The sequence below is a fragment of the Sus scrofa genome, chromosome X (assembly GCF_000003025.6).
Source record: "Sus scrofa isolate TJ Tabasco breed Duroc chromosome X, Sscrofa11.1, whole genome shotgun sequence".
NCBI classification, from domain to species: domain Eukaryota; kingdom Metazoa; phylum Chordata; class Mammalia; order Artiodactyla; family Suidae; genus Sus; species Sus scrofa.
This window is the reverse complement of record NC_010461.5, coordinates 15,870,565-16,447,280: the sequence shown is the minus strand read 5'-3', so window position 1 is coordinate 16,447,280 and position 576,716 is coordinate 15,870,565. Positions and strand designations below refer to the sequence as shown.

At 45.3% G+C, this 576,716-nt stretch overlaps 4 protein-coding genes and 1 long non-coding RNA gene across 28 annotated transcripts in view; 4 read left to right on the top strand and 1 right to left on the bottom strand.

Annotated features, from left to right (window-relative positions):
* Window positions 1-17,656, top strand: part of EIF1AX (eukaryotic translation initiation factor 1A, X-linked) — a 19,957-nt gene extending 2,301 nt beyond the window's left edge. Inside the window, 6 exon segments of the mRNA NM_001243218.1 lie at window positions 3,525-3,608; window positions 6,196-6,299; window positions 7,366-7,416; window positions 9,677-9,758; window positions 10,710-10,801; window positions 13,854-17,656. Of these exon segments, the coding sequence (NP_001230147.1) occupies window positions 3,525-3,608; window positions 6,196-6,299; window positions 7,366-7,416; window positions 9,677-9,758; window positions 10,710-10,801; window positions 13,854-13,859 (419 nt within the window). The 3' untranslated portion in view covers window positions 13,860-17,656.
* MAP7D2 (MAP7 domain containing 2) lies at window positions 23,735-119,563 on the top strand. The gene is given in 18 exon segments (XM_013985990.2): window positions 23,735-24,079; window positions 67,127-67,204; window positions 68,156-68,319; window positions 74,419-74,440; window positions 74,443-74,529; window positions 77,558-77,668; window positions 79,464-79,586; window positions 85,123-85,280; window positions 87,521-87,648; window positions 100,538-100,800; window positions 101,435-101,567; window positions 109,674-109,899; window positions 110,658-110,762; window positions 111,734-111,790; window positions 112,652-112,730; window positions 113,417-113,603; window positions 115,744-116,019; window positions 118,031-119,563. Coding segments are annotated over 17 exon segments (2,298 nt in total). The 5' UTR covers window positions 23,735-23,952; the 3' UTR covers window positions 115,994-116,019; window positions 118,031-119,563.
* Window positions 134,855-194,874, top strand: CXHXorf23 (chromosome X CXorf23 homolog). Of its 11 annotated transcripts, none has more exons than XM_021080784.1 (14): window positions 134,857-135,023; window positions 137,158-137,330; window positions 146,285-146,359; window positions 149,452-150,018; window positions 150,394-151,056; window positions 159,938-160,053; window positions 160,879-160,965; window positions 161,568-161,682; window positions 162,394-162,457; window positions 163,935-164,050; window positions 178,557-178,671; window positions 180,817-180,915; window positions 184,058-184,212; window positions 193,809-194,874. In XM_021080784.1, exons 3-14 carry the CDS (start codon window positions 146,319-146,321, stop codon window positions 193,870-193,872), a joined length of 2,202 nt encoding a protein of 733 aa, XP_020936443.1. In that variant the 5' UTR covers window positions 134,857-135,023; window positions 137,158-137,330; window positions 146,285-146,318; the 3' UTR covers window positions 193,873-194,874. The 11 variants fall into 11 exon arrangements, with proteins under 11 accessions (XP_020936444.1, XP_020936443.1, XP_020936442.1 ...); XM_021080783.1 differs by having other exon boundaries at window positions 159,878-160,053; window positions 184,058-184,213; window positions 193,811-194,198; XM_021080781.1 differs by lacking the exon at window positions 134,857-135,023 and adding an exon at window positions 135,109-135,612 and having other exon boundaries at window positions 159,878-160,053.
* On the top strand, window positions 218,069-560,150 carry SH3KBP1 (SH3 domain containing kinase binding protein 1). Of its 14 annotated transcripts, none has more exons than XM_005673482.3 (20): window positions 218,095-218,244; window positions 268,445-268,602; window positions 349,482-349,605; window positions 386,163-386,266; window positions 400,568-400,697; window positions 401,289-401,348; window positions 409,742-409,816; window positions 413,392-413,597; window positions 447,830-447,905; window positions 463,631-463,725; window positions 484,244-484,351; window positions 496,220-496,271; window positions 499,428-499,508; window positions 501,865-502,024; window positions 520,196-520,281; window positions 544,967-545,076; window positions 548,433-548,561; window positions 554,170-554,438; window positions 558,001-558,064; window positions 559,078-560,149. In XM_005673482.3, exons 1-20 carry the CDS (start codon window positions 218,238-218,240, stop codon window positions 559,117-559,119), a joined length of 2,136 nt encoding a protein of 711 aa, XP_005673539.1. In that variant the 5' UTR covers window positions 218,095-218,237; the 3' UTR covers window positions 559,120-560,149. The 14 variants fall into 14 exon arrangements, with proteins under 14 accessions (XP_013841437.1, XP_005673539.1, XP_020935916.1 ...); XM_013985981.2 differs by lacking the exon at window positions 218,095-218,244 and adding an exon at window positions 223,044-223,473; XM_013985982.2 differs by lacking the exon at window positions 218,095-218,244 and adding an exon at window positions 223,145-223,473 and having other exon boundaries at window positions 268,445-268,576.
* Window positions 220,454-223,004, bottom strand: LOC110257762. The gene is made up of 2 exons (XR_002340723.1): window positions 222,512-223,004; window positions 220,454-221,546 (listed from the first exon to the last, which is right to left on the bottom strand). It is a non-coding gene; the product is annotated as an uncharacterized LOC110257762 (long non-coding RNA).

The following is a 576,716-nucleotide window of genomic DNA, read 5'->3' as shown; positions in this document are numbered from 1 at the left end:
GCCATGAACTATGTGTTGAATGACTTTGGAATGATTCTTCTTAGCTTATTTCCTCTAGATTCTATCAGTATATTGCCTCATGGTGGGGGAGGGGGGGTGTCCTTGGGCCCACTTAGGAAGAACATTTGGGGTAATGTGCTCCCACATGTTAAAGAAGTTACTACTTTTAAAGTCACCACTCCTTTAGGAAGGTATAAACTACTCTTGACTGATTCAAAGAATTGTCCAACTAAATATGTAACTCGTAAACAAAGTAGATGTGTTCCTTGCCCTCATAGAGCTTTCACTCTGCTTTGAAGATGTGGCGTGATTGGTGGCTTGAAGCAGAGGATACTTTTCTCTTTCTGGGAAATGAATTTTGGCATGCCCCAAGACTGCCTCAGATACTGAACTCTGAGGACTCTGGGTGGGTCAGTACAATTGTGGCTGCCTAACAGCACTGACCATTGTGGGACCTCACCCAGGACAGAGTAAGTGACCTTGCATCAAGAAGTTAAGAGTCGGCCTTTGCAGTGGCCAGGTACCTGATCTTTTTTCTCTTTGGACTATGAACCTCTTTTCGTAGCTTCCAGGTTCTTCCCCTAAGTCCCTTAGTATCACTACCACTTAAAGCCTTTCTCCCACCTTTTGGAAATGGCTGCCAATGCGGTTTAGGTTCTGGAACGGGAGCAAAATGTTGTGGAGCGATACCCTGATGTGGGGCCAGGAACAAAAAAGGCTTAGGTTGGATCTGGTCGTGTCCCCCCCCCCCCCCCCCCCGACTAAGGGTATGTGAATTACTTCTCTGAGCTTCAGTGAACTCACTGGTAAACTGGCGATAAACAACTGATATTAATTACCTCATGGGGTGATTGTGGAGAGTAAATGGGTGGCATTATCACATAGTGGTTAAGAGCATAGTCCCTGGGGTCACACTGCCTGATTCAAACCCCAGCTCTCACTTCATAGGGTCTAGGCCCACGGAAGTGGTTTAACATTAGCTCTTCTGAAACACGCAAAATAGTGCCTCTCTCATAGGCATGAGCTTGTTAAGGGCAAGTCACTGGGACCGTGAGAAGTCTACTTGGATTGAACATAAGGTAGTTGAAGAGAAGTATTGAGAGGTAGATTGGTGTTGTGTTTATAGGTTGAGAGATTTATATTCTTTAAGGTAGTTAGATTAATTACCACTAACAGAAGTAAGAGTGTTGGTTAAGGAACAGCTTTGCAAAAGAAAGACTTTTGAGTAAAATTTGAATGACAGTCGACCAGTGCTTAGTTGAAATAGTACGGTGAGATGTAAAATGATTAGCATAGAAGGGAAGGGTGAGAGAAAATTTTCCTTAGAAAGTGGGTAAGCAGAAGGTGAGAACTTGGATTTAAGCACCAAAGAGATAGAGTGAAGGGGGAGGGGTTATGAAAGGTCAAGAATAGTGCAAGCAGCCCTTTAAAAGTCAGAAAAAGAGTTGAGAAATGACTCCTTCATTTGCAGAGGCTAGGACTGGGATCCTGAAAAGTTTTGTAAGAACACCATTTATCCTTTATTCCTCACTCCCTCCAGATCTGGCCACAATTCCTTTGTTTTCATCTCAAAAACATTCTTATTTGTCCCTTCTGCTTCATAGTTAGGCTAGGTGTGCTTCATTCTGTGTATAATAAGGACAGTGACCATAGTATTTTCTCACCCAGAGAATCATGTCATATTTGATTAAAATTTTGAATAGTGGAGTTCCCATTGTGGCTCAGTGGATTAAGAACCCGACTGGTATCCATGAGGATGTGGGTTCAGTCCTTGGCCTCAATCAGTGGGTTAAGGATCTGGCGTTGCTGTGGCTGTGGTATAGGCCTGCAGCTGCAGCTCCAATTCGACCCCTAGCCTGGGACCTTCATATGCTGAAGGTGTGGCCATTTTAAAAGAAATAAATAAAGTGAAATTTTTGAATAGTAAAATCACAGTTCCAGTTTCAAAAAGTGTAGAGTGAAATCTCTTTCCTACATGTGTCTTCTTGCCAATGAGATCTCATAGGCAGTCATTGTAAACTTTTTTTATGTACTCTTTCAGAGATATTTTATGTATATATAAGCAAGTATGAATTTGCCCTTTGGTTTTTTGTTTTTTGTTTTTTTAATACAGTGGTGACTTTATACTCTTCTTCACCTTGCTCTGTTTATTTTAAACTTACATTATGAAGAATCCTGAATATATACAAAAGTAGGCTAGTATAATGAACCTCCATGTACTCAACTCCTGGCTCCAGGCATCATCAGTTCACAGCCAAACTTGTACCATCCACACCAAATCTAGATATGGGTTACACATTGCCATTGGTTGATGTCTCCTAAGTCTCTTCTGATCTGTAGGTTCCTCGTCTATGCATGGTCACGGTATTTGGTTTTTTAGGGCCGCAGGTGCAGCATATGGAAGTTCCCAGGCTAGGGGTCGAATCAGAGCTGCAGCTGCCGTGTCTGCCACTTACACTGCAGTTCATGGCAACGCCAGATCCTTAACCCACTGACTGAGACCAGGGCTCAAACCCATATCCTCATGGATACTAATCAGGTTTGTGACCCACTCAGCCACATCAGGAATTCCTGGTTTTTGTTTTTTCCTTCATAATGTATCTCTTGAAGAAAATAGATTGTCTTGTACGATTGTCCCACTGTCCCCATCCCCCAGCCTGGATTTTGCTGATTGCATCCCTATTGTAACTTTTCATCATAATCCATTATGCGTCTGACCTTGGTCCTTGTGGACCACTGTGGGAGTTGTGCCCAGAGCAGTGTACCCAACCAAGTAGTCGTCATGTTCGTGATCCACTGCCATTTGCTTCTTAAAGGCTAATGTCCTCAAAAAGGTATTTATGTACTAATAGCTCCTTTTGGTTTGTTTGTATTTTATGTCAGTGGTATCCTGAAAGGAGTTTCCGAGAGGGGTAGGGCAGTGACAGTATGTATATGTTTAATATGATTGAAGATACATGACCAAATTTAAGTCATTTTTATGTTTTTAGCATTTGGTTTTGTTAGTTTGAAGTATAGTTGATTTACAACATTGTATTAGTTTCAGGTGTACGTCATAGTGATTCATTATTTTTGTAGATAATACACCATTTTAAGTTATAAAATACTATATTACCTGTGATGTACAATAAATCCTTGTAGTTTATTTATTTTACACATAGTAGTAGTTTCTGCCCCCCCCTTTTCTTTTCTTTTTTTTTTTTTTTTTTTTGCCTTTTCTAGGGCCGCACCTGCTGCATATGGAGGTTCCCAGACTAGGGGTCTCATTGGAGCTGTAGCCTCCAGCCTACACCACAGCCACAGCAACACCGGATCCTTAACCCACTGAGCGAGGCCAGGGATGGAACCCGCAACCTCATGGTTCCTAGTCAGATTCGTTAACCACTGAGCCACGAAGGGAAATCCCCATGTACCCCTTCTAATTTAAGTGTTTTTTAAGAACATTTTGTAAGCCTTGGTTTATTTTACTTTCTTTTCCTATGGTTCTGCAGATAATTAATGTCTTTCTCCTTTAAAACCATTAGGTAAAGGAGGTAAAAATCGACGCAGAGGTAAGAATGAGAATGAATCTGAAAAGAGAGAGCTGGTGTTCAAAGAAGATGGGCAAGGTAAGCATTTTCTAAATTAGGTTTCTCTTATTAATAGTTTTTTTTTTAATGTTATTGGAGTACAGTTGACTTAAAACGTCGTATTAGTTTTGGATGTACAGCAAAGTGACTCAGTTATGCATACACATCTATCCATTCTTTTTCAGATTCTTTTCCCATATAGGTTAATAGTAGTATTAAGTTCTCTGTGCCATACAGTAGGTCTTTATTACTTACCTATGTTACAGGTAGTAATTTATATATGTTAATGTCAACCTCCTTATTTACCCCCTCCCCCATGTTTCCCCTTTGGTAACCAACCGTAAGTTTGATTTTGAAATCTGAATCTGTTTCTGTTTTGTAAATGAATTCTTCTGTATCATTTTTTGTTAGACCCCACATATAAGTGATAATCATGATGTATAGTTTTCTTTTTTAAATAAGGAATTTCAGTTTCTTTTTTTTTTTCCTTTTTCTTTTTTTGTCTTTGCCTTGAGGCCCGCTCCCACGGCATATGGAGGTTCACAGGCTAGGGGGTCTCATCAGAGCTGTAGCCGCCAGCCTACACCACAGCTCACGGCAACGCCGGATCCTTAACTCAATGAGCAAGGCCATGGATCTAACTTGCAACCTCAGGGTTCCTAGTCGGATTCGTTAACCACTGAGCCACAACGGAACTCCAGGAATTTCACTTTCTAAACGTAAGATGCTTTTCATCATCCTGAGCAAACAAATCACATTTCCTTTTTTGCTCTTCCCCATTTCTCATCCCTCACACTTGTCCAGAGCCTTTGCCTTAATGATCATTTCTTGGTAGAATACTCCATCTGCCTTGTGCATGTATGGCGTTTCTTTTTTTTTTTTTTTTTTTTCTTTTGTTTTGTCTTTTTGTCTTTTTGCCTTTTCCAGGGCTGCTCCCCTGGCATATGGAGGTTCCCAGCCTAGGGGGTCTCATCGGAGCTGTAGCTGCCGGCCTACATACACCACAGCCACAGCAACATGGGATCTGAGCCGTGTCTGTGACCTACACCACAGCTCACGGCAACGCCAGATCCTTAACCCACTGAGTGAGACCAGGGATCAAACCGGCAACCTCATGGTTCCTAGTCAGATTCGTTAACCACTGAGCCATGGTCAGTGGCGTCTCTGTAAACGTGTAATGAAACTGAGCAGTTGACTCACCCTTTCAAACCGATTAAGATTTTGTAAGTCCCAGAGACCAAGATACATAACACTAGTTTCCCATGTTTATATGTTGAGTAATTTCAAACATTCAGAAAAGTTGGCAGTGTAAGTACATTGAATTCCCTCAAACCCTTCATCTGCATGTGTGTGTTACCTGAACCATTCGAAAGTTGGCTGCACACCTCTTGATTCTTTTCTCTTACTACTTATTTCATGCGTCCCCTAAGAACAAGTACATTCTTTCACATAAATACAGTAGGCTTACCACACTCAGATATTTTAACTTGAGTGTATTAAACATCTAGTATTTAGTCTGTATTTAAATTTTTCCAGTTATCTTAATAGTTCCCAGCAGTTGTGGACAGAGAACTTTTCTGATTGTCTTTTTATAGAATTTGGTGTGTTCATGCCATGTGTGTGTATATATCTAAGCCATTAAAAATGAAGCATGTTATCTGGCTAAAAGACCTTTTTCTTTCTTATCCTTAGTCATTCTTGCTTCTATTAGCAGTTGACTTAGTTTTGACTGCCAGTACCCCCCCCCCCGAATTTTGCCTTTAAATTGACCAACCATATTGAGGCACAAGGTGGGTGCTAGGTTCTCTGTATTCTCAGTCAGTCACTCCCACTTGTCAACTGCACACTTGAGCCTTTGAAAGTTAATGTCTCATTGTATTTATAAATTGGTGGGTAGCCTCTGGGGATCAGTCTTACAGCTCGAGTAAGCTAAAGGTCCTAAAGTGACTCCATGCCCCATCCCAGGTCTTGTCGTTTAATGACAGAAGAGATAGGCCCATGTGCAAGCTAATGCTCATAATCTCAGTTTTTCAAGTGACGTTGAAACCCGGTGGCCTTCTTTTGGAAGATTTTTTTTTTTTTTTTAAGTTTTTTTAGTTACAAGTTTGGCATTTTGCCTGGGAACATCTTACTGGCTTAACAAAAACTTTAATCACTAAGATATTCTAATAGAGCAAAGATATTAACATTTAAGCTGCTTTTATTTTCCAGTTTACCAAAAAATGTGTTGCAGTTAGTCTCTAAAGGTTCTGAGGGAAAGGAGATCAAAAATTGGGCAAGGATCCAAAGAGGTTGATGAGATGTCCTGTAAATTTTGAGACAAGCCACCCTGATCTCCAAAAGCAGAGGATACAGTCAAGAAGGCAGTAGTCAGTGTACTTAACTCAAAATGAGAAGATAATTACAACATTTGGTAGCAGAGACAGCTTGTCATAGAAATGTCTTGGTTCTGGCTCTGTCATTAATTAGCTTGCTGTTTATCACTCCCTTGTACTTATTTTATTTCATATACTTATTCCCAACCAACAACACCACTATGTATTTTAGTCAATTTTATGTGAACTTTTAAATTGCTTTTATCAGTAATTGAACGATATCCTGTGCCCTTTTCTTTTCCCTCTCCTAGAGTATGCTCAAGTAATCAAAATGCTGGGAAATGGACGATTAGAAGCTATGTGTTTTGATGGTGTAAAGAGGTTATGTCACATCAGAGGGAAATTGAGAAAAAAGGTAGGTGTGGAGATTTGTTTTACTGGAACATAAAATTGTAGTCAAGGGGGGACAATGGCTCTAAGGTTTTCATGGGCCAAGGACCTCATTTTTTTGAGTTTCGAAAAAGTTTCTGTGGAGCAGTGATTTATTTATCTCTAAGTCAAAGCATATCTTTGACGGTGATTTTATGTAGATTCTGTTTCAAGACTCATTTGCATTACCTATGTTGTATTACTGCCCAAAACGATTAACCTGAATCTAAGGATGAGGAAACCACAAATACAAATTGAGGGACACTGCAAAACAAATGGCCTCTTAATACAGTGTCAGTGCTGTGGAGCGGGGGTTGGGGGGGAAGGCTGGGAAGGCTATTTCAATGTAAAGGAGATTAAAGAGACTTAATGGTTAAATGGGGTAGGTGGCCCTTGTTTGGATTCTGGTTTGAGTGGAGGAAATAGCTTTAAAGAGTGTTAAGAAAATTTGAATAGGAATTATGCTGGCTAAGTGTTGAATTAATGTTAAATTTCCTGAATTGTGACCCATCAATAAGCCGAGAGTAACGATTACTTTTCCATCACAAAGGTGTTCGGGCAGATTGACTGGTTAAAAGTCCCTCCAACCTTGATTTTATTATTATTATTTTTTTAATTTGGTTTGTTATTCCTTTTGTTAACTAGAGGAGTTTTGCTTCCTGTGTGTATGCGGAAGGGAGGGAGGGAGATAAAACCACACTCCTAATTTACTATTTTCTTATGTGAAGGATGGACAGCTAACTACCTAGAGTGGTTCACTGTTAAAAATCTCTTAATTTCTAAACTAATCATTATTTATCTGGAATTAGTAATGTCAAGTAGTTAAATGAGATTGTTCGAAAAATCTAATTTTAAGCCCAAACTATAGAAAATTTGAAACTAGCTCAGCTGCTTGCTATAGTTTTTTTTCCTAATTCTAAATATAGATACTTTACCCGTAGTTGGGTAAATAATATGTATGTTTGTATATTTTGTGAGAAGACTGACTAAGCTTGGCTCTTGATTGATTATTTTTATTTTAAATCTAGCTTGCTGTGACTTTTGTCTTTTAGGTTTGGATAAATACCTCAGACATTATATTGGTTGGTCTACGAGATTACCAGGTAAAAACAAGATTAAAGTTTTCATTGTTGACTTGCTTGAATCGAATGAGCCATTAATGTTTAGAACATACTCATAACCATATTTGACCAGTTCAAAGCCAGTACTTTGCTCACCATTCTGTCAACAAACATTTCTTAAGGGTCAGTTCTATCCTAAGCATTGTGCTGGGTACCCCATGGGTCATGGTTCCCAAATGCCAGTCTTCGGGGTCTACATTTTCACCATAGAAGAATCATAGGCAGTGTGAATTTTTCATGAAGCTAAATGTTCCTTTTTCCCTTTTTTGGAATGAGTGAAATATATTGTGATTTTGTTGGTGGTCTTAATTGGCAAGATAAAAATGTATCTTTATGTTGGACCACCTGCTCCTTTTTTTTTTTTTTTTTTTTAATTTATACATCTTGAAATCAATATCTGGAAACCATTACTTTAGGGGATACAACTAAATGAGTCAAGCTTCTGTCTCACAAAATGTTTATGGCCTGGTAGTGGAGAGAACAAGAAACACAAGTAATTATAATACAAACCATGATAAAAGTATGTGCTCTAAATTTAATTGAGCACTTAAGGAAGAAAATGGTAGTTGCCCTTCATGATCTCAGTCTGGAGATTCTCCTCATTGTAGGTCTGTGAAATCCCTTTGGTTTCCACCTATTGAAACTCATCATCATGTGCTTATTTACATTTTGAGTGATAGTATTTCATTTTTTATAACCTTGATCATACTTTGACTTTTTAAAATATGTGTTCCAGAATAAAGAAGTAGAATATTTAAATCAATGGTTCTCATTTATGGGTGATCATTTTCCTCCGGGGGACATTTGGCAATGTCTAGAGACTTTTCTGGTTGTTACAGCTGGGGGTAGGGGCCAGTGCTGCTGGCATCTGGTGGATAGAGACCAGGAGTGATGCACAGGATAGTCCCTACAACAACGAATTATATGGGCCAAAATATCAGTAGTGCTGAGGTTGAGATAGCCAGCTTTAAACTCATACTACTGAAATGCCCATTTTCTTTTATTTAAGGGCCACACCTATGAATATGGAAGTTCCCAGGCTAGGGGTCGAATGGGAGCCGCAGCTCGCAACAATGCCAGATCCTTAACCCACTGAGCAAGTCGAGGGATCAAACCCGCATCCTCACAGAGACCACATCAAGTCCTTAACCCACTGAGCCACAATGGGAACTGCTCCATTTTCTTCTTTTAATCTTAAAAATAATCGCAGAAGTAGGGAGAATTACTTGCCTGTTTAACAGATAAGGAAATGAAGGTGGGAAAGGTTAATATTCATACTATAAAATGACAGCCACAGTAAGTTTTGGAATTCTTTTTTTTCTTTTTCTTTTTCTTTTTTTTTTTGCCTTTTCTAGGGCCGCTACCCGCAGCATATGGAGGTTCCCAGGCTAGGGGTCTAATCGGAGCTGTAGCTGCCGGCCTACGCCGCAGCCACAACAACTTGGGATCCGAGCTGCGTCTGCACCTACACCACAGCTCACAGCAACGCCGGATCCTTAGCCCACTGAGCGAGGTCAGGGATCAAACCCACAACCTCATGGTTCCCAGTTGGATTTGTTAATCACTGAGCCACGACGGGAACTCCAGTTTTGGGATTCTTAATCTCAAGCGATTCTTTTTCTGTGCCCCTGCCACTTGATAAAAAGGAACAGTAGCATCACTAGCTTTTTGCAGCTTATTAGAAATGTGGATTGTTGGACCCCTGCCCCAGGCTTCCTAAGTCAAAATTCATGTTTTAACCAGAATTTCTTGGGCCTCTATACACATTACTTACCGTTTAAGAAGTGGTGGTTTGAATCACACATTCTTGGATCACTATAATCACTTTCATTGCCTTCTTAAAGTTGAAATTATCCGATTCACCCGTTTTTTTTGTTTTTCTTCCTTAACTGAGTCAGATTCTTTTCAGATGGGGGAGTGTGAACATTTTGTATTTTAAAAGACAGTTCTAATCAAAGGGTAACTATAAATAACCTGAAAGATTGGGTCTGTACAGTTCTCTTCTTATTGAAGTGAAATCTATAAATATCTTCCTAAGTTTGTTGATCATTATTCATTTATGCATGCATGCTTCTTTATACTGGGTTAAACCCAAGGATGTTTTTCAGAGGGTAGGAAAAAAAAGTTTTTTTGAAAAAGAAGAGTGAGAGATGTAATTTTTTTTTTCCAGTTTGAAACTAATTGATGAAATAGATAATATTTTGGCATGATCATTTATAAAAGTTATTCATCTCTTTTTAAGGATAATAAAGCTGATGTAATTTTAAAATACAATGCAGATGAGGCTAGAAGTCTGAAGGCATATGGCGAACTTCCAGAACATGGTAATGTCTGAGTTATCAACCTGTCATATGGTGTTATTACCTGATGGTATTTAGATGAAGGAATTTGGGTAGAATTTTGTGGATTTTACATACTTTTGTGCTTAATGGGATTCACTCTGAGTGTGCCTGCCTGTACTTGATAATAGCAAACACCTTACTGGCAAACATCTTAAGAAGCTAAAAGTAAGATTCTATTCCTAATAAGTATACTTTTGATGAGGCCTTCTCCTTTATAAGCTCTAGACTTGCATAATGCCAGTCAAGGGAATAAATTTACTATAGTATTTATTTGAAAATTCCTTTCTAAAGAGATTATCATTGTTCATCTACTCTAAATGTGAAGCAAGGATAGTAAATAGATATTGTGGATTTTATTAAAAAGTCATTTTTTTTTTTTTTTGGTTTTGTTGTATATTATCAAGAAAGCTATAATTTTACTTGAGCGTGGAAACCCTGCTGAAATTATTTGCTTGGCATTTCCAATCTAGAAAATGCTAATATATTTGGGAATAGGACTAGCACTTCCTGGTTCATTTTCATTATTTAGGGATAAGCATGATTTGACCCAAGATTTCTGCTTGTTGAGTTTATCTCATGATTTGTGGCTTGTTAGCATGTGCTCAGACTTTTTTTGAAGCATGACCGGAAGTTGTAATAGCTTTAGAATTTGTGTAATCAGAGCCTGCTTCACTAAAAACACCTATGTGAAAAAAGAAAATGATTTCCATCTTGACTTTTTTGAGATTTTGTTGTATAAAATACTGTTGATATACTAGGGTTATTGGGTAAAGGTTAAATAGAATCTTTTTGGTAATGGCACTTAGATTAAATTAAAGGTTTGACTTATAAGAGTCTCCTTTTATAGTTCAGCATTTTATATTCGACCACTTTTAGTAGACAATTTATTTTAGTAACATCTTGGTTATATTATATTTGTTCATTTTTCTTTAGCTAAAATCAATGAGACTGATACATTTGGTCCTGGAGATGATGATGAAATCCAGTTTGATGACATTGCAGATGATGATGAAGATATTGATGATGTAAGTAGATGCAGTTTGCGTTTTTCAGCTTTTGTTTGTAAATTACAAACAGAAACCAGCTCCTTCCCCTAACTTCTCTTAGTCTAAGAGTGTTGAACACTTAAATAAGGGTACATTTTGAGATTTATGCATGAATTAAATAAAATACACAGTATTATTTAGAAGACAGCTAGTTGAACTGTTTATACTTGGAGAATTTTATAATCTTTTTCAGTATTTCTTCCTGAAAAGATCGATATTTGCTTTGGCAGTATAACTTTAAGAAGATTCAGAAAGATAGCTATAAGAAGTTTGGCAGTTGTAAGAAATAATAAGTTGCAGGTTTACCACATAGTGATTCACAATTTTTAAATGTTTTACTCTGTTTATACTTAATTATATATTCCCTGTGTTGTACAAACATGCCTTCTATTAATTGAAACACTGGTATGTTAAAAGAATAATCTTGTTTGAACCAGTTTTGATATACAGTGTTGGAATTACAATATCACATTAAAAGCCTTGTTAAGGAGTCCCCTGGTGGCCTAAGGATTGTCTTGTCACTGCTGTGGCTCGGGTTCAGTCCCTGGCCTGGGAACTTCCACATGCCACAGGCATGGCCAAAAAATAACTAAAAATAAATAAAAGACTTGTTAAGATTGAGGCCTAGATCCAACATTGCCACAGTTGTGGCATAGGTCAGCAGCTGCGGCTCAGATTAAATTCCTGGCCTGGGAATTTAATATGGGTGCCGCCGTATTTTGTTTTTATTTTTTAATTAAGACCTTTTGCCAATTACATTATTGTATCTCTTGGATATGCACTATTGGCAAACTCTTGAATTGGAGTTGGTTTGTTTATTTGTGGGGGGGGGGTGCATGGTTTTTCCTAACAAAAGTAGTGATGCTCACAAGAATAAATGCTTCATTGCCCTTCCCTATCACAATATTTAAGTGAAATTCAAACTTAGTTTTTGGAAATATAAATTTATTTAATAATTGAGGTGGTATTATAAGTTACTTTTTTTTCTTTTTTTTACTGCGCCCATGCCATGTGAAAGTTAGCAGGCCAGGGATGGAACCAGTGCCGCTGCAGTGACCCAAGTTGCTGTGGTGACAACACTGGATCCTTAACCTATTGAGCCACAAGATAATTCCCTAAGTTTCTCTTAAATCTGGTTTGGGCTCTTCTTTTCAACCCCATTTAAATAAAAATGTAGTTCAGAAACCACCTTTGTATATAAATCTAAAAATAATGATACTAATGTTTGATTTGATTTAAAGATGAAATTTTAGTATACCTAGAGCAGTTATTCCTGATCACGATAGTTTGTACAACAGAATTACTAGAGTTTTTCAAAAATTGGAGTTCCCGCTGTGGCTCAGTGGTTAACGGATCCAACTAGGAACCGTGAGGTTGCAGGTTCGGTCCCTGGCCTTGCTCAGTGGGCTAAGGATCTGGTGTTGCCGTGAACTGTGGTGTAGGTCGAAGACGTGGCTGCAGCTCCAAATTAGACCCCTAGCCTGGGAACCTCCACATGCTGTGGGAGGGGCCCTAAAAAAAAAAAAAGGCAAAAAGAAAAAAAAGACACACACACACAAGTTATCTTATGGAGCGGCGGGTTAAGGATCCCAAGTTGTCACTGCAGCAGCCCAGGTCACTCCTGTGCCGTTGGTTTGATCCCTGGCCCTGGAACCTCCCCATGCCACAAAGGCTGGTCTTGGGGAGGTCTGAGTTAGGCATCACAAGTGATACTACCATCAAAATTCTAAGTTAACTTTTTTTTTGTCTTTTTGCCTTTTCTGGGGCCGCACCTGCGGCATATGGAGGTTCCCAGGCTTGGGGTCGAATCGGATCTGCAGCCGCTGGCCTATGCCAGAGCCACAGCAACACCAGATCCGAGCCTTGTCTGCAAACTACACCACAACTCACGGCAACGCCAGATCCTTAACCCTTGAGCAAGGCCAGGGATCGAACCTGCAACCTCATGGTTCCTAGTCAGATTCATTAGCCACTGAGCCCCGATGGGAACTCCCCGTATTTTTAAACTTAATTTATCACATATCTGTCTATACTTTATTCATCAATCTATCTTACATTTTGATGCATCTCTAAACCATGAATTAAAGAAAATTTGATTCTTTAATGTGTATATGCATTTAAGAGTTTTTAAACATAGAGTACTGTGTTTTAAAGCATACCTTAAAATAGAAAATGAAAAGGGATAAGAAATAAATACATCATTCTGTTTTTAATGTGCCTCCCTTTGGAGACCCCCGAGACACAATTCTTGTGACTGAACTTAGTGATACTTGGACAGTAGATTTATCAGTGATATTCTATGACAAGAACCTGACATGGAGCTATTGTGTTGTAGATTAAGGAGTGATCCAAACATTCTGCTGGGGTAGAAGGTCTTTTTAGGGAATTAGGAACCTAATCCGAGAACATGCCTTAAAATGAAGCCTCAAAGACAGTGTTGAAAGAGCGAGGCTCTAGATAGGGTTAAGCTTTTCTAATTAAAATATTTCTGAATCTCTGCCAATGCTTCCTTAGAACTGGGTGTGCAGCAGGCTGGCAGGGAGGGATAGTAAAGACAGTAGTTATTAAAGGAATTTAAGTTTTCTTGGACATTTAGTAAGCGTTGCTTTGTTCATCACCTGATCCCCAAGGCATTTCTCCATATGGTTTATATGTGTTCCAGCCTTCACTCCTATAACCAGGTTGACTGGGAGGAGAATTTGGTAACACATTAGTCCCTTTCCTAAAGAAGGTAATACTCTCTGGGACACACTGCTCCCAGCCCCAAGATTAATCCCTAATGTCTAGCACAAAAGGAAGGAGACACAATTTTATTGAGAATATTCTGTATTAACACCTATCATTCTGAAGGATTTTGTAAAGATTAACTGACAGCAGGCCAGAATTGAGAAAAACCTTGTATACAGAGTTTCCTCTTCAAGCTGGGTTTGTTTCCCCAAGAGTCCAAGGAGGTGCATGCCTCCCTTACATGTAGTAGACTATTGAAATAGGAACATTCTTGCAGTTGACCTGATGTTCTTTTTCTTTCCAGATCTAAATCAAACTCAGCCTTTTACATTCCACTTTCTCTGAAGATTGTTCAACAATTTGGATTTTGGCTGTGACCTGTTAAAGAAGATTAAAATCTCATTAGCATGAGTGCAATTTGTTAAAGCAGACTGATTTGTTTCTAAGGTATTTCTTTAAAACTGGTAATACTGAACTCTCTTAGGTAAAACGTTAAGCCCACTTTGTTCTTTTGACGTAATGGAGCTTATAGGTAAAAGACCACATCTACTGTATTAAAAAGAAAAAATGCATTACTGCCTTTCCCACTTTGACCACTTCCACTAAGTTAATGGATGTTTTGAATAAGCCATTTGCCGTACATTCACATTATGGATTATAAGTAAGCCCTAGATTTGACTAGCCTGTTGACTGTACAGTAAATTTCTGTATATTCCAGTTACCTAGATGGTCCCTTTAGATTTGGGTACATTTCAAGGGAGGCAGAAATCTGTATTTGAAGTCAAAAATGATTGGCCTCTTTTTCATACTTAAGTAGCATGTGGCTATTTTTATACTAATTTTGATAATGTATATTCTTTTCATGATCGTATTTTGTCACTGTAAACATATCAACAAAAAGGCATTTCCAAAATGCAGTTTTTAGAACCTGGGTTTTAAAACCAATTTTGAATTTGTTAAGGTTAGTAGTTGCAGAAATCAAACACTAGGTGGCGCCCAGTTAGTCTTAACATTGGGAAGTACTGATAGAGTTGTCCCTTTTTTTTTAACTTTTACTGTGCACAGGAGGAAATTTCCCAAACAACAAAAGATTGTGTTGATCATATGCATGTATGTAGAATATTTTTACAAAACAAAAGGATTGTTAAAAGTGACGTTTTATTTTTAGAAGTCATCTATCTACATGTAAGCTACAGTTCCAGTGCTTTATAAACACTTAAATTATGTGTAAATGAAAATTTAATTTCATAATGGCTTGTACAAATTAAGCCTTTTTCAAAGTATCCCGAAGCTGGGGAAAGAGGAGGGAATGACAACTTACTGAAAAGATGGTCTCCAATTTCTGAATGGAAGAACTACATATGCAGAGAAATATAATAAAGATGATGTCATGCTGCAGAGTATATTATACCTTGCTTTGTGTTTAGGATGTATCTTGTTGTGTGTACAGGTTTGTTGGCTTGTATTTTGCTGGGAGTTTTGACTTAGCTTTATTATGCAGTTTTTCATTATCAACTCTACTAAGATGAAATTAGGGGCGGGGCTGGTTAGACCTCTCCAGCCGCATTGAAATGGTGTGCAGCTGTAAAAAGAGATCCTTCATTTAGTTTGTGAAGCTTTTATTCTGTTGGTCTCCAGAGAGCTCTTCAGTGGTGAAAAGTAAGACACAGGGGAGTAAACCTTCACATGGCTTTAGAAAATAAGCACATCTTTAATCCCATGCTCAGTATAAATTCCTAAGTGTGCAAACTCAGGAGTAAAGATCTGAGGTACTATGAAACATTATTAAATCAAAGAATAGAAATTAAGAGTGGACAATTGCAGTTTATGTTTCTTACTATTCTATGGAGTTCCTGAACACTTTACCTAGATGGAATGAGTCTGAGACCATGATCTGGTTTTTAATACTTCTAAGGAACCAGCCGTGAAGAATTGACTTAGTGATTGTTTTCATTAGTCATCTAAACTTGCTAATATATTTAGGCTTCTGTACATAAAAGTGTTTTGCTAAATGTGTGCAGGATGTGTAGATTTTCCCTCCACATTGTTTTACCCGAGAATGTTTTGACTCTGTATCTGTGCTACAATTCATGGTAGAGATGGTGCATGCAACTCAAACATTAGTTTCTCTACTTACCTCCTCTAACAAATATGGTTTGTCTAAAGATTCTTTAACAAATTACAACTATGACCCCAATTCATGTGTTTGCAAGTGATGTATTTTTTTCCTTGTCTAGCTAGTAACAGCCCTAGTGCTGTTGTACCCTAGAGACTCTCAAATCATAATGATTAAAATAATTGGGGTAAACTTGTAGTTCTTATGCAACACTACTTAGAGGAGTTATTTTACTAACTTTAATGTAGAAATTAGTTTCATTGATTTGATTATATTTCACATGAGGAATGGAAGTGGTCCTTAAGGGAAAAAAAAATTGTGTTATCCTGTTTGATTCCTATAATACAATGGTATAAGGTGTGCCCTGAAAGAAAATAAAATGTTTGAAATCTAAGAATAATGATTCTTACTGCTAAGAGAGTATAGTAATTATTCCAAATGTGTTTGATAGGACTGCATTTTTTATGCAGTGTTTATTCCACTTCCAATAGAGTGTAAATATGTTGTATTACTAAGGTGGCTAAATAACCAAACCAGGTGTTTGTTTAAAAAAAAAAAAAAATTACCAAGAGTTAATTGTTTGACTGTCACATCTTTCTTGAACATCCAGCCTCTTAAAGAGACCACCTCTTAAGGAGTGTGTAAACTATGCATGATGAAAATTCTTGTATTTTATTAAGGAGTGGGTCGGTTTACTCACCACATCTGTGGAATCATTGTTACAAATATAGTTGCTTAGAAAACTCCTTGTGACTTGTAGTTTAACTTCATCTCATCTAGTGTAAATATTATAAGATGTATAACATCTTCAGTAGATACAAACTGCTGTCAGTATTGACTTCAGAGCAAGTGAGTAATCAAGTAGGTAAGAGCCTGTTCCAAATAAAATACCTAGTTGGATTTATACTTTATTGTGTACAGATTTAACAACATCCAATATTATTAACTGTGGCTTGACAGTGCAACTCAGAATGAAAGTAAGTTCTTTGTGTTACCTGACTGTCCAAGATTTAAAAGATGTGTATTGGTATGAGGTGTTTCAATCTCTGTCCTGCTTATAGTAAGGGGAAGTTTCATTGATACCGCTTGGACTCCCATGAGCTTTTACATACCATTTGTGTTGTGTTTTTTATTTACTGTAAACTACCATCCTTTTTATCTTTATTTTATCCTTCCTCTTCAGAAAAGAACAAAATCTGAATTAAGTCTCAATATAAGTGTGATAAGACACTACCCTTTGCGGTATGGAGTGAACCAGGGAATTTGGAGAGTGTATCGGACCGTCCTCTCTTACCCCCAGCTCCCTAATATGTGTGAGGCAGTGTGGTGGAGAGTGAAGAGCATGGGCCCTGGGGTCAGCCAGCCAGTGCCCCAACCCCTACTCTGCCCTTTACGTGCAAATGACCATGGGCACCTTCTCCAGCTTGTCTGAGCTTCAGGCTCCTCACTTGTGAGGTGGAAATAATGAAAACAGTACCTGCAGAATCAGAATTATTTGGAGGATTGATAATGTGTGTTCATATGTGTAATGCACTTAGAGCGGTGTCCACTGCCGTTCACTTAATATCTAGGACTTGTGTAAGATAGAATATGCACGTCTTTGATACTCTCTCTCTTTTCTTTGCAGTCGTTGGTTCCTATAATAAAAGAAATGCGTAGGATATATATTTGTATATTCATGTTGACACGATATTTAAAATAATTGCTACCACTCATTTAATTCAGTATAAGACTAACAGATGGAAGTCTCTAAATTGCTTAAAGGTATTTTGCAAAATACTAACTTGCTCTGTATTTCTTTAGAGAAAGTTTATAATTAGTAATATTGATAGTTCTGATCATATTTCATTCTCAAGTTGTTAATGAGTCTTTTTTACTATAGATTCATGCCAGCTAACTATTGGAGGTTTCCTTTCACATCATTTGAAATTATGTAAAGGAATCAGATACAAACTATTGCGGTTAGAAATAAAATATGAAATAACTTTCAACAATGTATGCAATTGATTCTTTTCAGACTGACATTTTTATCTAAACTTTTATTCATGATAATGTCTCAAAATTTGGTCTTAAAAAAATTGTGATGTATAAGGGAAATGTATACTTTGTCTGGTTTTTTACTTTTATGTTTTGGGTTGTTTGATTCGAATGAATCTGTTCAGTCAGACTCCAGATACAGGGTTGTATTTTCCGAGCTAGTGAGTTTGTTATAAACCTGTGCTGAAAGCAATGTTTTCTAATGGTCAATCAGTTGTCCAAGATGATCTCAAATTTCCAGAATGCCATTCAGTCTACTCAGTAGATTTTTTTTTTTTTTAAACCTTTTGGCCCCCTTGCAGCATTTGGAGTTCCCAGGCCAAGAGTTCAGATCTGAGCCACAGTTGTGACCTATGCCACAGCTGCAGCAACAGTGAATCCTTAACCCACTCTGCAGGACCAAGGATCAAACCTGTGTCCCAGCGCTGCAGAGAGGCTGTTGATCGCATTGCACCACAGCAGGAACCCTCAAAGGACTTTATTTTACACTATGCAAAGACACAAGTGAAGTAGATATTTATCCTCTGGTCAACTTGCTCACTTTTAAAATGCCAGTCTTGGAGTTCCCATTGTAGCTCAGCCAGTTAGGAGCCCGACTAGTATCCATGAGGATGTGGATTCGATCCCTGGCCTCACTCTGTAGGTTAAGGATTGATCCAGCATTGCCGCAGCATGTGGCGTAGGTCACAGATGTGGCACAGATCAGACGTGGCTGTGGCTGTGGTGTAGCCCACTAGCTGCTGCTCTGAGTCAACCCCTATCCTGAGAATTTCCCTATGCTGTAGGTATTCCAGTCCAGGCTTTGTTGGGTTCTCAACCTGATGATGGCAGATCAAAAAGTGGGGACCAAACCCGAGTAAAAAGTTATTTGCTGATTTGATCCTCTAGACTTGTCAGGTATAGAATTAGTTGGATTTTTGCAAATTAGGCAAGGATATTTACGATTTTAAATGTCCCAGGAATTATAATAATGAGTAGGGTTTTCCTAACTTGATAGTTTATCTACGAAAGGCAAGGAAACACAATTTCTTTTTAAAAGCGAAATGACAAGCAGTAGAAATGACTAATATTATTAAATCCAACTCGAGTACACATCTTAATAGTTCGGATGGCAGAGTAAGAAGTGCTCCATGAAACCATTTTGCATACTGTTGAAGTCCAACAGTTTTCTCAAGGAAGACACTCATATGACTCTGAATTGTAAGCCGAACTTGCATCATTTTTCATAGAATGCCATTTTTACTTGAAATAACTACAGACAGACTGGTTATTCGAACTTAGGCTTCTGGTTCTCAAAAATGAATGAAATGACCCGGTAGCTTCAAGGAAAATAACTGACGCCATTTGTTGGAGGTGATAAAACTTGAACTTTGAAGTGAAAATTCAGTTTAGGAAAATCGTGATGACCATCATTAGCTTGACAGCTTCAGTAAAGACTTGAAGAGAACAATGATCATTGTCGGTAATAATGAATGTTTCTTTTTAATACCATAAAGTGAAATGTGTTGACATTTGGAAGATCTTCATAGCAGGGCCAACCAGTATTTTCTAAATGGTATACTAGTATGAAAAGATCACTGAATTAGTGTTAGGTTTCCACATTGCAACCAACCTTAAAAAAAATTACCGTTTATCCAGATTTGATATGGTATCAAAGAAAAACATAGATAACTTCCTAAAAAGGTCATTAAAATATTTCTCCTTTTTCCAGCTACATAGCTCCAAGGCCAGATTTCCCTTATGTGCTGTAACCAAAACCTAACACATTGAGTACAGAAGCAGATATGAGACTTTTCTATTAAGCCAGACAGTAAAGAGACTTGCAAAAATGTGAAACAATGCCATTCTTTGCAAATTGGGGAGCTTGCAGGAGGGGGGGAGAGTTGCTTTTCACTAAAAGTGCATTATGCTAAAGCTTTATGTTTATTGTTAACAAGTCTGTTTAAAATTTTCTGGAGTTCCCGTCGTGGCGCAGTGGTTAACGAATCCGACTAAGAACCATGAGGTTGCGGGTTCGGTCCCTGGCCTTGCTCAGTGGGTTAAGGATCTGGCGTTGCCGTGAGCTGTGGTGTAGGTCGCAGATGCGGCTCGGATCCGGAGTTGCTGCGGCTCTGGCGTAGGCTGGCAGCTACAGCTCCGATTAGACCCCTAGCCTGGGAACATCCATATGCAGAGGGAGCGGCCCAAGAAATGGCAAAAAGACCAAAATAAATAAATAAATAAATATTTAAAAAATTTTTCTAATGCATCAATATTCATAGATACAGCCCACAAGTAAACTTGTCATTTCAAGGAAAACCAAGTTTTCCTTGTTTGTTGCCAGTATTACATGTGCACTTTCAAGTGAAAAAAAAATTGGAAAATTTAATGTCTTACCACCATTAGCAGATACAGAAGTTCTTTAGGAGTCTCACTTTTAGGTGTAAAGTAGGAGTTGGTGAACTTTTACTGAAGGACCAAATAGATGCCAAGCTCCATGTGGCCCATGGGCCATAGTTTGCCAACCCTTGCTGTAAAGGGTCTCTGGGGCAAAAAATCTGAGAATTGCTGCATTAGACTAACAACTAGATGGTATAACAGATTTTAAGATGTTCCTCAACCCTTAACTAGATTTTTAGGAAGTTAACCAATTGGGAAAAGCGGAGCAAAGTAAAGTCCTTTTAAAAAGACAAAACAAAACAAAAAACCAGTTCTTCCCAAATTATTCTGACTTCAGTATAATTCCATGTAACATTCCAGCAGAATTTGAGGAGGGAGACTAGAAAAAAATGGTTCTAAGGTAAGTTCGGGAATTCCTGTCACGGCAAAGTGGGAACGAATCCCACAAGGAACCATGAGGTTGTGGGTTTGATCCCTGGCCTCACTCACTGGGTTAAGGATCCGGTGTTGCCATGAGCTGTGGCATAGGTTGCAGACGAGGCTCGGATGAGGCTCGGATCTGGCATTGCTGTGGCTGTGGTGTAGGCCTGTAGCTACAGCTCTGATTCGACCCCGAGCCTGGGAACCTCCACATGCTGCAGGTGCAGCCCTAGAAAGCAAAAAGTAAAAAATAATATAAAGTTCATATGGAAATTCTGGATTTCTAAGACAATTTGAACGAACTCACCATCAGACATTGTCACACCATAAGCCATAGTAATACTAGATGCAGTAAAAGGTCGGAATAAAAAGCTCCAAATCACTTATAGCTGGAATCTAATATCCAGCACAAATGAACATCTCCTCAGAAGAGAAAATCATGGACTTGGAGAAGAGACTTGGGGTTGCCTGATGGGAGGGGGAGGGAGTGGGAGGGATCGGGAGCTTGGGCTTATCAGACACAACCTAGAATAGATTTACAAGGAGATCCCGCTGAATAGCATTGAGAACTATGTCTAGATACTCATGTTGCAACAGAAGAAATGGTGGGGAAAAACTGTAATTGTAATGTATACATGTAAGGATAACCTGACCCCCTTGCTGTACAGTGGGAAAATAAAATAAAAAAAAAAAAGCTCCAAATCAAAAGATAGTGTTGGACTATTACACTTCATAGAGAAAAGTAAATGTGGGTCCTTGTCACACCATATACAGAAGTAACATTGCTTTAGAGTAAAGGTAAATCTGATGAGAAAAGTATAGACTGTCTAGTGGCTAGGGGAGTAAATATTACACAAGACCCTTGTTATTTCCTTTTACTACAATTGGAGTTGATCCCTCTCTCCCTTGACTTTCATCTCCACCTGGGTTGAAGGGCTGCAATAAACATCCTGCAATGTGACTTTGTATGTCTATATCCAAAGCAAAACCAAGACCTCTTAAAGCACAAACCCTAAGCATAAGGTGAAAACTCTAAGTTTGAGATTATTTCCATATAAGAAGCCTTTTGAATGGATGGGTTTTGGCATAGAAGTTAAAGTTTTGTTAATCTTAGAAAAGCATAGTTGACTAGTGAAATGTTTAAGCCCATAAGGATTATCTAGAATACAAAAACGAAGTCAACAAGAGAAAGACAAGTAGCCCAACGTAAAGACAAAATCAAACAGGCAATTTACAGAAGAGCAAACCAGAATGGATAGTAATCGATTTCTGATAGATTTGTATGCAGTTGAAATGGATAGAATGATAGCTGTTGTGCAGTGTCATTTGTATAATCTCAAACCATGTATTTCTTCACTATATGTTTGAAAGCAGAACTACAAAAATATATTAAACAGAGGAGGTGTCTATGATTGGAGAGAGGATTGGAAGTGGGAATAGAGAGCGGAGAGAGGGAAAAATAGAATCAAACTAGAGAGGACTGCTATCTGACAAGTCAGGAAGCCATGAGCTCAGGCGTTGGATTGGTTATAAACTCCAAGATCTGTAACAAAAAAAGAAAAAGTGAAACAGCTCCCACACCCTAATTAACTTGTCTCCGTTTTACTGGGTTAGAGACAGTTTTCATTACAGCCAAGGGACCAGCCCCAGCTTGCCTGCTTTCCTGCTTACTTGTGTCTAAACTCCCCTTCTTGCTTTCTCACTGTAGTTGCACCCTACTCCTGGCACACCTTTGGGAGTGTCATGAACACATTCATCACATTTTTGTGCTACAGAGGGACTCGAGCTTTTTTGCGTAGAATCCGGTTGTTGGTTACCAAGGGTTTCAGCTGGTTGGGGTTTTTTTAAATTGTATAAATTGACATACCTTTATGAAGTTCACATGGTATGTTTAAGATATACTATTCAATGTTTTTTTAGTAGACTTAAAGAATCAACCATTGGCATAAGTGCTTCTAGGATGTTTTCATCATTCTTTCCCCAAAACCCTTCTTCAGTTTCATTCGGCTTTTTTAAAAATTTATTTTTTTATTAAACTATAGTTGATTTACAGTGTTGTGCCAATTTCTGCTGTACAGCAAAGTGACCCAGTCACACATACATATCCATGCTTTTTCTCAAATTCTTCCATCTTATGTTCTATGCCAGGAGATTGGATATGGTTCCCTGTGCTATACAGTAGGATCTCATGGTTTATCCATTCTAAATAGTTTGCATCCATTCGGCTTTTAAATCATGCATTTCTTTCTCCCCCTGTGGTGGAAGTTAAAACTTGGGAGCTGGTCACGGGCCAACAGAGAAACATGCAGCCTGGGGCTCCACTGAGGTGGGTTACTCCCTTGGCAGGCTATACCTGGGTAAACACCTGGAGGCCTCAGCGGGCTATGCAAAGATGTCTTTTTCAGTATGTGTTTTTAAAAAGAAGTTAAATGCTCCTAGCAAGGGTAAAAGGATGTCCAAGGGAAAGACACCTCCCCCATCCACCCACTGCACACCCTTCCCCACCTCCCGAGGCTACATGTTTAGCAGATGGTCCCAGAAATTGTCCCTCACAGAGATTTTCCAAGCGCACATTATTTGCGCCCCAGGAAGAAAGGAACCACTGAGTAGCTTTCCCGTGGAACCAGCCGAGGAGTGGGGGCATGGTGGAAAGCCGACTGCGGGCCCCTGATCTTCCTTGAAGGTCCACCCAGCTGGCTTCCTGGAGACCCGCCCTGGGTGGCCGCACGCCTGGTGGGGGTGAAGGGGGACCTGGCGCCTGCCACGGCTGCATTTCTGTGCTTGGAGGAAGGCGTCAGCACTGGCCCAAGTGGCTCCTGACCAAGGCCCTACTAGGACCTGTTTCCAGAGCTGCAGCTCTAAGTATGGGGATGCCTCGTGTGTGTGAATTTATGTGAGCCCTGTGAGGACAGTGTGTGAGAACATGTGCGTTCTGGGTGAGCAGGTGTGTACACGTGGTGTGTGCGCTCTGTGTTGCCACGCGCTGTGAGGTGTATGCACACTTGAGAAACTGCATCCTCTCTGTATAAAGCTGTGAGTGTGTGCACTGTATGAGGACGTGTGTCTACACTAGTGTGTGGATACTGCTTGTGAGCACGGCATGAATAACTGTGTGCACGCCGTGTGTGCATGCGCGCTGTGAGGACAGGGGTACACATTGAACCTGCACGCAGTGTGTGGGCACGCTGTGAGAACTAGTGCGCACATGGCATGTGCACGGCGTGTACCCTATTAGGAGTGGTGTGCATGTTGCAAGTGCCCAACCTATGCGCCAGCCGCGTTAGGACCCTTGGGCCCCTCGCGTGTGCACACGGTGCGCGTGCGCGGCGTGAGAACCGGTGCGCACATCGCACGTGCACGTCGTGGGGGGAACGCGTGCGCGTAAGGTCGCACGCGGGTCTGGTGCGGCGCGGCGGCCGGGGCAGTGCGCCTGTGCGGCCCGCGCATCCCGATGGAGCACCGCGGTGCCTGCGGGGCGGCAGCCGGGACGGAGGGGACTACGCGGGCCCCCCCGCTTCCCGGGAAGATGGCCGAGCCAGGCGCGGTACGGACCTCGCCGCCCAACCACCGGCCTTCAGGTGGGGCTCCTGGGAGGCCGCGGGCGCGTGGGGGCCTCGGGGCCCCGGGGGGCGGGGCGGGCCGCGCGAGGCAGGGGTTCGGGAGCGCGCGGGCGTGGGGAGGGGCGGGGCGCGGAGCTGGGCTAACGTCTCCTGGTCTGGGGTCGCCTGGTCGCTGGATCCCAGGGCCGCTTTCCTCGCGGTGCAGGTAGCAAGGTCCCCTCTCGGTGGCTTAAGTGAGTGAATGATTTGGGGGTGGCTTAGGGTGGATGGCTGTTGTTTGGCGTGGGGGCCCCGGGGACGCGCTTGCTGCCCCAGGGGCCCCGAGGTGCCAGTCCGGCCTCAAGGAGCAACCGGCGTGGGGGCCGCTGCGACAGACCGAGCCGGTGCTGGGAGGGGGGGGGGTCGCCGGGGCCTGCGCGTCCGCCCACTCTGCGGCTGGGGCATTTTGCTCAAGCGACAGCCCAGCTTCGTGCTTCGCAGCTTCCCCGGGGGTCAGAGCCGGCGTGTCACCCGTGGGCAGGGGCGGCCGGGTGCGAGCCCCAGGCCGGGCTCCCCTGCTGCCCACTTGCGCTCCCACAGGCCGCAGGTGCGCTGCCCAGGGCTCTGGCGGGACCGCGACCTCCTCCCGCGGCAGCACGACGGTGGAGCCCCCGGCCCATGAGCCTGCAGCGGCTGGGAGCTAAGGAGGTGGGGTCCCCAGACGGGCTGCCCAGAAAGGAGCGAAGCAGGGGGAGATTTGGAGGACATTTGGCAGAATTTTAGATAAGCTGCTCGCGCATCTTCTAACGTTCTGTAAATTGGTTGCAGGTAGTGCGGGGGTGTAAGCAAACGTGGAAACCGGTTTCATGTTTTTCCTGGCAACACCTTTTTTTTTTTTTTTTAAGTTAATGTGAGCTATTTTTAAAACGTGTTTTACTGCTGTATAACATGCATCCCACAGAAGCGCGCAGATATTGGCTACGATTTGAACTATCAGATAATGAAGATCTGCGTGTTTTATGTAAGGTGTACCTAGGAAGGGGAGGAAACCAAGGGACATGTTCTTTAGCCGCTTAAATCATGGCCTTTATATGAGGGTTATTTTCTGATTGGGCTTTCATTTGCATCATTCAGAAAAGGAGGTGCCTTGAAATCTTTCCCAGTTTGCGTTATCATGCATTTTTTTTAAAGGCAGAATTTGACAAATGTCACAGGATAGTGCTATAAATACTATAAATATGTACTTTTTGCTTGAGAAACTCAACAGGCATCTGCTAGGGAAGAACCCCAAACCCACCCATCCATCAGAACCAGTGTTGGGGGAGAGCGACCTAAGAGAATAAAACATTGGAAAAGGGAGGCTGTTTAAGTTCACATTTTTGATCAAGAGTTAATTAGCTTTCGATGTTTTAGAAGCAAGGAGGAGCTGTATGGTTGGGCCTGAAATTTATCTGTGAGATGTTAATTTACTTGAAGGTGCTTAATAAGAGGGCATTCTTAAGTTCTAGTTGGAAACTTTATTGTAGAAAAATAGCTTTAAGCTATTTTCCTTTATTTTAAATTAGAAATATGGAAAGACCTGTTTTGTGAAGGTATAAAATACTTAATAAACTTCCCTGCGCATTAAGGTTGGTGTGGAGAAACTGGAATATACAATTTCATGGTACTGCCAGGTACTACTGTGGTTTGTTCTTTTTGGGATTTGTGAGGCCAGGTACTTGGAAAAATAATGTCATCCTCAGAAAAGTCTTGATTTTTGAGGTTTTATTTTAATCCATCTTGATACTGATGATTCTTGGCCACTCAAGGCCTTATCATTTGGGACCCATTCCTCCTGAGATTCAACCTGCATTTCTTGAGGGTCTCCATTGTTCCTAGGCTTGTGCTGAGTGCTGTGAAGACCAGAAAAGACAAAGAGGCCTGAGATATTTAGACTCTCCAACAATTACATGGTGGCACTTTTGGGAGATAGGAGTGGGCAGGTGGTTTGCCTGGGAGCTGGTGCAGAAGGTCTCAGGGGAATGCCTCTCTGGCTGTTCCCTCTAGCAACAGGTTCTTCCGATGCTGAAATCCTGTGCATTTCTTCCCATTAACCCCCAGTGAGGCTTTCTTTCTTTTCTTTTAATTACCACCAGAATGGAAATTACCAAATGTGCGAGAAGTAAGCACCTGTTGCTTGGATCTGCTTAAATACCTTTATAAAGACGGCAGGTAGAATCACCTGGTCTCAGCTGTCAGACTGCCTTGGTGTCACAACGCTCCTGTGCTCCCCTCAGTCTGAAATGCCCCCCTTTCCCTTCAAGGGTTCACTTCCTCTAGGCTCCTCTCAGTCTGAATTCCTCTTGTCTGTGCCTGCAGCACCTGCAGGGAAGCACCTTTATGTGGCCCGTGTGGCCTTAACCTTCCACTTCCTCTCAGCAGATGTTCATTGGGTGCCCACTGCGAGCAGGACCCCATGCTGGTGGCTCCTGCTGTCACTGGTGCTCAGTATAGTGAGGTCCAGATGGCCTGCGTGTGAGTGCCATCTCCCCACTTCCTGCTGTCTTGCCTCAGGAGGACATCTCTGAGCTTCAGTTTTCTCACCTTTAAAATGGGCTTAAGGGCACCGTAGGGTGACAGGAGCACTGCTTTGAGGATGAAGGAATTAATATCTATAAAGCAGTGCCTGGCACACCGTGGATGCTCAAGCTGGTCAGCCGTTATCCTTTCTAGTAGATCATTAGTTTGAGGGCAAGGCCTTGGCTCCCACAGTGCCACCTGGTACAGAAGATGGCTGGATGGTCATCCTCCTCCTCCTCAGAGTTTTTGCACACAGTAGGTCTGTAACTGATGTCTGACATTTGCATTATGCTGGGAGCACCTCCACTGGGGTGAGAGCTCAGTAAATAGTCATGAATTGGAAGATGGAAGAAAGAAGCGTGTCGGTGGGGGAGTTTGCGATAATGGAGTTAGAAAGCATGTTTCCTGAGGCCTGATGAGCTTTCTAGTGCATTCTGCAGGTAAATACTGTTTCCCTAGTCAAATTCACTTGCCCACTGTTCCCTGGTAAGGAGGCAGTTGCTTTGAGGTGAGATGAGGTTCCTTGCTCTCCTTGCACCTGCCTGTCTTCCATCCCCTGCCCTGGATCAGGAGAATGGAAGGATACAGACTCGAAGTTGCGGAGCTCTCCCCCTGGGAGCCACAGTAGGGTGGGGCCAAGTTGGAAGGGCTGAGACTAGGGCCCCAAGAAATCAGAGTTCTTTATCTGTTCTCGAAGTTGCATTCAAAATCATTCCTGAGGAATTCCCGCTGTGGTACAGTGGGTTAAGGATCTCACTGCAGCAGCTCAGGTAAGTCCCTGCAGAGGTGCAGGTTCAATCCCTGGCCCAATGCAGTGCATTAAAGGATCTGGCATTGCTGCTGCTGTGGCATAGGTCACAGCTCTGGCTCAAATTCAGTCTTCAGCCTGGGAACTTTCACATGCTGTGGGTGTGGCCATAAAATTTTTAAAAATATTCTTGAACACACTAGTCCTAAAGCTCTTTGAACCTAAGAAGAGCAGATTGAGATTGTGTGCATGTCCTAGCATTGTGTGGTGTCCCTTTGGTAGTGAGAGGGCTTCCTCCTCACCCTTGCCACCCCACCTACCTGCCCCCGCTGCGCACCCCTACTCCCACCCCCGTCAGGAGAGAAAGAAGTAAATTGTGTTTGGTCTGGTGTTTCTGGCTTTGTCGAATGATAGCATTGAAGGACTTGGACTTGGCAGGACTTTCAGGGAAGACTCCTGAAAGTGTCTGAGCATCATTTGTATCTTTTCTGATGTCCTGACGCTGTGACAGGACAGGACAGGACCCTGGTCACAGCCTGTCGTTTCTGTTTCTAATCCTTCTTCCTCTCCAAGATTAAAGGATGTTTTCCTGTCATTCAGCTGCCCCGTCTTCTGCAGTGGTTTGGGTTTAAAAGAACATCTTGTCTTCTGTAGTAATTATACTAATTGACTTATAAAACAGAAGGATTTGCGGGATGGGTTTGGGTAGACGAGAGAGATGGCGATTTCTGGGGGATGCTGGTAAATAGTCTAGTGGGCTTTGCTGGGGGGATTTAACAAGTGATAACTTGGAGTTCCCGTCATGGCGCAGTGGTTAACGAATCTGACTGGGAACCATGAGGTTGCAGATTCGATCCCTGGCCTCCTTCAGTGGGTTAAGGATCTGGTGTTGCCGTGAGCTGTGGTGTAGGTCGCAGACGCGGCTCAGATCCGGCATTGCTGTGGTTGTGGTGTAGGCTGGCGGTTACAGCTCCGATGAGACCCCTAGCCTGGGAACCGCCATATGCCACGGGAGCAGCCCTAGACAAAAAAACAAACAAACAAAAAACAAGTGATAACTCATGATGTGCTCAGGATGGTAAGTGCTCACAGGGCAAGTGGTGTGACCAGGCTTAGCGTGATGGTGCCTGATTTGGGGGAGGCCATCCACATGCTGAGTTGACTGTGGCAGCATTTTGAGGTTTTGAAGACTTTCCATGGCCCAGGAAGGATTACCCACCGCCCACCTCACGTCTAAGGTGACCACCTTCAGATGTGGAGCCTGCTGGCTCAGCACCGGAGGCTCTGGGGCAGGCTAGACCTCGGGACCCCCCTCATCCGCCTCTGAGGTCTCTCTGAATGTAGGCCTTGAGCTGCTTTTCTCTAGGGAAACGTTAGCTTTCCTCTTGCCTAGGAAGTTTTCCTCTTTTTAATAATCTCACGATAGTGGAGTTCGGGTTGCTATTTAAGCGAAAGGGAAACAGATATGAGTGAGCCACACACATATAAAGTATTCGAGGGAACAGCAGTCACACCAGATGCCCATGATCCCTTGGAATGGCAGGATCTGTCCCCAGGGTACATAACTCCTGGTTGGCACTAGGTTCGTTCAACTGCTTTTCCCCTCCATGCCAAATAAGCCGGCATCTGAGAGCCCCCAAACAACCCTATAGAACGCTTCTCGTTCCTTTGTCATCTCAGCCTCTTAATTTTTACCTGCTCTTTGCCCACTTGTGTAATAATAGCTTTATTGAAACAACATTCACATACCATACATTTTACCCATTTAAAATGCACATCTCAGTGGTTGTCAGTGTATTCACAGAGTTGCACAGCCATCATCGCAATCAGTTTGAGAACGTTTTTGTCACCCCATAGAGAAACCCCATACCCATTAGCTGTCATTCCCCATTCCCCCTCCCCAGGCCCTGGCAGCCATCCATCTCTGTGTCTCCATAGAGACCTCTAGGCTTCCGCTCTTGATGCACGCACATGTGATTGCCCGGAAGTCCTTGGACGGGTCTCTATGCCTCAAGGGGCTAGAAACCATCATTCTTCACCCTCCGTCATTCTGGTCCAACTCTTGCTTTGGCTGCAAAGCCTTGTGTTTTCACCTCCTGGGCAATCCACGGCTCAGTACCTGCAGAGCACACAGAACCTGACTAGAACCTCCTGGGAAGTCTGTGGTTACGTTCTGCACATGTGTTCACTTTAGCTCCTGAAATGGCAACAGCTACTAATTGTTGAGCACTTATGTCTCAAGAATGAGCACTCAAGCCGTGCATTATTCACTTTATTCCTCACAACCACCCTTTAAATTGTTTTTATTCTCTTCTATTTATTTATTATTTTTAGGGCCACATATGTGGCATATGGAGGTTCCCAGGCTAGGGGTCTCATTGGAGCTGCAGCTGCCAGCCACAGCCACAGCGGATACTTAACCAACTGCATGAAGCCAGGGTTCGAACCTGCATCCTCATGGGTACTAGTTGCATTTGTTACCACTGAGCCACAATGGGAACTACTGTTCTCTTTTTAGAGATGTTACCATTATTTATCTCTGCGTAATAAAAGTATTTCTTATTATTCAGGGGCTTGGTTGGGCTCAGTTGAGTGTTTCTTCTGCTGCATTTGCTGTCACCTGGAGTCGTCCATGCCACTGCTGTCAGCTGGGACTCAATTGGGCTTGAAATGTTGGAGGTGGCCTCTCATAGTCCAGGTGTCTAATACTACGCAAGGTGTCTAATACCACTGGACTTACAGTGTAGCAGGTGTACTTCAAGAGCAAGGCAGCAGAAGTTGCCAGTTCCCTTATGTCCTGGGCTTGGAAGTCCCAGAATGTCCTTCTGCTGCGTTTGGCGGTCAGAGCACGTCACAGTGCCAGCCTGGATTCAAGGGGAAGGGAAGTGGACTCCACCTCTTGAGGTGAGGTGTGTCAAGGCCCTACTGGGCAAGGCAGAGTCTCCTACCTCTTTGGAGATTCTTTCTTGGAACAGGTTAAGTACATTGAAATTGAGAGTTTAAGCAAATTGCTCAAGGTCACACAGTAAGTGGCAAGTGAGGACTCACACCCAAGTGTGTTTGACTCCAGAGTTAAGTATTTTTAATCTCCATGCCTATGTGCCTTCCCAGATAGATCATAACACACTCCTTTTGCACATGGGTCACACCTCTCCGATTTTCTATACCCCTTTCAAGAGCCAGCTCAGTACTGATCCATGTTTTACAAGGATTTTGTGTGACTTTTCCTTAGTACACAGTTGTTTTTTTTCCCCAAAGATGACGAGGACCCTCATTTCTTATAATTACGGCAAAACTGTTATCAACAAAAATGCCTAGAGGGAAAGATGTTCCATTTAACAGAATTTCTGGTTTGCCAGGAATTGACCCCCTTCTTCTCTGTAGCAGCTGTTGTGCTGGGGTCTGGAAAATCTCCTTAGTATGCTTTCCTGTTTTAGGACACTGCATTGGCTGGGACTGAGAACCTAGCTCTTGGGTTATCATTCTGGAAGGCCCAGGGAAGATTCTCTTACACTGTAGCCTAGCATGTCTCTAAGTCTGGTGAAGGACCAGTTTAGATTTTTTGTTTGTTTGTTTGTTTGTTTGTTTTTGTCTTTTTGTCTTTTTATCTTTTCTAGGGCTACACTCGTGGCATATGGAGGTTCCCAGGCTAGGGGTCTGATCAGAGCCGTAGCCACTGGCCTACGCCAGAGCCACAGCAGTGCGGGATCCATGCCGCATCTGCGACCTACACCACAACTCATGGTAATGCCGGATCCTTAACCCACTGAGCGAGGCCAGGGATCGAACCCGCAAGCTCATGGTTCCTAGTTGGATTCATTAACCACTGAGCCATGACGGGAACTCCTGGGTTTTGTTTTTTTTTTTTTCTGATTTCCAGTTTTTTGCTGACCAATATCTTGTTAAAATGCAATTTAAAGGACACACTAAAAAAATAAAATATTGAGACATGGAAAGCACAAGTCCAGACTTTAAAAGATTAGATAGAAGACGCCAAGATATAAGTGGATATCAGATTACTTTCAAATTGCTATATGTTTCTAAATATGTGGTCTCTACTCATGTCCTTATTGGGATGATAATGAACAATAAGGAGATCGACCCCTGTCCACAGGCCACCCACTGAGTAGCTCTGCCCAGGGCCAGCATTTCCTAAAGCGTGTGGTATACAAGAGGGTTTTAGGTTACACATGGACAAACTTATCTTTTCAATTTTATTGATTTTTTAAAAATTTTTTTCTTTTTAGGGCCACACCTGCAGCATATGGAAGTTCCCAGGCTAGGAGTTGAATCGGACCCGCAGCTGCAGGCCTACGCCACAGCCACAGCCACACCAGATCCGAGCCACATCTGAAACCTACGGTGCAGCTTGTAGCATCGCCAGGTCCTTAACCCACTGAGCGAGGCCAGACTTTGATCCACACAGAGACTAGTTGGGCTCTTTACCCACTGAGCCACAAGGGGAACTCCTCTTTTCAATTTTAGATTAATATTCCTATAGATTCTTTAAATGTATTGTAGAAATATAACCTATACATGAAGGTGTAATTTCATGAATATTTTCAGAATGAGTAAAAAAAATGAAAACTCAAATTGAAGAAAACTACTAAATAATGGTATACCTATTAGAAATCTAATACAAATAAAATGCTAGCCACACACATAGTCCTAAATTTTCTAATAGCTGCATTAAAAAAGTAAAAGAGGAGTTCCCATTGTGGCTCAGTGGGTTAAGAACCCAGCATAGTGTGCATGAGGGTGCGAGTTCAGTCCCTGGCCTGGCTCGGTGGGTTAAGGATCTGGCATTGCTACAAAACTGCAGCATAGGTCACAGATGTGGCTCAGATCGGTGCTGCCATGGCTGTGACATAGGCCACAGCTGCAGCTCTGATTCAACCCCCAGCCTGGGAACTTCCATGATGCTGCAGGTGCAGCTGTAAGATAGATAGGTAGGTAGGTAGGTAGGTAGGTAGGTAGGTAGGTAGATAGATAGATAGATAGATAGATAGATAGATAGAAAGAAAGAAAGAAAGAAAGAAAGAAAGAAAAGAAAGAAAGAAAGAAAGAAAGAAAGAAAGAAAAAGGAACAGATGGGGGAGTTCCTGTCATGGTTGAGTGGTTAATGAATCTGAATAGGATCCATGAGGTTGTGGGTTTAGTCCCTGGCCTTGCTCAGTGGGTTAAGGATCTGGTGTTGCCATGAGCCGTGGTGTAGGTCGCAGACGCCGCTCGGATCCTGCATTGCTGTGGCTCTGGTGTAGGCTGGTGGCTACAGCTCCGATTGGACCCCTGGCCTGCCGGTGTGGCCCTAGAAAAGACAAAAAGAAAAAAAGAAACACGAAATTAATATAGTAATACAATTTATTTAACCCAATACATCCAAAATACTGTCGTTTCAACATGTAATTAATATAAGGAATTGTTAATGAGATATCTCACATTCTGTTTTTTGGACCAAGTCTTCCAAAACCAGTGTGTAGTTGACACTTGAGCACATCTCTGTTTGGACTAGTCACAGTTCAGGTGCTCAGTAGCCAACTGTGGCGAGTGGCTCACACATTGTACAGTGGTGAGCTAAAGCATTTCCATCCTGGCAGAGGGTTCTGTTGGTCCAGAGCGAGCCGCATGGTCACCCCAGGGGACCGTGGTATTGAGTGTGGTCACGTGCTGTCAAGTGTAGAACAGAGAACGGGGTTTATGCTGCGGTGTTCAGTCCATCTTAGATCTCTTGCGTGGGGGTGCCTAGTGCAAGTGGAAATATTCTTTGATAAAATGGTCTTCCCTACAATAAAGGCGAAATGGGCCTGGACCCTCAGGCTCTCGAGGAAAGAAGCTGTTTTTGCTTTCCCCAGCGTGGGCAAGTGCTGCGGCCCTGGCACAGATTGTTGTCTCAGGGACCTGACAGGCTGTGGAAAGGGCTTGGGCTTGGCTTCGTGGCAAATGCTGGGCTGTTAGCGAGGGAACACATGATGTAATGTCGATGGACCAGTGGGAGCAGAGAGCGGTAATGGCCAGCTTGGGCTCTCCCAGCTTCAATGTTGGGTCCAGGGCGGAACCCCCTTGGAGTGGGGAGGGGGAAGGGCCCTCCCAGAGCAAGGGGAAGACAACATGCAACACAAGCATCTGAGCTGCAGATGCAGTTCTCCAACATTGTGGCATAACCTGTATCCATGAGTGCAGGTGTGTCTGTAACTGTGTATTCAAAATTTATAGTACACCCTATAAGGGGGACAAAGGAATTTAGATGTAGCGGGAAAACCAAGGGGGTATATAAGGCGGTGCCCCGCTGCAGTCAGGGCTCAGTCTTTGGAAGTTAATCCACTGAGCCAGTGCCAGCACGAATAAATGCCACTTCCTCGTAAAAGGCCTTGGTGTCTTATTTCTCTGTGCATAAGTCCTTCAGGACCCCCTGTGGGGTGGGGTCTGCTGGGCTGAATTGAGATGGGCTCTTTGGTCATTTCCCCCCAGGGCTGGTGTTGGGCCTTCCTAGCATCTGTTCACAGAAGCCATTCTCTGATCATGATCAACAAGTTCTGGTCCCCTAACTCTGGGGACCACGTTATTGGATAGTTCCAGTGAATTCAGAGGTTAGTCTCTCCTCCCGTGTCCTAGTTTGGTTATGTGAGAGAGCTGGCATTGGCTGTGGGGGGACTTGCTGGACAGGGCCAGTTAACCAGCCCTCGCTTTCAGGGCCTGCAGGACAAGTTCCTGACCAGACCAGGTTGTCCTCCTCCAGAGCAGTTGGTCTGTCTTTGCCTTTGACACCAAGTCATTAAGAATTAACTGTTGGGGAGTTCTTGTTGTGGCTCAGCAGTAACGAACCCATTTGGTAGCCATGAGGATGCGGGTTCGATCCCTGGCCTTGCTCAGTGGGTTAAGGATCCGGTGTTGCCGTGAGTGGTGGTGTAGGTGGCAGACACGGCTCAGATCCCGTGTTGCTGTGGCTGTGGTGTAGGCCGGCAGCTGCAGCTCTGATTCGACCCCTAGCATGGGAACCTCCATATGCCGTGGGTGTGGCCCTTAAAAAAAAGAGTTAACTATTGGTTTAGCAGGTCAACCATTGTGCAACCCCAGTTGCTATGGTAGATCCAGTGGGTTAACTTCCTTCTTAGGTCCATTTTTCTCTCCCTACTCTTGTTTTTCTCTTTGTTTCACACTTTCCATATTTATTTCTACTATACTTTATATAAGCAGGAGGGAGAGAAGAGGGCACAAATGAATAGCTGGAATTAATAAATACAGAGCAGGAAATGCCCTGCAGCTTGATATTTCCCCCAGGCACTGGAAGTCCTTTATTAGGCAGCACTATGTGTCTTTACTTCAAAAACACCTTAATATGTGCCCTTAAGTTGAAATAACCATCGGAATCATAAACTGGGCAAAACAAGATTATCCTGCTGTGCTTATTTTTAACCTCCCCGCTCCAAACTCCCGCAAGATTCTCCTATGTTCTCATCCCTTAGCGCCTAGGTGTGCATTTTCGGATCCCCTGACTAAGAGGCAGCCTTCCTTGTGTGTGGGGGCAGTGCCTCTTAGGACACTTGGCCCCTCCCTCCCTTATTAACTGCGTGTCTTAGGTTCTCTTGAGCACCAGTCAAGGGGGTGGTTGGTGGTGAAGTATGACAGGCGTCAGTGGAAACTCTCCTTGCATGTGGATGATTTCTTCCCCTGCCCCCCAGTGTAGATGTGTGTGATGCACAAAGATGAACATTGATTGTTTTCTTTAAAAGGTGACCATTATTATTTAAGCAGATTTTGCCACATCTTCCAACTGAAAGCTCTCTTGAAAAAAGTACGGACTCTAATTGCAGGTTTGTCACTGCCAAACATGTTCCTGCTCTGCTTTTGCCCCTCTCTCACCCACCCAAGTTTCCACTTCACTTGAATTTGTTTTCGCAAGTCACAATTTATTTCTAAAGAATAATTGCTTCTTATTAATGGTCCATTAATTTCTACATGTCCCTAATCTCCTGGGATGAGATGAACTCTTCATAGCAGAACAGACTAGAGAGTGAAACGGACTATTTCACTCTGCCCTTTTCAGCTTTCATTTCTCTTGCCTTTTACTTTCTATCTGTTTTGACTGAGGGACCCAGGAAGACTTGGTGCCTTTCTACTGAAGCGTGTTGAGTGTCCTTTGTGGTACATAATTTAATCTTTATTAGTTAAAAATTAAAAGGATTCTTGCCACGTGGTAAAGATGTGTAAAGATGATGTGTAAAGGTGTGTAAAGGTGATTTCAGAGTGAGTGCCTTTTATGATCAGGCCAGTTCAGGCAAGAGATACTCTTCACAGCACTGTCCAGTAGAACTTTCTGTTCAGTTGTACGACTCTTCCAAATGGTAGCCCCTTGCCACATGTGACTATTGAGCACTGAAGAACTGAATTTTTGATTGTATCCGATCTTAAATAATTTAAATAGCCATATGTGGTAGGAGCTCCTGAATGGATTGTGCAGTTAACTAAATGGTTACTAACCTTGCCAGATTAGATCAGAAATGAGGAGTGTATTTCAGGCCTCAAATGAGTTGCTTCAAATGCATCTATTCTCGGTGTCCCACGCACAGACTCTGGTATTTGGTACTTGTCCTTCAGACCCTCTCAGGTGTACACAGGATGCCAAGAACAGAACTGACACTTGGCTCCCAAGGTTTATGTCACGCCTGTGGGGCCATGATGGAACCTACTAGCCGAGACTTATTTTTGGCTCCTGAGGGGCACAGGTGCCTCTCCGTCCCTGCCTCAGTTTTGGTTACACAGCTTGGTTGGAGGAGAAATCATGTTGATTTATGAGGCATTATCAGATCCTGAGGTGAAGCCATGAGCTCTGCAGGATTTGGGTGGGCTGTGGGGAGAGCTTTCCAGGGAGAGTTAGGCAGGGACTGAGACTGCAGGCCGGGGCCAGAGAAGCCCGAGGCGGGAGGTGAGGCTGGTGAGGGTGCTGGGGAGCCGTGAGCACCGCAGCTGATGAATCAGTTCCCTTGTCCTTAGGACACGATCACCAGAGCAGATGAGCCTTGGCCCTCCCGTCCAGCCGCCTTCTCCTCACAGCTGGGGCCACACGTGCTGGCCCATGAGAAGAGCTCGGTTGCTTGGGAGTGAGACGGTACCACTGATGCTTTCCAACTCTGACATACTGTGGTCGCCCACTGCCAGCCCAGGAGGCAGAGGGAAGGGCGGTCTGTCCTCCCCTCTAGTTGGTGGGATCACTAGCCACATAGGCTTATTAACCTGCAGACTTGGCAGCCTTCCCCCTCCCTCCCCGTGACACCCAAGGCAGGGGATTCTGTCGCTCATGACCTCATCTCCTTAGCCCGGGTCAGACCCTGTTATCTTGGGCCTGACCCTTATCACGAGAGCTTTAGGGGTCTCTGTCCGGGGCCCCCACCCTGTCATGGATCCATCACGTCACCCTCGTATCTGACCTCCTCTGCCGTCTGTCTAGCATAAGCGCAGCCTAAACTGCTGCCAGGGTTTCTCAGATTGGATGTATTGGGATGGGGCTCCCGCTTTCCCTTCCAGCCCTCTCTCTCTGGCCAGTGGTCACCCCCAGCTGGTGGTATCCAGCACGCTCTGCATCTGCGTGCGCCTCGCTGCCCATGCGCATGCCCCTCGCTGCCCTCGCGCATGCCCTTGCCCGTGTCCGGTGTTCCCGCCTCTCTGTGTCGGCCGGTTCACCCTCCAGTACTTGGCTCACTGCTCCCCTGAGGCCTCTTCTGACCACACACACTTTGGGTGGGTTTGTCTTTGCTCTTCCATCTCCATGACAGTGTTGACAATTAATTCAGGTGAATCATATGCAAGTAGGCTTGGGGTTGGCATTGGAAAAATAAAGTGTACAGATCCTAAGCACACAGTCTGATGAATGTTTACATATACGCCCGTGTCACCAACACCCAGATCAAGCAGCTAAATATTTCCAGTACCCAGAAGGCTCCCTGATGCCTCCTCCTAGATGGTACCCCCAAAGGTGACTATTGTTTTCACTTCCTTTCACTATTGATTAGTTTTACTTGTTTTTGAGCTTTATTAAAATAGATTTCTTATAGCATGTACATTTTTATCGCAGTAAAATATATATAACATAAAATTTATTATTTTAGCCATTTTTAATGTACAGTTCAGGTGCATCAAGTACATTCACATTGTTGTATAGCCATCTCCAGAACTTTTTAAAAATCAAGTATAGACATTCTTGTGTGTGTGTTTTTTTCCACTCAACATTACGTCTGTAAGATTCACCCATGTTGTTGCATGAATTAGTGGTTCTTTTCATTTCTGAGTAGTAGTAGTAGATTGTGTGACCATACATACTACAGTTTGTTTTATTCATTCTCTTGCTGATGGAGAATTGGGTTATTTTCACCTGTGTGTTACTATTCGTTTTTCTTTTTATGGCTGCACCTGTGGCATATGCAAGTTCCTGAGACAGTTGAATTGGAGCTGCAGCTGCCAGCCTACACCACAGGCACAGCAATGCTGTATCTGAGCCACATCTGCAACCCATGCCACAGCTTGCAGCAAGGCCGGATCCTTAACCCACTGAGCGAGGCCAGGGACCGAACCTGCATCCTCATGGATCTTAGTCAGGTTTTTAACCCCCTGAGCCACAATGGGAACTCCATAGCTTTTATTATTTTGACTAAAACTGCTAAGCACAGCCTTGTTCACATCTCTTGGTGCCCATACACATGCATTTCTGTTGCATACACATCTAGAAGTTGAATGACTGGGTCAGAAGGTAGGCATGTGTTCAGCTTTTGCAGATAGACAAAACTTTTTTCCAAACAGGTGGAAGTAGTTCACTATTGCTGTTATAACCAATTACCATAAATTGAATGGCTTATAGCAACATGAATTTATTATAATTCTAAAAATCATAAGTGCTAAAATCAAGGTAGCAAAGCCTTGGAGGTCTAGGGGAGAATCCATTTCTTTGCCCTCTCTAGTTGCTGGAGGCTGCCTACATCCCTTGGCTCAGGGCCTCTTCTTCATCATCAAGGCTAGCAGCATAGCATCTTCCAATCTTTTTCTCTCCTATTTCTGCTTCCATTATCACATCTCCTATCTCTCATTAGCTTTCCTACCTCCCCTGTGATTACATGGGGGCCCATCTGGAAAATCCTGGCTCATCTCCTCATCTCAGAAGCCTTAACTTAAACACATCTGCCTTTGCCCTCTTGCTTTATAAGGTAGCACTTTCACAGGTCCAGGGCCTAGAACGTGGACATCTCTGAGGGGCCGTTATTCTGCCTCCCGTTCTGTGTTCCTGCCAGAAAGGCATGAGAGTGCTAGTTCTTCCATATCCTTGTCAGGACTCACTCTTGTCAGTCGTCTCATTGGAGCTATTCTGTAGGGGATATGGGGGCACATCCACAGCGGCCTCCCCCAGATAGCGTGACCTCCTTTGCTCTGATATAGATTTATTGCAACTTATCAGTATTATGTTACAAGTATTTGTTACATGCCTCTTTATTGGCCAAACTGTACCCTTTTTCATGAGACAAGTCATAGCATAGCTGGTGCAGTAAATGCTCCTGGGATGGTAACAAATGACCGAGGGCCGTTTTCAGCAGAGAGGCAAGCAAAGCTGAACACGTGAATGGAAGTCTGTGCATACAGTCCCATCTCTGGCTCCAGGTAGGTTTTCTCCCCAGTAAAAATAGGACCGGAGCAAAGAACCTGGTTTCTAGCTGCTGCACACTGTTTTTTCCCAAGGTAGTTCATCTGTGAGTGAGTAATGCCCTAGAAGGAGATTTGGGCCTCGACTCCTGAGGGCGTTGGTTGGAAATGATTTCACCACCGCGTCTGTAAATGAGGGAGGGAAGTGCGGTTCCAGCAGGCAGGCTGCTGGGGAGTCTGATCTTGGGCCTTGTGCAGAGAGTCAGGTTTTCCTTTTCCCTGGACTCCGCTCACGTAGCAGCACACGGCCGCTTCTCACCTGCAGGAGCAAAGACCTTCCAAGGTAAGTAGGGCTGTCTTGACCTCAGGGAATGTCCTGTGTGCAGACTGAAACCCGCCTTGGAAACCTGACACCAGGATTTCAGAGGGAGGTGAAGGCGGGGTGGAGATGAATTTGCCATGCCCCCAGACAGTGCGGTGGGCGCAGATGTCGTGGTGCTAGGGACCTCGGTCTGGGAGGCAGGATTGGTGTCAGACAAAAGGCAGACTGCATTGTGGCTCCTTTGGGAACGTGCTAACGTGAGTAGCTGCTTTCCGTGCTCTAGCTTGTTCCCCTTTCTTCTTGGCTGGGCACACACCTGGTTTCAGGAGGGCTGTCAGGTTTCAAGGCTTCAGTCTTCTCTTTCCTGGCCACCAAGGTGTTGGAAGCATTCCTGTGGCTTGACACGATTTTGGTCCGGGGTGTGTGTGCTTGAAAAACCTTGCCTTCGATGTGGCAGAGGACTTTCTCGGTCTTCGTGGGAAAACCTCTCTGTCGCTGACCAAGACCTGGCTGGTCAGCACTCGGATCATGAAGGAGTCACTCTTTTAAGAGAAAGAGTTACTGGGACAGGCCTGTGCTGGGGTTGTTGGTCCTTGTTTAAAGACATACTGACACACTCTCAGCTTTGGTGATTTGCATAAGTACATGTGTGATTCACAGGCTGATGTGAAGACAAGCCAGCTATGCCGGTGCGAAGGCACGCTCCGTGCACTGGGGGGGTTGGGGCAGCTGATTGGGGCGGCCATGTGCGGATGGAGTCCCAGTGACATCCTCTCTGCCTGGCCTAGTCACGTCGTAGAGAAGCTCAGGTGGTTGCCTTCCTGCTGAGACCTGTTCCTCCAGGACTTGGCCCCCGCTCCCTCTTTGCTCCTCAGCATCTTGGGCCAAGGAGGCTGAGAACCTGGCCTTTCGGAATCCCCCTCTGCAGACTCCACGTGTGGGGGGCGGATCTTGAGAGAGAATGTGGGGCGAGCTGCTCCCTGTAAGCAGGGGCATGTTGACTGCACCCAGGACGGAGAGTGGATGGATCTTCAGTCCACGATCTCCGAGGCCCAAGGGGCACCCTCCTCCCCCAGGCAAGAAGTCCTTTCTGCGGATACAACCTCTCTCCTCTAAATGCCTCTCCTCTGGCTGCACCCTCTCGGACAGGCAGAGCCCCTGCTAAGCACGTTCTCCGCACAGCCTCCCCGTCTCCACAGTGAGACCTGGGGCCATCTGTAGGACCCAGTTCCTTCCTCCCCACTAATAGGACTTTCTGTCTGGCTCTTATTCCTGGACATTGGCGTCTCCCTTCTCTGACTTTCTGCACAAATTGCCCATAGTGTAGCCTCTTCACCACTTTCTTCAGTTAAGACTGTACTGTCGAGACATCACCTCTCGGTTGTCTGAATGGCTGTTATCAAAAAGACAAAAGATGGCAAATGCTGGTGAGGATGTGGACAGGTTAGAACGAACCCTTGTGCACGCTGGGACTGCAAAATGCTGCAGCCACTATGGAGAACAGCTGGAGGTTCCTCAAAACCCTAAAATAAAGCTACCAGATGATCCAGCAATTCTACTTCTGGATGATTATCCAAAAGAATTGAAATCAGAATCTCAAAGAGATATTAACACGATTCACAGTAGCTGAAATGTGGAAACACCCTAGATGTCCGCGGACAGATGAATGGTTAAAGAAAATGTGTGCACATTCAGTGGAATATTATCCAGCCTGAAAAAAGAAGGACATTCTGCAATAGGCGGCAGCATGGGTGAGCCTTGAGTTCCTTAGCATAAGTGAAATACGCCGGTCACAGAAAGACCAGTGCCACATGATGCTCCTTACTTGAGGGTAGTAACTGAGAGGGTCAAACTCAGAGCCTCAGGGAAGGAAATGGTAGTTGCCAGGGCCTGAGCGGAAATGGAGAGCTTCTCAACAGTGGGCATAACGTTTCAGTTAAACACGATGAGTAAATTTTAGAGATTTGCTGTATAATATTAAATATTGTGCTGAGTCAGCATTACCATAGTGTGCACTTAAAAGTTTGAGTGTAAATATCATTTAAGTGTTCTTACCGCAATAAAATAATTTTTTTTGTCTTTTTTCTTTTTAGGGCTGAACCTGTGGCGTATGGAAGGTCCCAGGCTAGGGGTCACATCAGAGCTACCGGTTGCAGAGCCACAATGGGAACTCCCAAAATTTTAAAAAGAAAACAAAAATTTCAAGAATTCACCACTTATAACCTTCATCTGATCAGATGCTGGTTTGCCTGCTAACTGTGGGGTCATGGCTTAGTTTCTCAGTTTGTTCAAGCCTCAGTGTCTTTACTTATAACATGAGGCATGCTGTCAGTTTTTATGTTTAGGATTTTAGACCCTGCTGGTCAATATGATAGCCAGTTGCTATTCAAATTCAAATTAAATAAAAATAAAAATTCAGCTCCTCAGTTGTACTAGCCACATTTTTAGGTGCTTAGTAGCCCATGTGGCTAGTGGCTACAGTATTGAACAGCACAGACACAGACCCATCATTGCAGGAAGTTCCGTTGGGTGGTGCTGATCTCATGGTGTCTTATGAGTGGCAAGGTATTTAATAGAAAGGAGAAGTTCCTGCTGTGGCTCAGCGGGTTAAGAACCTGACTCGTATCCATGAGGATGCAGGTTCGATCCCTGGCCTCGCTCAGTGGGTTAAGGACCTGGTGTTGCTGTGAGCTGTGGCATAGATCACAGAGCCAGCTCGGATCTGGTGTTGCTCTGGCTGTGGTGTAGGCCAGCAGCTGTAGCTCCATTTCGACCCTTAGCCTGGGAACTTCCATATGCTGCAAGTGTGGCCCTAAAAAGCAAAAAAAAAAAAAAAAAAGAGGAAAGCGTGGATGTTGATCCATGCCACGCCACGATTTTGTGTGTGTGTGTGTCTCTTTAGGGCTCTACATGCAGCATATGGAGGTTCACAGGCTAAGAGTCAAATTGGAGCTGTAGCCTCTGTCCTATACTATAGGTCACAGCAACGCTGGATTCTTAACCCAATCTGAGGGATCGAATCTGCACCCTCATGGTTACTAGTCAGATTCGTTTCTGCTGAGCCGCGACAGGAACTCCATGCTGTGACGGTTTTGATCCTTCTTCCAAATGACCGAGTTGGATGTATAATCATTAAATCTGAGGGAGTTCCCTGGTGGTCTAGTGGTTAAGACTCTGCTTTTACCATGGTGGCCCAGGTTCAATCCATGGTCCGGAACTAAGATATCAAGCTGCAGCCAAATAAAAAGAAAAAGCATTAAATCTAACTACCTAGTCAATTGAAACCTGACTAATGTAATTAAAATATTTTTATCTCAAATTTATAGCATAAAAGGAGTATTCACTTTCTCAAGTCTTTTTTTGTCCTGCCTTATTATCTTGAAGTAGATATCAAGTATGGATTCTTATTTGTGAATTGTTTTTTTATTGTGGTAAAATACACATAACACAAACCTTGATAGTTTAACCTTTTTTTTTTTGTCCGCACCGACAGCACGTGGAAGTTCCCAGGCTAGAGGTTGAATCAGAGCTGCAGCTGCTGGCCTACACCACAGCCACAGCAACAGGGGGTCTGAGCCGAGTCTGTGACCTACACCACAGCTCATGGCAACACTGGATCCCCGACCCACTGAGCAAGGCTGGGGTTCGAACCCACATCCACGTGGATACTAGTCGCGTTGGTTACCACTGAGCCATGAGGGGAACTCCGACAGTTTAACAGTTTTTAAGTGTACAATTCAGTTAAATGCATTCACATTGTCTGTTTCTAGAACTTTTTCATTATCACCATTATCTGTTTCTAGAACTTTTTCATTATCTCAGACAGAAACTCTGTAACCATTAAACAATAACTCGCCATTTTCCCCTCCCCCTAGTCCCCATAACCAGTGTTCTATTTTCCGTCTTGTATATTTCTAGATACCTTCTCATGGAAGTGGAATCAGACAGTATATATCCTTTTGTGGTTGGTTCATTTCATTTACATTAATGTCTTCAAGGTGCATCCAAGGTGTAGTATTATGTATCCAAATTTCATTCCTTTTTAGGGCTGAATGATATTCCCCTCTATGTATATACTACATTTTGTTTGCTTCTTCATCTCTTAGCGGACAGTTGGGTTGCTACCACCTTTTGGCTCTTGTGAATAATGCTGCTGTGAACATGGATGTACAGCTATCTTTTTGAGACCCTGCTTCCTCTTCTTTGGGGTATATAACCAGAGGTGGAATTGCTGGGTCGAATAGTAATTCTATAATTGTCCCTGACTTTTTTTAAGAGTTCAAAAATTATTTTTGAGGTATGATTCGTGTCACTTAAATTTCAACCTTGTAAAGTGTACTACGGTTCAGTGGTTTTTAGTATATTCACAAAGTTGTGCAGTCATCCCCACTGGTCACTGGTTTTTATGGCTTCTTAGGAACAAGAGAGAATCTTGAAGGTGGCTTGGGTGTAAGGAAGGGAGCTTTCAGGATTAGTGTGAGACTCTTTAAAAAAGAAGAATATTTGTACCAAATCCTTGAAATGCCACACAGGCTTTAGCAAGAATACTCTGCCTACTGCAAGGCTTTAAGCCTGAAATTCAGAAAGGGTCCCCTGCTACCTGACATATTTTCAGCTACTTATGAGGCCGTGTTTTATGGAACGGGATGTTGAATAACCCTCACAAATGGGTCACACTCCTCAGGAATGATCTGGAAGCCTGGCTATATAGGACTAGGGAAGCCTTTAAGTGGCTTCTTTCTGCTTTGTCGCACCTCCCTTGTTTGCTTTGTTTGCTTTGTCAGATGTCCTCCCCTAGCTTGGAACTGGTTCTGTTTCTTCTCTGGTTCTGATCCCAAATTTTGCAACTACTTGTGTTTCCAGACATGAAGCAGATTGTTTATGATAAATGCCTTAAATATTTGAAATTGAGATTTCAGATTGCTCTGCTTTGAAGCAAATAATAAAACTTACCCACTTTGGATATTATGTACCATTCGTACATACCAGGTGCTCTGATTTTCATTCATTTTGGTTGTATACTTGTGGTTTCAATATTTTATGTTTTATGGATGGTTTTATTGTGGTTTTCTGATACTTGGCCAGCCTTTTTATTTTTGGTGTACCGTACGGTTTGCCCATCCAAAGTGTACAGTTCAGTGCTTTTTAGCATATTCACAAAGTTAGGCAGTGTACAACCAACATCACAATCAATCTCAGAATTTTTGTTTGTTTTTTTAGGGCCGCACCTGTGACATATGGAAGTTCCCAGGCTAGGGGTCAAATCGGAGCTGCAGCTGCCAGCCTACACCATAGCCATGGCGATACCAGATCTGAGCAGTATCTGACACCTACACCGCAGCTCATGGCAATGCCAGATCCTTAACGCACTGAGCAAGGCCAGGGATTGACCCCTTATCCTCATGGATACCAGTTGGGTTCATTACTGCTGAGCCACAGCAGGAACTCCCAGAATTTTGTTTTTTGCTATGTCCACTACATATAAAAGTTCTCAGGTTAGTGATCAAACTCGCACTTCAGTAGCAACCCAAGGTACTGCAGTGACAACGCTTGGTCCTTAACCCATTGCACCACAAGGGAACTCCCAGCATATTTTTATTACTCAAAAAAGAAACCCCACACCCATTGGCCGTCTCTCCTCATTTCCTCCCAGCCCCCAGCCCTAGGCAAGCCAGCCACTGAAGTATTCTGTCTCTACAGATTTGGGGCCAGCTTTCTTAGATCCTTGTTTAATAATTTTTTCCCCCTAAATTATAGTATGACACCCACTCTACATTCCTTCCCTGTTGCGTCCCTCCCTTACTCGCTCGCTCCTTCCCTCCTTTCTTCCTTCTTTCTTCCCTTCCCCTTGCCTCTCTTCCCCCCTCCTCTCCTCTTTTTCCATCCTTCTCCCTCTCTTCCTTTCCTCTTCTTAGCTTTAAATCCTCCGTTTTATCACTGTGAGGCTGGAGTTCTCTTTTTCTCCTCAGTTTTAGTGAGAAATAATCGACGCACATCATTTTATATAAGTTTAAGGCATACAGCATGATGGCTCAATGTACATTCGTCATGAAATGATTATCACAACAGGTTCAGCTCACATCCGTCTTCTCCTACAGATACAATAAAAACAAATTTTAAAAGGAAAAAATGTTCTCCTCGTGCTAACCCCTCCTAGAATGTACCGTCTTGGTTTTCCTGTCTGTCCCACCACAGTGTTAGCTGGAGGCAGCCCGTAGTACCATACTTCCCCAGTGCCTGTTTATCTCGTGATGGGAAGTTTGTACCTTTTGACCACCGGCCCCTCCCAGGTTGGCTTTCTTTTCTCTGGCTGGGCTGTAGGGATCTTGAGAGCGAGGCCAGTCAGAGCCACCAGGCTGGAAGCTGCTCTGGAATCGATCCGCCTTGCTGTGTGAGCGAATGCTGGGACTGAAATTAAATGCACTGTTTCTCGAGGTGTAAATTCAGTCACTTGCTTCTCTAACAGAAACAGTATTTACTACTGAACTTAACTAGTATCCATGAGGATGTGGCTTCGATTCCCGGCTTCGCTCAGTGGGCGAAGGATCCAGTGTTGCCGTGACTGCAGTATAGGTTGCAGATGCGGCTTGGATCCCACGTTGCTGAGAGCTGTGGTGTAGGCTGGCATCTGCAGCTCCGATTTGACCCCTAGCCTGGGAACTTCAGTATGCTGCACCTGCGGCCCTAAAAAAAAAAAAATCAAGTCAACACTCATTATACACAGTTCTTCCTTATAGGCAGTTCTTCGGTGTACATGGTGCTGCATCTGCAGAGTCATCCAGCATTGGATCTTGTAGTATCAAAGTGTTTAATATTGAAAAATATCTAAGTGGACTTGCAGTTGGAACTCAATGTTGTTGAGAGTCAACTGTATCGGTATGTATGCAGCATGCTATTCACTGTTACTGCCAGTAAGAAAGTATTGGTTGCACTTGGACAGAAGTCGTTTTTCATTCAGGATAGCTTTTTGCTTGCTTTTGTAGCCAGATGCCCTGAGTCTGCATCCTGACTGTCCTCCTCCTGTTACCTAGGTGACCTTGAGCAAGTCCGTTCAGCGCCTTCCTGGAAGCCTCCTCTCCTCCTCTGGGGAAGGGGAGAGTAATGAATCCAACTGCACACATCGTGAGATTTAAATAAAGGAATGTAAGCAAAGGTTTTAATACACCGCCTGGCCACGAGTGAGTGTTCCGTAAATGGCAAGTGGCATCAAAAGGGCCTGTTGTAGTATGAGTTCCTGGTGCTCTAGCGCTCGAGGATCCAGTATTGTCACTGCTGTGGCCTGGGTTCAATTCCTAGACTGGGAACTTCTGCATGCCACGGGTGTGGCCAAACAGGGCAGCATCTTTCATTGTGTGCCTGCAGCTTTCAGAGCCATCAGGTTAGGTTTTGTGAGGAGTTAAGCCAAAACCTTTTGAATGGGGTCCAAGGCCTATTGATGTTACAGTCGTGCCTCAGCTCGGCTCTTAACACTGGGGAGGCAGAGGGAGGCTGGCATTCATATTTTACTCATCTCTTTAGACTATAAATTGTATTAAATAATTTTCATAAAACACTGTGCTGTTGGTTCTAAACGTCAACACAGAGAAGATCTGGCTAAGCTTAGGTTTTTTGGTGGGAGTTGGAGATACTTTAATTTCTTGTAGGCAATTTAAAGCTCATTTACTGTTGGCCACCGGTAGCTTTAATCAAGGCAAACCGTCTTGCCCAGAACAAAGAACCTTGACAGAAAAGGGGAGCCAGGATCCTAATTAATAAATCTACGCATTGGTTTTGGTGTGGAGGAGCAAGCGGCAGCGTTGGTCCGCAGGCGCGCTGTCTCCTGCTCCCTCCCATCTCCCTGCTGCTGCCGTGGAGCAAGTGCGGGCAGGCCCTTTCTATGGAAGTTTCTGAGCCACGTGAGAGGGAAGCATTGCGTATTCCTAAAACAAGATCTGTCCTGCCTTTGCTTGTGTACTTCGTGTGAGACAAATAGAATAAGGTCCTGTTGGGCTTTTGTTTATTTCTTAAACAGAAAGTGGTGAGCATCCTGATGGTAGAGGTTTGTATCAATTTTAGCCTGGGAGGACCACTTTTGACCTGGCTTTGGAGGCCAGGGAATCAGCTGGAGTCTGTGCAGGCTCATCCTTCAGACACCCGGGAGGACAGGGGCCAGGAGCCCCGGCGTTAGAGCACCTCCCAAAGGCGTCTTTACATAGAGCCTCAGCCCCTTGTGTTGTCTTGGGGAAAAAAATCTTTCAGGCCCTCAGTTTCCGTCAATAAAATGGGATGAATGCTACCTACATCTTGGGGTTGTATTAAGGATTAGAAAAATACATCTAGGAGTTCTTTGGTGGCCTAGTGGTTAAGGATCCGGCATTGTCACTGCTTTGGCTCAGGTCACCGCTGTGGTGTGGGTTCGGTCCCTGGCCTAGGAACTTCCACATGCTGTGGGTGTGGCCAAAAAAGAAAAGAAAAAGAAATAAAAGCAAACAAGAAAAATACATCTAAAGCACGTGGCGTATTGCCTTTCATGGGTCACAGCTGTTGAGGAGCCGTTCTAGGCCTGGAAAAGACTGGCGAGTTTACTCTGTGGCACCTTCAAGTGAGCACAAAGACCAGGCTAGTTTCTTTTGGTCAAAATAACACCCCTCAGTTATTTCATCCAGGGAGAGAGAGAACATGTGTGACACGTATGGTGACACTTGTTTATGCCATCCACCCCTTGTCAGACTTGATTCACCACCTTCTGGAAGTGGGCTCCACAGGCTCCCGATCTCACACTTCAGGCAGACACGTGCCAGTCAGTCCAGGTTCGTAGGAGAGATAGAGTCGGCTTGTACCCCTACAGCCTGTAGTGGGAGTGAGGCTGCTGACCTGCACCCCCACTCCTCCACGGCAGTGCCCTTTGAACATCTTGTCTAAACCCAAGCCTGGCTGAATCACAGCCCCATAATGCTCTTTGCTCTATTTTTACAGCAGCTTGTCTTTCGTACTTGTTATCTGTGTTAGTCTTTGTTTCCTTCTAGCTTCTATTTCAGAGCATCGCTTTGTTTTGTTTTGTTTTGTTTTGTTTTTGTTTTACTTTTTAGGGCTGCACCTGTGGCATATGGAGGTTCCCAGGCTAGGGGTCGAATCGGAGCTACAGCTGCTGGCCTACACCACAGCCACAGCCACACCACATCTGAGCTGAGTCTGTGACCTACACCACAGCTCACAGCAACACCGGATCCTTAACCCACGGAGCGAGGCCAGGGATCGAACCCCCGTCCTCATGGATCCCATTTGGGTTCATTACCGCTGAGCCACTACAGGAACTCCCAGCAACATCTGTTTTAATGTGCAAATCCCCAGAAGGCATTTCTACGAATAGCCTTGACAGAATCAAAGGACAGGTGCTTAAAAGAAGCTCTCGGTCTATTCCACAAACATTTGATTGCTGGACACGTGACTGCCTGTGATGTGTGACAGAGCTAATGCAGCCCTAGTTTTCCAGAGCTCAGTCTGGAAAAGACAAAAAAGGGACAAACCATTCTTTTAGTTAGTTCTCCCCTCCACCCTGTGACAAAGGCAGCACTATCTCAGTTTTCAAGGAAAAGAGGAGGAGGGCGCTGATTAAGTTTATTAAGCAGCTGATGCTCGGGGCCAGGTTCGTGCATGCTGGTACAGGCTTTGTTTGGCGACACCCCCTTACTGGTCGGCAGCGGGGCATCCACACCAGAGGATGAGCAGCAGGCAGGCTGTTGACTGCCTACCCAACAGCCGTTCCCTACTTCTTACAGAGCTGGGGCGTTGGGGTAGTCAGCACGGAGCTGGGCTTTGAGTTACTTGAAACCTAAGCCATTCTCAGTGGCTCCATTCCCCTTTGCCATGCATTCACTCTCCTGGCCGCTCTAGCAGCCATGTAACCCAGTACCAGCCAAGGAGACTTAATGGGAAGATCACTGGGGATCTTTCTGGCATCAAAGGGAAATAGGCATGAAGAGTGAGCCCCTTCCTCCCTGTGCCGACTCCTTCCTTTTGCATTCTGCTTTGCTTGCTCTTCTGCAAGATGATGCTGGAGCTGTGGCAGCATCTTGAGATCAGGAGGGGAGACATGCTGAAGATGGCTGAACAGAGAAGCACAGGGATCTTGGGTCCTTCATCTTGCAACCGCTGAAGTCCTCCAGCCAAGACCTCTTGATGAACGAGATCCCACACGTCTTTGTAGTTAATGCGGTTTAAGCCTGAGATTCTCACAGTGTGGTGCTTGGGTGGTAACACCATCACCACCTGGGAGCTTGTCCGAAATTCACGTTCATGGACCCCGCCCAAGCCCTACTGAATCAGGATCTTTGGGTGTGGGGCCCAGCATTTTTATTTTCACAAGCCCCGGAGGTGATTCTGATACAAACTCAGGTTTGAGAGCCACTGGTGCAAGCCATGGTAGCGTTCCTCAAACTGATCCTGGCAGGATGGATAAGGAAAGAGTTGCCATTTACCAGTCAGCTCTCCATGTCTAGGTGAGGATCAGGTTTGTCCACACTGACAGCCAAGTTATGCCCGTGGCTGTGACACAGATCCATTGGCCCAGTGGATTTGATGGTGCTTTTTGCACAGGGCCCCGGTCAGACCTGCCCGGGTTCTGGGGCCTCATTGTCTGGGGCCGTAGGCACCTGGCTGAGCCCCCACACCCTGCCACTCCTTGAAGAGCCCTGAAAGTATTGTGTGCTCAGAACTGAATGTGACGGATCGAGGTATTTGTTGTCCCCAAGTCAAAGAATTCTTTTATTTAATAGGCACAGGGTGATAGCGAAGACACCACAGACGTGATGGTCTCACAGACATGCGAATGGAATGATACCTGAGGTGTTCAGACCACAAATACTTCCTGGGAACCTGCTCTGGGCCGGATGCTGGGGAAACCGTGGTAGACAAAATAGAAGGGTGTGGGGGAACTGGAGTGTCGCAGCTGCGGTGATGAAGAGGAACTGTACTGGGCAGGCCCATGGAATTCTCCCTCCCGGGATGCCGGGTAGATCAGGGAGTGCTTCCTGGAGGAGGTAGCTACTCATTCAGCGATACTAAGTGTGTGTGCCGGGGTGGAGGCAGGAGGCAGAGCCTGTGCAAAGACCTGAAGGTGAGAGAGACCCTGGGTCCTTCCAGCAAGGGACAGGAACGCAATGTGGCAGGAGGGCCATGTCCCCTGGGAAGCAGTCCTCTTCATGCTCTCAGACCCAGGGATGCGTCTGAGAAGCAGATTGAGATGTAGACAGAATGATCTTTGAAGGATTTATTAATGTGAACTGGACTCTTACTGTCTTAAATGGAAATAATTTATTTACTGCTTTTTATTATGGCCCAATAAATGCTTCTGGGATGAAGCAGGCCATGTCACGAACACTGCCCTCACCCCCCACCCCACCCCACCCTGCCCAGCACCCTCTTCATCCTGCTTAGGTGAATAGTGATGTATACTCATTCCTGTGAGGAGAAGCGCTCGCTCTTTGTCTGAGATCTTCATGAAGTCACTTCGTCTCACTAGGCCTCCTTTTTCTGCTCTCATGAAGTGGACTTAAGCAGTGTTTCCCTCTTGTCCGATCCCAAGAACCATCTGGGCTGCTTGTTCACAAATTCAGGTTCTCTGCCTCTTCCTGGGAGATGCCGGTTCAAGTAGGTCTGAGGAGGAGTTTGGGAATCTGTGTTGTAAAATTAATTTTATTGAGTATATGTGTGTATGTATACATACATAGATTTGTGTGTTTAATTTATACACAAGGAAAATGCACCCCTTTTAAGTGTACTGCTGCATGTGCTTCCTGAACGTGTCAAGTCCTCATCATCCCAGCCCCTCGCAGACACGCCTCACCCGCAGCCCCAGGCAGCGCCTTTAACACTTCTTATCATTGGAATGTTATAGAGTGTACTTTTATCACTCTGGCTTCTCTCTTTCTTTTTCTTTTTCTTCTTTTTAGGGCCGCACCCACAGCATATGGAGGTTCCCAGGCTAGGGGTCGAATCAGAGCTGCAGCTGCCGGTCTACACCACAGCCACGGCAACACAGGATCCAGGCCACGTCTTTGACTTACACCAAAGCTCATGGCAGCACCGGATCCTTAACCCACTGAGCAAGGCCAGGGATCGAACCTGTGTCCTCATGGATCCTAGTTGGGTTTGTTTCCGCTGTGTCATGACAGGATCTCCCCTCTGGCTTCTTTCATTCAGTATGTTTTTGAGATTCATCCGTGTCGTATGTGTGTTTAAGTAATTCATTCCTTTTGTTGCTGAAGAGTAATTCTCTCACTGAAAATGAATGTAATAGTGTTTTTGCTGCATTGCCATGTGAGCCATTTTCTTGCCGATGGACAGGTTATTTTGTTTCCAGTTTGGGGCAATTACGGACCTAGATACTGTGAACATTCATGTGCAAAGAGCTTGGTGGACACATGTTCACATTTCTCTTGGGTTAATCCCTAGGAGTGGGACTTTTGGGGCTTGTGATACATGAAAGCTCCCACTGGGAAAGGAGCTGCCAGACTCTTTTCCTAGGTGGCTGTACCAGTTTACCTTCTCACCCGCAGTGTGGGAAAGTGCTAGTTGCCTTGCATCCATGCCAGCACTTGATATGGTCCATTATTTTTTTTTTGGCCATGCCCATGGCATGTGGAAGTTTCTAGGCCAGGTATCAAACCCATGCCGCAGCAGCGGCTGCATTGTCAACCCCGGGTCCTTAACCCGCTGCGCCATCAGGGAACTCTGGTCAATTTTTGTTGGATTTAAATTTTTTTTGCCATTCCAGTGGTTGTATAATGGTTTGTTCTGATTTTACTTTGCATTTTCCTGATGGTCGAAGATATTGAGCACCTTGTCATGTGCTTCTTGGCATGTGAAATGTCTGTTCATATCTTTTGCTCATTTTTAAAATCGAGTTGTTTGCTGATTTAAGCAAGAAAGGTTTATTTGCTTGTATTTTATTTCACAGTTATACATCTTTATTCGTAAGTAAGACTGGTCAGTAGTTTTTGTTTTTATGTTAAATTGAAGTATTTTTTAAAAATAATTTTTCATTCTTTGTCAGACATCTCTATCGTGAATATTTTCTGCTTATCTAGTTTCCCTTATTATTTTCTTAGTGGCGTCTTTTGAAGAGCAGATTTAAATTTCGGTGAAGTTTGGTATATCAGTTTTTCTTTTACAATTTGAGTTTTTTGTATCCTAAGTTTTTTTGTAACTTACTGTGTGAGTTCGATCCCTGGCCTAGGAACTTGCACATGCCGTGGGCACAGTCAAAAAATAAAAAAATTTTAAAAAGCCCTACACGGTTCTCATGATCATGTCCATTTGAGAAACATGTATTAGATTTTTCTAAGGATCCTTCCAGTGATGACAGTTTTAAGTCTGTGTGTTCCTGCCAGCTCAGCCGCAGTTTGTACCCCGGCTCCTTGCTAGTCAGCGTGGGGTCTGCAGATCAGCAGCATCAGCATCACCGTGGAGCTTGTTCAAGGTGTTGAATCTGGCCTTGCCCCAGACCTACTGAGTAGAGCCCGCATTGTAACGTGCTCCCCAGGGGTTCCCATCAGGGTTGCAGCACTTTTCTAGACGTCATTACCCAGAAGCAGGGCTTTGTGGGGGTTTGGGTCATGAATAACTCTGCAGTTAGAAACACATATGACAAAGTATATATATCGATGTAGCTGAAACAGATTTTTTCAAAACAGTGCTTACTCTTCCTACATGATGCTTACTTTTCTATTCCTTTCCTCTCTGACCCTTTCCTCCCCCCTCCTTTTCTTCCTGTTACAGCTTTCTGGAGGTGTAGTTAATGTACTGTCAACTTCAGCTATTCTGAGTGAACAGTTTGAGGTTATATGGTTGTGCAGCTTTCTTCACAATCAGGTTTCCGAATACTCTCGTCATCCCAGAATATTCCCTTTGCCTCTGTACAGTCAATACTACCCTATTTATTTAAAATACTGGTAGCTACCTACAGTTTGCAAAGAGTCCCAGACTTGAGTTGGACCAGCGGTGTAGCAGCTGTGCTCATTCTCAGGCTTGGCTGAAAGTGGCTTTGTATTGGGCCAAGGGCCCTGAGACATGACTTCTAAACATCAAGCTATTTACACAGAGTGTTATTTTTAGCGTATTTCCATCACATAATAATGTATCACATGTGTACAAGAGCTTTACAGTGTAGAAATTAGTTGCCGAATCCATAAATTAAAAGACTCTGGACCTCTTAAACCTTCGAGTCGATTTGTCTGTGTAGTTTTGAGCATTGACTAGCTAGCTGGTTGTGAGTTAGACCATGACAGTTTGCAGAGAGGTGGAAAGATTTCTCAGATATTTTCCTCAGCAATAGTTAGTCACATGTGTCTGGAATATTGTAATTTCTGAAAATGCAGATGGCTGTCTTTGTGGTTTTCTTGTCCAAGGCAAGTTCTAAAGGTCCTTTCCTTGGGCGAATTAGAAGCCCAGAGTTGAGTACATAGCGTAGGTTTCTGTTGTGAATGTGGAAATACTTTCTCCTCCTTCGAGGCGAGGCTTTGCCTTCTTGCCTTTCACCGCTAGGCAGCTCTCAGTGCCCCTGGGAAAGTGTTGAACCTCTCAGTTGCCCCACCTGGAAAATAAGGTCAGGAGTAGTACTGTCATAGATTTCTTGGGAACATTGAGTGGGTTTAGATGTGTCATGTATTTAGGATTGGGCCTGACGAATTGCTGTTGTTTATCAGCAACATCATCGTTGTGTCATCATGATCATTAGTCTCTAAGCTGACTGTTGTCAAAATCTTGCCTGTAGCCGTTTCCCAAGCTCCCCAAATTCCTTAATAAGAAACTTACTACTTTCTGTTTCTATGCCAAATGCCCGTTTGTGTAGCATCTACCTCTGTGGGCTAGAATTCAGTCTTTCCTCTCTGTTCCCCTCTTGTTGACATCCCCAGGAAGCTTCACCTGGATAATTCACTCACTGTGTAGCTTAAATTGGGGAGGGGGGTGCACAGTTTCTGTGGGTCGGGCCCTGGACCCACCCAGGTGGGCTGGGAGGACAGGATTGGGTGAGGGATGGCCTCAGCGATGTGAAGGGCAGGACAGATGCATGGGGCGGGGGGGGGGGGGGGGGAAGAGCTGTGAGCAGGACCCAGCTCCCCGCCTTATATCTGCCTTTTAGCTTGTAGGTGTTCCCAGTGGGTGTGTCTGCAAAGAATGAAGGTCTGAGAGCCGGTTGGACCAAATGCCCTGTTGTCAGCTTGAATGATCACCTGGAGAAAAACTTGAGAAAGTGCTTTACCGGATCCCTACCCTTTGTCTTTGCTTCTTGTGTTTAACCATCTCAGCTGTGCTGTGTGCAGGACCATCATGTCCTGTCCTCAGCAGAGAAGTCTGATTTTGCAACCTCAGAAGATTGATACTGGGCTCGATGAAAGTGCTTGGTGCTGTATTGATGAGTGAAACCTCGGGTTGCCTGGGCAACACAGACGTCCTTCCTGTTACTATAAAAAGGGATGCAGTCGTGAAGCAACCTACATTCTACTGATTCTTTATGGTAAAAAAGTGCCCAGGGAAATGCTGTATTTTTAAAACAACTTTGATCAGATACATAAGACTTCCTTTTAGTGCTGATAAAATCATCTAAACCCATTCTCAAATGCTTATTGGATTTTACAGGAATCAGAGCTGCTCCATCTATCTTTGTTCTCCCTCTCTTGCTCTATAAGTGGGCAGGATATTTATTGTAAGACCCAGCGTGGATTGTTTCCATCCGTAGGGCCTGTGGTTAAGGGTATAATTTGTACAGAGGTCCTTAGGAGGGAACTTCCTTGCCTCGTAGGGCCTGCGAAGGCCGTGTGAAGGCAGATGGAGGGCGTTTGCTTTCCCCCCGGTGACCTGTTGAGGAGGTTCCCTGGCGGTGGAAGCCTCCTCACCCCAGGTCCTGAGGGCAGCGCATTGCCTTTGCCTCCTTGCAGATTTGCACTGTGGTTTCACTGCGCCGCCATGCAGGAAAGCAGCACTGGGGCAGTTTGTTCCAGTGATTGTTACAAAATCTTTACCGCTAATATTAAAGCATTTAGCCACAGTCCTACCTAGGGGAACAAGTTATGCCAGTTGATATGTCAAACACCTGTAAGATACTTATTCTCTATTTTTGAAGAATTTAAAAAATGCAATGGATAGTACTACAAATTGTTACAGTATTTAACCAAGTTGTCCAAATGGGAATCATGTTTATTCTGTATTTACCATTTTCTAGCTTTTTTCAGGCCATTATGTATGAGCCAAGCTGTATTCATTGTGGAGGAGGTTTTTCTACTTATTGTGTGCAGTGCAGCTTCTAGAGCAGGGTTTCTCAAACTTGGCACTGCTGACATTTTGGGCTGGGTAATCCTTTAGTGTGTGTGTCGGGGTGGGCGGGGCTGTCCTGTGCACCATCGGATATTCAGCAGCATTTCTGGTCTCTATCCACTAGATGGTGGGAGCATGCTTCCCCTCAAGGTGTGACAACCCCAAGTACCTCTAGACGTCGCCAGGTGTTTCCTCTGAGACACAGTCACCCCTGGTTGAGAACCACTGTATTTTTAAAGGCAGTGGTCTTGTACGCACTGGTTTTAGGTCAGCTGGAATAGAAATGTGTGTAGTGACCTTTCAATGTGGCAGTTTGGCTAATTTAAAATAATGTGGATCCAAAATCGGGTTGCTGGAATGGGCTAGCATGCTTAAAGAGCAACAAACAGCATATTGTTATTCTTGGGTGATGGTATTTGCAGGTAAAAGGCAACATGCAGGATTTGAAAATACATATATCACCAGGGTTGTTTTTTTTTTTTAATATAATGGTTTTTATTTTTTTCCATTATGGCTAGTTTACAGTGTTCTGTCAATTTTCTCCTGTACAGCAAGGCGACCCAGTCACACATACATGTATCCATTCTTTAGTCTCCCATTATCCTGCTCCATTAGAAGTGACCAGACATGGATCCCAGTGCTGCACAGCAGGATCTCATTGCTAATCCATTCCAAAGTCAATAGTCTGCATCTATGAACCCCAAGCCCCTAATCCATCCCACTCCCTCCCCCTCCCCCTTGGCAACCACAAGTCTCTTCTCCAAGTCCATGACATATCCCCAGTTTTTAAATTCCTGCAGAGGAAACAGTGACAGCCACAGTAGGCAAGGCAGCCGTGCTCAGACACAGCTGTAGTGCACAAAAGGGCGTTCACCGTATGCTGTTTTGAATGGCAGGGGCCTTTTCTGGGGAACGGCCCCCCAAAAAGCCTGCACATGTCCATAAACCTTGGGACTTCACCTCTGATGGCCTTGTTGTTTTAATTTGCAAAAGTCTTTCCCAGAAAGAAAGATCGAGATTCATGTTTTACCGTTCCTCTTGTCAGCGTCACAGTCTATAATCTTACTATTTTCAAAATTAGCTTCTGTCCACCAGCAGCAATAAGTAGAACTATAAGATTCATGCAATGTTTGTTTTTCTAAAGAGCTATGGCAGGAGGGGAGTGTGTGTGAAGTGAAGTGGGATAAATTTAATTAGCAAGCTGGGGCTATCTGCCCGGCTGTTGATGATGGCATGCCTGACTGCCCAGAATGATATTGAGTTGGGGGCACACTCTTTGTTTTCTTTTTTAGGGCCGCACCTGCCGCATATGCTCGTTCTTGGGCTAGAGGTCGAGTCTGAGCTGCAGCTCCAGGCCTACATTACAGCTACAGCAACACAGGATCCAAGCTGCCTCTGTGATCTATGCCACAGCTCACAGCAGTGCCAGGTCCTTAACCCACTGAGCGAGGCCAGGGATTGAACCCGCATCCTCATGGATACGAGTTGGGTTCTTAACCTGCCGAGCCACAACAGGAACTCCAGGAGGCACACATTTTGCTCTGCTCTCAGGTTTTAAAAAGAATCTCTTTGGGCAGGGAAGTTGTTTCTGCCTCAAGACCTCAAAGTGCCCTTGAAGATATCCTTGTTTCAGGATGCCACGTGCGGGGCCTGTAGGTTGGGATGGGGCCAGCAACCCTGCTGGGCGTGCTTTTCTGGGAGAAAAGAAATAGGAGGTTATTATAGCTTTTGAAATTCTTAATATGTCTTCAAACTGCGATATGAAGAGTGATTTTTTTTTCTAACCTCATTATTTCCCCTTTGTAATTTTGTTTTGAAACTAGGAAATCTTTTTGGAACTGCAGGCCCTAGTACCACACCGATGCCTAGGGTTCAGTTCCAGAAGCCCTGTGAATGGCCCCTTGATGCACTGGCATAAGTGGGGCCATCTCTGATGTGGGGCTGAGCCACTGAGAGATGAGACTGGGAGTATAGGGGTTTGGATGGTTGAGTTCTCCGCGGTGGTTGAAGTTCAGGTCTGGAGTCCAGTGAGGTAGCTAAGAAGAATCAGACAGCCTGGGACTAAGGGGCTGTCCTCAGGTTGGACGCCTGAAGGCTCCAGACCCCCATCACCCGGCGTGTGCAGTGTGGGAAACACTCAGGAAACAAGGATAGAATCAGGCTTGGGATAAGGGGTTTTCTGTCCTGCCTCGCTCATGCTTAAGGGCACAGCTCTCCCCACCAGATGAATGAATGGATTAAGATGTGGTACATATACACAATGGAATACTACACAGCCATAAAAAGAACAAAACAATGCCATTTGCAGCAACATGGATGGAACTAGAGACTCTCATGCTGAGTGAAATGAGTCAGAACGACAAAGACAAATACCATATGATATCACTTATAACTGGAATCTAACATCCAGCACAAATGAACCTCTCCACCGAAAAGAAAATCATGGACTTGGAGAAGAGACTTGTGGCTGCCTGATGGGAGGGGGAGGGAGTGGGAGGGATGGGGAGCTTGGGCTTATCGGACACAACTTGGAATAGATTTACAAGGAGATCCTGCTGAGTAGCGTTGAGAACTATGTCTAGATACTCATATTGCAACAGAACAAAGGTATACATGTAAGGATAACTTGATCCCCTGCTATACAGTGGGGAAAATAAATAAATAAAAAAAATACTGTAAAAAAAATAGATGCAAACTGTTGCTTTTGGAATGGATAAGCAATGAGATCCTGCTGTATAGCCCTGAGAACTATGTCTAGTCACTTAGGATGGAGCATGATAATGTGAGAAAAAAGAATGTATATATGTATGTGTGACTGGGTCACCTTGCTGTACAGGAGAAAATTGACAGAACACTGTAAAGCAGCTATAATGGAAAACAAATCATAAAAAAAATGATTATAGCAGGAAATGTATTAGATCAGTGGTTCTCATAAGTATGGAGCAGCATCAGCATCACCTGAGAACTTGTTAGAAATGCAGGTTTTCAGGCTCCACACAGACCTCCTTAATCAGAAGCTCTAGGGGTGGACCCTGGGGGGCCCATTTTCAAGAAGACCGCCAAGGGACTCTTCTGATGTGTGCTAACGCTTGAGAATCACTGAATTAGTTCTGCCTACCCTGTTCCCCACCAAGAATTCCTAGGTGAACTACCGGGAGAAATCATCTTCCCAAGACACAAATTGCAATTGAAGTAACCTGGTTCTGCTCTTACCAGAGACAGAAAATGGGATAAATGGCTACTGAAGGGTCTCTGTAACACTGCAATTATCTTGGGGTCAATTCCTGCCTAGGTATTTGTTTCTAAAATAAATATCCCAAATAAATACCAGAACCCCATGTGGTAGCCAAAGAAATAGAATTCATTAGTTCAAAAGGAAGAAAAGCATTTCAGATCTTTACTGGAGATTCGAAAAGGGTCAGAGGATTGCATTATAACCTGCAGCTTTTGCCTGTTCTCTGGTGTGTGCACGTGCACACTTGTACATACTGTACATACAATACTGTAATTGGTATTGAAATTTTAATTGAAAAATATGAGGTTGGAGTTCCTGTCGTGGCTCAGTGGTTAACGAACCCACCTAGTGGTATCCAGGAGGATGAGGGTTCTATCCCTGGCCTCGCTCCGTGGATTAAGGATCTGGCGTGGCTGTGAGCTGTGGTGTAGGTCGAAGACATGGCTTGGATCTGGCGTGGCTGGGGCTGTGGCATAGGCTGGCAGCTGCAGCTCTGACCTGACCCCTAGCCTGGAACCTCCATGTGCTGAGGGTGCGGCCCTAAGAAGACCAAAAAAAAAAAAAAATATGAGGCAAGAATATGTAATCCTTTCTGAACAACAACAATATACTCATATGCAGGGATGGAAAAGGTTCTAGATTCTGTCCACTGATTTTCATTTCCTACTGGTAGGATTGCAGTTCATTGAGATTTCAGGCTTTACCTATTATTTTCGAACATTTTTTTGCATATACCATTACCCCTCCCTGGAATTTCCACCTTCCTGCCCTTCATTGATCTGAATCTGGTCCTGCCTCCCTTCCCCCGACAAGAGCAGCAGTGTCTGGGAGAAGTCACAGTGGATTAAGGGTCAGAGAGATAATGAGAACCCTCCTACCCTGACTTTGGGTAGGTCACTTGACTTTTTCTGAATCTCAATTTCTCTAATCTCAAAATACATCCTCCCCACCTAAAAATGGCCACAGACATTTAAAGAGCATTTGTTACAGTGGGAAGTTCTTTACATACATCATTTCATGTAATCACAATAACTCTTTATCACAACACATTGGTCATTTATTGGCAGTTTTTTTCATCCTCCCTTTTTTTTTTTTTTTTTTTTTTTTTTTGGTTCTAACAGCACATTTGCTCTGGCGTTGGTGTGGCTGTGGTGTAGGCCGGCAGCTGCAGCTCCTATTCGACCCCTAGTCTGGGAACCTCCGTATGCCATGGGTGCGGCTGAAAAGAAAAGAAAATGTGTGTCTTAATACTCCAGGCAAGGCGCACAGTAGGTGCTTGTGACTTCCACATTTATTGAGTACTTAATGTGTACAGAATACTGTGGTGGGACCTTTGAGGGCTCCAAGAAGAAATGGGACATGGGCCCTGCCCTTGAGAAGCGAATGTCCTGGTAATGGAACTGGAAAGGGGAGTCAAGAGAGAAGGCCCATGGAGGATGGAGCTTCCTGTGCTTGAGGACCATGAACTAGAGGGGAAAGGGCCCCGGAGCAATGATGGAACTTAGAAGAAAGATTCATTTCAGCCTCAGTTGGGAGGGGGATGGGGGAGCAGCGGGGGTGGGGGGAAAGCTATCTTCCTTTCTTTACCTTTTAATTTCCTTGCACAGATCCAGCAGGATTATGGCTGCAGAGATACTTAAAAATGTTTCCTGTTTTTATAGACGCTTTTGATACAAGCTTAAATGCTCTCCAAATGGGGAAGTTTCCATCAGTGGGACATAATATTCATGGCTACTCATTCAGCGAACATTTGAGTATCATGTGCAGGGTGCTAGGGGTTGGCAGATAAGACTAGGGAGCAAGGGGCAGATGGAGAGGCCCACACAGTAGCGTGTAGGGCACTAAACAACCATGGCAGGCGCTGTGTGTGTTGGGGGGGTGCGGGCAGCTGGCCAGTTGTTCCTTCTGCATGTGTGTTTTGGGGCCCACTTTCTGGGCTCCACACTCGGCTGGGCTCTGGACATCCAAAGAGAAGCCAAAGGCAGGGCCTTGCCGTGTAGAATCCGCATAGTCTGTAAAAGCGGTTCTCAAGATATGGGCTGTGGACCAACAGCATCAGCCTCCCCTGGGAGCTTGTAGAAAGGCAGATTGTCTGGCTCACTGCAGGCCCACTCCATGAAGAACTCCAGGGGCGCTGTCCAGTGGCCTGGGTCCACAAGCGCTCTAGGCGGTTCTGACCCACGCTCTGGTGGGAGGACCGTTCTCAGCCCTCCTGCTGCTCACAGCGCCTACACAGGAGCTCTCAGAGCACCAAGACCCCGGCCACACCTGTGACGACCAGGGCAGTCTGCGGGGCTGGGGGGTGGGGGGGAGGCAGGCACCTGTAATTTCCAGAGCTCCCCAGATGGTCGCATTGGGTTGCCACAGTGAGAACCAGTGATCTCCAACGCACTGAGATCATCCCAGCACAGACCAGTCACCACAGAGCTGTGAGGGCAAACCTGCCTGCAGGCCCACAGAGGGGTGGGCACCCCGGAGGAGGGGGCTGGCTGCCACTGGCCTTCCTATTTGGTGAGCTCTTCCCTCCTGGCTCCCTTTCTTTTGTCTGGACATTGCAGCTGCACGGATGTGAGTTGTGATTGGGAAGGGTACTTTCAAATTCATTTAATGCGATCAATTTTGAAAGTCAAACACAGCTGGCTTCCCCTAAAAACTTTGTATTTCGATAATGGTTATTACAGTACCATGAATAATTGACTAATATCAACTCATTAATATTCTAGTGGGAGAGAGCCTCAGGCTAATAAAATTCGTTTTTAAATTAGTTTTTAAAAATGTGTTGCTGCAGCCCAAGGATAACGGGAAGTTACTCCAAGCAAGAGCAGGTCAGTGAAGTATGAAATTTTATGCTCTTCTTTTAACATAAAATACTTGTTGGGCTGCTTAGTACCCCTGTTTCATTCTCATTTCCTGGAGGGATGAATCGCCAGGAAAAGACCTCCGTTTCAGGGGCGCACACTTCCCGCATGACCTTGTCCTGGGAAGCATTGTTGCATCAAATGGCACAGGGGTGGCTCTGACACGGGTGCCCCGGTTCTTCTGCCAGGTGGGATGCCTCTGGGAAGGTGTCCCCTGCTCCCTCTTTGTTTTTGAGTCCCTCCCAGGGCTTTACACTTGGACCAGATTTTTAAAAATTAAATGTTCTACTTTGAGGTCACGGCACATTCACATACACTTAAAAGCAGTACCACAGAGAGGTCCCGGGTACCCTTGACCCAGTTGCCACCGGTGGTACTGACCTGCTGCGTTGTCATCCACCGTCATGGCTAGGGTGGACAGTCATCACTGCACTGTCCCTTCACAACGCCCCTTTATAGCCACCACTTCCCTTTGGCCCCTCTTCTTTAACCCCTGGCAAGCACTGATCTCTTCTGCTTCTGTTCTCATGGGCTTCAAGGATAAAATGGGTTTCTGGTTTGATAAAAGAGAGATGATAAGTGTGTACATGTAATACGAGGGACAAAGGGTAATTGGGTCAGGAAATTAAACACTAGGATTTGGGGTCATACAGAAAGCAGGCTTCCTTGTGGAACCACATTCAGCATTAGCTCCTGACTGTCCCGTGTCTTGAGAGGAGGTCTGCCGGTATTGTTAGTGTTCATGTACTAAGGTCACTTGCCCTGGGTCTGTGGCCATAGTCTTCTTGAGTTGCTCTGGCTGTGTTGCTGTAATGGTAATAACTGGTCAGGTGCATGCGCTGTAACAGATCGAGACTGCCTGGTTTGTGCTCCACCCTTTCTTCCTTTGGGATAAGCCAAAGGCCTCTTGGCAGGGTTCCCTGGAGGGTGGAGAGGAATCACAAGGTGGAGATAGGAGTTAATTTGGCTTCTCTTCAAATGGATGTTCTGGAAATAATTGCTCAACAATTTTTTTAAGTTTTATTGAAGTATAGATTTACAATGTTGTGATAATTTCTGCTGTACAACGAAGTGATTCAGTTATACATATACACACACCCATTCTTTTTCCGGTTCTTTCCCATATAGCTTATAGCAGAATACTGGGTAGAGTTCCCTGTGCAGTTCCCCATTGGCCAGTCATTCTGTATGCCGCTGTGTGCACATGCCAGTCCCCACCTGGGGCCGCAGTTCATCCCTCCCCTCACCCGTCCCCTTTGGTGACCATACCTTTGTTTTCAGTCCGTGAGTCTGTTTCTGTTCTGCAAGTAAGTTCATTTGTATCCTTTTTTTAGATTCCATATATAACTGATACCATCTGATGTTTGTCTTTCTCTCTCTGACTTACCTCACTTAGTATGATGATCTCTAGTTGCGCCCATGTTACTGCAAATGGCATCATTTCACTCTTTTTATGACTCAGCAATATTCCATTGTGTGTCTGTACCACATGCTCTTTATCCATTCCTTCGTTGATGGACATTTAGGTTGCTTCCATGAGGCTATTGTTAATAGTGCTGCAGTGAACTTTGGGATGCATGTATGTTTTTGAAGTAGGGTTTTCTCCCAACAGATGCCCAGGAGTGACATTGCAGGGTCACATGGTAGTTCTGTTTTAGCTTCCTGGAGAACCTCCATACTGTTTTCCTTAGTGGTTGTACCAACTTACATTCCCATCAACAGTGTAGGAGCGTTCCCTTTTCTCCACATCCTCTCCAGCATTTATTGTTTGTCGACTTTTTGATGATGGCCATTCTGACCTGTGTAAGATGATAGTTTTCATTGTAGTTTTTATTTTCATTTCTGTAATAATTAGCAATGTTGAACATTTTTTCATGTGTTTTTTTGCCATCTGTAACAATTTTTTTAGTTGAAGTTATAGTTGATTTACAATGTGTTAATTTCTGCTGTACGGCAGAGTGATTTAGTTAGACACACACACACACACACACACACACACACACACACACACACATTTTAAAAAGATACTCTTTTCCATGATGGTTTATCACAGGATGATGAATATAATTCCCTGTGCTTTGCAGTAGGACCTTGTGGTTTGTCCTTCCCATATGTAATAGTTTGCATCTGCTTAACCCCAACTTTCCCACTCCATCCCTCCCCAACCCCCTCCCCCTTGGTAACCACAGTCTGTTCTCTGTGTCCCTGAATCTGTTTCTGTTTTATAGGTAGGTTCATTTGTGTGCTTGACAGTTCTTTTAATCTGAAGAGGCAGATGCTGTGTGGAGGGATGAGGCCTTACCCCAGCCTTTCTCACCCAGCAAAACTCAACCCAGTCGGACTCTAAGATCTTGCGTATTCACGTGCATTCCAGAGCAGTTCAGTGCGAAAGGGGAGAATCGCAAGAGTGAGTCTCGAGGCTCCTCCTTCAGTGCTGTTCAGTATGGTGGCCGCCAGCCTCATGCAGCTAGTGAGTGCCTGGAACGGGCTCAGCGTGGTAGAGGATCTGAACTTTTAATGCATTTAATTTTGATTATCTTAAATTTAAAGAGTCACATGTGGCTTGTGGCTGCCATATGATGGCATAGAGAGTCCAGGTTACCCACCTTGGGCTATTTGAGTCACTCCAGCCGCCTCAGTGGGGCCAAAGCAGAATTGCTTGGCACAGTTGCCCCCAGGATCATCTGGCTACTACCCCTACTTCCCCTCCCAGCATCCAAGTATTTCCAAACCATCAGTTTGAAGCAGCAGCAAATAATTAGCACATCTGTGCCCAGCCGGCCAGTGCTTGGCTCACAGTAGTGCTTGCTTGGTACTTCTCTAGTGGGCTGGACTTGCACTTCTCTCCAAATTTACATGCTCATTTCTGAGACAAGGATGGGACTTGTTCGCAGCGTCCCATACTGGGTCTCAGAAAGAAAGTCATGAAGCTTTCATTCATGGGTACCAAGATCAAGCTTTACATTCTTTCCTTTGCCAGAGAGCCACACAGGAAAGCATTAATTGAGTATGGATCTTGGAGTCAGGTTCTTACATTGGCATCTGACATCTCCACTTTCTGATGGTATGACTTTGAACAAGTTAAGTAACCTCTCTGCCTCCCTTTCTGTACCTATAAGATGAAGATCATAATAGTACCTCCATAATCATGGGGTGAGTGGGCTGAGTACATGCAAGCAGTGCCCTTGTTTCATAGCAATTGCTCCCATGATTGTCGCCTCCTGTTACGATGAAGCAGATGCTAACTACCGGCATGACAGTCAAGATTTTCTGGAAAGGAAATGATTTGAAGGTATGAGTCTTCCAAGTGTCCACATGAGGGCAGCCTAAAATCATGCTTGTCCCTGGAACAAACAGCCTTCGGTTGGTAAAGCCTCAAGATAACATGGCTGCTTTCAAATGTGGTTGGCCCCTTTCCCTCAGTTTTTCCTTCTTTCTTCTGTATGAAGAACACTCTCAGTGGTACTCAGGCTGTACCTTCGATCTGGGGGGGTGATGGGACCTGCTTGGGCTGACAAGTTGATATGGGTGCTGATGCCAGCATCTGTCCAGGGGTCCTAGGCTTCTCTTTGTAGCTTCTTACACAGAACAAATCCTTATTAATTGAACACTTAAGGTAGAGGCGAGAGCTTGAAAATGTTTAGAGAATTGTAAAAGAGAAACCTGGTTTTATCTCCCTGCTCCTTCCACTGATCATACACCTGCCTTTGAACATTGTGGCTGGGTGACCCAGAGATGCATATGGGTCCTTTGTAGCCCCCTCACCCCCACCCCCTGCCACAGGGAGACTGACTTAGAGCACTCTGCAACAAAGCAGAATGAAATTAGGGTTCTGCCAGCCATGTGAGGGCACAGAGCATCACAGGCCTGGGAAACTGTGAGGTCTTGAAGATGGATGGGGTTTAAACAGGTGCAGGGAGCGTGGGGGAAAGGGGCAGTGCTGAGATCAAGTTGGGAAGAGGGTTTGGGGTCAGCTTGGTGGGGGGGCAGCAATGATGAGCTGAGAAGTTGGGCCTTTAAATTCTTGATGCTCTTCATGTCCTTGCTAGTGCTGATTAAGAGTTGACTGAAAACAGGGAGTTCCCGTTGTGGCTCAGTGGGTGACAAACCTGACTAGTATCCATAAGGATGTGTGTTTGATCCTTGGCTTTGCTCAGTGGATTAAGGATCCAGCATTGCCGTGAGCTGTGGTGTGGGCCAGCAGCTACAGCTCCATCTGGACCCCTAGCCTGGGAACCTCCTTATGCCATGGATGCGGCCCTAAAAAGAAAAAAAAAAAAAGGTTGACTAAAAGCAAACCTGGGCAGTGGCACGTAGTTGAGGTTGATTCTCCAGGACTTCTCTCTTGAGCTTTAATATTCCTGCTGCATAATCCAGGCTGCAAAATGAGATGCTCATGGGGAGCCACGAGAACCCAGTGGTTATCACGTCCATCTCTGTATGCATTCTTGCCACCTGCGCTGCAGTCCACGCCTCTGGGTCCCTCTCCTGGGCAGTGGCAGGAACATTCCTGAAAGGGGTGCAGGTCCCTGGGGCAGCAAGGCACACTTTGAAGTCAGCTATGACTGGCAGAGAAGAGGGCCCGGGTCCTGGGCATGTGAACCTCGTTGTCCTAACACGAAAGCCAGTTTCTGCGGAATGTAGCGCTTGAACACTGTAAGTGATGCTCGTGAACGACCAGTTGTGACCAAGTGCGGTAGATGACTTTCAGTCCTAAAACGACCATGATGATCATTTAATCTTTGATTCAGAAAGCCCTTTAGGGTCGTGGAGATGAGGAGCTCTTGGGATGTTTCCTGGTCATTTTTTTTGGTGGGAGGGGGGACTGCCATTTGTTTTATTTGTTGTAGATAGTTAAATAACAAGAGGAGTCTGTTATAGTCCTTTTTTGTGATTCAGAAATGCGAGGACCTCGGAGGAAATCTGGGAGAGCTGAAATCACACTTGAGTGTTGTATTTTTTCATTGCTCAGCCCAGGAGCTCATATGTGTCCCTCAGTAATTGGCTCCTTCCAGAAAGTCGAATGTTCACTGTCTACATGATAAGTGCATCTACTTTTGGGCTTCTCCCTTCCCCTGAGAGCCAGACTGGGGGAGGCTCTGTGGGCTTTTCTCCACATTGCCAAGCCTCTCTGTCACTTATTGCGTTTTCGGACCCTAGGGCCAGGTCTGGGGACAGAGGACTAAGGGCTTGGTTCTCTGGGACTGGCTTTTGGGCCACTACAGCCCAGCTTGATGGGTGAGTATGGAAGCCGTGGCTCCCGTCCGTTGCCTCCCAGGGCGGGACCGTGCGTGTGGTGGGGAGCGATGGATCGGGCCTCCGAGGGTGGAGGGATGTTGCTGGGTGGCATGTGCGTGTGGCCGGCCATACCCAGGGCTCGGGCCCAGCGGCCCCTGGCAGTCAGCAAACCGGGAGAGTGAGGGCTTTCATCGTGTTTTCTCTCTTGCAGGCATGGATGGATTTTTAAAATCCGATGAGAGACAACGCCTAGCTAAGGAAAGACGAGAAGAAAGAGAAAAATGTCTTGGTGAGTCGTGCGCTTTGGCTGTTTAGGTCCAGGGGAGTAGAGGTGTGGCGGTGCCTTTTCTCAGGATCCTTAGAAACTCATGACTGACTGGGTGGGAAGAGAACCAGGACGGTCGCTGGGTGAACATGGGGAACTGGGGGCAAGCCTGCCCTGCGACTTGGCCCATTCGACGGGGCGGCTCCAAGGGTCATCCTCCGGAGGACGGAGGCGGCCGGCCCCGAAGGCCTTTTCTCCGCCAGGACAAGGAACCCTGCTGAGAACGCCTGTGTTGCCTCTTGCAGGCTCCAGGCAGGTGGGCCCAGCCTGCTCCCCCCCTGGCTGCCCTGAGGCAGGTGGAGTGGCTTCTGCAGGGCACCGCGACAAGCGTGGACTGCTTGACTGCTTCCTCCTGGTCGGTCCAGGCCTCGCATCCCGCAGGGAACTGTGGTCCGGCTCTCCCGGTGGGGTTGAGGCCCCTTAGTAGAAGTCTTGAGGGCAAGGCCGATTCCCTTCATCCTGTTCTGTCGACCTCCTCCGCCAGCTCAGCGCCCGGGCGGGGTGTACACAGCTCATGTGCTCCGAATGAAGGTGCCCTCGCCGCTCTGGTTTCTCGATGCGGTCTGACGGGCCCGGCCGACCCGACGGGGATGGGCGTCAGCTCCCGCCTGTAGGAGCAGGGACTGTGCCCTTTCAGTACCTTGTCTCATTCCACCTTCACAGCACTTGGATTTCTCGGAGGCAACGTCCCCACTTCGCAGAGGAGGAAACCGAGGCTGAGAGAGGGCGGGTTTTTATGCCCAGGGTCACCCGGCTTGTGGCAGAGGCCCCAGCACCCTTCATCTCCATCGCCGCGGCCTGTGATCCCATGGCGCCCTTTGTTCGCTGTCACTCTCACTCTTGTGTTTTGGGTGTTAAGCCAAATGGCCGAGGTGCTGTGGTCATGAAACCTCTTTCCGCCTTCCTTTCCCCCAGCTGCCCGGGAGCAGCAGATCCTGGAGAAACAGAAAAGAGCCAAGCTGCAGTACGAAAAGCAAATTGAGGAGCGATGGCGGAAACTGGAAGAGCAGCGGCAGCGCGAGGAGCAGAAGAGGGCTGCCGTGGAGGAGAAGAGGAGGCAGAAGCTCCGGGAGGAGGAGGTGAGGCCGGAGCCCCAGCGCCGCCGCAGCTCACCCAGGGCTTGGCGCTCGGGGCATCGAGGGGTCCTGCCCCGCTCTGGGCTGGCGAAGAGAAGCGCTAGAACAGGAACACAGGGACCTAGCCTTTCGGCTCAGCTGTGAGTTTGCTCTGGGACCTCGGACAAGTCAGGTGGGCCTCTCTGGGCCTTGATTCACTTGTCTCTGAAGCGAAGGGGTTGGACCTGGCAGTCTCCAAGGCCTCTTCCAGGCCTGCCCATCTCTGACTCAAAGACTCAGAGGGGATTGTGGACGGAGCCTGGGTGGCGTAGACCCGCGGGTTTTGCAGGGAGTCTGTGCTTCTGGGGCAGACATGGGGCTAGACGAAGGGCTTTGAGCGTAGAGGGTGACATGACCTTGTATTCCCTGCTGGAAAATCAAATAGTCTACCTTCTCGTACAAACGTGCCAGTCTATGTATATTTTAATGCAGTTCTTGCTTTAATCATCCTTTTTCTCCAGTTATCTTTTAAAGAAGAAGTGGAATGTAATTACTCTGACAGAATCCTTTATTACTAAACGTTTAAAACATATTCAGAAAGCGTATTTGGGGTATAGATTTTCTTAACAAATATATTTTCAGGGTGTAATCATAGCCTTGTATCAGGTGATGGTCATTTTTTATTCATAAGGTATAGTGACTCATCATTCAGAATGAACAACATAGAGGTTTGTTCATCGCTAACACGATCAGATGCAGAGATTGTGAATTTTGGCTCCTCTGCCATCACCCCTCCTGGGAGGCGCTCTCCTGACCTTGTTTCAGTCAAGGTCAGCTAAAGTCGCTGAAGGGAAGCTAACATTTCTGAGTGATTACTCCGTGCTAGGTACTTTGCTGGCACTTTCACAGAAGTCACCTCCTTTACATCCTGTGACCACGGAGTGTAGAGACCAAGACGAGAGCCACCGTGGGTGGGCTGCTTCAGTGACCCAGCGTGGCTCTGTCCTTTCCCAGCCTGTGTACTCGTCATGAGTCACTAGGCTCGCCGCTGTTCTTCCCATCCTCTCTTCCCGGCCTCACAGCTTGTCCCCGTCGTCCCTGCTCTCTCCGTTTCCACGCCGGACATCCTGTGGGACTGCTGATTCCAGAGAATGTGTGTCACTGCTCTTTCCAGGGAGGGGCACCGTGAAGTCACGGGAGACACATCTTGAGCCTCCGTCACGCCTGACAGTGTCACGGGGGTCCACCTAAGAGGCACTGCCTGTCTGTGATTTTTCTTTACTGAACAGTGGTGCCAGAGGCATTTTAGATCCAGCTGCCAGACTCCCCTCTCTTGTACATGAGGGAACGACACGCCAGGTGGTTGGTGCCTGCTGTTGGCTTTGGGTGCTCCCTCTCACCTCTGATGCGGTGAAGGCAGGGAGTAGGGGCTGCTGCCCGACCATGGTCAACACACACACACACACACACACACACACACACACACACACACACACACACACACACACACACACACACAGCTCCACAGACGCAGCAGGACAGGGCTGAGAGCTGGGCCTCCTGCGGGTGTAGAGCAGCCCAGAAAGCGATGGTCTCCCTCTTCCACCTGCTCCCGCCCTCAGAGCCCCGCAAGAGCCTGGGGAACTCTCCACATGCAGGCTGGCCTATTAACCACATCGTCGTCGGTGCTGTGCTTGTGCAGAGGTCCGATTGGCCTTCTTGTGGGTGATCTTTGGGAAGGACAGCTGTGTCTCAGCTTCGAGAGTCCTTTCTAAAGGAGAGCCTTTGCCCTTGCCCTGTGGGTTGCTGGAGATCTTCGAGAGTGCTTCTACCTACTTGGCACATGACTCTGGAGGCTGTCTGTTCCCTTCGCAGTGCGGATTTAAGTTCCTTTTGTAAGGGGTTGTCTCTGTCAACCGGGGAAAAGCCTCTGCAGGAAGGTGGTTTATTCCATTTTGCTTCTCTGGCTTGTTGAAAAGTGTCTGATTGCCCACCAACTCCGATGGCTCTGGGTCTGGTACTAGGAGCTCATAAAAAGCATGTTGATTCCTCCCCTCCCCCCAGCCCAGCCCTGGCTCCACGACCCTAGGGTCGTTGCTGTGATGCTGCTCTTGTGAACACCTCAGGTCTGTGTGCATGAGCCCCAGGCTCACCTTGGAGGCCTCCTCTCTACCAACACAGAAGTGTGCCTCGTAGCCAGCCTGGCTCCTAGAGCTCTTGAGGGCTGGGAGGGCCGGAAGCTGAGCCGGCCTGTCCTGCAGGAGCAGGAGTCCAGTGTCCACTTGATACCCTAACCTCTTGAGCTCGGTCTCTCGTGGGAGAGGCTGCCTTTTCCCCAAGGTGGGTTCTTCCAACCTTCATCTGCCACAAAGCTCCCAAGAGTCAAGCTTCTGGAACAAGCCCTTGTCACCTACCTGGGTTAAGGCTCACAGCGCAACGTGCTCACCCATCTCCACTCGGGAGTATGATGACTCGGGGCCTTGGAAAGTGGGGTTTGGAGAAGCCACCCCCATGTTCCTCATTCTAAACAAATAACCAGGAAAGGCTTCTTTCAAAGCGTAGCTTCACCTCTCTGAGTTACTGTGACACATCACAACTTTCTCTTTACTCTTACTGCTTGATACCTAACAAAACCCGCCAGGCTGAGTGTAAAAACGGGAAGTTTCTGAAGTCTACTCAACAAAACTTCACTAAGCGGAGAGCTGGCTGCTCTCAGAGGACAGTGGCTGGCATGGGGCCATGGTGCCTATGTGACTTTCTGGCCGCATGTGGGCATCTACAGAGAGAAAGGCCCTCCGTGGAGCCATGCTTAGGACCACCTGAGGGCTTGTCCCCTAAGCTGTCATCTCCAGAACACATGTTGTAAGGGCACTGGAAAAGGCCCAGTCAGCCCTTCACTCCTGCAAGAAGCAGCTGTCTGGGTAACAGTGGCCAGGCCATGCTAAAGGCCTTTTTACACTGCTTGGCCAGCCGAGCATGTCGCCTTGGTCGTGGTTCTCCTCTAAGTTCATCCAGGCAGATCTAGGGCCAGAGCTCAAGGGGTCAAGGGTGAGTTGCCCTCATTCCTTCTTCCACTAAGCCCTACCCAGCAGAGGGCATTCCAGGGACAGAATGGGCGTTGCCCTTTCCCTGTCCTCTCTTGATCATAAGACAGTAGTCCGGAGAGCCACAGCTTGGCAAGAATCGCAGTGTCCAACTCTGATATTTATTAGCATTGTTCTTCGGATGTGCTTGGACTGCGATTGAACTTTCTCGCACATGCTCTCTCAGGCTCAGCCTTTCCTCTAACCAGTAGTTCTCAGCATCGTCCCAGGACCAGCAGCACCAGAATCATCTGGGAACTTGTCAGAAATGCATATTCTCAGCAGGTTCACTTTAGACCTGCTGAATCAGAAACTCTGGGGGTGGGGTTCAGCAGCTGGTGCTTTACCAATCCCTCCTGGGGATTTTTTTTTTCTAAGGGCTGCACTCACAGCATGTGGAAGTTCCCAGGTTAGGGGTCAAATCGGAGTTGTAGCTGCCAGCCTACACCACAGCCACAGCAATGCCAGATCCAAGTTGTGTCTGTGACCTACACCACAGCTCACAGCAACGCCGGATCCTTAACCCACTGAGCCTGGCTGGGGAATCCAACCCATGTCCTCATGATACAAGTTGGGTTAGTTACCACTGAGCCACAATGGGAATGCCTTCCTGGGGATTCTGATGCACGCTCACTCAAGTTTAAGAACCACTGCTCCAAACTTCCGTGTTAGTAATCCTCCTATTCAAATTTGGATTGTTTGCATTGGATAAGAACTTGCTATGTTAGTTTTTGTCTTATAGACTTGAATGATTGGTAAAATAGATAATATCGTCCCTTTATATAGATAAGAAAAGTGATGCATAAGGATGTTAAACACTTAACTCAAGGTCATGGGGCTAAAAAGTAGCAGGCAGAAGTGAGATTTGAATCTACATCTCCTGACTCCGAATCTAGGATTCTCTACATTTCATCACATGAAGGAATAGAAAGATATACACACATACTAGGTAATATGAGACCATATGGGACTGACCTCTCGTAAGAGCGAGGTGGACCGGTTTTGGTTTTGCTGTGTTTGAATCACCCCTTCTGACAGCATTGGGTTTTATAAGTCCCTTGAGCGTAGGGCTTGTTACCGCATGTTTTTTCTCATCTGTCCACATGTGGATGATGCAAAATAATGTGTCTTCTCTCAGTGAAAACTTCATTTTCATAAGCCTGCTTACAGGTCACAGGAATGACTCTCTAACGGTAGAGTCTGGAGCAGCTTGGTGGATTAGGGGTAGATGACAGGGGTGTATTTTCTAAAGGCAACTGAAGGGTCCACGAGTCTGGCTTGGGGCGAGCATTCCCTTTTAATTACGCTCCTGGATGGCCGTTCCGCGGTCAGGTTGGCCTCTGAGTCTTGGTGATCTTTGTTCTCATGGATCTCCTAGTAGGGGAGAGATTGTCCTGTGCGGTCCTCCCGGCGTGTGGGCGATCTCCCATAACCCACTCGATACTAAATTCGCGCTGAGGTGAAAGATTCCAACACTTAAATTAGGTCACTGGTTAAATACTTGCTGTTCGATCTCTATAATGAAATACTGTTCAGCCCCAGTCTTGAGTGACCTTGCTTCAGTCCTCAAGTAGTCAAGAAGTTCTAGTTCCTCCAAGCCCCCTTCTTTTCTCAGACAGAGTCACTGGGGCTGGCCGTCAGGATTTAGTGGGCCCGGGAGGGTCGCGAGGACAGAATTCTGCCAGGAAATGCACACTCATGATTGTAGAGTCTCAGCCAAAAACGGGAATGCAGTTAATAGCAAATAGCGAGCTGAGACTTCCAGGAGGAAAGAAATCCCCCTTCTGCTCACAGTTCCCTGGAGAGGCCATCTTTTAGCAAAGCGCTCTTCAGAGGGAAATGATGCAGAGGAGGCCGCCATGTGGAGAACGCTCAGCTCGTCCCTCTGGTGCGGGCCAGAGGGAGAGATCCAGGCCCCTCCTGAGTGTCCTGTGTTTCTGTGAGTGAAACGAAGAAGCCTTTCCTCAGTCCATAAGTCGCAGATACTTAGTTGGTAAATTGATTTTGCTTGCTTGTTTGTTTAAGCCATGAGAAAATAGCATCTTTTTGTTTTGAAGTTAGGCTAGGATTAGCCCGGTTCCTGGACCACCTCAGGGCTGGGTTTAATGAGGATGAAAAGGTGGCTGTGTAATCATTTACCTTGCAGGCCTTCTCCAGTGGAGATGAGCGGGTTTGGTATTTGCAATGTCACCGAGGTGGTGGGGAGTGCAGAATTAGGACAGTTTCACTCCAGCGCCAGGGAAAGATTTGCCAGCAGTCAGGCCCAGTTTTGTGAAAATAACAGTTTGGTTAATACAAGGGAATGCTTTTGATAAATGCTCTGTTAGGAGAGAAGCCTGGTCGTCGTTTTTTAATTCTGGCGAAAAACTGTTTTGTTCTTTTTCCCTTCCCCCCATCTAACTGTGAATGCATAGATGCTTAATTTTGTGGCCAAAAGTTTCCCTAAACTTGTCTCTTTTAAATGGCGAAATATGCAGTATCATCCCCAGGGTTCTCTGTAGCAGAAAAAAGTTACAATGTAGAAAGCAATTTATTCCCCTTTAAGAAGTTCTCAGAGGGAAATGGGGCTTTGTAAAATAGACCTGAAAGTCGTGATGTTTCACCTCAAAAAGTTATGCTTAAAAAGGCTATGCAAATTCAAATTATATTTTAATTTCGGTTTTCTCAAATCAGAGTGCTTTCTGCTTTGCAACTAGAGAGGATGCAGTAGGTTCTAGAGCATCCGGTTCTCCTATTGGATGGGACAGGCCTCAAGGAGTTAATGCTTGGCTGGCATTATTCTTAAACAAATCAAGCCCTGGCTGCTGCTGCAACCTCTCCCCAGGGAGGAGAGAGGTGTTGGGGCTGGGAGCCAGCACTAGCCGCATTGTTTACTCTCCACCCACTAAGGAGGCGCTGGTGCGCTGGAGAGAGCACGTGTGCCTGGGGCTTTGGATGCTGAGCAGAGCCCATCTGGTGACTCACCGGCACGGAGGCTTGGAGGCACGGCAGTGCAGCGGGGCTCGGTGGTTGATCTTGCTCCCTTGCATGAACTGGGCAGGAGCGGCTGGAGGCGATGATGCGCAGTCTCTGGAGCGCACGCAGCAGCTGGAGCTGAAGAAGAAGTACTCGTGGGGACCATCACTGGCCTCGGGGACTGGAGGACGCGACGGTAAGTGAAGGGCTGTCCCTGCATTGCAGGGCCGGGTGGGAACGATCATGGGGCAAGAGGGAGATCACCGACGCCCGACACCCGCAGGATCTGGGGGATGCTTTGTACCCATCTGCAGGTCCCTTTCTCAGATGCAGTGTTTAAAGCTGCCACGCTTCCTGTGTATGCATTTCTTGTGAAGGGCATCTGTGCGTCCTTCTTGATAGCACACAGCAGTCGATAGAATAACTGGGCTTTGAGATAAAGCGAAAGAAAAGCAAAGAGTGCAGAGCCTGGTTAACTGGATCCACCTAGCAAGGCCAGAGGTAACCTCATTTCAGGGAAGGTCGGTAGCAGTAGGCTAAGTCATGGCTGCTGAGAAGGCACGACCGGGAAGGGCTGAGCAGCCGTCACCCCCTAAAGGGGCTAGGGTTCTTCCCTTCTCCTCCTTATTTATTTATTTATTTCTCTCTCATTATTTTTGTTGCTCTTTCAGTTTTGTTTCAAGATGACTTATTTATTTCTTTATCCAGTTCATACTCATCTTTAAATTTTCAAATGTTTATTGTGTAGATCGTTACTAGTCTGCGTAGCTTTGCTCTCTTTTTAGTGTCTTCTTTTCTGTGATCTCGCCATTCTATGACGCAGTGCTTTCCAAGATCAAATGGGTTTATGTTTACGGTTCAGTTTCTTGATTTTGCTGTATTATGCTTTCAACCTGTTGTCAGTGAATATGCTTTACTTCTCTGTGTCTTGAGAGGTCAACAACCCATTTCACTTACCTTTTCTAATTTCCTGATAGAAGCTAGAGTCAACCAGAAATTGGGACTTTTTCTTTTACCTCTCTTTGCTCTGATTTTTTTTTTTTTTTTGCTGTGTAGGTGAATCAGGAAATACCCCACCCCCTCCTCTAGGTTTAGCAGCCAGCACCCTCCCTCCGGACCCAGGGACCGCTGCCGCCACTGCTGAGTCCACCAACGGTATATCTGAGCATCCCTGTGCCATCGCGTTTTGTGACCACTGTCCCAGTCTCCTTCTTCCATCACTGTGTCTGTCCAAGCACTTTTACAGTTGATGTCTTAGTCTGACCCCTTAGAACTTTTTTTCTAGAGATGTGAATGACATGCCCATATTTCTCAGTTCTTCATCGTGCAGTGTGCATGTGTTACATCCTAGTACCCTGGAGACATTTCATCCTTAGCTCACTAACTTCTGCCTTGAAAATCAAGTCAGTGCTTGACCGCTGTGCCTTTAGCTCTTTAGCATTCTAATTTATCGTTGGTTTTAGGCATTAAGTAGTAGGGTGTTTCAGTCACTTCTGGTTATCAAAAGCCGTGATTACACAGAGGTCTAGGTATTAAAGTGATGATTCCTGGAGAAGTGTTTGAGAGGGAGAGGTAGGGAGTTTATCGGGTCTGGCACTGTGAATCCAGACAAGAAGGTAAACTGGCTTTGTTCTTGATTTCATCTTTGTAATAGGCTCTTGGTTTTGTATACAGGCCTGGGAAATTCTTAGGGTCTAGATCAATAACAGCACTAGCAAAACCTTGCTCCCGTTTAATAATGACTAGAAATTCAACCCTTCTTTGGCTGGCAAGGAAAAAACAAGATGTGAAAAGGACGCAACTTATTTACCAGCCGCACCGAAAGTCCAATTATAGCAGTCGGAATAGATATCCTTGGTTTCCAGCATTTCTTTGACAATGAATCATTTTTATTGGTGTTACTGAGCAGCAGAGACTTTGCTGCATGGGCTCCATTAGCTGTCACTGGGCCTGCTCCCAACAGAGGGGCAGGAAGAGGTGATAACTACCCTTTGGGAATTACAGCCAGGGCCCCAGGGCCAGGTGAGGTGAGTGTGGTACTCAACTGGAGCGCGCAGTTTAAGGGATCACCAGAAATCTCGGTAATCAAGACGGAATAATATTTTAATCAAAATGAACAGAAAACCATCTAGGATGAACAAAGTATTGAATTTCCAAAGAGCAGTACCATGCTGAGCCATATCAGAGCCTGAGGCAAAAGGGGAAATGTGTACCCCTTGAGACATGGTTTTATGTAATTTCTAATGGTTAATTTTTTTCCAGAGCATTCAAGTACTTGAAAAAGATACGGAAATATTGAAAAGTAGGTATATCAAAACTCATGCCATTTTAAGTTTAAATATTTTATTTATACTCAAACTGTGTTACAGTTTTACTTCAACCCAGGTTAATTAAAAATTATTTAGGATTGTCAGTTGATCAGGAGAAATTATTAAACATGACAGTTCTCTCATTTGAAAACAAGGTGCGCAGGAGAGCAGATTTTGAAAATATTATCTATGAATTTGCCAGGAGCTCACATCTTTCCTTTGGCCTCAAGCTCCGATACAGCTTTGCAGGCTGGCACTGTCAGTACCTCTCAGTTTGCTACGATTGTTTAATTTAGAAGTCCATCTAAAATAACAGCTGGAAGGTAGGAGCACCAAACCCAGAACCACATGTTAAAATTGTAACCGTAAACAGTCATAGCCTTTGAGAAAGGGCCATTGTGACCCCATCTCTTGATAAGAGGGAGAAACCAACTGCTAAAGGCTGCTCTGCTTTAAATACAGCTCCTTGTGTTACAGATTGCTTCCCTCTGCAATCTGAGCTATAATATAGATGACTTTCAGAAAAAGTCTGGTTTCGGCTCTCACAGTCTTAGACCATAGAATATTTTGCAGTGGTGATGTGTCTCTGGGTCCAAGTTGGTTTTGGTTTTGTGTGGTCTGAATATACTTGAAAGTCCCTGGACATAAGGAAATGATAGGCTGGTGGGATTAGCATGGCTTTCGTTGAAAGGTTGACTGAGGCTGAACATTTGAATTGAAGAGAAGCACAGAGTCAAGAAATGGAAGAGAAGAAGTTGCTTCCAGCGGATGGCTGCCGTGCTCTGGGCATCTCCGGGCAGGCTAAGTGGAGAGCAGGGCATCGGAGGCGTGTGGATGAGGACAGGAAGAACACTTGGGAAATGTCTTGGTCTATGGTGGTGTGAATACCAATGTCTTTAATGCATTTCTCTGCAGCATGTGACAAACTTTCAACATCAGCCATGAATTTACCAAAGCAGACGGAGCCTCCCATGAGTAAGCGCCTGTCTTCATCCACCGCGGCAATATCCTATTCCCCAGACCGAGGCAAGTGAATGTGCAGACCTGGTCTCTCCAGTTTTCTTCTTTCTGGCGTGAGCGTCTTAGCGTTAGTCTTTGTGCGAGCCCCTCTTGAGCCTCCTGCAGATCCGCATTGTCCTGGCTGTGTGATCTGAGCGTGGGAGCCCCCAGGCCTCACGAGGGAGACTTGGGAAGGTGGCCAGGCCATTGTTGAGCAGGGATGGGAGTTCATGAGATTCTCCCAGTCTGACAGAGACCGACGCTTTCCACAGTGTCTGTAGGCGTCACCCTGGCCTGGAGTTCATTGACCAGAGGGAAGAGGTGACTGTTAAAAAAGTAGCTGCCCAGTTATTGGTGCGATGTAGTTGATGAGCCAGAAACAGCAGGATTGAGGAGGCAGAGATACATGTGAGACTCAGGTGTGTGAGAAAATGGGGTTCTGCTCTTGTTTGTGGTTTGAAAACAGAAGTTCACACCTAATGTGAAACCTTTAAAAGGGCAAAAAGCGTGAGTGGTCTTTTCTGGCACCGTTTCGAGGTGGGAGATGACGTGTACAGTGTATGTGCCAGTTCCAGAAACTGAGTAGATTTAAAATCACCTGAGTTCTAACGGAAGCTCCGAGAAGGCACTAAAAGTCTGAATTGATACCTTTCAGAGTATGTAGGTTCAGGAAGGGAAGGAAGCTCTCTGGGCATTGAATGTGTATCTCAAAGTCTCACTGAAGGAGTGTCAGGTGCCAGTGGAGTATTGAGCATGTCAGGTCATCACCAGGGAGAGAGCAGGAGGATGTTTGCACTTGGAAGAAGCCAGTGTGTGTTCCTGTTTTTCCCACTGGCATTGACCGTGCACCTCCAGCACAGAGGTCTGTCGTGCGTGTTAGAGACCCTGTACGTGTCAGTGCGAATGCTCTCCGATGCAGTTCATGGCTAAACCCCGGAAACCTTGAATTAACTCAGAGCTGGATGAGAAAACATCTACATGCTTTTAGCTCTGTATAGCTGTTCCATTTGTGAGTATATGCCATATGTTTTCATTCATTCATATGGTTAGCAACTGATGTTAAATTCATATTTGTGATGAGTAATATGTCCAGTTATCAATATGTTGTTATATGTTCTTGGCAACTGAATTATCTGCTTGTGGATTATAAATTGAAAATTTTAAATTCCCAAGCCATTTACTGGCTAGTGGGTACCCAAAGAAGACCAAGTAATGGGAAAGTTAATGCATTATCATGTAATACATTCTAAAACCATCAAAATGACGTTTCAGTCCCTGAATGTGAGATTATGAGTACTACCACTTCCATCAAAGCTGATAATTAGTTGGCTGTTTTTACTTTTATGTTTCTTATTTAATTTTTGCCCTTATTTACATGGGAAAAGTATGAAAGGATGCATTAACAGAATCAGTGTCTTAGGCCGTATTTCTTAACAGAAGACCTAAAACAAGTATTTTGTAGGAGTAATCTTTTTTTCAGTGTTAGATCTCCCTGGTGAGTAAATGGTTTCTTGAGTCCATAGTACATCTTGGGAGGTGGGCTGATTGTCTTCGGGTGGATGGGTAACACTGTGAGAGCACAGTGAATGCTTTCTGGCTCCCCGAGAGAAGTAACACCCTCGCCCAATCTCACAGTGGTACTTCATCTCTTTTCTCCTACCAGGACAAGCTCCAAAGCCGTCCTTTGCTACAGTATTTTTATTTTCCACACTCATTCTGCCACCCAAGAGCTAATTTGCATCCTCACTGTGTTGTTTTAGACATTTTGTTTTGTTTGTTTTAATTTTGCTTTTTAAAATTTTCATTTGATTCCGTCCCTCAGCTCATCGCATGCACCTTAGTCCCATGGAAACTTTTCTTGTTATGCGACTGTTGACACCCACACAGGCTTCTTTAGCCAGAAGCAGAAGTGCACTCATGCTCTCTGAGCAGGCCGGTGACTCAGGTAAAAGAGGCCAAGCAGGTGACACTGAGGAAAAGGCCCCAAGTGGTGTTGGTCGGCCTATGAGTTATTCCTGAATTTTTCTATCTTGCTTCCCATATGCTGGCTGCGTGAAATGTCCTCAGTGGTTCATAACATTCTACCCACCACTGTTTTGTTGTTGCTGTGTTGCTCTTCTTTTAAGTGTCATGGAGGTGAGTAAATTATTTTATGATTAGGGCATGTGGATTAGGAAAAAAATCCATTTCTTGAACCGTGGTGGTTAGTAGAAGTTTTTTAAAGAAATGGTTTGGTAAAGTAGCCATAACCAGCCCCACCGCTTACTAGATCTTATCACTTTAGCTAAGTTAATTAACCTCTCTAAGCCTCAGTTTCCTCATCTATAAAATAGACTTATTTTAAATTGTCATGAGGATTAAATGAGATAGCACATGAGGGGCACAGTAGGAACAAATACCTGGAGTCTCGCTACCAAGGGGTGGTCCATGCACTGGCCAAACTGGAATCACCTGGGAGCTTGTAAGGAGCGCAGGCTCTCAGGCCCCACCAGTCTTGCACACTTGAGTCTGAGAAACACTGGGCCACATCATCGAAGCCCTTCCTTGACCATAGCACTTCAGACTGTTATGGCAAAATTAAGAAGGACTAGAATTCTCTGCAAATGAGTAGCGCCATGTCCACGTTAGGCGTGTCTGGTCTCAGGCTTAGTTCCCAAGATGTCGTGTAGGTAACATGTAAATGACGTATTATCCTCTACAGTTCTGTCTGTTTCCCAGAAGTTACGCTGTTTCTGCAAAGAAGATAGGCAAGTGGCCAGTAAGCACATGACAAGATGCTCAACATCCTTAGTCATTAGGGAAACGCAAATCAAAACCACGAGATACCACTTCACACTTACTAGGATGGCTAAAATTCAAAGTAAAAAAGGATAATACAGCTGACTCTTGAACAGCCTAAGGGTTGGGGGCACCAACCCTCCCCAGTCAAAAATCTACATATAATTTTAGAATCAGCCCTCTATATACTTGGTTCCCCATCTGCTGATTCAAGCAGCCACAGATAGTACTGTGGTATTTACTATTGAGTGAAATCCTCATGTAAGTGGACCCATGTGGTTCAAACCTGTGTTGCTCAAGCATTGGCAAGGATGTGGAGAAGTTGTAACCTTCATACATTAGGCATGGCTGAAGGTTGGGAATGTAAATTGTGTAGTCGCTTTGGAAAAAGGTCTGGCAGGTGTTTCAAAGAGTGAAACCTTTTAAAGTTATATGTTCCAGCAATTTTACTCTTAGGTATAGAGTCAAGGAAATTGAAGACATACACAGTTAAGCATACGAGTGTTCTTAGCAGCATTATTCATATTAGCTACAAAACGGAAACAACCTAAATGTCCAACAACAACAGATGAATGCATAAATAAAATGTGTTTATCCATAAAGTGAAATATTATTCAGCTATAAAAAGGAATGAATTACTGACACATGCTACATGAGGAACCTTCAAAACATTATGCTCAGTGGAGTTCCTGTTGTGGCGCAGCAGAAACGAATCCAATTAGTATCCATGAGGATGCAGGTTCGATCCCTGGCCTCGCTCAGCGGGTTAAGGATTGGACATTGCCGTGAGCTGTGGTGCAGCTCACAGACATGGCTCAGATCTGGCGTTGCTGTGGCTGTGGTGTAGGCTGGCAGCTATAGCTCCGATTTGATCCTTAGCCTCGGAACTTCCATCTGCCGCAGGTGTGGCCCTAAAAAGCAAACAAAAAACAAAAAACAAACAAAAACAAAACAAAAAAAACCAAACAACAACAACAACAGAAATCAGTATGCTTAGTGAAAGAATTTGCCAGGCAGTATTTGCCACAAGTTGTATGATTCCATTTATATGAAATGCCTGGAATAGGCAAATCCAGAAACAATAAGTTAGTGGTTGCTAGAGACTAGGGGAGAAGGAGAAGGAGGAGTCAGTGCTTAATAGGTACAGGATTTCTTTTGAGGATGGTGAAAATGTTCTGGAATTAAACTGTAGTTATGGTTGCACAACTTTGTGAATATATTTAACCCCCCCTAAATTGTACACCTTTAAAAAAAGGGTGAATTTTATGATGTATGCATTACATATGAATTAAACAAATTAAAAAAATTCCTGGGAATTTAGGAAGTATCCCCATTTTGAAAATGAGGAATATGCCAGAAGGACCACTCCCAAGATCGATGATTTTCTAGGAGGGCTCATAGCTATGATTTATTACAGCAAAAGGCTCCTGAGTGAAATCAGTTAAACGAAAGGGTACATGGGACAAAGTCTGGGGAAGACCAGACCCAGGCTCTCCCAGAGTCTTCTCCCGGGGGAGTCACATAGGACACAGCCCCCAGCGATGAGTTATGACAGGTATGAAGTGTTGCCAACCAGAAAAGCTCATTAGAGACTCTGTACCCAGAGTTTTTATTGGAGGCTGGTCATGTGGGCACCCCTGCCAGGTACAGACCCAAATTCCAGCCTCTCAGGAGGAAAGCAGGCGCTCAGCGTAAGGCATGTCGTTTGAGCAAATGCTCAGGCACGGTGAGAACTCTCACCAGTTCACGTGGGAACTGTCCCCCAGTCCAGGTTCCCTGGTGCCAGGGCCAGCACGGTAGGCAGGCCTTCAGAAAGACAGCAGTCAGGACTGCTCTAGTTTCTCTGTTCTTTTCTGCACAGTCCACCCCCTTGGTCCCCGGCCAGGGTGTCTTTACAGCAGAGTTATTATCAGTAGGATATAGCAGGTTGAGGCCAACCTACAGTGTGGATCTCACTTAGGCGTTTAGGGGAGGTGGGCTTAGCCAGTTAAAACACAGACCGGTAACCATCAAGTTCTGTCCTAGAAAGCCAGGTGGCTTCCTCCACAAGTTTCCATACGAACCTCTTCTCCCCAGCCCGAGGCATCCGTCCAGGCCGCCCACTACTCTGGACTGACCCAAAGTCTTCCAGGGCTGAGGCAGTGTCCTGTTGGCCAGAGCTCACACCCCAGAAGTGCCGTCCTCAAGGGCACGTGTCTCGCCCGTGGAAACAAAGAGTGTACGGTGTTGGGGTGCTCCTCCCACAAGACGCACCTTGGGCAGACAGTGCGGGTTCACAAGGCCCCCAGCGTGGCTTCTCCCATGCTTCCTTCGGCCTCTGCTTCTCAGTCCATCCCAAACAGTTGTGCCAGCAACACTGGCTCACCGCCTGCCAGGTGTGGACTGCGTGTGGAGATGTTGTGCGGGGACCGCGCAGGAGCTGGCCCGCCCCTGCCGTCTCGTAGTCCCACTGTCACATGTGATCTGGGCTCAGCGGTCGGTCTGAATCTGAAGCGCTGGGTTACAAAAGCAGTATGGGTTCCCTTCAGAAATGGGAGATACTTCCCAGGAACAGTTCTAGAAAACCAAGATCATGAATGCCCTGCCCCTGCCCTCCCCTGCACCACGCTAGGGGCTGGCTTTTGTGGTTTTTCTCCCACATTCAGTAATTAGAACCCCGTTCAGTAATTAGAACCTTGCATTTTCTGTCATCTGCTCCTCTCATGTGGCCCTTTTATTGGGAAGGGTTGGATCCTGAATTTTCATAAAATTTCAAAATAGTTTTGCATCACTCCCCACCTCTTTCATCCTGTTCATTTATCCATCAAGCAGCCTAGAGCAGTCAGTCCCTTTCCAGAGACAGGTGCACTGAGCAGGGTGCCTTTCTGCAGTGTGTGTAACGGAGGAAGAAGGGCAAAGGGAAGTAGAGTCAGGCTCTCAGTCTGTTGTTGACAGACTGCAGCCATTCTAGAATGTCCAACACCTGACAGCTCGTTGGTGGCAGTGATGGCCACCCCCCCCCCCCGCCAGAGGGAGTTCAGCCCGGTCCTCAGGGGAGGACAGGGGTCACACCCCCCATGAGTGCCCTTTCCCAGCTTGCAGTTCGGGTGGGAGTTAAAAGTTAGCAGTGAGGTCAGGCTCCACGTGGAAATCGAGAGCCCACCAGCAAACATATGTCCAATGGTCCCATGAGAGATCAAGCCCTTTCCTGTGTGTGTTTGTCTGTGACCCAGGTGGTCCAGCCAGCATCTGAGATGTTTTCTCAGGTTAGGGCCCCATGGAGGGACATGTCATATCTACAGTGGTTCCAGGTTGGTTTTAAAACTTCACCAGTGCATCTCTGTGTGGAGACTGCCTCTCTTTTCCCATCTCCCTTTTCCCATTGACTCCATTATGCACTCATCGTCAGCTATGGAGACTTGTTCTGGTTCCATTACTCATTTAAATTTAAATTCCAGCTGAACTACTGGTGGTAAAAAGCAAGGAGGTTGTGTCCCACTCCCACTCAAAGGAGAAAACCAAAGGCATCACCTGGGCTGCACTTGTCCCCTCCCTTTAGCCACCACAGTCAAAAGCAGCCAGAGGATCCCACGCGCCAGCACTTGAAGTTGAATGGGTCATCTTCAGCTTCCATAGGTGATTCACCTTTCGCAACACACAGCAACTTGGCTGCTGTTTTGTGTGGTGGGTGACTTCATAGCCACCAGGCACCACTGCTTTCTCCTTTCTTTCCCCAAATAATGCTTTTACCATGTCAGGGAATCAGGGTCATTCTCATGATTCCTGTTTCTGACACCAATTTTGTCAGAGTCCCCAAGACCACCCCCCAGGTTGGGTGATTTCCTAGGAGGACTCAGCAGAGTCAGCACGTGGTGGCGTTCATGGCTGTGATGTGTTACAGCCGCAGGCTGCACAGCACAATCAGCAAAGGGAGTTGGCGCACAGACAAAGTCCAGAGGACACCAGGTGCAAGTTTCCAAGAGTCCTCTCCCAGTGGAGTCACACAGGATGTGCCCGAGTCCCCCAGCAACGAGCTATGACCACGCACGTGAAATGTTGCCACCCAGGGAAGCTTGTGAGAGACTCAGTACCCAGTGCAGATACTTCATTCCAGATGCTGAGCAAGAAAGCAGGGGTTCAGCATAGACTTTAGATGCTCATCAGTGGTGGGAGCCCTCCTGAGATCTAAGTTCTTAGATGCCAGCCAAGGGCCAACCTCATAAGCTGGCCTTTCAAAGGATAGCAGTAGGTATGCTCTGTTAACTTACTGCTGTGCAAGGTAACTGACTTGTAGAGAGGTTAAGTAGCCTACCCAAGGTGACCAGCTATTAGGCGACAGTGCCACGTCCAACTGGCTCCAAAGCCCAGATTTTGAACTCCTGACATGAAGTGGACTCTTTAGCATTGAGTGTGGGGGTCTTTTAAGCTACAGTCTGGAAATTCCCATGTGGGCGCAGCGGGTTTAGGCTCCAGCATAGCTGCAGCTGTGGCACAAGTTTGATCCCTGGCTCGGGAACTTCCACATGCCACAGATGTGGCCCCAAAGAAAAAAGGATAGGCCGGGTTTGTGTACACTAGAAAAAATATGGTGGTATTTTGAGAATGTGGATTGCATTGCCTTTGTCACGTTTTAACACAAATGTGGTGTTCTTCCCAACTCCCCGCTCCCCCTACTTTTTCCTTCTGTGCTCTGTGTCTCTGGCTATTATGCTGTAACTCTCTAGTATCCCATGCCTGTCCTCGTCTAGCTCCTGCTGGTGGCCCCCTTAAGTCTTCTTATAAGTCTTCTCCCACTCGAAATGCTGAGAGGAAGAAGACTACATCTACATCTGGCGTGGGAGATGCTGGGAAAGGAGCCCCTGCCGGAGCAGAGGCCTCTCCGGTAGGTTCATATCCACTCCCCGCCCCCCACCCCCCACCCCCGGGCCTGGTTTATCTGACAGTGTGATTACTCCCTGTACTTGACCTGGGCTTTGTTTCTGTCCGTCTCCAGGGGTGGCTCAAGGGGCCGACTTGTTTTAAAATTGCACTCAACCTTTGGAAATCATTAAACTTCTTGCACCCTCCTAAATCTTAATGACTTAGAACAGATTCCTGAAGCCCTTGCCCCCCTTATAGCCTGCCCTTCAGAGGATAGGGCTCAGAGAATGTTTCACGCGTCCTGTCCCTGCTTCTTTCAGCATATCTGATTCTGTGCCAGTCTCGTCTCTACACGCAACTGGAACTGAGGTCCACCTAAGCCAACAGTGGCCTTTTAACATTTTTGTTGTTATGCTGACACCATCAGCAAGGCACATGCTGAGCAGGGACCCCTGATCATGTATGTGTGTTTAGAAATTGTACGTGCCATACTACTTTTGTTAGTGATCACTTGCTATGGCACAAACCATCCCAGACCTTAGCAGCTTAACGCAAATGTTTATTACCTCTCTGGTTTTCTGGGTCAGAAATTGAGAGAGGCTTCGCTGGATGCTTCTGGTTGAGGGTCTCTCTAAGGGTCTGATCAGAAGGGCGGCCAGGGCTGCAGTCATCTGCAAGCTTGGCTGGGGCTCTTCCAGGAGGACTCACTCACATGGCTGTTGGCAGGAGGCCTCAGTTCCTTATTGCATGGACGTCTCTGTAGAGCTGCCTGAGTGTCCAGATAGCATGGCATCTGGCATCCCCCAGAGCCAGAGTGAGAGAGGATGAGAGCGAGAGCACGCGTGTGAGTACACACGGCGGGAAGCCACAACGCCTTTTACCATCCAGTCTCAGACATTGAACACCATGCCTTCGGTCATGTGCTGTTCATTAAAAGCACGTCACAGAGGTCCCACTGTGGCGCAGCAGAAGAGAATCCGACCAGGAACCATGAGGTTGTGGGTTCGATCCCTGGCCTCGCTCAGGGCGTTGAGGATCCGGTGTTGCCTTGGGCTGTGGGGTAGGTCACAGACATGGCTCAGATCCGGCGTTGCTGTGGCTGTGGTGTAGGCCAACGGTTGTAGCTCCGATTCAACCCCTAGCCTGGGAACCTCCATATGCCACAGGTTGGGCCCTAAAAAGACAAAAGTAAATAAATAAATAAGTTAAATAAAAGCAAGTCACTAAGATCAACCTACACTTAAGGAGGATGGAACTAAGCTCCACCCATTAAAGGGAGGCACATCAAATGACATGTGGGCTTATTTTAAACTCCACATGGCTGTACTATTGGGCATTTATTTTATAACACCATGTATGTTTTTTAATCCAGTGTGGTTCTGAGGTTCTTATGTGAAAAGTAAATATTTCTGGGAGTTCCCATTGTGGCACAGCAGAAGTGAATCCAGCTGTAGTATCCATGAAGACTTGGGTTCAATCCCTGGCCTTGCTCGGTGGGTCGGAGTTCCGGTGTTACCATGAGCTGTGGTGTAGGTCGCAGACGCGGCTCGGATCCTGCATTGCTGTGGCTGTGGTGTAGGCTGGCAGCTGTAGCTCCGATTCGACCCCTAGCCTGGGAACTTCCATATGCCATGGGTGCCTCCCTAAAAAGCAAAAAAAGGAAAAAAAAAGTGAACGTTTGAGACCCTAGGGTTTTACTGTAGGGCGGGTTACTGTGGAAGGGGCATGGGGGCCACACGAGGATTTGCTGGGGAAGAGCGAGAAAGGGAGAGAAGGCGACCACTATTGTGGAGCACCTGCCCCAGGCCTGGCACACAGGCCCGTGTGAGGCTGGCCGTGGGCAAGACGTAGAGGGATGGAAGGGTTGCAGTCCCCGGTAAGCCAGGGTCCCCAGCTCACTTTCTTGGGATTTATAACCACGTTTGCAGCCACATAGAGCTTTTTTAAAAAAGTAATGAGTGTATCTTTGTACTCAGTATAGGTTCTTTATGTCCAGGACTATAATCTGGTTCCATTTTAGCTTTTTTCAAAATGACAAGAAGGCGATCTTTATGTTTTAAGGCTGAAGATTTTTTTTCTGACTGGGTGACCTAAATACGATGACCCCCTGGTGCTTCTCTGCAAAGATTCCCATTGTGGGAAACAGTATAGCTTTGCATGGTTCCTTCTGAAAGCAAGCCATGTGTGGCTTCCACTGGGTATTTTTAGAAATTATAAAAGCAATGGTAATCATGGGCCATGGCTGTCCTGTGTCCCCTACAGACGGAGAAGATGAAGAGGGGGCCTCGAACAACAACTTCCGTTCCCGGCGTGGGCCTCATGTCCCCTCTGAAAAGATGCGATTTTCCAACAGGAGTTTCTAAGAGGTCATCTTCTCCCGTGACACCCAAGTAAGCATCTTTCCCCTTCGCCGCAGACCTCGAGTCCCCGCATTCACTGTGTAGCTTCTGGATAAACCATGGGCTCCTGTTGCCTGGGGAATATGGGATTCAGACTGACGGAGCTGGAGCATTTGGTGTATTCTCTTTGGGTCCCTCAGTCCCATTCTGCTTTTCTGGCATTCTCCTCCTTTCTACAGCTGCATCTGGAGTGAGGTGCTTGCTTGTGCCTGGTCTCTGGAGTGTGCTCCCTGCTCCGTGTCACACACTCTCTCATCTGGCTGTCTCGCTAACAGCTTGTCAGTCACCACCTGCAGGGTTGGTTGGTTGGTTTGTCTTTCATGAAGCCATTATATATTTTTGTTGTTGTTAAGAATTGAGTGAGCTTACCAGTGAAAAACTGTGTAACTGAAAAACAAATTTATACTGTGTGACCACTGGCTTAAGTTTTAAAATTATTGTCCTGCTAACAACTGACAAGAATGACTCAGTAAATGACCCACTCCAGCAACAGAATGGAAACATCTTCAATAGTACTGAGAGAAAAAGAGAAATTTGATTTTAGTTTGGAAAATAGGAAACTATAGAAAACTTTGCATCAGTTTGGTTCAGAGAATGTAGGGTAAAATACAGATTTAACTTGGGAATTTTTTAAATTACTTAATGAATTTTATTAGATTTATGGGTATACAGCTTGTGAATTTTTAAAAAATACTTCAATATGACATCAGCTCTTATTCCTAATTTGTTGCTTTCCCCTTTTTTTTTTGCTTTTTAGGACCGCACCTTCAACATATGGAAGTTCCCAGGCTAGGGGTCCAGTGGGAGCTGTAGCTGTCAGCCTGCGCCACAGCCACAGCAACGCGGGATCCGAGCCGCGTCTGAAACCTACACCACAGCTCATGGCAACGCCGGATCCTTAACCCACTGAGCGAGGCCAGGGATCGAACTTGCGTCCTCATGGATATTAGTCAGATTCGTTTCCACCGAACCACGATGGGAATAACTAATTTGTTGCTTTCTAACAGAGACTTTATCAGTAATATTATTTTGCTCAGAGATTTCTCTTGTTTTTATAAACTACTAATACTGGTTATTGATATATCTGTCTTCCATAAAGAAAATCTTTCCACAGCACATTACTAAGTTAAGAGCATCTTTTTTTCAAAGTGCATTGTATTCTTTCTGTTCCAGTATTGCCTGACTTTGGTTGTGGTATTGCTCTCTTGGAAACTCTAAATCCACTAGGTAGGCTGTAAGGACTTTGTCTTATTTCTGAGCCTTCCATTTGCATGTCACTATTCCGGCATCAGTTCGGCACATTGAAATTAACAGCGAGGAAAGCCTGTTCATACTAGGGTTTTCCCCCATTCTACCCTCTTTCCTGGATATTGACTCATGTTCCCTGCGTAGACAGTATCTGGCAGTTTTCATCATCATCACTGTAAATTTCGCTGAGGCGAACTGAGGGGGTTGTTGGTTGCCCTCTATAGAAATGAGAACTCAAGAGTTGGGAAGCAAGCTTAGAGTGGGCTCTGTCCTATTTCTTTGAAGTAGAAAAATCTTGATGGTTGTGTTTCAGGAAGTGTTTTATTTGTTAAAAGGTATATATATCATCTGGGTTTTATAATAGCTCTCTCTGACCAAAGAGACTCAAATACAATCCCAGACTTTTTAAAATTCAATTTAGGAGTTCCCGTCGTGGCGCAGTGGTTAATGAATCCGACTAGGAACCATGAGGTTGCGGGTTCGGTCCCTGCCCTTGCTCAGTGGGTTAAGGATCCCGCGTTGCTGTGGCTGTGGCGTAGGCTGGTGGCTACAGCTCCGATGCGACCCCTAGCCCGGGAACGGCCCAAAGAAATAGCAAAAAAAGACAAAAAAAATAAAATAAAATAAAATTCAATTCAATTCAATTTAGAGAAATATGTAACATTTCCACTCTATCTAGACTAGCGTTGGGCATCTGTATATTCTTTATAAGTATTTGTGGAACGAATGAATGCGGGTCACTGTGCCAGATGCTCCAGAGAATCCCCAAAGGGATGGAACCAGTCTCAGCTCGGACCCAAGCGAGGCAGGAGAGAGATGTAGGTGCAGATGAGGACAGCTCCAGGCCTCCTGAGAGAAAGCCATCCACCTCCACGTGCTCATCCCTCAGGACTCAGCTCGGCTCTCAGCCTCTCCAGAACCAGCCAAAGCTAAATTTGCACCCTTTTCTGTGCTCACAGAGCATAGCTGTGTCATTCATTCATTCATCAAATACCCGAAGAGCACCTGCGCTGTGTCCAGTGCTCCCTCGTGGAGCTTGCCGGACAGTGAACAGCCAATAGTCACAGCAGGTGTGATAAGTTCTGTGAAGAACAGTGAACCCAGATCAGACGGCGGATAATGGTGGAGGGAATTGCTGGATCCGATGGTCAGGAAAGGCTCCTCTGAGGAGGTGACATTTGAGTGGAGTGCCTGGCATGAGGTGAGGAAGCAGGCCTCGCTGCACTCAATCGTCTCCTGCTAGACAGCTGTGAGCACGGGGCTGGCTCGGTTTGTGGTGGTACAGGCGGTGCTCAGGCTGAGTCTGTGGCACGAAAGCTGGAGCGAAGGAGAACCTGGAGGGCAGAGTGGGGTCGGCTGGCAGGGACACGCAGTGCTGGAGCCAGACCTGCCCAAGGACTCTGGCCTTTGCCTCCTCGTTCCTTCCCGGATGTTTGTCCTCCCACTGATCAGCTCCTCAAACATTCTATTTGCTGGGCGATGTATTTCACTTGGGGAATTTTTGAAGGATGAGGGATGCCAGCCTCTATTCCGTCCTGCAAGGGTATTGCTGCCACTTTCAGCTAAAAATGAGTGGAATGGCCTTTCTTTTCAGAGCCCCTTAAGTGTCATCTATGGGGCAGGCAGGACACAGTTGGACGTGCTGTGCACTGTTCAGCTGCCAGAATCCTTATCTCTTTACCAGGTGCCCTGGGGATAGAGGTTGCTCGGGCCCCTCTAAATCAAAATTACCAAGTCAAGAGGTCTAAGGAATAGCAAATGTTTCTTGACTTGAAAGAAAGAAAGAAAGAAAGAAAGATAGTGCTGAACCATACTGGGCAGAGGCCAAGTCCGAGCAATGTGGTGAGTCAGGTGGATTGTAAGTAAATTCTGAAAATCCAACCAAATTATACAGCAGTGAAAAAGAATGGCATACAGCTGCCCACAACCTGTGGGTAGAGCTCACGAGGGTAGTGTCGAGCAGAAAAGGGACATAGTGGAAGAATGTCAATAGTATGATTCCATTTACGCTGATTTCCCAGATGTGCAAAACCAAAGTGTTTTTAAGAATATAAATGTGGCAGTTCCTGTCTTAGCTCAGTGGTTAACGAATCCGACTAGAAACCATGAGGTTGCGGGTTGGATTCCTGGCCTCGCTCAGTGGGTTAAGGGTCCGGCGTTGCCGTGAGCTGTGGTGTAGGTTGCAGATGCGGCTCAGATCCTATGTTGCTGTGGCTGTGGTGTAGGCCGGTGGCTACTGGTCCGATTAGACCCCTAGCCTGGGAACCTCCATATGCCGCAGGTGCAACCCTTAAAAAAAAAAAAAGAATATAAATGTGGTGAAATGATTTTTAGACAAAGTAAGAAAACGGCAAACATAAAATTCAGTGATGGTGGCCTCTGAGTGGGAAGAAGGGATGGGATCTAGGAGGGACACAAGGGGATCCTGGTATCATTCGTCTTTCTTTTGAAATAGTTGGTGCATGTGTGGGTATTTGTTATGTCATTCTTCATACATTTATGTTTTATAAATATTCTTTTATATACTCAGTATTGAAGAAAGATGAAAAAGAAACACTTGGGGAGTTCCCGTCATGGCTCAGTGGTTGATGAATCCAACTAGGAACCATGAGGTTGCGGGTTTGATCCCTGGCCTTGCTCAGTGGGTTGGGGATCTGGCATTGCCGTGAGCTGTGATGTAGATTGCAGACGCGGCTCTGATCCCGCGTTGCTGTGGCTGTGGTATAGGCCGGTGGCTACAGCTCTGATTGGACCCCTAGCCTGGGAACTTCCATATGCTGCAGGAGCGGCCCAAGAAATGGCAAAAGACAAAAAAAAAAAAAAAAAAAAAAAGAGGAAAAGAAAAGAAAGAAACACTTGGTTTTTAAAATGGTGTCACACGCAATAAACCCCAACCAAGGTGGCATTTTCGACCTCCCCTCTGTGCAGACCAAGTGTGTGATCCTTAAAGCACACTGGAAGTGACATGGCTTTAGATGGGAGGCCTAGTCAGTCACCTAGAACTCCTATCCAGAAACCCAGACAGGCCATGTGATGTGTGGCTCTGACAGCGCATTGTTCTCCTTCGGGATCTCAGATAGAGTACGTTGCCCTTTGGCGGCTGTGTGTTTCAGTGGCATTGCTCTTTGAAGTATTAAAGTTCATTTTCATTGTTGGTTGGCATTGTTGGGTACTTGCATGGGTGTTTAGCAAACTAGCTTTCACAACACCGTCAGAGCTGTAGATGAAGCATAGCTTTCTTCTTGTAAGCTAGAGAAGGGAAGTGAGTGTGGCCGAGTGGATTTACTCAGCCTGTCTCTGCCTTTGAGTGTTGGTGCTGCCTGTACTCCTCGTTCTTCAGAGTGAGCTATTCTCTAACGGTTTCAGGTTAGAAATGTATTCTAAGTTAGTTTGGTCATTTTGATGGGGAATGTTTCAGTTGTCCATTGCTGCTCTAAGAAACTCCCTAAAATTTAGTGGCATAAGACAACAATTTGTTATTAATTCTCACAGCTCTGCTTACTCGGGAGGGTCTTTCTTGAGGTCTTTTGTGTGGTTGTTCAGTGGATTGACTTAGGCTCACTGGGCTCTTCTCACCTAGGGTTTTCCATGTGCCAGCTGGCGCTGCAGTGACAGCTTAGGGGCTCTCCTAAGCTTAAGGTCCAGGATGCCCCATTCACCAGGCTGGCAGTGAAAGCTGGCATTGTTGGCTGGAGCTCACCTGGGGCTGTTAACCAGAAGAGAATGCTGACATAGAGCCTCTTCATTTGATTTAGGTCTCTCACAGCATGGCGGCTGTGTTCCAAGAGGGAGCGTCCCCAGCAGTGAGTATTCCCCCGGACAGGAAGCAGAGGCTGTCAAGCCAGTTGAGGACTCTGTCCCGGATTGGCACAGCATTCTTTCTCTGCTGCATTTGCTTGCTCAAAGCAGCGGGGCCACTCCAGATTCCACGGGATGGGAAAATGAATTCCAAAGATCATGTGGAATGAGAGGAGATGTTATTATGACCTTCTTTGGAAAAGATAATCTGCCAGAGATAGTCACTTTCAGCAATAGCTCATATCTCTGAGGTCAGTTCTCTATCCGGAATGTAGGTTAATTTCACTTTATCATACATTAGAAATAAAACAGTACATACGAGGGAAAAAATTGAGTTGAAGTTGTATGGATGGCCCAAAATAAGCACCTCCCACTCAGAATCCCAGGTCCATGGCAGAGTCCTTTGGTGGCTGAGGACTTACGATTGGTCATTACCGAGCACCATTCCCATAGGCTTCTCCAGTAGCCGTGTGGCCTGGTTATCTCTGCCTACAGATGAGCATCTACAGTGGATCAGGGCTCCCCACATTGACAATTAAATTCTTGGTTTCCTGTACCACCATCGTTCTCAGGTTTTCACGTTCTTACCTGAAATTTTTCTTAAAAAGGATGATTGCAAATGTTAAGTTATACCCCCTCCTCACAGACATACTTAAATACTCACCCAGTCCTAGTTCTACATCTGTCAGTCTCACTAGAGGATAATTTGACTTTAGACAAATTTTTAAACCCTTGTTATTTTGAAATTGTTTCAACCCTGCAGAAGGATTACAAGACTAGAGCAAAGAACTCTTGCACACCTTTCAGCCTGTTAGCATTTAGCCATGCTTGCTTCATCATTCTCATCCCCCCACTCATTCTCACACAGTCTCCACACACACACATACAAGTGCACACATACAATTTTCCCAGGACCATTTGAGAGTAAGTTGAAGGCATCGTAACCCTTTATCCCTACGACTAAAGACATTTTTTTGTAGAACCACAGTACAGTTGTGAAAATCAGAAAGTTTAACTTTGCCGTGGTATTGTTACGTAATTTATAGACTGTGTACAGCTTTTGCCTATTGTCCCAATGCGATCCTCTGTAGCATTTTTTTTCCTCATCCAGGATCCAGCCCTGGGTCCCACATTGCATTTAGTTGTCTCGCCTCCTTAGTCTCCGTTAAATTGGAATGGTTCTTCAGCCTTTCTTTATGAACTTGACATTGTTAAAGAACACAGGCCAGTTTTTTTTGTTTGTTTTTTTTTTTTTCCAACACTGCTCTTCACTTTGAGCCACTTGGCCATTTCCTCATGATTAAACTCAGGTTATATATTTGGGGCAGGAATCCGGTGGAAGGGATATTGGTTCCTTCTCAGCGCATCATATCAGGAGGCCATGATGTAAGGTGGTTTCATTACCTGTGATGGTGACTCTGATCCCTGGGTTAAGGTGGGATCCACAGGTTTCACTGGTTTTAAATTGTTCTTTTTCTCTCTGGAAAGTTGTAAAATGTGGCCGTTATCAAATAGATGTCTCCCAGACCCCTCCCATACTTTGGGTGGGCTATGTTCACTGTGTCTGGAGTCAAGTGGCGTTGGATAAAATAGCATTAGATTCAAGATGTTGAAAAAAGGAAAAAAGACCTTTGGGGTTCTTAGTGGCCATAAACTCACGTTCAGAAGCGTGACAGTCCTCTCCCGAGAGTTATTCTTGCTGCTGTACTTACAGAGGTATTTGCTTCTATTTCCTACCAGTCTCGGAACCTCACTCACATGGAGGTTTGAGGTTTGAGGCACCTGCCCTGTGCATCAGGAAGGCTTATCTCTGTCACCCCAACAAAACTTGTGACTTCCCTTTGTTAGATTATCATTGGAGGTATTGAACTTTTAAAAATTAAAGTGGAAAAGTTATTTTGAAAAAGCAGTATTAGGAATCAAATGATTTGGGTGCCAGCCCTGGTTCTCCCGTCTGATTACACTTCTTGGGAAAGGTCATTTAAGCTTTTAGGACTTTGGTTTTCTTATGTAAAATGCAGTTACTAGGAGTTCCCATTGTGGCTCAATGGGTTAAGGACCCAGTGCTATCTCTGTGAGGATTCAGGTTTGATCCCTGGCCTCGATCAGTGGGTTAAGGTACTGGTGTTGCCGTGTGCTGGGGTGTAGGTCCCAGATGCGGCTTGAATCTGGTGTTGCTAGGGTTGTGGTGTAGGCTGGCTGCTGCAGCTCCCATTCGACCCCTAGCCTGGGAACCTCCATATGTCACAGGTGCGACCATAAAAAGACAAATAAGGCAGTTAGTAATAATTTCCCACCTACTTCACTGGGTTATTGTGATGATCAAATAGACCCTTATGAAGTAGATGAGAACCTACTTAAAACTCTATGAAGGCACAGTGAGTTCCCCTGATTAATTTCTGTTCATTTCATCAGCCAAGTGATCCATTTCTAGGAAATTGGAGAAACGGTAACTTTGCCAGACTTCATTTGACTTGCAATAAGTTAGTGTGAGCAGGGGGCCAGAGAGCCTCGGAGCCTGCCGGACCAGCATTGCCTGGTTCAAGCTGCCCATGGTCAACAGCTCTTGCGTGTGGCCTGGCAGGGAACTAAATCCACACAGGGAAGGAATGAGTGAACAGCAAATTTGGAGATAAAATAGGGAACTTCTAAGATTGTATTCTCTATTTTGGTCACTAACTGTTAAAAAAAAATCCATGACTTTTTATGCTCTTCTAATTTGAAGGTCATGTTTGTGTGTGCCTATAACTGTGTGTGTATGTGTGTGTGTGTATTTTCTAATCTGTTTTGTTTATTGGGCACGGGGAGTGTAAATAGACTCCTTAGTATATTGAGTTTTTTTTCCCAAGTAATCTACCTTTACCTCTCAGGTGAAAATTATTTTTAGGTGTGTGCTCATAGATAACTGGCAGAGTTTTATTTTGAATAAAATCTTACAGTCTGTGGTATGAATAGAATGTACACATGACTGGTCTGTTAAAGCAAGTTGACCCAAGGCTGCTCAGGGCTGAGTAGATCTGAAGCTGTCAGAGGCTCCCCGAGCCAGGCCAGGCAGCCTTTGCTCCCTGGGATTGGAGTCCGGCCCTGCCTGTCCGTCTTACACGGACTGAGGGTGTCACTTCATTGAGCTCCATTCCCTTCTGAGAGTGAGCCACGTAGACCAGATGCATGCTGGCTTTCTGCCACGAAGGCTGGACTGTAGTGTAAACTGGGCCTGGAGCCAGTTCAGGCCTCTTCCCCACTCCCCCGGGTCCAATCCTGGGGACCCTTCTGGTGGGAGTGGTGTCTGCAGAAGAGCCCCTTGTACGTCTGTGCATGTGTGGCCGAGGCACCGCACACCATGGGCCCGGGCGGAGCCTGCCTCTTTGGGCACCGCTGAAGGAAGCGCAGATGTGGGTTCACTGTAGGCGGGTTCCCGAGAACATGTGAATAGACTGGGTGCTGTGCGCCCAGCACCTTAGCTCCATCTCACCAAGCAGAGCAGTCATGGGGAGGAGGATGAGGGCAAGGAAGTAGCAATTTCCTTGTAGGATGATGCTTTTTGCCAGTCCTTTTTTTTTTTTTTTTTTGTCTTTTGTATTTTTAGGGCCAGACCTGTGGCATATGGAGGTTCCCAGCCTAGGGATCAAATCGGAGCTATAGCCACCGGCCTACACCACAGCCACAGCAACTCAGCATCTGAGCCTCCTCTGCGACCTACACCACAACTCATGGCAATGCCGGATCCCCAACCCACTCAGTGAGGCCAGGGATCGAACCTGCATCCGTATGGTTCCTAGTCAGATTCATTTCTGCTGCGCCACGACGGGAACTCCTATGGCTGGTTTACAGTGTTCTGTCACTTTTCTACAGTACAGCAAAGAGACCCAGTCACACACACATATATACATCCTTTTTCTCACATTATCCTCCGTCGTGCTCCATCCTAAGTGACTAGACATAGTTCCCAGTGCCATCCAGCAGGATCTCATTGCTTATCCGTTCCAAAGGAATTCCTTTTTCTTCCCCCCAGTCCTTTTAGTACCAGGAATTCCTGTTTAATGAGTCAAGGTAGGAATGCTTATGGGAAGAGACGTTTCTGTCGGTGTCCTCTACATAAAGTAGCAGTCTTTCCTAGCGCCTCTCTCTCCCGATCCCATACCCAAGCGTGCTTCTTTGGCATTGCCCGCCCCTGCCCTGTAGCTGGACAGGAGCTGCACAAAACATGAACTTGACATTCCAGAGAGTAGGTGACATGTTTTTATCTGCTTAGCGCATTAGACCAGGTCCCTCAAGATACCCTCCTGGTGGTTATAGCAACATTACGGCCTCGGATGACAGCACGAATGGAGGGTGTTGCCAAGCGGAAGATCTCTTGCCATATGGATGTACAGGCTGTTTGAACCTAAATCCGGGTTTTTGCAGCTGATTAGAAAACGATGCTTTTAGTGGAGTGCTGTCATCGTGAGGTTGCAGGGCTTGCAGTTTCCCATTATAGTTCTTTTGCTTTTGATTCATTCTTATCTGTGAGGATAATTTGGATTTTTATATTATCATATATTTAATCAGTACTTATATCTGACAGCTCTTGCATGCTCATTACTCTGTGCCAATTCTGACATGATTATCTGGGGGACATGGTGACCCCCAGACTCTGCCTTAGCCACCACTGTGGCACAGGGGGTAGGGCAGAGTTGTCAGAAGTCAAGTCAGGGAGTCATAGGCTCAGACTGCAGTCCATGACCTACTTAACCTCTCTGACCCCAGCTTCCTCATCCATAAAGTAACCATAATAACTGTACCTGTCATACCAGTTTTGACAACTAAGAGACACACATATACATGCATATGTGTGTTTCTTTTCTTTCTTTCTTTCTTTTTCTTTTTTCTTTTTAGGGCCGCACTCGCGGCATATGGAGGATCCCAGGCTAGCTGTAGACGCTGGCCTATGGCACAGCCACAGCAACTCCAGATCCAAGCCACGTCTGCGACCTACACCACAGCTCACGGCAACACCAGATCCTTAACCCACTGAGTGAGGCCGGGGATCAAACCCGCAACCTCATGGTTCCTAGTCGGATTTGTTTCCGCTGCACTACGACGGGAACTCCTATGTACATTTCTACATTTAGCAGCCTAGTGGCTGGGGTGTAGACAGCACTCTGCCTGCGGGGCTGGAGCAGGGACGCAGTTTTGGAGAGTTCTAGAGGAAATCTGGGCTCCAAATCACCGAGGGAGGGATCCAGGTGTGGCTCCCTCTGAACGCAGAAGGCGCTAATGGTTACCTCTCAAGCTGAGGCTCTCAGGAGGCTCATAGGCTTGTCTCAGAGGGTATGGCTGCCCGTGCAACCAGAGCAGCTCCGCTTTTATCTGCTTTACACAGCTAGAAAGTGTGTATATGTGAGGAGGATCTGTGTGTATGTCTCATCTCTGTGGATCTCAGCTGGGGACTGTCTTTGCCCCTGAGGGGACGTTTGACAGTGTCTGGAGAAATTTTTGATTGTCACCACCTAGCAATTGCTGCTGGCATCTAGTGGGTTGAGGCCAGGGGTACTTCTAAACAGTGCACAGAACAGCCCCACAAGAAAGAATGCTCCAGCCCCAAGTGTCAGTAGCAGCAGGATTGAGAAACCCTGGTACGTATGTGTAGGTCTATGGAGGAGGCTCAAGAGGAGTCTGCGCCCGACGTTTCTCTGGTCAGGGTCCAGGAATAGGCGTAGAAAACCAGGCTTATATAGTGCACGTGGAAAGAAACTCCTCGTCGTTGAGAGGTCCCTTAGGCGCAGTGGGGCCTGATTCAGCTGAGCCCAAGGTCAGAGGGAGAACAGTCTCCGTGGACAGGGTGTCACAGGGTTTCTGTGTATCTCCAGGTCTGACAGGTTGATGATGCAAGGGAAGGCAGTATGGCTTGTATAAAGCGATTCTTTCTGGGGTCACAGTGGTCCAGCTCAGGAGCAGACTGCCAGAGAGGGGCAGGCAGGGCAGTTCACCGTGGAAGTGGGGTATGGATGATTCCATATCAGCAAAATGGTTGATGCTGACTCAATTGAATTTTAAAAATTCAAATCTCACTTTGCTCTACAGTAGAAGTTGACAGAACACGGTAGATCAACTATAATGGAAAAATAAAAACCATAAAATAAAAGTAATAAAAAATTCACATCTTGTTTAGGTCGTATTCATTTGGCTAAGTGATCACATCACTGTGTGGCCCTCAGCCTAGAATTGACTGAGCAAAGGTCTTCTCCTGGGCCCCAAAATTGACCTTTTTACTCTGAGCATCACTGGAAAGCTGGCCTGCATGTTATTCAGGCCACATACCACTTGAGGAGTATTTTCCAGCTCACTACCAAGTTTAATATTGATCTCATCATATTTTTTCCTTATCGCCAGGATCCGATTAGGTAACTCTTTAAGTCTCTGGTGAGAAATTGGCCTTTAATATTATGTTGAGTTGCCATTTTTATTGCTTTTTTATTGGTCAAAATCAGTTGAGTATTAGCAGTTTCATATAGTTCAGCCTGCTACAGGATTGAGAGTGACAATTTGTCATTTACGAACAGATTACTTTATGTTCCTCCTGAAAGTACTCTGTACAAATGTCACATCCCTCTTCGAACTTCTGGGTACACTCGGCAACTGAGGCCAGGCTCGTACGTACATGGTCCACAGCCAGCGCTCCCTAGGAGCCAGGCCTGGGCCAGCACACCTGTGATGGACCGCCTGCCAACAGACATAAGACGGGGTCCTACATTTTAGCAAAATGGTGTTTCCCTGGATAGAAATGGGCTTGTCCTCATCTTCTTTTGCATCTTTCCAGTAGCAGGAGAGATTCTTTTAAACCTTAAGAACCTCCAGAAAGACGCCCTATCTCTTCACCCTTAGGCTGATTTTTTTTCTCAGAACTTGAAGAGGAACTAGATATCAATTATATCTCAGTAAAGGTGAATTTAAAAAAGGAAGTAGGGAGTTCCCATCATGGCGCAGAGGAAACGAATCCGACTAGGAACCATGAGGTTGCCGGTTTGATCCTTGGCCTCGCTCAGTGGGTTAAGGATCTGGTGTTGCTGTGGTGTAGGCTGGAGGCTACAGCTCTAAATGGACCCCTAGCCTGGGAACCTCCATATGCCGCAGACGCGGCCCTTAAAAAATAAATAAACGAATAAAATAAGAAGTAGAAACATCGAAGACATTGTTTGCTGAGCGAAATCAGCTAGATACAAAGGGACCAAGACCACATGATTCCATTTCTGTGAGGTGCCTGGAATAGTCAGGTTCCTGCAGCCTGGAAGCAGGAAGGCGGTTGCCGAGGAATGGAGAGAGGCGGGAATGGGAAGTTAGTATTGAAAGGGTACAGGGTTCTGGAGATGGGGAGAGAGCGGCGATGGTTGCACCACACTGTGAATGCCACTTAATGCCATGGAACTGTGCACTTAAAAAAGCGGTTGAGACGGTAAATGTCATGTTACACGTATTTTGTCATAGTCGGGAAAAAAACAGGAGCAGGCTTGTTCATTGCCGTATGCTGAAGCCAGACCCCACCCTGGCGTTCATCTAAAAAGAGGAGATGGGAGAGTGCCTGACGCTGTATTCTTAGGTTGTCATCAAATTTCAGGGAAATTAGGACTGGTGTCATTAGCTGGGCATGTCTGAATAGTGTCCCTTCTGCCAGGGCCATCTTCTAGATGCCATATGCTCCCGTCAGAGTCATGGTACGTCGGGGTCTCCTGAGTGTGTGCCGCCCCTTCCTTCCAAGGAGGAAGTCGCTCAGCTTTCTGGAGCCAGGTGTCTTAGGAACAGAGGGTTCTGTGGGCAGGCCCGGTGATCATCTTCTGGCACGGTTTTGGTTTTCCAGGGCAACTCCAAAAGCCTATCCACAGTCTCCAAAGAATGCGAAGCCGCCATACCTAGGGTCTCCGGTGAAGTACCGCCTTCCTGCCTTTTCTGGCCAGGAAACACCCAAGAAGAAAGCAGACAAAGAGAAGAGCAACAAGGAAAGGGAGGGCGCCCTGGCTCAGCAGGCGGCCGGCCTGCCCGGAGAGGAGGCCCCAGAGAAGCACGTGGCGGACAGGCACGCCACCGAGAAGCACGCGAGCGGGAAGGCCGAGGGCGCTGGAGGTAGGCCCCCGTGGTCCAGCTGGTCCTCCTCCCTCTGGCTCCGTCCGCGTGGCTGTCTCGTGTTTGGGAAGGGGGGGAATTCGTCCCAGAGACAGCTTCGTGCCCTCATGCTGCTTTCTCGGGCTTGCAAGTTGCCCCCCAAGTCCTTCCCCTCGCTCTCCTGAGGGTCTCCTGGCGGAGACTTAGGGGCTGACCCCGCTCCTGGCTGCGGAGGCCCGCAGGGGTGCTGAGCTGCAGCCAGCCAGCTTCTGCCCTTCCCACAGAGAGGGTTTTCCTTCAGCCCTTTAAGCTTCTGTTTCAGGTGCAGAGTTCCTCCAGATAGGCACTTCGGGGGTGGCTGCTGCGAGACCTGCTAGCGACCCTGTCTCTTCTCCTCGCCTTTCCACTGCCCTCCACCACGAAATGCATCCAGGGTCACAGCCAGCCTGTTGCAGCCTCTCTGCCCAGTGGCTGATTGTGCTAGTCCTGGCAGCATTTCCCAGGCATGCAGGGGGTGCAGGAAAAATACATAGGCCCAGGCCCTGTCCTGCTTCAGTAGCTCCAGCGCTCTGGGTTGGAGTTTTCGATTCTGAGTGGCAGCCGCCCTGTGAGTGCAGTCACTGTTTCATTGCCCTTATCTTTTCCTCCAATGCAGCCTCGTGGAAGCCCACAGCGGGCACCACTGATGCAGGAGAGGCCGCAAAGATCCTGGCAGAAAAGAGACGACAGGCCCGGCTGCAGAAGGAACAGGAAGAGCAGCAACGGCTGGAGAAGGAAGAACAAGACAGGTATGTGGGGGCACTCAGACCTTTTCAGACCCCCTGGAGGGAGACTCCTGGATCTGAAGGTTACTGAAAGCCCTCATTCTCCTCAGGGACTCTACAACCAGCCAGGCCTTGCAGAGCAAAAATGGAGCTGGAGCTTTGTTTATAGAATGAGGTTTACTCTGAAAAGATAGGAGGTTCCAGATGTAGTGGTCTTGATTCTGGTTCTTGAATCATCCCCCCACCTCCAAATTACCCTGACTCACTCCCCCAGGTAAGAGACAGGAGGGTTGTGCAGAGACCCCTAGTTGGGGCAGAAGCCGACCTCATAGTCCATGCGACACGAGGGCTGGAGACTCCCATCCCGGAGCGTGACCGAAGACGTCATGGCAATGGTCCCTCCTCTGGAGGGTGTCAGAGGCATTCAGGGAGTGCAGGGAAAATACGTAGGCCCAGGCCCTGACCTGCTTCAGTAGCTCACCACAGTTTGAGAACCACTGCATTGAGCACCCAGGACTCTTGCTCAAAATACAGACAGTTCTGCCTTCTCTGGTCTTAGTATTCAAAGAGAAATGCATGTTGAAGGTCAAGGTCAATTTTTATCATTAAATTGATAAGGGAGGCTTTTAGGGTAATCACAGAGGGCAGTCCAATACTATTGAGAGTTCGCGTGACAGGGAGCCAGCCATGCTGCAGTGCTTCACGACCAGTGCTGAGTTTAGAGTAATAAATAATAGAATGTTCTTTTTTATCTCTTTATTTTTTATTATAGTTGATTTACAATGTTCTGTCAGTTTCTACTGTACAGCAGAGTGACCCAGTTATGCATACATATGCACATTCTTCTTCTCATATTATCTTCCACCACGTTCCATCACAAGTGATTGGATATAGTTCCCCGTGCAGGACCTCATTGCCTATCCATTCTAAATGCAATAGTTTGCATCTACTAATCCCAAACTCCCAGTCCATCCCACTCCCTCCCCTACCCCTCGGCAAACACAAGTCTGCTCTCCCCGTCTGCGAGTCTATTTCTGGTCTGTAGATAGGTTCGTTTGTGCCATACTTTAGATCCCACATGTAAGTGATATCATATGGTACTTGCCTTTCTCTTTCTGACTTGGTATGAGAATCTCTAATAGAATATCCTTGATCCTTAAGTGACCTTGGCAAGTCTTTCATGGTCTCTCATTATACGTTTGCTGATCTGGTTTTTTAAGGGGTAGGGGGCTGGGTCTGGCTCTTCTCTTCTTCAGATCATGGACTTCTCTGATGATTTTCCAACCTCCACCCTTTTGGTCAGCAGCAACAGATCTTTTCGCTGAGTGGTGTGCTTGGGCCGGTGTGGGTGGGCCACAGGATGCGCAAAGGCGGGTCCCAGGAGAGGAAGGTGACTCGCAGGCCCCCCAGTGACAGACCTTGAGATGCGCAGGCCCCAAGCAGGTGGGTAGAAGGCCTGTCGCTTGTGCTGGGGAAGGTGACCTTCTCTGCCTTCCAGCCAGCACCCTCTCATGTGTCCTTCACAGGGAGTCGGACTCTGTGTCTTTAGGGCCTCTCCTCACACGCACTCTTCCTCCTCACTCCACACTCCGGGTCCGTTTCTGTGTTGGCTTTGACCGTGGCTGGCTTGCCCTTGCTTCTTCGGTCTCTCCTCAGTCTCCTCTGTCCAGGCCTCATCCCCTCTCACGTCACCTGGGCTCCCAGCCCGAGGCCCGCGGCCCGAGGCCTGCTTCGCCAGCCAAGCCCATCCCGAGCAGCGCCGCGCCCTCCTCTGCGCGCACCTCCGTCGTGCTGGCAGCCACCTCTGGCTTCGGGTGCTTGGGGTCACGCTTCGCACCGTCCTCATGCTAAGCATTCGGTTCGGTGTGCCCACCCACCTCTGCGCTCGCTCCCTTTCTGCCCGTATCTTTTCTTTGCCTCCTTTTACCATCTGGTTCTGAAGCTAATTTCGTCTTGGTGTGTAAACCTTCGGTACTTGCTGGTACAAGGGAGGCAGGGAATCGTACAGGCCGCTGATGCCGCCGCCAGAACCGCCTCTCGTCCCGGGTGGCTCCCGCAAGGTAAATACCCTAAAATCCGCCAGATCCAGTCTCTCAGCTGCACTAACCACATATCAAGTGCCGTGTAGCTGCCTGGCTCGTGGCGACCACACTGGACAGCACAAATCTCTAGCACATTTCGCTCATCACAGAAAGTTGTCTGGGCTCGCGCTGGTCTAGAACCTAGAGGCACTCTTTCCAGCTGTTTTATGCTTGCCTTTGAGTGTGTCCTGCAAGCATCTCAAATTGAGCATTTCCAGACAGACCCGACTGTCGGTCTCCCAGACCGCCTTTTCCTTTCGCAAGCTGGCCTCCATCTCTTCAGGCACCCCGATCAGAAGGGTCAGAGCCAGGGCTCAGCTCTCCCTTTTCCTTCCTCCTCAGTCTCCTGTCACTGGTCACGTCTGCCTCGGCCGCCTCTGGCGTCTCTCTGCTGCCTCTGGCATCTCTCTCCTCTCCTGTCCCCGCCTCACCCCCAGTGCCTGCTCTTCTCTGAGCCCTGGCCCCTGTGGCCTCTCACCTGGGCTGTGTCTGTGACATCCTCGCTGAGCTCATCCACTGTCCACACTGTGGCCCCAGTGCCTGTTCTCGCATAAGTGTCATTGTCCTGCTCCTGTCCTTTAACAGGCAGTGACTCCCCTGCCCACGGGAGCCATCCAGCCCCTCAGTGGGCCTTCAAGGCCTGCCACATTCTGGCCACCACCAGCCCCTCCACCTCTTGCACCTGGCTTCACACCTCCGCATCTGCTTGTACTCTGCCTCCTGTGGACTCGTGCTCCTTCTTGCCAGACACACTTTCCACTCTCCACACTCGGGTCAAGCCAGGCTCCCTCTCCACCACCTTTCTGGTCCTCTCCCTGCGAAAGTTCGGACCTCTCCCACTCTTCACCCACCCGAGCCCAGCTGGTCACCTGATCACATCGCTCCCCTCATTTGCTCACAAGCCTTCTTCCCCTACTAGGCACCTTAAAAGGCTGGGATACGGTCTTTGAATCACTGGGGCTCATGCTCAGTACCCTTGCAGGGAAGGGAGAGAAGGGGGCAGAGGTCCAACCGAGGAGCCAGTGCAGTCGCAGGTTATGAGAAGGCAGGGGCCAGAGCAGGTAGTTGGCGGAGGTAGACCTGGAGCAGTGAGGATGAGTTCAGGTCAGGTGGTCCATCCATTGGACATGCACAACTCAACAGAAATGGGCTGATTCAAAGTTGATGGTGAGTTTGTTTCTTTGTTTTTGTCTTTTTAGGGCTGCATCCATAGCATATGAAAGTTCCCAGGCTACGGGTCAAATTGGAAGTACAGCTGCCAGCCTACACCATAGCTACAGCAACATGCGATCCGAGCCGCCTCTGCAACCTACACCATAGCTCATGGCAACCCTGGCTCCTTTACCCGCTGAGCGAGGCCAGGGATCAAACCCACATCCTCATGGATACTAGTTGGAATCACTACCGCTGAGCCCCACGGGAACTCCTGATGCTGAGATTTGATTCTAAGGACTTAGGAGAGTGGTATACCCAGCGACAGGTAAAGGAAGGACCAAAGGAATTTGTTTCAGAGGCTAAAAACGATCTGTTTGGTTTTTAGGTAAACTAAGTTTAAGGTGCCTACAAAATAGCCAGGTGACGAGAAATGGAACTGAAGCCTGGTGCCTAGGTGAAAATGAGAGCAATTCACTTGACCAAAAACCAGTTTTCCTCTCTCTTGCCAGAATATGAAGCTTTGCTAGCACTACGTGGGAGGTGAGAAAGTACAGTACCAGACAACCAGGGGCTGGAACACAGCGGACACCTCTTGGAATAAGATCATCCTCACGCCTGTTTTGTTCTTAGAGTTGATAGTTGAAGCCACAGAAATGTAGTTGCCAGATGAGAGAATATAGAGAAAAATAAAGATACTTGAGCCAGACCGTGGAAAGCCAGTCATTGTCACAAACCGTTGAGGGAAACGTCATCCCAGTCGGGGTGAGACTGCTCAGAACAGAAGGGCTGACGAGGCAGCCAGGCAGCTGGGCCCTGAAGAAGAGCAAAAGCTGGTCCAGCCCCTGCTCGCAGTGACACCGGGGCTCTGCTGGAAGCATGCAGAACAGGGCACACAGCACCTGGCCTTGTTAATGGCCCAGGATGTAAATCAGGATTCCTGGACTGGGGACAAGAAACCCTAGACCCTGGGTGCACGGCAAGGAAGGCACTGGCAGAAACTAGGAGCAGAGAGATTTTATTGGGCTTCCACAGTGAGTTGTGTTAAGGAGCTGAAATAGGTGCTGAGGGCCCAGGGAGAAAGCCACTGGGGTCAGGACGCCCCCGCAAGCGAGGTCGTACAGCCAGGCTGCCGCCCACTGTCCGTGCAGGAAGCAGGTGCCACACAGACCTGGCGTTGCATCGGCAGGCTGTCGGGGTGAGAGCTTGGCGGGGGGCCCGTCCAGAGGCGGGAAGGGAGAGCCAGGGCCCCTCGGCCTCCTGCGCAGAGGTCCTCGTGGCACTCGTGGAGGTTGAGGAAAGGCTGGTGGTCTTGGGGTTGAGGAGGCGAACGGCGGTGCGGGGCAGTCCCGGAGAAGGGCGGAGGTCCTGGGCATCAGCAGAAGGCGGGGAGGAGGGCACCGAGGAGAGTGGTGGGCGAGGCCCAGCGTTTTGGCAGGCCGCAGGAAGGTGCGTGTAGAGGGGCGAGGCCCTGGAAGGAACACGGGTGCAGGAGGGGGTGCAGTTAGTAGCACCAGTGGAGGCCTTTGCAGTCCGTTGCGTGTAAGCAGAAGGAGAGGGGGCAGTTTTCTGAGCAGTAAGGCCACAGAGGAGTGATGTTTGGGGACCCCAGGTCAGGGGGCCCCGTCTTCTCTGTGAAGTGGTCGTTGGTGGTGCCATCAATTAGGGAAGATGTCAAAGACTGAGGAAAGCTGGAGGATTGGACTGTTTGCATGGGGGCCTGGGGGACCAAGGCGGAGGGCCGGCCCGGCGGCCGAGGCCCAGCAGGAACTGACCCGTCAGCCTGGTCTGGGCCTTCCTCTCACCAGTGTGGCCAACCCAGGAGGGCCCAGACTGGCCTCCATGCCATTCCACAGGTGCTCGGGAGGGGATGGGCAGCCTGGGGCCGCTGATTAAAGAGGGAGCAGAAACCAGGGCTGCCCACTGCTGCCCGGGGTGGGTCCGAAGAGACGGCGGTGAGAGACGGCAGGTGGAGGGGGTGACGGCTAGGATGTTGACAGTTACGCTTTTGTTTTAGCAAACACTTCGAAGCACAGAAGGGAGGGAGCACAGTAAAAACCACATACGCACCTGGAGACGGAAGGAGTCAAAACTGAGCATGTGGCAGGGACGTGGTGCACGTAGGAGCCGGTGGGATGAGAGGGGGCTGGCGGCTGGAGGTTGAGAGATGGGGGTCATTGCACAAAAGACCCTAATGCCTGCCCAGGGATGGGGATAAGGGACGCATCCGCTGAATGATGACTACAGTGCAGTTTTCTGGTACTTTCTACCTGGTAAGGAGAGGGGCTGGCTGTGGAGTGGGTGACAAGAACAAGGATGGGAGAGGGTGACAGAACTACCCGTGGGTCCGGTGAACTCCGGCGGGGACTCAGTAACGTCAGCAAGGGCAGCGGGGTGGGGCTGCCTGCAGCAGAGGGTGGCGGGGAAGTGAGCAAACCCGTGTTCTCTCTTGGAGAGGATTTTGAGAGACTCGGCTTCACGCAGGGAAGCCCGTTTTCACATGCTTTGAGGGAAGCAGAGTGCGGTTAAATGGAGGGAATTTCATCTGTAAGCGGGGGCTGACGGGCCTCTGTGGGGGGAACTTAGGTTGTGGATGGTGAGGGGGTTTATGGAGACCTAGGGCCAAGAGGACGTGTTCCCTGCTGCATGTGTCTGCATCCGGCACATGCTCAGTCCTCATGGTAAAATGGAAGAAACAGTGAGTGGTTTGGGGGATCCTGAGAATGAAGATGAAGTTGAAGTAGCTTGTGAATGATTTCGTAGACAATGTATCCTTTGCATGGACTTGCCTTAGAGAGTCACGGGTGGCTCCTAAAAAGAGGGATAAGAGGAGTTCCCATCATGGCTCAGCGGAAATGAATCTGACTAGTATCCATGAGGACGCGGATTCAATCCCTGGCCTCATTCAGTGGGTTAAGGATCCAGTGTTGCCATGAGCTGTGGTGTAGGTTGCAGGTGCGGCTCAGATCTGGTGTTGCTGTAGCTGTGGTGTAGGCCGGCAGCTGCAGCTTCAATTCGACCCCTAGCTTGGGAACCTCCATGTGCTTCAGCTGCGGCCCTAAAAAGCCAAAAAAAAAGAAAAAAAGAAAAAAAAAGGGCTAAGAACTGAACCAGTGTTCTGATGAGCCTTGTGGGGAACCTTGTTATTGACACATCCATTTCTTACAATCCTGTGTTGGGCATTCTAGTCTTTGATTGAAGAGGCTAGTGTTTCGTTGAGGTGCGTTTCTTTCTGATTAGGCTCCAGGGCGCTACAGAATATTTGTTTTGTTTTGGGTTTATTTGTTTGCTTGCTTTCTTAGGGCCGCACCCACAGCACGTGGAGGTTCCCAGGCTAGGGGTCGAATTGGAACTACAGCCACTGGTCTACACCACAACCACAGCAATGCAGGATCCTTAACCCACTGAGTGAGGCCAGGGATCTAACCTCTGTCCTGACAGATACTAGTTGGGTTCGTAACCCGCTGAGCCAGGGTAGGAACTCCCAGAATATTCGTTGACAATTTCAATTGTTCCAGCTTTTAGGCATTGCAACCTCTGTAGACAAAGGGTACCTTATCATGTACCACTATAGATTTCGGCTACTGTCTTATTAACTATGCATTTCTTCACCTTTTAAGATATTTCTTTGATGGCACATAGGCTAACTGCCTCCGTGATTGGGAGCCAGCCATTAGGATGGAAGGATGTTCTTTTTAAGTCTTGATCTTTTTATAACAATATACCAGCACCCCAGTAAGTCAGTGGTACATGCTTGCAATAAAGGTAATTTCTGGGGAAAAAAGTACATATTTATAGATGTACTTAAGAGATCACTGGGAATTGAAGAGAGGACTCATTTTAAATTGTAGAACAAACTAGCATTTGAGAATCTCGCTAGGATCTGGCACTGTGCGAAGTGCTTCCCACGCATTATCTCATTTAATTCTCCCTAGGTGTCAAGGAGCCAGTCATTTACCTGTTTTCGTTTTTAAAACGGGCATCAGAAACGTTGAGTGACTTTCCAAAGAAAGGTCACACGGCAAGTAGCGCTATCAGAAAACAGTCTTGGCCTTGCCCGTGTGGCACATTGCCAGTCAGTAAGTCATGACAAGATGAGCACAATGATCCACATTTTTTCATAAATGAGGAAGATGACATGTGAGCAAGAAGAACAAAATGTAAAAATGAGCACATAGACCTCACAGACGTTGCCCTCACCATGGCAGCCTTTTGTCATTACACCAGCCACCATTCATCTGTGGATGAACCATGTCTGAATGCCTTCTTATTTTCATTTAGCAAAGAATAAAAGCCAAAATAGATTTTTTAAAGAACGCCAAAATAAATGGAGACTAGATGCTTTAACTTCTGTATTAAATGTCAGGTTTCTCTTGAGTATTTTCTTCCACTTGCTACTTCACACGTCACATGCTAATTAGAACCCAAGTGAACTGTTTGAGTTCATAGCCACTGCTCTTATATTGCCAACTGGCACAGGTGTGGCCATTGAGACACTTGTTTTTTTGGACTTAAGTTGCTTTTAAATATTTGTTTTAATCAGATTTAAAAGCATTGTCATTAACTAAGAATGCTGGGGCTGGCTCATTTGTAGATTGGCTAGGTAACAGCTTATCTTCATTATAGTGGGTTCACAAATCGGTACATTTTTACTGTGGGTATCACAGAATTTAAAGTCGACCCAGGTTGGTGTTTTTTGGGGGGCGGGGTTAACTGTATGGGTTGGACTGACTTTCCGGGAAGGAAGAGTCCATTTCTTCAGTGGAAGCTCATTCACTCGCACGCGTCTGTGAGCGGGTCACACATCATCCCCTACTGTCGGCACCCAGTTCTTAGTAGGTTCTCTTTGGAGCACGTCGTCGTCGTCATCTTCTAATAACAGTTATGTCCTCACAAGGCTGCAGAGAGAGGAACTGAAAAGAAAGGCAGAGGAGGAACGACGTCGCCTGGAAGAGGAAGCCCGTAGGCAGGAAGAGGAAAAGAAGAGGCGGGAGGAGGAGGAGGAAAGGAAGGCGGCGGCGGAGGCCAAGCGGAGGGCCAAGGAGGAGCTGCTGCTGAAAGAAGAGCAAGAAAAGGAAAAACAAGAAAAAGAAAAGCAAGAAAAAGTTGTGATCGAAAAGCAGGTACCGCACAAGCCCTCGTGGCGACCTTTCCTTGAGGGCCTTAGTTAAAAGGAGGTAAAATGAGGTACATTCGAATGACTCGCAATGTTTATTTGAAGTGTTTTAACTGGGTGGTTAATAAGCGGAGCGACTTTGGGCCACAAGGACGACACGGGTGGTGCTGGCTCGCTGTCCCTGCGAGCTCTCCCATAGGCAGACCCTGCCTGAGGCTGTGGGTGCCCTTGGTGTATTTGGGAGATGATCTCAGGACGCTGGCTGGGGAGGGAGAGGAAAGCCAGTGTGAGCGCCTCGATGGGCCCCTTACGGCGGGCACCCGGAGCTCGCTCGCCCCGGGACGCTCGGAGACAGCAGGCCTTAGAAGGGCCCCTCTCAGGGCGAGGACACTGGGTTATTTGTCTCCCAGCTCCTGCCCTTTTGGTTGAAGGCCGCTCCGTGGGGATTTAACTTCCTCAAACTCCCAGCCACGTGCATAGGTCACGGCCAGAGGCTTCCCTCAGACCCAGAAAGACCGTGTGTACAAACCGTCTGCCCGTGATTTGCGTGGTCGACCGAGGTCACAGGAGCGAGAGCCAGCCTTGCCTGAGCAGGCCGTGGACAGCCACACCGAGGATGGGAACAGCCCCCGCTGGGGGGCGTCATCCCAGCAGCATCCGTGGGGCTGATGATGCGGTGGAGGAACAGGGGCACACCCCGGGGCACGCACTAGGGCTTTCTTTAGCTTAGTGAACCCTACGCCTTGGTTTGCCTGTTTCTGTCAGAAGGAAGCAGCAGAAGCAAAGGCCCAGGAGGCAGCTAAACAGATGCGTCTCGAAAGAGAGCAGATCATGCTGCAGATCGAACAGGAGCGGCTGGAGAGGAAGAAGGTAAGGGCTGAGGGCTGAGGAGTACCTAGGGTGAGGCAGGGCCAGGAAGCGAGTCCAGTCACGTTCTGCAGCTGTGGCTACGGGGACCTTAGAATGGTTCATTAGAGTGAGTTCGTTGCTCATGCCTCAAGTCTTCTGTATCTGTTAGTTTTCTGTCATCCTGTTCTTTGAGTTACTGAAGGGGGTCGACGGCTCCATCTGTGATTGCGAATCTGTCCCTTTCTCCTTCCAGTTCTATCACTTTTGTTTTTATAAGCTCTCCTAATTTTTGCCAAAGGAGCTCTACTGTTAGGTGAATTTGTATTCCAAGTTATTAAATTCTCCTGTTAGATGGATCCTTTGATCACTGTGCAATGTCCTCCTTTACCTCTAGTAATACGTGTTCTCTTCAAGTCTGTTTTGTCAGCCTTCTCACGATTAGCGTTTGCATGATAAAGCTCTTCACTTGGAACCGATGTGTCCCTATAAATGTGTCCATTGTAAACAGCATATAGTCAGGATTTGTTATTTTAATCCACTCTGAGCATTTTTGTCATTCAATTGGAGTATCTGGGCCCTTGAGGTAATAATGGGTGAAGGTGGGTTTAGGAGGCTGGTTATAAAGGTCCATGCTCATGGGGTCCAGTCTGTGGCCTCCCCTTCCACGCCTCAGCTTGGCTCTCTCTAGGGTGGTCTTCTTGAATGGCAGGTGGTGATGGGTTGATTTCTAGGTAACCTAATGAGAGGAAGGAGACAGATGGGATATAACTTGAATGTTGATTCTAGTTACTTACTAGCTTGCTTCTTAAGCATTTGACCTTATTCCTACGGCAGAGGTGTGTATCTGCAAAACCAGTGGAAAACCTTGCCACCCTCGTTATCCTCTGCTGACGCTTCTCTTTTACAAGGTTTCTGAGAAATGTGCAATTGCATATAGACCTGGCTATGTGTATTTGATTTTGAACTCTTACCTGGTTCTTTTTGGGTCCCAGAGAATAGATGAAATTATGAAGAGAACAAGGAAGAGTGATGTGTCTCTGGAGGTGAAGGTAGGCCTTCAGATTACCACTGTCATGATTCACGCCCCGAGAAGAGCCGCACAGCGGGATACGTTCAGTGACATTGTAGGTGTCAGGATTAGCCTGAAAAAAAGGGCCTCTTCCTGCTTTGATCCTGGCCAGATTAAGGCGGCTGTAGGTGTCTGAAAGCAAAGAGAGGCGTTTCAGAGATGGGGCCGTAATATAAAATGTCCTCAGAGAAACGGGGGTGGGCGTGCAGGGAGTGCAGGGAGAAGCCCTGTAGTCCACAGATGAACAGGAGAGTGGTGGCATGATAATAAGGGAGACACAGCTGATTTGGAATAAGCTCAAGAAATTCAAAGAATTCCCCTGGAACAGGCAGATGGTCCAGCATGGTTCCAAACATCCTCTAATGCTTTTCTTTTCTTTTCTTTCTGTTTTTTTTTTTTTTTCTTCTTGGCCACTCCCACAGCACGGAGAAGTTCCCAGACCAGGGATTGAACCTGTGCCACGGCAGCGACCCAAACCACTGCAGTGATAACACCGGATCCTTAACCCACTGAACCACAAGAGAACTCTCTTCGATGCTTTTCGAAAGCACCTGTCTTTCTAGGAGTTCTCGTGGCTCAGTGGGTTAAGAATCTGACACTGTGTCCATGAGGATGCGGATTTGATCCCTGGCCTCGTTCAGTGGGTTAAGGATCTGGCGTTGGCCACTAGCGCCAGCATAGGTCACGGATGTGGCTGTGAGGTAGGCTGACAGCTGCAGCTCTGATTCTGCCCCTAGCCTGGGGAACCTCCATATGCCACAGGTGTGACCCTAAAAGACAAAAACAAAAAACAAAAAACACTCGTCTTTCTACATAAAGCCAATCTTCCCTCTGTTTTCAGAAAGAAGAACCGAAAGTGGAGCTTCAGCCTGCTGTGTGTGTGGAAAATAAGATAAAACCAGTGGTCCCTAGCAAAATAGGTGCGTGTAAGGTCTGGTTCTTGCGTTCTTCCTTTCAGGCGGTGAGGGCTCATGGTGCTTCCTGCGGGGAAAAGCACCCACGGGGGGTCCTAAGGGCGTCATTGCTGTAAAGGGGCCAATGGGCTTTCCCTTCCCCGGCGGAGACTCCATCTCCAGCAGAAGTCTGTCAGGTCCATTTGGAAACCGCTGGGTTCCTCACTTCCTCTCATCATCCCAGCGCCGGAGCCAGGCCATCTGCTGACCAGGCTGCTTTCCAGGGAGCTTGATTGCTGGTCAGGTTCTATTCACAACGGACGCTGCTGTTCTCTGGCAGTTTCTCCTGCTTTCCAGACGTCTGGAGAGTCCGGCTCTTTTCTGTCATCTGTACTTAAAACGCCTCGGGTTTCCCTCTCTCCTGGCAGCCAGAGTCGGGAAAGGCATGTCCGCCTCAGAGTCCCTCTTGACATGTCTCTGTTGCCTTGTGCGAAACACCACCCTCCTGGGTGGGTCCTGAGCTCTGCACAGACAATGGTGATGGCATTTGTCTGCTCTTCCCCGTGGCAAGGTGCTGCGTGGGGTTCTTTTCACCGAAAGTGTCGCATTGTTGGCAAAGCGGAGGAGTTAATTGCCTCCACAGATATTTCCCCGGGTACTTCATTCTCGGGGGTATTTTCCGGCTGACAGACTGACTTTGTGTTCTCCATCAGAAATCAATGGATTGAACACCTGCCAGGAAGTTAATGGTGTGGAACGTGCTGCCCCAGAAACTTTCCCTCAAGATGTTTTTGCTAATGGACTTAAACCAGCTGGGGGACTTGTTCACCTGGATGCCCTGGATGGGAAATCAAACAGTCTGGATGATTCCACTGAAGAAGTTCAGTCTATGGATGTGAGGTGAGTCCGTCGCTTTTGCATTTGAGCCTCCTCTCTTCCCCAGGTACCTCCCCCACCTCCCAGTTGATTTCTCCATCTTTTACACACTCCTCTCTTTGTACACACCTCCAGCAGGTGTGGTTGCCATTCAGGAAAGCTGCCACTGGTATATCGGTGTCCGGTGCCATGTTCCCTAGAAGCAGAGCCTGGGGCAGGGATGCTGGGGCACGGGATTTATTGGAGAAAGGGAAGGCAGTGGCGAAGCAGGATGGGCAGGGCAAGTCTCCGAGCAAGGATGCAGTCTCAGCGGGTCCCACGGAGCCCTGGAAAGGGGCCTTCGCGCCACTGTATTCGTCCCCCGTGGACTGTGGAGCACCTGGGAGGCGGGGGCGGGGTGTTGCTCCGTCAGCCAGAGGCAGTTGCCCAGAGAAAGGGTAGCAGCTGAGGGGACAGGTGCAGCCACAGGTAAAGGGGGTCTGGGTGAGGCACCAGAGGGGCCCACCTCCTGTGTCCAGTGTCTCGTGTTTAGGTAACCTTGACTTTGGAAACTTGACACAGGAACTAACTTGCTTTCAGATCCTGAAAACGTAAGGAATTCTTAGACGGGTATGTTTGTGGCTCACACTGCCTGGCAGATTAATGCGGGACGAAAGGAGAGCTCGGCTGGGCGTTGGGGCAGAGGCGCCGGGCAGCTGGAGCGAGGGCTGGCTCCCTGTGACACAGAATTGCTGCCGGAGCTCCAGCCCGCCGGCGCTTTCGCTCCTGTCCTCTCCTGGTCTGGGGGAGAGGGAAGCGGAGGAGCGCCTTCCCAGGGCACAGCAGTCATGACCGTCCCGGCCCGTGCTCCCTGGCCTTGCGCCGCGCATGGGAAACGCGGGCTCCCGGCGCCCTGGCCGCAGTAGAGCGAGCCGGGCTCCTCGGCCCCGGCCTCCCGGCCGCCCTCTCGCCGTCCAGGCAGGCTTCCTCCCCCCCGCGCCACTCTGCCCCCAGGGGAGACCGCTGAGGCGTCTCGAGGGATGACCCCGTACCCCCCTCCCCTGTGCCGTGTTGAGGCAGCTGGCCGGGGTTCGAGAACGTGAAGGAGCTTTGTGTGTGCGCCGCGTTCTTCCTGTGGTGGCCACCTCTGCATTTGGGAGACGGGGGGTGCCTGGGGGTACCCCCGAGCTTGGGGTGCCATTCTGTCCTCCCAGGCTCTGAGCGCCGTTTAAGGCCGGGGAACGGAGGTGGGCAGGGTGGATGTGGGGCGGGCGATGCTACTGATGAACCCGTCTGCCCAGGCCACCGAGGCGCTCTTCGGTCAGCTGCTGCCCTTAACTAGGCTCAGGAGGGAGGCAGAGCCTCTGAGCTTTTGCAGTTCAACTAGTTGTTCTAGATTTTCCTCCAAGCTCTCACAGAGAAAGGAGAGAACCAGCCGAAGTTGACAGCAGCCTTACTCTGCTGTTAAGAGAGACTCCTGGAGACAGGACCACAGCCGCGAAAACTCGGCCTTCCCTCTCTGGGGAGAGCAGAGAGCGCAGGCCCACTGGCAGGAGCTGGAGAGGTGGGGGGGGGGGGGGGGCGGTGAAGCCTCGCTTCCGCGAGGGGGCTGGGGGGAGCTGGACTCTGCAGCCGACCGGTGGGCAGTCAGGTCCCCAGCCGAGCCGGGTCTCCAGGCAGCTCCAGCAAACTCTTCCCAGCTCGGCCTGCGCTGGGAGCCCCGGCAGGCAGAAATGCCGGCGGATGGCTCCGCAGTGGAGGAAACGCTCTCCCCGGAGGGGCCCCGAGGTGCCCCTGGGCTGATGGATGAGGCCCCTTCCTCAGCTCCCTTCAGCCGCTGGCATTTGCTCTCTGGGTTCCCCATTTGAAGGGTTTCGGAAGTGCTTGGCTCCTGTGTAGTAGTGTGCTGGTGCCTGCGGTTTTTAGTTTCTTCCTGTGGGCAGTGTGAGCTTGGCCTTCACTGCCCTGCTCAGTCCACTCCCCTTGTTCTCATTCACGGGGCCTCATTTCTGTCAGTGTGTCCGAGGTGAACTAACTTGTATTTTTTATCATGTATTACACACAAGCTCTGGCTCGAAATCCATCTTCTCTAGAAAAGAATAGTACAACAGAATATGACAAATAGAGTTGATAGCTGTGTCTGTCTCTCCATCTCTCTCTCCCCCTCTCCCCCTTTCCCCTCCAGTCCTGTTTCAAAAGAAGAGCTTATCTCTATCCCAGAATTTTCACCAGTGAATGAAATGATTCCTGGGGTATCTCTGGACCAAAATGGAACTGGTAATGCCCGGGCCCTTCAAGATCTCTTAGATTTCACTGGCCCCCCCATTTTCCCCAAGAGATCCAGCGAAAATCTCAGCCTGGATGACTGTAACAAAAACCTGATTGAAGGATTCAACAGTCCCGGCCAAGAAAATACTCTGAACACCTTCTGTTGACCGTTACATCATCTCCTTAATGCAAGGTACAGTCTTGTGATGACAGTCCAAACCTGTAACTCTCTGAGATAGGATAAACATCACTCTGCCTCCTGAACGTTTGTTTTGATGAAAAAAAAAATGCAAACATAAATGTGAATTCATGGTATATACCACAGCACGCCTGAGAATTGAGATGGATTTCAAGTAAATCCTTCAGGAGTTCCCGTGTGGATCAGCAGGTTAAGAACCCAACATAGTGTCCGTGAGGATGCAAGTGCAATCCCTGGCCTCGCTCAGTGGGTTAAGGATCAGCATTGCTGCAAGCTGTGGTATAGGTCACAGATGTGGCTTGGGTCCAGTGTTGCTGTGGCTGTAGTGTGGGCCTGCAGCTGCAGCTCTGATTCGACCTCTAGCCCAGGAACTGCCATATGCCACAGGTGTGGCCATAAAAAGAAAAAACAAACAAAAAAACCCCCCAAAAAACCAAATAAATCCTTCGTATGAGAGCTTTCGGAGCCATGCCCCACCGTGCGTGCCCGTGCTTTTGGGAGGTGTGTAGAAGTACTGGCTGAATGTTTGACCAACCATGTCTCAAGCAGCAACTTTATTTTGGAGACAAAGAGAGAATGCTCTAATAGTGGTGCAAGGTAGTGTTAACAAAAAGCATTTCTCCCCTAGTTTTATTCAGTGACATCTTATATTCTATCTAGAATCATTTGTATACTTTGGTGAGTGTTGGACCAAATGATTTGCTCTTCTGTTGACGTCTTCTGAATGCTTTCAAAGCAAACATCTGTTCTTAGATCATACCTAAGGGAGTGGGTGATGGGGGGAAAACTGAAGTTTGTGCCCCGAAGCTTTTGTTCCCCAACTTTGGTCTTTTTTTTTTTTTTTCTTGCCACAGTGCTTCTAGCAGCTTCTCGTTTTGAGTAAAAGTTATATCTCTGGGTTATAAACACTCTGGATTTGTGTGTCCATAATTGTATATTCGATTTGTTTCATTTTAGGGCTCATCCTCGAATGATTAAAACATAATTAGGATCTATCATTAAATCCTTTCATAATTTAATTCCATTTACTCCTCCCATTTTAGCTCTTAATTTTTTTTTCTATTCTCAGCATTCTCTCAGTCACCTTACTTTTTATGATATTCCACTCCTGTAACAGAACTTTGATAACGGCCGTGATTTAGTCCAACCTTTCTACTTCTCCAGTGGAGTAACAAGTCGGGGAAGCTTCATGGCCAAGGTCCCAGTGCCTCACATACCCATTTCTGCCTGACCTCAGATGTTGGCTGCAAACAATGCATTTTAGAGTTTGCTTCCCTTGACTCGTGGAAAAGCAGCTGTGGTCCTGTTACACATGCGAGGGAATGTGTGACAGGTAGTTTTTAGAATAAACCAAATCACTGCTTTAGAAGAGCAGCTGCCTTCCTGGACACTTAAAAAAATTCAGTTATATGGCTTAATATTTAGTAAGAGATTTCCTTTGTCGTTAGCATACCTTGAACCCTTCGATGCACTGATCTCACCGTCAGTTAAGGACCAGAAAATCCGCAAAATTTAGGAGAGTGTCCATGGCTCCTGAAATCTATTTCCTACACATCTAACTAAAAGAAGTGTAAAATTTCTGTCCAAAAAGATCTTGGCTGAGTAATTTTATTCATACTGCATGTATATTTTCACTTGTCACATCAGTTAACGAATTCTCCACCAGTCCTGCTGAAGATGTGTTTGGAAATGTGTTGGGGGGATGTTGTCCCAATGGCTGGAGGCAGGACTGGCATTTGTAATGCAAAGCTCGTGACATCAGACATCCTGCAGGTTTTTGAACAGTCCACCACAAAGAAAATTTGACTCCCCGAAAAGAATGGCCCTCCACGAAATGCTCTAGCACTCCAGTCGAGAGACACTCTCAGCCAGGGAAAGTGCCGTTACCAAGAAGGTAGAGAGTGCCACCCGAGTCATCATTTTAGCGAGAGAGGATAGTTGCTACAAGTCGCAAAGTCCTGTCTCTCCCTTGGTCTCACCTGGTTTTGGTTTTGAATTGATGCAGGTGGTGGTTGCAGAACCCGCGAAGCTGCCGGTAGTCCGGGCGGAGCTGCTGGCCCTCTGAAGAAGCTTCTGTCGTCCTTAACCGCTGGATTCCAAATTATTAAAGCAAAGCGTAACTGCATCTCCTAGTTAGTATGTCCGACACAGGCCCCTCCCAGTAGAACCTCGAGACGCTGGCCTTGTCGGGCTTTCGCGCAGTTTCGTGTCCGGTTATCCCCACGAGCTTCAGCTGCTGATACAGCCCTTCCATGCTACTCTCTTGCCATAGTGAGCCTCTGAATACCCCGAGTGATTTCGGCTTGGAAATTCACCTCATGACCCTTCTTATTCCCAAACCTGGAGCAAATGAACATTGAGATGTCTGTTCTTGTAAATACTCTAGACACGTACCCAGACTCTCCTTAAACATATACCCAACCTGGGCTGCGCATCTCCCCGCCTGTGTTTCGAAGGAGAAGAAATTCCAGAGGGTCTCCCCATCTCTGGGGTTTCTCTGCTGAAGTTGCCATCAGGAAGCTGGCTTTTGTTATTAAGCTCAGCCACCTGCACAGAGTGTCGGCCCCCCTTACCCCTTGGACAGCCGGCGGCGGCGGCGCGGGTCTGGTTGCGGGAGGGGCCGTTGGCCGGCGTGGAGCGCCGCCCGCCCTCCTAGGCCCGGTCTTCTGAATCCCGCAAGGACCTTTCGTGTTGCACCTCAGAACCTCCAAGCTGTAGCCCCTCCAAACCCTCGAGCGACCTCTGGGCTGAATGAATTGGGCATCTCCTGCACAGGTGGTTGCTTTTCATGTTGTTGCTGTAGTTTCTCTCTTGGATCTTGGGGCTTCTGTTTGTTCGTTTACTCAACTCGAATAAAGGCAGTCACGAATGAAAAGCATGGCGCTCTGAATCAAGGGGGCCCTGAACTGGGCCCAGCGTGTCACTTCAGCCGCCTTTAACTTACAAACATCCGGATGGGGACAAATGATGGTAGAATGTATACGCCACATGTTTTCTGCCGTGTGACGATGTGTTTTCTTCATTTCATTTCTTGTGGTGAAGTGTGACTTTCAGATTAAAATAACCTTTTCTTCTTTGAAAGCTTTTTTGTTTTTTGGTCTTGTATGATAAAGAATTTGAAAAGATCCATAATTCTGACCGAGGTTTGCAACCAGGAGAGAAAAAGGAATCCTAATAACAATCTTGTTTATGTGCTTTTAAAACCAGCTGCAGTGTGAGACTGTATTAGTTATGGAAGCTGTGTATGTTTGTGTATGTGTATATACTAAATAAAATCTATGCCTCCAGTAACACAGTGCCATTCATTGATCTTGGTGAATATGGGAGGAAGCTCCTTTCGTGACAAGCACACAGAAAATCATAGCATGGTCTGACTTTCAAAAAATGCCCTGCCGTCTTTCTCACACGCCCTGTTTTGCTGAATGTCTGTTTGGTTGTGGTCTGTTGTACCTCACAGAACCATTGTGATTGTGGCGATGCCTCATTTGCATGACGTGTACATGGTGTGTACTGTGAAATACATTGTCACTGAAGCGTCTGATGGCGTGCTAGTGCTTTGTTTGTTTCCATAGGCCCAGTGAGGACATGTTCTGAAACCAAGCCACATATCAGATTTTCAAACACCCGTTTGGAAAAAAATCAGAAATCCTATGTGTGTGTCCTTACCCTGTCAAACTCATTAAAATGCCCCTGTCGTCAGTTCTGAGTGAAACCAACTGTGGAAATAAGCTGCAGGGATGAGCTGTCCCAGGACATGATGAACGCGTACGTGCAGTAAAGTTGCTGTGCTTTGATGCCGCCGATGCCAGTGAGTTCTAGCGAACTAAGAGCCCTTAACTGTGGTGTCATCTACAAAAGCAGTCCACAAAGCAGTCTGGCATTGAAATAAAGTATAATGGGAATGGTGACCCCGGTTTTCCACTGAGCCGAAACCCCGCACCACCTTTTTCTGGTATCTCCAGACACGTGGCGTGTCTGCAGCCTGGCTTGTCTCCAGCCAAGACTAGGAGCCAGGGGACCAGGACTAGACTGGGGAGGTCAGGTACCCGTGGTAACTTCTGGGCGGCTGTCTCTGAAGGCGAGGGCCCAGTCCCTGCCGCCCTCCCCAGCTCTGTCGACAACGCCTCTGGCGAGAGCACAGAGTGAACATCCCCACCCCTTCCACGTGCTGACCTTTGACCGCACATGACAAGTAGCTTCTGTCCTCATGCGCTCTGAGCCGGTTGAGTCGTGGCCAGTCACACCTAAGAGCAATTTCTGTTTTGTGAACGTCCTAAATTTTTCTGAGGAGGTGTAGGCTTCTTATTTGTCAAATGCTTTTGTAAATTTTTTTTTTTTTTTACATTTGGAAAGCAATTGTAAAGAGCTATAACTTTTGTTTCTAGAGTTACACCCGTTACACTGGGGCACATCACCGGGCGACCTCCGCCCTCCCCACTCTTGAGCATCATTCAGGAAGCACAGTTATGGAGGCGAATGGAGCACACACTCTTAGGCACATTAGAAAAGAGAAGCCTTTGCGGGTAGTCTTTCTGCGGGGAACCCGAGAGAAATCCTTGGGAAACTGAGAAGAGTTTCGGAGGGGAGCCAACTGCCAAATGAAGAAAAATCAATAGTCTAAAAATAAACTATAAAAATAAACAGGAAATGGATCCCGACAAAACTCATACAATTCCCAAAAAGAACAGCATCGTCTAAAACTTGACCAGGGGACATTAGAATAGATGTCCATGGGAAGACAGGCCATGTCCCTGAATGGGAAAACCTACCTACCTGAAGAAGACTAGTAGGTGACCCTCCATCACGTTTGTGTAAATTAGATGAAAGTCCACTCAATGGAATTTCTGTTTTGCAACTTGAAAATACAATTGTATGGTTCATGTAAGAAAATGAACACAAAGCTAAGAAACAATGAGTTGTTTTATTTGATTAATTTATTGATTTGCTTTTTTAGGGCCACACCCTCGGCATATGGAAGTACCCAGGCTAGGGGTCGAATCGGAACTACAGCTGCCGGCCCACACCACAGCCACAGCAATGCTGGATCTTTAACCCACTGAGCAAGGCTAGGGATCAAACCTCCGCCTCCATGGATCCTAGTTGGGTTTGTTACTGCTGAGCCACAATGCGAACTCCAAGAAACTTACGAGTTTTTAAAAATGTACAGTTTCCCTCCCAACAAGTAGTGAAATATATGGCAAAACTGCCATAACTAAAACAGTGTAGTGAAATAGAGAAATAGAATCTGGGATAGAAATCGAGATCAGCGACATACCCCAGAGATGTAAGAATTTTTTAAAAATAATTTTCTAAATGATTTGTATTTCTTTTTTAAAATGATTTTTATCTTTTCCATTGTTGGTTTATGGTGTTCTGTCAGTTTTCTACTATACAGCAAGGTGACTCAGTCACACACACATATAAGAACGTAATGCTTGGAGTTCCCGTCGTGGCGCAGTGGTTAACGAACCCAACTAGGAACCATGAGGAACCATGAGGTTGCGGGTTCGGTCCCTGCCCTTGCTCAGTGGGTTAACGATCCGGCATTGCCGTGAGCTGTGGTGTAGGTTGCAGACGCAGCTCGGATCCCGCGTTGCTGTGGCTCTGGCGTAGGCTGGTGGCTATAGCTCTGATTGGACCCCTAGCCTGGGAACCTCCATATGCCGCGGGAGCGGCCCAAGAAATAGCAAAAAAAGACAAAAAAAAAAAAAAAAAAAAAAAAGAATGTAATGCTTGATGGGGCCAGGGTGGAACACTTGTTTCTGGAGAGAGAGAGAAAAGACGTGGTTTAGTGTCTCCTGAGGTCTGCATCTCTGATGGGGGTGGGGGGAGTAAGGGCCTAGAAGTCAGTGAGGAAATGATCCAGTTCGCAGTGGAGTCCAAGGTGCAGGAGCCAATTGTGGTTCGAAGCTTAAGGCGGGGGAAAAATTTGGACACAAGACTTGGTACCAACCTCTAAATACCTTGAACTGATGCCTCTCCCTCCCCGGGATCTGCCCTGACCTCAGGGGCTGGGAAGCAGTGGCCGCTGCTCGCCGGGGTTTAAGCTTCTGCAGGAATGCACCCTAACAGCACATCCTGCATTCCTGTTGGACACGACGTGGTCCCAAGACTTGCCCAGGCTGAGACAGAGGTAGAGGAGGCTTACTTTACCTAAGGACACACAGCCGGAACTTGGCACCGCTGGTGCTGACCCAGGGGCCACAACTTTGGTCTCCTCAGGGGAGTGGACAGGCTCTCTGGCCCCTGAGAGCAGCAGAAGTGTTTTGTGAGAGCAGGTGCTTGTAGCCAAGAAGGGCCAGAACCCCTGTGGAGAATGGTAGTTCTGAGTGTGCTTTTTATTTAAAAAAAACTCTCGCAATACCATTCACATACCGTAAAAATTCCTTTCTTATAAAGTATGCATCTGTGTCTTTGATTTCTTCACAGTCGTGCAGCCATCCCTGCCATCTGATTCTAGAACCTTTTCATCTGAGTGTGCTTTTGCAGGGGTTACCCACCCATCTGTCAACTCAGAGCAGCAGAGCTTGGCTTTACCACTGGCTCCAGTTCCCACTGTATCTGGAAGCACAAACACAGGGTTTGAAAACAGTATTCCTTGAACCAGTCGCTGCCTTTGTTCCCCTAAATTCCAGCAGGCCAAGTTAGCCCGGGGTTTCTCGAACCCAGTTCACGGGGGCTCTCTGGTGTGTGGTTTCACGTTCTCTGTGTATAGAGATCGGTTCAAATGCTAAACATGGGCTTACTTATCAGATGTCCACCCGGTGCCTTTTAAGGTGTGGAGTGGTAGGAGCCTGCCTGCAGCTCTGCTGGACATAAGCGAGAAGCTTCTCGGCGGCAGCTCCGAAATGCAGAAGTGTGACTCTTCCAGTTGGTCCTGAGCGCTGGGTGGTATTAGGGAAAAGGGCTAAGGCGGCCAACCTTCTGGATTTCCAAGAAAGTATGAAGGCAGCCTTTCCCCATCTCACCTCATCTCAGGAAATGCAAAATGTAGGGAACAGAGCCCAAGGAATTCAACTTTTATGGAAAAGGACTTCTTTTCCGAATTAGAGCCAACGGCTGCCCGTTGGCCGTCCTTGTCTCCGATCACATTTGTCCTAGGCGCGCGTGCAGGCCCAGCTCGGAGCCAGCCAGGGAGCTGGCAACAAACAAGTGGTAGCTTGGAAGGTACTAGGTCCTGCACAGCAGCTGTTCCAAGAGGCTGTGGGGTTGAATGCAGTCCCCATAGTGGGTCACCATGGTTGTTTTAGAACTGAGTTGTACTGGTATCACTGGGAGGAAAGAATCAATTCCATTTGCTCGATGGACCTGGCCTTCTGAAGGGGTCTCAGGGGTCGCCCCTGTACAGCGACAGCCCCGAGGGCTGATATGAGGTGTTCCGTATTCACCGATGGTGAGAAATGGTTCGGAACGTGGACATGAGGCCGAGAGCTGACTGTGTGCCCTTACAAGCCCTGTGAGAACACGGTCTCAGAGTTCCCATCATGGTGCAGTGGTTAATGAATCCGACTAGGAACCATGAGGTGGCGGGTTCGATCCCTGGCCTTGCTCAAGTGGGTTAAGGATCCAGCGTGGCCATGAGCTGTGGTGTAGGTCACAGACACGGCTCAGATCCTGCGTTGCTGTGGCTGTGGTGTAGGCCGGCGGCTACGGCTCCGATTCGACCCCTAGCCTGGGAACCTCCATATGCCGCGGGAGCGGCCCTAGAAAAGGCGAAAAGACAAAAAACCAAAAAACCCCACAGTCTCGACAAGGCAGCCTAGGCCGCTGCTGAGTCTCAGGAGATGTAACTTCGCCTGACTTCCCCTGTGCTGTGGTCTGGGACCCAGTCCGGAGTTACTCACTTGCAGACAGAAAGTCGCGGGTGACTTTTGTCCTATAAAAAAGCTGACTTCAAAGGTGATGCCTCTTGGTCCCTGTAAGGCCCTAAGCAATTTTGTATCTCCCTTTGCCATCTTATTCCCGCATTCTTTGCCCCACTAAATAGACGTGTGTAGTGCCGTGTGTATACCGACCCCTCTGTGCCTGTAACCGTCGGTTCCCTACCCTGCCTTGATCCAGCGTCGTCCTCCCGCTCCTCGATGAGTTCAACACTGTCCAGGAGGGAAAAAATTTACTTCTGCCTTTCTAGGTTCTTCTGGCCGATCTAAGAATGAAATCGACATGAGACAGAGTAACAGGAGCAAATCACATTTCCTACATACGGGAACTCTGCACACCTGCGAGTGGTAGTCTGCACGGATATGAGGCATTCGAGACAGAAAAGTAACGTGAGGCCTTACGTGCCATCTGCGCTAAGCAATGGGATGGGGTCTGGGGCGTCCAAGGACAGGAGTGTCACTCGCAGGATGAGAAGAAGAAGAGCAGGTGTTTGCTTGCCATATAGATGGGGCCACTTAGATAAAATTTACTTCAGCTGGTTAAGAGAGTCAACTTCTCAAAGGTGGACGGTGGTTTCTCTTGAATCTGCAGCCTCTCGGCGACCTTCAGCTCCAAACGATCGTCACGTGAAAGCGGCACATCTGAGGGAGGCTCGATTTGAACGCTTACGACACATTTTTGATACTTGCTCCCTGTATGTTTACATCCCGACTATGCTTTTCGCCTTTGGAACGTTATTCTTGGACACTGAGGAAGCCTTCAGTCCTCAGCAGGCTTCGGGAAAGTTTAAGCAGCTGCTCTATTGACTCTCAAGGTTCCTGTTCAATGCTAGTGTCGCGGATGTCGTGGTGCGCCCCCTGGACGGCCGTCCCCTTGAGGATTGAGGTGTTTGTACTTGCAGATGCTGGAGGTCCAGTTGCTGAGGGGTGCTGGTGGAGTTCCTCTCCAAGAATTGCCCTTGACTGATGGAGGCTACCTCACCAAGGTTAAATCCCTTCACTTGGGCAGCTTTTGGGTAGGCTGGATCCTGACTGGATAATTCAGATATATGAAGACCCCTGCCTCAAGGTTGGGCAACGCAGAAGGGCTGTCCCAGCTTCAGAGCCCCCTTCGGGTTCAGCTGAGGCCTCTGTTGAGAGTGTATTGCTACCCAAATCCTGGCTTCTGCTTCCTTCTCTTCTCGACCCCCACCGCCTGCCCCGCCATCCCCCCACCCAGTCCTCCCCGCGTCCTTCCTGCCTGCTAACTGGTCTCAGAGTCTGCTCTGGAGAATCAGAGCCAGCTAGGCATTGTGCTAAGGGCGTTCCATGCATTCTCTCTCTTAACCTTAAGAAGGGCTTTCCGGGGAGTTCCCGTCGTGGCTCAGTGGTTAATGAATCCGACTAGGAACCATGAGGTTGCGGGTTCGATCTCTGGCCTCGCTCAGTGGGTTGAGGTTCTGGCGTTGCCATGAGCTGTGGTGTAGGTCGCAGACACAGCTGGGATCCTGCATTGCTGTGGCTGTGGTGTAGGCCGGTGGCTACCGCTCCGATGAGACCCCTGGCCTGGGAACGTCCATATGCCGCAGGTGCGGCCCTAGAAAAGACAAAAAAAAAAAAAAAAAAAAAAAGAAGAGCTTTCTGGAGTTTCCTCTGTGGCGCAATGGGATCAGTGGCATCTCTGCAGCACTAGGACGCAGGTTCGATCCCCGGCCTGGTGCAGTGGGTTAAAGGAACCACTGTTGCCGCAGCTGCAGTGTAGGTTGCTACCATGGCTTGAATCTGGTCTCTGGCTCGGTAACTCCATATGCCGGGGGAGGGAGTGGCCAAAAAAGGAAAAGAAAAAAGAAGGGCTTCCTGAGATAAGCACCTGCTGTTGCCATGTTCACTTTACCATGAGGGCCAAGGCAGGTGAAGTCTAAGGTCATGTACAGCCAGGAAGTACACAGCTAGGCCAAAGTAAGGTTTGCTTTGGAGACTATGCTTGCCCTGTCCCACTGCACTTCAAAGTTCCTGCCTGGGGAAGTCACACAGACCCAACCCCTTCAGGCTCTTGCCAGGCTATACATCTCCTAGCTATACTTGCCGGTTTCCCAACTGATCTCAACCAGCTTCCCTTGCCAGTTGTTGCTGACTTTGCAACCCCCTGGGAATCTTCTGCTGAGGGCACTTGACTTTTCTATTGCTCAGTCCAGCAGAATGCCTGCACCCCCATCTGGGAGCACAGACAGTGGTATGATATTTCTTCCTCATCCTGGAGGAAACCCATGTCACAAATGCTCACTTATTAAACAATTACGTATGAATACCTACTCCCTACGCCATGCCAAGCATTTGGCTACAGATGGGGATGGAGCAGAGATCGAGTCCAGGTATTGTCCCCACTCTCCTGGAGCCCCTAGTCTAGCAGGGAAGAGAGACAGTAGACAAATAATTTACGAAGTTATTTGCAATCGTGATGGGTGATTAGGTCAGATCTACTGTTAAACATTTTCATATTATTACAGGTTTTTTTGGCTTTCTTTTTTTATTACCTAATGAATTTTGTTATTTTTATAGGTGTACAACAATCACCGCAAACAAATTTTAAGGCATTTCCATCCCAAACGCTCAGTGCATCCTCCCACCCCCCCAAACTGTCTCATTTGGAAACCATACATTTTTGCAGTCTGTTCTGCAAAGAAGTTCATTGTGTCCTTTTTTCAGATTCCACATGTAAGTTGATAGCATTTGATGTGGGTGTCTCATCGTCTGACTGACTTCACTTAGCATGATCATTTCTAGGTCCATCCATGTTGCTAAAAATGCTGGTATTTTGTTCCTTTTAATGGCTGAGTAACATTCCACTGTGTATATGTACCACATCCTCGTTATCCACTCCTCCGTTGATGGACATTTAGGTTGTTTCCATGTCTTGGCTATTGTATATAGTGTTGCAGTGAACATTGGAGTACATGTGTCTTTTTGAGTCATGGTTTTCTCTGGATAGATGCCCAGGAGTGGGATTGCTGGATCAAATGGTAGTTCTATGTTTAGTTTTCTGAGGAATCTCCATACTGTTTTCCACAGTGGTTGCACCAATTGACAATCCCACCAACAGCGTACTAGGGTTCTTTTTTCTCCACCCCCTCTCTAGCACTTACTGTTCATAGACTTTTTGCTGATGGCCATTCTGGCTGGTGTAAGGTGAGACCTCCTAGTGGTTTTGATTTGCATTTCTCTACTAATGAGTGACGTTGAACATCTTTTCATGTGTTTTTTGGCCATCTGTATGTCTTCTTTGGAGAATTGTCTGTTTAGATCTTCTGCCCATTTTTGGATGGGGTTGTTTGTTTTTTTTTGGTATTGAGCTGTAGGAGGTGTTTACAAATTTTGGAGAGTAATCCCTTGTCAGTTGACTCATTTGCAAAGATTTTCTCTTTGCAAGTTTATTTATTTATTTATTGTCTTTTTGGGGCCAAACCCACGGCATACAGAGGATCCCAGGCTAGGGTTCAAATTGGAGCTGTAGCTGCTGGCCTATACCACAGCCACAGCAATGTGAGATCCAAGCTGTGTCTTCAACCTACACCATGGCCCATGGCAACGCTGGATCCTTAACCAAATGAGCAAGGTCAGGGATCAAACCTGCAACCTTGTGATTCCTAGTTAGATTCATTTCTGCTGTGCCACAGTGGGAACTCTGAATGAATTTTCTTTTAAATTGGAGATAAGTACACCAGTGTGGATGGTTCCGCTAAATGCAACAGAAAGTGGCTTCAACATTAAAGATATTTATTGGTTGTACGTAATGTGTAACAAAGCTCCAATGACAGGTTTCTGGGAGGCCCTTCTTTGAGTTTCTCAGCTCTTAGAAAGTTTTCTGTGGTGCCAGCATCCCATCTTCTAGGCCGTTGTGTCAAAGTCATGGAAAACGGTAGTGGCAGGCTGCCCTTTGTACTGTTCCCTCCTTCTATCAAGGAGGAAACTCTTTCCCAGAAGCTCCCAGAAGATTTCTGCTTCTCATTGGCCCATACTAGGTCTTACACTGACCCCTAAGCTAATCACTGGCCAAAGGGAAAGAGATGATCATGCGTATTAGTAAAGGTAATGTTAGCTTCTATAACAGCCCCCACCCTCTTCCCAAGATGCACAATATCCCAAACACAATAGAACCTTTTTCTTCCTCATGTGAAACCCATAACAGATGTGCCTTATTACAACTCTCCTCTGAGTGGTAATTCAGGGACTAGGCCCCTTTCATCTTACAGATCCCTCATTTTCCAATTTTATAATTTTTTTTGGGGGGGGCCCATGGCACACACAAGTTCCCAGGCCAGGGATCAAACCTGCACCATAGCAGTGACAACACCAGGTCCTTAACCCACAGAGCCACCAGAAAACTCCTTTATCATGTTTTTCTGCATCTGCCGACAGATGAGGCAAAGAGTATGGAGAAGACACATTACTTCCCGACCACCTTGGTCTCTAAGGGACCCACATTATTTCCACTCAGGTTTCATTGGCAAGAATTAGTCACATGGCCCCACTTAGATGCAAGGGATGCTGGGAAGTATAGTCCCTGACTGGTTTGGTTCTTACCCTATACTATGTAAGGGACGGCACAAGGAATTCGGTGGGTGGATAGTCATCTCTGCTGCCACGACTGACTGAGACCACAGCTGTCCAATGGAAATAAAATGGGAGCCACATTTGTCATTTTTGAGTTTCAAGTAGGGAGCCTGCAAAGAGAAGAGCAGTACATATTTTGATTGTATTATTATAAAATCTACCACAGGGTCCATTATGTTCTCCTTCCTTCCCAGTCTAAGGGAGAGTGGAAATTGGTGTGACAATTTAAGAAGAAACTGTGGGGTACCTAATAAATACAGAGTGAAAGCAAATGAAAGTTTTCAGAGCTTAATGACTTTGGAACTGATGTCTGGGTTGTGCCAGGACAAAACTTGACCACTTCTGGTAAGAAAAGATATGAACCGAATCTGTCAAGGATTTGGGGGAAAAGCTTCAGGGGAACACTGAAGATTTAATAAGGTGAGTAATGAACTTTTAAACAAATTATTATTTTGCAGTAAAATTAAGTTTTAAACCTAACTTCATTGTTCCCTTTTGCTTTGCATCAATATAGATAGTTCACCAAAAAGACAACCCATAGAATGGGAGAAAATCTTTGCATATGAAGCAACCAACAAGGAATTAATCTCCAAAATATATAAATATCTCGTACAGCTTTATATCAAAAAACCAATAACCCAATAAAAATAGGCAGAAGACCTAAGTAGACATTTCTCCAAAGAAGACATACAGATGGCCAGTAGGCACGTGCCATGAAAAGATTTTCAACATTGCTAATTATTAGAGAAATGCAAATCAAAACCGCAATGAGGTACCCGCCCCACATCTCTCAGAATGGCCATCATCAAAAAGTCTACGAACAATAAATGCTGGAGAGGGTGTTGAGAAAAGGGAACCCTCCTACACTGTTGGTGGGAATGTAAATTGGTACAGTCACTATGGAGAGGAGTATGGAGGTTCCTTAAAAAACTAAAAATAGGGCTACTGTATGATTCAGCAATCCCACTCCTGGGCATCTATCTGGAGAAAACCCTAATTCGAAAAGATAATTCACCCCAATGTTCATTGCAGCACTATTTACAATAGCCAAGACATGGAAGCAACCTAAATGTCTATCGACAGATGAATGAATTAAGAACATGTGGTAGAAATATATTATATACACAATGGAATATTACTCAGCCATTAAGAAGAATGAAATAATGCCATTTGCAGCAACCTGAAGGGACCTAGAGATTATCATACTAATTGAAGTAAGTCAGAGAAAGATAAATATCATATGAGGTTACTAATTGCGAAATCTAATAAAAATGATACACAAGAACTTATTAGCAAAACAGAAACAGATTCGAAGATTTGGAAGCCAACCTTATGGTTTATACCAAAGGGGAAATGTTGGGGGGAGGGATAAATTAGGAGGTTGGGATTAACATACACACAATACTACGTATAAAATAGATAAGTTACAGGACCTACTGTATGGCACAGGGAAATCTCAATATTCTGTAATAACCTCTATAGGAAAAGAATCCAAAAAAGAATGGATATATGCATATGCATAAACTGATTCACTTTGCTGTCCCCCCAAAACACTCCAATGACTTTTTTTAAAAAAAAGAAAAAAAGTGTAGGTAGTTCACATCGATCAAAAAATTTTTTTTCAAAACAGTGACTGAGTTGTGAGACATTGTTTTAAAACCACACATAGTGTATGGCTTTCAGAACCAGGGCCAAGCTGCTTCAGATATTACAGCGTTCATCAGAATTAATTTATGGGACCCGAAGGGCTAGTAGCAGCTACCCTACCACATCTCGTTTAGGAATTTGTCCTCCATCGCGGCAGGAAAACAGACATAAAGGTGGTGACCGGAATGAGCAAACAAGGAATCCGCAGCATAAGCCTGTCTAAAAACATCCTCTCCCAAACAGTATAAATCATTTCTGTCTGTGCTCTGCTGTTGACAAAGCCCTTAAAAAAAAAAAAAAAAAAAGCAAAGGTACAGAAAGGACAGCATCCTCAAAAAAGTGCCTATATCACGGGATGGAAGACAAAGAGGATCAGAGCCAGCTAATCATTATACAGCAAATTTCATTGACTGTATCAAGCAACACAACCAAAGCCAGATAGTTTAGGAAAGAGACAACGCACCTGGTTCCGTCAGTCCTGGGTTAGGAGGACTAATGTCGATGCTGAAGCCATGACCAACATAATACAAACCTTCTAGACAAAAACTATGAGAAAAATCTGGGCCAGCAGCACTGTCAAGGGAGGAGAAAGCTCTTTGTCCTACATCTTCCTAATTACCTTATTCTCACATCAGCATTTAAAAAAGAAACCTGTACAGAAGGATGGCTGGAGATACATGTCAGGGCAACTGGCAGGTTTCCCCAGAAGCAGTGTCCCTCCAAAAATGACAATGGCACTTGGTCTAAGTCTGTATCAAAGCCTGCGTCCCCCCCCCCCTTTGTTTTTTCTTTGTCAGGGCTGCACCTGCAGCATATGGATGTTCCTAGGCTAGAGATTGAATCGGAGTTGCAGCTGTTGGCCTATACCACAGCCACAGAAACGCCAGATCCAAGCTGCACCTGTGAACTACACCGAAGCTTTCGGCAATGCCGGATCCTTAACCCACTGAGTGAGGCCAGGGATCAAACCCGTCTTCTCATGGATACTAGTTGGATTCATAACCTGCTGAGCCACAACAGGAACTCTTCTCTCTCTCTCTCTCTCTCTCTCTCTTTTGGTATTTTTCTAGGGCATATGGAGTTCCCCAGGCTAGGGGTCAAATCGGACCTGTAGCCACCGGCCTACGCCAGAGCCACAGCAACTTGGGATCCATGCTGTGTCTGCGACCTACACCACAGCTCATGACAACACTGGATCCTTAACCCACTGAGCAAGGCCAGGGATTGAACCCGCAACCTCATGGTTCCTATTCGGAGTCATTAACCACTGAGCCATGACGGGAACTCCTCCTCTCTCTCTTTTTTTTAATGTGACTTTTTTTTTTTCCTGGTTTAAGAATTAATTTTTAAAAAAAGCTACTCTGAATTTTATCAAGCCTCTATGCCCTAGCTTACAGGGAGTACAAGCCACAGAGAAGTGGTTCTCAAACTGGAGTATGCTTCAGAATCCTCTGGAGCATTGTTGAAACTGCTGGGCCCTACTCCCAGAACTTGACCCAGCTTTAAAGCTTTAAGAGCCAATGCACAGTTCCATTCTTGCTCCTTTTCTTCTGATGGAACACCAATAATGTCTCGGATAGGGTCAGTTTCTTCACGTTGGGTCCCAGACAGAAGAACCAAAGCTGACCTATGATGGACTTGAAACATAAGTGAAAAATAAACATTTGTTTCTATAGGCCATTGAGATTTGGGATTGCTATCATAGGGTAATTTATTCTCACTAATACAGAACCCTTGTATTAAGCATCGTTGACATTCTGCAGCAGGTGTGGCTTTGCATGGAAAGCAAAGAAAAAGAAATGTAAAGGCTGACAACGTTGCATTTCTCTTAGGCTTATTCTGTGTATGTACATGTGTGTGCTATTCATATACCCACCAAGAGCTCTGAGGCCTCATGCAAACTGCTTAACCTCTCTGTCCATATAAGCATCATACAGAGCAAGGCCAATCGATTTCTTATTATTAACCGGAAAAAAAGTCTTCACAAAGATCACCTTGTTCAAAGATGAATCAAAAGACTATGTATACATACGTAGTGATTAGTTTGGTGTACTTCACCATATATATTTTTTAGTAAACAAAACCTTATTGTGGAAGAGAAAGAAGAGGACATCTATGAAAATTATTGACTGTGGAGTCGGAAAGAAGAATTTTAATGACCAATTTATCCTTTTGCAAGAAGATATGCCTTCCATAAAGCCCAAAGGAAATGAAAGGGTGAGAGAGAAAGTCCATAGAATGACTTGAAAGAGCAGGATGAGGCAGGAAAGAGAAGGAATGGCGGAAGGAGATGAAAATCTCAATAATAGAAACTTTTTTTTTAATTTTTAATTTTAAGTGAGAATTGCAATGATTTTTAATTTTTATGTATTTATTTATTTATTTTGCTTTTTAGGGCTGCCCTGTGGCATATGGAGGTTCCCAGGCCAGGGGTCAGATCAGAGTTACAGACACAGCAATGCAGGATCTGAGCCATGTCTGTGCCCTTACACCACAGCTCACTGCAATGCCAGATCCTTAAACCACTGCGCAAGGCCAGGGATTGAGCCGGAAACCTCATGGTTCCTAGTCGGATTTGTTTCTGCTCATCTGGAGCTCTAGCACGTTCTATTTTTAGCACAGGTTCACGATGGAATAAGAAACAGGAAAGATGCAAGTTATGTTGTACAATTTAAGTTTCTCCAGCTATTCTTGTCTTGGAGCTTTGTGTTTCATTTGTAGAGTTACTGCTGAACAAACGGGTATAACAGAGAATTATCACAAATACTTGCTCTTCCTAAAAGAGACCAGAACAAATGGAGAAGAAACAATTCTTGAAGGTAGAATGGAACAAAATGTTCCTGCACTGAAGCCATATATATGCAGATGAAAGGGTCTCACGTCTCTTAACCAGACAGAAGGGGCAATATGTGCACTTGAGTGGAAGCAAAAGCAGTATTCATCTCAAGTGGCAGACATTTCAGTATAGCCAGAACGTTGAGTACAAGGGGGAGAGAGGCTCGAGCGGTAAGTATGAAGCAGATAATAAAAGGCCTTATATACTCTGCCAGGGAATTCTCGCTGCACAACAGGAAGCAAAATCATGTGTGAAGAGAGGAAAATGATCATTGCTATGGGTCTTCAAGAGAGTGGGAAAGGTTAGTAACAGCACTTACTGGAAATGAGAGATGTCTCATAAAAGTATCCCTGAGAGGCACCAAGGCTTGCCGCTATGATGGGTGTCCATAAATTTGTAGTGCTATCATTCTGTTGTAGGTGTGTGACTTTCCTCGCAAGCAGTGCTTAGAAGTATAGATGTAGGAATGGAAAAATGCAGCTAACTTGAGTGTTTCAGGGTGGTGGGTGGATGTTAGGATGTGTCAAAACGCAGTTAGAGGGGCTCTGTTTACAAGAGTGGTTGAAGTCAAACACCATGGGCTTAAGTCAGGTAGAAGTTCGGGGGATTTGAGAGCTTTGTGGTTTTTGAAGAACAAGTATACTGGGACTAAGGGAGAGATAGGACTGCAAGGATGAGGCTTGGGTCCAAATAAATGAGGTTTTAGCTGTGGGACAGCACAAAGTGATGGATGTCTAGGTTTTCTAGAGTGGGCACCTGGAAATTGGCGGATAAAGTGGAATAGCGGTAAAGCCATCGCGATTGAGGAAGTTATGGAAACATGGCTTAGTCATGGGTATTGGATTCATCAGGATGATGGCAGTGATTAAGATGAGGAGGAAGGAGTTCCCGTTGTGGCACAGTGGTTAACGAATCTGACTAGGAACCATGAGGTTGCAGGTTCGATCCCTGCCCTTGCTCAGTGGGTTAACGATCCGGCGTTGCCATGAGCTGTGGTGTAGGTCGAAGACACGGCTCGGATCCCGCGTTGCTGTGGCTCTGGTGTAGGCTGGCAGCTACAGCTCCGATTCGACCCCTAGCCTGGGAACCTCCATATGCTGCGGGAGCGGCCCAAAGAAATGGCAAAAAGACAAAAAAAAAAAAAAATGAGGAGGAAAACTAACAGTCAGTAGAAGACAGTGACAAGGGAGGGTAAAAGGGCCACCAGCTGGAAAGGGGTGAGAAGAAAATCAAAGGGCCAAGTGAGAAAGCTCCAAGAGCCTTTGGGATGCTAGATGGAGTGTGGGAAGAGAGAAGTCGGGAGCGCAGGCAAACATGAGTCAATATTTTGAATTGCATGGTGGAGAGATGTTAGTATCATTAACCTATTTGGGCGGTCCAGAGGGGAAGTTCTGTTTTCTGGGTAGAAGCTTCATTTGAGGCCACCGGGAATGGCTAGAGATGGAGCAGGCAGGAGAGAGGCCGAAGCAGTGCAGGTTCAGGTGGGCTGGCTCTGGAAGGGCTTGGAGGGGCAAGCCAGGGGCTGCAAGGCCGAGGCTCATCTGCTCTGGTCATCCACAAAAAGCTGGAAAGCCCAGGAGGCCAACTCGCCCTGACTGAGGGGTGAGCTCCGACCCCTGCCCTTTAACCCCCAGTATCCAAGGACCACTCTGCCCAGCACAGTCCTTCCTTACGACAGGAGGGCAGCAGACGGCGCACGCGCTCTGGACAGAGAGGCAGAGGTGGGAACGGCCAGCAGAGGGCGCAGGCGTTCTAGCCAGAGCCGCCCGGGCGGGGCAACCCTCGCTGGGAAAGAGAGCAGAGGTCGGTGGTGGGAGAGCGGGCTCGGCGCGAGGCGGCGGGCGGTGGGCGTGGCCAGGGCGCGGGGGAGGGGCGAGGCGGTTCCGGAAGGAAGTGGTTCCGGGTCCCGCGGCCCAGCTGAGGTAACTGTGGTGCCACTGCCTTGCGAGGCGGCGGCCGTGTGAGGGGCGAGGCCCGAGGGGCCGGTGGCGGCGGCGGTAGCGGCGGCGCGGCGGCGGCAGTGGCTGCGAAGACTTCCCGGCCGGGTGAGCGGCCCTGGGGGGCGGGCGGGGCGACGAGGCCCGGGCCCGCGGGGAGGGCGTGTCCGTCGCCTGGGAGGGGCGGTTCTTGGGGTGGCGGGTGGGGCGGCTGGGAGGTTGCGGCGGCCCAGCTCAGGCTCCCGGGGGACCGCTCCCGTGTCACTGCCTCCGGCCACTGGACGGAGTCTTTATTTTAGACGCCGCGACCCCGGCACCTGCTGCCGCGGCACGGATCCTCGCCCGTCGTTGGGCAGGCTTCGGCCCCGGCGGTTTGGAGCGTCTGTCTTGGCGACGGGGGTGGGGCGGGGGGAGCGGTGTCCAGGGACCGTGCCCTTTCCCGTGAGGCGGCTGCGGACGCGTCGCCTGCGGGACCGGAGCCGAGGAGCCCCTGCTTTGTCCTCGGGAGGCCCTCTTGCCGCGAAGCGGCATCTTCCTTCGGTAACGTCCAGAATGAGTAGCGTAGGCTGCTCTTTATCCTGCAGATCAAAGTAAAACTTGTCTTTTTAGAAACGTGTCCTGAAAATTGGCGCATCTCCTGTGCTTCTCTCAGGTGTATTAGGAAACCGGGCCGGTCCCTGGCAAGATTGTCCTGTTGGTAGGTCGGGAGAGAAAGAAATGGGAGAGAAACTTATCCTCCCAAGTATTTTCCTGCCTCTTAGGTGATGGCTTTTCTTTTCTGGATCAAAGTAAAAAACTACAGGTAGAAATCAGGAAGGTCTCTCAGACTTCTGGCCAGACAGCCTTTTTCACGTTTTTCTGAATGCCAACTGGTACGAATGAAAGACTGGAACTTGAAAAGGAAAGGTTTTGGTGTGCAGTCAAGATGTGTGCCTTATTTTTCTATGGTGTTTTAATGGTGATAGTATACAATGCTTTATTTTTTCGTGGTATTTTAAAAAATGGCTCCTAAAATGTTCTTTGGAACGCCCTGCTTTCTCATACCCTCCCCAGAAGCCTTTAAAACGCCTAGCTATAAACATTTATATAAACATTTAGTGACATATTTATATATGAAATCTCTAAAATAGACAAAATCGCAGTGAAGAAGGTACACTCTTTTCCTATTCAAGTAGCCATTGTGAATATGGTTATACTGGGGCTACACCTCCAGTCTTTTTCTGTGCAGAGATGAATGCATGAATTTGTCTAAAGTGGATTCTCTTTGGTAACCATTTTTTCCCCTGACTACATAGCATGCCATTATATGGCTGCAGTCATTTATTTTTAAATGGTTATTCCCAGTTTTTCACTACTTAAAGACATTCTTGGAGAAATGTAAAATGTGCATGTCCACGATTACTTCCTTAGTGTACATTCCTAGATAATAGAATTGTGGGTTTTTTTTTTAATGTGAATTGCTCAATTTCCCTCAGGAAAGGATGTGCTATTTTGTACTCCCACCAACAATCTGTGAGTGTCCTTTTCCCCACCCTAGCAAAAGGCAACGTTTAAAGGATTTCTATAGGCACACTTTGGGACCATATATGCTCTCCAGCCAAGTACCAGTATCCTTCTCTAGCTGTCACCTTTTTCTTTCTTATCTGTTGATGGCAATTTAGGATCTCATTTTTTATTCCACCTTTACCAGTTTAATAAAGAAGGGTTATCTAGGTGAAGCAAAGGACAGATTTAAAGTCAGGACTTCCTTGAGTTCCAGTATATCTGATTACCTTGAACAGGTCGCTTCCCTTTTCGAAGGGACTATTTCCTCAACTTGGAATTAGAGATTATTGTGCTTTTGCCTTATCTCTCTGGTGGTTTTGAGGGTCAAATGAGGCATTTATGAGGAGTACATTTAAATGTACTTTGTCTTGTTGCTAATTATGCCATCTTGTAAAAATTTCAGAGCACAAAAACATCTTGATTTTTACCGTAAATTTCTGAATTAAAAAAGCTGCTCTCTGATACCCTTCACCCCTACTCTTTCAGCCTTTAAATTTAAAGTTTTATTCTGCTGCCCTAGATTATCTTCAGAATGATGTCAGAGTTATGAAATGAGGTGAATGAATGAATCCACAAATGTTGAAGGAGAACATATTTAAAGGCATTATACATAAAGCTGAGGGGGACAGATAAAAAGCTGAACAAAACACAGACCTTGAGATCATGATAAATAAAACATCGTCTTTGTGCCCTACAGGCTACAGAATGTCCAGGCAGCTAGAGGGCATAAAAGCTGCTTTCCAAATTTAGACGGCAATTTTAGATGTGATGCAGGATGTCAACTATTCTCAAGTGTGCTAAAGTCCAATTTTGCTGACCGAGCATCTGCGCAAATGACCAGGCAGTCTCTTCAGAGTCGTCTTTTTGAAGGTAGGAGTTGCAAGGTGGAATTCTTCGGGGAAGGGTTAGCATTGAGTCTGAGAACCTGGATTCGGATTTTACGTCCTTCTCTTGGGGGGCAGCTTGGTTAACCTTTTTGAAGCTTGGTTTCTTCACCTGTGAAGTGGAGGTAATTCTAGCTTCCTCAAAGGCTTATGAAGATTAAATGAAATAGTATTTGCAAAACACTTAGTGAAGCTACAGAGTCCTGGTATTCCTGGGATCCTTCTTATCCACTGAAGACTGAGAAACTAGATCTCTTCCAACTTGGTTTGCCTAGCAGTCCCTGGTAGTCAGTAATGTTTACTAAACTAACATAAAATGAGACTACTGATAAAAATTAGATTTGGACCTGGAGTTCCTGTTGTGGCTCAGTGGTTAACGAATCTGACTAGGAACCATGAGGCGGCAGGTTCGATCCCTGGCCTTGCTCAGTGGTTAGGGATCCGGTGTTGCCATGAGCTGTGGTGTGGGTCCCAGACGCGGCTCAGATCCCACGTTGCTGTGGCTCTGGCGTAGGCCACCGGCTACAGCTCCGATTCGACCCCTAGCCTGGGAACCTCCATATGCTGTGGGAGCGGCCCTAGAAATGGCAAAAAGACAAAAAAATTAAATTTGGACCTTTAAAAAAGGTAATATGTAAGTGTGAAGTATTGGGAGAAATTGACCGTGGTATTTGGAGTTGATATTAAGGAGTCAAATGGAACGTTGATCTAATTGTACTTGGGCTCATCTCTATTATGGCTGTCCTTCTGGTCATGTCCCTAATGCCATGCACATAGTTTCTCCTTATCAACCACAAACTTGCCCAAGTTGCTCCCATTTCAGAACCTCCTCACTAGACCCCTATCACCCAGCTGCAGCATAGTTTCTCTCCTCCCCTACCAGCCACGCTGTTACACGGCACTCTTAGTAATTGGCTTTCTTTCTTTCTTTTTTTTTTTTTTTTTGTCTTTTTGCTATTTCTTGGGCCGCTCCTGCGGCATATGGAGGTTCCCAGGCTAGGGGTCTAATTGGAGCTGTAGCCACTGGCCTACACCAGAGCCACAGCAACGTGGGATCCGAGCCACATCTGCAACCTACACCACAGCTCATGGCAACGCCGGATCGGTAACCCACTGAACGAGGCCAGGGACTGAACCCGCAACCTCAGGGTTCCTAGTCAGATTCGTTAACCACTGCACCACTAGGGGAACTCCCGTAATTGGCTTTCTTAGTCTCCTTGCCTTCCACGTAGTCCTCAAGCCATATCTATTGGATCTCTTTGCAGCTTTTGCCATGAAAGTCTCCTTTCTGGAAATTTCCTTCTATCCCCCAGGCTTCCCTCCTTCCTCAGAGGATGTTCCTTCTCCATCTTCTTGGCTGGTTCATCTTCCCTGAAAGGTTGATGTTCCTCTAAGCTTGCTCCTTCTCGTGATATGGCAGCTCTGGAATAATTTATAGAGCATTGAAGCAATCTGATGTTTGAAGTTAGGTAGAATTCCCCTCTGAAACCATTTGGGCTTGATGCTTTTTCATGGGGTGTTTCTTTAATAACTTTCTTAGTTTCTTCTATGGAAATTGATCTGTTTAAACTTTCTAATATGGTCAACTTTAGTAATCTCTATTTTTCTAGCAAATTATTCCTTTCATCTGGGCTTCCAAACTTATTGGATAGAGGGCTACAAAGTAATCTCTAAGAATTAAAATTTTTCTTCTATTGCAAAGGTTATTTCCCCCATGTTCTTTCTTATTTTATGTTTTTGTGCTTTCTCTCTTTTTTCCCCTAGTCAATTTATATGTTATTTAGTGATTTATCCATTTTATTTTTTCCAAAAACTATAGAATTATAAATTATTATTTAAATCTAGTTTTCTATTCTCTTCCTCTACTTTTATCTTTATCATTTCTTTCCTTGTGCTTTTTGGTTTACTTTGTTATTTTTTAGTTTCTTTTTTTACCTTGGAAGTAAATTCATTTTTTTTTATTCTGTCAGTTTTTATGGATAAATATGTTTAGTGCAATGAATTTTCCTTTGACAATTGGTTTAAATGCATCCCATAGAATCTGATACATAGTTTTTTTTTGTTGTCATTATTTCTTTAAAAATCCATATTGGAGTACCCAGGAGTTGTTTAATAGGAGATTTTAAAATTTCTAGGTGGAATCCATAGGTGTTTCTTGTTTGTTTTTATTAGTAAATTCTAGTTTTATTACATTATGGTCAGAGAGTACTGTTTGTAATATTTCTGTTTTGCAGAGGTTACTGATGTTTTCGTTGTGACCTAATAGGTGATTTTTTTTTTTTTTTTTTTTGCTGAATGTGGTGTGAGCTCTTCCAAAGAATATGTATTCTATAGTATTGAAGGTAGAGTTTGATTCATGTCTTTAAGATTTGCCCTGTTGACAATGCTGTTTATATCTTCTGTCTTCTTATTTTTGGTTTACCTGATCTAATATACCACTGAGAGTGGTATATTAAAGTCTCTTCTTATTAGCATGTGTTTTTTTGTTTTTGTTTTTGTTGTTGTTGTTTTTTGCTTTTTTTTGCTTTGTTTTTTGTTTTTTAGGACTGCACCCACGGCATATGGAAGTTGTTCCCAGGCTAGGGGTCGAATCAGAGCTACAGCTGCCAGCCTACACCATGGCCACAGCAATGCCAGATCCTTAATCCACTGAGCGAGGCCAGGGACCAAACCAAAATCCTCATGGATCCTAGTCGGGTTTGTTAACTGCTGAGCCACGATAGGAACTCTCTTATTAGTTTCTATCTGTGTTTCCTTGCATCTGTTGTAGTTTTTATTTCATAAAGGTAGTTGCAATGTTATATTCATGTAAATATGTATATTATTTATTTGTTCTCTCTTCATCGAAGATTATGGCTTTTAGCATTAAAAATGTCTTTCTTTGGCATAATGAATGCTTTAGGGCTTGAATTCTGCTTTGCATGACTCTAAGTTTGCCACTTCTGCTCTCTTTTTGTTTCTGTTTACCTTGTATAATTTGGTTGTCCTTTTATTTTTAACCTTTCCCAATCACTTTGTTTAGATGTGTCTTTTATACAAATCCTTGAGTTTTGTTCTGTGAGCCAAATTGAACCTTGTTATTTTTGTAGGTTAGTTAAATTAAGCCTATTCATATTTGTTGTTAGGCCTGATATATTTGATCTATGATAATATTTTATAATTATGTGTGTTTTGTTCTATTTGCTGTTTCTTCTTGCTATGAGGTGTAAAATTGCTGTTTTAAAAAGTTGGGGGAGGTATTTAGGCAGATTTTTATTTATTTATTTTTTTAAGGGCTGCACCCACGGCATATGGAGGTTCCCAGGCTAGGGGTCGAATCAGAGCTGTAGCCAGCCTATGCCACAGCCACAGCCATGCCAGATCCGAGCTGCGTCTGTGACCTACACCACAGCTCTTGGCAACGCTGGATCCTTAACCCACTGAGCAAAGCCAGGGATTGAACCTGTGTCCTCATGGATACTAGTCAGATTCGTTTCTGCTGAGCCACGATGGGAACTCCAGGCAGGTTTTTATATTTGTTCTAATGGTTAACCTTTGTACTTAAACCTTTAAAATGCACTTGCTCCCCTGTTTGTTTATTTAACCTTTTAAAATGAATTAATTAATTTTGCTTTTTAGGAAATTAATTTTTGTATGTGCAGCATATGGAAGTTCCCAGGCTAGGGGGTGAATCGAGCTGCAGCTTCCGGCCTACACCACAGCCACAGCAATGCCAGATCCAAGCCGTGTCTGTGACCTACACCACAGCTCACCACAGCAATGCCAGATCCGCACATCCAGGGATCGAACCCATATCCTCATGGATACCAGTCAGATCAGTTTCCTCTGCGCCACAACGGGAACTCCTAACCTTTTTTATCTTTCAGAGAAATAGATTGTATTCGTGAAATCAAAGTAGGATACTGATAGGCAACAGTGGGGTTCTGTATCCACTTCCAGTTGCTCCTTAGGGAGGAACTGATAACCACTGTGGCTGAGATAAGAAGCCATCTCTGCTCTCCTAAGGTCTGGCTTCCTCTGATCTGCTGATTGCCTTCTTCTGTGGGCTCTAACTTGGTCCATTTCTATGCTGTGAGTGTGGCTTCCTTGTTGCAAAGGCTTTCTTGGACAATTCTTTGCATTTGTAAATGCTGAGTTCACATTTATTTTGGGATCTCTTTCAGTTGATTTTGGCGGTGTTTGGGGGCACGGGTAACAGATTTACTGAGACATGGTAAACATACCACACAATGCACCCATTTAGAAGTGTACAATTCAGTGTTTTTTAGTATAGTCACAGAGGTATGTAGCCATCATCGCTGTCTAGTTTCAGAACATATTCATCACCCCAAAAAGAAACCCCTTGCTCATTTCCCCCCATTGCCGCCCTCTGCCCCCACCATACCCATGCAGCCACTAGTCTACTTTCTGTTTCTGTGGATTTGCCTATTCTGAACCTTTCACAAACAAATCTTACAGTATGATGTCTTTTGTGACTGGCTTCTTTCTTTTTTGCGTAATGATTTCAGGGTTCATCCCTGTTGACTGTCAGTACTTCATTCCTTTTTATGGCCAAATAATATTCCATTGTATGACTATACCACATTTTGTTTATTCATTCATCTGTCAATGAATGTTTGAGTTGTTTCCACATTTGGCTGTTATGAATAATGCTGATATGAGCATTTATGTACAAGTTTTTATGTGGACATATACTTTTATTTCTCTTGGGTATATACCTAGGACTAGAATTTCTGGGTCAGTATGATAACTTGAGGTTTAATTTTTGAGGACCTGCCAGACTTTTTTCCAAAGTTGCTACATCATTTCATTTGAGTTTATTTTCCCTTGGGCACCTTGTAAGTTATTCTTCACTTCTGGGATAAAGCAGTCTTTTTCTCCCATTTTTTTCTCTTAGTTCAATTAATTTTTTCGGGCATATCACTTTTTGTCTGTTTCTCTTCTTAGTTTTTCAATTTCTGATTCAAGGTGAGTTTTGAAAAATTATATTTTTAAATGTTTTGGGATATATTTAATTCTACTTGGAGTATAAAGTTGAGTGTTTTCTTCTGCTTCATGGTTTTTTAGGGAGGAATTTGCCTCAGTTGAGAAATTCTCTTTTTCTGCTTTCTTGTAAACACATGGGGTTCATTAGGCTAAAGCATTTGCAAATCTAATGAGTATGAAATGGTATTTTCTGGTTTTAATGTTATGTTCCTGATTAGGTAGGGTTGAGTCTCTTTTTGTATGGGTTTATTGGACATTTTATGCTTCCTCTTTGTTGGTAGAGTTGCCATTTATTGAAGTGGGATAGACCTTAAAAGGAGCAGTTTTTGGAGGAAGGTGAGAAGTTTACTCTTGGACATGTTTACAGCATCCAGTAGGCTGCTGGATATGAAAGACTGCCACACCAAGGATGGGCGAGGGCTAGAGAGGTCACTCTGTTAGTTTATAGAGAGCATTTAAAGCCGTGAGACTGAGGGAGCGTGCAGACCGAGGAAGAGAGTATAGACAGTGAAAAGTCCAAAGACTGAAGTCACTGTTTAGAGGAAGACTGGGTTCACTAGGGGTCAGGGTAGCAAGGGCAGAGATAAGGAAGAACCAGCAAAAGGGAACACAAGGCATTGTTAGCGTTCCAAGTGGAGGAGAAAGGTGTGATTGACTGTCAAGTGCTGCTGCTAGAGCCAGGGGAAGGAGGAAAGGTAACCACTGGATGGAGTACGATGGATTTCATTAGTGATCTTGACTAGAGCAGTTTGGCGCAGTGGTGGAGTGGAAAGCTCGATTGGTGAGGGGCCATAGAGAATGGGAGGAGAGGAATGGGAGAGAATGACTGTAGTGTAAAGGCAGGCCTGTGGAGAATCTGATGGTGAATGGAGGGAGAGGGTGGTAGCCCAGGGGGATGTGCAGGGGGAGGAGTGGGAGAGGTAATTTGGTCATGGGAAGGACCTAATGGAGAGGGAGAAGGGCTGCGGTGGGAGAAGAGGAGAGTAGCTGGAGCCAGCTTTGTCAGCTGGGTGAGGGGATGTGTCCAGTGCTGTCGCGGTAGGGCTGGCCTCTTCTGGCACCAGCATCCCCTTCTGCGTCTTCCTTGGAGTGGACGCCCCTGCTGTCCTGTCATCTTTCTATGTTCAAGGGCACACACACTCATTCACTGTCCCCTGCACAGTTCACCGTGAAGGAGAAGTATGAACGAATTTCCCTTGTGTTACCAACATCTCCTTCTCCCCAGTCACAAACCCTGCTGGTCCTCTTCCCCCACCCCCCCGCCTTTTTTTTTTCCTCTCTCTCCCAAAGCTTCCTTTGATTAACTTTGCAGGTCACAAGTAAGTTAGTTTAAGTCAGGCATCGGCAGTCTTTTTGTAAAGGACCGCTAAATAAATATTTTATCCTCTATGGGCCACATACAGTCTCTGTGGCATATTCTTCTTTTTTTAAACAACTCTTTAAAAATGTAAAAATCATCTTAGCTCAGACTCTAGGATTTAAATTAACTCTCCTCTCTTCTCCATTAAGCCTCTGAGCCAGTACTATTCATTGCTAGCCGATGCACACAAAAAAAGCAAATGCAAACAAAGTTAACTTTAAAAGGAACAGCTTTAGTGAGATATAATTTATAGGTTTAAAATGAGCAATTCAGTGATTTTTGGTATGTTTGCAGAGTTGTGCAGCCATCTCCATAATATCTGATCTATTCTTAGCGCATTTTCATCACTCCAAAGCTAACTTTTTTATAGCTTTGAAGTGTAATTTATATGCAATAAAATTCACCCAGTTTTGAGTTTGATTTTTTTTTTAATGGCCACACCCATGGCATATGGAAGTTCCCAGGGCAGGGATTGAATCTGAGCTGCAACTGTGACCTGTGCCAAAGCTGCTGCAACACTGGATCCTTTAACCCACTGTGTTGGGCTGAGGGTCAAACCTGCGCCTCCACAGTGACCCTAGCCACTGCAGTCAGATTCTTACCCAATTGCCACAGCAAGACTCCAATAGTTTGAATATTAATAAAGCTAATTTTAATTTTAGCAGAGGAAAATATTGTAAGTAAATAAGCAATCCTTTTTTTTTTCTTTCTTTCTTTCTTTTTTTTTTTTTTACAGCTGCTCTTGCAACATATGCAATTTCCCAGTCTAGGGGTTGAATTGGAGCTGCAGCAGCCGGCCTACACCACAGCCACGCCAGATCCAAGCCGCATCTGCGACCTACATCAGAGCTCATGGCAACGCCGGATCCTTAACCCACTGAGTAAGGCCTGCGTTGAACTCACATTCTCATGGATACTAGTCGGCTTCTTAACCTGCTGGGCCGCAATGGGAACTCCAGTAGTACTTTTTTTAAAAAAGAATTTCATAACCAGTAAATCCTACTTGTAAACATTTTCTCCCAAGTGACCTTCACGTTTCCCTTTAAACCAGTGGTTCTATAGTTAGGGGACCGGCATCATCTTCACCTGGGAAGTGGCTACAAGTGGGGCCCACCCCAGAATCGGGCCCAGCATTCTGTTTTAACCAGCCTTACAGGTAAATTGCGACATGCACTGAAGTTGGAGAACCACTGCTGTAGGGTCTGTTCCTGTGTGGAATCGCTGAACTGCGGCATGTGGGCATGTGCAGATTTACTGGGTACTGCAGGCCCCTGAACTGGTTATTCTCATGTATGCGCTCCTGCTTAGCAGTATGCGAGAGTCCCTGTCCTTCCATGGCCTCACCAACACTCTGGAATGTGTGACTTCAAATTTTTTTTGTCATTCTGACAAATATGGAATGGTTATGAATCTGAATTGGCATTTACTCGATTGCTAGTGAGGTCAAACATCTTAGATTTCTGGAGGCCATTTGAGTTTTGTGTTCTGTATATGCTGTTTGGAGTCTTTTGCCTATTGAAGTAAATACAATTATGTAAACAAATAATCACAATATACTGAAATAATTGCATAATAAACTCAGAACTCCCAAGAAGGAAGACACTCAGGCAAAAAAAGTCAAGAAAAGAATTTCAGGAGAGATGGTCAAACAGTCCTGAAAGAATAGGGATTTGTCCCGCAGAGTAAGAGAAGGCCATCTGTGTGGTACGAATAGAACGGTCTGATTAAGGAAAAGAAAGTAGTTTTCTGTGGTGGACTAATCAGGTATGTGAATGAAAAACCATCTAAGGCTAGAAGAAAGGTAAGGAGTAACTGGATGGATGTATTTTAAACTCGTTTACTCTTTTACTGATTGTTGGGCATTTGAGTTATAACTAGTGAGGGTGGTTTTTTTTTCTGGTCCGGCATTGTCACTGCCTGTCTTGGGTTGCAGCTGTGGTGCGTGTTCAATCCCTGGCCCAAGAACTTCCGCATGCTGTGGGGCAGAGCCAAAACATTTTTAAAAAGTAGGATATCATCATCAAGTGTTCCTAAACATTTTGACTGTGACCGTATGAACGTGACTGTGATTATATATACATGACTGGTGGCAAAGATGGGAGGGGTAGTAGTGGTTATATTTAGGTAGAGGAATTCTGAGGAAGTTTTTCCTCTTTTTACAACATTAATTTAGCAGTTGCTGTGTGCTAGACAATATGCTAAGCTCTTTTTATGATTTAATTCAGGGGTCATCAAACTACAATCCTTTTGGCCTTTGGGGCCCATTTTGAGGTCGTTAAGCTAAGAATGGTTTTTAAAATTTTAAATCAATAAAAAAAAAGAGAAGATAATGTGGTAGAGACCTTACATGGCCTCCAAAGCCTAAAATAGTTAAAATCTGGCCATTTACAGGAAAAGCTTGCTGACCTTTGATCTAATTCATTTTATCCTTGCAACATTTCAATTACATGGATGCGGTTATTATCACCCCCATTTTCTAGACAAGGGAACTGAGGCACAGAGGGCTTAAGTTACTTTTTGTCAGTGGCATTCACTGTTTTTAGAGCAGATTACAGGCTCTTTCTAAAACTTGCTAATATTTTGTTTCTTTGCAGTGTAAAAAGTGGATAGTGGCTCTCGTGTCAAGGGATGGCACGGTCACGCTCTCGATCCCCTAGGTGGAAACACAGGTGAGCAGTCCTTAGTTTAGCGGAGTAAGCATGGGCTTGGGATGTGCCTCGACTTTCAAATTCACCGGTACTGTTAAGAGCCTATTTTAATAAGCTTGTGGGACCTTGTTTATTTACAGTAGGTGCTTTATAGTGATAGATGTTGTATTTCTAGGTTCTAGGAGTTGACGGCTTTCTTAATTACATCTGGCAGCTAGAATTAATCCGTAATAAAAAGAAATACCCAATGGCCACAGCAGAGTGAGAAGTATCTTTGAGAGTGTTGTGTATTTTATATCAGTAAGTGATTTAGAACTCTTCAGTGTGTTTTTTTTTTTTATAATCGATATGTTTGAAGAATTTGGGAGTTTCCTATTTCCTCTTGTTCATGGCAGAATAATAGAATTTTGAATAACTCAATTGTAGTTCAACTCTCCTCTTTCCTAGTTGGTTGTATCAATAGTATATATAACTAGATTGGAACAGTTCCACCAGTATTTATTATATACCTGCTACAGGCAGGTTCTGAGGCTACAAAGGCAAATGTGACGTCTTCCAGGGCCTTGGCAAGCACACAGCTTGGCTGAGGACATTTACACCACAGCCAACTGGCATATGGTAGGAAAAATGTGCTACTGACGGGGGCAAAGTATTCTGGATCCACAGGGAGGGAACAGTTCTGCTTTTGTGGAGGGAAAGGAGGGATACCAAGGAAGTCTTCAAAGAAGAGATGAGATTTCAGATGGCCATTTAGGGATGGGTAGACTTTTTAAAGGCAGAAAGAGGAGAAAAGTATCCAGTTAAGGGGACAACAGGAACAAAGGTACAGAGCTGTGATAGCCAGCTAGTACATTCCTGGACTTGAAAGAGGACCACAATCACGTGCACAAAAGACAGATCAAGATTTTTCATGTTAATACAGCTTGGCCATGATGCTTGTTCATTGTGCTTCTCCAATGACTAATCAATAATTTCTTCAACAGTTTTCATTTTGTAGTTCACAAGACCGAATTGTAATGGAGAGGAGCTTCACTGTGAAAAAACGGGGGGGAATGCAAAGAAGCAAATGGTTTGAACACGGAGGGTCTCACAGAGGTCATTTTGTTTTCGCCTTTTGTGGTGGGCTCTGATGAGGGGGCACAAAAGACCTGATTTCTGGATGCCTTCTCAAGACTCTTTGTCACCAGCTGTAAAGGGTCTGATATTTTACCTTCCTTGCAAGCGAACACATTAGCGTGTCACAAGGCACTCTTGGATCAGAGACAAAGGCCTTTATTACTCATAGTACAGCAGGCAGCTCAAGCTTCATGTTCCTGTGCTCCCCTTACCCCTGCTCCCTTGAAGGTGGACCCTGTGGACACAGCCGAGGACCCCCGAGGCCCATTAGGGGCAGTAAGCAGCCCCGCCCAGCCCTTGCTTTGGAGGAGACATTATTTTGTTATCCTGGAGAGCAAACACATCGGCCCTCTGCCCCTTAGGGAGGCCCTGTCTCTGTCTTCCCAGGCAGCTTACCTTGGAACAAAAGCTCACAAGGCGTGCAGAACGCGAGAGACTCATGGAGAATTGTCTCCCAACAGACTCCTTGGGTCTCTTTTGTCCCTTTAGAAGAACTGAAAATGATAGCCACCATCCCAGCAGTCTCCTGCAGAAGAAAGGGGCTCCATACGATAAAACCTTGGTATGAAATATAGTATCAAAGCAGTGTTCAGTGTAAGGGAAGGCTTAGACTATGAGATTATTTCATCAGTCTGAAAGACCTCAGCCTCTGCTGCCAGCTTTTCTCCATAGTGGTGGAAGAGGTGAAGTGTTCCAGAAAGTCCTCAGAGGCTCCAGGTGCTTCTTCCTGAGAAGAAGTGCAGCCAGCTGGATGACGGGGTTTCTGCTCTAGCTAAATAATGTACTTGCCAGCACGTCTAGCTTGGTGACTCTCGAGGGAGATATGGCCAAGTCCAGTGTAAAAATCCCAGTGTGTATGTGAGGAAGATAAATCAGCCTCCTTTCTCGTAGGGAGGACCCAGACATGTCACCAAAGGAAAAGGGCTTTACTCATGGTTCTCCAACCCCCTGGCAGCTGCTGCAGAAGGGGCGATAACAAAAGCTGCAAGGGAAGCTGCCTCAGTGATTAGAAGACATTGAAGCGTCAGGGAGGAAATGGAGAGACCGGATGTGTCACATGGGAGGAAAGGTCCCCAGGTGCAAATTTGAACTTTATCGTGTCCCTGACAGTGGCACTCCTCTCTCTCAACCTGAAGCCTGGGCGACTCAGACTGGTTTCCCCAGGTACAGGAGCCTTCCTCCTCAGTTGATGTGAAAGGCGCGGGGTTGGCAATGCTGAGGTCTTGGAGAAGGTGTTTACAGAAAGGATGTGCTGTCCCTGGCGAGCACTGTAGCTGCATTAAGGTGCGCATTCACCAGAGTTACGAGCTTGAGCTCGATAGCACATCTTTCATTTTATATGTAAGGGGACAGGTCTGGGAAAGGAAACTTACTGATGTTAGTAGTATTTAAGGAGGAACTAAGCATGGGCTTCAAGTCCTAAGGCCCTTTCCTCGCACCCCCTCCGCACACTGTTTAAGGATGTATTTTGTGCTCCTTGATCTAGCCCTAGTAGAATAGATAATCAGTTGGAGAAACTGTAGGGTCATTTTGGGGTATGAGTTTGGATTTGTTGTGCATCATAAACTCTTAGAATCTAATTTCAGAGATTATGTTCAGTTTCTAGACATTCTCCTGAAATCATGTGTGAATCTAGCCCTCCTTCTGCGTATTTCTTCTTGAACCTGATGTAAACTTTTGCTAACTGGCCCTCTTGGCAGAACTTTGCTCAGCAACCTTCCAAGATGGATCCTGCCTCTAAGCTGGTCTTCCTCCAACAGGACAGCAGCCCATTTTGATGTGCACATGGTGACATTAGTTCCGATGGAAAGAGTATGCTTGTTGAATTGGGCAGAAGCATAATCAGACTCCCAAATGAACACTTTAGAACGCATACACCGCCAGTTGATGAATTTCATTTGTGTGAAAGAAGCAGGGAAAAGCAAATGTTTGATGTTAAGACAAACTTAGTCTGTTGTCTTTGAAGGGATTAAACTTTTCTGTATTTGTTTACATAGGTCTTTATCACCAGTACCTAGAAGTTCTGAACACTACAAGCAAAGACATGAGCATTATGGCTATGAATATAGGAAGGATCCAAAAAGACCCATTGCTTGGAGAATGGACAATGAGAAACATGGACAGAGTAAACCAAGAATTCCTTCTCGTGAAAATACACATTACCGATCTTATGAACATAGATCACCTTCCCCAAACCTGAGAAGAAACTCTTTAGAAAATTTTTATACTTATAAGCCTCCCCAAGTATATTTACCAGGAAGAGGGGATAGTAACAGAAGATCTCAGTATATGCCCAAATACTCAGAAGGTGTACTCTACAAAGAGCACCAGAGAAATTGTTATCCCCAGAAAGTGCAAGGAAGGTATATTCCTGATGATCACAGAGTTAGAGGCAGTGGAAAAGGAGGGAAACCACCTCTGAGGTCAATAGCAGATTCTTTTAGATTCGAAGGACAGTGGCATGAAGATGAATTGAGGCACCAGAGGATACAAGACGAAAAATATTCTCAGTCACTTAGAAGAGGCTCTGAAGATTTTGAGAAAAGGAGCTCTTTTCAGAAGAGGTATAGGAAAACATTAAACCTGGGTTAATTGGTATAAAGCCTCAAGTGAAAAATTTTGTTTACTTTGTGGTTGAAGGTAACCACCTTGAAAAGCATTTGTCTAAATAGATTAAAAGCATTGTAATGTAGTTTTGGTCTACGGGTAGTAGTGAAGTGTGTATTTTTAGAGTAAATCATGTTGATGGCTAGAATATAAGAAAAAAGATGGTATTTTCCTCTTTAACTACCTTGTGCATCTTTGAGTTGGCTTGAGGGATTATAGGTTAAACTTGCCACTGCGTTCCGAATTTAAAGCCATGCTGCCCAACATTCCACACATATAAATTCTCACTTTCTTCTCCTAGTGCAAGTGTAAACTGCTTTATGTCAACACAGGTATCCTGAGGATCGTGATTTCAGAAAGTATGGACACACATCAAAAAGACCCGAAGATGTGGAGAGGTTTGAAAACAGAGAGGCTGCCAGGAGCCCACAGTGGAAGCCCAGGCATTTTCTTCCTCCTTACCAAGAGAAGAAAGATCAGCGAAACCTCGGACTCCAGACTCATCGACACGCTCCAAGGGAACTCCCAGAGAGCAGTTCAGCAGCCAAGGTATCCTGTGACTATCGCCACAAACATCGTAAGAGCTCAGATGGGGACCAGGACTTTAATGATGGCAGAACTCAGAAGTACTCTAAAGAGGAAGATAGAAAATTCGGTTCTCAAAAAGGCCCTGTTGCTAGAGAGTCCAGTTGTTCTAATGCCGGAAGAGGGAGAGTGACCGAAGATGGGCAAGTCAAAGAACCTTTGAAGCCATCTAAGAAAGACTGTGCCTCCTCCACCCATTCAAATAAAAGCGATGTTGATTTGAGACCCTGTAATGACAAACGCAAGGACAAAGTAAAAAAAGAAGGGGCTGGCAGAAAAGAGAGCAACTCTTCCCATAACCAACTTGATAAGGGTAAAAAACTTTCCGACATGAAGGCTTCCTCTGCCATTCTTAGGAAGAAATCACTTACAGTTAAAGTAGATGTGAAGAAAGCAGTGAACACTTCCAGGTATTATCTTAGTTTTTTCTTAATGATACGTAGTAACTGTTTCTGCCTCCTTTATTCGAAGCTTTGAAAATAAAATTAATAGTGTGTTTCGAGTTCATCAGGCAGGGAAGAATTGCCTGGATTTTTCAAAAAAGCCCCATAATGAGGATGAATCCCAGGGTTGGTTATATGGGATGATGTCATGTCTATTTGTTTCCATGTTTGTACCTGTCTTTTTTTTTTTTTTCCTTTTAGGGCCGCGCCTTTGGCATATGGAAGTTCCCAGGCTAGGGGTCAAATAGGAGCTATAGCTGCTGGCCTACACCACAGCTCACAGCAACGCCAGATCCTTAACCTACTGGGCGAGGCCAGGGATCGAACCCAAATCCTCACGGATACTAATGGGGTTCGTAACCCACTGGGCCACAATAGAAACTCCCCAACGTTTGTATCCCAAGATGCTTCTTGGGTGCAGGACCGTCTGTGGAATTGTTCTTCTTCATGAATTTACATGGTTTTGTGCTGTTAGATTTTCTGCATCCAAGGATAGGCTGGGTGGTGTGTAAGGAGGACTATTCCTTGTTGAGGTTCTCAGAGACTGTTTTCCCTGTTGACTTTTTGACTTGGAAAGGACTTTAGTAGGCCCTGATTTTTATAGAGGAAGAGACTGAGGCCGTGAAAGTTGAAGCGACTTGTCTAAGTCTGCTTCTGCGTCTCAAATCCACATGTCCCCTTGTGACTTGAGGTAGACGGCTTGACGTGGTTCTTGCTGATGTCTCAAAGGGACTGGAGCTCAACTGACTAGCTTCTGCTAGGCTAGAGTCTGGAAAGAGGTCTATTTATATAGAACATTTGGTTTAGCTCTGTGTGTGTGTGTGTGTGTGTGTGTTTTGTCACCTGTGGCATGTGGAAGTTCCTGGGCCAGGGATTGAACCCATGCCATAGCAGTGACAGTGCCGGATCCTTAACTGCTAGGCCACCAGGGAACTCTATAGCTCTTAATGATTCTTTAACAAAATAGATTCTTTGTTGTCATAGGCCATATTCTCCCAAAGTGGATTGCCTGGTTGGTTCTATTATGAATATTATCTCTGTTTTTGGATTCTGAGAGTAAGGCACTGACACTTGGATGTTTCAGCTAATTCTGCTCATTATTTTAATACACTACCAGTATGCGAATGAAAAAGTGATGAACCATGTTGATTTGGTACATTTATGTTGACCGTTAACTCTGTATTTGAATCAAAAGCAGAGGTTAACGAATCCGACTAGGAACCATGAGGTTGCGGGTTCGGTCTCTGCCCTTGCTCAGTGGGTTAACGATCCGGCGTTGCCGTGAGCTGTGGTGTAGGTTGCAGATGCGGCTCGGATCCCACGTTGCTGTGGCTCTGGCGTAGGCCGGTGGCTACAGCTCCGATTTGACCCCTAGCCTGGGAACCTCCATATGCCTCGGGAGCGGCCCAAGAAATAGCAACAACAACAACAAAAGACAAAAAGACAAAAAAACAAAAACAAAAACAAAAACAAAAGAACAAAAAAACAAAAAAAACAAGAGGAAACAGAATCCCAGGCTAGGATGTGATGGTGAGGAACGTAAACCCACAGTCTTTTTTTTTTTAAAACAATTTATTTCTTTTCTGAAAGTTAGATATGACAGTCCCCCTCCCTGATACTTTTCTTATACTCATTGTACTTGCAAAAATTTTTTTAAAATACGTAAGTAGGAGTTCCCATTGTGGTGCAGTGGAAACAAATCCAACTAGGAACCATGAGGTTACGGGTTTGATCCCTGGCCTCGCTCAGTGGGCTAAGGATCCGGCATTGCCATGAGCTGTGGTGTAGGTCGCAGACATGGCTCCGATCTGGTGTTGCTGTGGCTGTGGTATAAGCCAGCAGCTGTAGCTCCAATTAGACCCCTAGCCTGGGAACCTCCATGTGCCACAGGTGTGGCTGTAGAAAAAAAAAGCAAAAAATAAGTAAATAAGTAAATAAATAAAAATATACATGTATATACTTATATGTACATAGAATTTATAAATATGATTACGGTACAGAAAACTGAACAGAAGGGTAGGGAAATCACCCATGATCCTACTACGCTAGGACAATTTTACTAATATTTTAGTATAGGTCCTTTTGTTATTTTTCCATGTGTATGTGGTTGTCATGATACTGTATTTATAATTTTGTATTCTATTTCATAAAATATGTCTTAAATCATTTTGTGCTATTATATTTCCAACTAGTTTTTCATCTTAAGAGCACAAAGGCTGCTGTAAGCATCAAACTTAAGGATGTTACCTTAAGCTTTTTTTTTTCCAATTTAATATTATGAAAATGTCCAGACATACAGAAAAGTTGAAAGAATTGTTCAGTGAACACCTATATACCTACTTTTGTAATTACATATCTGTTCATTTATCATTCCATCTTATTTTTTACCACATTTCAATGTGAATTGGGAGTTCCGGTCGTGGCTCAGTGGTTCATGAACCCGACTGGTATCCATGAGGATGCAGGTTCAGTCCCTGGCCTCACTCAGTGGGTTACAGATCCAGCGTTGCCGTGAGCTGTAGTGTAGGTCACAGTCACGGCTTGGGTCCCACATTGCTGTGGCTGTGGCGTAGGCCAGCAGCTACAGCTCCAATTCATCCCCAAGCCTGGAAACTTTCATATGCCACAGGCATGGCCTTAAAAAGACCAAAAAAAAAAAAAAAAAAAAAAAAAAAAAAAAAAAACAAAACACCAAAAAACAAAAAAACCCCAAAGTGAATTGCAGATACTAGTATGTTCCTCTTGAAATACTTCAGTATTTAATTTTTGTCTATAGGGTTTTTTTTTTTTTGAGATAAAATTACATACAATCAAATTACAAAATTCTTGAATTTTTTAATAAAAGTAATTTTAAATAAAAGTTAAAAGTAGGGTATTTCTGTAGTAGCTAGTAGTAACGAACCTGACTAGTATCCATGAGGATGCAGGTTTAGTCCCTGGCCTTACTCAGTGGGTTAAGGATCCGGTGTTGCTGTGAGCTATGGTGTAGGCCAGCAGCTGCAGCTCTGATTCAGCCTCTAGCCTGGGAACTTCCATATGCTGTGGGTGGGGCCCTAAAAAGCAAATTAAAAAAAATCTTGAATGTTTAAATACTTAATACAGAAGTGTTTTATACTTAAAATAGAATTAATAAATTGGCTGTAGTATTTTTGAAGAATACTAGAAATGTCAGTTTTGAAGGATTTTAATAGACCTCCTTAGAGATGCTGAACACAGTTAATTTTATAATTTGGCTTGAGAAATAGTAGCTTGATCTTCACCATGTATCACAAAAATGAGCTTCCTAAAATCAGGCTGTTCTACCTTTTGCTTTGAATTTATAAACTATCTCTTTGTGAAGTTCATGACCTGTTAGTGGGGCCTGTCAGTACATGTTTGAATTACCTGACAAGAACCTACAGAATTGCTTATGTGATAAAGAGCTTCCACTTCAAGTCCTTTCTATTCAAAGACCTGAAGAATAACTTAATAAATACATGCACCATTTCAGTGTGATAATACATCATCAACAAAATCTTTCTCTCTGATTACAATTATTAATTAATGAGTTGTGGAAGAATTTGTGGGGTTGGATTTAGTTATGTGTGGACTGATGAACTGTCCATAAAACAAAGGTAGTTAATACCCTCAGTAGAGCCATTTTCTTAGCCACTAACATAAATTAGATTTTCCTCTGCTTGACAAGATAATCATAGAGTGCAGAGAGGTTTATGTGTTGGTTAAAATCTAGGGATTTTAGCCACTGTTTTGAAAAGACTAAGAGGGTTCATTTTATGCATTTGTTTACTTTCTTAGCTTTGGTCAAGTATTGATGTATGTTCCTGCAGTTATCAATGCACTTGAAAACATATGGTTATTAGCTAGTGATTTTTCTAAATTCCAGTGTATCTAGAAAACAGTAAATAGACACTTGCTTGAATGTTCACTACATAGTTAGTACTTCTGTTAACAAAGATGATATTCTAGTGACCACTTTGTCAGAAACTGCATTATTAGAGGTAGAAGTTACATATGAGTCATAATTATGTGTTTCAGAATGTAAGTTAGGGAGTAACAATATGAAAACTTGTACAAAGGTTGTTATGAACCCCAGACACTAACTGTTGTCTATGTGGAGATCTTGGGGCAGATAAAGGGAGTTATGGCTTGACGTTTGGCGGAGTAGGTGAGAGACTGAATCTTGATCAGGCTAGGAGGGAGGTGAGAGGGAGGAGGACGGCATGCCAGTCTCTTGAGAGAAGAGGAAGCTGGTGTGGGCAGACCTGGACCTAGGCTCCTTTGACTTCCCAGGTGCTGAGACTGGGCATCTAGGCTGAGAAGGCAGACTAGTGAAGTTGATGTTGGCCTTAGCGCGTCAGGCCCGTTTGCATTTAATCCTTTATTTCTCCCTGAAGAGATGCAGAGAGGGCCTCCCTACCCGGCTTTGGTCTTGACCCATTCTGAAAGGGGGCTGAGATGGGTATTAGCCCAAGAAGACAGTGCAGCCCTGATGCTCTGAAGAAAGAGGTGCTGTATAGGTGGGAGACAGTGTGAAAAACCATAGCAAGGATTGAAGGATGGTAACACAAGTTTACCTATTATGGGCACCGTTCAGCGGGAGGTGAAATAAGCTGTGGGAGGAGATATTTTTTGTGATACACAAACCTTCGACCTTGCTGTTATGTATCACAAAAAAGCTAAGGTTTTTTTTTTTTTAATCCCCCTAGTATCTCTCACTTACATTTTCTAAAATCAGAAATGAGGACTTCCCATGTGGCTCACAGCATAACTATTTGGCGTTGCTTCTAAAATCAGAAATTAATTGAGGAGTTCCCATTGTCCTCAGCAGGTTAAGAACCCAACATAGTGTCTGTGAGAATGTGGATTTGATCCCTGGCCTCGCTCAGTGGGTTAAGGATCCGGCTTTGCTGCAAGCTGTAGCGTAGGTTCCAGAAGTGTCTCAGATCTGGCTTGGCTGTAGCTGTGGTGTAGGCCAGCAGCTGCAGCTCCTATTTGACCCCTAGCCTGGGAACCTCTGTATGCCATGGATGCAGCCCTAAAACACACACACACACACACACACACACACACACACACACACTACATTTAATTGCTCTAAATTAAGTAAAACAGGTTTTAAAGTTGGCCAGGAAAGTTAAAAAACTAAATTGAGCTCAGAATTTTGCAGTCTGTCATCTTTTTAGCTGAAACTTGGCATTTGCTATTGTCCAAGTCATTTTCCTTTGATTGTTTACTTATTCATTCAGCAGGTATTTTTTGAGGACATACGCCGGGAGACAATCTTTTAGGGTACCCTGGGACTATGAACTGACATAGGATTAGGTTTCTTCTCCTCTGGTCTTATAGGCAGTCGGATGACATTGGTAATACCGTGGCACAGTGAAGTGATATGTGAGGTGTGCAACTCAGATGATCCCAAGCTGAGGGATTCAGGGAAGGCTTTTTCAGGAGTTGACATGTGAGCTAGGCTTTGAAGGTTGCTGTGTTTCAGACACGTGGAGATGAGATGAAAGGCCTCGTATGTTTACAGGTTAACAAAAGCAGAAAACACCCAGGCACTTTGAGCTGTGTGATTCTGAGCAGTCTGGTGAAAAGAAATAGAAGGGCTGGAGTTGGGAAGGTAAGACTGCCATACTGCCAGCCTAATGTGACAGAATTAGCTGATAGAAGAGGGTAGGTGACTCAGTTCTGGCCATCAGAGGACTGTCTTCTATGAGGTGGCTTGGAAGGGCATTGGGGTTTGACAAGGCCAGTCGGGTGACTTTTGTGAAAAAAGTAATAAGATGCTGAATTAAGGGAGTAGCAGTCTCCCTAATCCTTTTCCCTCAGCGCCAAAATTTCTAAATGTGTTCTTAGGAAAACAGGAGCAAACTAATGATTGGAAAAGTGCTTGGTAATAGTTATTAGCTGGAAGAAAACTGAGGAAGGAAAAGTTGACATGTGTCATATGGATTGTGTTATCTATTTTAAGCTTCTAGGGAGTAGGGGATTATCTACTGGTTTTGGCAGTTGGGTTTTTGTTACTGTTGTTTTACCATGCAGTTGGTGTTTTGGATGAATCCTAATTCTATATAAGAAAAAAATTAAGGTTTAATGTAGCTTTTAACATTTTCTTAGTTATAATGCACAACATTCACACGAACATCAGGAGAAATATCCTCAAATAGAGAAGGAAAAATGAGGTGGAGTTGGGGGGAGGGAACAGAGAATCTGGAAGATTTAGCCAGACCAGTATTAGAAGTAGTATTAGAATACAGGTGCTTGGCTATATTTTAATTTTTAAAACTGTCTCAAATGCATCTCAAATGAGAACGTTTGTTTTTTTTCAGCTTAACTGCTTGTGTTGGGGGTATTTCCTGAAATTGTTAACTTGTTTATAAGTAATATAGGAAATAGTAAAAAGGAAAATATGAACCGAGAGGTGATTAGATTTACAGATGTAAGTACTTAGAACATTTTGCATTCCGAAGTCTCCAGAATGTTTTCCTTATAGCAAAAGCATATTTGTTTTTAGAAGACTAAATTTCAGGTTATACTATTTTCATGTATATTTCTAGAAAATGATCATTTTAATATTTTTTATTAAAAATCTTGCAGTGGAGTGATGCGAGTAAAATTTTTAACTGACAGCAAGTTTAAACACTAAAGCTTCAGGAATTAAGTATAGCCTCACAGTATATCACAGCACTCCTGTTGGGCATGGAATGGGGACAAGAGTTATGCCCGTAATAATAAATTACAAGTAAATTTTAATAATTACCTGGTGAAAAACTAGAAGCCTTTAATCAGCTGCTTTTGTCTTGGGAGAATCTGAGGTTGCAATAAAAAAATATTATCAACTGATTTCCCCGTCTGGATAGACCTTTTTTATAGTTCTATTTAAACATCTTATTTTTCCCCTGTAAAATATTTTAAAAGTTATTTTTTGACTATGGAATAGACTTTTTGTCCCATTAAACCCCTTTAAACAGTGAGCATTTATAATTCTTTGTTAGTAAAGGTTGTTACAGGGCCATTCTAGCTTCTAGCATTTATCACTAAATGTCTCTTATTAGTTATCAGATGCACAGTGGAAAGCTTGGAGCTTATTAGGAGGAGAGAAAGGAAATGGGCCTTCTAATGAAAGTCTTTCAGATGAGTCAAGGAAACCACAGCGGTGGCATCAACCTGCGGCGTAATCACCCAGCCGTGTTTCTGCTGTGGCAGGGAGTTGTCTCAGTGGGGCTGGTTGGAGAGCAGAGAGCATGGAAAGTCACATGGAAGCTTTTCCTCTGAGAAGTTAAAAATAGGCACCATCTTGTTAGAGGAGGTAAATTTTTTAGTTAAAGATTATCTGTAAGCCCCTCATAATCCTGAAGCAGTTTTGATATACAGTTGTTAAGTGACTTAAATAAATAAATATGCGCACATGTACACTCGCACCCCAAAATGTATCCATCTGAGTGATTTTTGTTATGTGTTATTTTTGTTAGGTGTTATTTTTTTTCTAGTGGTGCTGTTATTTTTTAAAACATATTTCGTGGCTCTCTTTTGAATTTATCTTTGGAGCCTGTGACGTATCATAAAGAACCCTAGCAGCCGTAAATCTCACCTCTTTGGACGGTGAACTTGATTTTCAGGAAGCGCCAAAAGCTATTTTGAATCAAATGCAGAGCAGTAAAATGGATGTAAGCTTGTTAGTGCCATTTTGGGTCCAGAATGAGGTATAAGTATAAACAATGAGACGTTTTCTTCTGTGTTGCATAAACTGCCTCCAGATGAACAATTTAAGTAGTTTTAAGCAGGAGTATCATCCTTGGAATAAAGTATAGTTTCCTATTATGATCCTTGGAAGGATAATGTTCGTATGAATGCTTAATTAACCTCTGGGATGAAAAGCAAAACAACCAAGATATCCATTGTCTCAGTATCATGACAGCTTCCGAGTTAAGGCTTTTTCAAAGATTGGATGAGATAATGTTTATAAGCTCTGAGCCCCTGTGTTTGGCATGGGGTAAGCCCTGAATAATTGTTACTGATATATCATAATCATGGCTTATAATGGTACTTAAAGGCAGGAAAGCACTTAGTGAAAGTTATAAAGATTCAGAAAGCATTAAAATGGTAAGATGGGGTGGGGTTATATAATAAATGATAGTATTGGTAGTTATATAATAAATGGTAGTATTTCTTTAAGAATATAATTAGGGTAAACACTATAATTGGTTCTAATGATCATAACTGCTAACAACTAAGACTATTTTTTGATAGTTGAGAGAGACTTTGTGGCTAAATTAATCTCAATAGAATTTAATTTCAAAATACTGTTCTAAGCTTCTCTTTACTGATAAAGAGGTATAAGGATTTTTATGCAGTCAGGGAAGTTACTGTGTTTGATATCAGCTTTTAAAGTATGGTAGTGTTTCAAGATAGTGCTGGCTTTATAATTTTATGGACATTTGGGAGTAGAAAATAATCTTAACTGATTGTTTTTTGCATATCGAGTGTCTTTAATGCCTTGCTGAATTTTTTGAAATAAAAATTGTTTAGCTCAGAATTTTGAGGATTTTATTGTTAAAGTGGCAAATATCTCATGATCTCTGATTTGAAAAGGAGAGCTCAAAACCATGTACCTATAGCTGTTTTCTCCTACTCATTGTACATGTTTTATGACATACAATTTAGTGCCTTAATTATAAGAAAACATAAACATCTTTTTAGTTTTATAGCTATCTTGATTAATTTTTAATAAGTTATTTTCTCAGTAAAACAGTTTCAAATTTAGTTAAACATTTACAAATTATTCTAGGGTTGCTTCTAGCTATTCCACAGAGAGACAGATGTCACATGATTTGGTTGCTGTTGGCAGGAAAAGTGAAAACTTTCATCCAGTGTTTGAACATCTTGACTCAACTCAGAATACTGAAAACAAACCTACAGGAGAATTTGCTCAGGAAATCATAACTATAATCCATCAAGTTAAAGGTTGGTATATTTTGCACATACATTAGGGATAACACGAAACTAATGTACTGACTTTTCACAAGTATAGGTAAATATCTGTGATATTGTAATAGTAATTATATTTCATTATGAGTTAGATCATTAATTAGGAAATCTGTTGAAGAGAGTAGCAAGTGTTAATTCAAGCCTAGTTCTTCTTTACGTGTAATTCCAGTAACCGGCTGCTTCAGCTCGTAGTGGATTAGAAATTGAAAGTTATGAAGAAAGAGATTGGCTGCTGCAAAGTACAGGTGCACTGAGAGCAGAAAGAAGCAATAACTGATAGCTGAATAGGAAGGCGGAAACAATGAAAACCAGATATGAAGTTTAAACTCAGGAAATCTGGAAGTATGGGTCATTTGGTCATATTCTTAAAACCCCGGAGCGCATTCCTGGGGCTTTGTGCCATGAGGGTGATGCTAAGCGATCAGTAAAAGATTCCAGTTCTCTGTGTTTTACTTTATGACATCAGGTAGTTGCATAATAAGTACTTTAAAGATTTACGCTGAGTTGTTGTGCTTTGTTTTTGCCTCTGGCCAGTTTCCACTAATTGGCAAATTCAGTCATGTAAAATAACTTTCCTTATTGATGCCGCATAAATAAGGCAATTGTGTGTGTTATACACTGGAGACTTTGGAGAATTTCAAAATTTTATGCTTCTTACTAAATAATTATGTTAATCTTTTTTACCTTCATAAAATATATTTTGGAAGTGAATTATGTTCTCTGCATCCCTCAAACTAAGAAGACATATATTTACTTTAAAGCATGCAGTTTGTCTGAAACAGTTCACCTTCTCAATTCCAGCCCTCTCACTCAAAGGAAGTGTGGTTCTTGGCAGAAAGGGAGCTGGTATTGCAGAAAAATCCAGGAGATTGTCCCAGAACAGGAACAGTAAGTTAGGGAAAAGGATTACTTATGTAGCGTTCTCATGGGTCAAGTGTTTTATCTTTCTCTTGATTCTCTCACAAGCCTGAGGATAGCCATTTTCAGAATGTCTTCATGAACTTCAGTTAATGTTAATTAAAGTTGAATGACATTGGGAGGCCTTCTGTGATATCTAAGCATGACATTTAGCATTTGTTCAGAATTGTTTGGATGTTTCAGGGTTGTTTTTGGAGGTATTTTTAACTGTAGGTGAACTGTAGAGCTCTGTACCAGCTTTACTTCCCCAAAGTAGTAAGATCTTACCTTGGAAGAGAAAGGGCATACTTTGAGAGAGCCATTGTCTTTTACCCCTGACAAGTAAGCAGGCATGTCAAATGGGAACAGAATCCTTGGGTGCTGGATGCATAAATCTGTTTACTATTGCTTGGGCCTGGGAAGAGTATGATGAACACTGCAAATCAGTCTGTGGAATAAGTTTAGGTCCCATATATATTTTAAGAGAAAACAGGTCGGGTATTTTTTATAGTCCTTTCTTCCTTTGCTTATATATAAGCTTTTAAGTGAAATCAGTTTTACACTGAGATAAAACTATTTGTTTCCTCTTTCAGCAAATTATTTTCCATCACCCAAAATTACTCTACATGAGCGTTTCTCACAAATGCAAGATACACAAGCTGCAGATGTAAATGAAATTAAATTGAACTCAGATCCAGAAATTCACAGGTAATGACTGATCGCTGTATGCCCATTTAATTCATGGGAATAAGCCTCAGAACACATGTGGGAAGGTGCTGTCTGCCTCCTGGGCTTGCTGTAGATTCTCGGAGTGCATTTCCTGCCTAAAAACAGGACTAACCCAAGCAGGTACTGGGCCAGTCCACTTTGATAGACCAGGCTGTATTGAAGCTATGACTAGCATTGTTTAAATGTGTAGGACCTTGGAAATATTTACCTACCTAACTTTGATTCTGCTGTGTCTATAGTAATTGCCTACTGAAGTTATCACGGAAGAATGAATGACAGTTGTCGAGCCATTGAAATCATGGGTCGCTTCATGTGGTCAGAAATGGCTGTTCTGAGGGCAGCCGGATGAAAACATATGTCTTCTTCTACTGGCACCTGTCCGACCAGGTGGTGCGCCCTGTCTTGTGAGCTGAGTGCAATCAATGTTAGAATGCAGTAGATCACCGAAGCCAAGTTTAAGGTTACACAGACTAGTGATTTGAGAACCACTAAGGCGTCACTGTGATGTTGTTTACAGGACATGTATGCCCTGGGAGAGTGCCATGTAGATGCAAAAACTACCTGGTAGCAGGGTTCTTTTTCTTCTTCCAAGACATACCAGCTTTATTTCAAATTCCATTCTGTAGTAATGGATCAAGGTATTAGTGAATAACATAATTATTTAATTGTAATGTGCCTTTATTATTTTAGGAGAATAGATATGTCTTTGGCTGAGCTTCAGAGTAAACAAACTATGGTATATGATTCAGAACAGGTAAGTGAATATAATTTTTGATGAGAGATTATCTTATTGTTGGTATACTAATGGGAAAGGAAACTGGTGACCAGGAGTAAAAAAGGTAGTTAAAGCAGATGAGAAAGAATCATTGAGACCCAGGAATCTGAAATTATAAAGCTCTCCAAGTGATTCTAGTTATCAACTAGGTTATAGAGAGAACAATGGCAAAAGACAAAAATATTCCCTAAGAGAGACAATCCCTAGAGGGTAACAGCTTTGTAAAATTGCTGTAAAATTATGGTGTTCAATATCCATTCCAAAACTTCATACTGTAAAGCTCGCAGAAAATATGTTTGATACCTATTTTTTCCAAACCAGTCATGTGGGATATATTTTTAAGTTGTATGTGGAATGAATGCAGAGAACCTAGTTTCATTTGATACTGCCCTTCTGTTTTCCAAGGAATGTATGAAAGATTCTATGAAATACGAACTAGCAAAATAATTAAAATAATACTGAATTAAAAAATTTTTCCCACTCCCACCACCTCCCCTCAACCCCACTCCCATTACTTTGCTAATTAGAAAAACTATCTTAACTAGCTGGTGGGGGAAAAAAAAACTGGCTCTGGTTTTAAAAGTATATCAAGTTCTGAAAGAACTGCTAATTTATTCATTGAGAGTGAAGAGGTTTTCTAGAGGAGAGATTTTAATGCATTTGTGATAGAATATATAAATAATTTTTTCACTTGTGAATGGTTACAATTTTATTGAATTTATGGAGATAGGTTAGTTTGTTGAAAACGATATTTTCAGAAAATATCTACTCATTGAAGTACTATAATAAGCTTACAGGAAATTTGAGGATTTTTAAAAAATCACCTCTAATTCAGCCACTTAACACAAAATATTATTTGATTGTCTTTCCTTGCAGTCTTACTTCTGGCATTTTAACATCATCACTGTCAGAGTAAATGCAGTTTTGGATGCTTTTTCTTTTTACTTAATCTATAATAACATTCCTTTTATGTAAAATCTCTGAACTCCCAATGACCCTTTTAATTGAAGCTTTGTAAGTTTTAATTAGCTTTTTTTAGTAAGTGGTTTTCCAGGTTTACTTCCACATAATCTATATTATCATAATTTAAATGTTTATACATTAGTCCTATGACTTAAGCTTACCACAAAATTATTCTTCCATTCCCCTTTAAATATTTTTTCACTCTTAAGTTACTTTCATTTTTTTGTTATTTTTAAAATACAACATTTTGGATATACTTGAGTAAATGACTTTGTGTATAGAGTTCCAAAAGTGGAATTTCTGGTTCAATGTTATGAACTTTTCTGACTGTGTATTGTCAGTTTCATCTCAAAGTATTTTCATCATATACCACCATTAGCAGGATGAGTACAAGATAACTTATTTAGGACTTTTTCTTACGGTTCTTGTTATATATGGTCTTTGCGCAACTAACAATAATGTGAATGGTTTGTCTTCTGTCAAAATTCCTCAGACTCTGGTCAAAATAATAGATCCAAATGACCTACGACATGACATTGAAAGAAGGAGAAAAGAACGGTTACAGAATGAAGATGAGCACATTTTTCACATAGCTAGTGCTGCAGAGAGGTAATCAGTAGATGAAAAACATCCTTTTATCAGAGAGTTTTTGCATACATGTTTAGTTTTTTGTGTGTGATGATAATTTTCACTTTAGTGTAGGGATTTAATCCTTCAAATCTATTTTTATATGTTTAAGTGAAACCTAATAAAATGTTTCAAAGTTATCCTCATATGCTGTTTGATTGAAACAACAAAAATTATGGGGAAGCTGAGTATTTGAGGTCTTTGTAGTCTAGAGAGAAGTGTGGCAGTTTTGTGAGTATTAGCAGGAGCCAAGACCAAAAATATTTAGGGACTACTTGCCTCAAGCTGAATGAAACTCTGACACATTCTGCCCTTTAGATTTCGGTATTCTTTGAATATTGCAGAATTTGCTGAGGTCAGTGCTGTTCTCTTTCAGAACTCTTTGTGGCTGTGTGTCCATGAAACAGAGGCAGGTGTAGTAGAAATGTAGAGGAGACCTGAGTTTGAATCGTACCTCTGCCAGTTCACAAGATGTTTTCTCCTGGGCTAATTTGCCTAATGTCTGGAGCCTTTTCCTCCATAAAATGAGAATAGAATAATCGGTTTCTGATAGAGAGGTTAGAAATATTAAATGAATTGGCACATACAAAGTTCTTGTGCCATGCATGGCAAATTGATTTTTGGTAGATTTTTTCCTTCCCAACTCTGTACCTCTCTTTAGGGGCCATGAGCATTCTGGATTGATCCCGATTTATCTCCAGTTCTGAGAACTATGTAGAACTCATGGCAACTCTGGGACCCCATATGATTATGAAATATAACTGAATGGGAAAAATTTCCAATTCATGCAAGGGTCCTCAAACTATTTGGATGTCCCAGAAAGTTGGAATGTATGAATGGGAAGGGCCAGTGCTAATTCTCTTTCCATAGCCCTTAGTTTCAAATATTGAGATGTTTGACTAGACTTTTAAGTCCTGTCTATGGCTAACTAGGTCAAGGTACATGGAGCTTGTTTAAAGACTGAACCTGGAGTTCCCGTCATGGCGCAGTGGTTAACGAATCCGACTAGGAACCATGAGGTTGCAGGTTCGATCCCTGCCCTTGCTCAGTGGGTTAAGGATCTGGCGTTGCCGTGAGCTGTGGTGTAGGTTGAAGACGCGGCTCGGATCCCGCGTTGCTGTGGCTCTGGCATAGGCCGGTGGCTACAGCTCTGATTCAACCCCTAGCCTGGGAACCTCCATATGCCGCGGGAGCGGCCCAAGAAAAATGGCAAAAAGCAAAAAAATAAATTAATAAATAAAGACTGAACCTGATTCTGACAATAAGTTTGGGACTAATTAAAAGGGATAGTAAAACTGTGTGTTGAGGCATATAAAGCAATTGAAAACAAAATAATTAAAATCTTGTCCCTTCTTGGGTGAAAGTCTCCAGTTTCTTAATAAGACCTGAAATGACTGTGTTCTTTAGTGACACAAGTTCTCTTTTGTGCTTTTCTTGACTTAGCAAGTATAAGAAACTCAGTGTACCAGGAAAGAGGTATGGGGTTTTGTTGTTGTTGTTTTGTTTTGTTTTGTTTGTTTTGTTTTATTTTGTTTTTTGCTTTTTAGGGCCACACCTGCAGCATATGGAAGTTTGCAGGCTAGGGGTCAAATTGGAGCTACAGCTGCCGGCATATGCGACAGCCACAGCCACAGCAACACGGGATCCGAGCCATGTCTGTGACCGATACCACAGCTCACAGCAATACCAGATCCTTAACCCACTGAGCGAGGCCAGGGATCGAGCCTGCATCCTCATGGATACTAGTTGGATTCCTTTCCACTGCGCCACAATGGGAACTCCCAAGAAAGAGGGTTTTTAAAAACCGATTTAAGATACTCCACATATTATAAAGACCATGTAAGGCTTCAGAATATATCTTCACCCTTTGAGGTGATAAAGAGCTTGAGCAGTGAAGTTATACCTGAGTTCAGTCCCTGGCTCTGTAGACACCTAGCTCTGTGACTGACCTTGGTCAAGTTACTTCCCTCAGCTGTAAAAATAGAGATAAGAATTATACTTACCTCATGATGGTGGTGAAGATTAAATGATGCATGTAAGGTACAGAGTAGCTGGTCAGTGTTAAGTATTAATGTTAGCTCTGAGGATGGTGTAGCATGCAGCAGTGTCTTCTTGCAGAGTGTCTTTTGTTTAGTCTGTTGAACTGTATTATTTATATTGGGTGGCTGGTATGGCATAGCGAAGCCATGAGGATTTTTTTAAATTGATATATTACTACCATAAAATTCATCCTTTGAAAGTGAAAAAGTCAGTGTTTTTAGTAGTCCCTCAAAGTTGTACAACTATCACCACTATCTAATTTCAAAACATTTTCATCACCCCAAAAAGAAACCCTATACAGGTATTTGTCACTTCCTGTTTCTCTCTCTTATCTAGCTCCTGGCAGTGACTCATCTCCTTCTGTTTGTGTGGATTTGCCTCTGATCTTTTTTGAGGGGTAGGGGGCACATCCATGGCATGTGGAAGTTCCCAGGCCAGGTATCAAACCTGTGCTACAGCAGCGACCCAAGCTGCTGCAGTGGCATTGCTGGATCCTTAACCCATTGCACCACAGTGGAACTCCTGGATTTGCCTATTCTTGATATATTATTACAGTCATATAATATGTGACCTTTTATGACTAGCTTCTTTCATGTAGCATAATGTTTTTAATGTTCCTCCATATTGTAGCATGAATATTCCTTTTATGTTTAAATAATATTCCATTGTATGGATATACCACATTTTGTTTAACCATTCACTGGTTGATGGATATTTGGGTTGTTTCCCCTTTTTGGCTATTGTGATGGTGCTGTGAACATCTGTATGCAAGTTTTTTGTGTCCATATGTTTTCACTTCTCTTCTGTATATACTCAGGATTGGAATTGCTGGTTCATATGATAACTATGTTTAACTTTTTGGTGAACTTCCAGACTGTTACCACAGTGGTTGTACTGTTGTACATTCCCACCAGCAGTGTGTAAGGGTTCCATTTTCAACACATCCTCACCAGCACTTATTATTGTTCATCCTTTTTTAAAAAAAATGAGGGAGTTCCCATTGCGGCTCAGAGGGTTAAGGACCAGACATTGTCTTTGTGAGGATGCGGATTTGATCCCTGGCCTTGCTCAGTGGGTTAAGGATATGGCATTGCTACACGCCACGTTGTAGGTCACCAATGCGGTATAGGCCTCAGCTGCATCTCCAATGCAACCCCTAGCTCTGGAACTTCCATATGCTGTGGGTGAGGCCATAAAAAGGAAAAAAAAATGACGTACAACCTTTAATCGCTCACTTTATCCTAATTCATTTTCCTTGTTAACGTAAGAAAAACATTTTATCCTTTTATCTTAAAAATTCAACTTATCAAAATTGACCTTATTAATATTTTTCTTTCTTGCTTTTTTTTTTTTTTTTTAGAGCTGCACCCGCGGCATATGGAGTTTCCTAGACTAGGGGTCTAATTAGAGCTACAGCTGCCCACCCACACCACAACCACAGCAATGCAAGATCCAAGCCATGCCCGTGACCTACACCACAGCTCACGGCAACGCTGGATCCTTAACTCACTGAGCGAAGCCAGGGACTGAACCTGCAACCTCATGGTTCCTAGTCAGATTCGTTTCTGCTGAGCCATGATGAGAACTTCTATTTTTCATAAACCTTTTTAAACAAGTCAGTGTATAGATTTCCATAGAAATTCAAAAGAAATATGATGAAATCATAAGTCACAGGATGTTGCTATTTTCCACCTTTGTGATTTTTTTTTCTTTAATAGTTATATGCAGGCTCTGCATCTGTGTTTGGTCACCCTTGTCATGGGCTCCATTCATCATTGGTGAATGAATGAAGACTTTCCAAAGGTGTAGACAGGACAGAAGATAATGAAATTGTTATGTGTTTAGATCTGGATCGCTTTTTATTCCTCAATACCTTAGAATCTTTCCCAAGCAAGCCTCAAACCAGGGTATTCTGTGTCTTCTCTAAGACCCTTTTGTTCTCTATTTTTTACCACTTCTGACCAGCCTCTTACCCCAAAATCTCCATGCTTCTCCTGACACTCTATTTCTTCGTCTTGTCACAAGCATTACTAAGTTCCCTACAGTGTTATTTAGGTGCTGTATTACATGGACATGGTATGTGTGTGTTGTAAAGCAGCTTTAAAAAAAACAGTCTACTGATACATAGACTTCAAGAGAACATCACACCATGTAGATTTTTCTTTTCAGCTAGGCAGGTTATAGAAATCATCAGTTTTTATTTTTGCTATTGTCACAATCTGTAATCTGTACTGAACTAGAGTCAACTTTATAAAGATCTTTTATTCATATATTCAACAAATATTTATGTATTAATGTCTATGTTCTAGTAAGTGTCCTAAGCGCTGGGGATACAATGAAAAAGCTTACACAAAGCCCTTATGGGACTTAAAATGTAATGGTACTACATGTTGGTGAGTGATGGGTGAAAAGTAAGGCACAAGAGGACCTTTGATAGAGTGATATGTGTACTGTGACTTTATTTATGCAATACTGTTACGATTCAAAAAAAAATTGAGCAGGGATGTGAGCCAGGGAGTTAGCCATTGGTTTTTTTTTTGAGGGGAGAGTATTTCAGGAGAGGAAATCGCAAATGCAAAGTTCCTGAGGCAGGATCATGCTTGCTCTTATTTAAGGAATAGAAAAGGGGCCAGTGAGGTTCTAACAGTGAAGAAGGAAGTTAGTAGGTGAGGCCAAATCTCAAAGGGCCTTGAAAGACATGAAGACTTTGTAATTTACTCTGAGTGAGATTAGAAAATGGTTTGGATTCTAACCCAAGAAGAAACATAATCTCATTTAAATTTTAAAAGGACCACTGTGGTTTCTGGATGGAGAATGGACTGTAAGAGGTGGGGGAAAAAAAAAAAAAAGATCTCTTTCTCTTCTACAAAAAAGTCAGAGCCAGGAAGTCAAAGCATGGGAGGGTGGACACATTAGGGAATTAGGCTCCTGGGATCATGCTCCTCAGATGGCCTCTGCATGTGTCTTCCTCATGGTCCAAGATGGGCATATGTGCCCTAGCCATCATGTTTGCATTCTATCTAGCCTGTTCTTTAAAGTTTTCCTAGAATTTATACATGATGCTTTAGCAACATAGGTCAGAATTTACTCTCATAGCCATACCTAGCTGCAGGGAGGCTGGGAAGTGGATTCTTTAACTTGAACATCCGAAGGTTTTAAATTTTTTTGTTTTGATAAACTATACCTATCATACATTTTCGCATTTTAACCATTTTAAGTATACAGTTTATTGACATTAAATACATTCATAATGTATTTACAACCATCACCAGTACCCACCTCCAGAACTTTCTCATGCTCTCAAACAGGAACTCAGCATCAACTAAAGAGTAACTCCCAATCCCCCACCCCCACTCCCAGCCCCTGATAGCCTCTTTTCTCTCCATCTTTATGAATTTTCCTGTTCTGAATACTTCATACATATATAAGTAGACTCACATAGTAATTGTCCTTCTGCATTCTTATTTCACCTGGTATAATGTTTTCATCCAGTCATATCATTTTTCAGTATTCCATTAAAGTAATTTATTCTTTTATAAGGTTGAATAATATTCCATGGTGTGGATATATCACATTTTGTTTCTTCCTTTTTCTTTTGACATATGGGTTCCTTCTGTCTTTTGGCTATTGTGAGTAATGCTGTTATGAACACTGACATTGTCATCTTTTTGATTTTAGCCATTGTAGTGAGTTTTAAATAGTATCTTCTAGTTTTGGGGGGGTTTTTTTAGCTGTTGTTTTTTTAATTAATGAATTTTATTACATTTATAGTTGTACAATGATCATCACAACCCAATTTTACAGCATTTCCATCCCAAACCCCCAGTGCATCCCCTCACCCCTCAACCTGTCTCATTTGGAAATCATAAGTTTTTCGAAGTTTGTGGATCAGTATCTGCTCTGAAAAGAAGTTCATTGCGTCCTTTTTTTAGATTCCACATGTAAGTGATAGCATATGATGTTGGTGTCTCACCGTCTGACTGACTTCACTTAGCATGATCATTTCTAGGTCTGTACATGTTGCTGCAAATGCCACTATTTCATTCCTTTTAATGGCTGAGTAATATTCCATTGTGTGTATGTACCACACCTTCTTTATCCACTCCTCTGTCGATGGACATTTAGGTTACTTCCGTGTCTTGGCTATTGTATATAGTGTTGCAGTGAACATTGGAGTACATTTGTCTTTTCGAGTCATGGTTTTCTTTGGATAGATGCCCAGGAGTGGGATTGCTGGATCAAATGACAATTCTATTTTTAGTTTTCTGAGGAATCACCATACTGTTTTCCACAGTGGTTGCACCAATTGACAATCCCACCAACAGCGTACTAGGGTTCTTTTTTCTCCACCCCCTCTCTAGCACTTATTGTTCATAGACTTTTTGATGCTGGCCATTCTGGCTGGTGTAAGGTGAGACCTCCTAGTGGTTTTGATTTGCATTTCTCTACTAATGAGTGATGTTGAACGTCTTTTCATGTGTTTTTTGGCCATCTGTATGTCTTCTTTGGAGAATTGTCTGTTTAGATCTTCTGCCCATTTTTGGATGGGGTTGTTTTGTTTTTTTGTTTTTTTGTTTTTTTTTTTTGACATTGAGCTGCAGAAGGTGTTTATAAATGTTGGAGGTTAATCCCTTGTCAATTGCTTCATTTGCAAAGATTTTCTCCCATTCTGTGGGTTGTCTTTTCGTTTTGTTTAGGGTTTCCTTTGCTGTGCAGAAACTTTTAGGTTAAAAAGTTCCATTTGTTTATTTTTGTTTTTATTGTCATTACTCTAGGAGATGAATCTGAAAAGATGTTGTTGTCGTTTATGTCAGAGAGTGTTTGGCTTATGTTTTCCTCTAAGAGTTTTATAGCATCTGGTCTTATATTTAGATCTTTAATCCATTTTGAGTTTATTGTTGTATATGGTTAGGAAGTGTTTCAATTTCATTCTTTTACATGTGGCTGTCCAGTTTTTCTAGCGCCACTTATTGAAGGGGCTGTCCTTTCTCCATTGGATATTCTTGCCTCCTTTGTCATAGATGAGTTGGCTGTAGGTGTGTGGGTTGAATTCTGGGCTTTCTATCCTCTTCCAAAGATGTATATTTCTGTCTTTGTGCCAGTACCATCCAGTTTTGATGACTTTAGCTTTGTAGTATAGTCTGAAGTCAGGGAGTCTGATTCCTTCAGCTCCATTTTTCTTTCTCAGTATGGCTTTGGCTATTCTGGATCCTTTGTGCTTCCAAATAAACTTTAAAATATTTTGTTCTAGTTTTGTGAAAAATGTCTTTGATAATTGGCTAGGGATTGCATTGAATCTGTAGATTGCCTTGGGTAGTATAGTCATTTTGTTTATATTGATTCTTCCAGTCCAAGAGCATGGTATGTCTTTCCATCTGTTTGTGTCATCTTTTATTTCTTTCATCAGTGTCTTCTAGTTTTCAGTTTATTCCTAAGTATTTTATTCTTTTTGATGCGATGGTAAACAGGATTGTTTCCCTAATTTCTCTTTCTGATCTTTCATTGTTAGTATGTAGAAATGCAGTTGATTTCTGTGTATTCATTTTGTATCCTGCGACTTTGCCAAATTCATTTGTAGATGAGCTCTAACAGTTTTCTGGTAGCATCTTTAGGATTTTCTAGGTATAGTATCATGTCATCTGCAAACAGTGATAGTTTTACTTCTTCCCTTCCAATTTGGATTCCTTTTATTTCTTTTTCTTCTCTGATTGCCATGGCTAGGACTTCCAAAATTATGTAGAATAGTAGTGGTGAGAGTGGATATCCTTCTCTTGTTGCTTATCTCAGCAGGAATTCTTTTAGCTTTTCACTATTGAGAGTGATGTTAGCTCTGGGCTTGTCATATATGGCCTTTATTATGTTGAGGTAGTTTCCCTCTATGCCCACTTTCTGAAGGATTTTTATCAGTAATGGGTGTTAGATTTTGTCAAAGGTTTTTTCCTGCATCTTTTGAAAGGATCATATGGTTTTTATTCTTCAGTTTGTTAGTGTGGTGTATCACACTGATGGATTTGTAGATATTGAAGAATCCTTGCATCCCTGGGATAAATCCCACTTGATCATGATGTACAATCCTTTTAATGTATTGTTGGATTTGGTTTGCTAGTATGTTGTTGAGAATTTTTGCATCAATGTTCATCAGTGAAATTTGCCTGTAATTTTCTTTTTTTGTGGTGTGGTATCTTTGTCTGGTTTTGGTATCAGGGCGATGGTGGCCTCATAGAATGGGTTTCAGAGTGTTCCTTCCTCTGCAGTTTTTTGGAATAGTTTCAGAAGGATAGGTGTTAGCTAGTCTCTACATGTTGATAGAATTTGCCTGTGAAACCATCAGGTCCTGGACTTTTGTTTGTTGGAAGTTTTCTAATCACAGTTTCAATTTCTGTAGTTGTGATTGGTCCATTCATTTTTTTAATTTCATCTTGATTTAGTCTTGAAAGATTGTACTTTTCTAAGAATTTGTCCGTTAGTAGTCTCTCATGATCCTTTGCATTTCTGTGATGTCCCTTGTAACTTCTCCTTTTTCATTTCTAATTTTATTGATTTGAGTCCTCTCCTTTTTTATTGATAAGTCTGGCTAGAGGTTTATCAATTTTGTTGATCTTTTCAAAGAACCAGCATTTCGTTTCATTGATCTTTTCTATGGTTTTCTTCGTTTCTATTTCATTGATTTCTGCTCTGATCTTTATGATTTCTTTCTTTCTGCTAACTTTAGGTTTTGTCTTTTTTATTAATTGAGATTTTTTTTTGTTTGTTTGTTTCCTGAGGGAGGCTTGTATTGCTATAAACTTCCCACTTAGAACCGCTTTTGCTGCATCCCATAGGTTTTGGAGTGTTGTATCTTTGTTGTCATTTGCTTCTAGGTGTTTTTTAATTTCCTCTTTGATTTCTTCAGTGATCCATTGGTTGTTTAGTAGCATGCTGTTTAGTCTCCATGTGTTTATATTTTTTGCAGTTTTTTCCTGTTGATTTCTAGTCATATAGCATTGTGGTTGGAAAAGATGCTTGATGTGATTTCAATTTTCTTAAAGTTAACTGAGGCTTGATATGTGGCCCAGAATATGATCAATCCTAGAGAATATTCCATGTGCACTTGAGAAGTATGTGTATTCTGTGGCTTTTGGATGGAATATCCTGTAAATACCTATTAAGTCCATCTGGTCTAATGCTTCATTCAGGGCCTGTATTTCCTTGTTGATTTTCTGTCTGGATGATCTGTCCATTGCTGTAAGTGGGGTGTTAAAGTCCCCCACTGTTACTGTCTTATGTCAGTTTCTCCTTTTAAGGTTGTTAGCAGTTACCTTATATATTGAGGTGATCTTATGTTGGGTGCATATATATTTACAATTGTTATATCTTCTTCTTGGATTGATCCTTTGACCATTATGTAATGTCCTTCTTCGTCTCTTATAATATTCTTTATTTTTAGGTCTGTTTTTTCTAATATGAGTATTGCTACCCCAGCTTTCTTTTGATTCCTGTTTGAATGGAATATTTTCTTCCATCCTCTCACTTTCAATTTGTATGTGTCCCTAGAAGTGAAGTGAGTCTCTGGAAGACAGCATATACACTGATCTTGCTTTTGTATCCATTCAGCCAGTCTATGTCCATTTACATTTGAGGTGATTATTGATATGTATGTTCTTATTGCCAATTTATTAACAATTGGATTTGTTTTTCTTGCTCTTTTTTCTTCCTTTCTTCTCTTGTTCTCACCTTTTGTGGTTTGATGACTATCTTTAGTGTTGTATTTGAGTTGATTTTTCTTATTTGTGTTTATATCAATTGTAGATTTTTGGTTTGCAGTTACCCTGAAGTTTTGATATTGGAGTCTATATAATATACAAGATTATTTGAAGTTGTTGTTCTCTTAATTGCAAGTGCATCTTCAGTGTCCTGCATTTGTACTCTCCTCTTCTCATGATTTCTGATTTTGGTAGTGTATTTGTGCATGGATGATTGCCTATGTTTACTGTATATATGCTTTTACTGGTGAGTCTTGTCATTTGTGGTATTTTTGTTTTTAGTTATGGCCTTTTCTTTTCTGCCTAGAGAAGTTCCTTTAATATTCGTTGTAAAGCTGGTTTAGTGTTGCTGAATTCTCTTAGCTTTTGCTTGTGTGTAAATCTTCTGATTTCTCCTTCAAATCTGAATGAGAGCCTTGCTGGGTAAAGTAATCTTGGTTGGAGGTTTTTTCCTTTCATCACGTTAAGTATATCGTGCCACTGCCTTCTTCCCTGCAGAGTTTCTGCTGAAAAATCTGCCAATAACTTTGTCAGGTTCCCTTGTATGTTATTTGTTTCTTTTCCCTAGCTGCTTTCAGTGTTTTCTTTGTCTTTAATTTTGGTCAGTTTGATTAATATGTGTCTTGGGGTGTTCCTCTTTGGGTTTATTTTTTATGGTACTCGTTGGGCTTCCCAGATTTGAGTAAGTGGTTCCCATGGTAGGGAAGTTTTCAGCTATTATCTCTTCGAATATTTTTTCTGTCCCTTTCTCTCTCTATTCTCTTTCTGTCATCCCTATAATATGGATACTGGTGCGTTTAACATTGTCCCAGAATTCCCTTAGACTGTCTTCATTTCTTTTCAATCTTTTTTCTCTCTTCTGTTCCACATCAGTGATTTCCACTAGTCTGTCCTCCACCTCACTTATTTGTTCTTCTGCCTCTTGTATTCTGCTGTTGGTTGCTTCTAATGAATTTTTTATTTCTGTTGCTATATTTTGCGTTTCTTCTTAAGTTTTAAATCTTATCTCTTTGCTCAATGTTTGCTGTAAATTATCATTCTTTGCCTCAGGTTTATTTCCAATGTCTTGCATCATCTTCAGCATCATCAGTCTAAAGTCTTTTTCCTGGGGGCTGATAATCTCCAGACCACTTAGCTATTTTTCTGGGGTTTTTTCTTTATCCCTTATCTGAGTTATAGTTCTCTGTCTTTTCATTTTTATAGATTTTTATTGTGGTGACCTTTTTGCAGACAATAGAGTTGTAGCCTCTGTTACTTCTGATGTCTGGACCTCTTTTGGCTGAAGTTGGTATAGGGGCTTTCTGTAGGCTTCCTGATGGGAGGAACTGGTGCCTGCCCACTGGTAGGTGGGGCTGATTCCTATCTCTCTGGTGGGTGGGGCTTTATCTCTGGTTGAGATTATAGGCAGCTGTGTGCCTTGGGAGTCTTTAGGCAGCCTGTTTACTGATGGGTGGGGTTATGATCACACCTGGATTATTGTTCAGACTGGGTCTTCTCAGTGCTGATGGGTGGAGCCAGATTTTCTCCAAATGGCCACCTCTAGAGGAACACACACTGATGAATATTCCCAAGAGCTTTGCTCCAATGTCCTTCCCCCACAACAAGCCACAGTCACCCCCTGTTTTCCCAGGAGATCGTCCAAGAACTGCAGCCAGGTCCCACCCAGTTTCCTATGGAGCCTCTGCTTTGCCTTGGGACCCAATGCACATGAAAGTCTGTGTGCACCTTTCAGGAATGAGGTCTCCATTTCCCCCAGTCCTGTGGAGCTCCTGTGCACAGGCCCCACTGGCCTTCAATGCCAGATGCTCTGGGGGCTCTTTCTCCCAATGGCAGATCCCCAGGTGTGGGAACCTGACGTGGGGCTCAGAACTTTCGCTCCTGTAGGTGAGTCTCTGTGATAGTTACTTTCCAGTCTGTGGGCTACCCACCCAGAGGGTATGGGGTTGCTTATATCGTGTAATCACCCCTCTTAGCATCTTGATGTGGCATCCTCTTTGTCTTATGGAGTAGGATATCTTTTTGAATGCTTACAGTCCATTTGGTTGAAGGTTGTTCAGCATTTGGTTCTAATTTTGTTGTTCTTATGAGAAGGTGAGCTCCAGTCCTCTTATTCTGCCATCTTAATCCCATCTAGTATCTTGTAGTTTTGATTTTCATTTTTCTTTTTCTTTTTTTTATCTTTTTAGGGCCACACCTGCAGCACATGGAGGTTCCCAGGCTAGGGTTGAATCGGAGCTGCAGCTGCCAGCCTACACCACAGCCACAGCAACACCAGCTCTGAGCCAAGTCTGTGACTTACACCACAGCTCACAGCAGTGTAGGATTCTTAACCCCCTGAGCAAGGCCAGGGATTTAACCTGCGTCTTCATGGTTATAGTCAGATTCCTTTCTGCTGAGCCACAACAGGAACTCCTGATTTTCATTTTTCTAATGACTAATGATGTTGAGCATCTTTTTATATGCTTTTGGTGTGTCTTCTTTGGAGAAATAGCTATTCAAATCCTTAACCCATTTTTAAATTGTATTATCATATTTTTATTATTGAGGTGTAAGAGTTCTTTAGATATTCTGGGTACTACTCCTTTATCAGATATATGCTTTGCAAAGAGGATTTTTAAAAAATCCATTGTTGGAGTACCTGTCATGGCTCAGTGGTAATGAACCCAACTAATATACATGAAGATGCAGGTTTGATCCCTGGCCTCGCTCAGTGGATTAAGGATCCCATGTTGTTGTGGCTGTGGCATAAGCCACCAGCTGCAGCTTCAATTCGACCCCTAGCCTAGAAACTTTTTTTAGGTGAGGCCCTAAAAAAATTAAAATAGGAGTTCCCCTTGTGGCTCAGCTGAAACGAATCAGACTAGTAACCATGATGACTCAGGTTCGATCCCTGGCCCCACTCAGCTGGAGTTCTGGCATTGCCGTGAGCTGTGGTATAGGTTGCAGATGCGGCTTGGATCCTCGTCGCTGTGGCTGTGGTGTAGCTTCCATATGCCCTGGGTGCGGGCCTAAAAAAAAGGAAAAAAAATAAATAATAAAATATTTTAATTTTTATTTTTGTTTATAGAAGTAGTAGTACATGCGAATGGTGAACATTTGGAAAAATATAGTAAAATATAAAAACAAAAATATAAGGCATTTTTAATTTCACCAGTCAGAAATGATCACTGTTAATATTTGGTACATTTCTTAGCATTTGTTTTCTTCTAGACATATATGTATATATTTTAAGTAAGTGAACTTATCCTCAGTATACGACTTTGCACCCTACTTTTTTGACTTAGTATCATATTAGGAGCATTTTGACAGAATGTGGTATTTTGGTTTTTATGGTTTGGTTTGGTTTTTTTTTTTTTTGGCTACAGCATGCAGTGGCTTGATATGGGATCTCACTTCCCAGACCAGGGATCGAGCCTGAGCTGCAGTGGTGAAAGTGCCAAGTCCTAAGCGCTAGAGCACCGGGGAACTCTTGGGGAGGTTTTTTAACACTTCAGAAAATTCTGAGTGGCTATTCCATGTCAGATTCTCGGGTTAGAGCTGGGACCACAGAGCAGACCATCCACAGTGCCTCGCCTGAAGGGACTGTGCCTTGTTCAGTGAGACAGAGGCACCAGCAGTTACAAACATGGGTGATACGTGTGAAGACCCCAGAGTGCTACATGTATACTTAGCATGGGTACCTAATCTGCCTCAGAGGAGTCTGGGAAAGCCTTCTTGGAATAGCTGCAAATGGGGCTAAGTCTCATGGTTGATCTAAGTTGGAAGGAAATTACAACAGAAAGAACTACATGGGCAAATGTGCAGAAGCAGAAGAGATGGTGGCATGTGGCAGGCACCGCCTGTAGCTCATGTTCCCAAAGTTCAGTGTGGGTATTGGGGAGATTGGAATGAAGCAGCCAGCCAGGGCAGCAAGGAGAAAGCAGGAAGAGCCTTGGGGGTCAGTGATGAGGAATGTGGATTTTGTCCCCCTGTCAGTGGGGGCCCTGTGGGAGAGATGCAGCAGGGCCAAGGCAGTGAGCTGTTTGTTCACCACAGAGCAGGAAGCGTCTGAAGAGTACTGTGGGGGAGGTGAGATGTGACAGGAGAGGGCTCTCTGAGGGTTGTGGAAATGAGGCCCCAGGCTCAGAGGAGAAGCCCGAGGAAGGACCTCCCTCCCAGGTAGGGCAGCCCGGGATGAGCCCTTGGTGGCCTCTGAACCTTGCTGAGGCAGGAGAAGGGAGACATCCTTTGCTGCTGTTGCCCAGCAGTGTCAGAGGCCCCACCTCTGCCAGTGAGCAGGCCTGTGGCAGTCACACACCTCCTCTCTGGAACTTCAGCCAGTGAGTCTGTTGGCAAGGGCAGCTCTCCAGTGCAGCCAAAGGCTTAAGGGCGTGGCTATCTTCCCTCGTTCTACATGTGGCTCCAGGGTTACAGCCCTAGGAAGACTGTCCTTGGACTCCAGGTTGAGAATCTTGGTCCTGGGAATTTGTTTTTACCCCTGCTGTTAACTTCCAACTTTGCCAAATAATGTTTGTTGAAAAGTAAAGGTTTTAGCCTTGATGACTGTTATTTGTAATTTTAGTGGCAATAGATCATTGACTTTTTTTTTTTTTTGCTGTTGTGCTGCTTTAATTGTCTCCGAAGGATGTAATTTGATTTCTCTTGTTTATTTGTTGGATAGATATAAACTAATAAAAGATTCTTATTTTCTCTTTAATTTTTATTAGGAGTGATCAGCATTCCAATTTTTCAAGGTTGAAGAATACTCATATTGATGGGTTCCAAAAACCTACATGTTTTGTAAAATCAAATTTTAGAAAATTTATTCAGAAACCTTACTTGGTAAGATTGCACTTCTTAATTTTGTAATTTTTTGGTACATTCCATTTTCCTTTTCACATATACCTATATGCACAGGGACTACCACTATTTTCCATAATGTTTGTAACTGGTCATTAAGTAAGTTTTATGATTCTGTTGTCCATTGTTAAGATTCTTTTGAGGCTTACGGTTATTATGATGTAAGAAATGATCATCTCATTCGATTGAGCAGGTTTTTATTTTTATTTTACTTATTTTATTTTTTGTCTTTTTGCCTTTTCTAGGGCTACTCCCGCGGCATATGGAGATTCCCAGGCTAGGCGTCCAATCAGAGCTGTAGCCACTGGCCTACACTGGAGCCACAGCAACGTGGGATCCGAGCCGCATCTGCGACCTACACCACAGCTCACGGCAACGCCAGATCCTTAACCCATTGAGCAAGGCCAGGGATCGAACCCACAACCTCATGGTTCCTAGTTGGATTCATTAACCACTGCGCCACGACGGGAACTCCGGATTTTATTGCATGTTTTATAGTACCAGCTTTCTTAAGTTTTGGGGGCACAGCTGTATTAAGGCATAATTTACATACCATAAAATTCACCCATGTAAGGTGTACAATTTAATGATTTTTTAAAATAAATTTACCAAGATGTATAATCATCACTATAATCCAGTCGTATAACATTATCATGACCCTAAATAGAGCCGTCAGGCCTGTTCAGTTATTCCCTGTTTCCACCCCTAGCTAACAACTAAATTATTTTCTGTTTCTAAAGATTTGCCTTTTCGTAGGGCAGTTCACAAAATGGCAGTTGGCTTCCGTAAGAGCAAGCAACAGCAAGAAAGATGGAAGCCTGAGTCTATTTGTAACCTAATCTCAGAAGTGACATCCCATCACTTCAGCCATACTCTGTTTGTGAGAAGCAAGTCACTAGATACAGCCCACACTTGAACAGGGTAACACAGGGCCTGGATACTAGAAGGTGGAGATGATTGGGAGCCTGGCCAGAAGCTGCCTGGTACAGTCTTCTCACTGGCCCCCAGTAGCACATCCCTTCATGTTCAAAGTACATCCCCTCCCTCTCAGGGTCTCCCATGTGTCTTTATGCACTCATTCATGTATATAGACTTCGCATAAATTCAAGATGACTGCTAGGAAAAGGGTTTTTTATGACTTTTATTAAACTGGGAAGAGAAATAAAAGTATGAAAGAGGAAGATGTGTGAGAAGTACAGACGCAATAGCAAGTGGAATAAATAGAAGGTTATAAGACTATTGCTTTTGGAAAAGAAACTGTCTTCAGAAATGGCCCCATCTGGGAGTTCCCATCATGGCGCAGTGGTTAACGACTCCAACTAGGAACCATGAGGTTGCGGGTTCGGTCCCTGCCCTTGCTCAGTGGGTTAAGGATCCGGCGTTGCCATGAGCTGTGGTGTAGGTCGCAGACGCGGCTCGGATCCCGCATTGCTGTGGCTGTGGCGTAGGCCGGCGGCTACAGCTCCGATTCGACCCCTAGCCTGGGAACCTCCATATGCCGCGGGAGCAGCCCAAGAAATGGCAAAAAAAAAAAAAAAAAAAAAGAAATGGCCCCATCTTTTCTGTTCCCATCAAAGGCTACAGGTTCTTTGTAGTTACAGTCTTAATACTCTGCCTTCTGATACTTTCCTAGTCATGGCAGGAGCATCTATTCAAAGCAGTTAGCTGAGTCAGCAAAACTGCCTCCTGCAGCATTGAGAATTTGTGTTTTCAGACAGTGGGAACTCTTCAGCAACTCCTAGTAATAATGAGTTTGTTTCTCTTCTGGATGCCTAAATAAATACTAGATTTACAGTCCATTTTCTAAAAGTTACCCTCTGTGTTATATAAGAGTATGTATTTTGTTGCCTCACAAACTAGCGTGGGTTACATGAAGATGTGTGTATGTTTGTATACCTAAGCTGCATCCTCTGTGTTTCATGTTCTTAATACTATGCATTTAAAACATGTGCCAGGGATCGAACCCATGCCGCAGCAGTGATCCAAGCCCCTGAAGTGACAACACTGGATTCTTAACCCACTCTGCCACAAGGAAACTCCAAACGTGTGTTTTTTGAATGGTAAAATGAATTTTCAAAAATAAAAACTTAAAGTGTATTAATCCATACTAATACTTTTTTCATGTAGAATTATCATACTATACAGAGAAAAGATGTCGTTACTCACAAACCATTTGGAGTTGAGGGAAACCATCAAAACACAAGAGGCTTTAGAAGACCTTTTAAGGTATTGAATGTTACTTTCCATCTAATTCTAGCTTTGGGTATATGCTTTGAATATTTCTTTTTTTTTTTTGTCTTTTTGCTGTTTCTTGGGCCGCTCCCGCGGCATATGGAGATTCCCAGGCTAGGGGTCGAATCGGAGCTGTAGCCGCCGGCCTACGCCACAGCCACAGCAATGCGGGATCCGAGCCGCGTCTGCAACCTACACCACAGCTCACGGCAACGCCGGATCGTTAACCCACTGAGCAAGGGCAGGGACCGAACCCGCAACCTCATGGTTCCTAGTCGGATTCGTTAACCACTGCACCATGACGGGAACTCCCTGAATATTACATTTTAAGTGTTAGTATATTAAAAGCTATTTTGTGGTATTTCAAATAGTAGCTATAAATTAGTATTTCCAAACATTTGTAGTTAACTGTAATCAATGATGACCTCTTCTCTAAGGACTTGATTTTTTAATTTTTTTTTTTTAACCAACAGAACCCTTTTTCAAATATTACATGGAAACTCAAATACATGAAGTAGATCCAGATGGAGTGGCTCTAGGTGGGGATACAGCCAAGGTCCCAGACACTCCCTTTAAGCCTGCACCTTTACCTCTAAGATTTAAGTGCAAAGCTATAGAGCCTTCTCCAGGATTCACTGATTGAAAAATGCTGCCTATAGACCCACAATTCCCAGAGGCCCTTTAGATCATCAGAGATTCTGGTCCAGCGAGCTTTGTTAAAACATATTTCATTCCATTCTAATTATTTTACAGCTGTGTCTGATGTCAGTGATACTTTTAATTAACCAACATGTTTGATTATCCAGAATCCTTCCTCCCCAAAACATATGGAATAAGAATTATAGTGCAAAGTATTGTATTTCTCTCTTCTCGCTCTCAGAAGTTGAGGTGCTTTAAAAATCCATTTTGACAGAATTTTCTGCTTATAATACATCCTTTTTCATATTTTTCCACTTAATGGTATCTCTTGCCCCCCCCCAAAAAAAAAGAAAAGGAAAGAATCTGAGTTTTTTTTGGTGAAAGTAGCTAGCAGGGTGGCTAGAGTAGTAGGCTCATTAGGAGGAGGTTAATATGAGCAGAAAGGTGGTATAAACGATCTCCAAACCACAGACTAGGAGGGTGCTTGAGTGATCCTCTGTTAATACCTTGGCTTCTTGAGAGTCGAAATTTTTAAATGTTTTTTTAAAAAGGTTTTTTTTTCCCCCCACTGGGAGTAACACTATTTGTAGCCATTGCATGGATAATATTTTTAGCCAGTGGTTCATATACCTGAAAACATGTGTGACATTAGGTTTTCAGAAATAGCTATGGCCATGGAATGTATAAACATGTTTTATACCATCTTTTAATCTCTTGAGTAGTGAGGCATAAAATCAGCTAAAAATATAATGTCTGCATAATTTAGAGACAGTGTAGATTTAAATGTTTCCTACATGTTGCTCTTCTCGTGGATCACATATAGTCAATTGTAATAACTTTTCTAAGACTGTTAAAAGATCTATTTTGGAGTTCCCATCATGGCTTAGTGGTTAACAAACCTGATTAGCATCCATGAGGACGCAGGTTTGATCCCTGGCCTCACTCAGTAGGTTAAGGATCCAGCGTTGCCATGAGCTGTGGTATGGGTTGCAGACGCGGCTCAGATCCCACGTTGCTGTGGCTCTGGCATAGGCTGATGGCTACAGCTCCGATTCAACCCCTAGCCTGGGAACCTCCATATCCACAGGTGTGGCCCTTAAAAAAAAAAAAAGATCCATTTCCTGTTACCCCTTCTCCTTAAGGGAAAGTTCTTTAACATTAAATCATTTAAAAAATGTTTTTCAAAATATATACAATAATCTTTCCTTTTGACCAGTCATTTAAAGCTGTGAAATGTTATGTAGTTGTCCAGAAATTCACAATTCTTAGAGTAGGAGGAAGAAATAATCCTTCCTAAGATAAGGAGCTATTTCATTAAAATTTACTTTTTACATGAATTGGACTAATTCACAGCCAGATAGTAATCACCTTATTAGATAATGTGAAAATGGACAATGTAAATCTCAAGATTAGTTCTGATGTATCTTTTGTGCAGATAGTTTTAACATTAACATATAATCAGATGATAGTCTTATTATAATTCTGTTCTACCTGAAAATGTTTGTAGCCTTTAGAAAATAATTCAAAAGAGGCCTGACATAAATACTTTTTTTGTAGACTTAGGTGCATCATTATGCATAATATATCCATTTGTTAAACTATTGTGAAAAGAGGAATCTACTTAAGTTTTTATAATTAGTCCTTGGTAATATACCATTGTACATTTCCCACATGGGACACCCACAGATATTCATTGTCCTCTTATGTCTACCGTAATACTGGGCAGTATGCAGGTCAAGAAATGTCTTTTTAAGTATAGCTCTCATCTGTAATGAGATTTTTTGTATGGTAAAGAAAGATTGGCTCAAAAGTACTGACAAGAATAGACGTTTTGATTCTTTAATAGATGTTGATACTTAATGCCTTTCCTTGCCCATTTGGTATTTGCTATATTTCACTATGAATCGAAAGGATAATTTTAGCTCATTAGAGGTTTTTAAAGTTGTATTTTTCTTAGCATGATAAATTTCAAGAATTTCAAACTTTTTTTTTTTCCTTTTTACAGCTACGCCTGCAGCATATAGGAGTTCCCAGGCCACGGGTGGAACTGGAGCATCAGCTGCCAGCCTGCGCCACAGCCATGGCAACACCAGATCCGAGCTGCATATGCGACCTACACTGCAGCTTTCGGCAACACTGGATCCTTCACCCACTGAAAAAGGCCAAGAATCAAACCTGCATCCTCACAGAACCATCATCAGGTCCTTAACCTACTCAGCCACAACGGGAACTCCCAAGAATTTCCAAGTTTTTTAACTTAACAGTTTTTAGAATTCATTTTATCTAAAGTATTTTTAAGTTATCATTGTATAAAGCACACTAGGAAGCTAGTTTGAGGAAAGCATACTTTATTATCATCATTAGCTTTTTTCCCTTTAAATATCTGTAGTATCTAGAATTAAGAGAAGCTCTGCGTCCAGACGTTTTTCCATTTCTTATACTAATAAAATAGATTTGGAACTGTAGTTTTAACATTTAATTATTTTTTCCTTTACAGACCAACTTTAGAGGTGGCAGATTTCAGCCTCAATATAAATCAGGCCTAGTACAGAAGAGCTTGTACATTCAGGCTAAATATCAGCGTTTACGGTTCGCTGGTCCAAGGGGATTTATCACTAATAAATTCAGAGAAAGATTACTGAGGAAAAAAAAGGTTAGTTGGATTATGATCATTTAAAATGTGTTGAGTGACTCTTGAACTCCTAAAGTATCTGTAAATTTGGTTTTTAATTTAATTTTGAATTAAGGGGCAACCTAGATATCAGTGTTCTTATTGCATGATAGTTGAAAAATTGAAAGGAGTAATGGTAATGGAGTTGTGAGACCGTCTAATCTTAAAAAACACCTTAGCTGTTGTACCTCAAATACTTTGCATATACCAGCTGTTTGAACTTTTTGCGTTAGAATTTCTGTTGTATGGTTAATCTTTGAAATGGACATTCAGGTGAAGACTTTTACCTGATCTATTTTAGCCTTACACAGTGTGAATTTTCTAGGTACCAAAAAATACTGAACTGAATACATAAAAAGGGTACTAATTGCAGGATACACTAACTTTTTTTTCCCCATTCATTTGTGTTTTTTAGTTGTAATAAAATATATACAACATATAAAATTTGCCATTTTAACCATCTTTGTACAATTCAGTGGATTAATTACATTCACAATGCTGTGCAACCATTACCGTTATATGCTAAGACTTAATAAAAAGTTTCATTACTTGATAATTTGAATTGTGTACTCTTTTTTTTTTTTGTCTTTATAGGGCCGCACCCACAGCACATGGAAGTACCCAGGCTAGGGATCGAATTGGAGCTGTAGCTGCCAGCCTATGCCACAGCAGTGCCAGATCCGAGCCCCGTCTGCGACCTACACCACAGCTCACAGCAACACCAGATCATTTAACCCGATGAGCAAGGCCAGGGGTCAAACCTGCGTCCTCATTGAGACTACTCTGGTTCGTTGCTGCTGAGCCACCACAGGAACTCCTTGTGTACTCTTTTAGATGTGGATTGATTTTATTTAAATTTACCATGTTGGTATTTGAAAAATGTAGCATAAATATGATATAAAATTAACGTCTACAAATTATATTTATATTGTAACAGTAACATTATATCCATTAAGTAACACATATTTGTTAGTTTTTTAACTCATTTTTGTTAATAATTTTGGGCTGATATTTTCTTCTGAGAAGTAGACATGTATCTAGTGTTGCTATCAAATAGTCCAATTGTGGTTTTATAAATTTTCTAACCTTCAGTGTTCCCATACATAGTCATGCTTGTGAAGCCTTTACACTGAGCTTTCTTAGTGATTTTGATAAAACTTGTTTTCCAAAAGATGGACCAGTAGAATGGAGTTGACAACTGATTTTTTTTTGAAGTTTTAGAGTTGAATAAAATATCTTCTTTAATCTTTCTAACACCTCAATTTTAACTGAGTAGCTTAGAAGAAGTTTTTAATTTCACTGGGTGTCTCTCTCTTGGTGTTATGAAAGCTGTCACCATTGGAGTCTTTTTACCCTGTCATATACCTCTCTCTCTTGGATCAAGGTGCTGTTTCTCTTCTGTCTCATATGGCAAGTTTCTTTGCAGCAAATCTAGGTGTTTGGCCGCAATCACAGGTGGCAGCTTGACTATTCTCAAGGAAGGTGATCATTGATTCCTACTCGAGGAAGAAGGCTGAGGCAAGCCTTTGCCTCAATTTGAAGGTTGGGTTTCACGTACACATACTGTGTGTTTCTTTTCTGTTAGCTCTGTGCTGAACTTTGGGTATTCATTTCATTTAACTCCATTTTTACCTCTGTTATTTTTAGATGATTTGGGGCTCCGGAGTGTTCACTTGACTGTCTGCCTCAGCCTCCAGTTTCTGTATGCTCATTGAACTTGTTCCATTTCATTTTTTTTTTTTTTTTTTTTTTTTTTTGCCTCGGCATGCCCCATTCCTGCTGGCCACCCAGTTCTTTCAGACCGCATTGCCCACCAGCCTCACTTTACAGCACAAAGAAACCAGATATCAAACCTTCACCTTAGGACATCACAAGTATTTCCTAGAAAGAGCCACAACCTGCTATGGGTCTCCAGTCTTTAGAGTCTAGGCTTTTATATCATCAGTTACACTTAGGGTCCCAGGCAGATAATGGCCTCACCTTCCTCTTGCCTTTCACTGCCAACTGAGTGCTTTAGAAATCCTACACCCTAGATTTTTTAAAAACCAGTGTCTCTTACTCTTTATCTTGGGCCTGCCATTCTGGATGCTACTTCATATATGTTTGTGTTGTAGCTGCTCTCAGATGAGCTTTTGTTGCCTGGTTACTGTCAGTGCCTATAAGCAAGCCATAGCCAGGCTCTGTATAGATTTGTATTTGAACAAGGCCCACCTATATGACCATGGCATGAAATCGGGTACTCTGCTTTTAACAGTTGGGCTCCACTCTCCTAACCTTTAGAGAAAGGAGTGAGGCATTGCAGCAGCTCTGGTTCCGCCGAGGTCTGAGCTAAGGTACTTAAGGCTTACTTCCTTTAGAGCTGTCCCAGTAGTATTGTGCTACTCTGGAACCCCATTCCATATGTACAGACTATTTAGACCTATTACTCCATTCTACCTTGGCTTTCATGCCCTAAAGAAAAGAGGTGAGGGCCTGGAGTCTGTGGTATCTTCCAATGTCGCTTTACCCCAAGCTTTAGCATTGTGGGGAAACTTTGAAAGTCCTGCCCTGGAGAGAAACCTTAGTCTGGGCAGCATCTGTCCGCTGCTTTGGTTTTTTTTGCCCTATTAGGGAGTTATTGTTTTCAGTATTAGACTACCAGCTAGATTAATAAGGACACATGGTTAATTAATCCAGGTGTCCTAGAACTTCTTGAACCTGAAATTAGATATGAACCTGTGTGTTTTCACATGCCTCCTAGTTGCCAGAAAAGTTTAGATTGATCTTGTCTGGACTTTCCACTCCCCGACCGTATTGAAATGTCCGAGCTAATCATTCATGGCTTAAAGTTCTTGTGATGTGCATCTGTTGTGCAATTTGATTACTGCGGCATCAGACATGTGCTGTTGTCTCCAACACCGAAGAGCCTCAGGGAGGGGTGGGGGGCATCCTAGGTGTGTTCCTAATGTAACCCCTTGTCTGCTTGCCAGAACAATCGTGGCTTCAGTAACACTGCATTAGCTCCCCAGCTGCCTTACAAGGTAGTAAGATCCCCAAGCAGTATTAGGAAAGTACGGAGTTAAAATGCTTCCTCCTCGTTCTTCAGGCACTTGTCATATTAATCCCATTTGGGCAGCCAAATTCCATTTTCTTTATTGCCTTTCTCTTGGATTCTGTGCTTGAGCTGGAAGATGATGGGGTGGGAGACATGTCTATTATCCATTCTCATTCATAAGTGCTCCTGGGAGATAGATATTCTCTGCTCATCATAGGAAGTTTTCAGAAACTCTTGAGTGTCTGACCATGTACCAGACTAGGACAAAAAAAAAAAAAACCTATTCAGAATTCATGAAGCCCCCTCTAGGAATATTGCTTCTGAAAAACTGTTAGCCATTGTGCATTTGGTCAGGAAAACATGGAGTTCCTCGGCATCCTAAATTCTGCAGCAGTCCCCAGGTGCCTGGCAGCTAGAGGCCTACCAGAGCTCTTCCCGTGGATAGAAAGGGGAAGAAGAGAGCATAAAGACACTGCAGAAAGGAAGTTGGAGACCAGGATTCATGGTTTTTTGGGTTGAAAAAACCTTGAAAGTTGTAAGGTACAAAGGTAGAACAGGAACCAAGATCAGGTAAATCAACAAGAACCTGCTCTCCACCTGCTGTGTCCCTCAGCTGAAGGATGCCAGCACGCAAAAGAAGTAATTGTGATGGTTGCACAACTCTGTGAATATGTTAAAAACCACTGAGTTGTACACTTTAAATGGGTAGACTGCGTGGTATGTGAACTACATAAGTAAAAATGTTAAAAATAAAATCACACTTGCTCTCTTCCCCAGACCACTGATTTCTCCTCAGGGTCCTTACTCTCACCGCTAGCAAGCTGAGCTGGAAGCTTGTCGTCCTAATCCTCCCACTTCTCCTTCTGGCTGCAGTTGTCCTAGGTCTGATTTCTACTATTCATCACCCCGTTCAATTCATTCATTTTAATGGCTGCATGTCATTCTACTCTGTGGATGTCTTATTCATTTCGGTGCTCTTCAGACTTCTTGTGCTTACTTACATACACTCAATTTTTGATAAAAACTTCTACCTCCTTGTACATTTTTAGGTTGGCTCTAATATTTTTTCTCCTAAGTTTAACTTGTAAAGGATAGAATTTCTGGCATATTATAAGTAGAGTCTTAAATAAAACTGTTACATCATTCTTTTAAATCTCTTCAGTAAACCTGCACACCACAGGAATTTGATAACTGACATCATCCATTTTTAAAAATATGCAAACAAGTTCTTTTAACAGAAATTTTACATCATTTCTTTTTTTTGCCTTAAATTTGGATTCCATTCCATTTGCCCCATAGTCTTTTATCTTTGAAAGTCTTTTATTGCTCATCAAATCAAATTTGGCACCAAATATTAATAGATTTCTGTGACTATTAGGTGTTAAGTATTTCCTTTGGATTGAATTAACATTACAGTTGATCAGCATAGCATAAATATGTTATAGATTTTGATAAGTATAGATTAGACAAGTTTTATCAGAAATGCATTTCTTTTTTCAATTAGTTTGTGTATTCATAAATATTACTTATTACTAGCAGAATAATAGTGTTCAAGTATCTATTCTAATTTATTTTTTCTTTTTATAGATGTGAGGCCTGAGAAAACTTGTTTATTTGACATGTATAGATGGGAATGAAAGGACTTATAGCAATGCCACTTTGTTTTTTGGACTCACTCTCAATTATAGGCCAAAAAAAAAAAAATCGCATAGTGATCTATCATCAGAAAGCATCTTGAGGAAGTTCCCTTGTGGCACAGTGGGTTAAGGACCAGGCATTGCCGCAGCTGTGGCATAGGCTGCATTAGCAGCACAGGTTTGACCCCTAGCCTGGGAACTTCCACATGCCATAGGTACACCCACCTAAAAAAGTGTCATGAATGTTCTTTTACTGATAGCTTGATTTTGTCCTGCTACAATTAAACAAAAGCAAAGAAGTAGATAGCATCTGACTTGCAGAAGTATGCTCTTTGTTACCAGCCATTAGGGTTGGTTCCCTTTCTTGGCATCATCACCAGTATTTGCAATTGCTCCTTTTTGGGGGGAGAAGTCCCCAGGTAATGCAGAGTATTAAGAGTCGTGATCAGAAGGTATATCTTTCTGGAATAAAGTGGGAGGTAGGGAACTAGCCTTACCTGATTAACAGGCATGTTAATTTGGAAAGCAAAGATTGTGAGAATTGGAAGATCTGGAAATTAATTTCCTCCAAACCATACCCACATACTCATTGGAAAGTCTTCATATTCCCCCAGGGGTATATGTTGGATGATTGCTGACTTATTAACCAAGCCTCTGTTGATGATTTTGGAATAGTTTACAGGTTTTCATTTTTTATGTAACACCACTAGGCACACTGACATTTTGGTACTTTGCCATAGCTCCCTTTTTACCCGTTTCCATTCTCACCAGAAGTCTTTTACCTACACCCTAGCCAGCACTCCACATTATCAGTCTTTTGTCTCTAGTCAGTCAAATAGCAGAAAATAGTTCTCATTTATCTTTCTTTGACTGTTAATGATGTGTTTTTAAAAATATGTTATTGACTATTTGTATTTCTTCCCTCATTGTCCTCATTTCTATCCCCTGCCAGGATGGTACTTTTTCTTATCAATTTTAAGAGCTCTTGATTTACTGAGGGTATTAACCTATCATACATTTTGCTGCTATTTATTTTATGTTTGTCAGCTGTTTTTGGCGGCTTTCACGTTATAGAACTTACAAACATTCATGGATCCGTCAAGTTTATTTATATGGCTTTTAGATTCCATATCATGTTTATGCTTATAAACATTGCTTACTATGTTTCCTTTAAGTGGTTATATGGTGAATTTTGTTCCTTTTAGAATTTGTTTTTGATACCATACGAGGTTGGGATCTAGTTTTTTCCCATTGTAGAGTCAGTTTTTCTAACACTGCTTATTGAATAATTTGTCCTTTTCCCACTGATTGAAAATGCCCCCTTAACTGTATGCTACATTCTTAGGTATTCCTGGTCTGTTTTGGGACTCTTTGGAGCCTCCTCCTTGCACCCTTGCCTCCTGTGATTTGCTTCTTCCATCCCTTCACTAGTAACACAGTTATTTTCCAGGAACAGAGTCTGAGCCCTTTCACTTTTTTTTTTTTTTGCAAATACCTTCCCAGGATTGTGGTGCCTATTTTAAAAAAGAGAGACCAGGGGAGTTCCTGTTGTGACTCTGGGTTACAAACCCGACTAGTATCCATGAGGATTCAGGTTCAGTCCCTGGCCATGCTCAGTGGGTTAAGATCTGGTATTGCTGTGAGCTGTGGCGTAGGTCCCAGATGCAGCTCGGATCTGGCGTTGCTGTGGCTGTGGTGTAGGCTTGCAGCTATAGCTCCAATTCGACCCCTAGCCTGGGAACTTCCATATGCCACAGGTGTGGCCCTAAAAAGCCAAAAAAAGAGAGAGAGAGAGAACAGACTTGTCAGCCAGGTCCAGCCCTAAGCTACCTTTCTAACCACATTTTTCCATATGTCCTCTGCTTTTTGAAGCATAATGTATGTTTTCATGTATTTCTTTCTTTTTTTTCCCACTGTACAGCAAGGGGGTCAGGTTATCCTTACATGTATACATTACAATTACATTTTTTCCCCCACCCTTTCTTCTGTTGCAACATGAGTATCTAGACATAGTTCTCAATGCTATTCAGCAGGATCTCCTTGTAAATCTATTCTAAGTTGTGTCTGACAAACCCAAGCTCCCGATCCCTCCCACTCCCTCCCCCTCCCATCAGGCAGCCACAAGTCTCTTCTCCAAGTCCATGATTTTCTTTTCTGAGGAGATGTTCATTTGTGCTGGATATTAGATTCCGGTTATAAGTGATATCATATGGTATTTGTCTTTGTCTTTCTGGCTCATTTCACTCAGTATGAGATTCTCTAGTTCCATCCATGTTGCTGCAAATGGCATTATGTCATTCTTTTTTATGGCTGAGTAGTATTCCATTGTGTATATATACCACATCTTCTGAATCCAATCATCTGTCGATGGACATTTAGGTTGTTTCCATGTTTTCATGTATTTCTATTTGTTCCTCCTATTTATCTTGGCTAGAAATGGCCTCCTGATCCCCATTCATTTCTTATTAAATGCTACTTTCCTTTTAAGATCCACTGTAAAGCCTTATCAAAGTCTCCTCTGTGGCTATTGTTTCATTTGGTGTCTAACTTTTACTATTTACCTTCCTATTTCCCCAAATAGATGATTACCTCCTTGAGGATAGAGGCTACCTCATTAGTCTTCATGTCTTTCCCTATTGCCTTTCATATAGTCCGTCTTTTAAAGTGCTTGTTGAATGGAATCTAATGACACACACACACACACACACACACACACACACACACACATCCATAGCTCTAAAAAGTTAGTGAATAGCAGCAACTGTGTCGGGGTCCCCAAGACCACCCCCCAGGTTGGGTGATTTCCTAGGAGGACTCAGCAGAGTCAGCACGTGGTGGCGTTCATGGCTGTGATGTGTTACAGCCGCAGGCTGCACAGCACAATCAGCAAAGGGAATTGGCGCACAAAGTCCAGAGGACACCAGGTGCAAGTTTCCAAGAGTTCTCTCCCAGTGGAGTCACACAGGATGTGCCCGAGTCCCCCAGCAACGAGCTGTGACCACGCACGTGAAATGTTGCCACCCAGGGAAGCTTGCGAGAGACTCAGTACCCAGTGCAGATACTTCATTCCAGATGCTGAGCAAGAAAGCAGGGGTTTAGCATAGACTTTAGACGCTCATCAGTGGTGGGAGCCCTCCTGAGATCTAAGTTCTTAGATGCCAGCCAAGGGCCAACCTTATAAGCTGACCTTTCAAAGGATAGCAGTAGGTATACTCTGTTAACTACTTTCTGCACAACCATATTTTTGAATAGCTTAATTTCAGATGGTAAATGCCTGAAGAGAAGAGGAAAGGATCTGTATGTTAGAAATGGTCAGGGAATGTACTTTGATTTCTCCTCTCTTCACAGAGGAGGTAGGTTTTAAGCTGAGTCATGGAGAAGAGCAGGACTCGAAGGGGCTACAGTCAAAGATCCATGTTTGGCAGTAGAATGTGGACTTGGGTAGAGATAGTGTATGCAAATCGCAGAGGACTTCGACATTCGGGTAGACCATGGAGGATGTGATGTGGTAGCAATAGGATATCTTCCTAGGGTTAGAAGAAGAAAGTGGTGTTCGAGGGCGATCGCTGGGTAGGCAGTGGGTAGGCAGTGGGAGAAGGTAAGGTTCAGGAAGACCAACAAGGAAAAGGAAACACTTGCATTGATCCAAGTGTCACATTATGAAATCCTAGATGAGAGTGCCACTCATAGGTCTAGTTCAGCATTCTGCTTAAAATAGGTTTTCACATAATTGGAAGAATGCAGGGATCAACCCGAGAGATGGTGTAGAAGAAGCTGTGTCAAGTGTGAATGTAATTCAGAATAATTCCACATTTTAATAAACAAGATATTTCAGTTGAAAACATTTTTTGGAATCATTATCGTTTCCTTTTAAAGTTGTTAGTAGGCAACAGATATTTTATTTGAAGATAGATCGATATAATTTTAATATTATATAATGAGTAAAGAAATAGGATACCATGAAGTCTGCTTCTCTTTAAAGGAATGATGCTGGCAAAAATATATCTGCATGTATTTTGAATATTTCATTAACCAAAATAGAAGAATTTTCTTTCAGTACTGTTTTTGTTTGAAATTAAACGTTTCCATACTAATATAAATGCCAAAAATAAATCAACTTTTAAATTTCTTTCAGTTTTAATAATGTAAGATCCTAGTAAAAGGTAAGGATATATGTATTAATAAGTTTTTTTAATGTTCCAGAAAAACATGCCATTCTACCATTTTTGCTCTTTTATTAGTTGCATGGTCTTATGTGCAGTTTGTTGTTGGTAATTTGATATTTTGCGTAGTATCACAGTATAGAATTCACATCCGTTATCCTTTAATCATAGTCTTATATTGTTATTGTTAATTCCTTTTCCTGTGTTTATTGAAGCCATACTTTTTTTTACATTATAGGTAACCACCCAAAAGCAAGAAAGCTTCCCCCCGTCCCCAGTAGCTTTCTCTGCTGTTATCAGTCAGGCTAGAAGAGTCCATACAGTTTTGGAATTAGATACCATATGATAACAAAAGATAAAATACCTGTTTGAGGTTTCGCGTGTGTCACATCAGGCTCTGTACTTGAGGGACTAAGGTTTAAGAGTCTTGACTCTTGTCAGAGATGTCCCCAGTGAAACTCACCCTAATAACAGAAGGCTGTCTTCATTAACTTACTAATACCAGCCAATTGAGTGCCATATATTTTCTTTGTCCTACTGAGTTATCATTTGATATCCACTTCGATGTGTTCTCTTGTTACCTTGTGTCTTTGGGAGTTCATATAGCTTTGTGGGGATCTTGAGTTCAAGTAGTAATACAGTAATTAAAATATTTTGAAAATTGCAGTGTGAACAAAACTCTAGCTCAGATGTTATAACTGACACTTCTTTTGAAGTCTGCATTTTTTTTGTTTTCTCTCAATAGGAATATACAAACATTGCCCCAGCAATCTAATCTGGAATTGTTACAAATGGAAACGACACTAAAGGACGATATTTGGGAGCATCTCTTTTTGTCAAGAGTTAGAATTGGCACTAAAGTACTAATACTGTAACTTTCTTGATAAAATAACTTTATTTTTCCGTAGTGGAATGCTGCAACTTTTTTACACTTAACAGTTGCTTTTAAATTACAGTATTCGATGTAAAAGTTGTATTAACTACAGCTTCTTTTGCAAAAAAGTCTCAAAAGGGCATTATTTGTTGATGCATTTTTCTCTGAGCATGGTTTCATAGAGAACTGAGTTATATCCAGACGTTTCTATGTTGAAAGTTTTGCTTATGTAATAAAAACAAAAACAAAAGTACCTGAATTGTATAGTGTCTGTACATCAAAGAACTTTTAAACAGTGGCCTTACAGTAGCAGTTTTTCTACAAGATTTTTCTTTTTCTGATGACATTTTGGCTTACAACTTCAAGTTTTCTTAAGCTTCTGAAGATCAAGGTCTATATAATTCATACATTTCATATTATGACATAAGAAGGCAAGAGAAAAGGTGCTTCAAATTTTCCATCAGGTAGTTATGCGTGCACTGAATTTTTAGTAATTGGTTCATTCAGTTTTTTTTCACAGTAATTTGCTCCTTTCCAATTTCAAAATGCTATTGTGGAAAATACATAAAGATTTTATAATCTATATTCCATCTTTTTTTCCCTCAGGGCAAGCTTGTGCATATCATATTTTTAAAGGCTTTTAAAAAAATTGACAGACAAAATCTCATCTTTGGAAATTGTACTTTGCTACTACAGCACTACACATTTTGCAAGCACATATTATTAAGTGTTTATTTTTAGTTCAGTTGTATTGAGTACCTACTATGTATAAGAACATTGATGGGATTTTAAGTGATATTTTAGGTCTCAGTACCTATTTCTTTATGTTTTCTGTGTTCTGCTTAATAGTATGCATACATTTCCAATTAAATTTTTGTGATATGTTTAATTGTAATGAAATAAAATATTGTTGCTCCTTCTGCTTGAAGCAGTTACCTGCCAGTTTGTGAGAATGTTATTTTAATTTTGTGTGAGAATTACAGCCCTGGGTAGGACCTGCTGATGTTTAAAACACCATTCGGTACTTATAAAGACAGAACTTTCTACTCAGAATCTGGTAAGAACTTAATTTTTCATGAATTGATTATGAAAAATCTTACTGCAAACGTTTAATTTTTTTTTCTTTTTAGGGCCATACCAGGGGCATATGGAAGTTCCCAGGCTAGAGGTCGAATTGGAGCTACAGCTGCCAGCCACAGCCACAGCCACGCCAAATCTGAGCCCCGTCTGCAACCTACACCACAGCTCATGGCAACACTGGATCCTTAACCCACTGAGCAAGGCCAGGGTTGAACCTGCATCCTCATGGATACTAGCTGGATTTGTTTCCACTACGCCACAATGGGAACTCCCAAATATTTAATATTTTTTTAATACCGTTAAAAGACAGAGTAGCCATTTCCCTAGTGGGTCAGCAGTAAAGGGAAGCAAGAGCACTTGATGCATTAAAATCAGATAATAAATGTAGATAGGTGGCCTCTCTTATGTTGTGTACTGTCTTTATAGGTCAAGTTTTCCAAGCATATTTAACATCCCACTTAGGGTAAGAAAAAATGCATGCACACAGTAGTATGACAACTTTATACTGTGTTAGGTACTCATAATATCTACTTTAAATATTTAAAAATTTATTTCATGTATTCCCATATTCTGAGGGGCAGTTATAAGCCTTGAATCATTAGGCTAACACATTTATTGCACAGATTCTGCACTAAAATTATGGGAATGAACAAGAGAGCAAGAAACATGGAGTCTGCCTTTATGGTATGAACAGTCTGATAGGGAAAACGAACATTAAACATAGACATGTAATTATAAACAGTGTTGATTCTCTAGCTCTTTATTTATTGTAGTACTTAAGGGTAAAATGGTTGATTCAATATTAATCATTCCACAACTGGTTTTCAGTTTAGGCATATTTGAATATACTTTGGCACTGTCTCAAAATGCAAAGCATGTTATTTGCAAAACACCTATTCGTAGCATGAATGTATTTAGAAAATATTGAGTGCATGAGCTGAAGGCTAGAAAGAAAGGCTTGCTTTATAATTTAGAATATAAAATAAGGGCAGAGATGTCTGTCTTATTCACCATAGCATCCCCAGTTGTCAGCATCCTACTTGACACAGTAGGAACTCATTAATATTAGTTGCATAAATGAGTAACAAATAGACTATATCTTTTAGGAACTAAATACCTAGTTTTCTTTTTTTTCTTTTTAGGGCTATTCCTGCGGCATATGGAAGTTCTCAGGCTAGGGTTTGAATCAGAGCTGTAGCTGCTGACCTACACCACAGCCACAACAACAGCAGATCTGTGACGTACACTGCAACTTGAGAATGCTGGATCCTTAACCCACCAAGTGAGGCCAGGGACTGAACCCACATCCTCAAGGATATCCGTCAGGTTCTTAACCTCCTGAGCTACAACGGGAACCCCTAAATATCTAATTTTCACGTGGAGGTTAAATAAAAGGTTATCCACAGCACTTTTTATTGACTGGAAAGAATTTGAATTCTGTAATGCATAAGACTTTAGAAGAGAAGTCACATACCATTGCCTTGTCCCTTTCCTCCGTGTGGTAGGCCCTTCTCAGCCACTGGAAGACAAAGACACCAAGACACAGTTCCTGCTCTGAGACATCTCACAGCTGTTGGGAAAGAGATTCACAAAAACAACTGCAATGTAGAGCGTGAAGTGCTATACCGGACATAATACTAAAGGTTGAAAGAAAAATTGGCATTCCTGATGGAGCTTTCCCGATCACGTTTCCTTTTTATTGGTTTCACAAACCTCAGAAGGCAATCTCTTGGTGGTTTTCGCTGGTTTTAAAATTTGATGGGTTGAGAGAGAATGGGTAAAGTATATGGGATCTCTTTGGATTATTTCTTGTTCTTTTTCTTCTCTTTTCTTTTTTTTTTTACGCAACTGCACCTGTGGCATATGGTTCCCAGGCTAGCGGTCAAATCAGAGCTGCATCTTAGGCCTGTGCCACAGCTACAGCAACACCAGATCCAAGCCACATCAGTGAGCTACACTGCAGCTTGCAGCAGTGCTGGAGCCTTAACCCACTGAGAGAGGCCAGGAATCAAACCTGCATCCTCACAGAGGCAACATCAGGTCTTAATCTGCTGAGCCACAACAGGAACTCCTGAATTATTTCTTTTAGCTGCATGTAAACCTTCAACTACCTCAATATAAATTTCAGTTTAAAAAAATCAACCATAATCTTATTACAGGAAATATTGCTATAAATATTTTGGAGGATACTTTTTTTTTTTGATTGGAAGAAACTACTATAATTACATTGTAATTTATGTAGATACATAATATGGACCATATTTTACCCAATAAATCCTACATTTTCCAATAGTTTTTAGAAAAAGGATGGAGATACTTTCAGGTGGAAGCAGAAAAAGGAAAGCCGAAGCAGAAAAAGGAAAGCCGGATCAGAAACTCTTCTTCTCCATTATCTAGCAAACTCAATAACCAGCAGCCACAGCTTCCCCAGCAGCAAACAAACAAGCAGAAAGATGCTAATGCAAAAAGGTATGGCGTGGCTTGCAGCCCTCCCTCCCCGCTAAGTAGCACCAGGTGAAGAAACAAGTAATGGGGGGCCCAGTGTGGACAAAAGGACTGATGAGGTTACCAGGTTATGTGGAGGAGTCAAGGAAAGTCCTTAGGAAGGTGACGGCTTTGATACTGTCTCAAGAGCTCAAGGAAAGGGGAAAGATTCACAAGGAAGAGGCACTCTCCCCGTCGCAGAGCAGCCTGGGGCAGCCAGAGCCCACAGGATAAAGTACACCTTTGGGTCCAGTGAGCACCGGTTCTGGACACTTAATGGGACCCAGAAGAGAGAAGATACCAGGTTTCCCGACAAAGCTCCACTGAAAAGAATGGTAATTAACTCTGAATCCATTAAAATACACAAGATTTTTTAACTGAGGAATCATAGTTGTAGAATAGAATGTAAATGTTGGAAATCTCAACAAAAATTAAAGAGTATGTCAGTCAGTTGGGAGATGATGGGGGTGGGGTGAGGGAAAAATAGGTTGGACACTAAGAACTAACTACCTAATTGTTCATAGCCAGGTGTCCCGTCAGGTTATAGGGTTTAAGAGTGAATTATATAAAAGAGAAGAAAACCGCTAGTGCTCAACTTTAAGTCTTTCATAACTTTAATTCATTGGCTCTCAGAGTATGGTTCCCCAGCCAGTAACATCAGCACCACCTGGAAACTTCTTAGAAAAGCAGACTCTTGGCCCCACCCCAACATACTGAATCAGAAGCTTGGGGCGGGGGAGGGGGGGCAGCAGTCTGTTTTAACAAGCCCTCCAGGGGCTATGCATACACATTCAAGTTTGAGAATCACTAGCTTACATAGAAATAGCATATGATGCTATGTATATGATATATCTAGAATAAGTTGGAAATAATTTTCTTTCTATTCTAAAAACATTTCTCCATTGCTTTGGCCCCTCCTCCTGTATGTGTGAACTGCTTTTCTTTTGTAACCTCTGAGAGATTTAGAATTTTTTCTTTTGTTCTGATATTCTGAAAGTTAGCAAACTACAGGTCTTTGGTATGGGTCCTTCATTTCACTGAGCTCCTGCTGAACTCCTTCCACCTGGAGACTTTAGGGCCTTCCACTCAGTGATAATTTTTGTCCTCCCATCATCTCTCTTTTCTGAAGCTCTGGTCATACCTCCCAATCTTCAGGGCAGCACTTGGCTATATGGGCTCTTTTGTTTCTTTTCTTTTTCAGCTGTGCCCATGGCATAGGAAAATTCCTGTGCCAGGGACTAAAGCTGAGCTGCAGCTGTGACCTACACCACAGGCGTAGCAATGCTGGATCCTTAACCCACTGTACTAGGCTGGGGATCAAACCTGTGCTTCCTCAGAAATAACTCCAGATCCTTAACCTGCTGCACCACAGTGGGAACTCTCAATAGGGTCTTTTTCAATTGTTACTCTTATCATCACCTTTGTTATTATTTTTTTTCCTTGTGTATCTTTCCGAGCCCCCAGCTGTTGGTTTGTTGAATTCAGTTACTTTTCTCTTCCCTTGGCTTCCCCTACATGGCCTTCCCCCTGGACCTCTCTTCTCCATCTTCTCTGTGGCCTTTCACCCCCTGTCTGCCCCTTTGTGCTGGTGATCCTGAGAGCCCTGGCTCTCTTCTCTCCTTCTATATTTCTCTTGGATGATTTAACTTAGATTCATGACCTTTTTTTTCTCTTTTTATTTTATTTTGTTTTTGTCTTTTTGCCATTTCTTGGGCCACACCCGCGGCATATGGAGGTTCCTGGGCTAGGGGTCAAATCGGAGCCATAGCCGCTGGCCTACACCACAGCCACAGCAACGCGGGATCCAAGCCGCATCTACAACCTACACCACAGCTCACAGCAACACCCGTTCCTTAACCCACTGAGCAAGGCCAGGGATCAAACCTGAAACCTCATGGTTCCTAGTCGGATTCGTTAACCACTGTGCCACGACGGGAACTCCTTTTTTTCTCTTTTTAGGGCTGCACCCATGTCCTATGGAGGTTCTAGGCTAGGGGTTGAATCGAGCTGTAACTGCTGGCCTACACCACAGCCACAGCAACACCAGATCCAAGCTGCATCTGCCACCTACACCACAGCTCAGGGCAACCCCAGATCCTTAACCCACTGAGCAAGGCCAGGGATTGAACCTGTGTCCTCATGGATACTAGTCGGATTCGTTTCTACTGAGCTATGTATGATGGGAACTCCCTAGATTCATGACTTTAAATACCATGTGTTCATTAGTGTTTTTATTTTTAAAAAGTTATCTCCACTCCTAACCTCTCTCAAGCTCTACACGCTTACTGCTCTTTAGAAATTTTCACCTGAACATCCTACAATCTCTGACTCATCCTATCTGAAATTGAACTGAACCCCAAAAGTATTCTACTGTTCATGATCTCAGTTAATAGCCCCCTGATTCATAGACTCAGAATCCAGCCAGTCTTCTCAGATTCTACTTTGTCCAATTTTTGGAAAAAACAAATCTTTCCTTGGATGATGGAGCCATTACTTGACCTCACCTTTATCTCATTTGCTCTTTACAGACCCATTGTGGTGTGCAGGTTAGGTGGTGGATAACATTGCCACAACTTTGAGATTACTAGAGGTTAAATAACTTTCCCAAGGTTGTGTAGTTAATGAGTGATGGAATTGGCAGCCAAGCCTTCAGAGTCATCTCTGACCATAAGAATAACAGCTCACAAGTACTAAGCACTTACCTCTATGCCAGGAAATGTCGTAGCTCTCTCCATGCATTAACTCATTTCGTCTTCACAGAAACACTGATGGAGTTACTTTTATTGTCTCCATTATGCAGATGAGGAAGCTGAGGCACAGAGGAAGTGAGTACCTTGCCCAAGCTCGCCAGCTAATATGTTCTAGAGCTGGGATTCAGCCCCAGGCAGAGTTTCTTTCTTAAAGTCAGATTTATTAAGGTATGACTTATATATGGTAAAATTCACCTTTTTAGGGCATACTGTTTTGACAAACCTGTACAGTCATTTAACCACCACCACAGTCAAAATAAGAAATATTTTTATTGGCATCCAGAGTTCCTTTGTGCCCCCATTGTGGGCAATCCCCTTTCCCACCCCAAGCAAACAAGGATGTGTTTTCTATCCTTATAATTCTACCTTTTCCTGAATGCCATATAAATGGAATCATGTAGTATGTGGCCTGTTGTGTCTGACATAGTTCAGTTAACATAATGCTTTTATGATTCTTGCATCTTGTATATATTTCACTAATTCATTTCTTTTCATTGCTACGTGGTATTACATTGCCTGGATGTACCATAGTTTACTTATCCATTCACTGCTTGATGAACATTTGTTCCTGCAACTTTTTGGTACTTAGGAATTAAGTACAGGTCTTTACGTAGGCATGTCTTTTCATTTTAATTGGGTAAATGCCTAGAAGTGAGCTTGTAAAGTCATATGGTAAGTATATGTTTAACTTGGTAAGAAATGACCAAACTGTTTTTCTAAGCTGTATCATTTTGTACTTTCACCAGCAGTGTATGAGAGTTCCAGTGGCTCCACGTCCTTGCCAGCCCCAGTTATTTTGTTTGTGTGTTTTCAGCCATTCTAGTAGGTGTGAAGTGGCATTTTCCTAATGACCAATAATGTTGAGCATCTTTTCACGTGCATATTTGCCTGCACTCTTACCTACTCTGCTAGCCTCCTTCCCAGCAAAGTAGACTAAACCACTTGTCCCTCAAATGTGGTGCATTTTTGTGCCTTTATGCCTGCACACAAGCTCTCGCTATTTCTCTTGTCCCTACTGCCCTTTCCCTGTATCTGCCTGGTCATTTGCTTCAGATGTGACCCTTGAGACTCAGATTGGTAGCTTTCCCAGCCAAGCCTCTTCTGGGCTCCTAGGATACCTAAACCTACTCCCTACTTAGGCCCTTAAAGGCACTAAATAGGGATCACAGCCTATTTCTTTCTTCCCTCCATCTAGCTCTGTGTCTGACATGCTGTAATAGCTAAAAAAAAAACAAAAAACTAGTTGAATGACTAAAGGCCTCCATATAGCCAAAATCTTCTAGTAGCTTCTTGGTACCTACAGAAAAAATTGTCCAGATTCTAGCACCTGGATTATGTCTAGCACTTGGAGACAAAGGCAGGAAAATTGCCTATATACTCAACTTTCTCTCCTAGGAGCTCTCCCAGGAGCCCTGTTTCACAATTTCCTGAAGATGAGGGGTTGAAGCATGAGGGGAACCATCAGTCTCAGGGCATCTGCTTGGTACGAGGTGCTAGGTGGTAAGTCAACTCATTGATCGCCTCACTGGGCTTTCCAGCCTTGGCTTCTTCATTCTCCTCCACAGCCTCTCCCCTCCTCGCCACCAGTCCAAGTTTTGCCTGTTTTTCCAGATAGACATTTCTACCAATATTTTAGTCCACCTTTCACCACAGCAGATTCTTTATATCTCAAGAGCAGGTATCTTGTAACTTCCCTTACACTTGCTAAGCTTGGAGGCTCCCAGCCACAGAGCAGTCCTCAGTAAATATTGTAGGTGTTAAAAAGAGCAATGAAATCTAGGAAAATTCATATTTTTAAAATAGATTAATATTGGGGATGTGAGATAATTAATCATTGTTTCCAAGAAGACACAGTGTAGTTCAATCATTTTTCATCTCTACAGAATTTAGAAACAGGTGACATTATCATATATTTCAACCAGTTGTCCAACTTTTTTATTTGAAAATAATTTCAAACTTGCAAAAGTTGCAAGAATAGTATGAGGACTATCCATACACCGTTTACCCAGATTCACCTAGTAATGTTTTTCCTTTGCTTTATCATTTGTTCTGGGCATGTTTGTGCATGCATACATAGGCACGCAATTTTTTTCTGAATCATTAGAGAGTAGGTTTCATGCACTCATTTACTTCTAAATACTTCAGTGAAGATTTCCTAAGAACAAGGACATTCTCTTAGCTCAGAAAATAGAACATAGGAGTTCCCATCATGGCTCAGCAGTAACGAATCCAACTAGTGTCCATGAGGACTCGGGTTTGATCCCTGGCCTTGCCCAGTGGGTTAAGGATCCAGCGTTGCCGTGAGCTGCAGTGTAGGTCCCAGATGCAGCTTGAATCTGGCGTTGCTGTAGCTGTGGTGTAGGCCGGCAGCAACAGCTCCAATTTGACCTCATATGGAACTTTCATATGCTGCAGGTACGGCCCTATTTGCACCAACATGGATGGAACTAGAGACTCTCATACTAAGTAAGTCAGCAAGAGAAAGACAAATACCATATGATATCACATATCTGGAATCTAATAAATATATGGCACAATGAACCTTTCCGCGGAAAACGAACTCATGGACTTGGAGAACAGATTTGTGGTTGTCAAGAGGGAGGAGAAGGGAGTGAGATGGACTGGGAGTTTGGGGTTAATAGATGCAAACAGTTGCATTTGGCGTGGTTAAGCAATGAGATCCTGTACAGGGAACTATATCTAGTCACTTGTTATGGAACATGATGGAGGATGATGTGAGAAAAAGAATATATATATGTGTGTGTGTGTGTGTGTGTGACTGGGTCACGTTGCTGTACAGTAGAAGTTGAAGAACACTTAATCAACTATAATGGAAAAAATAAAAATAAAGAGAACAACATGGAACATCAGTAAAAAAAAAAAATTTTTTTTTTTTTTTTTTTTTTTTTTTTTTGCAGCCACAGCCACGCCAGATTTGAGCCACGTCTGCGACCTACACCGCAGCCTGTGGTAACGCCGGATCCTTCACCCACTGAGCGAGGCCAGGGATCGAACCTGCAACCTCACGGACACTATGTTGGGTTCTTAACCCACTGAGGCACAACAGGAATGCCCCCCAAAATTTTTTAAAACATCAAAAAAAGCTAAAAAAAAGTAACATTGATAGTGGTGGTAATTTTGTAATGTATAAAAATCACTATGTCGTGCACCTGAAATGAACATAATATTGTGAATCACTTAAATATATATATATATTTAAATACATATATGAAAATTTAACATTTATGGAGTATTTTATCTAGTTTTTGGTCCCTCTTCCAAGTGTATTACTTTGCTAATGTTGTTAATGCTGCTGTAACCAGTTACCACAAACTTAGTGGTTTAAAATAACACAAATTTATTGCCTCACAGTTCTGAATTCAGAAGTACAAAATAGGTCTCATTGGGCTATAATTGAAGTGTCAGCGGGGCTCCATTTCCAGCCAGAATAACTAAGTGATGTCGTGTTCCTCCCAGGGTGTCACATACATGTCCATCTCTCTCTCATTGAAGATGTTAATTCTGATCGTCTGGTTAAGGATTTGTCCATTCTTTCCACTATATAATTACTGGGCTTTTTTTTTGGGGAGGTGGGTGGGCCTTGCCTTGCAATAAATAGGCAATCCGAGGAGACATTTTCAGACTTTTAGAGAATGCTGCTCCTCATCAAAATTGCCCCATGCATTTAGTGTTTATTGATGATTCTTGTCCTAAAGCAGTCTTCACAGTTATGGCTGCAAAATAATGATTTTCCAACTCTAGTACTCCTTCCAGCTTACCAGCTGGCATTGGCTTTCTCATGTAAACAAGACTCCTTCCTTTTCTCCTGTTTATTTGTCCATTTATGTATTTATTTAAGCTGCACCCGTGGCATTTGGAAGTTCCCAAGCCAGGGATCAAACCTGTGCCACAGTAGTGACAACACTGGATCACTGGATCCTTAACCGCTAGGCCACCGGGAACTCCACATTTGTCGTCTTTTTTTTTTTTTTTTTTTCTCATGGCTGGACCTGCAGCACATGGAAGGTCCCAGGCTAGGAGTCAAATTGGAGCTGCAGCTGCTGGCCTACACCACAGTCACAGTGCCATAGGATCCAAGCTGCATCTGTGACCTACACCTCAGCTTGTGGCAATGCCAGATACTTAACCCACTGAGCAAGGCCAGGGATCAAACTCACATCCTCGTGGATACTAGTTGGGTTCTTAACCGTCTGAGCTGCAATGGGAACTCCTGTCCATTCATTAACTGTATAGATTCATTCCTACTTTTTCAGTGGTTTATGATTCATTATCATCCTTGATTATTTTGGGGCTCAAATTATCCAAGTTTTGCCGGTGGGAGCCCTTTTGAGCTGATTGCCATGTCTTCTTGCTATGTCGTTTTTAGCACTTCCTTACTTTATGGTATAAGAAGATGATCCAGGCTCATCTTGGTCATTCCCTGCCTCAGTGTTGAAATTGGCTATTTCTCCAAGGTGCCCTGATTCCTTTTAGTGGGAAAGAGTATTAGAGACCAAGATTTGGGCACTAGTGCCCATTGCAACTGTGGTGACTTTGTTTCTTAGCCCTTTCAAGCAGCCATGGCTAGGTAACGCACACACTCATATACAAGCCTATTATATATGCAGACATAGTTTAGAAATGATGACGTCACAGCGATAGCTCCCATCCACCCTCATAGGATTCTTCCTTGCCTTTGTTATTTCATATTTGTATGTCCCTTCTTCCACAGTGACAAACCTGGCTCCCAACACCAAATACATTTTTTAATATAATGATTTTTATTTTTTTCCATTATAGCTGGTTTACAGGGTTCTGTCAATTTTCGACTGTACAGAAAACACCAAATAAATTTAATCACTCATTCAATCCCACAGTACATTTAAAATAGCTTCAGAATTGCTTTTCTCATACCACTACATGAAACAAACCTATGCAACAGTTGAGGTTTTCTTTGCTGTTCTCTACCCCTTCACACCCTAAGACAAAAAGCATCAAGATAAATACATAAACTACTCGGATTAGTCTTCCTACCCCTCCCTCCATAGTGTGGTTATGTTGTTCATTTGAAATACAGTTGGGTGTATTTTTTTCAATTGGCTTTCAGTTTTGGCTTCCTCCCCTTTCCATCCTTTTTCTGTTTGATTTGATTTTTTGAATATGTAGAACATTAACATACTTCCACAAATCAAAACCATGCAAAGAGATACACAAAAAGTGTCATTCCCTCCCATATTCCTGTAACATTCTTGCCTCCCAGTCCTTGTACGTGACAAACTTCTGGTTCCTCATTCCTGTGTTTCTGGTAAAGATAGGCAGATATATGAATGTTCTCTTATCTCCCCCTTTTTCCTTACGCAGAAGGAAGCATCTTCCATATCCTCCCTTGCTCTTTGCTCTTTTCATATAAGAAATCCTGGAAATCACTCCTGGTCAGTTTGTGACATTGTCCTCTTCCTTTACAGTTGCAGAGTCTTCCACTTGTCCCTGTGACATTTTTCAATCATACTCTTATGTTCAGACACTTGGGTAGTTTCTGATATTTTGCAATTACCAATAATGCTATAATCAATAACCTTGTGCATATTTATTTTCATCTTCTTGGTGAATCTTTGGGGTAAATTCCAAGAAGTGAGATTGTCGGGCAGAAGGATAAACTGTGTATGGAATATACTTAGATTTTGCCAGCTCTTCTCCACGGGCGTTCTACCAGTTAGTATTTCCTCCAGCAGTGCTGGAGTCTGCCTGTTCCCCCACACTCTGGCCCGTGGAGTGTATTGACAAGCTTTAGAATTTTTGCCAATCTGATCTGTTAAAATATGGTGGGTATCTCAGTGTTGTTTTAATTTGCATTTCAACCAGAGAGAGTTTAATTAATTAGAAGTATAGTTTATAGTATTCTATTAGTTTCAGGTGTATAACATAGTGATTCAGTATTTTTATAGATTCTACTCCATTTAAAGTTATTATAAAATAATAGCTCTATTTCCCTCTGCTGTACAATATGTCTTTGTTGCTCATTTATTTTATACATAGTGGTCTGTGTCTCTTAATCATCAACCCCTGTCTCTCCACTCCCCTCTCTCCACTGGTCACCTGACTAGTCTATATCTGAGTCTACATCTCTGTATCTATGAGTCTGTTTCTGTTTTGTTTTGGTTGCAGGTGTGATGGTCAGGTACTGAAACATTTTAAGACCCTTAATTTGGTATTCTCTAGAAAACTCTTTGGAAATAGTTTACATTCTAGAAAAATTTTAGCACACATGCCTCCCAAATGGACAGGGATGACTTCTGAGCCCTTCTACCTGTTTTTCTCCCTGCAACTTGGTGTCTTCCTGTTCATGTTTTAGCTGGTAGGCGCTTTTCTAAAGCTTTCTTGCCCCACCTAATGGGCAAGGAAGGGAATGGAGCTGTCTTTTTCTACTGCTGCCTGGAAACCAGTTGAGATTCAGCACCCACCCACCTCAATGTTCTGGCCTCGCAGACCTTAGCACCAAACAAGAATCGCAAGAGAACAAAACCTAGAGATTTGTGGTCATGTCTTCAGCATACTTCTAGAGCACATGTAGACCAACTATGATTTAGAGAGTGTTAATTAATAAGGGTGGCCGACATCTTTTTTTGTTTGTTTTTTTGGCTGCATCCACCACACATGGAAGCTCCTGGGCCAGGGATCAAACCTGCATCACAACAGTGACCTGAGCCACTCCACGGCAGTGAGACAATGCTGGATCCTTAACCCAGTGCACCATAAGAGAATTCCCATCTTTTCTTAATTGTGCTAACTGCTACATATATAGTCTTTGATCACTCTAGCTGTTGCTAGAGTTAGTTTCTAGGACCTCGGATTCTCGTTTTAAAATTTTACTTGCTGGAGTCCCCCTCGTGGCTCGGTGGTAATGAACCTGACTAGTGTCTGTGAGGACACTGGTTTGATCCGTGGCCTCACTCAGTGGATTGGGGATCAGATGTTGCCATGAGCTGTGGTGTAGGTCACAGACGTGGCTCAGATCCCATATGGCTGTGGCTGTGGTGTAGGCCGGCTGCCGCAGCTCCAAGTCAACCCCTAACCTGGGAACTTCCATATGCTGCAGGTGCAGCCCTAAAAAGCAATATATATATATATGTATTTATGCAAAATGAAAACAAATAACTTTTTTTCTGGTTATAAGGCTAATGCATACTTGATGATGGAAAACATCCTAGAAAGTAGAAAGAAGAAAATTAAAATTTACCATATTCCCACCCCTCAGTGGTAACCAGAATTAACAGTTTGGTCTCAATCCTGTGGACTTTTGGCATATATATACCCACTGTGTATGTGCACACACGCATTTTTCTACTGTGTCTGTCTCTGTATCTCTCTCTATATAAACTCGCATATATATGTACATAAATATATACATAATAAAACACATTTTTCTACACATAATACACCCCCACTTTTTAAAAATAAGCATTAGATAGTTGTGAACTTACCATTTTGTATTTTTCTTTCTTCACAGCATACAGTGAACATCTTTTTCTATTCACCTTAAAGCCCTATGGTGAAATAGTTGCTACAGAGTAGTCTTTTTATATCAGTACCTTAAACCTATTTATCATGAACAGGTATTTGTTTATAGTTTTTAAGCATCTTGAACAATGTCTGTGAACATAAATTTTTGTACACATGACTCTTCCAGTAGCATTAACTCCTAGAAGTAGAATTTTGGGGTCAAAGAGTTCATGTTTTAAGAAATGCAGACATGTTGGGGTGAGGAGAATAATGCCAGTCCACCAAAGATGCCCACGTCCTCATCCCCGGAACCTGTGACTACATTACTTTACCTGGCAAAAGAAATGTTGCAGATGTAATTAAGTTAATGATCTTGAGATGGGGAGCATGTTCTTGCTTGTCCAGGTGAGCCCAATGTAATCACCAGGGTTTTTTTTTAATTAGAGAAACAGGGAGACATGATAGTCACAGAAGGAGATGTGATGATGGAAGCAGAGTCCAGAGAAATGTAATTGCTGACTTCCTGGAAAAGGGCCACGAACTCGGGAACGCCAGCAGCCTCTAGTCTCCAGCAGCTGGAAAAAGCAAGGAGATTGTCCTCTAGAGCCGCTGGAGGGAGCTGAGCCCTGCCAACACCTTGATTTCAGCCCACTGACACTCATTTTGGACTTCTGACCTCCACAACTGTAAGATAATACGTTTGTGTTGTTTTAAGCAACTCGGTTTTTGGTCATCTGTTGGAGTGGTGACAGGAAACCGGCATACATGTAGTCGAAACAGTTGTCCTAAATAAGGCTTATCTCACTTTGAGTGGACGCCTGCTCTACTCCCTTGTATTCTTCAGTTCCACTCCCCAGAGGAACCCACTTTCAAATCTTCTCTTTCTTCTGGATTTACTTCCCTATATCTATATAATACGCCCATAACTGCTATTTCTTGACTTAACTAATCTTAGGCGCTATCTATTTGGCTCCCCTTAGAATAGATGAGGCTCTGACTTGCCTACCTTAGTCTCCCCAACTTTCAACCCCCAAATCTCCCACTATATTATCATATTTTTTGGTCAATCAATATTAATTGCTTTATGTTATAGGACCCCATAAATACTGTTTATGACCCACATAGTTTATACTATAGATTCTTTTCTTTTTTACAACTTGTTGTTTTTCCTGATATTAATAAGTGTCTTGATTTTCTTATTTGCTTAGTTTCAGGCACTCGTTCAAATCCTGTTTTGGTTTCCTATTGCTACTACAGTAAGTCCAAAATGGGTCTTGCTGGGCTAAAACAAGGTGTTGGCAGGGCTGCACTCCTTCTGGAAGCTCTAGGGAAAAACCCATTGCCTTTCTTTTCCAGTTTCCAGAGGTTGCCTGCATTCCTCGGGCCCCTTACATTTTCTAAGCCAGCAACAGCTGGTCTTTCTCATGCTGCATTCCTCTGGCTCTTTTTTTGCCTCCCTGTTGCCTATTTAAGGACATTTCTGATTATATTTGGCCCACCTGGATAAACCAGGCTCCTCTCCCCTTCCCAAGGTTGGCTGATGAGCAACCTTAATTCCATCTGCAACCTTAATTCCTCTTTTCCATCTAATCTAACATATCCACAGGTTCCAGGGATTAGGATGTGGGCATCTTTGCAGGGCTGGGGGGTATTATTCTGCCCACCGCATCTGCCAGAAGTTATCAATAACATGTTCCACATACTCAATGAAATCAGATCTGCCTCCTAGAGCTCTCCATGCTGTTTCAGCTGAACTGATTGCCCACTGGTCTTGCTACAGAGTCATCCCGGGATTGTCCTGTCACTGCTCTCTTGGGTCGCACCTTTAGCTTCCCAGGTCTCGTGTCTTCCAAATTCTTAGTGAACTCCTTTTTCTGCTAGAGCACATCCTCCCAACATTTCTGAAGAAAGAGTCCATGTGAAGCATACATTTGGAGTCCTCACATGTCTGGAAATGTCATTCTTCCACCTTCACGTTTGATTAATGGTTTGGCTGAGTGTAGAATTCTAGGTTGTGGATCCTTTACTCAGAATTTTGAAGGTATTGGTCCATTATCTTCCAACTTTTAGAGATCTTATTGAGAACTCTCATACTATTCTGATCCCTAATCCTTTTGTTAAGCAACTTGCTTGTTCACTATGGAAGCTTTTATGATTTATCGCTAGTGTTCTGAATTTCATGAGAATATGTCTTGGTGTGACCTTTTGTGTCGTCTTTTTTCATTCATTGTCCTGGACACTTGATGGACCCTTTCCATCTGGAGACAATTGTCCTTCAATTTAGGGACACTTTCTTGTATTATTAATTTGATAATTGCAGTCTTTCCATTTATTCATTTACTTTTTTCCTGGAGTGCATGTAAGTTGGCTATTGGACCTTCTGGACTGATTCTCTTTATTTCCTATCCTTTCTGTTCTATTTTCCATATCATTGTCTTTTATTTTACGTCCTGGGAGACTTCCTTGGCTTTATATAACTCTACTATTCCATTTATAAAATGTTGGCTATCATATTTTATATTTCCAAGATCTTTCTCTTCCTTTGATGACAAGAACTTTGCCTTCTCTATCCCCTCCTCCCTCCCATCCTCCCTCTCTCCCTTTCTCTGTCTCTCTGTTTTTGTGTCCTGTCCTTGTTTTATGGATGGAAAATCTTCCCTTAACATTCTGAGGATCTTTCACTGTTTCAGGTTTGTTTTGGTCCTTATATAGTATTTATTTTATTAAAAAATTTTTATTCAGGTAACATTAGTTTATAACAGTGTTTCATGTGTACAGCATTATATTTCTACTTCTTTACACCCTACACTATGCTCACCACCAAAACCTTAGTTCCCATCCATCGTCATACACTTGACCCCCTTTACTCATTTTGTCCTCCCCCCTTCCCACTCTGGTAATGACTACTCTGTTTTCCCTTTCTGTTTGTTTTTGTTTGGTTTTATTTATTCACTTATTTTGCTTTCCTGTTTGTTTTTTTGATTCCACATATGAGTGAAATCATACAGTATTTGTGTTTTCCCATCTGACTTATTTCACTTAGCATAATACTCTCGAGGTCTCATCCGCGTTGTCAAAAATGGCAAGATTTCATCTTGTTTGTGGCTGAGTAGTATTTCATTGTATATAGGTACCACATCTTTATCCTTTCATCCATCGGTGGGCACTTAAGGTCATTTCAATCTTTTAGTGTTTTTGGTTGTTGATAAATCTTCTTCTGTTCCCGTTGTACTTGTTTTTTCCCCTTAGTTCCTTTTTCTTGGTATATGTCTGTCTCTTTCCTTCACAGCAGAGATGATTCGGAAATATATGTTGATCTTTGACTGTTGGTACTGAACACTGAGCCACCTAAAAGCCTTTTGGCCATCCTGTGAGCCTGGCAGGGCTCTGGTGAGGGGTGACGGAGCAGTGTCATTTGGGTCCTGGCAGGAAACAGGTGCTGCCCTTAAACTGGGCCATTGAGAAGGGTTTAATAAGGAATCATTTATGAAAAGGTGGGCAGGGTTCAGGGGAAACAGCAAAGACTAAATGAGTATGCTGTAGCCCAAGGGCAGAAGGAGGGAGTCATGTTTGGAACTCCACCAGGTCTCCACAGGGGAAGGGCAGGGGGCAGGAGCTGTGGTCTTCAGCATAAGGACACAGCCAGTCAGTGACATGGAAGGGGGGGCGCGTGAAGGGACTGTATCCCCTGACTTCTCTCTCCTCATCCCTGCCGGTGCATTGCACTGGATGAACCTGACACAAAGCCATCCATACTTCCAATGCCCAGAGCAGGCTGGAGGAGGACCAAGGGTGGAAAAGGAAGGCCTTCTGCCTAGCCTGCTATCAGTCTGGGTCCATCAGCAGAACACAAGTCACGCTGCATGTTTCAGATATAAAAGACCAGAGGTAGAATTAAGGGCTTGCTTGGGGGTTGGAAGAGCTGGAGGGGGTGGTGAGGGTAGAGGTCAGGGATGTTGCCCAAGAGGTCAGAGGAGCAGACGCTTGAATGCCTTGGCCCCAAACTCCACAGTTGGATGCTGCAGCAATTCTCAAGGATCTCCAAGGAGATTCTCCCACCAACTGCTCCAGTTTATAGTGGCAAACTGCTCTCAACAGCTTAACAGGAAGCCACTGTGAAGCCCATCCGCCCACGTGTCTGGTTTCCACAATCACCAGGGAACTAGTGTTTGGTTTCAGTTTCTTGTGCATCTGCATCTGGGGAATCTCTGTTCTTGGCCCCTTTGATTTTTCTGGAGAGGGAACCTCCTATCCCCTGCCTGTAGCTCGGTCACTAGAGTTCTGGAAAGTCTTGGGATTCATGTCTAGTGGAGGAAGGTAAGGTGAGGACTGAGAGTCCAGCCACTCAGTGTACAAAGGGAGACACTGTCCCCCTGACCACAGCCCTGAGCCTTGCCTGAATTTTGCTCAGCCCAAGTGCCCCCTTCTTGGGGTCAGCTGCAGACCCCTATTTGGTGGCTTCCTGCTACCTCTCATACCCTTCCCGGGCTGCCTTTTGAATGCCAGCATCACCTTGAAATGCCTAGTCTTATGCTGCTTCCTCTCCTCTTCTCCTTGTCGTCGTGGGTGGAGTCCCTCTTTATTCCTTTATCATCATCTTTCTGGTATTTGAGGGGGAAAGATGGTGACACAAGTAGCCAGTGTGCTAGGAAGAACTAGAAATGTGTATTTCTTTAGACTGCTATAGGAGTTCCCGTCGTGGCGCAGCGGTTAACGAATCTGACTAGGAACCATGAGGTTGCGGGTTTGATCCCTGGCCTTGCTCAGTGGGTTAAGGATCCGGCATCGCTGTGAGCTGTGGTGTAGGTCACAGACGCAGCTCAGATCCTGAGTTGCTGTGGCTCTAGTGCTAGGCCGGCGGCTACAGCCCCGATTAGAGCCCTAGCCTGGGACCCTCCATATGCCGCATATGAGCAGCCCTAGAAAAGGCAAACACACACACACACACACACACGACTGCTACAAATTGTCAGAGTAGATGCTTACTTTAAGCTCCTGTAATAATAATATTTGAATGTTTGTTCAATTATAGTCATTATTTATTCTAAGATATTCAAATAAGGAAAACTATGAGATAATATAACAACTTTTACAAACAAACTTTTTCATTACTAAAATTATGGTCATTAAAGAAAATCTGGAGCAATGCCAGACATCACACTAAGCACTTGGCAAGCATTAGCCCCTTATAGCCTCATGCCAACCCATTTTCCAGATGAGGAGCCTGAGACACAGCGATGTTCAGAATGCTCCCAAGATGGTGTCCCAGTTAGTACCAAGTGAAGCCTGAATCATTCATCCTCAGGCCGGGCACCTGCATTCGCTGCAGGCTCAGAAAATACAACGGGAAAGAACCAACTACAGCTATGTGATTCCAGATGAGCTTTTAACCTTTTGGAGTATTGCTGCCAAAGCTTTTAAAGTATTTTCTAAGTTAAAATGTGATTGTCAGTAAAAGGTATGTGAAGATAGGTATTTCGGGTTTTATCACTTGGTGTCATGTCATAAGCCTTTTGTATATGTAGAAATTTCATTCCAAGCATCCACTTAAATTTTATATTAAGGCCATAGAACAGGAATTTTCAACCATGAAAAAAAAATTGGATCGCTTTGTTCCCCTTCCGACAACTCTGTAGTTTCTAAGGGAATCAGACACAGCCGTCTTTACCTTGCCAGACGACCTGCCTCTCTCCTGCCAAGGGACATAAGGGCATTTAGCCTCTCTGAACTCGAGTCTCCTCACTCGTAAAATAGGGAGAGTGACAACTTCCACTGTTGTCATGAGAATTGAAAAGAGGATAAAAGCGTATCACAGCTGCCCACTTCTCCATAAACGGGAGGGATTATCTTAAGATAGATTTTTCAAAAGATAGCTAACACACTGTATTTCTGTGTAAGGTTGAACCTTTTTACTCCTTTCTTTGGGCACTAAGAAAAGGTTGAAATATTTAGGGAGTTTCCTTGTGCTACAGTGGTTAAGGATGCAGCATTGTTACTGCAGAGGCTCAGGTTGCTGCTGTGGCACAAGTTTGATCCCTGGCCCAGGAACTTCCACATGCCTCAGGAAAATTAAAAAAAAATAAAATAAAGGAAATTTTAATACCCCCCCTCAGAAAAAAAGAAAAAAAGAAAAGGTTGAGTCTCTATTTGATAGGCCACTTGTGTTGTTTACGGTTAGGAGAGACTGAGGTGTATATAAACCTTTTCCAAAAATTTAATTATGAACATTTGGCAAACTTTCCTTTCGAGATTGCCCTTTGGTCAGGACGTGGTCGGGGGAAGGAACTGGTTAGATAGATGATCCTTGTTGGATCGCCTGAGGGAGAAGGCTGTCAGGCTAAAGGTCACCAGACCAGACCTGAGGGCAGCTGAGAGGGTGGCTGGGGTGGCTGGGCGGGAGGTAGCTCTTTTCCCCGAAAAGAGCTTCATCTCATTCAAGAGCATCTGAGAATTCCTTAAGCAATTGTATCAGGAATTCTAATTTCTTCCGAGAAGATTATGTAATATGTTCTCAAAAAATCCTCTTCCAGATAGGTTTAATATTTCACAATTGAATTTAGGAGAAAAAGAAAAGGTGTTTCGGGAATCCTCCAAGAAAAAAAGTCCTCCTCTCCCGAGGTGCTCAGTTTCTATCACTGGAACACTAAAGACGGTTAGCAACTCAAAACAAACGAACAATGAAAGGCTGTGGCAATTTCCATGTATCTTGGTATCATTACACATTTAGAAAATGCCTGAAGGAATAGTCCATCAGAAGTTAACAGTTGGAGTTCCCGTCGTGGCGCAGTGGCTAACGAATCCAACTAGGAACCATGAGGTTGCGGGTTCGGTCCCTGCCCTTGCTCAGTGGGTTAAGGATCCGGCCTTGCCGTGAGCTGTGGTGTAGGTTGCAGACACGGCTCGGATCCTGCGTTGCTGTGGCTCTGGCGTAGGCCAGTGGCTACAGCTCCGATTCAACCCCTAGCCTGGGGACCTCCATATGCCGCGGGAGCGGCCCAAGAAATAGCAGCAACAACAACAACAAAAAAGACAAAAAGACCAAAAAAAAAAAAAAAAAAAGAAGTTAACAGTGATCACCAGTTATCTCTGTAGTAACTAATGATGGTGAACTTATGGCAGATTTTCATCTTCTATAGTTTACTTTGGTTTTCTTCAATTAAAAAATAACAGATATTACTTTTTAAAATTGAAGCATAGTTGATTTACAATGTTGTGTTTATTTCTGCTGTACCACAGAGTGACTCAGTCTTTTATATTATTTTTAACTACTCTTTTCCATGATGGTTTATCACAGGATATTGAATATGGTTCTCTGCGCTATACGGTAGGACCTTATCGTTTATCCATCCCGTATGTAATAGTTGGCATCTACCAACGCCAAACTCCCACTCCATCCCTCCCCCATCCACCCTCCCCCTTAACCACAAGTCTTGAACAGGTATTACCTTTTTAATGATAATAAACACCAAATAGGTCTTATTGGCGCAGAGGTGTGTGTTACTGATAGCTCCCTTGAGTCCCTTTTCATCACTGAGGATCAACGAATTTGTCAGATGACCACACAGGTCATCTGGGCTCTGGGGAGCTCAGGTACAGCAAGGTTCTCACACTTGAGCTGCATCGGAATTCCCTGGAGGGCTGGTTCAAACTCAGATGACCACCCATCTTGTTTCAGAAACTCTGCAGAGGGGTCCACAGTGTGCACCTCTAAATTCCCATGTGCCACTGCAGCAGCAGCTGCTGCTGCTGCTGCTGCTCCAGGGTCCACACTTTAAGAACCACTATGATGGAGTTCCTGTCATGGCCCTGTGGTTAATGAACCCTACTAGTATCCATGAGGATGCAGGTTTGATCCCTGGCCTTACTCAGTGGGTCAAGGATCCAGCGTTGCTGTGAGCTGTGGTGTAGGTCGCAGACATGGCTCGGATCCCAAGTTGCTGTGGCTGTGGTGTAGGCTGGCACCTGTGGCTCTGATTTGACCCCTAGCCTGGGAACTTCTATATGCCCCAGGTGTGGCCCTCAAAAGACAAACAAACCAATCCCACTGTGGCCCATGAAAAAAACTCCAACAGGGGACTCAAAGCCAAAGATGTATATAGACTCATTTGTATTATTTTTGAGATTCCACATATAAGTGATAGCATATAATATTTGTCTTTCTCGGTCTGACTTGCTTCACTTAGTGTGATAATCTCTAGTCCATCCATGTTGCTGCCAATGGCATTTCATTCCTTTTTATGGTTGACTAATATTCCATTGAATGTATGTATCACATCTCCTTAAACCAGTCATCTGTTGATGGGCATTTGGGTTGTTTCCATATCTCGGCTTTTGTAACTATGGCTGCGGTGAACATCGGGGTGCATGTATCTTTTCAAATTAGAGTTTTGATCTTTATTTATCCAGGGGTGGGATTGCTGAATCATACAGTAGCTCTATTTTTAGTTTTTAAAGGAACTGCCACACTGTCTTCCATAGAGGCTACACCAGTTTATGTTCCCACAATCAGTGTAGGAGGGTTCCCTTTTTTCTACACCCTCTCCAACATTTATTATTCATAAATTTTTCTTTCTTTTTTCTTTTTTTTTTTTTTGGTCTTTTGTCTTTTTACACCACAGCTCACAGCTCATGGCAATGCTGGATCCTTAACCCACTGAGCGAGGCCAGGGATTGAACCCGTGTCCTCATGGATCCTAGTCAGGTTCGTTAACCACTGAGCCACTACGGGAACTCCTGTAAACTTTTTCATAATGGCCATTCTGACTGGTATGAGGTGATAACTCACTGTGGTTTTGATCTGCATTTCTCTAATAATTAGTGATGTTGAGCATCTTTTCATGTACCTGTTGGCCATCTGTCTGTCTTGTTTGGAGAACGTCTAATGAGGGCTTATGCCCATTTTTTGATTGGGTTGTTTTTTCAATATTGGTTTATATGAGCTGTTTATAAATTTTGGAAATCTGCATCATTTTCAAATATTTTCTCCTGTTCTGTTGGTTGTCTTCATTTTCTTGATGGTTTCCTTTGCTGTGCGAAAGTGTTTAGTTTCACTAGGTCCCATTTGTTTATTTTTGCTTTTATTTCTTCTGCCTTGGGATACTGATCTAAGAAAATATTGCTATGATTTATGTAGGGTAATGTTTTCCCTGTGTTCTCTTCTAGGAGTTTTATGGTGTTATGTCTTATATTTAGGTCTTTAATGTATTTTAAGTTTATTTTTGTATGTGGTATGAGGAGGTGCTGTGATTTCATTGATTTAGATGAGGCTGTCCAGCTTTCCCGGCACCACTGACAGAAACAGACTCACAGACATGGACAACAAATGTATGGTTACCAAAGAGGAGGTGGAGGAAGAATAAATTAGGAGTATAGGATCGACAAATACAAGCCACGGTACATAAAATAGATAAGCAACGAGGATGTACTGTATAGCACGGAGAACTATATTCAGTATCTTATAATAACCTATAATGGAAAAAGATCTGAAAAAATACATGTCTAACTGAATCACTGCTGTACACCGGAAACTAACACAACATTGTAAATCAACTATATACTTCAATTTAAAAAATGAAAAAAGTAAAAACAAACAAAAGGTAGACTCGATTTACTTTCCACTTTTGCCGCTGGCTGGCCTGTAATTATTTTTGAGGAGGGGAACTTGATTGGACCTGGCTCTGTATATGAAGAGGTTGTCCTAGGAAAGAGTTTCGCCCTGCCCATAGGCAAACCCTGGAGACAGGGCGGGTTGGGTTCCCCACGGTGGCAAATACAGCAAGTATCACAATCAAAGGAGTCGCACATATTGCTTGGTTTCCCAGAGTACCAAAAGTTATGCTGCCAGTAAAGTCACCCCCATGGCCTCCTCCTCCGCTTGGTTATTTCTCCATCTACTCAGCTTCCAAACCAGCTAACGAAATATTTCTTCACATCCTCCGTCGTGTTCCGTACCCTCTCCCCAAATGCACTGCCTCACCACATCTGTCAGATGCAGTTCATAAATGACTCTAGAATGTGATCTCTTCTCATGGTCATTGTCAAGGCCATCACACTGCTCGCCTTTAATATCTCTGACCTGTCCATGTCCCCCACTTGCAGGCTCTTCTCCCTCCTCCACTCCCGCGTCTGTGGGCTGCTCAGTGACCTTCCTGAAATCAGTCTGCTAGGAAACCTGTGCTCCTCCCATTGTCAGCAGGGTCGCGTCCGCACTGGGCCTGGCACAGAGATGCTTGCAATCCGACTTTTGGCCACACTCCCGCCCCTTCCAGACATCCCACCCCTTGCCACATCATCTGTTCCCCAGACGCTGCACATTCTCACGCGTTCTTTCCTCTGCCTGGAGTGGCGGCTAACCTCCGCACATTTTGGAGACCCAGCGCCAGTAGAAGCCCAGTCTGTGGCGGGGCCTCTGAGCTAAACTTCTCCTGGAAGGTCAGGGAAAAGGGAAACTACTTTTGCACAGCAATCCCTGCTTTTAAATCTTCATGACCGGTAAGATCAAAACCCCTCTATTGTTGATTAGCTCCCACCTTAAAAACTGGCCTGTCAGGATGGTTTATTCTGATGTTAAATGCCAATTATTCTATTTAAACTTGTATATATTTATGACAATGTGTAATTCACGCATATGACTTGCATTAACATTCAGTGCTTTTGGAGTTTTGGAATATCACTTGATGCGCTTTTTAACTGTGAAAATGCTCTTCTTTACATAGGACCCGTGTAATCTTAGGGGGCAGGGGCTAGTAGAGTAGGTAGAAAATAGTAGAAACCATAGTTCTCGTTAATCTCCCAGGACTATTCTCTGTTCTATTTTCTTAGACAAAGCAGTACTGTGATAAAGATGCAGAAGGTATTTAGCAAGATAGTCTATACGCTGAGGCTCTTCTTGGGTGGTTTTTTTTTTCTTTTTCATTTTTTTTTGTCTTTTGTCTTTTTAGGGCCCCACCCACGGCATATGGAGGTTCCCAGGCTAGGGGTCGAGTTGGAGCTGTAGCTGCCAGCCTACACCACAGCCACAGCAACGCCAGATCTGAGCCGCATCTGCGACCTACACTACAGCTCACGGCAACGCCGGATCCTTAACCCACTAAGTGAGGCCAGGGATCAAACCCCCATGTCCTCATGGATACTAGTCGGGTTTGTTGACCACTGAGCCACTATGGAACTCCTTCTTATGTGTTTTGGGTGCAAGTTCCTGTGACCGCCTTTGAAGTCAATTACTCAGGCGTTCTTTGGATTTGTTAACAAGAACGCCTAGTCCAGTTTTCTAGCCTGATGGGAGAGCACATTTTACCTTCCAGTTACTTCCATCGTGTTTTCCTTTACAAAGCAAGCCTATCATAGTTTAGTCTTATAAGCGATTTGCTTCTCTGATTTGACTAGCTTTTACCTCCGTAGCGCTGGTAAAACCAGTTCTCTTGGATCTGTTGCAGAGACTTCATTGAAGAAAGAGAAAATGGGAACTGAATGGGTCAGTCCATGAGTGGTTATCAAGCTAGGTCCACTGGATAGAGCAAGAAGTTATTTCTGTGGCTTGATCTGTATGATTTACTTTTAACCCAGCATACATGATACAAAGGAAGGCGGGAAAATCCTGTCTCAAAAACTGTCAGCATGGAGCCTTGACCACTCGCTTTCTGTGCTATCTGCAGGCTTTCTCTTAAATATCACCCACCAATTTGAGAATTTGAGGGGGATCGTGTCCACATTAAACATTACCGTGGTGGAGTTCCCTGGTGGCTCAGCAGGTTAAGGACCTGGTGTTGTCACTGCTGTGGCTTGGGTCGTTGCTGTGGTACAAGTTCAATCCCTGGCCTGCTGTGGGTTACGCATGCAGCTAAAGAACAAAAACCAAAACAATAAAAACCAACCAACCAGCCAAACAAACATTACTGTGGTGGTCTCACTGGTGATTTTTCTCTTTCCCATATTTCTTTACATTTATTACCTGAATTCCTGAGTAAGGAGGACTTGGCCTCTCTTCCTGATATATGTACTTACTTATTTATGTGTATCCATAAGGACTTCAGACAGGCTTTTTGCTTTTTTTTCTTTTTTACAGCTGCACCTACGGCATGTAGAAGTTCCTGGGCTGGGGGCCGAATCAGAGCCACAGCTGCAGGCCTACACCCTAGCTCACGGCAATGCCAGATCCTAAACCCAGGGATGAACCTGCGTCCTCACTGAGATGACATCAGGTTCTTAACCCGCTGAGCCACAATGGGAACGCCAAAGACAGGATTTTTATTCTTTGGATTATACTCCAATAAAATCATTGTTTATATTGTTACTTGGATTGTTCCGGCTTTGGCCTTTGGGAGCTCTTTCTGTGCCCTTTTGACCTGCCCATCATTTTTAAAGAGCACTTCCTATTTTCTGGCACCATGAAGTTTTTACATTTCTCCATAAAATTCATCAGAAGCATTAGATGATGACTTTCTTTTGTAAAGCACTCTGCATGTAATTTATGTGAATGTAAAGATAGTATTAAAGGTTATCAAAGCAAAGCATCATTCATCACATGCAAATTACAGATGTCAAGTCCAAGAGCGTGTGCATGACAGGCTGTGAGCACCACACAGGCAGAGACAACTGCCTTCCATTGCACCCAAACTCTTACCACCAGCAGGCCACACAGTGGGGCCTTTTCAGTCATGTGACATCATTTTAGGTGTGACAGTTGAGCTACTCTCCATTCCTCAAAATGCATCATTTTATTCTGGAAGGAATGGGAGTTCATGGGACAAAGACCCATATTAAATACAATTGTATTTCTCTAGCCATATTTGTGAGCTGAATTCACACATTTGAAATAGCATACTAACTCTGCTATTAAAAAATACTCTTGTAAGAGGCAGGAAGGATGAGGAATTCTCTGTCTATTCTTGTCAGAAGCTGGATTTAATTCTTGATTTTAACTTCCCTTGTGCTGGTCAGCAAAAGTATCTCAAAGGAGGAATAAAAGGACAATAGGGAAAAATTCAGAAGAGCCAAACAATAAATGTGTGTGTGTGTTGGGGGGTGGTGGTGAGGAGGATGAAGGGGAAGGAATGTATATCTTTGTAATTTGGAGCAACTCAGAATGTCCATAGTGTTTTGGATAGAGTTGATACAACTTACTTTACTTAAGGCATTGAAATTAGGGCACAGCCCGGGAATCTTCAAAAACTTTGTCTTGCTATCAGTTTTCCTTTTGTGATAAAATGACAGATTTGTCCATGCAGGAAGCATACCCAGATCCAGGAGCAGGGACAAAGGACTATGGTTCAAGAAGGAAAAGGTATGTCCTGAAATAGACCAGAGCCAAAACAAGACACAAAAGTTGAGGTCACCTGTCTTCGCCAGTGGGAAACTGGGAGAAGAAGTAAAGACGACTGTCTAATCCAAGTAGGACAGAGAGATGAGTAAGATTAAATGGGACATTAAGACAAGCTGCTGACTTCTTTTTCTCAGGCCTCTAGAGTTCAGTCACCAGTTTGCCGCTTTAGGTGTACCGGCCTTTGCGATGTCTAGGTAACTCCAGCCACAGTGGGTATCACCAGCAACATTCAAAGACTTTGGACCCATTGCCCTGAGAATGCACGGCCCAGCCGGCCAAGAATCCTCAGCCCCACATGCTAGTCCACTATAAGTCCAGCTCAGCTCTTTCCACGGTGAAACATTTCCAGGCAGTTTCAGAGGTCTGAGTCTCTTCAGGAGAGGGATCAGGTGACCCAGTGACTTTGGCCTTGGTGAAGAGAATCACTTCTGGAACTGGACAGGCCACAGACTAGTTTTTCTGGGTGGGGTTCCTGGAAAAAAAAAAAGTGAGATGCCATGGTGCCTGCAGCAGGTGTAATTGACTATTCATCTGAGACGTCAACATTTCAGGTTTTTATTTTCCATGTTCTTTAATCCCTTGCATAGTAGTCTGTCACTGATATTACTACCACCTTCTCAGCAGCTGTGTTGGATGGGTCTTCTGCCCCTTGATGAGTCTCCTGTTTAGATTGTCCTGACACACACGAAACGTATTTAGAAAGACGATGCTACTGATCTCTTGTTAATAAGTCCCTGACTTTGAGGTCTTTTTTTTTTTTTTTAAAGCTAATGAAACAATTATAAGAACATCTTTCTGCAGTAATCCCAGGATGTAACCAATTTACAAGAGTTACTCCAACGTTCTAGGTGGGGTATAAAGACAGTCCTATACTGGGTAGGGTGGTGGTCAGCTTTTATTTATCACACGTGGATGCACCTACTCTCAGCTGCCTCCACTTTTCCAGGGGCCAATAATTTAATTTCTTAAAAAGATTTAATTTCTTTATTGTCTTATTTTCTCTCTTCCTGAATGTCTCCCATCTATTTCACTATCTCTTCCTACCACCAGATGGTGGAAAGGGAAAAGGAAATAACGGGATGGTAAGTGAATGCAGTGGCTATCAGAGTATGGCAAAAGGTGTGGTGTGGAATGGACCCAAAAAAAGAGCTTCTGAGTTACCCTTGAATTACCACAAAGTCCCTATTTTTATTTTAGTGTCCACTCAAGAGTCGGCTGCCCAGGTCTGGGGGTCTATAGGGCACAATGATGCCTGATGGGGAGGGACTACCTCAGTGGATTCCTAGGAACATTGCTGAGCAACTGAACCCCACTTGGACCAGGCATGGGGGTGCGGGGTTAAGGGTCTCTGCGAAGATCGGTGTAGGGTAATGCAGCCCCCCTGCCTCGCTGCGCCCTTCTCTTTCTGCATCTTCATCCCACAAGCCGAACTTGCACCTGGTCTGTGGTTTCCACGCTGCACTGAAGGGACATAGTATTTCTCTCCCTCCGTAGGATGAACCTCTTCTTCCCAACGGCCCCCGCTAGGAAGCCTTCTTCTGGGTTGCCTCGACACCCCAGGATTACCTGTCATCACCCTCAGCAGGTGTTCGGCCCCTCACCTGCCCATGGGCTCCCCTCCCCCAGCCTGTCTTCCACCTCCCGTCGCACCCTCCGGTCGGTTCCTTCCACCTCTTTTCCCACGTGCCCCCTCACTAGGACCCCCCCCCGCTCCGCCCTGGGACCCTCCCTCCCCTCCTCTGGTCTCGAGGAGTCTCGCGGCATTTCCCGGGGCGTTAGCCAAGCCGCGGCGGGTGGGGGGCGGCCTCGCGGAGCTGGGTCCCTCCCTAGCGGGCGGTGAGGGGGGCGCCCGAGCGCCGTAGACAGAGGGACACCCCTGGCGCCAGCCCCGCCCCTCGAAGGCTCCGCCCCGCGGGCCCCGCCCCTCTGGTCCGCCCCCGCCCAGGCGGCCGCGCGTCCCCGGCAGGCGGAGACGCAGGAGCATCGCGGCAGCGGCAGCAGCAGCGGCAGCGAGGAGGAGGGGAGAGCGGGCGGCGCGGCCGCGGCTGCCGGGCGCTGGGCTGGGCGGCGCTTTTTTTTTTTTTTTTTCGCAATTTCCACTCGCGGGGAGCAGGAAACCCGGCGCAGCCGGGCGCAGCGGGCCGCGATGCAGCAGCAGCACGAGTCGCCCCGGGGCAGCAGCGGCAGCAGCAGCAGCAGAGGCAGCAGCGGGCGGCGCTGAGCCGCCGCGGCCGCGCTACCGAGAAAGAAGCCGGCCCAGCCGCCGCCGCGTCCCGACTCCCGCGCCCACATCCCGGCGCCCGGATTCCCGCGCCCTGATCTCGGCGCCCCGAGCCCCGCGTCCACCTCTGCTAACTTTCACGCTGCCTCGGCGGCCCGGCCCGGCTCAGCGCCAATGGGTGAGTGGGAGGCGCCCGGGTGCCCACCTCAGCCTGGGGGCGGCGCGTCTGTCCCGGGACCGCGGAGCCCAGGAGGGCGCCCCGGGGGCAGGGCCCCGGCGGGTGACAACGCCGTGGGCACCGTGCCTACCTCGCGCACCCCCATTCACTCCCACTCTCGCCCGCGTCCCTGCCAAGCCTGCTCGGCGCCGACGGGAACCCCGCGGGGGCCTGGGCGGAGGGTCGCGGGGGCCGCCTTGGGCTGAGGGATGCAGGGGGTGTGGTTGGCTTTTCGGGTGGGCGGGGAGAGTTTTGTCTTGGCCGTTTTCTCACCCCCGGCGCTCCCTTCTCTGCGCTGAGGACGCGCGTACCCGGAGCTGGTGGGCTCCGGCCCTGCGCCGGGCTCGAGGTGCTCTCCTGGCTTCGCCGCAGGGGAAGCTCGAATCTCGGGGTCTCAGGGCAGCGGAGGTGGGGGCGGGTGCCTTTGCCGGGGGCTGACGTGGTTGCGGGGGGGGGGGCGGGAAACGCCCCAGTACCCGACCTGGCGGGCGGTCCTCGGGTCCCAAGCGCCAGACCAGCCTCCCTTGGCGTCCCTCTTCTTTCTGGCCCTGACCCCCTCTCTGCCTGCCTGCCTTTCTCCAGCCTGGCAAGCTCTCCCCTCGGTGATGCTCAAAGGCCACTTCCCTCACCCTCTAAGTCTGCAGGGATGGTTAAAACTGGAAACGGTGACCCAGTCCTTGATTTACTGATCAAAGATCAGTTCCAAGTAGGCAACTAACTGTTAGGCCCCCTGGGTCCCACCTGGTATAAACCCCAGAATATTGGAGCCACGTTGCCCAGAAGACCTGGCACTTTATTGGGCATTGGACTTGAGATTGCTGGAGCCATTAAACATTTGGCCCACCCAGGTAATATTCTTGCTGGCAGCCAGTCTGTTTTTCATGCCTCTGGCAGATTACTTTGGGGGTGTTTCTAGGCCAAGCCCAGAAAGACTGTAGATTATAATAAATCATAATGAAGTGAGGCCTTTCTGTGTTCAGGTCATAGGATTCAGGTAGGTGAGTCAGACAGTGATTGGCCAGCAGTCTCAGGAGGCTTGTGAAGACAGATTCACTGGAAAAGAGGGGGTTCAACCCTGTCAGTTGTTGACAGGCAAAGATAAAATCTTATTTGTGGTTATTTGTCAAAAATGGTTTTCCTTTTCCAAAGTTGTGACCATCAACTTCAATGTCACTTTTTTCTCAGTGCCCTTCTCTGATCCCTGCACCACCCCAAGTCTATATTAGTTCCTCTCTAATACCCTTTCTCCTATAGCATTTTTTTTTAAAGAAAAGCACTGTTTGGCATTCCCGTTATGGTTCAGTGGGTTACGAACCCGTCTAGTATCCATGAGGATGCGAGTTTGATCCCTGGCCTCGCTCATTGGGTTAAGGATCTGGTTTTGCTATGAGCTGTGGTGTAGGTCGCAGATGCAGCTCAGATCCCACGTTGCTGTGACTGTGGTGTAGGCTGCTGGCTACAGCTCTTGTTTGACCCCTAGCCTCAGAACTTCCATATACTGTGGGTGCAGCCCCAAAAAGAAAAAGCAAAAAACAAAACAATGTTTCGTATTTGTTTGAGTTTAACTTTTCTGTCCCCTACTGTAAGCTCCATGACCATGGGCACAGTGCTGTGTTGTACTGTTTTGTTCTGCAGAGTTTTTTTTTTTTTTTCATGCCTGGCAAGGAGCAGGTCCTAGATAAATATTTATTGAATGAATGAATGAATGAATGAATGATGGAGTAGGCAACCCTCTTACTCTGTGGAAGGCAAAACACTTAGCTTGGCACTCTTGTTCTGCTTTGGCACCTAATAAGATGATTTAGTTCATGAACAAAGTGTATAACATCACCCATCACTTTCATAACAGAACAGATGGGTTTCTTCTGAGGTAACCAAAAATGTTGTTTTGATCACCTTTGGTTTTGGGTGGATCACCTAGAGGGTTGCCCCCCGCAAAAGAGAAATCAGCTCCAAATGTCTTCTCCTGTGGCCGGTCTGTGCTCTCTTTATTTCAGTGGGAAGAGGACGGAGTTCTGTTTAAAGAAGAAACAGACCTGTTTATCACTCAAATCTGAACTGTTTTCATTATCCAGAACCTCCTGAGAAAATTAGAGAATGTTTCTGCAGCTAATAATCCTTTCAGGCTTGATTTTTTTTTTTTTAATACCGTAACCATTACAAAAGGGAGGGGGCACCGCAAGTGATTTTCATTTATTGATTTAGTCCGGTGTTTAGAGTGGGATTTGAGATGCTCTTGGTTGTTTGGGGCTAAAGATCATGTGCTGTTTTCTAAAGCGTCTTCGACCATGTATTTGTGATGAAGTACAGGTGTTTAACAATTTGTTCTGTGTGTCTTTTGATGGAGCCACCTAAGAGTGCTGTTTCTGAAGCAGGTGTACATGCAGGCACACCGCCCTTCCCCACTCCTCCGTATCTCTTTGGTTTTCAGGAGATTTGGCCAGTTTCTCCGTTTGATACACTTGCATTCTTATCGGGCCCGATAGTCAGTTTTCCGTTGATGGATAACACAATAAACCTGTTACGTAGTCTCTGATCTCAAAAACAACTGCAAAGCATCAAATCCCCAGCCCTGAAATGAAGTCAGTTAGTTGTGAAATGGCCTCTTACAAAAGCCCATTCCCAATGTGCCCTCTGAGCTTTCGGGGAGATGCCCTCAGTGCCAGATGCAGGGAAAGGCTCTTGTAATTACAACTGCACAAATATTATTACAACTGAAATCTGTGAGTCGTGGAGGATCTGCAAGCCCAGCAAAGGATTTCTGTTTAACGAATTCCAGAGTAACAACAAAGTTCGAACTGTCTTGAGCAGGGTGTTGTATTGGTGGTGGTAGACCGCTTTATGCTGAATCAACGAAAGCAAAAATGAACATAACATGTTGGCTTCCACAGACAGGCTCGAGTTAGAAATGGAAGAAAAGGCTCCACCGTTATTGATCAGGACCTTTTTCCCTTCCCCCTTTCCATCTATCGCAAAGCCTGGCTACCCTCCTGCTTGCAACAGACCTTGGTTGTTCCTTCTCTGGCCCCTTCATTTCTTCTTGTGTTACTGACGTTCTCTCATCACCTCTCATATTCGTAATTGTTTTAAAGTCGGTTGCACACCGTGGTCAGTACTCATCCATTTATCCATCTGTCCAGTACTTAATGACCTGCTTTGTGCCTGGTGTTGAGCTAGGAACAGGCACACAGCACACACAGACCTGCCGGCTTGGGCTTCTTGGTCTAGTGGAAGAGGCAGATTTGAGTGCAGTACGTGTGCCAATATGTCATTAAAAGCCATGGTGAGTGGTGTTCAAGGAGATGAGAGAGGGGTGTCTGACTTAGGCTGCAGAGGGGTAAGGAGAGTGTCTTGGAGTAGATTGTGTTTGACTGGAAATCTGAAAGTTAAGTAGGAGTAGGAGCCGTCACCCCCCCCCCCAGGGGACACCTGTAGGGGAACAGCCAGCCAAAAACGCATCATTTTAGGGGGTGGTCAGGGAAGGACCACATGTAGGACTGGGGCCTGGGTCAGGTGCTTTGTGCAGCGTTGAAGGAAGCCGAGCCTTGCTCTGGTTTGGTGCCATCAGGAAGCACCGGTGAGCCCTGACCTGGTGGCTTAGTAATGTCATTGAGAAGCTGGAAGACCAGACAAAGCCTTGGTTTGGTGAAGAAGCAGCAGTTGCTCAGGGGAGCCAGGACCCAGGGACACTGGGTGACTTTGGTGGTTGGGACAAATTCCTGCTTTGTCCGTGTTCTGACATGATGACGGAGTGGCTTTGTTTTTGTCTTGTTCCATCCTGGTCACACAGTGACCTTGTGTGAGGTTGGGGTTCTGGGGAATCGCTTATGTTCAGCAGGAGAGGGCCCGGCCAGCTCCCGACAGATGCCGGGGGCTACTTTTCTCTGTCTTGAGTTAACTACACGATGAGTGGGGCAGGGAGTAGGCAATGGTGGTAGGGAGAGAATGGCTGTCTAGGTATATTCAGGGCCGACTTCCTTGATATTGGCCAGCTCCAGTCTAGGGACTGTGGTTCAGCATTCGCAGAAGGGGCAACTGGCATGCCATTCTCAGGAAGAGATCCAGAAGAACAGAGCAAGCTGCCGAGAACCAAGAAATAGCATTGCTCTTAATGGGAAAGATGCAGGGCAGGAAAGTACTGGAATCCTTTGGCTGTGAGAGAAGGAAGATCACTAATACTGTGGTTCTCAGAGTGTGGTCCCTGGGCCAGCAGCCTCAGCCTCTGGGGGTCCTGGAAAGATACCGATTCTGGGGCCCCAATTTTACCTACTGAGTCAGGAACTCAGGGGGTGGAGCCCAGCAATCTGTGTATCAATGAGCCCCGCCCCCTGCCCCCCGGGACTTCTGATGCATGGTCAAGTGTAGAACCTCTCTGCCTTGAAGAAGAGGGAACTGGGTTCCAGAGTGCGGGGGTCCATGGGCACTCTGGTCGTAAAATAAGATGCTCTTCTAAGTGATGCAAGACCTCAGAGAAGGGGAAAAATGTGCTCCTAGTTCAAGACCACCCCCTCCTGAAGTTACTAGAACAGTTCAGTGTTGATTCATCCATGAATCCAGTCCAAGTCCGATCTCCAGCACCTGGGGATTAGTGACAATAGCTGGCCCACCTTGGTGTTAGTCACTTGGGCTTTTACCGGAGGATTGCACAAGTCTTTCTTCACCATAATCCTTCCCCCCGCCACATTCTCTTTCGAAGGGATATTAAAAGTAGATTGTTAGCATTATTAGGGTTTTGATGTGTGTGATTTCTATACCTGGTGCCTGTATTGGTTTCCAGTTGCTGCTGTAACAAAGGACCACGCACTTGGTGCCTCAAACGTCACTGGTTTATTGTCTTCAAGTTCCAGAGGTCAGCAGTCTAACCCAGGTCTCACTGGGCTGAGACCAGGGTGTTGGCAGGACTGCCTTCCTTCTGGAGGCCTAGGGGAGAATCCCTTTTCTGTTGTTTTCCCCCTTCTAGGGCCCGCCCACTTTCCTTGCTCATGGCCCCCTTCCTCCTCCTGATCGCTCTGCGACTGATCATTCGGGCAGTGACCCTTCTTCCTCTTCCACGGTTAGGGCGGGCAGGAGCTGCCTTGTTAGGTCATTGGAGCCTTGTGCCTGGCTCATCGTAAGCCTAAAGTTCAGATTGGTTGCGTTCATTATGATTCCTAACCTGCAGAGCCCAGCGTTCCTCCTCCCTGACGCCTGTCCTGGCTCGTTTATTTCGCATTTCTTTGCGGAGATGCCCCCCTTTCCTGTCACTTGCATAGGTGTTCTGCTCACTGCCTCACCCTTGTCTCTTTCTCCCTGCCCTCTCTCAGCCCCTTCCAAAGGGCAGTCAAGCCCCACATGTTTGTGGACTTGACCCCATGTCCTGACCCTCCCGCCGATGCCTTCCTTCCTGAAGGCCTAGGCAGAGGCTTCCTGAAGCTGGGCAGTCGCCCCTGCCTGTGTCTGTTCCATGCTCGCCCAGGCCTCAGAGCCTTTCGCATGTCGTTCTCTTGACGGGGGATGGATTTCACTCTCCTCTGCCGGATAGTCTCCCTGTATTAGCTTCCTCCTGCTGCTATAACAAATGACTGCCAACTCAGTGGCTTAAAACAACATAACTTTGTAATCTTCCACTTCTGGGGTCAGAGATCGGAAAAGGCTTTTCCTAGGCTGATAGCAAAGTGTTGGAAGGGATGTGTTTCCTTCTGGAGGCTCCAGAGCAGAATCCATTTCCTTGGCTTTTCCAGCTTCTAAAGGCAGCCTGCGTTCCTTGGCTTGTGGCCACATCAGTCTAACCGTGGGGTTTGTCCTCACGTTTCCCTCTCTCTTACTCTGACCCTCCTGCCTTCATGTTATAAGGACTGGGCCCACCTGAATAAGTCGGGATACCCTCCCCATCTTGGGATCCTTAGTCACATCTGCCAAGTGCCTTTTGCCATGGAAGGTAGCACATTCACAGGTCGTGGGGATGAGGATGTGGTCAGCTTGGGGGGGGCCCTAATTCATACAGCCACACCTCTTATTCATCTTTTGGGGCCTGCTCCAAAGGTTGCTGTACAACACTTCAGCTCGTGTTGGGTCTGGTCATCTCTTGACTGGGCGTCCCCAACTACATTGCCCTGGCTCATTGCCTGGCATCTGGTAAGTGCCATATGTTAATGAATGAATAACCCTTTCACCCAAGTACAGTTACTCCTTGAGAATCTCTGAGGCTGTTGGCTGCCATGGGTGTGTGTGCAGTTCTGTAATATCCCCCAGGCAGAGTGTGCTGACAAGGTCTGTTTGCTGACAGTTCACGGTGGCCTGCACTGCAGTGGCTGAGAAGGGTAATGCCACATGTGTCACATGGCTTCAGCAAAGAGCCACAGGTTCAAGATAGCACATTCTCTCTGGCAGTGGTTCTCCATCAGGGGCAGTTCTGCCCCCCAGGGAGACATGTGGCAGTGTCTGGAGGTGGCAGCTGGTGGGGGAAGGGCAGCCTACTGACACCTGCTGGGCAGAGGCCAGAGCTGCGGCTCCGCACCCTGCAGTGCACAGGCGGCCCCCCCAGCCCTGTTCTCCAGCCCCGAGTGTGGGGAAGCCTGCGTTACACAGATGGTCGAAGCGCCGTTTCCTTCCTTCGTCCTCAGTCGCTCTGGAACAGAAGGTTTTCCTTCGTAGCCATCGCCTTTGTTTTCTGAATGAACCAAGAAGTGGCCGGAGAGCAGGACTCCTGGGCACTTCTTCAGCATTTTGTCCTTTGAGTAGAGTGTCTTAACCCAGCTCTTGTCCCTCTGCTGTCACTACCTGGCTCAGGCAGTTGTTAAACTTCTCCCGCGTGCGACTCCCCTGACGTCGTGCCTTCCCAGTGGGATGTGCTCATATGCCGGGTGACAGATGATGCCTCCTTCTGCCACCCACACATCGGTCCCTGGGACTGAAGAGCTGGTCAGGCCCTTGGCGGCCACGACCCGCACCATCAAAGGACGAAGTGACATGTTCCTGCTGCCGCAGAACCCAGCTGCCTTTCGATAGGAGCAAACCAGCCACCTGTCTTGATGGTCAATAAATATTAGGCCCCCGTAAGGCGCTTTCTACAGCCTGTTTCCCTGATAAGTTTTTTCTGAACGACTTTATTGAGCTGTAACACACATATCATATAATTCACCCATCTAAAGCGTGCAGTTCATTGTTTTTTATTTATTACATTCTTCATTTTTAAAATTAAGGTAAAATAGACTAACAAAATTTGCCGTTTTAACCTCTTTTTGGTGGTTTTGGCCTCGGCGTGCAGTGACTTGACGTGGGATCTCAGTTCCCAGATGAGGGATCAAACCCGGGACAGAGCAGTGAAAGCGCCGAACCCTAACCACTAGGCTATCAGGGAACTCCCTATTTTAACCATTTTTTTAAGTGCACAGCTTAGTGGCATTAAGTTTACAGTGTCATGCAACCCGGGCGGCTGTCTCTGGAAAACTCTTTCATCCCCGCTCCCTGTAAGTTTCTAATTGGAAGGTGAGGATCTGTGTCCCCTGGAGGGATTCCTGGGTCACTCCGCCATTTGGGGGGACACTTGGTAGAAACCCAAGGATGCAAGTTATGATCCCAAAGGAATATAGGAAAAGATATGTTTTTTTTTTTTTTTTTACATGATTTTCACCTCTTTTGCCTCTGGGGGCTACTTCCCTTGGGCTCTGTCCCTCCAGGCGGCTCCCTTGCTTGCACCCCTCTCATCCTGTGTGGAAATTTGACTTGCTTTTTACATCCTGAGGCACTTGTGAGTCAGGAGCTTGGGCAACTCGCTTGGCAATTACTGGGGTCCATTAAGAGGATTTCAGTCGGGGGAGAGAACACTGCAGCGCCCAACTCCTCTCCCGAATCACCCGTGGAGGGTCGATGGAGTTCCCCGTTTCTTTGCTTCGGTGCCTTGAGCTGGCACAGGTACACCAGCGACGGGCTGATTCGGACTGCTTGGTGTTCACCTTGATCGTTATTGCATGGGTGAATACCTTACAGGCAGTTCTAGAGTTTCCATGAGGGGCCATGTCAGCAAAGCAAATTGGAGCCCATGGATCTGACCTCCCTGATAAACTACGCTTATTGTTAGGCTCAGGAGGGGAAAACACTGTTAACAAAAAACTCCTGGGCTATGTGTCATCTCTGAACAGTGTTTGGTTGGCAAGAAAAGCCTAGGAAAGGCCGTAGCTTATTTCCTTGCAGGGGTGGGACCCTCGCAGGAGGCGGGTCTGTCCCCAGGTGATGGGGACCAGGCGGCAAGATGAAGTGCTGTTCCGTTCATGCTGCTGTTTCTTCCTCAGTGTCTTGGATTAAATACTATAAATATTTCAGTGCTCATTAATTACTCATTTTGCATAACAAATTTAAGTCCTTAAGCACCCAAGTACAGCATGTATAGTTGGTTGAAAATACTGGCTCTTTCAACTTCAACCTCTTGCCAGTTGTACTCACACATCAGCCCTTGTGTTTTTGCCAGATGCTTCTGGACTCTTCTCGACTTGGGAGACTCGGGGCACAGTTCTAGGTCTGGTCCTCTGGGACTGTGCCAGTTTTATCCCTCACACCCATTCCCCATGTGCAAAGTCTTTAATTAGCTTGGTGTCCTCTCTAATTATCCCAGCTAGTTCTCATTTGCGTGCCTGGGGCTAGAAGGAGATGCTTGAACCTTGTTTTGGATGAGAGCTGGGAAGGGCCGCCCTGGCTTCGCTCTCTCCGCCCAGCAGCCAGCTTCTCCCTGGAGCTTCGTCGTCTGCACCGGACCCTTCTGGATGCTTCTTTTGGCTAGCTTCTGCTTGAGTAGTTTGTGTGCTAGCTGGCTGGAATTCACTTGACACGAATGGCTTCATAAGCGGCCTTTGCCTTTCTCCTATTTTGATCATTAAAAAATACAAAAAAAAAAAAAGAAAAAAAAACCTCTTGACAACTTGAACAAAAGAGGATAGTTTTTACCACTTAGCCAGTGATTTCTCACCGCCCCTTTGTTCTCAGTAAAATATTAGATGGAGAACAGAGGTGCCAACCCAAATACAGTCTGTCAATTAGCTCATTGGCGATGCATAAGGCAGGTTGGGCAAAGTGTTTAATTGACGGTGATTTTTTAGCTTAATTGCTGCCTTCATCAGGAAAGAAAAGAAGGTAATTAGCTTTGAGGGGTGTTGAGAGGGGAGAACGAGGGTGGGTAGGGGTGTCACCAATGGAGGAACAAATTTGAAAGGGGCTGCAGTTTGCACCGTTCATGTTTGTTGGGCATAAATGCTGCAGCTGCCTGCCTGAGAAATGTTTAAGTTCTTTTTTTTTTCTTTTTTGCCTCCACCCACAGCGTATAGAAGTTCCCTGGGCCGGGGATGGAATCAGAGTCACAGCTCCAACCCACACTACCACTGAAGCAACCCCGGATCCTTAACCCACTGAGCGAGGCCAGGGATCGAACCTGCGTCCTCATGGATATTAGTTGAGTTCATTAATCACTGAGCCTCTACGGGAACTCCCCGTCTCCATTTTACCTCATGCCGAATTGCTGATGGGAGGATTGCCTAGCTGGTTATTTTCCCCCCAGGTATGTGTGTCGAGACTCTGTGCCTGGGTCCTTCCCATCCGATTTTGATTGGCGGAGGGGGGGGGGGCGGGCAGGTGTGTTAGGGAAGCGTTCTCCCGGCCATTCTGCCCTGCACTCCTGAGTCTCCCCTGATCTGGGTTCTTACCTGGTAGGAACTTGATCCTGGATCTGACACGATCTAGACCTTGCCCCTGAACTGAGGTCGGAGGTGTCTTCCCACTTTGATGCCGTGTGTGTGGTAAGGACTTCTTCACGTGAGGAAGCCAGGCAGAGCCCGGTGACCTGGAAAGGGGGTTTATTTCCACATCACAGGACCCTTTCATGCAGCCCAGGGGCCCCAGGGGGTCCCAGAGCCAGGGGTGCCCTCTGCCATCTCTCCTCCATGCCCCTGTCCCCTTCCTTCTCTCTGTGCATGGGCACAGGCCACAGTTCCAGCCAGCTGTTGAGAGTGGCTTGATTCGATCCCAGTTCCAGATTCCTACTAGGGTGACCCTGAGCCCAGTGGCGTCAGTGTCGCACCCCCTGGAGATACCCAAGTGGCTGCTCTGTGCCCATAGGACTCGGTTCCAGTCCCGTGTAACTGTTTAAGGAGGACCTGCTTGGTGCCATCTGCTAGGTGCTGGAATGGTCATGACCAGAGGGTAGCCCCCCCCGCGGGGGGATGGGGGCACCTGGGGGCCACTCTGGGGACAGGTGCTGTAAAGGAGGCTTGCCTGAAAGCCGGCAGCCAGAATGCCTGACTGTGCCCGTGCCTACGTTTCCCGGCTTTCTCTTGACAAGTGGACGATTGGTGTGAGGTGGTGCTGGGGCCTTCGAGGATGGCCAGCCACCCTTGGAATCGCCCTGGAGGAGGGCTCCTGGCACCACTGGGCTTCCCAGTTTCTCCTTGTGAGTGGGCAGACCTTAAAAAGTGTGGATGTCGGAGTTCCCGCCGTGGTACAGCGGAAACGAATCAGACTAGGAACCATGAGGTTGCAGGTTCGATCCCTGGCCTCGCTCCGTGGGTTAGGGATCCTGCATTGCCGTGAACTGTGGTGTAGGTCGCAGACGCGGCTCGGATCCCGTGTTGCTGTGGCTGTGGCCTAGGCCGGTGGCTACAGCTCCGATTTGACCCCTAGCCTGGAACCTCCATATGCCCCGGGTGCGGCCCGAAAAAAGACAAAAAGAAAAGAAGAAAAAGAAGTATGGATGTGACTTTAGGGGCTCTTGGGTGGGTTGATGATAGCACGTTGGGCGGGGTGATGGTGGCAGGGTACAGTTGTGACATTGTCTGGCCCTTTTAGGGAACCTGTGGCTTTTTAATGGAGGAAGAGATGAAGACGTTGTGAAAACCAGCCACCGCCTGGCCTGGCTGGTTAAGCGCTGGGCCGAGGGCTGGGGGGTGGCTGTGGCTCCCCAGTCCCGCCTGCCTCTCTCCCCTCGGGCACCCAGCACCTCTCCTCCTCGCCCTTCTCTTTTCTTCTTCTCTCGCCTCCCGCCCTCTGTCCCCACACCTCCCCTTCCCTGCACCCCTGCTCTTGAGCTCCCCATGCCTCTCTCCCCTCACTGGCCGCCCGCCCCTTCCTGACACCCCCCCCCGCCCCCCGTCCTGGCCTTCCTCTCCCCTCGCCCTTCGGCCCCCTTTTGGCCCCTCCTCCCCCTTCCTTCTCTCTTCCTCAGCCCCCCTCCTGTCCCTGTGTCTGTCCCCCTCCCCTCCCCCTCCTTGCTCAGCCCCTCCTCTTCCTCCTCCCTCTCTTCCCACCCTCCCCCTCTGTTCCCTCCCTCCCCCTCTCTGCCTCAGCCCTCTCTCTCCTTGCCCCTCGCTAGCTCTCTCCCCTGGACCCCCACCCCGACCTGCGTGGTCTCTCGCCCCCTTTGACCAGTGGTCTCTCACGCTCTCCCCCTCAACTCGCTTTCTTCCTGAGCCCCCCCCTTTCTCACACCACTGCCCTTTCGCCCTCTAAGCCCTTCCCTCGCAGGACCGCCCCTGCCTCAACATCTTCCCCGCCGGGCCAGCACCACCTCCTTGGCGAGGCTGCCCCAGGGTGGGGGGGGGACCAGGATGGGAGCCTGCCCCAGCTCCGGACCCCCTCTGCTTGGAGATGGCGTGGAAGGCTCTATCCCTGCCCGAGGGGCGGGCCGCAGTCTAGCATGGGTGTGCCTTTTCCTAGTTCCCATATGCCCTAACCCTGAACCATTCGTTATATAATATACATAGTGACTCCATTACAGAGTTGAGAAAATAGGAAGCCAGAGAATTTCTTTTTTTTTTTAGGGCTGCCCCTGTGGCACATGGATGTTCCCAGGCTAGGGGTCGAATTGGAGCTGCAGTGGCCGGCCTGCGGCTGCAGCCACACAGGATCCTTAACCCACTGAGCGAGGCCAGGGATGGAACCCCCTTCCTCATGGATCGTCATCGGGCTTGTTAGCACTGTGCCACAATGGGAACTCCAGATTCCGGAATCTTAACTTACATAACCATTTCCCTACCATTTGAGCATTTTGGTAGCTTCCGTAATCTTGCTATTATAAATAAGGATGGGATGGACGCAGTTTTTCTGTTCATCCTTTAAGGAAATCGGGTTGTGGCAGGGTGACAGTCCACATCCATCCTTTGTTTCCTTGGCCCCCAAATGACTGGAGTGGCCCATGCTGATGATAATGGTGCTAAGTTCATGAGAGTCCCTACACATGGCTCAGCAGGTACTTGCCATCCCTGTGTTTGATTTCAGTTCTGCTCCCATGGCTTATCATCCCTCCTGTGCTGTATGTGCTGTACTGTGTGTGTGTGTGTGTGTGGTGAGAGAGACAGAGAGACAAAGACAGGGAGAGAGGGGAGGGAGGGGACATCTGTGCAGGAGACTGTGGGGGCCTTCCATCTTCCACAGTGTGCACCTGTTTCATCGCGCCATCTTGAGATGCTTAATCCTGGGTCAGCGCTCAGGCACGAGAGTAGGGGGTACATGGTGAAAGGTAAGCCCCGGGGATTTGGTTCTTTCTCTGCTCCTTCTTTCTGCCTTCCCTCCCTCCTCTCACTTCATGCCCTGACTGGGATTTAAAGGAACTCTGTTTCTCAGAAGCATGGGGAGAGCTGTGTCCTGAAGGCCCTGTGTCCTCTGTGGGATTTGGCATTTGGCTGGGTTACGGGTCCAGGTCCCGTGCTGACGAGGGAGCGGGCGTGGCTGGAACAATCCACCTGTGATTTCCTAGTTTACCTTTGTGTCATTGTCATACACTCCCCTGAAAAAATCATTGGCTTTTAGCCTCAAAGGGCAAGAGATAGGGTGGCTAGGACTCCAGGATCCAGGTTGGGAGAACCCTCTCAAAGCCTGCCTTCTAGACGCATCAGTTTTGTTACTGTGTACGGCCACCAAATGCCTGCCAAATGTCAACTCATGTACCTGGCCAGAAAGGAGCTGAATGTTTTTGATGCCCTCTCAAGGCCAAGTGTCCCTGAAAGCTCTCGATTTCATGATAGTATGAAATGGGAAGCATCAGTAACCAACAGGTACCATTTACTTTTCCTCTTTGTTTCATTTTCCCATTCGGAACAGACCCGGTGTGCATCGGTAGGACAAACAAGACAGCTGATTCGGTTCTGCCGTGTATTGGAATTCACTTCTACAAGCCTCTATTGAGTACCTCTTAGGTGTGAGATCTGATAACCAGAGGGACTCAAAGACATCTCAAGTTCCCCTCAGTGACACATTTTCCTTAACTTTCGTTTCCCTAATTGGGGGAAGAGGAGGATGTGATCATTTCATGAACCCCACAGTGAACTAAGCACTTAAAGCAAAGGGTGTTTGAAGAGGTTTTGTTTATCCCCAAAGAAGGGAAGTTGTCAACTTGAGGAACACACATTAAGCTGGAAGACTGCTTTCTGGGATAATGGTGTTTAGTCTCTGAGGGTTTCACAAATGAGTAATGCTGCAGTTCCCTCCACAAGGGAAGTATTTACCAAGAATCCCTATTTTGCCCTGAACTTTACACAATGTTTATTAGCTTATATTTATTTCTTTATCTTATTGGGGTAAAATATCTGCGACACAAAATTTACCATTTAACTGTTTTTGTTTTTGTTTTTTTAATTGTGGAAACATATACGTAACAGAAAATTTGCCGTTTCAGCCGTTTATAAGTAAGCAGTTCAGGGGCATAAAGTACGTTAACATTGTTGTACCACCATCACCCCCGTCCATCCGCAGAACTCTTTCCATTTTGCCAAACAGAAACCCATGCCCCTTAAACAGTAACTCCCCCTCTGCATCTACCCCCAGCCCTGGCAGTGACCGTTCTCCCTTCTGTCTCTCTGAGTTCAGTTACTCTTTTCAAGTGGAACCATGCAGCATTCATCCTTTTGTGTCTGGCTTATTTCACTAGTGTAATGTCTTCAAGATTCATTCATGTTGTAGCAGGTGTCAGAATTTCATTCCTTTTTAATTGCCTTCAACTTTTTAATAATAATACTGCCCGAAAATAAAGGCACTTAACTAGATCTGTGCTTCTTTTTCTTTTAGCTCATTTGTAAGTGTAAACCTGCAGCAGATTCACAAATTAAGGTTAAATTAACCCAGTGAGGCTCAAACCAACACTAACGGGAGACACAATGACACGTTTCGGAGATGCTGTTGTTGCTGGTGAGGCAACAGGGCGCACACACTGCTTGATGTGGCGCCCAGCATTTTGAGTTCACTTGGTTCTGCCATCTCTTTTCTCTCTTGGAACCACTGCGAGAATCCTTCCTTCATACAGTGCTCTCGGAGACCGTCTCACAGGGTTCTGAAAGCTGATAGGATACTGGACACACACAGACCATATGTCGTGTGGACAGTGTCCAGCATCGGTATAAAACACGTGCTGGGGAACCCATCCCCTTGACGTGCGCTTCGGCTCCATCCTCTCGCCCCACCTTCTTTACAGCAGACAAGAATCATGCGTCTTAAAAAACCATCTTCCCCTTCTTTTTTAAGAAATAGTTTGATCATTTCCATATGTATCTCCTAAAAACATATTGTCTGGTTCTGCTTGGTTTTAGTTTTCTATAACCAGCATCCAAACCGCGCAGAGACTTGTGACTTGCTTGCCGTCTCTCGTTTCGTGGTGCGTTGCTTTTTCCTCTCTGCTCTCCATCGTTTGAATGTGCCCTGTGACGTTTTCCTCTCTCCTGGTGATGGGCTTCTGCATTGCCTCCAGCTTTCACAATTATGAATGGCTGTCCCATCACCATCCTGATAAATGTCTCTAGGTGCCCGTGTGAAATATGTTTTTCAAAGCTGTGTAACAAAGAGTGATTTTGCTGGATTTCAAGTTGCTGGCTTTCCAAAGTGGTTGTGTCAGCATGTGGCCAACAAAGGAGCGAGTGAACCAACTGCCGACCGAAGGAGAGAATGCCGTGTTCATTGAAGGAGAGAGTGTGCGAGCTTCGGGAGCGACCAATTGCCTAATTGGTTTTCACACTGTGTGTTCCCAGAGTGTAAACATTGCTGCCACTCCCATTCCGCCCAATATTCGGTGTCCTCTGCTTCTGCCATCACTTCTCCTTTTCTGGCTCCTCCAGCCTCCCTCTTGATTATCCTGGGCTTGCCCAGATAATCCAGGATAATCTCAAGATCTTCTCCAAATCCCCAACTTAATCACATCTGCGTGGCCCCTTTGGCCGGGTTCGGTAACGTATTCATAGTCCTGGGAATGAGCCTGAGGACGTATTTGGGGGGCACGGTTATTAGGTCCACCATGGAGGCAGGGAGGCGTCCACGCCACTTCTGAAAGGAGGAAGGGGATACCGGGATGTGACTGCGTTTTTGCCAATCTCGAGGCTGTGGATATATTTTTAAAGTATTAAATTGTCCGAGCTGGCGAACTTGCTGAAGATGGGACTCTGTTTTGTCATACTCTGTGGTTCTTAGGATTCATATGTCTAAAGAATCACAACAGCAAACTGATGTGAGGTCTGCCTCCTTTCTCGTGAGTGACCATGCCCTCTGTCCCTCTTCTGTTTGCCGCATTCTTTCCCTGAGGTCCGTTTCCAGGGGCTCTTCTGCTGGTAGTTTCCTCAGGGAAGCAAACAGGGCCACTAGCATCGCTAGGGTTAAATACATGGTGAGTGTATTTATTGGCCTGTAACAGAGGCTCAGGTGAGTCACAGGTACACAACAACAGCAAGAGGGCACACTGGCACACTGGCAGAGCCCTCTCAGGTGTGAAGACTCCTTCATCATATATTTTGTGCTCATAGTCTGTGCACTGATCGATACCTTTCCAGTACCTTTTTGCCCTCTACCTTGCGTGTTCATCTGGTGTGTGTGTGTGGGGGGGGTGGCAGGGAGGGGAGACACACACACATACACTCACAGATGTTTTTGGCAGGCGCTATGAACTGAATGTTTTTGTTCTTCCAAAATTCATATGTTGAAACCCTAATCCCCAGAGTGTAAAAACATGGCTGCTGCTCCCATTCCGCCCATCATTCGGTGTCCTCTGCTTCTGTCATCACAGCTCCTTTTCTGGCTCCTCAGCCTCCCTCTTCGTCTTTTAAAGACCCTTGCTGTGATTATCCTGGGCTTGCTCAGATAATCCAGGATAATCTCCTCATCTCAAGATCCCCAGCTTAATTGCATCTACTAGTCCCTTTGGCCAGGTTCGGTAACTGTTCAATTCACAGTCCTGGGAATGAGCATGAGGATACATTTGGCGGGGGGGGGGGGATGGTATGTGGAGGTGGGGCCTTCGGAGGGTTATTGTCATGAGGGTGGACCCCCTCACGATGGGATTAGTGCCCTTGTATGAAGAGACAGGAGAGAGTTGCTTTCTCCATCTCTATCGCCCTCCGCCATCTCACCCCATCCTATGAAGAAACCAGGAAGAAGGTTCTCGCCAGAACCTGGCCATGCTGGCGCCCTGACCTTGAACTGTAATCCTCCAGAACTGTAAGGAATAAGTGTGTGTTTGAGTCATCCAGCTGGTATTCTTGTCCTAGCACCCTACGATGACTAAGACAGCATGGAGAGAGGGGGGACCTTGAGGATTACGGTGGGCTCTATGGCTGGTACCTGAGTTGCTGTCTTTGGTGGAAGACTGCAGATGTTTACATCAGTGTTGAGAGATACCTGGAAGTTTTAGAAAATAACCCAGTTTGAATCATCCGAAATGATAATTTTTTTCTTCTGTCAGAATGTAGAAATAACATAAAAACAAATCAGTACTTGTCTCTCCTATGAATTCAGAGCATCTTAAAATGGAGCGCTGGACTCCGTCGTGTGGACGGTGAGCGGGGGCTGAGAACACCGGGCTTATGAGTAATAAGGTTGTGGGAGGGGTCTTTGCTGTGGGGGATGCTCTGGAAGTTCAGTGTAGAAAATAATCTTAGCATTGTTAGGAGCCGTGAGAGCCACACCAGCTGTCTCACAGGGGCCCGAGGTGTTTTACAAATCTGGACTCGCTCATGTCTAAGAATCCAATTGAGATTTCATGTAACATTTGAGATTTCCTGGCTGCTCAGAAATGCCGGGTCTTCTGGAAACCTTGGGCTGCCATTCCTGCTTGGTTGCAGTCATGGCAGCTCTGTTCATATGGGCCCACTTGTGGGTTCAGTATACCATGTCCCCTACCATGCCCTGATTGCCTCCCAGACATGAGCTGGAATTGACAGCCCATTGCTCAAGATAACCAGGCTCGTGCCATTGTTTCTGGGTCTCCTTACCCTCTTGGATGCCCGGCCTCTGGCGCAGAGACCACTCATTGGGCTTTCCAACACCCCTTGCCTCAAGACTTTGAATTCTCTCCTAAACTTACAACCAGATTGTGCTCTACTCGGTGGGGCCGAATCATTGTTATGGAGAGAGTTGCTACAAATTTGCAGGTCAGAAGAACTGCTCCTCAGTGATGGATCCAGGTTACTCTCCTTTGAATGTCCCAGGCACATCCAGCAGGGTCGATAGGTTGGTTGCCATCTGATAACCTTGGGTCCACCATGGGTCTGCCTGGCCCATGAGTGAGAAATACCAATAATTCCCAATGCCCCAGGCTCTTCCTACTCACCTGAGATTTAATTTGAGCATCAGACACCACCAGTGACTGCTGTACTTTCTTTAGACCAGCGTCATCGTTGACATTGGCTGCTGACACATGTGTGTTGGCTCTTGGCTGGATGTGCCTTGGGAGGAGCAATTTTGAAATAGATTGTCCTGTCAAGAGCACCCAGGTGGTGGACCTTCCGTGGGAGGAGAAGATATTTAAAGGCACAGCATGACTGGAGCTTTCGGAATCAATCCATTTAGTGATGGCTTTTAGGGATGGGATCTAGAGAAGTTAAAAACCAGGGCCAGGTTTCCACACTCCTTGAGGAGGTGGGGGTGGAAGTGGGGGGTGGAGGTGGCTGTGCAGGGGGAGGGGCAGGGCCCCGTTGGATTTCTCTGTTAGCCCAGCTTTCCCCCTCCCAACCTGGCTGCTTGCTTTAGGAATCTTCTTTGTTTTTTCTTCTGCCATCGATTGCTTCCTTCTGATAATGTGGGGGCTAAGTCGATAATGTGTCAAATGTCTATGCACCGGTTTTGGTGTATAAGTTAGGGAAAGCTTTCGTCCTTCGCTGGCCCCAGCAGCACCATCCTGGGTGCCTTCCTATCGCCTTCCTGCCCTCCTTGGGCTCTGCTAGGTCTTCGCCTGATCCCTTCCTTCCGTCCATACTCTCCTAGCCCTGTCTTGGGAAATCTTGGCTCCCAGGCTGGCCTGACAAGTTCCTGCTTAGGAGGAGGAAGGGAAGAGAGCGCTTGCTTAGAATAATTCATGCAGACTACAGACACAAGTTCACTTGCCTGGGTTCGGAGTTATGAATGCGAAGAAACTGCCGACTGGGGATTGAGTTATTTATTTTTGAGGGGAGATCCTGAGGTGCCTTATTTATCCCCCACTTTACTTCATCTGCTGGAAAACACAAGGAAATCCGATTTGTTGTAGCCACACGTCACCCCCTCTTCCCTCTGCTCCCCTCCCCCAACTCGGATGTGAATGCTTCCGGAGGCACAGGAGAAGGGTCACTGCTTGAGGAGAGGGCACAGGGCACATGCTGGCTCAGGAAGCCCTACCAGGGACCACAAGGAGCCCACACATCATGCTCCATAGACTGTAGTTCCTTTGGCGCCAAAGCAGAGACGGCGGCCGCCTCCTCCACGCTGGCATCCATGCACCTGGCCTGGTGTTTCAGCCAGAAAGAGCAGCAAAAGCAAAATATTTGCTGAATGAGTATAAACAACGGATGATGTATGACTCTCAAGCCAGAGTCTCATTTCCCCAAACCGGGCCGGAAATTGATCTTTAATGGTATCGCTTATTCACATCTCCTGTGTGCATCACACATGGTCAGGAGCCAGAGAGAGAGTCAGCGTGGCTCAAAGTCTTCCTGGTTGTCGGCCTGTCCTTTTGTGAGGTGTATTCACATGTGCGAAAGTTGTTCTCTTTTGAAAGACCTGAAGAAATGGAGCAAAATGATCCATGACACCGTCTCCGTAGAATTGTGCCAGCGCGACAGCAGTTGGACCCAGACCACACAGGCATCTTCCTGCGGCTCTTGCTTAGCCAGTAACAGGTGTTTCTGTGGCGCTGAACTTGTCAAGAGAAGACCAGGGCTCGGCTCCAGGGACGGGGTGCACTGTGTCGTTAGGGCTGCTGGCAGCCTGGCTGGTTTTACTGATCCTCCAAGGTTCCTTGCCCCACGTCCAGCCCAGAAGACATCTACTTGATCTTTCTCAGTTGTGGCCAGCGTTCGGGCTTGCCACACTTCCTCCCTGGGACACGATGAAGCGCGTGCGTGCGTGTGCGCTGAGCTGTGCAGAGGAGATGTGCAATACGGGAGCCAGCGGGCTCGTTTCTGCAGGGTTCTCGTCCTGCGTTTTAGGGAAGTGTCGTCGTCATCATCATCGGTCCCCTGTGCGGCCCCGAGCCAGGTGATGTTTTGCTGCTCTTTTCCTCTTGCTGGCCTTTATCCGTAGCCTGACCCTGCTCCCTGGCCTTTCACTTCGGGATCCTTTTCTCCCTCCCTGTAATTGCTTAGAAAATGCCCTCTTGTCAGAAACATAAGGTCTCTCATAAATTGGGAGTGGAAACTCGTCTGTCATTCGACTGACTCTCTGAAGCATTGCTAATGGTGCGGAGAGGGCAGTGTGATGGCTGGTCCCTGTGGAAGCCGCTGGGGTCCACCGGACCGCTGGCTGGCTGCTTTTGTCTGCATGGGGATGCTCATTTGGGGCTCAGCCCACTTTCCACAGGCACGCCGATCTTTTAATGCTTTCATGCTTTGGAGAATTACCGGAGCCATATGCTGCCTCACAGGTAATCGAGACTTGCTAAAAATAGAGCTTAAATGGCCTCACAATTCTGGCATTGGAAACCATGGCTCTTTATTTTTAGGCCAGTCTTTGTTAGCCCTAAGTATTTTCATTTATTTTATTTTATTTTTTGTCTTTTTAGCTATTTCTTGGGCCGCTCCTGCGGCATATGGAGGTTCCCAGGCTAGGGGTCCAATCGGAGCCGTAGCCACCAGCCTACGCCATAGTCACAGCAACGCAGGATCCGAGCCGCGTCTGCGACCTACACCACAGCGCAGGGCAATGCCAGATCCTTAACCCAGTGAGCAAGGCCAGGGATCGAACCCGCAACCTCATGGTTCCTAGTCGGATTCGTTAACCACTGCGCCACGACGAGAACTCCCAACCCTAAGTATTTTCAAGCCTGGGGAAGAGGAATCACTGAGCAAGACCACTGTCAGTTGGATGCTGTTAGAGTTTAAACTCGCACTCCCAGCAAGCTGGACAGAGAATCCAAATCCATTGAAATATGGAGGCCGAACGCCACGCGGCTCCTCTTCCTCATCCCCACCAGCTCTTCGGGAGAATGCTGCTTGCATCCGAGGTACTTGCCCCAAGAAAAATATAGCGAAAAGGCTGAATTTTGGCTCTCTGGGAGTTTATAGCACTGGTCCAATAAAAAATCAGAACAAATGGGAATGCACCAGTTTTGAGGCCATTGGAGTACCACACTGCGCAGACTCAGACCCATACACTGTGGCTTTGGGGTGGTGGTCTCAAATGGAAATTGTCATCACCATACTTAGTTGCAGATTGATGCATCCACTGATAGGCAAGAATAGGCTTAGCTTCCACTGCTCATTTCATAAGTAATCATCTCATTTTACTATCCCCATTCTTGCCCACCTTCAGTTACAGAAATAGCTCTGAGTGGGTTTTCTTTTTAAAGATCTGTGTCAAGCAGATACCTCATAAAAATGGCACAGGCGAACCGTTCTATTTCGAATTGCCCTGTGACACAAAACTATGTGTGTTTGCTGTCCCCAGGCACTGGTCTCTTTGAAGGGGAGGCCTAAGAGAATGGAGGCCAGTGGCAGCCAGTGGCCTGGAGCCAGGCCTTCGGGAGAGGCAACTTGAAAGTGCTGTGGACTTTGCAGAGATGGTTTTACTTAGATAAGAATCACTTATTCATTAGGTCTGAAAGTAGCTACTGTTACGGCATTTGATCTTGCCATACTATGGCAAGTTGTAGCACTTCTTATTGCTGCCATAATAAATTTCCATAAAATTAATGACTTAAAACAACCTGAATTTATTGTCTTACTGTTCTGTAGGTCAAAAGTCTGATGTGGCTCTCACCGGCCTAAAATCAATGTGTTGATAGGGCTGCATTCATTTCTGGAAACTCTGGGGAAAATTCCATTTTTGGGGCCTTTTCCAGCATCTAGAGGCTGCTCATCATCCTTGGCTGTGGCCAAGACAGACAGAGAATATCTTCAAAGCCAGCAACAGTGGGTCCTCTCCTTCTCTCATTGCATCTGACCTTCTCTTTGCCCCCAGTTTTTTTTTTTTTTTGGCTGTGCCCGTGGCGGCACGTGGAAGTTCCCAGGCCAGGGATCAAACCCACGCCATAGCAATGACCCAAGCTGTTGCAGTGACAACGCCGGATCCTTAACCTGCTGCACCACATGGCAACTCTGATTTGCCCCCAATCTAGACTTCTGAGGAGCCTCAGGATTACATTAGGTCCACCTGGATAATCCGGGCTTATCTCTATTTTAAGATCAGCTGATTAGCAACCTTAATTCCATCTGCATCTTTACTGTCCCGTTGCCAGATATTCCCAGGTGCCAGGAATCATATGTGAGCCTCTGGTGGACAGGGGTGGGGTGGGGCACTGCTCTGCCTACCACACCAGGGGCATTGTTTTTTTGATCTTCACGTCAGGTAGGGCCAAAGGGGCAGCTGTTTTGCTGGCAGCCTGTGAGGGAGATAGCTTCCATCTTTGCAGAGTTTGAGGAAGTTGAGAAGGAGCTCTCTCTCAGCCTGGCGGGCTGTGGAGTTCGTCACATACCTTGGTGGTTCGTAGACCCAGCCTGGAGTTTTGATGATCCCAACTGGGGCGCTCACCCTCTCTGGGCTGCTGGTGTCTGGGGTGGTGTTGAAAGAGAGCAGGGAGCCGGGATGACTGGGAACAGCTGGGCGGACCGGCAGGCAAGGAATGAGGAAGCAGGGGGACAAGGACAGGAAATGACAGACGAGTTCGCCCCTTGGGAGGAAGAAAATAGAAGATGAGCTTGATTACATCTGGCCCCAAAGAAAATAAAAGCTTGGGCTTTTTTGTTGCGTGCTTTGTGATTGATTTCAGTGTTGTGTCAACTCGGAGACCTGGGTCACATCTGGGGCCTCCGGTGTGCTCTAGCCCCCACAAGCCCGAAGTGTTCAGCGTGGACACTTGGTGGCCAGGGGAGCTCTGCCCGGGGCCCACATGATGCTCCCTGGAGAGAGCAGCAGCCCACTTGGGACCCCTTCCCAGGAGGAGGGCTCCACTCTGGGGAGTGGAGACCCGGCCCAGCGCATGCTCAACAGGGCGGCCAGCGTGTTCTCAGGAATCCTAAGAAAGAATCTTGTGAACGGACTTGAACTGGTTTGGCCTTTGAAGAGCTGTCAGATTAATTTGGAAAACAGTTGCTGGGAGCCCTGCCCATTCTTTCCCACAGCTCGGCAAGGAGGCGTGTCACAGGGAGAGCAAGTCTCAGACCAGTTTGGGCCACTCATGCAGACCCTTGGTAGGCGGCAAGCATGGGGTGCCCTTCTTCCTCGTCCTTCGCCTTGAGCTCTCTGGCCAAGTGAGAGGCCTTCAAGGCAGATGTGACGGTACTACACTGGTGGGATTCCGCCAGCCCCCAGGGAGGGGACAGGGCCCTCCCTTCATGGCCAGTCATGGGCCCTGATGAAGTCCTTGGCCCCTTCTCTGAAGTGGATGCACTGCTGGTCTTCTGGATTCTTTTCCGTGGTTCTTGCTAAGGCTGAGATGCCAACACAATATTTTTACCCCATCCGAAGAGCAGGGAGCTATTGCTCATTTCCATTAGATTAATTGACCAACTCCGGTGCAGCTGGCCCCAGCTTAGTTTTTCAGGGGCTGCATCCACGGCATGTGGAAGTTCCTGGGCTAGGCTGTGGCAGTGCAGGATCCTTAACCCACCGAGTAAGGCCAGGGATCGAACCCGCATCCTCATGGATTCCAGTTGGGTTCTTAATCTGCTGAGCCATAATGGGAACTCCCAGCTTAGTCTTTCAAACGCTGTCCCATCTCCATCCCTGGAGTGTTCTTTTCGGAGGTAGTGTCTTCACATAGGAGCTGACCACCTTCAGGGCGAGGATTAATGACTGTACATCTGTGTGTTTTTTGAAAGGTGGATTGATTTTTAAAATTTTTTGTAACTTTCAGTTACCATTTAGACCTAAGGAAAAGATGCGGAAGTAGTGTAGAGAGTTTCTGGATATTCCTCACCCAACTTTCCCTAATGTTCACATCTTACATGATCGTAGTACTGGTCATCAGAACCAGGAAATCAACATTGGTGTAATTCACCTTACTGAAGATTTTATTTAATTTCACCGGTTTTCCACTGATGTCCTTTTTTTTTTTTTTGGTTCCAAGATCCCATTCAGTGTCCCACCTTGCACTGAGTTGTTACTTCTCCTTCATCTCCTGTGATCTGTTCCCCGTTCCTCAGTCTTTCCCTGTCTTTTGTGACCTTGACACTTTTGAAGAGTATTGATCAGTATTTTGTTGAGTGTCCCTCACATTGGATTTTCTCCTGATTTGTCTAAGGTCGTGCATTTTTTTTTTTTTTGTCTTTTTAGGACCACACCTGTGGCATATGGAGGTTCCTAGGCTTAGGGTCAAATCGGAGCTGTAGCCGCCGTCCTACAGCCACAGTAATGCCAGATCCGAGCTGTGTCTGTGACCTACACCACAGTTCAGGGCAACGCTGGATCCTTAACCCACTAAGCAAGGCCGGGGATTGAACCTCTGTCCTCATGGATACTAATCAGATTCATTACCGCTGAGTCATGACGGGAACTCGGGTCACACATTTTTTATGGTGGCAAAATACCTATAACATAATGGTTACCATTTTAACCATTTTAAGCATAAAATTCAGTGTCATCAAGTGCATTCACGTTGCTGTGCAACCATCATCATCTATTTCCAGAATTTTTTCATCATCCCAAACAGAAAGTCTGTGTCCACCAAGCAGTCATTCTCCATTACCCTTCCCCTGCCCCTGCCAACCTCTATTCTACTTTGATTTTGAATCGAAGAATCTATGATTTTGCCTATTCTAGGTAACTCATAAGTGGAATCATGGAGTATTTGCGACTGACCTCTTTCACTTACCTAATGCCCTCACGGGTCAGCCATGCAGTTGCGTGGGTCAGAACTTCATTCCTTTGTGCGGACAGACTGCACTTCGCTCATCCATTCATCCACCAGTTGACGGACACTTGCTTCTACATTTTGGCCCTTGGGAATAGCGCTGGTACAAACATGGGTGTGTAAGTAATTGGTTCGCATTTTAAAAAGGAATGTGGAGAAGCTGGAGAAGACGCAGTCTGGAGCTGGCAGGAAAAGGGCCTCTTCTGTTTCTCTCGTCCCCTGTGGGAGGAAGGCTTCCACAGAAGCGAGAGGGCAGGGGGATTCAGAGATGGGTGCCAGAAGGTTGATGGTGCCAGCAGGAGAGAGAGGGAGCCAAGCTATCCTACTCGCCCAAAGGCACCGCCCCGGGGGGAAGGCCTGGAGGATGCAAAGCAAGACCATTGGACGGAGTCAAAGGCCGAGGGGAAGCACCTGCAAAGGGCGCGTCGGGATCCCCATGTGATGCAGTCGGGGTGGTTCATTCCTTACCACCTGGAGCTGGGCAGGCAGGAGCAGACATGGGCCGGGCTGGAAGTGAAGTCCACTTCCTGTCTCCTCCAGCTCTTTTTCAGATTTTTATGACCGTGTCTCCCAGTGAGAAATATATATTACACTGCAACCTAGCGTACACACTCATCCTCTGTCAACGATCGAAATGCTTATCTCACAGAAAACATTTATTCTTACCACATGAAATGTACTCTGATGTTTTAGATTTAATACTACTCCATTAAAAAAAAAAAAAGCTTATTGTGACCTGATATTCCCTTGGCTTGAAAACTCAGTGCTATACGAAGTCCCACAGGCACAGTTCTTTGTGCCCATTGGTTTTTTCTTTCTGTACTTTAAACTTTGTACTTGATCATGTTTCCCTTTTTGATTTGGCTCTTTGGAAACTCAAAGCCAATTTGGCTCGACCAAGCAGTAGGTCTCTAGATGGTGTCATATACCACATCCACTGATATCGTAACTTTTCCCAGCTCTTCGTCTTTTAACTGCATTGTTTTCTGATCCTAATTATTCAGTATAGTTTTATTTTACTGCATGAATTCTTAGGACCTGCCTCACCCATGTGGAATGTCATAGAATGTCATGGTAGAATACCTAACAAGTCACTGAGAACTTTTGATCTTGACTTTACTGGAGTAAAGTCTGCTTCCTTAGGGGTTTTTATGTTTATTTTTATTTTTGTCTTTTGTCTTTTTAGGGCTGCACCCGCAGCATGTGGAGGTTCCCAGGCTAGGGGTCTAATCGGAGCTGTTGTTGCCAGCCTTCACCACAGCCATAGCAACGCCAGATGTGAGCTGCATCTGTGACCCACTCCACAGCTCACGGCAACGCCGGATCCTTAACCCACTGAGTGAGGCCAGGGATCGAACCCACAACTTCATGGTTCCTAGTCAGATTCGTTTCTGCTGTGCCACGATGGGAACTCTTTTTTTTTTGAAGTGAGGTCTGGACAATAGAACTTTCCTTTAGCTGTTACTCTCTCATTTATTTCTTCTGGCCTTTGATTATTTCACATTACCCAGAAAGCATCGCCCCTTCCTTTTTTTGAAAAGGAATTTACTATACTTGCAGAGGTAGGATTCAGGAAGTTTGGTATGGGTGTGGAGGAAAGGTGTCATTTTATCTTTAAATAGGGATATTTTAACTCACACTCACATTTCCTAGAATGCCCTCTGTTTAAGTAGACTTTTTTTTTTTTTAAATCCTGGGGATGTGTCTTAACCAAGCACCCTGTCTCTGTAGAGGTTTCCCTGCCTCGGTTCTTGTCCTCATTTTCCTTCTTGCTTCGCTCTCTAACTGCTTCCTCTGCCACCTGCGGTCTCTGCCCGCGGGTGCAGCCTCTGCCGCAGGTGTCTTGTATGGTTGCCTCTCCTCTCCTCCCAAACCTCCGGTCCTTCCCCGTGCTTGCAGATCACGCAGCCTCTTGAGCTCGTGTCAAGGCCAGCGCCCGCCTTGCCCTGTGGTTGGCACCCTCACTTTCCCTGCGCCCCCGCCACAGCCCCCAGGTCAGAAGGCTTTGGAGGAGGATGCGATGAGCAGCCCATCCCACACACGTGGCCCTCTGAAGAGGCGACGAAGGCGAGGGAGGAAGAGCGGGGAGCTGAGCGAGTTGTTCAGTGAACGTTCCACTAAGCAAGGGAGCTGCTCTTGCCTTGGCTTGAGGTGACACAAGGAAGCGAGGACCGTGTAGGTGTGAAAGGTCACTACTGCCAAGAAGCGAAGTCGCGGGCTTTCTGGGACCTGTTTGTCATTTCATTCTGAATGAACAAGAATTGCTCTCTCGCTCCTTACACTGGATCTGCTGTAGCACATTCAAAAGCAGGGTTGGGGGAGCGCAAGGTAGTTGATTGCATATTTGAAATTCTTGAGGAAGATGTCTCTTTTCTTTTCTCTCTGTTGGCAGGTATCGATTTAGAAGCGAGCTAGAAGCATCTGACAGGAACTGTCACTAACCCACTGTGAAGTGAATTTTATTTTGGTTACGGCTAATTATTTCATGTTTGCTTCTGCGGGGAGCAGGGGTGAGAGATTTCATCTCCTTCCTCCTCCCCCTCCCCTCCCCCGAAGCTTCACTTTTCACCTGTGCAAACCTTTCTGTCTCCGTGTCCTCGCGATTTGCCGGGGAAACGCCAAATGCCCAAGTGGACATCTGCAGAGAGCCTATCTACGTCCTGCTCCTGATGTCACATAGCTCGTGGAATGTGCCAGTCTGATGTCACTGGTAGAAGGAGGGTATCAGGCCATATGCAGAGAGGATTCGAAGAAAAAAATCGGGCAAAAGAGCAGACCAGGAAAGGTTACAAAAAGACATTGTGGCACATAATTCAGTTAAATTTGTACTTAGAAATTAATATTTGTACCATCAGTGTACACACTCAAACACTAAAGGAGGGGTCCACTCGTGATACATGGCCCATCGTCCGTTATAGACTCAAAGGCCTTTTCAGAAAATTGAGTTTATTCCTTCTGTGTGTAGCACTGTGCCAGGTAGGGGCCTAAGAGTAAATGAAAATATATTATACCTGGTCCCTTCTTTTTTTTTTTTTTTTTTTTTGTCTTTTTGCCATTTTCTTGGGCTGCTCTCATGGCATATGGAGGTTCCCAGGCTAGGGGTCGAATCGGAGCTGTAGTCACCAGCCTACGCCAGAGCCACAGCAACGCTGGATCTGAGCCGCGTCTGCAACCTACACCACAGCTCACAGCAACGCCGGATCGTTAACCCACTGAACAAGGGCAAGGATCGAACCCGCAACCTCATGGTTCCTAGTCGGATTCGTTAACCACTGCGCCACGACGGGAACTCCTGGTCCCTTCTTTTAAAGGCGTTTAAATATATCTTGGGGTGGCAGGACATACAGTTGAAGGGATAAGTTGAGATAACCAGCCAAGACAGAGGTCAGCAAATGACCTACAGGCCAAATCTGGCCTGCTGATTTTTTTTTTTTTTTTTTTTTTTTGTGAATAGGGTTTTATTGGAACACAGCCATGCCCATTCATTTCTGTGTTGTTGAAGGCTGCTTTCTTGCTGCGGTGCCAGAGTTGAGCAGATAGAACAGCATGTATGGCCCACAAAGCCTAAAGTATTTACTCTCTCACTCTTTAAGACAAAGCTTACCCACCCTCAGTCTAAGGCAGTATTTCAAAGGATGCTCAAGGCAGTGTCTGATAGTTAGAAGTGATTCAGTCACTAACGCTGTAGTTAGTAGGTGTGAGAATGTAGTGGTGGGTGTCCCAGGTTGGGGCTTGAAGTTGGCCTCAAGCCATGAAGATGGAGGGCATTTTGTGATGTGAGGAATAAGAAACGAGGTTTGTGGATGAGACCATACATCATGCCCTCCGGGGAAGAGTGGTGTCGGCGATGGCCACCCAGGACTATCCAGTTGCACTGGGGCCTGGGTATAAACGCAGTTGAGGTTGTCAACATTGAACCTGCACCAGATTGTGGTGGCCTTGGAGTTCCAGGATCAGGAATGGGAGCCTCCCCCAAACGTGTACTTTCTTTCAAAGGCAATATTCACTTTTACAGTAGATCATGATTTCAGACCTGTGATGTGGTTGATCCAAGGGGATGCCAGTATTCATGGGAGCACATCCCCCTCATAGGCCGGTAAATCCAGCTTATGTGTCTTCTGTAGTGCTAGTTCTAGGTGGTTTGGAGAAATAGCTGCTGTTTCCAAGAGAGGTTTAACCTCGAGATCCTCCTTAGGCCACTAATGCCAGGAGACTTGTATGGATAGGCAGTCACCCATTCCATGGTGACAGTGTTCTGGGGAGTCTTTTGAACCCTGGAAAGGAATGTTGTGCGCATGCGAGACGTTGGGAGGGGAGAAGGGACGAGGAGGAGACCCTGTCCTTGGCCTCTCCCTTGTCGCTTTCTTTCCTTCAGAGCTTCCGTGCTGTCCGCCGTTTTGTCTGCGTCTGCGGAGCCTCCTGCTCGCGTCCTCACAGGGTGTGTGCTCTCACCCCTGGGTCCCCAGCCCTGTGCACATGGTTGGTCATCATAACCTTTCCATCTGCCACCATCTCCGTGGTCGCCCCCTCCCAGCCTATATCCTGCTGTCTTGGCACCTGGTTGGCATCGAGCTCCCCCACTCTCCCTAGATCATTTATTAGAAGCTACCGAGCTCACCTCCGAGGCCTTTGTCTCCTCCCCGGGCAGGCCCCAGGGTGCCCGTGCCTTGCTTGTCTCTGGGCCTGCTGTGCACTCTGGAGGGGTGGGGAGGATGGGGCAAAGGGCTGTGGCCCATTCCAGTGGGTCCTCATAGCCCCTCGCCACTGCTTCCATCGACCTCTCAGCCAGTCCTTTGTTTTCTTTTGTAAACACACACACACACCCCTACACACACAGCCACAGCCCATGCAAAAGAAAATTCCATGTGCATTTTACACTGAGCTTATCCTAGACTGTGTCCTCAAGCTCCTCGGATTCTCTTCTCACACCTGGCCGTCACCAGCCGATGACCCTGATTCCTACGTGAGGAAAGGTATCGGCTCCCTCATGTACCCTCATCGTTACATCTTCACCTTGCTGTTGGAACGCTTATCCCCCTTTACCTCTTTTTCTCGAATGGCAGGGAAGGGAATAGCTTTCCTTCTCTTTTCATCTTTTCCTGGCTTCTTTCCTGTGCTGGGCCCCTGACTCATATTCATGTTGTCCGGCCCAGTGCCCCTGTTCTCCCAGACTCTCCATAAATACTCACTGGATCACAGAGCTTTTCTTTCCAAGAAAATGTCAGCTAAGAATTTATGAGGGTGGGCTGGCCTCATCTGGCCTGGTTTCATATTTGGGCATACTACCTGGAGTCATGTGTGCGCTTTGGTATCTTTATGTTTTTATCTGTGCAGCCACGATAGGAGGTGCTTATGGCTCAGAAAATCTTCACTGATTGAAAAAAGATGAGCAGGAATGAGGGCAGGAAGAAAGGCTTTGAATTCAGACTGGCTGGCGACTGGGATACCAGTTCCCCATCCTCGAACAGGTTGTCTGATCTCTCTGGAAACCAGAGTCTTCGTGAATTGGGAATGCCAATAGACACCTCATAGGGTGTCAGTGACTACTGCTGTGTGACAAATTACTCCAAACTTAGCACCTTCAAACAGCCATTTTATCATGCTCAGGGGTTTCATGGGCTAAGAATTTGACAAGGCATGTTGGAGATGCCTTGTCTCAGCTCCACAGTGTCTCTGGCCTCATCTGGAAAGAGTTGAAGACAGGAGGTGACTTGACAGCAGGAAATCTGGAATCATCTCAAGCCTCTGACACTCACATGTTGGCCTGGGCTGGGATGACTTGGCATCTCCGTGCCGAGGGCCTGCGTGGGGTCTCTCGGTATGACTGGGCTTCCTTACATCATGGAGCCTTCGGGGGCGTTCCAGCAAGTGGGTTGGAAACTGCCTATTAGCCTTTTGCCACCCAGCTTCAGAAGTCACACAGCGTCACTTCCCTGCACTCTCCTGGTCGAAGTGCTCACAAGCCAGCCCAAATTCAGAGGTCCAGGGAGGGAGATGAGATTTCCTTTGTTGATTCTGGAAGAGCATGAGGGACGGGAGAGGTTGCCGCAGCCATCTTGGAAAATATAATCCGTCACAGAGTGGTGGTTCTAGTTAAATGATATGATGAGGATAAAGTCACCTGATACTTGGAAATTAAGAATGCATTTTTCATTCGGCAGTTATTTATTACATTGCTACTATATGCCAGGTGTGAGGCCAGCCCTGGATCTATAGGGGCAAACACAGCAGACATGGTCTCTGCCCTCTGGTAGCTTTCACTTCAGTAGGGAACACAGACAGCACTGCGGTGCTGTTATTAGATCTGTGATCAGGACTTGGGGTTCCATCTCCTCTAATGGAGAGGGACTGGGTGAGCAGCTGAGCTTGTTTCATTTAAAGTGAGAACGGAGTGAATTTCCCCCCATGAATGTCAATGAAGGGCAATCCGCTCAGCCTCGGAGGACCTGCTCAGTGCTGTCTTGTTAGTGGTGCTTCTGCAGATCTGTAGGCTTGTGGCCCTGGAAGGTGCCTCAGAAATCATCAGACCCAGGGTCTGCAGGCAAGCCCTGACCCTGTCATTCCTTTTAGACTTAGGATCCTCCTTCCTAAAAAAGGAGATGGTAGAGTGGTGGAGGTGTGGGGTCCCCTGGGGGACCAGCTTCAGTCTCGACACCCTCCCCCCATTCTGATGTGGTTCAGGCTGGGGACAGAGAGTCAGGAGGAGGCTGCACGGGTGATTCTGACTGCTGGGTAAGGGATCCATCTGGTATAGACCAGCGCTTCTCAAATGACACAGTGCGTGCCAGTCCCCTGGGGATCTTGTTACACCAGAGCTTCTGACTTAGTAGGTCTGGGTGACATCAGGGCCAGTGAGAGTGTGGAGAGTACCAGCAAGATACAGGTAGAGATGCTCATCAAGAGAGTGAGGCACTGAGGGCTAGGCAGGCGACCTACCACATTTCTGCTGTGTTTCAGCACACAATTCTTAAAGATGAGGATGCTGTCGAAAACCAGAATCATGATAGCCTTCCTTACACAAAACACATCTCAAGAAACCCCAAATCAGAGTGTAAATGGGTATCACCACTATGGAATATGATATGGGAGGGGGGTTCTCAAAAAATTAAAAATGGAATCATCAGATAATCCAGCAGTCCCACTCGTGGGTATATATCAGAAGGAAATGAAATCACTAACTCAAGAGACATTTGCACCTCAGTGTTCATTGCAGCATTATTCACAGAAGCCACAGAAGCTGACTTTTTCATGTCCATTGGCAGAAGGAGGGACAAAACAAGTTTTGGTATTGATACGCGGTGGAATAGGAGGAAATGCTACCATTTGCTACACCATAGGTGAACCTTGAGGACATGTGCTAAGTGCACTAAGTTAGACAACTATTGTGTGATTCCACTTTGTAGAAGCTAAAAAAATCGAAGTCAGGAACAGAGAATAGGATGGTGGTTGTCCGGGGCTGGCAGTGGAGGAGAGGAAATGAAGAGATGTTGGTCAGAGAGTACGGATTTCCTGTAATAAGATAAATAAGTTCTGGAGGATCTGGATGAATGAAGTTCACACTACGGTATTGTAGTCTTCGAAAATTGCTAAGAGAGTAGGTCTTAGATGTCCTCGCCACGACCACCACCACAAAATGGTAATCACGTGAGAAGGATGTGTTAACTAACCTCACTGTGGGACTCGAATTGCAAGACTTGCAAGAGTACACCTTAAACTTACACACTGTTATATGTCACTTATATTTCATTCAGACTGAAAAAGACAAAGGCATGAGAGAGAGAAATAAAGTTAGATCCTCCCGCTTCATACAAATTCATGCATCAAGCAGCCAAAAATCAGGTCCACATGAAGGATGTTTACCGAGGTGGCCTTGCAGCTTTTTCCCAGGGCCCGTGCTTGTAGACATACAGGGTAGAACACACTTTTGATTGTGCTTGTTACTTAGGATAATTTTTTTTAAGTAGCCAAAAGTACATCTTAACAGAGGAATTAGGATTAAGCATTGTACACTCTCCAAAGTAAACCCAGCGAATTTCAGGATGTCTTTTATAAAGCATGTCTTGCCGGGAGATAATCACGGTTTTGGTTACTGGAGGTAGAGTTTATAATTATTCACCGAGAATAAACCGAAGCACTAAAAAGGAAAAATACTTTGGGGTCAAGCATTTATTTAAAAATATGTGTAGATACTTAGTGCCTTTGATAACACACTCAGGTACACACACACACACCCGCCGCAGACTTTGAAGATCTTAGTGCCTTTATAACCCCCCTCTTCCTTTTCAGGTGCATTGCTGTGCGTAACGTGAAGAGCGGCAGCACTTGTGAAACTACTGATTACACCAGCTCAGGTTACGCCAGCATTAAGATCTTTCTCTTCACCTTTTAGGTTCAGCGTAGAACATTATTCTTCTGCTTGCACATTTAGGGCATGTTAACAATCCGGAAGTGTTTCAGCATGTATTTCTTAAAGATAAGGCCTCTTTTCAAAACCATAATCACAATATCATTTTTACTCCCACAGCAACCCACAATGTTGCCTTATCATTAGGCATCCAGTTCAAATGTCCAGTTCTTACACATAGGTAAAATATTTAAAAAGGCGTTTGTCTGAATCTGGGTTTGGAAGTCTGGACTCTTAACGGGTTGGTCGTCTCTGGGTCTCTTTTAGTCTAGGTTCCTCTGTCTCTTGTCTTTTTCCTTTGCAGTTCGGTTGTTGGTTGAAGAAACTAAGGCACGTGCTTGGGGAATTTTCTGCAGTCTGGATTTTGTCGACTGTACTTTCGGGAGCCGTTTAACGTGTTCCTGGACCCATGTCCTCCCTATAAAGTGGCAGTAAATCCAGAGGTGGATCTGCCTCGGGTTCAGTTCGTTGACAAGTATGTGTTACGGGGCTGGTGCGTCCTTGCATCACGAGGCTCTCGAAGCCTGGCCGTCTCCCTTTTTGTAATGTTCGTGGCCGTTGGTGACTATTGCCAGTATCCTTGATTACATGAGATGTTGCAAAATGTCGATTGTCTAATTCTCTCATTAGTTCTTCATTTATTAACCAGAATACTCCTAAAAAGAGAACTTTCGCATCGACAACTTGGTTAAACTGAATTCATAGGAGCAAAGCAAGATCATTGTTTGGGTCTTTCCCTTCATTTGCCATTTTTCAAAACAGTGAGTTGATTCCCTCCTGTTGATGAAAGAAAAAAACCGCTGAAACATACACTCATGTAACATGTATCAGTTTGAGACTTCAGGCTGATCTGAGGCGGTTCCGTGGGCTGCAGTTACTCTTACTGATACACATATCGTTCCAGGTGTGGCCAGTGGGAGCCTTTTCTCAAGATTTTCTGAATTCTTTTGACACAAATCTATTAGTCTTTGATGCTTTCCTTGCTTTGGCAAGGTGTTTCTTATTTTTGACAAGTTGTTTCAGGCTTGTCCCCTTTCCTGCCCCAGGCCTGGAATCTGCCGTTTCTCCGAGGCTCCTTGGCTCTTACAAAAAATGAAAAATGGTAGGGACTAAATGTAATTATTTTGGAAAAAAAAATTATACATTGCTCCACTTGAATCATCCTAGAAGTCTTTTGATGTCTGGCTGTTGGTCCTTTTAATTGTATTTATGTTTTTATTAACCTCATGCTCCAGTTTGGGAGAAGGGTTCCCAGGTTTTAACCTCTGTCTATTTTGTTTAAATGTTATTGTTTGTCCAACTCTAAATTATAGCCTTCAAAGGAAAGATAAATATTGGGTTTTCACTTCACTTCCCTTTTGTTATTGTTACTCTAACTAGACGCATACCTACTAAGTGGTTTTCTGATGTTGTGACAAAGTATTTATAATTCAGTTGATTAAGAAAATGTTCTTGGAAGTAGATACCTAAGTAGCAACTTGTAGGTCAAATTGTTGTTCTGCAGTTACAACTGCCACCCAAAAGGTCTTGGAAACTGTTGGTAGTGACAGTGTTTGTAGACTCACAGCTACCATAAAACATCAGGTCTGGAACCGGCAGATGCAGCAGCCAAATCACCTGCACACTGTGGTGTTGCAAATGCTCTAGATGTTTTCTCTGTCTTGGCTGTTGCAGAGTTCAAAGCAGTTATGCTTCTGACAGTTTAAAATTCTAGACTGCTTTGAAGAGCTGCTGTTGTGCTGTTATTTTCTGCTCTCAGGCCTGTGCGTTTGTCTCAGATCCCATCTTCTTGGGTTCTCAGCTTCTTGCTAAAATCCTCCTTGTGAATTTCTCCCCACTCAACCGCAAGCATTTCTTGAGTGCCTGGGGCCGCCAAGCCTGCAGCTCAGCGCCTGAGGGAGGAAGATGCGGTGGGCAATGGGACTTTTCTTTGAGGAGACCCGCAGCTTCAGCTTTACACTTAGTTCCCTTCTGCCTTCCAGGGGCTCACGCTTTAGCAGGATTATTATACCCGGGGCTATCAAAGAAGCCTGAAGAGGGGCACTCAGTCTGCTGGGAAAGGCAGCAAAGGTTTTGCTGTGTTTTCCTCTCACCTCCCTGCCTACTTTCTCCCCTAGCAGACAGTGGGCATTTCTTGTTAACAGAAGGCCAGGCAGTGGCTCAGCCCTCGCCCCCCACCTCCGACTCAGCAGACCGACCATGCCTTTCGCTGGAATCTTCTTCACGTGCCTCCTTTGGACCTTGCCCTCTACTCTTCTAAACGCTTCTGGCCTCTTCCAGCGGATTCAGCCTCGCCACGCTGAAATCAACAGAAATGTGTCTGCCTTTCTTCTTTCACGTGCGGGCAGGTCTGAAGCCACTTCCCCGTGTTCTCTTCCAGTCCTCACCAAGGGTCTGGTGCTCTCGGGCTCTGGCAATTAATTCTTAAGTGATGACGTTTCAGCACATCTTTTAGACACCTTATCCGTCATCACTTGTGTTTCAACCAGCCATGCCGTGTCTGTGGAATAAAATTGGCTCCCGAAATGAGTGGGTGGTGGGGGAAAAGCACTGTTTTCTAATTATTTTATTTTACATAATCTCTCATCAAATGAATACATAGTAATGAGATCCTGCTGTAGAGCGCTGGGAACTATGTCCCATCACTTCTGATGGAGCAGGATAATGGGAGAAAAGAGAATGGAGACATGTATGTGTGACTGGGTCACCTTGCCGTACAGGAGAAAATTGACAGAACGCGGTAAACCAGCTATAATGGAAAAACGAAAAAATCATTATAAAATAAAAAAATAACTAATACATAGTAGAAGCAGAAACATTTAACGGTTTTCTTCTTTTCTTCTTCTCTTTTAAAGTTTGGCCACTAACCTCTTGGATCTTCTCACTGATTAGACGGATCACCCTCTAATCAAGTACCTGTCTTTGGGTCTCCCTTGAGTCTGAGAACCAGGCTGTCATTATAAAGTCAGGAGAAAAAAAATACCGCCTCTTTTTTTCCTCAAGCCGTCTTATTAGTTAAAACTGTTAAATATTTATATAAAGCAACATGTAAAGCAACCTTCTCTCTTTGGCTTAAAAAAAAAAGTTCTGTTTTCTTTAAGTGGCTAAGCATAAATAATTTTTTACTAAATTCATTTTCTAGGATGCAGTTTATTTTCCCCTCAGTGATTGTTACATAATATCCTTCTTCGCACAGGCTAATACAACTGTAATCAATTTTTTTTATTCTTTGCTTTTTTTTTTTTTTTTCTAACCTGCAAAACCATCTACACACTTTCTCTGTGCTTCCTTTTTCATTTAAACAGTCTTTTTCTGGCCTTTTTCATTTAGACAGTCTTTTTTTTTTTTTTATCCTCATCCATTCTGTCTAATGCATGTTCTTAATTGCCTGAGCTTGGCAAGGGTTAATTTTAGTCGGGAAGTGTTTAATAACTCATTGTTCTTAGCTCCCTGGGTGAGGCCCTGGTGGGGCCAAGGTTTCCTAGCGCAGGCTGTGGGGCACTCAGCCCTTGGCTTTGTGAAGCACTTGCCCATTGAGGGAGCGGGGCGGCCCGGCTCAGCCCTGGCCCTGCATCGCATTCTCAGCTTTGACTGTATGCCCCTCTCTTCTCAGGGCCAGTGGGTTTCTAACTGCTTTTCCTGATCTTTGACTTTCTCTAGCCTTCTGGTCCAACATCTAGGCTCCCAGTGATAACGGCACTTCATCGTGCTAAGTGCTAAGCTCTGGTTTTGGGGGGGCTGGGTGGGTAATACTTTATCTGGATGCACACTCAGTTGCCAACATTTGTTGAGCACCTACTGTGTGCCAGATGCCAGGCGGGAGGAGGGGACGCTCTGATCCGCCCATTAAGGGCTCCCATTCCAGGGGCCAGATGGGGGCAGGCTGGGGAAACCCTCACAGCACAGCGTCACAAAGGCCGGTAGGACTGGTGGCTGTCAGTCGAGGAGCAGCTTCTGTGTGTAGTTATAGGCATCACCCAGCCTTCATGCCCAACAGCCCACTGCACGGATCATCTCCCAGTTTTCAGCACAAAGGAAATGAACTCCAGAAAGGTATCCGGCCTCGTGTCACACAGCTGGTGAGTGTCTAAGCTGGAATTCACTTCCCGACGTCCCAGGCTCCAAAGCCTGAGCTCTTGCTCCTCCACTTCACAGCCTCTGTAAAGACACTTAGGTAGAGGTGACAAAAGGGGAGAGACAGGCTGGGAGGCCTGGCTCCCTTGGACTGTCCTAGAAAGCGAAGTCACAGGAGTGTCCTTAGGCTGTCTGAGGCAGCCCGTGGCAGGCCTTGGTTCCTCTCTCACTGCTGGGTGGTTCTTTCTCATCTTAGTTTCTCCCTTTCTCCCTTTCCTGCTGATGCCCAGTTCTGGGAGCTGCTGCTGGCCCACTATAGGCAGTGGTTTGCTGCCTCCTGCCTGGGGATGGAGTGTAGGCCCATTGTGCGCTTCGTTCACTAGGATCTGCATTCTGAGCCTGTCTTCGTCGGGGCAGCTAACCTCAGTTTCAGACGATTTCAGGCCTCAGGAATGACTCCCTTGTTGGCCTGGTGCCGCTTAGTGGTGTGTCTGTGAAGTCACCAAAAGAAAACAGAGCTGGTGCCTGCTTGGAGAGACGTGAAGGTCCCTGCAGTGCCTGTGGCCCTGACCTGGGAAGTTCAAGTACCCATAACCTCCGTGCTGACACTACTGGCAAAACCTGGGCTGATGAGAACTGGGCCTCATGCAGACTTGTGTCGGGAAGTGTCTGTTTTTAAGAGTTGGTGCTTGTGTGTATCCGTTAGGGCTCTCTAATTGGAAGCAACAGACACCAACTCCCCTTTCACTTAAGCAGTGAAGAGGATTTACTGGGAGGCTGCAGGCTGGCTTACCGGGTGCAAGGAAAAGCTGGAGGATCAAGTTGGGGAAAGACAGCAACTAGATAGTCCTGGGGAGCCCCACCTTGTCTGGGGCCCCTCCTGGGGGCTCTGCCGCAGCCGGTCCCAGTCTTTGCCATGGCTGCTGCTGTGCAGCCTAGCTGAGGCCTGTGCTGGCAGAGGGCAGGAGGACATGTTATGGACAGTCCTATTAGACCTGTCTCACTGGGGAGGGGACAGTCCTGCCAATGGCTTCCCTTCCCCAAATGAGGAGTGGTTTCTCCCTGGAACACAGACACAGTCCGTCACCTCAATGAGCGAATCTCTAGAATCATAAATTCCCAAATGTACATTACACAGGCTTCATATTAAAAAAAAAAAAAGGCTTCTTTAGACTTTGCGTTTTTTTTTTTTTTGGTTGTGTCTACGGCATGTGGAAGTTCCCAGGCCAGGGATCAAACCTGAGCCATAGCAGTGACCCGAGCCACAGCAGTGACAACACTGAATCCTTAATGGCTAGGCCCCCAGGGAATCCAGACTTTGTATTTTTCAAAGCCATATTGCTGAAAAAACGCTACCCATTTTAAGTGTACAATTTAATGATTTTAGGAAATGTACAGCATTTTGAAACTCTCATCAGAATTTAATTTTAGAACGTTTCCACCTATCCAGCCCCAAGACCTCTCATAGCCATTTGTAGTCAGGCCCCATTCCCACCCCAGCCCTCGGCAGCCAGTCATCTGGCTTCTGTCTCTTTAGATTTGAACATAGGTTCTCATATGTTCCTGACAGCTGGGATTTTGTTCCGGGCATTCTGTAAACTGGGCTGCAGGTGGAAGAAAGAAAAGAAGCCACCCGCAGGGCGGTCTCTCCTTTGCTGGGTTTTCCCTCCTTTTCGCCTTAGCTTTGCCCTTCTCTCACCTGGACTGTAACTGGGGAGAGCTTCGTCTTCCTTCTGCCAATATTTAGGAACCTCCTAGGTCTGGGTCCTGGCACCTTCCCGGCCCCAGGTCCTCATCTGTCAAATGAAGCATAGAGTTTGACGAGATGATACCTCCCGTTCTTTCTATCTCTAATGCCCAACAGTTGTGGCCTTTTTTGATGCAGTCTCTTTTTGGTGAAGAATTACTTCTTGATTTTATATGCGCTCTTCCATCAGAGAGCTGGAGCAAAACGGGATGGCGGGATGGCCAGGGCGGTAGAATCCCGCCAAAGAGAAGGGCTCTCGCGGTCTGATGGGGGTGAGCTGCCGGTGCCAGGAGCGATCACGTTCTGATGGGGAGCTGGGCACACAGCAGGGCCCCTGCAGTGCCACCGCCCACCGTGAAAAGCTGGCCGCCCTGAGAAGCTGCCTGGCAGCTGGCTTAGCCAACCGACAGTTAAAAACCACTCATTTCATTTTCGGGGGGAGGAGACACTCCAGCAGGTTTGAAGGCGGAGATGGGGGGGTGGAAGCGTTTTGCTTTTCGAAGCAGATCTCTTATCTGCCCTGGCCCTGCCTCTGTCACTGCGGACGCCGGGCCCACTGTGGCGTTGGCCTTTGCAGCCGTGGTTAGCTGTGGCAGGCGGCTGGAGGGAGGGATATTCTGACAGGGAGGTGTCCTGCAGTTTTGCCGTTTATGGTGTCTTTAAATATGGGATTTTGTTTACTCTTGGCCTCATTACACTAATTACACCTCTGATCTATTTGATTTAGCTTAATGTTTTCATTTTGTGCTCATGCCCAGAGGTCATTTCCCAAAGGGTGCTGTTAAGAAAAACAAAAACAAACCTTGGGTCCTGTTTTTTTGGTTTTTTGGTTTTTTGTTTTGGTACGTTTTTCTTTCTGTCTGTCTTTCTGTATTTCTTTCCGTCTTTGGGTCTGTCTTTTTTTTTTAGGGCCGCACCCGTGGCGTATGGAGGTTCCCAGGCCTAGGGGTCAGAGGAATCAGAGCTGTAGCTGCCAGCCTATGCCACAGCCACAGCAATAGCAACTCGAGGTCTGAGCTGCATCTGTGACCTCCCTCACAGCTCACGGCAGTGCCAGATCCTTAACCCACTGAGTGAGGCCAGGGATTGATCCTGCTTCCTCATGGATACTAGTCGGGTTACTGCTGAGCCAGGAACTCCTAGGTCCTGTATTAGCCTTACTGCAGCTTCCTGTCGCTTCCTGAAGGCAAGGAAATGGATTTGGTGCAGAGGCGGGGGTTGGACATAGACTTTCTCATGGGCCCTTGTGATTATTTTGACTGTGTTTGTGTATTGTGAAGTCTAGAGCTCCTGTCTGCCAGGCGTTACCCTAAACCATCTTTGTAAAGTGGAAATATAACATGGGCTGCGTACGTGATGCTCAGTGTTCTAGTAGCCACATTCAGACAGGAGGAAGAAGCAAGTGAAATTAATTTGAATAACACTTGAAATGAAATTGAATAATTTCACCCAACATATCTAAAATGGTAGCATTTCAACATGCGATCACCGTAAAAATTGAGATGTTTTACATTCCTTTTCCCCCCTAATAAGTCTTTGCGACTGGCTGTGTCCTTTACAGCACGTCTCACCTTGGATGAGCCACACTTCAAGTACTCAAGAGCCACATGTGGCCCGTGACACTTGAGTGGACGGTAAAGTTCTAAAGCTCTCAAAGGCTTACAAGGGACACAGGAAGAACCCTTGGAGGGGGCAGGAGACACCGAGCCTTGCGTTTGGTGAGCTCTTACTGAAGCCAGGCCTAGGTTTCCTCCTCTTAGAGAAATCTGATATGTAAAAAATTCTTCTTGGCAGGAAAGGTAAAGCAGGAAGTGATTATTCATGTTACAAAAGAATTAACCACAGGATCCTTTAAATAGCAAGCTCCCTTAGTGCACTGAAGATGTGACTCAATTTGCAAAAATGTGATTGACACTTGGCATTTCAGTAGCTTCTTTGTTGGGCAGAGAACTATCTGCCATTATACAGTGCAGATGCAAGCCGAGCCAAAGGTTTCTCGCGGCTTTATTGAGTCCCTACTGTATGTCATGGCTGTTCATCCTAGGGGCCACAACAGAACTAAGGGAGATCCATACCCAGAAGGCATTTAGAGACTCACTGGGAGGACGAGACACAATGTGCAGCCACCACAACGTGGAATCGCCGCGATGCCAGGGCCAGGGAGGCTTGGGGGCTGAAGGAGCCAGGAAGGTGACAGGTGGCAGCCAGGGCTGGTTGGGCCCAGACGGTAGGCCGAGAGCACGTTGATTAAGTGTCTGGGAGTTGAAGGGTAAATCAGGAAAGACCAGCTCAGTAGAATATTGGGGAGACTGGAAAATCATGCAGTTATGCTTTATTTATCCCTGAATGCCCAGTCCCTGATCTAGCCCAGCCTCACTCGTAGCAGCCAGCGGTTAAGCTGTGTTCTTGGGCTCATCCTAAGGGGAGATGGAAGCAAAACCAGGACACACTTTTCTCCAGTTTTCAACGACAGGCAGCAGCTGTTTACTTCTTGGGACGCATCTTCCTGAAGCGCATTCCTTTGTCCTCTTCCAGCCTTACCTTGATGTGGCCCGCGTACGGAATACAGGAAATGAGACTTGCTCTTTAAGAAAGAAGCAAGGTTATGTTCTGGAAGTTGATGAAGTTCTGAGTTCCTCCACGTACACAGTGTTCAAGTTCAGTGTCGAGATGGACCCTTGACCAGATGCTTCCCTGCTTTCCCTCGGGGACGTCCCATGTGCTGCTCCCCCCCCCCCCCACCCCTCCTCTCTACTTAGAGTGATTTTCTGTCTGCATCAGAAAAGCCATGAGCTCTCATCTCTAAGGGCTAAAATAGGAGCAGCCTTGGGGAGCCTAGGTCAGTGTCCCAACTTTTTCTTATTTTTTTTAAATATCTAGGAGTTCCCACTGTGGTGCAGTGGGTTAAGAATCCGGCATTGTTGTTGAGGAGGCGCAGGTTTGATCCCCAGCCTGGCACTGGAGGTTAAGGATCTGGTGTTACTGTGGCTGTGGCATAAGTCACAGCTGTGGCTTAGATTCAATCCCTGGCCCAGGAACTTCCCTATACCATGGGCATGGCTGAAAAAAAAAAATCTGTTATTTTTTTAAAAAGACCATCTCCAAATACATGTTTATTTATAGATTCTGTGCATATATTATTGTATGAGTTAATTAAGAAAACTCAGAAGAAGCTTCTAAATAGTTATTTTCAGGTTTAATGAACTTTTGCAAAACATAAGATTGACTCATTTCACTCAGGATGAGATTCTCTAGTTCCATCCATGTTGCTGCAAATGGCATGATGTCATCCTTTTTTATGGCTGAGTAGTATTCCATTGTGTATATATACCACATCTTCCGAATCCAATCCTCTGTCGATGGACATTTGGGTTGTTTCCATGTCCTGGCTATTGTGAATAGTGCTACAATGAACATGCGGGTGCATGTGTCTCTTTTAAGTAGAGTTTTGTCCGGATAGATGCCCAAGAGTGGGATTGCGGGGTCATATGGAAGTTCTATGTATAGATTTCTAAGGTATCTCCAAACTGTTCTCCATAGTGGCTGTATACATGTAAGGATAACCTGACCCCCTTGCTGTACAGTGGGAAAATAAAATTAAAAAAAAAAAAAACATAAGATTGACTATCGTATGATTTTAGACATTGGTGGAAAATGAAGATATTTGTCTTCATGGTTCAGGTATATAGTTTTAAATATCTTGCTAACCCCAATAGTTCCCTGTATAATTAGGTAACTTAAACCTCTATCAAAGGTAGAAGAAAACCCGTATTACAAATTGTCTTCATAACAGAGTGTTGTGTCACCTCCCTGATGGGCTCGTCCTCATGTTCACCTCCCACGTGGCCACCAGAGAGCTCTCACCAGGAGCCGAAGTGGCAGCTCTGGCATTTTCTTGTTGACTTGGTCGTGTGTTGGGTTTGGTCTACAGCCTCGACTTTCTTGACCCCCAACTCTTTTCAAGCCTCTCATCCATGCTGGGAGGCAGATTTTGGCTAAAAGGGCTAATAGTCCTAAAGAGGCTTCATCAAGAAGCCTCTCCCGACTGGAGGGCACCCCATGGAGCCCAAGCTGGTGCTGGCTCTGGCAGTCACCCTTGCTGAGGGCCACTGCTGAACCTCAGGCCGCTCCGGGCCCTTGGCGCATCCCTGACCGCCTGACCGAGAGGCTGGATGCAGGAGCCAATGTCATTCTGCAAATGAGAAATCGAATTTTTCTCTTTTTAAAATTAAAATGAGTAGATGTTCTCATTTTTTTTTTTTTTCATCATGTCAGCTCATTTCTGAAGTGAGTGCATCCCGCTTTGGAGAGTACTGCCTCAGAAAATACGCTCAACTGCTCCCCTAAGCTTCAGGGTTTTTTTCTCCCCCCCATGCCTGTGGCATGTGGAAGTTTCCGGACCGGGGATCAAACTCATGCCACAGCAGTAACCTGAGCTGCTGCAGTGACAACACCAGATCCTTAACCTGCTGAGCCACCCGGGAACTCGTAAGCTTCAGGTTCTTGGGCAGATGAGCATCATAATACCGAGGATTAAGTGAGATAATGCGGGAAAAATGTCTGGCACATAAACAGTGGTTACTGTCATCTCCGTTCCGATAGCAGAGCTTTCATAGATCCATGTCTAGGTAGTTTGAAGACAGTGGTTTCTTTAATCAGCCTGGTTCCAATTATGATGGCTTATTTTAACTGCTGGGGCGAGAGTATGGTATAAGAACATTGGAGTTTTTCTGCCTTTATACTTGTCAGGAACCAAGAGAAATCTGAAAAGGTTGCCTTTTTTATGCTCTTATACTTCTCCTTTCTGTTGATAAGTGATGAAAATGGTTCGCAACTCAGACTTCAGCCTGGGCAGATTCATGACAGCAGAGTCAGCCAGCTAATTTTGCAATGAAACAATCATCTAGGCGAGGCAATTCTGCCTTGAGTTGCTTCTGAACTCTCTGGGCTGGCTGACTTTAGGAGTGGACGAGATGAGCTGGCCAGTTTGGGTGGATGGGGGCCTTTGATCTGAAAGCACTTTGGGGATTCATCCCTAAGGATGTGCGAACCGCCTTTGACCAGAAGCCCACTCTCCTCCGCCCAACCGCATTCCTGGAAAACCGACCCTGATAGATTGAATTTGTAAAAGTCATTTGTGCTTTTTTGTCTCCTATTGGTAAAATCGTTGCTGAGCCCCAAATCGTGAAGATTTTCTCCTGTGCTTTCTTATAAAAGTGTTACAGTTTTTAGCTCCTCCGTTTAGGTCTCTGATCTGTTTTGAGTTCATTTTTCATACGTGCTCCTTACAGAGCTCCCTCACCTTTTCCTCTGCCACTCTTTTACTGTAATTTCTAAGTTGCGAATCTACTACTCGAGGTGGCACCTCATCTTCACTACCCTTGTATTCATTCGTTCATGCTTTGTCCACCCATTCATTCATTTGTATCAAGCTGCAGATACAAAAGGGCAGGAGGGTGGTTGAGTGAGGTGGGCATGAGGTGAGGCTCGAAGACTAGATGAATCTTATAATCTGTATATGGGTATGGTAACCAATCTCTGCTTATTTGCATTGGAATCAGAAGACCCGTCTGCCTCGCCCGTTGCCTCCCCCTCTCACTAAGTATACAAAAGCACCATGGAGCGAGAGAACAATTGAAAATGGTATTGCTGGGAGTTCCCTTGTGGGGCAGTGAGTTAAGGACCGGGCGTTGTCACTTCAGTAGCTCGGGTTGCTGCTATGGCGAAGGTCCGATCCCTGGCCTGGGACCTTCCGTAGGCCACTTGCCTGACCAAAAAAATAAAAAAAATAAAGAATAAAACGGTCTTGCTGGTGGCCCTAAAAGGAAGAAAAAAAGGGTGTTGCTGCCCAAGAGGCCATCTGTCGAGGGGGCATTTGGGCTGCTCATGGGAACGGTCTGAGACCCGCGGGGCCCCCTGTACCGGCTGCCTTCAGGCGCGTTGTCGCTGAGCGGTGGCCGTTATCTCGGTGGGGTGGGGGCGGGATCGTCACCCACAGAGAGGTGAGCGTCGCAGGGTCTTGCTGAGGCGGGGAGAGGGCCCCCCAAGAGCCCAAGTCGCACCTGTTGTCATCTGCCGACTCTGCCCTTGGCGGACTCCCCCGGGGGCAGGGCGCCGCACACATGTCCTTGGGCTTCGGTCATCGTGTGGCTTCCCCTGTGAAGCCCCTGCTGGCCCTGAGAGCCGGAGGCCACCCTGCCTGTGCCTGACCACGGACCAGCACTTCGTGGTTTCTGTGCTGCAGGCCTCAGGTTAACCAAAGTCGGGCTGCCATGTGCAGCCCTGTCATTCTGCGTACGGGCGGAGGGGAAGCCCCTTTGGTGTGACCTTCCCGACCTCCCAGGGCTGCTGGGCTTCAGGCTTCTGCAACATCTGATCTAAAGCGCTCTCTCTCTCTCTCTCCCCCTCTTTTTTTTTTTTTTTTTTTGGGCGGGGGGGTCCCTGCTCCTTCCAGTGGAGGCCATCGTGGAGTTTGACTACCAGGCCCAGCACGACGATGAGCTGACCATCAGCGTGGGCGAAATCATCACCAACATCAGGAAGGAGGATGGAGGCTGGTGGGAGGGACAGATCAACGGCAGGAGAGGTTTGTTCCCTGACAACTTTGTAAGAGTGAGTACAAAGCGAAACCCTTTTCCTGTCTCGCGTGTGGGTTCTCCTGACCAACGCTGTGGGGGCGCTTGAGAAGGAATTTCGTGGGCCCCTCTCAGGGGGTGACGTGACAGCCCGACCTCCTGTGCGCTGTCCGGGAGAGCATGTGTGGCTTTGTCCTGGATATCAGGGGGGCCTTGTTTGGAAATCCCTTTCTTAAGGCCCCGAACGTTCTCTGAACTGTTGATCGCTTCGAAAATGCTGGCAGAATGTACAGCTTGTCCAGGGGTTTTATTTGTATCCGGGTGCCTACGCTTGGAGAGTTTGAAAGACTCTTGCCCCCTTTCCATTCCATTCAAAGTGCAGGCCAAACTCAGTTTTGACCGCTTACCTCAAGCAGCGGTCAACCTAAATGCAGAATTCCGGTGATGCTGCGTTTCCACTTTTGTTACTGTATTGCTGTTTTGATAGGAATAGTGGTATTCTCCCCCCCCCCCCCGCATAGTCATGAAGCATTGAGTAAAATCGCTTTTTTCAGTAAGGTTTTGAAGGATTAGGTGCTTTGCCGAAGGGTTAATTATAAAATTGTAGTGCATTCATGTTAAGACATTTCATTCCACTCGGTTGTAAATAACAGTTGGAATTAGGGTAAAAAAAAAAAATGATCCCCTGCAGGTTGTTCCCGGAGGGAAAAGCCACGTAGGTCTAGAAAGTCCCTGTACCGTGACCTTCCTGTCCAGCGCTGGGGAAGACGGGCCCCTTCTCGGGAGGAAGGGCTTCGTGCAGGACTCCCCAGGACCCCTGCTCTAGTTCCGGTGGTACCAGGCCGTGCCTGGGATCGGGGGGCATGGGGGGTCCTGGTCCTGCCCCATGGCTGCGCATGGGCTTTGCCCCAAGGAGAGGCTGGTGGGAGATGGTGGGGAGGTGGGGAGGCCAGCAAGGTCAGGGGCTATCCCGCTGGCTCCTGGCCTGGGTCTGGCCGTGTCCCTTGGCCAGACGGTGGCTGCTCCCACCAAGTCACTTTCCCCTACATTCCTTTCCCCTCACCCCTGCCAGCCTTGTTTCCAGCCTCCAACTCCTGCCTTGGAGTGTCTCGACCTCACCTGCTTTGTAAAAAGTCTCTTCCTTAGTCCCGCCTGGTCCCCCCACCGCACGCCAGCTCGACCACCTCATCAGGCTGCTCTGAGGATTGAGGGAGGCAGTGCATGGAAGTCACTTAGCACGTGGCCGGCCACCTTCTGAGTGTGCTGCGGTCCCTGCTACCTGGTGCAGGAAGGGGCCCCCTCCCCTGGCCCCAAAGCCCCTGCCCCATCCCTTGTCATCTCACTTTGGCTCGAGCACCTCCGGGGGGTGGCAGGGGGGGAAGTCACACTCTTGGGAGGTGCTTGTTCCACCTGGGCCAGAAAGGATGTGGCAGGAACGGCTGGGTCTGCACCACTCGTGGCTGTTACATTTGGCAGAAAAAGAAACTTCTCTTCTTTCAGGTGGCTGAGTCTATTTTCAAGTCTTCACCCACCGGGGATGCTTCAGGCCTATTATTGAACATCCAGTAGGTGGATGCAGTGGAGTTTTACAGTAAAGAACACTGCTGTCGAGAGTTCTAGAAGCTGAAAATACATATTTAAGTAATAATCATGTTGGCATAAGTTCACACGTTTGAAAGTAGGTTTACACATGCCTTGCTTAGCTGAAGAATCATTGGTCCCCAGACTAAATTGGGTCATCCCGTGGAATCCCCGTGTTTATTTGTGTGCCTTTATGCTGGCGTTACCACCGTCAGAGAGCTTACCTTAAGCGTTTTCTTGATTCATGTATTGGCTCTTTGGTCAGTGGCCCCATTGAGCTTGGGTCCCGAAAGTACGGACGGGGATTCAGCATCCACCTTCAACTCTGTTTTGTCTCAATTTCTCAAAGGAAAAATAGCAGGTAACCTGGCCCCCCCGGGGAGTTAAGACGTCTGGGCTTTGTCAACTTTGGGGCCAAGATTCGTTGCTGCCCATAAATGTACCCAACCAGGCCCCGTGGCCTTTGGGGCTTGTTCTTCTTTCTTTTTCTTTTATTTAGTTAGTTCGTAATTTATTGTACATGCGGAAGAAGAATCTTTTAAAATCCCACTTCCCTTGTTTCTCCCTACCTTTCTCCCCACCGACTTTTTTTTTTAACCTGTCGAGAACCTACATTTTTTATGTGTATTTTCAATTATGGAAAAGGCACCTACCATAAAATGTACGGTCTTAACCATTTTTAAGTGTGCAGTTCAGTGACTTTAATTACATTGGTATTGTCTGTGCAACCATCGGCACCAGCCAACTGTGGGACTCACCCACTCACTTTTTCAGAATACATTTTTCGTTATTTCTCATTTAAAAAATTGTATTCGTTTGCAGGTGCAATTTGCATAGAGTACAATGCTGAAGTCGTAATTGAACGGTTTGGTGATTTTATTCCTCCATAAGCGCACGTCTCTGGGACCATCATCCAGATCACTTTTATTTCTATCCCTCTAAAAAGTCCCACCATGCCTTTTCCCAGTCATTCCTCATCTCATAGGTAACTTGCTGTCATAGATTAGTTTTGCCTGTACTTGCATTTCGTGTAAATGCAATCATACAGTGTGTGCTCTTGTCTATGCAGCTTCTTTTGCACAGCACGTTGTTGCATATATCAGGACTATGTGCTTGTTGTATATACCCCATTTTATGAATATGCTATTGTTTGTTTATCTCCTCTCCTCTTGATAGACATTTGGGTTGTTTCCAGTTTGGGTGTTTTATGAGTAAAGGCTCGGAACATTCTTGTGTAAGTCTTTCTATGGAGACAGGCACTCATTTCTCTTGTGTGTATACATGTAGGAGTGGAATTGCTGCCCTCACTCTCTTTCAGCAGACACGTTTTTCTCTCTCTAAATCCGTGGCCCCTCTGGATGGGGGAGGTCCACTTGTGCTGGACCTCACTTGTGTCTGAATCTGGCGATCTTGACGTAATTGCCCCGTGGGTGTGACTGCTGAGGGGTCCTTACACACAGAATTCCATCTCCCAGGGAACATTTGATGGCTGAGTCCATGAACTATCAAAGACTCATTCTTAGATTGTTATAAACATGCAAATAGAGAGCATATGTCAAAGTTTTATTGAACTCATTTAATGAGAGAGCTAGCAGAATAACACAGCTGGTTCAGTGAGGCTGCGAGGAACTGGTGAAAAAGTCCGTGGAAGAAGAATGTTCAGAGATCAAAATGGGTTCACGTCTTAGAGGACAATACAATCTTAACCTCTGGGGTTATTATCTTTACCAGGAAGGAAAAAAAGGAAGTGACGTGCCTTACTGCGCTTCTCTGTGTTCTCCTTTGTCTTTTATAGGGTGGCAAAATGCCCTAATAAAGTGTTAATTAAATCAAGTTATGTTCCCAGAGAGGATCAGATGACCCTTTGTGGGGGTGCTTATTAGAAAATGCATCAGAGCAAAGCCAGGGATTGAACCCGAGTCCTTGGGTTAATAGATGCAGACTATTGCTTTCGGAATGGATTAGCAATGGGATCCTGCTGTGTAGCCCTGGGAACTAGGTCTGGTCACTTATGATGGAGCAGGATAATGGGAGAAAAAAGAAGGTACACAACCTGCATGTGTAACTGGGTCACCTTGCTGTACAGTAGGAAAAAAAAGGTTAAAAAAAAAAAAGAAAATGCATCAGAATGACATTAACAGTTCACACGATTATCATTTTTGCCTTAATTTCCCAGTTTTGGATACGTTTCTGCATAGATTATAATAGACCGTAGTATGATCTGCAAGAACAGGAGGCACTAGGATGACATCCTCAAAGCCATTTATTTAAAAAAAATATATGGCTTGTCCGTCTGCGACCTGAAACTGCCACATGAGGCAGGAAGACAGCCACCTGTCACAGGCAGATGTGGGCTCTTTCATAGGGATTCATTTCTTCCACGTTGGGTTCAGTTACCAGTGTCCCCCTTTGAGACCCTCACCTCAGAGCCAGCCAACAGTGGACTTTAGTCCAGCAAAGGGTTTATGAGCAGCCTTTTTCAGGTTCTCCTGACATGTATCCACAGACATACATTTACTTTAACTCAGTGCATTTCACTACGTTTATAGTTGTCCAACGACCATCACAGCCCAATTTATAGCATTTCCGTCCCAAAGCCCCAGCCCGTCCCCCTGACCCCAGACAAACCTTTCTTAATGGCCAGCCAAAGGAATTGAAAAATGCAAAGGCCTTGAACCGATGGCTTGGGCTGCCCTGCACCCGTCTGTCTGCCTGCCTTGGCGGGCGACCCTTGGGGAAGGGCAGCGGGACCCAGGCTGTCGGCATTTTGTGGCGCACAGACAGACGTGTAGAAAGCAGGAAGCTGCAGCGGGGCTTAAAAGAACATGCTTGTGGGTCTTTACGTTGCTCTGACCCTGTCCGAGAGGAGGTGCGCCGCTCTCTCTGCCTGGCGGTGTGTGTTAGGTAAACGTGCCTTCCTTACCTGCCGTGGGCCCCTTTGTTGAAGGCTGAGGTGTGTTTCCTGGTAGTTGCATGAGTTATGCTGAGAAGAACAGTTTTCAGCTTGGTTTCCTGTAGCCTCGGCTTTCCTTTGCTAGGGGGTTTGCATCTCTCTTGGGCACATCCAGAGCCTTTTTTGTATTTGTGTAAATTGGCTGGTGAAAATGGTTGCTTTTCCATCAGTGGGTGAAAGGTGAGGATTTTGCATCTTTGCACCAGTTAAACCTCATGGTTGCTTTGCCTTTTTTTTTTTTCCTTGTCTTTTTAGGACCACACTCATGGCATATGGAGGTTCCCAGGTTAGGGATTAAATTGGAGCTATAGCCACTGGCCTGCACCAGAGCCACAGCCACTCGGGATCTGAGCCGCATCTGCAACTCACACCGCAGCTCATGGCAAAGCTGGATCCTTAACCCACTGAGAGAGGCCAGGGATCAAACCCGCGTCCTCATGGATACTCGTCAGATTCGTTTCCGCTGAACCACGAAGGAAACGCCCTGCCTTTCTTGATTTAAGAAAAAAATGGCAAATTTACTTCAACACGTGGCACAAAGGAGCGAGTTCCAAGTTGCTCTTCTTTGCTCAGAGTCCCTGCAGTAGATCTCTGTGATCAAATTTCACTTTTTGTTTTTCAACCCAAGAGCCATTTACTTTGTGAATTATATAGGACATCGTTTTCGCGATGCTTGTCTTTCCGGGAGCGGTAGCAGGAGTTTTCCAGGTGTGTTTCCTAGTGTGTGGAGCCGCCTCCTCACAGCATCTCGTTGCCATGTGCTCGGGCGGGGCCTGCCGTGCTCCTCCAGGGAGCACTTCCTGGGTGTCGGCTCTGTGCACGCACCGGAGGCTGTGAGCACCGCTGAGACACATGACATAGAAGATCGTATTGTTACGCTCCAACTTCTTCCCCAGGATGACAGCGTCAGCTCCTGCGGCCTGCCCTCCGGTCGCTCTGGACTCTGGAGAGCACGTGTTAGACATCGTTCTCCAAGGATGTTCCTGATTAAAATGCCACTTGAGAAGGGTTTGACTGGCTTCATCAGGCGGCTCTGTTGGAACATGCTAAGCGAACCTACAGTTATCTTTTGGCCCTGATTGCTGTGTTACTTTATGGAATAATAATGACTCCCTCTTCTGCCAGGCTTACTGGCTGCCTGGCTTTGTGTCTGTAATCTGCCTGTGTCTGTCTGTGTACAGTGACTAAAATTCGTGGAACCCTTAGGGCAGGCAAGAAGGAGGCTAAGCCTTTCACATGTTTTTTCATTAAACCCTTATGCCACTCTATGGCTATGGCATAGGCACTGCTTTTTTTTTTTTTTTTATCATGCCCATTTTTTTTTTTTGTCTTTTTTTGCCTTTTCAAGGGCTGCTCCTGTGGCATATGGAGGTTCCCAGGCTAGGGGTCGAATCGGAGCTGTAGCCCGCTGGCCTACACCACAGCCACAGCAACGCGGGATCCGAGCCGCATCTGTGACCTACACCCCAGCTCACGGCAATGCCGGATCCTTAACCCACTGAGCAAGGCCAGGGATCGAACCCGCAACCTCATGGCTCCTAGTTGGATTTGTTAATCACTGCCCATTTTTTAGAAGAGGTAACTGAGGCATCCCAAGGTGAGAAGACTTACAAGCTAGTGCGGAACAGAGGACTTTGGAACCTGAGCAGCCTGGCACTAGAATCTGAGCTCGAGCAGGCAACATTCATTATCTGGGTGTCCAGATTGTCCTGATGAGATGAAGCCCCTCATCATATTACCCGCTGCATCATGCCTTCCCTGAGTATCCTTCAGCATTTTGCACATTTGCACCACTCTGAGGTCAGCCTCACAGTTACCCTGCTATTCTTGAGTTGAGAAAGAATTACGAAGTTACTTTACCCCAAGTGGCATAAAGTAGGGATTTCCAGATTGCTCTTCTCTATTCAGAATCATGGTTGTTAACTTATTTTCTGAATTATAAAGGATTCTCTTCAGAAATCAGCTACCTCAACTCAAAAGGACACCCTGGGTTTATGGGCTCGTGCTGTGTTTCCCACACATTCTGAAAGGCAATTTGGGAAACTATTTCATTGTACTCATTTGTAAGGAGGCTTGTCATTTCGCCGTGTTCAGGATATGCTTTTTAGAAGGCACGTGCGTGTCTTTTCTCAGAGTGGCAAATAATCCAGATGTGTGACTGTCTGGTTGTTCCCCATCCAGGGAACCCTTGCGAACAGCCAGTTCCAGCTCACATTATTCTTTGAACACGTAGTTTTGATTTAGAGAACAAGATCTTAAAACTAACAACTGGAGCTTGGTCGATGCTTTTAGGAGAAATGTTGGTCCAAAAAGCGTCTGGAGTAATTAAAGACAAGTGTGTTAGCCGTCGGAGCTGCACCGGTGGGGCACAGTCCTCAGGCTTTGTCCCTGTTGCGGTGCTGGAAGTGCGTGTGTGTGGAGGGTGTCTTGTGACTCAGGGACAGCAGTCCCCTGACAGAGTTGATCTTGGTGATTATGCATAATGGAGTCTTATTTTCTTAACGACAGGATTATCAAATCTGAGCCCAGAAAGGGACTTTGAAATCATGTGTTTCAACCCCCAGCTTTCTAACAGATCAAAATCTAAACCGTCTGAGATATTGCTGTGATCATTGTTGGACACTTAAACGTGGGAAGTCTGGGGGTCTCGCAGGGGACCCTTTGCCAGGGAGTCTCTGGCCTGGCCCTGCTCCGGGAACCCTGCGTTGTCAGAAGTTTGGAGTGGGGGCAGGAGCTGGGATAGGGGCCACAGCATATTTTTAAGAGTTCAAATGATTTGCTGCTTGGTAAAGCTTGGGTGCTTTTTTCATGCAATGGGACTGATATGCACTGGCGTCCTCTTTCATATCTTTTCTCAAGCCTCTGACCTAGAATTCTACATTTGAAAGTATGTTATTTTATTTTATTTTATTTTATTTTTTTTGTCTTTTGTCTTTTTTACGGCCGCACCCGTGGTGTGTGGAGGCTCGCAGGCTAGGGGTCAAATCGGAGCTACAGCTGCCAGCCTACACCACAGCCACAATAACGCAGGACCCGAGCCGCATCTGTGACCTACACCACAGCTCACGGCAGTGCCGGCTCCTTAACCCACTTAGCGAGGCCAGGGGTTGAACTCGTGTCCTCATGGATACTGGTCGGGTTTGTTAACCCCTGAGCCACGATGGGAACTTCAAAAGTATTATGTTCTTTCTAAAGTAGCTTTATGACTATGTAAGGAAACATAATCATGCCGAAAATTGTAAAGCAAATGTGTACGACAAATAAACAACATAGCAATATGTGAACAAAGCTCTATTTGCGTCAGTTAGAATTAATATATTCTAATTACAGAAACTCTGGACTAACTAAACACTGCTTTCTACCCAGTGGTAGTGAGGTGGGCAGAATTTCTAGGACTGGTTCCCAGGATTCCACTTCTGAATCCCCAGAACCTGTAAGTGTGATGACCTATCATTCAAGTAATTGTATTATGTTGTATGGAGCAGTTGACTTTGCAAAAGGGAGGTATCCAGGTGGGCCTCATCTTGGCACATGTGCCATTAAAAGCAGAGAAATTTCTCTGCCGGGTGGCAGAAGAGGAAGTCAGAGCGATTCAAAGCTTGAGGAAGACTTGTGGCTTTGAAGATGGAGTGGTCACGTGAGAAGAAACAAAGGCAACTTTATTGGAGCAGAGAGCAGACCTTGTCTGACAGTCAGCAAGGAAATGGAGACCTCAGACCTACTCCTGCAAAGACTGGATTCTGCCAACAACCTCAGTGAGCTTGGAAGTGGATTGTCCTCCCAAGCTCTACATAAGAGTCCAGGCTAGTTGGATTCTTGATATCAGCTTTGTGAGACCCTGAGCAGAGAAACCAGTTGAGCTTACCTGGACTCCTGACCTACAGACCTATGAGGTAGTAAATGCATGTTGTTTTAAGCCAGTAAATATGTGGCCTAAAATACAGACAGCAAATGGCCTGGGGCAGTTCGCTTTTTCCCTACTGGCATGCTGTCACTGGAGACCAAATGGGAACTCTGGACTCTCACCCCCCTGCCCTGGGCTCAGCAGTAGTAAGTGGCCCGCCCCCTTCACCCTCTCCATTAGATAGCGGGGAAGATCTTGGAGAGGAGGGAGCTGGAGAAAGGGATTCATTAAACCCTTATGGGAAGTCTTCAGCAAAATCCTGACCCACACGTACATGAATCTGACTAGAGTGAATGGGCCCAAGCATATGAGAAAATTAACTACAATGTGGAATGCCACGCAGGTTTTCAGAGTGACCTCTAGGTAACACAAGTAACGAAGACCAGACCAGCACTGCAAGAGCTCTGCAAACTAAACTGTCATTGGCATCACAGCCCACAGAAGTAGCCCGGGATCTGCATGCTTAATCTAAATAGGGTTAGTGCTGGGAGTGTCTATTGTGGTGCAGCTGAAATGAGTCCAACTAGTATCCATGAGGTTGCAGGTTTGATCCCCAGCCTTGCTCAGTGAGTCAGAAAACCAGCATTGCCACGGGCTGTGGTGCAGGTTGCAGATATGGCTCGGATCCCGAGTGGCCGTGGCGCTGATTCAGCCTCTAGCCTGGGAACTTCCATATGCTGCAGGTATGGCCCTAAAAAGCAAAATAAATAAATAAATTTAAATAGGGCCCACAGTCTTATAATAGTTCAAATGCCCAGGACACAATTAAACAAAACAAAACAAAAGAAAACACTTTTCATACCAAGCACCAGGAAAACTGGAACGTGAATGAGAAGGCAATCAACAGATACCAACACTGGGAAGACTCAGATTGAGAATTATCTGACAAAGATATTTAAAGCAGCTATCAGAAAAAAAATGCTTTAATGAGCAATTACAAATACTCTTGAAACAAACAAAAAATTAGAAAATCTCAGCAAAAAGATATTAAAAAAATAAAAATTACAAAACTGAAAAATCATATTAATTTCACTGGATGAACTTACTAATAGAGATGATAGGAAAGAATCAATGAAGTTGAAGACAGATCAGTACATTTACCTTCTCTATCTCTTGTCCAGACAATGGATGGAAACTAGAAAATAAAACAGAGCCTCAGAGACCTTTATGCAATAGCATTAGGTCTAACATTTGTGTCACTGGAGTCCCAGAAGGAGAAGGGAAGACTATGGAAATAAAAAGTATTTGAAGAAATGATGGTTAAAAACTCCCCAAACTGGGCAAAAGGGATAAGCCATCAGAATCACGAAGCTGAGAAAAATCCAAACAGGATAAATCCAAATAAATCTATGCCAGGACACATCATACTCAAACTTGTAAAAACTAAAGACAAAGAAAAACCATTGAGTAAGAAACACCATATTAATTATAGGGTAGGAATGATTTGAATGACTGTGGATTTCTTGTATGAAATCATGGAGTCCAGAAGGAAGTGCACTGCATTTTAAAGTGCTGAACAAATAGAACATTCCGCTCTGAATTCTCTACCTGATCAAAATATCTTTCAGGAATAAAGAGTAAATAAAAACATTCTCAGATGAAGGAAAACAAAAAATTTGTCAACAGCAGAGACCTACTCTTAAATAACGGCTAAAGAACGTTCTCTAAACAGAAAAGTAAATAATAGGGAGAGGCCTGGAACACGAGAAAGGAAAAAACGAGAAACAAGGAAACAGTGAATGGGTAAAAAATAGGGATATGTCTAATAGGATGTCTTTATCCTTATTAGCTTTTAAAATTAGGTTTAATGGATGAATCATATGTTATAATATCTGGTATGATGTTCAGTATATGTAGAGATGCAGAGTTCCCGTCGTGGCTCAGTGGTTAACGAAGCCGACTAGGAACCATGAGGTTGCAGGTTCGATCCCTGGCCTCGCTTAGTGGGTTAAGGATGCAGGATTGCTGTGAGCTGTGGTGTAGGTTGCAGATGTGGCTTGGATCCCACATTGCTGTGGCTGTGGTGTAGGCCGGCAGCTATAGCTCCGATTCGACCCCTAGCCTGGAAACCTCCATATGCCTCGGCTGAGGCCCTAAAAAAAAAAAAAAAAAAAAAAAAGGAGGGTGGGGAGAGAATAAAGGGACCTCACTGGTAGTAAGGTTTCTACACTTCAAATGGGAGAGTGTTGATACTAGGAGTCTCTGACAAGTTCCATATGTATATTGTAATAACTAGGGAAAAAAAAAAAAAAAACAGAAAAAGCACCCAAACCATTAAAAAACTAAAAACCAATAAAAAATATACAATGAGATATACTCCAAAGGTCTATAGGCAGAAGTTTCCTGGTGGCTTAGTGGGTTAAGGACTGGGGGTTTGGGATTGGCATACGCATACTGAGGTATATGGAACGATGAGCCACTGCTGTGGCTTGGGTTTGATCCCTGGCCCAGGAATTGCCACATGCTGTGGTTGTGGCAAAAAAAAAAAAAATCTATAGATAAATGTACAAGTAACCTACAAGAAGGCAAGAAGAGGAAAAAGAAATGATAAACAAGAAATAGAAAACAAATACAATGGCAGACTTAAGCCATAACATCAGCAATTACTTTAAGCGGGAGTTTCTGTTGTGGCTCAGTGGGTTACGGACCCAACGAGTATCCATGAGGATGTGGGTTCGATCCCTGGCCTTGCTCAGTGGTTTAAGGATCCGGTGTTGCTGTGAGCTGTAGCGTAGGTTGCAGATGCTGTTCGGATCCTGCATTGCCGTGGCTGTGGTGTAGGCTGGCAGCTACAGCTCAGACTTGACTCCTATGCTGGGAACCAGCATGTGCCACAGGTGCAGCCCTAAAAAGCAAAAATTAAAAAAAACATAACCAATTGCTTTAAGTGTAAATGGTCTATTTGCAGAACAGAAAGAGACTCACAGACTTTGAAAAACTTACGGTTACCAAAGGGGACAGGTTGGGGGGTGTGGGAAAGATGGATTGGGGGTTTGGGACTGGCATATGCACACTGAAGTATATGGAACGATTGGCCAACAGGGACCGGCTGTAGAGCACAGAGAACTCTACCCAGTGTTCTGTGATAATATATGTGGGAAAAGAGCCTGAGAGAGAATGGATATGTGTATATGTATGACCGGGTTACTTGGTTGTACAGCAGAAATTATGACAGCCTTGTAAATTAACTATACTTCAATAAAACTTAAAAAAAGAAAACTAAAAAAAAGTGTAAATGGTCTAAATATACCAATTGAGAGATAACAGAATGGATAAAAAATGTTACTCAACTATGTGCTATCTTCAAAGATCTCACTTCAAATGTATTGATATAGCTGCATTAAAAGTAAAAGGGTATAAAAAGATACACCATGCAAACATTAATTTTAAAAAAGCAAGAATGGCTATATATAATGTCAGATAAAGTACACTAGAGAGCCAAGAAAATTACCTGAGACAAAAAGGGACATGATGCAGTGATAAAAAATGCCATCACGCCAGGAAAACATAGCAATCCCAAATGCGTATGAATCAAACAACAGAGCCGCAAAGTACATAAAGCAAAAACTGATAGAACCAAAAGGTAAACACCTCCACAATAATAGTCGGGAACTTCAGCATTTGAAAGAACTGCTCGATGAGATATCAGCGAGGATATGGAAGTACTGACAACATTATTCACCAAGCAGTTCTAATGAGTATTTATAGAACATTTCACTCGGAAACAGCCTAAAATACACCTTTCTCAAGTACCCGTGAAACATTCACCAAGTTAGACCATACCCTGGGTCATCAAACTAACCTCAGTTTATTTAAAGGAATGGAGATAGTGGAGTCTGTTCTCTGATCATAATCAAACCAGAAACCAATAACAGAAAGACAGCAGCAAGATCTCTTGATCTTGGAAATCAAATTACACACTTCTGAATAATTCATTTGTCAAAAGGGAAGTCTCAAAAGAAATTGTATTGTTTATGTTTACTTATTTATTTATTTTGGCCACACCTATGGCTTGCAGAAGTCCCCAGGCCCGGGATCAAACCTAAGCCACAGCAGTGACAATGCCAGATCCTTAACCTGCTAAGCCACCAGAGAACTCTGGAAATTTTAAAAATACATCAAGTTAAATGAAAATGGAAATACAGGATATTAAAATTTTGGGGACACAGCTAAAGCAGTTCTGAGAGGAAATTTTATAGCACTAAATGTTTAAATCAAAATGGAGGAAAGGTCTCATTAATCATCTGAGATCCCACTTCAAGAGACTAGAAAAAGAAAAGCACCCCACCACCATCAGAGCAAGCAGAAGAAAGGAAATAATGAAGAACAAGAATTGTTGAACTTGCAAACAGAAACAACAGAGAAAAATCAGTGAAAAATCTGTTTTTTTTTAAAAAAACTCAATGAAATGGATCTTTAAGACGATTGACAAAGATAAAAAGAAGACACAAATTGTAATATTAGGATGAAAACAGGGGCTGTCACTACAGATCCTGCAGTTAAAAAGGTAGTAAGAATGATACAAACAATTGTATCATGTACATGATACAGCAATTACATGTAATTGTACATGTATACATTTGACATTGTGGATGAAACGGACCAATTCCTTGAAAACCACAAACTACCAACGCTCACCCAAGGTGAAATAGATCATCTCAATCGTCCTATAATTATTAAAGAAATTGAATTCATAATTTAAAATCTTCCAAAAAATAGACTAGATTTCACTAGAGATTTCCATCAAACATTTAAAGAAGAACGGGCACCAATTCTATATAATCTCTTCCAGAAAATAGAAGAGTGGAGAATATCTTCTAACTCATTTTATGAGGCCCTTACAACTCAATACCAACACCAGACAGTACCAAAAAACTGCAGACCAGTATCCCTCGAGAGCACACACACACACACAAAATCCTCAATAAAGTATTAGCAAAACAAACAGGAACATATAAAAAGATTTGTGTACTGTGACCAAGTGGGGTTTATTCTAGGTATGGAAGGTGCTTCAGTATTTGAAAATCAGTTAAAATACCATATCCACAGGCTGTGGGAGGAAGAAATAATCACACAATCATATCAATTAATGCAAAAAAATTATTTGAGGTGTTCCCTGGTAGCCTAGTGGTTAAGAATTCCCTGTTGTCGCTAGTGTGGCTTAGATTCAGTCCCTGGCCCAGGAACTTCTGCATGCTGTGGGTGCAGCCAAAAAAAAAAAGAAAAAGAAAAGAAAAATCATTTGACAAAGTTCAACACTTTGATTCATGATAAAAACTCAGCCAAGTAGGAATGTAGGGAAATTTCCGCAGCTTGATAAAGAGCATCTAGAGTTAGCATCACACTACCTGGTGAAAGACTGAATGCTTCACCCCAGCCGCCCTGCCAGAAAAGCAAGAAGGCAAAGATGTCTGCTCACAACAATCTTATTCAGCGCAGTCCTGGAGATCAGCACAGTGTTGAGGAAAGAAAGAAAGGGCATACGAATTGGAAAGGAAGAATAAAACTGTCCCTGTTTACAGATGACGTGATTCTCTATGTAGGACATCCCCCCAAATCTCAAAAAATAACTTCTGGAAATAATAAGTAAATTCAACAAAGTCGCAGGATACAAGATCAACACATAAAAATTATTATTTGTGTGTCCTAGAAATGAACATATGGAAACCCAAATTAAAAGTACCATACCATTTATGGTCACTCCTTAAAAAATTGAAATGCTTAGGTATAAATCTAATAAAACAGGGACAGGGTATGTGTGTGCTGAAATTACAAAACATTGACGGATGTATTCAAAGGTCTAGATAGGGAGTTTCCTGGGGGTCTAGTGGTTAGGACTTGGTGCCTTCACTGCTGTGGCCCGGGTTCATTCCCTGGTTTGGAAAAATCAAAGAAATTAGAATAGGTAAAGCAATTTTGAAAAAGAAGAAGGCAGTAGAAAGGCATCTGTTCTGTGTCATGATTGACTTTACTAGCTCTCGTGATTAAGACGGTGTGGTATGGGTGGAGGGATAGGCACATAGGTCAGTGGAACAGAATAGAGGACCCAGAAATAGACCCACACAAATATGCCCAACTGATTTTTGACAAAGGCACAAAAGCAATTCAACAAAGGAAGGAGCCTTTTCATCTAATAGTGCTGGATCAATTGAACAGCCAGAGGCAAAAAATGAATCTCTACCTAAAACCTTACACCTTATAAAAATTATCTCAAAATGCATCATAGATTTAAATGTAAAACATAAAAGTAGAAAAGTTTAAGAATTAAACACAAGAGAAAAACCTGCAGGACCTAGGCCTAGGTGAAGAGTTCTTAGACATCACACCAAAAGAACATTAAGGGAAAAATCAATCGGACTTCTTCAGAATTAAAAACTTTTGCTTCGTGAAAAACTCTGTGAAGAGGATGAAAAGACAGGTTACAGACTGGGAGAAAATATTTGCTAACCATATGTCCGATGAAGGACTTGTTTAGAATGAATACTTTTCAAAATGCAATAGTAGAAAGTAAAAAAATCCAGTTAAAAGTAAGTAAAAAATGTAAACAGACATTTCACCGAAGAGGATATGCAGATGGAAAATAAGCACAATCTCAAGGAGATTGTATCAGTCAGAATGAGCAGTAGAATGACTAAAACAAAAAAATAGTGGTAATGCCAAATGCTGGTGAGGAGGCATTTAAGTTGTTACCAAGCCTTGGCTATTGTAAATGGTGCTGCTATGAACATAAAATATATACACATTCTTTTTCATATTCTTTTCCATTATGGTTTATCACAGGATATTGAGTATAGTTCCCTGTGCTATACAGTAGGACTTGATGTTTAGGTATTTTATATGTTGGTAATTTGCATCTACCAACCCTAAACTCCCACTCTATCCCTCCCCCAGTCCTTTGCCCCTTGGCAACCACGAGTCTGTTCTCTGTATCTATGAATCTGTTTCTGTTTTGCAGATAAATTCATTTGTGTCATATTTTAGATTTCACTTATAAGTGATATCAGATGGCATTGGTCTTTCTCTTTCTGACTTCACTTAGTATGATCATTTTTGGTTCCATCTATGTTGCTGCAAATGACATTATTTCGTTCTTTTTCATGACTGAGTAATATTCCAATGTACCACATCTGCTTCTTTTGATTTTTTAAAAGCTGTATTTTTATTAAAATATAGTTGATTTCCAGTGTTGTATCAGTTTCTGCTATACAGAAAAGTGACCCAGTCGTACATATATATACACACATTCTTTTTCTTATACTATCTTCCTTTCTGTTCTATTCCAAGAGATTGGATGTAGTTCTCTGTGCTAAACAGCAGGACCTCATTGCTTATCCATTCTAAATGTAATAGTTTGCACCTACCCGCCCCCTTTCATTTGTCAATGGACATTTAAGTTGTTTCCAAGCCTTGGCTGTTGTAAATAGTGCTGCTATGAACATAAGGGCCTGCACCCCCTTAATACCTTCTGAGCCCGAACGCAGCTCAAACTTTCCCAGGGAAACCTTCCTCAACCTCCTGACCCTTGTAAATAAATACTCACTTTCTGTGAGTCTTTGTGGTGCCGTATTTCTCTCCTCAGTAGCCCTTGTCACTCTTGGAATTTAAAATGTTTTGTGGCTGTTTGATGGGTGTTCCTCTTCCCTCTTGATCCCTGGCCTCTTTGCAGCATTGTGTCCTCGGTGCCCGGTGTGCAGCAGTGCTTTTCCACATTTGTTGAATGAGTGACTATCTTTGTTGCTTGTTTCTTGACAGTGGTGGTTATTGGCACCGTTGTGAACTTAGCCCTTACTCTTTGGATGGTAGTGGCATTGGCCATTTAAATAGCCCATGGTCTTAGGTTCTGACTTGCAGAAGGAATTATGGGCTGAGGGTTTCCTTTCTATTGGGAAGAAGAACCCCTGGGAAATGCACCTGGGTCAAATCCAGTGGTGGAGCTAGCGGTTGAGTTGAAGATGGCGTGCTGAGCAGTGGTTGCAGGCTTCCATGTTGGATTGATGCGTATGTTCTTTGTTTTTCTTTTTACCAGCTAGGACTTTGTTGCCTGCTGACAAGATGCTCCAGAACCCTAAATTGGGGGGGCTGTCATGAAGTATATACAGTTACACAGAAAATACATATGATCGGAGAGAAAAAAGCAGGCTCTGCATCATGTTATACAAACAACCAAACCATGTCTCTAGGGGGGGAAAAAAAAACCCTAAAATGTTAATAGTGGAGTTTTTGGTTTTTCTATTTCTAATAGTTTAAAAAGTTTATTAAAAGTTGAAAATTACATATTTTGATCTGATTTGTTTACTTTTCCTCATGGAAGTGTATTCATCCTTCATCTTCTTGTGATTGGAGTATCCCAGCTGTATATTACTTTTTCTAAGTTTTTTAAACATCCTCCATGTCTTTCAAGAGAATATCAGGTTAATGCGAGCAGCAAATGAGCAGGGTGAGTTGACCCCTTGCTCTGTAATTTGATTTGAACTTTTATCAGCTCTGTGGATGTCTGAGCGTGCAGTGATAAAGCATCTTTATTTTATCACAGACGGGGCCTCAGAGCACTGGTTTTGGAGTCAGAGGCGAGCTCTCCCACCTTGGCCAGGTTAGTTAAGCTCCCTGAGTTTCATTCACTCATTCATCAAATATTTATTGAATGTTCACCGTGTTATAGGCACCAGGAAAGACACTGAACAAATCAGACAAAAAGCCTTGTGCTTATGGAAATTATATCCTAGTGGGGTAGATGGACAGTAAGCCATAAACATAGTGCATATGTTGCATGGACTGTTGGAGGGGAAACCGGGGAGGAGGCCATGGATGTGGGGAGCGGGACTGCAGCTTATGCCAGGGAGGCCAGCAGAGGCCTCGCTGAAATGGTAACCTTTAAGTCAAGGCTTGAGGAGGTGAGGCGGGGAACCCTGTGGGAGAGAGCCTTTCAGGCGGAGGCAACGAAGGGCGCCTGCAAGAGCCCTGAGGAGGGAAAGGGCCGTTTGTGCTGGAGGAAGAGACACCCAGGGGAAGGCAGCAGGAGATGGGCTTGGAGGCCACAGAGCTCCAGACCGGGTAGGGCCACTGTAAGCCTTGGGACCCTAAGTGAGATGGGACGTAGTGGGGGGAGCTCGGAGCAGTGCGGGGCTGTGACTGCAGATGCTCCAGCTGGCTCCTCCTGGCTGCTCTGTGGACTAGAGACTGCCTGGGGCCGGGGCGGGGATCCGGGGGAGGTCAGAGGGGTGGCACGGCAGTGTGGAGAAGTGGTCAGGTTCCAGATATTTCTGAAGGTAGAGCCACCAGGATGAGCTTGGATGTGTGGCAAGAGAGAGAGAGAGAGATAGACAGACAGGCAGACAGACGGAGAAAGAGAAGAGAGAAGAGAGGGCTGACCTGAGGTTTTTGTACTGCACACCGGGAAGCGTATTGAGCATGTGAGACTGGATTTCAAGGCCACGGCCAGGCTAGAGATAGAACTGGGGAGTCCTTCAACACCCAGACTGGACGACGTCACCAGGGGAGAGAGTGTGGTCCCAGGAGAGAAGAGCCTTGGACACTGCAGACTTTGACAGTAAAAGCAGCGTTGAAACTGTCAGAGATGGTCAGAAGGGGAGGAGAGAGCCAGGCCAGTGCATGTTCTGGAAGGCAGAGGGAGGAGCTGCTTCAGGTCAGGGAGAGCGTGTGGCTGCCTGGGTACAGACTGTCTGGGTCCAGTTCATGTCTGGTGGGGCATGAACTGCAGAGGTGGTTCTGGGGCCCGGGGGCCTGGGCCTGGCTGGCTGCCCCTGGTGAGCAGCCGTGCAGCCTCAGATGGTTCCGGCTCCTCCCTCTCTGAAGCAGCTTGGGGACGGTACTAGGATCTTGGTAGAGTTTTTGTAAGCACTGCAGTCATTTTATTCCCAGGTCCTGGGAAACTCTGGGAACACAGAGATGAATAAAGAAGATTGTATGTGGAATCCAGCTCCATATTAATATTATTATGAATAATGACGAGCACCTCGTATAAGGGGAACTCATAGTAGGGATTTTTTCCCTCCCTTTCCTGAATGAGTCCAATTTTGGGCACATAAATGAAAATTTCTACTATTCCCAACCCCCAAATTAACACTCTTCTATTATGTTCATGCATTCAAGGAGAGAATATCCTTTTTTTTTTTTTTGACTTGATCAATATTATTGAAGCATTTAAACCACATTGTAAGAGTTACTATTTTAAAAATCAGGTTCACATGTCTGCCAAAGTTACAGATTCTTCAGGCTGATACATTTTGACATGAAAAAATAAAAATCAGTGTCTCTAAGAGCAGGAAGCTGAACATTCCAGGTTTATAGCATGGAGTAAATTTGATGCATTGCAGAAAATCTTTATTCAAGGAAGCCTTAAAGAATGTATGCCATCTTCCTAGGTTTATTGAAGAGCTCGAAGTGGAATAAATGGTAGTGGTTTGAAATAAAAATGGTTAGAATATGAGTTTTCATAAGTGAACAAGTGGCATGATAACTACACTCTTTTTAACATTTCAACTCAGCCTTTCAAGTTTTACTTGATGACTTTTTTTTTTTTTTTTTTTTTTTGTCTTTTTTGCTATTTCTTAGGCCGCTCCTGCGGCAATTGGAGATTCCCAGGCTAGGGGTCTAATCGGAGCCGTAGCCACCCGCCTACGCCAGAGCCACAGCAACGCAGGATCCGAGCCGTGTCTGCAACCTACACCACAGCTCACAGCAACGCTGGATCGTTAACCCACTGAGCAAGAGCAGGGACCGAACCCGCAACCTCATGGTTCCTAGTTGGATTCGTTAACCGCTGCGCCACGACGGGAACTCCCCTTTCTTTTTTTTTTTAAATAAATTTTTTGGAGTATAGCTGACTTAGAAAGTTGTGTTAGTTTCCCGTGTACAGCAAAGTAAATCAGTTATACATACACATATGCCATTCCTTTCCAGGTTCTTTTCCCATATAGGTTATCACACAGTATTGCGTAGATTACCCTGTGCTATTTGGTAGGTCCTTGTTACCTATTTATTTTATATATAATAGTGTGTAGATGTCAATTCTGCCCGCCTAAGTTATCCCTCCCGTCCTACATTTCTGCTTTGGTAACCATGAATTTGCCTTCAAAATCTTTGAGTCTGTTTCTGTTCTGTAAGTTCCTTTGTATCCTTTTTTTTTTTTTTTTTGCTAGGTTCCACGTATTAGTGATCTCATATGATATTTGTCTTTGCCTTTGACTGACTTCACTTAGTTTAGTAATTTCTAGGTCCATTCCTGTTGCTGCAAATGGCATTATTTCATTCTTTCGTATGGCTGAGTGATATTCCCTTTTATGTATACCTTCTTGATCCAGTCTTCTCTTGATGGGCATTTAGGTGGCTCCCATGACTTGGCTATTGTACATAGTGCTGCACTGAACATTGGGGTGCATGTATCTTTTTGAATTATTGTTTTCTCCGGATTTATGCCCAGGAGTGGAATTGCTGGATCATTTTGATAGTTCTATATTTAATGTTTTTAAGGAACCTCCATACTGTCCTCCATAGTGGTTGTACTAATTTGCATTCCCACCAACAGTGTAAGAGGGTTCCTTTTTTTCCACACTCCAGCATTTATCGCTAGTAGATTTTTCGATGATGGTGATTCTGACTTTTGTGAAGTGATACCTCATTGTAGTTTTGGTTTGCATTTCTCTACTAATTAATGACGTTGAGCATCTTTTCTCATCCGTTGACCTTTTTTATTGCAGTATAGTTGACTTACAGTTTTGTGTTAGTTTCAGGTATACAGCAAAGTGATTCAGTTATGCATGTATCCATCATTTTTCAGATTCCTTTCCCATATAGGTTATTGCAGAATATTGAGTAGAGTTCCCTGTGTTATATAGTAGGTCCTTGCTGGTTGTCTATTTTCTGTATAGTGGTGTGTATATGTATTAATCCCAAACTCCTAATGTATCCTTCCACCCCTTTCCCCGGTGATGACCTTTTAAAAAATCATATTTTCATTTGAGGTTTCTTTTTCAGGGTGCACGTAGAAAAATATAGGTAAAGACATCTGTAGCATGGATAATATTGAAAGGCCGATTTCCCGCCTTCCCCATAGTATACACACTGTGTGCTGGAAGAAAGCCTGCTGTGTTCTTGTCTTTCTACCAAGTAATTTCAGCCTTTTCTGCTGTGACCTGTGAGCTTGATCAGGTCACCCGCATTCTGCATGTCCTTCCTGAGGTCTGTGCCCGGGACTGAGTGGGCTTTGACCTGGAACAATTGTGCCAATGATAGAAGCTGGAGTCTGGGTTTATTAGCCCCGAGACCTTGGGGAAGCTATTTAACTGCTCTGCCTAGGTATCTGTTTCTTTCCTGTGAAATATGGCAATGGCTGCAATAGTATGCCTCCTTGCTAGTGTCCTTGGGAGGATCCATGAGATTATAAGTGCGGGGCAACTCAGAGCAGTGTTTGATACATGTTAATCAGTCAGTACATATAAGCTATTAATACTAAGTATTAAGCCGGTCTGAGAGACTGGAAAAATACACAGGTGGTGTTTGTCAGTGGGATGCTGTGGGCCGAGGTACCGAGATAGAGGGAGGGGTATGGGTTTATTTGTGGAAGGGGAGGTAACAGCCCTGGAGGATGGAAGTGGGGGTGCGGGGCAGGGAGGGCCACGGGCTGCGATGCCCTTCATCCCAGCCAGCCTAGCAGGAAGCTTCTGAGCAAAGACGTGCCCACCGAAGAGCAGAAGTGGGCAGAAGTGGGCAGAGCTGGCCAGGCGCTGGCACCCTCCCTCCCCGCCCCCCAGGGCAGTGATTGGCAGGGGCTGCCGGTGGGGCGTGGCCTCAGCCGGAAAGCAGCCGGGGATCTGGGGCAGATGCTGAAGGGATAAGACTTCTGTCCTGAAGGTGCACGTGGGCAGTGCACTCAAGGGCTGCCTGGGCGATGCTTTGTTTCACTAGAGTGTCTTAATTCTCAACGGGATTTGAGATAACGAGATAACGTACTCCCCCGTCCAGGCTCAGGGCTGAATTTCATCATCTTTCTGCCACCAAGGAAGGTTAGACTCGAAGTTCTTGAGGGAGGTTCAGGGAGGGAAAAGGTGAAAATGTGAATGTCTCTTTAATGTGTGGTTGCCACACGTATTAACGCCAAAGCCACACACAGACGTGTTGAGCTATTTGTGGAATGAGGTGCACGGCGCGGCCCGTTTTAGCCCTCGGCTGCCTCTTTTGCTCGCCTCGAAGGAAGGAGTGTTTCATTTGTTGTCATACTTCCTCTGGGACCACCAGGTTTTTTTCAAGAAAACCGACAGAGAGGTGATATCCTGTGTCTGGGTGTCCGGGTGGGAAACGAGGCGGCCTGGCCTCTGTTTGTGAGCCGGGAGGTTGTCCGAGCCAAACCACATCCTGCCCCGGCTTTCTTGAGGCAGGTGGTCCCAGATGGAGGCTCAGAGCAGGGAGCCCAGGCGCCCGACACGTCCTTCTCCCTGGAGGCGCGGGGCGCTGATGGCAGAGGGCCACGCGGCTCCCGGATGGCGTGGGGACGCCCTGGCCGCTGTCTCCTTTCTTCAAAGGAGGCAGGTCGGCTCATTGGCGGCCATGCCGAAGCTCTCAGGGCTGTCATTTCCCTGGCGGTAAAAACAAGGCCATGGTCAAGATCTGAGATAACTCAGTATCAGTACCGTGGGGGCCAGGTTACTACAAAAAAGAACAACACATCATGGAAAATAAAATTTTAAAAAATAACAAAATTGCGAAGATTTACTAGAGGTATATTTTAGTCATGACTGTAATAAACTCTAATTGGCATTGATGTCACTATCAAGATGTGCTAAGAGCAAGGCGGTGCGTGTTTCGATGGCATCTCATTGACCGCAGCGTGATGCCAGCTGCTGCAGGCTTTGGTCACTCAAGATTTGCTTTCTGACCACATACGATTTGTAGTAAGGAAACGGAATCCATGTCAATGGGTTGGCAGATTATGAGCAAAACATACAACTGTTTAAAACTGTCATTATTATCAAGTTATAAGTGCTAGACCCAGAGTCACACTATAATATTGGGGCCTTCATGGGCACACATAGAGAAGGAATCAGGATTATGGCTGTCATTCTGTAACTGTTAACAGCTTGGCTTATGTTCAATCTTTAATGGTTTCTCTCAGCTATAAAACCATGAGTGTGTGCACAACTTTTTTTTCTCTCCAAATCTCGAAACTGGAATAATTGCCAACCTGTCTGTAAAAAAAAAAAAAGAAAAAAAAATACATCTGCCACATGAAAGTAGCTTTAGCTCTTCTCTGTTGAATGAGTAATTATGACATTAGGCTCTGATGGCACATAATATGAATTTTGAAACATATTTGAATATGGAACATGTCAGGTTGGAGCATGTCAGGTTTGCGTGGTTTCAGCTGTTGAGAAATTGCTTCTATGTGCTTATTGATATATTTTTTTCAGAGAACACTGTTATTTGGTTCAAAATGTCATGACAGACCATCTCTTTGGTACACATAATCCATGCAATTATAGTGCGAGCTTCTCCCATCAGTGGTGGTTAAAAAAATCCATATACCTTTCTTCTCTTTTAGTCTCTGATATTTCCTATTCGATGTAACTCATGCTTTTATTTTAAAACTCGAATTTGAATGGGTTCCATTAATAGGTATTTTAAGGTGACCATTAAGCCGAAGGTGCTGCCAACTTACCACCTTTCTGCTGAACCTAGTGCCCGGCCCTCGAGCGGGAGATGAGATCTCATTTCGAGCCTGTTGCAATGCAGGGGTGTAGCTGATTTGTAAACAGCCCTGGTAACGGCAGAGCACAGTCGACAAGCGATGGCTCTCAGGCAGGGGGAAGTGTGTTATTTAGCTGTCTAACTGGTCACCCTGATTGCAGTTCTACCTGGGCTGCATCTAACACGGTAATTAAAGCTACAGACTCATCCTTGGTGGAGTCATCCCATTTTAGGCTCATTACAGACGAAGTCAGGCTTGTCTTCATTCATTCTAATAAAAGCCAAATGAGGATGCATCCACTTTACTAAAAATGATTTCCTTTTTCCCCCTTTTAATTGGAATGTACAAGTGAATGTACAAGTAAAAGCATAAAAATAATTAAAAGTCACTCTCTGTGCTAATGAAACTTACCGGAGGGCCCTCGTTGGCCTGTGCCAGGCATTTGCCATTCCCAGCCTGTGCGTGTGGTCACACAGGCTGCTCTCAGCTCTGTAGCCCATTGCGGTGTCTGTCGTGATGGCAGAAATTGGTAGTTTATTCGTTTCTGCCCATTTTTTGTTCCCAGAGTGGCAAGAATGGTCTTAAGTACAGAGAAGAAGTGTGTTAAATATTCATCTGGTTTAATTGAATTTAATATACAATCCTTAAGATTAATCTGAAGTTTTGGAGTCATTAATGGTTCATTTTTTTTTCATAGCACATAATTTACTTGCTATTATCTAAGATGGTGAATTATTTAAGTAAAAAGGGAAAGTTCTTTCCATGAGATGGATTTTACCAAGCCGTTGCTGCTTTCATTTATATTCGATTACTGCTTCCATTTATATTCGATTACTGCTTCCATTAAATTAGGAACGCGGGTAAGAGGAGGCGTGGCATTCCGAGGTTTGTGATGTTCCTTTCCCAGGCGTTGCCTGACATGCTCCAGCCTAGGATCCAGCACTCCCCGGGTGACCCGTGCTCCACGGGCGCATGCATCAGTACTTTTGCATTTCCATGAATGTGAATGATATTGGTTGGCTCTCACTGTAAAGGACAGGGAATCAATTAACATGTAATTTTGTCATATACTTTGATTTATAAACAGGCACACATAAATTGTTCTCAGGACATGCATTTTTCTCTCTTAGTTTCTTCTTTCACTTCTGTGCCGAATTTTAATGGTGTACTGAGGTGATTTATATTTTTTCATAACGGTTTCGGAAGTGTTGCCAAAAATGCTGGTTGTTTTTAAAATGTAGGTGATTTCTGTATACTGTTGAACAAGAACCAAATGCTGTATATAGGCGTCAGTCTATTTGTGTGATAGTACTATTTTCCACCGTGGCCACCTACACCTTGATTTTGAAATGTTACTGAACTATTAAAATATAGACGAGCATGAGAATATAAACAACAGCTACCTACCCACCCCCCTCATTTTATCAAATGTTACCATTTTGTCATACTTACTTCTGATTCTCTAAAATAATCAGTAAGGGGACTTCTGGTTTCAGTTCAGAGATGTAGAGAGCTGCAAAACCGTCCTTCCCACGCTTAGAAGAAAAAAAAAAATGCTGGACAGCCTAGAAATGAACAGATAACTCAGTCCGCAGAGCAAACAGCCATTTCAAAATCTGCAGAGAGGGGCCCCCTTTCTCATAAGACATAAGACTTTTGCTTACTAGAGATAGCGGCCACCAGACACCATAGAAGTAGGTAGAAAGACAAAGCTGAAGTCTTGCCAGGTTGCTGGAGGCTGAGCGTGGGCCAGCTCAAGCAACACGCTAGCTTGAGTGTGAAGCTCCTGGGACAGCAGTGGGGTAGAAGGGGGTCCCACCCTTTCGCAGGCTTTTCCTCCATTAACCCCTCCTGGCTCTCACAGGGAAGACTAAGGGAAATGCAGACATAGCGCGTGGTGAGGACTGGGGGTACTAGCTCAGGAGCCACTAGATCAGAATCCACTCCCATCCTTGTCCCTTAAGGCACAAAAGGCTTATTCTGCGGTGGGGGTGGAGGGGGGATATGGTCTGAGGGCACAGGTGAAATATGACTGCAGCTGGAGGAAGGAATTCTACTCAGTCCCACCCCCCACCTCACCTAATAAAAGGCGGGGGGCGGGGGGCTCAAGACTGTGGACCGAGAATGCTGGTGGGAAGCCCTGTAGCTCAAGGAAAGGGCTGGTGGTGCTCTTTCCCTGGAGGAAGGGCAGAAGCTAACCCCTGCCCACCTAGACACGGGCCCAGGCCCGATGCGCCCTCCGAAGACCAGGGCTTAGGATGTTCCAGAACCTGCTCTCCTCCCAGCGTGCTCACAAGCCTCCAGGAATAACAGCAGGGAGAGTTGCTAGAGACAGGCTCTCTCTGGGGATGGGGAGCAGCCCAAAGGGAATCCCCAAAGCCGAGAGGGGGAACAACAACAACAACAGACCACTGGAGGAATCCGAAGTTGCCGTCGTCCATAAGAGCAACGCACCTCAACGTGGCCCAACTCCCAGCTGGAGTGACATAAATCCCCCCACCAAGGGCTCATTTCCCTCAGTAGCTACCACCGTATACAGAATGTCTGGCTTTCAGCCAAAAATGACAAGCCACGCCAGAAGGAAACGAAGGCTGGAGAGACAAAGCAGTCATCAGAAGCAGACGCAGATGTGTCCCAGCTCTTGGAACTGTCAAACCAGGATACACACATGTATTACCTAGCTCTGTCCACTGAGCGCCCTTCCTGTGCCAGGTGCCATTTAGGAATGCCCTTGAGGAGATCTGTGCCCTTAGGGAGCATACATTCTGATTGAGGAAAGAGAGCATAACGGCAGACAGGCAAAGGAATTATGGATGGTGAAATGTGCAACCAAGAGGTGGAGGAGGGGGAGAGGTCAGAGTGACTGGCTGATGGAGTGCATGGGCTGTTTTCAACCAGGCGCTGCTTGGGGGAGGGGACATTGTAGCTCACACCTCAGTGATGGGGCAGCTCAGCTCCTACCTTTACTAAGAGCCTTCTCAGTAGAGAACAGCAAGTGCAAAGGCCCTGAGGCATGAGCAAGCTCAGGCCACCTCATTTTTAGAAGGTTACAGCACTATGGGGATGTTGCTGATGAGAGCGGCCCTTGTGGCTGTGTCACTATCAAGGCTGCCAGAGAAGAAGTAGTGGGTGAGTTCCCTCCTGTTCACATTCTTCTTCTCTTTTTTTAAACACAGACAGGAATTAATTCTCTCCCCCTCCCCACCATTTTGAGGGCCAGGGAGGGTCTATTATATCTTTAAAAAAACCTTTTTTTAAAAATTATAGTTGATTTACAATGTTCTGCCCATTTCTGCTATGCCTTCTTTACAACCACTTCAGGAGCTGGCGTAGAGTGAAAAAGGCATGCGAATTCTTCGATGTTGTGAGTAGAAGCCTTATTATTTATCCAGTGGAAGTGCATGCCTTACTCCTCTTCGCATTTGTAAAGAATGCGCTTTCATTCAGCTAATCTTTGCCTCTCACCCCTACTCCAGGTAGTGATTTCAGGGTAGTATAGGAATATTACAGATGGGAAAACTGAAGCCCAGAGAGGTTACCTGCCTTGCAAGATTGCAGATCTATTAAAGGTCAACCTTAGTATTTAAACCCCAGCAGCCCGACTTTGCTTGATTACCTTGTAAGAGCGGGAAGGATGGGGATTCTTAAAACGCCGCCCCCCCCCAAAAAAAACCCCAAACTTATGGTTACCAAAGGGGAAAGGAGGGGGAGATACATTTGGAATTTGGGATTAACAGATACAGACTACCATATATAAAATAGACAGCAAGGACCTGCACAGGGAACTCTACTCCATGTCTTGTAATACCCTCTAATGGAAAAGAATCTGAAAAAGAATATATATGTAAGTGAATCACTTTTCTGTACCCCTGGAACATTGTAAATCAATTATACCTCAATAAAAAATTTAAAAATGAAAAAAAAAACATGAGCCTCCGTGGGAAAAAAGAACATTACTATTTAAACCTTATGGTCACTCAGTGTATGTTCAAGTGTCGACTAGTGAAATGGCCCGGGGAAATGGTATTTTTAAATGGTATTTAATAGATACACTTTGAATAATCTATCATTTCTTCATTTGTCATGAGGTCTTAAAAACAGACGAAAGTGGGTAGTTTAAATAGTTTCAACATCCCAATTCCGTGTGCTCTTACTACTACATATGTTACTATGTAGTATTAATACTGTGAAGGCAGTGTTGTCCGGCACTTGCCTACCCAAGACCTTCTGAAAATCAGCATTTGTGAGCTCAATAACTGTTATATCGTTGGTCCAGTATGCTGTTTTGTAGACTGCATTTTTCACCTACTCAAACGCTTTTCATAATTTTTTTCTCCAATACTTAATCTTTGAGAATAAATGTCATAATATAAATAAACCATTTTAAGTACACGATTTGAAAGGGAGAACTTTGCATATTCATTGATTTCTGCTTTTTTTCCTTGCCATTAGAGGAAAGAAAAAAAAAACCTTTCCCACAAGAACCTCTGTTGACACAACCAAAAGTTTGCTGGTATTTGGTAATGAAACATTCGTTGAAGGAAATGCAATCTGGGTGGAGTGTTCTCTAACCATTAGTAGTAACTGAGCACCTCCTGTGTGCATAGTTCTCTTATCTGTACCATTCATAGCACTGCATGCTAGGTGGGAAAAACAGCAACAGTTTATACAACGTTTCCCATGGACCAGAGAGGTTAAGTAACTGTGCCCAGGGGAGAACAGAGAGTCACTCCAGAGTTGGATTTGAATGTGTGGGTGGTTTAACTGCAGAGTCCATGCTCTCTTACTCCTAATTGTACTACATTACAGGGCTATAGTCTTGTCTGGGTTGCCTTGGCTGCATTAAAACAACAACATGAGGGGGTATATGAATCCATCAGATTCTGAGAACCTGCTGGGAAACTTGGCTGAGCTGGGTGTTAGGCTACTGCAAGATTTTTGCCTTTTTTTAAAAATGCAGCCACGTTCTCTTGGAACCACGACTTCCTGTGAATGCCTTAAGATGTTATTTGAACAAGGGAAATAAGCATATGAATTTTTAAAAAGTTTCTTGAAGTATATTGATTTTTTAAAGAATGGATGCAATTAGTAGTTCTCATTAGTCCTAAGGATTATTTGTCTTGGCATGCTTTGGTTCCACGTAGAGCTCTTTAATACTCAAAGACTTTGCAGGTTCTGCTGCTGGGCACGGTATAGGAGTCGAAGGTGGCCGTAGCTTTAGACATGTGCAGGAAGGCAAGTGTCGCTGCTGCCAGCACCAGTGGAAGAATGCGTTGCTTTAATTGAAAAAACAGGCTGTGTCTCGTCTTTTGACTCCCTTTACATTTAATCTGGCTACTCATGGTTTCTGGGACCTGGGACGGTGGGAGGCAGGGATCGGGGTTTGACTCTGTTGTTGATCAGTAAGATTCCGACAAGTTAGGGAATGTGAATTCTGTTGGGGACTTTCCACTGCTTCTCTCACTTGTGAAGGGGAAGCCAACAAAACACAACCTGGCAGATTCTGAAGCCAGGTGATGGTGGAGCCGGAGCGTCTCAAGATCTCTTGCACCTTACATCCTCCCCATGTTGTTAGAATGAAGATTCAGGGAGTTCCTGTCGTGGCACAGCAGAAACGAATCCGACTAGGAACCATGAGGTTGTGGGTTCGATCCCTGACCTTGCTCAGTGGGCTAAGGATCCGACGTTGCCATGAGCTGTGGTGTAGGTTGCAGACACAGCTCGGATCTGGTGTTGCTGTGGCTCTGGCGCAGGCCGGTGGCTACAGCTCCAGTTCAGCCCCTAGCCTGGGAACCTCCATATGCCGCGAGTGCGGCCGTAAAAAGACCAAAAACAAAACCAAAAAAACCCTCCAAAAAAACCCCAAAAAGAATGCAGGTTCAGATTCAAGGGGTCTAGGCTGGTGGGTCGGGGAGGCCTGAGATGGATGCGTCTTTCAGTAGCAAGGCTGAGGCTCACCCTTTGCACCCAGTCCTCTATTTTAGAGCTACCTGGATCCTCTTAATCACCTGGAAGAGTGTGAACACCATGGATTCCCAGGCTGCACACCAAACCGATTGGGTTAGAGTCACTGAGGCAGGTATTTAGAGAGAAGAAAAAAAAAACAAACTACTGAAGTGATTTGATAATAAATCTTCCAACTTGGGTTTTTTTTTTTTTCTGTGGGGGGCGGTGGGTGAGTAACGGCAGCTTTGAAAACTTTACTGTAGGAATCAGATTGAGATGTTTAAAGACAAACTTGCTGACATCCTAAGAGCTTCCTGTTTGATCGAACAACGTGAGAAATCTTAGCACCCCTCCCCCACTCCCTTTCCTCCCCCTCCCCGCAACCCCCACCCTGCAGGAGAATTGACTGGTTCTTGAAGATTCTGCCCAGACTAGCTTAAATCAAAGAGCACAGAGGGAAAAGGAGAGCACTTAATGGTTGGTTTGCTGACCTGCTTAGCATTAGATAATGTCTGTGACGGCTCCCGGAGTGCATCCAGGAAAGCCGGGGCCCAAATATGGAAAAGAGGAGTCATGATTATGAGGTAGGGCTCGAAATTACTGTCGAGAATGCTTGCTGTCATTTCGGCTCTTTCCTCTGCTCCTGGCTTGAGGATTTCATCTCGTGGTGTTCAGAGAGCCAGGACAAGCTAGGCAGGAGCCTGGCTTCGTCTTTGTGGTGATGAGGCACCAGTTCCACAGTGGGCTTCTGCCCACCGTGTGCCTTTTTCTTTTTTTGATCACTGAGACTCTCCAGGAACCGGCTTTTTAACGTTTCTTAAATTTTGCTATGAATCTTTTCCCCTGAGATCCTGCAGGCAGATGAGAGACCAGGTAGAGACGCTCTTGCCGGCGCTCCTCCATCTACTGGGTCCCTTTAAAACTATGTAGTCATGCTTTAAAACTAAGAGTTTCCCCTTCTTGTTATATTTGTGACTTTGAGAACCCTAGCTCCTTGACTCGTCTAAGGGTTAAAAAACCTAATAATCAGAAAAAGAGTCTGATGATCCCACTCTTCCTTTCTTGGGAAGTGTTTTTTTGGTTTGTTTTTGTTTTTTTGTTTGTTCGTTTGTTTTGCTTTTTAGGGCCACACCCGCGGCATATGGAGGTTCCCGGGCTAGGGGTCGAATCGGAGCCACAGCCACAGCAACGCCAGATGTGAGTCTCGTCTGCGACCTACACCACAACTCACGGCAACGCCGGATCCTTAGCCCACTGAGCGAGGCCAGGGATCGAACCCGCAACCTCATGGTTCCTAGTCGGATTCGTTTCTGCTGTGCCATGATGGGAACTCCTTTTATTGGAGAGCATATACACAGTGAGAGAGATAATGTGCACTGCCACCATCCCCTCGGAGTCAGGGTGCACTCGAGCCGAGAAGCACAAATGCTTAGCACGGTTGCAGATAAGGAGTTTCTCACAGGGTGGCATAGACACGTTGCGAGGGCCTGTGTCCCTCGCCGAGCTTGAAGTTGCAGCAGGAAATTGGGTGTGGGTGGGAGCCAGGCCACTCAGAACCTACCTCCGCCTCCCCCCCCCCCCCACCGCAACGTCAGTGACACAAGTGACCTGCAGAAGAAGCTGATGTCCTTCCCCAGAGAGAAAGATCCGACCCGTCCAGTGGGCGGCCATGGAGTGCATCGTCTGGAGTGCTGTTCCAGGCCCTGGAGTCCAGGCCGGTGGGAGAGACAGGCCCAGAAACACACGTTGCCCACCCATTGTGGTGAGCCCCCGGTGTGCTCAGGGAGCCCAGAGGGAGGGCACTTAAGCCTGGGCAGGACGGGAAGGCGAGGTTGGTGTAGAGGGCAGCCGAGGAAGAGGGAGCCCTGCAAGCAGAGACAGTGGGGAAGCAGTTTGTTGAGTTTCTGGACATGAGCATTCCAGTGAGTCAAACAGAAGTGGGCCAAGTGGGGTCGGGAGGTAGGGGACAGGAACCCTTTGTAAGGAATTTGGATTCTAGAGGGAATCGGGAAACATCGAAAGAAGGATTTTAAGCTGGGCTATGCTGCCATCAGGTGTGGCTGGAGGAAAAGGTCCTTCAACCTGTGACTTCTGAATGAGCGTCTGCTCCTGTGGAGGTTTTTTTTTTTTTAAATAGCTCTATTGAGACCTCATTTACATACTGTAAAATTCACCCATTGGCAGTGTCCCGTTCAGTGGTTTTTCGTGTATGTACAGAGTGGTGTAACCGTCACCACAGTCTAATTTTTGAACACATCCATCACCCCCAAGAGAAACCTTGTGCCCGTTTGCAGTCACTCCATTTCCACACCCAGCCCTAGGCCACCACTCATCTCTGCAATGTCTCCTTTTTCTTTCTTTCTTTCTTTTTTTTTTTTTTTCTTTTTTGTCTTGTTGCCTTTTCTAGGGCTGCTCCTGCGGCATATGGAGGTTCCCAGGCTAGGGGCCTAATTGGAGCTGTAGCCATCGGCCTACACCACAGCCACAGCCATGCAGGATCTGAGCCACGTCTGCGACCTACACCACAGCTCATGGCAACGCCGGATCTTTTAACCCATTGAGCAAGGCCAGGGATCGAACCCACCATCTCATGGTTCCTAGTCAGATTTGTTAACCATTGAGCCACGACAGGAACTCCTATGTTTCCTTTTTTAATGTTAAGGGGAATGTTTCTGTGAGTATTGACATAAATTTAAGGAGTCTCTTTGCCAAATGACTAACTCTTGCTCTTGGCTCCCCAGACTGGTCCTGGCAGCAGTGCTTTAGCGCGCCCATAACAGAAACCTTTGCGGGACTGGCCTAAACGAGGATGCTTGTTGTCTCATGTAATGGGGAGGCTGGAGGTAGGGTAGGACCCAAGGGCATGTGATGAGCTGCTTCTTGTAACATCAGAGACCTGTGTTCTTGCTGTCTCTCTGCCACCATGTCGGTCTGGCACTCGCTTCACCGGAGGGCTGGCTTTTTCTGTGGTTGTCAGGCAGTGGTAGGATGGCATCAGTTGGCAGTGGGGCCCTCTGCTTTCTGGTTTGTCACTGGTATGTAGGAGGGGTCCGTTCCTGCACTCTGATTGGGTGAGCTTAGTTCCCGTTACCCACTCTGAACCAATGGTTGACTTAGGAATTAGGCCACCTCTCTGGAGCTGGGAATGGGCTTTGGCGGGGACAGGGGTGGGGAGGGGGAATGAATGGGCACCTGTGGCTGGGTAGGTTTGTGAGTAATGGTACCTGGCATTTTTGAAGCTGACCCTAGCTTTACGTCTCTGAATTGTGTCATCATTTCAGGTCTCACCAGTTCAGGAGTTCATTGTCATCTGGTCAGGGAGGCCTCTGAAGTGTACCTTTGGATGATGTTATAGTGCGGGTGATAGTGGGATGGTGGTAGCATTAACTTATGGGAGAAATAAATGATTTAGGTCTCATTAGAAAAACCTGTTTGCTTTCGGATAGACATGTTTAAATATGTCACCAGAGGTGAATAATAGAAAACCATTCTTATCTAGTTATTAAGTTAGCTCCTTGGAATGTCTCGTGGAGGAAACAAAATAAAATCTTGTCCTGAATGTGTCAGTATTCGAGTTACTCTATGAACTTGGAATTAACAGAAATTGACTTTCTTTCAAGTATAATTCATGCTTCACTAAGCCAAATAGACATCCTGCCAGTTATTTGGACTTTATTAAATTTTACTTTATATGTTGTAAAAAAAAAATCGAGGTAGGCCTCTGCTGTGCAGAGTAATATATTTGATTATGAGCTGTATTTTCAAGTCTGTTTTGGAGTGAGGTTTGTCCTCATGTAAACGCTGAGCGTTTGCTGGTGCAGCTCTTAATGGTGAGAACGGATGTTGAAGAAAGCAAACCCCATGTGCCCTTGGTTTCCAGTGCATGGCCCCTCCTGGAGGCTGGGTGGAGTGTTTCAGCTGTCTCGAATAAGCTCCATTTTGCTGTGACTGCAGCCCTTGTGGTTCTCCAGCTCTCCCCTCCGACGTTAGTTACAACTTCTTCCTAATTAGGTAGCTCCTCTTCCTCTTTCTCCTCCTGGGTCATGAAGGTTCCACACTCTCAGTGCCAGAGACCGGATTAATTTTGAAAAAAAGGCGTTTCACTTGATTTGTGACAGAAATAAGCGCAGAGGAAAAAAAAAAAAAAAAAGACAACCCACCCAGCGTGAATGTGCAGTGGGAGGGGCGGGCAGGCTGGGTACGGGACAGGATGCTTAGAATCATTCTGTTGCCAAGTGAATCAGAGACTTGCAGTTCTCGGCGAGCACGGAACACACTCCTGCCCAGAGTTCAGACACAGTCAGCCCGCACTCTCCCCATCTCGTACTCCACGCTATGGAGCTTTCCGCAGCCAAAGCCCCGAGCGCTGCAGATACGTCTGAGATTGTAAGTAGGCCACACATCTGTTGGGATTGCTATTATGTCTGCACCTTCTGTAGCCTGTTGTGTGCCTACTTTGTAGGCCTGGAGGGAGACATGATGGGGAATTTGGTCGTGGCTCGGTCCTTCCGAGATGGTGGGCAATGCCATTTTCCATTCGGACCCTGGGCTTTCAGTTTTCCTGTTTGTGGAGGAAAGGCACAAGCCCTCCTCTGTGACAGAAGCGGCTTTCGGCTGAAGCCTGTTTTTGGTGGCCTCTAGAAAGAGTTGGAACAGCCCTGTCATTGGATGGGATGGCTCTTTCCTTCTGATTGCTATCAATGAGTGTTTTCCAGGGGACCCGGCACACAAGACAGCCCCAGCCCAGCCCCCCTACCCTGAACCCCCGCTGCTGCAGGTGGTCCTTTCATCAGTGAGGTGTCCCTGTCAAGGGGTGGGAACAGGTAACATTTCTGAGGTCGCTGGCAGATTTGGGGGCCGGGATGAAGCCAGGTGTGGAAATCCAGTGTTGCGGTGGTGGACAGGACGAAAGGGGCAGGAGATGCGAATGAGATGGGAGGCGGGACAGAAAGTTAGATGGGGGTCTGTTCGGACGACTGTCCTGTTGCTCCTTGGCGGCCGAGGTGGGAGGCAAGGCTCAGATCCTCACTCAGCTAGCTATGGCTGGGAGCCACTAACACAGATCTCTCCTAGGCTTACTTTCCTCATTGGAAAATTGTGATGGTTGCACTCCCTGGGACTGCTGGATTATTTGGAGTGATGAGTGCTTGGTAGGTACTCCCTACCTACCAAAATACAGGGATGTATTTTGCCCTCCTTACCCCTTGTCCTTCCTCGGTGGGATGGTCTACCATCGATGCAAGCAGCGTGCTGGGCTCTGAAATGCCATCCACATTGCTGTCCCCAGCTTGTTCGGGGGCAGCCTTTGTGGCCATCGAGCTCTTTTGGTTGGTGTCATAGCTTTATCTTGAGGTTGGCCAGTTGGCCTGGTGGCGCTTTAATTCGAGGCCAAGTGACTCGGCTGGACAAGGAGGTCTGGGGGCGCAGGTGGGAGTGGGTCGTGCCTGTATCTCACAGATCTGTTTGTGTTCATGATCGTGGGGCCTGGGGACCCAAGTCAGGAGGCTGTGTTAGGAGTCCTAGAGCAGGGGTGGTCATTCAGAAGAGCTATTTCTGGTTCAGCTTTGAGTTTCCAAGTTACGGACACCTATATGCAGCCGGTGTGAGGGAGAAGAAATAGAAGAGAAACCTCAAAGAATACTGCTCAACAATTCATCTGATTTCTGATTCAGAAGTAGGTGTGGGGCACCATCGTGGTAACTTTCCATCCAGTTGTTTTAGTCAACCTGTTCGTGGATTCAGGCAGCTACCAGGCATGTCCGTCACGTCACCATAATGTCACCATTCTGTGTGTTTTCTTGTTTAGGGGACTTTCTGAAGCCTGTCTTGCTACTTAGCTTGACTGTGTGCTTTATGTTGGTTGCCTGTGAGTTAATTGCTAATAATAGTGTTCTCTTGTCCGTTACAAGTTCTCCCAACCCCTTTCCTTCCTTTGATTTCCGTGTAGTTCATTCATATTTAAGCTAAAATCGCTTGCTTCTAGCTGGCCAGTCTCCTCAATCACTGTATCCAGGAGTTCTAACACAGTGCTAATTTTTATCATTTGGTTTTAGAGGCATTGTGTCATCTGTACACTTTGTTTTGGGGGCAGTGATTTAAGAGGACCTTTTTTTCCTTAACCGGCATCAAAATCACATATCGTAACGTAGCAAGCTTCAGTAGCTCTCTGTTGCTCTTTATGGAAATCCTCTTTCACAGCCACCTGTGCCTTGTGTGGTCTGGCACATGCCTACCTTACCAGCCTCATCACGGTCTTCGTCTACTTGGCTGCTACCTTCCACCGCACCAGCGCCCCGGCTGCCCCAGTTCTCGCTGAGTCCTTTCCTGCTGCTGGGCGCAGACACTGAAAGTGCCCTCTCAGGGGAGTGCCCTTTCTGTGTCTCTTGCTTGGCTGGCTCTTGCTCCGCTTTCAGGTGTTACTCAGAGAAGCCCTCCTGGGCCATCTTATCTAAAGAGACTTCCTCCATCTTAAGTTTCCTTTCTCCCTTCCTGTCCCATGACCGTATCTATTTCTTGCAGAGGCCTTACATCACGGCCTATAAATTCCTGTTGCCTCATTGATGTACTTGGCGCTTGCTGTCTTCCCCGCTGGAGTTTGAGCCCCGGTGCGGGCAGAGGACCTGTCTGTCTTATTCCACCGTAGCTCCAGACGCTCATTCAGTTCTAGACACATAGAAGATGCTTGTCAAATATTTGTTGACTGAACAGAGGCTTTGGCTGATTGATATGGTGGATGCCCTTTAAGTCGTGTGTGTGACTGCAAGCTGATAAAGTTACTTCCATCTTTTCTGTGCCAGACCCTCCCCACCCATGTGCCTTCGTCACTGCTCTGGCACCCTGGGAGCCCTCCAGACCCTGGGCCCCCGTTTCCCCGCTCCAGGCAAGCCCATGGCTGGCATCCGGAGTTGCCCTTTAACTGTTTGAAGCATCTCTTTTTGTTCTCAAAATGAAAACCACCTGTCTTCAAAGTGATTTGCTTAAAACAAATGCTTATTTCTTTACCGAGGCCTTCCTCCCCTTCTGCCTTTCCCCACCTCCTGCCAAGAATAATGGGAAAACCTTCTTATCTTGGAAAGTGGTTTTCCCTCTGGTCAGAACCCAAAGTCAGATGATTTATCACCCTGTGTGCTGGGCAATAGCTTCCCTGCCCTGCTGCTCTCAAACATTAGTGGTTTGTTCTCCTGAGGGGCCTGAAGGGGTCCCATGATGGGGGCTCGGCCTTGACACTGCCCACCTTGCTACATTTCCTTTAATTGTCCTTCCTACTGATAAGGAACCTAGTCCAGGGCACCACGTAAGTGGCGACAGGGGTGGGGACAGTGTCTAAGAGCTCTGTGGTGGGCTGTTTGCCCACTCAGTGACCCCTTACATCAACTCTGGGGAGTAAATAATATTACCCCCATTTTAGAGATGGGGAGATAAAGCTCACAGAGGTTAGGCAGGTTGTAACCAGCTAGGATCAGAGCCCAGGTCTCTCTGGCTTCCAAATCCATGGCTTACTTGTTGGTATACTCAGTGTCTCTTAGGCTCTTTTGGACTGTGTCCTACAGTTAAAAAAAAAAAATCCGGGGAGTTGCCATCGTGGCTCGGTGGTTAATGAACCCAACTAGCATCTATGAGGACACAGGTTCAATCCCTGGCCTCCCTCAGTGGGTGATGGATCCAGCATTGCCGTGAGCTGTGGTGTAGGTCGCAGATGAGGCTTGGATCTAGCGTTGCTGTGGGCTGTGGTGTAGGTCACAGATGCAGCTCAGATCCCGAGTTGCTGTGGCTGTGGTGTAGGCCGGCAGCTGTAGCTCGGATTGGACCCCTAGCCTGGGAACTTCCCTATGCCGCGGGTGCAGCCCTAAAAAGACAAAAGAATAAAAATAAAAAAATAAATAAAAATTAGAAAAAATCCGGGAGTACCTGTTGTGGCTCAGCAGTAATGAACCCAACTAGTATCCATGAGCATATGGGTTCCATCCCTGGCCTTGCTCAGTGGGTTAAGGATCTGACATTGCCCTGAGCTGTGGTGTAGGTCACAGATGCGGCTTGCTTCTGGGGTTGCCGTGGCTGTGGTGAAGGCTAGCAGCTGCAGCTCTGATTCGAGCTCTAGCCTGGGAACTTCCATGTGCCACAGGTGTGGCCATAAAAAGAAAAAAAATGTTTATTGAATTACAACATACATCTATAAAATGCACCTAAGAGTAAGCTTGTTGAAGGTTTGCAAACTGAGCATCTCCGGGTAACCATCAGATCAAAACACACACCCCTGATTTAGCTTCTTTGAATCAAGACAGCAGGCATGAAGAAACAGAAGCAGATATGCCCATGATTTGTTCTGAGTTACGCACAACAGCTTACTTGATAGAATTTCTCTCTTTAGGTCCATTTGTGTGTGTGTTTCTAGTGATGGAGTCTGACTGGTATTTCAGATCTCACAACCGCCCAAGGAAGAGAGTGAGGCTTCGGTAAAGGGCCGTGGGCTGAGGCCGGGCCTGGCAAAATGGGAACGAGGCGGAAGAGGAAGGGGCAGGGCCCGGCTGTTGGAGGTGGAAACGTTCAGGTGTGAGGCTTGCCAGTGCGAGTAATAGAGAGCGGCTGGGTGGAATCGGGGTGAGCTGTCTGGGGAGGAGGGAGGGGAGCCTGCGATGAGCGTCCCAAGCCTCTAGAAGCTAATGAACTTTTGTGTGAAATGAGGAAGGCCCACCTCTCATGGTGAGCATTGACGTGTAGAGCAACGTGTTTGAGCGTCCTGGATCAAACGGCTTATTTCTTGGTGAAAGGTAGACATGCCTCTCCGTACGAAAGCACGCTAGAGTAACTCAGCTCTCATAACGTATGTGTCTTGCAAGCGTGTCGAGGTGGACACATCACACCCAGTTTGCTGTGATGGGTCGTGCATGGCAATGAAAGGGAGCGAATACGGTGCTCTGAAACGTTACGTGCTGTTACAAGAGTTTATCAATCAGTGCCCTCGGTGAATGCAGTGGTAACTGATCTTGTCAAACTGCCACAGCCTCCTTGAATCAGGCAGGGTCTCTGGGATCATACTAACTCCTTTCGTCTCTGCGAATCAGATTCGCGGTTTTTATTTCTGAAGGAGACTTGCAGCTCTTACGTTGGGCATGTGTCTTAGCGTTCTTGCCCCGTGATGGGCACTGTGTATTTGTGTTTGCTTCTGTACGTGTCATGACTGTGTATGTGCAAGAAAAGTCCCGGGACTGTAACACACACGCTCTGCCTCAGGAGCAGGCACCGTGCTGGCAACAGGGAGTGGGCGTATCTGACTTTCTCTTCCGTTCTTGGAGCAGAGCATTGTGCCCGAGCACCAAGCACTTGCTGAACGAATGGAGGGAGAAAGGGGGAGAGTCCTGGCTAGCACTTACCAGTGCGTATACAACAACAAGCCTGTGAGGTGGGCACCGTGAATATCCTCCTCCCGAGAGGGACCTCATGTCCCGGTTAGGCAGGGGACTGTCCTGGTGTTGCCTCTTATCCCAGCAGGGACATCGATAGCGTTCTTTTCACTCCAGGATGTCCTGGTTCAGACGATAAAATTCTGTCACTCTGAAATGGTCTGGTTTGGATAGACAGGTGAGGAAGCTGAGGCACACAGAAGCCACATCACTTTCTATGGCGACCCGCCAGTTGCAGGTGGTGCTGGGATTCCTTCCTAGGTGTCTGACTTCAGATCTTGTCATTTGACCACTGAGTTCTGATGCTTCACAGTTTAGCTCAAGGAACATTTAGTATAAAGACAGCATTCTTGACATTTTTCAGTTTCTGTCTTTAGTAAGAATCACCACTATGATGTGTGACTCGGGGCAGCAGGAATGTGCTTGCACCAAGACCCATCAAAATCCACGGTGAACCTAGACAGTTGGTGTCCGGGACTGGTAATACTGGTTACGTGTGCTTGGTGCTTTGTCATTTACAAACCCCTTTCTCCTACAGTCCTGTGTTGGAATCTCTTGTATGCCCTGTGGCGTGGTGGGTGGTGGTATTGCCATTTAATGAAGGAGAGCACAAGATCAGCAGGATGATGTGGTCACCTGCTTGGGGTTTTACTGCCGCAAAAGGAGCTGATCCAGGATTCACCTCAGCTATTCTGCCTCCATCAGCAGCGCATTTTCCGCTGTGCCAGCGAGGCCTTGTCCAGCTATCCGAGGGTGCTGTGTATGGAGGAGGAGGACGTCGTCACCCCGAGACTCAGTAACCCTAACACACGAGTTCTTGACCTTGACCCTGTTGACATCTTGGGCTATTTAAGCCTGTTGTGGGTGCTGCCCTGGGCACTGTAGGGTATTTAGCAGCATCCTTGACTTCTCTCCACTAGATGCCAGGAGCACACACCTCTCTTCCTCCGCCAGCTGTGACAATGAAAAATGTGTCCGGGCAGTGTCACATGTACCCTGGGACACAGTTGCCCCTGGTTAGAAACCAATTGGCCTAAATACTATAGCAGCATTTAACAGAGGGAAAAAGACAACCTTAAAAATCTTAGACTCGTCATTTCCCTCCCTTTCTAGATTCTGATGCATTGTAAAAAACTATTGAAAGACACACAAAGGGACAGAAAAGAGCACAACTGACACATTTCACGTGAAATTCGCTTTCATGGAAGAACATTGGGCTCTTATGCCATGGAGGGATGAGATAGCCAGCATTTTTTAAAATTAAAAATCCTACAACTAAAAACGTTTTCAATAGAAAAGTTAAAGTAGATACCCCCTGAAATATACACATACAAAAATCTCCTGCAATCCCACTGCCTAGAGATAACTGCAATTCACGTTATGCTTTAGCTCCATCTAACCTTTTCCGACAGGCATGTATAAATGTATCATTTTCCAAATAGGACTGTGCCACAAATAGTGATATAATCAGCCTTTTTTTTAAGTTTAAATGGGCCACAAATATCTTTCTCTGTCTGTGATACAGAGCTACAGAGCTTTTCATTGTCTGGCTACAGTATAGTTTGTTCACTCAGGCTGTTGTTGGGCACATTTGTTTTGTTTCCAATTTTGCTTTTGCTATTGCTTGCAAAGCTCTGGTGAGGATTCATCTGTGTGCATCTAATCCCTTCACCGAGTTTTTTCTTATAAGGAAATCTTACCATCTATTGAACAAGATATCCAGTTCGTAATGTGCTGGATTATATTTTGATTATATTGCATATCTTTGCCCCTTAAAATTGTGGAAAGTGCGCGAATAAAATTTTGGTTATGCACTCAGCTTGCAGAATGGAGTGTGGAAAATTCTTTGGTTTTTTGATTAAATGATGACTAATAAGAAACCATTTAGGTTTCAGGCCTTGTTCATGAAAACCACTCTGAACTGTATCAGGCTACTTCCTGAGTAGGAATACAGCCCACTGACAGTCACTGAGTCTTAGACTGTGTTCACTGCTGAGAGCAATTTAGGGCTATGGTCTCCTGAATTCTCGTTGCTCATATGTTTTTCTTCCATGTGGTAAACACACTGGAGCAGTAACAGAAGAGATTAAATAAAGTTCCCCACTTGGAGTTCCCTTGTGGCACAGCGAGTTAAGGATCCAGCATTGTCACTGCAGTGGCTCAGGTTACTGCTGTGGTGCAGGTTCGATCCCTGGCCCAGGAGTTTCCCCATGCTGTGGGTGTAGCCAAAAAAAAAAAAAAATTCCCTACTTCACTCCCTCCCTTGTTTTTTTCATCCTCTAGAAGTTTTTAATGCAACTACAAACAATAAAAATATATAACCATTTTTAATAACCTCTCAAACTGGACAATATTGCAAGGTCTGATCCAACTGGCTTTTTTCAGTGAATGTATCCTTCTATGTCTGTACCTTATTCTGTACAAATGGGGCCCTATTTAGGGTCGTTTCAAGCTTTTCTTTTTCTCCTGCACCAAAGCACCCTATTTTATGTGAGTCCACCAAAAAAGAAATGCCTAGCAGTGGAGTTGTGGGGCTAAGATTCTGTCCTTGGAATTGTCATACATATTGCTAAATCGCCCTTCTGCCAATAGTATAGACCTTGGCTTGCTTCCATAAGGCATTTCTTTCTGCCTGGCATAAACTGTGGATTACTAAACTAGGAGCACGATGCTTGAACCTCATCTGTGGGGAGGGCCGTAAGCGGTTAGGAGGGGACCGCAGTCTCCCTAGTGACCATTCTAGGGGTTGCTTTCTGCCCTTGGAGGCACCTGGAGAAGTAGGTATTTCCTGGCTTTCTCCCGGGATTGGCATGGAACTGGCTTTGACTTTTGTCAACTGTGGAGTAAGAAGTATGTGGGTGGAGTTGGGAGGCATTACCTCGGTAGGCAACTTTCTGGTGATATTTGTTGGCACATGTCACTTAGAACCGAGGTGTCAGAGCTGGACTTTTGCTCCTCGAGAGGCTACAGTGTGTACTGCTCAGTGGGTCTCTGAAAATAGAAACAACAACTCTGAAAATGTTGTTGAGCCTGTGGTACAAGGTACCAGATGGAACATGTCAACAGAGTGAATGTAGATGTGATGTGATACAGTCATTTCATAATCATTTCACTCCCCTTACCTTTTCCGTAAAGCCTTTTCTTTTTTTCTCTCTAAAATTATGTATGTATGTATGTATGTATGTTTTAGGGCCGCAGGTGTGGCATGTGGAGGTTCAGAAGCCAGGGGTCGAATCGAAGCTGTGTGCCACAGCCAAGCAACACTGGATCTGAGCCACATCTGCAACCTACGCTGCAGCTTGCAGCACACCAGATCCTTAACCCACTGAGCGAGGCCATAAATCGAACCTGCATCCTCATGGACACTCAGCGGGTTCATTTCCGCTGAGCCACAGTGGCAGTTTTCTGACGTTTCTCCATTCCTCATCTTTGTCCACTCCATGTGGATGTTTTTCGGTACTGTCCTTTTAAAAAAAGGATAATTATGGTTGGTACTACATTTTGGGCTTTTTCTTGTTTTCTCTCTCTCTCTTTTTTTTTTTTTTTTTGTTTGTTTGTTTGTTTGTCTTTTTAGGGTTGCTCTTGTGGCTCATGGAGGTTCCTGGGCTAGGAGTCAAATTGGAGCTGCAGCTGCCGGCCTGCGCCACAGCCACAGCAACACCAGATCCGAGCCACGTCTGCAACCTACACCACAGCTCACGGCAACACCAGATCCTTAACCCACTGAGCGAGGCCAGGGATCGAACCCGCAACCTCATAGGTCCTAGTTGGATTCATTTCCGCTGCGCCACGACGGGAACTCACTTACTATCATATTTTTGACCAGCTTTGTCTCCCTCGTCAAATTTTCACCAACTCTTGATTTCTAGTCCTTATCACCCTAGCATGGTGTTTGGCACATACGTATTTTGATTGGCTGCTCACTTTAGAATTCTCCTTATTTTATGGGGTCTCTGGGCTTGGCAAAAGGAGATCATCCCTGGACAGCCCCCCTTAGTTGGCCCTCAGAAAGGAGCTCATTAAGGTCTTTGGTGCCTCACTCGTCAGGGCCTTGCTTTCCTGCCCAAGGGAGGGCACAGCAAGGTGCCACCTTTTACTGATTCAGTATTTGAAGCAGTGGAGGCTGGCAGACGTTTGAAGATGGTTCCATGAAACCTGGTGGGCACAGCAGCTGCTGCCACCCTGGCTAACAGTGCGAGGGGCCTGTATTTTCTGAGAAGTCGGGCGGCTTCCTGGTGGGCACTGCTGACGTTCACTCCCTGCAGTCTTGGCCAGAATGCTTGCAGTCGGCCTGGAGTGAGCTACCTCGAGGCCGAGATACAGGGAGGAAAGCAGGACTGAGGAAACTGACTTCTCACATGTCAGTGAACCTGAAGTTGGGGCAACTCTGTGTCCGCACCCCCTTTTCCAGTGCTCCGACTAATGCTAAGTGATGATCTAAGAACTTGGGGTGTTGGGCCTGTGCCCTGGCAGGTGGAAGCTGACGTCTGTTTGGGTTTGACTCTCCTGGGACTCGTTGCGGGGGATAAAGGGGCTCCCCTGTGCCTCCTCCCCAGCCCCCGGGGGCTTCCACCCAGGGCCCTGCTGACACCCAGGGCCCTCCTCTCCTGGGAGCTTCCTTAGGACTCGCCTGGAACCTCAGCAGGGAGTCTTAAAAAAGACACAAACCAAAGAACTTTATTTATTTTTCTTATTGTTCAAGTAATACATTATCTTTTATAGCAAATAAAGAGGATTTTTAAGAGGCAGGCCGTGTGATCCAAGGAAAATGGCCTTTGGAGCCACATGGTTCTGGGATGGAATGTGGGCTCTGTGACTTTTTCCTTGAGGAGCTGTTAGGAGCTGAACTTTGCCCCTCCCTCAAATTCACATGTTGAATCTCTAAGTTCTGGTCTCTCAGAATGCGATGATTTTGGGGGACAGGGCCTTCGAAGAGGTGATTGCGTTAAAAGCGGGGCCATTCCAACTGGTGTCCTAATAAAAGAGGGGACTAGGACACAGACACCAGGGATGTGCACACAAAGCAGAGACCTGCAGAGGGAAGGTAGCCGTCTGCAGCGCAGGCTAAGAGGCCTCCGTTGAAACCAACCCTGCTGACACCTTGGTCTTGGACTTCTGGTCTCCAGAAGTGTGAGAAAGAAATTTTGGTTGTTTAAGCCCCCCACTCTGTGGTGTTTGTTATGACAGCCCTGGGCAAATGAATATAGGTGCTTTGAGCAAGTCAGCGCCTCCATTTTGCTTCCTTCATCGCTAAAGGAGAGACACCACCTACCTTCCACAGACACATAACCCTGGCTTATAGTAGACACTCACAGATGGTGTCAGTGATTTAATAATATAATGATAGAAATCACTGCCCCATCCCCCGCCCAGGTTTTCTGGCCTTAGCCTGATTTGAGAGATTTTTTTTTTTCTTTTCTTTTCTCTTTTTTTCTTTCTTTCTTTTTTTTGGTACTTTCAAGTCCTTTTCAAACAGGGTTGCAAAGAACCCCTAGGATCAGAAGAGGCAGATACTTCATGGGTTTAGCAAGCAAAGAAATATTTTCTTCTGAGTAATCCTTTTCATCCTTTTAATCTTCTAACTTGCTGGGGTTCCAGGTACAGTTTTATTTAGGACAAGGATTCTGCGGCTAAAATTGATCCAAGGCGGTTTTTGGTGTGGTGCTAATACTTCCGGTACCTAACATCCACTGTATGAGATTGCTTGGGCTGCTGCAACAAAGTACCACCATCGAGAGGTACCTAACCAACAGAAATTTATTTATTTATTTATTTTTAAAGTTATTAGAGATTATTCATATTTACAGTAGGTTGGTTAATTTTCTGGTACATAAATTATACCTTAGGTAGAGCTGTTTTTTGAAATTTTTAGCATTTGTTTAAAGCGTGAAAGATCTAATCAGACAGTTCATCAAAATAGACATCAACATTCAAGTATACAAAAATGCCGACCCTCACTGTCATTAAGGAAATGCAAATTAAATCACACATGCTCATTAGAATGGCTTTGTTAAAAGACCAGAAATTTATTGTGTCGCAGTTCTGGAGCCTGGAAGACTAAGATTGTGGTGTGAGTAGAGTCGATTCCCACTGAGGCCATGAGCTTCTGGTGCTTTGCTGCCGTCTTTGCCATTCCTTGGCTTCTAGATGCATCGCCTTGATCTCTGCCTTCATCTTTGCATGACGTTCTCTCTGTGCACATCTCTATTTCCAAATTCCTCCTTTTTATAAAGACGTCAGTCACATTGGATCAAGGTCCACTCACATGACCTCGTCTTCACTTCATTATCTGCTAAGGCCCTATTTCCAAATAAGGTCACAGTCACAGGTATTGGAAATCAGAACTTGAACGTCGTCTGCAGGATACAATTCAAGCTACGACACCAGTTATATTGGAACCCCGTTTGCCCTCTGGGTACCTCTGTCTGCAGCTGGCAGCTTCCCAGGAGAAGGGCCCTTGCCTGGTCTGCAGCTTCCTTTCATCATGCAGGTTTTAGCTCAGAAGTCACCTCCTCAAAGAGGCCTTCTGTGGCTACTCTCAGTATAGATTAACTGGATGAATGGAATAGATTGTGGAGTAAAACTGAAATGTGACCGAGAATTATGCTGATATTTTGCCATCACAAGGCCGAGAGAGCTTCTCTCTACCCCCCCAGAAATGTTACTTGTAGCTTTCTCGTATATCTTGGCTGTGTCACCACCACAGATGCTACTTAAGTATCATTTTGTGCCTGTGAATTGAGATGCTGAGCACCTCCCGAATGTCAGGATGGTTCCTGTTCTGTGTACAGAGCATGCCAAGAGGCCTCAATCTGTTGGATTTTGATTTTTGCAGTGAATCATAACTTGATTATCATTTTACAGTAATTCACTTAGCAAAACTATCTAGAACCTTGAAGGACATCTCAGGTCTAGAAAGCTTGCGTGTTACGAGTAAGGGAAGCATTTACTGATTCCAGTTAATTGGTTAGGATTTTTTTGGTGGGGGGGCCGCACCCACAGCATATGGAAGTTCCTGGGCTAGGGGTCAAATCGGAGCTGTAGCTGCTGGCTTATACCACAGCCACAGCAATGCCAGATCCAAGCTGCATCTGCCACCTATGCTGCCGCGTGTGGTGATGCCAGATCCTTAACCCACTGAGCAAGGCCATGGATCGAACTCGCATCCCCATGGACACTAGTTGGGTTCTTAACCCACTGAGCCCCATGGGAGCTCCTGGTTAGTGTTTATTGAGTATGTTCCATTTGCTAAAACTTTGCCAGGTGATGTGCAGACAGGTGGTAGTACAAACAGTAGTTATGGCCTCCGGCACCACACTGCCACATCAACCGTTGAAAAATAGCCAACAGTACATGCAGAGTTGCATGAGAACATGCAGTATAGAAATGAAGAAGAGGAGAGTGCTCACTGTGGGCCAGAGGGCCAAGAAGGGCTTTGTGGAGAAGCTTAGATGAAGCTCGGGCTGTACCTGTAACAGAGATCCAGGAAGGAGAGGGAAAATACCAGCCCAGGACAATAGTACCATCCCATGAAGGTATGTAATAGTTCAAATGATTATTGAGCAACCTTGTTTTAATAAAATTACTTTTGTTCGCAGTATAGGTACGATATGATTGACAATAGGAGACTATTAGGAGCAACTAAATTGCCCATCCACTTGAGAAGAATAAATTATAATACGTCTACACACTTGATGGCATACTCTACAGCCAGAAAAAAGAACGAAAACATTTTTTACTGGTATGGAAAGCCTCACACATATATTGTTAAGTGAGAAAAGCAAGGTTTGAGACACTGTGAGTCATCCCCTAACATCTTTACTTAAAGCAACCGGAAGATACTTAAGAAACGAATTACGTTTAGGAGTGCTAGTGGTAAGCTGGAGTAATGGGAGGTCTATTGTGTGTGTATGTGTTTTATTTTAGAGATTTGAATGATAAAAGTGTATCCTATTCAAAAAGGTAAAAAGAAAGAGGTGTTCTGATACCCGGTCTTTGCTCGCACTGCTGCTCCTCTTAACATTGATTGAAATGTCTCAGGGGCTTTGTCTTGCTGAGACGTCATGAGTGAAGATTAGCAGCTATAATATACTAAAACATCGAAGGGATAAGCTCTTGCATTTGCCCAGAGAAGGACATTCTCTTAGGCTCGTTTTCACTCGTATTGGTTATCACTAGAAATGTTTCAAACGCGTGCTAAAGTAGAGGGAATAGTATAATGAACCCCTCTGTACCCATCACCTAGTTCCCGCACTTACCAGCGGCTCATTTCCTGGGTTCTCTCTTTTCCTCCTCACTCTTCCCCTCCACTGCCAACCTTGATGCTTTTGAAGGCAGTGCCTTTTCGATTGTTTTATTTAGAATTATGACTTGGACCTCCCGAGTCCCACCATGGCCCCAGACACACAGAGAAAATTGGATGCTTGAGGAGGAAAAAACTTTAACTGAATTTGGCTCCTCTCATGAGGTGGCATTTTTAAAAGTTATGGTAAGATACGCATAACAGAAAATCTACCGCTGTACCCATTTTTTCTTTTTTGGCTTTTTGCCATTTCTTTTTTTTTTTTTTTTTGTCTTTTTGCTATTTCTTGGGCCGCCCCTGCAGCATATGGAGGTTCCCAGGCTAGGGGGCGAATCGGAGCTATAGCCACCGGCCTGCACCAGAGCCACAGCCACGTGGGATCCGAGCCACATCTGCAACCTACACCACAGCTCTCGGCAACACTGGATTGTTAACCCACTGAGCAAGGCCAGGGATCGAACCTCATGGTTCCTAGTCGGATTCGTTAACCACCGAGCCACGACGGGAACTCCCCACTGTACCCATTTTTAGGGATACACTTCAGTAGTGTTAAGGGTGTTGCACCTGATCTCCTGAACTCTTTCTTTCATCTGGAAAAACTGAAATTCTATAGCGGTTGAAGAACAAGTCCCCTCAGCCCCTGGCAGCCACCGTGCTATTTTCTGTCTATGAATCTGACTATACTAGGTAATGTCATATAAGTGGAATCATACGGTCTTTGTGCTTTTGTGACTTGCTTATTTCACTTAGCAGAATGTCCTCAGGGTTCATCTGTACTGGAGCATGTGTCTGAATTTCCTTCCTTTTTTTTTTGGTCTTTATAGGGCCACACCCGTGGCATATGGAAGTTCCCGGGCTAGGGGTCGAATCAGAGCTGCAACTGCCGGCCTGCACCACAGCCACAGCAACATGGGATCTCAACTGCATCTTCGACCTACAGCTCACGGCAGTGGCGGATCTCCACCCCACTGAGCAAGGCCAGAAGGCCAGGGATGGAATCCACATCCTCATGGATACGTAGCTGGGTTCGTTACCGCTGAGCCATTGTTGGGCTTCCAGCTACTTTTCTTAAGGGTGAAGAATATTTCGTTGTAGGGGTAGACCACATTTTTGTTTATTCACTCATCTGTCAATGGACTCTGGTGTTGACTTTACTTTTTGCCCCTTTTAGAATACAGAGTTTTGTGGTTCATAATAATTTCATGGCATAGCTCCATGATCCTCTGGTTAGGAGAATGGCTCTGAGCAGTTTGAGAATTTTTATGCCAATACCCTGACTTGCAAAGAACAGCAAACCTTCCTTTCTGCTCTTGTGACTTGAGGGTATCTTTTTTTTTTCTTAAAGCTCTAGTACTGAATTTTTTTCTCTCATTAGGCTTGATTATGAATTTAAAGTGAGGCAGAGAATGGGGAGCTTCCATTGTCTGCCTGGTACTTGACACTGTGCTTGGTGCCGGTTGGGTGCTCAGGAAATGTTTGTTATAGAAGGAACCTTTCTTTGGGCCCATAAACATACTTGTGTAATAAAGGAGTTGAACCAGATGAATTTGAAGGCTCCTTTTGGTTCTAGCATTGAGTCAGTTATTAAATCTCGTGATGAAAACTTCAGACTCTGTAAGACTGGAGGGTAAGGTTTGGGGGAGAGGGATGTGGGGGTAGGTATGTTTTCAGTGCTCCTTGAATTATACCCAGAGGCGATCACCTACAAATAGAACCATGCTATGATAGAGTATTTCTTAAAATAACATTTTGGATTTGAGATTCCCTTTTTGTGAGGTGGTAACATTCTTTGAATAACAAAAAGCAACCAGCTAAACAGTTATTTTAAGTTTAGTTTAACTGTGTATGGCATTTCCTCATTATACATGGATAGAAAACAAACCTAGCTCTTAACATCATCATCTCTACAAAAAAAAAAAAAAAATCTCCTAGGAAGGGTTGTAGTGATCATTTTTACTGTGAGAAGAAGTCAAGGCAGTAGCAGCTGAAGAAAATGAAGATTCCAGAATGAGAGATCAAAAAGCTGATAAGAAGCTATGGAGGAAGATGTGAGTTGAGTATTGAATCTCGCTGATTTTCTGAACTATGTGCTTATTTCTGCATTTTCGTTTTAAGCCTGGTTTCCAAAAGTCTCTTGCTGGCAACCAGATGGTCGTCAGATAATTGATATATGTTCATTTTAAGCCCATTTGGGGAATGGTGGCCTGGATTTTCCAGTAGAAAGATTTAGTAATTCTCTTGGTCTTTGAATGCCAGAGGGTTTTTTGGAAGTTGCGTTCTCTAATGTCTTGGAAGTAACCCCTGGAAAATTGGAACCAATGAATTGATTGCATGATGTACTTGGGATAGAAAGTTAAAGATACGGATATAGTTTATTTCAGTTACAAATGTCCAGCCATAGAAGTGGTTAAATTTGTAAAATTAGGTGAGTTTGTTTGTTTTTTTTTTTGTTTTTTTGTTTTTTTTTTTAGTGTTTGCAGTTTTTTTCCCATTTGTTTTCTGAGACATTAGTTAATTTTAAATACAAATAAACATTTAAAATACACTCATCCTATTTTATTCCATTTTCAGAGTTTCTCAAAATTCTAGTGTCTGCTCTTCTATTATTGTAGCGAATGCTTTTCAAAGAAAGAAATTCTTCTTAAAAGATGGGGTTTGAGATGAGATAAAGGGTCGTGGGTCAAGAGCCTTAACTTGATTACATCTTCATGTTCGTGAATAAGGATGTAAACATAGCTTTGGGGGGAGAGGTCATCATTCAGCCCACTCCAGTGGGAGCCCCATGCCAGAATGGGGCTCTTGCTGGATTCACACTGTGGGCCTCAAGAAGGAAGCTGAGTGAAAGAAACCCTTTTTGGCGATACTTTAAAGCACTTGCTGTTTGTATTTAAGTATTATTATTTTTTTGTGATAAATTGTACATAACAAAGTTTACCATTTTAATCATTTTAAGGGTACAGTTCTGTCTCATTAACTATATTAACATTGTTCTGTAACCATCACCACGATCCATCTCCAAACCTTTTTCATCTTCCCAAATGGAAACTCTGTACTTATTAAACACAAACACCCCTTTTCCTCTCCCTTCCAATTATTATTATTTTAAAATTCTTTCTATTATTTTAATTTTTTGGCCACACCCATGGCATGTGGAATTTCCCAGGCTAGGGATTTAACTGAGCCACAGCAGTGACAACCCTGAGTCCTTAACCACCAGGCCACCAAGGAACTCCTCTTTCAGTTTTCCTAGAGTGCTATGGGATCCTTTTAAAAAATCTGCCTGGTCACTTAAAAAAACATTAAGATAATTTTATTGAGGCATATTTTACATATCATACAATTCACTCATGTCAAGTATATATTTCAGAGGTTTTTAGTAAATGTACGGTTGTGTACCTATCACCATAAAATGCTTTAGAATATTTTCATCACCCAAACAAAACCCTTCATGCCCATTTATCGTTCTCTTTCCCACCCCCAGTCTCACTTTCTACTTTGTCTTTATAGATAAGCCTTTTCTGGATATTTCATATAGAGTTTTATTTAAAACTTAAAAAGTATTTTTTTCCTAATTGTGAAATGTGGAGGAGTACAATCCCATCACCTAGGAGCGTGTTAGAAATGCAAAATCATGGGCTCCATCCTAAAACGATTAAGTCAGAATCTGTATGTTCACAAGATCTTCAGGGGATTTTTATGCATATTAGATTTATAGAAGCACTAAAACATTGCATTGACTCTATGGATCTTTTGCACCCTTACACTATCAGGAAAACTTCCCCCAAATCATTAAATCTCTTCTGAGAACATTTAAGTCTCATTGTACAATTATACCACAATTTATTTAGCCAGCCACTTCAGGGCAGACATCAGGTTTCCCATCTTTTTTGGTCACCGAAAATAAAACTATGGTGGCCATCTTGGCATGTAAATCTTCATACATAGTTTCATATCCACTGTGCCAGGAATTTATTTCTAGGAATTTATCCTAAGGCATTAATTATAGATCTATTGCTAGAATTAGAAAGTATGTATAGGAGTTCCCGTTGTAGCTCTGGGGTTAACGAATCCAACTAGGAACCATGAGGTTGCAGGTCCAATCCCTGGTCTTGCTCAGTGGGTTAACGATCTGGCATTGCTGTGAGCTGTGGTGTAGGTCGCAGACACGGCTCAGATCCCGTGTTGCTGTGGCTGTGGCTGTGGCTGTGGCCGGCAGCTACAGTTCCGATTAGACCCCTAGCCTAGGAACCTCCATATGCTGTGGGAGTGGCCCTAGAAAAGGCAAAAAAAAAAAGACAGAAAGTATGTATAAGTGCTGATCAGTGTATATGTGGCTGGTCATTTAACTCAACATTTTCCCAGAAACTGGACCTTAAGCCGAGCCAAAAATGGGACATCTGGACCCCAATGTCCCGCTAACTCTCAGCTCCATCTTCTTGAACATTTCCTTCACTGTTGAATGAGGTGAATGAGTGAAAATGGCACCCAACAGTGAAGTACAGGTGGTTACTAAGCAGCAGTGAAATGGAAAGTGGCAAAAAACTGGCCGTGTGTGTAATAACTTTCTCATCTATTAGAATCCTGTCCCCTGTACCTTTCATCGTCCTCCACTGGTCAGGCCTACCCTTGGAAGCAGCCCAACATGTCACTCCTGGAAGCCCCTGCTGCCTAAGTAGTCTCTTGCTGCTCGGCGGCGGGAAGGTCATGGTCATGGCAGTGCCAGTCTCTTCCTCTGAATGCACAGGCCTTCCAATTCAGTCTTCCCACTTGCCACAAGGATCGTAGTCTCTTAAATGTGTACTGGTTCCCCCCATTTCTGGGTCCCTGCAAAGTAAGTGAAGAGATCAGGCCTTGCATCTGTAGCCTCCTTATCTGCCCAGTTGCCAGGGTCATCAGGCCGAGGAGGAATTGGATGCTTCGAAGAGGGCGAGTCAGGATTTTCCCGGTTCCTTTTCTGCACTGCCACGTTTTCTGAGCGTTCCACTGCTACGATGTTTCCTGACAGAACCAGTCTTTTTTCCTGGCGGGGGTGGGAGGTGGCGAGGAGTACGTTATGAAAGTACTCATGCCGGGAAAGTTCGGATCCTGCTTGCTGCTTCCAAGGGTCTTGGATCTGCTGTAACCTTGCGGTGCGGGCAACCTTTTTTAGTCCTCTGGACAGTGGTTCTCATGCCAGGGTGCATATCAGCACCTCCCGGAGGGCCTGGTAGAATGTAAACTGCTGGGCGCCGCCCAGAAGCAGCGCCTTGCTATGATCTGTGCTTGCTTGCTTGCCTGGTGAAATTTAGCTGGACTGGGGTTACTGAGCCGTTTAGGGAAACGAAGGACTCAGGGGACAAGCACTGGAGCCCCAGGTCCTTCGGGCCTCGTGGGAACGCAATCCAGAAAGCAAGCAGGCGTTGAGCGCTCTAGGGTTTTGGCTGCTATGCACCCTTGTGTTTCTGAGAGCACAGGCATAACCTTTCAGCCCTGCTCTTTCTCTTGACTTCCTTTCCTCCCTGCAGGATGTTTCCCTCAGCCAGGGCAGGGCAGCTCCTCCTGGAAGCATCCCCGTGGCAGTGGGCGCTGTCCCCACACTGCCCTGGCCCATCGGTGGTGGAAGCCATAGCCCTTTGTGAAATGGGCGCTGGCTGTGTGTCCTCCGGCTGCACTGTCATCTGGAGGCTTCGAGGGCCCAGCTTTTCCATTTGTCCTGAAAGCCTTGAGGTCAATTCATGGGAATCGGAGGGGCCGGGGGGATGGAGGGAATCTGGATTCACCTTGATCTTGAATAATCAGTCGTCTCTTCCTGGGTCTTTGCAGTCTTGGTGGTGGCTGTGTGCTGTTTCAGTACAGATGAGAGTGGCAGGTGGCTGGCGGTTTGGTATAAATCCGAGGTACGTTAAAATAGTCAGGATGGCAGGGGCTCCTGTGAAAACAAAGGGAGGAATTGGCTGAAGGGACCGGGCTGTCATGCTAGATTTACACTCAGTTCTATTGTCTTGTCAGCCCAGGTCCATCACTGCCTGGTGGACACCTCTCTCCGCCCACCTGCCCTCACTCTTTCTGGACGTGTGGTCCAGAGGGTTGCACGTGTGAGGCAGTGTTCCCCTCCTCTCTTAGCATCTTCTTGCTAGACCCCCTGGGTGAAGATCTGTGGGCCCGGGTCAGAAAATATTTTCGTGTCGAATTCCTTCCAGCAGCGCAGGGTGATTCCAGCTCCTCCGAGGAAGTGTGGCCATTTATACGTGTGCGGTATTTGGCAAGTTCTGACTTAAGATCATTGAGATCAAGCAAGTGTCTTCTGCGGTCTTTATTTTCTGTAAGCTGATGTAAACAGCTAAATCAGTCCTTTTGGGGGGAGGATGAATTCTTGGCATTCTCTGTCATCCTTTGGGCTAATCAGGTTCCTGCTAAATATCAGCGGAGCTCTCTGTGGACACTGGGGGAGAAGGACACCATCTTATTTTTGCCAGTGTGCAAGGGGTAAATTAGGCTGCGGTGCTCAAGAGTAAAATTATTAAATATCAATGGGGGATAATACATGTGAAGTAGCTTGCACATCTCCCCATATTATAGCTGTTTCCGAGAAAACACAGCTGCTAAGATAGTTTCCTTGCTGTCATTGAGTAGGTAATTTCCTTTAAGGCCATTTAAGCCAGATCTTTAGCGCCTTCAAGTCATTAAGAAGCACAGACAGTGGTGAGTGGGTCTCTGAAAAAGGTGACTGGACGTGGAGCAGAGGTGCCTATAACACAGAATGGTACCGTCGAGGGCCCAGGTATTCCAGGCAGACCAAGGATGAATTTGTTGTGTGGTTTGTTAATGGACTGGAATCAACACTTGACTGACACAGCTAATTCTTCCATTTGGAGTTAATTACACTGAATCTCCCCCAGTAATGAATGATTTCGAGTAAGCAGGCATGTTGGTTTAAAGACGTAGTGCTCCTATTTCACGAGGAACATGGAATGGGGCATGATGTTTAAGTCACTAGTGGAAAGTGTGAGGTTAAAAAAAAAAAAAAGAAAGAAAACGTGAGGTAAAACTTCCCCCCAAAGGCTGCCTAAGAGCAGGTAATTGGAAGAAAATCAAGCCCACCCAATATTTACATTGTTTGGATGCCCAGTAAACATGGAAGAAAAGAAACCCGCCTCTGGCTCCCCGATGTCGCCCCTCTGCGGGCATGTGGTGGAGCTTTTGCCAGTGGTGTGGTGCTTTACCTCAGCCAGGCTGACAGGAATGGAGGCAGCCTGGCTAGGCACTGACTTCCGTCTTTTGGGGGGGTGCTCGTGAAGGCCTGTGGAGACATTTACCTCCAGTCCGCCTGGACCACCTCTGCCCTCAAGTCTGATAAAGCCCCCTCCTGTCAGGCCTCAAATGGAATTTCCACACACTGCCCTCGGGGGACTGGCGACAAATGCTTTGTGAGGCTTCTGTGTGACACTGCTAGCCCGAGAGGCTTTCAGGGAGGGGAATGGGGGAAGTGCTGTTCAGCTGTTAGCTTTACTCACCACCCCCACCCTCAGAAGCCCGGATGGAGAGACGCTTAGATGGCCTCTTGGCAAGTCTGGTGTGTTTTCAGGTCTAGTTTTGCAAAGCAGAATGGCCTCTGCAATTATCTTTTTTCTAGTCCAAACCCTTCTGGCTTTCTCTAGAATTGGGGAATACAGCTTTTCAAATGTAAAGACGAAGATTCCCTTTTCTGTGTTTTAACAAATTCTCCGAGTTGATTGGGGAAGACAGTGGGAACTAGAATTTCCTCAGGGTTAAGAGTTAACCAAGTTAGTGTCTCTGAAGATTACCAAAAGCATATCCACTGGAATGTATTTTCACTTTGCTCGAATGGTTGTTTATAGAAGTGAAGACGTAAAAAGCAAAGCACACCCTACAGAGTAGAGGATCAAGTACTTTCATTTACGGCAGGATGTAGGAAAAAGATAAAATCAGAGCCAAACCCTTAAGAAAGGACCATAGAGTTAGGATTATGGGGAGATTTTTTTTTTTTTTTTTGAGCCAGGAGGACCATTTGACTTTGGGGACGGTCCCTGATTTCCCAGGACTCTGCCTCTTCAGGCCCTGTAGCCTCTGCGAATGCTGATGAACAGCTGCTCTGTCTGTTTTCTACAGAAGGGTAGCACTGGGTGACAGGGTGTTCTCAGGACACGAGCCGCCCCCCGAAGCCACATGCCTCTCACACGGCAGTGCCATCAGCTGGGACCGGGGAGGAAACGCTGGTCCAGACCCTCCCTGGCTATTCATTTAGCTGTTCTGAAAATGCTGGTTTGGATAGATGTGTGTGTGTGTGTATGTGTACACGCAAGCCAGTGAATTGCTTGCTGAAATTTGCCTTTGAGTTCAGAGATAGGAGCTGACATCTGTGAAAACAGCAGGCGAACGAAGACTAGTGAGTACGGATGACTCAGATAGGCACTTGAACCTGTGGCTTTAGAGTTATAGAAAAGAAAAATACATTTTCTGCTCCATTTGAATAATTGGAAATGAGGTAGAATTCCAAGGAGCGAGTTGTGATCTGGGACAAAGGAGCCCCTGGAATGAGTGATAGCTGGCTGAGCTAAGGTGGCGAGAGGAACGAAACATAGCTTAAAGGTTACCTTCACGACACATGGCCTCTGGGGCCTGAGGGATCTCTTCCTATGGGTGTCTCTGCTCCCCGTGTATCTCTGTGTGTGTTTCTCTCTGTACGTGTCTGTATGTCTGTGCCTCTGTGTGTGTGTGTGTGTCTGTATGTCTTTCTGTGTGTGTCTCTGTCCGTGTGTGTGTGTGTGTCCGTCTGTGCTGGAGTAAATCGGCGGGTCCCTCTGTGCTGGAGTAAATCGGCTGCTCCAGGAGCTCTTGTCAGGCAGAGTAAACTAGACTGAGGTGAAGCCACATCTGGTTTCTGACTGGTGCCCAAATGCTACAAGCAGACAAAAATAGGGGCACCTCAAAGCCCCACACAGTGAACAGGGTTCCTTGTGGTCATGTGACACCTGTCATAAGGGTGGGGGAAGGTGAGGAGGCAGAGAGAGCTGGAGGTTTGGGAATTGGGCTTAAATTGGGGCTTGCATCCTCTGCCCCACCCTCTCCCTGACAAGCCACCCCCGCACTTCATGTCCTGCGTTACTTTCGTCCTCGCCCATCTCCATGGGATATGCCCAGAATTTTGAATGCTTTCTTTGAGTTTCTCTTGTGTAGACACCATTCCTCCTGGGAGTCATTATTATAGCTCCCGGTAATTTTCATGTTCAGCGTTCAGAGTTGCAAAGGAGAGGAAATGAGGGAGTGTGGGTGGTGACTCAGGAAGCTGGGGAAAGATCCCTTATTATGTCTAGAATTTTCCCCTTAAATATTTAAAAACTGGCTCTGAGCTGTTCTGGCCTGCATTTTCTGATTGCTATCTTTCCTTTGACCTCTCTCCTTCCATTTCTTTTTCTCCTTCTTGCTTCTGCCTCGAGGGTCCCAAAGCTCCCCAAAGCCTGTTAGAGGTGACTGGGAGCTCCCTTTCCCGAAAGATCGCTCTTGAGCCATTTGAGCGCGGCGTCACTCCCAGAGGCAGAAGGGACGCTCTTATTGTCGGCAGTAACCTTGAGTTTTAAAAAGGGACACTGTCTGGGTTTTCGTCATAGCTCAGTGGTAATGAACCCAACTAGCATCCATGAAGACTTGGGTTCGATCCCTGGCCTTGCTCAGTGGCGTGACTGTGGCTGTGGTGTAGGCCAGCAGCTGCAGCTCCTGTTCGACCCCTAGCCTGGAAACTTCCATATGCCATTGGTGCGGCCCTAAAAAAAGAGAAAAAATAAATAAATAAAAATAAAAAAGGACACAGTCGTCAACAATAATTGAATAGCTTTCTGTGACTATTTTTCCTCTTTTTCTCTTCCATTTTAATCACTGTTTTGAATTTATTTAATTTCTTACCACCGACGCAGTTATTTTCTTTAAATTGAAGCTATTGATTTTTGTGCTTTTTTTCATTTTTAAAAGTTTTATCGACTATTGTAAATAAAACAATTGTGTTGATTTATTTTACAATTGTGGTTTTTTTTTTTTTTTTTTTTTTTGTCTTTTTGTCTTTTCTAGGGCTGCACCCGCGGCATATGAAGGTTCCCAGGCTAGGGGTCGAGTTGGAGATACACCTGCTGGCCTACACCACAGCCACAGCAACACCAGATCTGAGCTGCATCTGCAACCCACACCATAGCTCACAGCAGTGCCGGATCCTTAACCCGTTGAGCGAGACCAGGGATCGAACCCGAAACCTCATGGTTCCTAATTGGATTCGTTAACCACTAAGCCACAATGGGAACGCCTAACAATTGTTTTTTATTTAATGTTGTGTTGATTTACAAGGTTGTGATAATTTCTGCTGTAGAACAAAGTGACCCAGTCATACATATACACCTATCCATCCTTTCTCAGGTTCTTTTCCCACATAGATTATCACAGAGTACTGGGTAGAGTTCTCTGTGTTATACAGCAGGTCTCCATTGGCCTCTCATTCCATAAACCTCAGTATGCATATGCCAATCCTATACCCCCAGTCAATCCCCCCACCTGTCCCCTTTGGTCACCCTAAGTTTGTTTGCAAAGTCTGTGAGTCTGTTTTTGTTCTGCAAATAAAGGTATTTTCTTTCTTAATGTACATATTAAAATTTTATAAAGGAAGAAAGGAATGTGAGATGAAAATAATCTTCATCCCACCTTCTAGCAATAACCATGGTTGAGAGTTCACTTTCTCACTTTCCATTCATTTGTGTTAAACATGGATAAGTATTATTATTATTATTATTTTTTTACAAAAGGGGATCATACTCTGGGTGGTGTTTTGAAACCAGTTTTTTTTAAAAAAGTTTTAATTGTGGTAAAATGTAAAATACACATAAAAAATTGTAACCCATTTTTCCAAGTATTCAGAACTGTAAATAATTTTATTTTTGGAATAAATAAAACAACTAAAATAACACAAGTGCTTAGCAAAGGAGGAAATTAAAACTAGTGCACTAAAAAGATACATTCTTTTTTCTCTTTTTTTTTTTTTTTTTTGGTCTTTTTGCCTTTTCTAGGGCTGCTCCTGCAGCATACAGAGGTTCCCAGGCTAGGGGTCGAATCGGAGCTGTAGCTGCCAGCCTACACCACAGCCACAGCAACGTGGGTTCCGAGCCGCGTCTGCAACCTATACCACAGCTCACGGCGACGCTGGATCCTTAACCCACTGAGCAAGGGCAGGGACCGAACCCGCAACCTCATGGTTCCTAGTCGGATTCGTTAACCACTGCGCCACGACGGGAACTCCAAAAGATACATTCTTAAAAGAAACAACCTCATTTTACCTGGATACCAAGTCTTCACTATAATCGATTTCTGTTTTACCTGGTATCACTTAGTTTTCTACAACATCAGTACTGTTTGGCAAGCTCTTTAGAGCTTCAGAACTCTCTCGTCATAGGCAAGACCAAGGCCGAGCCTTACCATTGAGGCAGGCGTGGAGAGCCCAGGCCGAGCCTCTCTAGGCCATGGTCTATGGTGACGCTTCCTGTAGCCTCAAAGGCTCCTCGGCATCCTGACTACTCTCAGAAGGTGACTTTGAAAACACTTAGCCCTACCTCACTGTGCCGCAGTTGTTAATATCGCAGATTGCTCTAATTTTCTCACAGAGATCAAACAGGTTCTGTAAACCTCCTTTTGAGCACATCTGTGGTTACTTCCCTTGGATAAGTGCCTATAAGTCAAGTTATCAGGTTGAGAGTATGAGTGTGTTTTGTTTTGTTTTTTTAAAGACATGTGATCCCTGTTGCCAACTGGTCTTCCCCAAAGTGTGCCAACTTGGACCGCCACCAGTAGTGTAGGAGAAGGCTCCATTCCCCATTCCCCAGTTAGCATCATCCTTCAAAATTCAGTGTCTCGTGCAGTGTATCTCATTGTGTGATATTTCAGATATTCGAATATTTCCATCTTTGGTTACTACTAAGTTTATATTTTCATATGTCTGTTGACAATATGCAGTTCTTCTCTGGTGAACTATTTTAACTTTTGCCCGTTTTTTCTTTTTTCTTTTTCTTTTTTTCTTTTTTTTTTCCTTTTTGGCCACCCCACAGCATATGGTGTTCCCGGGCCAGGGATCAGATCCGAGCCACAGTTGCATCCTCCGCTGCAGCTGCGGCAATGCCAGATTCTTAACCCATTGTGCTGGGCTGGAGATTGAACCCGTGTCCCAGTGCTCCAGAGACGCTGCCAATCCCAGCGGGAACTAACTTTTGCCCATTTTAACATTAAGCTGTTTGTCCATGAATCCCAGGGTCAGAACCCTTGGTCTGTACTGTATGTTTACATTTTAAATGGGTGAGGAGGATCGTGGGCCAAGATTCTCACAGTCAAATTTCAACATAAGAACCGGAAAGGATAAAATGTTAGATTTTGGTTTCTGACTGTATGTCTTATCTGCCATTTAGAAGTGCTTCATAATATTGATTAGAGAGAAGGTTAAAGCCAGTGGCTGCCTTGTTTGGAGACTTTTTCTGGGGGTTTTTGCTTATCTTTGTTATTCCACACTCACATTGGAATGCGAACGTTCAGTCTTTTGCCTTATTGCAAGCACACACTGTATTAAACATCTTCTACTTGAGAAAAACATGAAGTGCCCCATGCGCATTTAGGTTATGAGGAACGTCAGCCTTACAAAGAGCCCCATCATTTTGGGTGTCTGTGCCTGCTTGGAAAGTAGTTAAGACTTTGGTTTCCCAAGTGATGCTAAATCAATACTAATATTGATTTGAAAAGGAGACAAACACATGCAGTGACTGTTTGCAATGAAAATAAATTATAGTGCAGTTTTCAAATAATATTTAACACGGTCTTGTAAATAGAGTAGAGATGCTCTTTCTCCTAAACAGGGAGGTTTCTCTATTTCAAGAGAGGAAACTTTACGTGGATCTTACTAATTAAAAAAATCTGTGCTGAACTTGGGCCGACAGGAAACCAAGATGTAAAATGTTGACTTCTCGCCATCAGTTTAACCCGAATGCCTTCAACAGCCACATCTAGGGTTTCGTGGATGTCGGGAATGTCTGAAATAATTAATGTTGTACCCCCGTGTTGACTCATAAATCAGACCATGGGATTACTCATCCGAAAATGCAGAGTTGGGTATCAGTCTTGGAGCATTTTGGCTTCATTTTAATCTTTCTATGGTGAACATCTATTTCATTTTGAAAATTCAGCATATCCAATTTCTTTCAAACATAGACACCACAAATAAGTATTTTGTATCTGCTTCTTTTCCTTCAAGAGGAATAGTTCTTTGCCCATATTGTCTAAGCTCTAAGACAAATGCCAACCAGAATTGTCCCGTGCGTCCAGGAATGCCCATGACACGTGCTGTTTGGTTGTGTGGCTGAGTCAGTTACGTTGGATGGATTTTAGCCTCACTCTGAGTGATTGTTGGCATCAGGGAGAACGTGTAATGAGTGTGAATCTCTCATGTATAGGGTGGGGTATGAATTATAAAATGATGCTCTTAATTTTGGTTGAACCTCATGTATTACGGTGTGCTGTGTACTTTTCCTCCCTTTCAACATATCTCGGAACCTTAAAACAGTCACCAGCATGCCTTTCTGTATTTAACCTTTTTGGGGGTGCCTTTTACTGCTGAGCCAGGGTGCTTATAGCTGATTGGCTCAAACAGACAGAGAGCAACAAGATGACTCAGAACAATAAATCCTGCAGTTCTCCGCATCTGTGTTTGTGGCTGGGTACAAATCTCATAAATTGCAGCCGGCATGTGTGTTTTGTGGGTGTCCATGTGCTTCGTGTTTGGCGGCAGTCACTTGGAAAATTGATACCAGGGCAATGCATTGTTATCAACACATCTCCTCCATGTGACCTAAAACCATACCACTCATTTGTCAGGCTCCCCAGTGTGCCCCAGGTTCAGAGAAAATCAACCTCCGCGGGAGAAACACCAAAGCTCTGCGGGAACTGAAGCTCAGCGCCCCTGTCGGTGCAGGGGCAGGGAGAAGGTTTATCATGAGAGGACAGGGGCAAGTTGAGAAATGGTTCAACATTTCAGCCAGTTAATTATCGCAACTTCCCTGCATGTAGGAAAGGAGAAATGAGAATATCCGCAATGGTGATTATTTCCCCTCATTGGTATGTCCACCTGCTATTTACTAGGAACATTTCAGGGGGGAGAGCTGAGCAGAGGCTAGCTTTGCAAAACCCAGCGTCTCAGAGCACGCTGTGCCTGTCCTTCTGGTGTTGAGGGGTGACGGAGGGGCAGGGCTGTCCTCAAATCTCTAGATCTATTTTTAAGTTTTGAGGACAATTTTTATAAATACGAGCTGCTATCTAAAAAATCTCTTTCTACTCTAAAAATAGTTTGCTGGGAAAGAGTTTGTGAATTGTTTATTAAAGAGAGACTCAGAAGTTCAGCCGAGTGCGTCTCCTAATAAATAAGTAAATAGATAAGTATATGTGATATATGTATATAAATATAACCAGGCAGCTCCTGTCCAAAAGCAGATGTGGCTTCTTGGGAAGGAAACAGGATTTCTGCCATGTTAATGTCACCATAAAAATGTGGAAGGCAATTCACCATTTTCCCTCTGGCCTCCATTTTCAGACCCTCAAATCCTACTCATTTTTTATCACCACATTGATATGTTATTCCTTGTGAAAAGGCATCTCATTCTCCCAGGCAGAATGAATGGTCCCAGCTTCTGTTTTTACCCGTACCCTTGGCTCTCCTGTAACACTTTATAATAATCTCTAACATTTGCAGGCACTGGGCTAAGCTCAGTTCATATATTACTTTATCTAGCGTGAACGATCCTTGAGTTATATACTGCCATCATTTTCATTTAAAAGATGAGGTAGGGAGTTCCCACTGTGGCTCCGCAGGTTACAAATCCAGCTAGTATCCCTGAGGATGCGGGTTTGATCCCCAGCCGCATTCAGTGGGTTAAGGATCTGCCATTGCCGTGAGCTGTGGTGCAGGCCGCAGACAAGGCTCAGTTCAGATCTGACGTTGCCGTGGCTGTGGTGTAGGTCGGCAGCTGCAGCTCCAGTTGAACCCCTAGCCTGGGAATTTCCATATACTGCACGTATAGCTCTAAAAAGTAAAAATAAATAAATAAATAATAAAGTAATAATGAAAATAAAATAAAAGAGGAGGTGGGCCAAATAATGGCTCCCCAAAGCTGTTCACATTCTAATTTCAGAACCTGTGAGTATGTTACCTTATGTGTCAAAAGGGACTTTTCAGCTATGATTCAATTAAGGCTCTTAAGATAGAGAGATTATAATCGCCAGGGTCCTTATAACAGGAAGGCGTACAGGCACTAAAAATAAAAATAGATAAATTGGGCCACATAAAAATTGGAAAATTCTGTACATCAAAGGGCACAATCAACAGAGTGAAAATGGAGTGGAATGAGAGAAAACATTTGCAAATCATGTAAGGCATTAATATCCAGAAGAATAAAGAACTGTAACTCCATATCAACACCCACCCCCGCCTCAGATAACCTGATTAAAAATGGATAAAGGGCCTGTGTAGACATTTTTCCCAAAAAGATTTACAGTTGGTCAATATGTACATGAAAAGATACTCACCATCACTAATCTTTAGGAAATACATATCAAAACCACAGTGAAATCACCTCACACCCATTAGAATGATGGCTATAAAAAAAAAAAGCAAAAAGAGTTAGTGAGGATGCAGAAAAATCAGAACTCTTGTGCACTGTTGGTGGGAATGTAAAATGGTGCAGTTACTATGGAAAACAGTACGGCAGTTCCTCAAAACATTAAAAATAGAATTCCCATATGATCCAGCGCTTCTCCTTCTGGGTGTACATCCAGAATTATCGAAAGCAGGGTCTCAAAGACATATTGTACACCCATGTTCATAGTAGCATTATTCACAGTGGCCAAAAGGTGAAAGGAACTCAAATGTCCACCAGCAGATAAGCAAAATGGGTCTCTGTCCATACAATGGCATCCTACTGTGAAGACGACACATATGTTGCAAAATGGATGAACCCTGAGGACATCATGCTGAGTGAAGCAAAGCAGTCCCACGAAGACAAATACTGTATGGTTTCATTTATACGAGGTATCGAAAGCAGTCAAACTCCTAAAGACGGAAAGTAGAACAGTAGCTACCAGGAGCTGTGGCGGGGGAGGAAGAGTGGGGAGCTGTTGTTTAATGTGTATAGAGTTTCAGTTTTGCAAGATGAAAAAGTTCTAGAGACGAGTCGCATACCATGTGAATGTACTAAGCATTACTGAACCATATACTTAGAATTGGTTAAAGTGGTAAGTTTTCTTAAATGTAATTGACCGCAACTAAAATTTTTTAAAGAGAGGGAGGTAGGAGGATCAGAGTCACCGACGATGGAAGCAGAGATCAGAAAGTGAGCTTTGACCTGGTTACACTGCTGGCCGTGAGGATGGAGGAGGGGGCCATAAGCCAAGGAATTCAGGCAGCCCCTACAAGCTTGAAAAGGTTAGGAAACGTCTTCCCCCAGAGTTTCCAGAAGAATCTCAGTCCTGCCAGCTCTTTGGTTTTAGCCCAGTGAAACAGTTTCTGGACTTCTGACCTGCAGAACTTTAAGAGAATAGATCCAAGTTGTTGGTAAGAAACTAACACAAAGACTATTCAGTTCAGGGAAATTTGTACCTTGTTTGAGGTCACCAGGGGATGAAGAGCTGGCTTGTGTGCCCACGCCATTCGGAGTTCCAGCCTTGCTCAGTGCCGAGGCCCCGGCGATCAGGGGCCATCTTGAATCCCACCATGTGAAGTAGTGCCTGGCACGTAGTTGGGACTTGGTAACTTTGGCAGAAGGACTGACCGATGATGTTCCATACCCTTTGTTTTGTTCTCTTGTTGCTATGCCCTGGATGCCATAGAGTTAACTCTAGGAGATCAGCAGGAAAAGGAAAGTCAAAGGGAGAGTGAGCATACGAAGAGCTGATCAATCTTATTTTTACTAATTAGAGAGATTTAAATTAAATGTCATTTTCTGTTATCAGATTGGCACAAATTAAGAAGTTTAAAGATACCCAGTATGGGAAACCAGCACTCATTCATGCTACTGATGGGAGCGTAATTGAGACAAACTCCACGGAGGCCAGTTTTGCATTATCTGTAAAAGGAAGCATGCACTGAGTGTTTGACCCAGAAATTTCACTTTGGGGAAATTTGTCCCCAATTACGCTTGTGTGTGTGTGCACGGTTACAGGCACAGTGATGCTTGACATGGTGGTGTTTGTGATTGCTGAAGATGTGATACACCTGCATGGTTTTATGTGGTTTATAGCCTGGAGGGAAGAGGCTTGTCTGTCTCTGTCCTCAGGTTCAAGTAAGTTATCCATGTAAACAGCCAAAGATGCAGAAACTTAGCAGAAGGGGATGGATGTGCTCAGGGCAGGAGCAAATGAGGTGTGAATCGACATGTATTTCATGTTCCAGTCTCCACCCCCTGAGTCCCAGTGGCGTACATGGCAGTGGAGATTCTGCCAGACCTCACAAATGGCCAAAATTTGCTGTGCCACAAGTCTTTTTTTCCCATCAGCATGCCAGAAGAGCCAGCCATGACAGTGGGTATACTGTTTATGGTATAGTGACACACATGTGGCTCCCCATGTGTCCCTATGGGGGGAGTGGAAGGCAGAGGCAGTGTCCACATGTCCCCAAGGAGGTGTCTCCATTCTCTTTTCTCCCCTCCCACTTCCCTGGGTTACTTCCTCTCCCAGCTCTGATTGCATGCCCTTTAATCGGGGTGCTTCTGATTGGTCCGATTTCCACGTTCTGAAATCTCCTTTCCCACACAGCCGCGTGGTCCACGCTGCTGCTGGTATACTCTGCCGCTGGATCCTGTGCTGCTTTGACAAGGAAAATACTACATATTGTATGAGTCCATTTGTTTTAAAAACAAGCAGGGTACACATGAACACACACTCCGCTCACTGATTGTTCCTAGGGGAGGAGGAGGAATGATATTTTATGGGGGAAATGTGTATACCATGACCTTTTGGCTTATACCTTCTTTTATTATTTGATTTATTTTTTTTAAACAAGCATGTATGTGTATATGTATACGTGTATAATATGTGTGTTTGTGCCCACTTCAAAATATTTGCGTAAACAGCAGCTCCTTGTCCTCATGTCCTTGTCTTTTTTTTTTTCTTTTTTGGCCACCTCGACACATATGGTATTCCCAGGCCACGGATCAGATCCGAGACATAGTTGCCACCTAAGCCGCCAGATCCTTAACCCACTGTGCCAGGCCGGGGACCAAATCTCCATCCCAGCACTCGCGAAACGCGGCTGATCCCATTGCGCCACAGCGGGAAGGCTTCATGTCCTTGTCTTACTTTGAGGAGTCAATCATTTTTCAGTTTTCAGTTCAAACTGCTGCTTCTGTTTTCATTCATTCATTCATTCATTTTTTTGGCCATACCTGCGGCATGTGGAAGTTCCTAGGTTGGGGATTGAACCTGTACCACAGCAATGACCTGAGTCACTGCAGTGACAGTGCCAGATACTTAACCTGCTGAGCCACACGGGAGTTCTGAGCTGTTGCTTCTAGTATTTGCTGCTCTACTTCTAAGTCATAGGCACATGCTGCTGTTTCTTGCTTTGTGACTTCTAGACATTATCTGTTAGCTATTATGGTAGCTGAAGAATTTAGCCGTTTTATCTCCTGCCCGCCATATGCCATTCTCCCCATGTGTGCTCATATCTTAAGTTTTGGTTTAATCTGTATTTAATGTTTTCTTTACTATAGAGATATTGACATTTATTGAAGCAAGAATATACTATAGTTAATATCCTTCTATAAGAAGGATATTAACTTTTTGTTTTCCCCAAGAGATAATAACTTTTTGTTTTCCCCAGAGATAATAATTTTCTTTCTTGCCTGTTGAGTTATCCTAGGACAGCCAAATCTTCCTATACCTTGAACTAAACAGTTCTATGAAATGCGTCTTCTAAGGTTCAACCCTCTCTCGCCTCTCTCTCCCTCACTGCCTCACTTCCTCCCTCTTCTCCTCCCTCCCTGTTCCTCTTCCTGGAAAAACACCAGCATCTTCCAGTGGAGCTGGTCACTCTTGAGCTGCTGCCCAGCGGTCAGCCAGGACATCCCCACTGCCTCTCTTTCATTTCTGACCACCCTGGATCCTTCTCTCTCTTGTTTTACTCACTCAGTTTGGTAGAACACACTTTCTAGTGGCTTTCTCAGCGAGGGTGCATGGAAGTGCATTTTTTTGAGACTTCTGCCAGACCAGCCACACTTAGGAATTGTGACACTAGGAAGTTTTTCCCTTTTAATACTCACTGCCCCTCAGTACCTGGCCATGTTTTGGTGGGTGGGATTCCTGCTCCTGCCAGTGGAGCCTGACCACCCTGAGACCCTGCGTCTGTGCCTTCATCCGCAAGATCTCATTTGATCTTCAGAATATTTTAATCTCCCCTTTGAGAACTAACGAAAGCGAGGCACCGAAGGTTACACCCTTGGCAGTGTCAGAGCCAGAACTTGAGCTGAAGTGTCAGCTGCCTGAGCCAGTGCTGCTACCTTTCCAAGCCCAGCTGCTCCTTACTGGAAAGAGAAATCAGAGTCATGGAGCCTGAGTGATAAGTGCCAAATGCATGGTCACGGCTGCAGGGGGAGTCTAATTATGAGTGCCCGCCTCTGTCTGGTTGCTCATGGCTCCAGCTCTAGTTAGCCATCCTTTGCTAGACACATCGTCCAGTCTTATTGACTGTGTGTGCATGAGTGTGTGTGTGCATGTGAGAAAGAGAGAGACAGACAGAGACAAAGAGAGAGGTGGCCGGGGAGGAGAAGGAGAGAGGAAGAGAGAGAGGGAGATTGATTCTTAGTTCTGCTTCTAGCTCCTTGTGATAATGAAAATGCTCTGCCTATCATTCCTATAAGCTTGGTATGATTATTTTTATTGCCACAGTATCTGGTTCCAAGCAATGGAAGAATTTCGCCCCCCCTCTTCCCACTCCTTTTGTAAAATGAAATGCCTCATTACTTCGCAGTTTTGTGCTGATTGTACGGTTTAGCATTTGATCTTTTTGTTAACCACAGTCAGGTGACCACACACAGGGTAATTAGATTAACCCGCCCCTCCTCCACTTTACGGAAACAATATAAAATCTGGTATTCTGTTGGCACATGCTTTCCTTAGATTAATGATCTTGGAGTTGCTGCGTAGAAATTTGCATAGCTCCCTACAGCTCTGAGAAATGAGAATGCCCAGCTGTCTAAAAGCTTTAATCAGGAAATGAGCATGAAATGGCATTGTTTTGTCACAGGCTTGGAATAATTTATTCTTGACAATCAAGTGATCCTGGGTGGAAATATGTATAAACACTCTTTCAACAACCAGTAAACAGGTGCGTTTTCCTTGGTAAAAATTCAGGGATTTCTTTATTGGAGAGTGACTCGCACATCACTGGCTCTCACACTAGTCACTTCTGGAAGTTTTTTCTGTGGTCATTTGCCTTGTCTCTCCTCTTTTAAAATGGCAGTCTGTGGAAGCTGGCTTTTTGGAGCAAGAGAAGGGCAGCATTAGGAATGTACACATTTTGTGGGCTGTCAGGCTCGGCTACAGGATTTCCCAGGCAGCAGACCTCACTCAGCACCACCCGCCTCTTAAAAATTGAGTAAATTTGATGTGTGACATTGCGTAAGTTTAAGATGTATGATGTGTTGCTTTGATACATTTATATGTTGTACTATGGTTGCCTGAGTAGTGATATTTATCCCATTAAATCATTATAAAACAGTATTATTCATTATACTGTGCATTAGATCTCTGTGGCTTATTTACTACTCATTGCAAATTTGTACCCTTAAATACTGTCGCTCTTATCCCCACCCCCTGTCCCCTGGCAACTACCATTTTACTCTCTTTTTTTGTACAGGTTTAACTTTTTTAGATTTCACCTCTAAATGATATCATACGGTACTTGTCTTTGACTTCTCTCTCTTAGTTCATGTACGTAGGGTCTGTCCACGGTGTTGCAAATGGCAGGATATCTTCCTTTCTCGTGGTTGAATAATAGTCCATTGCGTGTATGTACCACATCGTTTTTGTCCGTGAATCCGCTGATGTGCATTTGGGTTCTTTCTGTAACCTTGGCTCTTGTGAATAATGCTGTGATAAACATGGGAGTGCATATATCTCGTTGCAATCCTGTTTTCATTTCCTTTGGGTAAATACCAGAGGTGGAATTACAGGATCATACGGTAGCTCTATTTTTAGTTTTTTGAAGAACTGCCGTATTGTTTTCCATGGCGATTGGACCAACTTATGTTCCCTCCATCAGTGTAGGAGAGTCCCCTTGTACCACAGCCTCGCCACACCTGTAGTCCCTTGTCTTCTTGATGACAGTGATTTTAACAGGTGTGAGGTGGTAGCCCATTGTGGTTTTCATTTGCATTTCCCTGATATTAAGCATCTTTTCATGTATCTGCTGGCCATTTTGATGTCCTTTTTGGAAAAATGTCTGTTTAGTTCTTCTGCTCATTTTAAAATCAGGGTTTTTTTGAGTTGACTGAGTTCTTTATATGTTTTGGATATTAACCCTTATCTGATATATACTTGACAAATTTTTTTTATCCCATTCTATAGGTTTGTTATTTTGTTAATAGTTCCCTTTGCTTTGCAGAAACTTTTGAATTTGATCTAGTCCCATTTGCTGTCGTTATGGTGGTGGTGGCAGTGGTTTGTGCTTTGGGTGTCATGCCTCTGCACATTATTGTAAACACCAGTATTGATGGTCTTCTTCCCTACGTTATCTTCTAGGAATTTTATGGTGTCAGGTCTTGTATTTAAGTCTTTGATCCATTTTGAGTTTATTTTTGTGAGTGGTATATGATGGGGGTCTCATTTCACTGTTCTGCATGCATTCTTCCAGTTTCTCCAGCACCATTTGTTGAAGAAACTATCCTTTTCCCGTGACTATTAATGACTCCCTTGTCAAATATTAGTCGACAGTGTATGCCAGGTTTCTAGGATCTTAATTTTGTTCCACTGGTCATGTGTCTGTTTTTGTGCCAGTACCATACTGTTTTTATTACTGTGGCTTTGCAGTATAGTTTGAAATCAGGAGGTGTGATGCCTCTGGCTTTGTTCTTTTTTCCTCAGGATTCTCACTCAGCCCTTTATTGCCTGTGTGCTCATCTCTTCTCAGGACTCACTTTCCCCATCTGTCAGAGAGAGATAATAATGCTCCCTAATTCTTAGTGCGATTATAAGCATTAAATGAGGTATTGTGTGTAAACCCTTAGACCAGTGCTTTGCTCCTAGTATACTCCTCATAATTTCAAACTAATTCCACATTTGTAGAAGGCCTAGGAAAATGAACACTGTATTCACTTCCTTTCTGTGTTTAAAAGATCCTACTGTTTTACAGCTCTCCCTTCAATTATTAGTTGTAGAAGCAGTCGTGACTATAAAAATTGACATTGAGTTACACCCATGTACTCCTTTCATTTATATCTGACACACAGTAGGTGCTCAAATAATGGTTAAAAGAATGACAGAGCTAATGATAATGGCTAACATTTAGTGGACATCTGGGGATCAAAGATGAGTGAGACCTATGTCTTAGCGCTGAGGCACTTACAGAGTAGCTGAGAGAGAGAGACTTATGGGCTCATACTTAGAGAACAGGGGTCAGTGCTGTGACAGGGATTCTAACTAAGGGACACAAAGGCACAGGCACTTAACCAACATCAAAGCTGTTAAAAGGATGACAGGGGGACAAAGATGGAAGAAATGGCTGTTGGACCTTGGCTGGCCCTTCTTTTTCTCTTAAAGAGCAAGCTGTAGGGAGTTCCCATTGTGGCACAGTGGTAACAAACCCACCTAGTATCCATGAGGACACAGGTTTGATCCCTGCCTTGCTCAGTGGCTTGAGGATCTGGCATTGCCATGGGCTGTGGCATAGATTGCAGATGTGGCTTAGATCAGGCATGGCTGTGGCGTGGGCTGGGAGCTGTAGCTGCAGCTCCAATTCGACCCCTAGCCTGGGAACTTCATATGCCACAGGTGCAGCCCTAAAAAGCGGGAGAAAAAAAAAAAAGCAAGCTGTTTACTTAGCAAAAAGCCCAACTATTTCTGTTTCAGGTAGCACTGCTTCAAGGAGTAGGTATGGTGCTATCAGAAACATTTAAAACTTTTTTTTTTTCTAGAAGAGATTGATGGAGAAGGTACCCACTCCTTCGGGAGCTCAATTTGAGATTGTGTGATTAACCTTTTTGAGTATAATTAACCAATCCCAAACTGTTTAATTCTTGTTACTTTCACTCTGGGCACCAAAGCAAAATGTGTTCTCCTCACGATAAAACTATGAAAAAGATTTAGTATTACCTCTTCATGTGTGCTGTATTGTTTTTCTGGGTCGTTGGCATGCCATTAATTATATTTCCATAATACCGGATTCTGTACCAAATAATGAAACAGCAATGGATTATTGGGCCTGGCCTGGTTTCTCCCACATCTTAACTTCCCTGCCTCCCCTTCTTGCTGAAATACATGGACCGCAGAGCTTTCTTCTCAGCTTCGTACATGTTCACATGCACTGTCATCACTGTGACAGGCTGCACGGGGATCTTTGAGCCTAGCCGTGGAAACGACAGAACCAAATTCTCTTCGGGGCCAGTGTTTACTTCTTCCTTGTTTGCAGAAACAGTAACAGTCAGGATTCTAATGATTGGAAAATACTAAACATATTTTAATTACCCTTTTTGAAATCAATTAAACTTTTGTACAGCTAGCCCAGGCACATGGTACCAATTAAAAGGGACAAAATCTATGTTTTCCCCATCTCTCAGCCACCCTGCTCCCCTCCCCGAAGGCAGCCTTGGTTACCAGTTTGTTATTCTGCATTACAGCGTGAGGCCTGCACATAAATTCACACAAATGCTTGCATACATTATTAGAGTTTTTTTTAAAACCAGCCACATGTCTTGGTGATTATCCTTATGGGCACTGATGGACCAGCCTCGTTCTTGGAGAGAGTTGCATGGCGTGGATTTACTGTAATTCACAGAACCAGTTTGCTACTGACACATGTTCACATTCTTTCAGTCCCTTGCTAGTTTAAACAATGCCATGATGATTAATCTTGTACATGTGCTACTTTGCATGTGTGCAAGTGTGCTTGCAGTTTAAATTCCTGGAAATGGAAATAGTGAGTCCAAAGGCATTAGGCATGTAACTTTTTGCTAGATAATGGCCGCAGTGCTCCCCACAGAGGTTGTACCAATTTATACATCCATTTATACTCAGTGGAAAGGATAAGAGGATATCTTTCTCTACATCATTGCCAACCTTATGTTGCCAATTTTTTATTGTTGCTGATATGACAGATAAAAACTGTATCTTGTATCAGTAGAACTAAGAAATCCACTGGGTTTCGGAGAGCTCCATTGAGAAACTTCATGGTATTTAATATCAAAGAAAAAAAGATCTCATTGTAATGTAAAAATTCTGTACTTCCCTCTCTATCTAGCCTCTCAACTTCTAGAGAATTTGTGCTTGCCATTCTCTGGATCTCTCCTTCTTGGCGTGAGTACCAGCTGTGTGCCACGCACTGTGCTTGTGCTGTGAAAACCAATACGGTATTCGGAGAGAGCCCACACTCTGGTGAGAAGACTTGTGTAAACACTCTAATGAGAAGGTGTTAAAAAATAATAATAAAATAAAACAAATTAAAAAGAGTTCCTCTTGTGGCTCAGGGGGAATGAATCTGACTGGGATCCATGAGGACGCAGGTTCGATCCCTGGCCTTGCTCCGTAGGTTAAGGCTCTGGCTTTTAACCATGAACTGTGGTGTATGTAGGTCGCAGATGTGGCTTGGATCCCGAGTGGCTGTGGCTGTGATATAGGCCAGCAGCTGCAGCTCCAGTTTGACCCCTAGCCCGGGAACCTCCATATGTCACGGGTGCAGCCCTAAAAAGACAAAAAATAAAAATAGAAGAAGGTGTTCATGCTACAATTTCAGTCTAACAAAATAGCCATGACGATTCATGGTCCTTCTATGTAGTGAATACTGCCCAGATATTGTCAAATGAATTGCACTGTAATTCACATTTCTCCTATGAGTATGGTTCAGCATCTTTTCATGTGTTTGAGTCATTTTTTTTCTATGAACTGTCCTTTGCTGTTTTTGTTGAGTTACTGATCTCTTTGCTAATACTTTGTAGAAAGAGTTCTTTCTATAGCACAGACAGTATTCTCCCAGTTTGACTTTGTCTTTCTTGATAAATGTTCTTTTTCTCCTATATTGTATTTATAGTTTTCTGTTCTTCATCACCCCTTTCTTTTGTGATTTCTAGATTCTGTGTGTGTCACAGTGTCAAAGAGTCTTTCTCACTCTGAGATTGTAAAATCTCTCTCTTTTGTCTTCTAGTGTTGCTAAAGTTTTATTTTTAAATGAGTGCATTTATTTTGAATGTCTAATATTCATAGTCTAAAAAGGAATAGTATTGCTTGTTTAAAACAAATGAGACACTGTGTAACTTTTCTTCCTGTATCTTCATCCTACCACTCTGAAGCCAGACCTGCAACCTGTGAGGGGAAAAGTTGATTGTGACTCAGAGAATACCAGTTGTATCCGTGTAGGGAGGATACAGATTTCTGTGTTATCATAGCTTTGGATTGAATTGAAAAAAACTCCCCCTCATCTGTAGATAGCCGTCTTGCCCATAACGCTCTGCTGAATTGGCCATTCACTTGACACATATGTATTAAGTGCTCACTAAAGCATGTCCAAGCAGTTGGTTGGTATTGACACCCTTTGATCCAATGGTAATAAGCTAGCTGTTTAGCAGGGTATGTGTCGGCAGATAGAAAGGCATTGACTGTTATTCGGGTAATTGCATTGTACATCAGGAAGGTCTGTCATCTCTTTGGGACACGAAGGTAGCCGGTCTCATCTTTGTCCAGAATCTAGCCCTAGCTGAGCTCTTTGCAGCATTCACCCCCGTGCTGCAGGTGGAGAGCCTCTTGCCTGGGCTTGTGCTATGAGTGATTCTTGGGAGATGGTACTACAAATCCATGATAGTGTAGACATGCAGTTCAAGAGTTACATAGAGGCATGACATCAGATATCCTGTTCCTTAAAAAAAAATTGCCTTGTTAGTTTTTGAGCTGAAAGTATCTCAGGTGTATTTCTGATGATGTGTCAGAGCACGTTTTTAAGTGGCAGCGTATTTTGTAAATGTAAAAAAGCCATTGTGGTATGAAACATCGACGTGGTTTCACTATGTAATTTTTAGGGGAAATTATGAAATATTTCAAGCATTGAGAAAAGAAACTGAATGATAAATACCTGTGTGCCCACCACTCTGATTTATCAAATCTTCATTTTTTGCCATATTTATTTCAGGTATTTCATATGTATTTTTTCTACAGTTCTCTCTAATGCAGTGGATGGGTTTTGTGATTCAGCAGCATGGGGTTTTTTTTTGTTGTTGTTGTCTTTTTGCCTTTTCTTGGGCCGCTCCTGCAGTATATGGAGGTTCTCAGGCTAGGGGTCGAATCGGAGCTGTAGCCACTGGCCTGCGCCAGAGCCACAGCAACGCGGGATCCGAGCCGTGTCTGCAACCTACACCACAGCTCACGGCAACACCGGATCGTTAACTCACTGGGCGAGGCCAGGGATCGAACCCGCAACCTCGTGGTTCCTAGTCGGATTCGTTAACCACTGCGCCACGACGGGAACTCCAGCATGGGTATTTTTTTTTTTTTTAAATATTGTGATAATGAGATGTGGTTTTTTTTTTTTTTTTTTTTTTTTTTCTAAGAAACAGAATCTTACAGACAGAGCTGAAACTCCTGCTACTTTCAGATTCCTAGCTGTGTCTTGTGTCTTCCCGGATTTTTTTTTTTTTTTTTTTTTAGGGCTGCACTCGCAGCACATGGAGGTTCGTTCCCAAGCTAAAGGTCGAATAGGAGCTGTAGCTGCCAGCCTGCACCACAGCCACAGCCATGTCAGATCCCAGCCGTGTCTGCGACCTACACCACAGCTCACGGCAACACCGGATCCTTAACCCACTAAGCGAGGCCAGGGATCGAACCCGCAACCTCATGGTTCCTAGTCGGATTCGTTAACCACTGAGCCACGACGGGAACTCCATGCCTGGGTGTTATGAAACTGACTAGTCTACTGTGAAGGGAGCCAAATGCTGGGAAAGCACAGTCTCTGCTAGCAGGGAATGTTCGTGGGGTGACTGCTTCTTAAACTTGCATTTTTGTGTGGGGCAGGCAGGAAGACACTTTGTGCTCGCGTGCGCGGAGCGGGAGGGATGCGCTATTCTAGGATTCTGTATCTATTCAGAACGCTCTTGATCAGTAGATTTGGTGTAAGAATTTGTTTTTAGTGACTTCCTTTTATCTCCTGCCAGTGGTAATTTTGCAAAAAGATTTTCCATGAACTCGCATAGAGGGCACAGCTGTGATCCCACAGCCACATCTGCCTCTAGAGGAAGCCTCACCTCCAGAAAGAAACAGACGGGGTTTGAGGACAGGCTGACAAGTGGTGCCTCTTCTCCCTGCCCTGCTTCAACCCTGAGCTTTAGGGGACCCAGCCAAGCCTCACCCTAATGCCGAGAAAAGCCCAGGACCAGCACTTCTGGCTGATCAGGGCAGCACCGAGCTCCCCTGGTGTCGGTGGCGCCAGCCTCCTCCATGTCCCTGTAGTCTTGGTGGCAGGAGAGAAGGAAGTCTTGCGAGATGTGAGGAAAACAGCTGGGGTGGAGAGGAAGGGTGCCATGGAGCGAGCCCATCTACTCAGCCACTTCTGTCAATTAGATGAGACGCCCCTTGGCTCATCTTCTTGGTAGGGTGCACCTGGCTCTCTCTGACCATTCTTCCCCTTGATGTTGATCCCAAAGCGCTTTCCACCCCCTGCCCCCAGATGAATCTTAAAACACGAAAGCACTAGCTTTTCCAGGTTTTGACCTTCTAGGACACAGTATTAGCACATTTCGATTTTAAGAGAATCTGTCCCGGAGTTCCCTTGTGGCTCAGAGGATTAAGTATCCAGTGTTGTCACTGCAGTGGCTCTGGTCGCTGCTGGGGTGCAGGCTTGACCCCTGGACCAAGAACCCCCACATGCCACAGGTGCAGCCACAACAAACAAAAAAAGTATCTGTCTTCTTCCAGTTTAGGCACGTTTGTTGTTTTTGTACATTGACAGCATACGGTGAAATGCAGGGATTTGAGAAATACAGCTCAGTGAATTTTTAGGGGTTTATATACCTGTGCACCCATCACCCAGACCAAATTGTGGAACATTTTCGTCCTCCCAGCTGGCTGTCTTGTATCCTCTCTTGTCAGTACCTCCCCAAGGGTACCTGCTGCTCTGAGATCTCTCACCATTGATGCGTTCTGCCTGTTAGAAACTTCATGTAAATGGAATCATACATTATGTGATCTCTTGGGTCTGGCTTCTTTCATTCAACATTCTAGCTATAAATGTTTATCTGTGTTGTTAGGTGTAGTTCTTTTTTTTAAAAAATAGCACTTGTTATTTAATGATGATGTTAATAGCGATGATAAGTCATCAGTTGGTGTCCTGTGGTCTAGTTCACTATTTGATCCTGAAGACCCCTCTGTGATGGTGCCAAAGCATTTAGCATTAGACTTCTTTTAGAGATAAGAGAGCTGCTTAGAGGCTTTCGCTATTGCCTCCAAGGTCACTCACCTGATAAATGATGATGCCAAGGCTCGTTCTGGTGTTTTGACTCCGAGCAGCATGCTCTCCATCCAGCATTCTCTCTTAACTTATGTCAAGGCTGGTAGAAGCCATGAAGAATGAGAGGAGGGAGGGGACCACTAATCTGGACCTTCCTTAATATTTTGCTGTGAAATATTTGGGTTAATTAAAAGAAGTTAAGGTTCAACCCAGCCAACTGCCCAACATCTGTATAGTAGGTCCTGGGTGGGGAGGGAGAAAGAGGTAGCTGACTTGGCTCAGCCATCAGCCATGCCAGGTGGCTCCACTTATCAGAAGAGCAGCCTAAGCTGGTTGAGCCCCCAGTTGTGCACAAATTATGCCTCTGCCCAGGGAGGCTGCTGTTTGCAGGCTGCTAAATGTGTTACAGAGAATTTTTGCTGGGGTGGCATTACTGGGACTTCTTGGCCCTCCAGATGTGGGTAAGCCATCTCAGATTCTGATCAGCATCGTGCTTTGGGAAGCAGCAGTGGTGTGAATTCCTCTCACGTTTCACTAAGGTGGTCCTTGTGACACAGCTTGAGTGTTACTGGAGCGTTGATAGTTTATTGATGGCCTCAGTTTTACTGTACAAGCTGAGTTTCTATTGGTAAGGCCTCACATTTGAGATAAAGACAAGCTGGGTTTTCTTTACCTCCTAAAGAGGTTTGCTCACCCCTGACTATTCCACAGTGTTTTAAAACAAGTAGAATCCTTACTGACTTGTATATGTGGACACGTGTGAGTTTCTGTAAGCCCTGTGGCCCACATTTGTGGCCTGGGGTGTGGCCTCCAAGATAGTAGGATCCAGGTTCTTAGCAGATGGTTTGCAGTTGTAGGGCTCATGGTCAGAAAGCTGAGCCTGTGGGTTGGGGGCTAGGAATGCTCAGACCCAGGAAATCCAGAGGCTCTTGACCTGGATCAGAACCTCGGAGAGCTCCAGGTACACAGCTGCTGGCAGCTGTAGGGAGGCAGGAGTTGCTTCACCGCCAAGTCCACCCTCTTCCACAGCAAAGAGGGTTTTTTTTTTTTTTTTTTTTTTTTTTAAGTGGGGATGATAAGAGACTTCAAGGATTTCAGCCCTGGTATTTGCGGGCTTAGGGATAAAGTGGTACATTTGATTCTTCAGGTATGGAGGAAAGCTAAGTTTTCCATTGGAGCCACAGGTGGGATGGTTTGGACTCTTTCGGTTGTAGCCTTGACACTGGTTCTTCCTGGGAGGTAAGCTGTAGCAGGAGAGCTTGGGTCCCATGGCCCACTCTGCCCCTTACTAGCCTTGTAGCTGTTTGCTGGCCTTGGCATCCTCTCTGGACTGGATCTCATGATTCTTGTATGCAAAAATAAACCACTTTAGAAAAGTCAGATTTTTTTTTTTTCAGTAGCAAAATAACAGTGTTCTTGTGAGGAACAAGCGCAAGAAGATTTGTTAAAGCGCTTTAATTTATATAAGCCCTTGCCAGTGTAAGGTTGTGTCATTGCCAGCATTGTCACCTATTTTGGGAGCCTGCCACTAGGCGTCCATGCCATCAGATGTCTTTGAACATCGGGGTGTCCAAAAAGTGCCCTGAGGGGAATTGGTAGTCTGGCATCAGCATATATGTCAGATCATTTGAGCCAGAAGTGAGTACCCAGGACTTGTGGCTCGCTATAGAAGTTGAAAGCTTTTTAAAGGAAGGAGCTTGCCCTGTGGTCTTTTGGAAGTAACTGGGGGTTTCTGTAGGGGGTGACAAGAGCATATAATTGTTTTAGGAAAGTGTCCCTTGAGGCAGTGTGGAGGTTGAACTGGGACAGGAGGGACTAGGAGCCGCAGCACTTGGGGAAGCATGCTTAAGACCTAGCTCTGAAGTTAGCCAGGTTGAGGTCCACTTCTGGCTCCTACTTGTTGGACCTCGGCAGGTCTCCTCGGCTCTCTGTGTCTTGGCGTGCGCATCTGTCAGTAGGGCTGTTGTACAGGTTGAAAGTTGCAATCCAGGCGAAGCTCTTAGAGGAGGCTCTGGCACATGGTAATCTCTCACATGTAAGCTGGTATTCATGTGTATTTTTTATCGTGGCTGTATATGCATGTATGTGTAATAAAACTTGCCATTTTAACCATTTAGAAGTACAATGTAGTGTCATTAATTATATTCATATGGTTGTGCAACCATCACCGCTGTCTGTTCCCCAAACTTATCATCACCCTAAACACAAACTCTGTAACCATTCAACGTTAACTCCCATTTCCTCCATCCCCTCACTCCCTGGTAACCTCTTGTCTACTTTCTGTCTCTGAGTTTGCCTGTTCTAAGTGCCTCATATACGTGGAGTCATGCAGTATTTGTCCTTTTGTATCTCACTTATTCCACTTAGCATAATGTTTTTCTAGGCTCATTCATGTGGTAGTATGTAGTGAAAATTTTGTTCCTTTTTAAGGCTGAGTAATATTCCATTGTAGGTTTATGCCACATCTTTTTTGTCCACTCATCTGTCATTGCACATTTGGGATGTTTCCACTTTTTGACTATTGTGAATAATGCTGCACTAAATGTTGACAGAAAAGTATCTGTTCAGGTCCCTCCTTTCAACTCCTCGGGGTATATACCTATAGGCGGAATTTCTGGGTCATGCGGTAATTCCGTGTTTAACTTTTTGAGGAACCACCAGACTGTTTTCCACAGTGGCTGCACCATTTGACATTCCCACCAGCAATGTACAAGGGTTCCAGTTTCTCCGTGTCCTCATCAATACTTGTTTTACTTAAAAAAAAATTCTAGCCGTCTTAGGGGGATGAAGGGGCATCTCGTTGTGGTTTTGATTTGCATTTCTCTAGTGAAAAATGATGCTGAGCATCTTGTCCTGTACTTATCGGCCATTTGTGTATCTTCTTGGGAGAAATGTCTGTTCACGTTCTTTGCCTGGTACTCGGGTTTTTAAGGCAGCATATGGGGGAGGAGGGAAACAGATTGAGGAAGTAGATAGAGCCCAACTGGGTGCCTCGTTAGATGAGGGTTAGCACTGAGTTTTCCAGCCTGGCTAAGTGGGTAGATGATAGACCATCACTCAAGATAGCTCCCCTCTCTCCTGGAGAAGGGGCGGGTTGGAGGGAAGACATTGGCTTAGGGCGAGGCTGCATTGAGCCTGCTGTACCTGGGTGTTTGGCAGGTAGAGAATATGCAGGATGCACCGCCATGCCTATGTGTCTGGTTTCTTTGGGAAAATACAGGACATATTTTAAGTTTTGTTTCCTCTCTGCTTCCATCTAAGAAGCAAGTTAAAAAAGTAGATCATCCCTAGGCTTATCTACCTGGCACATGAGAACAGTCGTGGGGCCGGGGGGGGTGGCAATGAAATCTGAAACTTACGAACCAGCCTGTCTCTTGTTGCTGGTTTCTCAGCCCTTATGCACCTGCTTCATCAGATCAGTCCTTCAAAGCTCACGGGGTGCTGCTTTGAACCCCGGGTGTTGAGCATTCTTGACAAGCATGGTTTCTGAGGCTTTCCCCAGTGACCACCCCAGTCTCTGAAACGTTTGTACCCCCTCACCTTTCCCCAGTTGCATGACACTCGTGGTTAGTGCTAAGCAAGTCCTTACTGTGTCACCCACAACCCACCGAATTTCTCTGAATTACTCCTTGGCAAAACTGGATGTTGCGTCACTGCGTTGTGTCCAGGTGGGCACTTTGTGTTTGCACGGTCACACCCACACTGGAGTGGAGAGTGACACTTAATCAACTCTTCTACCCCTGAAGAAGCAACCATTGGGGAATGAGCCCCCAAGGTGGCTTGTTTCCTTTACCTCTAGAGCCATAGCAGGCTGGCAGCCATCACTAAGAAAGCATCCCTCCATGCGGCTCAGGCTGGCAATGTTTGCAGATTGTCCCCTGATGCCATCTGCCTGTGAGGCTGCAGAAACCCCCATCAACTGCTGTTCTAGCAGGTGCCAGGGCTGCTGAGGTGGGAGTGCGTGTACAGACACACACATGCACCCAGCTTTGTGCTGTGCTGGTCTGGGGCGCCGGCTGAAACTCTCAACCCAGCAGAGCACCAGTCACGGTTGCTGGTTTCCGGTGGGGCCCTGGTGAGGGAGAGAGGGCGAGGCTGTTGTGAACAGAGCCAGCAATCCGGGAATTGGATACAGTAACTAACACTCGGGGTGTGTAGGAAGCCGCCAGGCAGTGGCTGTGTTTTGACAAGCTTTTTGTTCTGTTCTTTCCACCTCTGCCCTCGGCCCAGGCCAAATTGCACCCCCCACCCCCCGGCCCCACTGAATTTTCCATCCTCATGTTCATTCATAGAAGGACCCGTGCCCAATTCTGGCCTCGGGCTCTTTCTAGAAAACACCCCTTTCGTCTTTCAGCCCTTCCTGCCACCCAGCCATGCTTTGGCTCGAGCCCCTTCGTGTTCGTTTTTTTCCCAGATCTGTGTGATCATGGGCTCAGACAAGCCCAGAACCCTCCCTGCCCAGATCTGCAGTTTGTGGGTTACTCTCGTTTCCAGCCATTAATACTTTTGAAAAGAATTATGCTAATTATTAAAGGAATTGGAAACAATGGTATCAGGCGTCAGGTTTTAAAAATCCAGATCTTAAGAGAGCTTTGATAAGAGACCACCCAGTGTCAACTTTTTCCGTAACGGGCCAGGTGTTTTTGGCTTGGATCTCTGTTCCAGCTCCTCAGCTCTGCCACAGCAGCATCAAAGCAACCGTAGAAAATACGTAAACGAATGCAGGGCCCTGTGTGATGATGAAACTTTTTTTTACAAAAGCACGTGGTATGCGTAGTTGGCGAACCCCTGGCCTAGAATGATAGTCTTTGTTTTAGTTTGTTATCTTTATGTGTATGTTTTTCTCTGTCAAGATTTGAAAAGCCAGAGAAACTCGGGGACCGTCAGCAGACTTCAGTCATCCTCTTGGGGGTTTAGCATGCTTGTAAGCACAGCGGTGATTGGGGAATATACTTCGCTAACCCTCTGTTGGGAAGAAGAGAACGGCATCCCATTTTGAATCGCTGGAAAATTGAATGGCGTTTGCCCTTCTGTCTTTATGTTCGTTTTGGGTGCGCACCCACTCACGCACACGAAGACTAGAAACGGGAAGGCTTTTCAGGGGCAACTCTGGTTGGCCGAACTTATTGTTCAAAAAGCAGTGCAGGCTGTCATTTAGAGCTCTGTGGTGGCCTTTACAATCACTTGGAATGGCCATCGTCACAGAAGGTTGCATCACCTCATTGGACACCATTCCATTTTCTAAGACGGGGTGCTTCTCCGATAACAGTAAGGGAAAGAATTTCGACAAAGATAGGAAATGCTGTTTTTAAAATGCTGTGCTCCGTCGAGGTCGCTAAAGTTCATTTCCAAAAAGCTGAAGCTTAAAATAGTCAGACATTCTAAAATGTTGCACTACAGTCTTGTTTTCCTTTTCTCTGTCCTCCCAGGAAATAAAGAAAGAGATGAAGAAAGACCCTCTGTCCAGCAAAGCTCCCGAAAAGCCCATGCACGAGGCGTCCAGTGGAAATGCTTTGCTGTCTTCCGAAACGATCCTCAGAACCAACAAGAGAGGTATGGCCCAGAAGAGAGAGCCCCCGCCCCCTCCCCCTCTCCCACCCCCACCTGGAAACTTCGAGGTGAACCGCATCCCATTTTGAATTGCCGGAAAATTGAATGGCGTTGGCCCTTCTGGCGTTCTATACATTTGGGGCGCGCACCCACTCACGCACAGCACATAACGATACAGTAACTGTAATAAAGGGAACTAATGAAAAAAATTTTTTTTTGACAGTGGGAGAGGAAACTAAGTTTGTCAACGACGATTTTTGTAGGACTCTAGCTTTCACTTTCATATCTATTTTTATGGATGAAAGGTGACTTCAGAGAGCGCTCTGGCGGGCTGAGCCGGGCACGTCTGGCCACGCTCTCTTTTCAACTTAAGGGCAGACTTCAGCTGGGTCTTTTCTCTCTCTGGCCCCTGGGTTCCCACACACAGGCCGTGTCTCTCTCGGTTTCGGAGGCCGTGCATGTAGAGGCACGTCTCCTGCATCCATCTTCCTAACCAGGGAGCCTGCCACCGCCTGGTGTCCCCCTTTTGAGACCTCAAGGCAGACGTTCTCAGCTATCAGCTTGTTGGAGTTTTGTGTTCTCCCCTATCCACGCTTTGTGACATTGTCGTTCGAAATGACAGGAGAGAGGCGGTCCGAGACGGCAGAGGCGACTAGACTCCGTTTTATACTCAAATGCTCCCACTGGGTTGCCTGGTTTCTCCAGAGCCCGCCCTCTCCGTGGACCAGTCTGGGTGCCCCCTGAGCCAGCCCCTGGTAGGTTAGCTTTCAGCTGCAGGCTTTGCAGGGCCGCCTTATTACTTCCTTAAAAAGAAACACAGAGCCGTTCAAAAGCAGGAGCCGGAAGTGTATTAGCAAAGAGTTCCATTAAAAAGAAAAAAAGAAGGCAAGTTTACATAACCACAGGGAAGAACAGCTCATCTTTCATCAAATTTCGACGCCATAAGAATTTGTCCAATAAACTGCCCATTGATCACAGTCCTTGAGACCTCAGCTTCGTGTCTCTCTTCCTTCCTGCTTCTTCCTCTGCCCCCTCCAGCTGCCCCGGGTTACATTTCCTTTTTTAAATTATTCAGTTGAAATATTGGCTGGAGGCCCATGCTGGTTAGCAGCTATAGGATTTTCTTTTCTTTTCTTGTTTTTTTTTTTTTTTAATTCCATCCTGCCAATGGAGGGAATTTCCCATTTTAAGAATTAGACATCCTTTGCTCTAAAACTGTAGTCATCCCCCAGAGCGCCTCCTGCGTTCCTGCAGATAAGCTCCAGTGCTCCTGAGGCCCGCCCTCACTGCACATGGAGCACAAGCGTTCAGTGCGTGTGTCTGCATCCCCAAACCTCCCTTGCAGATCGGAGCCCCTCCCGTCTCTCCTCACACTGCTTGGGTCAGGGGGCCCAGGAATTGCATGCTTGTGGACCAGGGGCAAGGCCTCTCTGGCCAGCCCTGTTTTTGTAAAGCAAATAAAAGAATTCAGGTGGTTCATCCATTTAACAAGATGAGGAATTAAGTTAAGGAATTAAGGTAATTATCCAGATGAGTTTGATAAAATTACCTGAGAGCTTGAAATCCATGCAGGAATCGAACATTTCACATAATTGTCTCTTTACAATGAAAAGTCTGACCTTTGAGGTCCCCTACAGAATTTTGCATTAGCCAGGAAATGGCATTAAAAGACCTGGCTTACTGACTTCACGGTCCCCTTTTAAGCCTCCACGCTAGGTAGGCCTACAGCCTGATGCTGAGCAACTTTTTACTCCCAGCTATTTTATAAAATCAATCAGCCAGTGGCTCTGAGACTTTAGCCCATGGGAGTGTCCTGTAAATATGGAACACGTAACACACCATCTTCATTCTGTCCCAGGCTTTACACTGACCCCCGGGTCACCTGGGCCAAACATAAATTTCCAGCTGAAGGGGGACATTGTGTCCCAGGGTCAGTGCCGTCTTTGGCCCTGCCCCCACCTGGCAAGGCTAACAGTACCCCTACTCCTCCTTATAATAAACAGCAGGCTGGATTGATTGGCCTTGTCAGGCCAGATAAATAGTTCATTGTGTTGAGCTCAAAAGCTACATTTTTTTCCCCACCCCAAATCAATGAAAAACCACTTTTTTTTTTCCGTTTTAAAACAAGGATCAGAGGCTAAATCGGTGGGACGAGGCTCATTACTTGTCAACACTTCCGTCCGACTAATTTTTCAAGTTTTTTGAGTTGTTGTAAATGACCGAGGTTTCCTCCTTCCCTTTGTTTCCATCGAGCTTTGCCCCTGAAAGTCTCGTGGATGTTTTTGGCAATTGCTGTTGTCATGGAGGGAAGTTGCTTTCAGAGTTTAATGACAGGCTACTTTGATTCACTAACGTGGGGTCTGTCTTATAGTATATGAGTCCACCTTGTGATTCAGCCTTGGACCCTGTGTGAATCTGATAGAATTAACACAAGTTCTTTTTCTTCCTTTTTCTCAAAGATGAGATGACCTTTTCCTTTACATGGGCCGTATCGTTTGATACAGGCTTAGCCATGAAGAAAGATCACCGTCTATTTCTGTTAAAAATCTGAAACCGAACCGTTTCATTGGGTCCTGAATTTGAGAGAGACTGAGCTGAAGACGTTTGCCCGGTTGGGTCCAGCGCTTTTTGCGTTGGGGACGTGCCTCACTTGCAGCAGGGGTGGATGGGTTGTCGCAGCTCACAGTGTGGGATGAGCTCGCCCTCCCTAGGCACCTGCATAAGGTCAAAAGCGACTCTACATTTGAAGGAAACTATTCATAGCTTTGAGAAAAGGCCAGGACCATGGAAACATGAGTTTGGGGACCGATCAGTTTCAGTTTTCAGCTTTAACCTTTGCAAATCTCTCCAGAGTTGATTTAGGGAGGTACTGGAATGACTCCACGGGTTTTTCATTTGAGCAAAACAGATGTGACTGAAATTGAGAGAGCGAGAGAGAGCAGATGAGCAGGTCCTCTAGCTGGCTTGGCAGCCATGAGCTATGTATACATTCTAGGCATGAGCACTGTAAAGGGTGGTTGTGTCTGCTCCCACCCTTGTCCACTTCTCTGGGCTTTGCCGAGTCACAGTGAAGGAGCTTCCTGGTTAAAACAAGCCTTCCCCAAGGAGTTAGAAGTCATCTTTTAAAATTTAAACTTTTAGCATGGATATTATATATCCTGAAGTTATTCCAGACTCCAGATTGTTGACAAACTGCAGCCAGAAAATCTAAAAACTTTTCTTGGAGCCAAAAGTCATTCTCGTGAACCAGACAGAAAAAGATTCTCCGTTTCCTTGTGAGAATAATTTATTATTATTTTGTTTCTTCTATCATTGAACCCATATAGGAGAGTGAGGGGCCCTCCTAAATTGGAACATTGCTATGTGGAGGAATAAAAAAAAAATTCAAACCTTGAGTTTAAAAAACAAACTTGAGCAGGATGGATGCTTTAACGATTAATGGCAAATACACTAAATACAGCCTTGAAAATGAGCAAGGAAGATTTTCTTCACTTGAATATGGATTCTTTTCTACTCGAAGTAAAATAGAATACAAAATCTTTTGATTTCATCCTTATAAGTGTTTCCCACCAACTTTATCCATGCGATAGCTTAAGTATCCAGGCCGTAATCAATACCCTGCTGGCCTGTGTGCGGATCAGCTTCTATTCCAGGGCTCTAGTTTCCCAGTTTTTGCACCATTGACAGATGTCATGGGGAAGCTTCCTAGCTCCGAAACTGTCCTGCTACCTATGATTTTGGACGTTGTTCCTTATTCACTTTTGGGTGGATCCTAACGTTCAATAAAACATGTTTACTGTCTGCCTGCTACGAGCCTGGCCCTGTGCTTGGTACTGGGGCAGATAGAAAGACTTGAAAAATACCAGCCAGTTCTGCCTATAAGTAATATCACTTGGGAAATGTTAAGAAAGTGCTGCACATTTCTTATATCCTTTTTCTGGCAAGGTGGGGATATGTCTCTTACTTACTTCTGTCATTCTGAATGTGAAGCCACTCCGCAGGTTTCTGGTTGGCTTTATATGTCCTTGTTTCTATTTCCAGTTTATCATGAATTCAGTGTTTGGTAAGTCTCTATTGTATTTTGCACATTTATTATTCTTTGCTATTATTATTGTTATTGTTATGCTCTCCTGATATACAATGTATTTTTGTAATCATCTTTTTAAGTCGCTCTGCTACTTTGGCATCTGCCTTCTGAAAGATAAACTGCTTTTATCATCTTTATTTAAGGTTTGTTATGCATTTACATTTTACTGCCCCTTCCAGAGATTAATGCTGAAAGACCCTATGGTTTAAAGGATGTAATTTGTAACACGTAGAGCCCTGATGCTACGAGATAAGAGTCAAGTTGAGATGGGGGAGGGTTGCCCTTTCAGTTGGTATGTGGGTGTGACTTTGATGGTAGAACATGACTCTCTGGGGCTCATTTCTCATGTGTAGTCCTTCAGACAGGTTTAATTCAAAAGTTTTCCTTGACAGAGGGACCAACAGCTGCTCTGCCTCTGGTGACACACTGTTGCTTTAAAAGTTAGTGCAGAAATCCTCCGGAATTCATTGTGTGTGCGGATGGGTGATATATCCATGCCCCTCAACACAATATGGACCTAGTGTTTATACCGTGGAAGGGCTCGCCATTTTGGTCTGCTGCCTGTAGCGGTCAGAAGAATTTTACCTGTTGTTTATCTTTCTTTGCCTCACAGTTTCAGCACTAGTCACTCCAGTCCCTAAACAGATCTGGCCATAGCGACCTCCCTCCCTTGACTCTACCGAAGGGGAAATGTTTGTTCGAGCTTTCATTTGTTTAGCCTTTACTTAGCAACTCAGAATACACTCCTTAAGGTATCCATTGGCTTGTTTGTCAGAACTTGAGTGTGTGTGTATTTGTGTGTGTGTGTGTGTTCAAGCGTGCACCCGCTGGTGTGGAACTCCCATGTTGCCTCAGAGGCAGTGGCCCAGATCTTGATAGGCTGTGGACTCTTTGTTTGAAATGAAACTGTAAACACAGGATGGAAAAAGTATGTCCTGCATAAAGAAAATGTTAACCACTTTGGTTTTCCAGTGCTTTGTTGTTTAAGGTAGATATGAGATCTGGGGATTTGTTTCTAGAAATAAGACTGTTTTTCCTTTCAAATTTCTTCTTGGAGAAGCAAGTGTGAATTACCAACAATTAACTAGAAATCTGAAAATGTGGTGTGTTTGGTCCGATTTTTCTTCAGGTTTCCAAAACACCTGTCAGCTTTCCTAAATTGCTGACTTTTATAGACAGGTAGAAGAGTAAGAGTTAAGACAAGGCAGTGCTGTGGTGTGGAAACTCCTGGCTCTCACCTGAGCTGTTCTTTTCCATTGGAACATAAAAATAAAGCTGGCCACCTGGCAGTGAACGTGGGTAGATATCATATATAATATATAGTCATTCAATATTATATACATCTGTGTGAATGTATCCTTATATGTATGTATTTTTTTTTTTTGCCCCAGTGGGGCTTCATTCTTGAAAGTCTGTGAATAAAAGGGCTGTAAAGAAGTCTTTTAAAGTAACTGATTCCTGGCTATATTTCTGACATGTTTCTTTGGGAGCCTGGGTTAAGGGCCATAATTGACGTTAGAGTATGTCGCCCTTGTCCATTTTCTTATCTGAGTAGTACTGCCTCTTGGACCTAGGGATGGTGGTGAAATGGATCTAAAGAAGCCATTCTAGAGGGATGTTGCTATCCTGTTTTTTCCTATAATTTTTAACATGTGGGTCATTGATAAAATAGTTTTTAGAATTTTTCTTCTGTTATATTTACCTCTTTTCAATCTCTATGTTCTGGTAAGAAGGCATTAACGTTGGAGGAACGAGTGTCCCATGGAACAATCATTGATTTAGACTTTCCCTGCACCCCTGCTGGATTTCCACTAAAGTCCCACCCAGAGAACCTTCCCTTAAGTGGTTTTGTGGTCGTGGCTCCACCTGGTGGCTCTCCTAGGAAACCCCTCCTCTTCCTCCCCATTTTTTCTTTCTCCCTGGGAGAGTCTTGTGCAAGATGCCTTTGGTTCCTCTGTTTAGTGTTCTCAGTCTGTGCAATTCCATCTCGGACCCATGGCTTCTCATATTACACACGTGTTCTCTTGAGCGCCTTTCCTTTCTCTTCTCATAATTGTTCATTGAACTCATAGAATCTGTTTCTCCATCCTTGTCCCATCTGTTATACCTCTGCTAACCACCTTCATTGTTGATAAGCATAAAAGGCTCCTGTAGGCATGACTGTAGGTATAAACATGAATTCTGACACAATAAAGAATCACACTAAAATCTTGTGGGTGAGCTGTGGTCTCCTTAATAGCTCCAAGTACCCCTAACTACTTCTTCACTTCTTGTTGAACCCAGTCTTCCTCAAAGGAGCAGTATTTTATTACTGATGTTATTTTCAGTTGTCAGCAGGTGGCAAAATAAAAAGCCAGCTGACTTTTCTGGCTTCGTTATTGTTTGTCAATTCTCTACAGGTCTCGCCCCTCTCTGGGTATACCACTGAGCATAAGTGTTCTTGATAAATAAATTTGTTTCTTCTTGAATTTCTTACTTTTAACCTTTTTTTTATTTGATGACATTGCAGGTCTACCTTGTTTCAGCTGCATTGTGGGTTAGTCTGAGAACTTAATTATCACTTGTAATTTTGATTCTTTGGGCAAAAGAATTTGGTGTTCTAAATGCTGTGCATAGAGCATAACCTACTTGTAAACCTGACTTGATTTTCTACTTTGTTTTTATATTGCTGGCACGAAGCCTTAGGTACCATTTAAAAGTCAGAGAGTCCGTATAATGACTGACGTTTTCTTATGTTGTAGAGGAGTTTACAATTCACATGGTGCAGAATGCTGGAATTGTACCAGCTCTGTGTAATACATCAGGCCCCAAGGATAGTGCTGGGTTCAGCCACTTTGCACCATTATATGCAGTGCTCATTCTCATGAGTCCTGAGTTGGACCTTGGTGTGCCCAAGTCTCTCCATATAAGTCATGTGTAAAAGAGGGAGCTGTTGTGTATTTCTGTCTGCTGGAGAGGAGACTCTGCAACAAGTTTGGCATGCTCAGATAGAAACCAGATCAGCATTTCCTGGTCCATGTCACGTAGAATCGTAGCCCTATAACATATTCCACAAAAGAGGGATGCAGTGAGAGATAAGGAGACAAAGAGGGAGAGTAGGTAGGCTCTCTGGACAAATACCTTTCGGTTTCAGCCACACGCACCAACACCCTCTTAGAGACTGACAGACAAATTAGTATCTTGCAGGCTCTCAGATGTTCTGTGTAGGGAAACCTGCTTCTCTTTGACCTCTGAGCCACATTTACTGAACGAAGACTAGTTAGGACTCTGCTGTGGGATGTGCTGGGCTTTGAGATGCAAGGCAAGAATCACAATACGTCCAAGATCATTGGCAGATTCCACCTTGCACAGGTAATGTTAAGGTGCGTGAGGAGAGATGATGGTGCTGGCCCTGTGAGAAGAGACTGATGGTGCTTCTCAAGTTTATGGCCATGAAAAAACAAGTTTTATGGTGCTATGAGAATATAACCTGAATATGAAACTTGAAAGCCAGTCTTTTGGGTAGTTTTTCAAGTGATGTGCTGAAAGGGATCTTTTTTTTTTTTCCCTTGGATCATTTTTTGGGGCGCTTGTATTTAAGAGTGTCTCCCAGGTTTGGGGTCTTGCAGGAGAAGTGGGTTGAATGAGCTGATGCAATAAACTATGGGACCAGGTCAACCTGGGACTTGAGTCAGGACAGAACTTGGGAGTCCAGGGGCAGATCTTTTAATGATGACAGTACGATGGTCCCATCTAGTCAAAACATTCGCACTGCCTTCTCTATCTGCTTCAGTTGAAATGCAGGGAATCTTCACTTTCCGATTGGACATGAAGAAGAGCTTTGTTCACTGTCTCCCTGTCCTTGTGACAGAGGTGACCATTTTGAGTTCAGGTAACGAACCCACCTGTGGGGCTATGAGGAAAAGCCATGTAGCCTGCTGTTTCAGAGTTCTGGAATCCTAGAATTCCTGAGGTGGCTGAGATTCCTAATGGTGGCCCAGCCTTTGGCCTAATACAGGGACCCACTCACCAACATGCCAGGGATGAGGATATGGAGCCTCTGCCGATGGGAGCTGAAAGGACACCCCCTGATCTGGGGGACTGACCTTTGCTAAGGCCCACATGGGATCCTCCTTCCCAAGGGGAGACTATTCTGGGTAGAGATCTAATAGGTTCATTAAAGGTAATTAATTAGAGATATTGTAGTAGAACAGCAGTTGTCCTCACCTTTAGAGAAAGCTCTGGAAAGAGAACCTTTTCTTCTGTAGTTTCCTCATTCTCTTTTAGTTACCCAGATTGGTCCTACTGGTCTGTCATCCCAGCCTGGTCTCTCTGATGCCACCTGAAGCCTCATCTTAGTCTTTGGACTTGTGATTTTTTTGTGCTTGTGAGGCCCTGGGACTGTTATGCCCTGAACAATGAGGATGTTTCATGCCCATCTTCCTAACCCATGGTCAGGCTGGCAGTGGGCCCAGCTGCAGTACCAGTGGGCCACCCTTTTTTTCTCCAGATAGAAAGGCAAAGAGAGAACAGCTCAAAGCTTCCCCTGGCTGTGTGTGTGTGTGTGTGTGTGTGTGTGTGTGTGTGTGTGCGCGCGTGCGCGCACATGGTGGGGGAAGCACATTCGCGGAGGAATGAACTGCTTGTTCCACTTGTGTTTCTCTAGAGACCAGAGTAAGCTCGGTAGCAGCAGGACCTTGTTAGAGGAAGAATGGCTGTTGAGAGAGTCCAAACCCCACTTCTGCTACACCCCCAAAGGTTCTGTGGGACTTTCTGTGGCAAGCCTCATCCTCTGTTTCCTCATCTGTAAAATAAAGAGACTACTGTGGTTAATTCCCTTAGGGAAGTTGTGAGGATAAAAATGAGCAAAGAGAATAAATTTCGAGGCAGAGGGTGGTAATAGATTGAAGTGGGGTGGGGAGTCACTCACTGAATATAGTAGTAGTTGTTATTTAAAGTGATAAACTGCTACTAAGGCCCCCGAGTGTTGGGAAGAAATTCTCAATATATGGAAAGTAATAATAAAGTGTTGTTTCCATGAAATAGCTAGTGAACACATGCACATGAGGATTCTCCAGAAGAGACTATATGTGAGGCTGTAAAAGAAGTCTCAATACCTTGAAAACGATTAAAATCATACGAAGTATGTTCTCCATCCAGTGAAATGCATTTAGAAATCAGCAACAGAAGATGTATGGACATTAAACAGTACACTCCTCAATAACCAGTGGACCAAAGAAGGAATCTACAAGGGAAATTTTAAAATACTTTGAAATGAATGAAAATGAAAACACAGCTTTTGAAAATTTATGACATGCAGCTAAAGCTTAGAGTGAAATGTATAGCTGCAAATGCCTACATTCACAAAGAAAGCAGATCTCAAATCAATACCCTAACTTATTTTCCCAACTTTACCGAGATATAATTGACATAAAACGTGGTGTGAGTTTAAGGTGTACACCATAGTGATTTGTTATACATGTATATTGTGAAATGATTATCTCAATGAGGTTATCTAACCCATCCTTCGCCTCACAAAGTTACCTTTTTTTTTTTTTTTTTTTTTTTTTTTGGTTGTTGTGGTAGCAAGAGAACATATAAGATTATCTTCTGTGACTTATTTCACTTGGCATAATCCCCTCAAGGTTCATTCCTGTTGTCACAAATAGCAGCATTTCCTTCTTTTTAATGGCTGAATTATATTCGTGTGTGTGCGTGCGCACGCACACGCACGTGCGCTTGTATCATATTTTAAGAATCCATTCTCCCGTTGCTGGACACTTAGGTTGTTTCCATGTCTTGGCTACTGTGAATAACACTGCAAAGAACATTGAGGTCCTGCTGTCTCTTTGAGATGTTATTAATTTTCTTTGGATATATACCCAAAAGTGAGATTGTCAATAAATTAAGTTTTTACCTTAATAAATTAGAAAAAGAAGGGCAAACTAAACTCAAAACAAGCAGAAAGAAGGAAATAATAAAGATCAGAGTGGAAATAAAGGCAGTAGAGAATAGAAAAACAATGGAGAAAAATCAGTGTAACCGGAAGTTAGTTCTTTGAAATGGTCGAAAAAATTGATAGTGTAGCCACACTGATCAAGAAAAAAAGGAGAGAAGACTTAAACTGCTCATATAAGGAACTAAAAAAGTGGACATCACTATGCACATTAGAGAAAGTAATAATTACAAGGGAATAGTATGAACAACCATTTTATACTCCCACCAGCAATGTATAAGTTGTTAAGTATAGAATTACCGGGAGTTCCCGTCGTGGCGCAGTGGTTAACGAATCCGACTAGGAACCATGAGGTTGCGGGTTCGGTCCCTGCCCTTGCTCAGTGGGTTAACGATCCGGCGTTGCCGTGAGCTGTGGTGTAGGTCGCAGACGCGGCTCGGATCCCGCGTTGCTGTGGCTCTGGCGTAGGCTGGTGGCTACAGCTCCGATTCAACCCCTAGCCTGGGAACCTCCATATGCCGCGGGAGCGGCCCAAGAAATAGCAACAACAACAACAACAACAACAACAAAAAAAAAGTATAGAATTACCATGCGACCCAGCATACCACACCCAGGAAAAATGACAACATATGTCCACACATGAACTTGTACACAAGTATTCATAGCCACATTATTCACAGTGGCCGAAAAATGGAAACAATCCGTGTGTCTATCCACTGGTGAATGAATGAACAAAGATGTGGTTTATCCATCAGTGGAATATTATTTGGCAATAAAAACAAGAGAATGAAGTACTGACACATCCTACAGCACGGATGGGCCTTGAAAACACTTTGCTAAATGGAAGAAGCCACATACAAAAGATCACATATTGTGTGATTCCATTTATGTGAATGTCTAGAATAGACAACTCCCTAGAGATGGGAAGTAGATTAGTGTTTGCCCAGAGCTGGTTATAGAGATGAAAGGTGACTGCTAATGGGCATGAGGAGTCTTTTTGGGGTGATGGAAATGTTCCAAAATTAGCTTGTTGTAATGGTCGCACAGTTCTGTAAATATATAAAAACCATTTGTATACTTAAAATAAGTGAATTTTATGGGATGTAAATTACACTTCAGTAAAGCTGTTTGGAAAAAAAAAATAATTACCACACAAATTAGTGTTAAAATGTAGTATCTGGCTGTGCCTGTCTGTCTCTTTCTCTTTTCTGTCCTGTGCCACTACCCCCTCCCAGCTGAGGGACAGGATATGTCATTCTATTTATTCAAGTCTTTAAAAATTATATATTTCTCAGTGAAGCTTTATTTTTTCTTCATTCAATCAGTTGCCTAGGAGATAGTGAGTCTGAGGGATCAAAAAGACACTGTTTTGCTAGAGATGACCTAAATATTAGATAATCGATTTGAGAAGGGTAGAGAACTGACTGTGGCATTCTTTTGTTCATTTCTTGAGAGGGGGAAAAAAAAAAAAAAAACGAGTTTCCTTGTAAATCAAAAGTCAGACCTTTTATATTCTAAATTCTCTGCTTCATAGAGAGAGCCTTTGCTGGAAAGGAAAGAATCCATTTATGGTTCCAGTTTTTCTTGCCATTGTCAACTCGGCGTTGGCTATTTTTGCTGCTCAATCTTTATCTGCAGTGCTGATGATTTCTTTCGGAAAGATTCTTAGATGTGAAATCACTGGACAAAAGCATGTATATACTTTATGGGACCTTAAGCTGTTATCAGATCAATGTCTTGAACGCTTACACCAACTTACACCACCACCAGAGGTGGGGAGAGTGCTTATTAGTGTTGTTAGCTTGAATTTCTTTCATTAATAGAGTACTTGCACATGTTTTCCTCTGTCCTGTGTTCGCATTCTTTGTTCTTATATTGGAGATCTATATATTTTTCTTACTGATTGGCCTATTACTTCTTTGTCAGTCACATCAGATTGTGCTTCCCGGTTTGTTGGCTTTTCATTTTGTGTACAATTGGTTTTGATGTACAGAAATAGTACTTTTTATGTGGATTTGCATATCGATGTTTTCTTTCTAGAGTTCTCTGAATAAATTCTCCCCTTGGAGTTCCTGTTGTGGTTCAGCAGTAATGAACCTGACTAGTATCCATGAGGATGCGGGTTCGATCCCTGGCCTCACTCAGTGGGTTAAGGATTCGGCGTTGCCGTGAGCTGTGGTGTAGGTGGCAGACTCGGCTCGGATCCCACGTTGCTGTGGCTGTAACGTAGGCTGGCAGCTGCGGCTCCAATTTGACCCCTAGCCTGGGAACCTCCATATGCCTCGGGTGCGGCCCTAAAGAGAAAAAAAAAATTCTTGCGGAGCCTCCTTGCCTGCCCGCTTGCATCTCTCACAAGCATCCTATCTTCATAAATCTCTTTCTTGAAAAAAAATTCTCACCTAACTCTTGCTTTATACTAGCTTCATTTTTTACTTCTAATTTTTAATCAGTATAGAATTTTGATGTGTAGTATGAGGTTAATATGCAAATTGATTTTTATTTTGCACTAACCTCTTTTCTAGGACCATTTATTGAATAATCTAGCCCATCCCCCATTAATTGGTGATACCTCATTTATTATGTTATTATATATATAGGGCATTTTAAACGTTCAATTCTCTGCCATTAATTTGTCTCACCATTCTTGTATCAATATAGTTAACTATTGTAGCTTTATTTTTTATTTATTTATTTTTTGGGGGGGGTCTTTTTTTTTTTTTTTTTTTTTTTGCCTTTTCTAGGGCCGCTCCCACGGCACATGGAGGGTCCCAGTCTAGGGGTCCAATTGGTGCTGTAGCCGCCAGCCTACACCATAGCAACACAGGATCCGAGCCGCATCTGCGACCTACACCACAGCACACGGCAATGCCGGATCCTTAACCCACTGAGCAAGGGCAGGGATCAAACCTGCAACCTCATGGTTCCTAGTCAGTTCATTAACCACTGAGCCACGACGGGAACTCCTATATATTTTTTATATAATGATTTTTTTCCCATTATAGCTGGTTTACAGTGTTCTGTCAATTTTCTCCTGTACGGCATGGTGACCCAGTCACACATACATGTATACATTCTTTTTCTCCCATTATCCTGCTCCATCAGAAGGGACTAGACATAGCTCCCAGTGCTACACATATGGTATGGCTTTTGTCCTTCCTCTTGTTACTCTTCATTTTCTAAATAGTTTTAGCTATTCTCACTTGTTTATTCTTTTTTTTTTTTTGTCTTTTTGCCATTTCTTGGGCCGCTCCCACGGCATATGGAGGTTCCCAGGCTAGGGGTCGAATCGGAGCTGTAGCCACCGGCCTATGCCAGAGCCACAGCAACGCGGGATCCAAGCCGCATCTGCAACCTACACCACAGCTCACGGCAACGCCGGATTGTTAACCCACTGAGCAAGGGCAGGGATCGAACCCGCAACCTCATGGTTCCTAGTTGGATTCGTTAACCACTGCGCCACGACGGGAACTCCTCACTTGTTTATTCTAAAATCATGTTATCAAGTTAAAAATTCCACTGGGATTGGGATTTGAATTACATTAAAATTATATGTCAATTCAGGAAGAATTGACATTTCCCCATCTCTTTTGTTTAAAAGTTTTGAATTGTGTCATGTAAAGTATCTTTGTATATAAGTGCATAAACAAAAATCTTTTCTTCCCCTTACCCCATCTCTGCAAACATCACAGGTCCAATTCTTACAAATGAATCACTACATTAAAACATACATCCCCTTCTGAATCCCAGACAGCTAATTCTAGTGTTCTAGAGACAAGATAGTTCTGTGTTTAGTCAAATTATGGTTTTATTTGTGCTATTGTGCTTACTCCTTACGATCTTTTTCCTACATAGATTGTGCTTATTGTTGGCTTTTGTAAAGAGAATCGTTTTCTCTTCATATTTTTTCCCTATTGCCGATCCACAGAAGAATCCAACTTTTGAATATTTCTGTTATTATAGCCATTCGGGGTACATTCTTGTAATCAAAAACACATTCCTCTTTGACATTAAGAGAATTGTTAGTATTTATCAGTACCGAGCTTTCCGAAGGTGGATAAGTAGGAATTATAAAATTCTGTTATTTGAACAAATGACATTGTATAAACAAAAACTCCTTGACTTTGATGGAGCTTTATAGTTTATGTAGAGAGAGAGACTGAACAGCTCATTCACTTCTTAGAACAACCCCATCAAGATTGTCGAGAGAAGCATCATTATGAGTCCACTTTAAATGTAAAGAAACTGAGGTGGAAAGAGGTGGGAAATGACTTGCCCAAGGCATCAATAAAAGCAGACACCGACGGTCCCTTGCTGCCTTCATCTCAGAAAATGTATGTAGTAGTATGAGGAATAGTACCCAAAAAGCTTGAGGGAGTGGCTGATCTTAAATGATTATTTTTGGACGCTTATGGCTGCATTTCATTCTACTAGTACAATTACAGTCTTTTCCTTCTTTGTATGTATGTGTGTGTTTAGATTTTGATTTTGTTTACTAAGTTGCAAACTCCTTGAAGGAAGAATCCACGTTGTCTTTGGCTCGAATCCACTTTAATTATTGGATAGAAGTATAGTCGACCCTTGAACGGTACGAGTTTGAACTCTATGGGTCCACTTAATACACCGATATTTTTCTTTTCCTCTTCCTCTCGTTTTATTTTATTTTATTTTATTTTTTTTGTTTGGCTGCACCCATGACATATGGAAGTTCCTGGGCTAAGGAGTGAATTTGAGCCACAGGTGCAGCAATGCCGATTTTTCAACCCACTCTCCAAGGCCAGGGATCAAACTCATGCCTCTGCAGCAACCTGTGTCACTGTGCCACAGCGGCAGCTTGAATATACAGATATTTTCCACTAGTGAATACTGTGGTAGTACAGGTCTGTAGTTGGTTGAATGTGTGGATGTGGAGGAGCCATGGATCCAGAAGGCCCCCTCTAAATTATATGCAGATTAGCCCTCACGTTGTTCAGGGGTCAGCTGACTGTATGCAGCAGTACTCAAGCACTCTAACCTTTTTACAAAAGGAGATGCCAAAAGGAAAACGATCAGAGGGAGAACAAGCATATGAAGTTGTATATTGAGGGAGAAGCTATTGAAATTCTGTGATTCAGAGAAATGTTCTTTGATTACTGCACGCTGAAGAGCGAGACTTATTAAGTGTCTGTTGTGAAACATAGGTTATAAGTGCTGCGTCGAGCTCTAGGCCTAATGATGGGCTATTAGTAGAGCATGAACAAGTGAAAGGCATTTCGAAAGGATGAAATTTGTGCCAAATCTTGAGTAACAAGACTGAAAGTAGAATTAAGTTACGAGGGGAACTGTGTTTGGGTGAAGATACCTAAGTGTCTTGTTGCCTCGTCTAACATGAGATGGAATCTATCCAGGGCACGGGAAGGTTTAGCTTTTATGTCATCTTTTTAACCTGTATTTGATTTTACGCCCTGCCCCAAGGTTTTCTAAATGCAAGTGTCTAGGGTTGAGTTTATTTTACATCCAACGTAGTATCCACTCTCCCCTCCTTTTTGGGCTCCTCCCTCGGTGATGTTTGAGCGCTCAGCACCACCATTGACAGAGCCAAGGAGAGAAAGTGAAGCTAGTCTGCAAAAGAGGTCATTGGATCATGTGCTTATATATTAATTTTGCTTGCCTGGAACCCAGCATTTATTACGCATTACCAGTGGTCAGCATTGTGTTTTCAGATTTCTGTTTAAGCGAAATCTATCTGTGTAACCAGCTCCTGTTGGCTTGTTGAAGACGCTGGAACTTTGGAGCAGGGAGCCTTCTTCCTACTCCCCCTTGGCAGGGTTCTTCAGTATTGTCATTGCTTGCAAAGGAAAATTCAGATTTCCAGAATGTTTTGCCATTGAGTTTTCTCCTTATTTCTTTTGACTCTTTTTTTCTAGGCCCTGGTATTTGACAGAGTAAAGCAAACAAATGAACACAAGCATACTGTGAATAGTTATCTTTTTAAAAAAACTGTTTGGGGAGAAAAAATGATACCAGCTGTTTGACTTTTAAAAAGCTTTAAAGCCACTCTTTGATGATATCATTGGGAGTTGTTTCTCTTTTTTGAAGAGATTAGCTTCCTTTGTCATTTACTTTTGTTTAAATCATTAGGATAAAAAGTTAGACACTTGGGAGTTCCCGTCTTGGCTCATCAGAAACAATCCAACTAGGAACCATGAGGTTGCAGGTTCGATCCCTGGCCTCGCTCAGTGGGTTAAAGATCCGCGCTGCCGTGAGCTGTGGTGTAGGTCGCAGACGCGGTTTGGATCTGGCATTGCTGTGACTCTGGCATAGGCTGGTGGCTACAGCTCCAATTAGACTCCTATTCTGGAAACCTCCATATGCCTCGGGTGCGGCCCTAAAAGGACGAAAGACCAAAAAAAAAAAAAAAAAAAGTTAGACACTTGAAGTTACACAGAAAGAGATAGAGTAACTAAGTACCAGTGTGTCTGACACTGTGTGAACAGGGCCTGGCAAACCTAGATGAGCCTGGAATGGAAATTATGATTCTCTTTTGTACATATATGTATACTTCAAAATATACTTCACATTCGCCTCCTCAGCTCGGACTGACCTTCTTGTGCAGAATTTGTGTGTAATTCACGGTCATGTTCAAGATCCTCCTTCCCACCTTCTCTCTCTCCTTCTCTCTCCTCCTGGCTCCCTCTCCATCCCTCCCTCTGGACTGTCTTACTCTTTAAGCTCCATCTCATTCTGGAACCAGGCCCTGTGGTATGCATATATCTGCGCATGTTACATGCGTGTCACCAGCTCTCCTTTACATTTGTTCAGGCTTGGCCAGAGTAACATGGATCGTTGAAACCCAGGTTTGACCCAGAGAAACCCTTTCGCGCTTGATTAGAAAGGCTTATGTAGAATGCTGTGTCGCTTTTCTCACTCCCTGCTGATTCTCTTGGGTGCAGGTGTCAATAAATTAAAAAATGACCAACCTAAGCAGCAGGAAGAAAGGAAGGGAGGCAGGCGTCAGTTGGGTGGTTCCGCAGGATCAGTCTCTCCTTCCATCCACATCTTCGTAAATTATGAACTCTATCGATCTATTCATATTGATGTATGAACTCATTCTATCAAAAGCCGAGGTTGAAGTGGAAAATGGAAAGCGATCATTTATTAGAGCTGAGGAGTGTCAGCTTTGTATTGAAACAAAACACAAGCAAACCACACAGGCTCGGATGGCCTCCCTTTCAACCTTTAGACTGCATATTGCCAGAGGCAGATGGGGCCTGGGTAACCAGCAAGACCTGATAGCAGTTGACAAATTTCCTATCCATTTTCGGTGGCTTAGAACTGGACGGTAAGTATATGGAGGCTGGAAAACCATTTATGTTCCTTTTTCCCCCTTGTACTTCTGCCCAGGATGAATAAGTCAGAGACCTTCATTTGAGAACTCACGAGGCATTCGTGTAGTTCACAGCTCTCCCAGCTAGTAGCCATCTCTCAGGAAGGTCATTTCAGATTTGAAGCATCAGTTTTTTCCCGGGAAGGTTGATTGAGAAGTTTCTAGTATTTTTCAACCTGAGGACTCTTCCTAAAAGATTTTGACTCTTTGGATGACAAATTTTATATCTTTGTTGGCTAGGTCTAACTAGGTCTTCAGACTAGGGTCATGGTACTGTTTATATATAGTCCTGTAGAACGTTGTAACCCATGCACCCTCATTCTGGCTGTTAAGCCTCTTGGAATGTTAAAAAGCTAAAGGATCCCACTCTTTGCTTTGCAAATGCTATCCAGGGTCCCCAGGAAGGAATATTGGGGTCCATTCTACATATTCTCTACAGCCCACTTGAGCTCCTCCAGCCAACAAACGTTTGTTGAATGAATCAGGTTCCTACATGACCTATTAGTCCTGGAGAGCTTTAGAGGATTTTGGTTCTTTGCTGAGAAAGCCCCGTGGTGGTTTTGTTGAGTAATGAATTTAAAACAGTGTTTTTTTGCTTTTGGTAAACCACTCATTCTTGCCCACTTCACGGCTGTGTGGGTTCTTTGCTCCGCTTAATTGTGCAGGATTGGATGGGTGGTGAGATGTGTGTTCATTCTGCGTTCAGTTTAGCATGCTTCAGAATCCTACCTCCTCCGAAGGCTTTTTTGTATCATCTCCATGTTTCTTTCAGTGAGTGTGGAATAAAACCATTCATGGCAAGTTGGGTTAATTGCAAACTGTAGGTACCAATCTCATCCTCCCAGCTTTGTTAGATGATGCCTGAAGACTGCTAGCTAAGGGATGTACGTCCTTTAGCATGTTTGATATTTCCCAATAAGGTTTTAAGAACATATATAAAACAGATCTGGAAGGGCCTCAAATAGGTATTTGTATACCCATGTTCAGAGCAGGACTATTCACAACAGGCAAAAGATGGGAGCAACCCGGGTGTCTCTCAGTGGATGAATGGATAAACAAAATGTGGTCTATCCCTGCAGTAGAATATTTTTCAGCCTTAACAAGGAGGACATTCTGATATATGCTACAATATGGATGAACCTTGGGAACATTATGCTAAGAAAAATAAGCCAGTCATAAAAGAGCAAATACGGTATGATTCCACTTGAATGAGGTACCTGGAGTAGTCAGACTCACAGATACAGAAAATAGAGCGGTGGTCACCAGGGGCTGGCAGGAGGAGGGAAATGGAGAGTTTTCTTGAATTGATATGGCATTTTAGTTCGGAAAGATGAAAGAAGCTCGGGAGATGAGTAGTGGTGATGATTGTACAATAATGTGAGTGTACTTAATGTCAGTGAACTTTACACTTAAAAGGGATTAACGTGGTACATTTTATGTCATGTATGTTTTACCACAGTAAAAAAAAGGAATCAAGAATAATACGGCAAATACTCAACATCCTTCTACCCACCATCAGCTTAGACATTTTAGAAATGAACATTTACAATTCACATGTCATATATGTGCATTTTTTGGAGGAGTGAAGGATGACTTGGGAGACAGAATTCTGGGACAGGAGAACTTTCCTTCTGCTTTATTTCCCACCTGGATATTGTTAGCTAAAGATAAACATGCTAAACAGGTAGGAAATTAGTAACCTTTCCCTGGCCTTTAAAATTAGTGTTTCTAGAAACGTATAACAAGAAATCTTTCTAGGAACTTCGTTTAGCCCGCCTTTGGGCTTGGATGAATATGGAGAAACAGTCAAGGGAAATAACACTTAACTTACTGGGACACAGGAATGATACAGTGTATTTGGAGCGTTTATCCTTCCTGACTGTGTGTTTTAAACATTTTTTGAGGACCTAGTCTGTGCCTGGCATTGTCGTATCAGTTACATGTTGCCACATTAATGCTGCATACCAGCCAACCACATAACCTCAGTGGCAAACAATAGTAAGCATTTATTGCTCCCAATCCGGGATCAGCTGGGAGCTAGCTGGATGACTTTTCTTTTTTTTTTTTTGTCTTTTTGTCATTTCTTGGGCCACTCCCGTGGCATATGGAGGTTCCCATGCTAGAGGTCTAATCAGAGCTGCAGCCACCGGCCCACCCCAGAGCCACAGCAATGCAGGATCCGAGCCGCGTCTGCAACCTACACCACAGCTCACAGCAACGCCGGATCGTCAACCCACTGAGCAAGGGCAGGGACTGAACCCTCAACCTTATGGTTCCTAGTCGGATTCGTTAACCACTGCACCACGACGGGAACTCCTGGATGGCTTTTCTGATCTTGACTGGGCTCCCTCACATATCTGTAGGGTTTGTTGGCCTTTGGTTTGACCTCAGCTGCAGGCCTTCGGTGCCTCAGCCTTGCTCTGTGTGTCTTGCATCTTCCAGCAGGCTAGCTTGAGTGGCTTCCAGCAGGCTAGCTTGAGCACACGTGGCAGTGGTGGGAGTACAATAGAAAGAGTGGAAACATCCGAGTTCCCTTGAGGCCTGGGCTCCAAACTGGCACAGTGATGCTTCCACTTCACTTTGTTTTCTAAAACAAGTCACATCAGGTGGGGAAACCTACTCTGTGCGCTCTAAAATCATGTGACCGAGGGCATGGCTGTGGCAAGGGGTGGAGAAGTACGGCCTAAGTGTGGTCAGTCCTCCCAAGGCTGTGCAGTGTTGTAGTAGAGACACCTAGGCAGTCCTGTCAACAACCCCGAGAAGGTAGCCTTGTCCTCATTTAAAATCGGAAAAATGGAGGCTCAGAGAGCTTCTGTGACCTATCTGTGTTTATACTTCCAGTGAGTGGCGTAGGTTGGCTTTGAACCCAGGTCTTTGAGACCCGCTCCTCCATGCTGCCCCGCCCAACTCCACAGCACTTTGGATTACTGCCTCTTCCTGAAAACGTCTGCTTCGCCTTCTGCGTATTGACCCCCCTTATCCCCGCTCTCTCTTGCTCTATTTTCCCAACTCCGCTTCTCCAGCTTCCGAATTGTCAGCTGTTTTAATGCTTCTGTCTTTGGTGTCTTGGATCTTGTCTCCTCATTCCTAGGCTCAGCCACTGCTGCAAGGCACACGAGCCCGCAAACCTCACCTCTGGGCCAGACCTCCGTCCTTGCTTCCCTCACCCTCGCCTCCACTCTCAGCCACCCTGTGCTGCTCAGTGGTCTCGTGGCTGCAGGTCACAGGCACCCCACTTTGGCCTGGCTTAGGTTGTAAGGCCGTGCCTGTCTCGTGCCACAGGAAGTCCAGAGGCAGGGCAGGCTCCTCAGGGCCCAGGTTTCTCCGCTCTCTGCCCTGCCTCTCGCTGGGGCTTTGTACTGCAGCCAGCAAATAGGGCGGAGGGCGTCCCTGGTTATACCCGGTGGGGCAGGGCCGGGGCTTCCCACCTCTTTTGCTCACTGGGCCACCCTGGCTTAGGGCTGCCCACCCACCCCTGGCTGGACCTAGCCCGGGTTTGGCTGTCCACAGTGGCGTCCCCAGCTGTCCCCACATGGCTGAGCTGCAGACCCTCCCTGCATTTTTCTGCATTTTCATTGGCAGCATCATCCCAGCCTACATGTCTTCCCACCAACACTTCAGGGTCATTTTTAACTCCTCCTTTCCCTTCATCCTCTTCCTCATTTGTTGCCCTTTCCTTTGCTTTTGAGATGATCACTAAAGGCTTGTCAGGACCAGCTCTGGGCTAACCTGTCATAATCCACAAGGAGGCCTGCTCGCAAGAGTCTAGGGTCTGAGAATCAAACAGTCCCTGGCAGCGGGGGCAGTGGGGGTAGCTGGATCAAGGGTGAAGGGAGCATCGTGCCGTGGGTACTGTGTTGTCCCAGGGTGGTGGCGGTGGGGGCACTCAACCCTGCCTCAAAGGGAGGCAGGGAAGGCGTTCCCGGTGAGGGTTCCTTTAAGCTGATGATTCACCCTTAGCAATGCTTCTTGCTCTTCCTTCAAAGTCACCCTGGTCTCTGATCTGGATCCTTATTACCTCTCCTTTTCTGTAGACCAGAGGTTGGCAAACCACCCCCATGGGCCAGGTCTGGCACTGCCTTTTTCTTTTTTTTTTTTTTCTTCCATTTTTGGCCGCTCCACAGCATATGGAATTCCCGGACCAGGGATCAGATCTTTAACCCACTGTGCCAGGTCTGGGATTAAACCTGTGTCCTAGCTCTCCCAAGACACTGCCCATGCCATTGTGCCACAGCAGGAACTCTGATGCCTATTTTGGAAAATAAAGTTTTCTTGGCACACGGCCACATCCCTTCATTTACATATGGCCTGGGGCAGCCAGGTTAAGTTGCTGCCACAGAGAGTGTGTGGCTGGCAAAGCCTAAAACATTTAGTCTCTGGCCCTTTACAGGACAAGTTTTTCAACCCCTGCTGTAGAGAGAATAGGAGAACTCAATTCCTGCCCTCCAGGAAGTTTCACCTTGCACAAGGAGACTTACCTAAGTAATATACAGAAAACTTTATAATGAAGTCTGCTGAGGTGAAGACATTTAAGTGCTGAGGCAAGTAGTCTAGACAAAAATCGGCGTCTGTTGGAAGAATTCCTGTGCGTCTATTTCTCTCTACTTCTCTCCCTCTGCCCTTCCTTTATTCCACAAATGAATCTACATTCCTTTCCTTGCCTCCAGCTTTCTAGACTGACACTTTCTAGATTTACTATTGCTAAATTTACACTATTCATGACCCTTGCTTTCCTCCCTCGGAGGGGAGAGTAAAGGTGCTGATTGGTTTGGAAAAATGAAGTCTGAGTAGGAGATTCCATTTTTTCAAATGCGCCTTTGCTGTTCTTCCACATTTCCGAGGAAAGCAGGACTTGCTTAAATAAAGGCGAGAGATCTGTATTTGCTTTGAACAAAGAGATACTCTACGCATCAGTAAACTGTTCAGGGCAGTTTTTTCTGCTTAAAAACCTTCCCTTACAGGTAGTCCAGTCCCTTTATCTGCACTTCTCATTTGCGTCGAAACCCACGCTTTTCTGAATGACACCCCTCCAGAGGGGCCCTGGCAACAAAGCTCTTTGTAACCTCTCGTGGAAGCTCACAGCCATGGGCTTTGTTGTTCTGATCACCACAAAATCACCTGCTCCATCAGGCAGCTTTTGTGCTGTCGTATTGTTTAGACCTCACTGCTCTTTTAAAATTTGAGTTGTGCATTTTCTTTCCGATTCACCCTAAGTTTTCTTTGTTAGGCTTATTATAAAAAGAATACATGCTTAGTGTAAAAAAAAAAAATAGGGAAGGAATGTCATGGTAACAAAAGTCAAAAAGTAACTTAAAATTCCTTCCCTCATTTATATTCTCCAGAGGAAACCAGGCTCACAGTTATCTCCTCAGATCTCCACCCATATCTATTCGGATGAATCGTAAAGAAATTACAGAGATTTGACCACTGAAGTGTCCTTTTCGAATGGCACGACCTAATCTGAGCACATAGTGATGCAGGCGCATTGGTATTTGTGTAAAGATACAGATGGCACCGTGCTGCTGATAGTGTATTGCAATGCGTTAGGTTAGGTTGAGTAGAATCTTGGAACTCTTCTTGCCAGACAGGTCACGTGGAGCCGTGCCAGTCTTTAAGAGGCTACCTGGAGATAGAGCATGACGTCACTAACCTGTCCCCTAACCGAAGGACATTGAGGACGAATCTGGTTTTTCACTCTACTGAATAATGTAGCAGGGAGCATTATGCATGTATCTTTGAACATTTCATGTCAGTTACCTGGAGTATAACTTCCTGAAAGTGGAATTGCTCTTTTCTGGATTAAAAAAAAATTTTTTTAAAGACTTGGTCAGATGCCTCTGGTGTCAGTTGGCCTTGCTGACCTTAAGGTCCTTGATCCTCTAGTGATACCACAAAGATGACCTCAGTGGAAGTCAGGATGCCCCTCCAGGTGAATCTTGTGCAGTTAGAAACATTGGCCCAAACCTCCCACGCTTCATGGAACATTGGTGCGCTCACTGCTCCGCAGGCAGTGGAGACATGCACACCAAGAAGACAGTGCGACTGACTAGGGCTGGGGGGAAGAGGCGTATATGAGCTCTGTGGGCACATGGACGTTCATGTGGCCTCTATCCTGGGGCGGCAGAGGGACCTCGCAGTACTTGCCGTAACTTCACTGGCTTGCCAAGGGAGAGAAATGTAGGGCTCAGTTGGAGGGGGGACGCTGAGGCGGTGGCAGGTGTCAGCCTGCAAATTAGCTGTGCCGGCCTTCGTGGAGGGGAGCAATGGGCATTGAGCTCAGCTGAGCGAAGGTGCCAGATGACAGAGCAGGGCTCTCGCCAGCCACTGACCCGGGTAATAAGAGGGCGCTTGGCAAGCTGCCTCCTGAACGCTGTGCCACACGGCCATTTGTGGATCAGGACCTGTCAAGTTGCCCAATGTTGTTCTTCTGTCAAAATGTGCTGCTCTCAAGCCTATGAAACATTATGACAAATGGAGTCCAAATGTCATGTTTCCTGCTTTATCTTATATATATATATAATTTTAGATATATATATATATATATATATATATAATTCCCCTTGCACCTTGGAGTTTCCTGGCAAACCATAGTCTCGAAAGCAAGGATTAGGAGTTCTTAACTTTAAAAATAAACTTGCTGTGGAACCTGTTTGCCAGACTGGTGAAGTCCCCTTCTTGGAATAATGTTTGTAAATGAAGAAAATAAAATCCATAGGATTACCAAGGAAGCCAGTTATACTGAAATACAGTTATTGAAATATTGCAAAAACTTAAGTGATGCGTATGCCTTTATTGATGCATTAAGTGGCAGGATCCAGCAGTAGGTCTAGAAGTGATTATAATTTGAAGCGGGGATGAGTGTTCATGTTATTTCAAGATAACTGCAACGACCGTGATGTGAGATGAAAATATCTATCCATGTGATGGGGAATAAATAAAATCCACAGGTGCTGCCAATCCCAGTGTGGCTTCTTGTCTCTATGCATAGAGGAAAGAAAGGCCAGGTTTTTGGTGGAGGGTAGGGGAAATTAAGATGTAATTTTCTTCCCATCCCTGTTGAAACCCCCCTGAGATGTATCCATGAACCCCAGTCAAGAATCTCTGCTTTTTTGGACCCGGTGTTGCCGTGAGCTGTGGTGTAGGTTGCAGACGCGGCTCGAATCTGGCGTTGCTGTAGCTCTGGTGTAGGCTGGCGGCTACAGCTCTGATTGGACCTCTAGCCTGGGAACCTCCATATGCCGAGGGAGCGGCCCTAGAAAAGGCAAAAAGACAAAAAAAAAAAAAAAAAAAAAAAGAATCTGTGCTTTTAAATACAGAAAAATTGGGATGAAAACCCGCATTTCATCAAGAAAATCATAAAACCCCACCCCACCCCACCCCCTTGTTCTGATGGGGATGAGAAAGAAAAAATGTTAAAAATGAGTCAGAATTGAGCATATGTTTTGATTACCTGCAATGAGGGTCTTTCCCCTTCATTCTAAAGAGGAAGGCATGTGGAGTTTTCTCTCTTTCTCCAAATCTCCATCTCCCAGTACAAGGGCCACTTTGGGGTACTGATTTTGAGAACTGGGAAACTAGATTTGTTTATGGTAGGTAGTTTCCCCTGAGAATTCTCTAAGAGTAGGCAAGGGAGATGGACCTCAGATGGGGGTTTCTGGGATTTTTCTAGACCTTTGTTCCAGTTCTTAATATGCGAGTGCAGGTACGTGCTCCCCCCACCCCATCTCTCCCTCATCTTGTTCCCTCTCTGCCTCCCCCCTGCGCTGCCAAAGTTAGGGGTCTAAGAGATCCATTTGTCAGCAGCAAAGTTTGAGATGGCCTTTAAAAATAGATATGTTAGAGGGAGTGTGTTGGATAGAAGGGAGAAATCTTGTTTATGCTCAACAAATAACTTATATTTAGAATTTTCCTTTTTCCTTTGAAATTCTGTATTCTCATTTCACTTCAATGACTGCATGGAGCATTTAAAAGTAGATCAAACAAAACTCTATAAATATGTTGAGTTCTTTTGGGCATTTTGCCAAAGTCAGCCCAGCCCAAGCAGAGAAAAGCAATGTGCTGTATGTATCCCATTTTCTCCTCCGAACATCCAGACTCTCTTGCCCAAAGAGCTGGTGGCCTGGGCTGGGGGAGTTGGGCCAGGGGCACTTTGGAGAAGGGTGGTCTGCTGTGAGTCTGATCATTTGCGTTAAGGGGTGTTTTGAGAGGCCAAAGCGAGCCCTGGGACCAGCCTAAGGAAATGGGGAAACCAGGAGGATGTTTAGAGCTGTCCCTGAGTTTGCTTCCCAGTGTGATTCCGTTCTCTCACTCTAATGGGAAGGGGAGGTTGGCAAAGAGAAAATTGGTTGAACTGGTATAAGGAATGAACGAAGCTGCCTTTTAACATATTTGTGAATCTAAAGACAAACGGGAAAAAGCCGGGAGTCAGGGGGCAGCCTAGCCCTCCGAAAAGTAGGTCTGCTCCCATCATTGCAGTCACACATGGCACAACGGAGGCAGAGAGGTCAGGTGGGCTGCATGGCTGAAAGGGGTTGAAGTGCTGGGGCCACTGGGTTGTCGTTTCAGTGTTTTGGGGCCCAGGGTTCTCTTTACGTGCCTTAATGCTGTCACAGTAAACCGTGTGAACAGTGGCTGGAAAATCAGAGCTCTTGTGTCCTTTCGAATGGCTACTTCACACCATTTTTAAAAAAATTTATTGGGTTATAGTTGATTTATAGTGTTGTATTAGCTTCAGGTTTACAGCAGATTGAATTATGAGTTGGTTTGAGGTGGAGGCCATTGGGTTGGAGGAGTCCTTCATGCCCCTGGGGCCAAAATTATAGGTACAGTTTCGAAGGAAATAACAGGTGAAGGTGTGAACCTTGAAAATATCCACATGTAGCTTCTCTTTGCAGAAACCCACCTTAGTAAATGGATGGCCCCTTTCTGTATTATGCTGACAGTAGAAACTCGATTTTGGGGGGTCGTATGTGAATTGGCTGGCTTGAAGACTGCTTTCAGTGGCTTCTTTAAACAGGGCACTAGACTGACGTTTCTAGGACTGAGGGAAGGACGAGATCAGGGATTTGCTCCCCTCCATTTCTAGATATGTGGCATTAGGCATTCCTAATGGTGAGTAGGCATTCCTGATGAGACGGCCTCACGCAGCCATCATGAGGCACACGTGGGCGTTGGTAAATGCATTGCATTTGTTGAAAAAAGTGTGCATGAAACAGCTGAGAGGTGTCAGAGCTGAAGGCACAGGGAGGAAAACACAGGGACTGACGCTCAGATATTTCAAATACAGGGCGATGCAGACCATGCTAGAGCAAAGCAGGGGCTGTTAGAGGAACCCAGGGAAGGGGCCCCCGTGGCAGAGCGTGTGTGCAGATCCTTCCATCCCATTTTCCTTGCCTACACAAGTGTGTTCATGCATACACACTCTCTTTCTCACATTCATTTAATCATGTTAGGCCTTCACGTATCAGTTGCATGTTGAATGAATCCATTTATTCATTAATAAACATTTGTTGAGTGCAACTCTTGATAGGTTCTGGGTAATAGGAGTAAATAAAAGTGTCCATGATGGAGGTGGGGGGGATGCATGCGCACATGCAATGTTGGGAACATATCATACATATTATGTGATTTGGTCTTTTAACTTAATGTATGATGGGCACCTTTTACACATAGGGCTGCTCGCTTGGTTTAATTGGTTGCTTTGTTTCCCACGGTCTGGATAAATCATGATTAGTGGAGCCATTCCCCCACAGTGGACATTCAGGCTGTTTCTTGCGTAGGTCTCTGTGCTCGTAGGCATTTGCTTTTACAAACAGTGCTGCCCTGAACATGCTTGTACATACATCCCTGCCCACTTAAAGCAAGTGTTTTCTGTCTTTTAAGAGCACTCAAGTTAAAAGCAGATAGAGGAGATTCCGTCATGGCTCTGTGGTTAAGGAACTCGACTAGCATCCATGAGGACTCGGTTTCAATCCCTGGCCTCACTCAGTGGGTTAAGGATCCCGAGTTGCCATGAGCTGGATGTGGTGTAGGTCCCAGACGCAGCTCGGATCTGGCTGTGGGGTAGGCCGGCAGCTGCAGCTCCAATTGGACCCCTAGCCTGGGAGCCTCCATATGCTGTGGGTGCGGCCCTGAAAAGACAGAAGACAAAATGATACTAATAAAATAAAAGTAGGTATACATAATTTCTTGTTCGGACCTAGCCCTGCTCTACTGTTTGGTATAATTGACAGTGGACCATGAACTTGAAAGAAGAGAGCACGTAGGAGTACATCAGACATTCTTTAGGGTCACAGATGCTTTGGGCTAAAACATTGGTGGAGCAGGAGGAATCTTCAGAACAGTGGCAAGACTATAGGGGCCACCATTGTCCCATCTCTGCAACAGTTTGAGGTAGCATTGCCTTTTTTTGGTGAGATGCAGGTAACAAACTTTTCCACCTTAACGATTTCAGCATTGGCTGTCAAGCACACATTGGTGAGTGCCCTGCTTAATATCAGGTTGAGGCGTTAACTCTTTTCCTCCACCCTTCCGGTCCTCCTTCTGTGCTCCGCTGACTGGGAGTGTGTGTTCACAAAACCGTGACCCACAGACAGAAAGTGGGATAGGTACTCTTCAGCTCAGCCATCCATTCATTTATCAAGAATGGATCGCACGTCTGCTCCATTAGGCACTGAGCTAGATACCGGGGGTCAAAGACAAATGAGACAGCGGTCACTGGCCCCTAAAGGGGTCAACAGAGGCACACATCAACTGATGATCCTACTGTGTTTCTTCCTTTCCTTGCCTGTCTGATTCCTTCCACTGTGTTTTTTACACTTTCTCTTTCATTATCTTCCGTTGGGCCATCTGACTGCTTCTAGGCTCCCTCCTCCAAACTGTCCTGCATACCCCTGGCACCAGGGCCCTTCTCCCTCGGTCACTGTCCTCACATCTTTTTGTCACCTCTCTGCCCAGAAACCTCGTCTAGGCAGGATTTCATCAAGTCCTCATCCTTCGCTTGGCATCCACAGTCCCTCTGAAAGACTCCCGGGTTCTCTTGGGAGAAGAGGGCTGCAGACTGTGACATACTTTACCCACGTGCCTCGTCCAAGTTATCCAGGCTTTCTGTGCCCACCCATGAAGATGGGGCCGGCACCCCTGACCTCACAGTGTTGGTGCGAAGACTTGAGGGGAAGCACATAGCATGCCGAGCACGGTTCTTGGCCCAGAGCCGACGCCATCAGTGTTCCTTTCTTTCATCACTAACAAGATTCAGTTGGTTTTCCTTATGTGACTTTTGACTTCACCCGCCTCCCTCCCTGTCCCCTGTGGCACAGAGGCTCTAATAAATGGCTCCCTGCTGGTTCTACATTTTTTTCCCTCCTGTATTCTCTTGGGACGTGGGAGCAAATGGGCACTGGCATAGCTCTAACCTCTTTTCGGGTGAACCTTGCCCTTGAAGTAGCAGGCACATGGATTGATTGTTTTCCGCCATGCAAAGATGTTGATTATACAAAACCCTTAGAGAATCAAGCAGGCTCATCTCCAGAGACCAAACAGTGCTGGTTAATTATATACTGTCCATTTCCACTGCAACAGTCCAGCCACAGCCAAGAGGGTTTGTAAAGAAAGACTCCTGAGTTGCTTTTTTTCCTGGCCTGCCATCGGCCTCTAAAGTGGCCTCCTCTTCCTCTGAGTTACGTTACATTGGGACCAGGGTGATGCATGGGCATTTTTCCAGGAAAGCGTTTGATGCTGGGTCCACAAGATCAGTAATTCGGTTTCTCTCCCCTTGCACCCAGAATCCATTGGATGTCCTGAGATCAAATGGATGATTCTCCACATGTATTTAGTTTACTTTGTATGGTTTTTCTATTCTGAAATGGGAAACCTGGCCTTGTGGCATAAATCGATGTTTCCAACTCAAAAAACGCAGCTGCTTCAAGAATCTGGAATTCTGCTCAGTAACGTGGGGAGTTGCTGCACCCCCCAGCAGTGTTTGCTATTTAATTATATCAGAGACCACCTTCTTTCCCTCTTCCCTGCTCCTGGCCCCAGGAACACATTTCCAGAGCTAGAGACAGCTTAGTACGACTGCCCCAAAGGTCCGCAAAATAAAAATCCCAGCACAGCAGCATTCACCAGAGTTATGTATTCGGCTAACACTGCAGAATAAGTATGGTTTTTCTCCCTTTTGGGAGAAGCAGAATATAGTGCCTGTATAACATGGTCCTGGAAGAGTCCCATTCATTTTTGGACAACCGAACTGTCTAGATGGCTCTCAACCTGGCTGTATGTTAGAATTACCCGGGGAGTTATGAAAATTCAAATGCCTAGCCTGCACCCCAGACCGTTGACTTCAGAAAATCTAGGGCTGGGGGCCAGGCATCTGTTTTTTTCCTTTTCCCTCTAAGTTTCTTATTTAGAAAAATTTCAAATGTACAGGCAAAGTTGTAACACTAGTGCGATGAACACCCACCCAGATTTATCCATTGCTAACATTTTGCCACATTTGCTTTCTCTCTCTCTCTCATTGTATGTATGGATATATGTGTGTGTCTGTATATATGTGTACACACACACAAGCCCTTTTCTGCCCTTGAATAATTTGAAAGTAAGTTACGGATATCAGGACACTTCATCCCTAAGTCTTCAGAGCACGGACATTCTCCTATGTAACTGCAATAGGATTAACACAGTCAGGAAATGGAACATGAATATAATGCTATTATCTAGTATTAGTCCATATCCAAATTTCCCCAGCTCTTCTAATAATGTCCTTTATAACCTTTAAAAGAAACGCTGAATCCAATTAAGGATTGCATTAGATTTAGTTGTTCTATCTCTTTATTGTTTTAAAATCTGGAACAGTCCCCTAACCTTTAAAAAATCTTACGTGATATTGATTTTAAAGTTTTTTTTTTTTTTAAACTAGGTCAGTTTTTGTCAACTGGCCCTCATTTAGGATTTGCATGATTGTTCCTTCACGGTCAGGTTTAGGTTGAGTGTTTGGGGCAGGAGCATCCTGTAGGTGATGTTAAGCGTTCTTAGCGCATCACATAAGGAGGCAGCTGTTGTCAATTTGTCCCATCATTGACAACATGAATGTCAAGGCCGTGTCTGCCAGGTTTCTCCATATGAAGGGGACAGTTGCCTTTTGTAATTAATGAATAATCTTTGGGGAGATATTTTGAGACTCGGTAAATATCCTAATCCCCACTGATTCTTGCCGGAACCAGTTGTTGCCGTGATGGTTATAAAATGGAGATGGTCTCTTTCTGTCATGTCTGCATTTATTAGTTGACATTCTTGTGTAAAGAAGAGCTTTCCCCTCTTGGCCCATACTTCCTGTCTAATCTTATCTATCTGTCTAGCTAACTAGCTGTCAGCCCAGCCCTCTATTGACTGTATCAGTCTGGGCTCGTGAATTTTTTTTTGGAAGTCCCTCAGTAGATGCTGCTGTTATCCCAAATTTGGCCAGTGGAAGCCCCATCAAGCTGATCCTTGTGTCCTTTTGAAATGACCCTCTAAGAGTTCGAGTGCTTTGTTCATTTTGGCATAACCAGATATTCCAGCCTCACTTCGTAGTTTTTAAAAGTGGAAACCATGCCTTGTTTGTTTGTTTGTTTATATTTTAGCTGCTCCAGTGGCATGCAGAAGTTCCCAGGCCAGTGACCAAGCCTGTGCCATAGCAGTGACCCAAGGCACAGCAGTGACAACACCAGATCCTTTTAACTGCTGGGCCACCAGGGAACTCCCTCACTTTGTGTTTTCTTTGCCCCAGCCCTGGAAGAAGCAGTTTTTCTATGGAGACCTAATTCCTCAGAGGCTGCTATGTAGGCAGTTAGCAATAGTTTTATGAAAGGTCTCCAGGTGATTTCAATGTGCAGCCAAGATTGAGAACCACCGCTTAGCATTCTCCCAAGGGAGGCCACTTGTTCCCACAAGGTATTTTCCTGTTGTCACCTGTCGTCATCTGTAACTAGCAGCTCTGATTCATTGTTGAGGTTTAGAATTTTGTGGACAGTGTCACTTGTGGAATCAGCTCTAAATGCTGGTCTCTGGCCTTGATCTCAGAGAGGGGAGTCCGTAGGGGTGCCCCAAATGTCACCGTTCAGACACAGGTCGTCTCCAGGCATGTCCGGAGCAAATGCCAGAAGTTACCCCGAGCGACTCAAGTTCCTCTTTAATTTTATAAATGTTTGCTCTCTTGAAAATGATGTCAGGATACTGCTATGTTCCCTAGGCATGTGGTGAGGATCCATTTGATTAATTTAGTGAGTTCCTTGAAAACATCAAGTGATTTAAACCTCCATAGTTATACTCTTGTTCGGTCACAGAGGATGTGGGATATTTAAAAGAAAAAAAAAAAAAAAAAAGACCGTATGAGTGTTGAAAGTTCTCAGTTAACCCAAAGACTTTTTTCAACCTCTGCACTATTTGTTGTTATATTTTTGTGGTCATTGAATGAATTGACCTAGTAAAGTTTTCACATATCGCGGGACCCCAGAAGGCTGTAAAGTTTTGTGTGTGCTGTTTCATTTATACAGAATGTGAATATACGACATTTCCTCCCCATCCAACCAGCTTTATTGCATTAAAATATGGGCCCCAGTTCCCAGAAGCTGTAAGGAAACACTCCTGATTTGTGGTTTTTCACCTCCTGGTTTCACATCTTAACCATGTACCATGTTAGTCCAGCTAGTGCTTTCCGCAGTCTCAGGACTCATAGCCGAGAAATCTTCTTCAGAACGTCAGACAGGGGAGACAGTCTCTGGAGTTGCATCTCCTGACTTGAAATCCCAGGCCCTTCTGGCACTTTCTAGCTGTAAGACCTCTGGTAAAATACTCAGTCTCTATGTGCTCCCTCAGTCTCCTTGTCTGTAAAAGCGAGAGGTTCCAGATCTACCCTGGAGGTTCCGTGTGACAATTAAATGGGTGAATGCATACAAAGCGCTTAGGTCTCTGGCATACAGTAAGTACTCAATAAATGTTAGCTGTTAGTATTATATTAAAGCTGGTCGTCAGTGAAAGGTGGTTATGAGGTCTAGTGAGGGAGTTGGGGGTGCCTGCTTTGCCATCTGTGTGTACCCAGTTCCTGCATGTGGCCATCATGCAGAATGGCAATAAAGTAGACATGTATTAATCATGCCTTGTGAGGCCTGCCTTAGTCACACTTTTTTGGTGAGCCACGTGCTCACACACGTTTGTTATGTCCCTTAGACTTGTGTCCATTACTTCTTTTTTTTTTCTTTTTAGGGCTGCACACGCGGCACATGGAGGTTCCCAGGCTAGGGGTCCAATCGGAGCCACAGCTGCCGGCCTACCCTACAACCATAGCAATGCGGGATCCGAGCCACGTCTGCGACCTACACCACAGCTCACAGCAACGCTGGATCCCTAACCCACTGAGTGAGGCCAGGGATCGAACCTGCAACCTCATGGTTCCTAGTCGGATTCGTTTCCACCGCACATGATGGGAACTCCTATTACTTCTTTCAGTTATGTGTAAGGAGTTAAGTGGTCCTGCCTAGAAAACACACACAGGGCTAGGGGAGGACGACAGCCCAATGAAATGTATTAAAACTTGATTTCCTGTGGACCGGGCTCTGGGTGTGAAGGTGGTAGCGGAAATGAAAGGATTCCAAACCTCAGCCTTGGGGAAGTCATAACATTTTTTTTTCTCCAGTTTACACTGAAACTATTGCTATTGAAAGGAGGTGACACTCTTGTCTCTGTACTTCTTTGAGAAAGGTCAAGACCAACTAGTAAACATGAGTGAAATGCCAGGAGAGGAAAACATGCCAAATGACATCCTTAAACTCTCTAAAATTTAAGATGGACAGAAGCCACTGAAATGCAGTGTCTCCCAATAGCACATATCCCCCTAAACTGGATTTTAGGTTGGGTGGAACTGGCAAACAAGATTGAAACAGTGCAGAGTTCCCATTGTGGCTCAGTGGGTAATGAATCCGACTAGGAGCCATGAAGTTGCGGGTTCGATCCCTGGCCTTGCTCAGTGGGTTGGGGGTCTGATGTTGCTGTGAGCTGTGGTGTAGGTTGCAGACGTGGCTCAGATCCCACGTGGCTGTGGCTGTGGCGTAGGCCGTCAGCTGTGGCTCTAATTGGACCCCTGGCCTGGGAACCTCCATATGCCGTGGGAACAGCCCAAGAAATGGCAAAAAGACAAAAAAAAAAAAAGATTGAAACAGTGATCTGGAGAATGTGAGGACTGGAAGGCCGCATTGCAGGGGCTTGGGAGTTATCTGTCATGAGAAAGCTGTGGAGAGGCCCTAAGGCTGTGTTGTGCCGTGTTGCGGGAAGCAGTTAAGTACAGGTTGCAGAGAATTGGGGATGAGATGAGAACTGAACTGTTCATCCAGCATCGGCGCGAGAGCTCTGAACTCAAGTCAAGGAGACACTGCTACTTACTAGCTGAGTGACCTCGGGTAAGTCCCTGAGCCCCACTTGCCTCATTTGTAAAATGGTGGCTCATCCCGGCTCTTTTCTTTTTAACTCATATAGTTGGCAGGAGGAGTTAGGGTGATGGGTGTCAGAGACGCTTTAAAAAAGATCACAAACTGTCCCAGTGTTAGAGGGAATTATGTTTCTGCTTGGGGTCAAGCTGTGTGACCTTTTCCCCCAGCAACCTCTGGATACTTCCCTGTAGGGCTCACTTTGCATGGTCCTGTATGTTGGCAGTGTGCCTTATAGGTCTTTGTGCCACCAGCTGAATAGCCTTAGAGGCTTTTAAGAAACACTGACTAGCCGGGTAGAAAGAGATTCGTAAGTGTGCCATTCTTCCTCATTCCAGACAGGGCCAATCGAGAGCTTTGGCTCAAGAGAAATATTACTCTGTTCCGGGTCCTGACTGTCCTAGGTTAGTCTTTTCTCAGAGACTATGTCACCTGTCCTTTACCCTTTGTATACTCCTGTTAGATGCTACTTTTTAAAGGAGTTATTATGAAAATGTGACCTTTAGTCATGAACTAAATTTTATGACTTTAGCTAACACGAGGTCTTCATTTTTTTTTTTTTCTTTTGAGGGCCGCACTTGCGGCACATGGAGGTTCCCAAGCTAGGGGTCGAATCGGAGCTGCAGCCACCAGCTTACGCCAGAGCCACAGCAGCACCAGATCTGAGCCGCATCTGCGACCTACAGCACAGCTCATGGCAACGCCAGGTCCTTGACCCACTGAGTGAGGCCAGGGATCAAACCTGCCTCCTCAAGGATCCTAGTCAGATTCATCTCTGCTGAGCCACAGTGGGAACTCCCTTCAGATATTCTTTTGAAGTCACTTTGATCAGGACTTTGGTGACCTCTGCGGTTAGGAGTGTTGAGTTTCAGACATTTGTCATGTTTCGTTGTTTCATGTTCTAGATGTGTGTAGAATTTGCTCTGAGCATAACAGCTAGCAAATAAAGCTCCAAATGATCTGTAGTTATAGTAGAACTTCTCTTGAGGGGAGTCACAGGGCGTAGGAGGTGGGTTGCTAAGATCACCTCATCATCTAGTCTCTCTTGGCTAGAATGAGAAATCTGTATCCTTTGTGACCGAGTGCTTGCTTTTTGCCTTCCTTTGGGTGGGAAGCCATGGGATGGTGCTTTGCCCCGGAGGACCCCTCTGCTTGACCTCCCACCTGGGAAGAGCCACTTGGGGTGAGCTCTCTGCCTGTTGCGAGAGCCTGGCCGACCTTGGGCTTCCCTCCTTTGCCCGCTGACCGTGCAGTTAGCAGCTGGGAATTGGCCTGAGAGCTCTGCGTTTGCTCTCATCGAGACCAGGCGGTGTGATTTTGCACAAAGGGAGGCAGGGGAGAGTGTATTCCTTTCGTCACCAAAGATGCGATTAGGCGAGATATTGATTCTGAACTTCTGCCCTCTTCCCTCCTATCAACTCTGTTCTTCCTTAGTGAGGTTCAGGCAGAGAAAAATGGAGCAGAGAGAACGAGGCCACTGGCTTTTGAAAAATATTGATCAGTGAGCATGTCAGATGTAGCAGAGGCCTCCCCCTTCGTATGATGTCACGCGGCATGGGGGTCTCGGTGTGGCCTGTGATCACACCTGCGGGCCCTTGCTTTCTCGGGGAGAGATTAGAAAAGGAAAAGAATCCCCATAGGCAGTATCCAGAAATAACGCAAGCGTTTCTAAATGCGTGTCCTTGAAGTTGCTGATCCCTTTGGTTTTCTAGGCCAGGTGGTGGTAGGAAGGAATGAGGGGAGGTGGTCAGTCTTGAGCGGCAAACTTCTGAGCAACACTGGCCTCTGTTCCTCTCTCCTGTCTACCTCTTGCCAGCTTGGGCCTCCACTGCTGTCTGTCTGTCTGACTGTCTGTCTTTGCCCCGCCGCCCTTCGAGGCCCCGTCACCCATACCACGTGCATGTTCCTTCTCCCCACAGTGCATGTCTGTGGTGTGGACAGTTGCATCTGTACTTGAACCACACTAAGCCAGGGCCTCCCAGTTGGGTCACACTGGGTGAGTGAGATGCTGTGACCTTGAGTGTCCTTCAGTCACATGAAGTGTGGCCTTGGCTTTTATCTTGATGTGCCTGGGTTGGTTCTCTCTTAAGCAGCTAGGGATCCTGCTAATGGATCCCCTGGGACAGGTGGAAGAGGACAGAAATGGATTTGCTGAACCCTGTGGGACATTTGAAATGGTACCCAGAGCAGGCTGAAATCGAATCAGCCTTTGCTCCTCAGGCCTGAGTTCCAGCATGTTAAAACGGTGACAATTAGTAAGAAAAAGGCCAGGAGACTTGATCTTTTCCTTTGCACACTTGGGCAAAGTTTCCTCTGCCTCGCTAGTATTAGAAGCAGGCCGTTCTTTTCACTCTGCCACATCACATCAGCTTTCATGAAAAGTCACCAGCAGCAAATACAAAGCCCTGTCCATGGAAAACCATTTAAGGCAACACTGTGCTCCAGCGCTTCAGGGGTGGGGTTTTGCCTTCTGCACCAACGGATCGGTTTCTCATATCCATGCCTTTCTGACCCAGCAGCTTTTAAAAGACCAAGAAGCATTGCTCTGCTTTCTACTGCCTCTCTCTCCGAGACCAGAGCTGCCATGCCTTTAGCCCTGTCCTGGGGAGCATATTTGAGACAAGTCAGCTTAATTTGCCTGCATGCCTAGGAAGCCTCTCTTTAAAATCTAATTTGAAGACAAGAGCTCTATCTAAATATTGTACTTTTCCCATCTAGGCGAGCGACGGAGGCGCCGGTGCCAGGTGGCCTTCAGCTACCTGCCCCAGAACGATGATGAGCTCGAGCTGAAAGTCGGCGACATCATAGAGGTGGTGGGAGAGGTACGTGTGCCAGGCGGGGGAGGGGGTGTGTGGTGGCCTCGCGTGGGCTGTCAGAACTCACCCATGGCTGGCTGGCCTTGCTGTGGCGGATGTTGGGACTTGGGAGACCTCACTGAGTCTCTTCTCAGAGGAAAGCCCTCCAGAGAGGCCTGCCACCCAGCCCCATCAATCAGGGCAGATGTGGGGCCATTTAAAACTCTTGTCTCAGACACAGACTTGTCGTGGCCCAGGCGTGGGCGGTGACGGAGGGATGGACTGGGAGTTTGGGATTAGCAGATGCAAACTATTATGCATAGGACGGATAAACAACAAGTCCTGCCTTATAGCACAGGGAACTATATTCAATATCCTGTGATAAACCATATGGAAAAGAATATGAAAAAGATCTCGATGGATCTACAGGTATAGATGTATATAACTCAATCACGTTGTTCTACACCGGAAACTAACACAACATGGCAAATCAACTATACTTCAATAAAAGGAATTTCAAAGGTGAAACCGTTGTCTTTCTACCAGTGTACTAGGTACCTCTGAAATTCCAATCTGATGGCGCAGCTTTTCTCCTCCGCTTCCGTTGCTAAGAGACTCTGGGTATCCAGAGTGACCCTGATCCACCTTTGGAGGACAGATTCGGTGTTCACCAGGGGGGACACTCTGGATTCAGAGGGAAGGAAAAAGACGTGACATTTGTAGAAGACCTAGCCGGTGACAGGCGTGACCGAGTTCTTTACGCATTGGCCCACTGACTCATCCTAACGGCTTTATTTTGTAGATGAAGGAGACTCAAGAGACCTTAGAAGAAGCAGGGCTGAGGGTTGAAGGCAGGTCCTCCTGGCTGGAGACCATTGTTCTTTGCACTGCATTACGCAACCTTGTTCCTGCTTGGTCCCGGCTGCTCGGAGCTGGCCCTGCTGGTGACGTGTCCCACCAGACACTGGCACAGGCTTTTGGGGCCCCACCCTCTCAGGCCTGGGGAATATGGGCTTTGCACTTAGAATCCGATCATTCATTCTGATCCATTTATATATGTATCTGTATATAAAAATACAGTTTTCCAATGGCTTTGGTTTCCTGAGCACCATTGGACCTTACAGAAACCCACGATTTACCAGAAAAAGGAAGCTAGAAGTCAAGGAGGAGGTTAAGTGAACTATGGCGTGGGTGGCAGTGGCAAGGCTGATGCTGGCAGCCAGGTTTCTTGATTCTCCGAAAGTGAACATGCATCAGAGCTTTATTTAACTCATTAACGAGGGCATCTGTGAGATGGTAAGGCTGCCTCAGAGAGAATTGTGAAAGATCGAAGTATTTATAAGGACTGAAAGACTGATTAAGGTTGCTAAGTCAGAGGGGAAACTACACAGTGGCCTGCAGGGCAATGAAACTGGAACCTGCGAGGTTATCTTTTCTAGGGGATAAATCGCTTTGCATCCCTGCTGCTCAAAGTTTATGTTCATGGTGATCTGACAAGAATCATTTGTTTCATTTTTGGTTTCCTACCCGAAAACGTCTGCACTAACAGAGTTGTAAACTATCCTCATAAATAGTAAATAGTGTGTCAAGCAAAGCCACCTGTCCCTAGAGAATCAATCAGTGGGCTCTTCCCAGCGTTGTACAGGGAGGATGTGCAGTGACTCCTTTTGCCTACATGCCAGTTTGGGATAATTTTTATCAGTATGTCATTCATGCATCATTTTTTAGTGACAAGCAGGGCACATAGAAGGCGTGTGTTGAAAGTTGAGTGAGTGAAAAGTGAATGGACAACAGAATACAACATTTATGCCAATGGTAGAAGGACAGGTTTCTTAAGACTGAAACCGTGGAGGAAATTCCCAAGGAAAAGATAAGCAGTTGTTACTGCTAATAAAAAAAGAGCTCAGAAGTTCCCGTCGTGGCCCAGTGGAAACGAATCCGACTAGGAACCATGACGTTGCGGGTTTGATTCCTGGCCTCGCTCAGTGGGTTAAGGATCTGGCATTGCCGTGAGCTGTGGTGTAGGTCGCAGACATGGCTCAGATCTGGTGTGGCTGCGGCTGTGGTGTAGGCCGGCAGCTGCAGTTCCGATTTGACCCCTAGCCTGGGAACCGCCATATGCCGCGGGTGTGGCCCAAAAAAAAAAGTTCAAACCGTGGTATAATTTGCAGTGAGGTTAGCTAAACAAAGAAGACAATAAACGGGAAAAATTGCAGTAAATTATGATGAAAAATTGCAGTAAATTATTCGGAAAAAGTAGGTAACATATGCAGATATATTTGAAAGCTACTGTAATAAGGATAAAGGATAGATAAATCTGCTATAAACACACATCCCACAAGGCAAATAAAAGTCTTAACCACGAGAAAATGCTCTGCCCTGCTATTCATTAAATAATCAAATTAAGGTAACAGGTACCTCTTTTTGAAAATCCTAAGAAAATATTTAGTGGTAAGACTTGGCAATGCTTCGAAGAAGACTTCGTTAGCAAGGTAACATCACGAGCCATACAAACCTGAATTAATACTTACAAGCTGACTCTTGTGAATTTATCCACAGGAAATGGTCAACAGAAAAAAATATATGTGAAACATGTTAATTGCAGCAATGCTTGTGATAATGAAAAATCATCAAGAAAGGGAATAGGTGTGTGAATTAAGTTATATTATGTGACTCAAAGATTGTGAAGCCATTAAGATGGTAAACACAGAGGCCTTCACATCTGTATTTTTTTATAATACTGTACGTTGTAATTATCTGTTATATTCCACTAACCCGGGAGCTATTCAACAGCAGGGATCTGGTTTTTATCTGTCTTTACATTCGCAGTATCTGGAATAGTGCCTGAAACCTAATACATACTTTAATAAATGCTTGCTGAATAGGTAAATGAATACATAGAAGTATGAAAAGTTTTTGGCAAAAAAAAAAAAATAGCAGATCAGCCGCAAAATTGCACACACTAGGATAGAGTTGTCTAAAGTCTATCTCTATGCATGTGATCAAAGACTAAAAGGGAACCAGAACGGAGCCTGGTTCTGTGCTAGGAGGTGATTTTTCCTTTGATGTTGTAATAATTTAAGAAATACAAATCAAGATAAGAGAAATTATTAGTAAATTTCTGGGAACTATTGCCCATTCTCACCTGCCTTTTGGCTCCAGGGAAACCGAGCGATGGTTGCTCAAGGAGAGGAGTGAGCGCAGGGCTGTTAGCGTTTTTGCCTGGAGGAAGAGCTTGGCCACCGCCTATGGTAGCAGCCTCCTTTCCATCTCGGCACTTCAGTGCTAGGCTTCATTCTGGGCTGGCTTCAAGTAGGAAAGAGGAAACATAATTGTGTAGCCTGTGCTATTTCTGTAAAGCAACGTGTAAAGGTTTACTTTTTAACCCATATTTTTAAGATTATATCATCAAAAATTAATTTCCCTGCTGTTGCAGTTTGCTTGTAATGTTACAGATCGTGGCCTTTGTCACTGGATAATATAAATAAAATCTGCCCTTTTCTCTTCTAATGGACATTATAGAAATGCCAGTAAGTAGCGATTGTCTAATTTCTTTTTTTTTTTTTTTTTTTTTTTTTTTTTTGTCTTTTTGCTATTTCTTGGGCCGCTCCCGTGGCATATGGAGGTTCCCAGGCCAGGTGTCGAATCGGAGCTGTAGCCGCCAGCCTACGCCACAGCCACAGCAACGCGGGATCCGAGCCGCGTCTGCAACCTACACCACAGCTCACGGCAACGCCGGGTCCTTAACCCACTGAGCGAGGCCAGGGACCGAACCCGCAACCTCATGGTTCCTAGTCGGATTCGTTAACCACTGCGCCACGACGGGAACTCCTATTGTCTAATTTCACTGAAGACTGAAAATAAAAGAAACAAAAATCCTAAATAAACTAAAGCCCTGAAAACATAGGGGCAGGTTGAGATAAGATCATAGTGATAGCTTTGCAACACTGTAGAATCAATCTATTGGTGAATAAAAATATAACGTATATGTTCATGTGTGTGTGTATATATATATGTATTTACATATATATGATATATTTTTGATTGATTAGTAGATTGATTCTCCAGTATTACAAAGCTAAACACACACAAATGGCTCTACTGCCTCTACCCTCCAACAGATAGTTCCTAGGAGGATTTTGAATGTATGAACTGATTTTTTTGAAACAGTTGAATCAAGTTGAGAATCCTAAAAAAATGATATGTGTACATCCTAGCACATAATTTTAGCTTCAAATATATTTTATTTTATTTTTGTCTTTTTAGGGCCATACCCATGGCATATGGAAGTTCCCAGGCTAGGGATCGAATCGGAGCTACACCTGCCAGCCTACACCACAGCCACAGCAGCATGGGATCCGAGCCACGTCTTCGACCTACACCACAGCTCACGGCAACACCGGATCCTTAACCTACTGAGCGAGGCCAGGGATTGAACCTACAGCCTTATGGAGGCTGGTCAGATTCATTTCCACTGAGCCACAACAGGAACTCCCTTTTATTTTAATTTAATTAATTTATTTAAATATAAAAATGTATTCTTTTCCATTTTTCAACACAGCCTCGCAGGACCAAGGCATTTCTCCTTAACTGTGGGTTTGCTGGTTTGAGTTCTATCCTCTCTGCTTTTGTAATGCACCCTTTACGATTCCCACTGGTTTCTTTAAAGTGGATTGATAACAGCACAAATGAAGCGATTGGAGTTAATAATTCTTCTGTTCTACACTCCTTCACTTCCCAGTCTCTTTTAGTTGTCTGTACCTAATTTGGCACTGTTTTTACTGTTGTTGTTGTTTTATGTTCCCATTGTGGTGCAGTGGAAATGAATCCGACCGGGAACCATGAGGTTGCGGGTTCGATCCCTGGCCTCGCTCAGTGGGTTAAGGATCTGGTGTGGTCGTGAGCTGTGGTGGAGATTGCAGACACGGCTCTGATCTGGCATTGCTGTGGCTGTGGCGTAGGCCAGCAGCTGTAGCTCAGACTGGACCTCTAGCCTGGGAACCTCCATGTGCTGAGGGTGCGGCCCTAAAAAGACAAAGACCAAAAAAAAAAAAAAAAAAAAAAAAAAAAAACCTTTAAATTATTATCACCTTCTCACCACTAGCTTTTTCCCTTCAAATTTAGATATTTTATGGCATTTAACCAAATTGTCTGCTAGCACTGAGAGCAATGGGCTGAAGCAGGTTTGGGCTGACATGGCTCTTGATAGGGTGAGCAGCTCTTCTGGCAGAAGTTACCAGCCTCCAGCGCTCAGCTTGGCTGGGCCTGTGCAGCATGGCTTGGAGGAGGAATGGAGAGTGAAGGGCTGTCTCCATCTGATGAGTGACGTTGGCAAAGTGAAGGTTGCTCGAGAAAGTGCCACACTTCCGCCTCCTGGCTGGGGAGCGGGGGTCTGCTGTGAGGAAAAAAAAAGGCATCAGGAACTTAATGGGACTGGGCTTCCAATTCGAAAGGAAAGCTAGCAGGATGACTCCTTGGCAGGTATTTTTAAAGAAATCATTGTAAGTACGCACTTGGGACATTTTTTTGTCCAAAGTGGGAAGACTGATAAATGCAGGCCAGGTTCTAACTGGAAGAACGGAAATGGCGTGTAGACAAGGTTACTAGGAGAAATGGCCTTTGGGGGCCTCTGGAGTTTTGAACCTGGCTTGCCTTTTCGTTTGGGTTTTGTGTGGTTGTTGTTTTTGCAAAGTACTTTGAAACCCCTTTGTTTTTCTGTCTAACAATCTAGAGCCTGGGAAGGGAGCTGCATTTCTTCTTGTGTTGGGTGACCTTGAGCTCATCCAGTCTCTGCAAGAGGTGGCCCCAGGGATGTTCACAGATCCTGGCTGTTCCTTGTTCTTTGTGGTTAGTTTTTGAGGTACTTCGCAGCGGCCCCCCGCCAGGCTGCCTAGAGACTGAAGGCTTCACTTTCTAACTTAAAGCTTAGCGAGGCCTTGTCATTTGCAAAGATGGTAACTTGCATTTCCCAGAAACTTGGGCGTCTTATTTCTTCTACCCATGAAAGGAGATCTGGCTGTTTAGCTCAAGTTACAGAGGCCCTTAAAATTCCTCAAAACCTTGACTCAGTCAGACAACCTCTGTGGCTGTGGCTGGACAATTTATCCTCATTCCGTTTTTGATGTAAGAGTTCTGAGGCCTTACATGTGAACAAAAGCTGCTTTTTGTTTCATGCCTGCCCATGAGAAGTCAAGTTCATTTAAAAGCTGATTCATTAACAGGTGATCAAAGCCTGCCTAAATTCTTACCCGTTAAGGCATCCTTTGCTTTAGAAGGCTTTGTATCCCTTTTCAAAAAATAGTAACATTAATGTAAGATTTTGTTCGTCAGAATTTGATCTTCTAAAGAGTCCAAGCTGCTCTACAATTATTTCTTCAAATAACTTTGGAGTGTGCACCTCTGATGTCCTAATGCACAGGGGTGGTATGGCTTTCATATTAAGGAGAGGGAAGCCATGTTTACAAGCATACAAAACAGGGTACAACGATATGAAAGTAATATCTTTGCAAGTTTAAATGTATTTATTTATTTTTGTCTTTTTGTCTTTTTAGGGCCATGCTCATGGCATATGTAAGTTCCCAGGCTAGGGGTCGAATCCGAGCTGCATCTGCCAGCCTACACCACGGCCATAGCAACGAGGGATTCGAGCTGTGCCTGTGACCTACACACCACAGCCCACAGCAATGCCAGATCCTTACCCCACTGAGCGAGGCCAGGGATTGAACCTGCATCCTCATGGATACTAGTCGGGTTCGTTAACCACTGAGCCATGATGGGAACTCCCTAAATGCATTTATAGTAGATTGGCATAGCTGTGGGATTTATCAAATATTTGAGCACTTACTCAGTGAAAGAAACTGTTTATAGAGATCCAAAGATTTCCTGGATAAAACTCTGCTTTGAAACATGCTTAGTATATACAGGGAGGGTAAGATATACTCAACTAAGAAGGTAACCAATAACCTGAGCTATTATGAGAGTGGCAAATAATGGTATTGACAAATGAGAGAGGAACTGGAAACAAAGGTACTCACTCAGTGAGATGGAAGCAGACGCTTCCTAGATTAGGTGACATTTCAACTGGACATTCGGAAGGTGAGAAGTATTTGGATTAATGAAGCAAGCACAGGTTGTATTGTGTAAGGCTCTGGGCTGGTCTCGAGGAAGAAGGACAGGATGTTAGTACAGCTTTTCTCTGAAGCTGGGGAGGAGCTGGGAAGCTTTGGGAGCAGGTGCGGAGTCCAGGAAGCAGGCGCTGGCAGGTGCACTCCAATGGACTGGAGGGAAAAGTTGCAGTGCTGCCCACATTGAACTTGGTAAAGGAATACTCCATTCAAAGTTTCCTTACATATGGTTGTTCTCAGGTTGACACATCCCCATAGACTCTTTGCTCATCTACGAATAGCAACAAGAGAGAGCTTCAGGATCTTGATTCATCAGAAAGGTTATCTCCTTCTGGCTCGATTTATTATTTGCTCATCTTTCAAGTTGGAATGATAGTAAGGGCTTAGCCTAGAGTCGTTTAGGAATCTAGGGACCTGTGGATTAGCCTGTAACTATTGTGAAGGACAAGACTTTCCAGTGCTGCTGAAGGATGTCTATAAGGACCCTTCCAGAATCCCTTTCTGCTGTCAGCAAAATCATAGCTGTTGCTCTGTCTCATTGAACAGAGTTTGTTTAAATGTTAAATAGAAATCACATATATTTTCCGAAGTCATTTCCCTTTGAATTACCCTACAGATTTCTCTTTAATGGGACCCCTCTCGTGGAATAGGCTTTTCTCAGAACAAGGGGAGGTTCCAAAAATCAACTTCCTATGTGTATGCAGTGTTTCTGGCCCTGCCCCCAAGAGGTAATCAGACAGTGAGGTATAGGAATTTGGGGGAAATATTGGCTCAGGCATTTAGAACCTAGAAAACACGTGTTTATATTTGGCACAACCAGATTTCCATGTCCCCAAATCAACAGGGATGGCTATTTAAAGCAACAAGAGTGGAAAATGATGCAGGTGCTTATGCCTTCAGGAAGTGCTTCCCTGAGAAATATTTTCCCCACTGATTTTACTCATAGAAAAAGATGTTTTCCAAAAAAATTTGTATTTTTTTTCAGCGATAATCAAAAGGTAAAACTATGTCTTAGCACATTTACATGAGGTTCTAGAAAGGGCAAAACTAATCACAGGTGATAGAAATCAGATTAGTGGTTGCTTGGAGGTAGATTGGGAGGCATACAAGGGAATTTTCTGGAGCGATGGACATGCTCTGTGTGTTGATAGATGTGTGGGTTTCTCGAGTCTGTGCATTTGTCAGAACTGTTCACCTTGTACCATTAAGATCTGTACATTCAAAGGAATTGTATCTCAATAAAAATAACTTAAAAATCTAAATATGTTTCTAGTTTAAAAACGTTTTCAAACTATTTTCCCCTACCTCTTATGGGGGGGTGGGGAGGAAGGGCTGGTATTGAAATTCTCATTTCATTATTTCTGAATAAATTTTTAAAATTGAGAGGTAATCGACATACAATATTGTATTAGTTTTAGGTGTATAACAAAATGATTTGATAGATGTATAAATTGCGCAGTGATTACTACGGTGAGTTCACTTAACATCCATCACCACGTACAGTTACAGTCTTTTTTTCTTGTGGTGAAGGCATTTAAAATCTACTCTCCTAGCCACTTTCAAATATGTAATACAGTATTGTTAGCTATAGTCAGTATGCTCTACGTTACATTCCCAAGATTTATTTATTTTATGGTTAGAAATTTGTACCTTTTGACCCCCTTCACCCATTTTGCTCACCTTCCCTACCAATCTCTCTCCTTATCTGTGAGTCTCTATCTAGGAGTTTTTTTTTGTTTTTTTTTTTTAAGGCTCCATCGATAAGTGAGATCATACCGTCTTCATCTTTCTTTGTGTGGCTTATTTAACTTAGCATAATGCCTCCAAGAAACTAGAAGAAGCATAAACTAAGCCCGAAGTCAGTAGAAGGAAGGAAATAATAAAGATCAGCAGAAATACATGAAGCCTAAAAAGACAATAGAAAAGATCAGTGAAACTGATGCAACAGAGAGCCAGTCTTTTTGGAAAGGTAGATAAAATAGACAACTCTTTAGCTAGACTCACCCAGAAAAAAAAAATGAGAACTCAAATCCTAAATGAAAGAAGAGAGTTTACAGCTGATACCACAGAAATACAGGTGATCATAAGAGACTCTCATGAACAGCTACATGCCGGCAAATCAGCTACCCGAAAAGAAATGGATACATTCCCACTAACATATAACCTACCAAGTCTGAGTAAATCGTGAGGAAGTGTTTAGGAATGTTGAGGCATTTCCTTAGAACTTGATTTGTCCATTTTTCTTTCTGGAAAGAAGGATAAAACAGCTCTTGAAACAAGGAAACTGACCCCATTTGCCTGCGTGCCTCTCCCTCCCCTGTGCTTCCCTCATACCTGCCTCTCCAGTGTGCTTGGGACTAAGGTTTAGGTAACAAAGGGTAATCGGATGTAAAAAACCATAGCAACCCTTGCAGTGGATTTTTCTGTCTCGCTGCTGGTATCCTAAAGTAGACTTTAGAATTGGTGAATCCATTATTCTCCATCTTGGTAGAGGCAACAGGTGAAACTTCAACAGTGATAGGTCAGAACTCTGTGCGTATCTCCAACATATTGCGGATCGAGTTCCAAACCTGAACTTGATAAGCTGAAATAAAGATCACGATAAAGTCAGTCACATGAATCTCTGGGTTTCCCAGGGCACATAAAAGTTACGTTTACACTTTCCTGTAGTCTTTTTACTGTGCAGTAGCGTTATGTCGAAGAAACGTACATATCTTCATTTTAAAAATACTCAATTACTGAACACATGCTCCCCTTCGTCTGAGCTTTCGAGTCATAATAATAACATCAACGATCACCAATTGCAGATCACTGTAACAAATATAATAATAATGAAAATTTTGAAATACTTGAGAATTTCCAAAAGGTCACACGGAGACACAAAGTGAGCAATTGCTGTTGGAAAAATGGTGTCGATAGACGTGCACAATGCACGGTTGCCACAGATCTTCAATCTGTAAAACATGCAGCATCTGGGAGGTGCCATAGAGCAAAGTGCAATAAAGTAGGTGTGCCTATACTCTGAATAGCTAGGTACCCGAGACAGCACAGTCATCTTGCTTATTCACAGCCATCCTCTTTGGTGCCTTACAAATGTAGGAGGTAGAGATGTTGGAATTCACCCAGCTGCTTCTCCAGCTTGCAACCGGGCGAAGGGTAGAAACTACCTCCTTGAGACCTGAACCCACTTAGATGCTGGTGATTGTGAAGAGTTGGGAATTGCAGGGCACCCAGACACACGCTTTCAGTGCTTGTACTGCATCTTCCTTTCTTAAACTTTACCATGTAAAGCTGCCCTGCTCCTGAGTCTGGGCTGGAGATGGGGTTATCTCCTGGGACATCGCCATGAGCTTTTGAGCTGGCCAAGTTAGTCATGGAGGGGACACAGGGGGCTTGTTCTCAGCCGAGAGCCAGAGGTCTGTTGATGAGTGTGTATGGGTGGGGGGAAGGTGGCTGTCTGTCCCGTTTTAAAACTTTCCTTGGGGCGGAGATCATAAGCCCCTGGTAACGTCCACAATCCTCACTGTATTACAAAGGAACACTTTTCTTTCTCTCATCAAATATAAACACACCAACATAAGCAACCTGACTTCTTTTTTTGGATACAACTTTTATGTTTTAAATTGTATTAGAGTATAGTTGATTTACAGTGTTGTGTTGGTTTCAGGTGTACAGCAAAGTGAATCAGTTATACATATACATATATCCATTCCTTTTCACATTCTTTTCCCATGTAGGTTGTTACAGAGTGTCGTGTAGATTTCCCTGTGCTATATAGTAGGTCCTTGTTATTTATTGCTTTTGTATATAATAGTGTATATATGTTAATGTTTCCCCTTTGGTAACTACAAGTTTGGTTTTGAAATCTTTGAGTCTCTTTCTGTTTTAAGAATCAGTTCTTTTTATCATTTTTATTAGATTCCACACATTAATGATCTCATATGATATTTTTCTTCCTCTGTCTGACTTTTTTCACTTAGTATGATAATTTCTAGGTCTATCCATACTGTAAGCAACTTGATTGCTACGCAGGGGATGTACAGGCTCTGTATGTTTCACTCTTGTTTCAGAAGCTCCTCAAGAATGGGGTCTTTTTTGGATGCACCTGTGGCATATGGAAGTTCCCGGGCCAGGGACTGAATTTGACCTATGCCACAGCTGTGGCAATGCTGGGCCAGTGATCGAACTTGTGCTGCCACAGAGACATCACTGGGTCCTTAACCCATGGTGCCATAGCAGAAACTCCCTCAAGAATGGGTTCTTTATATATTTTGTTCACCAGTGAATCTGTCCTGAGGTCCTCAGACAGTGCAGAATAGGTGCTCATTAAATATCGGTGGAATTGAGAGAGGCACGTAGACCCGGCTGCGTTGATACCTAGTTCAGAACAGTGAGCAGGGAATCAGGGTATCCTGGTCCCTTCTGATCCTCCCAGGAAGGAAAGTTCCTTTTGCGGGGGAATCAGGGCTTCATAGGCCCCCATGGAGGGTATCCCCCAATTGATTTTCCTGCCATGCCTTCATTCATCCATTCATCTATCCATCCATTCATCCATCTGTGCATCCATCCGTGCATCCATTTATCCATCCATGAATGAACGTAGTCGCTATGGGCCTTCATGTCTTTATCTTTATGCAGGAAGTTGAACTAGAATATCTCTGGGGAGAATAGTGTGAGGGTGAGGATCATTTTTCTCATATCTCCAGCCTGAATCTTGCCACCAAAGCAGCAGTCTTTGGGAAGAAACAGTAGCGAACAGCTCTCTCCGCTATGGGGACAGACTCCCGCCCCCTCTGTGGTGCCTGTAATGGGAAGTGTACCCTCCAGGCGATGAGCAGTGGTTTGATTGTCTGCTCCTCTGCGCACTGCAAGGCTGATGACAGACGTCTGCTATTTCCCTGTGGGCCACTCCTCTCAGACTGTGCTGTGACAGTGATGCGGGCATCTGGGGGTGTGACAAGGTGAAGACACCCCTGTTTTCCCAGCAAGCAGCCTGCTGATCCCACACATCAGGAGCCCTTCCTTCAGGGAACGCAGGCCGGAGCCACTTATTACTGGGAACAGGAACATTTTAGATACTGTCAACCGGAATCAAATGGAATTGGCCCTGCTGTCCTGTGCTGTCGGGGATTACGCCAGGGACTGCTCATTTGTGGTCTGCGCCCTTGGTCTTTCCTTCCTGCCCAGTGATTTCTGGGAGAAAGAAGGTCATTCTGTGGTTCCTTATTCAGGACAAGCACAAAGGACCCCATGCTACAAATCCTGTGACTATTTATATTCAGCTTATGGCGAAGCTTCCTAACCATTCTAATCCTATAAAAAGCTCCTTGAAAGAATAATACATATCAGTTGAGTTGGCATAGAAACGTTGAATGATTTCAGCGGAAATGCTGTTAAATGCCTCGATTTGCTATTGAATAGGGACAGTCCTGCATGGGTGCCTTGTCTGGATTCTTTCCCGAAGATTCTTCGATCATGCAGATATAATGGCCATTCAATGAGCCTGTATCCCATGAGCTCTCTAATACATGCTCTAACCACCATTCGGGCTGTTTCTGTTCCGCCAATCTATCAGCATTCCCTGCAATGTCTCTCACACCCACCCTCCTCTACTTAAATCTGTCATTTCTGCTCTTGAAGGCCAGCTTTAGCTTTGATTCCTTTTTTCTTCAAGCCTTTAGCATCCCTATCTCAGCAAGCTCAGTTTTGTGTAACACATTTGGTTTGTGCTAAGTCGTGGTTGTTTTCTTGGCTGCTTCCCTCGCATTGCTAAGATTTTGGTCATGCCCACCCTCCAATGTCTTTAAACCACTTTCCCTTTCTACCTTGGGAGATGGACGTGTCCTGTACAGTCCTTTGTCTCCAGGCCCTAATGCAGAGTCATGATACATCTATTTCTAACGCTGATTACTAATTATATGTAATCATCAGTGTATTAATTATCCCATTGTACAGAGAGGAGGAAGACCAGGGTTCAGTTTTTAGGAAATTTGAAGAGTCACACAACTGCTAAGTTTTAGGATAGGAGTTGAACTGGGCTTATGACTCTGATTTTTCTTTTTGATTTTAATTATTTAAGCTTTAAAATTATATTGATTTGAGTAGGTAATACATGCACATGGTAAAAAAAAGTGCAAAGGTTCTAGGTCTCTTTCTATTATGCCACACCATACGGCTAACTGAATACTTCCTTGTTCTCAAAATGCCCTATTATTTTCCTCCAAGAAGCCAGTTCACTGTTCTGACTTCTGCTGCTCTGCCAGTGGCTCCATCGCAAAATCTTGGGATGACTTTTTTTTTTTTTTTAACTCTTACCTCACTCATCTCAACTGATTGCTTGCTGAAGACCAGCTTATACCTCACAAAGCCTGAAATACACACCTGCCTTGGTCATTATCACCCCTCCCCCAGATCCAGCCTTCACTCCTGCACCCAGATGACTATGTCTGGCTGCCCCCTCTGTCCCTCCCTTCATCCCATATCAGTTCTTCTCAGGTAATCTAGAAGCTTCCAGAAACCTGCAGGGAGTCCTTCTACCTTCTGATTGAGTTTTTACTCCACACGTTCTTAAGTGTTTTCGCTAGGCTGTCTAGTTAGTTTGGGTAATCTGGGAAAGCGATTCTCAGTTTTTAAATAATGGCTTTATATGGATAAAATAAACGTATAAGATGACAAAGGTAACCATTGATTTTAAAGTAGCCATCAAGCTATCTTAAAAGCAAATTTCGTTTTACTAATCTCTGTGTATTTCTTTATTATGAAGTGTAAATGATTCCTTATTAATACATTAAATTACAAGATCTCCCAACAGATGTGATAGCTAGCACCACTTCACAGTAGCAATGATGTGATGGGCAAACACAATTTGGTTGGTGTCAGGTCACAGGTCCTTCTATTACTGTGGTATGTTACCTATATTACTAATCAAAGGAAACACCAGATTTCAGTTGGAAGTTAGCGGAAATGAAGTGTTAATTCTTTTCATTTTGCGTTTATGGCCCCCAGGTCAGACCCCACTTCCTGAGTCTGAATCTCGAGACTCTGTGGGGTCTGCTTTCTTATTCCCTGCCAGCTTGTAAGCTTTGGGTCCCGCAGCTCTCCCTGTGTGGGCTTTGTACTCTGCACTGTACAGATGGGAGAGAAAACTGGGAAGCGCCAAGTCTAACCCAAACCCCGTCTCTGTTCTCTGTTCTAATCCGCGCAGGTAGAAGAAGGATGGTGGGAAGGTGTGCTCAATGGAAAGACTGGAATGTTTCCTTCCAACTTCATCAAGGAGCTTTCAGGGGAGTCAGATGACCTCGGCATTTCCCAGGACGAGCAGCTCTCCAAGTCAAGTAAGGAAGTCCTCCCACCACGCAAGGCGGGGGTGGGGAGGGGCACCCACGTGTGCTGCTCCCACCTTCCTGCTGTTCCGAGAGGCTGTGACAGAAGCTCCCGAGTATTTTCTTGGTTATGCGGCCTTAACTCACCATGGTTTAGTAGGTCTATCGCTGTCAGGGTGTGATGTGCATGCTTTTACTTGTGCACAAACGCACCCTATGGATAGGTGACTGTTAGTCTTCATGCCACCGTAACACTCCCCGCAGGGATGGCCCGTATTGCTGTGCCTCTGTATGCTTCTAAAGTGTCACCCACTTCAAGTTGTAGTTATTTTTACAATGAACCAAGTGAGATTGTTAATATATCTCAGCATGTTTTGAGGAAGTTGGAGAAAATGGCACGTGCGCGCGCGCACACACACACACACACACACACACACATCCAAATTGCTGGTGGTGAGAAGGGCGATGGGCGATGTTCAGGACGAGTATGTGCCAACTCCCTTGAAAGTTTGCCAAGGCAGCCAAGGGCCCAGCCCCACCCTGGGGGAGTGTGCATGTCCTTCCACGGTGGTGAGAACGAACTCCAGGTCTTTCTCTCTCCAGGGCCTGAAGCTCTCCTCCCTCCAGCTTCTCTGCTGCCCTTTCCAGCTCACGGAGCAAAAGGTCAGGACCGGGAAGCTTTGTTCTCCCAGTCGCTAACCCGACTTCCTACGTGGGCGTCTGTGTATCTCTTGTGCCGTCTTGAGCCAAGGTCATGGGTGTGAGTGTCATAGAGGCTCGACTGGGTCACAGTGGTTTGGCACCACCCGGGGCTGCAGACGTTCCTTTCTAACAAGAAGGGGACAGCTCAGTCCTGTCAAAATAATTCTTCAACAGCTTTCTTTTCCATTCGGAGAAAGCCACCTTGAGCCGTATTTTCAAGTTCGTCATGTCTCTTGTTGAACCAGTAGCATGAGTGGGCAGATTGGCAGTTTGGAAGTGAAGCCATTTCTGGAGTCGCACTCAGGCGACCTCCTTCATTTGGCGTTTCCGTGGCGCTGGCCGGTTGGGTCGGTGGCTTCAACTACACGTTTTCCCTCTACTTCTAATGTCTGGGACCCTCCACCCCTGAAGCTCATTCCATCCTGGGGTCTATGGTAGGAAGAACAGGAGGTGATTTTGGAGCAAATGAAGCATCTGGAAGCTCTTGCTGCCGTCTCTCATTTGGGGCAAGGAGAGTCTCTGCTAACATGGTCCAGCCTGTGAGTGTGGCCAGGAGGACAGAAAGTGTCCTTGACCCCATGGAAGAGGGAGTCACTATAGCTTCCAAATTGCACATTAGAATTCTAACTGCCCTGACGTCTCCTTTTATACACTGGAATAGTATCATGCCTGGCAACTGGGTCCGATAATAACAGTACTCTCTCTCGGGGGTATTGCGGATTGGATGGGCACTCTTGGAGGGAGGACCAAAGCCTGTCATTATACCATTATTTCCATTGGTAAGCGTGTTATGAGTTCCAATAGCAATAATGTATATAAACCACCTCACCCATAGAAGACCCTCTGTAAAGTGTCACTTTCCTTGTTAGTCATGATTGACTCTTGGGACATAGCCAGGTAGTATGTTGAGGCTGCTTGCACATCAGCTGGTACTGTGCTCCCTGAAACAGTGACTCTGCGTCTGGAAGTTACTTTGGGATTCTTCCAAGGATTCAGAAGAGGAGATCTGGGGAGGTCTTTGGGAGAACCTTGACCTCTTGGTATCCTTCCATGTTAGGTGTGCTCTCAGAGCTGGAGCTTGGAGAAGTAACACGTCTTGTATTTTTGGAGCTGTTGAAATAAACTGTCTCCTCTTAACTCCAAGTCAATAATATGGAATTCGACCCTGCTTGATCCCTCAGCCAAATACACATGGTGCTAGGATTCCTGGGGCAGGAGGTTAGGAGGCTGAGTGAAATGGTCTCCCTGGTCACTTAGCCTTCCGTCACATGCTCGGAAGGGGCTGTTTCCTTATGGAGACTCAACACTCAATCAATTAAAACCCTGCCATTTCAGGACTAGGAGAGCACAGTAGTTTCAGCAGCCCTGTGTAGTTATCACAGGATCTCTCCTTTGTTGAGAGATTTTTGAGGTCCCTGGTCTCCTAACAAGGATGGATGCTTGCGAAAGAACTTCACGGCTTTTCTAGTTTTCCTGTGTGTGGTTAAGACGAGGGCCCATCTGTCTATCTCTTCCTCTGTCCATATCCATTCATCCAGCCATCCTTTTTTCCTTCTTTTCTTCTATTCTTCATTAATTCAACCTTTATTTAGCCCCTGTAGGTACTGAGAAACTGTTCAAGGCCCTGGAGCTATACAAAGACAGCTCAGATAGGGTGCCTGTCTTCAGGCAGCTTACATTGCAGAAAAGGGGTGCACAAATCAGCAGGTCGGAAAGGACCCCCAGTGCGCTGCTAACCGGGCGACTGAGGAACAGTGGGGTACAAAGGTGAGAGCAGCCAGTTCCCTGAGATGGATGGACAGTGGTAGTCATAAAAGGCTTCATAGGAAAGCAGGTGTGATTATAATGTCCCCGTGGCTTCCTAAATTGAAATAATCCCCTGAAACTGAGAGAAATGCCACCTCTCAGTGTTCTGACAGGCTGCTCAGGCTGTTTGCACTCTGATCGTACAGTATATTACATCAGATCACATGCAGAAATTATGTACAGTGGTAAGATTTGTGTAAGTGGAACCTTTGGTTTTAAAATGAATCTACTTATTTTCTATCCCCAGAGAATGGTGTTAGTAGTTTCATGACTTTACCAAAGAACACCTTTTGTTTTGAAATAATGATAGGGTCATAGAAAGTTGCTCCCCCCCCCAAAAAAAAAAGCTGTGCAGGAAGGTTCCATGAACCCTTCTTGCAGTTTTCCCAGCAATTACATCTTGTATAACTCCAGTAAATGCATATTTGCTTTTATCATAGAACTGAGAAAGGCAGATGTACAAAATGCACAAAAGATCCCTAGCTTTTTACTCTGGTATGAGCTATTGTAGTTAATAAGGGCCTTGGAGTTCCCACTGTGGCTCAGTGGTAATGAACCTGACTAGTATCCATGAGGATGTGGGTTCAATCCCTGGTCTCGCTCAGTGGGTTAAGGATCTGGCATTGCCGTGAGCGGTGGTGTAGGTTGCCAATGTGGCTCAGATCCTGTATTGCCGTGGCTGTGGTTTAGGCTGGCAGCTGCAGCTCCAATTCGTCCCCCAGCCTGGGAACTTCCATATGCCGTGGGTGCGGCCCTAAAAAGCAAAAACAAAAAAAAAAAACAGGTCTTTGTTAGACCAGCCCACAACACCCTTCGTAAATTACAGTTACTTTTCACAGAGACTGCTTAATTAACACATGGCCCTGGGAGTAAGTCAAATTCCTAATGTTTGCACCGTTTTGGTAATTTTTAGAGATCCCACCGACATTATATAAAAATCCTCTCAATTTAATTGCTAGTAGACATTAGAGGAGGGTTTTCTTTAAGATAGATAAAATCTGTATCCTGACACATATGAAGAAAACTTTGTGCTCATTGTATCCTTATACGTCTCTGGTACACACACACACACACACACACACACACCCGTGTATGTGCACACACTTATTTGATATTTGCACTCTTCACATTTCTACTTTCATAAAGTGTTTGAGGATAGTTATTCACTTGAGTTTTGTCAACCAGTGGATGAATGCACTTGAAGAAACATCGCATTGTATTTATAAGGAAGTGTGCCAAGACAGCTTGACACATGGTAGGTGTTCAGTAAATGCTTGCTGAATCCTTTCTTACTCTGAGGAGGCGTTTTTAGCTTTGAATGGCAGGTGCAAATTGCTTGAACTTGCTTTTTTTTTTTTTTTAACCCTGATGCATTTTTGTATGGTGGTTGATGATGAAAATCTCTAAACCTTTAGATCTTTGTTTAGGGTAATCTAATCTATCAAGGAGAGAGTTCCAGCAATTGTGTTGGCTGATATGTTGATTTAAACATTTTCTTTCGGATAAGAAAATTCATTTTTATGTAGTAGTGGAAACTTTTTGCTGTCTGTTTAAATCCGAAAGCATCTTTCCTTTCATAGAATTTATGAAACCTTAAAGGTACTTTTTCAAAAAGATTTTTTTTCTTTTTGTAATTTCATGGCTGCCCCTGTGCCATATGGAAGTTCCTATAGGCCAGGGATTGAATCAAGCCACAGTCATGACGTTCACCACAGCTGCAGCAACACTGGATCCTTTAACCTGCTGCACCCGGGCCAGGATCAAACAACTCCAGCCGCTGCAGTCGGATTCTTAACTCATTGTGCCATGGTAGGAACTCTTCAAAAAGATTTTTATAAACTTGTTATCATAGAATTTTTTTTTTTTTTTTTTTTTTTTTGGCCACCCCGAGGCATATGGAGTCCCTGGACCAGGGATCAGTTCCAAGCTGTGGCTGCAACCTAAGCTTAACCCACTGTGCCAGGCCAGGGATTGAACCTGTGTCCTAGCACTCCCAAGATGCTGCCAAGCCCGTTGCACCACAGCAGGAACTCCTAGAAAATTTCTAATATACGCAAGTTGAGAGGATAGTATGATGAAGTCCATGTTATTTTGAAGCAAACTCTAGATAGCATGTTTTATTTTTTATTTTTTTATTTTTTCATCCATAAATGTTTCGATATGTGTCAATACTGTTATCACTCATAATGATAATAATACAGCGGTTCCTCAAAGTAATTAACTATATCATTTACTTTCCCCTAATAGTCTTCTGTTTTTTTATTTTATTTTTTATTTATTTTTTTTCTGTCTTTTTAGGGCCACACCCGTGGCATATGGAGGTTCCCAGGCTAGGGGTCTAATCAGAGCTGTACCCGCTGGCCTACGCCAGAGCCACGGCAACGCCAGATCCGAGCCGAGTCTGCGACCTACACCACAGCTCATGACAACACAGGATCCTTGACCTGCTGAGCAAAGCCAGGGATCGAACCTGCAACCTCATGGTTCCTAGTTGGATTCGTTTTCGCTGAGCCATGGTGGGAACTCCAAGTCTTCTGTTTTTTAAATACAATCTGTTAGTTTGAATCTGTATCCAAAGAAGGTACATATATGGTGATTGATTGATATGTCTCCACTCTCTTCGAATCTCGAGATTCTTCCTCCAGGTCTCCTTTTCTCCTTGCTACTTTTTAATTGAAGGAACGAGGTCCTTTGCCCATTAGTCTCCCATAGTCTGCCTTTTGCTGATTTCATCTCTGCTGTGTCATTACTCTACATTCCTTTAAATTGATCATTAGGTCTAGAGCCTTGATTTAACTCAGGCTTGAGAGAGAGATTTTTGGGGGTTGGGGTACAAAACTACTGCATTGGTGGTGATGAATAGTCTAACTGGAGCCTCAGAATGTCTGGCTGTCTTTATATATATATATATATATATATATATATATATATATATATATAATGATTTTTATTTTTTTCCATTATAGCTGGTTTACAGTGTTCTGTCAATTTTCTACTGTACAGCAAGGTGACCCAGTTACACATGCATGTATCCATTCTTTTTTCTCACATTGTTATGGTCCGTTCTAAGTGACCAGACATAGTTCCCAGGGCTACCCAGCAGGATCTTTTTGAATATTAGCAGCCACAGATGGTTATCACCCAGATTCATTTACTCATTAGGTCTTGCACAATCGTACAAAAGCAGGGATTTTTTTTAAAAAAAGTGTGAAATGGGCTCCCATGTAACAGATCAATAGTGACAAAAAGTATTGAGTAAATTAGATCTTTAGAAAATAAAACAGCTCCAAGGGTTTGCAATACTTGCGCGGGCAGGATCTCAGGTGAGGGATGGAAAGGAATTGAGGGATCATCTAGCCGGGTGTCAGATGAGAACCCTAAAGCCCAGTGAGATGAAGTCCCGGGTGTGGCCTGGCTTCTGAGGGACGAGGCCACAATTAGATGCCGAACTTCCTGCGTGTAACTCACACACACATTGTTATCGCCTCCGTTATGGCCTGGAGTTCACCTTTTCTCAGAGCTCTGACAGATTTCAAGTCTGAGTATAATTTAGCTTATTTCTCCTTATTATCACAGATGATGATGAGTCCATGACCTTTTCAGTTGCAATTGTGCACATGCTAGTATTGACTAAAAGATGTGAAATAAAATTAATTACAAATTATATTCATATTACATTATTGCATCAAATTCTAGTAAGAGAAAAATCCTTCATCTGTAAGATTTATTTGGACATAGAGGCAAAGAAATCCAGATAGGACTGTTGTCCAGTTTCAATCTCATATGTATTTTATTTCACAGTTAAAATATAAATGAGGCTTCTGTTTCTAACATCTTTTTGATATTATTTAATTGCTTACATTATAAAATAAGTGTTGTAAAACTAAAAGGTATTCTTGTTGTTTTCTTAAAAAAAATCATTTAGCTACAGAAACATTTTAAGCTATTTCCCATAGTTTTCAGGTGGAGAAATTTTGCATTTTCTTCTTTAACCATTAATAACCATGATATTTTAGTTTGAACGTAGTTTCTCATTTTTCCTCATTCTTTATGTTTGAGTTTTAGATTTAGATACTTTAGCGACTTGTCAAGCAAAGGCAAAGATGGAGATGGCCTTTTAAAACTTAAGGCAGGAGTTCCCATTTGTGGCGCAGTGGAAACGAGTCCAACTAGGAACCATGAGGTTTCGGGTTCAATCCCTGCCCTCGCTCAGTGGGTTAAGGATCTGGCGTTGCTGTGGCTGTGGTGGAGGCTGGCAGCTGCAGCTCTGATTCAACCCCTAGCCTGGGAACCTCCATATGCCGTGGGTGGGGCCCTAAAAAGCCTAAATAAATAAGTAAATAGAACTTAGGGCAAACCACTCCCACCATATAGAAATATTACATTTCATTCACTGTAAGAAATGGATTACCTAGTGCCCCTTGCCTATAAAAACTAAAGCCAGGCTGGCAACCGCCCATGCTTTGGTGTCGTAATACTTTTTTCTTTTTAATATTAGATGACATTTGTTTTGTTTATGACATTCTCTTGGCCGTAAAGAACAGTTAGCAAATTGACGAAATAGAGTTTCAGGCAAACGTTAGATGCCTGTGTAAGCATATGATTTTGTGTTGAAACTTTAAAACTCTTCCCTCTGACAGTGTTTGCTGCCTTTAAGTACTAATATTTAATGGTGATGATAGAGTCTTTCCCCCATAAGATAAACAGCACTCACATTCATGGACTTTCCAATTGTCCATCTCTTGTCCTCTTAAGACAGATTGTGGGTACCCTCATTCACCCCCAACCCAGGCACCATTTCCACTCACCTTGTTGCCGGTGGACAGAGGGACTTTGCAGAAATGCTTGGCCATTCAGAGACCTCAAGGCCATGTCTACTTCATTGGTTCTCAGACTTGGTCCAGGGGAAGAATGCGGGGAGGTTCTATTGTACTTACAGGAACTTTATCAAAATACTGATTTCATTTTCTTATACTTACTTTTTCTGACACCTGGAGGGCTGCTGTCATTTAGTTTTTTTCTGGAGGTCCCAGCTCACATAGCAGCTGCATTCCTTGGAGTAATATTACCTTCATGATTGAAGTTAATCAGAATAAAAATCCACCCCCCCCCAAAAAAAAACTAGCTGTTACTTGTTCCACTCTGTCATCAAAGTTCTCAAGAGCTACAAGTCTAACAAGAACATTTGAAACACTTGTTTCTTTGGATTATTCGTATGTAGCCAGTGATTTGAACATCCAAGTTTTTACTTTAATCAGACCGAACACATCTGTCAAAAAAGGCAGATTTCAGAACACCAGTGTCCCACCGTGCCCGTAGGACACGGAAGTTAGAAATACCCGATTCCGTTTAATTTGTTGATCTAATCATTTACAATTCCTTTCATGCATTAGGAGTAACCTGCCCTCAAAGTTGAGTTGATGGCTCCTAATGGGATTTCCCACTTTCCTAAAGAGTGTTTCTAAAAAGTGAGACTTTTTGCTCTCTCCCTCACTTCTGCTCTCTGCTTCTCTGTAAACATGGCCTACCTTTTCATCCCTCAGACTTAGTATGAGGGAGCCATGTGACTGGCCTCTGGTTTGATATTTAGCTCACAAGCCATAATAGAGCCTATTTCTTGAATAACCTAAAGTAATACATATATTAATTGAATTTGCCTTTATCAAACCATTTTACCTGTGAATGGTACTCTTTGTATGGTGTGCGTGTGTGTGTGTGGGGGGGGGAGTGTGTGTATTCTATGTACTCATGATTCCAGAGAGATTTGGGCTTTAACCTTGTGTCCAGTCTTTTGCTGTTGATAACCTCTGCTTGTAACAACAGAGAAGAAGATAGTTTGACATTTGATACTGGATGAGTCCTATGTCCTCATGCTTGAGTACAGTCTCATGACTGATGTGGCAAAACCTCAGTTCAAGGGTTTCAAGAAAGAGGGTTTGCTGTGTCCTTGGCGCTAAGCAGAAAACCCCGTACACAACATGGAAGCCATGACTGGTTTCAGACCTCATCGGTGAAAACCCCCCTTGAGAATATTAGTGCATTTTCTTGCTTAAAGGCACTGAGGATTTTAAAAAGAATTTTGTGCCTTGTTTAGACTTTGGGGGTCATGAATATCAGTTTGTATCATACTAGGTCTAGGGGTAGAAGAGAAAGGAATGGGCCAAAATCTGTATTATGTTTGGGTCATACCCTCCAAAAAGAACATTAGTGAGGACTCCGATCGATTGGCTTTCTTCTGGTTGATTGAGGTTTCCCTCCCCTTGAGTTATAATGTTGAAATGGCTTCCAGGTTTCAATTGGGCATAATCTCCATGCCAGGCACTTGCAGAGGTGAGCTCCAGTTCCGGTGCTCACTGCCGTCATGGTTGCATGGGGACTCTGGGCTCATTCTGTAACATCCTTGAGTTCTGCCTAATGGTCTCTTACAGTGGATTCATTGAAGACAAACTCAGTTAAAGACTCTCCCTCTTCCTTCTTTTGCCATCATTTGCTCCCCCTTCCCCCTCTCTTGTTTTTCTCTCCCCTTCTCTGCTCTCATTCACTGTCAGGAAAGACTACCTTTGAAGGGACAATTCTGTACCGAGCTGCACCGGGAAAGACGGAGGGCCACAGACGCTATTACAGTGAGTGACCTTAACAGCAGGAGGCAATTGTAAAGATAAGATCTGGGTACTTGTGTTTTTTGATGCAGCTGCACTTTCCTGAGCTGCTCATGCTTCTGCCAAGTGTCTGTGTGAGTTTCTGATCCAAGGACATGGACTTAACTCGCCCGAGATAAGTGCCGTCTCCTTGGCGTGTGCTCCGGGAGCATTCCCATCACCAGCCCCTGGCGCTTTCCTGTTTGCTTTGTGCCTCTCTCATGTGTGTGACGTGCGTGCATGAACCATGCGTGCAGAGCAGGGCTCAGTGACATTTGTCATGGCATATGCATTTGTACCGGTATCTCTGGGCCTCTGAGGTGGTGTACGATGGCTTCCCATGGAGCTGTCAACCTCTCGTGGTTGTTGCTTTCACAGAGCGGGTCATTGGAAACCAATAAATCACTTCTTCATCACGGGGTTCAAAGCAGTAAGAACTTGGCATGAAAAGTCCATGCCAGAAGTGGTGTTTTGCTTTGCTCATTCAGCCAATCACCACACGGCAGACTTCTTTTGACAGGCCCAGTACGTAGCCTTTTGCGCTGTGAAACAGAGCTGCCGAAGGTTGAGGGGAAGCAGACGAGTGAGGTTAATGAACGAATCTCACAAAGTTCTTAGAACAGTCCTGCCACACAGTAAGCACTATGCATGTGAGTGTAAAACAGAAAATGAATTAAAGTGGCTTGCGGCTCTGAATTGATCAGTGCTGGAATATTAAAGAAATTATTGGCAATGACTTTTGTGTAATTTGGCTAGTTATATGACTGGCCAGAGCAAGCTTGAGGAAGCTTTGTTCTTTTTTTCACCTTGAAGGAAAAATACCCACCTTCGTATCCACACGTGTACGTAGAGACGTATACACAGTGATGAAAGAGAAGATTCAGGTGTGAACACCAGAGCCCCGCTTCTCAACTGGCTGAGGCGAAGTCTCTTTTTGTCCCCCACCCCACCCTGGGGACAGACACCTGGTCCCATGGGCACGGGCCTTCACTACGCATGCGCTGCACCACCTGCGCCTCCCCGAGGGGGGAGACAGACTGAGATGGGTCTGTTCCCTGTTCCCCCAGCCAAGTCCGCTGGCCACACGTCTGGAAGTCACAGCAGCACACACTGCTCTAAGCATTGCCAGACACAGACACTTGGAGTCCTTGTCCCACTGCGTACCAGGAAAGGGCCCGTCACGAACTGGCCCCATTCCACAGACTACACCTTGGATGGCACTGTCCTTGAGTGTCACCTTGCGTTCCAAGCATGACACAGGGACCTTTTATACAATAATGTGGGTTACGAGCACCGCTGGCTAAATGGTACAGCACCTAACAGACATGAAAATGAAAAGCTACCTTTCTTTTCCTCCAAAGGGAAATCAGTCCAGATATTTAACTTACATAGGACTTAAAAGTGAGAGGAGCAGGCTGCCAGAATTTCTGGAAGAAAAATCTGCCGTGTGTTTCCTTCCCAGCCCATGCTTTTGTGGTTGAATGGCCGTGCCAGCTCTCCCTGTGTAACATAAAGAGTGTTTCTCACAGTGGTTAATGTGAAATTATTAAGATGCCCCCAGAAGGCGGCTAATCCCAAAAACTAGAAGGTCAGTGAAATCAGAATGGTAATGGGTGAAAATGTTGTGTTCCTCGCTAATGAAGAATGAGAAAAGAATCCTTCAGATTCCTCTCTTTGAAGAACTAAAATAGACTTGGCCTAATCCATTTGCCCTGCTGCCTTCTGCTGCTGCTGCTGCTGCTGCTGCTGCTGCTGCTGCTGGTGGTGAGAGGGGGGGAGGCGATGATGGTTTCTCTTCACTAACCATTTCTTTATTCCACTCTCCAATGCTTCTTGCCACACCAGAAAAGAATATACAAGCCATTTATCACACAGAAAGAATCCATACGGCAAAATGAGAACTTGTTAAAGGGGAAATGACACAATATTTAGACTCCAAAATTATATCTCCAGCAGGGATAGTTCCAAAAACAATGAACAGATAAACACACGAATGGAGAGCTACTCCAGGGAGGTTCGCCGTGTTTGCACACTTGCATCCAGTCCTGGAAATTGCAGCCGACCCCCTTGTTGTGGGCTCTTCCTCATTGTTCTTGCTCATAAATGCTGTTTTTTAGTTAATTAAAATGTGCACCAGGGATCTTCCTCCTCCCAACCTCCGTTTTGGCATATAAATACCATGTTATTGAAAACAGCAGTAACAGCAAGCACAGCCATTGTTTAAAGGATTGGATTGTGAACTTTGTTATCGATTTAGAATGACCTTTCTATATTTTCTCTGTTTTCATTCTAACAGTTTCTTCCTGCACTGAGACTTCTTTTTTTGAATGACCTCAACATTTTATGACATTTTATGTGAGCAGTTATTTGGCATGTGATTCCTATGTACTAGGAAGCCACCTTCCTGTGTATAGGAAGATAATGCACACCATGGCTAGTAGAGAACAAAATCTGATGATGCCCTTTCCTCCTAACATCAGGAATGTGTAGTAAAGGTTTAGGAGCTGTTCTACGCATCTAGAGGCTTTTGGAGACAGGTTTAATGGCAGACTTTCCATAAAATAGCCATTGAATCCTGCTCTTTGATGGCATGACTGATGTCCTGACCATCAAAGCAAGACTGTACATCCAGACCTTAACTGGAAACACATAGGCTCTTCCTTTTAGGAACACGATTGTGGGCAGAGCCTGGGGAAAAAAGAATCTGGGGAGGTAAGTGTCCTTGTTGTCCGGCTGGTAACTGTTTGATGACTTCCGATACGTGCCATAGGAGGCCAAAGGAAAGGTGTCAAGTCCCCAGAGTTCCTCTTTGGAAAAGAGTTCAGCTTGGGGGAAGCACTGGTGTTGGAGCAGGGAAGAAGGGCTGTGGGCTTGGGCCATCCCGGCCTCCTCCCGAGGGCGACTTTGTTTCCCTCCTTAACAGCTAGGATCATCTTGCCAGTGAAAGCGTTTCCGTGTCAGGTTTGCTTTAATGCTTTCCTGGAGAAGCATGTCTGCGTGCATTTGTTCCTTGTGAAGCCATCCAGAGAGATTTAATTCTTTGGCAGTCATGATTTTGTGTGGTTTCTTTAATTGCTAATTTGTTTAAATGGCTTTTAGCTTTACCGTTTCCCTTTAGGAAATGTTACTTTCATTGCTAATTGCTAATTGACATGAGTCATAGAGATGGGAGGTACAGTATGCGGTACTCACTGGGTGGGGAGGCGAGGAGGGGGCGGGAAGCGTTGTTACTGCGCTGGCTGTAACAAAACAGGTCTGGCTGAGAACCAGGCTCCGGCTGAGGAGAGGTGAAATGTCGCATTTCCAAAGAGATCTGCTTTGAAATTAGATTTTCTGAAAAGTTTCAATTCACTTTTTAAAATGGAGGTCGGGGGGTGGGGAGAGGGAGCGAAACTCAGAGCCAGCCACATGCAACGTTCTCACGGGCTCAGCGAGAAACCCCGGCGCAGGTTATCGGGGATCCAGTGACACCTGTAGAGTGTTTCCTGGCTGGTTGCGAGGGGCTTCACGGCTATGGCTGATTTCTGAGCTCTTTCTTTCCCCGTCCCTGCTCTTGACAGGTTTAAGGGAAACCACAGGCTCCGAGAGTGATGGGGGTGACTCAAGCAGTACCAAATCCGAGGGTGCCAACGGGACAGTCGCCACGGCCGCAATCCAGCCGAAGAAAGTTAAGGGAGTGGGCTTTGGAGATATTTTCAAAGACAAGCCCATCAAACTAAGACCAAGGTCAATCGAAGTAGAAAATGACTTTCTACCGGTGGAAAAGGTAGGTTTGACAGTTTCTGTTTTATGGCAACCTACGGTGTAGCATCCACAAGTGCCTTGCAGGGCTGGGCGTCCCAGACGTCCTGGGCCTCTTCGGGAGTGGCCTGCTCCTCCCGTGCAGCTCGCATTGTGGGAACAGCTTTCCTCGAAAGGCTCATGCTCTAGTTTGCTGTGGCTGTTCTTACTGATCTCCTCTCTATGGAATGTTTCTCGGGATGACTTTTCAAATGGACCAGCCCTTCTCTGTTTTCTCCTTAGAAAAGCCCCCTCATGCCTGGACCCAGGTAAACACAGGACCGTGATACACTTTTCAAGCACCCCTCGACCTCTCTCCTCTGCTCGTATGTTTCTCGGGTGCTTTGTGCTTGGGAATGTGGACGGGTTCTGCAGTGGAGAAAGGGGTTTTACTTTGCTTTTTTCTCTAGAGGCTAGCTGGGAATGGTTTCAGACTGCCGAAAGAAGGCTCCGGCATGTGTGAATAATGGAGATGGCCCTTCCTGTGAATCCCTGGGTTGTTACCATCAGGAAGCTGGCTGTTTTCTTCTGCCCCTGGTTTGGGGTTGGTGAGAGGCAGACAGCGTGTTGCTGCTGAGTACGCGGTTGCCACAGCAACACACCCAGAGCCATCACGCTTGTGGCTGTCAATGACGTCTGCTGTGGTACACTTTTAAGCATCATAGCCTTGCTTAGGATTTGATAAATACTGTGGAATTTTCCGGATTGTAATAAGCTACACCCGTGCTGTGCTTAAGGAAAGTTTGGTAATTTGATTTAGTGCTGCAATTTTTGCTTTGACATCTGTGCCAGCAGGCTCGGGGGATGGGGCATTGGCAACATCTCTAATGCAGGTTTATTGGCGGCTTTTAAATGTTTTTCGGTGAGATGAATTTTTTAAAGTTGCATCATCTTCTGCAGCTGTAGAACTTCCACCCACCTCCTCCCCCCTCCCCCGCCCCCACCAGCAGCCTCGCCCAGTGTCATCATGCATTAGAAACAGAATCTGGAAAGGAAACTTTTGGGACACTTTAACACCCCTAGGGATGAATAAGGCTGAAAGAGCAGATACTTAGAAAAAAAGGACACTTTCATTTCAATTCTTCTTTTGTTGAAGCTTCTCTGAGCCGGCATTGTTTCTTTCAGTAATCGATTCGGTATTTCTCAAGATCTGAAAACTCTCTAGTTAATATCCCAGCCTGTGTGCTCGCTTGTGTTTCACATGGTCACTTTCAGATTCTTGTAAATATTTACAAAGAGCAAATTCCCGTCTTGGGAAGGAACGATGAAGGCAGTTTTCATTTTATTCCAGTGATTGAAATGAACATGACCATTGACTCAGCAGTTAATTTCTTTTGTTTGTTTCATGATTCTTGGTCTTAGTCTTCTCTGTCTAAAAGGATATTGTATGTGTAATTTTTTATTGCTCTTCATATTTTTTTAAATTTTATGGCCAGACCTGTGGCGTATGGAAGTTCCCAGGCCAGGGATTGAGTCCGAGCCAGAGCTGTGACCTACGCTTCAGCTGTGGCAACACTGGATCCTTTAACCCACTACACCAGGCAGGGGATCAAACCCGTGCTTCCACGGCTACCCAAGCCACTGCAGTTGGATTCTCAACCCACTGCGCTGCAGCAGGAACCCCAGTATTTGTTTGAACCTCGAATAATACATTGGGTTGTTATTATTAACAGTGATATCAGTGACAGATGAAATACTCCAGAGTTGTACCTCGAGAGCACCCTTCTCTTTGGAGCCCCAGAGCCATGTGTCCATCTGCTTACTTGAACGTCTCCACACAGAAATCTTAAATTCTTATCAGCTCGCCCAAACCTGAACTCTTCATCAACCCCCTCAAACCACTCTGCCCACAGCCTTTCCCACCGCAGCTGAAGGCAGTGCCGCTCCCTGCTCATGGCTCAGGAGAAAGGCGCTGGGGTTGTTCCTGACTCCCCACTTTCTCTCACATCCCACGGCTGGTCCATCGGGCAGCCCCTTCAGCCGTCTGGCCCCACCACAGCTCATCACCTCTGCTGTCCCCCTGCTCCCTCACCATCACTGCAGGGGCCTCCTAACTGGGCTTCTTGCTTCTCCTCTCTCTCCTACACTCTGGTCTCCATAGCGAAGCCAGGGTGATCCTTTGAAACCCTACATCAGATCCTGCCAGTCGTCTGCTTAAGCACCTGTAGAGACTCCCCTGGGAATCCAACTGGAAATCCGCCCGAGGCCCGGGAGCTGAGATGACCTGACCCCCTTGCCCCTTGGACTTCCTCCCTCACTGCCCCCCGCCCCCCCGCCCCCCGCACTTGCTCCATCCCGGCCCCCTTGCTCTTCCTCAGACGGTGCCACCCCTCCGCCTGCGGACCTTTGCCACGGTGGTGTCCTCTGCCTGGACACTCTGCTTCCACCTGCCCCGCCTGGCTCCCCGCCTCTGCCCCCTGATGCCCGCTCATTCTGAAATCCGTTCCCACGGCCCATCCTGATTACTTGCACTGCAGTTTTCGTTTCCCCTAGCACATACCCCCTTCTAACATGATGTTTATTTTTTTATTATGTTGTTATCATTTGTTTTGTGCACTGATGTGTGCGATGTCCTTGGAACAGTGTGTAGTAGGTACTCAGTAAGTATTAGTTAAAGGAATAATATTCAAACTGTATTAATCTAGCGCTTTAGAGATTATAGACATCTATAAAATGAGGGGACTGGGTGGGACCACAGTTCTATAGTTGGAAATGTAGTGGTTGTATGGTTCAGTGCATCTTTGTGAAACAGAAGATTTATTGTGTTGGTCTTAGTGATGCGAAATGTTAAACTTCATCAGAGGCGTTTCTGTGTACACGCGTGTGTGTGCATCTTGATTCATGATTTGTTTGCGGAATGAAACCATGTGCTGGCAGCTCCCTTAACCTGCTTCTCATTGTGAAGCCTTTGGGGGAAACATAAACTTCCCAGCCCGCTGCGGACAGTTTTTATAGCATCTAAGAGGATTCAAAACTCTCTCCGCCCCCTGTTGTTGGCGCCATGGATAGTTACATAGATTTATGGATCCATTATGTTATTGCACAACCTGGCATGGAGGCTGATGAGTGTGATAATGTTTTACTAGTGTACAACCTGGTTCTCATCACTTTTGAGATGGGTTTGTGTCCAGGATTTATGTTTAAGGAAGGAGGTTTCCTTTGAGAGTTGAGTTCGCTGTTTTGATCTTGCAGAAGCAAAAACTGGATCACATGGGACAGCATCTGTGTTAGGTGAAGCCCAGGCAGATCTTTCACTCAGGCTGGGATATTTGACCTTCTGACATAACTGGTTTGATAACTTGCATCAGGGAAAAAAATGGGGCTCTGGTAATTATTAACAGCTGCAAGTATCCTATTATGCTTTGCATTCAAGTTTGCGAAGTTATGAGATCCACTTTTCTGAGTCTGTTGAAAATGTTGCGCTTACTTTACCGACACTTTAATCCTTATCACCCTACCCAGAGTGGTTGAATGCTGATGATTATGAGCCAAGAGAGATACTCTATAACACTCTCCCCACCCCGACAACAAGGAAATAATGAGTATTCTTGCTTCTCTTATTGAGCTATAAAGAAGGACCCTATTTATGAGTCTTTTTAATACTACCAATTGGATATGCCCGTGACTGATGTGTTTAATATACTATTTAACTGAAATATTTACAGATGAAATGATTGAATGTCTGGAATTTTGCTTCCAGTAATTTGGAAGATGGAAGAGTGAGTAAATAAGATTGGTCATGAGCTGATAATTGTTCAAACTAGGTAGTTGCCTACATGGGGATTCAGTACACTATGCTCTATTTTTATGTATGTGGAAATTTCCCTTGCTAAAGGTTAAAGAAAAAAAAATTGAGGTGGGGGGAATGTACCATTTCAACTAAGCCCATAGGCAAGTATGTGTTATATCAAAACAGTGGAAAATGCGGTATGGCTGGAGATGAACCAAGTCAAATGTCATAGGATTAGAAGGGCATGGTACCATTGTCCTGGCCTATTGACCTTGACAAAGTCATTTGGCCTCAACTGGACCATCTGTAAAATGGAAATATTCTTTATACCTGCCTACCTCATAGGACTTTAAAAAAATGCTGTACTGCTGAAAATACTTGGAAATTATAAATGTAACTCATTTCACTTGGTATTTATTGAGTATTCACTATTTGCTCTGTACTGGGAATACAGTGGTAAATAAGACCAGTTCACTGCCCCTCAGGGAGCTGCAGAAAAGTAAACAAGCAGTAATAATACAGTGTGGGGAATGCCATGACCAGGCTGAGAACACAGTGCTGTGCCGCAGGAGCCCTGGGGCATGGCAGGAAGTAGTGAGTTGTTAGGGAGGCTGAAGAGTGTATATTTGTGTGTGTGTGTGTGTGTGTACCTCCTTCCTGCAGGAAGTCATCTTTTTAAGCCTCCAGGAAGTGATGTTTAGGCTCAGAACCATGGGTCCAGTACACATTCATCAAGCAAAGGAGCATAGAGGTGTCAAGGTGGGAAGAACAACATGTATAAACGCCTCGAAGGGAAAAGGAAATAGCACAGAGCATGTGTTAAGGCTCCAGCAGGAAGTGGGAAAAGATGAGAATGGAGAAAGAAGTGGGACCTAGGTCAGGAAGGGCCTGATGAGAATTGTTAAGGAGTTTGGACCTGACTTCAAGGGCGATGGAGAGCTCTCAGTGGAGAGCAGTTAAAATTAAGACAGCGACATGATCACATAGGGGACTTAGAAAAAATATTACAAGCTGCCGTGGGAGGAGTGGTTTACAGAAGACAGGAGAACTGGAATTCAGGAGAAAGGTTAACAGAAACTTATATTTGTTCTCCCAGTACCCCTCCTCTGCCTCAATGTAGGTTCTAAACCATTTAATAAGATGCATCAGTGCACGGAGAATCAAGATAATCTTTTTTTCATTTTTTTTAGTATGAATTTCCTTTTGACTCAGCACTGTTTATTAAAAAGATCATGCTTTTTGCAGGGCGCAAATGTATCACCTTTGTCATAATTTAAGTGGCTGTGTATGGGGGGGGCCCATTTCCAGACTCTCTGTTCTGTTGGTCTGTTTGTCCTTGTGGCCATTCTCTACTACCTTAATTACTGTAGCTTTGCAGTCAATCTCGATATCTAGTAGTGTAAGGTCACCAACTTTGTTCCTCTTCTTCAAGATTTCCCAGGCTGTTCTTGGCCTCTTATATTTTCATGTACATTTTAGAATCAGCTTGTCATTCCCCACGCCCCCCCAAAAAAACTTCCTGGATTTTTTAAACTATTTTTTTAATTAGAGTATAGTTGAGTTACAACATTGTGCCAATTTCTGCTGTATAGCAAAGTGACCCAGTCAAGGGATAGCATTAACTCTATAGATGCTTTTGGAGGAGAATTGACACTTTTCCAATCTATGCCCATGATATATTTATGTAGGTCTTATTTCACTTTGTAAAAATTTCTCAAGTTATGTCCTTGTGATTTGTGCATCTTTCTCTCCCTGTGTTATATTGCAATATTGTTATTGATGAAGGCAAAGTTGAAGGATATTGATTAGTGTGAGTCAAATGGACTTCCCAGTTGATCTCCAAAATTAGACAGACTCACCCATCCCATCTCAGCAATGCTGAACTCAGGCAGACCTATGCACGGTCTTGGGGAACCAGCAGAGAAAGCCAACTTGCAAGAGGAGGAAAGAGAAGAGCTGAGCTGAGCATACCCAGTTGATTTTTCCTAAATTCATATGTCATAGAACTGACTTCACTAGCCCAGGAGAAAGTGAATAAAAGGACAGAGTTTCAAGACTGCTCAGTTCTGCCCAGAGTCTCCAGAGAATGTCCACGTGGACTCCTCTTTTCATAGAATGCAACATCACGATAAGAGAAGCAGCTTTGAAATATTGCCATAAATGTTTGCGGGAAATATTTTGGGGGCAGAATCAAGAAATTTGATAGTGTATGAGGGCTAGAGGAGATAGAGTGCTTAAAGAGGATGCCTTGGGCAACTGGCTTCAACAGCCGGGTGGATGGCAGTATCATTCCCTGATTAAAGTCACGGATGTGGCTCGGATCTAGGGTTGCCGTGGCTGTGGCGTAAACCTCAGCTGCAGCTCCAATTCAAACCCTGGCCTGGGAACCTCCATATGCCGCAGGTGTGGCCTTAAAAAGAAAAGAAAAGAAAAAGAAGGCAACCCAGTCGGGACTTTATTCTCAGGGATATGGCTGCTACCTTGGCTCCCACAAGTGGAGCTGAGAGGCACCTTCCTCATCAGGCTGTTCCCTGTGACCCCAGAAGGGCGTCATTTTTTCTGAACTCCTTCCCTTTTCATGAGTCACTCAGATGATTGCTCCTGGCCAAATACTTCAGGAAAGGAGTGTCAGGTATTGCACATGGGTGGGTAAATTCCGGGTGCTTAGGTGAGTCTCAGGACCTACCTAACCTGATAGGTCTTCATATAGAATGATCCTGGCTTTTCGGTGTCAGCTTATTTCATGCTGAAGTGCCCTAGGGCCAACTAGTTTTGGCCCTCTTAATTATTGAGAAAAGCAGTCTTTTTGGCCTAGCATCTTCAAACAGCCGGATTGGAAGAGACGTTTTTCCAGATTGTTTGTTTACCCTACTGGATTCCTTACAAAGAAATCCTTCAAGGAGTTCCCGCAGTGGCACAATGGGTTAAGAATCTGACTGCCGTGACTTGGGTCCGACCCCTGGCCCAGTGCAGTGGGTTAAAGGATCTGACATTGCCGAAGCTGCAGCGTCGTCACAGCTATGGTTCAGATTCAACCCCTGGCTCGGAAACTTCCATGCGCTGTAAGTGTAGCCATTAAAAAAAATAAAGAAGGAGGGAAGGAAAGAAAGGGAAGAAAGGAAGGAAGAAAAGGAAAGGAAAGAAAAGAAAAGAGAAAAGAAAAGAAAAGAGAAAGAAATCCTTTAAGAAGCTTTGTGGTCTTCCTGTCTTAGTTGATTTCTGTTAGTGACTTCTGATCTCTCTCTCTCTTGAAATGATTCTGTTTTTTTCCCCACATTTTCTACCATGTTCCACCACTAGACGTTGTGTTTGTAACAGTCTTTTTTCAACGCTCATCATCTTGACTCTCATTTAGAGAATCACAGTCATTCAAATTCATGCCCTTATAATATCAACATGGTAGCTTTCACTTGTAACAAAGAATTAGAATTAAAATCATGTATAAATGAGTTACTAATCATTTTTTAATCAGCCAAATTGCAGGAAGAGAAAATTTCACATCTTCATACATATCTCAGGCTTTTTTTTTTCCATACTAGTAAAAATTCATCAAGCTGAATACTGATGTAAAATTAAAACATGTAAACATCTAAAGTGATGATCGTAGTTCCTTAAAAATGAGAGATTTATGTCTCTAAACCTTTGAAGACTAGAAATAAGCTCTGGAATATCTTCAGGAGCTAAAGATATTTATTTTGACTAATGAAGCTCATCTGGGTCAAAACCTTGTCATGATTACGTGAGACCTGTAGAACCGGATGTCTCTCACAGTGGTTGAAGGATAAGGTTTTGGATATCTCAGTTGAAAGACCCATGGTTTTTAATGAGCAGATGGTGTGAAGATGCCCACTGGTTGCCTGGCTGGGATTTTCAGACTTAGTTTATGTGTTATCTTTCCTTATCTAAGAAAAGTAAGAGAGGGCCAGTGGTAGGAAAAGGGAATGAGAAATAGTATACAGGGTTCCTCTTTAACATGTTAGGTGCTATTTATCATTTTATGTCTGTTTGATAGATACTTTCTAAGACATTCAGCATAGTGTATTTTCTACATAAAGTTTAATTGCGGCCAGATGGTCACCAAGAATCCTCTTCCCAAGAGGCCTTAAAATTGTGTCATTAGGGATGTAGTGGTTATTAAGCATGCAGAACAGACTGCCTAGGTTCACATCCCAATTCTGCCTCTTCCTGCGACAAATTACTTAAGCAGTCAGTGCTTTAGATTCCTCATCTGTAGAATCGGAATAACAGGAGGACCTGGCCCATACGGCTGTTAAGAGGATTAAGTAACACACACACACACCACACACACACAAAGGTAACAGTGCCTGGCAGAGAATAATTACTTGATTAACGTTAGTAGTTATTATTGTTACCCTTCTGTTTATTCGAACAGAAGGAGTGCTTATAAATAGCAGTGCAGCTTTCAGGATCATTTCTTTAACTTTTGATTATGGAAAAATTAAAACTCAGAGAAATAGAGATGAATTTTTGCTAAATCTCTGGTATCTGTGTTTTTTTGACTTCACGTCTTCACTGTCAGCCACTAGAAAGTGTGTGTCATGGACAGGATTTGTAGGGCAGTGCAGATACTCTCTACGTACTCTGTATGATAGTGTGATGATGGCTACATGGTAATACACATTTGTTGAAAGTCGTGGAATGTACAATGTAAGAGTGAGCCCTAGGGTAAACTATTGATACTGGGTGGTAATGGCAATTCTCTGTGGGTTCAGCAGTTGTAGCAAATGTACCACTCTTGTGGGGGTGTTGGTAGTGGGGAGCTGAGCATGTGAGGAGGCACAGGGCATATGGAAATCTCTACCTTCCTTTCATTGTTCTGTGAACCTAAAACTGCTCAAAAAAACCTTAAAAAAAAAGTCACCCTGATTTTGGACCCTGTCTTTGTTAGCCACCATTGTATTTATAGTTGCTTGAAAATCATTGGTAAAGTTTAGTTGACCGTCACTAAATATCTTTTGACTGAATACGTGAATACAGCATTTTGTCCTAATCTAGTCACAGTCGTAAAGGACGACTCGTTCTGTCTGGGGTCTGCTTGTAGTCTGGCTAGAGATTTCTTCTTCCATTTATTCATTAATTGGCTCATTCTTTCATTCACTGAAGCTTAATCGAATATATTTTATAGATCAGCAGTGGCAGCTCTGGAATTTCTAGATAAACGAGCTAAGGAATGATAATCCACTTGGAAAGGGATCGGCTAGTTGGCATGTCTGGATGCTGTATTAGCATAATATGTGCAGATTTTTCACCTGGCAGGTCATGTGTTTTGGGGAGGTGGGTGTGGTGTAGTTATTTGGAATGGGGTTCACACCTCTTCCCCCACATCATGCCTTGGATCAGCTGTCACAGGCAGGCCTCTTGGATTGTCCCTACATGGGCGAGAGGTGGGTATGCATAAAAGTCATTATGGCGCAGAGGAAAAAGACTAGCAGAGGTACATTCAGAGCATCAAAGAGAATAGAGAGGAAGGAGCTGCTAGCTTTCCTGGAGGTCCAGAAAGAGGGGATGGGATGTCAGGGAGATCTTTTCAAGGAAAGTGATCTTTGAGCAAAGTGTTAAAAGATAACTGGGGGTTCATGGTACCAGCAGCGGGTACATGGAAAAGGAGGGAGCATGGTGATAGAGAAGGGCTGGGTTTGGCCGGAGCACAGGAAACATGGTGGGAGGAGCCTGGGGAGTCGAAGGGGAACCTGACCCTCTGCCCCCAGGTCTCTGCCAGCCCACTCGGAAGCTCCACTTCTGGGTGAGCTGGCAAGTTGGTGGAGGGGTTCCATTGCACAGTGTCATGATAAGATTGGCACTTTAGAGAGATAACTGGGGAGGTGCCGGGCCATGTGGACTAGAGATGGGAGAGGAAGTAGCTGGGAGGGTTGCCAGTCCCGGGGCTCCGTGGTTGATGACTAATTGGCCAGGCACCAGGAACTTCTAGTAGCTCTTGGAAAGGGGCAGATGGGCCCACCTCATGCACACTCTTTGAGTTGGGCCGCCGTAGCCTGGGTTGGCAGCAGAGCTGACACAAGAGCCAAGTTTCCTTTCAAAGAAAACTCTTTTGTGCATTGTGGAAAGCAGAAAGCCAGGAGTCAGCATTTGACTATCTATGTTAATAGCTAGGCTAAGGGTAAAGAGTGACAAAACTAAGCTGGGAGGGCATCGTTGAATACATTTCTGTATATGTACTTATGAACATCCTCACGTGTGTCTGTAAATCGCACCCGGAGAATGTACGTATACATGTACGTGCAGTAGGCTTAGCTTCCTAATTGGTTTTTTAATAAATGTTTAATTTTAGAATAGTTTTATCAGAGTTATAGAAAAGTTGTGAAGATAATACAGAGTTCCCACTGTTGTTAACGTCTTACATTAATATGGTACCTTTATCACAATTAATAAACAATATTGATACATGATTATTAGCTAAAGTCCATCCTTTATTCAGGTTTCCTTTTACTTCCAGTCCTTTTTCGCTTCCAGGATCCCATCCAGAAGAACAAATTATATTTGCTTGTCCTCTCTTCCTAGGCTCCTCTTGGCTGTGAGAATTTCTCAGACTTGCCATGTTTTTGATAACCTTGGCAATTGTGAAGTTTTGTAGGATGCTCTTAAGTTGGCATTTTTCTGATGTTTTTCTCATGATTAGACTGAATCGATGGGTTTGGGTAGGAGGACCACAGAGGTGAAATGCCATTCTCATCATCTCATCACATCAAATCAAGGGTACATGCTCTGAACGTGACTTCTCCCTGCTGATACTGACCTTGGTCACCAGGCTGAGGGAGTGTTTGTCAGGTTTCTCCGCTGGAAAGATGGTCTGTTTTTTCCCCTTTTCTATAGTCAACTCTTTGGAAAGGAGTCCCTATACGCACCTCGCCCTTAAGGAGTCAGGAGTAAAGCTCACCTCCTTTAGGGTAGAGTTATCTACATTAATTAATTGAAATTCTTGGGCACAGATGAGTTCTCTCATCCCTCCCATCCTAATTATGTTTCGAGATGATGATTTCTTATCTATCCTCTGAATTCCAAATGCAAATTCTGTGGCACTTGCCATTTGCAGCCAAGTGACATTTCCCCAACATTTGTTTTCTTGCGTGATACATAAACGGATTTATGTCTTCTCTACCCAAGCAGATTGCAGGTTTCTTGAGGACTGGGACAGCATTTAATTCAAAGCCCCTGATGTACCAGAGGTGGTTAATAAATATTGAATAAATGGTTTTTGATTTAGATAAATTAAAAATTTCAAAAATTAACCATTGTTCATAACTGAAACCAATTATCAAGAGTCTACATATAGGAGAAATGTGGTAAGGTGAGGCTCCTGTTGACGTGGTATTCTGCCTTGTGAAGTGGTCCTGACTTTGTAAGAGTAGCCAATAGGGTGCTTACTGTGTGCACCCTATTGGCTACTATTTTATAAACATTTCACATATATTACTTATTGTAGCTTCCAGACATCCTTGTGGCTTGGTGCCATTATCCCTGTTTTATAGATAAGGCAACTGAGATGAACAGAGTTTAATAAATAAGTTGCTCAAGATCACACAACTGGGAGGTGGCCCAGTTGGGAATTTGTTCTCAGATGCTCTGGATGTAGAGTTTTGAAGTCTTAGCCATTGGGTTCTGAATGCATTGGAGTAGTAATTAGAATGGTCTCTCATTTGGGGAGAGAAAGCAAGATTGCTATTTAAACATTTATTCTGATTTGTTAGGATATTACCGATGACATGACTGGCGGCAGTCTTGCTCTGTCTTTCCTAGGGGACGTGTTTCTAAAGAGACATGACTGCTTTTCCTTCTTGAGTTTGTTCTTTTTTTAGTGAGTAATTTTTGTGTGGTACAACTAATTTAAAGAAAGAAATACAGGCCCTTCCACGATGGGCCTTTCACGTACAAACCATATTTTAGGCATCTCTCGCTCCCCAATCATGTTATCTCTTGAAAGATCATGGGCTTTTTATTTCTCTCTGACATTTTTTAACCAGAGGTGGTTACTGGGCCCTGCCACATAAACACCCCTTCAGTGTGTTCCTTGTCCACACCTTCACACCTGTGGGTCTGAGCAGGCAGCCTAGATTCCTGCGGCGATGGAGGCGAGGGAGGAGGACTTGTCATGAAGCCACCCAAGCCATGAATCGGCCCTGGCTTCCTGAACCATAAACAAATGCGAGCTTTGTTCTCCCCGTTGCTCATTCGGTCCCAAGTATGACTCAGGGTTAGGCTGGGTCCTTCAGGCTCTGTGCCTTTGGCTGTTGGAAGGAAGTGGGAGGGTTCCCGGGGAGTCCTGGGACCTTTACACACTGAAGAGAGGAGGCTGCCTGCATGATGGGAGAAGAGGTATTGCTTTTACTTTTTCTATTTTCCTTATCTTCTTCTTTTTATCCCTTTTTTTTAAAAAAAAATGTTTTTGGCTTTCAGAGGTGGAATAAATGCCCTTAACTTGTGTCTTATCTGTACTGTTCTGTAACAAGACTCGTAATGGGTTTGCCTTGGTAGGTTAAAATGAAGTGTTTGCCAACTGGGATCCCCATTTCCCCCCCCCCCCCCCGCTGCTGCTGCCTCCCCCTCCCACCCCCAGGAGTGGGGAGAGGGCTGTGGATGTGCTAAGGGGCAGCCGATAACATTTTCTAAAGTCAAATGTTGCCCTGGAACTATTTAGCTGTTTAAACCACCCACCCAACCCCCCGCTTTGGTCAATTCAGCCATTAATTTTTCCAGATGTTTCCAATTTCTCTGTGTCTTGGTTTTCATGTGCTCGTACTGCAGAGAGTAATTTGGATGGGCAGTTTGCACAAGTAGTAACTGTTACACCATGTCACCGAGATATTTAGCAACTACAGATGTTTGCGTGGTAAACAAATCCAGCTTGCTCTTCAGGTTAGCTTAGGAGAAGAACACATCCACGCAGAGCAAGCCAGCTGTGGGGTATTTCACCCTTGGGGGAGTAGGGACATTGGCGTTTTCCCTGCGGATGGAGAAGCTGTGAGTAGTGACTTCTGGGTGCTGTTGAACCGCTTTTTATTGAGGTAAAGCTATTTGGCTAATTTTGTAATACTGGACATTTATATTCATTTGCTCATATACAGAGTAAAATAGAGACACTAAATTATTTGATTTTCTAAAAGTCTGCTAGTAATAGGTGGTCTGGTTTCTCTCTCTAAGTTGTTCATACTTGTCTACCTAAAAGCAGAAGTCTGTTATTTTCCAAACACAAAATAAAATTCCCTAAATAAACCACAGGGTAAGTAAGGCTTACAATGTGTCATGTCTTCCATATTCCTGTTTCTCGTTGAAAAAAAAAAAAATTTAAGGGGAGAGTTGACGATACCTATAAAATATGTCCCTTTAAGTCTTCTTCTGTCAGCCTTAACTTATATTTTCAAAATATAAAAGGAAGATAGCATGACAAAAAGAAAACATTGTTTTAACACATTATTTTAAGAGCAAGAGGACTTCTTGAAAAGTTTTTTGAATGGTGTCTGATCCTTGCCTGGAAGGATGTCAGGGCAGGCAGCAGTTGACTAAAATAAAAAATATATTCACCGGCAGTGGCTTGAGAGAATTTTTCTCGTTGAAAGCTATCTTCAATTTGCTGATTATTGTTATAATTATTATTGGCTGTCACCCGAGTTCTGAAAAGTAAAAATCAGAATTAGATGTTTATGTGTGCGATTTAGATCGTGACTCTTCAGGTGCAAAATGAGTGAAAACTTGATGGATTGTAAGTTGTGAAATGTGGAGAAGTCTTGACGTTGGCCTCTCTGACTCCCTCAGACTAGGGTCTGGAGATGGGACAGGTCTCAGGGCCCCTGGGACCCTAAAGGTTAGTGACCTGTAAACTACTCATTGCACTCCTGAGTACCCACCCCCAACTCTTTGCTTGTTTGTTTCTCAAAATGCAAATAGCTCTGTTACTTCTCTGATTACAGGATCTCTTTGCAATAATTATTATACTAATAAAAACTCAAAGAATATAAAGAAATTAGGAGAAATTGCCCTTAATCCTAGGATCCAGGAATAACCATAGTCAACATTTTACATGTATCTTTCCAGACTTCTATCTGGACCTGAATATTCATGCAGTATACCCATCAGTCTTGATATAATAATGAGGTCATATGAAATGTCACCTGTTTTTAAAACTTAACATATTATGGTCCCTCCCTTTTTCTGTCAGATAGCTACATGATCATTCATTGTCATGATGCACCACCGTTTGTTGAACCAGTCCCCATGTGATAACTATTTGGGGTGCTTCCGCATTTTTAATGTTAAAAACAATATTCTTATATGTGCATCAGTGTACCTTCACTGATTACTTCCTTTAGCTGAATTTTTAAGACAGGAACTTCCAGGTTACAGGCTGACTTAATTCTGGTTTGTTTTGGTTTGGTTTCTTTTTTTTTTTTCTTTTTTGGCCACACGCACAGCATATGGAAGTTCCCAGGCCAGGGATCTAATCTGAGCCAGGTCCTTAACCTACCGCACTGGGCCGGGGATCAAACCTGTGCCGCCACAGAAACAATGGTGGATCCTTAACCTGCTGCACCATAGCGGAGACTCCAGGTTGGTTTTGTTTGTAATGAAAAACCCAAGTATATGATAAAAAGTTCCAACAGAACAAAACTAAGACTTTCTCAGTCCCACACTCAGCTTTACTTCCCAGTGGAAATCCCCATAAAAGCTTTCTGTGTACTCTTATAAAAATGTAGAATCTTTTTATTGTGGTAAAACGTATATAACAGGATACCATTTTATTCCCTTTTAAGTATGCAGTTCAGGGGCATTAAATACATTCACATTGATACTCATCCATCATCACCATCCACCGCCAGAAATTTTTTCATTTCCCCAAATTGAACCTCTGTATTCATTAAATACTAACTCCCAGTTCCCCTCCCCTTAGCAGTTACCATTCTACTTTTTACTCTATGAATTTCACCACTCATGTAAGTAGAGTCATAAAATATTTGTCTATTTGTGGTTTATTTCAGTTAGCATAATGTATTCAAGGTTCATCTATATTGTGGCATGAGTCAGAATTTCCTTCTTCTTTAAGGCTGAACAGTACTCCATTGGATGGGGAGTTCCCATCATGGCTCAACGGAAACGAATGTGACTAGTATCCATGAGGACACAGGTTCGATCCCTGGCCTCACTCAGTGGGTTAAGGAGCCGGCATTGCCGTGAGCTATGGTGTGGGTCACAGACACGGCTCAAATTTGGCGTTACTATGGCTGTGGCATAGGCCAGCAGCTACAGCTCTGATTCGACCCCTAGCCTGGGAACCTCCATATGCCATGGGTGTGGCCCTAAAAAGACAAAAAATAAAACAAACCAACCAACCGAGAAAACTCCATTGGATGGATACATACCAATTTGTTTAACCGTCTCTCTATTGATAGACATTTAGGTTGTTTCCACCTTCCAGTGACTGCGAATAACGCTGCCGTGAACACTGGCATTCTGATCCCTGTTTGAGTCCCTGCTTTCCGTTTGTTGGCTACATCCATATGGGTAGAATCACTGGATCACGTGGTAATTCTCTTTTTGATTTTGAGGGCAGCAGCCATACTGTTTTCCAGTAGCTGCACTTTTTACGTTCCCATCGGGATTCCATGTCCTCCACGTGCTTGCCAACACTTGTCATTTTCTGTTTGTCTGTTTTTTAGTAATAGCTATCCTAATGGGCATGAAGTGGTACCTCATTGCCGTTGGAGTTGGTGTTTAGCGTGTGCTCATGTTGCCTGTCACTAAAAGGAAGGAGGAGTTGAGGAAAAGGCCTTCTGTCTGAGAATCCCCATGAACGAGCAGATCAGCTGGACAGTCATGAGAGATTACAGACTGCTTTGAGGAAGGGCTAATTCACCCTGGTGCTGCAAAGCCTGAGGAAAAGATGAGGGGAGAGCCTTGGTGGTTGCGTGGAATCAGAGATTTAAGGGTGACGGGAGCGCTGCTTCTCATGAGCCGCATACAGGTTGACAGAGAGTGGATGCGAATCAGTTCTTTTGATAAAAGATGAATTTCTCTTTTGTGCTATTTTAATTCTAAACGATAGTGCTTGTTTCATCTTACATTTTGGAGAAAGCCAGTTTTATGATTGATTTTTCTCTCCTCACCTTCTGCTCTGGAATTCCTTGAGGATAGGACGTGCAAGTCCTTATTTGTGAAAGTACATTATTTGCCAAAGAGTTTGTTTGCTTCCATTGCCATTCTTCCATGGGGTGGGCTGAAGTATCTGTCAGTATTTCCTTGCAGCTCTCTTCTGTTCATATACTAACAATTATTTCATAATATTTATGATCCTAGAGTTTGAAGATGGTTGTGGCTCCTAAAATTCAAGGTTTTGAACATTTCTGCATGGCCATTAAAATAATCGTGCTCCGGTACCCAGATTGTCTTTTTCTCTCAGAGATTCTCACGTGTTGTAAAAGTGATGTTCTAGGCAACTGGATTTTAATGGGGTGGATTAAGTTTAATGCTCTATGAAGACTGGCAACTTTAAAACAAGCCGTTCAGCTTACTTTGCATGGTAGTACGTCTTTGCTTACATTTGAAGAATTCAGATCACAGAGATTGTTGAGTCAGTCACCAGCCCATCTTGTACTCTTCTGTGGCATCCAAGGCCGTTTAAAAAGTATAAGATGACAGCCTGGAGTTCCCTTCATGGCTCAGCAGGTTACGAACCCGACTAGTATCCATGGCGAGGCAGGTTCAATCCCTGGCCTCACTCAGTGGATTAAGGATCCAGTGTTGCCGTGAGCTACGGCATAGGTCACAGACGCCGCTCGGATCTGGCGTGGCTGTGGCTGTGGCTGTGGGTGTGGTGTAGGCCAGGAGCTGCAGGTCCCATTCGACCCCTGGCCTGGGAACTTCCATATGCTGTGGCTGTGGCCTTAAACCACCGCCCCCCCCCCAAAAAAAAGAAAAAAAAAAAAAAAAAAGAAAAAGAAAGGTATAAGATGACAGCCTTATTCTCAACTCTGGCTCTTAATGTTGGAGGACATTTCCTAAATAGATGTATACCCATAAATGCTCTAGAAACACTGGAAGCATAAGTACAGTAACCCCTACTTACACTTCTAGTAGAGATTTCTCTCTCTAAACTTCAGCTATAAAGTAAACAATTTACCTATTAAGAGTTTGCCAGAATTGTCTTAAAATCTGCTTCTTTATCAAAAGGTCATCATTAAGCCATTTCACAGATGGCCTGCCCCTCAGGAGCATCACCCCAATTAAACTTATCTTTGAACTTTTAGGAATAAAATAGGCAATGTTTGGAAACATCGAAGGCAGATATCTGGGGTCTCTCTCATTTAGAAGCTATATTTCTGTTTTGCTCATTTGAGATGAGGAAGTTAGGAGTGGTAAAGATGGATTTACTGCCTCATTTTCTTTTTTCCTCTTTCCCTTGCTAAGCATTTTCACCCACCAGTGATTTTAATCTGTTTTGCTCCATTTGTTTTGGTAGCATCTGCTCAGTCTGATCTTTGCATTTGGTTCCTTAGTTGGGTTTCTCATTTTTTTTCTCTTCACTGTAGGCAGTTTTTCTGAAACTTCTCGGGTACCTTTTCTAGGCTTTTAACGAAATTGATAATAAGAGAAGTAAAGATGTAAAATGTCAAGAATTTAGGTCCTAGAGTTGTCCCAGTTTGTCTTCTTAGTACCGTGTCTCAATTTGAGAATGAATTTCTTTTGCTTCAACCGCAGTATCCCCTTACATTCAGGTGTTGTTAGAAGAAGAGAAAGTAGATTTGCTCCTAGTTTGGAATCCTGTTTTCTTCATGGGATATGAATACAGATACTGTTATTTTTGACTCAGAAGAGTCTGAAATGTTACAAAGCTGGTACCTCTATGCCCATGCATGGAAGTAATCTGCTTAAACAATGCATGTCACATTGTTGATTTTCAGTATAGGTGTGAGCAGAATGTAGTTGATGGGTGACCTTCCTGTGCTTTCCAGTCAAGAGTTATAGGCTCTCTGACATTTCAGTGTAAGTATTTTTTGTCTTTTGGGGGCCACATCCACCGCATATGAAAGTTCCCAGGCTAGGGGTCAAATCGGAGCTGTAGCTGCCATCCTACGCCACAGCCACAGCAACACAGGATCAGAGCCACATCTGCGACCTAGACCACAGCTCACAGCAACACCGGGTCCTTAACCCACTGAGCAAGGCCGGGGATCGAACCGACGTCCCCATGGATACTAGTTGGTTTCGTTGCCTCTGAGCCATGATGGGAACTCCTTTAGTGTAATTTTTGTATTCACTGCCCAAGAGCTCAAGCGACTACAGGTTTTCTGACTAGAGCCTTCAGTCATAGGTCACTAGGCAGGAGAGGAGAAAAGTGATCAAGGCAAGAGATGACCAGAAGTCTTGAGAAAATTAGTGAGAAACCAAAAGAGATATACCTGGATCAGGGAGACATCACAGTTCCCAAGTACGAAAAGCGGTCTATGGGGGGCGGGGGCAGGGAGCCGTATGTTTTCGTGTAGCCCAACCCCGACATTAGTCTAGAAACTCTCTGAAGATCTAACATGGGTTGATGGTCTTGTCATGACATCGAATGACTAGAAAGAGGTAGGAGTCTCCTGAGAAGTGATGACAGAAGACCGTGAATGAAGATGGTCAAGAAACTAGGACTCAGGAGATGGCTCAAGAGCGTGGAGAAATGATGGGCAATGTCGCAAAGCATGGAAACAAAACAGAAGTTGAGGAGGAAATGAGATGTGGGGGTTGATGGTTGACCATTCTCTGGTCCACTGATGGCTAAAAAAAGAGGAGCCCCCTTTAATTTGAGACATGAAAGCCCGCTTGGGAATAAGGGGGAAGTAGCCTCTAATGCGTGCTGATAAACTCTTCCTGGTCCTGTGATGGGAGGGGTGTGGACCTCTTTCCCCCGAAAGGTCCTGTAGAATTGGGTAGATGACCATCTGAAACCCGCCTGTCTGAGATAGATTAAGTATAATAACTCAGGAGTAGGGAATGGGTTATAAACTCCAGAAGTACCGTCCCTGGTCTCTGTCCTCTTTTGTCACCATCTTCCATGAATCTGTATTGTTTTCCCTGTGCTGAGCCTATAGCAAGTCTTTGTGGACGGCACAAAGAGGAATTGCTGCGCTCACTCGGGAACTCAAACGTGGAGAGCCCTGAAATGAACGTTCTCCATTGTAATGGAAAAGGACAAGGGATTTCTCCAGAGCAGAAAATGCATCAACGGGGATATTTTGCTTTGCACATTGTCTTCCCCACGCCCCCATCAAAAACCGAAATATGCCTTTAGAAAATAACATATAACCACAAAAAGTGCCGTTTATGAAAGCACATGATTAAAATAGGTGATTTTGTGTTTTGTTTTGTTTTTTAAATGAGGGCTTTCTTTCTCTCTATTCTGTGTGGTTTGGAGTCTTTTTATATATTACAGAGAAAGGCGAAGAGAATGAGGGAATATTTTAGTACAGAAAAATGAGAACATGCAAAAGGAGTAGTGAAAGACGTACAATTTTGTTCATATAGTAAGGGTCTGATTTGCGTAAAACTCATCAGGCATCCTAAAGAGAATTTATAGCCTTAAGAGAACTCTTTTTCCTCATGAAACTTGCTACTAAACTCAAGTTCGAATGAATGAAAGAATATGAATGGAAGCCAAGCACAGACTGAATCGCACTTTTGCTCCAACAGCCCAGAAGTTATTCTCCAAAAAGGTTCCTCTTAGAAGTGCATTTATTCAGTCTGTCCACACCCCAAACTTAAAATAAATAAATAAATAAATGTCAGGCTTGATTTTTGAAAGGCAGCAAAATCAAAGTGTTCACATTAAGTGGAGACGATTGTCGAATTGCCGAGAAATGAAAATAACTGTGAAATCTGTGTGATTTTAAGATTTTGATATACTTAAGTAAACAGTTCTAAGAGCAGGGGTTAAAATCAAACCTCAGAATTTAAGGGGCCTGGTTTTCATCACATTTGGCTTTTGTCCTATTTGAGAAAAGATGTGTAATAATTACTTCGGTTTGTGTTTTAAAAGAGTTTTTGCTTGTGGAGAACTGTCAGAAATCTGAGAGAATAATTAAGCTGTGGACCCTGTGCAAATAGATCACACCCTTTAAGTCAGTTCTTCTTCAGACACTGAAAAATGAGTCATCTGTAAGGAATCATACATGAAAACCAGTTACAAAGTAAATTCAACTCTTTTTTCAGTCCCTTTCACAGGTATGAATAGGAATTCATGGGTTTAATGAGAAGAGCAAGAAATAGATTTTTTGACTTTGAAAACGTGTGATCAAATGACTTGATACTTTATTTGGAACAACATTTATTGAAAATGACTTTATATCATCCACTTAGTCACCACGGATATGAACTGATGAATAACTATAAGTAAAGCGTGGTGATAAATGGCCGGGGATGCGCTATATGGGTGGTTTCTGGTAAGTTACTGTCATGACTCATTTTACAGCTGATGTTCTTAACATCCTCACTTAAGTCTTGGAAAAGGACATAAAATGACACACTAATGAAAGCTGCCTGTGATTTCTAGTTAGGAGGTGTTGCAAATCAAGTCAGACGTCATGGAAGGTGATCCATGGTGCTGGAAGGTAGGCCGTCCTTTCTAGCTATATTAGTGTGTGCTCTGTTCTCCAAACTTGTATTGTAAAAGCAATCACTGGTTTGGAGGAGCACTGGGAAGGAGACAAATATAAAAGAAAGTAAAAAGCGCTACAGTGTAATCACCTCGGGGCCGACAGTGCTGACCTTTTTTGGTGTTTATTTTCACGCCTTTTGCCGTACATTTTTAACAGGTTGAGATCATACCACGCGCGTTATTCTTTTCACCCATGTAATTGTGTGTTTTTTTTCCACTCAGCATGATATATAATTTCCCCTGTCAAGCTTTCAGTACACAGCTCTTTAAAAGGCCGTGGAATGTTCAGTTTTAAGGCTTTAGATACTGAGGGGACCTGGCGGTTTGGTGGTTGCATTGATTCATGTCAATATTACGCTTAAATGTCCCATACGATAGCTGAGAACACCACACTTTCTTGAAAACCTGAAATAAAAAAAATTAATGTAGGAAAGCCATTTTGGCTTGTGGGCTGTGTAGCAGCAGTGGGCACTCCGCAAAGGTTTGTTGATTTTAATGTCGTACCTATGGGATCCAAACAGAATTCCAGTTGTCCCGTCCTTGCTGGTATTGAAAGAAGCCTTTAAGAGCAGCCTTTGGCAGGAAAGCTGGGCCCCTTCCAGGTAGAGGCCTGTGAATTCAGCTTTTCACGTCTAAGCATCCGTCAGTAATCTCTACCGGCGGCTTTAGAAATCGGTGGCACATGAGTTTAGCGTCTCATTTGGCCGCTGTTTCTTAACTGCCTTGGAAGGAGGATCTGTTTGGCCTGGCGATTTAGGATTTCTTCATCCTTTACTGAGTGGATGCCAAGCTTTGTAAACGATGGCTTGGGGTGATTTTCTATGGTGGTGTGTTTGCTCCTGAGGATCAAAATGCCCAGTAAAAGGCTTTCTGTTCTCTGACAACAGGCCATTTTCCCCAGACACACGCCTTGTTGTTTTTCCGTCGTTAACAGTAGATAACAGTTTGGATGCAGCCAGAAGCAGTTGGCATGGGCCTGCACTTGAGGGGCTTCTGGAACAGTCTTCCAGCCCCTTGCTGCTGGGTGCCACCTTAACCAAAGCCTTATTGACCCGAAGGCTCTGTGGCTTGTCGCCTCTGGTCCTCGTTGGTTCTCCTCTTTTCTTTGTCCTGTCTGCCTTTCCTCCCAGGCAGCGACTACGTGGTGATGGCTGTCGCTTTTCTTCCTTGCTCGTTTTTCAGAATTACCGCGTTCCTCTGAGCCCTTCTCTGCCGTGTGCCTGTCTTGGAAAAGTTGTTTCGTGTGCTCCAGTCCCCGGGCAAGCGAACGGGGCGGCTCACCTGCTGTTTTAAAAAGCAGTTGTAATTGAAACAGCCATTCTCTGTAACTAGATTCATAAAGAGGCGTTATGATGATTGATTTTTTTTTTCATTCGGTAAAATCCAGCAACAATAATAATGGTTAAGCATTTTCTATACATTTCTTACCATTTGATCTTCCTAGGAAATCTGTGAGGTACATAATCTCTCCATTTCAGACAAGGAAACTGTGATCTAAAGAGGTGAAGTAATTTGCCCAAGATCACATAGCTGGCAGGTCTGATCTTAGAGAGGATTCCTGCTTCATATGAATCCCCTCCTAGCACCAGACGCTGTCAGGAAAGGGGAAACAGGTGGATTTATTCCATTGTTATATCCCTAGCACCTAGAAAATGCATCGCACACAGTACTTTCTTTATAAATCTAAGTGTTTTGGTGAATGTTGAATTTATTGCTGACTGAAGTAAAGTCTGGATATTGAGTGCCTCCAGGATGCAAGGCACATCAAAGCATACAAAGATCACCAAGACACAGTCCTTGCCCTGCAGTGTTTGCAGTCTCAGTCAAACAGACGTATCCGTAAGTAGCCGTATTTACAAGGCAGAGGATGGTGAGAGCCACTCGAGAGCTTAAGAGCAAGTTCAGTAGCAACAGGGGGAAGTGAGAGAGGACTCCAAAGATTGGCATCTAGGATACGTGCATGGAAGGCATGCCATTTGGGTTCACCTCTCAATGCTGGATCCTTAACCCACTGCCAGGCCAGGGATTGAACCCCTGCCTCTGCAGTGATCCAAGCTGCTGCAGTCTCAGTAACTGGTCGCTGAAGGAGCCTGAGCTTAATTTAATCTGTTTTTGAGGATCTCCCTTCTTGGAGCTCCTTGCGGTCTTCTTTCTAAGTATTCCACTCTCCATCTGAAAGAGGTGAGCAATGTGCACCTGACTGCTGGGTATACCTAGGAAGTGCCTTTTGGAATGAATATGTGATGTGAACTCATTCTTTGTATTAAATGAAAATACAAAGATAATGTCATTGAGGGGTTACCACTGTGACACAGTGAGTCAAGAATCTGACTGTGGTGGCTCAGGTTGCTGCAGAAGTCTGGGTTCAATCCCCAGCCCAGCACAGGTCACAGCTGTGGCTCAGATTCAGTCCCTGGCCCGGGAATTATATACATATATTTGTGTCTTTAACCTGTTTTGCACTTTTCTCTTCCCTTCTGCTATAAAGTTGAGGAGCCCAGGTGATTTAAAAAAAGGAATGAGAAGTTCCCACCGCGGCACGGCAGGTTAAGGGTCTGGCATTGCCACAGCTTCGGCGTAGGTCATAGCTGTGGCTCGGTTTAAATTCCTGGCCCAGGAACTTTCATGTCCCATGGGAGGGGCCGAAAAAGAAAAAAAAAAGAAGTGTTTTTCTTTGGGAATCTGTGAGGCAGCGTCGATGAAGTTAAAGAATGAGTCCTATAGGATCGAAGCCAGAGCTGTTTAGCATTTGCCAGATTTAGAGGTTGTCTTTAGGGACAGTAAGCTCTCTTTCATAGCCGTGAAAGGAGTGTTTCCTGGAAGACTGAGCTGAGTTTCTGGGCAAAGATGGGTTTGTTCTCTCATTCACCTCACTACATGCTCTCTACACCCCTGATTATCTTGTGGTCGAATACTAAATATCGGGATATCAGAGCCTCATGGGCAATTTTTTGTCATTCTATTCAATCTTCCTACATAGAGAGGAGAAGAGGAATATACACTGGCCTTTTAAAAAAATTGTGGTAAAATATGCATACCATAAAAGTGACCATTTTAAGCATTAGGTGTTCAGTTCAGTGACATGAAGTGCATCCGCATGTCTGTGCAACCATCACTGTCTCTCTCTCGAACTCCTTTCATCTTGTAAAACCAAAACTCCGTACCCGACAAGTCCCCATTCCTCCTGCCCCCAGCCCCTGACTGTCACCTCTGTCCTTTGTGTCTCTCTGAATTCGACTGCCCTAGGTGTCTCATACAAGAGGAATCACACAGGGTTTGTCCTTTAGTGACTGGCGTATTTCACTTAGTGTAATGTCCTCAGGGTTCATCTATGTTGTGCCATCTGTCAGAATTTCCTTCTTTTTTAAGGCTGAATAATATTCCATGATATTGTCCAGCCTTTTAAGTAGCAGTTTTACTTGAAAACCATGCAACAAAACATTGCTCCAAGTATTACCTCTTTTCTGATTGGAACTATTTTATTTCCCTTCCTTACTCTGAAGGACAGAAAAGCTTCTCCAGAAATCTCTTGTGGAGGAAAAATGCCCATTTTTGTCTCTAACTTAAGACATTTTTGGAGACATATTTGACTAAACCGTTTACTTTAAATTCGTCAGATTAGAAAGATGCTTTTTCATATGTGTCAAAAGCTTCTTATGTGCCTCTGGTTTTTAAAAAAATGTTTTTGTTTTTATTATTATTATTATTTGGCCACATCTGAGGCATATAGAAGTTTCTGGGGCCAGAGGGCGAATCTGAGCTGCAGCTGCAACCTACGCCAGAGCTGTGGCAATGCTGGATCCTTAACCCACTGCCAGGCCAGGGATTGAACCCCTGCCTCTGCAGTGATCCAAGCCGCTGCAGTCAGATTCTTAACCCACTGGCCACAGCAGGCACTCCAACATTTTCATTTTTAAATGGTAGAGTGATGTTTCAACAGTAAGCTAACAGTTCAAAACTGTCATAGGCCAACTAATTTTTTTCACTAATGTCACCACACCAGCATCAGGACCTGAGAAACACATCCACTGTGATTCTTCACATTAGGATAGATCTTTCTACTGTGCTTCCCTGAACCTCTGTATTTATCTTTTACCTCTTTAGTCAGGGTCTGAACGTAATGTTCTTTGTATACCATTAGCACTTAGTGCCTATGTAGAATGCATATAAGTAGACTGAAGGACAGAACAGAGTTTGGGTATTTTTCTGTCTATATTCAAACCAGTTCACAGTCACTGATTTATCCCTGTCGTGACTATAAAGTTGGTACTCTAAGTATTTCTCCAGGAGTTCCCGTCGTGGCGCAGCAGAAACGAATCCGACTAGGAACCCTGAGGCTCTGGGTTCGATCCCTGGCCTTACTCAGTGAGTTAAGGATCCGGCATTGCCGCGAGCTGTGGTGTAGGTGGCAGATGCGGCTCGAATCCCGCATTGCTGTGGCTGTGGTGTGGGCAGCAGCTGCAGCTCCGATTAGACCCCTAGCCTGGGAACCTCCATATGCCGTGGGTACGGCCCTAAAAAAGCAAAAAAATAAAAAATAAAAAATAAATATTTTTCCGGCATCTCTTCTACATCCTTGGTTTCACTGCCTCAGGTGGATTATTCTGTCAACCTCCTAATTATCTCCTTGATTTTCACATGCCCCTTTCTTTCTTCTTTTTCCTCCTGGTGCCCCCAGATCATTGGTCTTAAAGTCACAAATGCGGTCATACCACACCTCTGCTTCCTACCAGGTGCCTTTAGGATAAAGCACAAACTGTAACTTTGGCCTCGGTTTACCTCGCTGAGCTCCTGGCCCAAGCAGCTCTCCCTCCCTTCACCCTCGACTTTAGTATCCCCCACTTTGCATCAGCCCCATTCTGTGCTGCAAAGCACCCATTCTCTGCTTACATTCTTGCCTTCATTCCTGCTTCTCTTCAGCTCAAATTCTCTTTCTACCATTTTCTACCTGGCAAACTCTTGCTCACCTTTCACAGTTTAACTCAAGCTATATCATTGCCAGGGACTTATTTCCCCAGGTAGAATTGTTAATGGCTCCATTTTCTATACACACTTTTATCGTAGTGGTTATCCCTTTAAACTGTGATGCTCCATTAATTAGTCAAGTAATGCTGAACTTTAAACTCATTAAAGATCTAGGATTCTGACACAACATCGTAAATCAGCTGTACTTTAATTGTAATAATTTTAAAGGAGAAAAAAAAAGATCCAGGACTCTGCCCATGTGATCTTTGTATACCCAGCCTCCAGCATAGATCATGGCTCTTAGTAGTTCTAGAAAAGAATGCCGAATAAATGAATGAATGAGTGAATGAATGAGCAAGCGAAAGAAAGGAATAGAGGGAGTAAGGGAAGAGGGAAGGGAGGGAGGAAGGGTGACTGAGGCAAGCCTTCCTTTAGACGTATAAAGGAAAACAATGGCTTTGCCCTCAAGTATCTCAGACCCATAAAAATGTCATGATCAAATATGGACTGCACGTCAGTAGAAAACCTTATTGAAAGCGGCTTCATTTAGCCAACTGGACTTTAGTCAAACCTTAAAAGTGAGATAGGATTCAAATATAGTGGAGGAGAAGGTGCCATTCCAGTAAGGAGAATAGCCTGGACTGAATAAATGAAAATAATGTAGATCTCGAAAGGATCTTTGATGGTTAATTAAATTCCTACAGCGACTTTATTGGAAAATTAGGACTTGGTCCATGTATGTATAGCCAGTTTCACGTTAAAGCACTGTTTGAACAAAACTCACACTGACCCCGTGATAGTCGGTCCTGCCCTACCATCCTTCTCTCCTCCTAATGCACACTCTTCTCCAAATGCGTCTGAAAGGATCGCATTGTTAATCAAATGATAAAGCTAATTCTCTGGTGGTCGAAGGAAGGCTTGAGATTTCCTTTTATCTGCCATAACAGCGGAAAATAGTCTCTTTAAAGCATAATGGCCAATTGTGTTTCGCCAAAGTAGTATATGCAATGGAAATTTACTTTGGCTTGTTTATCCTCTGTGAATAAGATGATCCTACAACAAAATAGCATGCAGGCTTCTCTCTCTCAGGAGCAGTGGGGGCAAAACAGAAACCGTATTTTCATATTCTGTCAGACGTTTAGAAAGCTGCCTTCCATGATTTTAATGCTGTCTGAATGTACATCGTCCACCTCACTGAGCACTTAAGTAGGTTTTGATTCCTTCTTCAACACTGCATTTCCCCAGCACGAGCGAAAGCCCCTACTACTACTTCAAAAAGTTATTTTGCTTTCACAAAGAGAAAATCCTACCCCTCCTGTGAATGTGTTGGATGGGTATTTCTGTTGTTTCAGGGTATGGTCTCCTGAGGTATTCAAAAAGCAAACAAATGAACCAAATGATCAGAACTTGGCAGCAGTTAAAGTGCATGGTAAATGCTGGCATTTGGTTCAAATTCTCAGGTACATCTTTGTACTAATGCACACATGTGTCTCAGAGAGAGCGAGAGTGTGTGTGTGTGTACGTGTATCTTTAATATACAAATACAAAACAGACTTTATATATACATGTTCATTAAAATGGTAGGTACTAAAGTTTCTCTTGGACAGATCAAAAGAATGAACCCTAGAAGATCTAATGGAAGCATCTAAGATGGGATTAAGTGTCTTATATTCAGAGAAAGTTTGCTCTTAGTCTTGAGAGCACAAGAGAAGGATGCCAGGCATTGAGAGTTGTGGCAGGTTGCAGCAACGGGAAGTAAACCCTCGAGTTTCTTCAGGGTTTTGGAAGTGTACCTGAATAGTAATTGAGAAGCAGTATATATTCTGCGTGCTTTGAAGGAGATACAGTAAGGGGCGATGGTGGAGGGTGATTAAAATTTGAGTCTACGGGAGATCAAATGAAGCAGCTTAAATTGGAGAATGGGATCCTCATCTAGGAAACTGTTGAAACAGTTCCTATGATAGTAACAAAGTTTTAGGCTGAGGTTGAAGAGGAAGGATTGACACTGAAAGCAGGGACTGGGTGGTGGGTTTGATACGGGAAGAGGCAGTAAGAGAGTGGTCAAGGATGGGTTTCATGTTGTGAGTCTAGGAGACAGAGAAGATGAGCCAAGAGAATTCAGGGAGCAGAGATGGTGACATTCACCCAGTTCTTCTGTAGATGACTCATTCTTGTGATGTGCTGATAGGTTCGCAGGAAGTAGGACTTCTGTGTTCAGAATAAGTCTAGAAAACACCAAGCTAATGTTAAGGATAAAGTTAAACAGTAACCACAGGACTTTTTCAGAGCCTTTAATATACTCCTTCGACAAGGATTGGACCAAGTATTCTGTTTCTTACCAGATTGTGGCATTAGGTGTTTGGGTGCTTGGTTGGTTGGTGGAACATCTTGGGAACACACTTTGGAAAACAGTTTCTTAACAAGAGACTCTCTGTGTGTGTACACATACCTGGATGATAATGACCCCTCCAAGTGAGAGAATTTTCCTCATAATAGATAAGAACTTAAGGTAGTGTAGGAGAGCAGGCTTTGGTGAGTATTTGGAAGTCATAGGCAGAGAGCGGTCCACCAGAAATATTGCTGAGATTGGCTTCTTCTTTATGATGACTGATAGTTAATAGGAGGTTAGGGTCATGTGTGTGAGAACAAGGGAAGAAGGCAGGGGCAGTGGAGGTCTAGGAAGACACCTTGAACAATGTACCGTCACCAGAGACCAGGCTAGAAGAGCCGATACATGACGGTGACAGACAGTGGGGCTCCAAGAGGAATCTGGTTTGTCAGGGAGGACAGCGCCCCCTCCCCCTGCGGCCCGTTTACCTGCTGCGATGTGGTAGGACGCTGATGGAAGGGCAAAGGGTGAGGGGGTGGCATCCTCAAATTCCCTGGTCCATTCAACACATACTCCCTGACCATTCACTTTGTGGAGATAAGAGAATAATTAACATCTAAGTCCTACTCTGAAGGGCTGCACTATTTCTGAAGAGAAAGGGGAAGAAAAGCAGTTAAACTTCCAAGTGTAATAGAGTTAACAGATGCTTCTAAAGCAACTGTGACTCTGATAAGGCATTTAAAACTCTGGTTGGGCGAAGAGGTTTAATATAACTTGAATTATCATTGACTTTTCAAGACAACCAGGGGAATAAACATGCTATGAATAACCATAAGTCTTAAGCCCAGTTTCATCATCAGAAGGTTACTTTTTACATTTTGTTTTTTCCTATAGCCAAGTTGAAAAGAGATTTACATGAAGCATGCCCCTTTGGTGATATCAGAATAAATGTAGTGGTATGTGAGGTATTTCAAAGGTAACCTCTGTCCTTAGACTAGAATTACAAATAGATTTTTTTTCTTTTACTGGACTGTGCATTTGATCTTTAGAATTTTGAGTTGTATTTTACTTTGGCATGTCCTCTGCTGATAGCAAGTCGTTTAAGCTTGGCCAACCAAAGGTGGGCGAATTGACAGTTGATAATGTAAGTTTCCCATCAAGTAGAAAAGGCTCCCATTAGAAGTGTGCAGGGGCTCCATTGTAAGGACACACTTTTCTACTAGTTCTCTCCTGCTCAGATATGAGCTGGCTCAAGGGGCTTCTGCTCTGCCCTTACTGCTCTTAGCTGAGCAGCATGAAGACTTTTCCTAATGCCATCAGTCATAGGTGTTCGTGAAAGGAGCACGTAAGAATACGTATAAAAGGTTTATAGTGAGTTTTAATAGCAATTGGCGTATCTTTCTGAGTTAGGGTGGTAAAGGAAGGCGGAAAGGTTGTGGATATGATCCATCTACAGATAGTGTTTTATCTCCTTTCCCATCGCTGTTTCTTGTAGCCTATATCTCTCTGTCTCTTGTATATGACCAGGATTTGGGATAACCATGCTGAATGGTTGAGCACCCCTCAACACCCCACTCTGGAGAACCCAACACATTGCTGTTTCACTGTCGGCAGCGATGTTCAGCATCTTCTTGCCTCTTCATCTGCTTTGCTGCTTCACATTGAATGGATATCTCATGAATCTGTGCTGAACAGAAAAGGAAGGTCCTTTCAGATACTACTGTAGTAAACGTAATACCTTCATAGAGCCATCCTTTATCTTGTGTTTTACCAGCTTTTTGAAAAGTCCTTTCTTGTGTTTGGCTTTGTCTGAGCAATAGAGTAATGTCTCCGAATAGCTCCTCTGAAGATCACCCTCTCCTGGAATAGCCATCAGAAAGCCCGGTCTGCCACCAGGGAGGCTTCACCACCTGCTAGGCTGCAGAGAGCTCTCTCTCCCCTCCCCCTCCCCAGCGAACCTGGTTGCCTTTGTGATGCCAGAGTTGTCTGTGGTATTAGTGAGACTTGGAGATGAGACGTGAACTCCCTTCTCCTTAGTCTTGTCCTATATTTGGAAACTTTTTTCCACTCAAAAGAGTTTGCATCCAGGGAGTACCTATCGTGGCGCAGCAGAAACAAATACTCACTAGGAACCGTGAGATTGTGACTTCGATCCCTGGCCTCGCTCAGTAGGGTAAGGATCCGGCATTGCTGTGAGCTGTGGTGTAGGTCGCAGATGTGGCTCGGATCTAGTGTTGCTGTGGCTCTGGCGTAGGCTGGCAGCTACAGTTCCAATGAGACCCCTAGCCTGGGAACCTCCACATGCCGTGGGTGGGGCCCTAAAAAGACAAAAGACAGAAAAAAAAAAAAGAAAAAAAAAGAAAGAAAAAAAAAAGAGTTTGCATCCAAATTAGAATAAAGTCAGAGGAGTGATTTCTGTGCCTAGTTTGAGCAGGATCCCGGTCTCACGCTCCCCCATTTGGGAAGAGAAACAGATATATTAGTCATTAGGGAGCCGGATTCCACTGGAGTTGAATCCAGTGATTGGCTTTCCTGCAGGCATTAGTTTCTTCATTTTGGCACAGAAAAGAAAAGAAAAAATGATTGCTCGACTAACTGAAATCATATGTGGTTTATCTGTCCTCCTGCTGTATTACCAGGTCTTATAGGGCTAGGAGTATATATGTTGCTCCTACTGTGCACAAAAGCCCCAAAAACTTTATTTAGTACTTTGGTCAAGAGAGCTAATGGAGAGGGACTTCTGGTATTGAATATTCAAAGGGAAGAATTTTTGAATTGTTGATTTTTAAAAATTAGGTTTTAAATGGAGTTTAGGGTGTGACAGGAGAGACAAAACTTGGTGATAACTGTGTTCGGAAGCAGGTTGATATGATAGTCTGTAGAGCTTCAGCTCCATGCAGCCATCCATATGTCCATTCACTCCCAGACCAAGCAGCTGGCAGCTGGGAGGGGGTGGCGTTTGGACCAGAGTGACATGGCTATGGGTATTGGGAAGTCCTTAGCCATGGCACAGAGTCATAGAAAAAACACTGGCCTGAGCTATGGAGCAGAGCCTGAGAATCCTGAACTTCAGTAAAAGGAGCCTGTTTCCCGATGAAAGAGCTGTGTTCCAGGCAGTGTCAGCACAGCCCCTAAGTTGTGGCCCATGCTTGTCCTGGAGAATCCATGTTCTTTATGACACCCAGGAGGGAGGGAACTCTGAACTCTGCTGAGGAAGCCGCAAGTGGGGATCCTGCATCCTTTTTGATGGCCGCTACAAGCCTAGCATCCTTCTTTACTGCCTGCAAGGTAGATGAGAGATGTATGGATTTGATTCCCCAATTTTTCTCTCTGCGTAGAGCTGCACTGGGGCTGACCTTCAGTTATATATGACCTCTGCGTGTACTGGAGCTAGGCATCGCCCTCATGATACATGCTTTTTAAAAGTGGGGGCTCTGATAGAGAACAGATTTGTGGTTGCCAAGGGGCAGGAGGAAGGGAGTGGGATGAACTGGGAGTTTGGGGTTAGTAGATGCAAACTATTACATTTAGAGTGGATAAGCAATGAGGTCCTACTGTATAGCATAGGGAACTATATCTCATCTCTTGGGATAGACCATGGTGGAAGATAATAAGAGAAAAGGAATGTATATATGTAGCTGGGTTATTTTGCTGTATAGCAGAAATTGGCACAACAGTATAAATAAACTATACTTTAATAAAAAATAAATTTAGGGAGTTCCCGTCGTGGCTCAGTGGTTGGCGAAGAACCCGACTAGGATCCATGAGGACACGGAGTTGATCCCTGGCTTCGTTCAGTGGGTTAAGGATCTGGCGTTGCCATTCTTCTCTGACTTGACTCATTTAGGAGCAATGACAAGTTCTTAGGTCACTGAGGATAGAGAAGGTGGAAGGGATTTGGTGGAAGCAGGTAGAGAAGAGAGGGAGAAGAGTGACAAAGACGGTTTATAATTTGTCGAGGCACGAGAAGAGGCGCCTGAGTTGTTAGTCCAAGGAAAGGTATCTGCTTAGTGCTCCTGGAATGCCTCCTTCATCTAGGTCGGTGGTTTGCAGCCTTGAGCGTGCGTCGGAATCCCCTGGAGGGTGTGTTCAGACAGAGACTGCCGGCTCCGTCCCCGGAGTTTCTGATTGAGAAAGACTGGGGCGGGGCCTGGGAATTTGCTTTACCACCAAGTTCCCAGGTGATGCTGGTGCCACTGGTCTGGGAACTCTACTTCTCTGGTCTGAGTCCTAGAAAAGAGAAAAACGCCTGAACAGCTTCCATCTCTGGGACACCTGGAAGACCAGGCTGAAGCAGGGGTGGAGTGGGGGGTTCTTACCTTACTCCAGACCTTCAGTCATGGCCCACGAGGAAGAAAAAGGGAGATAAGGTGTCGCACCCCCAGCAGGTGAGTGCGATACCGGCTTCACCACCACCCCCGGTGTGTCTGGAAAAGCAAGAAAAAAGGAATAAAGTAAGCTTTGCTTTCTTAGGTCTTTCTGTTCAGAAGTCAGTGTACTTAACTGGGGGCCTTTCTTGTCTGGTAGCTTGGATGGACTGGTAAACCAGAACATCAGAGATGGAGGGCAACACTTTCTTTTGTTACCAGTACAAAAGTAAGTCGTAAAAACACACAACCTGTCAAAGTTTCTCGGAAGTAAGGCATCTGCCTTAAAGCCCAAACCGTTGGATGTTTCTCTCTCTCTCTCTCTTTTTTTTTTTTTTTTTTTTCAGGAATAGAAACAAAGTCAGGGTTGGGCAGTGTTTACCCCTGTATTTTCCTGATTTTCTCTCTCTATCGTCAATCATAACTAAAGTAGCAATCATTTTCGTTTTCTTCTTCCTAATGTGTTAATAGTTAACAGTCGTGATGCTTTATTCTGGTCCCCAAAGGGGAAAAACAAAGAGAATGAGGGCGATGCTTTTGGAAATGGGAACAGAAAAGTGAAGGACCCTGTGAGAGCATCTATTTTGACTCTCAGTTACTGATTTTTCAAGATAATTCTGAGACCCATTTTTCATCTCATGTGACCTTATGGCCGAATAATAACAAGCCTTTTTCCTCCTTGAGGTTTCCTAGGAATCACACAGTGTTATTAGCTCGAGTACTTAGCAGTGACCAAGGAGGGGCGGGATAGTTTAGGTTTCATTTTTTATCCAATATAGCAAAGCCCCGCGGCACTCAATAAAAATGTCAGCATGTACAATGTAAAGGCTTTTCTTCTGTCGCAAATGTTTGTAAAAATTCATGAAGGGCTGGGGATTAGATTTATCTCACCCTCTTTCGGTGATTTATTCCTATTTAATGTTAGTTTCAGCATGGGAAGCATGAAGAACTTTTTCACAGTGGAAACTCGGGTGACGCAGTTGTCGTTGAAGAAGCATTGCACGGCGCCCGTTTTGGAGTCAGGCAGTTCATCCCTCTTCACGTGTTCCAGGGGCAGATGTGTTTGGTTTTCCCAGGGGCCGAAATTCTCACTGGGGAAACTCTTCATTGCTGGGGAGGGAGGTTCATGCCGCTCCTTGGTTCTGACAGCCGGTTCCCGGGCATCAGTTGGCGTTTTGCTCAGGCATGAATCACCGTCACCCAAACGTGATGGCAGAAGAGAAGAGTGGGAACAGACCTCCCCTTCGGAGCCCTCCTTTTGCTTGTCATCTTGTTTTTCGTGGCTGTGGCTTTGAGCTGCTGACTTGCCTGTGTTCGGTGAACTATCTGTCCTAAGAGACAGTATCCAGTCTTTTCTACGGATGGTTCATAAATCATGACTAATAATAGAATTAGCTCTGAACGAAGGGAAGAAAAAGAACTCAAAACACACTCATGTATTTTTTTTAAAAAACTACCTGGTAGATACGTAGGGTCTGTGGCGTTGGCCTTTCTCAAAGGGTTAAAAAAGTGACTGGTGGGAAGAGAGAGAGCCGCCGGCCTTCCTTATTCCACCTTGGGGACAGACAGACCAGCCCTAGGGGACCGGAGTGTGTCTACGCAGACCGCAGAGCAGGTTGAGTCGAGATGGCTAAAGGAGTCACGGCAAGGCACAGTCGCCCTGGACACTCTGGCTTCTGCCTGTCCTTCCATCTACCCACCCATCTGTCTGTCCTTCTGGGCCTCAATCCCTCCATTCTTTCTGTCACCTTATGCCTTCCTCTTCCTGCCATTTGTCCATGTCGCAGACACTTTTGAGCACCTCGTCTGAGCCAGGTGCTGGGCTTTCAAGTATTTACATAGGCAGCTTCTCATAAAATGACAGGAAATGGACCTGTTTTCTCTGCTGAAAGTAATCAACCCTTTAATAAGAACTAAGGAAGAATGGGAATGAGGGATGCGGAGCGCCTATGAGGCTGAAGCCCTCTTTACCAAGCGTTCCCACTTCTTCGTCACTGAGGCCTCATAGAAGAACGGCGGCCAATACACAGAGCAGTGCAGAAATGGAAGTGCGTGGTTTTTAGGACCAATCATAAGCCTTTCGTCCTTACAAGTGTGCTTTTTTAATTCCTTTGCCTAATGGAGAGAATCATCTTGATAAGTAAAAATCTTCTTTTTCTCTCCTCAGACTATTGGCAAGAAGTTACCTCCCACTGCAGCAACTCCAGACTCGTCAAAAACAGAAATGGACAGCAGAACAAAGAGTGAGTTTCCTTGTTCTTCTGCTTTATGATTGAAAGCAGAGAAGGGTTTTCTAATCATTGACATGCCTTTGAAAGATCCTTCTAGGAGTTCCTGTCGTGGTGCAGTGGAAACGAATCTGACTAGGAACCATGAGGTTGTGGGGTTTGATGCCTGGCCTCGCTCAGTGGGTCAAGGATCCGGAGTTGCTGTGAGCTGTGGCGTAGGTTGCAGACGTGGCTCGAATCCTGCATTGCTGTGGCTGTGGTGTAGGCCGGCGGCTACAGCTCCAATTGGACCCCTAGCCTGGGAACCTCCATATGCCTCCATATGGCCCTAAAAAGACAAAAAGAGAGAGAGAGAGAGAGAGAGAGGGAGAGAAAGAGAGAGAGAGAGGGAAATCCTTCCATAATCTTAATAGCTTTTTTAAGCACATCAGAAAAACTGCACACACATAGGTCTCACTAGGTCCTACCAGTGGAATGGGCACTAGCTACATTCAGAGCGCCTCGATGGAGCAGGTGCTTGCCTGCTGTTTGTACCTCTCCCATGTGCAGAGCCAGGGCTTCTCCGTGTATACCCAGAGCAGTTTGCATACTTCAGGAGGCAGGAGTATTCTAGAGAACGGCAGCTCAAGCAGTTTAGGGCTTCACAGGTCTTCAAATCAGAGAAGCCTTATCTTTTAGCCTAAGCACTCAGCCAGCACTCCCAAATCTGACTTCGTGCCAGCCTCCTCAGCACCTCTGTTTGAATCTCTCTAAGTATAAGTGTCTTTCTTCTGTGGGGCCAGATAGTCTCTTCCCCTAATCTTCTTTTACCTCTGGCTTCTAGGCTCTGTGTCTTTTTATTTTATTTTATTTTATTTTATTTTTTATTTTTAGGGGTGCACCTGTGGCAGATGGAAGTTCCCAGGGTAGGGGTCCCATCAGACCTTCTTCAGCGGCCGGCCTATACCACAGCCACAGCAACGTGGGATCTGAGCCATGTCTGCAACCTACAGCAGTGCCAGATCCTTAACCCACTGAGGGAGGCCAGGGATCGAATCCACATCCTCATGGATACCAGTTCATTTCCGCTGAGCCACCATGGGAACTCCCCTGCGTCTGTATTGATATTAGCCCATTTTGTTCCCAACAGTGCTTTCAGTGCATGCGGGTGACTGTCTCCTCAAAACCTTTCCAAAGGTCAGTGTTCCCCATTCTAGAGCTGCCAGAGAAAATACAGGATGCCCAGCTACATCTGAATTCAGTCAAACAGTGAATAATTCTTTGGTAATAAGTATATCCCACACAATATTGATTGTTTATCCAAAATTCAAATGTAACTGGCCATCCTGTGCTTGTATTTGCTACCTCTGGCAACTCTCCAATTCCTTTAGTCATTATTCCAATAATTGGAACATTCTGAATGTACTCTAATCAGACACAAGTACTTCAGTTCCTTCTAGAGAGTTCACTTTTTTTTTTTTTTTTTTTGAGCTTCAGATTTCCTTATGAGGATAATGTGGACAGACTGCTAATCTAGTTTGGAAAGGCAAAGATCGAGAGAAGCTATATGTATGTAATTATGATTAATATAAGAGCAAGCGTAGGTTTATTCTTTTTTTTTTTAAGGGCCACCCCCACAGCATATGGAGGTTCCCAGGCTAGGGGTCAAATCAGAGCTATATCTTCCTGCCTCCACCACAGGCACAGCATTGCCAGATCCAAGCTCCATCTGTGACCTACACCACAGCTCACAGCAATGCTGGATCCTTAACTCACTGAGGGAGACCAGGGATCGAACCTGTGTCCTCATGAATGCTCATCAGATTTGCTTCCACTGAGCCATGATGGGAACTCCAGATTTATTCTTTTTTTTTTTTATTTTCCCACTGTACAGCAAGGGGGTCAGGTTATCCTTACATGTATACATTACAATTACAGTTTTTCCCCCACCCTTTCTTCTGTTGCAACATGAGTATCTAGACATAGTTCTCAATGCTATTCAGCAGGATCTCCTTGTAAATCTATTCTAGATTGTGTCTGATAAGCCCAAGCTCCCGATCCCTCCCACTCCCTCCCCCTCCCATCAGGCAACCACAAGTCTCTTCTCCAAGTCCATGATTTTCTCTTCTGAGGAGATGTTCATTTGTGCTGGATATTAGATTCCAGTTATAAGTGATATCATATGGTATTTGCCTTTGTCTTTCTGGCTCATTTCACTCAGTATGAGATTCTCTAGTTCCATCCATGTTGCTGCAAATGGCATTATGTCATCCTTTTTATGGCTGAGTAGTATTCCATTGTGTATATATACCACATCTTCCGAATCCAATCATCCAGATTTATTCTTTTAGTTGCAGAAAAATACACCAGGAACTCCTTTTCCTGTGCAAAACAGGTAGTTTTGAGAGCAAATAAGGGATAATATGCTTTAGACATAAGGAAATGAATTTATGGCACTTGCCAAGCCCCAAATTGTGGTTTAGAGAAATATGTTCATGGATGATGTAGATGCAGCTGCTAGAGCTCTGTCTTAATGTTGAAGATTCACATGAGGTCTGCCTGCCTTCAGTCTGTTCATGGTACAGCCAGACTCAGGCAGGAAGCGCACGAGGCTTATGCTCTAATCTAGCAGTTCTCAAACTTGAGTGCATCTCAGAATTACTGGGAGAGCTGGGCCCCACTGCCAGAATTTCTGAGTCAGTAGGTCTGGGGTGGGGCTTGAAATTTTGCTTTTCCAACAGATCCCCAGGTGCTGCTGCTCCTGGTCTAGGGTTCACAGTCCGAGAACCACTGTTCTGAGCTCGTAAATGTTCCTAAAGACCAGCTAGCCCTGTGTTTCTTCATGCAGGTTGTAGGCTTAGTGTGCTCAATCTACATTTAGACACTAAAACCCGGAGTTCCCGTTGTGGCGCAGCGGAAACAAATGCAACTAGGAACCATGGGGGTTGTAGGTTCGATCCCTGGCCTTGCTCAGTGGGTTAAGGGTCTGGAGTTGCCGTGAGCTGTGGTGTAGGCCAGCAGCCACAGCTCCACTTGGACCCCTATCCTGGGAACCTCCATATGCTGCGGGTGTGACCCTAAAAAGACAAAAGACACACACACAAAAAAGACACTAAAACCTTCAAGGTTCTTGAAATGTCCTGAAACTTCTTTTCAAGAATTAAAAGTTAAACCGTTTCTGATAACATTTTCTCTTGCTGGACAGTAGCCCATCCTTCCTTCTGTTCATCTGCTCCGTCTGTAGTTATGGCTCTTGACAAGTTTGTCAATGATTCAGGTTATTAGGCAAGTTGCTGGGATCACTGGAGTGGGGGGATGGCAGAAGGAGAAGATGAAGATGCACCAAACCTCAAAGGTAACTGGAATGTGGTCCCTGGGACAGGCTGTCCTCGTGACATGTGACCACCAGTGGACTTCACCAACCTCACTCATGTTTGCAGAAATAATAATCTGAGAAACAGAAAAAAAAATTTTAATGGAAAGAGTTTCTATAGAAACGAAGGTGAGGAGTTCCCGTCATGGCTCAGCAGTTAGCGAACCCAACTAGCTCCCTGAGGATGTGGGTTCAATCCCTGGCCTGGCTCAGTGGGTTAAGGATCTGGCGTTGCCATGAGCTGTGGTGTAGGTTGCAGATGTGACTTGGATCCCGCGTTGCTGGGGTTGCAGTGTAGGCCGGCAGCTGTAGCTCCAATTCTTCCCCTAGCTTGGGAACCTCCATGTGCCACGGGGGTGGCCCTAAAAAGACAAAATTCCAAAAAAGAAAAGAAAAGAAAAGAAATGAATTAGGACTTCCCTATAGATTGTTCTCTGCAGAGTAAATAGAACCTTGGGTGACTTGTGAGGTGCCTTTGGGAAAGACTGAGCAAGAGGGACCTGAGTGTCGCTTGTAAGGATGTGGCACAGAACAAGACTGTCTGCAGAGCGTGCTTAAGTAACTAATCCTCAGGCCTCAAGACCTGCCTTAGGATGAGAACACATCCTTGATATTTTTTCTAACCCTCTGTAATGTCTGCAAGCAGGACACTTGAGTCTTTTTTGGAAGGATTATGTGGAGTGGGTTAGCTGTGTTTTTGACATTTCTAGTAACCACATTAAAAAAAAAAAAGGAAACAGGTAAAGGGGAAAAAAAAGAAACATGTGAACTTAATTTAAATGTATTTAATTCATTATATCCAAAACATTATCCTTTCAACATTTAACCCATATAAAATTATCACATGAGATCTTTTCATTCTTTTTCCATATGAGTCTTCACAGTCCGTCATGTATTTGCCACATGTGGCACATCTGCACTTGGACTAGCCACATTCTGAGTGGTCCTGGCCACCTGTGCCTGGTGGGCACCGCATTGGGCTATGTAGTTTGAAAGGAATTCTGGGATCCAAGGTGGGCTTCCTGGGCGTGGATATTAACACAGTTGCGAAGGCTCAGCTCCCTTGAGCATGGGGGAGGATCCTGACTTGACCCAAGCCTTCTTCAGCCGTGCAAGTATCTATTAACTCTGTCCATCTCTAGACGCTTCACAAAGTGAGGATGAATTGTGGATAGAGTGGTCTGACAGGGCTGGGTGGTGTGTTTTGGCTGAGAGTCAGGAAGCACAGATTCTGGGACTAGCTCTGTCATTAGCTAGCTGTGCGACCTTGGGCGAATAATTCTATTTCTCCGGCCTTGCTCTCCATTGTCTGCGTTGTCTGTGAAGTCAGAGGGTTGTCCTAGAGAGAAGCCTGAAGATTTCTCCCAGCATCTTCACTCTCTGATCCAATTCCAAAAGCTTTATTGTTCAGAGTGGAAGCTTTCTGCATTCAAAGGATTGAACAACTGATGGGAGAGGCAAAAGGAAGATGAGGACAATTAAGTGGGAATATGAGAAGATGTCATTTGGCCTGGATGTCATAGGTATAAATATGTGTCTAAGTGGGTGATAAGTTAGGGAGAATTAGCACTGTCAGCGAAGCCTTGAAAGATGTTTATTGACAGGCGTTTTTCATGAACCTAGAGCAAGATTGCTGCAAGGTAATCTCAGCCCTCACACACTCTCTGGCTTTCATTGGAAAGAGCAAATTCTGGGGTAATTGTTCTCCCAACTTCCACAAGGCACCTTAGCCCACCAAAAAGCCCCTTCCATTGGGGATATTTTTCTGCTTCTGGATTTTGATGCAACATCCAAGTTCAGGCAGAAGGACAGAGTGCTGACCCACGTTTAGGAATGACCCTGAGCTTGGGCACAGCACAGCCTTCTTCCTTCTGGTTGGAAGTCACACCCATAACAAAAATTGCCCAGCGATACATAGGCAGAAGCCCCTTTGCATACAGGTGTCACCTTAGCATGCTGAAATACAAGCTCATGGCACAAGTGAGAGTCATGATGATTCCACAAACGTTTTCGTGGATCAGTGTCTTCTGAGGGAAAGTAAAACCCCTGATCAGGATACATCTCAACAACTGACATCGTCTCCTCTCCCCCAGTAAAGCTTTTCTGATATTGAAATTCATCTGAAACGCATGCTGAGCAGCAGAAATTGCCATCATTTTCATAACTACAGGAAAACTGTCTAAATATCCATAAATGAAGCGCCCTGAGGTTCCGCCAACTCCCCCCCATCTGGAGCTCCCCTCTTTCTTACTACAATCGAGGCAGATTTGTGGCCTCGGTGGGATAGGAAAATAGCCCAGAGCAAGGGTTACTTGGCATCTTCCCAAACCACCAGTTCAGTCTTAGAGATTCAGAGAACCAGTTGAGCCAGGTGGCGTTAGGGAAAAAGTGGTCCCGGACAGAATTTATACAGAAGCAGGTCAGGCTTCCTAATAAAAGATGACTGGGGCGCAAAGGCTAAACTTGCCCTGCCTCGCCTCCCCTCGCATCGGCACCAGACACTTGTACCACCTTCTGATCACTTTGTCCCTTGACTTGCTTCTTAGGAGTGGTCCCCTGTGATAGTGACTCACAGTGCCTTGCGGCTGTCATTAGTCCATCACGGTGGGGGCTGTGTCTTCTACCTGACATCCCCACCACACAGTCCAGGAACGTGCCGTGTACTCAGTGGGCACTGGCAATAGTGGTGGTCGAGCAGATGGAGAATTAGACATGATTTCAGTTTACTAGGCTTTCAGTCAGACGGAGTCTTGTAAAAGCAGCCACGAGTCTCCTTTCCCAAGTTCACCATCCCCAAGAATAAAAGAACACATTCGTTCAACGTAAGACCCTCGAGCTTCTTTCGGATTTCTAAAGGGTCGGCGGTGGTTGCTCAGTGGGGCTCGACACACCCTCTGTCCTCTTTAGCCCCTGCTCCAGCCCAGGAACACCAGGGACAAAGCAGGCTTGACTGACCAAGTCCGGTTTATGGGCTCATTGCAATGAGGAGACTGTGGGAGGACCTTGGAAGCATTGCACCAAAAAAAGAAATAAGTGGTTGCCAAGGGGGATGGGGGAGGAAGTGGGATGGACGGGGAGTTTGGGGTTGGCAGATGCAGATTGTTCCATTTAGAATGGATGAGCAATAGGGTCAGATCATTCTTCATTGTGGGGCTGTCCTGTGTCCATTGGAGGATATTTAGCAGCTTCCCGACCTCTACCCACTGGATGTCAGTAACACGTCCCACCTTCTCCCCCCAGGTTGTCAGAACCACAAGTGTCTCCAGGCACTGCCAGTGTCTCCTGGGACGTAGACTCACCCCAGTTGCAAACTGCTGGTATAGACTGCAGTGTGCTCCCGGAGGGCCCTGCTACATCTCTGCTCCCGGGTGCACAGTGGACACTCAGTTAATATTGACTGAACGAATGACAAGCCTAGTGTTCGTTCCCACCCCTCCCCACTCGCCCCTACTCAGAACTGCATTTCTCACTTAAATCTCTCGCTTAGCACCCCCTGCCTCAACACCGCCACCGCACTGGTCCACCCTCCTCGTCCCCACAGTTGTTTTGCTCCTTCCTGGCTCTGACTGTTGACTCATACGTGTGGCTAGATCAGTGGCTGTCAGAATGCGGTCCCCAGACCGGCAGCATCAGCATCCCCTGGGGACTTGTTAGAGATGCACGTCCTCAGGCCCTGCCCCAGCCCTGAGGCATCGGAAACCTTGGGAGTTCTGTTTTTACAAGCCCTCCACCTGATGCCTTTGCCTACTCAAGCCTGAGGACCACTGACCTAGACTCACGTTTCTGAAGCATCCCTGCTGATGGGAATCACAAGGAGGGCTGGTGTAGCAGCTGGACTGCTGGTCCCACCTCTGACCTGGTGATTGGAATTCCCAGGGCAGGGGTCTGGGGAGACAAAGAAGAAATGAGTGCCCGACATCATTCTTGTCATCAGAAATGGGTGGGAAACACCCCTCCTCCTCTCCCCTCCCTTCTCCTCTTCCTCCTCCTCCAGTCAACGCCCTAGGGCATTGTACAGGCAGGGCCCAGGGCCATTTTAGTCTTCCAGGAAGGGACCTCCAGTCTCTCCTTTGGGAAATGATTTCCCCATTTCTGAATCTCTGAGGCTTTAAGCTCAACTCATCACTCTTACCCTCTCCTCCCTGTAGCCTTGTCCAGAGCTCTGTGTGTACACGCCTTATTTCCTGTCCTTGTTTAAAAGCTCCTTGAGAACCACTTACTTGGCTTACTTAACTTACTCTTTTTTCCCCAGAACATGATAGACGTCAGCACCCTTACTGCAATACCAAAATACAAAAAGCTCAGAAAACTAAAAGGTTTTATCACTCATTGGGTGATAAAACTTGTTATGGACTAACACGCATCTAGGTAGACTCTCTATTTATCCCACGTGGGATGATGAAGCATCCATTTGCTGCAAAATTTTAATGTATTTTATGGTTGAGTGCAGCCTCAGACCCCAGCTGGGGATGTTACCTATCATATGGTATGTGCAGTGTGTTTCCTTACTAAGATCTGAAGAGTTCTGTCCCCAGGGCTTCTGGATAAGGGATTATGAACCGGTAGTGTCTCAGATAATATTTGTCAGTTTAATGAAAGAATTTTCAGATTTTGATGTTGGTGAAAGTAGACACCGCTGAGCTTGATATTTTCGTTCTGGTGTCCCAAAGGAAAAGAAAATCACCAGTTCTAGGCATGACCTGGTACTTTCCACCAATTCTAAAAGTTCTGGAAATTTTCCTACCAGACACGGGCATTTGATCTTCATGTCCTAAATTGAGCCCAGAGAATTATCCTAGATTTAATATTATTTTCTTAGTGTGTGTGTGTGTGTGTGTGTGTGTGTATGTATGTTCTTTTTGCTGATAAGTTTATTCAGTTTCTTCTTTATTTAAGTGAAGCTATATTTTAAATTTGTTTATTTGTTTTTTATATGAATAGATTATAAAACCAGCTGAAGGTTGTCATGGGATGTGGGCATGTGAGTTTAGTTCCTTGAGCCATCTGTTTTGAATCTTTTTTTTTCTTTTTTTTTTTTTTTGTCTTTTTGCCTTTTCTAGAGCCACTCCCACAGCATATGGAGTTTCCCAGGCTAGGAGTCCAATCAGAGCTATAGCCGCTGGCCTACACCAGAGCCACAGCAATTCGGGATCCGAGCCGCGTCTGCGACCTGCACCACAGCTCACGGCAACGCTGGATCCTTAACCCGCTGAGCGAGGGCAGGGATGAAACTCGCAACCTCATGGTTCCTAGTTGGATCCGTTAACCACTGAGCCACAAGGGGATCTCCCTGTTTTGAATCTTATGCAAATTTCTAGAAATTTAGAGATTGACATAATGGGTTTTTTTTTTTTTTTTGAGGGTGTGTGAGTTATGACTGGATTTACTGGTGCTTCTTAGAATTGGAATGCCAGTCATCACTTAGTAAGGGGCTTTTGATCAGGAACTGGGCAAGAGTTTCAGGGTCCTTGACCCTTCTGATATTGTATACTACATTTTCTTTGCACCTTTGAATGTATCTGTGTTTTTTTCCCTTTTTCTGGAAAGAGAGAGTCATTGTTTTTTATCAGATTGTTAACAGACTCTAAGACTAAAAAAGCTAAAGAACTGACTTAAGATTTTTCTTATGCTAATTTATTAGTATTTTTAAATCTTTTCTAAAGAAAAAATAGAGACAAAATCATCTTAATCACTGGATAAATTGTGCCTTTATTTCTTGATATGCGTGTGTGTATTCATTCCTATTTGATCTTGGAGTAATTAAATCCATCTAATTGATGAATAGCTGGAAAAAAGCCTGCCTCCAAAAAACTAATTTCAGTCCTTTTCTCCTCATTTCTGTCTGCTACTCATTTAAAATTTATAATCTTCCCACATTCAAGAAGGATTTTTATTATCCTCTTCTTTTTTTAAATGATTTTTATTTTTTCCATTATAATTTGTTTATAGTGTTCTGTCAATTTTCTACTGTACAGCAAACTGACCCAGTCACACATACATATATATGTTCTTTTTTCTCACATTATCATGCTCCATCGTAAGTGACTAGACATAGTTCCCAGTGCTACACAGCAGGATCTCATTGCTCATCCATTCCAAAGGCAACAGTTTTCATCTATTCACCCCAGACTCCCAGTCCATCCCACTCCCTCCTCCTCCCCCTTGGCAACCACAAGTCTGTTCTCTAAGTCCATGAGTTTCTTTTTTGTGGAAAGGTTTATTTGTGCTGTATATTAGATTCCAGGTGTAAGTGATATCATAGGTTATTTGTCTTTCTCTTTCTGACTTACTTCACTCAGGATGACAGTCTCTAGTTCCATCCATGTTGCTGCAAATGGCATTATTTTGTTCTTTTTTATGGCCGAGTAGTATTCCATTGTGTATATATATCACATCTTAATCCATTCATCTGTCGATGGACATGTCTTGGCTATTATGAATAGTGCTGCAATGAACATGCGGGTGCATGTGTCTTTTTTAAGGAAAGTTTTGTCCAGATATATGCCCGGGAGTGGGATTGCTGGGTCATGCGGTAGTTCTGTAGTTTTCTGAGGCACCTCCATACTGTTTTCCACAGTGGTTGTACAAATTTACATTCCCACCAACAGTGTAGGCGGGCTCCCTTTTCTCCACACCCTCTCCAGCATTTGTTATTTGTGGACTTATTAATGATGGCCATTCTGACTGGTGTGAGATGGTATCTCATGGAAGTTTTGATTTGCATTTCTCTGATAATCAGTGATGTTGAGCATTTTTTCCATGTGTTTGTTGGCCATCTGTATATCTTCTTTGGAGAAATGTCTATTCAGGTCTTTTGCCCATTTTTCAGTTGGGTTGTCCTCGTCTTTCAAGACCTATCAAATGCCTCCTCTTTTGTGAACTCTCTTCTAAATGTAGTCTTGCCTTTCTCTGAAACACCATGACAGTCTTCCATCATAGCGAGTTGATGCTTATTGGTTGATGCTTATTTTCTCACTGTCATTCTTTTCCCCTCGCCTTTCCCCAGCCATTAAGTTGTCACTTCTATGTGAAGGGAGGAAGGAGGTCATTTGATTGTGTTGTAGATCACAGGCCCAAGAACTGACAGTATCTTTTTCGTGGTGGTGACTCACTACAAGTTTGAGTTAAAGTAGAGAACAGCTTGATTCCATGTAGTATAAAAATAAAATCATAGTCTCAGAGTTAATACAATTTTTTGCATGTGAATTTATTTTTGAGTATCTTAAAACCATTGGTACATCTAAAGTGACATAATGTTCTTATTTTCCAATACTGCTGAATTAGGGCCCACATGCCTCAAAAGTGAAAACAAATTCTTATTTTCAAATATACCATAGTAACTTAAAGTGTGAGGTGAATGGTTGCCATATTTGGTCAGCAGTGTTTTGAGTTTTTGTGCTTATGACTAGAGCCCCAAAATGTCAGAGCTGGCAGGAATTTATGTGTAGTCCATTGTGCTCCTTGATGCCTCCAGTATTTCATTGGGATGTTTCTGGGAACCTGGGTGGGAGATGGGCCAGCCCCACTCTCTAGTTTAACCAGAACAGCTCTTTTGTTGTTGTTGTTTTATATTAGAGATCTGGAATAACTTCAAATGTACTGAAAGTGCCCTAGTAAAGTTAACCAAACTCTCCTCTTGGCCCTCCTTGGCTGGCCCCTCATTTTATACCTGGGGACATGAGGTCCAGAACTACAGTGATTGCTTCAGATTGTGTGCTTGGAAAAGACCAGATAGGACCAAATCCAGTCTTGACTATCCTGACTTTGAGCCCAGAATCCTCTCTTCCTACTTTGCCCTTCCTCAGATTTTACTCTACTTTATAGGTGTTATGAGGGGATCATTAGGAAACATTGAGTGGAAGCTGTGTCAGGTTCTGGGGATATAAAGCGGGGCAAGGTATGGTGTAGGAACCTGCTTCACAGAGAGAGGTGGTGAATGGTAGCCACTGGCACCATTATCTCCTCCTTTTATCTAAAATTGGTACTCTCTAGATAATGTTTTATCTAATACCTCACATACAAAATAGCCTAGCTACATGATGGATGTATTCTAAAACTGGGTTATGGTGATGGTCACACAACTATATATATTTATTAGAACTCTAAACTGTACAACTAAAATGTGTGAATTTCATGGTACATAGATCATATACCTTAAGAAAAAAAAAAGGCAGAGGAACACCGCCTTCCTTTAGCTTCTAGGCAAACTGTGGGCGTAAAACAAAATGGCCCCATGACACATTTAAAGGCATACTAGTACTTTCTTGTAAATGTTTTCTCACTATGTTTGTTTCAAGTCAATTCCATAGTCATTTATTGACCTCCTACTACCAGACCAAGTCTTGAGGTAACAAGGAAAGAGCTGGGGGAAAGGGCATGCCAAAGATATATAGGAATAAGTTTGTTGGGAGGAGGCAGATTGTAGTCACGTTTTTGAGAATGGGTTACTGGAAGTGTCCTCTTTCTTCTGCTGAGTTCCTTCATGTCAGGAAGCCTTAAGTGATAAATACCTACCTGACCATAAAGTAATGATAAGCAATAGAGTTTTTATTGAGTCAGATAACAAGAGATCCAGAGACAAGTGTCCTGAAGTTGGTTAATTCAACAGACATCTCAACAGAGTCGGGGCTTAAGGTTACCTCCTCTTTGATTTTCTTGACTTTCTTCTCATGGTTGAAATATGGTTGCAATAGCACCAAACAGTCTACTGTCTTTCAACAAGGATGAAACAATATTAAAAGCAAAAAGGCAGGGGCAACTATTTTCCTCATGTTTCTTTTTTTATCTGGGAGCAAAATCTAACAGCCCTCTCCCCCACCATCACATTTTCTTTCATATCTCATTGGCTGAAAGTGGATCATATGCTCACCTATCAATAAATCACCAATAAAGGGGAGTGAAAGTAATATTATTTGCCTAAGAAGACCTAAATTGACATTTCTCCACAGAAGACATAGAAACGGCCACCAGGCACATGAAAAGATGCTCAATACCACTAATTATTAGAGAAATGCAAATCAGAACCAGTGAGGTCTCACCTCACACTGGTTAGAATAACCATCATTTAAAAGTCTACAAATAGGAGTTCCCATTGTGGCGCAGTGGTTAACGAATCTAAGAACCATGAGGTTTCGGGTTTGATCCCTGGCCTTGCTCAGTGGGTTAAGGATCCGGTGTTGCTGTGAGCTGTGGTGTAGGTCGCAGATGCAGCTCGGATCCTGCATTGCTGTGGCTCTGGCGTAGGCCGGTGGCTACGGCTCCAATTAGACCCCTAGCCTGGGAACCTCCATGTGCCTCGGGAGCTGGCCCAAGAAATGGCAAAAAGACAAAAAAAATAAAAAATAAAAGTCTACAAATAATCAATACTGGAGAGGGTGTGGAGAAAAAGGAACCCTCCTTCACTGTTGGTAGGAATGTAAATTGGTGTAGCCAATGTGGAAAACAGTATGAAGGTTCCTTAGAAACCTAAATATAGAACTACCATATGACTTGACAATCCCACTCCTGGGCATATATCCAGACAAAACCATAATTCAAAAAGACACATGCGGAGTTCCCATCATGGCACAGCAGAAACAAATCTGACTAGGAACCATGAGGTTGCGGGTTCAATCCCTGGCCTTGCTCAGTGGGTTAAGGATCCAGCGTTGCCGTGAGCTGTGTTGTAGGTTGCAGACACAGTTCGGATCCCACGTAGCTATGGCTGTGGTGTAGGCCAGGCAGCTATAGCTCCAATTCAGCCCCTAACCTGGGAACCTCCATATGCTGTGGGTGCGGCCCTTAAAAAGCAAAAAGCAAAAAAAAAAAAAAAAGGTGCATGCACCCCAGTGTTCACTGCATCACTATTTACAATAGCCAGTATATGGAAGAAAGCTAAATGTCTATTGACAAATGAATGAATAAAGAAAGTGTGGTAGATATATACAATGGAATATTACTCAGCCATAAAAAGAATGAAATAATGCCATCTGCAGCAACATAGATGGACCTAGAAATGATCATGTTAAGTTATAGAAAGACAAATACCATATGATATCACTTCTATGTGGAATCTAAAAAGTGATACAAGTAAACTTATTTACAAAACAGAGACTCAACAGACAAAATAAAATTACAGTTACCAAATTAGTAGGGAGGGGGAGAGATAAATTGGGAGTCTGAAATTAACATATACACATTACTATATATAAAATAGGTAGCCAACAAGGACCTGCTGTATAGCACAGTGTTATTACAAGATACTCAATATCTTGTAATAATACGTAATGGAAAAGAATGTATATATTATATATATATATCTTATCTATATAAAACATATATCTTACATATATCTATGTATATAAAGCTGAATCATTTTGCTATATACCTGAAACTAACACAACATTGTACATTAACTATACTTCAATTTTAAAAAATGATTATAAAAAACATTATTTGCCTGTTCATCCCTAGGGCTGAGGGAGGGTTCCCTATTTCTGTGTATAATGCCTGAACAAATTAGGATTCTGTGAACTAGGAAGCGGGTGGGGAATGGCAGCTGGGAAGTTAACCAACAGTTTCTGCCATACTTAATTAACTTTTTTGATGGGAAAGGGTAGAAATATGACTCATTCCTTTTCTTTGTTGGCCATGGGTGTTTTTTCTTCTGTGTAAAACATCTCCATGATTTTGATCCAACAAATGACTCTTAAAGCCAGGACTCTACAAGGCAGTTCTTTAACAATGGTACTGTATTTGTTTCAATGTTGTTGTGAGTTTTGAGGTTGGATAGTCATATTTTACTAGCACAGTCAATAGGAAAATTGGTAAGGAGCTGTCATTATCCAATTTAAAGATGCTTAACTTTTTCCCTCCCTTTAGAACATTTGGCGATTCAGAATTTGGGAGGTTTGCTATAACTCATTTAAGAGAGATGGAACATTGGTAACCATGTGGATTTAGGAATATTTGGGCAGATTGATATTGATGGGATTTAGAACTAGTGCGTCTTAGCATGAGTGAAGGCGCAAAAAGCATCAGCTTCCCAGAGTGCCTAAAAACAGAAGGACTCCAGCATTAGCTAGGGGATGTAACTGATACCTCCAAACCATTGGTCAGAAAACAAAAACATCTGTAAACAAGGTTAGTCCCTCCCTTTCCCTCTTCTTTTTCCTCTCCCCTTTCCTCCCTGCTCTGTCATATCCCAACCCTAGACCACAGTGTGTCTGTATTAGAGATTTTTTTATTGCCTTGATTTTAGATACCACTCTTTTTGATTGATGTGACATTAGCTATAATTTAAACCCTCCCACATTTTAGTGATATAAATTGTACCAGGGACAATATAATTGATACTTATGTGTACAACGCTAGGCTATAATCTGTCTGCAGGAACTGCCCTAATCCTTGGGAATATCTAAGGCCATTCAAAGCCACTAGGGTTGTTGATTTTGATACAGAATAATAAAGATCTGTCCTAGTAGACACTAATTCTCTTGAATTTTTCTATGTTCTGTCCTGAGTCATTCAGCCCATTTTCTAAGTCTTATTTTCCCAAATATCTTACAGATGTTTTCACTGTCTTCTAAACTGGTGCTTTTGTATAAATTGAGAAGGTTTAATATCAGGTAGCCTTTCCAAAGCATATAATTCAGAGAGTATTTGAATGGATTTTGTGTGGCCTTCGTGTTTTTCTCTCTTTGGTGAAAAGTAGTTTATTTCCTTGCTGACACACGGCCCCATTTCTGGAGTAGGCTGGTTCCCACAGAGAGACCACGGGATTTATTTGAAAAGTTCACCCCACATACATGTGTGTGTAAAGAACATTTGGTCAGTATTTGTTGGCCATTTGTGGGTGAGACATGTTCACAAACAACCACATCTGTGTCTCAAGACAGACCATGACGGAGTCTTTTCCATCGTTTTGAGTACCATGCTGGCTTTGTAACATGTACAGATAACCCTGTTTCTGATTTAGTGATGTGTGGAAGAAGGCAGGGAGGGCAAAATTTAATCCTTTTGCTCTTTGTAGATTACACCTACTTATGCATGCATCTGAAGAATATATAAAATAAAGGGTATATAAAATAAAGGGATGTAAAAATACACAGCTGTTTTCTGAAACCAAGGAAACCTTTTTGCTTTTCTGCCAGAGAGAAGCAAAGCAGTCAGTGGCTTTCGTGATGTCACATGATTTGTGAGGGAAAAGTGAGCATAAATATGCATGAGCCCAAAATGAGCCATCTCAGGTAGTTTTCTGCCAGTGAACCTTCTTTCTTTATGCAGTAGTTTTGTCCTACCTGTTAAGTGTGCAACTTTCTCTGAAGTTGATGTGTCAGAGAACATCTCTTCTTGGGCCAGCTCGTGAGATAAAACATTCTAAAGGTGGTGTTTTCTTTTCTTCTTACAGCCAAGGACTACTGCAAAGTCATCTTTCCATACGAGGCACAGAACGACGATGAATTGACAATCAAAGAAGGAGATATAGTCACTCTTATCAATAAGGTAAACAAAGGTTCCTGTTTGCCTTCTAAACCGTGAGCTGCTTTGGGGTGTTGACTGGCTAGTACAAGCTTATGTTTTAGTCCTTGCAACACTCGGTGTTCCTGGTTCTGAATTCCCGAGGAAGAATCTTGCGTAACTGTACCCAGGTGAATGAATGGAACTTGAAAACGGAATAGATTGTTTGCCTTGGACCCAGCTGCACATCTGCATGGCCCTGTCCCAGCAGGGCTAACCGGGAAGGTGGCGGGCGGCAGGTGGCATCCTTGACCGGAGAGCCCACCCTCCACAGCAGCCCTGGCTGGAAAGCTCTGTGTCCTGAGGTATCCAAGAAGGGGTGTTCCAAAGGCAGGTCATGCCTCGTAGGCAGAAAAGCCTTAACGGATGTTTACTGTTCAGATGAAAGACAGGTGGCGTGCCTGAGAGAAGTTTGCCTGTCTTGTTTAGGCTAAGAAGTTTGGACGATTGGATTACCACTACAGGCAGAGCCCTGTAAACATCAGTGTAAAGGGACACAGCTGGACAGCGCCTGGACCATGTACCGCTGATGCTTTTGTGCAGTGGCGCGCAACCACGTGGGTGGTTGAAAGAGCCATTCTTTAAGTAATTCCTAGGGTATGTGGCCTTGTCTCTCAAGTATAAGGTTTTTAATGATGGTCAGATATGACAAAAAGCTGAGCAGTCTTTAGGCTCTGCAAAGGTGCGTTTATTTTTGTATCTAGATGGGTGGCAAGCGATGTGGAATTCCCTTAGCGCGTGTGACTGGACGATCTTCATGGCTTCCTGCACCATGTTCATGCGGGGCTGGCAAGCATTGACAGGGTGGTGGGTGCCAAGAAAGGGGTGAGACAATAAGGGGTCAAGGTAGCCCTAGGTCCCGCTGCCTCTGGCCATGACTGAGAGGGAAGAGACCGCGGTGGTGCCTGTCGCCCATGGCCACGCCCAAGGGTGTCCATAAGTGATTGGTAGGATTTATCTTGATACCTTTATCATCAAGGACAGTTGCCTTTAAGAAATGGCTGTGGAGATCGTGGATTTTAAGAGCCTGAGCCACAGGTGTCAGGCAGTGAGTGATCCCAGAGGTTAAAGAGCTTGCCAGTTATTTTAGGGCAAAAGCTTGGCGCTCTACTAGACAATGCTAGGGTACCTTTCTAGAAGAGCAGACTGTTCCCTGCTTTGCTGATGGCCCAAGAACTTGTCCTGCCTTTTGCCTATAAAATATTCCCCTTTAAACTTACTTCAGAATGTCTTTGTAGGTATTGGAGGTGGCTGGAGGGAATCAGAGGAGGGGAAACACTGCCTTTCCCATTCATTCCTTTCTGCCCAGGAGGCGGAGCGGTTCTTTCTTGGTCCCCCTCCCCTTACGAGCCCCCTCCAGGCTGCTTTCTTAGGCACCATGCGCTTCCTATTTTAAATCAGACCTTTAACCAAATACACTGAATACGTGTAAAGCATGATACAAATGCTTTGATAAATGGCACCAATACCTGGTTTTACCACCACGGGGAAAGGGATGGAACACTCTTCTCCTGTGATGATGAAGTGACGAGAGGATTAAATAACTGCCATTCTTTGCAGTGGCAGGGTCGGGGGGAGGGGCGGGCTCACTTTCCTGTTTTTGTTTGGAGGGGACACCGTTTTAGTGGAAAACAAGATGTATAATAATATTTGCTGAGGTTCTGGTAAAAGGAAAAAATCACCATGGATGGTCTCTTATCCAAACACATCTATTTCTTCCTTCACATCTTATATTCCAGCCCCTGTCCTCTGATTATGTGTGATAACACCTCCATCCCGATGGTTTCATTCCTCCCTTCCAGCCTCGGGTAAAAGGAACTGGCGTCTTCTGAGGCGCTTACTTAGTTAGAGAGGGTCCCATCCACACAACAGGGAGAAAGGAACGGGTGGCTGTGGAAAGCTGCTTTCAGGAGTGTCCCGGGACTTGCATCTGATTTCCCTGGTCCCCTAGCGGCACGTGTTTAGAATCACTCTGGATACTGTGAAGCAGCTTACAGGGAGGACGATGGCATTGCAGAGCCAGCTCGGGGCATCCTCACTGCCGCCTTGGCCCCTTGACCTGGCTCGCAGGCTAATCGTGCTCTCAGGCCAGAGCACCCACGTCATTCTGACACTCGTCCTGCCGTGCCCCACCCCTGAGCCCAGTGGCACCAGCACCTAAGGATTCTGCCTTCCTGGCCCCTGCCCCCGAGCCAGGCCCAGGCTGGTCTGCACCTCCCGGGCCTCCTCCCTTCTCCTTTCTCCAGCACCTTCTCCAGCACCTGCCCTGGAGGAGAGTCCTGAGATGGCCAACGGCGGGAGGCTTCCCCCAGCTCGTTTCACCCTGCTTCATCCCTAGCACCCTGGCCCCTTTGTTTTATCGGCCCATAACAGCGCTCTGCTCACGCAACCCCTGCGCTCCCGCAAAGCCCTTGAGTAACTTTCCCCTCTTTCGCTGTGAGAGCCCGTCCATATCCAGGCCCTCGTGTGTGGCCAGGTGGTCTGACTGCAGTCTGACTTCCTGGCCTTCTTCACGTCACTGCTCTCGCATGAACCCTTCCAGGCTGCCCCCTTCCTGCTTCGGCCTCCTCTTGAACTTGACCCAGACCGTGTTCCTCATGCCTGGGGTGCCCTCTGCCTGCCCACTTAGCCGGTTTTCCATAGCTAACGGTTCAGTCTTGGAGTTCCCATTGTGGCTCACCGGTTACAAACCTAATATCCATGAGAACATGGGTTCGATCCCTGGCCTCGCCAATGGGTTAAGGATCCAGCGTTGCCAGTGAGCTGTGGTGTAGGTCGCAGACGAGGCTCAGATCTGGTGTTGCTGTGGTTGTGGCGTAGGCCGGTGGCTGTAGCTGCGATTCAGCCCCTAGCCTGGGAACTTCTGTATGCCACAGGTGTGGCCCTAAAAAGAAAGACAGACAGACAGACAGACAGACACACACACACACACACAGAAACACACACACACAAAATACAGTCAATCTTAACTTATGCTGCATCATATGCTTGGGCCCATTTTGAGCTTGTTGCTTTTCGAAAGTCCCTTAGGCTCCATCATTTGTTTTTATTATTTTATATGATCTGTGACATCGGGTCTCTTGTACTCTTGTACTTGTGCAGATTTTGATTTTTATTCCTGTGAAATATCTGCCAGTCTTGGTCTGGCATTCCAGTTTGTCGCAAGTGGCATGTTAAAATGACAAGTGCCGCAGGGGCTCCCAGCTCAGAGACACCAGGGTTTGAGTCCCAGTGCCCCCAGTCCTGGCTGTGTGTCTTGGGGCGTGTCATTTAACCTCTCTGAGCCTCAGTTTCCTCCACCTTAAAGCCTCCCTCACAGGGCTATGTGAGGATTTATTAAGAGCTGTGTATAAAGGGCATCTTGCAGGGAGGGGCCGGTCAGTGGTACGTGTAACCCTAGGAACAGTCAGCTCAATTTCACTCTTTCTCTGAATTTGGAAACGGGAATGCAGGGGCTCTTGTGGGTGGGCCCAGTTTGCTGCTGGGGCCGGAATGCCATGATATAACTTGTTAGCAGTGGTGAGAAATATACCTAAGATAGGTAAGACTTCTCAATGGGTGAGAATTTGCCATGGGTGAGATTTCAGCAAGCATTTGGAAAGAAATCATTCCATAAATGTTGTGCCTGCTGAAAGAGGGGAAGATGGTCCGAGCCTGTCAAATCCTGCTTTACAGACAAGTCTGACTCCTGTTCTGAATTTAGGGATCGCCCAGAAGTTGGTTTAGAATGACCGTGTGCTTTTCACAATGCACAGTGAGTCATTTCGCCATGGTTTGTCTCATATGCATTTTGACATGCTTCTTCAATGTATTGTGAGTTGAGATGAACGTCCAGAATTGCTCTTCTCTAAATTCGATGGCTTCTGTTGTAGAGGTTCGCGATGTACCCCCAAATTCTGGTGGCGGTTTCATTTTTAGAGTCAGTTAAGGTGGTTTCCCTTTGCCCTGCTTTTCAGAGCTGTGGCAGGAGTCACAGGGCAGGCGCTGCCCTCATTTTGAGCCCTAGATTGTCACTTCGTATAGCTTTCTAGAGAAGGAGTCAAACACCTTTAGCGGGTGCCTATAAGCCCCCCTCAGTTCCCAAAATAACAGGCAAGGCCCGAACTGTTGGTGTGTGTCCCTGGAAACTAGGATGAAATGTGGCAACCTGAATGGTTTGTTTGTTTAGTTTATTTATAAAGAATTCTTGTGGATGTGGGAACATTTCCATGGGTGCAGAATGCACCTGTGTTTAGCTTTTATTTCCAGTCACTCAAAAATAGCTCCTTCGTCTGCGTTCCTGCCGCCCCCCTCCCTGCCTTCCTGATTGGTGCTCAGAGCGTGATGGAATGGGTTCAGAAGCCTCCGGCTCTGCTTTCCAACCAGAGAACCTTCCTGGAGAAGGCCCGAGCAGCCTGGTGGGGTCGGCGGGGCTCAGCTGTGATGGCAGCACCATTGCAGGACGCTCCTTGCTCCGGCCACGGCCACTCGGGGGCAGAGCGAGCCCAGCTGCGGAGAGAGGGACCACGTCCCTGCCCTTGGCCGACAGCCTACTGGCCTTGAAGCAGCGGCCCTTTCCGCCCAGCCCCCAGTAACCTGGGAGGAAGGGCTTCCCACGTGACCTCTTTGTAAACAAACGTCTTCGATATTTCTTATCAAGAGGCTCCCCGAGGGGCCGTTTCTGGGACCCTTAATAAAGCAGCCAGAACCCCCCTGTGTCTTCACGGTTAAAAGCCTATTTGACATCATCACGATAAACACGGAGCAAGGTGATACTTTGACTGAAGTCACGGAGGGGCGGGTTGGAGGGATGGAGAAGGAGGCAGCCTTGATGTTCAGGGGAGAGAATGTGTGCGCCTCCAGAGCAAGTGAGAGCCCAGCAGAGTGACTAAAGGTAGAGGCACTACCCAAAACTACCAGCCAGGAATTGTGCCCTTTCTTAGGGACGTGTCAAGCCAGAGATCCCAAATACCTCGACCGGCTGAATCCTAACCCACCAGCTTCCTCCATCTCTCTCTCCATGTGTTCTCTTCCCTCCTTTCCCAGTTGAGCATTTAACTCAACAATAGCTGCTGGGCCTGCAGGACCACAGCTTCCCAGCGCAGGACCCTGCGGGGCCCCTGGCAGCAACAGCCCAGGACTTGTCGGCACCCTCCTTTCCTCCCGGGTCTCTCCCGAGCACATCCTCACAGCAGCCCTGGGAATTAGGCAAGACAATGGCTGTTCCGCCTAGATGACCAAAGAGGAACGGAGGTCCAGAGCCCAGAAGTGACTTGCCCGAGGGACTTACAGCACATCGGCGGCAGAACCTGGGCAAAGGCGTCTCCTGACCCTGAACGTGGGGCCCGGCAGGGCTGCACCGCCCTGTTTCCTGTGGGGCTGTCGGATGCTTACAGTGGGTGGGGCTCGATTCCTCCCAGAGGTGACTCTTATCTACTTACTGAGGCCCTTGTGGTTGCTGGCTCGACCTAGGGCGAGTGCCTGTGGGGTTTCCTTTCTAAATGCATGACAGTACCGTTATTTTATCAGGATAACAGTATCACCACACTATTCGTGCAACCGTCTGTTCCAGACATTTTGGTGTCCGTGTCTCTGATCTCTTGGGATCAGGCTCAGCCAGGACTTTCTGATTCCATCATCACCTCTACTGAGAGAGAAGGACAGCAGCAGAGGAAGGCATGAGCTCAGGGCTAACCTTGGTTCTTTTTTGCGCCCAGAGCCCTCCTCTCTCACTTTTTTCTTCTGCTTTCTCCCCGCGCCCAGCCTGTTTTTCCTTCTTCTTTTCTTCTGGCCCCAGGCGGACACTTAGTTTTCTGCTTGCTATTATCATGAAAAAAGAAAAAAGAAAGAAGAAAGAGCGAGAGAAAAGGAGGGAAGGGAAGGAGGGAGGAAGAGAAGGAGAGGAAGGGAGGGAGAAAGGCAGGTGTTCTGAGCTCCTTCCCAAGTCATTCTGTGACTATATGTCCTTTTGTTTGTGCTAATGTTTATTTTCCCTTCCTGCCTCCGTCCTGTTAATTCATTAATTGAAACATTTATTCATGAGAAAAATGCTTCTAGACTTTTTTGCCTCTCGCCCCACAGGAAGTATGGATGTTTCCTCAAAGAGAAGCAGCTTTAGGAATCGAAAGAAATATCCTCAGCTTGGTGGGAGAAAGCCGATCAGCTAAACAGATTGCTGGCCTTGACCCTTCCTCTCGGAACCGCTGAAGCTTTTAGCTGAGCTAAAGTGTAGGATTAAATGCGGTTCCAGGGGTGAGGAGTAAATGAGCAGGTGTCACCCTGAAAATGATGACACGCTGACAGACCCATTAGAAGGACGTGTTTTATGAGTGAATGAAGAAGTTAAACATACGTCTGGGATCATCTGGGTTTACACACATTTGAAAAATGTCGGCATTCAGCAAATGAGTCATTTATGTCGTAGGATATATTTCTTGCAGTATAGCCTGTCTTGTTAGACTGCATATGTCCTTACTGGCGACAGCAGTCACAATATATCTCCTCCTCGGAGCATTAGAAATCCCAAGGAATGCAGTCGGCTGCTGTTTTGTCTTCCTCTTTAATCTGGCCCCCGGGACTGGTGGGAAGATTGCTGACACCAGAAGTGCATTTGATCAAAACTCTTGCTCCTAAGCTCCTTCACCATCACAGAGACACAGTTTTAAATGAGATGAGGACGGTAAAATAAGACTTGGGGTGGGAGAGAATTTCCCTTTAGTGCCTCGGTAGGCAGTCAAAAAGAGTGCCCCCCCCACCCCCGCCAAATGCTGACGATTGGAGATAGCTCATAGACAGACGAGTCTGCAGTTGATGCAGATTCTCAGCTTTCTGTGCCTCCTCAAACTATCTCAGACTGTCAAAAGGGACCCTGTGTTTGTTCGCTCTAATTGTCATCTCTCTCCCGAGTGCTGTGCTTTAATGGCAAGGACATCAGGAACCCTTGCCACAGCATCTTGGGCTACTCTTTTTCCTGCAGCACACAGAAAGATGTGCAGGTGGCTTCAGGAATTAGAGAAATTCTTTCTCTTTTCTATTTCCGCCCTTTCTATTTGTGTCGCTCTGAGAGGGCTGTTGTGAGGATTGAGGGAGATGTTGTGGCCGAAAGTGCTTTAGAAATATGAAAGTTAAATTATAGTTATTGCTATGATAAGTTATGATAGGAAGAAGGTAAGACACCGATAGCCATGGCCTTGGAGTTCTTTCATGGTAGATCGAGGTCTCCTGAAATTCAAGTCAGTACTTCCCCTGAAATTCCCCCTGCATTATTTATTTTAACTTTTCTTAGGATGAAAGTAATTTATTACAGTTGCGTAGCCCCTGTCTTATTAAAGTATCCCAAGGCTCTTTACAGTCACATTTGCACTTTACTAAAATATGCTTTTCTGGAGTTTCCATTGTAGCTCAGCGGAAATGAATCTGACCAGCATCCATAAGGACGCAGGTTCAATCCCTGGCCTCACTCAGTAGGTTAAGGATCCGCCGTTGCCGTGAGCTGTGGTGTAGGTCGTAGACTCGGCTCGGATCTGAAGTTGCTGTGACTTGGTCGTAGGCCGGCAGTTGTAGCTCTGATCAGACCCCTAGCCTGGGAACCTCCATATGCCTCGGGTGTGGCCCTAAGAAATAAAATAAAATACACTTTTCAGAGATGGAAAGTGTCATGGGATGTACTTTTAAGTAATTCTTTAAAAGTATGTAAGTAATACTCTTGGAGAATAAATGAGAACAAAACGGATAAATATAATTAAAGTCAGAATCACTCGTGACCTCACCACCTTCAGATACCCCTCTTAGTGTTTGAGATATATTGTCATACACACACGCACACGCACACACACACACGCATGCATGCAATTACAGTTCAAAATACAAATAAGATCATATCACACACACTCTTTTGTAGCCCCCTTCGCCACCAGTATCTCACGCCTATCTGGGGCCGTGTGGTTGAGTGCTTCCTTAGCCTCCTAATGTATGGAGTAGCACAGTCCTGTTTAACATTTGGCTTGTTTCTGGGTTTTTCCCTATTTTGGATCATGTTGCACGCAGCCATCACCTTGTTTGTAAATCCCTGTGTACATAATTCTTTCTGCGACTTTCTGCTACTTGTGTAACCTTGGGCAAGCTGCTCAGTCTTTCTGAGCCTTGGTTTCCTCATCTGTGAAATGGGCATGATAACAGTACCTACCTCCTGAGGTTCGGAAGTTTCAGCGAGTTAAAGAAGGCCAAGCACTTAGCATGCCGGGCTCATAGTAAGTTCTGTATAAATGTTAGCGGTTGTTATTATTTCCTGATGGTGCATCGCTAAGTCTCCTGCTGCCTCCGTGCCTTTTCAAGGCATTTAAGTGGCGTTCTGAAAGATGGTACCCATTTAGTCTCCCCCGCCAGCAGCGCGTGAGAATGTTTCCTTTTCCTTGTCATCCCAGGATATCATCATTCTTCCTAATCTCTGCTAATCTGATGGATGTTTGCATTTTTTAAAATGATTACTCAAGTTGAAAATTGTATGTGTCATTTTCCAATTGATTTTTATAAAAATACCTTATATTCATGACATTAACCTGTCATCTTTCACATTACAAATGTTTTTTTCTTGGTTTATGACTCATAGAGATATTTAAGAAAATGTCATTAAAAATAAATAGCTTTTAGAATTAGAATTTCCCCATTTTATGCCTAACTACATAGTGCAGTAAAATTCATCCTTTTAAGAATAGTTTTACTTCAGGCTTTTCTATCTTAGGCCTAGTTAGAAAGGGTAGCTAGCTATTAAATGCATTCCTTTTCTGCCCTCCTTAGGGCTTTCAGAGGTTCTATTTAAAGCTTCTACCGTACACTATTTTTTTTTTTAATAGCAGCATTCAGAGAACCCCAGAGATTCTGCACAGATGTATACAGGGATCCTTATCCTCCAGACCAGGGATTGGCAAACTTTTCCTGTGAAGGGTCAGAAAGTAAATATTTTATATTTTATGGTCTATACAATATCTATCTCAATTCTGAAAAGCAGTCATAGGTGTCAATGAATGAGTGCGGCTGAATGCCAATAAAACTTTATTTGTAGGGGTTCTCATTGTGGCTTAGTGGTTAACGAATCTGACCAGCATCCGTGAGGACCCAGGTTCGATCCCTGGCCTCGCTCTGTGGGTTAAGGATCCAGCATTGCTGTGAGCTGTCTCTGTGGGTTAAGGATCCAGCATTGCTGTGAGCTGTGATGTAGGTTGCAGATGTGGCTTGGATCCTGCGTTGCTGTGACTGTGGTGTAGGCTGGCAGCTGTAGCTCTCATTTGACCCCTAGCCTGAGAACTTGCATAGGCCACAAGTGTGGCCCTAAAAAGCAAAAAAAAAAAAAAAAAAAAAACAACAAAAAAACCACCTTTATTCGTGGACACTTAAATTTGAATTTCCTATAATTGCCATATTCCTTGAAATATTAGTCTTTTTTTTTTTTTTGTCCTTTTAGGGCCGCACAAGCAGCATTTGGAGGTTCCCAGCCTAGGGGTCAATTCAGAGCTGCAGCTGCCAGCCTACACCACAGCCTCAGCAACACCAGATCCTTAACCCACTGAGTGAGGCCAGGGATCAAACCTGCATCTTCATGGATACCAGTCAGGATCGTTAACTGCTGAGCCACAATAGGATGTCCAGTCTTTTGATTTTTAAAAACCATTTGAAAATGTAAAAAACTCTCCTTCACTTGAGCGCTTTAGAAATAGGTAGCAGACCATTTGGCCCTTGGACTGTACTTTACTGGCCCTTAAAATAGAGTATCTAGAAACAGACCCATACATATACAGCCAAGTAATTTTCAACAAAGATGCAAAGAAAATTTAGGAAAGAGAGGATAATCTTTTCAAGAAGTGGTATTGGTACAATTGAACATCCATAGGCCAAAAAAAAAAAAAAAAAAAGAACCCTAACCTATATTTATTTTATGCCAGAATTAACTCAAAATGGACCACAAATCTTCATTTAAGACAAAAAGTTATTTATAAAAACATGGGAGAAAAAAAGCTGTTAGAGAATGACACCAAAAGCACATTCCATGAAGAAAAATCTACTGCATGGAACTTTGGCAAAATTAAAAAACTTTTTTCCGCTGCAGAGATACTGTTGACAGAATATTATTGGTTGGTCTGTTTTTCTTCCAAGGCCATGTGAGCCCCAGTGTTTAGTGAATAATAATTGCATGAATTTCAAGGCCCTTGTCTTTGGTCTGAGTCTTCCTGGAAATACACTTTGTACTGCAAGATCTTGAATCTCCCATAGCAGAGCCTTTCCCTTCCCCCCACCACTGTACCCCGATTCCCCCTTATCCCCAAAGGTGGCACACTAATGTCGCCATACTGCACCAGTCAGGCCTGACTCAGCTGAGCTGCCTCAGGACCAAGCTTTGACCTGGGAATTGTATTTTTCACTCACTGCTCAGGCCTGGAAGCTAAAATTTGCTGTATATAAAAAGACTCCAAACAAGTTTTTATGCCAAGGAATAAATTTTCCTAATAGAAACACTTAGGAGAAACATAGATTTGTCTCGCGGAAAAAAAGGGAGATAGAAGGTGAGAATTTACCAATTGCTGCTGCAAATGGCTTGGATGTTCTTGACCTTCATCGTGACCATGGCCACGCCCTTTGTTTCATGTTCCTTCCTGGTGCTTATTTGTGAAATGGAGACTCCCCCGCCCTCACCCAAACAGCCTTTTTTGTGTCTCTTAGAGGTGGTATAAGAGCTAAGAACATCTAACACATAATAAAAGATGCTTTATAAACACCAGTGTCTTTGTAATGAAGCACAATTTTTTTATTACATCTAGTATCCTCTTAATGAAAGAAAAGCATGTATTTGGATGCGGAATCGGTATCGTTCTCTAAACACAAGTGAAAATGAAAACTGAGCTGTAGGATGCCTAGAGAGAAATTATGCCCTCAGCCAAAAGCTTTGTATGAGCTGAAGGCGCCATTAGAAACAGCTTCTAGAATTGAGTAGTAAGCGGTCCTCTCAATATAAATGATGTTAACAGGTAGAAAATGAGAAGTTTTTATGGAAAAATACTCTTACATAATTTGACATGCTTGGTTATATGTAAATGGACAGAATGCAAAAGTGCTACCTTTAGGATTTGCGTTTTGTGTGTATGGCTTGTTCACGTGCCCTCCGCCGTCATGTGTTAATATTTCTGATCATTCTTCTTTTTTGGCCGCACGCAGGGCACGTGGAAATTTCTGGGCCAGGGATCAATCCCAAGACACAGCAGTGACAACGCCAAATCGCTAGGCCACCAGGGAATTCCCTCTCTGATCATTCTTAAAGCCAGGTTTCAGAGGAAAGGCCCTCTTTGCAAACAGCTTTTCTCATGGTTACTGATTTTTGAAGCAGACGTATGGGGGTAGAAAATCTTTCATTCTACTATTAGGGAGAAAAAGGCTGAAAGCATAAACATTTCCTGCAACTTAAGATTGTATAAGCTGCAAATCAATAATGAACTCAGTAAGCAGTTCTTGTGTATTTGTTGTGACAAACTATACAGCTATGTCCCATAGCTCCAGGAGATGCCCAAAGTGACTGATGACCCTGGAGTTGGGCCAGTATGGCAGCATCTGTCGGGTGCCGCTCCCTGTCAAGGCTCCAGATAGAAGCATCTTTTTCTTAGAGGGAAACACTCTGTGAACACTGAGGCCTTTGGGCTTCTGCTCTGGGTTGTCTCCTATTAAAGTCCCCTCGGGCCTTCCTGCGTCCTGCCTGCCTGCCTGCCTTTCTTCAGGCCCGTGAAAGCTCTGTTCTCTTTCTGGGGACTGAGATTTGGTTGCAGTTTTTCTTCTCATTTCTTAGTGACATCTGGACTCAAAGGTCATTTCTGTAGCATTTCCTAACCAGTGTGCCCTGAGCGGGTTATATAATAGGACAGTGACCCCCTCAGCTCTCCTGGATGCATGCAGAGGGCCTTAGGTGGGGAGAACCACCACAACCCACCCCCAGGTCGAAGGCCCCCAACCATCAGGCCCCCTGTAGCATGTCTTCAAAATATTATCACTTTATAGATGTGCCCTTATCTGGAAAATGTTGGGTGGCACTAACTTACTGCATATATTTAACTTTTCCGTATAAAGATGTTTAACACTGACTCTGCTTTTCCTCAGGGAACATTCCACCTTCATTGTTAGCAAATGATGTATATGACTAGCAAGGGAAACTCCAGGATAATTAAAAGCCCTTGTATATATCTTCATTTCAGAAATTCTTTCTCTAGGACTCCTTTTGGGACTTGGCCCTTGAAATAGCTCCGACTTTTAAAGATAGAGCTTAAAGTTTTATTCTATCTGGAATAAAATAAATTCATTCCAATTAAAGAAACAATCTTTTCCAGTGAGAATATAACGTCTGGTTGTGGCCATGGTGGAGTAAAGGGTATTAGACTTACCCTCCTGCCAGAGACAACTTTAAAATTGGACAAAATACATGAACCAGCTTTTTTTTTAGGCATCAGACAATGCATAAGGATATGATCCTTAAGAGAAGGAAAGCATTAAAGTGAGTTCCACAGCAACCCTGGCTTTTTGCCTGGGGGCACTTTCTAAATTGCTGCACTGGGCACCAGAGCCCAAACACAGAGCTCATTGCCTAGAGGAAACAGAGATTGTGACTCAGGGCTGCCAAGGTGGTTGGAATTTTCAGGGCAGGGAATTGCAGAGAAGCCAGCAGTGCCAAGAAAGAACTGAAGTCTCTATGTAGGGAGGTCCCTTGAATCTTTGTCTAGATACTAAGCTGTGCATCAATAGGGCAAGCTTCTACCAGGCAGAAAATAAATACGGGGACGGGGGCGTGCGAGTGGGCTGTGAGCTGAGTGGATATCCCAGAGATCACCAGCGGTGAGAGATGCTGGAGTTCTGGCCAAGCGGAATAGAGAAACTTTGCTCGACACACTTGGCATCCAGTTGACAATCCAGAAAAGTCAGCCGTGGGAATAGCGCTACCCTAGACCCACCCTAAATGAACCCTAAAACCAAGCTGATCTGCAAGTGACACGCCCACCATAATGAAACTTCAGTCTTGCAAGGAAGACAACACAATTCAGTCCCTCAACAATGTGGCGTGCGTGGTTGGTGGGAACAGTACAGTCACAAATTCCCAGATGTATGCAGATGGAAGAAAACTTGAGGTATGATATGGTGAGCTTGTACAAGACATGGGGTCACTTCTGGTAGTCCTCAGGCATCAATGCATGCTTCAGTTATGGAATCAATATCGACATGATCAAAAGGAAGCTCAGTTACTGTTTTTTGTGTGTTGCTCAGCCAATTGTTTGTTACCAGTTATTCAGTATGTAAAATGAAAAAGTCAGAAGTTAGCATAGCAAAGCATCTAAGTTATTGCTCAACACAAAGTTGGAATTTTCCTTTTCTTTTTACAAGTAGATGCTTTCTTTTTTGGTCACACCCTCTCAGTATCCCAAATCAGTGAATGACTGCCTAATCCTCACTCATCCGGGATGTTGGCATTTGGACTGTGACATTTTCTTGAGTGGGCTTGTCCTTGGGGCAGTCCCCTTGGCTGCTGTCATTAACTCTGGTCTGCCAGGTATTTCTTCTGATGCTGAGAGAGACCCTAGTTCTCTTTTTCCTGGTCCCTCATAACACGTGGTGTTGATGATCCTGCTGGAGTAACTGACTTATGGGATGTTGGAAATTTGGAGCAGAAATCCCAGCCATGCAGAATAATTGCATCTCTTGGGGAGGCGTTAACAAGCAGAGGCAGAGCTGAATGCTCCTGGGCTCCAGCTTCCGTGGGGCTTCCTCTCAACAGCCCCCCTGAAGCTCCAGGCAGGAGGCATTCATTAGTAGATATTAAACAGCACTTTTCATACTGCCGGTGAGATGCTGAGGGTGTGATGCCCTCTTGGGGCACTCAGGCTCACTTGACAGCCACACTGAAAGCGTACAACCCTCACGTTCTCCTCAAATGATATTTCAGTCGTCAGAGAAGGTCGTGAAAAACAGCCACACTGAATGATTCCTGCAAAATCGGTACTAGGAAGTGTGGCGACAGCTGACCACCAGGAGAGGGGACCAAGCAGAGTGCCTTTTTTTTTCATGCGGACCTTTCTTTTTCTGGTGAATCCATTTTCATCTTTTCATGTGGGGGCTTGATACAGTGATTCCGGAGCTGTGCGTTCCTGTCCAAACTCAAAGAGGACATGGATGATGTCTGAGAAAATGTGACCTACCTCTTGAAGGTACTTTTTAAGCTGTTACCACAGTTATGAACAAATAATAAAGTCAATACAGACCAACAGGTGAGCCTGATTTTATAGATGGTGCTTTCTTGTATAGTTAATCTAGACCTGCCTCCGCCTCATTCAACTTGACCTCACTTCTTATGTTTGAAAATTGAGAGAAGTAGATGAGTAGTCTGGAGGGAGACTGGGCCATCCATCAGTTCATCCATTTGGCTGACAGATATTCATAATCAGACCTTGCCAGGCACAATATGGTAGGCGTTAGAGGTATAAAGATAAGACCCTTTGTTTTCAAGGAGCTTACCATTGTTGAGAGCCTCGATGCTCGAAATGTGGTCCAGCAGCACTGGCAGCACCTGGGAACCTGTGTGAACTGCTGAATTTCTGACCAGCCCCAGACCTGTTGAATTGGACTTGACATGTTCACAAGATCCCTGCTATATGTGGATAGTATGCACATTAGCATTTGAGAAGCACTGGTCTGAGTCATTGGTTCTCAGTCAGCACGTTGGAAGGACCTAGGAACCTTTAGAAAGCACTGATTTCTCGGTCTCACCCCCCAGGAATTGTGACTTAATTGGTGTGGGACGTAGCCCCAAGTGATTCTCAAATAGGCACCCAGCTTTGAGAGAGACGCTGGTCTAAGATGTGCTTTGCACTCTTGACAAAATGGAGCCCCAAATGAAGTGTGGCCAGATTTTACAATTTACAAGCCAGATGGCAAGTTTATCTTCTTTTTTCTTTCTTTTCTTTTTTTTTTTTTTTTTAGGGCCGCACCAGCAGCATATGGAGGTTCCCAGGCTAAGGGGTCCAATCGGAGCTGTTGCTGCCAGCCTGCGCCACAGCAACGCCAGATCCGAGCCACGTCTGCAGCCTACACCACAGCTCACGGCAACGCTAGATCCTTAACCCACTGAGCGAGGCCAGGGATCAAACCTGCAACTTCATGGTTCCCAGTCGGATTTGTTTCTGCTGGGCCACAATGGGAACTCTGCAAGTTTATCTTTTCTAAAGATCCAAGGTGCCTAGATGAGAGACAGACACAGCCGAGTCACGCCGACAGGTTGGATGTCAGGGAGTGGTTCTCAGATGGTCCCTGACATGAGAGCCATGTGAAGTGGTGGAGTGCTCCTGCCACACTCCCCAGGGCCCCTCTAGCAGGATGGAGCAAATTAAGGCATGACATTGAGACACTGAGGTCTGGGCCAGCCTCCCTCCTCAGACACACCCTGGGCCCTCCAAGTGTGTGAGCTGCTGCCAAGGGGTTTCACTGGATGACGGCTCTGAGTCACATGACAGATGCATGTGTGCTTAATTAAGACGCTTTCCTAGCCTTGTGATCCCTCAGCATCTCTGGGACCCGCCCCTAGAATCATAGTAATGACAACCAGCAGCAGCAGCAATTGTGTTGCTCTTTATACTCCAAACATCTTTTCCTGTGCATCAAGAAACTGAGACCCGGAGTTTTTACCACTAAGGACCACTTGAGTCTCAGAGAGCCCAAGTTCACTCTCTTCCTCCTTTCTCTGCGCTATCTTGGCTCACCTGAGATAATGCAGACATAGAGGTTGGAAGACAGCACACCTAAGGCTCTGTGTATTCATTCCTTAAACGGAAACAGCATCATTTGCATTTCGTAAGGACAACTCTATTTTACTCTGATACCTGCCTGGTGATGAGGCATAGAGAAACCACTCTGACAACTGAATCATAGAAGAGTGAACATTCTAGTTCAGAAATAGAATTCTTTCCATACTCTTTGACTCGTGATAAGGGTCGAGGTCTACTTTCCTCTGCTTGCATGCGAATAGATCTTATTTGTAATCATCAGCGTTCTGGCAGCTTTCATCCACATGCTGATCTTTTCTGCTTGCCCGCTGCAAATTCCCACCTCATTTAAAGACCGTCCCCTCACCTGCACAAACTGCCCTTTCCTCATCCTTATTGGAACCTCAGAATCCACTAGAGTGGCTGTCTTCTTGGGTCATGCTAGATAGGCCTGCGGTGTAGTTATTAATAGTATCCTTGGTTTAGAAATACATTCCATGGTCACTCTAAAATCTTCCAGCATTTTGACCACACAGCCTCTCTCCTTGGTGCTCAGCTACGGCCTCTTTCCTGCCCTTACCCACCTCCTGCCTTGGGGACATCCCCTCCACCCTGATGACATTCTGGCCTCAGAAGTCGTTGACCTCCATTTTGCCCCGTCACCCATGGGTGCCATCTTGCCTCACCTCACATCCCTGGCTCTTTGGCGGAGGTTGGTTGGGAGCCTCCTGGGAACCAGGCATTGCCTTCGCTATAAATGCCCATTCTTGAATATTCTTTTCCAGGACTCCAGCTACCCACTCTCCCTCCTCCCTGCTTTCACATTTGGTCATCCCACCCTTCGCCTTTCCCATTGTCTTGATTCTCGCCCTTGTTCTGCCCTTTCTCTTGGTCCCACTTGTTTTCAGTCCAGCCTAGCACTCCAGCCGGTGTTTCTGTGCCATATTGATCCACCGCGTCTGCCTCTCCCACTAGGCTCTGAGCTAGGCAGCCCCAGAAGGACACGATGATTGTCTTTTTTCCCCTGAATTCCTCTCCTGTTCTGCATGTTTTAGGTCCTCATTAAATAAATTGAATCAACTGCTCTTTTACACTTAGGGAAGCGGAGCCCTCATAGAAATAATTCTCTCTTCATCTCTGCCACCAAAAGCCGGTTCTTTTGTCTGGTTTGTTGAAGAGGACTTATTTTCCCTTCTCATTTTACTGTCAAAATTTTTCCTGTTTCCCTTAAATTAGCTTCTCTTGCTAGGGGGGGAAAAAGTCTCACTTCTCTAAATCTCTGTCCCACTTGAGGCATCTTGACCCTGCGGCTATTTTCTGTCCTGCAGCAGACTCCCTTTTCACTTTCCTTAGTCTTCTAAGTCACAAGGGCAGTTTTCTTTTTCGAAGGTACTTAATTTCATCTCTGAGCCTTGTACTTGTTCTTATACCAGTCGGAACAATTAGACATATTGTGTTCTACCTTCATGCTTTTCCTCTTTTACCTCGAATCCTGCAATGATTAGCACTGTTAATGTTTTCTTTAAAAAGCAGAACATAAATGAGCCATCCGAGCTATTCACCACTGATGGGAAGTGTCATAAATATAATGTCATCTGCACTGTTTTCCCCTGTAGGCGTCTGTAAGTTCTAAAGTTAAGCTGGATAGGCTTTTGCTTATTAAAATTTTCTTGCTTGTTTTTCTCACGGATGAAGCAGAAGGCTTCATTGCAGTGGTTCTGGGGTTACTGCTTGCGTAAGGGTAATGGGTAACATGGATTTGTACCATTTAGAAAGTTTGAAAGAAAGCCTTTTTAAAAATACAGCACTAAATAATATTTGAGTGCCTTGTATGGACATAGTTCTGTATCGGATGATCTGAAATGGATGTGGAGAGCAGTGCTCACAGAAGCAAACCCTTCACACATGAAAAGATTTAAGATTATTTGTAAAGCTGTTAATGATTCCTCGGTATTGGAACTCTCGGTGGAGATCTGTTGTCAAAAAAGGACCTGGTAGGAGTCCCCTTTGTGGCTCAGTTGTTAACGAACCCCACTAGGATCCATGAGCATGCAACTTTGATCCCTGGCCTCGCTCAGTGGGTTAAGGATCCGGCGTTGCTGTGAGCTATGGTATAGGTCGCAGATGCAGCTCGGATCTGGCGTGGCTGTGGCTGTGGTGTAGGCCCGCGGCTACAGCTCCGATTCAACCCCTAGCCTGGCAACCTCCATATGCCATGAGTGCAGCCTTGAAATAGCTAAAAATAAAAAGAGGACGTGTGTGTGCACGCACACGTGTGTGTTTCACACAAATCTCTAGGCTCCCTGGAATTAGGGATCGTGTTCTTTTGCATGTTTAATGTTTGGTGCCTACAGAATGAACTTAAATATATTTTAGATTTAATAGATATTTGTTGAATGGAATGTTGTGAAATGCAGATTAACACAGTTCTCAGTGTTTGGGAAAAGATAAAGGTTTCATTAGTCACTTTCCTAAATGTGATCTTCAAGTTGAGTTTTGAAGATGAGAAGGATGTGTCCAAAAAAAAAAAAGGAGGAAAAAAATTATGCCAGGTATTTCCTCAGAAACAGAGGCTCTTGTTTGAACGACTTAATTTCTAAGGATTAGGAGTAAAGAAATTCCGCCTGAACTCCTTTGTAAGTTTTCCCACTGTTGTTGATGACATGATAGTTTCTCAGGGTTGGAAGAACCTCAGAAGCCATCACATTCTGCCGCCACCACCCCTGTTTGTGAATCTCTTTCTTTAGGGACAGATGCTAGATTGTTGAGGAGGTGATATGATGTGAGCAGGACCGGAATACTTCCATGATTTCTCATTGTCATTTTCCAAGAAAGACAAGCATTCTTTTATGTTGTAACCCTTTTGAACCTGGCTTTGTACTGGGTAGATCTGAACTTTGATGCTTCACGTGTTTGTTTTTTAGTGTTGGCTGGGGCTGGAACTTACAGTATGATCAAGGACCCTTTTCCCAAACCCACGTTCTCTTCTAAAGGGTCACTCTGTCCTGGTGACAGATTCCACTGGGGGAAGAGAAAGCAATGAGGTGAACCCTGTGTTAACGTAGGCAGAATCCTCACAGGTTGAGGTAGAGGCCATCTCGCCCTGTAGTAATGCAGTCTTGGACTGCAGAAGATCACAGAAGTCAGGTTAGAAAGTCTTCATTGATGCCACAAATACTTATTTTATCAGTTATGGTCCAGTGGGCGGGGGTGTAATGGTAACACACTCAGATGTGTTTCTCACTTTGCTGGAATGGATGCTCTAGCAAGGCACACGTGAGTCACATAAGCCATGGCCCACTAGGGGCGTATCGCCAGGCCCCGGGCCACCTGCACATCTACTTCTTGAGCCCTCCCGGCCCCTTCCCCAACCCCACTGTTCTTGTGGAAGACCATGAGTGTGTCTCCATAGGCCCTGAGCAGGAATTGCTCACTTGCTTGAGCATTTATTTTAAAGGTCCTCTGTGTTACCAGCATTTTTTTTTTTTTTTTTGGAAAGCCTTCACTCATTTCAGGCTTTAGCTGGAAGCTGTTGATCAGAGTCTCAGAATTGGGTTTTTGCTCAAGGATGTATACTTAACAGTGCTGTGTGTATTGTACATACACTGGGAAGGAAGAAGTGCCTGAGTGAAGAGGTTTACAGCAGGCTAGATGCATCTGGGATTGGGTTCGGTTAGAAATGGAATTGGACCCACAGGGCAAATCCAAGATGTATTACCAAACTAGAGCAACCCGTAGGACACGGGGAAAACTGGAAGTGGTTCTGTGGCATGAGACTGAGGACCTGGACAAACCGTGAGGCCATGAGGCTCAGGATGGACCTTTGCCAAGGCTGAGCTCTTGCACTCTCCCTAGCACTTGGCCCAGAGTAGGTGCTCAGTGCACGTTGGGCAGCTGAATGAACAGAATCGAGATTATTCAAAAGCAAGCAGTTTTGCTCTGGAAGAATGAATAAATGTATTCATGCATTTAGTAAGCAAACATTCAGTTCTGTAAAGTGGGGGAAGAGCTTTTTGTGATGACAGCTGTGCCCCATCAGCATGGAAAGGAGAAGGTACATTAATGAGCTTACATAGGTTGTGATTTTTCTTATGCTTGGGTGACTGTCGCAAAGCCCTTCTTAATTTCGACAAGCTTTGTGACAGGCTAATCAAAGAGAACACTTGTGCATGTCATGTTTTCTAAACCCCTTTTGCAGTTAATGAAATAATTTTATTTCAGTAAAATTAAAATGAAGAAAATACATATTCTCCTATCTTGGAGGGGGGGAGAAAGATCTTACTGATCCAGTGCATCTAAAAGCAGCCCTGGAGTTCCTGTCATGGCTCAGAGGTTAACGAACCCCGATTACCATCTTTGAGGACTCGGGTTCGATCCCTGGCCTTGCTCAGTGGGTTAAGGATCCGGCATTGCCATGAGCTGTGGTGTAGGCTGGCAGCTACAGCTCTGATTGGACCCTTAGCCTGGGAACCTCCATATGGCGCGGGTGCGGCCCTAAAAAGACAATAAATAAATAAATAAATAAAATAAAAGTAGCCCTGAGTTTTGAGTCATTGCTGGCAGCTCTAGCACACTTAAGCTTATTCTCCCATCTGACTTTGGGGTTTGTGCTGATTTCGTCTTAGTAAAACCATTGATGGTGGTGGCCTCAAGGACAAGGCCTCCGTTCTCTAGAAAGGATGTCAGACCTCTCCGTAGGGTGCTTATGGACCCCGTTTCTCACGCTCCACTCTCCTCTTTCCCAGGACTGCATCGACGTAGGCTGGTGGGAAGGAGAGCTCAACGGCAGACGAGGCGTGTTCCCTGATAACTTCGTGAAGTTACTTCCACCCGACTTTGAAAAGGAGGGGAATGTAAGTTTCCATGGCTTGAATCTCAGTAAGCCACGTGCTGTCACAGTTGTGGTTTCCGAGACGGGGCTCGGAACGTGGGGTGGGGGAAGTTGGTGGTTGAAGAGCCCTGGCGTTTTAGTTTGGACCCAAGTTCTGAGCCCTTGGCTGCCCCATCCCTGGTGTGTATGAACAAGTCCACTGACTTCCGCAAGCCTCCGTTTCCTCATCAGTGAGCCTTATTCTAGGGTTGTTACATGAATAAACAAGATAATGTGTGAGAAGCATTTGGTGCAGTACCTGGCACCCAAATAAATGGCAAGAACATTGGGTGTTCCATTGGTAAGGGGAAGGCCTGCATCCTGCATAGCATGTCCTTGGGGTGGTGAAGTGGCCACTATTGTGGAAGTGGCTACAAAGCACATTGTTAAGCTGAGGATGCAGAGTGAAGCCTGCTAATCTTCCTAACTCGTGTGTGTGTGTGTGTGTGTGTGTGTGTGTGGGCATGTATGTGTATACATGTCCATATACGTACAAACATACACACACTCACACACATACACACCTATACACCTCTGATCCGTGCTTTCTTTCTTTGTGGGAACCCAGTTTATAATGCTGTGGTTTAAATGAACCAGTCCATCTTTGTTTGCCTCACTCCAGGTATATTGTTTCTCTGATGATGATGATGTAACAAGACCTTTCAACAAGTTAGAAGCACTTTACATTCTAAAGGGGCAGTGATTTGCTCTTTTCCAACCTGTTCTGTACCTCAGGGCTCTTTGCTCAGGCTTTCACATGACTTCTGCCCACCTGTCCCCACCTGCACTCTCTTCATGCCCAGGGGGGCTTTACTGCTGGACTGTGAACCTGACCTTGACCCATCGTCATTCCCACGGAGTAGAGGTTTAGGAAAGGTAGCTGCAATACTTGTGGACTGGTTGCCAGGGATACTAAAGAGCAATGATGGTGTATACACTAATTAGATGAACGGATATGATTGTTCACGGCACTAGATAGTGTCGGTACCTACCAAGATTATTGCCTGTAGCTCCTTAGATTAGTTTGAAGCCAAGGGCCACAGCTTTTAGGCTTTTTAATAGCTTGCTTTCTTTTATTGTTTAGCTGAATGATGTTCTTTTCCACATCTGTTATTCTAAGAATCAAGTTTGTTTCAGAGAATCTAGATTCTGCTTCCCAGTATTTTCGAGATCCTTGAGACTTACTGCTTATCCTTGGACCACACTTTGTCAGCATCACCTGGAGCTTGTTAGAAATGCTGGGACCCCCAACCCTAGATCTGAAGCATCAGAACCTGCATTTTATCAGGATCCGTAGGTGATCTGTTTACGCATTACAGTTTGGGAAGCTCCAGTGTAGATGCAGTTCTCTAAGACATGCCAACCCTGCCTTCTTATTTCCAACCATATATTAGGAGGCGAATAAATTTGCAGAACAAAGAAGCGGTCACCATTCAATAAGGACATTTTCCACCAAGCAGAATCATTTGAGCCATTTTTTAATGACTTTTATTTTTTCCATTAAAGCCATTTTTATTGACAGTGATTGCAGTGGTGGGTTGTCATTTGACAGAATTTATCCCCGAGAAAAACAGACACTAACACTTAATGATGACTGTATAGTAAATGGTTTAAAACAGTAAGACACAGGAATGACGTTTGGCAAACATTTATAGAGTGTAGTGATTGTGACTCTACACTGCAGCCTTGAATAGACTTGGACTTGAATTCCGGCCCTGTCACTTCATGTCCAAGTTCACCTCACGGAGTGTATCCTCAGTTTACTCAGCCCTCTGTGCCTGCAGGTTCTGCATCTGTGGATTCAGTCAACCTTGGATCCAAAATGTTAAAAAAATAAATTTCAGAAAGTTCCTAAAGGTAAAGCTTGAATTTCTCCAAATCACTGTGCAATGACAACTATTGACATAGCGTTTACACTGTATTCATAACCATTTATGTGGCATTTACATTGTATTAGGTATTATAAGTAATCGAGAGATGACTTAAAGTATAGGGGAGACTGTGCATAGGTTATATGCAAACACTATCACATTTTATATGAAGAACTTGAGCATCTGCGGAGTTTGCTCTCTGTAGGGGGTCCTAGACCCAATCTCCCACGAATGCTGAGTGATGACTGTATTCTCATCTATAAAATTGCAAGAATAATCACACTGACCTTGTTAAACTGCGGAGAAGATTAACTGGGATGATGCATCTGAATTCCTTAGCACAGGGCCTGGTCCTTTGAGAACACTCCATACATGTTAACTATTCCAGCCTTTGTAATTGCTATTAGCACACGTGTGGGGAGAGTCCAGCTAAAATTGTGCGGGGGGTGGGGAGGAGGAGGGGGAGTTCCCGTCGTGGCGCAGCAGTTAACGAATCCAACTAGGAACCATGAGGTTGCGGGTTCCATCCCTGGCCTTGCTCAGTGGGTTAAGGATCTGGCGTTGCCGTGGGCTGTGGTGTAAGTCGCAGACGCGGCTCGGATCCCATGTTGCTGTGGCTGTGGTGTAGGCTGGCGGCTGCAGCTCCGATTGGACCCCTAGCCTGGGAACCTCCATATGCCACAGGAGCAGCCCTAGAAACAGCAGAAAGACAAAATAAAAATAAAAATAAAATGGTGCGGGAATGATAGAAATCTGACTTTAGTTCATCAAATCACCGCAGTTATCTTGGTGTCTTGGTGAACTTCCCTGGGAATTCAAATGCATCTTAAGAACTTTGATGACTAAAAAGAAATCTAGCGCTTTATAATGTGCATTCATAGAGACAAGTGAGTATAAGATGGCATAATCTTCATGTCATTTTGCATATTTGGGGAGGATCTGCTGCCTGGCGGTGGTGGTATATGTTGTTTCCCTCACTCACTCTGTTGGGTGGCGTCAGTGGGCTGGCTGCCATGCTGGTAACTGGGAAGTGAAGAGGGCACCTAACAGGCACTGCCCTTATGGGCTTAGAATGGATGGCAGGGAGCCACCCAGACTGCTCACTTCAACCTTCTCCCCAGTCTTTGCGAACCTGGTAAAAAGTGTTCACATCCGAATCATTTGGATGCAAGACCTCCGTGGTGACGCCTCGCCCTTTGGCTGAGGGATTTTAGCAAGCGCACCATCCTTCCAGACAGGTCCAGCCTTCTTGGCTCTGACCGAGGTGGTAAGATCATGCAGGCGAGGGTAAAATCTGGATAATTCCTTCACCAAATGGGCAAAGTCTGTGCTTGCCTACATTGCGGCACCTTGCCTTCTAGTCCCCAGTCGTATTTTCGTGGGGTGATAAATTCACTCGAGTGAGAGGCTCCATGGCATACTTTTCTAGAAGCTCTGCTCTGTTGCATAAGATGTTACCGGAGGACTCCCACTGAGAGAGTGAAGTTGTCAGTGATGAGTGGCCTCGGCTGGTTGCTCACTGAGGCATGCACGCTCTTTGCAGCCCGTGGGCATCTCTCCCACCCCAGACCAGCAGCCACTCTCTCTTTGATGGGTCTTTTAACCTTGTTCCTAAGAAGCAGAAAACTCAATTTTAGGGAAACAGTAGTTATACCTGTCAAACAGAGTAACACCTACAGCTGAGAAGTGATTGTATAATGTGACATTTAGCTTTCAGAAGATTCAAACTATTACATCCTTTTCATTCCCTCTGGCCTATAAAGCCAACTAACGTGCTTGGCATTGGTTGTTCTGCCAGCCTTTATTACTGCACCCAGGGTATGGGTGAGTTGGGGACAGCGTGACTGGAGAGGGGTCTGTTGTGTGCCGAATTGACTGCGTGAGGATGATTAGAATCATTAACACGAACACGCTGTGTGAGTGACAGAGACTGCAACCTTATTTTGCCATCGGCTTCAGCAGATGTCGTCTTGTCTTGCCAGTGGCTGGGGTTGCAGTCATTCACCCAGAAAAGAGGATGGCCCGTAATGATCAGCAGCAAATAGCAGTAGGCATCACGGAAGCGTTCTGATGAGGCTGGCATATTGTCTACCGGGGCACAGATTTGGGTGCTTAGTCCAAAGCCTTGTGGCACTCCTGGAGCTCTTTCTTTTTTTTTTAAATTTTTAATTTTTTTAATTTTTTTTTTTTATTTTCCCACTGTACAGCAAGGGGGTCAGGTTATCCTTACATGTATACATTACAATTACAGTTTTTCCCCCACCCTTTCTTCTGTTGCAACATGAGTATCTAGACATAGTTCTCAATGCTATTCAGTAGGATCTCCTTATAAATCTATTCTAAGTTGTGTCTGATAAGCCGAGTGGGAGGGATCGGGAGCTTGGAGCTCTTTCTTGAGAGAGCTCAGCAGATTCTCTCTTCATGATGGCAAAGGCTTGGGGGCTTTGCCTCAAGAAATTCCCGGAGAGCACCCAGTCCATCTCTCTTGGTGCAGATTTGAGAGCAATTACGTAAGCTCCTTATGAGAAAACCTAGATTCAATGGCTGCCTGTTTATTTTGAGCCTGGACAAAAGAATTGAAGATCAGAAGGGAAAGATGAAATAGTCTGCGAGCTCTGATGAAGCAGCGTGCCTGCTCTGTCATCATGACTGGAGGAAAACGGGGAACTTGGACTCTCTGAACTACAGAAATGACATCTTACTGTCATTAAAAAAAAATAGAGCAGATATTCTGAAAGATGATGTTTCTGAAAGAAAGCATTTTAAGCAACTCTCAGGATCCAGGTCTTTTAAGAGAAACCACTGAAGTCACCAGAAAATGGTACTTTTCTAGTATGTAGCGGTAAGGGGGGCTCTTTTGAGTTTGCACCGTGCTGAGAACCGGGGCGTGGCTAAGATGCCCAGAGGTGTTTCCCTAGTGAATGCCCTACAGTGGAGGGTCTGCTTTAGCCTCAGGGACACAGAAACCTGCCATCAAAAAGCTCTAAGGATGCCTGGGATTGGGATGCAGGCTCGCCTTTGCAAACTCTGAGACTTACCCGGGGAGCAGGCTGCCAGCTTACTAATCGCAACAAGAACTGAAATGTCAGCCTGTCTGGGACACACGGGTCTGCCTGCCCTGGGCATTTGCTCCCCGTGGGCTTGCTTCTTTAGAAGCCAGATTCTACAGGAAAGCACATTTATGTGGTACTTTCTGAGAGAGCAAGGGATGAAAAGAAGAGGAGCTAGTTGTTCTCATGAAGGGTCTTGCAGACACAGTTTGAGGCCTCCTCATGCCCTGGAGGGAAGCATGAGCCAAGGGCGCTGTAGGGTTCAGCTAAGCCCAGATGATGCTGGAAAAAGCCCCGCACCTGTGGCCTCAGCAGCTCTCCATTCTTCTCTGTTTTCATGGCTGATCGGACCCTTCCTGTCCGTGGTCCTTCTCCAGACACATTGTGGTACCATCAAGTAGGTTTCCCACATTCTCCATTACAATTGAGTGCCAGCCTTAGTTGGGTAGTTGGGTTGGGTAGGAGTTTTGTAGGTTCCAAACTTTTTCAGGAAGGGCAGTCTCTCGCTTGATGCCCATAATGGCTAATCCACCATAGGTGAATTCACTGCTTTAACTCGGGCTACATTCTCTTCACCAAGTTCCTAAGAGACCACTTACCTCAGACCCCATCATCTGACAGTCTGGTTTATACTACTGTCCTCAGCCACAATTTTCTTTGTTCCTAGTCACATCCTCCAGACTTTTGGGAACCACTCTTCTTTCTAATTTCTGAAGATGCCCAACAAATGAGTTCCCTGTTTTTAGTGTCCTCTCCTCCCCCAAAACAAAACAAATATGTGCTTATAATAAGCAGCATTATGAATAAAATTCACCTGTGATTTTTTTTTTTTTTTTGGTCTGTCCGTTTAATTTTCTGGGTCATGGAGTTGAACAAATCTGACTAGGAACCGTGAGGTTGCGGGTTCGATCCCTGGCCTCACTCAATGGGTTAAGGATCTGGTGTTGCCGTGAGCTGTGGTGTAGGTCGCAGCCACAGCTCAGATCCCGCGTGGCTGTGGCTGTGGCTGTGCCATAGGCCGGTAGCCGTAGCTCCTATTCGACCCCTAGCCTGGGAACTTCCATATGCCACAGGTGCGGCCCTAAAAAGCCAAAAAAAAAAAGAAAGAAAATTTTCTGAGTCATTTCATGTGCAGAGATGGGGATTATCAAGGTGCTGATGTGGCCCCAGTATGTCCTAGGATGGAAGCCCAACTGCGTTTCCCACAACAGGCCTGGGTGGTGCGCCTTCTCCCTTCTCCGTTGGGCCTTACAGCCTGTGCTCTCCCACTCGAGCACCTCATTCAGATACTCTCGCCTGAAGTGATTCTCTCTCATCACGCCCTCCTAACTGTCATCTCTTTGGAGGCAGAGCCTGTGTCCCACGCTCCTCTTTCAGGGGCTCTAACCATGTGTGTCTTGGTCAATTCAGGTTGGTATGACAGAATACCATAGACTGGATGACTTATAATCAACAGAAGTTTATGTCTCACAGTTCTGGAGGCTAGAAAGTCCAAGATTCGGCATCTGGTGAGGGCCCACTTCCTGGTTCATAGATAGCTGTCTTCTTGCTGTGTCTTCCTGTGGTGGAAGAGGGGAGAGAGCTCTCTAGAGTCTTTTTTGACAAGGACACGAATCTCATTCATGAGGGCTCCACCCTCATGACCTAATCTCTTGCCAGAGGCCCCATCTCCAAACACCACCACATTGGGGATTATGTTTCAACGTAAGAATCGTGTGTCCATTCAGTGGACAAACATTTAGTCCTTAGCAGCAAGCTTGCTATATGGTTAGCATTTGGGAATCGCTCGTCGTTTTGTGACAGGCTGTGCCTTCCCTTCCTTCTGTCCCTTGCCTCCCACTAGCTACTCTCTCCTGTAATAGTTTGAAAGAGGAGGAAGAGAAGGAGAGGCAGAAGAAAGCCAGATCCCTTGTCAGATGTCTCTTCCCAGACAAAGGGGCCCAGATCCATCCATCCATCCATCCATCCATCCATCTATCTAGATGTGAGGTCTGGGCATAGAATCCAGGCAGTGCTTTCAAGGTGGGGTAGGTGGAGTGAAGAGGGAAGCCAAGCCAACAGAGAGAACATCTGAGACAGAAACCAAATACCAAAGCCTGGGTGGGAGTTCCTATCGTGGCGCAGCGGAAACGAATCCAACTAGTATCTATGAGAATGCGGGTTCGATCCCTGGCCTCACTCAGTGGGTTAAGGATCCAGCGTTGCCATGAGCTGTGGTGTAGGTCACAGACACGGCTCGAATCCCGCTTTGCTGTGGCTGTAGGGTAGACCGGCAGCTGCAGCTCCGATTTGACCCCTAGCCTGGGAACCTACCTGTGCCGCGGGTGTGGCCCTAAAAAGCAAACAACAACAAGAAAAGCCTGGGTAGCTGTAGGCCAGCAGTCTAGATGAGCCCAGCCAAGAGGGAACCCGTGGATGTAGGCCACCAGGCCAGAAGCTAAGGAGAGGAAACTCAAGAGAGACCCTGCCCAGAGCAGGTTTTGGGGGCAGCTCTTGGGGAATCTCCTGGGTTGGGGACTCTGCAGGGTGCAGAGGGGCATAGCCCTAGACGCCCTCTTCAGTCATCACTAGTGACAGGGGAGAAAAGGGCAGAATGGAGGGCCCTCTGCATTTCTAGAGCCGTGAGGGGTGCCCTGGTCAGGAACTGTCCATCTGTGTTCCTCTCCAGCCTCATATCCAGACACCTCCAGAGCATTTAGCCAGATGTCTGGAGGAGGGTTTCGCAAGGCTCAAAATCAAGCTGAGATTTACTTTCCAAACCTTACCGTAGTCCTCTAACAAAGCCCCCTGGAAGGGTAGCCAGCCATCACGAGGACACTCCTCTGGTTATTTGCAACACATCGCATGTCTGGGGCCAGACCTCTGAAGGCAAACTGGCTTAAGAGGCCAAGCGGCCAATCGAAGGTCCTGCCAAGGAGGACAGTTGAGCCAGCGAACGAGCTCCTTCGCTTGGGACCAGCCAGGCTTGCCAAACACAGGGCAGAGTCATTTCGGAAATCCTGTAGCAGAAAGCACAACTTGCCTTCCTGCTATCGTCACCCCAGGACAGACAGCTCTGTGTCCTTCCTGCTAATAACAGTAGGCAATCACATCCCGCTCATATGTCCTTTGAAGGATGGTGTTTGCTTGTCTGTCCAAGCCGGCAGATCCACACACACAAGCCTGTGTGCCCTGCATGTGTGCAGCCATGAAAGGCTCTGCTCTCCTAGAAATGAGAAAATGTTAACCCTCTGGCTTTGTTAGGAACATGTTCACGTTGGCTCTTTTTTAATGAACTGCCACAATCTGGACACAGAGAGATGCGAGCTCTGGGCCTGTTTTAGCTACCGCCTAGCTCTTAACATGGCCCCTCTAGGCCTCAGTTTTCTCAGCATAAAGGGGACCCTTTGATCACTCAGAGCTCTAATGTCCTCTGTTCTTAGCAGCGACCTGCAAGTTGAGCAGGATGACGCCACCTGAGTTTGGAGCTGAAGTGTTTTATTTTCACCATGGAGGGAGGAGAATAAATAGAACAAGTGCCTCTAAAAAATTCATGACTTAAAATACTTGACTGAATTGAAAGGATGTTTCTGTCCATGCACCTGCAGGAGCTAGTTAATGCTGGTAAACTCAATAGAGAAAACGTTGATCTGCTGCTTAACCTGGAAAGTCAGGTATGTGATGTGCTCCTGCCTTTTTATTTGAGCCTCATGAGCTCCTGTGATGGATTTTGCTCCCAGTTTACCCAGTCTGTCTTCTTACTGCCCTGTCTTCCTGTGACAGTAAAAGAAAAAAAAATCATGTAAATACCTTATTAATCATGGGGGCTGTGGTCTAGAGCTACAGGGACCCCTGTTCCTGGCTTTTGTTTCGAATTACCTTAAAAGACGTCGCCTTTGAAAAACGTAACACCATGTTGAGGAGGCAGGAAGGCTAAGTGTGATGGAATCAGGGAATGCAGTCGGTCAAGGAAAAAAAAACAAAACAAAACAGGACAACTTGTAAACCTCCTCTGCTGCTAAGCAAAGCAGGCATCTGGCCAACATTGATCAGGTTTCTTTCCAAAGTGCCCCTTTGCCTCCGAAGCTTCCAGGGCTCCTGACACAACCTCACACCCCTGCCTCCTTTCTCTGCCATCCGAATGTGCGCCTGGCTCGGCCGCTTCTCCACGCGCTGTCAGTTGGCACAGCGATTCCCATCCCCTCTCCCTGGGTGGCCCTCTGCCCTTCCCTGTCACATTTTTTTTTTTTTTGTCTTTTGTCTTTTTAGGACCGCACCTGCAGCATATGGAGGTTCCCAGGCTAGGGGTCGAATCAGAGCTGTACCCACTGGCATACACCCTAGTCACAGCAACACAGGATCCGAGCCGCGTCTGCGACCTACACCACAGCTCCCGGCAACGCCAGACCCTTAACCCACTGAGCAAGGCCAGGGATCGAACCCACTACCTCATGGGTACTAGTCAGGTTCGTTAACCACTGCGCCACGACGGGAACTCCTGCCCTGTTGGGTTTTGTGTGTCTGCTACATCCCACATCTGAGACAACACTCAGGGCTTTTTTTTTTTTTTCCTTTGCCCAGTCATCTTGGAAAATCTGATGACTTGTAATTGTCTTTTTTTATTTGTGGCCCTGTGGTTTGAGGCAAGGTCCCTGGGGGAACGGCCTCTGTAACCGGAGGCTCATGTGAACTTGGTTAGACAAATGTTCCAATGGCAGAGAGAGAGGAAGACCTCCGGGGAGTGGGCACTGTTGGGGCCTGGCTGGGAAGAATTAGGCCATGGGGTGTTGGCAGTTTTGCGCATAAGAAATTGCTCTGCTTCTGAGGTAAAGGAAGGTTCCTTGGCAGAGATCCAATGATAACTTCATTCGGTAAACACACATCTGTCCCCCGTCTAATTTATACAAAGGCAGGAAAGAGGAAGCAAAAAGGAGTCCGGGTAGCGAGCTGGACGGGACCAGCCTCACGGGGAGGAGCTGTAAGATCTGAGAGCAGGGCACGTCCCTCTGCCGGAGGGCTTGTACCCATGCGGAGGTGGCCCCTGGAGTGTCCTTCGTTCTTTCTTTGTTGTATAATAAAGTTTATAGGCATGTAGGCAGTTCAGAAAAATATTAAGAAGGAAACACACAAATATGCGGTTATAAGCCTACAAGAGATCAGCCCCGTAAATTGAGTTCTTTCCAATCTTTTCCCCTTTCTGGATATAGTGTAACATGGTTGAGCTCATCCTATATCTGCAATTTGATACCCATCTTTTTTTTCTTCATGTTAACAGACTCCAGCTCCTTGTGCTTTTGTAAACACGGCGTGGTTTATGGCCTCAAGATGGTTTGTCTTGTGGTTGCCTTCTGGCAGGATGGACCCTTCGCAGTGGTTAAGAGCCTGCCTGTGGGTCAGAGAGCCCTGGGCCAGACCCTCAGCCCCCCTGCCCCATTTAAAATAGCCTGGCAACTTTGGGAAATGACTTCATCTTTTGAAGCCTCCATTATTTCATCTGCAAGATGGGCGTAAATAATATCCCTCTTTATAGAGTCTTCAGGAGGGCTGGACAAGGCAGTGTTTACCGACTGCCTCCGCTGGTGAAATTGCCTCCTCCTAAGAGGGAAGTAATATTATCTCCGTTTTATAGACAAGAAGTTTCATCTGCGTGAGGGCACTTGGCCAGGATCCACAGCTAAAAATGGAAAGAGCCCGGATGTGTCATGACAGTCACATTCAGAAGCCACACCTCTTGCCCTCCATGCTGTACTGTACTCTCACTTGGGGTCACTTGGCCAAATCACCCCACCAGTAAGGAGCAGGGCTGAAATGGTGTTGAGTCCAGAGCCTACATGCTGTGATGCTGCCTGACAGAGTTCCTCGTGGGTCTCGTATTATCCGGCTTTTACTTAAAACCATTTCTTCTTGGGCTCTGGTACTGCCTCCGGCACCAGGAGGCACTGGTAGGTCGGGCCAAGGGTGGTGGTTCGCTTCTGCCAGTCCCACAGTGGTGTCCCAGCAGGACATCTTCGACAGGCAGAGGAGTCCATGGAGCTTTTTAAAAGTCACAAGTGTATAATAGCCAGAGAGGGTCAGGAGTAGTGTCAGCAGCAACGCAGATTGTAGGTTCAAACCCTCCTCTGTCCTTCTCTTCATAATGACTTTGATAATGAGATGGTTCTCTCCTTGACTTTGGCCCCCTTCTTCCCTGTCCAAGAATGGTGTCCAGGAATTGTGGCCTGGCGCGACTCCTGGCCCCAGGACATTTGGCAAGTCCAGCTTGTTTCCCCTCCGACAGCCAATCATAGGTGGGCAAGGAGATGCCATTGATTGCATCACTGCCTGGTCACCTCCCTAGTAATAGAGTGTGAGAGAAAAACAAAGAGCGGCTGATAGGCAAAGAAAGTCCATTCCAGTTTCCAGGGTCTGTAAGGGAATCTTGCCAACGGCCTACCCGCCTTGGGGTGAAAGGGGGCAGAGGGCCCATTAGAACCCTGCCCAGCCACAGGGGCCCCTGAGCCTGCATTTTGTTGCAGGTCCCACATCCAGAGCAGATCTAATTTAGAGCCATCCCAGTGATTCGTTCTGAATCGCTTGGTTATTCAGCAGATTAAATCTTAATTGCAAATGCGGTTTCAGCGTAGGAGTACCATTGTGCTTGCTGGTTTCAGGCCATTTTTGCTGAGCCGTGCTTTTCCAGAAGGCTGTTACAAATTTAGAAAGGGGGAAATGGTATTTCATTTGTCCATCAGAGCTTTGTTTTGCAGACTGAATTTATTTTGTGTTGGTTTAAAGGTGCCAAAACCTGACATCCCTGGAGAGAGAATTGCTCAATTTTTTTTTTTTTTTTTTTTTTTGGAGAGCTGCTCTGGACAGTCCAAATTGTATCTAGAAAACACTGTCTGTGGTCCTTATGTGCGAGGCCAGGCTGGCCAACAATCTCATGTGGTATCATTCTGATTACTTTTTCAGAGACCCAAGAAGCCACCTCCTCCAACCGCTCCCGTCATCAAGCAAGGGGCAGGTAATGTACCTTTCACTTCCATCACCACAAGGTTTATCTTCCTCTTTGTGTGTATTTTCAGCATCCTTGGTAAGGCTCAAGAGTCTTAGATTCAGATCTGCCACAGATGACCTAACTGGGAAGTAACAATTGGGTCTCAAAAGGCGGGTTTGAAATATACTACTGCTTTTCCTAAAAAATAAACGTATCGTGAAAATGTATCCCTGATATAGAAAAAATAAAAGCTAGCCTCCCAAAGAGAATGACCAGAAGGACTTTGTGTTCAAATAAACCAGTTTTGTTTGCTTTGCTTTTTTTTTTTTTAATTTTTGATTTTTATTTATTTATTTATTTTAGGGCCACACCCACAGCATATAGAGGTTCCCAGGCGACAGGTCCAATCGGAGCTGTAGCTGCCAGTCTATGCCACAGCCACGAGGGATCTGCGCTGCAAGTCTGTGACCTACCCCACAGCTCACGGCAACGCCAGATCCTCAACCCACGGAGCAAGCCCAGGGACTGAACCCACATCCTCATGGATACTAGTCAGATTCTTAACCCGCTGAGCCATGGCGGGAACTCCTGTTTCTATTTTTTTTTTTTTTTTAATAAACTGATTCTGTGGAGAGCAGAGCCAGTTTCCCCTTTATCTGTGCGTGGCCATCAAGGGTCAGCTTGGGGAGACCTGCTTCCCATGGGTCCTAGCATCACTGCGCATGTACAGCAGTGCTGAATTTTCCATTTCTGGCCCTTGTGGTTAACCAAAATTTGTACTTACTTCACTTACCCTCAACAACAACAAAAAATGTTTTTCTAGAAAAACTATCCCTCGTGATTCTTTTTCTCATTTGGAAAAGAGTCCAATTTAATTCACTTTGTCTGTGCGGCTCAGATATTAAGGTTGAATAATATAGGAAGACCTGATGGCATCCAACCCTTGGTAACTCGTTGTACAGTGGAATCTCACACGTAAAGATGGGCATCCGTATTTTCTCGTAGCACTCCTCTTTAAAATTGCAAAAAATGAATTTACAGGGAGAAATTCCTCTGTGAATCACTCATTCAGTGGCGTTTTTTAAAAAAAAACAATTAAAATGGAAGAAGAATAGGGGTATCTTTACTTCTGCACATTCATAATTATGATATTTCTATAGCATTTAAAGTATGAATACATTTCCAGATTAGTTTATTCAACAGATTTATTAGGAGTGGTTTTTTTCCGTTCTTGTGGCCCACCAAGTTAGGGGGGAAAAATCCGCCTGACCCTGCATTTCTTTCCCCTTCCCTTCAGCATAGTTGAGAATTACAGAGATGAAGCCCTGAAATGGGATGTTAATTACATCTCCCGCTCAGCCCCCATCATTGTTTGTGTTGAGCAGTTTAATTTTGCCACCTAGTGGTTCTGGCTGGATAAATATTGTGCTGAAGTTAAAGCAGACTGTTGATTAGCTTTTTTTCTCAAGACCCTTTTCCCTAGAAGCCTTGGTGACAGATTAGAGACCAGGAGATGAGCCGAGTAGTCTCAGACTCAGGCAGCCTAGAACATAACTGGGATTGGATGTAATCCTTGGGCTGGTCCATTCCTCCTAGAGACGTAGGTTTGTCTCTAGGAATGATACGGAACTTCTTCATGATCATTAGGAGACTAGACTGTAGCATGGCAGGCAAATTCTTGCCCTCTTAAAACGATTTTATCAAAGCTTGTGCTGGATCTCTGTGGGGCAAAGCAAAGTGACATTTAATCTTCGTAGATTTCTACTACTGCTTATTTATCCTGCTGCGTGATCTTGGGAACTGCTTTGTGACAGGGAGGTAGATATTCATACTTTCCTCCTCCTCATCTTTCCTTGTGTTTGGTTATTTGACCCAAAAGATCACATATTGGGAGAGTTCCCATTGGGGTGCAGCAGAAACGAATCCAACTAGGATCCAAGAGGCCGCGGGTTCAATCCCTGGTCTCGCTCAGTGGGTTAAGGATCCGGGGTTGCTGTGAGCTGTGCTGTAGTTCGCAGATGTGGCTCGGATTTCTTGTTGCTGTGGCTGTGGCATAGGCCAGCAGCTGTAGTTCCAATTCGAGCCCGAGCCTGGGAACTTCCATATGCCACCAGTGCAGCCATTAAAAAAAATCAGATAATGGACTTGAGAGACATCGGATGCAGTGTTTAATTTCTGTTGAGTTATTAAGGAGATTAGGTGAAGTGTGTGTTCAGTGGATTTCAAGTTCTTTTGGCTTCTGATGCTGTGTTACTGAGATTTTTTTACCAAGCACCCATCCATTGGGTTGGTCATGTAAGGATTTTGTCAAGCACTCAACCAAGTCCATAAATCAGAGGCGTACTCGTGATGGGTTTCATGTGTTAGTTGTTTTCCAAGAGCTCTTAGGTGCCTGCGGCCACCGACACTAATGAAGACCCTAGGTGAGGGAGCAGCTACAGTCCATGTGCATAAAGAGGAATTGCTAATTGGTACATTTGGCAAAATATAATAGTTGAGGGATTCAGAGGCAAAATGAAAGGACCTAGGGAGAACCACCATATTTTCTCTGCCCATCCCTCTGCTTAAATATATGTTTAAGAGACACAAACTACCAGTTATAAAAGAAATAAGTCACAGGGATATAATGTACAGCACAGGGAATATAGTCAGTAATACAATAACTTTAAATGGTGTATAATCTACACAAATACTGAATCACGATGTTGTACGCCTCAAACTAATATAATATTGTAAGTCCACTATGCTTCAATTTTTAAAAATACGTGTTCTGCTAACTCTTGCTGCATAACAAACCACTCCAAATTGGGTGGTGTAAAATAGCAATATTCTTATGCCCATGGGTTTGTTTATTCATTTATATACATTCCTCACCCACACCAAGTGATTTCCTGTGACTATTTTGCTGCCTTAAGAAAGTCACATTTAAATATCAATAAATATTAAGTGGCGTTCTTGTAAATTAAGGATGTATAGGCAGGCAGACTTAATGACATATGCCAGAAGTGGCTTCTGCTCTGTTTCTAAGCAGCTTGTGTTTGCCAGATAACACCAGCACTCAGCTTAGGAAAAAAAAAAAATCTGTTGACTTTGCCGTACCTGATACATATTTAAAATGCTAGTGCATCTAATAAATGGATGGGGAAACATTTCCTCATCATTGTTATCCTTACCCTCCTCCAGGTACCACTGAAAGAAAACATGAAATTAAAAAGATACCTCCAGAAAGACCAGAAACGCTTCCAAACAGAACAGAAGAAAAAGGTATGAAATCTAGTCTTTGTTGGCACTTCTAGAACAGCAAGAGACAAAGCTGTCTGTCACAGGACTAGTGTGTATTACCCACAGAATTCGCCTTTTCTTTGGAGTATGGTGATTATGGTTTTGTGTTGATTGCTTTCAAATTTCCTGTTTCTAAGGAAATAGGAGAGAGGGTTGTGCGGTACTTCGCTGGGCCAGAATTGCTCATCAAATGAAAAACAACCAGCTCACTTAACACAGTGGGGCTCTTCCATCCCAGGCTTCCTGCCATCACTGCCCTCCCCCACATCAGCAGCATCCTGAAGTCAAGATGCCAGCTTTCGGTTCCTAGAGGGCCCAGATGTATCTGCCACGGTTTCCAGCCAGCCTAGTGTCCTGGGTGCTCATTAATGGTTGATGGGAGGATGCAGCTTAGAGACATTCCCATGTAGACAAATGAACGCTGTCAGTCACTGCCGGGCCTTTGCCTTGGGCTATTCTCCTACAGACACGTGCCCTCGGTCAAGGATGTTGAGGGAGGGTTGGCATGGCAAACCTGAGAGAAGCAGCCCAGTGCCCACAGCCCCCTTAAGGGGGTCAGAAATGTCGTTTTCAGGAACATACCCGAACCAGTATCACAGTCCGTTTTATGCATGTGTTTAACTCCTCTGGCCCGAGTGTCCCCTCCCCCCAAGAAATCTGCAGTCTCCGCAAGGACTCATTTTATTAGGCATCTAAGATTTGATTGATCACACATTTTATGGGGAAAGTGTTATGTTATTATTATGAACAGGAGGCCACGCAAATTCCATTTTAAACAGCAGTTATTTGTAAGTCACAAGAGAAATGCTGAATTAATGCATGTAATTATTTGGAGGTGCTCCTGGGTGGCCTCATGAAATTTTATTGTGAAATTTAATATTTTATATCAGCCTGCCCAAAGTTTTACCAATACCGCGAGCTCATAAGAAGTTCCACCTCTTCCTTTCACAGTGAACAGTTAAAAACTCGAGTTGCAGAACCTCATTGTAAAGCCAGGTCTGGGTCACAGATCCATGAAAAAAACAGCATTTGAGTGTGTGCCGTACGAATAGTTCTTTGATCAAAGTGTGTGTTGTGACATAACCAAACATTACTTCTTGTCACGGAGGACACACAGCCAGGCTCTGTGATGAGGACACGCCCTGCTCTGTTTTCATGCGTATGGACAAGCCTGGCATGTGAACAGCCGCCCTAGTTGGTTGGCCTGGTTCCTTCCCCTCCCATGATGCTTTGTTTTGTGCCACAGTGGGTCAGGCAAGCAGAAGCCCTGCTTGAAAGCAGGGAAGCCAGTGAACCAGCCCCACCTTGAGACTTGGCCTCTGCAGTAGGTGGGCATAACCCCCTCTCCCATGTGTTCCCCAGGCTGTCCATCTTCTGCCCTTCCCTTGTTTTGTGTTTGCTTATTTGTTTTTTAGGGCCGCACCCGCAGCCTATGGAAGTTCCCAGGCTAGGGGTCGAATCGGAGCTACAGCTGCTGACCTACACCATAGCCATAGCAACGCGGGATCCGAGCTGCATCTGCGACCTACACCACAGCTCCTGGCTATTTCGGATCCTTGACCCTTAACCAGATCGAACCCGCATCCTCATGCATATTGGTCAGAGTCATTTCCACTGACTCACAGTGGGCACTCCGCCTCCCTTGTATTTTAGCTGAGCCCTTCCTCCTCCGGTCCTTCCTCTAGTCCTTCCTCTAGTCCCTGTGGACAAGAAAAAGTTCCCAGCATTCCTGGATGGAGCCTATCCCCCTCCTGCAGTATCGTGGGGATGAGCACAGTGATTTCTACATAGGACCTCAGGGGCTTTTTAAAGCTTTGCCAATCGGCCCGGTCACCCAAACAGTGTGAGTCTGTGTTTGCAAGTGACACGCGATCAGAGTTCCAGCTTCCAAGCGAACAGAGGGAAGCTGCCTGTCCTCCAGTGGGCAGCGTTCTAAAGTTCCATCTTTTATTTTTTTATTTTTATTTATTTATTTATTTATTTTTGTCTTTTTGCCCTTTTTCTAGGGCCGCTCCCGCGGCACATGGAGGTTCCCAGGCTAGGGGTCAAATCGGAGCTGTAGCCACCGGCCTACACCACAGCCACAGCAACGCGGGATCCGAGCCGCGTCTGCGACCTACACCACAGCTCACGGCAATGCCGGATCCCCAACCCACTGAGCAAGGGCAGGGATCGAACCCTCCACCTCATGGTTCCCAGTCGGATTCATTAACCACTGCGCCACAACGGGAACTCCTTCAGTGATTTTTTTTATAGCAGAAAACAAACAATCTTCAGTACTATCACTTACGCTCGTTCTATCTGTCTTCTCCTTGCTTCTTTCAACAACAACTTAAAGACAGACCAGAGAGAGAGCCAAAACTGGATTTACAGAAGCCTTCTGTTCCTGCCATACCACCCAAAAAGCCACGGCCACCCAAGACCAATTCTCTCAGCAGGCCGGGCGCGCTGCCCCCGAGGAGGCCCGAACGACCCGTGGGACCCCTGACCCACGCCAGGTACGGCTCCCCTCTGGACGCTGAGGGTGGGAGAGGGGCAACCACGGGATATGGGCCTCTGGTCCCTTGGAGCCTTGCTCCCGTGCTCAGGCAGAATCGGGTGCGAGGCTGGGAGGCGCGGCGTGGGTTTCAGAATTAGCAGGTGCAAATCCAGGTCCCGGCATCTTGGCCCTGCTCCACGTGGGGGGCTCCTCCGTGCCTCCCTTAGGGCCAGGCCCGCTGTCCTTCAGGCTGGAAATGTGGGTGGCACACATGCACCTGCTGGCCTGCTGGCCTCAGTGTGCACATCTCATGGGCAGCTCCGTCCTGTGAGCCTCTCCCTGCTCCGTGGTGCCTCCCTCCACGCACCCAGGCTCCCTCTGCCCGCCCTGTGCAGCCCCGCCCTGTGCAGCCCTGTTGCGGAGCCCAGGCCCCAGACTGGCAAACGGTGCCCGCGTCTCCGAACTCTGAGGCACTCAGAGGCCCAGGGCATGCTTTGTTCAGGCACGCATTCCAAGATGGGCCTGGAAAAACTCAAATTTGTGTGCTGGCTGGCTGGACACATGTGCTGGCGACGTGGAGTCAGAGCTGGACATTGTGCCTCCCAGACCAGAGACACCCACCACGGAGAACTCACATGTTGCCTTCTCTCCATAAGTTCATTGCTGGAACTTTCTGCCATCACATGTGTGTTATATGTGTTGACACCATATACCAGAGCAAGTCGGTGACCCAGAGGTCTTCACGTGGACTTGTCAGCACACAGTCACGCACTGGATTTTGTGTTCTTTTGAGCTAGGTTTGCTTGGTGAGAATCCTATGAGGCTTCAGTGCCCTCGTGTTGGAGTCAGGCAGGCTTCTGGCCTCACGTCTCACCCCACTTCATAGGAGTGAGCGCCTCCACTGGTCACAGCCCCCCTCACCTCACTTTCCCCATCTGTAGCTTGCGGGGGGTCATGGAATACACCTAAAAAGATGGATATATAGGTCCCAGATATGTAGCCCCATGCCTGTAAATCAGCTTTGCTTCCATTGTCATTTTTATTGTTGTGTATCGAACTAGGTACACTGGACTAAAACAGAAACAGCTCATTTTCTTTTTTGAAAAAAAAATTTTAATTGTGGTAAAATACACATAACACAGAATTTATCATCGTGACCGTTCGTAAGCGCTCAGCGACATTAGGTACATTCACGTTGTGGCACAGCCATCACCGCCGTCCATCCACAGAACTCTTCTCATTTTGCAAAACAGAAACTCTGTCCCCCTTTAAGCAGTAACCCCCAGCCCCTGGCAACCACCCGTCTACTTTCTGTCTCTAGGAATTTGACTGCTCCAGGTGCCTCCTAGAAGTGCAGTCATTTGTCTTTGTGACCGGCTTATTTCACTCGGCCTGATGTCTCCAAGGTCGATCCTAATAACACCTGCAATAACAACCACCCCCCACCCACATCTTGCAGCAGGTACCCGTGTGAGTGGCTGGGCGATGTCGGGATCTCAGCCTGCCATGCTGGATGCACATAAGCCCATGCGCACAAGGCCAGCTGCCACTCAGGTGTGTGTGAGCCCATTGGAGGAGTGGCTGGCTCACCCGTGCCGTTCTGCAGGCATCTCCCAAGGGCCAAACAACTGCCCCCCCAACCCGTGATCACCCCAGATGAAACCAATGGGACAGTGGCTGTTAGTGCAAGTTCGTGTGCTGACACACAGCAAGGCCAAACAAACCAGAACGTCAGAGTTTGGAGCAGAGAAAGGTTTATTGCAGGCCATGCCAGGAGATGAGTGGCTCATGCCTCCCCAAAAGCCCGAACGCCCCGAACCAAAATTGCAAAGCATCTTGAAAAGCCAGGTGACGGGGCAGGGAGATCACAGAGCAAGTGATCATCTCATGCACAGTTCTCTGATGGGCCGCTGGTGAGGTCACAGTCAGGGTCACAGGGAGTCGCCTTATCAATCCTTCGGCTCTGGTGGGGCTGGGGCTGGGACTGGGGCTGGGGCTCGTGATCATCGAGTTGTTATCCTTCCATTTGGTGATGGTTTTAGCAGCTGTAGAACAACTCAGGAAACAAGCATCGGATACTGTTATTAAGTCGGTACTTCAGAGAGGAGCTAAAGCTGGGGGCGGGGGCCTGCCCCGGGAAGGCCCCAGAGGTCCTGTTGAGTTACGGGGCCTCTGGCGAGTTGGTCAGGCCCCCATGTGTCGTGCGGTCTTCTGCTGACGGGTGCACAACGTGATGGGGCCCCTTGACGGCCCCAGTGACCTCAGCCAGGGCCACACCAGTAGTGTGGTCGGTCCACAAGCCGGCAGTTCAGAAGGAAAAGCTTGTGTAAACCCAGGTGCTTCTGAGGAGAGTGTGAGCTCTGTGAGGAACGTGGGGCAGCAGAAGTCACACGTCATTTTGCAGTGGGTGAACGGAGAACAGGAGCCATGCTCTGCCAAATTCTCAGGGGCTTCCAGGGACCAGAGGCATTTCGATGAAGTCCACAATGATTTCCAGAATATTCCTGCTGCTCTCTCTAATGCTCTGATTCGAAGAAAGTACAGTTCCAGTGGCTTCTTCACCTTCGAAGGTTGCTCTCAACCATTGTTATGAGCCATCAATTAGACCTGCACTGACATGGGTGTGAATGATAACTGCCCACCCTTGGGGCCCCATTTCCCTCCTGCCTCTGCTAGCTCTTCCCTGCCTCCAGCTCTCCCAACACCCAGTTGTCGATTCGAAGAACAAGCCACCAGGGAAGGTGCATGAGGGGTTCGTACAGAAGCCAGTGGGCAGCATAACGCTTCTTCTTCGCATGGGGGTGGCATCTGAGCAGCCCGGAGAGGGTGGGCAGCCCCCGACCTCCCAAACCCCCAGGGTGCTGGTTTGAAGGAAGAGGGGAGTTGGGGGGAAAGCCTGAGGCTTCCTTCCCACCAGTCCTAGAAAGTGGCAGACCCGGGCTAAGGCTGGGTGCATTTGAGGAGCGGGCGTGCTCTGGCCATGTGCTCAGCCAGTTGCGGGGAGGATGGCACCTTCTCTGACTCGGTGCTTCTCAAACTTGAGTGTGCATCGGAGCCACCTGGAGAACTTGTTCAAACCCATGGCTGGGCCCGCCGCCACCGTTGCCGATTCTGTACGTCTGGGCAAGGGGGGGGCGGGCTTACATTTCTAACAAGCTCCCAGGTGACGGTGATGCTGCTGGCTCAGATCTACGCTGTGAGAACCCTGGTCTAGATTCCCCCAGGTTTGGCTCGGTTTTTCATTTTTGGCCACCCTGTGGCATGTGGCGTTCCCAGGCCAGGGATCAGATCCGAGGCGCAGTTGTGATGCCTCTGCTTCCTGTCGCTGCAGAGTTGCCGCCGATCCCATTGTGCCACAGCGGGAACTCCTCTCCCAGGTTTTCAGCAGTGCCTCCTTCCTTCCCTGGCTGCCTCTCATGCACCTGCTAGTGGTCCCTGACTTGGGTGCCCAGTTAGCACGCCCCTCTTCTGGAAGCCTTCCTTATCTCTCACAATTGCTCTCTCCTCCAAATGCCTGACACCCCATGTTTAGCCTGGTGCAGGGCCCCCTGCTGTGCCACTTGGGATGCTCACACCCCCGGACTCCTTTACCAGATTTAAAGCAGATCAAGCGTGTGTTTTGTCATCTCCACATGCTTTATGGGGTTGAGCATATGGTAGTGGCTCATTTAATACACTTGGTGCATGCCATGGTTCCTAACGGGGGGGGGGGGGAGGGTGCCAGGGCTTACATTTTGTTCACTTTTGCTTTCCTGTCGTCCTTCCAGCCCCTTTACAAGCTCTGTAGCATGTGTCTTATGTTCTAAGTCCCCTAACGTGCCATGGATTTCAACATCAAAACATTTAAGAAGATTGAAGAAAGGCTTACTCTTTTCTCAGTACCTCATGCACTTTTTTGCTAAGTAGTTACGTTGGGCAACCAACCCACATACTGGTGTACGAACTTGTTTTGTTCTGCCAAATTAGTTGAGGTAGGAATGCCGACGTCAAACAGTTTTGTGTCACTGGTCCTCCAGAGAAGGGGTATTTTCTGCTGTGCAAACCCAAATCCTCACCAGGATTATCTGACCAGAGGGGTGGATGGATGGATGGATGGGTGGATGGGTGGAACACATGGATGCACAGTCACTATTTGCTGTTCTTGTTGGGAACAAGGCACTGCTGCTCCAGCTGCAGCGTCTGGGCTCAGGCTTCCTCTCACCAGCCAGAAAGCTCGCCGCCAAATGTGGCTTCCAGAAGGGAGTGATTTCTTTCTATTTAAACAGGAACTAGCAATCTTTTACAAAAAGGAATACGTAAGTTTAGGAAGAGGAGACTTATTTTTAGATGCATTTACTTTAAAAAAAAAAAAAAAAAAAAAAAGGTAGTGAGGGACTGCCGTGTCCCAGGCACTGTTCTGGATCTTAGTGACAGTGGGGTCCAGCCATTACAGATTGTGGTCTTCAGGAATTGTGTCTAAGGGAACTGGGACACGAGTGCCATTTCGTATCCATCTGGGCCAGCAACCCCATGCCGTTAACAAACTTCCAGGCAGTAGGTGTAGGTAGAATTTAAACAGGAAAAAAAAAAGGACTTTTTCAAAACAAATTTAGTACCAGAGTTGATTTAAAAATTGAATGATGATAGAAGAGTCCCCTAGGTTATAAGTGCCTCCTTAGCTTGAAAGTCTGTGCCATGGAGACACGTTGGTTATTATCTCACAGCATGAAGACAGGGCCTGCTGGTCTCGCACAGTCCAACCCATAACAGGTGGCTGCGGTACAGAGCGTATCCTCTCTCCCTCTGTCTTCACACCTGAGAAAGTGGAGTCTCCAAAGTATAGAGTCAAATCACGTCTCTTGATATTTGATCAGAGAGATATTTCAAATGACAGCAGACACCTAAACCTTTACATGTGTTGTGTACACACATACGAACATGTGATGTTCGATGTCTCATAATGTGTATTATCGATTTAATAAAGATGGGATCAGAAACCCCCATGAGAAGAGGTCCCGAAACTTGGGAGAAGGGTCTAAGAGAAAAGGAAAAAAAGAAGAATCCAAGGAAAAGCCGGAGAGAAGCACATTGTCCTGAGCCCCAGCCGTTTGCAGGCAATGGAGGCAACGAGCCAGAAACCTGAGGGCAGAGCAGGCGTGTGCCTTCAAAAGAAAAGAAACCCCAAAGGGAGAGAGGTAAAAGCAGCCTAGCTAGACCAGAACAGGTTTGTTAATCCTGCCACACACGGACACCCCAAGTTGTAATGGTCTTTCATTTTCTTCCCAAAGAGTAGGCAAGCGGAAGCAGGCCATTTGGTCTGAGTTGCCGGGGAGCTTTGCCCGTTGCCTGCTACAGCACAAAGCAGCTGGTGCTCTCTGAGTGGCAGAGCAGGTGATCGGCCGGGTGGGGATGGTCCAGGCAGAGGGTGGGGTGGTGAGTGATAGACAAGGACTCTGGGGTGGAGGGGAAGGAAGTAAAGCTAAAAGAAGTAAGAAGAGGGAGTTCATTGTGCTCAGCAGAAACGAACCCAGCTAGTATCTATGAGGATGCAGGTTCGATCCCTGGCCCTGCTCAGTGTGGTAAGGATCCGGCATTGCCGCAGCTGTAGATTTTTTTTTTTTTGTCTTTTTGTCTCTTTGGGGCCGCACCCGCGGCATGTGGAGGTTCCCAGGCTAGGGGTCGAATCGGAGCTATAGCTGCCAGCCACAGCCACGCCAGATCCGAGCTGCGTCTGCGACCTACACCACAGCTCACAACAACGCCAGATCCTTAACCCACTGAGCAAGGCCAGGGATCAAACTCACAATTTCATGGTTCCTCGTCGGATTCGTTTCCACTGCACCACGACGGGAATTCCTGTAGCTGTAATTCTGGTTTGACCCCTAGCCTGGGAACTTCTATATGCTGCAGCTGCAGCCCTGTGGCCCTTACAAAAAAACTAAAAAAAAAAAAAAGCAAAAATAAATAAATAAAAGAAGTAAGAGGGTAGGAGGAGGTAGGTGAAGAGGGATGGAGGAGAAGCAGGACGTGGGAGAAGTCGATGGCCGCAAGTACAGGAGATGCTGTTCAGAAAGGGGAGGTTGGCGCCCACAACTTCAGAGGTGGAGCAGATCGGGGGGAGGGGCCCTGGATATGGGTGACTCAGGATGAATGGTGGTCACAAGGGCTGAAGGGACAGGGGGAGGAGGGACTGGCACTGGGGATGGAGTGCCCGTGTGGCTGTCGTTGCCTCAGGAAGATGGCAAGAGCTGAGGGGAGGGGAGACCGATGTTCTTGAAGCCAGAGTGTCTTCCCACGTGGAGGTTGGTGTGTTCTGAGAGCTCCTGACAGTCAGTGGTAAGAGAGGTTTGACGGTCTGGGTGCTCGAGGGTCATTAAAGCAAGAGCTTCCAGATGGGGGGAGTTGGTTACCACGGCTCAAGCATCACGGAGGGCTCCGTCTGTGACTTCGGACGTGGAAGTCTGCGTCCAAGGAGGAGTCTCAGCAAGCAGATGGGCAGTGGGGTCTTGGACACGAGGCGGTGGACAGGAGACCTAGTGGCCTCGCAGGTCTGTGCCACTTGGAGGTGCCTGTTGCTTTAAATCTTAACCACACCATGTACCTTTCCCAGGAAAGGTTGCAGGCTACGCCGAGAGAACTGGGATGCCCATCCAGCGGGGAGGGCAGTGGAGCTGCAGATTTTTTACTTGTATTGAAGAGGGTGCCCCGGATATCAGAGAAACACTGGGAGATCAGCGACTGTTGAACCCTGAGACATTTTAGCTTGAGGCAAAGATTAAGTAAACATTTATATGCCAAACATCAACTAAGTGCTTAGGGAAGGGCAGATGTCTCTCTGGAGACCACCTTACCCACATGGAAGTTAATTTTTCCTTAGATTTACGCAGATATCTCAGCTGCTTCAAGCCTCTTGGGATACAAATTAGCCGAAAATAAGCTTCTAGGGCCTGGTGGTTCTGTGAGGTGTGTGGTCCCCATGCCCACCAAAAGAAAGCACTGGAAAAGACCTTTGCTGTTATTAGCTTATGAACTAATCAATCATTTTCTTTTTTAAAAGAGGGAGAAAAAGGAGTTCCCATTGTGGTGCAGCGGAAACAAATTCGACCAGGAACCATGAGGTGGCGGGTTCGATCCCTGGCCTGGCTTAGTGGGTCGGGGATCTGACATTGCCGTGAGCTGTGGTGTAGGTTGTAGACACAGCTCGGATATGACATGGCTGTGGCTGTGGCGTAGGCTGGCAGCTGTAGCTCCCATTCGACCCCTAGCCTGGGAACCTCCACATGCTGCGGGAGCGGCCCTAAAAAAAAAAAAAAAAGAAAAAAAAAGCCGGAGAAAAAGATAGCTACTGTTCCCTAAGCAGGCAGTAGAATGCGCATCTAGGTAATCGGGCCATCACTGTGAGTTTGAATTCCGTTTCCGCAATGTCTTTTCAAAAATGCGTAGGGAAGCAGTGCTTGGTATTTGAGTGTTTCCCTTCTTTTCTACAAACAAGCCAGGACCAAAACCTGTCTTTGGAGGAGTCAGGAGAGAGATCGTGGCTAGAAATGACAGAGGTGGGTGTCGCTGGCTCATAGACAGTAGTTGCAGGCCCGGGATGGCTATGATCAGTCCAGGAGGTGATGGAGAAGAGGATGAAGACAACGGTGGGGAAGATGGTTATTTATAGAGCGGACGGAGGACGAGGAGCCATGGACGAGGGTGAACCGAGTGTGAGGCCGCAGAAGCTAGAAGGGAGTGTGGGCCAGCTGCCGACCAGTGGGTCTCACACTTGGGCGTGCGTTGCCATCACCTGCCAGCTTGTTGAGACACGGGTCCCCGCTCCCCAAGGTTTTCATGCGGGAGGTGTGGGTTAGGGCCTGAGCAGGTGCATTTCCAGCCAGCTCCCAGGGCCGCCGCCGCTGTTGGGTAGCCAACCACAGTATGAGAACTGCCACCAAAGTGAGAGCCAGGGAGACAGAGGGGCACCCTCTTTGGTCACTAGTTGGCCCTTGGGAGTCGTAGTTGAGCGGTGTCTGTGCAGGGTGGTTGGGGGCAAGAGACAGACTTGGAGCTGAGTTGAAGACAGAATGGGCAGGCGGATGGGCAACCAAGTACATGTAGACTTGGCTCATGAGAAGCTCGGCTGTGCCAGAAAGATGGACATTGGCTGCTAGATGGGGATTCAGTGATAAGAGAGGAGTGCGTGTGTGCGTGTGTGCGTGTGTGTGTATGTGTGTGTGTGTGCGTGCCCCTCCATTTGGCCAGGCCCTCTTCTAGCTGGTAGTTAACCGTGGTAACCAGGCCAGGGATGCTTCCTCGTACCCGTTGCTTCCTGGGCTTTGGAACAGGCACACCAGGGTCGAAAGCCACCCCTCTACTTAAACATGCCCTATGGCTTTGGGCATGGTACACACCTCCCCGAGTCTCCGTTTCTGTCGCCTCACCTAGACCACCTAGCTCCTCGCCTGGCCCTTGTAAGGCCCCCAGCAAATCCTTTTTTGCCTCCCTTGAGAGAGCTCCGTGGGTGACCTTGGTGGGAAAGGAGTAGCCACACGGTGACTCGCAGGTCACTGTCAAGAGCCGCAAGGAAATGAAGAAACACAGACCCCCGCCAGACCACACAGCAGAGGTCTCTGGCGGGGGCAGGAGTGGAAGCAGAGGCACAGCGAGAGCATCAGGGGAAGCCTGCGCTCAGGGGAGGCTGGGGACTGGGGGAGGGCGGGTGATTCATGAAGCTTAGGAATCCCACAGGGCACGGAGGAAAGTACCTTGTCACATTGTAGAAATGTCTGCATTATTTGCTGGCCTCATTTCATTTGTATGTATAACCTTCTCTCGACACTTCTTTCCTCCCACACCTAGAATGAATTTTACTCCCTGCAGCAAGAGCCAACAGTAGTGATGGGTTTAGCCTCAGCCCAGACTGAGCCACATTGATTTTCCTGCCAGTGATGGCCAGAAGCAGGCGAGGAATCCGTGGGGGATATTAACACCTCACGCGTGTACAGTACTAATTGGTTCGTATAACGCTTTTCCCACGGGCTACTTCTTTGAACACACTTCCTGCAAGTGCCACCCCCCACACTTTTCTCACAGTGGCAGGATGATGAGATCTCCCTCCTCCAGGCATCGCAAAAGACCCTTGCCCTCCTGAGATGCCCGGCTATGGGTGTGCCGATGAGGGCGGTGGGTGTCATCATCCTGTTGCCTTAGGGGCTGTGGGACTTGTCACACCCTAGATGGGCTCTGGCTGGAGGCCTGTTTCCATACACACTTGCAGAGTCTGCACAAAGAACAGGCATTTGGAGGGGAATGGCGTGGGCAGTGTCCCATCACCTTGCAACATGTCTTCACCAGCTATAAATAGCCGAGCCTGTTTGTGCTCATCCAAGCAGGGACGCAGTGCAAGGGGACAGCTGCCAGGAAAACCACTCTGCTTCCCGCCTCTTGCGCCCTTGGCCTCCCTGGGGCCAACCCACGTTTAGACCGGAAGTCCACAGTTACAAAATGCCTATGATGCCTGGGTCACTTCAGGCCCTGGGGTGGGTACGCAGGGACTCTGCCGACTCAGCAGGGCCTTTGGATTGGCATTTCTGGGAAAGAGGAGGGGGACTCTTCTTGCTCTCTCGCCGAGGAGCACAGGAAACTGGGCTCGCTGCTGCTACAGTTGTGTCCTTTCCTGAAGGAAGGATCCCACCTCTCTGGGCAGGAATGGCCCAGCCCAGCACGCTTCTGAAGGACTGGCTGCATCTCACCCATCTTCACTCATGGGCGGAGCCCTCTTATCATTGCTTATTTGAGAGAGAAAAAGCTCTGGAAGCATCCAACACATGCATTTTAATTATTACTGCCCAGGTGTGGTGGGCAAAGATAAGGCCGGGTATCAAGAAGCTTCCGTCAAGGGAGTTCCCATTGTGGCGGCACAGCGGAAATGAATCCAACTGGGATCCATGAGGATACGGGTTCGATCCCTGGCCTCTCCCAGTGGGTTAGGGAATCTGGCATTGCCATGAGCTGTGGTGTAGGTTGCAGACATGGCTGGATCTGGCGTTGCTGTGGCTGTGGTGTAGGCGGGCAGCTCTAGCTCCAATTTGACCCCTAGCCTGGGAATCTCCATATGCCGCAGGTGCAGCCCTAAAAAGCCAAAAAAAAAAAAAAAAAAAAAAAAAGCTTCCATCCAGTTTCAGCTCTGTCGCCTGGGTGGCCTTGGCGAGCAGGACCCTTGTCCAGCATAAAATGGGGGCTTGCACTGGGCAATCCCTACCCAGTTTTAATCGTCAGAGCCGGAATCTGAGATGTTAGGGTAGGCAGCCAGGAAAGCAGGGAGGGAGCATTCACTTCCATTGGCCTCATCCTCAGTGTGCGATTGAACCAGGACGAGGGAGGTGAGCAATAAGACGGGTGGTTTTATGTTAAAAGAGGCTGATTAGGAGTTCCCTTGTGGTGGCTTAAAGCTCTGACGTTGTCACTGCTGAGCCTCTGGTTGTAGCTGTGGCGCAAGTTCAATCCCTGGCCCGGGGAACTTGTGCATGCTGCGGGCACAGCCAAAAATCAAGAGGCTGATAAAACAAAGGTGCAGGGTTGGAGCAAGAGAGAAGAGAGGGTAACTCCGGTCATTTCTCTCGGACCTTCATGTCTGTCATCTGCCGTCATCCGTGTGAGAAGATAACTCCTAGGAGGGATGAAAGCTGAGGAAAAGCGGGGGATCGCAGGATGCACCTCAGCAGTTCGCTGAGTACAGGGGATGGGGCTTTTCTGTTTCTTTTTGCTTTCCTTTCTTTCCCAACCTTTTTTTAAAATTTTATCTCCTGAAACAATTTTTAAGCAGTTAAACCCCACACATTTACGTTATGGTAATAGATCCTTCTGAGGGCAGGGAGGGGAGATCGTCAGAAAGACGCATCATCCAGGAGTTTGCATCGTGGATCAGCGGTTAATGAACCAGACTAGCATCCATGAGGATGTGGGTTCGATACCTGGCCTCGATCAGTGGGTTAAGGATCGGCATTGGCATTAGCTGTGGTGTGGGTCTCAAACGCAGCTCTGATCCCGAATTGCTGTGGCTGTGGTGCAGGCAGGCAGCGGTAGCTCCAGTTCCACCCCTAGCCTGGGAACCTCCATATGCCGTGGATGTGACCCTAAAAAGCAAAAAAAAAAAAAAAAAAAAAATGACTTGGAGTTCCCACCGTGGCTCAGTGGTTAACAAATCTGACTGGGAACCATGAGGTTGCAGGTTGATCCCTGGCCTTGCTCAGTGGGTTAAGGATCTGGCGTTGCCATGAGCTGCGGTGTAGGTCGCAGATGCAGCTCAGATCTGGCATTGCCGTGGCTGTGGTGTAGGCCGACAGCTACAGCTCTGATTGGACCCCTAGCCTGGGAACCTCCATATGCCATGGGTGCGGCCCTAGAAAAGACCAAAAAAAAGAAAATCAAAAAAAAAAAAAGACTCATCATCTGGACTAGGGACCTTTTCCTTGCAGGAATCAGTAGTAGACTCACCATTTTCCCTTCATCCCCGCTCATCTCCGCAAGAGTCATGGGGTCTTTTTGGTGGTTTTAGTCGCTCCTGTTAGTGCTGCTGTTTATTTATTTACTCGTCTGCTTGCGTCAGCTTCCTATGCACTTCAGCATCTTTTCCAGGCCACATGTCTTGGCTTAACTGTCCCAACTTGGGCTAAATCGGGCCATGCCCCTGGCTGAGCTCATGTTCTCAGAGGATGTACGTGGTGCATCCTCCGCATGTCCAACTGTTCACGCGCCCCATCTCGTGTCGTGGGGTCTCGGAGTCTGAGTGGGAAGAACAGGCCCCTCTGGGCGGATCGGGTATGTGTGTGGTTTGTGGTGGTTGTTGCTGTAATACGTTTTTAAGTCTGGGAGCAAAGGCGATTTACCCAGCTGGCAGTGAGCTCCAGTGACACAGGCTGCCTGGCGTCGTGGGTGACTCACCACCTCCAGGACCAGGAGGCTGAGTGAAGCAGCATTGAGAAGTGGCCAAGAGCTTGCGCTCCAGAGTCACGTTAGTAGGTTCAAAGCCAGAGCCTACCGCTCTGCTCTGTCTCTGCCCTTTTGTCAGCACGTGACTCTGTGTCCCCGAGCCTGAGTGTCCTGATCTGTAAAATGAAACGAAGGGCCTCACAGGTGGGCTTCTCCAGGAGGCGGACTCTGAGGCAGCGTGCAGTATGCAGGATACAGTTAGGGTTCCGTGCCTGGGGGAAGGGAGAACAGTTGCGATGCCGCCTCCCCAAAGCCTCGGCCAAGTCCATGGGAACTTCGGGGCTGAAACAGCCCCTCCAAGTTGTCCTGTGCGGGGCCGCAGTAGGCCAAGACTTCTATACTGTGAAGTGTGGGTCATCCTGGCAAGGCTGAGGGGGCTCCCTGCTGCCGAGGTGGTGCCTGGAGGGGCCGACCAGCCCTTCCCAGAAGGGGGCTCCGGGCGGTGCAGCTTCGTGTCCACCATGCCGAGTAGCTACCTCAGTGGGTAGTTGGGGTCATTGCATCCTACATGAAAGGAGCTTATCCTCATGCCTGGCTCGTGGTAGGCAGTCAGTAAACCATAGATGCCGCTGTTATTTCTGTGGTTCCATTTATTCCTGCTGGGTGTCCTTGGGCTGGTCGACCAGTTCCCCGCAGTTTCCGTTCCCTGGCCAGCAAAGCGAGAAGCCGCTTCGCTTGCTAGCTGCCTACCCAAGTCACATGTTTGAAGCATCCGTAACCAAAACTGCTGAAGAAAGACGAGAAAATAACATTATTACTGATTTAAGAAAAATCAGAGATGAGTAAGGACAGCCTTGTTCTGATATCTTTGGATACGTGCTGATCTGCCTGCTTTTTTCTATTTTCTCCTTTTATTTAACAGCTCTGGGCCTAGAAACGCACCATACAGAAAACCCTCACAGGAGCGAGTAAACTACAAAAGGATGAGCTTTTTTCCTCTTTTGTTGAATATAGTAACATCCTTTTTGCCAAAATGGTCCCCGCGTGTCGGGCCGACTGAGGAGAGCAGGGACCGTGGAGGGCCACAGCATCCCTGGGTGTCAGCCGATGCAAACGTGCTCTGGAGAATTTCAGAAATTCTGCTATTTTTCAGAACTGAGCTTCATTAGCATTGTTGTAAGCATCTATAAATACCGTGAAAGGCATTTCCAAATAGACATTGTAAAACGCTTCCACACCCACAGTCTGAACACTGTCAAAACAGCAGCTGCTGCTTCCCTACTTGGAAGGATCAGAACCTTTTTTAAACGACACCTACTGTGTTTTCAAAATAGGCTTGCTCTGGCCCTCTGTGGAAGATAATTTCAGCCCAAAGCCTGGGTCTGCTCTAGGCGTAAGGGATCAGGGCTCATTTAGAGAGATGGGGTGGACCCCAATCTCCTTCCTCTCAGAATACTCCTTCCTCTCAGAATACGGCTGCCGCTTTAGAATCGCTGGTGGCGCTTCCTATTTCTTCCGGGGGGGGGGGGGACCTCAGGATCTGAACCTCTCAGACTAGGATTTGTTAACTCCGCCCCCTCCCCCACCTGGGTCTCAGGTGAGTTCCAGGTGTGGTCACAGGTGATCAAGGAAATTCTTTTTTTCCCTCCGAAGTTTTTTTTTTTTTTTTTTTACTTTTAAATGATTTTTATTTGTTCCATTATAGCTGGTTGACAGTGTTCTGTCACTTTTCTACAGTACAGCAAAGGGACCCAGTCACACACACACACATATGTATATACATTCGTTTTCTCACATTATCTTCCATTGTGCTCCATCATAAGTGACCATAGTTCCCAGTGCTGCCCAGCAGGATCTCATTGCTAATCCATTCCAAAGGCAATCATTTGCATCTATTCACCCCAGATTCCCAGTCCCTCCCCCTCCCCCTCGGCAACCACAAGTCTCTCTCTCTCTTTTTTTTTTTTTTTTTTTTTTTTGTCTTTTTGCCTTTTCTAGGGCCGCTCCCGCAGCATATGGAGGTTCCCAGGCTAGGGGTCAAATCGGAGCTGTAGCCACCAGCCTACGCCAGAGCCACAGCAACACAGGATCCAAGCCGCATCTGTGACCTACACCACAGCTCATGGCAACACCAGATCCTCAGCCCACCGAGCAAGGCCAGGGATCAAACCCGCAACCTCATGGTTCCTAATTGAATTCGTTAACCACTGAGCCACGACGGGAACTCCAACCACAAGTCTCTTAATCAGGGAAATTCTTAAAAGAGAGTGTGTACGTAGGGGCCAGGCAACCTCATCTTTTTCCTTGATGATACTGTTGGGGGGATAGGAGATCAAACATAAGCTGCCTGAATTGTTATTAAAAGGGAACTTTTAATTAAAAAAAAAAACCGTGAACTTCAAAAGGAAGGAAAAATTCACCTGTAGTCTTAGCCCAAAGACAACTGCTATTAACATTGTAGACTCTTTCTTGCCCATCTTTTTTCCTGTGTGTGATTTGGTTTGGTTTTCATCACTTTTACGTGGGTGCGATCATGCCGTGTGTCATGTAACTTTATGCCTTTTGGAAAAAATTGCGGTTATTGTACAAATACCAAATGCATTCCCATTTCAGGAAAAAAAGGGCAAATGTTCATTAGTTCCACAAGTATTTTTTAGCTCCTACCATGTACCAGGTGCTAAGCTGTGTGCTAGAAATCACCCATCAGACTCCCCAGGAATAACCACTGTAAATACATATTCTTCTAGCCTTAAAAAAAAAAAAATCCCTCTTCCGCATATATCACAAGGGTGTGGGGGTACATGTGCAGTGAGGTGCATATCGTTTTTAACTTAAATTTTCCCCTTGACGTTGTAACATAAGCATTTGTCCCCATTGCCATGAACTGTTTATATTTTAACGCCTATATAGAAGTTCATCAGATATCACAGCTTATTCAACTGTTTGCCTGTTTATGAAAGACTCTACTTCTTTTCAGTTTTTCCTTATTACAGATAACACTATGATAAACTTACGGATCCCCCAAACTCATTTGGATATTTCAGAGTCTAACATAGACCCCTCCCCTCAGATAAATATTTTAAATGCTGTTAACACAGGAGTTCCCATTGTGGTGCAATGGAAACAAACCTGACTAATGTCCATAAGGATGCACATTCGATCCCTGGCCTCGCACAGTGGGTCAGGGATCTGGTGCTGCCGTGAGCTGTGGTGTAGGTCACAGTCGAGGCTTGGATCCTGCATTGCTATGGCTGTGGTGTAGACCGGCAGCTGCGGCTCTGATTCGACCCCTAGCCTGGGAACTTCCATGTGGCATGGGTGTGGCCCTAAAAAAAGCAAAAAAAAAAAAAAATTTAAAAATACAAATAAATGCTATTGACACACACCCTATTCTTAAAAATCACTTCCTTTTTACCCTGCCCTGTCGCTCAGAGGCTTGAATGTAACTTTCAAAAACACGTATCAAAGAATAAAATAGAGAGTGGCAGTAAGGGGGAAATAAGGGCGGCAGAGTCATTTACAGCCCGAGATGAGATGCGCACTTTCACGAGCACAGTGTTCTCTCCAACCTCTCGAGAGAGGCTCACATTGGACCAGAAGCTTCTAGGTGTCAAACCAAAGAGGGAAATAGCAGCTCCAAGATGCATGGTTACCAAAATGCACGAGTAAGTCCCCTGGTCAGAAGCAGCCGGGTTGTTCTGTGATACACATGGTTGAGTGATGCGCAGAGCTCCTTCCAGCCACCCGCCCCTGCAGCCCCCGCCCCACGTTCTCCTCAGCTGCCCTCCAGGCTGTCTCTCCAACCATCCTTCCGCTTTGGCAAAAAAAAAAGAAAAAAAAGAAAACCAACGCCCGTGGAATTAACTGGACCTTCCTTGCCTGTGTGACCTTTCTCCCTGGGCAGAACATGTGTTCTCCTGGTTTAGACCTTGATGTGTTCCCGAAAGGACAGAGCCGTCTGGCTGTATCACTGGAGTTCAGTCTGTGAGTCGGGAAGCTGACAGCTCCAAATCATTCAGGCTCCGTAGATACCAAGTAATAAAGTTCAGAGTCCTCCAGAACTTTTAAAAATGAAAGTGCTTTCTTGTTAATAATGCTGCATTGCTAAAACATTTTATTCAGAAGGTTACATGCAAATTAGAAATGCTGGGGCCCTGCCAATAAAGCGTTTTGAAATAAACGGCCTCAGCCCCGCCCCTCCTGTTGGCTTGACGTCTGTCCCATGGAGGGTGCCCTGTGGGGCCTGAGCTTCAGTAGCCAGGGGTTGGAGAGGGATCCGCTACAGAAATCTGGCGCAAGGGTCCCACAGCCTTAGGAAGCTGATGTGAGGTGGTCTCCCAGTGCACACACACCGTCTTAGAGCTGTGTTTCCTCTTGGTGGAGAACAGACCTTTTGGCCCAGCCCTGGTCCCCTGGAGTTCTCACCTCTGCTTACCTTCTAGCCAAGGGTGCTTGAGATTCAGAGTCCCCCTTGTTCCTGGAGTGTCTCTTGTGGCTCAGCAGGTTAAGTACCCCACATTGTCTCTGTGAGGATGCGGGTTCAATCGCTGGCCTTGCTCAGTGGGTTGTGGATCTGGTGTTGCTATAGGCTGCAGTGTAGGTCACAGATGTGGCTCAGGTCAGGTACTGCTGTGGCTGCTCTGTAGGCTTCAGCCGCAGCTCCGATTCAACCCCTGGTCTGGGAACTTCCATATGCCACAGGTGCAGCCCTAAAAAAAGACAAAAAAAAAAAAAAAAAAAAAAAAAAAAAACAACCAACCAAAAACGTCCTTCTTGTTCATTTGGAGCTGAGAGAGGCTGACCTCCTTCTCCTGGGCCTTCGCCGCCTTCATCCGGAGACGCATGTCTCACTCAATGCCGCCCTCATCCCTTCTAATGTGAGGCACCCAGAAGTCTGACCTCTCAGCTTCCTTCCCTACCTTCTGCTTTCCTCTGTCCCCGTTGCCTCCAGGACACACTGAACCCCGTGAGACTCAGCCCAGCACAGTCCAACCTTTGGCAACCTTCCTCCTCTCGCTCCTCTCTGGGGACCTCAGCTTTCACCCTGAGACCCCTGGCCACACTGGGCACTCCCACCTACCCTCGGATCCTTGCTCTGTCACGCCTCTTACTGATGTGACTTCTCTCCCTTTTCCTCCAAGACCCAACGCCACCCCCTCTGGGTGCTCCCGGCCCACCACGCGGCTCTCTGTCCTCACCCAGTTCTTGGTACCCTGAAGACTTGGATGTGCCTGTATCTCACACCGCCTGTGCCAGGGGGTGGCTTGTGGTTGTGCGTCTGTCCCATTCTCCCATTTAGACCATGAGACCCTCCAGAGTGGGTAGAACCTGGCCTGGCCTTCTCATTACCCCCAGCGTGTGAGGTATTCGACAGGGGCTCCTGGTGGAGATTGTTACTCATTGTGTGGTTTGCCTGCATAGTGACCACAGCGGGCTGTGCGTGGATCTTTTTCTGTTGCTTTCATGGAACTCCTTGGCTTCTCCCTCTCAATTCATGGGCAAGAATCTCACGTTTTAAGGGCAACGATCTTTTCCTACTTCCGTTGCCATCACAGATCTTGGGTAATCTTGTTGGGGGCTCATCCCTCTGAAAGGGTCCACAGGGCTGCCCGCTTGGAGGGGTTTGGAGGAACCTTCTGCCTGTACACAGGCTGTTTCTCTCATCGTCATGGAGGCCTGTCCCCCTCATCCCAAAGGGCTGCTCCTAGCCCGAAGACAGAGGGAAGTCTCCCATGTCCTGATGAGCCTGGGGGCACCCACCCAACAGCTGTCTCATTTTACAGGCCCGCAACCCAGCGCCAGCTTTCAGGCTGCCAGATCTCAACTTGACACCTTGTGCCTGTCAACAGCCTGGCTGATGCCTCAGCTCCAGGCCAGAAACCCTTTTTCTCAAGGTTAAAAGTAGCTGACCTTTGACAAGCAGCATTGGCTAAATTCCTGGCTCCTTAAAAGGGAAGCCCCTGGTTATCATTCGCTGGTGCTTATTTGGCCACGGGGCGTCGCATCCTGTGGACCAGCAGGAGGGTTGGTGGCTGAAGGCGCATTGCTGAACAGTCATTATTAAAATAGCCGTCTGTGAAAATGTGTGTGGGAGTGGAGGGCACCCAGTTTCTCGGCTGGTTCGCACCAAGGCCCATGTGGTTGGACAGCTTGTTGGCTCCCACTGGCCCCCCACAGGCAACTGCGCGACGGGTCCCACGCACAGCACACTTCTTATCTTGCGGGCGGCAAGAGAGCTGACAACGTGACAAAGACATGCACTGATTATTAAATGCCTGGACTTGTGTCTTTAATGTAGGGGTGACGGTCCAAAGATCGACTTGGTGGGCAGTTCGATATCCGGCATCCTGGACAAGGACCTCTCGGACCGCAGCAATGACATCGGTGAGTAAGGAGAGCGTTCTTGCTTCTCTTTGCAAAACTTGAACTACAGAGCCGGGTTTGCCCCTTCAAGCCTTGCGGTGAGAACTAACGCAACCATTTGAGCGCAAGGCTAACAGCCTGCGGGTTGGTTTTAGAGGTAGCAGTTCTGTAAAGAAGGGAAGTGAGAGTGGTTTCAGCATTTAAAATGCCTGGGATTTTTACTCGCCCTGGCCTCGGGAAATTCCTTGCGAAGTCTAATGACAATAAATGATGACTGAACCTTTTGGAGCTGTGGGCACTAGCTCTTGCATTCCTGTTTTCCGGTGGGTCATGTATTTAGTCTAAAAAGGTGAACGAGTAGACAGACAGCATGGCAGCGTTCGCTGTGGACACAGCACTAAGTGTTTTGACTTCAAGTTAAAAATGAGCTTTGGTGCAAGAACTGCCCCCTTGTTGGAAACGTGAGTTAAGGTTTCCCAAGGTCAAGATACCGCTATGTGATAAATGGGAAGGTCGCTAAACTGTGGGTACACAAGTCGGAGGGCTTTGGGGGGGATTGTGTGGGTGGAGTGTGGTCAGGTGTGGGTCAGCTGAGGCCACCGTCGGTCTGACTTGGGGGGGTAGTAGCCCTTTTAAGAAATCCTGATGCGGGAATGACATGTCTTTCAGCTCTGATCTTTTTTTTTCTTTCTTTTTTTTTCCGAACTCCGAAGTTGGCACTCTCTCATATTCCATATAACAGAGAGGGCTACGTTTTGGAATTTGCCTTTCGTTAGGGAAAGTTTTTTTTATTTTGAAGTAATTAGAGAGCCACATGCAGGTGGAAGAAACAATACAGAGAGCTCCACATCCCGTTTGCCCACGTCCCCCCAGGTGTAGCATCTTAGGAAACTGTGGTGCAAGGTCACAAGCAGGATATTAGCTTTGCTACAGCCCACCAGCCTCCTCAGTTACAGTGGTACTTGTATGTATTTAGTTTCATGGCACTTGGTCACTTGTGTAGGTTTTTGTATCCACCACGCACGTCGAGATACGGAACATTTCCATTGCTGCTAGGATGGCTCGTGTTGCCTTTTTATAACCACTAAGCCCACCTCCCTTGCTCCAGCCCCCCTCCCCACCTGTCTTCTCTGGCAGCCACTCTCCGGGATTGGTTTGACATGGACGGTTCCAGCATTATTTGCATCGGCTGCTTGATGTAGAAACAGCCATCCAACACGTGATAGGCCCTTATAAGAAGCACTAGGGCCCCTAACATGAGCGCTCTGGTCACCTGAAGTTACTCTTTTTGGGGTGCTGTTTTCCTCTGAACCTGCTAATGGAGGAGCATCTTTGCAACTGCTGACCTGGTCCGATCTTATGACAGCTTGGGTGTAGGCGATGTCGTCGTGACCATAAATACCAAAAGTCCTTGCCCCGGTTCCAGAAACTGTTTGACATCCTCAGCCTTTGAGAAGCCCAGTCGGGAAGCATGACCAGGAGCTTCTGACAGCTTGGGCTGATGCAACAATAATAGAAACACTGGCCTGCTGTAGCTTTGGACCTGGTTAAAGGGCAGAGAAGAGCAGAGCAGTGATTGGCTGTGAAAGAGACGGAATCATCAGAATGAGCCTGATTAAGTTCTGGGTTTACTGCTGGGGTTCGGCATTTAGGCCCCATTTTAAGACAGCCTGGCCCGTTGGCGAAGTGTCAGCGGGGGTAACCTGGGGTCTCCCGCAGGAAGCGAGGTGTTCGCCCACCTCCAGGATACCCAGGGCTGTGCCTTGCTTGTGAAGAGCGTTGGCTCTTGAGCCTTGTTTTCGTTGCGTCTGGAGATGACTAAGGTGGCCGTCGCCAAAAATACGGATCCCAGGTTTTTCAGTCTGACAAGCTGGTTTGAAAACATCGGGGGCATCAATGGAGGAGGGTTAGTCTGTGGAAGCTTTTCATACCGTGTATGTAGCTGGGAGCCCAGAAAGAGATGCCAAGATTTGGTTCACTCTCATTTTGCCAAGAAGACATCCATCCCAGAAGACTATAATTCCTCAAGCTAATAATCAAATGTATGTATTATTTGTGTTGCCAGAAATGACCGAATGCTTGAGTAACTAGTCTGGCGTTCTCACTGTGGTGCAACGGGATCAGCACAGTCTTGAGAGCCCTGGGACGCAGGTTCGATCCCCAGCCTGGCACAGTGTATTAAGGGCCTGGCATTGCCACAGCTGCGGCTTAGGTCAAGACTGTGGCTCAGGGCTGATCCCTGGCCCAGGAACTCCCTATGCTGTGCGGGGACCAAAAAAGGAAAAAAAGTTTTAAAAAATTTTAAGAATATTTGAGCAGCTGTTCCTCAGGTACAAGGTTGAATGGAGGGCAAGGCCCTTCTACACCAGACGGGCTTTCCAGGGGCTTTGGGTCTGTTGGGGCCCTGAGGACAGATGGAAGGCGTGATACTGATGGTCTGTCTAAATGCTGGCCGAGTGGTAGAAAGTAATTCTCATCAGAGTGGGGGCGCCCTGGGTGCCCAGGATGTCAGGGCAGGCTCTGTGACGGGGAACATGCTTCCCTGGATCTGGAAGTTGGATTCGCTGCTCAAGGCAGGCAGGAGAAGCACATGGGGAGCGCTGATCCCTGCGTGTGGGCCGGCCTGGCTGCCACAGAGGGCTCGTGCTGGCGCAGAGGGGGACGCGGAGCAGGAGATGCACGTCGGGGCTGCATTGAGTTTGAGAGGGATGGACTTGTAATCATTCTGTGGGCAGTGGCAGCCACTGATGGTTGACCCTCAAGTGACATGATCAGGTCTGAAAATTCGGATAATAACTGATGGAGCTTTGGGGGACCAATCTGATGAAGGGAAGATGGGTGTCCAGAAGCCATGTTCTTCGATGGGTCACAGGGGAGGCAGTGAGAGAGCCGGAGCAAAGCGGCTCCGAAGAGGATTGTGAGAAGGGGTGGCTGTGGAAACAGCAATGCAGGCGCGTGCTTGCTTGTCCTTGGGAGCAGATCGGACTTGGGAGGGGCGAGGAGGAGAGAATGGTTTCTTTTTTCTTTTTTTTTTTTTTTTGTCTTTTTGTGCCTTATTTCTAGGGCTCCTCCTGTGGCATATGGAAGTTCCCAGGCTAGGGGGTCGAATCGGAGCTGCAGCCGCCAGCCTACACCAGAGCCACAGGAACTTGGGATCCGAGCCGAGTCTGCAACCTACACCACAGCTCACGGCAGCGCCAGATCCTTAACCCACTGAGCAAGGGCAGGGATCGAATGCGCAACCTCATGGCTCCTAGTCGGATTCGTTAACCACGGAGCCATGGTGGGAACTCCGAGAATGGTTTCTTAGCTCTGAAGTTTTAAGCTTGGTGACCGGTGTGTGTGTGGGGGGGGATGCATTGGGTAGAAATGAGCGCATCTGGGGGAGGAAGTGGTTTGGGGAAAATGTGATGAATTTAGACATGTCGACACTAAGATTGGGTCAGACATCCCACGTCAGTGCCGGATGAGGACCGAAAGGGGAGGGAGGCCGAGGCTGGAGAGGCGGGCTGGGATTGCAGTGAGGATTAGAACCTTCCAGAAAACAAGAATACAGGGCTGGGGTCTGCAGACCTGGGTGTGAGGGCCACTGATTCTGCTGCTTCCTGGCTGGGCGAGCTTCTAATTTACACCAACGTGCTATGCCTCAGCTTCTCTCTCCACACAGGGTACTGTCATCTCTCCCAGCTTCCTCACCTTGTCCTCCAGGACTATGTGAAATCTCTTGGTGAGCTGTCAAAAGACAGAGACACTTCTTATTAATAATGCTGTTGTTTGCTTAAACGCTATAAAGCCAGGACGACAAATAAAATCCATCCCATGAGAAAAAGAAAGAAGGACCTAGAACTGAAGACCAGAACCTGTGCAAAGCCCGCGTCTAAGGGAAAAGTGGGCTCTTGCAACATCACGGGGCCAGGGGAGAGGACTGTAAGCAAAGTGTCTTAGACCCAAGTACAGAAATGTTCTTTGCAGGTGGATCCGTCAAGACAAGGACATTGCAGAGGGACTGGCTCCCTTCAGGGCTGCTTTTGTGTATCCGCTTTTGTAGCATTTGTTCATTGCTTTGAATCAAGAAGGCAGTTATTTGTACCAGAATGCTTTGTTAGTGATTCAGACAATTGATGCTGTCCAAACGTGGGCCACAGTGAATAACAGAATACAGCCTTGAAAGCCATTAGAAACCCTCGTTAGCTATAAATAAAGTCTGTTTCCTCTTCATCAAGCTATAATTTTAAATTATTATAATATCAAATTAGAGAACATGGCTTTTTCAGATCTCGTGTGGGCAGCTCCCGGCATCTGTCGGCCTGAGATAATTTAGAATGAAATCAGTTGGTCCAAAACTCAGTTGTTGATGTCGGTTTGAGATATTGTTTGTATCAAACTATGTGACCATATTTCAAGTAACATAATAGGAAACATGGATGAGCTCCAACACACGCGTGCACGTGAATAGAAAAGAAAATTAAATTGTCCGATTTTCTCTGGCCGATGGAAGAATCTCTGTTCCGATTGAATGGGAGATTATAGGCCGCAAAGTCAAGTGCCATAACATTGACTTTTATTACGCCGTCTATTGTAGTTCCCACGCCACGGTGGGATTTATTGTTACACTTCAGTGCTACGGAGATTTTGTGTTCCTTTCCCGCTAAACCACATAGCAACGGGCCTCCAGGTGCGCAGCAACCTGGAAACCAAGCCATCTAGTAGCAACTAACTGACTTTGAAAAAAGCTCTCCTCATTCCTCCTCATTCACTCGCCTTCTTTGTTTTGACCTCTGTTTTCCATTCGATCTGGATCTCGTCGAACTGTCCCCACTCCCATCTTCATCTGGACACCCTCCCCTGTTCACTTGAGGAAGCTGATTTCCCCTCCACCTTTCCACCCTGCCCCACACTTCGCATGTAGTCATTTTGGGGGCCAAGTGTTGCTAGCTTTGCAGTCGATGGTCTTGGGGCATGGAGCTACTTTGGCAGCTTTGAAGGCAAACTTCAACTTGTCCTCAGATCTCTCACCAGTGCTCCTCTGGGCCCCATGGTTTGCTCAGACCAGGAAATGTAAAGGCACTTCCCTACCTGTGTCTGGGAATGCTATGAAGAGCTCATGGATTTGGGGTGCTGGAAAGGGTCTCAAACTGGATTGCGCTGATGGTCATACAACGCTGAAAATACTAAAACTTATCAAGTTGTACTTTTTAAATTTTTTTTTGTTTGTTTTTTGCTTTTGAGCACCGCACCCATGGCATATGGAAGTTCCCAGGCTAGGGGTCCAATCAGAGCTGTAGCCACCGGCCTACGCCAGAGCCACAGCAACGTGGGATCCGAGCCTCGTCTGTGACCTACATGACAGCTCACGGCAACGCCGGATCGTTAACCCCCTGAGCAAGGGCAGGGATCGAACCCGCAACCTCATGGTTCCTAGTTGGATTCGTTAACCACTGCACCATGACGGGAACTCCCTCAAGTTGTACTCTTAAAATGGGTGAACTTTAGAGTTTACAAATTAGTCTTCAATAAAGCTCTTTAAAAAGGGGAGGGGGGGAGCTAATTGAAAATTTGTCCACGTTCGCTTTGAAGTCTCAATGTCAAAAGGGATAGACACACCACTAATTTGTAAGTGTGGGATTCAAAGTGCCTCCTTGCCTCACACAGCGGTAGTTGTGTGTATGTTGTGTAATACAATAAGCACTGTACTGGTGTTTCCGAGCTGTCTGTAAACCAATCTTGTATCAATAAGATTATGTTTTAGAGGTGCGAAGAAAGCTCCCAAAAGCTTGTAGTGGAATCATTTTGTAATACAAGTGAGTTCCCTCAAGGTGTTAAATAAGTGTACTCTTTTACACCCTTTTCTTAAATTGAGATCCGCCTGGGCACTGATAAGTATCATTACAGCTGTGGTGATAGAATAATTGTGCAGTGTTTGGAAGGCTTAGGAGTGTTTTCTAAGACTATCTGGGGCTAGAGCAGACCTTTCTAATCTTTGATTCCTCTTCGAGGTGCAATTTGCAGTAATTTCTTCGGAGTAACGTAGCTGTGTGTATAATGTCCTAGTGTTGGAATCATTCCTCCGGTACAATGAGGAGCAAATGCTCCCTCTCTTCATCTCCCTCTGCCATCGTCCTGAGCTTATAGTGGTGAAATCATAGCAGTGGGAGTGAGCACGCGAAAGGAAAGAAGGAACTAATAGTTGCTGGGCGCCTACTAGATGTTTGGTTTATTGTCTACAGTTCTCGTTATCACCAGCCCCGAGGGAGGTTTAATGTCTCTCATTTTGTGGGAAAGGGGCAGGGGATAAAGAAAACCAGGTAACTTGGTCAAGGTTAACTGGCTGGCAAATCAGAGAGTTGGATTCGAGCCTAGTTGCCCCTGACCCAAATTTTCCAGTGCATGACCTTTGTCTCCATCAGCCATTCTCAGCCATTCTCCCCAGGGGACATTTGATCGCGTCTGGAGATATTGTTGGTTGTCACAACATCGGGGGTTAGAGTAGGGACGCTACCAGCATTTAGTGGGCAGAGACCAGGGAGGCTGTTAGACATCCCGCAATGCACAGGGCAGCTCCCGCAGCAAAGACTGATCTGGCCTCAGTGTCAGTAGCACCAAAGTTGAGAAAGCCCGGTCAGTGCCAAGAAGCCAGGGTGAATTTGGAAACGGCTGGACCAGGGACAGTATCCCCCTGGCTGAGTGCAGCCTTCTGGTCCTAGAGAGGCCCATCTAATTTCCCGAGACTCTCTAGAAAACTTAGTTTGAAAATGGTTGCAGAGCTTTTGGAAACTGGTAGATGTATGTACAAAAAAGTAAATATAATATACTTGAAGCAGTTCGCCTAAACACGGGCCAACAAGGTTGCCTTGACCTTTGAAAGAACACTCACCCTTTTTCTCCTTGCCCTAGAAAAAAAGGATACAATTTGCATCCAATTTTCATACAAAAAGTGTGTTCTATTTGGGATTAGATCGCTCCCAGGATTTAATACCTAGTGATTAAATGGATATTAAATAAAAGGACAACGACAAACATGAAATTGAATCATTGCTGAATTAGAAGTGTGTACTTTGTACGGTTAAGCTTTTAAGACTATATATAGTAGAAAGCAATTTAATAGTGACCAGTAACACATTTTTGTTAATGTGACACCGAATCTCTCTAAACAAGTGATTAAATTCTCAACTTATTTGAAATTTCTGCCTTTTACTATAAGAAACCATTTCTTGGGGTTTCTTGAACAGATTTTAGGGGAAGAGTTAGATCTGTGGCTCTGGGCTCTTGGTTTTTCTCTACGCTTTTTTTTTATATATATATATATTTTAAATGTCCCCTTTTGGAGCCAGAGAGCCAATTATTGGGGCTTGCAGCATTTCAGGTCATTGAACAATTTCTCGGGTTTAATAGGACATCGTATACTGTGTCCTGCCTGCCTTAAAGAACACCATGAGTGACATTTGAAGTATTCCAGAAGGACTACTGGCTGAGTGTGCACACGCACATCTGCGTGTGTGTGTGTGTGTGTGTGTGAGAGAGAGAGAGAGCAAGCCGCACCTCTCAGCTCTCTTGGGGTCAGTTGCTCTGACGTGAGAACCTGGATTTGAGAGCCACAGCTTGCTCTTTCAGACAGTGTCTCTTTACCAGTGACCTTCAAACATGGCCTTTGGGATCAGGAACGTGGCTGGCATTACCAGTGCAGAGCAGAGGAAGATGTGGTCCCTGCCATGTCACCATCCAATCTGCGCATGAGGCCGGGGCGGGGTGTGCGTGTGCGGAGCTCTGGTTCCTCTCCAGGGACCCGGGTCATTATCAAACTTCAGTTTCTCTCAGGATGATTTGAAAAGCAACATGCATTTCTCCAGCGTGAGGCCAAAAAGCAAAAGAGATTGTGCTTAGAGTCAAACGCTTTTGACCAAGGAAGTGAAACAGGTTGAGCTTCTGATTGGTGGGTCTTTTTTTTTTCTTACTGCTTTAATCTTTTTAGAGCCACACTATGGCATATGGAAGTTCCCAGGCCAGGCGTTGAATCGGAGCTGCAGCTGCCAGCCTACACCACTGCCACAGCAATGTTGGCTTGTGGCATCTTGTGGCAATGTGGGATCCTTAACCCACTGAGTGAGGCCAGGGATCGAACCTGCATCCTCACAGAGACAATGTCGGATCTTTAACCCACTGAGCCACAGTGGGAACTCCTGAATGGTGGTTCTTGGACCTAGTCAGTCCATCTGGCCAGTTTGGGTTTGCTCCTCACACTTCAGGACTTAGCCTTGGCTCAGAAGAGTTTCTTGGCCTGAACCTCCCCCTACAGTGCCCCTTTCCCAGGTTCCCCCCCGCTCCCCTGACACTCTTAGGGCTCCCAGCTTAGGTTTGTGTGGAGTAAACGAGCTGGCAACCAACCAGCTTTGCTTTCCAAATCACTTCATATCTTAGAGGAGATGGGCTGATGGCAAGGCCTTGTCCTCGGCATTTCCAAGAGTCTGTTCCCAGATGTCGACAGAGGGTATCCACGGATGCACCTTCACTGTTGGACGTTTCAGTCCAGACCAAAACCAAGATGCTCACCTCTGCCTGCTCGGCCCCCTGCAGGGCAACCCTGGCCTTTGACAGTCCGTGGCATTGGTTGGCTTCGTGCTTAGTTTTGATGAGTTTTTCCAGAAACTACTTTTACCCCCGTGACATCCAATAAGCACAAAAGCAAATACACATTCAAAACGCCAGTGGGAAATGTCTCCTGAACACTACAGAAACGCAAGTGGAGATGAAACAGGTCAAAGAAGGGGCGACAGTGATAAATGTTCCGTATCCTCCTGCGAGAGCTGTATTTGGTGGTGGGTATTATTCTGAAAACCAGGGAGCAAATAGTGTCAGCCTGCCGAAGCCACCCACGGCCATCAGCCCACCCCGAGGGAAAGTGAGTGACTGGTGAGATGAGTGGGGAACATGTGGGTGTGCAACAAGCATCCTTCGGATGATCCTTGTCTTGGAGAAGGTCCCGGTGCCCGCCAGCTGTGTGGACTTGCCGCCAGCCCCAGAAGCTCACCCGTCTGCAGAGGTGGTGTGCCCTCCTCTGGTATTTTGGTTGCCTCCCCCTCTGAGGTCAGGGCCCTGGCATTCTTTGTTCAGTGCAATGGCTTGAAGGCCCCTGCTTTTGCTACATGCCAAGAGAGCGTTTTCAGCTTTGAGAATGCAAATGCAGAAGGACGTCCAGTGGGTTCAAAGTAGGCTCCACACAGCAAAGAGACACAGAGAGCGACCTTGGTTACATCTGCAGTGCGGCCCCACCGAGGCCTCTGAGCTGCAAATGAATGTGGAAGCGGGAAGGGAACAGGTGACAGCTCTCAGATTGCACATGGCATTTACTTGGCCTGCGATGCCCCCCTCCACCCCCTGGCTGTGGATTCACGGATTGGCAGAGCCCTGTTATGGCTTCCGTTTGACTTGTAAATAGCCAGAGGGCTCTACAACCTGCCAGAAAACCATGCTTAAGCACCCCTCCATCATACTAAAAGCCTTGGAGACAAACTGCACTTTCTTAAGGAGGAGAGTTATCAGAGTCCTTCTAGCTGAGGCCTCTTGGTAAGGAGTGGTCTGGGACTCTTGGCCCACTCTGCCTCCCACGACCTATGGTTCACTAAATGAGAAAAGTGACAAGCGCGTCCCCAGTGAGGTTGGGAGCCCACTGGAAGAGAATTGGATCTGGTGGTGACAAGTTAAGGATGACCTGTCAGTGAACAGGGAGCCCTGATTTCAAGCCCTTTGGAAGCTCTTTATTTAGCTTCCTGATGCCCATAGCGCTGGTGTCCACCTCCCCAGGCCCAGGTCCTTTCTCCCGAGGTAGTTCATGATCTTGGGAATTTCACAGACATGTTTACCCCATCCCTCCTCCCCACAAAAAAAAAAAAAAAGCCTTTTAATTTGAGGGACTGCTGATTTTTATTTTGCTAGTGAAGCATATTTTAAAAAACAAATGCCATCACCCGGTAGAAAGGATACAATCTCCACTGTAAAATTTGAACACGTTTGGTTTGCTGGGAGACTCACAGTGTTGGCCTTCTCTTTCTTGGCACCTTCTGTATGCACTGGAGATAAGTCTTCTGTGGATGCATACCAGTTCTCGGTGGCTTCAGGAAACCACTGTCTAGCACCTGCCTGCAGAGATGAGGTGTGAGGAGAGGAGAATGGCGGGAGCAAGTGAAAAAAGACTCCAGACAGAGGCACGTGTTGAAGCTGGAGTGAAAACTCAGTGCCCAGAAATGTACAATCAGCAGATTAATTTTTTGCAGAGCTATAATTGCTTGTCATTTAAAAAAATCACTCACGGAATGTCAGATTTGTAAGGGCTTTTTTTTTTTATTTTAATGACCACACCCATGGCATATGAAAGCTCCTGGGCCAGGGATTGAATCTGACCTGCAGCTGCGACCTAGACCACAGCTGCGGCAACACCGGATCCTTTAACCCACAGCACTGGGCCAGGGATCAAACCCGCACCTCTGCAGCAACCTGAGCTGCTGCCGTCGGATTCTTAACCACTGTGCCACAGAGGGAACTCCTAAAAGGGTATTTTAAATAGTTGGTATCTCTGTTCTCTGCCTTCCCCGACAAGTGGCCCTCCCAGTGCAGGAGAAGGAACACTCTGCTTTAGCCAGGACGAATTTCTTCCTAACGTTTTGTTCTCAGCAGCATTGTGGCTTCCATGTAATGCTGCACGCTGGAATGTTACTGTTTCATGTGCACGTTAAAATTTTCTATTCTGAATGTCCGATCGCTCCTCTTTTCTCTAAGTGCTGTTGACAAAAATGAAATGCCCCATTCGTCTTGCTTCCTCGAAGGAAATACACCCTCTGCCTGCCTGCCACTGAAGCGGGCCATCGGCAGGGTGACAGACCTCTTTGGGTCTTGGTCTTTTAATCCTTAAACCAGGGCCTTGGAGGAGATGATCAAAGGGGCCCACTTCAGCCCTGCAGTCTTATTTCCTTGACGCGCTCTGTTTCTTGTAGCTGAGTTTTCTGGACATTGAGAAAACAGCTCTTTTGGTGACCTCTGAATCCTCTGTCAGGTTAAATAGCTATATGCTTTAATTTGTCTCTTCGCCTCAATCCCCTTAGTTCTGTTAGTTCCTTTAACCTAGAATTGATAATTTGGTCCTTTCTAAAGTCTTATCTAGGGTTTTCTTTGGCCTCAAGATTTTTGCTTATAAAAGTCTGCTGGCCCTATGGAAGTTTAAGGAGTTAACAATTGAGGGCATAACCGTTTGGGCAGAACTTTCCGTAAAGGTACTCATTCACCTTTTAAAAAACGTACTGTGGGTTTTTTTTCATCCACATTCTTACAGAACAATGTAAAAGGGTAGAACATCTGCCATCCAAAATAAGTTTGAGTTCCTAGATCAAACGCTTACACAGAGGCGAGATAATCCTTCAGAGGACAGAGGAAAGCGGTGGTGTGTTTCCCAGCTCTGCAGCCCAGGCTGCGCGACTCTGAGCTCTCGTTTCCTCTTCTCTATGACCAGGTTAGTTTGTGATGCCCACCTACTTTAAAGGGTTTTTGTAAGATGTAGATATTAGGCTGTGACATGGCTGACATTACACAGGCTGCGCTCTGAGTGGTAGTGGGTGTAGCTACAGTTGACAGTGAAAGAAGAACCGGTATCAACCTACGTCCTTAGCACGACTCCTGTTATTGGAAATCCGAAAAGTTTTTGCACACATAGCATAAATGAGATGGCTGAGATTTTGATAGCTGCATCGGAAATCATTTCATAGGTGGTTTACTCACTTGTCTTCTTAAAGAACTTATGCCCACCTCCCAAGTACAAAGAGTGCTCACTTTAAAAAAAGAAAAAGAAGAACACAAGTCGGAAAGTCCCTCAGTATCTCAGCCTCTCCCTGAGATAATCACTGTTAATTTGTTGTACCCACTTTTAGAAGTCTTTCTGGGATTGGATGGATGGGTGGATGGATGTTTGTAAAATGCAGTTTTGGTCCACAGATGTTCTTATCTACTAAAGTACGTTTGACAGCTTTCCGCATAAGTCACGTAGATGGACCTTATACTTTTAATGGCTACGTGCTCTTCCATTATATGACTCTATCATAACCAGTTCGCTAGGAGCAATGCTACAGACATCACCCTGGGACAGTGATCTGCAAATAGGACTGCCGGTACCTTGGGAGACCATGGAGACGTCCCAGGCCATGGATGGTGCCTCATCTTCTTAAGTCCTGTTTCTTCCAACTCATTTCCTGAGATCCCTGGCGTCATGCTGCTTTTTCTTTCCCATTCACTCTCTCCCACCTCACACGGCACAGCCAATCTCTTGCCCTCTCTAGAGGTGTAAAAACCCCTGGCACAGACTCAGAGACAATTCTGAGTTTGGTGTTAGACTTGAGAAATTGAAAAACTCTAGTGAGTGGACAGAAAGTCCATTTACAAGTTGGTTGGTTTCTTTGTTTTAATTTTTATTTGTTTTTATTATTATTATTTTATTTGTTATTGTTATTTCCCCAGTACAGTTTTTTTCTCCTGTACAGCATGGTGACCCAGTTACACATACATGTATACATTCTTTTTTCTCACATTATCATGCTCCATCATAAGTGACCAGATATAGTTCCCAGTGCTACACAGCAGCATCTCATTGCTGATCCATTCCAAAGGCAACAGTTTGCATCTATTAACCCCAAGTTCCCAAGCCATCCCACTCCCTCCCCCTGCCCCTTGGCAACCACAAGTCTATTTCCCAAGTGCATGGTTTTCTTTTCTGTGGAAAGGTTCATTTGTGCCATATATTTGATTCCAGATATAAATGATAAAATATAGTATTTGTCTTTCTCTTTCTTATTTCACTCAGTGTGAGAGTCTCTAGTTCTATCCATGTTGCTGCAAATGGCATTATTTTGTTCTTTTTTATGGCTGAGTAGTATATATAAACCCCACATCTTCCTAATCCAATCTTCTGCCGATGGACATTTGGGTTGTTTCCATGTCCTGGCTATTGTGAATAGTGCTGCAATGAACATACGGGTGCATGTGTCTTTTTTAAGGAAAGTTTTGTCCGGATATATGCCCAAGAGTGGGATTGCTGGGTCATATGGTAGTTCTATGTATAGATTTCTAAGGTACCTCCATACTGATCTCCATAGTGGTTGTACCATTTTACATTCCCACCAAGAGTGCAGGAGGGTTCCCTTTTCTCCATACCCACCACCCCCAGCATTTGTTATTTGTGGACTTATTAATGATGGTCATTCTGACTGGGGTGAGGTGATATCTCATGGTAGTTTTGATTTGCATTTCTCTAATAATCAGCGATGCTGAGGATTTTTTCATGTGCTTGTTGGCCATCTGTATATCTTCTTCGGAGAAATGTCTATTCAGGTCTTTTGCCCATTTTTCTTTTCTTTTTTTTTTTTTTTTGGCTTTTTGCCTTTTTTAGGGCCGCTCCCAAGGCATATGGAAGTTCCCAGACCAGGGGTCCAATCGGAGCTGTAGCTGCCGGCCTATACCAGAGCCACAGCAACACCAGATCTGAGCCACGTCTGCAACCTGCACCACAAATCACGGCAACGCTGGAACCTTAACCCACTGAGCAAGGCCAGGGATCGAACCTGCAACCTCATGGTTCCTAGTTGAATTCGTTTCTGCTGTGCCACAATGGGAACTCCTGCCCATTTTTCAATTGGGTTGTTGGCTTTTTTGCTGTTGAGTTGTATAAGTTGCTTGTATATTCTAGAGATTAAGCCCTTGTCAGTTGCATCGTTTGAAGCGATTTTCTCCCATTCTGTAAGTTGTCTTTTTGTTTTCTTTTCGGTTTCCTTTGCTGTGCAAAAGCTTGTCAGTTTGATTAGGTCCCATCGATTTATTTTTGCTTTTATTTCTGTTGCTTTGGGAGACTGACCTGAGAAACATTTGTAAGGTTGATGTCAGAGAATGTTTTGCCTATGTTCTCTTCCAGGAGTTTGATGGTGTCTTGTCTTATATTTAAGTCTTGAAGCCATTTTGAGTTTATTTTCGTGCATGGTGTGAGGGTGTGTTCTAGTTTCATTGCTTTGCATGCAGCTGTCCAGGTCTCCCAGTAATACTTGCTGAAAATACTCTCTTTTTCCCATTTGATGTTCTTGTCAAAGATTAATTGACCAAAGGTGTCTGGGTTTATTTCTGGGTTCTCTCTTCTGTTCCATTGGTCTGTCTGTCTGTTTTGGTACCAGTACCACACTGTCTTGATGACTCTGGCTTTGTAATATTGCCTGAAGTCTGGGAGAGTTATGCCTCCTGCTTAGTTTTTGTTCCTCAGGATTGTTTTGGCGATTCTGGGTCTTTTGTGGTTCCATATAAATGTTTGGATTGTTTGTTCTAGTTCTGTGGAAAATGTCCTGGGTCATTTGATAGGGGTTGCATTGAATCTGTAGATTGCTTTGGGTAGTATTGGTTGGTTTCTAATTCCAAGAAAATTGAAGGAGGCACTCACTGAGCTGTTCATCGATAGGTTGTTAAAAATAGTTTTTGATGATGCTAGACCACTGTCTGATTTTTGGTATATAAATTGCAAGGAGGTCAAAGAATTGAGTGACATTGTGATAACAACATTCTTCTGGAGTTCCCATCATGGCTCAGGGCTTAAGAACCTGACTAGTATCCATGAGCATGTGGGTTTGATCCCTGGCCTCGATCAGTGGGTTAAGGATCTGGCATTGCCGTGAGCTGTGGCATAGGTCTCAGACACTGCTGGGATCTCCTGTTGCTGTGACTGTGGCGTAGACCGGCATCTGCAGGTCTGATTTGACCACTAGCCTGGGGACGTCCCTTTTCCGCAGGTGCGGCCCTTAAAAAAAAAATTCTTTCTGTTCCCATCTACTTATTTCTGTGTTAACAAAGTTTCTTGGCACTTATGTTCATAAAACAAGTTAGGAATAGAGTTGATACCAAGCCATGTCATTCTGATGATAGTAGTCATACACATAGTACTTGAAGTGATGGAGGGAAAAGCCCAATAAAATTCTACTGCTTAATGCTATTAAATTCCTCATCAAAATGTGCAGTATGTATATACATGTGTTTTGATAATTTGCATAGTCATAATAATTATAATGATAACTCAATCCAGAAAAAAAGAATTTTTACACCTAGAGCCTTTTGATTTCAGGAAATAAAAAAAAATTACGGTCTTCAATTTATATATTTCTTATAGCACGAAAAGATGAAAACGTAATTGAGAAAGGACAAAATTAACAGAAGCATAAAATATTAGAATACATTAGAATAGAATTCACCAGTGGAAGTATGATGAAAATATGAATTCAAAAAGGGAAAGGAATGATGCAGAATTTCCAGCTGTTAAAGAAAAGCTTATTCATGATTTTTTTTTTTAAATGAATGATGGCAGTTGTGAAATCGCCATGGTATTCAAATTTATAGTGAATATATTCAAGAGAGCAATATTGTATTTTAAAATATCAATATTTAGAATATAGCAGAAATTCTATCCTTTGTGAACCAAACTTGTGTAACGTCAGATGTGTGAGGGGGTGCATAGGTTTTCAAAATTATTTTGATAGCTACGCTGGTAAACAGTCTGAACACCACTGGCCTCGTAAATATATGTCATTGTACACTTTCATAAACATTGCTATGGATTAATTTCTAGAAGCAGACTCTCTGAAGGTGTGCACATTTACATTTTGTGACAGGCATTGCCAGGCAGCATTACAAAAAAGTCGTGCCAGTTTACATTGCTGTGAATGGTAGCCTAGCTACAATTTCCAATAAAGGCATTATTTATTAGATCATTTTTGCATAGCAAATTTGGACCCGTAGAGAGCGATTTTGAAAGGAATGTAAATGTGCATCATTACCTTTCTGCACTTAGATGTTGCTTGTTACGGATGCCCAGGAAGCTCTTCTTCACCTGTCCGCAGTCCTAGACTTCAGGAAGAGGCTCCGCCCCCTGCGCCCATCTAAATTAGGTCACCATGCTAATTTCCTCTTTTCCTTGTCTCTGGTAGTAGCTAGCAGAATTTGTAATTATGTCTACCAAATGTTGTCTCTCTCAGGGGGCTCTAAGCTCCGTGGGGTAGGGACCGTGGCTGTTTCGGTCACCACTGCTCCCCTACCCCCATGCCTAGCCCAGCGCCTGGCCCAGAGCGCTCACTTAGGAAATATGTCCTGAATGAGTGAACTGAGCCTGTTCGAGGAGAAACAGCATGATGTAAGATCATGTTAGAGATCTTCGTTGCCACGAGCCCCATGTGGCTCTTTAAATGTAATTTAAATCATCACACTTACGCATGTGGCGTGTGCTCAGTGGCCACTTAGCCGGTTTCCGTCCTCACAGCACCTTTCAGTGGATGGTGCTGACATAGAGTGATTGTACCTTTATTTTCAAAACCTTCACTATGCCTGGCACAGAGTAGATACTTAATAAATGTTTGATTATGCGAACAAGTAAATGAACTCTTATCTCCATCTCTTACTCTTCGGTTACAAGTTTCCATGTAGAAGTTAGGTTGTATTGAGCAGCCAAACATTCTCCCTTAACCTGCCTAACACCTTGCATTTCTTACCAGAGATTGCTTTCCAGAGGTTGCTTTCTTGGTCCTTTTTAAAAACACAGGTTAATACAATAGAACAAAGGCAGCTTGTTATCAGAGCATAGGGATTTCTTCACAGACACATAAATGACATTTCCTGGCATCTGTTCTTGTTCTTGGTATAGGAACAATTCTCAGAGTTTGTTCGCAATTAGATGAGAAGGAAGGTCGCTGTTCCTGCTGTCTATCCAGTGCTCTATCACAGAAGGAATTCCACCAGCACAAATCTGAAGGTGGGCCCGGCCACGTTCTGGCTGTGACCTTGATCAAGTTGTCTAACCTCTGACCCTCCATCTCTCCCTTTATGGAAGAGGGGAGCCGGCTCGGCATAGGTTTTCATGAGGGTTAAATGAGCAGGTGGATGAAGTGTGGAATAGTTGGGGTGGCTGAACGGTAGCCCAAACTTGTTTACTCTTAGCAGCTTGTGTCCCACCTGGTTTACAAATGAAAACACAGCAGCGAATCTGCTATATCCTTGTACATTTTGGAGGGCTTATTTTCCTGCAGAATTTAATCATTGCTCAAATGAGAATTTTTCAGTTGGAAACTCAGCTAACACAGGTGTTCATTGACCCCGAATAAAGGGCTCATCTTTGTAGTCTGCACAGATTTTCCACACTAGTCAAATGACTTACATGCAGGGTGAGATTTCCTCCTGTCCAGACTGCCTGGAGGTGCTTCTTCATTGTGGAGAAGGTACCTGTGGCCCTGTGGTTTAGTTTTCTCATCTTAGAAGTCCAGTATGCTATCTGCTGTGCTATGGAGCTTGATAGGGTTTTCTCATCTTAAGTCTCAAAAAAAGAATTTTTTTTCACGTTTAGAAAAAAAAAAAAAAAGAGTTCCCATCGTGGCTCAGGGGAAGTGAATCTGGCTAGCATCCATGAGGACATGTGTTCGTTTCCTGGCCTCACTCAGTGGGTTAAGGATCCGGCGTTGCCATGAGCTGTGGTGTAGGTCGCAGACATGGCTCGGATCTGGCATTGCTGTGGCTCTAGCGTAGGCCAGTGGCTACAGCTCTGATTTGACCCCTAGCCTGGGAAGCTCCATATGCTGTGAGTGCAGCCCTAAAAAGGAAAAAAAAAAGAAAAAAAAAAGATTCAGCCTTGCGCTTATATCTGTGCTCCCACAGCACACAATTCCATCAACCCATCAACAGTGTATGAGAACAAAATTCTACCTGTGTGATTTGAAAGGGTTTTCACATGATCTCTCATTTACAAAAGAATAACCCCGAAAAGCTGATAGCTCAGATAATTCCCTCATTGTATTTTTTTTTTCCTGGTGGGAAAACTGAAGCCCAGAAAGTTTTGTACATTTATTCAGTGATCATTCATTTATTGAATACTCACCACAAGCCAGGAATAGTGCTAGGCCTGGGAAAAACAGAGATAAAAGCCATGGCTTCCTCATGAGAAAAAGAATTGTGTGTGTATTCATGACTGGGTCACTTTGCCGTACAGCAGAAACTGACACAACACTGTAAATCAACTATCTTTTGTTTGCGTTTTTGTTTTTGTTTTTGCCTGCTTTTTAGGGCTGCAACCATGGCATATGGAGGTTCTCAGGGTAGGGGTCCAATCAGAGCTATAGTTGCTGACCTACACCACAGCCACAGCAATGCTAGATCCAAGCAACATCTTTGATCTTCACCACAGCTTACAGCAATGCTGGATCCTTAACCCAGTGAGTGGATCCAGGGATCAAACGTGCATCCTTATTATGTATACTAGTCAGATTCGTTTCTGCTGAGCCATGATGGGAACGCCTACTATATACTTTTTTACCTTTGTTTGTTTTTTGTTTTTGTTTTTTGCTTTTTAGGACCGCACCTGCAGCATATGGAGGTTCCCAGGCTAGGGGTTGAGTCAAATCAGAGCTACAGCTGCTGGCCTACACCGCAGCCACAGCAGCACAGGATCCGAGCTGCGTCTGCGACCTACACCATAGTTCACAGTGACACCGGATCCTTAACCCACTGAGCAAGGCCAGGGATCAAACCCACAACCTCATGGTTCCTAGTTGGATTCATTTCCACTGCGTCATGACGGGAACTCCAATATATTCTAATAATTAAAAAAAAAAAAAAAAAAAGCGCCATAGCTTCTTTCCTGGCTGGTGGCTGGTGGTGGTAACAGATCAGCAAAGACTATCAGTTCAGGGCGCTAAATGCTGAGAGTGGAGTGATGAGTGTCTAGGGAGCACCCAGGTCAGTTTTCAGGTGTAGTCTGGATCCTTAGAAGAGGGCTTAGTTTTCAAGCCAAGCCTTGATGGCCCCAGGGAAAGGAAGGGGAGGGAAGGAAGTCATCAAGGAACAGAGGGGCCTTGGCTGTGCTAAGGCATCAGGATTTCATTGGTATTTGGGAAAGACTTTAAGCAGTGAAGGGACATGCTCAGATCTGCACTTGACACGTCTCTCTCTGGTGGCAGCCTGTAGCGTGGTACAGGAGTGAGAAATCCATCACAGCAGTTCCAAGCAAGAAGTTCCAGCAGCCCTAATGGTCCTTGACCAACGTAGAGGAGATGGGGTGGCTTCCAGAGATACTGGGAGGGAGCGATAATGCCAGGCTTCCAGTGCCGGAAACTTCTACTCTAGGGCTCATTCTCAAGTCCAGAGTGGCAAGTTACAGTAAATAAACAGAGCCACTTAGGAGCTCACCCACAGTTTCTTTGGCGACAGCAAGCCCATCTCACACTTTTGACTCTTTCTCCTCTGTGTTTTCAGTGGATGTGTTTTAGGTCACCTGCGGTCACTGGTACCATCCCTCCCATTGATGGAAAATGAGCCCACAGTTTCTAATTGAACTAAATAGGGTATGACTGAAATTCATGGAAAGTGGGCAAGTCCATGTGCTGTGGAGAGTCAAAGACCTTTCCAAGCCGGACTCTGTGTCCAACATGAATTATCCCCATATGTCTGCAGAGGGTTCGTCTTCCAAGTAGCAGACAAGCCAAAGGCCTCGCATCCTTATGAAAATAACTTTTAAAAAATACCCAACATTTGCCAGTTCAAGAGTTTGGGATTGGCTTATAGGCATTAAAACCATTTTTTATTAAGAGGAAAAATTCCCAACCAGGCTGAGAAAGTACATATCAAGTTTCAGCCTGATTCATTTCAAAACCACCCTGAAAATTGGGACATTTTCTTCGCCCCACCATGGGTTAGTCATGGAAATTCTGCCTTAATCTCAGCTACCTCGGCCACAGTCATGAGAGCATGCCCCGTGCCACTGAAGATGTACGTTATAGTGCTGAAGAGTTTCCCCCTTGGCTGTCAGAAAGCAGAACTGCCTCAAAGTTCAAGGCCCGAGTTCCCCTTTACAGCACGTGACCTCACCTGCGGTGCATCTTTCTCTTCCTGGCAGTTTGGTTTCGTTGGTTGTTTCCCCAAAATGCTTTTCACGAGCACAAACTGTAGAAATTTCAACACGGCTGAAGGTGCACGGAGCACTTAAGTGCACGGCTTCTCCCCCCGTGCCCCCCGTGGAACTGGCCCTCTTCTCGCTCTTGAGCGACAGCGTCGAGGCAGCCTTCTGGGCCATCGGTCATGGAGATGCTGGCCGAGTGTGCTCGCTGAGTATGGCCAGGCTTCCGCATGTGCGGGTCTTTGTAGTGCAGACCTCAGCCAGGAAAACACGATGGGCCAGCCAAAGGCTGCCTTCCACCCCGAGGCGGCCACCTCTGCCGTCGGAGTTCTTTCTTGTGACAGTGGGTGCCTTCGGCGGCTTGTTCATTTGTCCCTTCCTTCGCAGAGTATCAAGCCTGTTTTCCCCAGGAAGACGCTAGACGTTGGGAGCACAGGGATGGGTCCCTGCCCTCCGGGGCTCGTGGTCTAAGTGTGGGGAGACGGACACCAGGCCCTGGAGTGGTTTCCGACATATGATTTATTACAGACCACCAGCTCACACGCTGTCAACCCCTCCACTCCCCTGGGGACTTGATTCTTTCAGCGGCCCCGGAGGGTGGGGAGGGAGCGCAGATGGAGCCCAGCGGAAGCTTCCCGGGTGTGACCTTCCCTGTCCCTGCACGCCAGGGGGTGCGCCCAGTCCACTGTAAGGGGGTCCTGCAACGCCCCTGGCTCCCCCCTCCTGCCTGCTCTGCGTGCTGGGCCCCCTCCTCGCTCCAGCTGCCGTGTTTCTAACTTGTCACCCAGTGCCTTTGATTGACACTTTTATCACCTTCGTTCCCCACGCACCAGGTTAGCAGGGCACCCACCCCATGAGGAGCCTTACTTTCGACGCCTCCCTGGGCCCCGGAGCACCCCGCTGCTCCCCTGGTGGCCCTCGCCCCAGCGTCCTCTTCTCGCCTCCATTTGTTCAAGTCCAAGCTTGTCCCTCTGTCCCCTCAGCCCCCAGGCTCTGCTGGAGCAGTGCTTCTCTGTGTAGGCTGCTAACGACACACTCAGAAACCTGGAGAAATTGAGAGCCTGCCCCAGCCTCGACTGCGCCCCAGGCTAATCCAGTCGGTCCCAGGGTGGCATCCAGGCCTGAGCCTTTTCTTTTTTTAATTGTCCAGGTGGCTCCACTCTGCAGCCAAGGTGGCTGAAGCAGAGTCTGCTGGCTTTTAATTGTTCTTTAATTGCTTCAAGCCTGCTCAGGCTGTGCCTCCAGAGCTTGCTACATTTTCCAGCATGGAGGCAGAGGTGGTGTGGTCCCTCTCAGCCCCTGGCAGCGCCCAGCCTAGGCCCCTGGCGCTGGCTCATTTGCTGGAACCTTTACCAGCCACTCCTTCAGCTCTTCCCGGCTGCCTGCTCAGCATCTGCTCCTCAGTCTTGAGTCCTCGCTCCTCTGCCCCAGGCTTCCTGTCACCCCCACCCCACTGCCAGGAGACCTCCCTGTCCTGTGCCTTATTCCCTTCTTTAGGGCCAAAGTGGGGAGCCACATGGAAAACCCGCTAAACTCACCATATATAGAGTGCATGCAAGTATATTTGTGCAGCACTTTTTCTTGATAAAAAACAAAAACAGAAATGGGGGTGGTGTTGGTGGTAGGGCAGGGAATAAATTGGAAACTGATTACCCAGTGATAAGAGATTGATTCACTAAATCATGAATCGCAATGCAGTAGAAGATTCTACAACAATCAAAATATTTATGAATGATTTCTAGCATCGCAGCATATCATGTTTAGTGAAATAAGCAGAATGCAATACCACATATAATGTGAACTAGGCTATCTATTTATAGAAAAAAGCCTGAAGGGAAGCATAGCAAAATACTAATAGTGCTTGTCTCCATGTGGTCAGATCATAGTTGACTTTGTTTTGTTGTTACAGTTTTATGGCTTAAAAAAATTTTTACATTGTGCACATATTACTTTTGTAATCAGAGAAAAATTAACTGGGGAGGTATTAATATCAGGTGATGGCTTTGGGCATCAATCCACGTGTGTAATTAGGAATTTCCATTCCAGACAATGTGGAGTTGGTAGAGTGCGTGGGGGTGGGGTCCGAAGGGGAATCTTTTAGGACAATAAGATTCTCTTAAAGGGAAGATTCTCTTCTCTCCAGGAAGCCCTGGAGTTCCCTTTGTGGCTCAGTGGCTAATGAATCCCACTGGGAACCACAAGAATGCGAGTTTGATCCCTGGCCGCGTTCAGTGGGTTAAGGATCTGGCGTTGCCGTGAGTTGTGGTGGTAGGTCAAAGATACAGCTCAGATCTGGCATTGCTGTGGCTCTGGGGTAGGCCAGCATCTATAGCTCTGATTAGACCCCTAACCTGGGGACCTCCATATGCTGGGGGTGAGGCCTTGGGGAAAAAAAATAGAAGGGCCCTGAGAGAGTCAGGCCTAGCAGTGAGCATCTTGGCCTGTCCCCGAGCCCACGAGCCCACTGATCTGGCTGGAGAGCTGGGGCCCTTTGGAGCTGCTTGGCTCCTGCTTGGTCTCAGGGCGTCACTGATAATTTTCTTGTGCTGTCTCTGCAGAGCATTAACCTTGGGTTCCAGTTGCTTTGCCCCATGAGATGAGTTCATACTGAGCAATTATTCATTCCCCAGGCACTAGGACAAAGTCCTGTAAGATTATCCCAGGTGTAATGTAATGTAATGGTTTGTCCCGACCAGTGACTTGTGCTTGATTTTGTATATTCCACAAAAGGAAGTCATTTGTAGACGACACCTGCCTGTTCATTAATAGAATAAAGCTGTCACATAGCCAGACCACTTATTATAGCCCCCAACAAGAGAGCTGTCCCCAAAATAAGGAGGGAAGCAAAACATACATGATTTTGATCTTTTCTGTCCTAAGCCAGCCTGTTTGCAGTTATGGCAGTTCAAGATGCTTTTAGCTGTAAATAAAAAATGTGTGACTCAAATTAGCTGAAATGGCAGGACTTGCTCATTTCACATGGCCAGAAGTATGGACACTTGCTCATTCCAGGGTTGGTGAATGGCTCACTGGGGTGGCCCGTCACCCAGGCTCTTACCGTTTTCCTGCTCTGTTATCCTCAAGATCCCCAAGAGCATCTCCCTCATGGTTCATAATAGAGTGTGTTAGTCATTTGTGCAATGGCAGGAAAAAGGCTGAAAAGTGCTGCTGCAAGAAGTAGCAGGAAGAGGCTCGAAACACGCCGGGTACACAGGTGCTTAGTGGTCGAGCCGGGATTTGAACCCAGACCACCTAGCTCCAAAGCCATGCCTATCTTAGTCTGCTAGGTTACCATAGCAGAACTTAAACAAAAGACACCTATTTCCCACAGTCCTGGAGGCCGTGAAGGCCAAGATCAAGGCACCAGTAGATCCTGTGTCTCTGGAGGACCCTCTTCCTGGTTCACTGACGCTGTCTCCTCGCTGCGTCCTCAAAGGGTGGCAGGGGCGAGGGGGCGCTAGTCTCTTTCTCTTCGTCTCAGGACACTAAGTCCCTCCACAGCTCAGGCATCTTCTTCTTACACAACAGCATCCCAAGCAGAAAGGAAGCGGAAGCAGCCACCCATATGGCCTTCTCAGCTGCTTCTCTAGGCAGAGAGGAAACTTCGTTCCCAGAGGCTCGCCGTAGACTTCCTTTTATTTCTCAGTGACCCGAATTGGGCTCCACGGCCACCTCTAAACCAACCAGAGGCCAAGAGGAGCAGGAACACCATTACTGGTGTAGCCCAGCCATGCTTCAGCTGAGCACGTTGTCCTGAAACAAAACCGGGGCTCCGTTAGAAAGGAGAGCGGGAATGGTCAGAGAAGGCAGCCCTTCATGAAACAGTCTACCTGTCAGGAAGACAGGGCGTGGCTCCATTCGCCAGCAAGGATGAGTCTCCGGGTCGGCCCCTTTCTGCCAGCCCTTCCTCTGTGCGTCACATACATACCTACACTTGATGTGTAAATCCCCAGAACTCTGTAAAAGCAGGTGACCCCTGGGCCTGACCATTTGTTGAAGGAGGTAGCCGAGTCAAGGCAAAGGCCTTCCTCTTGAACACATGCCGGATCAGCCACAGCCGATGGGAACTCTCTGAGGGCAGGCTCGTTTCTGCCACGGTCACTGGTGTAGCCTTGGCATCTAGCTCTGTATGTCGCACAGAATAGTTACTTAGTCCTGACAGAGCTAATGAATGGGCAGACTGATGGCTGAAGAAGGTAGCGTCTCCACTGAGCGATGCTTCTGGAAGCAGAATGGTGCCGGGCTCTGTGCATCATCTGGAGAAGTAGAAGCTTGCTCCCCATTTCCAGGGGCTTAATAGTCTACAGGTAGGTGGAGGTCAGAGAACGGCGGTACAACCAGAGGAGGCGGCTGCCTTCTCTTGTCTTTTGAAATCAACGACCAGCATGCACTTGCCCAAGGACATTGTACCTTGTGAGAACTGCTTATCGTGTTGTCGCACCCTCCAAAATGGACTTGGATTTGTGGAAGAAAGAGGATTCCGCCTTTAACCCCGCGTTCAGTGGCTTTCGAGGATTTCCAAATCTAGCTGTCGAGGGGGGAAAGAGAGATCACGTGGCTCTTTCCTCTGTGCTAGCTTGTTAAACCGAGGAGGAAACGATTCTTTTACTCAGTTCGAGTCACCTTTGTTGGATGAGCAAAGGGTGGAAACAGCCTTCGTCAATGATGAAGCATAGCAAGTAAGGAAAAGAGGTGTTTGGGGCGTGTTACAAGAACCTTCCCTCACTCCTATGGTTGCTCTTCAAAAAACCTGTTTTATTTTTGTTTCAGACCTAGAAGGGTTTGACTCCGTGGTGTCGTCTACTGAGAAACTCAGTCACCCAACCACAAGTCGACCCAAAGCCACGGGGAGGCGGCCTCCGTCCCAGTCGCTCACATCCGTAAGTGTCTCCTTGCGTTGCGCCAGCGGGAAAGCGGGAAAGCCTGGAGACTCTAGCTGAGGACTCCGTGCAAGTAGCTGATTGGAGGACTCACTGGGAGAGGAAGGTCATGTGACACACTGCTGAACAGGAGTGTCTGCTGGAATCAAGCAGTCTTTCTTTTTGTTCTTTTTGTCTGCCAGCGAGGTGGGAACTCGTGAGTCCCACTTTCCTTCTCTCTCCTCCCCGACTGATTCTTGTTTGAACCTGAGATGAAATTGGTAAGGAAAACATTGTCCTGTTTTATGGTGGGAAAGGCGAGCAAGGCTGGTTTGGTCTGTCCTCAAGGGAGAACTTTAAAAAAATAAAAGGCTCTGCCGCTCTACAGCACTTGGCACTGGCCGATCCTTTTTCTCTCAAAGCCCTGTCCTCGGCAGCCCTCCCCAGAACCCCACGCGGACCTTTAGGCGATGGCTTTTAAACATACGAGGCCCCGGGTCATGCAGGAAAGCATAGTCAGACGCCTCTGGATAACCCACAGAAGTTTTTGTTGGGGTCGTTTTGAATACCTTCACTGCTTATTAGAAACCTGTAACACTTTTAGTGTACCAAATTTGAGGAACAAAATGCGTAAAGATGTAAGTTACCTGTGGTCCTGCTCCGCAGAGCCGAGACCTGTTACCCTCCTGCTGTATATCCTTTACTTCTTCAAAACTGGGGTCACACAGAACACACGGCATTGGAACTTGCTTCCTCCCCCTTCCACTGTGCACCTTCTCCCCCGTCATTGCACATCCTTCCATCGCATCACAGCCTACGGCCGCCTAGTGTTCTCACCTGGACATTTATGTTCTTTCCATTTCTTCATCATAAACACTGACATGAATGACACTGTAGAAGAATGTTCATGCTACTGCCAGCAGTGTATGTGTGCGGGGGGCGGTGGGGGGGGTATGTCTCTGTCTGCCTGTCTGTCCGTCTGTTTATCTGTCTCGCTATGTCACATTGCCTTGTCCATCAAGGAATGAACCTCTTTCAAGTTTCCCAGGACACTTTCTCCTGATCCTACCAAAGGGGTCCCCCTTTAGAAGAAGAAGCGTACCATTTCCTTTGAACCTCTTCTCTCAATAACCACTGAGTCTGGAAGCGTGATTTGAGTCATCCTCTTCTTCCTCGTTGTGGAAAACATAGCGAACGATGTGTTGACATCTGTTGGGAGAAAGACTTAAGTGGCTTGCTTTTCCACTCCTATATAGAGCCCTGTGTCAACACCACCTTCTCCCCTCTCCCGTCTCCACACCTTCCCCAAGCACCTCATATACACACAGCCGCTTTAATTGATTCTTAGTAGCTCTGTGTTTATATTTTTAATCCTACCTCCCAAATCGTCTCTATAAATCCTGCGTCATTTTTGTTTCCCCTCTGGATTTTTTTCCAACTTTTCAAGATCTAGAGGGCCTTGAGGCATCAGAATTAAATACAGAAAAATTCACCCCACCCTTGGTGCATGCATCCCGCATCTGGGAGTTTATATATATTTAGGGGAGACCAGGCAAAAGCATCTCAGCTTCACTCCACGTTTAGACTATGCATTTGTTCATTCACTCATCCAGCAAATACTGACAGGCATCTCCTAGGGGTTCTGCTCTGTGCCAGGTCCCAAGGACGCAATGGGGAATGAGATGGACATGGTCCCCGCCTGCAGGAAGCTTATGGCACAGTGGCTCAAAGTTTGATGTTTTATACAGAACAGTTTTTGTTTGTGGACCTAAAACAACAGGATACATTTCTGCTTGAAAGTACAATTACCATGCTCTCTTCCCTTCATTCCTATCTGTCTCCATATGGACCTGTACACTCAATTCATGCTTAGTCTCCTTCCTGGTGGTACCTGTAGGTTTGTCATTGCAAAGTAGGAATCATGGGTATGGATCTATTCCTAAAAGGCCATTGGAGGGAGTGGTCGAGCAAATGCATTAGTCATGACCCCCCAGCCTGGGGCCCCTCACCCTAGTTTGAGCTATTCATGTTCATAGAATTCAAAGAACAAGCTTTGACTGGCACCTCATGAACCCCCAGGTTACGTAGGAGGAAACTGGCTTTTTGAATAAAATCTCAAAATGAAAGGATAAAGGCAACGGAAGGTGGTTAAGCAGTTAAGCTTAGTTGAAAAGAAAGCTTGGTTGGGCTGTGTTATTCTAGGTAATTGGATTTTCAGATTAAGTGAAAATTAACAACCAATACCTTTTAATTTTGAAACATTGCTTACTAATTCCCTAAATGCATTGCCTCAGTAAGCAGCGTAAACAGAAGAAAACAAACAGTCCTGGTAGGTGTGATTTTTCTGTGACGGCGCCAAGGGGTGAATCTAAATGTGACAATTTTTCCCACCTCGGGAGTAGAAGGCATAGAGGTGAGGCTGAATATGAGGTCGTCTTAAGATACCGCTGGAAGATTCTTCCTTTAAAAAGAATTCTTCCTTGCCACGGGAACTCTCATTTTCCTTTGCCCTAAAATAGGGAAATTCAGGCACAGTAATCATTTTTGATCAAATGATTCCAGCGAATTGGTTTGCCATTCATCCAGCTTTTGTGGTCTTCATAGTGAGGCAGGAGGGGTAGGAATGTTATCCCCATATTTTACCAAAAGATGCTCCCGTTCTGTATGTAAATGTCCCTTAGCAGAGCTGGAATCCAGGATGGATGATGATTGTTCACAGCAGTGAGGGCAGCGTTTTAGCAGCAGGTGCCAAATTAAGCGTGAGCTTGCTGTGCTGGCAGGCAGGGCTGTTCCCCGGGGCTACGGAAGTGCTAGTCACTGGACCCCAGGGCTGCTGATCCTTCGCCCCTAAAGATGGTTTCCTCTCAGACGAGTTCTTTTAGGCGCTTCACTAAGCAGCAGATTTGGCGGTTCTGAAAAAGAATCAGGAGGGAATGGAGGCAGCTTCTTTCGGCCTGTGTGTCCTTCCCCACCGGACTGTCAACCCCGTGAGAGCAAGGACGGTGCCCGGCATGTCACTGTTAAGCTCAGTGTTAAGCCCAGTGCAAATGTTCACAAAAAGAGAGAGGCTCTGGGGGAAGGAGGGAGCAGGAGAAGATGGATGACAGATGCTCGCATGGGTGAAATGACCAGTGGGCATCAGTGGAAAGGTCCCATAGAAAAATCCCTAGTCTAGGAGATCTTGCTTCTTAGTCCCAGTTCTGCCACTCTCTCTAGTGCACAGATAAATAGCACCCTTTCTGCCTCGCAGTTATAATGAGGAGACAAACAAAATAGAAGTGTCGAGCTCTTTGCAAAGCACACAGCGTTATGTTAACAAAAGGCATGTCAGCTAAGGTGTAATTCTGACAAAAGCATTTTCTTTTGGCTTTATCCAGTCTTCCCTTTCAAGCCCTGATATCTTTGACTCCCCAAGCCCCGAAGAAGATAAAGAAGAACACGTTTCGCTTGCGCACAGAGGAGTGGACGCGTCAAAGAAAACGTCAAAGACTGTTACCATTTCCCAAGTGAGTGGCCAGCCGTGGCGAGGGAGTCCCACAGCACAGGACCCCCGCCTTCTCGTATGCTCTGATGATGAGTTATAAACCAAACAAGGATAAGCCGATGTCTTGGTCATTTGGGGCTGCTAAAACAAAGTGCCATAGACTGGGTGACTTATGAGCAACAGAAGTTTCTCTCTCACATTTCTGGAGGCAGAACACCTCAAATCAGGGTGCCAGTCTGGTCAGGTTCCGCTGAGAGATCGCTTTAGGGTTGCACACTGCCAACTTCTCACTGTATCTTCCCGTGGAGGAAAGAGGGAGAGAGAGATCTCTGGGGTCCCTTTTTTGGGGGGAAAGGGCACACCCACAGCGTATGGAGGTTCCCAGGCTAGGGATCAAATTGGAGCTGTAGCCAGCAGCCTACAGCCCAGCCACAGCAACCGCAGATCCAAGCCACGTCTGCCACCCTCACCACAGCTCACGGCAGCACCGGATCCTTAACCAATTGAGCGAGGCCGGGGATCGAATCCACATCCTCATGGATTCTAGCCCGGTTCATTACTCACTGAGCCACAGCAGGAACTCCCTCATGACCTAATCACCTTCCCAAGGTCCGATTTCCCAATACCATCACTATGGGGGTTCAGATTTTTACACATGAATTTTGGGAGGACATAAACCTTCAGTCCATTGCAACAGACAATGTAAGTTGTTGTCATTCTTCAGTGACGGTGATTACTTTCGTCATCGAAACCCCTAAGGAATGTTACACAGTCTCCAAAACCGGGCAGAATCCCTGAGATACAAGTTTAAAGTTGATTTCTCATATTTTCTCTTGGGGTTTGATCTCCTCTTCATAATATCAATCCCCCCCCACACACACAAAGGCCCTTAAATACCACCGCTACCACTACCATCACCATCACAAGCACCAAAACGACTTTATTATTTTTATTTATTTATTTATTTTTGTCTTTTTGCCATTTCTTGGGCCGCTCCCGCGGCATATGGAGGTTCCCAGGCTAGGGGTTGAATCAGAGCTGGAGCCACCGGCCTATGCCAGAGCCACAGCAACGTGGGATCCGAGCCGCATCTGCAGCCTACACCATAGCTCACGGCAACGCCGGATCGTTAACCCACTGAGCAAGGGCAGGGACCGAACCCGCAACCTCATGGTTCCTGGTCGGATTCGTTAACCACTGCGCCACGACGGGAACTCCTAAAACGACTTTAAAAGCCTAGAAGTGTCTAGAAAGAATACATTGAATATATTAAATGCTGTGCCCTCTGCCCACGGATTGTGACTTCAAAACTGGTGGTGTCACAAGTTTTGGTTGGCAGTTCATGAATTTGAATAACTAATAGGGTTTCTTAAAAACTCATTTGAATTTATTTATTAGGATAAATTTATCATCTGAAAACATTTTAATTTTATTGCACGCCCAAGGCGTATGAAATTTTATTATATTTATTTTATTAATTTTTTTTTTATTATTGTCGTATGAGGAATGAAGAAGGCATTGTTTAGTAACTTCATGTAGTATCCAAAGGGTACCCCGTACAAGTTCTGTTCATCCTGTGATTGTGAAGTACAATTTTAAAATTCCATTTTCTCAGGAGTTCCCATTGTGGCTCAGCGGGTTACGAACCTGACTAGTATCCATGAGGACACAGGTTCAATCCCTGGCCTCACTCAGAGGGTTAAGGATCCAGCGTTGCCATGAGCTGTGGTGTAGGTCGCAGATGTGGTTCCGATCCCTCTTTGCTGCGGCTGTGGTGTAGGCCAGCAGCTTTGGCTCCAATTCAACCCCTAGCCTGGGAGCTTCCATATGCCGCAGGTGTGGCCCTGAAAAGCAAAATAAATTAATTACATAAAATAATATTCCATTCTCATGCTAAGAGAACCCAGTCGATTGGAATTATTTTCTCTAAACCTTGGCAACTGCTTTCTATCTAAAAGCAGAAAGTGGAAGTCATGTTTTAAGGCACTCGAAGCAGGAATTGACACACATCAAAGAGGATGTGAAATTTTCCTTCTCATAGTTTAAGAACTTACATGTATAGATTTTCTTAAAAATCTGAAATAGCAAAAATATGATCCTATAAAGCAGATGGATTGTAATTATTCACAGAACTGAAGCATTCTTCCTTTATAAAGAAATTCCTTGGCAGAAATTGTGTTTAGACCTGGTTTTTCCTGAAGACCGTAGGTCTACCTGTGGTTGCAGGCTCTGACATCCCTAGGGTGTCTCTATAGTGACATCTACTGGTGGGCAGTGGCTCTTCACGTTTCTGAGCCTCTCCCTTTCCCTGGAGTTGTCATGTCATGTTGTTTATTGCTTCTGGAAATTCCACTTGAACTAATTTGGTCAGGACATTTGGTGGCCTGTACTCCATGAGGGCATTAAAAAAAGCACTTGTTAGCTGAAATGGACCAGGAGAACAAGCCATGTAGGAAATGCTAGAGAAGCATTGATTCACGGAGTTCCTATTGTGGCTCAGCAGTAACCAACCCGACTAATGTGGGTTTGATCCCTGGCCCTGCTCAGTGGGTTAAAGGATCCGGCATGGCTGTGAGCTGGGGTGTAGGTTGCAGATGCGACTCAGATCTGGCGTTGCTGTGGCTGTGCTGTAGGCCAGCGGTTATAGCTCTGACGTGGGAACTTCCACATGCCGCAGGTGCGGCCCTTAAAAAAAAGAAAAAAAAAAAGTGCCCATAGCCCAAATTCTCCATATTTCATATACATATTAAATATATAATGTATATACTATATATAAATACATAGTCCCAGGTTTATGTTGACGGATATATTTAACTTATTTAATGTTAAATAATTATTTTTATATCTGATGTAGTGGAAAGAACATGGGAGTCTAGACGAGCTTGGTTCACATCTCGATTCCGTTCTCTAATTAACTAAATAATTTTTGGAAAATGACTTAATTCTTCTGATCCTTACGTTTTCCATTTTGCACGAATAATAGTGCCTAAATCCTTGCTGAGATTAAAAGAATTAGCAGTTGGAAAGTAGTTAACTCAGTATCTAATGCAGTAAAATCCTGGAAGACACCCAGCTTTGCTATGATAGTTCTGCTTCATGATGTGTTTCATTGAATACCCCTACTCTAGCTTAGAAAGCTTGGTGGGTTTTTTTTTTTTTGCATTTATGAAAACTATTTTGTATTATTTCAGCTTTATTCAGGTATAATTGACAGATAAATTATAAGATTTTTTTTTAAAAAAGTAGGGAGTCCCCATCGTGGCTCAGTGGTATCAAACCTGACTAGTACCCATGAGGATACAGGTTCTAACCCTGGCCCCGCTCAGTGGGTTAAGGGTCCCTCTTTGCCGTGGGCTGTGGTGTAGGTCAAAGACACAGCTTAGACCTCATGTTGCTGTGGCCGTGGTGTAGGCCGGCAGCTCTAGCTCCAATTCAGCCCCTAGCCTGGGGGAACTTCCATATGCTGCAGGTGCAGCCCTAAAAGGACAAAAAAAAAAAAAGAAGAAGAAGAAGCAGAAGCAGTGCCCAGAAGTCAATTAGCATGAGGACATTGGTGGGTTGAGGGAGGTGCCTGAGAACACAGGGTGGGACATGGGGAACAGTGTGAACCCAGCTATAGAAGCACCGAAAATCAGGTCAGGAGAGCGTGAATCTTCAGACTGAGGCAGCCATGGTCACAGTACCAGGCTTGAGGGTCCCGCTGCCAGGGAGGGGATTGCATCTCACTTCTGTCTTTTATCGGCTCTGAGCCTTGGGGAATGTCTCAACCACATCCCTCAGCCTCGGTTTCCCGCTCCATCACACGTGTGTGCCAACCGACCCTTCTTTCAATTGTCCAGCCAATGTCCGGCATAGAAGCAGCGCTCCTGCTGTCGGTCCCTCTCCCCTCTTACTATGACTCCTACTAGCCGTAAGCACAGGATGGTGGATTGCTCTCCCTGGCAACAGAAAGCGCTTTTCCTCAATGATAACTTGGCAGAGAAAAGGCGAGCAGAAAGGCTGGGAATGATGGCCCATCTGCTTCTGGCTGCCTCTGCCTGGTTTCTCCCTGTAGCACAGCCTGAATCCAGACTCTCCCTCCTCGCCGCTGTGCCAACCCAGCCCTGTCTTGGCTCCTGCCCTGGGCGCCGGCTGCTGGAGGGCTTCCCGGCTTCACCACCAGCCTCAGCTTCCTCCCCTCACCCGCTTTGCCGCCGGGCATCCTGTCTTCTCCTTCCCCCTCGCCGCCTGACTACCAGCTCCGGCCCCTCTTCCCTCCTGCCCATGACTGTCCCGCTCCTGGTACCCTCCTGGCCCCCTCAGGCCACTTCCCCACCAGGCCTGCCCTGCATTTCTCCTCCGTCTTCAGCATGGGGGCTTTCCCTTAGGCTGTCGTTCAGCGCAGGGTCGCCCCCATCTTCGACAGCAAGCAAAACTCATCCTTAATCCTGTCTCCACCTCTCGCCCATCTTCCTTCCTTCTTCAGCCGCACCCGTGGTATATGGAAGTTCCCACGCCGGAGCTGTGACCATGCCGGATCCTTAACCCACTGTGCCAGGCCGGGGATGGAACCCACACCACAGCAGCCAAGCCACTGCAGAGACAATGCCAGATCCTTAACTCACTGCGCCACCGGGGCCCTCCACGGAAAGAGAGTTCTAGTCTTGCGGGCCACTCCCCTCACCTCCCCTTCTGCCGCTACCCTGTCTTGATCAGATTGTAGTCGCCCTTGGCTCCGCTACGTGGCCTCCCCCCAATTTTCCTCTCAGCACCCTTGTGGAAACTCCTCCAGGGGACTTCCGGAACCCGGGCCCCTCTTCTGGTCTGGCTGCGCCCCTTCTCTCACCACCCTGGCCGGGTCCCCAAGGGTTCTCTCCTTCTTTCTCCACCTCGTCAGTTTGGGGCATCCCCAGGTTCCATCTTTGGGCCTCTTCTCTTCTCTTCTCGTTCTGTGTCATCCACCCCCATGGCTCCCACTTCTCTCTGGCAATTTCTCTGGCCCAACTCACTCTTTTCAGCCCAGTGGCCTCCCCTCTCGGCCGGCCCTCTGGCTCCTAAAATTCAGTTCGTGCAAAACCGAGATTGCCATTTGGGCCTTCAGCCCGTTCTTCCTCCCACGAAAAGGCCAACCCGAATACTCCTTCCTCCATCCCCAGCCATGGCCCTTGATCTGTATTTCCTCCTCAGCCACGGCGGCCTGTCTAGGACCCCATCCTCCCGGTCTAGGGGTGTCCCTGGGTCCCTTCTGTGTGCTCCTGCGGCTTGTTGTGCTTCCCTCCCTGCGTGCACACTCCCGCCCCCCGCCCGCCACCCCCAGTGGTGTGTTGGTTGGTCTGTCTGTCTGTGCCTCGCTGGGTTCTAAGCTCCTTGAGGACCTGTGTGCGGCGCCCTTCCGAGCATGCAGATACTGGTAGGGACGTGCGCATGACACCAGTTAGGAGCTACCTGTTCAGAAAGGTGGCGAAGATTTAAAATAACATAAGGGGCTGCCTGCCCCACGCAGGTCCTGGGGGGCCCTGGGGGGAAGGAGTGAGGGAGTGTCCCCAGAGGGAGGCGAGGACACTGATGGAGACGAGGGATTAGCAAACGGGACGGGGAGGTGCAGCACACAGATCCCTGGCCTGAGTCCCCTCTGTCCTCCCTTGTCACAGGTGTCCGACAACAAAGCATCCCTGCCCCCCAAGCCAGGGACCATGGCTGCGGGCAGCGGCGGGCCAGCCTCCCTGTCCTCAGCAGCGTCCTCCCCGCTGTCGTCGTCTCTGGGAACAGTCGGACACAGAGCCAACTCCCCGTCTCTCTTCGGCGTGGAAGGAAAACCAAAGATGGAGCCTGCGGCCAGCAGCCAGGCGGCCCTGGAGGAGCTGAGGACGCAGGTCCGGGAGCTGAGGAGCCTCATCGAGACCATGAAGGACCAGCAGAAGTGAGTGTCTGAGCCTCCTTCTTCAGCGGCCTACCGGGTTGCTTGCCGCCAAGGAGGGGCCTGGTTCTGCCAGCCCGGGTCCCAGCCTGGCCCCTGAGGATGGGCCGGCCTCCCCGGGGGGCTGGCGGCAGCGGGGGTGGGAGTGGGCGTGTGAACCCGAGAGGCTTCGTTGAGCCCGGGACCAGCTGCTGCAGGAAGGGCATGGCCTGGCGGCAGGGCGGATGGGGAGGAGGCGGCTCAGCAGGCTCCGAGAAAGAAAAGAGCTCCACATCCCCATGAACCAGTCCGTGAGCGCAGGCACCACCTCTTAACGAGCCCAACAGCCGGCTTTTCGTCCAGCATCAGAAAAATTGCAGTGTCTTCGATTAGCTGCCCCATGAAGAAATTGGCTTGCATTTAGGGGCCAGCACGTATGAAAAAGAGGCAAGACCTCTTTTTTTTTTAGGGCCGCACCCTCAGCATATGGAGGTTCCCAGGCTAGGGGTCAAATTGGAGCCGTAGCTGCTGGCCTGAACCACAGCCGCAGCAACACAGGATCCAAGCCTTGTCTAAAAACCTATACCACGGCTCATGGCAACGCTGGATCCCCCAACCCACTGAGCAAAGCCATGGATTGAACCTGCATCCTCATGGACACCCGTCAGATTCGTTAACCACTGCGCCACAACGGGAACTCCCACAAGGACTCTTTAAACCAGAGACTTGATGCTCCACCTCTCTGATCTTTAAGGGGTGCTTAGATGGGGGGAGGGATCTGGAAGCAAAAAGAAATATCACACACACATCCTAGGATGCTGTGCTCAGTGACCAAAAAAAATGGTAAAAGGATTAGAAGCCGGGAGGCACTTATCTGAATAAACTGAGGCTCAGAGAGTTTGGGGCTCTTTCTTGAGGAAACAGGGGAGGCGCCTCAGGAGGCATTTCCTGACTAGGGTTTTGAAGGCCGACCTAGGATTGCCAAGAGCAGAGCACTCCAGCAGAGGGAACAGCACGGGCAAGTTCACGGGCCGGGGATCAGCCCGGCCAGTCAGCACATTCCTGCTGCCTGGCCGCCCCTATCGGGAGGTGCCCCGGGCAGTGGCAGGGGATGGGGCCACAGACCTGCAGTCATGCCCTCGGGAGCTGGGGAGGGATGGAGGTAGGTAGGAGTCTACAGCTGGCAGAAACCCTGGCAGCCACCTCCCCCAACGAGGCTGGAAGACCCTGACGTGTTCTGTGTACTTTGGGGAAAAAGTGGGTTAAATGAAGTCAAGTTCATCTCGAAGTGCTGCTCAGAGCCTTCAGTGTGCGTGGAAGACAGAGGATAGCTTATGCAGTGTTTCCCAAACCTTCTTAGTCTCCGTCCTTTTTTCCCCTAGAGCATTCTAGCTCGAGGCTTGCCCGGAACTCACTTTGGGCACTGTGGCTCTATTCCGGTTCTATACCACTGAGGCTAGAGGTGGCCTATGAATTGGGGGCTTCTTGGACTCACCACTACCTGGATGGGGCTTGTCAAATAAATACGCAGAATCACAGGATGGGATTGGAGAGGGTCTCGAGGGGGCCAGCCGGGCTGCCCCTCACCCCTTCAAGTCCGAAGTTCTTCCTGACTCTGCACAGTATAGCTTGGGTACCCAAAGGCCCTATCCACGTCCAGGTGACATGTGTCCCCTGCCTAGGCCTTGACCCAACAGCTCCTGTATATCTCAGAGCCCTGGTTCTCAGCCTTAGCTGAACAGCATTGGGTCAGACCGACCTGGATCCAAGGCTTCATTCCTCTGAGAGGTGCCTGGAACTTTCCTGTGCATCTGAAATGGCCTCAGTCTGAGCGTAGAATCGCCAGTGCCCTGGGGCCACTGCACCCCATGCTTCTCTGTCCATTGTGAAGCCTGGGCATACCTGACTCGAGCTGTTCTTCCCCAGCCCACGTGTTCTTGAATCAAACGTCACAGTGGCCCCTCTCCAAGGCCAGCCCTTCACAGCCCAGCAGCAGTGAGTCTCCACCAGTCTACTAACGTAGCTATTTTGTGTGTGTGTGTGTGTCTTTTCTAGGGTCGCTTCCCACGGCATGTGAAGGTTCCCAGACTAGGGGTCAAATCGGAGCTGCAGCTGCCGGTCTACACCACAGCCACAGCAATGCCGGATCCGAGCCGTGTCTGCGACCTCCACTGCAGCTCACGGCAACATCAGATCCTTAGGCCACTGAGTGAGGCCAGGGATCGAACCTGCATCCTCATGGATCCTAGTCGGGTTCGTTACTGCTGAGCCGCAGTGGGAGCTCTCCAACATAGCTCTTGGTGTCACTTTGCTTTCAGCCCTCATCCCCAAATGTGTGGCTCTCACCTCCCCGCTTCTGTCCTGGATCTTCTCCATCAACTCCCCCATCTTCCTCCCTCCTCCTACACTTAAACTTTTTTTTTTTACACTACTTCAAGACTTAGTGACTTTCTTGACACCTCCTTCCCTCACTCACTCCCCCACCTGGACCACTCGAGGCTTTGCCTGCTTGGAGTCTTCCTGGAGTCCTGCTCTTTGTTTGGGGTCCCGTCGCCTACTTCTGTCCTAAGCCCCAAGCGCCGCCCACTGAGACAGCGGTGCATAGTGTGCGCTTGAAGAAATAGAGGAACGAATGACAGCTGGCTAATGTCAGAGAACCTGACACGCAACAGCAGCATCGGGACACTGCCCCACGCACAGGGACCATCGCGGTGCTGCTCTCAAGGGAGCAAATGCTCTATCACCGCTACCCCGTGAATTGTGCTGTTTCTGAGGACTTTGTTTTTTGATTTTTTTTTCCACCCAGTTTGTGAAAATACGTGGGTAAAATGAAGGGTTTGAGGCCCTAAAATGGAGTACCGCTCTCTGCTCAGAGTTAGGATGGTTGCAGGGTCCTAAGTATAGAGCCCGAGTTTGCATGATGATCAGCTTTGTTCTGCTTCACTATTTAATGTCGGCAAGGGCGCTGGACCGTGTGCTCTAACTCGTGTCTGCTTGCTCTCTGATGTGAGTACCATGTCAATAGTTCTGTTACTCTCCCTTACGTTTTCGGGTGTAACTGTTGGTAGGATTTTGTGAGAATCCCTGAAAACATACCACTCACCTTTTAGCAAGGTAAAGCTCTGTGAAAATAAAGGAGATGTATACGGAGTGGTAAAAATATCTGCGATGAATATTCTTAGGTAAGTCCATGTCAAGACCAGCGATTGTGTGATAAAGGCGCCATTAGAGGGAAGGCAGCAGAACGTGAGCCTGGCTACCTGGAGTCTTGGCACTGGGCAAGCCCACCTCTCTGGGCTCCAGTCTCCCGCGTCTCCTCCTTTTAGGAGACGCTTGCACTGAGGGGGTTTCAAAGGTCATTTCAGAGCTACTCTTTGATGGCTCCATATTGTGGGAGCCCAGAGATCACGGCCAGCCCTGCTGTCTGCAACAGACTTGAAGCAGTAGCTGTGCAAAGCAAATATAATGTTCTGTCCACATTTTCTTTGCAAAAGGATCAGGTGGATTTGGTAGTGATAAGAGACCTCTTATCTCTGGTTGGAGAAGTCTGGGCTTTTGTTTAATTTTATTGCCATTTGCTTTCCAGACGAGAGATTAAGCAGTTACTGTCAGAGTTGGACGAAGAGAAGAAAATCCGGCTTCGGCTGCAGGTGGGTCCCTTGGGGTCCTGTTGGCCCGTGAGAGGCTCACATGGGGGCGGGAGCAGAGTCAGGGCTTTATTTTGAAAGTAAATGGTAGTTACTTCTCTGCAGATTTAGATGCACTTCCTGTGACAGTTTTCTTAGCCCTCTGTCGCCTCACCTCACATCCTCTGCTGGGATTCAGGAAGTCTTGGTGGAAGGCGGGCCTTAGCATACGTGCCCGCAGGGGGGTTCTCATTCAGAATTTATCTGAAACATCTCCTCTGCGCAGAGTTCTCCCCAGTTTTCAGAGGCCTCATCGTCATAACTGCCAGAGGGTATGGTGCTGGGGAGACCCCATTGGCACTTCTGTCCTGCGGCCACCCCGGACTCCAAGGACCAGGGTCATGCACAGTGGGCACTAGGACTCCGTCTCTTTCCTTGTCCCTGGCAGCCGTGTCAGTCCTGCCAGGGCATCAGGGCTCTGCCCCCTCCAGCCTCTCCCTAGGTCTGCCTGCACCATTACCAGATGGTCGGGAGCGCGTGGGAGTTGGAAATGGTGGGCTTCCGGCTCTCATTCAGTTGGTGCCCTTGGTGGTGACTGGGATCCGTGCTGCTTAAAGGACTGGTAACTGCTTGTCATCACTTTGGAGGTGCTGATAGACACCCCCTTGGGCCCAGCCACCGCCGCCTTCCAACTGTGCCGAGTGGTCCAGTGTGTCAGGATGGCCCGCTCCACCCACTGGCCAAAACACTGGAATGATCATTGTATTGTTGCTCTTGACAGTTTCGGGTATGGGTGGCTTGAGAAGTCAAACAGCCACCATTCCCTAGCGCATTGCATTTGGTGTGCTTGCTCTTTAGGTTTATGTCATTGCTGGCATCCTTATCAACCCTTCATTCGGGTGTTCTTTCACCCATGTCACCTCTCAAATTGTCTGCTGGCTTGCTTGCTTTCGATCAACCACGTGGCTTATCTCTCAGGTTTTATCCAACCAGCGAACTCGTTGTGATTTTGTTCGGCTCTTGTTTTTCCTTTCTAGATGGAGGTTAATGACATCAAGAAAGTTCTTCAATCAAAATGAATACTTGATAAATGAAATGTCGCATTATTCATCCTGAGTCCAAGACTCACATTTTCTGCCCCAGCCAAAATAACCTTGTGCCAAAAGATTAAAGGTTTGCCTCAACATGTCCCAGTTTGAAAGATTAGCACAAAAGTCTTGATAGCACAACACAAATTCCATCCAAGAGGAGACTCTTCCCCATGGTTATAGCCCTGGGTCTGGCACTAGTTGTGACTTAGAGCAAATTGTGCTAAAGGCTTTTTTACTATGAGATCTCACGCGAAACGAAAACTCAGGCAGTTTAGTCCATAGTGGTACTATTTTGATGATATTTTCCATTAATAAAATGTAATTTTAGATTATTCGTTTACAAGCTTTATAATTTTATGATTTTTTTAATCGTGTTTTGTCACAGGTTCCCCTCCCCCGCCCAGTGTTTGTATTACACATAGTCCGGAGCGAGTGTCCCACTCTTTGGCTTTAGGCAGAAAGCTGCCTCGCTTTGTGTCCCCCTCTCGGATTCTATTACATATGCAATTTTAGGTCCAACCTCTCCCTTCTCCTGCCAGCCAACCCCACCACCCTAAGATAAATTTTAGCTTATATATGATGGTATATTTACAAAAAGAGAAAGAGAAAATCTGGTATTTGCAATGATCTGTGCCTTCTTTTTACCACCCTCTTGATTGGAGCTTTTGTGATGCAGCTACCATGATTTAAAACACACACACACACACACACACACACACATTTTTTTTTTTTAGCCACTTATCAAAGTCTGCTAGAGGCCACTGTCTTCAAAGCTTCTCCCACCTAACCTAAGGTCCTAAGAGGAGACAGCTGTGAAGTTGGGCGCGCTCTTTGGTACCAGCTGTGACTTTGACGTTCTCCTAGTTTTAGGTTGTTCATGAACTAGAAATGTCACCCCTGCTTGATTTTTCATCAGCCAAGTTAAACCCCTGCTTCCTGTCCTTTGCACCTTTTGAGTGAACAGAATATGCATTATTGAAGCAAAAATAAATAAAAGTAAAATGCAAATGAAAACAAAGGGGGGGGAAGTTGTATTATTTCCTGCACTGGGTTATCCGTGCGTGCTGTTTAAACTGTACTCACATGATGTCATTTGCCTTGCTCTCTTGTAACCCCTTCCTCAGGTCCAAGAGAAAGGGGGGAGGCTCTTGCTGAAGTGGAGCCATTGGCTCTCCCTTGCATTTGTGGAATTGCTTTTTCCAATCCGAGGAAACTGGTGTTTGCTTGTCCGCTTTATCTTTGTAGCAAATGAAGAGTTCAGCCTTAGACTATGTAACCGTTTTCTCATCCTTAGCTGAAAATAAGGGGCGCATACTGTATTGCAAGATTGTTTGGGGATTGGGGAGGGTGGGGGGTGGTCCCTTAATGGCCCCTGAAGATGTTTTATGTGTTTCTAAAAAGCTGCTTTGTCTATTTCCTGAGTTTTAGAGTGAAACTACTAAACCTTGGTAGATTTGCACAACCACAAAGAATGAGAATTGCTAACAATGAAGGAGTGATGCAAATGAACAAACAAACAAAAAAATCACCACTTATTCTTGATCATGGAAAGTATTGCAAATAAATGTCTCTTCCTCTCTCCCTTCCCCCGCCTTCCTCTTACCTACATACTCAACTTTGTTGTTTGAGGCTGCTACTTCCTCCAAAGTATTTACAGAACCCAGGATGCCCTGGTCTCCCAGGTGAGGTTCCAGGTTGGGGGCACAGTTAAGAGAACGGAGTGTGTAAAGAAAGAAGCCTCACATCCGTCGCTCTCATATCTGGACATATTGCCTTTTCAGCAGCCTTGCTGTCAATGTGCTTGGGGTCAGGAGCCCCAAGTTTCCAAGGGCAGCATAAAACATTCCTGTACCCCTTGACCATTCTAAGCATTTCTACGCTAAACTTGAAGCCTTTAGAGATTTCCTGCCACCTAATCTAAGAATGAGGATTGGATTCTTTGATGTTTGGATTTCTCATTTACTCGTCATGAAGATCCCTAATGATATAGTTTTATATAATGTGTATACAGAGTAGGATTGTTAATAATTAAATTGAGAGGTTGGAGCGCCCTCATGGGGCACTGGCAACCTAGAATATAGAGGGCTGTCATCTTCTCCTCAGAGCCCCTGGCTTGCTTTGTATCAGGAGAGAGAGAAGCAATTCTAGAAGGAGAAGCTGGCATATCCAGCTTCCTTACTGCCCTGTGGGCTAATCAACAAGAGGATTCTACGTCATGGAACTGGACGAGCCACTGCCCAAGCAGCTACCATCTTTACTCTTTAAAATGGACCCATCAAGAATATTGAAAAGCTTGGAAGTATCACTTTTGAAAAAATTCTTTTGCATTCAGCATGGACTCGACCAGCATCTATGGAGATTATTTTTTTGCTTCATTTTCTAAAGTTGTATTTAGAAAAGTCTTAAGTATTGTGCTTTGTAACGAAGATGATTAAAATGAAGTTTTGTGAAAATATTTTTGTTCAAAGTTGTCATAGTCCAAGAGGAATGATATCTTGGAATTGAAGTCATTTTTCTCAATTTTTACAGTTTGATTTACTCGTAGAGAAATGTCTTCAGAAGACATGGAATATAGTGCCTCCCCCCTTCTTCCCCAGGTGAAGAGAAATAATCCATTAAAATCGTGGCTGTGAATTCCATTTATAAGGTGTTCAATTTTACATTCATGTTTAAGCAGCAAATTCTAGTTAGGTCTAAATTCTTTTTTTAGTGTAAAAATCATTAAATTATTATTCAAATACTTGTGTAAAGCCACTTTTATTCATACACAGCCCTCTAGACAGCATACTCGAACACATGATTTGTTTCTCCCATAAGGACAGCCTGTATCGATCATTACGTGTCTGTCTTTGGTTACTAATAGTGGGGTTTTATTTCCTTTCATGACCAGCTCCCTGATGGGAAAACCACAGGGTGTATAATTTCTTGCTTACAGTTGCCCTGGTTTGTGTAAAAATAATCCCCAGGTCCCACAAAGGCCTTCGTATTGTAACCCGAGGTCATCATGGTCTCTTTTTTTATATTAGATTGGGTTTTAATCCTCTAGTTATTTTAGCACAGATTTATGTCAAGATGTTTTAGCACCAAGAAGGTTTATAAAAAGCTTTTCTCTTTGGTTTTGTATGAATAAAAACTGTAACAAGGCAATGCATGTGTGGGTGATAGGTGTTCCGCTGGGCTGATTGCAGTGTCCAGCAGAGGGAAGGCTTGGCACTTACCACCTAAGCCAGGAGATGCTGTTCTGAAAGTTGGCTCTAATGAGGAAGGAAAATGGCCAAGGCAGAGAAAACTCTTTCCAGGCCAGAAGATGTTTGCCAGTGGCGTAAGGACAGAGAGGGGTCATGTCTCTTAAGGTGATGAAACTTTACCTGACATTCCTAGTTCTGTCCCTAGGGTTTCCCTACACGTGGAGAAGAAGACAGCCCCTGAAGCCAATGAGAATCCATGAAGTAGATGCAGATTCCTGAGAGGTAGTTTTATTTCTTGCCTTTTTAAGGGACCCAAACTGGAGTGGCTATGGGGGCAGCCTCTTCCCCTAAGTGAAAGGGTGTGCTGATCATATTTGTGAATTCAGAATGCACAGTAAAATGGGCTATTCCTTTTTTCTTGTTGGGCCAATAGGTAATAAAGATATTTCAGCTAAACAACAAAACAAAGTAACCCAGTAGGGTGTAGCTAGAATTTTCTAAGGAAAAAAAAGAAAGAGGCAAAAACTGCCTCAAAAAGAAGAGTGTGTTCCTGGCAACATATTTAAATTATACAGATAAACACTGTCATTTTTAAGTAGTGAATGCTTCCCTTCTCTCTCACCCCCACAGAATATAACTAGTTCTCTAAGAAACTAAGGTTTGTTGGCACACTTTGAGCTCTTTGATGGGAACGTGCCCTGGAAATGCAAAGCTTCCTTATAATTTGTATTAATTATTTTTAAGTTTTAAGGGGTTTACAAACCAATTTTTAAATTAGCCAAGCTGATAAAGCCATCTGAAGCTAAACAGAAAAACCACAGAGAAGTCAATAGCATTTCCAAGGTTATTCCCCAAAAGAAAAACGGAGATGTTTTAGGAGAAATGGAGTGGATTGTCTTCAAGCTTCAAAGTATTTCTTAGTTTGGTGCCTAATCTGAGAGCCAGGAACTTGGCTGGGGCTGAAGCTCTGCTGTTGAATGCTGAAGGGAGGTAGATGAACAGGAACCCTTGTATAAAATGCCCCACCCATCCCCCTGTCTTGGCACCGGGAGACACTTGGGAAATGTTCTTGTTTGTTCTCAATCAGGGCAGTCTCCTTGGAGGAAGCGAATTTAGAATGAAGCGAGAAGAAGCCTCAGAAGAAACTTCAGGCCTGGAAGGATAAAGAACCTAATTTTAAAGGGATGCATCTAGTGCTGAGAATTTGGCAGGGGGTCATGAGGAAGACAAAACCAGGAGGCAGAGCTGATCATGAGAGCCTGGAAGGTGATAGAGGACAACACTGGTGGGGGTGGGGGGGACTGTTGACATGAATCCTACCAATGAATCTTCTAAAGTTTAGAGGACCAGAGTGATGACTGTAGGTTCAAATGAAGGATCCAGTCAGTCACTTTGAATATTTTTCATTAACTTATTTTTTTCTGATTATGACACTAATGTTATACTCAAAGTAAAAAGAATTATAAAGAGAAATTGTTCTAATTTCATTCATACACAGCCCTTAAGAATTTTGGTGTCTCATAATAGTGGTCATTCTGTATATATAGTTTTGCAGTCTACTTTTTATACTCAGTATTATTTCCTTGTCATTAATTTTTTTTGAAAACTTGATTTGTAATGTCTGCATAACATTCTGTCTATAGATATGCCAGAGGGTATTTAACCATCTTTTCTTGAACTTGTATTGAGTGCTTATGATGTGCTGGATACTATGATAGGTGTGGAATGCAGTGTAGCCCCTGTCTTCAGGGAGCTCAGAGGGGTGAAATAGATAAGCAGGCAAATCTTCCAGAGTAAGAGAACATGACCACAGAGCGAAATCCAGGGACTTTGGAACGGAAGAGCAGAGGTACCCAATGGAGCCTGGAAGGTGGGGAGGTCAGGCAAAGCAGGGCATTTTTGGTTAACTCTACATTTTTATGTTATAAGGCTTTGCTGAACATACTTGGGCATAAATCTATTCTGATTTATCCTTAAGATGATTCCTAAAAGTGGATGATTCCTAAAAGTATGAATTCCCTGAGATTTTTAGCAAGAGTAGTTTTTGTCTAATTATACACGTGCTTGAATTAGCATTAGTATACAAAAATAACTAACCTCCTATCTACCTCTAAAGCTGTATTCGCCTAAACTTCCTTGAGTGTAAAGTCTGGATCTCTTCCTTCTGTCTAGTCACTGCTCAAATGTCACCTCATCAGAGAGGTCATCCCTAACCTACCTAATAAAAAAGCAGTTTAGCCTCAGTCCTCCCCCAGACTCCCCCATATTGATACCCTGCTTCAGTCACACACACACACACACACGTCTGTTTTCTGTCTCCTCTCCCTTGAATGAAGCCACTCTGATATAATGTCTTTATTTTCTTCACTGCTGTATCCTATTGTATCCCCAGAACCTAAAATATTCCCAAGTGCATAGTAAGCACTTGATACATGTTTGTTGACTGAATAGATGAATTAGTAATTGTGACTGATGTCAAATGGAATTTATTCTAAATTTGAGCATCCCAGTTTTACCTTTACTAAAACTCTTAACTGCAAAACTATAGCATTTGCAAGGATTCATGAGATAAGAAAACAGTTATGAAGAAAACCTTCAGAGTCACTGTACTTGTATTTGAGTCTCAGCCAACACTCAGACCCTAAGGAGTGTGGTTACATCACCATGGATCTTAAAACAAGTTCACATGGTCAGTACACCATTATCTCAAAGACTTTGCATCTACTATTAGACTTTCATCTATCTCTGTTTTAAGACCTAAAGCATTATTTTTTAATTTGATTCACTCTGGAGAAAGAATGAATTCAAGAGTGAGCATACTCCTGACACTTTGCCCTTGACACTTCTCTAAAGTCAGCTGAGACCCTCAGGGATGACCATTTGACCTCCAACTGATGAATAAGTAGGACGTGTAAAAATGATCTCAGGCTTCCAAGACACACCATAGGGTTCTTGGTGTGTCAAATCCAAAAGAGCAGTAGTAGCATCAACAACCAGGAACTGGTAGAAGTGAAAATCTCAGGCCCTGCCCTAGATCTTCTGAGTCAGAAATCCTGCAGAAGGACCCAGAAGTCTGTGTTTTAACAAGTCCTCCTGGTGCTTCTTATGTAAGCTCAAGTTTGAGGACCACTGTCAGGGGGAATCATCTCACTCTGGATGAATTATGTGTAGCACAACCTGTAGCAATCTTTTCCAGACATCGACTTGGGTGGCAGCAAAACAAGGTGCATTACCCAGAAGCTATGCTGTGGTCTATTAGGTAGACCCATATGGAATTGACATTTGTAGGTCAAATATGGTTGAATAGGGCTTCCAGTTTCAGCTCAGAGATGTAGAGAGCCGCAGGATGTCCTTCCCATGCTTACAATAAGAAAAAAGCTAGACAGGACTTCCTGTCATGGCTCAGTGGAAATGAATCTGACTAGCATCCATGAGGACGCAGGTTCGATCCCTGGCCTTGCTCAGTGGATTAAGGATGCGGCATTGCTGTGGCTGTGGTTTAGGCTGGCAGCTACAGCTCCGATTCCACCCCTAGCCTGGAAACCTCCATATGCCATGGGTGCGGTCCTAAAAAGACCAAAAAAAAAAAAAAATCTAGACAGACTGGGAAGTAAAAGAGAACTGAGTTTTCAGAGCAAACAGGCATTTCAAAATCTATAGAGAGATAGGTCTTTCTTCCTTTCTTTCTTTCTTTCTTTCTTTCTTTCTTTCTTTCTTTCTTTCTTTCTTTCTTTCTTTCTCTGTCTGTCTGTCTGTCTGTCTGTCTTTACCTGAGCATTTGCTTACCAGGGACAGAAGCCACCAGATACTGTAGAAATGGATAAGAATATCAAACTAGAAAATTTAACAAATCTCTTGAGACTTAGTGTGGACTAGCTTGAGAGTATGACACTGGGGAGTGGGGCAAGGTGGAACCTTGGCAGATATTTCCTCCAGGAACCCCACCTGGCTCTTACAGGGAGGATCAGGGAAAATCCAGAGAAAACTCATGCTGTACACTGAGGGTACTGGCTCAAGAATCACTGATAATTCCACTCAGACCCTTCTCCCTTAAGGAGCAAAGGCTTATTCTCCAGTGGGAGGACATGGTCTGAGGGCACTAGTGAAATACCATTGCAGCTGGAGGATTCAATTCCACTCCTCCTCAGTTCCCATCTCAGCTAAAAAACAAAGATTTAGCCTTCAGGGAGAAGGACCTCAAGGTTCTTCTTCATTGAAGATGCTGTTGGTTACCCACTGCATCTGGAGAAGGACAGTGAAAGCTCTATTCTTAGAGGAAGGACAGAAATACTTGTGATTAAACTGAGGCTTAGAATATTAGAGACACCTCTCCACCATGCCCCACTAGCACTCTATCAAATCTCCAGGAGTAACAATAATGGATTACAGCAAGGAGAGTTGCAAGCGGTAGACTTTCTAGAGAACAGCACAAAGGAAAGCCCCAAGCCAAGACGGGGGGCGGGGGACAAAACAAGATCACTAGAGGAACTCAGTGTCTCTGATGTCCATAGAAAACAAATATCAACACTACCACAGTATCTACTGCCTTATACAAAATGTTTGGCTTACAACAAAAAATTACAAGGCATTCCAAAAGGCAAGAAAATGCAGTCTGAAGAGACAAAGCAGTCATCAGAATCAGACTTAGATATGGCACAGCTATTGGAAGCATCAGAGAATGAGTCTAGAATAATTATGACTACTGTGCTAAAGGCACTAATGAAAAAAGTAGACAAGATGCAAGATCATCAGGTAGTTTCAGCAGAGATGAAAACAATAAGAAAGACTCCAATGGCTGGAAATCAAAAACATAGTAAGAGAAATTAAGAATGTCTTTGGTGGCTTCATCAGCAGACTTAACTATATTTACTTGAATAAATAGCAAGATTAAAAGACAAAAAGAGAAGACACAAATCACTAAATCAAGAATGAAATGGGGGTGTTCCTGTTGTGGCTCAGCGGAAATGAACCCGACTAGTATCCATGAGGGAGTGGGTTTGATCCCTGGCCTCACTCAGTGGGTTAAAGGATCTGGCATTGGGGTTTCCGTCATGGCTCAGTGGTTAACAAATCCGACTAGGAACCATGAGGTTGTGAGTTCAATTCCTGGCCTCACTCAGTGGGTTAGGGATCTGGCTCTGCCATGAGCTCGGATTCCGCATTGCTGTGGCTCTGGCGTAGGCCAGCAGCTACAGCTCCGATTAGATCCCTAGCCTGGGAACCTCCATATGCTGCGAGTGTGGCCTTAAAAGACAAAAGACAAAAAAAAAAAAAAAAAAAAAAAAGGGGAGAGAGAAAATGAAATGGGATAGCACTAAAATTCTGTAACCATTAAAAGGATAATAAGGGAATACTATGAACAAGTTTGTAACTGTAAATGCAACGTATTAGAAGAAATGGACCAATTTCTCAAAATAAAACAATCTTAACAGTCAAATAACCATTGGAAAAAATGAACTTGTAATTTAAAAGCCCTGACAAAGAAATCTCCAGGTCAAAATGGTTTCACTGGAGAATTCTACAAAATCTTTAAGTAACACCAATTTTACATAATCTATTCCAGAAAGTCAAAGAAAACAGAACATTTCCCAACTCATTTTTGAGGTTAGTAGTACTCTAATACCAAATGAAGACAAACGCAGTACAAAATACTTTGAAAACTGCAGGTCAGTGTATCTCATGAACCTAGATGCAAAAATCCTCAATAAAGGAGTTCCTGCTGTGGTGCAACAGGGTCAATGACATCTTGCTAGCCCTGGGACACAGGTGTGATTCCAGGCCCGGCACAGGACGTTAAGGATCTGGCATTGCTGCAGCTTCGGCTTAGGTTGCAACTGCGATTCAGATCTGATCCCTGGCCCAAGAACTGCATGTGCTGCAGGGCAGCCAAAAAAGAAAAAAAAAATCCTCAATAAAGTATTAGATAAAATTCCCTAATATATAAAAAGAATTATACACCACAACCAAATGGGATTTATTCCAAGTACGCAAGTTCAACATTCAAAAATCAATTCATGTCATCTACCATATCAGTAAGCTAAAGGAAAATAAATCCTCTTTAAAAAATAATTTGAAAAAAATTCGCAGTTCCCTTCATGGCTCAGCAGTTAATGAACCTGACTAGGATCCATGAAAATGCAGGTTCAATCACTGCCCTCCCTCAGTAGATTAAGGATCCGACGTTGCTGTGAGCTGTGGTGTACATTGCAGATGTGGCTCAGGTCCTGCTTTGCTGTTGCTGTTGATGTATTCCTGTGTAGGCTGGCAGCTGTAGCTCCAGTCCAACGCTTAGCCTGGGAACTTCCATATGCCACAGGTGTGGCCCTAAAAAGCCAAAAAAAAAAAAAAAAAATTCAATACCCATGCACTCTCTGTGAACTAGAAATAGAGGAAAACTTCCTGAACTTGATAAATAGCATCTACAAAAAAACCTACCACTAGCATCATCCTTAGGGTGAAAGACTGAATGATTTCCTTCTAAGATCAGAACAAAGTAGGGACACCCACTCTCTCTGTTCTTATTCAACATAGAACTGCAAGTTCTAGCCATAGCAATAAGGCAAGAAAAAAGAAACAAAAGGCATACAGATTGGAAAGAAGAAATGAAACTATTCCTATTTGCAGATTACGTGATTGTCTATATAGAAAATCCCAAGAGGAAGTTCCCTTGTGGTACAGCAGGTTAAGAATCTGGTGTTGCTGCGGTAGCTGTGATGCCAGCCCAACTATGGTGCAAGTTCGATCCCTGCCTTAGAAACTTCCACATGCTGCCAGTGCAGCCAAAACGAGGAGGGGGAGGAGAAGATGAGAGAAAAGAAAAGAAAAAGAAATCAAGAAAGTGTCCTGAACTAATATGTGGGCTCAGCAAAGTCATGTAGTAATAACAAATGCAGTGTACAAAAGCCATTGCATTTCTACATACTAACAGTGAACATGTGGAACCTGAAATTTAAACACCATGCCGTTTATACTCACTCTAAAAAAATTACATACTTGGGTATAGACTTAGTAAATGTGTATAAGATCTGGGTGCTGAAAATTAGAAAATTCTAATGAAAGACGTCAAAGAATATCTAAATAAGTGGAGAGGAATACTGTGCTCATAGATTGGAAGATTCAGCACTGTAAAGATAATTCTTTCCAAACTGATCTATTGGTTTATGTAAGTTCTATAAAAATCCTAATAAAGTTTTTTGTAGACATAGACAAGCTTATTCTGAAATTTATATGGAAAAACAAGGCTCTAAAACAATCTTGGAAAAGAACAATAAAGGAGGAATCACTACCCAGTAACATTAAGGGCTACTATATAGCCTGTTCAGTAATCAAAACAGAGTGGTATAGGTGGAGGATAGATACATAGGTCAGTGGAACAGAATAGAGAACCCAGAATAGACCCACACAAATATGCCCAACTTATTTTTGACAAAGGGGCAAAAGCAGTCCAATGAAGAAAAAAGCTTTTTCATCAGATGGTGCTGGATCACTTGAACAGCCAAAGACAAAAACTTCCACCTAAACTTCACACCTTATCCAAAAATTAACTCAACATGGATTTTAAATGTAAAATGCAAAACTATGAAACTTTTAGGGAAAAAGGCAGGAGAAAATCGTTGAGCCCTAGATCTAGGGAAAGAGTTCTTTAACTCAGAATCAAAAGCACCATCCATAAATGGAAAAATTGATAAATTTGGCCTCATCAAGATTAAAAGCTTTCTCTCTGTCTGATGATAAAAAGACAAGCTACAGACTGGAGGAAAAATATTGTCAAACCACATATCTGACAAAGGAATCCTATCTAGAATAGACAGAGAACACTCAGAACTCCACAGTAGAAAAACAAACATTCCACTTAGAAAATGGACACAAGATACGAACATTCACCACAGAAGGCAGATAAGCACCAAAAAATGTTAAACATCATTACCCACTGGGAAAATGCAGATGAAAACCACAAGATATTACTACTCACCTATCAAAATGGCTAAAATTTCAAAAAGTGGTTACATCAAGGATGTGAAGAAACTGGATGACTTGTACATTGCTGGTGGGAATGTAAAATGGTATAGCCACTCGAGAAAACAACTTGGCAATTATGACCCAGAGTTTGCACTCCTGGGCATTTATCCCAGAAAATGAAAACTTACATTCACGCAAAGACATGTATATGAATGTTCATCGCAGCTTTATTCATAACCCCAGACTGGAAACAACACAGGCATCATTCAAAAAGTGAGTGGTTAAAGATACTGTGGTTCATCTATACCATGGAATAGTGCTCAGCAATAAATGGGAACAACCACTGATGCAACAGTTGGGATGAATCCCAAGGGAATTATGCTGGGTAAAAAAAAAAAAGACAATCCTTAAAGGTTACATATTGTTTGGTCCCATGTATATAACATTCTTGAGATGAATTGTAGAAATGGAGATCAGATTAGTGGTTACCAGCAGTTACGGATGGGGGGTGAGGAGGCAGATGGGTGTGGCAATCAAAGAGCAGCAGGAGGGATCTTTGTGGTGAAGAAACGATTTCTGTACTTTGTATTAATGTCAGTACCCTGGTTTTGATAGTGTACTATAGTTTGGCAAGATGTTACCCTTGGGGCAAACTGGCTAAAGGGTACCCTAGATCTCTGTATGATTTCTTACATATGAATCTATGATTATCTCAAGTTGAAGTTTAATTTTTAATAGTCCATTGCACACACAAAACAGCAATAGAGACAGATAGGGACCCTTCTAGAAGAGAACCATCAGAGTGGTGAGGAGCCTGGAAATTATGTCGTGAAGAAATGACTCAAGGGTCTGGGAGGTGAGGTATCACCTGAAAAAGAGAAGGCCTGAGAGCAGGACTTGCAAAGCTGCCACATGGAAGAAGAATTCAATTAGAATAAATGGGTGGAAATTACAAGGGAAGATTTCATTCGGATATATGGAAGAACTTTCTAGAAACTTATTTTTTTGTAAAAATATATTTGTTAAAACTTACATTTGTTCAAAAATAAGATGATGGAATTCCAACTATCTAGAGACTCTGGCCTTGCTGTCGCTTGAGCATACCAGGATGCCTTAGGGCCTTTGCACTGGCTCTTGCCTCTATGTATTTGCACCCTCATCTCTTTCAAGTTTTTGTTCAATGTCCATTTTAAGTCATCATCTTCACTCCAGGCCCTAGGCTGATGAAGCAGGTATCATCTGGAATGTTACTGGTTGCAGAAAGTTGATAGCAGAGAGAAGAGAGAGCTCTAGAAGGTCTTATACCAGAAACAAAATGCTCATTTTCTTTCTTTTTTCTTTTTTTTCTTTTCTTTTTTTTTTTTTTGGTCTTTTTTTTTTTCGGTCTTTTTTTTATCTTTTTGTCTTTTGAAGGCTGCACCCGTGGCCTATGGAGGTTCCCAGGGTAGGGGTCTAATCAGAGCTACAGCTGCTGCCTACACCACAGCCACAGCAACACCAGATCTGAGCCACGTCTGCAGCCTACACCACAGCTCATGGCAACGCCAGATCCTTAACCCACTGAGCGAGGCCAGGGATCGAACCCGCAACCTCATGGTTCCTAGTCGGATTCGTTTCTGCTGCACCATGACAGGAACTCCCAAAATGCTCATTTTCAAAGTGAGGCCGGGCATTTCCCAGAAAGGAGAATTGGAAATTAGAAGAGCATTTGGGGAGAGAGATTGGTGTGCTGGCGAGTTCCTGCCAACGGGGGTGTTGGAGGGTTGCCTACTCTTCACCACAACCTGGGGAAAGGACTCAAAGATGGCTTGCTACATAGGTCCCAAGAAGTTTTCAGGACATGGAGGACAAGTGTGGGGTGAAGGGTATGCGTTTCCACTGAACCAAGTGTGGTCCCAGCACGAGAAAGCCATGAGTGGAGTTGTCTTAGCTCCTCTCCTTACACATCCCCACCTTGGAGAGGTGGCCGGTCTAGTAGATGAGAGAAGCCAACACTGCTCCTCCTTTTCCCACCGCAAGTGGGCAGCCTGGAGCAGGACTAGACCCCAGGGAGAAAAAAGTTTTCAGTTTTGTTGTTGTTGTTGTTTGGCTTTTTAGGGCCTTACCTGTGGCATATGGAGGCTCCCAAGCTAGGGGTCCAGTCGGAGCTACAGCTGCCGGCCTACCCCACAGCCACAGCAATGCCGGATTCTTTTTTTTTTTTTTTTTTTTTTTTTGGTGGAGGATGCAGGCATAGATCAAACACTGGATCTTTACCCAACTGAGCGAGGCCAAGGATCAAACCTACAACCTCATGGTTCCTAGTCAGATTTGTTTCTGCTGCACCATGATGGGAACTTCAAGGGAAAAAAAGTTTTACTGTTAAGTCTTCATTGTAAAAGAATGTCAGACTTTTCCTGGAAAAGTTGCAAAAATCACATGAGGAGCACAACGCAGGACGGAGATCCAGGAGAAAGGGGGAAGAAAGACAGCCCTGCAATTTCCCAGCTTAGTGCACTCAGAGAGTTTCCAGGCCATAAACCAGAGAAAGGAAAGCTGAGGGGAGCCCAGTTCTCACCCTAAGTTGGGGTGATCCAGTCGGAATGCCAATGAGGCTACAGTTTGAGGAGCAGAGAGGAGAGAGCTGTCCAGAGGTCCAGAGGTGTGTAGATCTGGAATCTTCAGTAGAGTATTGACCAGCACCTGTGTGTAAAGAAACTACTCGAGCAAGGCTGGGGAAAGAACTGCCTGAATGAATTAGCGGGAACAATCCGTGGCGGTCCCACAGGGCCTGCAAATGTCTGTTTTCACTGGCCAGAATGGAAAAATGTTATAAATCACGAGACATCAGGTAGAGTACTCCAAAGGGTATTGTCTCACTCCCTAGTGGGGATTGAGTAGCCCTAGCCTAAAGACTGCTTTGATCCCACTTAAAGCAAGCCTCAAAGGGATCAAACTGTTTCCAGGTAACTTTACTGTATCCCAGAATAAAGCTCAAGAATATTTATAAGGAAAAATAATAAAACCCTATTATAAACATAAAAATAAAAGAATATTTATAAGAAAAAAAATATGCAGTACTCATTAAGGTAAAACTCACAACATGTGGCATGGCGTTCCTGCTGTGGCACAGTGGCTTAAGCATCTGACTGCAGTGGCTCGGGTTTCTGTGGAGGTGTGGGTTTGATCCCTGGCCCAGTGCAGTGGATTAAAGGACCTGGCATTGCCACGGCTGCAGCCAAGGTCCCAGCTGTGGCTCGGATTCAATCCCTGGCCCAGTAACTCCATATGCCGCAGGTTTGGCCATTAAAAAAAAAAAATTGGCTTCTAGATGTAAGTGATATCATATGGTATTTGGCCACTTTGCTGTACAGTAGAAAATTGACAGGACTCTGTAAACCAACTATGATGGAAAAAATAAAAATCATTTTTAAAAACTTGGAGTTCCTGTCATGGCTCAGCAGTAATGAACTCGACTACTATCCATGAGAACATGGGTTTGATCCCTGGCCTCGCTCAGTGGGTTAAAGCATCTGGTGTCGCCTAAGCTGTGGTGTAGGTCACAGATGCGGCTCGGATCCTGAGTTGCTGTGGCTCTAGTGTAGGCCAGCGGCTACAGCGCCAGTTCAACCCGTAGCCTGGGAAACTCCATATGCTGCAGGCGCAGACCTAGAAAGACAAAAAAAAAAAAAAAAAAAAAAAAAACCCAGTTACTATAGCTATATTCTGTATATTCTATACGATCAAGAGGGTAGAATGGGACTGTACCAAGTGTCGCCAAGGTGGGTGGTCAATTTAGGGCTGACCTGTCAATTCAGAGATTGCATGCTCATACCTAATGACTTGGTCTTTCCATTTTTATGGATCTGTAGTGATACTCTTGTTTTTTCCATCATATATTCCATGTGCAGCATGTCCTAGAAATAACTTATTATTTTTTTTCCCACTGTACAGCAAGGGGGTCAGGTTATCCTTATATGTATACATTACAATTATATTTTTCCCCCACCCTTTCTTCTGTTGCAACATGAGTATCTAGACAAAGTTCTCAATGCTATTCAGCAGAATCTCCTTGTAAATCTATTCTAAGTTGTGTCTGATAAGCCCAAGCTCCCGATCCCTCCCACTCCCTCCCCCTCCCATCAGGCAGCCACAAGTCTCTTCTCCAAGTCCATGATTTTCTTTTCTGAGGAGATGTTCATTTGTGCTGGATATTAGATTCCAGTTATAAGTGATATCATATGGTATTTGTCTTTGTCTTTCTGGCTCATTTCACTCAGGATGAGATTCTCTAGTTCCATCCATGTTGCTGCAAATGGCATGATATCATTCCTTTTTATGGCTGAGTAGTATTCCATTGTGTATATATACCACCTCTTCTGAATCCAATCCTCTGTCGATGGACATTTGGGTTGTTTCCATGTCCTGGCTATTGTGAATAGTGCTGCAATGAACATGCGGGTGCATGTGTCTCTTTTAAGCAGAGTTTTGTCCGGATAGATGCCCAAGAGTGGGATTGCAGGGTCATATGGAAGTTCTATGTATAGATTTCTAAGGTATCTCCAAACTGTTCTCCATAGTGGCTGTACCAGTTTACATTCCCACCAGCAGTGCAGGAGGGTTCCCTTTTCTCCACAGCCCCTCCAGCACTTGTTATTTGTGGATTTATTAATGATGGCCATTCTGACTGATGTGAGGTGGTATCTCATGGTAGTTTTGATTTGCATTTCTCTTATGATCAGCGATGTTGAGCATTTTCTCATGTGTTTGCTGGCCATCTGTATATCTTCTTTGGAGAAATGTCTATTCAGGTCTTTTGCCCCTTTTTCCATTGATTGATTGGCTTTTTTGCTGTTGGGTTGTATAAGTTGTTTATATATTCTAGAGATTAAGCCCTTGTCGGTTGCATCATTTGAAACTATTTTCTCCCATTCTGTAAGTTGTCTTTTTGTTTTCTTTTGGGTTTCCTTTGCTGTGCAAAAGCTTTTCAGTTTGATGAGGTCCCATGGGTTTATTTTTGCTCTAATTTCTATTGCTTTGGGAGACTGACCTGAGAAAATATTCATGATGTTGATGTCAGAGAGTGTTTTGCCTATGTTTTCTTCTAGGAGTTTGATGGTGTCCTGTCGTATATTTAAGTCTTTCAGCCATTTGGAGTTTATTTTTGTGCATGGTGTGAGGGTGTGTTCTAGTTTCATTGCTTTGCATGCAGCTGTCCAGGTTTCCCAGCAATGCTTGCTGAATAGACTTTCCTTTTCCCATTTTATGTTCTTGCCTCCCTTGTCAAAGATCAATTGACCATAGGTGTCAGGTTTATTTCCGGATTTTCTATTCTGTTCCATTGGTCTGTCTGTCTGTTTTGATACCAGTACCACACTGTTTTGATGACTGTGGCTTTGTAGTATTTCTTGAAGTCTGGGAGAGTGATGCCTCCTGCTTGGTTTTTGTTTCTCAGGATTGCTTTGGCGATTCTGGGTCTTTTGTGGTTCCATATAAATGTTTGGATTGTTTGTTCTAGTTCTGTGAACAATGTCCTGGGTAATTTGAATGGGATTGCATTGAATCTGTAGATTGCTTTGGGTAGTATAATAACTTATTATTTTTAATTCGTCTTATGAAGTCCACCTTTTTCTCACAATCTACTTGCTCACTCATGTGTACTTAAACTATCCCATGAGTTTCACCTATATTCCATAAACTAGTATTTTATATACAATCTATGCATAACGCTTCTTATGAGCTCATCCATCCTGTTTGTTTTTCTTGTACTTTATTGTGCAACAATCTATGTCCATTCAATATTTGTAGCATCTGTATGCAGGTATATCTGTCTATAGCCACATCCACCTATCTGTCTATAACATGATGGCAGGGACATTGGCCATCTTGTACACGTTAACATCCTCAGCAACGAGGACAGTGCCTGACACATAATAGATGCCCAATAAATCCTTGTTGAATTACTCTATATGTTAGTGTTTTTCCAAACACATATGATATTGTGCAACCCAGTTGTTTCTCTTTTGTCACTCTTTGGTTGGCCCTTGGGTATAATGTATTTTCTTAGGAAAAAAGTAATGAAGTTGCCACTCAAATGGTGATGAAAATATTTTTTACAATGTTGAGCGAGTCCAAGAACTAACTAGCTGGACCACAATTAGTATAAATAACCAGCCTAAAATGAAATAGAGGAAATGAGAAAAATGCCTAGATTCAATCTTGCTCTTCAGCTACAGTGCTGCTACTGTGTTCTTCAATTCCCTGTTCTAGTCTGAATGACATCTCTGCATTGAGGCAAAGTGTTTGCCATGACGTGCATTTAGTAAGGGGCAAGGCAGGGGTAAGAACAGAACAGTTGTTCAACTAAACAGAAAAGACGAATCCAGCATTTTGCACTGGGGCTGGGGCAGGGGAGGTAGGAAGGACATCAGAAGAAGGGACTGGGGCATGTTTCAGGTG

What these genes read in the sequence shown, in the direction of transcription:
- SH3KBP1 (XM_005673482.3), top strand. An exon ending in AAACAGAACAGAAGAAAAAG is followed by an intron (nt 499,509 to 501,864) that starts GTATGAAATCTA and finishes AACAACTTAAAG; the next exon opens with ACAGACCAGAGAGAGAGCCA. An exon ending in AGACTGTTACCATTTCCCAA is followed by an intron (nt 548,562 to 554,169) that starts GTGAGTGGCCAG and finishes CCCTTGTCACAG; the next exon opens with GTGTCCGACAACAAAGCATC.
- CXHXorf23 (XM_021080782.1), top strand. Translation starts at nt 146,319, where the DNA reads ATGGCACGGTCACGCTCTCGATCCCCTAGGTGGAAACACAG. An exon ending in TCCCCTAGGTGGAAACACAG is followed by an intron (nt 146,360 to 149,451) that starts GTGAGCAGTCCT and finishes TTGTTTACATAG; the next exon opens with GTCTTTATCACCAGTACCTA. An exon ending in AGGAGCTCTTTTCAGAAGAG is followed by an intron (nt 150,019 to 150,393) that starts GTATAGGAAAAC and finishes ATGTCAACACAG; the next exon opens with GTATCCTGAGGATCGTGATT.